This window comes from Dromiciops gliroides, chromosome 2 (genome assembly GCF_019393635.1).
Source record: "Dromiciops gliroides isolate mDroGli1 chromosome 2, mDroGli1.pri, whole genome shotgun sequence".
NCBI lineage: Eukaryota > Metazoa > Chordata > Mammalia > Microbiotheria > Microbiotheriidae > Dromiciops > Dromiciops gliroides.
The window spans coordinates 68771995-69313609 of NC_057862.1; the positions used below are offsets into that span (position 1 = coordinate 68771995).

At 39.6% G+C, this 541615-nt stretch overlaps 6 protein-coding genes across 12 annotated transcripts in view; 4 read left to right on the forward strand and 2 right to left on the reverse strand.

Moving 5' to 3' along the window:
• Positions 1-20658: 20658 nt before the first annotated feature.
• Positions 20659-106809, forward strand: GRAMD2A (GRAM domain containing 2A). Of its 6 annotated transcripts, none has more exons than XM_043984224.1 (14): positions 20659-20873; positions 28215-28348; positions 34722-34842; positions 84761-84874; positions 85694-85751; positions 86257-86329; positions 88805-88908; positions 90195-90293; positions 92568-92639; positions 93772-93834; positions 97396-97552; positions 98168-98267; positions 103241-103345; positions 103790-106809. In XM_043984224.1, the coding sequence occupies exons 3-14, from the start codon at positions 34763-34765 to the stop codon at positions 103791-103793; spliced, it is 1029 nt and encodes a 342-aa protein (XP_043840159.1). In that variant the 5' UTR covers positions 20659-20873; positions 28215-28348; positions 34722-34762; the 3' UTR covers positions 103794-106809. The 6 variants fall into 6 exon arrangements, with proteins under 6 accessions (XP_043840159.1, XP_043840160.1, XP_043840157.1 ...); XM_043984226.1 differs by lacking the exon at positions 28215-28348 and adding an exon at positions 72374-72506 and having other exon boundaries at positions 20860-20873; XM_043984222.1 differs by lacking the exon at positions 28215-28348 and having other exon boundaries at positions 20663-20873.
• A 13812-nt stretch (positions 106810-120621) lies between these two features.
• On the reverse strand, positions 120622-134082 carry SENP8 (SUMO peptidase family member, NEDD8 specific). Its single transcript, XM_043980414.1, has 2 exons — positions 134013-134082; positions 120622-122665 (listed from the first exon to the last, which is right to left on the reverse strand). The coding sequence occupies exon 2, from the start codon at positions 122627-122629 to the stop codon at positions 121991-121993; it is 639 nt and encodes a 212-aa protein (XP_043836349.1). The 5' UTR covers positions 122630-122665; positions 134013-134082; the 3' UTR covers positions 120622-121990.
• A 398-nt stretch (positions 134083-134480) lies between these two features.
• On the forward strand, positions 134481-436758 carry MYO9A (myosin IXA). Its single transcript, XM_043982938.1, has 42 exons — positions 134481-134813; positions 199360-200273; positions 229251-229345; positions 232709-232771; positions 236955-237054; positions 238780-238836; positions 244261-244358; positions 245400-245526; positions 259276-259365; positions 273587-273703; positions 286348-286482; positions 310933-311054; positions 322799-322940; positions 329176-329371; positions 335365-335484; positions 339281-339356; positions 343176-343319; positions 344352-344391; positions 348000-348122; positions 352163-352243; positions 354097-354207; positions 355735-355857; positions 358854-359003; positions 361437-361756; positions 363574-365076; positions 369029-369128; positions 379610-379722; positions 381971-382128; positions 389265-389488; positions 390166-390282; positions 398724-398912; positions 400222-400269; positions 403542-403653; positions 406681-406742; positions 409500-409692; positions 410709-410837; positions 412357-412462; positions 415648-415779; positions 416749-416872; positions 428581-428783; positions 429735-429877; positions 431680-436758. The coding sequence occupies exons 2-42, from the start codon at positions 199431-199433 to the stop codon at positions 432150-432152; spliced, it is 7602 nt and encodes a 2533-aa protein (XP_043838873.1). The 5' UTR covers positions 134481-134813; positions 199360-199430; the 3' UTR covers positions 432153-436758.
• A 1617-nt stretch (positions 436759-438375) lies between these two features.
• On the reverse strand, positions 438376-467616 carry NR2E3 (nuclear receptor subfamily 2 group E member 3). Its single transcript, XM_043989666.1, has 8 exons — positions 467559-467616; positions 461428-461554; positions 460886-460989; positions 460369-460635; positions 454969-455150; positions 448516-448756; positions 439840-439945; positions 438376-438508 (listed from the first exon to the last, which is right to left on the reverse strand). The coding sequence occupies exons 1-8, from the start codon at positions 467614-467616 to the stop codon at positions 438376-438378; spliced, it is 1218 nt and encodes a 405-aa protein (XP_043845601.1).
• Positions 467617-503369: 35753 nt separating this feature from the next.
• Positions 503370-505938, forward strand: LOC122738296. The gene is made up of 3 exons (XM_043980346.1): positions 503370-503688; positions 505305-505546; positions 505891-505938. Exons 1-3 carry the CDS (start codon positions 503370-503372, stop codon positions 505936-505938), a joined length of 609 nt encoding a protein of 202 aa, XP_043836281.1.
• A 5295-nt stretch (positions 505939-511233) lies between these two features.
• AP3B2 (adaptor related protein complex 3 subunit beta 2) overlaps positions 511234-541615 on the forward strand; it is a 60266-nt gene continuing 29884 nt past the window's right edge. Inside the window, exons 1-14 of one of the 2 annotated variants that reach the window (XM_043987737.1) lie at positions 511234-511544; positions 533428-533503; positions 533960-534034; positions 534476-534571; positions 536324-536484; positions 536742-536808; positions 537010-537192; positions 537547-537833; positions 538069-538123; positions 539075-539146; positions 540280-540342; positions 540719-540851; positions 541265-541374; positions 541591-541615. The exon at positions 541591-541615 is cut by the window's right edge and continues 152 nt beyond it. In XM_043987737.1, the coding sequence (XP_043843672.1) occupies positions 511432-511544; positions 533428-533503; positions 533960-534034; positions 534476-534571; positions 536324-536484; positions 536742-536808; positions 537010-537192; positions 537547-537833; positions 538069-538123; positions 539075-539146; positions 540280-540342; positions 540719-540851; positions 541265-541374; positions 541591-541615 (1516 nt within the window). In that variant the 5' untranslated portion in view covers positions 511234-511431. Of the gene's footprint in view, positions 511545-516402; positions 516696-533427; positions 533504-533959; positions 534035-534475; positions 534572-536323; positions 536485-536741; positions 536809-537009; positions 537193-537546; positions 537834-538068; positions 538124-539074; positions 539147-540279; positions 540343-540718; positions 540852-541264; positions 541375-541590 lie in introns of those variants that run through there. The other variant, XM_043987738.1, reaches the window with a different exon arrangement.

Genomic DNA, 541615 nt, shown 5'->3' on the forward strand with positions numbered 1-541615 from the left:
TTCCTGGTTACTCTTGCCACCAGTTCTGCTTTTTTTTTTTTGTGGTGGTGGTGTTGCTTTTTGCAGGGCAATGAGGGTTAAGTGACTTGCCCAAGGTCACACAGCTAGTAAGTGTCAAGTGTCTGAGCCCAGATTTAAACCCAGGTCCTCCTGAATCCAGGGCCGGCACTTTACCACTGCGCCATCTAGCTGCCCCCGTTTTTTTTTTTATTGTTTTGTTTTGTTTTTTTCAAAAGGTATTCTGAAGAACCAACCCAGGCAAATTAAAATCCCACTTAAGTTTTCTTTCAAGGTTCACACCAGGTTTTGTCATCAGTGTGTTTCCTATGGTCAAGATTGGTTAGCCCTTTTGTTAGCAAAAACATACCAGTTGAATCTAATTATTTTACACCTCCCGCAGCCCAGCTGAAGACAATCCCATCACATCATACCTGATTAAGGACCTCTGCTTGTAAATCTCTGAAGGGGAACCCACTTCTATTTTTTTGTGTAACAAGCATTGCTAAGTTGCCTCTTGGTAGTTTTCACCCATAGTTCCTGGTTCTAGGGATAGACAGAACAAGTTTAAACCCTCTTCCAGGTGGCAACTTTTCAAATTCATGAAGATAGCTTTCTACAACCTTTTCTAGGCAAAGATTGCTATCATATCTATCCTGTTATCTTTAGCCCTTATCACCGTGCTTTGCTGGTAGTAGGTGTTTAAGTGGTTATGTTAAACCGAATTAGTGGGTCATTTTGTGCCACCCATACCCTTGGCATTGAGGTTTGCTGCTTAGCAGAGTCTACTGAGAAAGTAAAATGCCCATTTGCCAAAACAGCTAAAGAATGATCCAAGGCCAGGTCTAAGCAAGTGAGACTTGATAGACCTGGCTGTACTTGGCTGTCTTGAAATGAGTAGGAGCTGGATAAGTGAAAGGATCACAGAAAAACATGAAAGGATGAAATGAGAATGAGTGTTATGAGGCAGCTAGGCGGCGCAGTGGATAAAGCACAGGTCCTGGATTCAGGAGGACCTGAGTTCAACTCCTGACTCAGACACTAGCTGTGCGACCCTGGGCAAGTCACTTAACCCTCATTGCCCCGCGCAAAAAAAAAAAAAAAAAAAAGTTGATTGGAGAAGAAAAAAGCCTTGAAGAGAAGTTTGTTGTAGTTGTCATATTCAGTTGTGTCTGATTCTTCATGATTCCATTTGGATTTTTCTTGGTAGATACTGGTTTGTCATTTCCTTCTCCAATTCATTTTTCGGATGAGGAAATGAGGCAAACAGGGTTATGTGACGTGCATAGTGTCACACAGCTAGGAAGTGTCTGAAGCCAGATTTGAACTGATATGTTTTCCTGACTCCAAGCCCTGCACTCTATCTACTTCAACACCTAACTGCTCAAGAAGTAGTAGGAACTAAAAAATAAATAGGTTGTGGCCAGATTATAGAAGGTCTTTAGTACCAAGCTAAGGAGTTTGGGATTCTGGTAAACACTGGGGAGTCATAGATATTGAAGGGGCAACCCTGCCATAATGAAAGGGAAAATTCATCTGGCAGCAGGTGAATATAGGATGGATGGAAGAAGGGAGAATACTGAAGGCTGGGGTCAATAGTGAAAAGATGGTTTGGCTGTAATCCAATGGTATTTACTACTGAAATCCCTTTCAGCATCAAGGTCATAATCTTGGTAGGTTGACAAAATCAAAAGAAACCTCAGAGACTACCTACTAGTGCAGACCATACTTGAACAAGAATCACTTCTCCAGCATCTTCAATAAGTGCTCATCAAATCATTGAAGAACTTTAGTGAGGGGTAGAGGAAGACCTCTCTCACCTAGGGCATCCCATTCTATTGTAAGATAGCAGAAATTGTCAAAGTTGTTCCTTGTATCAATCTCAAATTTGCTTTACAGTAGTCTGTTTAGTGTCCATAGTTCTTCCTGCTGGAGCAAATAATAAGAGAATGAATAATCCCTCTGCTACATGAGGCTTCTTTAGATACTTGGAGACTATTAGCTCTCCTCTAAATCCTTCTCTAGTTTTAACATCTCCAGGCCCCATTCCTTCAACTAATTTTGAGAAGTATTTCTTCTCAATCAGCAGAAGCCTGCCTCCTTTACTTCCTATCACCCCTACCCAGATTGGAAAAGAAAAAGAAAAAACCCCTGCTACAAGCATCCACATATAATCAAGCAAAAGAAATGTCTTGTTTCTTCTGTCTCCCTCTTTCCCTTCCTCTCTCCCTCTCTCCCTCTTGTCTTTACAATAGTATAGTCATTATACGAATTGCTATGGTTCTACTCATTTTACCTTGTATCAGTTCATACTAGTCTTCCCAGGTTGCTCTGAAATTGTCCCCTTCATCATTTCTTTCTTTTTTTTTTTTTTTCAGAGCAATGAGGGTTAAGTGATTTGCTCAGAGTCACACAGCTAGTAAGTGTCAAGTGTCAAGTGTCTGAGGCCGCATTTGAACTCAGATCCTCCTGAATTCAGGGCCAGTGGGTGCTTTATCCACTGTGCCACCTAGCTGCTCCCCCTTCATCATTTCTTACAGCACAATATTATTCCATCAAATTTATATATGGTAACTTATCCATTCTCTGATAGATGGGTAGCCCTTCAGTTTCAAATTCAGTTTCCAGTTCTTCATCACCTCAAAAACAAACAAACCCAACTAAAAATATACCTCCTTAAAGAGTTTGTTTTGTTTAAGACTAATTTATCTCTTAATCTATCCTCTTCTCTAATTCCTCTTTCACTTTTTACCCTTATTCCTATTTCCCTGTTGGATTTTTCTGCACCAAGTATGTATTTCTGTAGCCAGTTCTATGCCTGTATTCTTTCCTCCAATGACCAGTTTAGATAAGTGAAATTCAGGTGTCAGATACTTCCTCCACCTCTTCTTTCCTGTTTATATAGATTTCAACTTAAACACCCAAATTATATAACATAATTTTCCCTAACCTTTTCCCTTACCCCAACCCCCAGTGTATTCTTCTTCCCCTCCCTTTTAAGATCATCAAGACACTTGGAGGCCTTCTCTCTAATTAGATTCTCTCTATAAGCCCTGGCTCTAATCTTTTCATCAGGAATTCCTGAAGTTCTCTTATTAGAGTCTTTTTGTTTGTTTCCTGTCTTTCCTCCCATAGGATTGTACTCAGTTTTGCTGGGCAAGTTTTTCTTGGTTGTAAGTCTACTTTCGCCTTCTAGAATTCCAAGTTTTCTGCTACTTTTTAGTAGTGACTGATAAGTACTGCTGCTCAGTATTTGAATTCTTTCTCCTTTCAGTATTTTTTTTCTTTGACCTAGGTGGCTCAGTAGATAGGGTGCAGGGTCTGGAGTCAGGAAGACTCATTTTCCTGAGTTCAAATCTGGCCTCAAACATTAATAGTTGTGTGACCCTGGGCAAATCACGTTTTTTTTTTTGCCTCAGTTTCCTCATCTGTAAAACTAGCTGGAGAAAGAAATGGCAAACCATTCCAGTATCTTTGCCAAGAAAACCCCAAATGAGGTCACAGAGTCCTCTACTGAAAAACAACTGAACAACAAGAACAGAAGTTCTGTATATTTGTTCTATTTTTCCTGAGATTTTTCATCTTGGGAATTATTTCAGAAAGTGACTAATGAATTCTATTTCTACATTGCCCTCTTGTTCTAAGAATCTGGCAGTTTTCTTTTAGGATTTCTTAAAATATGTCTTAGGCTCTTATTTTGGTTATGGCATTTAGGTAAATTTTTTTCTCCTCAACCTATTTTCTAGGTCAGTTGTTTTTGCTATGAGATAGACTTTATTCTATTTTTAATTTTTTCTTTGTTTTGATATTTCTTCTTGTCTCACAGAGTCATTAACTTTTATTTGGTTCATTCTAATTTTTGTGGAGTTTGTTGTTTGGGTAAGGTTTTATACTTCTTATTCCAAGCCCTTAATTTCCTTCCAATTCTTCCATAATTTCAATTTCTTTTTCAATTTTTACTCCTAGCAGTCTTATTTAATTTTTGAAAACATTAAACTTTTTTTAAACTCTTGCTTTATCTCTTCCAAGAATTCTAGTTTAATTAATTTAATTAATTTAATTTAATTTAATTAATTTAATCTGCCCGTGCTGTGGTTTTCTTTAAATCTTTGCATGGAACAATTCCTTCTAAGTTCATGGCTTGTGTATTTCTATCACTATAAAAGCTTTTTATGGTGGCATTTTCTTTTTTGCTCATTGTTCCAGTCTACTTCCTTACTTTAGACTTTATGTTAGAGCTGTTCTCTGCAGGAATATCTGAGTTAATTCTAGCTATTCCTTTCTTGGGATACTGAGTATTGTGTTATTCCAGGATCTCAGGGATAGCTTAGCATGGTAACCTGTGTTTTCAGTGTTTCCAAAAGATGTCTGATCCATACAAAGTATGTCTTCCTGGTCTGAGCTATGTAAAATTCTGATTTGGATTTGGGTCTGAGCAACTGGTCTATGGGCTTGCCCCTTTAGAATTTCAATTGCCTGCTATAAAAGTCTCTGTTGGCCAGCCGGAAAGTTCTAATGGTTCTGAGTGACCAAATTGTAGGCCCTCATTTGATCTGGAATTCTTGTCATGGTTATGTCACTGAAGGCTTCAAACTGGGCTGCAGGCTGCAATTGAGACCCCAATATGCTGCTGGGGTCCATGTCCTACAGCTGCTACTTGCTTCTGAAATTTTCCTCTCTAGGTACACAGGCTAGAACCTATGACTGTCCCTCACTCTGTACCCTTTTGTACAAGCTCTCTCCTCGGTCTGCCCTAGATCTGTGACCTGAAAATGAGTAGTGAACAATAGAACAGGCAGTTGGCACTTGTTCTTGTACCATGCACATTTCAGCCCCTTTGTGCTGGATCCGGGACCTCCTCTTGTCCTAGTTCTCAGCCTCTTCCCTGAAGAAGCCCCAGAGGAATGCAAATGTTTCTCACTCTTGTGACATGTTTTCCAAAACATCTTGCACATTCGGTAATGATACACTTTACACCCATAATAAGAGAAGGGTTATTTTTTTTCACACTATCTCATTAATAAGTCACATGTATGTAGCACTTTACAGGCAAAGTGCTTTTCTTCTATGATGTGGGTAGTACAAATATTATTAATCCCATTTTTCAGACAAGGAAACTGAGGTACTAAGAGTTTAAGTGATTTGCCATGATCACAGAGCTAGTAGGTGTCTGAATTGGGATTCCAACCCAGATTTCCCTCCAATTCTCAGATCCACATGGGAGGGAGACCCATAGCAGGGAATATACTTAGATCATCCACATCTTAAGAAGAGGAATGGGCAAGTTATCTACCCAAGAACATACAACTAGTAAAGTTAGTACTAGAGTATTAATAGGGGCTGGTAGTACAAACAGACCATAAGGTAGCCAAATAGACAGAGAGCTGGATTTGGAGTTAGGAAGTGCTGAGTTTGAAATCTGCCTCAGACATTTACTAGCTATGTGACTCTGGGCAAGTGACTCAGCCCCTATCAGGCTCTGTTCCAGCACTAAACCAGCCCTCTGAGAAATGACATACCTCTAAATTTCATCTGGATTATTAGCATTTTCCCCATTGCTTTCTTTTTTTCCCCAAAGTTTATTTTTTTAATTTTTAAGTTGATTTACTGTATTATTTCCCCCCAATTACATGTAAAACTGATTTTAACATTTTTAAAAACATTTCCTTTTTTCAAATTTTGAGTTCCAACTTCTATCCCTTCCTCCCTCCCCTTTCCCTCCCCTCCCCTCCACTGAGAAGGCAAGCATGTCCAGGGCTTTCTTAAGCCCAGACAATGAGCACAATAATAAATCAAGCCCTGATTTGCAGCCTTTACCAATTTCTGTGACATAAATGCTCACACTGAAAATTTCACAATGGACTATGATGAGCCGGCTAGCTCCTGCACCCCCTGGCCAGTGTTTCTTCAACCATTAAATAGAACTAATAAAAGTGCCCACCTCCCATGGTTGTTGTGAGGATCATATGAGATAATATATGCAAACTACTTTATAAACTTTAAAGCTATAAAACATTAGCTATTATTGTTAGGGTCTGAGCAAAATAGGACAAAAGGTAGGTACAATCCCACCACCTTCATTCACTCCAGTTCCTTCTCTTCCTTGAGACTCAGCTCAAGCACCATCTTCTATGTGAAGCTTTATTCTGATGCCTTAAAGCGCTAGTAGGTTTCCTCCATCAAAAGCTGCACCAATACTTTTGGGACACACTGTATTTCTTTGGATTTTCCTTTTCCTATTTTTTCCTCTATAGATTTGTGTATATTCTTGTTTTCTCCTTCCTTGAATTATATTCAAGACATGGTTTCAATGATCTATTTCCATCCTCAACAACTAGCACAATAATTGGCACACAATAATTGCCAATAAACAAATACCTCTTGATTGTTTGAAACTAAGTAACGGGATTTTTCAGGAATTGGCCAGAATGTCTGAGAATATTTGGGTGGCGCCTTCTCTTTTCTGACCTCTAAAACCATATGGCAGGGGGGCAGCTAGATGGCGCAGTGGATAGAGCACCAGCCCTGGAGTCAGGAGTACCTGAGTTCAAATCCGGCCTCAGACACTTAACACTTACTAGCTGTGTGACCCTGGGCAAGTCACTTAACCCCAATTGCCCCACTAAAAACAAAAAAAACCCCCAAAAAACCATATGGCAGGAATAATCATCTGTGAGGATGTTTAGAAAGAAAAGCTCAAGCTAAGATGGGAGGAAGAGAGCAGGACATTGGCTAAGGATGGACCAGGGCAGTGAAGATTCCTACCTGGTTGGCTCTTAGCATACACAGAGTAGAACAGCAGGATATAAGGCCCCAAGATGAGACAGATACTAGAGAATCATGACTGACAGGCTGAGGAATTTGAGTTCTTTTGGTTTGCAATGGGAAGTCATAAGAGGCTTTTAAGTAGCCGACTAGGTCAGAACAGTTCTCTGGGAAGATTAACCTGACAACAGACGTACATTGAATGGGAAGAGGGAGAGATTGTAGGTGGGGAAGTGAGTTAGGCTATTGTAATGATCCAGGTCAAAGGTCAGGAGGGCCTGAATTATTGAGGGTCAGATTGAGAGGTATTATAGAAGCACAGTGCTTGGCTCACAGCCCAAATAAAGACTTGTTGAATTGAACTGGATAACTAGATCTTGATTATTGCTATGGGGGAATGAGGGAAAATGATGAATTTACAGCCTGTGACTGGTGAACGGTACCCTCATTGACAAAAACTGGAAAGTTAGGAAAGAGGAGCAGGTTTTTTGCAGGACACATAATAAGCCTGGTTTTGAACATGTTGAGTTTAAAGGGTTGGTTGAGATAATGTATAGCAGTTATGGATAAAGTTAGGAAGTTAGATCAGAGCAGTGACATTATTCCAGTGCTCAAGGCAAGCATCATAAAAAGCTTTTAAATGTCAAAACAGACAAATGTAGACAAATTCAGCTGGTGGGAAGTGAGAGATGAGAAACTTTGGACCTCAGGACATGTGAACACATTAAGGGAGAGACTCTGTGACACTGTCCTGGGGAGAAGACAAGACCCTGAGAGAAAAGTTCACCTGGGGTCCATATGGGAAAGGAATTGGAGAAAAGGAAAACCAGTTACCTGGTAGTTAACCATTTTAATTAATTATTCTTGGCACAGAAGATAGAGAGACCTCTGAACCAGGAACACCTGGGGTCAAATCTCACCTCTAGGGGGCAGCTAGGTGGCACAGTGAATAAAGCACCGGCCCTGGTTTCAAGAGGATCTGAGTTCAAATTTGGCCTCAGATACTTTACACTTACTAGCTATGTGACCCTGGGCAAGTCACTTAACCCTCATTGCCCAGAAAAAAAAAAAATCTCACCTCTGATACATACTGGCAGGGTGACCTAGTCATTTAACTCAATGCTCTGGACAGTTCTGTAAGACTATATGTTGCAAAGAAAGTACCTACCTTCCTTGAAAGGCATTTCCTCATGGAGGGAGTCACCCATACCAATGAAATCACAGGCCCAATCCCTATCCCTTGTCTTGCCATCCAGGGGCTAAGCCCAGTTGTTTCTAACCACTGAAGGAGTACAAGTGGTATCAATGCTCTCTAAATTTCAGTGCCCTTAAGCCAAAGCCCCAGTTGTCCCATCCTAGTTCAGGGCATCGAGGTGGCACAGTGGCTCAAGGGCCAGGGCTGGAGTCAGAAAGATCTGGGTTCAAATCTAACCTCATTTACATTTACTAGCTGTGTAACCCTGGGCAGGTCACTTAATCCCTATTTGCCTCGCTTCCTCATCCATAAAATGGGGACACACTGGAGAAAGAAGTGGCAAACCACTCCAGTATCTTTGCCAGGAAAACCCCATGGACCTTGTCCAATGTAGAGTTGGACACAACTCAACAACAACAAGTTATAGCTCTATGTAAGATAGAGATTTGAATCTTCTTGACTCCCTTCCAACTTCTAGTGTCCTCCTTCACTTGCCTTCTATTTAAATGCCTTGTTTTTATTTGTATTTATTCTCTCTATATTTATGCCACATAAGTATATATGTACGTTTGGTTTCCCAAATTAGAAGACAAGCTCCTTGAAGGTAGGTAGGTATTTCATTCTCTGTATTTGTATCCCCAGAACTTGGCACAGTGCTTGGTACATAGTCAGTGTTTAATAAATGTTTGTTGATGCCTTCTTTTCATGAAGCACTTTACACATATCATTCATCCATTCAATAAGCATTCATTTAGTGCCTGATATATACAAAGCACTATTTTACCCACTAGAAATACAAATACAGAACAGAAAATAGTCTTGCCCTCAAGGAACCTACATTCTACATACACAGCTGAATAAATACCATAGGAAATAGAGCTAGGTGCTAATTAGTCCAAGTAAATGAATTTTAGTGCAAATAATGAATCCCTTAGAGGAGTCTTATACTTCTCCTTTCTCTGCCCTATCCCCTACTCCTTGCCCTGCTTGAACTGGGCTAGACACTGACTGCTGGCTCCACAAATAAGAAAAGGAGGCTGGTGATGGGGAAAAGGAGAGAGTAAGACTTACATTAGCAGGGACATCCTTAGGGAAAGGATGTGGATCTGCTAACACTAGATTGGGCTAGAGAATATAAATTTCTGTGAAGGTTAATAGGGACAGACATAAAATGATTAGCATAGAACCAGTCTGCTTCTTGCCCCTCCCCCCCCATCCATTTTTCTACAATAAAACTTTTTTTTGGCAGGACAATGAGGGTCAAGTGATTTGCCCAGGGTCACACAGCTAGCAAGTGTCAAGTGTCTGAGGCTGGATTTGAACTCAGGTCCTCCTGAATCCAAGGCCAGTGCTTTATCCACTGCACCACCTAGCTGCCCCCTACAATAAAACTTTAATAGTGATACCCCAAACCCTTTGAGCCAGTCCCAGGGAGAAGTGGTGCAAGTATGGAAAACCTAGTGGAGAGCAGACAGAAACAGTCACCCAGAGGAAGGAATTGGTACCCAATACAGATTACTGGTCAAATCACCTAACTGAAGGACTCTGAGTTCCAGCATAACCTCCCCCCTCCACTGGCTGGACACCGACCCTTTGGAAAGTCACTACACACACATACACACACACACACACTCTCACATGCATGGATATACACATTACCCTATCTCTTGACTTCCATGTATTTTCACTGGCTATCCCAAATGCTTGTGATTCTCTCCCTCTTCATCTCTGCCTCCTGGTTTCCTGGGCTTCCTTTAAAGCTTGGCTAAATTTCCACCTTCTGCAAGGAGCTTTCCCCAGTCTTCCTTGATGCTAGTGCCTTCCCTCTGAGATCATCTCCAATTTATCCAGTATATATCTCTAGTTTGTAAATAGTTGTGTACATGTTGTCTCCCCCTATAGACTGTGAGCTACTTGAGAGCAGAAACTATTTTTGCCTTACTCTGTATCTCTAGCACAGTACTTGGCACATAGTAGGAATTTAATAAATGCTTGAGTACTTGTTGAACTATAGTGTGAATGGAAAGACCCTGGAAATGGACACTAGGTAGATCCCCATTGGAGTGGCTGGGAGCTCATAGGTTTTAGTGCCTACTGACAAAAGTTTGGGATTTGCCTGAATATACTTAGCCTACCTTCCCTTCCAACTACAGTAAAGTTGGAAGACTGTGGTAGTGGGTGCTAGTTCCAATTCAAAAAATGACTTAGGGGCATGAAAACTTTGATTTGGCTCTGCCCCCACCCTATGTCTTAGAAATTTCCTTAAATCTGATCACTGGTCTAAACTTATATTACACACATGATCCACTCTGTAGCTACATAGCTTATTTATTTATTTAGCCACATGGTTTATAAAAACACAATAAATTAAAATGCTAATCAACTATCAAGCACTCCCATCTCTTAGAACAATTAATTCTTCTCCTAAACCCCATCCTAGCCTGTAGATCAACAGTGAAGATTAAGTGAAAAGCTTGTGTATTTGGAACTTGAAGAAATCAGCTCTTTACCAGGAGCTAGGATTTGTCCTTTGGCTTCTAGGGCTTCCCAGTAGTGGCCAATCCAATCCAGTTTTTTTTTTTTTGCCTATCCTTTTTTTGCCTATCTTTTTAAAAATTCATTTTTGGGCCTATTTTTAAAAAATATAGTCTTTGCCTCTCTGATGGTCTATCTTACTACTACCACTACAACACCAATGTCTTGGACTCATTTCTATCCTAGGGTTTTCACTTCATCTCTAATTCTGCTCACTTCACACTACATCAGCCCATACACTTTAGAAGTCTTTTTCAGAACAGATGAAGAGGAAGTAGGGAACTTTGGGAACTATAATCCTATATGCACCTCCCTCCACTACCTATAATCAGGATTTCTAGAGCTGTAGCTCTGTACCAAAGTGAAACATATTTGTAGAAACATCTACTCTGCAAAAGCAGACTACTTAGGACATGTCATTGGCAGGAATCAAGAAATCTAGAGCTATCCCATACCACATTCTGGAAGATCCACAAGTATTTTCAACCACATTGATAAATGAATGAATAAAAAAACATTTATTAAGTACTGGGAAGATAAGCAGAAAATTGAGGAAGGGACTGAGCTGTAATGGAACTGAGTCTAAGCCACAGAAAAGAGACCAACCAAAGGGTCTTGAGATCTAGAATCATCATCACCCCCAATTCTCTCACATATAAACCCTGGCTGGACACTCTCTGGGAGACAATGCCATGAGTGTGTAACGATTGGAATAATGCCACCTGCTGGATACTTACTGTAGAAGAGTTCTGCCCATGAAGGGAAGGTCTTTGAGGGCAAGACCAGGAGTCTTTTCTTCAGGATTCAGGAAGTGACGCGGACTAGTGGGAGGAGGAAGGAAGAGACTGGCGCTCAGTCTCGCGCTCTTTCCTGGGGACGCTGGTGGAGAAGGGAGCTAGAAATGCGCTCTCCCTTTAATAGATAGAAATCTAGGCCTTTCTCTCTCTCTTTACCAAATTCTTATTCTCCTTAATAAATGCTTAAAAGTCTAACTCTTGCTAAAGCTTATAATTTATTGGCGACCACTCATTAGATATTTTAGACAGTTTAGCTAGAATTTTAGCCCTTAACAAGTGGAAAAGCCCTGTGAGTGGATGTCTGCTCCTTCCCATGGGAGAAGATGGTGATGGGACTGAGTTCTTGAGTTTTTACTTGCCTACTTACAAAGGATGCATTTACTGAGAAGGTTAATGTAGATTTATTCCTAATAGTGTGATTAAGAAATATATAAGGGGCAGCTAGGTGGCACAGTGGATAGAGCACCGGCCCTGGATTCAGGAGGACCTGAGTTCAAATCTGGCCTCAGATACTTTACACTTACTTAGCTGCGTGACCCTGGGCAAGTCACTTAACCCTCTTTGCCCTCCCCCCCCAATATATATATTTGCAAAATATACACATATATGCATATATTTACAGTTATGTTTGTGAACAATCTTTTTTATAATGCAAAAGAGTTGGTAGGGGGAGAATTTGGTGGGAAGGGGAAAGAGACTGAACCAAGAGGCTGATTAGGTAAATGTATACACAAATCCTTAAACCAGTTTCCCAAACTGGGGTCCAAGAACTTGAGGTATACACACATGCACAAACATACACATATACCTATATGTATATATACATATATATTTGATAACTTAATTTCAATATAATTGGTTTCTTTTGTAATCCTGCATATTTTATTTTATATGTTTATAAATATTAGTCAGAAAGGGGGTCGATAGGCTTTACCAGACTGCCAAAAGGGTCCATGACACAAAAAAGTTAAGAACTCCTGAGACCAAGGAGACTTGTTGCCACCCCCAAAAAAGGGGACTAAGGCAGGAGAAATAGCCCCCTGAGAGCCAGAGACTTTGGCAATTACCTGAGAGGGCCCTCTGGTGTTGGGTGGTGTGCATAGCAGGTAGAGTGGACTACAGCAGCATTCCCCATAGTTAGTAAATAAGATCAGGGACTGGTCATCAGCGCACTCTAGTGGTTAAATAAATAATTTGATGAGGGAGAAAGCACTAACCACAAAGTGGATCAGGAAAAGCTTGTTTGACTCTCACAACATTGTAGAGTATTGCAAATCCATGAAGATACTCCCTCATATATCCTAACTTCCAAATAAAAAAATAATGGTGGATAGGGGCAGCTAGGTGGCACAGTGGATAGAGCACTGGCCCTGGATTCAGGAGGACCTGAGTTCAAATCTGACCTCAGATACTTAACACTTGCTAGCTGTGTGACCCTGGGCAAGTCACTTAACCCCAATTGCCTCACCAAAAAAAAAATGGTGGAGAAAGTTTGGGGACCACGTTAGGGAATGAACAAGAGATAAATAACAAGATTGTTGAGGGCCCATTTTAAATTGGACAGGTTGACTTTGTAATTTGCCAAATCAACATGGTTTTCCATCTTCTCTTTATCCTGGAATCAGGAGTGGACAAGATAGAAGTGAGGAAATTCAGAGTTGGGGATTACCAAAGCAGAAGGTTCAAGCCAAATGGGTGGAGGGTGGTGGTAAGGACGGATAGGATGTAGTTGATCATCTGTTCCAAGTGCTGTCAGAAGCAGGTTAATGGTGTGGATGAAACAGGAAGTTTGGAGTTATTAAAAGTCTAAGGGCTTTTTAGTGGGCATGGGGAAGTGGGAGAGAAGTGGGAGAGAGTGATCACTGAGGGCAGGGCCAAGAGCTATAAATCTTGGCCATGGAACAAGTTAAACATCACGTGCTAGGAAGACTCTGGACTCTGCCACCTGTTCAGTTGATAGATGTTATTCATGTTTCTTTTCTGGATTGGTTCAGAAATTGCTTTTGAATTTGAGATGAGAGGATGCAAGGCTAGGTAAGGGATCAGTTCCTCTGGGGCTTTGGAAATCAAGACATCCTGGCCTAGGAAAGCCCTTGCAGGCCTCAGCCCCCAACATTTAGTTCAAAGGAAGTCCTTGATCTTTGATTCGGTTATCTTGTTTGTTTAGGCTGTGGTGAAAAATGAATGGTTGATTGAGAAATAATGGTTATTAAGATATCAACAATATGCTTATCTCTTCCTCACACCTTGGAGAACTAGGTGGAATCATAGTATGAAAATATCCTCTGCTTTGTCCAGCTTCTTGGGGGATCTTTAAATACAGATTAAAATCAATAACAGTTTGAAATCACATCAATGTAGAAGGGAACTTTCACTTGTGCGCAGCTTCTCCTCAGTCTGATTCAGTTCTGCATCCATGGTAAGCCAGGATTCCTCAAGCTGAGCCTTCTATTTCTACATCTTATATACCCTCTTCAGCTCCTACACTCAGGGATTTTGGTTTTCCTTTAACACAGAGCTGTGAAAACAACAAGTTAAAGTGGAAAGATTGCTAATTTTGGTATCTGAAGCTTTGGGCTTCAGCCATTTACTAAGTCACTTATTATTTCTCTAAGCCTCAGTTTCCTCATCTGAAAAATGGGAACAATAATGCTTCTACAAACCAAACAATATACATGTCAGCAATTTTAACTCTTATTACTACCATCATCATCCTTGTCCGTTGAAAACTGTATGGCACTCACAATGAAGATGGAAGTCCTCTGGGGGTCACTTACAGATCATTGAAAGTTGCTTCGAGGGCAGCTAAGTGACACACTGGATAAAGCACCGGCCCTGGATTCAGGAGGACCTGAGTTTAAATCCGGCCTCAGACACTTGATAGCTATGTGACCCTGGGCAAGTCACTTAACCCTCATTGCCCCACAATTGAAAGAAAGAAAGAAAGAAAGAAAGAAAGAAAGAAAGAAAGAAAGAAAGTTGGCTTAGCATGGCAGATAGCAGACTCAGGAAAATCTGAGTTCAAATCTCACCTCAGATCTTTACTATTAGAAGCTAGGTGGTGAAGTGGAGAGAGAACAGGGCCTGGAGCTAAATGACCTGAGTTCAAATCCAGCCTCAGACATTAATAAGCTCTGTGTCCCTGGACAAATTACTTAACTTCTATTTGCCTTGGTTTACTCAACTGTAAAATGGGGCTAATAATAGCACCTACCTGGAAGAGTTGTGATGGTCAAATGAGATGATGTTTGTAAAACCCCTATCAGTGCCCGGCACATAGTCGGTGATAGATAGATACATACACACATACATACATGCATGGATTTATATACATGTATATATCTATTTTCTCTTTTGATTCTTATAGTAGCATTGTGAGTTAGATGGAAGAAAGAGCACCTTCTAGTGTCAGATTTACAGAAGGGGAACTGAGATTTGCCTATGGCAACCCAGCAAAGCTCACAACAGGATCAGGACTAGAACTCAGATCTTTTGACTCCAAGTTCAGTGTTCCTTCTATTATACTATCCAATCTGACCAGAGAAATGAGGCATATTCATATGAACTAGTTAGGTAACAAATGACAGCTCAAATGCACACATGTATGAAGTGATTGAGGGAAGAATGACAGTATATGATTTAAGGGAGAGAGAGAATCCATAAGTATTATGTATGTTTAGAGAAAGGGGAGATACTGGGACACAGTCTGAGAAGGCTTCCTGGGAGGAGGGGATTGGATTTTGGGTCCTGAAGGATGGGTAAGGTTTGGCTAGATGAAGGGGAGGGGGCAGGGAGAAGACAAGCTTGTCCAGGTGATAGGCTCAACCAGTATAAATTCAGGAAGGAGGCAGAAAATACCTGGGGACATTGGGGAGATAGACCATGCAGCTCATCTAGAGAGGCTGAGAGGAGAGATTTGTTCCTGGAACCCTCTGAGTTGGGCACCTATGTGGCCAGAAAGACTTAGAGTGAGGGGCGGAGAATAGAGAGAAAAATATGTTCTGTATGTCTCTTGAAACTCTGAACTTGAAACAAGAATGGTCCTTGAGAACTCTGGAAAATTCAGTGTGAAGTATGGGCAGTCAATCTGAATGAACCAGGCACACAGGACATAGTCATGTTCTTTTTTAGGCTTTTGCTTTCTGACATGCCAGTAGACAATAAGCACATGCCCAGCCCAAGGGGAAAGAGCTGCTCTTTTTGGTGCTGGAGAGGGATTCTTGATATGTATTAAGCTATGGAGGACTAAGAAACCATGTTCACCTTCTCTTCTGAGTGAAGTTAAAAAACTTAGAGGGTAAGAAGGGCAAGAATAAGCCAGAGTCTTTCTAGCAAAGAAAGAAGGAACTCCTAGTTCACCAGGGCCTCCTGCCCATGGAAGGGAGGGATATAGGGAATGATTGAAATTAAACAGCCTCCTCAGTGATCCAGTGTGCAGTCATGGCAGAATTAGGTTTCTGCTATACCTGTTTAGACTTGACTGGAACAGTCAGGGTGCCTCTGGATTATACCTTCAGTGTTAACTTTAAAAAGCTTGGGAGAGTGAAATGGCGAGCGGGAAAAATGTTATGAAACAAAGTCAAGTATTTGGGGTTGGGTTATAGAACTGGTCAGCCTGGGAACTGACCTGTCTTTATTACTATAGTGATGGGGACTGGAGAAGGGAAGAGGGAAGAGAAGGTAACTCCAGGGAACAGTGGAGACAGAGCCCAAATTTCTTCAGAAGGGAGAAAGGGGTGGGGATGAAGGGGAGAGAGAATCTGGAAGGAAATATCCATTTGAAAAAACTAGAGTAAATGTGATCTGTTTGTAATAGGATCTGGCCGGGGGCAAGGCCACTGCTATTCTTGGTTGGAAAGAAAGAGAAGCATCCCCTTAGCTCAGGGCTGGTTCCGGTCAGAGGCGTTGGGTACTCCGGATGCTTTGCCCCAAGAGGCAGAGGCTTCCAGGAGAAGGTTAAAGATAAGAAACAAAAAACTGCATAATGAAGCAGGAACCAAAGGATTAACTGTTCTAACCCTCTTCAACAACATACATCACCCTCCAGAACTTACTCCTTCCCATATCAACACCTTGAAATCCCCCATCACTATTCTGCTAAGTAACATCATAGTTATAAAGCACTTGGCACAGTACTTGGCACGTATTAGGTGCTTAATAAATGCTTGTTCCCTTCCCCCCTCACTCCATTCCTTTATAATTTTGCCTCCTCTTCATTTTCCTCTTTTAACTGTCCCATCCCTCTTATACATCCCCCTAAAACCTCTTCATCATTTCTTCTGTCCTTCCATAATTGTCATATCACACCTAATAATTATACTTTCCCATTACCCCTTGTATCAGTTCTGCCCCCTAAAACTTTCTTTACAACTTCTCCATTATCCTTGATAATCCTTGCCTATATATACCCTTACAATCCCAATAACTGCTCCTTCACATACTGCTCATTTGCCATAAATGCCCTTTCTCCCCATAACTCTTTCCTCCCCATAACCCCCCAACAATTCCCTTATGACCCTCTGCATCCCCCTATGACCTTCCCTATTCCCATCAGCTGTAGCTGTTTCTGCCTTTAGTTCTGGGGCACTTCAAAGACAGCCTGAAGATATCTGAGCCCTTTGCCCAAATTTGGAGAGGGTAGTACTGGGCCTTTTCTCCTTCTTCTTCTTTCTTTCAAAAATTATTTTATTTTATTTTTTTGTGGGGCAATGAGAGTTAAGTGACTTGCCCACCGTTACACAGCTAGTAAATTTCAAGTGTCTGAGGCCAGATTTGAACTCAGGTCCTCCTGAATCCAGGGCTGGTGCTTTATCCACTTCACCACCTAGCTGCCCCAGCTGTATCTTCTTTTTTTTTTTCCTGCCATATCTTTTTTTTTTTTAAGTGAGATAGTTGGGGTTAAGTGACTTGCCCAGGGTCACACAGCTAGTAAGTGTTAAGTGTCTGAGGCTGGATTTGAACTCAGGTCCTCCTGACTCCAGGGCCAGTGCTTTATCCACTGTGCCACCTAGCTGCCCCCCTGCTATATCTTCTTAAATGAAAGTCTAGAATCCTGAGGAGGTCCCTCTTCTATTAGCAGGACTCTGCCCTTCCCTTTTCCCCAACCCTGGTCTCCCTACTCCAACTCATTTTTCTTGTCCCTCTTTGATTCCTGGTGGTTATTTGCAAAAGCAGACTGGAGGAACATTAAGGCTCATGGAGCACTAGACTGTGAGTGCAGACAGTCTGGTTCTCATGGTGGCTCTGCTGTTAAACTTCAGTCACTGGGAATGAGGGCTGGCCCTAAAAAGGCAAGTGAATTGCCAGGGATCATTCTTGACCTCCCGGGATGGGAAAATAGAATATAGGAATCCACTGATCTGGCAACTTGTGTGCATCATTCTGCAATTCCCCCAAGATTAATCAATCAATCAATCAACCAATCAACAAACATTTATCAAGTCATTACTATGTGACAGGCACTGAGCTAAGTGCTATGGATACAAAGAAAGGCAAAACGGTCCCTGCCTTCAAGGAGTTTGCAGTCTGACAGGGGAAACAGCAACTCAATAAATCAATATATTATAAAATACATGCAGAGTAGCTGGAAGGACCTTGGATCTTCTGTGAAGTTTCCCAGGGTGAAGAAGTTGAAGTGGTTAGAGTTGGAGAAACATTATGGGGAACAAAGAGGCTGGTGTAAGTGACAGAGGAGGGAGGGAGAGGAAAACACAGGGAGAGAATCCTAGTATCCCAGCATTTAAAGTTGGAAGGAACCTTTGAGGACATTTTAGTCCAATCTCTTCATTTTCTAGATGAGGTGAAACGATTTGCCCCAAATAACAAAAGTAACAGAACTGGGATTTCAATCCAGGTCCTCCTTCTGACTCCTAATCCAGTATTCTTTTCCCTGCATGTCAGTGCCCACTATAAAGGAACTTATGTCTCAGAAATTTCATAGGTGGTGTATATATAGCCCTACCTACACAGACACCCTGACATACTCCACCACAAGTCACAAGCCACACACACAGGTACACATTCATACTGTCTGAATTCGTGGAAGCATGCACATAGATAACTCCCTCTGATGTAAATAGATAGCCATATTCAACTCCATCCACAACCCACAGACAATTCCAATAATGACACTATCATTTTTACATGGTTATTTCAAGAAATGTCACACATTCATGAAGCTAAGATCAAAGACACAGACATTCCTAGGCATATGACTTCTGTTTTGTATTTGGAATAAGAGACTCACATGTTTGATGGGAACACCAAGAGATTTTTCTGGTCCAACTCCTTGCCTCCAGATGAGACTTAGCACATATTTATTATGAACCTATGTGGAGATCATTAAGCTAGGCATTGGGGGAGGGGGGATTCAGAGATAAATAAAACATAATTCTTGATACTGTAGAACCTAGAGGGATCCTGGACCACTGAACTTGGGAGTCAGGAAGACCTGTCTTTAAATCCTGCCTCAGATACTTGCTTACTAACTGTGACCATGGGCAAATCACTTAACTTAGTCTCATCTCTAAAACAAGGATCATAGCATCTGCCTCTCAGGGTTGTTGTAAGGATCAAATGAAATAATGTATGAGATAATGACTTGAAAATCCTAATGTGCTATGCAAATTGAGCAATTATTATTGTACTCTAATGGAGGGATAGGGTACACACAGGCAAATAACAAGAATACAAAATAGGACATGATTAAAATGCAAAAAAATGCAAGATATGATACAATCTGAGGAAGGAAACATGATCTTGTCTCCAGGATTATATATATATATATATATATTCCTTAGATTGGCATTCAAGAACTATTCTAATCTACTTTTCCTGTCTTATTTCACTTTAATCCCTTTCATGCATGTTATATTCATCCCAGTCTAATTGGACTAGCTGGTTTTTGAACTTGACTGCCTGCCCCCACCTCCCACCATTCACACAAGCCTTGCCCAGTCCTGGAATGCACTTACTTCTTATTTCCATCTACACCCTAGAAACCTTCTCTGAATCCCCTTTATTGCTAGGGCTTTCCTCAACTTACCTTGTAATGTACCTGTAAATCTATTTGCATATTCTCTCCTTCCAAAAGAATACAAGCACCCTGAAGGCAAGGAATGCTTTTGTTTTGGGGGTATCCACTGTGCAATCCACATTTTTATGGTTGAGTAGTTTCAGTCATGTCTGACTCTATGTGACCCCATTTGGAGTTTCCTTGTCAAAATTACTGGAGTAGTTTGCCATTTCCTTTTCTAGTTCATTTTACAGATGAGGAACTGAGGCAAATAGGGTTAAGTGACTTGCCTAGGGTCACACAGCTAATAAGTATCTCTGTGTCTGCATATACATAATACACGTTGAATTTTGAGTATACTTCTAGGATATGTCAGTGTGTCACGGTCACCCATGGGGAGAACACAGCTACTCTATAAGTAGCTATTTTAGGAAAGAAGGAAGGAAGGAGAATGTAATGGAAAGAGAGAAAAAAGAGAGGAAGGAAGGAATAGAAAGGAAAGAAAGATGGGAAGGAAAGGAAGGAAGGAATAGAAAAAAGAGAGAAAGAGGAAGAGAGAGGAAGGAAGAAAAAAGGAAGAAAGGAAATAGAATAGAATGGAAAGAGAAAGAGAGAGAGGAAGGAAGAAAAAGGAAAGAAAGAAAGAAGGGAGGGAGGGAAGGAGGATGGCAGGAAGGGAGAAAGGAAGGAAGGAAAGAGAAAGAAAGAAAGAAAAGGAAGGAAGGAAGGAAGGAAGGAAGGAAGGAAGGAAGGAAGGAAGAAAGAAAGAAAGAAAGAAAGAAAGAAAGAAAGAAAGAAAGAAAGAAAGAAAGAAAGAAAGAAAGAAAGAAAGAAAGAAAGAAAGAAAGAAAGAAAGAAAGGAGTTTCTGTATAGTGGTTCACATAACAATCATTTTTAACGATTTGAGCTATTCCAAAGTAGGATGGGCTACCCAGGGAGGTAGTGGTTTCATCCTCTTTGGAAGTTTCCAAGTAGGAGTTTGATGGCCCCTTGTGAGGTAATTGTAGAGGGGATGCTCTTCCAGGTATGGGTACAGCTGCTGAGTTCTCTTGCAACTCTGAAATTCTGCCACTCGGAGTCTGTGATCCCCACACATACACGCTCTTTGCCCAGATACCCACAGTGTAAAATGGCTCTGATCAGCTTCAGTAACTAAGGCCACCGAAGCAACTGGGAGTGGGTTCACCAGCGGGTGAACTAGGAGTGGGAGCAGCGTGCGTGGGTGCCCGCAGCGGGCCCTTTAAGGGGCGGTCCTCAGGTGGTTGGCGAGTTTCGACTCCTCGGCTTCCCCCACTTCTGGCTTTCCCGGTCTCCCGCCTCCTTTTCCTCCCTTTTCCTCCCTCCCTCCTCCTCCTCCTCCCCGTTCTTCTGCTTTCCCCTCCCCCTGGGGGCGGCTCTCACCTGGGCGGACCGGCAGAAGCAGCCAATGGGCTGATGGGGCGGGCCGCAGAGTTTGGGTAGCGGCTTCGGCGGCCGCAGTCTGGTTCCGCAGTACCGGGGGTCTCGTTGGGGGAGAGTGCTGGTGATGACGGCCCTCAGTCGGACAGAGGCCGTTGCCGACCCACCCAGGTAAAGCAGGCAGCGGCGACCCCGCCGGACTGACGGACGGAAGGACAAATGGACGGAGCAGCAGATGGTGGGAGTGCGAGAGCCTTTCCCTGCGTGGACCAAGAGATTAGCAGACAGACGGCTAGCCAGACCACCAGCTAGCTCTCTAGGGAGGCGCGTGAGTGGAGGGGGTGGGCGGTTCCAGCAGGCAAGCAGGCAGACAGACAGACGGACAGCCAGCCAGCCAGTCTGACAACCAGACAGCCCGACAGCCTGCGCCTGAGGCGCACAGACAGGGCTGTCTAGTCCTCGCTCGTTCTGGGGGCGCGGAACGCCTGGACGCTCCGCCTGCCCGCCTTGGAAACGGGAGGGGAGCGCAGGGGAGGAAGGGGAGGGGAGGTCAGAGGGCAGCCCGGGAGCCCCCTCTTCCCGCTGGCCCCGAAATTGCATCAGCCTCCAAGAAACTGGGTTTGCCAGAGCCGGAGCCGGAGCCGGAGCCCGAGCCGGCTGTTTCCAGTAACTTACTCAGTCCCCGCCTCACTCTGGGCCCGGGGAGCTCTCCGGCAGTCTTGCCCTCGCTCCTCTCCTTTCGCTCTCTCTTTGTCTTTTCTCTCTGCCTGAAGAACTTCAAATGCTTCGGCATCTCAGCCCGGAGCTGGGATCAGAGCCTAGTTCCCGAGGGGTTGGGAGAGGGGAGCCCGAAACCTCGGCCGGGTGTTCCCTCCCTGCCCGGAGTCCTAGGTTGAGGACTGCGGGCACCCGGCTCTCTCGTTAGCTCTCTCCACTCCGCAGCCTCTGTGTTGCCGACCTGTGCTCTCTGCCCTCCTGGCCTCCCAGAGCCAGGTCATTCTTGGCCGGGCACCTCCGAGGCCACTTTGCGTTCCGATTGCATATTTACCAAACTGTTTTCTCTGACCTACAATGCTTCTTGGGGTCTGTCCGCCGTTTGCTTTTCCACTGTATACAAACACTTTCCTTTGGACCAAGAGGTTACCACTGGCTGCCTGGAATGCCAGCGATGTTTGGCTGCTGAGGCCAGGGTGGCGGGACCTCTTGAGATAGGTTTGAGGGGCTGGCCTCTTCCTCCTAAACTTCTCAAGCCTAGCCCCGAACTATCTTCTCCTTGATTTCACTTCTGAGGTCAGTGGGTTTGGTGGCTTGGCACAGGGATAAGGACCATTTTATCTTGGAAGTGGCCTAAGGCCATGGAGGGGGCACTGCCCACTAAGAGGTACGGAAGGAAAGATGATGGTTTGTTTGTGGATGTAGAGAGGCAGGTTATATTGGACTGGTGGAGGAAAAAAAGCTGGAGTATTTGGGTCAAGAGACGAAGACTATGGAAGTTTCATGGTCACAATTGTCCCTTAATTGGTCTAATCCTAACTCTCTAAAAGAATGAAATTGGGAGGGCCTGACACCTCTGTAGATGGAAACACCCCTCCAGTATTAGGAAAGGGGTACCCTCATACGAAGGTAAGTGGACTAGAAGCTCAATATGAACTACTCACTCAATAAGAATTTAGTAAGCACCCACTATGTGCCAGGTACTGTGCTAAGTGCTAGGGGTACTCTAACTTCTAGGAGCTAAAAAACTAATGGGGAACATGGGACACAGCCAACCAAAGAGCCAATGTAATCTTAGGCTGTATAAAGAAAGGTGTGTGTCCAGCTTAAGGGAGGTTAGAATTGTCCTAATGTGTTCTGCTCTCTGGGTCAGGTAACATTTATAGTGCTGTTCATTTCTGGGCACAAGCTGGAAAGCAGCCAGAAGAGGATGACTGAGTATGATGAGGGAACTGGAGACCCTATTCAACAAAGACTGACTGAAGGAATTAGAAATGACTAGCTTGGACAAGAGAAAATTTAAAGGGAGTGTGTTAGCTCTGTTCAAGTACTGAAAAGGCTGTCCTGGGGAATGATTGCACTTGCTCTGCTTGGCTCTAGGGGAAAGAACTAGGCACCTTGCAGAGAAGTAGATTTAGGTAGAAAAGCTATATCAAAGAGAAGTGCTCCAGCAAGGTCTACCCTACAGGACGTATAGAAGAAATTCTTGTTCCGATAATATGGCCTGTGAGGCCCCTCGAACCAACTCTTTTTGTGATTCATTCATATCCACCATCCGTGCCCTACTAAGTTCTGGTCAGGAGGTTTCCTTTCTCTTGGCATCTCTTGATTTGCTAAGTGGCCTTAGGGCATTCTCTCTCCCTGAGCTTTAGTGTCATTGTAGACAGACTAAGTCAGTTGGGAGAGATCAGAGTTGCCCCAGCATGATTCTGGCAGCTAAACAAGGTGTTTCTCCCTGCCTGCGGGGGGAACAGCCACACCTATTTTAAGCAGCTGGAACTCAGTGCATTAACTCATTGTTGGGTTTTGGCTATTCAGTCTGGATGGTCAAAGAATCTTGGCATGTTGAGCCTTTCCTGTTGGATTGTTTGGAGTTGCTACTAAGGGGAGGAAAGTTTGCCAGCTTATTCTTACATCCCCATATCCAGGTGGTGCCATGGTTAGAGGATAGCTACTGATGATTATTCATGGGTACCCTGGTGTTTTTTTTTTTCCTGCCCTACTTTTCCTGTAACTTGGTGATGCCCCACCAATGCAACATGAAGCTTACATTTGGCAATCTCAAGAAAGCTTTGGTGGATACACTTCAGTTCTTCAGTATGAACAGGGAGCAGACTGCTTCACTCTCAAAAACGACAATCACAAGAAAACATAGCAGGGTGTATGGGACCTTGAATCCATAGTTCCTCCAGTTTATCTCTCCCTTTGCCTTTTCTCGATCCCACTCCACCCAGAATTTGACTCCATAGTTAGCCAAGCTCACTTCCCTGACCTAGAGACAATGGTTACCAGTCCAAGATCCTAGGTGCCAAGTTACACCAACAATATAGGCAGTACTTTGAGAGGTAGAAAGACTGAAATCTCCTTCTTTAAGTGACTATCACTACGTGAGCAACTTTTAACAGTTTCTGTGTTTGGCTTTTTTGTTTTGGATGACCAGTTCAATCCAAAAAGTGTTTATTAAATGAGAAATAACGCAAAAAGGGAAGTACTGTGTTGAAAGCTACTTGTGGGGCAGCTAGCTGGCATAGTGGATAGAGCACTTGCCCTGGATTCAGGAGGACCGGTGTTCAAATCCAGCCTCAGACACTTGACACTTACTAGCTGTGTGACCCTGGGCAAGTCACTTAACCCCAAGTGCCTCACCAAAAAAAAAAACCCAAAAAGCTACTTGTAAGGAGTATCCTCAGATTCCATTCTACATTTTTCAAAGTCTACTGTTTTGAGTACAAGGAATATCAATTTGCCCTTTCCTCCAGGAATTTATAATCTAATTTTGGGAGAGGGGTAGGGAAGAAATTTTCAAATTGTCGTGATTCAATGGAGAATTGTTAAATGCATATGAGAGGGGGCAGCTAGGTGGTGCGGTGGATAAAGCACCAGCCCTGGGTTCAGGAGGATCTGAGTTCAAATCTGACCTCAGACAATTGACACTTACTAGCTGTGTAACCCTGGGCAAGTCACTTAACCCCCATTGCCCCACAAAACAAAACAAAATGCATATGAGAGGAAGTATGGCTCAGTGGAGGGAGCAATGGGTTTGAAATGAGAGGATCTGGGTTCCTATTCCAATCTTGAGAAACAATGGAAAATCACTTCACATCTCTGGGCCTTAATTGCCTCTTCTATACAATGAAAGATTTAGACTAGAATGATCTCTAAGGTTTGTTTCAGCTCTAATTGATAATGATATTATGGGAAGTCCAGGAAAAATGCTAAGAAATTTTTGAGAAGAGAGATTTCAAAGGCCATGAGGCCTTAGATTTGCCTTGAAGCTGTAGTTCTCAAGGTCCTGGGGCTAAGGAAGGGGCAGAGCAAGGCCTTGAAAAACAGGGTGGTTTTTTTTTAAAGGGACAGTTTGTGGAAAGTAAGGAGGGTAATGGTAGATAGCCTTGGTTGAGATGTTAGACTCTGACCTCTGTACCAATTGGGTCTTCCAGTTTGCAAAAGATATGGGGATCACAGTGTCAGCGTGGATTGAGCTTGATGTTGATTCAAAAATTGAGATTAGTTAGAAAAGGAAGTAGTAGAATCATCCCATCTTGGGGTCATGTTACTTGTGACTTGGGTGTCATACACCAAGTACTTTATCAGGTAGCTGGCTATAGCTCTTTCTTGGGGAAGAAACAGGTTGGAATTTACCCATTACCTTAAGGCTCCCTCAGCATATTTTCCTATGGCTTTGCCTAGGAGAATCCCCTGGATATTAACATTCCACATTCCTCATTCTCAGAATGTACCTGTGGATGCTGAAAAGTATGAATGATGCTGGGAGGAAAGGGCCAAATTATTGGGTGGGTTTGCTTGGGATGAAGAACAAATTCAACTTACTCAGGGTCAAATGCTTCCTTCAGGGGAGTACAACTTCATGGAACTAGAACCAAGGCCATGGTGGAGAACGTTATTCTTTATCTTAGGCACATGTAGGCAAGAGCACAAACAAGTCCATTTTGAGATGGGAAGGGAGAACATCTTCCTTCTCCCTCTCCCCCAGGTACATATTTGAGGTAATTTGTTGCTTATATTCTTTTTCTAGAGCAGTGCTTGGCCTGGGTAGATAAGTGGGAAGGCTGACAGTTGGGCATTGGGTAGGGATCTGACTCTGAGTTCTTATGACTTTGCTATTACCAGTTGAGGTTCCCTGGGAAGAGAAAAGCAGTCAACCTCAAAAATAATTGTGGAGGGTCCTGAGGCCCTACTCCCTCTTTCCTGAGCTGAGCCTTCAAAGCAGGACAGAGCAACCTTCGATGCTTTTCTTCTAGGGAGGAGGGAGGTAGAGATAGGGATCCCCTAACTGGAGAGAATAACCATAGAGCTTCCAGGCACTAATGGCTATGAAGATTCAGATATTTCTACCAAGGGAAGTCTAATTTTTCTCTCTGTTGGCTTCTGTTTCCTGTGCTTTCTGCTCCTTGGACTGGGAGCTGAATATATAGAGGAATCATCTACAATGCTTCCTGGCTCCATTACAGTCCTTCCCCTTTCCTCAGACCTCTTTATCTGTGATCTTCTCCTGGTCCATAGCCACATAACTTACCACCCCTTTCTGCTCTCTCCATCCTTCTTTTCTTGAACACATTCCATTTCTCCTGACTTGCTTCATAGCCTTAGAAAGAATTAATTTTTTTTTACTGAAAGGAACAATTCAGTAGAAATCTCTCATATGGGCAATTCTCTCTGCTTAAGCCTATTCTCAAAGGATGGGCAATAATTGATTCATATGGTCGTTGCCTCACAACTTTGTGAGAGAGGTGTTGGAAATATTATGTATGATCCAGGTGAGAAAACTGAGACTCAGGGATATTGTGACTTGTCTATGCTGTTGAAGGGACTTTCAACCTGGTGAATCTTGTAAAATAAAAAGATTTATTAGGAGAGAGGAATATATGATTGGGGGACAGACCACTATGGAAAACTGTCCCACTGAGTAAGAGAAGACAGGATCTTTTTCTATGTTTACAAAACAAAGAAGGGAGGGAATTACAAAGCAACTGGGAGGAAAATGAAAACTACAAGCCAGGGATTTTGGGATAATGGGGCATCAGTAAGATATGTAGCACCCATCATATCTTGCATATCATCTTGCAGACCTTGGTATTGCTTATCAGTGTACCAGGGTTGTGCTTGGCAGCACCCATTCCTGAGGTAGAGGGCAGAGATGCTTTTCTCTTGGGAAAGTTTAAGGAGTGCCCCCAAGGGTTTGGGATCTTTAAGTTTCTTGGGGTCTCAACACAAATGCTAATAAGAATAAGCTAATATTTATATATTGCTCTAAGGTTTGCTTCTATAGCCATATCAAGGGGCTCACAATCTGGTTGCAGAAGCCCCTACTTGTTCTCAAGCACAGATTGCACCAATTTGGGCAGGATGTGTGTACCTGGCGCCATGACTGGCGGCTGCCTCTCTGGCCAAGGGTGTTCAGGGGAGATATACTTCCTGCCACATTCTTTAGATTGTGGGAAGTTCTGGCTTTATAAGCCACAGCTCTGTTGGAATGTAGGGCTCCCATTCTGCTCAAGGAAACCTGCTGCTTTCTTTATAGAATGGCTAGTCTCCTCAGGTGTGGGCCAAGAACAAATCATACTTGTACTGCTGAATGGGTGTGAGAAAAATGTTCTAGAAACTTAAAAACACTACATAAATGTAAGCGACCACCACCACCACCACTACCACTACTGCTGCTGCTGCTTTTTTGGCTTCATATGACTGCAAACATTCTGGGAATGAAGGTTGCACCAATGGCCATGTCTGCAGAGTTGGGAGGAAAACTGTTCCTAGTCAGAGTCGGGTAGTATTCAAATCAGAGGTGCCAAGCAAGTATTCCCAAGAAGTCTTCTGGAACACCACCAACCAGAGCTCAGGCAGGCGATCTATATATGTGGCTTGACAGATAACACCATTCTGTAACGATTGGAATGACGCCACCTGCTGGAGACTTACTGTAGAAGAGTTCCACCCATGAAGCGAAGGTCTCTGAGGGCAAGACCAGGAGTCTCTTCTTTGGCGTCAGGAAGTGACACGGGCGAGTGGGAGGAGGAAGGAAGAGACTGGCGCTCGGTCTCAGGCTCTTTCCTCTGGACTGTGGTGGAGAAGGGAGCTAGAAATGTGCTCTCCCTTTAATAGATAGGAATCTAGGCCTTTCTCTCTCTCTCTTTACCAAATTCTTATTCTCCTTAATAAATGCTTAAAAGTCTAACTCTTGCTAAAGCTTATAATTTATTGGCGACCACTCATTAGATATTTTAGACAGACTAGCTAGAATTTTAGCCCTTAACAATTCTTTATAGTGAAAGTGTGTTTGTTGTTTGTCCAAGATTAAATACAAAGGACTTCAGCTTGAAGGCTTAAAGTTCATCTTCTCTAGAGTGATTCAATGTCTTCATCTATGGGCTCTTTCCCAGGGTTTGGTTTTTTAAAATGTAACCATGTATAGCAATGCTGGGAGCATTTCAGAATGGACATTTCCTGTAGTATAACCAATGAAAGTCCACAGGGAGTATTTGAGAGTGGCCTTAGTCATTAAAGTGGAGCTACCAAGGGGATTGAATATAAACTGGAAGGTACTAGAAAGAAAACCAGTGAAAGTTGTGAAGTAGCACCAAACCTAATCCATTCCCACTGAAGAAGGGGATCGGATTCTGCTTATCTTTGTCATCCTGCCTGTTCCTCTGTTCCTCTATAATATGTGTGTGTGTGTGTGTGTGTATGTATATATTTCCAAGTGTTGTGTGGTGATGTTATCATACCAATACATGGGACACATCTGCTAGATACAAAACTTTGTTCTCTTTTTGCCAGTTAAAGTCCATGAGAATGAAGACACTGGGAATTAAAAAAAATGGATGTGATCTTTCCTGCCCCAATCTGGACAGTGGATGGATGACAAAGAAAGGAGCACTCTTCCTGTGCCCTCACCTCCTTGACCTGTTGAGGTGTGCATTCATTCATTCTTGGATCTCATAGATGCACTGTGCCCAAGATTGTGGCTGAAACCAGGATCTTTTCAGGGTGAAGACTTCTAGAGAAGAGAAGAATACCCTTATTCTTCTAGTGACCTCTTACACACACACACCCCACCACCAGATAAGGAATTAGGGATACTTTCCCATAGTATAGGATTCAAGTTCCACAAGTAGAGGGGGTGAAGCTCACATTCATATCCCTTTTAAAGGGACAGATCTTCCATGGAAGATTTATGGGACAATGTGGACAAGAATCAAGAAAGTGCTCACTTTGATGAGATCATTAATCCAAAGAGATAGTATATATAAAACACATTTTTTTTAAACAAAGTGTGAGATAGGCAGTATGTGTGCATACATATATACATATATTTATATTTATATAGCCTTTTTTTCAGATGAGAAAATGGAGAGTTGGGAGGTCTTAAATTTCTGTCCCTCAGTCACACAACTCATAATCTTGGCCTCAAACTGACATCTCCTAATCCTAGGCCCAGTGTTATTTCCATTAGACTATATTGTCCCCTTTGAAGTCAGAGTGTGTTGTAGACTAGAGCTCAGTTCACAAGCAAAGCAGCGGGTTATAATTTAATGATATAAATTAAACAGTGACCCTGAAGTGTCAATGCTGAGAAAGAAGAAATCAGCTGAAATCAGAATGGGTAAAGTTTACCTGGGAGCCTGACTCAGCTATTGTGGGACTTGCCAGGTTCAAGGAGTAGAGAGGTGGCACACTTTGGGTTGTCTGTTCTCACAGATGCATTCCCTCCACAAACTTCACATGTGTCTATAAACCCCTTAATTCTGTTTTCCTAATCCAGTTTCCTTCCCACACTATTGACTCTCCTGCCCAGGGCTGAATGATAACGACAGCTTTTATTTATATAGCTCTTCACAGCTACAAAGCTCTTTCCCAATGTATTGCCTCATTTGGAAGACCTCCAAGTGACATCTGACATTTGACTTTGTGGTCTGGGCAAACTTGCTCTTTTCCTTTGGAGTGCACCAAAAGATGAAATGCTGAATCTAGGGATCAACTGTCCTTAGAAACACTTGAGAGTAGTTTGGAAATATGCTTGGCCTGCTTGGGGATGAGGGACAGGGTCGGAAGAGGGGATAAACTTTTATAAACTGCCTACTGTGTACCAGGTACTGTGTTAGAAGGAGCTTTAGCATCTCTTTTTTTAAAAAAAATTTTTAGTGAGGCATTGGGGGTTAAGTGACTTGCCCAGGGTCACACAGCTAAGCTAGTACATGTCAAGTGTCTGAGGTCGGATTTGAACTCAGGTCCTCCTGAATCCAGGGCCGGTGCTCTATCCACTGTGTCACCTAGGTGCCCCTAGCATCTCATTTGAACCTCACAACAACCCTGTGAGCTAAGTGCTGTTATTTTCCCCATTTGATAGTTGAAGAAACTGAAACAAACAAAGGTTATATAATTTGCACAGTGTTATACATCTAGTAAGTGTCTGAGGTGGGATTTGAACTCCTGTCTGGAGAGGTTGTCCCGCCTGTCCCAATTGATTCAATTCAGCAAGCATTTATTAAATACCTACCATGTGCCAGGCACTGTGCTAGGTTCTGGGGAGACAAACAAACAACAGAAAAACACAGACAAACAAAACCAGTTTCTTCCTTCAAAGAGCCTTCACTCTTCTGGGGAGATAGAGCATACACACAGGTAAGAAAAGTAAAGAGGAGATATGTACAAGGTAATTTGGGAGAGAAATGAACAACTGTGGGAATCCAGAAAGGTCTCATGTAGGAAGCGGCTCTGAGCCAAACCTTGAAGGGATCTGGAGATACCGAGAAGTGGTATGTGAGGCAGTAGAGTTTCCAAGTATGGGGGAAAGTCTGTGCAAGGATGCAGAGGTAGTAAGAGATGGAATATTATGTCATGAGAACAGTAAGTAGACTGCCTTTTGTCTGTGAAGATGAGGTGAGTGGAGCCAGCCTGAAAAGACAGGTTAGAGCCAGATTATGAAGGTCTGTAATGATAGAGGAGTTTGTAGTTTGTTTTAGAGGAAGTAGGGAGCCACTGAGACGTCTTTACTTTTTTTTTTTTTTTTGGTGAGGCAATTGGGGTTAAGTGACTTGCCCAGGGTCACACAGCTAGTAAGTGTCAAGTGTCTGAGACTGAATTTGAACTCAGGTCCTCCTGAATCCAGGGCCAGTGCTCTATCCACTGTGCCACCTAGCTGCCCACCACTGAGACTTCTTGAGCAGAAGAAAGACATGGTTAGAACTGGGTTTCAAGAATGTCAATACCTAGTCATTCCTCACTGTCCATGTTTTGCCTCAGTAACACTGGATCAGATATATAGCCCATGACAAGAGCAGTGGTGGAGAAGCATTCTCAATCTTTCTCAGATAAGGAGAGCAAGAGGGAAGGAATGTTACCCTTCAGGGGCTCCCTGATGGATACCTGTGAAGGGAGAAAACCAGGAAAGCAAAGCAACTACTTGATCAGATCTGCCCCCTTCCTAACCTGCAAAGAGAGAAACCTCTTTGATTGAAATCCAGTACTGTGCTTAGTCATCAGGTGACTGGATATACCACTATCCCCAAGCATCTCTGAATTACGAGGAAAACCTCACCCCAGGTTGAACAGATGGTGGTAGCTGACCTGATCCACACATCATGACATCACCCCCTGTTGCCTTCTTGTTTTCCAAAGGTAGCAATGTTCCTTTCACAGGTGGGCTGGGCACATGGTCCCCATCTGCTCACAGCTTCTGTTCCTAGCCCATTATCCAGCTTAGCCAAACTTATAAATGCAGTCCTTCAAATGCTGAAAGTCACATTTGCTAATATTGGAAGAAAAGCTTTGGGGTTGGGAATTCAAAGATGAGACTTGTGGTATTAGTTTGTTTTTTAGGCTGTGATCTTGAGTAAAATGTTTCACCTCTGAGAGCCTCAGTTTCCTTGCCAAATGATGAGGATTTGGATTAGATGGCTAGCTTCCTTTCCTTTTTGGACAAGATTTCTGGATTGGTAGACTAGACAAATGCAGTGGACAACATTGACTTAGATTTCAGTAAGGCATCTGATGATGTTCCATGCTATTCCTGTAGACAAGAAGGGTTAGAGAATAGTTTGGAGAATTTAGAATTGGTTGAATGCCCACAGCTACACAGCAGTCAGTAACACTTCAATGCCAGTTTGGAAGGTCTTTGAAAGAGGGGAGTAGTTCAGGAATTTATCCTTGGTCCTGTGCTATTTTAACCTCTTTATCTAGAATATAACATGCTAATCATTTTGCATTTGACATGAAACTAGATAGCTCATGAGTTATATGACAAAATCAGGATCCAAAAATTTCTCGACAAGCTATAATAATAAATTACATTTAATAAGATTTTATTTCATGGTAACAAATACAAATGCTTACATTTGGGTTCAGGTATTGGGTTTCTCTTCACTCTTCAATCAGAGACTAGATGACCACTTTCCAGATACATTGTAGAGGGCATTCTTGTTTTCTGTGACCTGTTCTTATAATTTTTTTAATCCTCCTCTGCTTTGGAATAGTCAAGTTGCTGGCACATTGTAATATATGCTCCACTTCAGGGTTCATGTTGTCAAGTTTGGCCAGATAAATGATGTATGTGTGGTGGAGGAGGAAAGAAGTGACTACAGGATTAGGAGGAAAAATCCTGAATAAATATGGTAGTTTTCTTGACTTTCTCTCTCTCTGATACATTCTGTCTTGAGACAATCAGAAGAGAATTAAGACAAAGGTTACCTTTGTTTTGTCTCTGGTGGGTGGCTTTTCATATTCCCTTGTTTATTCAGTGAGAAAGAGAGAAAGTTAATACACTGAAAAGATGATTGAATTTGGAATCCAGCAGCCCTGGGTTTGACTATTTAATATCTCTAAGCCTCAGTTTCCATTTATTTTTTTTTGGGGGGGGGCAATGAGCGTTAAGTGACTTGCCCAGGGTCACACAACTAGTGTTAAGTGTCTGAGGCCGGATTTGAACTCAGGTCCTCCTGAATCCAGGGCCGGTGCTCTATCTACTGTGCCACCTAGCTGCCCCCCAGTTTCCATTTCTGTAAAATGAAGATAGAGCAAACAGTATTATCTATCTTATAAGGCTGATTGGAGTATCCAGTCTATGAATGCTTGTAAAATTCTTTGTGAAACTTTAAAAATTATGCTTTTTTTCAATTTATTTTTATTTATTTTTGACATTCTTTTTTTTTTGAGTTTCAAATTCTCTCCCTCTCTTGCCCCTCTCCCATCCACTGGGAAGGCAAGCAAAAGCATATCAATTATACATGTGAAATCATGAAAAACATGTCTTACTAGTCACATGGCAAAAAAAAGCAAGAAAAATAAAGTGAGAACATTATACTTCAATTTGTACTTAGAGTCCATCAGTTCTGTCTCTAGACTAAATTTCCATCATGAGTCCTTTGGGATTGTCTTGGATCATTGTATTGATCAGAGTAGCCAAGCCTTTCACAGTTAATCATCACATAATATTGCTGACATTGTGCACAACGTTTCCATGGTTCTGCTCACTTCACTTTGCATCAGTTCATATAAGTCTTTCCAGGCCTTTCTGAAATCATCTTGTTCCTCATTTTTTTTTTGTTTGTTTTTAGTTTTTTTTGCAGGGCAATGGGGATTAAGTGACTTGCCCAGAGTCACACAGCTATTAAGTGTCAAGTGTCTGAGGCCCGATTTGAACTCAGGTCCTCCTGAATCCAGGGCTGGTATTTTATCCACTGCGCCACCTAGCTTCGGCCCCCCCCCCCCCCGACTCATTTCTTATAGCACAATAGTAATCTATCACAATCACATGCCATAGTTTGTTCAGTCATTCATTCCCCAATCAATGGGCAACCAGTAAGGGAATTCTTGAAGTGGTGAAACCCTCCAGCCCCAACCCCTGCCTCCTCTAGTCTTTCAGTGTTGCCTTCTTCTTCCTACTTTCCTTACCTGAGTCTCACATAGCTCATATGCATTCCCTCTGAGCTCGGCTCCCTGAAATAGGTGCCATTTCTGGGGTTGTGTCCTTGCAAGGAAAAGATCTTCTGCCCCATGGAAGCTTCCCCTTCCAAACCAGACCCTGCCCAACTCCACCAACCAGTGCCTATGAGGAACTGGGACACTCAGCCTCCTCATCTTCGCCCTGGCTCTTCTCAGCTCTGATAGGTCCAAACCAATGCCCAGCCTCAGGACTTCCACCTCTGACTTCAAATCACACCCACCCCTGACCTCTAGAAGGACTGTGCCCATGGAGTGACCCTTCTGTAGCTCCACTCCTCCAGTATGGATTATCCAGGACTATTGGAATGCAAGCTTCGTAAGACCAATGACTTTCTTGCTCTCAAATCTTCAGGGTTTAGCACTTTGCTTGGCTCAAAAATCATGCTTTAAAAAAAGCTTTTTGGGCAGCTAGGTGGTGTAGTGGATAAAGCACCAGCCCTGGATTCAGGAGGACCTGAGTTCAAATCCGACCTCAGACACTTGACACTGTGTGACCCTGGACAAGTCACTTAACCCTCATTGCCCTACCCCCCACCCAAAAAAGCTTTTTTAGACAATTTTTTTTAGCTAACCTGGTGTCAGCTAAAATGGATGCTTTACCCTGTACCTTTCCTTTAGTGTTGATGTGCTTAATGGTGATCAATGTGAAATGGAGTTAGGGTGAAATCCCAGAGTTGGTGGTGTTTTAGCATCTATTTCTATAAGGTTACCTGTCTTCTATCTACTCTGTGTCTTGAATCCACCTATTTACATACATGTAATCTCTCCCATTAAAGTATAAGCTATTTGAAGGGAGGTGTTATATTTTACATTTCTTTGTATCCCCAGCATTTAGCACTGTGCCTAGCACATAGTAGGGACTTAATAGATGTTTATTGATTGATCTAGTCCAGTTTCATCCAGAAAAATGAGAAAATAAAGGTCCCAAAAGCTAAAAACAACTTGCCCAAGGTTGTGTAGCTTCTTAGTAGGATTAATAGGACTCATTCTACCTCCAGATGTGTTCTGACCCGAGTGCTATTTCTACTACCCTGATCAGCCTCCCATCAGCTGTCTTAGCTTTCACTGTTATCTCCTGACTACCAATTGAGACACTTAACAAAAGAAAGATGCAGCTTTCAGCTGAGTTCCCAGTCTCTGTTCTCTAACCGCTGAGCACATTCACAGTGAACTCTTCCCTCTTTTTGTATTGGAAGGACTTGTTCTATTTCAGTCACCAGAACGGGGAAGGAGAAACAGTGACAGTTAATTATGGTGTTTGTAGCCTTTAAGTGTATATAATTCTGGGTGTGACTTTCAAAAAACTTCTCCCTTTAGGCTGAACATTTCCCTTTCTCATTCCAGCTTCCAAGGCAAGAGGGGTGAAAACTAACAGAAAAAATGGAATGTTAGCCCAAGCATGTGAATGCAGAGAGAACTCCAGGAGAGAGCATGCACCTGCTTCAGTGAAAGGAACCAGTCACAGGTCTGAGCACCCTCCCCAGGCAGCCTTTCTTCACATCCTAACCCAGAGACCTCCCTGCCCTTGGGATGAAATTCTCTTCCTGTCTCCCCCTCCCCCAAGGGGTTTGGGCTTTATGGCTGTGCTCCTCTTTTCTGTAGCTAAACCAGAACTGTGTAGGTGGAGTGTAGGTGTGAGCTTTATAATGGGTCTGAAATGGACTAATGATGAGAGAGACAGACAGATTGGGGCCAATACGGTGGGTAGGTGGGGTGGGAGTGGGGAGGGGGAGGGAAGCACAGAATTCTGAGTAAGAACAAAAATCAGAGGACAGGAGTGGGTTAATCTGAGGAGGAGTTGGTGAGAACAGCTTGGAGAAGGTGACTGAGACTAGATATCCTTGGAGAAAAATATTTCTGGAGGAAGATTTCTGTCTGGAAAAGCTGAGGCGATCATATATGATATCAAACAGCTCAGGGTACCATGTACGAAAGGGAAAGTGATGATGTAAGACGGTCAAGGTACAAGGAAATTGTGAATTGTCTGAGATCACAGGTAATATGCAATAAAAGGCAGAGCCAGGACTCTGAACCAGGACATTTGTCTCAAAGTCTAGTGTTCTTTCTACTACATCCTCCTGGGGATGGAGATCATGAAGTGCTTCTGCCCCTCCATCCAAGGTGTCTATACCCAGGCTATTCTATAAGATGATGAGAGCAGGAAAAATGCTGGTTTGGTAGAGCGAGTTCCTCATCAGGTAAAATTATATGTCTAGGAAAACAAACGAGTGTAATAAACCACTTGTACTATTGACTTTATTGCTCCAGTCATTAGTTGCATTTGGAGTCAAGATAGAAAAAGCAAAAGGAATTGAATTCAGAAATTAATCTGAGGCCAAATGTGGAAAAACAACTATCATTTCACTCAGAACACTCCAAAACCATATTTTACTACTTGTTTACTATGTTAAGTAGCCTCTGGGCCAATAAGCTCAGTGATCAGAGCATGAAATTAACAAAGTTCAGGTAATAGACTTGACATCCATATAAGCCAGGGAACTATATTCAAAAAAATTCAATTCCCTGGCCACAGAGAACCTTCCTTGAAGAAGCTGAGGTCTAGTGATGAGAAGGCAAAAGGTCTTGGTTCCTGAGAGTTTGGGAGAAAGTCTTTAGGCTGGCAGAGGAGAGAGATGATATGACAATCAGTTATATCCCTTCTATCCTTGCTTTGGGGTTTAGTTTCTATGCCTGGGCCTACTCTTTTTTGTGCCCATTCTAGCCAACATCTTCCCTCCTACTGGAAGGATATTGCCCCAGTGTTGGAGGTGGGAAGTGGTTGGGGGCGGGGTATAGTTCTTGCCAATGTGTGGGTGTGTCTATCTCCATGTCCCTGTGTGGGGATGTGGGCATGAACATTCTTGCATTAGTTAGACCAGGGGGAAAAATCTGATAGCATTGCTGGAAAACTGTTATTGTACTCTTATTATCTCTATTCTGATTAGTCATGAGAGACCTCTATGTGTGTTTGTGGAGGTGTGCCTATCTGTGATCTCCATGTATCCATCCATCTGTATGGGAACCTTATAGAGCTTACTCCTCCACTCAAGACTCCGCTACTCTGTCTCCCCTTCTCCCAGCAGTCCCAAATCAATCACTGAGGAACAGCCTCCTTTTCCTTTCCTGTTACTCCCACTAGGCTTTTCCCAGGGGTAGAAGAGGGAGCAGACTCTAGGACCTTATGTAGACCAGGTGTTAAGAGGACTTTAGCCCTGACTGGACAAATCCATTTCAGTGAATGCCTCCGATTTGATCAGAGCCAGCTCACAAACTTCCCTGGCCAAATCCATTGGCATCAAAAGGTCAGAGATTTAGAGTTGGAAGGGGCCTTAGAATCAAACAAACCCAATTCTCTCATTTTACAGCTGAAGAAACTTAGGTTAAGTGGTTTGCCCATTTGGGCTTCTCTGCAGGGTTCCTTTTGGAGATATTTGAATATTGGTTTCACCTTTCACCTGTCCTGATGACCAGTTAGCAATCTGTGCTGATGAGGACACAGCAAGCATTAAACTCTCCTCATTATATTTCCAAGCCATAAACTGATTCCTAACCCCACCCCACAACTGCAGATTTCTTCTCCAAAGTCATGCCCAGGGCATCTAGGTGGCGCAGTGGATAAAGCACTGGCCCTGGATTCAGGAGGACCTGAGTTCAAATCCAGCCTTAGACACTTGACACTAGCTGTGTGACCCTGGGCAAGTCACTTAAAACTCGTTGCCCTGCAAAAAAAAAAAAAAAAACCCAAACCCAAAAAACTAAAAACCAAAGTCATGCCCTGTGGACCCTGGAGTTGCCGAAACTTTCCTCTCTTCTTATTTCTAGTTGTGCCCCCTCTCCAAAGCTCTCTCCCTGCAATACAATGCCCATTATCACTTCAGTTGTGCAACCATTTCCCTCCAATGAAATTGATTATCAGGACAAAATATATGCAGGTGAGGTAAATTACAGTATGCAGCCTCATTTAAAGTATCATAGGGACGTAAGAACAGACTCTTTAAAAATGGGCAAATTTGACTCCCTTACATTTACAAATGAGGAAGGTGGAGACTGTAGAAGATAGGCGACTTGTCAGCCTAGTGGCAGCACCAGAATCAGGACTGGGATTTCTCTGATCTCTTCCTACATATGTAATGTTGAATGGCTCTTCAGTATCTGATGGTTCAGTCACTTACTCTCTCAGGTTTCTCATCTCTAAAATCAAGGGTTGAACTAGACCTCCCAGGTTCCTTCTAGCTCTTCCTGACTTCCAGGACTTCCTCATACAATACCTACCACATTATTATTTCAGTTTCTTCTGGGATCTTCATTTCATCCCTCCCCCAATTTCTGGGTACTTTCCTGACTCAGTCTTTGAGGCCATTGCTCTCTCTTGCTAGTTCACCCTTATTTCCAGCTTTCTACCCAGCCTGAACCCTATTTTTCATTAAAAAAATTTTTTTTGTTTTTTTGCAGGACAATGAGGGTTAAGTGACTTGCCCAAGGTCACACAGCTTAGTGTCAAGTGTCTGAGGCCGCATTTGAACTCAGGTCCTCCTGAATCCAGGGCTGGTGCTTTATCCACAGCACCACCTAGCACCACCTATTTTTCAACTCCTAAGGTCCCTAGAGAAACAGGGGCCTCTTCTCTTTGGGTTCCAAGTCTACCTTGCTGGTCCATTCGTGTTACACACACACTCACATACCCTTAATTAACTCCAGTGGCTCCATGTTACTCCTAGAATTAAACCCAAAATCCTGCTTGGCATCCAAAGCCCTTCATAACCTATTCCCCTTGCCCTTTACCTTCCCGGACTTCTTACACTTCACTCCCCACCTCATAGTGTTTAATCCAGTGACTGGTCCTTACTGTTCCTCTCTCCAACAAAATGCTTCATCTCTTGGCTCTGGGCACTTTCTCTGGCTGTCCCCCATGCCTGGAAGGCTATCCCTCCTCAACTCAGCCTACTGACTTGCCTGGCTTCCTTCAAGTTCCAATTAAAACACCATATTCTACAGGAAAGCTTTCCTAACCTTTCTTGTTTTTGTTTTTGGGGTTTTTTGTTTGTTTTTGTTTGTTTTTTGCAGGGCAATGAGGGTTAAGTGACTTGCTCAGGGTCATGCAGTTAGTAATTGTCAAGTATCTGAGGCCGGATTTGAATTCAGGTACTCCTGAATCCAAAGCCAGTGCTTTATCCACTGTGCCACCTAGCTACCTCTCCCCCTAACCATTCTTTGTTTTTTTTGTTTTTTGGGGTTTTTTGCGGAGCAATGGGGGTTAAGTGACTTGCCCAGGGTCACACAGCTAGTAAGTGTCAAGTGTCTGAGGCCGGATTTGAACTCAGGTACTCCTGAATCCAGGGCTGGTGCTTTATCCACTGTGCCATCTAGCTGCCCCCCCAACCATTCTTGATCCTAAGTACTTTCCTGTTTTATTTATTTTTTATTTTTTCCTGTACATAGCTTGTTAGCATAGATTTACTTGCTTGTTTTCTTCCCCCATTAGATTGTGAGCTCCTTGAAAGACTATCTTTTGCTTCTTTTGTATCTGCAGAATGTAGCACTGTACTTAGCACACAGTAGGCACCTAATAAATGTTTGTTGATTTTTTTTTTTAATTTCAGGTTGAAACTATTCCCCTTAAAATTATCCTAGCCAATGGACTCTGGAACCTGCCTACAGAAATTTTTTGCCTTCTCAGAACTCACCCCATACTTCTCTCCCCCCACCCCACTTCTCACATACATACAATGCCCTGGTTCTTTCCCACCAGCTCAGTTTTCATCCAGCTCATTCATCTTATTATATCTATTTGTTATCTGGGCAGTGCCAAGATTAATTATTGTGGGAGCCCCAATCCCTTCTTCAACTTTACCTCTCTTCATCTCATCCCCAGAGTTCATTTCTAGATGGAAACAGCACAGTCTCTTACTATACCTCTCCCTTGATTCTAGATGAACTTTGTATCTTCTTCATGGAGGAGAGAGCCCTTAGGAGGAACCTTGAAGGAAGAGAAAGATTTCAACAGGAGATAAGAACTGGGAGAATGTGTTCCCAGAAGACAAAATTAGGAGCCCTTAGTTGAAGTTTCAGAGAGACTGGGTCTGACTAGTTATTATTTATTCAGTCATTTCAGTCATGACCCATTCTTTGTGATCCTATTTGGAGTTTTCTTGGCAAAGATACACTGGAGTGATTTGCCATTTCCTTCTCCAGCTCATTTTACAGATGAAGAAACTAAGGCAAATGGGGTTAAATGACTTGCCTACGGTCACATGGCTAGTCAGTATCTGAGGCTGGATTTGAACTCAGGAAGGTGAATCTTCTTGATTCCAGGCTTAGCACTCTGCCTGGACATACCACTAACAATTGGGGCTATCTAAAAGTAGAATGGGAAGGCTCAGGAGGGGTTGTGGGCGCCCTGTCACTGTAAGACTTTAAGTGAAGGCTGGATGATCACTTGCCAGGTATGTTGTAGGGAGCATTCTTGTTCAAGGATAGTCCCTGAGTTCCTTTCCAAATCTAAGGTTTTGTGATTCTGTGATCTTTGATTCTCTACCTTCCCTCACCTCTCTCACTAACACAGTTTTTAAGTCTTGCTGCTTTTTCCAGCACACTGTCATCTTCCATCTCCTCTCTCCTCTCACTCTTCCACTACCCCATTCCAGGCCCCTATCACCCCCACTCTGGATTATTAAAAATAACTCCCTAACTGTTTTTTTTTTGCCGGGCACTGGGGGTTAAGTGACTTGCCCAAGGTCACACAGCTAGTAAGTGTCAAGTGTCTGAAGCTGGATTTGAACTCAGGTCCTCCTGAATCCAGGGCTGGTGCTTGATCCACTGTGCCACCTAGCTGTCCCCCTAACTATTTTTTTCTGAGGTCCCTTCCAACTCTGAGAGTCCCCTTTCCTCTCCAATCCATCCTTTACACAGTTGCCAAAATAATCTTTCTAAGGTCTGTCTGTATCATTTGATGGGTCAACCTTCACTGGTTGCCTTTTGCCTCTATGGTAAAATACAGACCTTTTAGCCTAGCATTTAAGGCCCTACACAATTTGCCTCCAACCTACCTTTCCAATCTCATTTCACATTTTTCCCCTTCACATATTCTACCTCCTCCCTGTCAGACTACTAGCTGTAACTTCCCCTCTCTGGATTCCCTCTGTCCTTGATTACTGAAAGTTCTCTCTCTCCTCAAATTTTCTTCCAGCACTTTGTTTCCATTTCTGTTTTGTCTGTGTAACATTTTCTCTAGTATTATATTTATTTGGGCACATATTTTATCTTTTCTATTAGACTATGTCCCTGAGAGCAAGAGCTGTGCCATTTTTTTTAGTGAGGCAATTGGGGTTAAGTGACTTGCCCAGGGTCACACAGCTGGTAGGTGTTAAGTGTCTGAGACCGGATTTGAACTCAGATACTCCTGACTCCAGGGCCAGTGCTCTATCCACTGCACCATCTAGCTGCCCCAGCTGTGCCATTTTTAATATTTTTATATTCATAACAACAAGCTTAGTCATTGACATTTTATTGTTATTCTGTTGTTTTAGTGTCATATGACTCTTCATAACCCCATTTGGGGTTTTATTTGCTAAGACACTGGAGTGGTTTGCCATTTCCTTCTCCATTTCATTTCACTGATGAGGAAACTGAGGCAAATGGGGTTAAATGACTTGCTGAGGGTCACACCGTGTCTGGATTTGAACTCAGACCTTTCTGACTCCAGGCCCAACATTCTTCACTGTGTCACCTAGCTGACCTCATTGACATTTAGTGGGTGCTTAATTAATGTTTGATTGAATTGAATTAAATATATGTTCCTTAAACAGTAGATGCAATAAAAACAAATGCATTTGTATTAGTAAGCTTCTGAATTTTCCTATAGCAATGGACATTTTTTTCTGTTTTTGTTTTTGTTTTTTGGGGTTTTTTTTTTAACGTATGTGTATGTGTTGTGTGTCCTGCCTTCTATATGCCTGCCTTCTATATAGTGATTCTAGGCCTAGAGAAAGAGCATGTCTATTGATCTATGCATAGCTCATTTTAGGCTGTGATGGCTCCAGGAAATGACTGGCTTCAGGTGTGGGGACTGCTGGGCCAATAGTGGGGATACCAATATATATATTAGGAGTGTTTGCTTACCTTCCTTCACACAAATTCTCCCACCCAGCAATGAAAAGATTTCTGGGGACTCTTGCCCCAGAAAGAGGGCATAGGACAAGGCAGGGTAAAGGCAGAGGAAGAGAGATCTGTGGGTTTCTTTGTCCTAAGGCCACCAGCTTTTTTTTTTAATCTAGGCTTAATTTATGTAAAGCCATGAATTGTTTCTCTGAAAAGATGCTAAAGTAGGTGAAATGATGTTACCAGGGCAGTTACTTCCAAAAATAGGAATATGGCTACACTTTATTAATGACTTAATTTTGAAACTGCTGTACTCCTGGTCCCTCTCGGCAGGCCCTTCTGGTGGAAGGACTCTTCAGCAATATTATCAGGTGCACAAGTATTCTGCTGAACCTGAGGTCCCAGAGTGACCTATAAAGACTCCACCAGGGGCAGCTAGGTGACGCAGTAGATAGAGCACCAGCCCTGGATTCAGGAGGACCTGAGTTCAAATCCGACCTCAGACACTTGACACTTACTAGTTGTGTGACCCTGGGCAAGTCACTTAACCCCCCAAAGCCCCGCAAAAACAAAAACAAAAACAAGAAAAAAAGACCCCACCAGAACCATGCTAAGACTATACTTGAAGTGCTGTATCAACTCTGGCCCAGGAGATGCCCTGGGGGGAAGGAAATAGCTTTCACTGTTCCCCCCACCCCACCTCCACCTAGCTGTGCTCCATTGGATATCTTTCTGCAAGAGTTTGATATACCAGCAGAGAACACTGATACACAATGAAAAAAAGAAAACATCTGGGGGTCCAAGACTTCCATAATGGTGTAGTCTCCATGTAACCAGAATTTTTGCCTCCTCCTTCTCACTCCATGCACAATTGCTTTATGAACAATGAACATTAGTTTCGAATTGCTTCTTCTCCTCAAACATACCGGCAGAATAAAGATGCTGTGTGGGTTGAAATGTCTGTATACTCTCAAAGCACAATGGTCCCCCACCCCCTTCCCAGCTCCCTTCCTACCTTGGTGATTCAGCTGATATAATTTCTAATGGTTCTGAATAAATATTAGGCAGGGCAAAGTGTTACAGGGTAGACTTGTGGCTCAAAATGTACTACCTTGGGGCAGCTAGGTGGTGCAATGGATAGAGCACCGGCCCTGGAGTCAGGAGTACCTGAGTTCAAATCCGGCCTCAGACACTTGACACTTACTAGCTGTGTGAGCCTGGGCAAGTCACTTAACCCCAATTACCTCACCAAAAAAAAAAAAAAAAAAGGTTATTCAAAACAAAATGTACTGCCTTGATGTTGCCTTTGAGGGGAAATTAGAGGAAAACATCAGCTTTCTGGTTCTAAAAGTTTTGATTTGGCTCGTTCTAGTCAATACAGAAAATTCAGTGTTTATAATAATAGCATGCTTCTTAGATACTTAGTTGGGTCTCTGATTTCATGTTGCAGTGTATTATAAAATAAATGTGGTGGTATTGCTGCTTGATAAATAGTTCCACTATTTATATGCACCAGGATTTCTGTAGATTTCAGGATGCAAGGGAAACTAGGGCCTGACAAAGGGGAGGGAGCTACTCAAAGTTACTCAGTTTCTTGATGTTGAGTCCATGTTGAGTCACACTCCTCTCCATCCTTGTCACCCTTCTGCTGACTTTCATGCCACTCTCTCACCTTCTTCACTGACTTTAATAATAGAATTAGAGTTTTCCAAGTATCAAAATAAATATTGACATGGTTGGGAGAATTTTTTTTTTCTTTTTTCTTTTTTGTGGGGCAACGAGGGTTAAGTGATTTGCCCAGGGTCACACAGCTAGTAAGTGTCAAGTGTCTGAGGTTGGATTTGAACTCAGGTCCTCCTGAATCCAATGCCAGTGCTTTATCCACTGTACCACCTAGCTGCCCCCATGGTCAGTTTAGACTCTATCCTTACTTGGAACTATTCTACCTCCAACATCTCAAGCTCTGACCATTTCCAGTCCTTCTCCTTGTTCTTCTCCCTTACTCACACTGACACTGTTCCACTCCCTCAACCTAACCTCTGGTATTCTGACCCTCCCTATTCTAGTCTATCATCCCTTTCTATTTTTACTCACCTAGACTCCAGTGGTCAGTTTTTTCCCATTTTAATCTTGCTAGCAATTAAAAATCTCTTGCTCCTTTAACCACCTTAAAAATTCTCAATCTTGGCTACCCACTCCCCTCCATCTCTTTCCTCTGTTTCTGAACTGCCAAGGGTTGCTGGGGAAAATCACAAAGCTGACCTAATCCAGTATTAATTCACATTTTCTACCTTTGACCAATTTTTCCCTACTGTTTAGATATCATGGACTCACTGGACTCCAAGAAGGCACTGAGTCAAGGGGATGGATATTTACAGGTTATTTCAGAGGACACATGGCATGGTAGAAAGAGCTCTGGAGTAGCAAGTTCACATTTCACCTTTGAGTCTTATTAGTTGTGGGGACAAAAACTTTCTTAATCTCTCTGAGCTTCAGGTTCCTTATTTATAAAATGGAAATAATAATAATAATAATGATAATAATAATAATAATAATACCACCTTAAGCACCTAGTTCATAGGAAAGCTCAACTGATATGATGTATGTAAAGTACTTGGCAAATTTTAAAATGCTAATATTTCTAGTAATTAATAATAATAAATCTAACCTTTTAACACATGCAAGAATCCTCTATATAGCATCCGTAACAAATAATCATCTGGTCTCTGCTTGAACACTTCCAGTGGCAGGGAAGTTAGTACTTCACAAGACAGACCATTAAAATTGTATGAAGTTCCAAAGGTTAGTTATTCTTTCTATTAGGCTGAAATTTGCTTCTACCCACTGGTCCTAGTCATACTTCCTGGAATCCTACAGTGACTTTTCCACTCTCTTCAACATGCCAAATATTTGAAGATAATTAGTATATCATCTGCTAAGTTGTTTTTTCTATAGGATAAGCCACCTTAGTTCCTTCAGCTGTTCCTCCTATAACATGGTTTAAGGTCCTTTACGATCCTCATTGCCCTCCTCTTGACATGATCCAGTTTGTCAGTGGACTGAAGACAAACTCCAGATGTAGTCTGACAAGTGCATAGTACAGGAGGAGAATTATGATCTTTTTTCCTCTTGGAAATAAGAACAACAACAACAATAATAAATAGACAAACAGCTAAACAAACAAATAAACGAACAAATAGACAAGCAGAAAAACTAATTAATTGATAGACAAATAAATTAAAAAATCAAAGTTATTTTTGGAAGCGCAGATCTGACTAACTGACTCCCTTATTCAATACATTCCAGTGGCTTCCTAATGCTTCCAGGAACAAATAGAAAGCCCTTCATTTGGCTCTTTAGGCTTTTTACAACCTGGGTGCAGCCTATCCTTACCTCTTTCCCTCTCCTCTACACTGCAGTGTAGTCAAACTGGCCCTCATTTTTCACACATGGTACTCCATCTCCCATCTTTATGCCTTTGGACCAGCTGGCCTTCATACCTGGAATTCTAACCCCCCACCCCACCCCATGCCTCTGCCTCAGAGAATCCCTCACTTCCTTCAAACACTTCCTACACGAAGCCTATCTGAATTCAACCCTCCCCTTTCAACTGCTAGTAGTTTCCCTCTCAAACCACTTTGTATTTATTTTTCCTTTATTTTGTCTATAATTGTTCTGTGCACACATATATGTAGGTAATATCTCTCCCAATAGAGGAGAAGCTCCTTTAGAATCAGGTGATTTCATTTCTTGTCTGCATGTTTCCAGTGCTTAGCACAGTGCCTGGCACGTATTAGTCACTTACTATAATATTGCTGATCCATTAATAATACGCTATAGACTACTCACCCCCATTGTGTGTCTCTATCACTCTTTGGGTTACCTGATATCAATCAACAAGCATTCAGGAAACACTTCCTAAGTGCCAGGCACTATGCTAAAAGCCAGGAATGCAAATACAAGTAGAAAGACAGTTCCTGCCCCCAAGGAGTTTCCATTCTAATAGGAAAAGACAACAAAGGAAGCTGAAAAACCTGGAGTGTGGTGGGGCAGAGGAGTGAGAGTTGGCTCACCTGGGTGCCCTCCTTAAATAGAGGTTCTGGGAGGAGCCTAAGGAGAGGCAAAAGGGGTTAAGGGCACTTTCAATGTGTGAATTCTAGGGCTGGACTGAGGCTTGAGATTGAAGAGCTGGGTTGAGCATGGTCAAGGAAGACTGGAAGTCATCCAGGAGAAGAATGAGACATGTAATATTAATTCTTTAGAGTCAATATTACACTATTGAATCTTTAGAGATTGGTGTATTTCGTAACTTGTGAGCAGGTTGGATGAACACTGGTGTTTAAAAAAAAGATTGGCTTTTGTATTAGGGAATTGCTTGGGAATCCTGAAAGTGATATGCGGTTTTCCAAAGGCAGTCCAGGAGCAGGGATGGTGGCAAGGACTAGACCTGCTTTCATTGGTATAGGGACATCCCAGGGGAGCAAAGTCCCTCTTGGAATTCTGTTCAGCTCCCACCCTGCAACTTCTAATCCTAGAAAATTGCCTAGATCATAGAAGTTTAATGACTTGCCCAGGGTCCTGCTGCTAGTGTGCATCAGAGGTAGAACTTGAACCCATATCTTCCTGGCTTTAAGACCAGCTCTCTATCTGCCATGCTATGCTGCCTATCACTAGAAAAAGATATCATTCAGGAATCATGCAATCAGGAAAAGAAGTGGTCTGCTCATAGAGCAAGAGTTTGGGGCTGACAGCCAGAGTGCCTGGGTATTATGTGGGGCCAGTACCTATGCAATGTCTAATGGTAGCCATCTCTAGAGTGTGAGAGGGGGGAGAGGACAAAAGGTGGGGAGGAAGGGAAAAAAGAAAAAGAGAGTTACATAATTTTATTATATATATTTAAAAGTAATAGTAAGTTGTAAATAATAGATTTGCAGTTTCACGTACAATCATCTTTTTTTCTATTCCACTATGTTATGGAAATGCTCGTTTTATGTGTGTGTGTGTGTGCGCGCGCGCGCATGCGCGCGCACATGCACACTTTTTTTTTTTTTTTGGCAGGGCAATGAGGGTTAAGTGACTTGCCCAGGGTCACACAGCTAGTAAGTATCAAGTGTCTGAGGTCTGATTTATCCACTATGCCACCTAACTGTCCCCTCATTTTATTTCTTAAGTTCAGAATAAGATAAATAAAATCTAAATTAAAAAAAAAGATCTAGGGAAAAGCCTCCTCTAGTGGGTTGGCTGGACCCTCTGGAAAGGATCTATAAGGGGACATCGAAAAAGAATTACACAGGATAAGAAGGTGTTGAAAAGTTGTGATCTGTGTAAAGTTGGGTTGGGGTGAGGCACATTGGTGAACTAATGTATCTATTGAAGGATGTAAATATGTCCTCATATAGCAACAGTTTTTTGTTGCCTAAGCTTGGATTCAGTTTTGTTTTTGAAGGGGGATGGGGAATGGGGCAAGACCTTCAATTCTGGTGCAGGAAGTCTCTTCACTGATGCAGCCAAGTATGTGTCCCCAACTTAGTCTTAAAAAGGTACCTGGCAATATGACTAATGCAGAAATATGTTTAATGTGTTTGTACATATATAAACTATATCAGATTGCTCTCCGTCTTGGGGAAGAGGGAGGGAAGGGAGACAGGGGTGGGGTGGGGTGGGGTGGGGAGAGAAATTTGGAACTAAAAATCCTATGAAAACAAATGTCGAAAACTATCCTTACACATAACTGGAAAATAATAAAATACTTTTTTTTTGTTTGTTTTTTTGGGAGGGGGGCAATGGGGGTTAAGTGACTTGCCCAAGGTCACACAGCTAGTAAGTGTCAAGTGTCTGAGGCTGGATTTGAACTCAGGTACTCCTGAATTCAGGGCCGGTGCTTTATTCACTGCGCCACCTAGCTGCCCCAAAATACTTTTATTAAAAAATAAAATAAAATAAAGTAAAAAGGTGCCCAGGAGAAAAGCAAAATGGCCCATTCATGGCCACTGAGGCCAGCTCTCCAGTCACTAATACCAAATGGTCTCTCTCATTAGTTTTTGTTTGTTTGCCTGCTTGTTTGAAGAGAAGCCATATCATGCAGGTTGTTTCATGTTGCACTTTTCGCCCAGCACCTGGCCTATCAGTAGGCACATAATAAAATGTTATTGAATTATAGGCATCTTTTTCATAGGAACCTCTATTAAATTTGTTTTCTCCCATTTTATGTGCGTGAGGTTGATTTATTGAACCCAAGTGCTTGACTTTATCCCTATTCAAATTTTTCGACCCTTATTACATTTCACTGCAATCCTGTCAGCCCATGGGAAGACTCCCAGTGGCGCATGCTAGAGATGTTTGCTTGGCCCACCCGCCCCAGGTCCCCCTGTCCATTAACGGCAGACACACCAGGGATCAGGCCCCATCCTGGAGTGGTGGGGAGAATGGGTAGAGAAAAGAACAGGACACAGGCAAAGGAATTCTTTTCTTTCATTCCAGCTGACTCCCTATCCTGTTACTCCCAGCAGCTGTTCTAAACCTTTTGTTTAGGAGCCCCAAGCTCCTGGCCTTGCTCCCCTGTCCCATTTACTCCTAGCAAGTGACTGAGATAATTGTGGTCCTTTATGGAGGTGAAACCATTCTAGACCTAGGGAATAGCATGAACAGGAACTGAGGCATATTGTGGAGACAGTTTTGTCTGGAGCATAGAATGAATGGAGAGAAGTAGTGGGAGGTAAGGCTGGGATGGTAGATGGGGGCAGATTAGGAAGGGCCTTGAATGCTATGCTAAGGAACCAGGATCTTCTGTGGTGGTTAATGGAGAGCCATTCTGGAGATCAGGGGAATGACATGATCAGAGATATGGATTAGCTTTTATATAGCACTTAAAGATTTGTGAGGAACTTTAGGTGTCATTTCATTGGATCTTTACAACATCCCTGGGATGCAGGATGCTATTCCCATCTTACTGATAAGAAAATGGAGTTTGAGAGAGGTTAAGTGACTTGTCCAGGGTCACACTACTCCTAAGTATCTGATGCAGGACTTGAGCTCATCTTTCTGACTCCAAGTCCAGCACTCTATCGACTGTGTCACCTAGCTGCCATGAGGTAATTTAATCTGGTAGCAGTGTTTAGAATACATTTCATGAGGGAGAGACTCATAGCTGGAAGACTCACTCAGAAGTTCATGAAATAGTCCAGGAGAGAAGTAATAAGACTCTGAACCAGGGTGGTTATAACACCAGGGTCCTCTTTTATGAAGAAAGGAATCTCCCTTCATTAATTTTACTTACATAACATCTCACATTCCACTGCCACCACCCAGAATGTAGAGGGCTTTAAAAGCCAAACAGAACAACTTGTACTTTATCCTGGGAATAATAGAGAGCCACTGAAGCTTCTTGAGTAGGAGAGTAACCTCTGTTTTAGGAATATCAATTTGGCAACTGTGCAAAGGATGGAATGAAGAGGGGAGAGTTTGGAGACAGGAGAATAATTGTTATTACAATAGTTCAGGAAATAGTTGGTAAGGGTCTGAACTAGAGTGGTAGCCATGTGATTAAAGGGAAGGAAAGAGAATGGATATAAGGGATATCCTGATTAAATACAGGAGATGAGGGAGAATTATTCTGAAGTGGTAAACCAGGGTGGCTGGAGAGATGGAGGTACTTACTCTCAATAGGCATAGGGGGGGCAGCTAGGTGGCGCAATGGATAGAGCACCTGCCCTGGAGTCAGGAGTACCTGAGTTCAAATGCGGCCTCAGACACTTAACACTTACTAGCTGTGAGACCCTGGGCAAGTCACTTAACCCCAATTGCCTCACTAAAAAAAAGAAAAAAATAGGCATAGGGGAGTTAGCGGAAGGGGTAGGTTTTGAGGAAAGATCTAAGTCATCGAAACACTCCGAGCCTCAGTTTCCTCATCTATAAAATGAAGATAATGCTTACACAGGGCTATTGTAAGGAACATGCTTTGTAAATGAATTGATGATTAATATAAAATTATGAAATTGGGGGCAGGCATGCCTGGGTTTTGGGGGGCACTCACCAGGAAAGACCATAATGGCATTGGGAAGTGAGGCTGCACTCACACTTTAATAAGGCACAGAGGGTGCAGGGGTAAACAGCACAGAAGATATAGAGACAAGCAGGGGAAAGGGTTCAAAGACAGATGGCAAGGGGATGGGGACTGGGGTGATGGTGGAAGGCAAGCAGCAATGGGGAAGGGGAGAGGCATGGACAATCATTCCTATAACCTTGGCCTAGAGTTGGGAGCACTTGGCAACATGGAAGAGGACTTGGGGGGCAGGAGGGTGAGGTGTCTTTTTGTAGGGTTTTTTTGGGGAAGGAAACAGATTAACTCTTATGTGTGTCACCTTGGGGTCAGTTCATTAACATATCCAGTTGATCTTAAAGTTGTCAGTAAAACCTTCAAGTTAACATATCCACATGTTTCAAAGTTACTGGTAACATTTGGTGTTCAGCAGGTCTTACTACAAACGTGTGGAACTCATCTGAGATGTATATATATCATAGGGCCAAAAGGCTATGACAACAAAGCTGGACAGCTTTCTTCAATTCAGCGGGTATTACTTGCATGTGCTTTTTGGTTAACATAAGGATACAGTTGGCAGATTATGCTTCTTCCATCTTTGGGACAGTTTGTATGTAACTTCTAGGTTCCCTCTCTGCAATCTTACTTTCTGCTATTTGCTACTTCATATGGGCAACTTATAAATTGACTATACTGACTAGAAGGGGAGTGGGAGTGGTCAGGGAAGCTAGAACAAGATGCAGTTTGAACACAGCAAACTTTCAAACTATATAAACATGACTAATCCTTTCAGTTTGGGACATTTCTATTTTTGGAAGAATATTAACAAGTTGGAGCACATCTAGAAGCTAGAGAGGGGGCTAAGGCCTGAGGGGGCTCAGGATAACTAGCTTTAAGGATTTCAAAGACTGTCTCATGGAAGGATTGTTTCTCTTAACAAGGAGCAGTGGATGGAAGTTGAAGAGATAGATACAGGTTTCAGCTCGATAGAAGGAAAAAATGACCACAGCTAGAGCTGCTAAAAATGGAAGGAGGTGGGGCAGTATCTGCTCTTATCAGTTCTTATCTGATGAGTCCTCCTTCTACGGAAGGTGAGGCGAGTCTTTCATGTTTGGAATGAGGTGAGTGGGTGCTAAGCTGGTGCTTTGAAGTGAAGGGAAGAGCTTCCAGCACGGGAAGGGGAGGAGCTGATCTCTGCATTAAAGGCAGTGTGGTTTTTCCTCATTTAGATACTGGTGCATTAAGTAGGTGGGGTCTATTGCATGGAAATTGGTTTTACTATTGAAGATACAGGTATAACTGGGTAGGCAGGTGGAATTCAGAACTAGGCAATATCCTTTACCTGGAGCTGCCTACTGCTTCCCTGGAGATTCCAGACCCAACTCTGGGACTGCTTTAGTCCCAGGTCCCAGGTTGGCTTTCAGTGTTCTGGCCAGGATAGAGGCAGGGAGGTTTGGTTAGGGTAAAACAGAGCTCTTGAGGGTGGATTGTGCTCTATTCAGGCTCTGAACTTTGTGTGGGTAGATCTGTGAGCTCATCTGTTTGGCCTGAGATTCTGCAAGCTCTTCATCTGAGCTTTCTCTTCCTTCAGGCTCCAATCCTCTACTCCTACTTTTTTTCCTGCCTTTGTTATTGTTGTACAGTTGTGCCTGACTCTTCGTGAGCCCATTTGGGATTTTCTTGGCAGAGATACTGGAAATGGTTTGCCATTTCCTTCTCCAGCTCATTTTACAGATGAGGAAATTGAGGCAAACAGAATGAAGTGACTTGCTCAGGGTCACACAGCTAGTAAATATCTGAGGCCAGGTTTGAACTCAGAGTCTTTCTTCTTCTGGAAAGCTCCCGTGAAGATGTCTATCATGGATGGTCAGTACAGATGACCATTTAGATGGATTAGACTGGGTGATCTCTGAAGCCCTTCTAGCTCTGAGATGTTAGAGTTGGAAGGGGCCTCAGAACCTATCTAGTCAATCCCTCTGTCTTACAAATAAGGAAACTGAAGGCCAACATGATTAAGTTAGCTGCCCAAGGTCACACAGGTAATAAGTGACATAAAAAGGAATGTGATGGAGTGAGCTTGGCCTTGTCTGAAGGATGGATTTTGGCCCATCTCCCAGACATCAAAGAGGTTTACTCATGAGTTGGCTTCAGGAATCTCTTTTATGGGTCTGAATTACAATCAAGTGTTATAACGTTATAGAATCACCTGACTCTGGGGTAATTAATTCATTTAGTGAATATTTGAATATCTAATATATGGAGTACACTCTGCTAAGAAGTAAGATGGATAAATCAGTATCTGTGTACAAGGAGTTTGCAATCTCGTGGAGAGTAGTAAGACTAATGTGTGGTAAAAAAAAAAAATGACTACAGTACAAATTGGAAACCAGTGGGGGAGGAAGTTCTGGAAAAAAAGAGCTTAAAAAGACAGATGACTCCATTCTTCACCATTCCCAGGTAAGGGCCTGGGAGTTCTCTGGCATGATATTTCAGATCTTTGACCATTTGGGAAAAGGTGATCCATGTGGGTAGCAGGGGCTATTGTGTCACAGAAGTAGGTCTTACCATTGACAACCTTCCTCGTATCCCCTCACCTGGACTGAATGCTGAGGAGGGACAAATGTAGGGATGTGAGAGGGGTTGCCTCCCTTGTTTCACCACTGTATTTTGAAACAGAGTTGGTTCAGCTGCCTATGGGACTTAGCAGCTGCCCTCAAAGGTTATGTTTGTGATTGTGACATCTCACCTTTGTGTAGTGCTTTACAGTTTTCAGTTTGTCATCCACACATTCTCATTTGATGACCCGATGAGACTGACAGCTTGGTGTAGGTAACAATTACAGTTGTCTAAACATGGAATGGAATTCCTCAGAAGATAGAGGGTTCCACATCAACTGAGGTCTTCAGTAGAAGAGCAGGTGATTGTTTGTCAAGGACATCATGGGGCAATGTAGCAAAGTGGAGAGATGCTGGACTTGGTGGCAGGAAGTCCTGGCTTCAAATCTCATCTCTAGTATTTCTTTGCTAGACGACTCTGCACAGGTCACTTAATGAGCCCCCAGGATCGACTAAATTGTCAATCTGATGATCAGCATTCCCCACTCTGAGGAAACCGCAGCACCTTCAGGTGTGTTTGTATGGGAAATGAATAGAATGTGAACTCTTTCCATTTGACAGATGTGGAAACTAAAACTGAAAGAGCTCAGTGACTTGCTTTAAGACATGGAGCCATTGAAGTTAGCAGTAGAATGAGAATTAGAAAAAAAAACAACCCTAGATTTTCTGCCTCCTCCTCCTCCACTGCTTTTTCTTTCTTTTCTTTTTTTCTTTTTTTTTTTGTGGGGCAAGGAGGGTTAAGTGACTTGCCCAGGGTCACACAGCTAGTAAGTGTCAGGTGTCTGAGGCCAGATTTGAACTTGGGTCCTCCTGAATCCAGAACCAGTGCTCTATCCACTGCGCCACCTAGCTGCCCCTCCTCCACTGCTTTTTCAAGACCCTTTCACAGATAAGTCAGTTTCCCCAAACCTCTCCATGTACTTTCAGAGACTGGAGTATGCTCTCAGAAACAAAATGAACTTGGGAAGTTAGAGGATGGCTTAGGAAGCCCCACTCACAGCCAAGGCTTCGTTCCTTGGTCCTTTGAGACACATGACGTTTTGATGAGTGGCTGAGCCCGGGTGGCTTTGGCTGCTTCCCTCCTTTCTGTTTTCAGTGTCAGGAAGGCAGGCACACAGGCTCAGGATGACAGTGACTTGTTATTTCCCCAGTGAATGTGGGATTCATGTTTGCAGACTTCAATGACCAGCTTCTGGCCTGGAAACATAACCGGGGTTCTCAGAGGCCTCTGATCAGAAACCACGTCGGTACATGGTCCAAGCAAAAGACTATTTGTGATGCAGTTCACGTGGCACTGGCCACAGACCTCGTCCTCCTCTGCCTCACCAGACTGTGGTTGAATTCTGGCGAGCTGGCTAGTTCTCAGCGGTGGGGGAAGGTGGGGGAGCAGCGCACGTAGTTTATTCTGTTTGTGTCCATTGCCTTGTTATTCTGTTTGCCGTTGCCTTGTTAATTAAGCTTCCCGAAGAGCCTTAGTGCCAGTTTCCTCCCTGTGTCAGTCATTAGGAATGTCCCACTTCCTAAAGCTGGCTTACTCTCAGAAGCAAAGGCGTAGAGTATCAGTCTCTGCCCAGCTCCCTCTGGATCCCCACAGGCATTTCTCTGTGGCTAGTCATGCTGTTTCCTTATGTTAGAAAGAAAAGCATCTGTGTACTTAAGGCAGAAGAAAAAGAATATGAGGCTTTTGTTCATTTCCCATCATGGGCCAAGACCCACTGTTGCCCTGGAGTGGTGTTTCCCAGTAGTGTCCTAGTATGACCTGAGTGCTTGTGCCAATGAGAATGCCTTGGGGGTTGGTGTGACCAGAGGATGAGGTTTGGCATATCCTTTGTGCCAGTGTCTATGTGGCAGGGGCAGGGAAGTCATGGAAAATTGAGGGTTAGGGGCCAGCTAGGTGGTGAAGTAGATAAAGCACCGGCTCTGGATTCAGGAGGACCTGAGTTCAAATCCGGCCTCAGACACTTGACACTTACTAGCTATGTGACCTGGGCAAGTCACTTAACACTCATTGCCCCACAAAAAAAAAAAAGAAAGAAAGAAAGAAAATTGAGGGTTAGGAGGCCTGATGTCATGAAGGTGCACAGCTTCTCAGCTATGAATTCAGAGCAAATAACAAACTGCATTTTTATAGAACTTGAAGGTTTAAAGAAATGCACTTCTCATCAACCTGTGAAGTACTATGGGCATTGTCATCATATGCATTTTACCCACAAGCCAATTGAGGCTCAGAGAGGTTGTTATCTATCTGCCCGTGGTCATACATTTAGAACGTGGCTGAGGTAATGATCCAGAATCTGTGGGAACTAGTGATGTGGTAACAATCCAGTAGCTTAAGAACCATCGACTACATACAACTAGATCAGGAATTCTCAGACTTTTTAGTATTAGGATCCTTTATATTCTTCTTCTTTGGTGGGGCAATGAGGGTTAAGTGACTTGTCCAGGGTCACATAGTTAGTAAGTGTCAAGTGTTTAAGGCTAGATTTGAATTCAGGTCCTCCTGAATCCAGGATTGGTGCTTAATTCACTTTGCCACCTAGCTGCCCCAGGACCCTTTATATTCTTTTTTTTTTTTTTTTGCGTGGGGCAATAAGGGTTAAGTGACTTGCCCAGGGTCACACAGCGAGCAAGTGTCAAGTGTCTGAGGCCGGATTTGAACTCAGGTACTCCTGAATGCAGGGCTGGTGCTTTATCTACTGCGCCACCTAGCTGCCCCCAACCCTTTATATTCTTAAAGATTATTGAGGACCCTTCCCCAGAGAGTTTTTGTCTATGTAAGCTATAACTATTGATATTTATCATATTAGAAATGAAAATATATTCCTATTATTATGAAAATGGTTTTAACCTCGCAGATCCCCTAAAAGGGTCTCTGGGCCTGGATCGCACTTTGAGAATCACTCACTTAGACTATGCCAGGTCACAGGGATCCAGGCTTATGCCAGTTAGTCTTGGATCTAAAACCAGAGGGAATCTAAGAGGTCATCTTAGTCAGTTTCCTCATTTTGCAGATGAAGAGGTCAAGGTCCAGAGAAGTTGTGACTTGTCCAAAGTCCCACAAGTGACTTAGGTCCTGTGACTCCCAGTTAAGGGCTCTTTCTATTGCACGGTGTTGTCCTTTATCTCAGAGGATTCTTTATTCTAACCTTACCCTGTCCTACCCAACTCTCCTCTAGCTCCCAGGAGGATGTGACTGTAGCAAAGTAATTTCCTCACTCAAAATCAGAAATGAGTCAACAGAGCTGAAACAGGATAGAAATATATTCACAATCACTCTCTGGTTCTGATTTGGTGAGAAATCTCAGTAAACTGGTATAGAGATGGAATGGACCTTAGAAATCATATAGGTTTATTCCTCTCTCATTTTTTTTTAACAGATTAGGAAATAGAGGTTCAAAGGAGTCGAATGACTTGGTTGGGGTTACACAGCAAGCCAGTGCCACAGTCAGGATTAGAACCTGCATCACTTGGGCCACTGGTCCAGGACTCTGGAAATACTAGAAGTAGCTTTGATTTTAATTATATTAGTAATCAAGTTTGTCCATTTCTCCCTTTGGGATGAACAGACCTGACTATTGACTAAGGGGGCATATCAATACTAAGGGATAAATATGGCCATATGCCTCATTGCTTATGGCACCTCAATCCCCAGATCTGCATAGATACCTTCTCTCAGGTACATGTGGATGCGGATATATGGAGACCTTCCTCTGTGCTTCCCTCCTGTTTCTTGGGGCTAAGAAGGAGGGAAGGAGAAAACTGTTTGTGGAGAATATGTCAGGGGAATGAGAACATATGGCAACATGAGTCTCTTTGTATGCCTTAGTGGGTAGTTGGTCTCAACTATAAAGGAGTACTATATAATATGAGAGGGTTCACACCAGATTCCAAGTTTGAACCTCCCCTACCTTCCTGGGACATTTGGTTATAATCTTGCTATATTTTACCATGGTCAGACAACATCTGGAATACTTGTGCTCACAGCTCTGGATGCCATATTTTATTTTGGGGGGCTAGGGGGGCAATGAGGGTTAAATGACTTGCCCAGGGTCACACAGCTAGTAAGTGTCAAGTGTCTGAGGCCGGATTTGAACTCAGGTCCTCTTGAATCCAGGGCTGGTGCTTTATCCACCATGTCACCTAGCTGCCCCCATGGATGCCATATTTTAAAAGAAAATTGACATCTGTAAGAGGGTCATCAGGACAATGAAAGGACTGTTATACATGGATCTTTTGAAGGAGCTAGGGATGTTTATCCTGAAAAAAGAGAAGACAACAAGGAGACTCAGTGGTTATCTTCAAGTTCTTGGAGGGCCATCATATGAAAGAAGGATTAGACTTGTTTTTTGTTTTGTTTTTGTGGGGCAATTGGGGTTAAGTGACTTGCCTAGGGTCACACAGCTAGTAAGCGTCAAGTGTCTGAGGCTGGATTTGAACTCAGGTCCTCTTGACTCCAGGGCTGGTGCTTTAACCACTGTACCACCTAGCTGCCCCAAGACCCGTTATTTTTGACCTCTGGTATTGATAAGGGTCAGAATCTGAAGTGATGGGATTTACAGAGAGACAGACTGAGGCCGATAGAGTAAGGAAAAACTGTTCAACAGATCTCTCAAAAAGTTGAGTAGGCTTCTTCAGCAGGGAATGGATTCCTCCTCAATGGATGGCTTCAAGCAGAGGCTGGATGACTATTTGTTAACAATGTTGTAGAAGAGATTCTAGGTTAGGTATTCATTGGACCAAGTTTGGTTTCTGTGGTCCCCTCTGAGTCTGAGATTCTGTGATTTTAGGACCCTGTCTAACTGTGTCTTGAGGATGAGAACGGGGTATGAATTGGTCCCTTCGGGGCCAGGACAGAGGCAGCATTTGTCTCATACTGGGGTTTTTTTTCCCCAGAAAAAAAAAATCTCTGTGCCCAGAGGTCTAGTCCCAGGTGCTAAATCATAAATTACAGTATTAGCACATCGTCGTCATCAGGGCACAATCTAGATGCTTCAGGACATTTATGAAGTAGAGGGGGAGTTATCTTTATTCAACAGGAGGTATGTCTTTTGCTTTCTTGAATCAGAGGGATGGATCAGGGCACATTTGAGTGTTCTGTGTGACAAATGACATAGAAGTATTCGGGGGCTGCTTTGATTTGGGAACACAAAAGAATCATGAGGTTTCCTGAGGCCTATACAATCTAAGGTGTGTTTGTGACAGTGGGTACTCCCAAGTGGTCTGTGGGCTAAGCCACACGGATTGCTGAGTTCCTATGGAAACTGATCATTTTACATATTGAAATGTCTTTGTTGCATCTGTTTGATCTGAATTTAAGCTAGGGGAATAACCCTTTGGATGAGCTGGGGAAAAGACAAAGATGATGCAGGCAGGAAGAGGAAAGGAGGAAGAATCCTGAGTTTTTGGGTAAGCATAGCACCGCTAAAGGAGAAGTAGGTGTGAGACATAAATCCTGACTGGGCTTTTATCCAGTCCAGTGGAGTTAATCTTCCCTCTTCTAATAATAGATGTTAATAATAATCTATTAATAGTCCTTAAATGTTGGTGGTAGTTCTCATGGAATGGGAATGTAAACAGGAGGTGGCATGCACATGTATAAGGATGGGAACTTGGCTAATGTATAGGACTGAGAAGATAGAAACCTTTGGGACCTTATGGAGACATCTTGGGTCTGAGAAAGTAGCTTAAGGATATCCTCTGGGTTTATTTCATAAGCGAGCACCAGGGCTAGATTATTTGATGTGCACCTAAAATAAGTAAAATACTATATCCACTGACTTGTCCCCGAATTCCCCATTATGGCTTTCTTTATTTGGGTTGACAAGGTTTTTTCTATCTCTAGGAGTCCCTTGTGATCATGAAAATGCTTCTCAGAGAGATGAAGTTTATTACAAAAGATAAAACATAACTTTGATGACATGATGTGGAAAAAGCAAAGAGAAAAAATTAATATAAGTAGGATAAGAAGGGGAGTGGTCAAACAGGAAAATTTGTATTTTGTTTTAAAAAAAGATTTCTATTCAATTTCTCTGATAAAGGTTTGATATTCATGGTATATAAATAATGAATAAATGTATATAAAACTAATAGCCATTCCCCAATAAGTAAGTAGTCAAAGGATATGAACAAATGGTTATCAAAAGGAGAATTGCAAAGTATTAACAACCACTGGGAAGAATGCTCCAAATCACTAATAATAAGAGAAAGGCACATCAAAACAACCCTTAGGTTTTACCTCCCATGCTGAAAATTGGCAAAAAATGACAAAAATGGCTATACTCAATGTTGGAGAGATTGTGGAATTATAAGCATACTAATACATTGTTGGTGGAGATGTGAAATGGCACAACCAATTTTGAAAGCAGTTTTGAATTGTGCAAATAAAGTGATCAGATGTCTATACTCTTTAAACTAGAGACTCCATTACTGGTCTTATATACCCCCAAGGAAGCTATTGATAAGAAGAAAGTCTCCATCTATATCAAAATATTTATGGCAGCACATTTTGTTATAGTGTGGCACTCTATCAACTGTGCTACCTAGAGTTTTGTTATAGCAACAACAAAAAAATGGAAGCAGAGTAAATGCCCATTGATTGGAGAATGGTTAACTAAACAAATTGTGGTACATGAATGGAATATTACTGTGCTGTAAGAAATTACATATGTGATTAATAGAGAAGCATGGAAAGATTAACATGAAATGATGCAGAGTGAAGTAAGTAAAGCCAAGGAAACTATACACAATAACTACAACAAAGTAAATTGAAAGGACAAACCCAACCCCCAAAATCAAAAGCAAATGTAGGGGCAGCTAGATGGCACAGTGGATAGAGCACCGGCCCTGGAGTCAGGAGTACCTGAGTTCAAATCCGGCCTCAGACACTTAACACTAGTTGTGTGACCCTGGGCAAGTCACTTTACCCCAACTGCCTCACTAAAAAAAATTTTAGAAAAAAGCAAATGTAACAGAATTATAAAGTCCAAATAAGACTCGAATGAAGAGAAATTAGAGGAATTCCCCATCCCACTCCTTTGTGGAGGTAGGAGCTTCACAGGCATTACACATTGCACATTTTTGGACTTTTACAATGTATTCATCAATTGTGCTGATTTTTTTTCCCTTTTTTTAAAAAACACTGTTACATGGGATGGCTCTCTGGGACGGGCAGGGTAGGGGGGGAGGATACTGGGAATAACTATGAAAATGTTAGATGGCACAGTTGCTAAGAGTGCCAGGCCTGGAGTCAGGAAGTCCTGAGTTCAAATGTGGCATCAGATACTTACTAGCTGTGTGACCCTGGGTAAATTACTTAACTTCTGTTTGCCTCAGTTTCCTCATCTTAAAAATATCACCTGCCTCCCATGATTATTGTGAGAATCAAATGAGATGAGCATTGTAAAGTGTTTAGCACAGTGGCTGGCATATAGTTAGCACTATATAAACATTAGCTATTATTATTATTGTTGTTGTTGTTATGTAAGAAACAGAAGACATCAGTTAAACCTTTAAAAAAATGAAAAGAAAAATGCCGCTTGTAAATCACATCTTAAATGACCAGCTTTTCCAATAGTTAAAGCATGGTCTTTATAGGATGGTCACAGGACTGTTAGGAATGGGGGGAGGGGAGTAGAAGGGATGTCAGGAGAGTGGAGATCCCTAGGGTCTACTAATTTTTTTTGTTTTTTGTTTTTTGTTTTTAATTTTTGGTGGGCAATGGGGGTTAAGTGACTTGCCCAGGGTCACACAGCTAGTTAAGTGTCAAGTGTCTGAGGCTGGATTTGAACTCAGGTCCTCCTGAATCCAAGGCCAGTGCTTTATCCACTGCACCACCTAGCTGCCCCAACTAATTTTTTTAAAACTAGCAGATCAGCATCCTTACCCTCTCTCCATCTGTGTGAGTCTCTCTCTTCAGCTCAAAGGTGTCACTAGACAGGGTTCTGTCTCTATAGCTGCCTTTCCTACATAAGCTTTCCTAGGAGCCAGAGGACAAGAGGAACCTTTCTGTGGTTTCCCGCTAAGCGAGGGCTCCCCTTTCATGGTTCACTCCAAAGACACTGTGTCAGGATCTAGGGTTTGGAGGTAAGTTTTCATTTAATGTCCTAGGGATGTAGAGAATAGCTTTTTTTTCTCTGTCCCCTGCTCTGGAGGAGGCAGGATTATTAGGTGGTGGATTTGTGACCTAAACCGCTTCTAATCTGTAGCTAAATTTAGAAACAGGACTGACATCCCCCATGGTTTTCTTTTCTTCTCTGATAGGGAGGTTCCTAGATACAAGCCTCACAGTGGTGAGGTGGGGGGAAAGAGAGAGGGAGGGAGGGAGAGAGCAAGCGAGAGCTCTAATTCCAGGGAAGGAAGGCCTATTCAGACACAGACATGGTGATGTGGCTTGTGATCCATATGAAGTTTTCTTAGCCCCTGTACTGTGAATAATTAACACCCCTACCCATCTCACCTATTCCTATTTCAGTTACTCAGAGACAGGACAAGTTGATAGAACTAAATTGCTTTCAGGGGCTAAGTAAGCTTGTTCTACCCCCAAGGTCTAATGAATTTAGGTCACAGTAGCACTGAAGCCTCCCTGTCCTGCCTCAATCCTTGTCTCCCCCTACCCCCAATTCCCCCCCCCCCATAGCCAGGGCCACCTACAGGGTTCTCCTCTCTTTCAGCTCTAGATCAGACAACTGGGTGGCACAGCAGATGGAGCACTGGGCCAAGGGGTTGGAAGATCTGAGTTCAAATCCAGCTTCAGGAATTTGCTAGTGGTGTGACCCTGGGCACAGTGGGACCACTTAACCTTTATTTGCCTCAGTTTCCTAATCTATAAAATGAGGATAATTAATAGCACCTACCTTGAAGTGTTGTTCTAAAGAGCAAATCGGATAATAATTGTAAATAATTGTAAAAGCGCAGGTCCGTAGTAAATAAATATTAGCTATTACTATCAGGAGTTTTTAACTTGGGCTCTATCAGTTTTTTTAAAAAAATTCTCTCAGGATAATTGGGTTTTTTGTTAATCCTATATATTTTATTTTATGCATTTAAAAACATTCTGAGACACTGCCACAAGGGTCCAGGGCATAAAAAGGATTAAGAATCCCTGGTCTCAGTCTAAGATTCTATGATCCTTCCAGGGCAAAGATTGATTGACATTTTTACCATCATTGTAGTGGTCCTCACTCCCAGGACTGCCTGAGTTTGATACAATTTCCTATTGACACTTGCATTACAACTCACAGGGAATTCATTGCTCAGTCTCCCCTTAATTAAGTGGGTATTGTGTTTCAGATAAGATGTACCGTATTTTTGTCTTGTTTTCTTTTGAGCTTACTTCCTGAAATTCTGTCTTTTGGTTTCTTGGGCAGCTTGTAGGCAAGGACAGAGAGAGGAGTTGGAAGGAATGAGGCTGTGCCAGTGGGACAGAGCAGAGAGGTGTCTTAAGATTTGAAAAGAATCACTTGGGCCCTCCTTAGGGGGAACAGTCCTGGGAGAGTACCACAGTGTGTGGGGGAGAGGTAACTCCCCTTCTCCCCTCCCAATCCAATGACATCAGGTTATAATGAGAATTCAGGGAAATCTTGAAAGAGAATAGAAATCATAGAAGGGAAACCGAGGTGGTAGATGGTAGGGGAAGGACAGAAAGTAAAAAGGGGTGGGTCAACCCCAGTCACATTTTTTTCATGGTTAGTCATAGCGGGCAGCATAAATACTTGTTGGCTGATTGCCGCCTTGCTGCTAGTTCAGCAAGGTTGTCTCCTAGAATTAGAGCACGGGAAGGTACCCTAACCCTAACTCTAACCCTAATTTCTCACGGGAAGGTACCCTAGGGTATCTTCACTACTAATGGTGCTACTTCCACCATGACCTGGCATTCATATGATGCTTTGTGGTTTATAAAATGCTTTGCATTCTCATTTGGATACTTACAATAATGTAAGATAAATAGTATTGGGTTATCCCCATTTTACAGATGAGAAAACTGAAATTCAGAGTGGAGGGGAGTGATTGACCCAAGGCCACACAGTTTTGTAAAGGCTGACCCAGGGGCAGCTAGGTGGTGCAGTGGATAGAGTACCGGCCCTGGAGTCAGGAGGACCTGAGTTCAAATCCGACCTCAGATATTTGACGCTTACTAGCTGTGTGACCCTGTGCAAGTCACTTAACCCTCATTGCCCCACAAAAAAGAAAAAAGAAAAAAAAGGCTGACCCAAGTCTAATCCAGTCAGGTCTCCTGACTCCTAGTCAAGTGCTCTTTCCAGTATTTGTTAAACAAATGTTGCTATAGGCCAATGAAAGGCTTGTTGGGGGAAGGGGGAGGTGATAGGATGATTTGACCTCGTAAGGGTTTTTTCCCTTTCTCTTCCACCCTGAATTTAGACAAAAACCTGTATGGGTTCACATTCAGAGAAAAGATCACTGGTGACCATAAACCTGAAAGCCTTCCTTTCAATACCACCCTCATCTCACATCTACCTCAGCAACTTTCTTTTTTTTCAGTCCTTTCTGTCTTGTCTGACTCTTCGGGACCCCATTTAGGGTTTTCTTGGCAAAGATGGTTTGCTATTTCCTTCTCTTGCTCATTTGACACATGAGAAACAGTGGCAAACAGGGTTAAGTGATTTGCCCAGGGGTCTCAGCACTACTAAGTTTCTGAGGCCAGATTTGAACTCTATCCACTGTACCACTTAAGCTATCCCAACATTCCTTTAGTCAAACAATATTTTAAATCTACTGGAGTGCCTAGTTGGGGCTTGCCTGTGTCAGGGTGAGACAGGAGGAGCAGACATGGTCTTGTCCTTAGGGAACTCATCATTTGGTTGAGAAAACTGAACTTGGGGTAAACACAGACTGAACTCAGGTGACAAGACAGAGATGGTCAAGTTTAAGTCCTTTGAGAAAGAAGTCTCCCTCACTATCCCATAAAATGGCCAGACTTCTTCACCGTGGGAGAAAGGAGTTGTTGACTCAGGATGCCCACCTTAAGAGGGGCTGTAAAATGACCTTACAGTGCCCAGTTCTGGGGCCACCGATTGAGAGAAACTGATCAACTAGAACCTGGAGTCAATGAGTAGATTCCAGATGGTCGATAAGCTTAGGGGGAAAAAATGGCATCTTCCTTTTTCACCAGTCTCTAATTGAAATTTAGCTTTTCTTCCAGTGATTTAAACACAGTATTCTGAGAAAAGCTCTATGCATCGGCTTCACGAGAGTGCCAGAGGGGCACTCGATCTTGAGTTCTAATCCAGAACTAATTCAGAACAGAGTGAAACCACATCCTGTGAGAGTTAGTTGAAGGAATTAAAGATGATCTTAGCATAGAGAAGAAAAGACTTAGGGGGACATGATAACTGCCCCTGTGGCTCCACAGGGGAAAACTAGGAACAGTAGTTGGAATTGACAGGAGGGGGAATTCAGCTCAGTTAAGAGAAGTTGTTTGGTTTTTGTTTTGGTTTGCTTTTTCCTTCTTACCCCTGCCTCCCTCAGTCTGCCCTCCCTCTTATCAGCCCCCCTCCCTTTTCTTTCCCCTTTTCTCCCCTGCTTGTTTGCTTTTTAACAAAGAGGACCACTTCGTGAGAGGATGAGCTCCTCATTTCTGGAGGTGTTCAGAGAGACCTCTCTGATCATTTGTTGGGATTATTGTGAAGGGGATTCATGCTTGGGGTGGGGTAGGGTGAGGATTGGACTTAATGTTCTCTAAGGTCTCTTTCAACTCGATGATTCATTCCTGGGGTGGAGGAGGAGGAAGACTGTTCCAAAAGGCACAGTAAAGGAAGGAGTCCCTGGTCCTTGCAGGGGCCCCTGCTTATGAAGGGATGCTAACATCATTCCAATAATTCATTTTTAAAAACCTCCAGTTCTACTGGTTGGAGGGACAAAGATACTATCCAGCTTACGTGGTATCCAAGCAGATGGGTTTTCTGTCTTTTGAGGCAGCCAGGCTGGGCTATGTCCCCATTGATGGCCACCAGCCATCCCAGAAGCTTACCTCTCCTCCTGGCTCCTTTGGGGCTCCCTCACAGGGGACTGAGAACAGACTGAGCCTAGTGTGGTTTCTCCGGCTGCGGCTGCGCTTATTCAGTCTTTCCCTGCCAGCAGTTGACAATGACCTGTTTCAGAGCAGCAGGGGCCAGCCTCTCACTTTCTTGGCTCCAGGCTCTCTGGCAGCCTGGCTCTCTAGGTGGCTGCTTGGGGGAGGAATTTCTGCCTCAGGCCTGGGGCCTCTTGGGGCCCCCTGCCTCCAAGTAGGACACCCCCCCCCAGCCCTTTCTAAGTATGGTAAATTTCAGTAGTGCTGACCAGCAGGGAAGAGAAAGCTGGTGTCGTGGCATCAGCCTTTAATGTTGATGAAAATTTCAGTGACTTCTGGGCCTGGGATCTTTGCAGCACTGAAGACAGGACAAGAGGAAATGGACATGAGCAAGAGGGATGAAGGGTGACCTTCCACCCCAAGAATGGAGCTTTCTTAGGAAGGATGAAGGACTTAAGAGACAGAGGGAGAGTCGAACCAAGGTCGGCTGGATTGATCCACTTTATTTTGGAAAGCTATTTGTTAAGAATGTCAGCCTTTTATTGAGGTGAAATTTGCCTCCCTCACTTCCCCTCTCCCTACCTCCAAAGTAATTTCCATCTCTCCGAGTTAGTTTTCCCCAATGCTGCCACAATGAATAAGTCTGATCCCTTTTGAACAGAATTATCATGCCTTCCTAAGGTTTTTCTTCTCTATGTTGTTACTCTAGACTCCTCGATCTGTCCTTTCCTCTTTCTTTAGTTCCTCCTTTTTTTTTCTTATCTGTGTTTGTCTCTATCTTTCTCTCCCCTCCCATCTCTCAACATCTCTATTTGTCTTTTTCTATCATCTGCCTGCTGCTACCCAATCTCTGCCTCTCTGTTGTACAGTCAGCTCCTATTAAGAATCAAGCAAATTTCTATTTGTCTTTTGTTCAGTGGAGATGAGGGTCAGCTGATAGCCAGGTCACAGCCCTGTAGACCCTTGGATTCAGTAATTGTTTTCCTATTGTCATCATCTTATACTATCTATTAAGCTTCTTTTTTGGGGGGGGCGGGACAATTGAGGTTAAGTGACTTGCCCAGGGTCACACAGCTAGTAAGTGTTAAGTGTCTGAGGCTGGATTTGAACTCAGGTCCTCCTGACTCCAGGGCCGGTGCTCTATCCACTGTGCCACCTAGCTGCCCCTCTATTAAGCTTTTGAACATTACAAATGGTGGTATGCAAAAGTTAATCAATATCTGGGGAAGTGTTTAATCTAAATGCAGATTAGAAAAGAGAGAAAATTCTTCTATAATCTTCTTCTATATAATTCTTCTATAATCTATCTTCTATAATCATCATCTCACCTCCACTTTCCTCATTAAGCATATGTTTAGGCCCATATTGTCATTGCTTGCCCTTCTAACAATTCCATATTTTACTACTTCTTTTGCTGGGGAGGTGTAGAGGGAGTCTTATTCAATATGGTTTTGGCCAATGTGGGAAACAGCCTACTGTAGTGGATTGAGAGCAGGACTTGGAATCAGGAAGACCTGGATTCAAATTCCACCTTTTTCTTAAAGGAGCTGGTTGATCCTGAGCTCAATCTCTCAGTGCCTCAGTTAACTCTCTAAGACTCTAAATTAGAAATTAATGGCTAATTTGTATTAGTGGAGGGAGTTTCCACATTGTTATTTCCTACAACTGATGAAATTATAGCTCCACGCCTTCCTCCTTTCCTCCATTGCCTTGCTATTCCTATATACCATACTCAATGTACCAGCCTGTTATCAGGATCTGTTGACTCATCAGGCCATGATGATCCTTGGAAGCTTTTTTTTTTTTTTTTGGTACACTTAGTGCTGTTCCTTCTTTTATTTGTCTGAATGCCTAATATACAAACTATGAAACCACGTTAATCAGATTAACCAGAGGAATAATATAGACAGTATATTTGACAAAAATTTTTATAAAATCATTCAGGGCAGGATGGAGAGGTATGGGTTGGATGACAGTGGATTCAGAGTTAGTAAAGCAATCAACTGGGAATTAGTGAGTAGATGTTAAATTGTGTGAAAGTCTCTAGTGGAGTGCCTTAGAACTCTGTCTTTGGTCCCATTCTGTTCAATATTTTAAATAAGTGACTTGGATGAAGGCATATATCAATCATACTTGTTAGATCTGCAGATACTATGAAGCTAGGAGGGGTAGCTGGTGTGTTGGTTGTTTGTTTGGAATGGGATCAAATATGATTTTGATTAATTAGAAAGTGGTTCTTAAATGTTTTTTGTTCACAGTACAGTATTCTTTGCTTGAGGATCTGAGTCACAGTGAAGATTTAAACTGACAACAAAAAAAGAGTTTTCAGGGGCATCTAGGTGGCATAGTGGATAGAACACCCGCCCTGGAGTCAGGAATACCTGAGTTCAAATCTGGCCTCAGACACTTAACACTTACTAGCTGTGTGACCCTAGGCAAGTCACTTAACCCCAATTGCCTCACCAAAAAAAAAAAAAGAGTTTTCAGGAAGTCCAAAGCCCAGACCTATTACTCAAGCTTTGATATTCCCTCTACCTCTCTTTCTCCTATCTTACCCATCACCCTCTTCTTTCTTTACTTCAGAGGAGGTAGCTCTGTATCTCTCCTCATACACCTGCTCTTGTGACCTTCCTGACACCAAACCAGGAATAGCAACTGGGAACATTCATCTTCTTGAGTTCATATCTGGTCTTAGACACTTACTAGTTGTGTGACCCTGGGCAAGTCACCTAACCTGTTTGCCTTAGTTTCCTTATCTGTTAAATGGACTAGAAAAAGAAATGACGAACCACTCCATTATCTTCGCCAAGAAAACCCCAGATGGGATCATGAAGAGTCAGACGTGACTGAAGATGACTGAAAAACACCACCAATACCAAACTGGGTAGTAGTTGGGAAATGTGCAAATCTCAGGGCATGGGGAGAGGGAGTTCATGTCACCTAAGTGAAATGAAAATATAAAGTCTTACAATTCAGTTTTAAAAAATCAACTGTGGGTGTTGAAACAAGGCTAGATGATAGTCCCTGTGAAAAAGACCTGGAGTTTAGTAGTAGACAAGTAGCAAGATGACAAGACAGCCAGAAATTTTAAGTTGAATTTTGGCAATATTAATTAGAAAGTTAGCATCTGGGGAAAGGAAGGTCATAGTCCTTCTGTACTCTGCCCTAGTCAGGTCAGATCCAAGACACTGTGCACAGTGCTGATGACCACATTTTGCCTGGGATTGGGTCTGTGTCAGTGTCAGTGTGACCTCGGGGTTGGGCTCCACTCCTGCCCCAGCACAGCAGCCCCCTCCTGCTGACCTTCTAATCCATCTTTGCCTGGAAATTAATCTCAGCCCGTTCTTTTTTGGGTTCTGCTGTTCCAGCAATTGTCCCATGGCATTATTTGGAGGTTTTTTGGAGAGATCACATTGTGAGTTCTGGGAGCTTACTGCCTTTCCTCCGCCCTGAAAAGTGTCCATGACCACATTTTGGAAAGGATATTGACAAGTTAGAATGTGGCCGGAAGGGACTTGAGTCAGTGCCATAACAGGAGTGAGAAGGACAGGATAACTGTTTTTAAGTATTTGAAGAGCTGTCATGTGGAAGGATTACATTTGTTTTGCTTGGTCTCAGAGTATACACCTAGCAGAACTACAAGCAAATGGCAGAGAGGTAGAGGATCATTACATCTCTTTTAGTTAAGAGACGTAAACCATTTCCCCAAGCCAGGCTATTCACAGCCCATGGTAAATTCATCTCTACTCCTGTGATCCCTGTCCTCTGCTAGTATCTTTTCATACTTCCTTAGTTCAAGTCTCATCTGACATATGGCCCATTTGACTTCTTAGTTCTTATGGTGCCCTCTCCCCTTCCTTGCTTAAGTACATATTCCTAGGACTATTTAAACAGAAAAAAAGCAAAGCAAAAATGCAGTAAAGGAACTGATTTCAACCTTTTCTCATCATGCTCTCTGTTATATGTAAATCACAGGGAATGAGCTAGTGGGAAAAGGTGGTAACCCATACCCCATCCCAGCAACAAACTGAAGCCTGATCTCTCTTTGGTCTTCTTGTAAAATTAATCTCGTCATTGTATGTCAGTAACTACTTCTAAAGTATTTGAAGGCATTTGAAAAGAGTTACTTCTCAGGTCATCTCTTCTTTTTCCAGGTCCTTTCAGTTCAGTCCCATTAGAATCTAAGCTTCTTGGACACAGGGACTATTTTTGTCATTGTACCCTCAATGTCCATCACAGTGGAAGCAATTCATAATTACGAATTGAATTGAATACTGTTAATACTATTACTTTACTAAACAAAATGTTCATGGAAGGAGCAAAGGAAAACTAGCACTAAGCTTTTGTACTAATGATTTGATGCAAAGGTCTTTAGTTAATGACAGTTGCCTGTCTTCTTTATGTCTATCAGTGATCAGCAAATTAGTGGAATATTACTAATAAGAGCGGTTTACATTGATCTAGCACTTTACACTTTGCAAAATGCTTTCCTCTCAACAACTGTATGGGATTATCTCCATTTTATACAGATGAGGAAACAGGTTGAAAAGATTAAGTGACTTAAAGAGGACCAAAGAGTAAGTGGCAGAATGATACAATGGAGAGAACCTTGGCTCTGGAGTCAGAAGACCTGAGTTCAAATTTCACATCTGTGGCTTTGGACAACTCACCCTCCTGGACCTCAGCTTTCTCATGTGTGAAATGAAAATGGTTGGACTAGAATCTCTCCCAGCTCTAGAGCTAGAATCCTATCAATGTGGACTTGAACCCAATTCTTCTGAATCCAAAATTCATTATAACAGATTACTTTCAACCTTATTGTTTGTTCAGTAGTCCTGTATTTTTCCATTCCTTTAGCCCCCTTTCTTTCCCCTTATCAGAAGTGAGGTATTGCCAAAGAGGTAAAAAATCCTTGGACAAATCACTTTTCTGGCCAGTGTTTCCTCATCTCTAAAAGGAAAGGGTATGTTTAATTAGCTCTCTAATATTGCTTCCACAACATTGTCTGACACCATGACTACTACTTTGTCCATGAAGCCTTCTCTGACTACCCAACTCACAGAGATCTAGTCCTCCACCATTAGACAACTTCTGTTTATACCCTACCATAAATATTTAATCATTTTAACCCCTTATATCAATATAGCACTTTTAACTTTACCCAAAGTGTTTAATCTATTATTTTATCCTGACATTATGAAGAATGTCTCTCTGTGTGTTATCTCCTTGAGGTGTCAAAATGCATAAATGGTTTCTTCTCTTTTGTGACCCAACATCCTGATTATCCTCATGAGGAGTTTAGCATATCAAAGAGGAGTAAAAAAAATAAGGCCTTAATGGGTTGAAGTATCTCCAAGATCCTTCCTCAGTTCTGACATTCTATGATTACATGACATTATTTGAGTAAAGGAAAGTTTGTGGCTTGTCCAAATTACACTACTGAGCATGGCATGGTGTTTGCAATGCCCACAGTCCCAAGTTTCTTTCTTGTCTGCTTAGATACATTAATATTCCTATTTACTGTCACTGCAAATGTTCCTTTTCCTAGCTTTTCCAGCCTTGTGAAAAAACTTGGCCACGTTTCTAGGCCTGAGTACTAAGAGTAGTTGGCTCCCAAAAGTTTTAATCTTAGGTGATGAGTGGCAGGTCCCCCATCCTCCTGCCCCTCCCAAACCAATCTGCCACAGTGCCTGGCTTGGCAGCCACACAATAACCCTGCCTGTTTACACTGGGGCTTGGACAGACCACACTATCTCAAGGGCATACCAAAACAAAACAAAACAAAAAACCCTAACCACAGGAGCTATTAAGAATGTACTTTCTTTGAGGTGGAGAATACAGTAAGCACCCAGGATACTGAAAGGCAGTGATTCCTGGTCTGCTTTATTCCTTTTTAAAGCAAGAAATTCAATTCTTAAAAAATTTTGAGTTCTAAATGATCTCCTTCCTACCTCTTCTCCCACCCAATGAGAAGGAAATACAAATAAAACCCATTACAAATATGTATAGTCAAGCAAAACAAATTCCTGTGTTAGGCATGTTAAGTAAAGGAGAGGGGGAGAGAGAGAGAGAGAGAGAGAGAGAGAGAGAGGGGTAGGTGGGGGGGGAGAGAGGAGGGGGAAGAGGAAGGAAGGAAGGAAAGAGGGAGGGAAGGAAGGGAGGGGGGAGGGATGGAGGAAGGAAGGAAGGAAGGAAGGAAGGAAGGAAGGAAGGAAGGAAGGAAGGAAGGAAGGAAGGAAGGAAGAAAACATGCTTCAATCTTCACTCTTAAGTCCACCAGCTCTCTATCTGGAGGTGGATAACATGTTTCATCTTAAGTCCTTTGGAATTGTATTGATAAGAGATGATTAGTGTCTGTCAAAGTGGCTTGTTTTTATACTGTTATTATTGTTCTCCAGGTTCTGTTCACTTTACTTTGGATCAATTCATATAAGTCTTCCCAGGTTTTTCTGAAAGTGTCCCCCTTCATCATGGAATACAATAGTATTCCATAATATTTATATACTATAACTTGTTTGACCATCCCCAATTTGATGGGCACCCCTCAGTTTCCAATTGTTTGCCACTACAAAAAGAACTGCTCTAATTATTTTTGTACAGATGGGTCCTTTTCTTCTTTCTTTTATCCCTTTGGGGTACAGACCCAGTAGTGGAATTGCTGGGTCAAAGATATGCCCAGTTTAAAAGCTTTTGGGGCATTGTTCCAAATTGCTTTCCAAAATAGTTGGACCAGTTCACAGCTCCATCAACAGTGCATTGGTATACCTGTTTTCCCATAATCCCTCCACCATTTGTCTATGACCCTTTCTGGGGCCTGGCCTTCCAGTCAAACAATAATTCTTTCATTAGAGTCTGTCACAAAGAAGCTTCCCAGTCTCAATGTGAACATACTACATGGCTCCATTCTCTCGGTTATGCATTCCCTCTGGTGATACCCTGCAAGCTGGAACAGAATTACCATTACAACAGTGAGACCTGGAATCTTGCTCCCCACTTTCCTGGGGTAGGGTAGGAAATCCTATTAAGCCTTGGAATTCTCTGCGACTCAGTGGTTCCCATAGGTGTAGGCTTTCTTGTTCCATTCCTTTCTTTGCTCCATTTTGGGATACATGTGATCATTGACACAAGGAGCACAGGTAAGAACCGAGCTCTAGGAAGTTTCCATGAAAACCTCAAGAATGACTTGTATACCCCAGGCCAACATTCAGAGCTGGAATCCACAAGGGTGGAATCCTCCTGTTTGTTCCCGGGTCCAGAGTAGCTCAGTCTATGAGATGTATATATCATGTTTGACCAGACATTTCCTGGTTTCACTGGGTTTCAGTTGTCTTATTGCCCTGAGGATAGCCCTGATGCTCTGAGGGATCTCTCCTCTTTCTTTTCCAGAAGAGTGGGACCCTCCTTAAAGATATCACTTTGAAATTCTACGTCCCATCATAGCTCAAATCCCCTCCCTACCAAAAGAAGTACCTTAGTGATGGTTTTTATATGGTGAGGACTTATGACTCTGTGGCTTTACAGGTAGGAATTTACCTGCTAAGCTCTTATAATACTATCACTTGTACTTGATAAGTCAAGAGTACCAACAAGCACCCTCTCTGAAGCCTGTAATGAGAAATTTATGGGAACATGTCCTTGCTTTCCTTGAAACACTTAACTTTTATTTTCAACATGAAGTAGTGCAAATACAGTGAGTAAGCCTGTCCCTGAAGGCCACGTGGATGACCTACTAACTCAACCCCAGGGAGGTTGAGCCTGGACTGCAGATAATAGCAGCTTAGAGTGATAGAGAGCAGCAAATCCAAAGAAGGCAAAGATCTTCAAGTTAAGCCACATAAAGTGCTTTGACAATCTATTATGATTTATTTATATAGTGCTATTTATAATGGACTTTAAGATGAGGTCAGTGGTAAAATTGTCATTATCTTCATTTTACAGTGGAAGAAACTGGTTATCAAAGAAGTTATGATTGGCCCTTAGTTACAAAGTAAACACTGAAACTGGGATTCAAACTCCTTTTGCTGCCAAATCTAATGTAATTTTCTACCTAATAGAGATGTGAAAAGTACCATATTCCTTCAAAGAAAGGGCTATGTATGCCACACCTTTCAGAATGAAGCAAAGGGGGTTGAACTATTCATTCTCTGTGGTTCTAGATAATATTTGTTAAACTGAATTGAATAGCCCACACAAAGACCAATTTTTTTTCTGCCAACAGAAGAATACTGGAATGCCCTCAGTGACCTTCTATTTCCAAGTTTACAGTTTGGGAAGAATAATCCCAAGCTCTTAAGTGCCTCCTAGCACCTCCCAGTGTGAAGAAAGTTCATCATTAGAAAGTTGGCCACCAGGTAATTACGATTATTATTGTTTGCCATAATAACCCATGAAACAGACAAAACCACAAAATTACCTACATGTAGTCTCCTTTTGCTTCTACAGTGATAATGGCTTAGGGTAGAGGGTGCTTAAAATGACAGAATTTGTTAACTGCCTACATTCATTGATTATGTTGGTTTTCTCAGCATCAGATTTTTGTCCAAAGACCAAAGACTCCTGGTTGAAGTTGCAGCTAGGTAGAAGGGTAACTCTCCTTGGAAAGGTTTATAAAGGAGTTTGTTAGACTTTGTTTCATCATGTACACAGAAGCAAAAGGAATTATCAGTCCAAGAGATAACTGGACTAGATAAATCAAAGGATATAAACCAACAATTCTCAAAAAAATTGCAAACTATTTTTTTGGCGGGCAATGAGGGTTAAATGACTTGCCTAGGGTCATACAGGTAGTAAGTATCAAGTGTCAGAGACCAAATTTGAACTCAGGTCCTCCTGAATCCAGGGCAGGTGCTTTAGCCATTGGCAAACTATTTTTTAAAAAATTTTGAATAAACATTTTTATTTAAAGTAAAAAAAGGGGGGGCATCTAGGTGGCACAGTGGATAGAGCACTGGCCCTGGATTCAGGAGGACCTGAGTTCAAATCTGACCTCAGACACTTAACAATTACTAGCTGTGTGACCCTAGGCAAGTCACTTAACCCCAACTGCCTCACAAAAAAAAAAAAAAGAACTAGGTGGGAAGCATCAGTACAGAACTATAAACAATGGGTCCAAATTTTGGAGAGCAGATAAGCTGTTGTAAAGAAAATAACATACATTATAGTAACATGACAAAATGGAATGCGTTAGAAAGCAGTAGGTTCCCAATAACTAAAGGTCTTCCAAAAAAACTAAATTATAACTTGTTTGGGTTTTTTAATTTAATGTTGCACTTAAAAGCCATAGAGAATTTCCATACATAAATCAAAACATAAGAATTGCAAACTATTAACAATCATATGCTGGGGCAGCTAGATGGCGCAGTGGTTAAAGCACTGGCCCTGGATTCAGGAGTACCTGAGTTCAAATCTGGCCTCAGACACTTGACACTTACTAGCTGTGTGACTGTGGGCAAGTCACTTAACCCCCATTGCCTAAAAAAAAAAAAAATCATATGCTCCAAATCATTAATAATAAGAAAGATTCAAATGGAAAGAACTCTGGGTTTTATCTCATACCCAGCAGGTTGGCGAAGATGACAAAAGATGGAAATAGTCAATATTGGAGGGGCTGCGGAAAGACAAGTAAACAGATATGCTATTGTCAGAACTGTGAATTGAACCAACATTTCTGGGTTTTTTTGTTTTTTGTTTTTGTTTTTGTTTTTTTGCAGAGGAATGAGGGTTAAGTGACTTGCCCAGGGTCACACAGCTAGTAAGTGTCAAGTGTCTGAGGCCAGATTTAAACTCAGGTCCTCCTGAATCCAGGGCCGGCGCTTTATCCACTGCACCACTTAGCTGCCCCTGAACCAACATTTCTAGAAAGTAATTCGGACTTGTGCTAAAAGAGTTAGTAAAATGTTCAGGTCCTTTGACACAGACAAGGTAGCTTAAAATAGAAAGAAAGATCCCATATGCACCAAACTATTCATAGCCGCCTTTTGGGGGATAGCAAAGAAATGGAGAAACATAGCTGCCCATCAATTGGGCAACAGCTAAGCAAACTGTAGTACATGAACATAATACAATTTTTTTAACTGCACCATATAAAATAACAAATATGAAGGAGTCAAAGATGCATGAAATGGCTTATGAAGTGATACCAAGAGAAATAAGCAGAGGCAGTAAACCAACATACATAATAAGTGCAACAATGTACAAGGAAATTCAACAACAACAACAACAAACCTGAACACCAGCTAATAAAATTGTCCAAGTTTGGCCCTAAAAAAGAGTTCAGAAACTTCCCTCTCTATTTGTAGAAGTGGGAGACTATGGGTATGGAATATGGCAGATTCTTTCAGACATTATTGATATGTTGATTAGTTTTCCTGAATTGCTCCTCCTCTTCTTCTCCTTCTCCTCCTCCTTCTCCTTCTTCTTCTCTTTCTCTTTAAAAACCTTTTTATAAGGGATGGCCAGTTGTGTAGGGAAGGGGCAAGGGATATAATTGAAAATGAAGATGATGTTAAAAAACAAATGACATCAATAAAAATTAGATTTAAAAACAGTTAAGTGTAATATGAAAGGAACTAAGATGTACATAGGTGTTTCATTGGAAATGGAAGCTAATTCTGTAATACTATCTACTATTTGTTGAAACAGCAAAATTTAAAAAAATCAATGGGTCGTTGTAACTGAGTATTCATGGTAAACTTGGTGAGGATGACAGGCCATCATCACCATCACCATCATTATCATGATAATAGATAGAATTATAAACTAATGTCCATTGGTGAAGGTGAAGAAATAGAGTTATGAAGAGCTTGTTAAGATTCTCCCAACCAGGCCGCTAGGGTGGTGCAGTGGATAAAGCACTGGCCCTGGAGTCAGGAGGACCTGAGTTCAAATTCGACCTCAGACACTTGACACTTACTAGCTGTGTGACCCTGGGCAAGTCACTTAACCCTCATTGCCCTACAAAAAAGAAAAAAAAAAGATTCTCCCAACCGTGTCAATATTTATTTTGATACTTGGTTACTTCCCAGTATTCATCAAATGGCAAGAACTTAACAAATGCTTGTTGGTCTGTTTTGAATATAAAAGTTGATCATGCTTTAACCAAACAATGGGATCTGAAAAGATATTAGCAACTATCACTATGCCTGCTCTTAAATATCCATAAAATGAGAAATGAAAATAGTTAGGAATATATCAAGAAATATAAGAAATGGGGGCGGCTAGGTGGCACAGTGGATAAAGCACCAGCCCTGGATTCAGGAGTACCTGAGTTCAAATCCAGCTTCAGACCCTTGACACTTACTAGCTGTGTGACCCTGAGCAAGTCACTTAACCCTCATTGCCCTGCAAAAAAAAAAAAAAAGAAACATAAGAAACAATAAGAAATAGAAGCAGTCTTTTGCTGATAGTTTTCTACAATAGACTACATCTTTATAATCACCTTGTGTAAGAAATATAAAGAATGTAAAAGCCCACTGAGAGAGAGCATGGTGTAATAGGTAGAACCAACCTGGGAGGCAGGAAGACACAGATTCAAATCTTGCTTCTGACACATACTGACTGTATAATCCCAGGCAAGATGCCCAACCTTTCAGTGCCCCCAGGCAACACTAGAAGACTACAAGTTGCAGAAGAGTTGTATATTTGCCCTACCTCATTGAGTTTCCTTATTGCATTTTATCTATATCAACAAAATAATAGTTTTGGACCAAATAAAAAAAAATAGATCTCCTGCTATGTTTTATGACTTTAAGAAAGTGGTTGCCTTAGTAGAAGAAAATGTTATATTTGTAAGAATTCTCTACTGATGGTGACTTTATACTAATTATACAGAGCCATGAAACACCATGAAGCCTTTTTAACTGAAGTTTACATTTACAACAATGAGAAAGAGATCAATATAGCCATCCATGATGAAAACACAAAGTGGATCCAAAAAAGCATCTTGCCCAAGCTGCAACATGCTCCTGTCAAATTAGCTCATCAATGTGTGTATTTTGAACAGGCAGAACTGAACAATGAATCTGGGCTCCGAATTGAGTAGTAGGAAGCAGGCAATCTGGATTGCCTTTGGGAACTTAAACAGTATTTTAAATGTTCTAAACTGTTTGCTGCTGGAAAAGATAACCCCTTTAGTGGCAGCATTCTTTTGATAAGGTCATTCAACAGCATACCACAGAGTACTACAATCTCAAAAGAATTAAGACTGGAAATAACCATAAGGAAAGATGCATATGGGCACAAGCCAGCTTCAGCATATCATCAGGGACAACTAATACACAGGAAGGGGTATCAAAGACGTGACTGGGGACAAATATGACTGGGAAGAAAGTATGCCAGTTATGAAGTTGTAATGAAAGACAACAGATATATGGTTCAGAGTGTACACTGGTATCCCTAAGACTCTGAAAGAAAAGAAAAAAGGCTCTCGAGGTTTACGTACTTCATCTACTAGGATTTGTAGGTAAATATAGACAAGAATTGCACAAAAGGTGGTCTAGAGGGGTTGTGACCCACATTAGTGAAGGAATTTATATAGATGTATACACGTTACATATGTATATGTACATATACACATACATACACACATATATCTATATCTGTTTACCTATCTATCTATCTACAAAAGAAATCACGGACCAAGTACTGACCTTAGTCTCAGAAGGATTCATGTAAGGAGTTTTTAGGCCTTACCAATGGAGAGTCATAAATCAAAGGCTATATCATCTAAAGAAGAATGATTGAAGAGGAAGCATGAGGAAGAAACACAAACCAGAAGCTAAATTCTGAGGGAGGGCTAAGTCCGAAGGTTTCATTAATGCTGGGCTGATTAATCTTTGAAAGACTGTGGTGAATTGGTCATTGGATTGAAACTCAGGACTCCTATGTGTGTGACTCAGTCTTCAGCTGTGGACTAGATTAGATGATATGTAAGTTTCTTCCAGCTATGGTATTCTAGGATTTGATCTGCAGGTGGATTACCTTTTTAGTAGTTAAATTTCAGTCTAGTTTCCCCTAGATCTTGGCATGTTCCGCAGGCCCTGCAATCAGTCAGTATTGGAGTCTAGTACAATTACAAACATATATCTCTTTTACCATTCTCTCCTCCCCCTTCTCCATCTGTCCATCTCCTATCTCTTGTTCTAGTTTCTTCTGCCTGTATTGTCAGTTATTGGTGGGCTTCAGAGCAAGCAGCTAATGGAAACCAGTAGTGAGTTGGAGAAGCTGCCTTTTTTTTTGGCAAGATGACTGGCTACTTATTAGGATACTGTAGGAAGGATTAATTTATCAGGCAGGTTGTCAGACCAGGTGACCTTTTAGAGTCATATCTGAGATTCCACTCCTGGTATGGCTAGAGTGTACTATCTGGAGAAGGACAAATATGTTAATATTGTCCCAGCTTTCAAAAGAGGGAGAAGAATGGAGCAAGCAAATTATAGGCCAGTGACCTTCACTTTGATGCTTGGAAAAATTCTAGAGTATATTAGCAAAAGAATGGCTGGTGAATAGCTAGAAAAAGGGAGTGTGGATCATGAAGGGCCAGCATGGCTTCATCAAGAATAAGTCACACCAGACGAACCCAATTTCCTTTTTGACAGGTTTACTAGGCAGATAAAGGAAAATAGTTTTAAGTATAGCTATAAATAGCCATAGAGTTACTTAGACTTTATTATTTTTTAAATAATAATAAACATTTTTATTTAATTTTTGAGTTCCAAATTCTATCCATCCTTCTCTCCCTCCCCTCATCCTTCCCTGGGGTGTTAAGCAATCAGATATAGGTTAAACACATTCAATTATGTAAAATATTACCATATTAGTCATTTTGGATAGGAAAACTTGAATAAAAGAAAAAATGAAAGAAACTAAAAAATAGCATGCTTCAGTGTGTGTTCAATCAATATCAGTTCTTTCTTTGGACATGGGTAGTATGCTTTATCATTAATTCTTTGGGATTGTCTTGGATCATTGTATTCCTGAGAATACTTATTAGACTTTATTTTAAAATAATATTATATTTTTCCCAATTACATGTAGAAGCTGCTAGATCTTGTGTTATCCTGACTGTGGCTCCACAATACTAGAATTGTTTCTTCCTGGCTGCTTGCAATATTTTCTCCTTGACCTGGGAGCTCTGGAATTTGGCCATAATATTCCTGGAAGTTTTCATTTTGGGATCTCTTTCAGGAGGTGATCGGTGGATTCTTTCAATTTCTATTTTACCTTCTGCTTCTAGAATATCATGACAATTTTCCCAGACAATTTCTTGGAAGATGATGTCTAGGCTCTTTTTTTGATCATGGCTTTCACGTAGTCCAATAATTTTCAAATTATCTCTCCTGGATCTATTTTCTAGGTCAGTTGTTTTTCCAAGGAGATGTTTCACATTGTCTTCTATTTTTTCATTCTTTTGGTTTTGCTTTATTGTGTCTTGATTTCTCATAAAGGCATTAGCTTCCAGTTGCTCAATCCTAATTTTTAAGGAATTATTTTTTTCAGAGAGGTTTTGTACCTCCTTTTCCATTTGGTTAATTCAGTTTTGCAAGCTGTTGACTTTTTTTCATGATTTTCTTGCATCACTCTCATTTCTCTTTCAATTTTTTCCTCTACCTCTTTTACTTTATTTTCAAAGTCCTTTTTGAGACCTTCTATGGCCTGAGACCAATTCATATTTTTCTTGAAAGCTTTGGATGTAGGAACTTTAACTTTGTTATCTTCTTCTGGTGAGGCAGTTGGGGTTAAGTGAATTGCCCAGGGTCACACAGCTAGTAAGTGTCAAGTGTCTGAGGCCTGATTTGAACTCAGGTCCTCCTGAATCCAGGGCCAGTGCTCTATCCATTTCACCACCTAGCTGCCCCTGAGGATGTATTTTGATCTTCCTTGTCACCATAGAATCTTTCTAGGGTCAGCATTTTTTTCTGTTCACTCATTTTCCCAGCCTATTTCTTGACTTTTAACTCCTTCTCAAAGTGGGGCACTGCTTCCAGAGTGGAGGGCGTGCTGTCCCAAGCTTCAGGGGGTTTGAGCAACTGTTCCCTGAGATACTTCTAGGAATTTTTAAGTCCCTAATTCCTCCAAGGGGGTATGATTCAAGGAGAGGCACATTCACCACTCCCCTGATCTGTGCCCTGGTCTGCAAGCAACCACAGGTCTGCTTCTCTGCCCTCTCCCAAATTACATGTAAAAACAATTTTTAACATTTCTTAAAATTTTGAGTTCTAAATTTTCTCCCTTCTGCCCTTCTCTCCCTCTTCCTTGAGACCATAAGCAATTTAATATAGGGTATACATGTGCAATCATGCAAAACACATTTCCATATTAGTCATGTTGTGAGTTTGCTTAGTTTTAGCAAAGCATTGATAAAATAGAGAGCTGTGGGCTAGATGATAGAAGTTAGGTAAATTCAGAACCGGTTGAATGGTCACGAATGGGCCAATGTCATCATAGGAGGAAGTTTCTAATAGCATACCCCAGGGATCTGTGGTTGCCCTTTGCTGTTCCACATTACTTTAATGACTTGGATAAATACATAAACGTCATGCTTGTTAAATTTGCAGATGATGGTGCTAGTAGGGACAGCTAATATATTGGTTGACATAATCAGGGACCAAACAGATCTTGATGGGCAAGAACATTGGGCCAGTTCTAATAAAATGAAATATAAAAGGGATGCATATAAAAGTCTTATACTTGGGTTTAAAAATTCAACTTCCCAAGTACAGGAAAGAGTTCTAAAAAGGACCTTGGGATTTTAGTATACTAACAATGTGATAAGCATAGTGACAAGGAATGAACCTGTGATTCATATGCATGTAGGTACACATGTGTATACACATATACCTACGTGTACATACATGTGTACACATGTATGTGTTTATATATATATATGAATCACGGGTCCATTCCTTGTTATTATGCCTAACACACACACATATATGGAATTTGGGGAGAGTAATCTCCCTCTACCAGTGCAAGTTGGCACCTTCTCTGCAACTTATTGTCATGGAGGATTACAAGAACACTGAGAGATCAAGGTATTTGCCAAGAACCACTGGCCAGGATGTTTTAGAAGCAAGGTTTCATCCCAAATCTTCCTGGCTTTGAGTCTAGTTCCCTCTCCATTATACCAGACTGCCTTTCCTGTTATATGGCAACTTTAAAAAAGCTAAGTTGAATTAGTGGAGTCCTAGCATCTAGAGTTATAGAAGTAAAGTTCTAGCATACTCTGCTATGGTCACACTACACTTGGAACATTATACTTTCCTGGGTGTGCCATTTCAAGAAAAACACTGGTAAGTTAAAGAAAGGTCACCAGCTAGGATGGGGATGGAAAGTGCTTGAGATTTTGCTATGTGAGGACTGAAGGGACTAGTGATAATTTAGTTTAAAGAGACTTACAAGTAACATCATAGCTATATTCAATAGTATTCGAAAGACGATCTTGTGGAAGAGGGATTTGTTTTGTTCTGTTTAGGTTCAGCAGCAGAACTAGAAATAATGTCTGGAAGTCACAAAGAAGCAAATTTAGGGGGGCGGCTAGGTGGCGCAATGGATAAAGCACCGGCCCTGGATTCAGGAGTACCTGAGTTCAAATCTGGCCTCAGACACTTGACACTTACTAGCTGTGTGACCCTGGGAAAGTCACTTAACCCTCATTTGCCCTGCCAAAAAAAAAAAGAAGCAAATTTTGGTTTGATTCAAGGAAAAGTTTCCTAACTATAGAACTATCCAGAAGTGGGATGGACTGCCTGAGGAGCCCATTCAAGCAAGGACTGAGTGAACATTTGTTAGGTATGTGGTAGAAGACATTCTTCTTTGGGTAAATAGCATCATCACTGGTCCCCTTTCATCTCAAGTTCTTTGATTTCCTGACAAAGACTTAGAATATCAGGTTGTTGTTGTTTAGTCTTTTTCAGTCATGTTTGACTCTTCATGACCCCATTTGGGATTTTCTTGGCAAAAATACTGGAGTGGTTCGCCATTTCCTTCTCCATTTTACAGATGGGGAAACTGAGGCAAACTTGGTTAAGTGACTTGCCCAGGGTCACACAACTAGTAAGTATCTGAGGTCAGATTTGAATTCAGGAAGATGAGTCTTCCTGATTCTAAGCCCAGCATTCTATCCACTTCACCACATAGATGCTCTAGCTGATTACTGGGGCTTGACTCTAAATCCTTAGATTCGACACACTGAAATCAATCCCTAATAGGAAAAACTTAGGGACTGTGAGATCGTACATAGAGCTAGAAGCAACTTTAGAAACCATCAAGTCCAGTTTGCCGATGAGAGAAACCTGAGGCTTGGAAAAGTTGTGTCCAAGATTGCACAAGTGGGGAGAGCTTGGTTTTGAACCCAGGTCTTTTGATGCCAAACTAGATGCTCTTTCTGATGTACTACAGTATGTAGTAGTATAGTTCCACTATAGTAAAAGGAGTCAGTAGTTACAACTGTCCCCCAGCTCTCTCCCATATGGAATCTGCTTCTTCTCTACACCCCTGTTCTACTTGCTATGGCCAAAGAACCAGACACAGCTGCCACCATCACCAGAACTCGCTCCAGATATCATGTGCTCCTCCCTAGATATCTTGGCCTAGACCAGGTAGGGACAGATTCTTTTTGCTCTTTGGCACCATGGGTACAAAGTGGAATTTTTCAAAAAGGAAAAATTTTAAAGGAATCTCATGGGGAAACAAAAGGAGATTAGGAAAGGAGAAAGTTTCCCGAGCATAGATTTCTTAATCTAAGTAACCAGAGTCTGGACAGGTTTGGCCAGTACTTAATCACTTAACCGCAATTGCTATTCTTCACCTCAGCTCTATCAAGGTGTGCTCTGCTTTTTGGCAAGGCTCATCATTTTCACTTTTTGTTTTAGGCTAATACTTGGCCCTAGTTTTTCTAATGGCCTTCATGGTGGCCACCATCTTCCCTAGAACCTGTGGGCACCACACAATGCAGTAGCAGACTCTGTGTCTCTTTTCGTTTCAAAGTCCAATATTCCTGTGGAGCGGCCTGTTTGTTTTCCCCATACCTCTACCCTCCCCAGTCACACCTATAGTGTCAAACAGGTCACTGCCATACTCTGAGCCCAATGGCAACTCAGGTTACTAACTCTACCCATTTACCCTAAGTCTTCTTTAGATGGAAGGAAGGAAGCAAACAAGCATTTACTAAGCACCTACTATGTGCCAGGCACCTTGCTAAGTGCTTTAAAAATATATCATGTAATTCTCTCAACAATTCTGGGAAGCTAAGTGCTATTATTATTCCCATTTTACAATTAAGGAAACTGAGACAGAGGGGATTGCCCAGAGTTACCAGCTACTAAGTGTCTAAGGCCAGATTTGAACCCAAGTCATCTTGACTCCAGGACCAGTGCTCTATCCACTAAGTCACCTAATTGCCTCTGAGTCTTTGATAACTCACCCCTTAGGTGTGTCTCCTATGAGAATGATTCCCCCCCTCCCCCGAGAATCCTATTATTATTGGCTTACAACATTAAAATTACATTTATAAAAATAACAATTTCCTTTGGAAGTAAAAAGGATCATTCTTTTATACCCACCTATGCCACAAGGCCATTGTTAAGAAAGGACAAACTCTGGGGCAGCTAGCTGGCGCAGTGGATAGAGCACTGGCCCTGGAGTCAGGAAGACCTGAGTTCAAATCTGGTCTCAGACACTTAATGCGTACTAGCTGTGTGACCTTAGGCAAGTCACTTAACCCCAATTGCCTCACTAAAAAAAACAAAAAACCCAAGAAAGGACAAACTCTGAACTTCTCTTTTTTTTCTGAACCTGGTTAGTATCATGGATTCTTCTTCTTTGTAGGGGTGGGTCTGAAAGACTTCCTTCTCCCAGTAAAGGACCACTAAATTGTCTAAGGACAATCCACATTACCCTTTGGAGAGGGTTGTCAAACAGCCAGTATTTGGTATGCTTGGCTGGAATTTTATCCCATAAGCTGGTTGCTGATTTTTATAGATGTATCATATTTTGGCCAGGATTTTAAATTTTTGTTTTTATTTTATTAACTGTATCTATCAGCATGAGCCAACAGGGCAAGATCGTGTGTGTGTGTGTGTGTGTGTGTGTGTGTGTGTGTGTGTGTGTACACGTGCACATGCGCACGCGCATTGGATAGCTTGGCTCTTGAATATATAACAGTAGGTCAGGCGTTCTTTTATTCTTTCTTTTTTTTCTTTTTTTGACATGTGAGAAAATAACTTTATTTGACTATTTATGATTATAGTAACCTAGTCATCTAAAACCAGTTGTCACTGTGATTCATAACATACATAAAAAAACACAGACATGACACAAAGACTGGCCCTTCTATTTCTTTTTTTGTTGTTGTTTTGTTGTTGTTGTTTTTTTTAGTGAGGCAGTTGGGGTTAAGTGACTTGCCCAGGGTCACACAGCTAGTAAGTGTTAAGTGTCTGAGGCTGGATTTGAACTCAGGTACTCCTGACTCCAGGGCTGGTGCTCTATCCACTGCGCCACCTAGCTGCTCCCCTTCTATTTCTTGTTAGCTCTATCTTTCTTTTTTTTTTTTTTTCCCTATTGAAAAATGAGAAAATGAAAAAACCCTCATGGCATGTAGCACACAAACATATATGCCAGCAAAATAAATTCCCATGTTGGTCATATGAAAAATGTACTTCTCATTCTGCATTTTAAGTCCATCGCCTCTGGCATATTTCATCCTGGGTCCTCCAGATTTGTGATTTATCAATGGATTGATCTGAGTTCTAAAGTCTTTCAAAGTAGTTTTTCTCTATATTGTTATTGTCATTATAGACATTGTTCTCCTAATTCTGCTTATTTCACTCTGCATCGGTTCAGAGGTTTTCCCAGTTTTCTCTGAAACTATCCATTTTTTGCTATTTCTTAGAGCATAATAATATATTCCATTATATTCATATATTACAATTTGTTTAGCCATTCCTCAATAGGTGGGTACCCCCTTAGTTTCTAATTTGGGTCTACTACAAAAAGAACTGCTATTTTTATGTATGTAGGCCCTTTTCCTCTTTCTTTGATCTCTTTGTGTTATAGACTTAATAGTGGCATTTGTTGCTATTCACTTGTGTCCCACTCTTTGTGACCCCATTTGGGGTTTTCTTGGCAAAGATATTGGAATGATTTGCCATTATCTTCTCCAGTGGATGAAGGCAGACAGAAGTTAAGTGACTCACCCAAAATCATACAGCTAGTAAGTGTCTGAGTCCAAATTTGAACTCAGGCCTTCCTGCATCTGGGCCCAGCACTCTATGTACCATGGCATCTGCCCTAGTAGTGGCATATGGCCACATATATATATATATGGTCACAGAGTATGTATAGGTTAATGACTTTTCCACAGTACGTATGTCATGCTTTCAAGATTTCCAAGCTCTGAAGCACTTGCTGGAACATTAGCTACTCCCAGACTACTTCCCTAACCCTTCTTATAGAATAAGAACCTACACTCAGGGTAGGTCGATGATGAAGGCTGAGCCTTTGCTCTACTCTCTGTGAGAAGAGCAGATCGTCATCCTTCTTCTAATGGCCTGGGTTTGTGTGTCTGTGCCTTTTTGTGTTTCTGCATGGCTTTTGGGGGCTTCTACAGCTCCAAACAGATGCATGAAAAAACAGTTCCCTTGAAGATCCCAGTGGACCAACTGGAAAAGTTGGAGGAATCTCCAAAGGAGAGGAGTCCCTGCCTGGAGACCCTGGAGGAGAGGTGAGCACTTCCACCAAAACATAAATTCCCTGAGGACATACCTGGAAGAGCATTTCCCAATGGGACTTTGGGAGCGACTTCCTCTTTCCTCAAAGCCTATCCTTGAGATGTGGAGGGCTTGCATCAAGGCCACCTGGAATACCCTCCCCTTCCCTCCTTTACCTGAGAACCTTCTCAGCACATTCCTCTCTCCTACATACTTCTTGGGGGCTACAAAGCACTGGGTTTCAACACCCTGCAGCTACCTCCTGCTGGCTTCCTCTCCCAGCCTAGCCTCAGGCTGTCTCTAGCATATTACTTTCATTTTGACCTGAGCGGCATCTGGGGGCAGAGCATTTCTGATCTGGCCAGGTCATGTCCCTGCCTGAGCTCCTGGGGTCCTCCTTGTCCTGCCCATCTGAACTGTGAGTTTCTTGCCTTCTTCCCTTGATTCCACACATTCCTCATGACTGACATTCCCAGGCCATAAATTTTTCCCACAGGTTACTTATTGGACAGAGAAGTGTAGAAAGGTTTGAGGTTGGCAGGGACTTCAAGGAGGATAAAAGGGAGCTTGAGGCCTTGAGCCTTCCCAAGAATCATGCACTTAGCAGGGCTGGGAGGAACCTACTGATGATGGCCCAAGACCCCCTGAATATTGGAATTAGTCATGTTCCCCTGTACACCCAGAGAAAGCCCTCTATCTTCAAAGCAGCTGTTGTGGGGCTCCAGCACATAGCCAAGGAAGAATGGGGGAGAAGACCAGGGCCTGAGGAATCATGCACTTGGGAGGGCATTCAATGGGTTTGTTATCCCTCCAGTGGAATGTCTCTTTTACAGTGTGCATCTGCCTGAAGGCCTAAAGGATGAAGAGATAAAGAAAAGCAGCCTAGAAGTGGTGAGTATGGGACCCTCGTCCCCACCTTCCCAGGAGCAAAGTTCCAAGGGATAGGAGAAGCAAGAGCTGGGGCCTCCCCTTGACCCAGCCTTAGATGCTTGAGAGCTGCTAAGGGAGTGGAGGCTGGGCTCTGATGATTTCACAAACCTTAACTCCACTGACAATGGTTTGTCCATGCTGGCTGGCTCAGTCACCAGGAAACCAGGTGAGCATCAGACTCCTGTGCTACCTGGAGACTTAAGATACTGTTATCTCCTATGTCAACACAAAAGCATTAGGCCTTCCTCACTTGATGAAAGACTGCAAGTCCAAGTGAGAGCTTTAACTTGTAGAGACTTGCTCAGTATAAAAAAACAATCATTCAAACTTAACCTTTATCTTCCTGGTGAGTAAGTTACTTTGTTCCTTTCAGAGTCCGCTATCTGGATCTTGGGTCTGGGGCATTCTGGCTGGCCTCTACCTCCCAGGGTCTATAGTGTCTCAAAACTGCTATGTTTATTTGCAGACACCAAATAAATACAACCATCAATATCATAAGCTGTTCAAGGACATCCCCCCAGAGGAGACTGTTCTGAAAGGTGAGCTAATGATGCAGTCTCAGCCCAGGTTGTGTGGTTGACTAGGTCACAGAGAATCTCTTGGGTATTCTTGCTCATAGGTGATCAAGTTAGGGGGCTTTCTCCTGGTCATCTCTGAGAGGCAATGTATAGTGGAAAGATTTGGAGTGAGGATAAACTTTTAAGGCCCTGGTTCTGACACTTCCGACCAGGGGTCATGTCTCTTCTCTAGGCCTTACCTTTCTTATATGTAAGCAAAGGGTCTTGAACTACTTGAGGGTCATTCTAGCTGAGACCTGCTAGTATTTTATGGCACTTGTAGATGGGTATTGGTGGCCCTTGAACATTTGTTGGTCCCTATTTTTCTAAAAATATAAAAAGGTTTTGCTGAACTAGGACACAGAGTTGAGGTCTTGAAAGTTTCTCGTAAACTGTAAACGGCCTTATAAATGTGAGTTTTTGTTATTGTTCTTGTTATGGAAACTGCTGAGTTTCCTCCTCTCTACCAGGTTTTCAAAGGACTTTCCCTGCATGGCAGCACTGTGTGAGGGTAGGAAGCCAAGGATCAGGGCAGGCTGGAGAACGGTAGAAGGCAAGGGATGGTAACCCTAAGGAAGGGGCTTTGAGGGTGGAGGAAAGGAGGAGGATTGAACACTATGACTGAGGTGGGTATGGACAGCATAACTGTGCAGCTGGCAGAAAAGACGATGAGATTTTTCTGAAGTGAGACTGAAAGGCTTCTTGGGACAAAAGTTCCAGCATTCCGAATGACAGCAGGTTACTTAGGGGCAATGGAAAAGTTTTCGGGGCTTCTGGGGAATAAGAAGGACATTGTTAGGAAGAGAGAAGGGCAAGAGTTAGGGTCATGTAGAGAATCTTGTTAAATTTTTTAAAATTCTGAATTTAAACACCAAATGAAATGAGTATTTCTGTATACTAAGTTGAACAGAGAAAGAAGATTCATGAAAACATGAATCTTGCTTAAGTACAGGTTACTTTTTCCTTCAAGTCCATAATTATTTCAACATGTAGTTGTTCTGTTTGTGTTCCCTTCTGGCTTTCCTTTAATGCATTTTCAAATGCTTCCTCAACCCTATTTTCTTTCTTTTCTTCCCTTTTTTGGGACAATCTCTCACTGTCTCTCTTATTCTTCCCACCTTCCCACCTCCCACTGGAAAATAAAAATAAAAAAGAAAAACAAAACCTTTATAATGTATTGGTTGTATCCAAAAACATATGTGTGAAGACATTTTTAGAGATTGAAAGGATAGAAACAAAGGAGGAGAGGCTGAAGGGGAAGGTGAGCAGGGTCTCCTGGGACCTGTTTCTGACTTTGTGGCATCAGGTGGGCTTGATAGGATCACAGTTCAACCAACCAACCAATGAGCATTTGTTAAATGCTTACTATGTGCCAGGCACTGTGCTAAGGGAAGTGGATACAGAGAAAGGTAAAATGGTACCTGCCCTCGCAAAGCTTATATTCTAGTGGGAGGCAACATGTAAATCATTAGGAACATATTAGATATGTGTAGAAAAGATAGAAAGTAACCTTAGATGCAATGGTACAGAAGAGTTCCAGGGAACTCATGATAGAAGAGGATCTCCAAATCCAAGAAAAAAAAAAAGAAAGAAAGAACTGTGGAGCATAGATGCTGATTGAACCATATTATTTCTTTTGTTTTGGGTGCTGTTGTTTTTTTTTTTTTCTATTTTGAGGTTTTGCATCACTGCTCTGATTCTTTCTCTTGTAACAGGATTAATGCAGAAATAGGATTAATGTTATTATGTGTATATATATATCTATATGTATATGTATAGAGATATATAGATATAACCTATATCAGATTACCTGCTGTCTAGGGGAGGGGGGAGGGAGGGGAGGGAGGGAGAAAAATCTGAAATTGTAAAGCATGTATAAACAAAAGTTGAGAACTATCTTTACATGTAACGGAAAAAATAAAATATCTCATAAAAACTAAAAAAAAAAAAAAAAAAAGAAAGTAACCTTAGAGAGGAAGGCTATAACAGGTGGAGGATGGAGGGGATCTTAAAAAAAAAAAAGCCTCCTACAGAAGGTGGCCTTGGAGCTGAGTCTTGAAGGAAGCCAGGTAGAAGCAGGTAAGGGAGAGGGTCCCAGGCATGGGGGAGGGAGTATCCTAGAGGAGGGGAATCTGTGTCTTTTCCATTATTCTTTGCTTCCTGGAGAAAGTCCAAAAGAACTGAGGATGAGTTCAGTCAGACAGCTGACCTCTCTGGAACTAGGTGTGCGTGTGTGTACTTGTGTGTGTGTGTGTATATGTGTATGTGCGCACATATGCGTACATGAGCTGGATCTTCAGCCTTTGCCTAATGTATTTCATGTAGTGGCTGGGGCCCAGGGCCTCTCTCTTTTCATACTGTGACCTGTAGTGTGTTATCTATGACTTCGTGCTTTTTTGTTTTCTGGTGACTGTGGGTCTGTCTATGTGGATGTATGTTTATATCTCTATATTCCAGTGTGTTCCTGTGCACTCCAAAGGGATATCCTCATACAAGGACGTCTATACATCTCCCATAACTGGCTCTGCTTTCATGCCAGCCTCTTTGGGAAAGACATCAAGGTATGGTGATGCTGCCCCCTTTAGGGGACTCTGTCTGCAGTCTCTGGCATGTGTTGTAACTGACTGCTCTTTGAAACCAAATGAGATATTTTATGGGTTTTTTTTTTTCATCTCCTCCACAGCTGAAGGTATCAATAAGTGTTTGTGGGCCAAGTGAATGAATAGCTGTATAAAACACACTTTATACATCTTAGCTTCTGTCAGGGGCGAGATAAGTATACTGAGGAATTGAGTCCTTCCTTGTCTTCTGCTTCCCCTCAAATTTTGGTATAATGAGACCCCTAGTTAGGCCCTAGTTAGGACATGCCAGAGACCACATAGGGTCTAAATTGGTCTATCTGATTCCACCAACTGATAAACCTTGTTTAAAAAGCCCTGCAAGATCCAAAATAGCTTTTGAATCATTAAAATTGGGGCTAGTTCTTGTATTCTCTAATCTTCCATGTATAATAACTACCACAACATGACTAACCATGTTTTGGATAAAGCAGAACAATTAGTTCCTAGCCACTTGGCTAGCCAAGATCATCCTGTGTATGTATATTGCCTTTTTTTTTTTTAGTGAGGCAATTGGGGTTAAGTGACTTGCCCAGGGTCACACAGCTAGTAAGTGTTAAGTGTCTGAGGCTGGATTTGAACTCAGGTACTCCTGACTCCAGGGCCAGTGCTCTATCCACTGAGCTACCTAGCTGCCCCTATTGCTTTTTTCCAGCAAGGATGGAGACCAGGAGTGGGAATCAGGGAGTGGACCTTTGGAAATGCTGGAGTATATGTGTCTAGTGGTAAAGGGGGAAGGAGTGGGAGATAGTTATGTTGAAGTAGAAATAGTAGAACTTTTCAGAACTTCTCTGTAGGCTACGTTGTTCTCACAAATGGGCCTTGTGGGGCAGCTAGGTGCCGCAGTGGATAAAGCACTGCCCTTGGATTCAGAAGGACCTGACACTTGACCTGGCCTCAGACACTTGACACTTACTAGCTGTGTGACCCTAGGCAAGTCACATGAGTGGACAGCTGGAAGGAGGATATGGAATGAATGAAAACTGCTTCTTGAATCTATCAGCATTGGGAGGTGGAAGGGTAAAACTAGGGGAAGTGAGGGGTGGAGTTCAAGCATGGACACCAGCATAAAGGTAGAATCATACTCTATGGAGTGTTTGTTCCATTGCCCAGTTCACAGCTATAGGGGCTGAATATCTGTGGGGCAGTGTCAGTGATATAGGGGATGGTGCCTTCTAACAAGGTAGGAGAGGAGGGATCCTAAGAGAAACATGCTTTTCTCCCTTCAGGTAGTCATCCCTGTGCTGTCTGTCCAGATGATAAAAAAGCATAAGATGGCCAGACTCTTGCCAAATGGACTGGCTATTACAACCAACACGAGCAGGAAGGTCAGTGAGTCTCCACACTTCCCATCAGGCATCTCTTCTCTCTTCTCTGTGTCAGCAGGTATTACCCTTTCAAGATTGGGCACTGTTGGATGAGGGAAGCTAGGTGGTATGGTGGATAGAATGATGGGCTGGAGTCAGGAAGACTCATCTTTCTGAGTTCAAATCTTGCCTCAGATACTTACTAGCTATATGACTTTAGGCAAGTTACTTCACCCTATTTGCCTCAGTATCCTCAATATGTAAAATGAATTAGAAAAGGAAATGGCAAGCCACTCCAGTATCTTTGCTCAGAAAACCCTAAATGGGGTCATGAAGAGTTGGACATGACTGAAAACAACTAAAACTCAATTGCTGAATAGCTCCCCAAAGCCAACCAAAGTTCCCCATAGCCCTACATGCCATCCTTCCTCTCACAGTGAGCTGTAATATCAGATCTAAAACAGTTTCTGAAATTATACTTTATTCTTGACACAGAGGCCAATTACTCTGTGCCCTTGCTGCCCCAGGCTATGCCCAGGGATTCTGATCCATGGAGAAGGTACTTCTTTATTCAAAGAACAAAGAGTTGCTAAAATGGTCATTATCCTAACAATACTTGTGCTTTATTAGTTTCTCTTTTCTTTTTCTTTCTTTCTTTCTTTTTTTTTTTTGGTGAGGCAATTGGGGTTAAGTGACTTGCCCTGGGTCACACAGCCAGTAAGTTAAGTGTCTGAGGCCAGATTTGAACTCAGGTCCTCCTGACTCCAGGGCCGGTGCTCTATCCACTGCACCACCTAGCCGCCCCTGCTTTATTAGTTTCTATGATGAATAGGTTGCTTTTTAACTTGAAGCTCATCCCACCTCCCCCTTTTCTTTTCCCTACCCCAACCCATGTTGGAAATGGTGGTTAGGTTCCTAGGCTAGTCCGCAAAAATTATTTAACTCAACATGCCATTGACCTATAGGACTAATTATACTTACTGTATTATTAATACTAATATTCCAGATATTGTTTCTATGGGAAGACTGATTGATGCGATGGGAAGAGAACATGGCAGGCGAAAGAAAATGGTGCTGATTCCTTCCCTTTCCCACCTTCATTCCTTCCCATTTACTCTCTCTCCCTTCCCAAAGTTTCCCATGTTTATGCTTATAGATATTCTTATTACCCTTGAAGTTAAAAGGGAAGGAAGAAGCCTGAGCCACGGTTTTCCTGGGCTTAGATTTCTTTTTCCTCCCAGCTGCTGACCTTAGCTTCCACTTACTTAGCCAGGTCAATGGCACAGAAGCTCCAGCTAAGTGTGTGGCAGACCTGTGGGTCATGATGTTCGGACCTCTCCTGACCCACTGTCCTAGAGCAGACATTCTCTTCAAGTTTGAAGCAGCTTTTCCCTGGGTTCAGGAAGAGGTGATAATCTACCCAGGGGTATGAGGCTGTGAGGCAAAAATCTGGCAGGGCTTGTCATGAAAAAGGGAACATGGTGATGGAGAAATGAGAACACAAACTGACACCTGACTTTCAGCCCTAAGGCCAGATAAACCTAGATTCTGCAGTGCTTTGGGCAAAATCACTAAAGTTCTGAGACCCGATCTGACCCAAGTAATTAAAAAAAAACACCCACCCCCTGCCCCCCCCCCCCCCCACACACATACAGACATACACACATGTATCAAGTGCTTACTATGAGTCAGGCACTGTGCTAAATTTGGGCATACAAAGAAAATGCAATACAGCAGACCCTTTCCTTAAAGGAGCTTACGTTCTAATAGGACAGATGTATAAATCAGAACCTACATCATCTAAGAGAATTAGATCCTACTCAGAGCTCCCCCAAGGGTAACCAATATGAATATTTTTAGGCCACCTTCACCTCCCTTGTTAGCAGCTCTCTTCCATCCCTATGCATTCTCTAACCCCGCCCCTCTCTTCTGGATATTCCATTACTAAAGGGTCTTAATGACGTCAGCTGATTGTGTTTCAGGTTTGGACAACCAGGAAGGTATCTAGTGCCTTTCTCGTGGGAGATGCTGGAAATTCAGAATGTCTTCCAAACTCAAAGGGATAAATGTCACTAGTGGTTAGATGACAGCCATGGTGTTAGGCCTATGAAAGCTATCTTTTTAAGGTATATGTGTGTGGGAGGGTTCACAGCACTCCTCAATTGTATCCTATGGGAAACTGTCACCATTAGAGCTGGGCTGTCTTCTCCAGGCCATGTTTGAGGGATAACATGGCCAGAGTAGGTGTTGTCGGCCCTCCTTCCTCACTGCTGCTATTTCTTTTCTGTATCATAGTATATTTTCGTATCATTGATCTCAAGGGACAGCGTCTATGATGTACTGCGGAGAGTCTGCACCCACCTGCAGGTAACATTGGGCTTTATCTGGGAGGTGGCCCTGCCTATAGTGTCAATCCTGAGGACAGAGCCCTTTTATATGTTCTTTTCCTGAGCTAAGCCTTTTCTAAGGGAGTGAAATCCCCACTCTTTCTCTGCCCCAATCTGTAGGGTAATAATATTGGCAAGCAGGAGATGGGGGAAGGAAGGAGGGTAGAGTACCTCAGAATTGAGTTTTCAGGGGCTAGTACTTCCCATGAAGGCCGTTCCTCCCCTGCAACAGAATGAGCTATTTGGTCACCACATACCTGAGTGTTTCTGTGCTCATGGGTGTACCTTGTGTGTGTTGCCATCCCTGTGTCTGTGTGTATGCTTGTTTGCTTTGCTGTTTAGTCCTATCTAGGAGGCCTTAGGTTTCTTCTCAAACAACCAGAATGGTTTCTTTTCCCTACCTTCACCTTCAATTACAAGAGTCCTTAACCTTTTCAGTGTCATGGACCTTTTGGGCAGTGTTTGGTGAAGCCTGTGGACCCCTTTTCAAAATAGTGTTTGGGGTTTTTTTTGTTGTTGTTTTTTCCCCCTTGTTTTTGGTGAGGCAATTGGGGTTAAGTGACTTGCCCAGGGTCACACAGCTAGTAAGTGTCAAGTGTCTGAGGCCCGATTTGAACTCAGGTCCTCCTGAATCCAGGGCCAGTGCTCTATCCACTGCGCCACCTAGCTGCCCCTAGAACAGTGTTTTTAAATGTGTAAAATAAAACACATATACAAAAGAATATCAATCACATTTTCCTATCTAAATTCATGGACCCCTGGTAATCTGGGGGTAATCTGAAGTCCATTCACCCCAGGTGAAGAGCTCCTTATCAAGGTCATCTTCTAACCTCTATTTTAGATTTTTGGAAAAAGCCAGAAACAGGAGGAAAAACAAGGGTAAAGAGGGAAGAAAGGGAGGCCTGGAACAGTTTCCCTTAAAAGCATGGGAGCAGAATGAAAGTTCTCCTGAAGTAGCATAGTTAGCTTAGCTGTCTTTTTGCTTGTGAATCTCACTCCCCAACATTAGACTGGGATCCCCAGGAGCTAGACCCTCAGGATTTCTCTGGAAACGAACTCTCATGTAGCTTTAGCTCTGGAGAGACAGTAATGGTTACTTCCTTTGTCCACAGCCTTCCAGTAAGAAGAGTCTGAGTGTAAGAGAATATCCAGATGAACCTGACTCTGAGTCTCTGGTGAGATTTGCCTATGGGAGCAAAGGGCTGTTGACCCACAGTGATTCTGTAAGAAATGTGAGGAAACAACAAGGTTACCTGTTCAGGGGACCAATCACAATGGAGTTAGGGTTCAAGATTTCTTTGGTCAGTGCCCTCAAAGTGGAGACATCTGTTAGCAAAGTCATTAAGGTCCTGTTTACACTCCATTGTCACCTATTGGAGCTGGACTTACAGTGTACCTCACTGACTAGTGTAAGTTAGTGGGGGGAAAAGCTGCTTGAATCTCATAAGTATGTGTAAATTGTCCTTTCTGTTTTATTCCTTAAAGAAAAGTCTAGCCCCCCCAAAGCACCATCTCCTATAGCTAGCCTCTCCCTTAGCTCCCTCCTATCTCATTTCTCTCAGTAGAAAAGGTAGAGGTTGGTACAGTGGAAATTCCATTAACAAGAAGTAGTGCATCCAAAACCAGGGTGGTGAAATGAATTGAAACACTACCATAAGAGGTCTGGTTAGGAAGGAGAACGGAAGACTTCTAGAGGGCCAAGATAGTTTCCAAGTATTTGAAGGATTGATATATGAAGAAGGATAATACTTGTTTTGCCTGGACTCAGAAGGTAGGACTAGATCCAGTGGGTAGAAGTTATATGGAAGCATATTTTGGCCTAATTATCGGGAAGAACTTTTCTTTTAAAAAGTAACCAATTTTTTTTCTTGCCCTGAGATTCTATTTCATCACATGGAAAATGATTTTATATTATTTTACAACTGATTCAGAAACTTAGAGTTCTAGTCTTTGCTATGTGATTTATTGACTTTTTGGCAAGTCACTGTACCTTTCTGGCCCTGATCTATAAATTGAGAAGGCTGGACTAAGCTCCTGTGGTTCTTATTCCCTCCCCCTTCTCCCCCCAGGGTAGTAAGGTTTAAGTGACTTGCCCAGGATCACACAGCTAGTTGTGTCAAGTATCTGAGTCTGGATTTGAACTCAGGTCCTCCTGAATTCAGGGCCAGTGCTTTATCCACTGCGACACCAAGTTCTGAGTTGTTAATCAGCAAGTCTGTATACAGATTAGGGATAGGACCTTCGATACTGTCCTTGTGAGTTGAAGATAGAAAGGTCCCAGAATGTTATCCCTAAGAATCAGTCAATCAATGAATAAACATTTATGTTAAGCATCTATCATGTACTCACTACACTAAGTTCTAAGGATACAAAGATAAAAGTGAAATGATGCCTGCTCTCCAGGAACTTATAATCAAGCCTAGGGAACCAACATTTAGATCTATAAGTGCATACAGAATAGAGACAAGGTAATTTTGGGGAGAGGACACTAACATCTTCATGGAGAAGGCAGAATTTGAGCTAAACCTTGAAGAAAACTAGGGATTTTAAGAGAAGCAGATGAGGAGGGAGTACATTCCAAGCATTTGGGACAGCCAGTACAAAGGCAAGGAGACAGTGCTCTGTATTCAGAATACTGGATTCTCCTTCTAGTAAGAAGGCCAGTTTGGCTGGGCTGTAATGTATATGAAGGGGATTAGGATAGACAAGACTGGAAAGGTAGATTGGGGCCAGGTTGGGAAGGGTTTTAGATGCCAACTGGAGGTTTTATTTTGATTGTGGAAGTAATAGGGAGACACTGGAGTATATTGAGTAAGGCACCTGCACTATTAAGAAAATCACTTTGGCTGTAGAGTGGAAAGAGACTTGAAACAAACCAATTAGGTGACTATTGCAATAATCCAGGATAGAGGTAATGAGAGCCTGAACTAGGGTGGGGGCTAGGTGAGCAGAGAGGAGAAAGAGATGTCATGGATCTAGAAACATTGAGAATCAGTAAAGTGAGAGTTAGGAGTCAAGCATGACACTGAAGTTGCAAACCAGGGTGATTTCAAAAGATGGTGGTGCCCTCAGTGAAAAGGGGGAGGTTTGGGGGAAAGATAATGAGTTCTATTTTGAACATGTTGAATTTGAGATGTCCTTGAGTAGGAATTTTCAGGTCATTGGTGAGGAGGGACTGAAGTTCAGGGGAGAGACTGGGGCTGAATATACAGATCTAGAAGTCATCTGCATAGAGATGATACTTAAACCATGGGAGCTATTGAGGGAAGCATTTTTCCATTTTGTTTTGTTCTGCAGATAGGTCAGGCTTCCTTATGCTTGAGGGACCAGTGGAATCCCATGTTTGCTCTGTATTTCTGGTGAGATCCTATGTCCAAGTCTGGTAGGGCTAGCAGGGTTTAAGCCAAGTTCAGTGACCAACTTATGTCTAGGTCAGGTTCCTAGGTGTGTTCATCAGAAAGGCTCAGATACTTTTCTCCTTTTTCTTTCTGTTTTGCTTTACCAGACCTGTGATTTCTTCTGAATGAGGAACTCTCTCCTCTGACACTGATTGGCACCTGCTCTGCAATTTAGAATATCGGAGGGTTGCCTGGGGCCCTGAGGGGGCTAAGTGACTGTTCTGGGTCACTGTTCAGTGTGTGTCAAAGGTGGGACTTGTATCCATGGCTGGATGACTCTAAGACCAGGTCTCTACCCACCCTACTCTCCCTACCCAGCCCCAACTTTTTTTTTTTTAGCCCATTAGCCTACCCACTTAAGAAAGGCAGTGGCTTCTTCAGTGGAAGGTTGCTAATCTTTCAAAATTCATGTGCCAGTATATATATATTGCCTTTAGATGTGTAAAGAGGGACCTGGCTAGCCTTGTATCATAGATCAACGTGAGAGCAGAAGGTATTGGTGGCACAGGGGGTGGGGGAGAGTTGGGGTGTTGGACTTGAGAGCTAACTTGAGCAATGGCTTAGAGATGATACTGAGAAATAGGAAAAGTTTCTAGGTAACAAGCATGTAGCCAAGAGCATTGTTCTTAATTCTCATCCTCTCATGGAGTATTTGAGGAGGTGGTCTCTTTGGATATGCTGATTCTCTGCTGAGAGTCATTTAAATTTGCTCAGGAGTCTAACAAGGATTAGGGCAAACTTCACCTGGCTGATCTGAGGCAGAGCATGACTTGTTTTTTTAAAATCCAACTGAAGGAAAAATGTACTGGGCCTGGTTAATTTTTAAGATAACATCATAATTTTACATCAGCAGCTTTCAGTAAAATTGTTTCCCATTGATGCAGGGCAAATTAGATAGGTCTGGAGAAGGGGATGGCTAATGAGTGGGTTGTTTGTAATGTCTTGGCACTGCTCTGACTGAAGGGACGATGGAACTGATGCTTTGGGGCATTTGGGGGGCATTGATTGGGTCTCTTTCCAGCTTACACTGAACCCTGGCACCAGATATATTCCAGTGGAACTTTCCTTTTCTTATCTGTTTTTAGACCACAGCAGGAAGGGCATTCATTTCCTTTCACTTTAAAGATTCAAAGAGAGCTGGTTTGAGTCAATAAGAGAGACAGTGAGCCTGGAAGATGGTGGGAGGGCATCTCCTTGTTGCCATGGTGATGGCTTCCCACAGCTCTGAACATACCCAGGGTAATGGTTTTTGGAGAGAACTTGGAGGAGTCCTCTGGGGATGGGGTGGTGGTAACTATTTTGATGGCAGTGTGAGATTGGGATCTCTCTCCTCCACAGGAGGGCCTTGTTCCAGAAATGAAATGGAGAAAGATGTCCCCAACTTCATTGTCTCTGTCCCTCCCTGATGATGTCTTCCCCTGCATTCATCGGGGATCTATTAGCAGCCTGGGCACCAAGGAGAGCTCCTTCCCCTCTGAGAAACCCCTGGCATCTGGTGAGCTGGGGAAGGACTGGGGTAGGCTTACAGGGGCCTTTGACCCATTCCCCTCCCCACCCAGCTCATTTGTGTAAACTTCTGAATTCTGATGAGCCCAGAAAATGGAGGAGGAGGAGGAGGAGGAGGAGGAGGAGGAGGAGGAAAGGGGAGACAGGAGCATTTTAAGTAAAAAAAAAAACATTTAGACTTTGTGTCAGGGAGGGAAGGCAGTCTTTTATGCACGGTAGGCTAAACCTGTGTGACAGGCCTCTCTGGGTAATCTGTATTAGTACTTAGAGAACCTGCAATTGTCCCCACACCCACCTCTAGTTTTATAGGGTTAACCATGGGGGGGGGGGTGGGGCTTTCTAAGAGCTCTCTGGGTCCTGATGAAAGCCTTCCAATAAAACCCATATTTAAAAGTCCTTATTCTAGTTAAGAACCCAGAATAACAGACTTGGTTCCCAGGGAAAGGATTGGAGTTGGGATTCCTTGGGCTGTATCCTAGTGACAGGACTTTATGCCAGGGAGGCTTGTCTTTTCTACAACAGCTTCTGAGAAGATCGTGTACTTTAATGGGAGTGGGAGCTGGGCACACCAAGGATTATGGGTTCTGCTGCACTTCCATTTTAGATAATGCTATCCACACAGAGGAGGAGCTGGAGGGGGAACCAGAGGGCAGCCCAGAGCTGAGGCCCTGGGATTATCAGCTGCTCAAGGTCTTCTTTGTACTGTAAGTGGTATGTGTATGTTTGGTGTGAGGTGTGGGTTTAGAGGCTCACGTTGGGAGATGGGGCCTTTGGATATGGTGGGATGGTATCAAGGATTGGGGGAAGAATTTTCTCCAGGAGGTCTTGAGTTCAGCTGCTTCCTTATAGAGTCCGAATGTTGAAACTGCAAAGGTATACAATACATCTAATCTAATCCCCTCATTTTACAGAGGAGTAGAATCCTACAGAGGTGAAGCACTGTAACCAAGATCACATGGCTAATTTGCTTTCTTACTTCTTTTAATTCTTCTTCCTGGTATTATGAGGAACCAGGGCTCTTAGGATTTCTCCTGCGCTCATCCACACATTGTAGATGTTTGTAAAGGTCATCTCCCGACTCTTAGTGTACATGCTTGTTAATTTTAAAGGTAAGTCTTGGATATTGTAACAGTAATATTCACTGTAGATAATATTTCCTACATCTCTTGTGAGCCTTGATAAGGATGACTCCCAGTGCCCAAATAGGGAGGGAGCACAGACATAGAACAGAGTCAGGGGATGGCTAGAGGAATCACATGGGAGTTCTCACTGGTACTTGCTCACTCCTCCCCACACCACAGATTTTGGACTTAATATTCCTGGCTTTCATCTGCATCCACTCCAGAGGTATCTCATTATCTTTTTTTTTTTTTAAATCAGACCTACAGATAAAGGGAGCTCCTGGAGAGGAATTCCCTTTAACCAAATGTAATCCTCACATTTGCATCTCAGCAACTCTTGTCCATATCTACAAGTTCTTCATAATGGGTCTAATTTAACAAGCTGTGGGTTCCTCTATGTTTTTAACATTTTATAGGTACCAATTCAGTAGTTAGGCTGTCCATATTTTATCCCTTATTCTCACTACATGGTGGGCTCTTATGCCACTTCTTGCCTCAGCCTACATTTGACCACCATACTTTGCTCCATTGTTTTTTGAATTATTCACAATTTAGACTCTTCAGAGATTGTGATATTCCATGATTTGTTGCTGTATAGCATCTTTGGAAGAATACTGGTGTTAAAAAAGATTTTTTGAGCGTCAGGGAAAATCTTGAGGTCAGTGAAAATATCATGCAATTTTCTAAATGCAATCAGCCTACCTTCTCCCTTTAATTCTGGACCCAATGCATTTTCCAGCAGCACGGCTGGTTTATCAGCTCAGTGAGCTACCCTTCCAACTACATATCAGAGTCTAGACAAAAGGCATTCTTCATCCATTTGTTTTTCCTGTGTGTACTGTTGGAACTCTTTTGTATTGTTCTGGATCTCACATATAAAGTTCTGTAACATTCTGGGGCTTGATGCAATCAGGACAATGTTGTAAATAACCAGGAACACCTGGTGGACCTCAGCTTCTGTGGAGAATCCCTCTTCCATTTAGAGTCTGTGCTGGACATCCTACATGACAGTGGCAAACACCCTTGATGAACATGTCTCTTTTTTTGAGATATATGGCTATTTTAGAGGAAGTTAGGTAGTACAGTGGTTAGAACAGTAGGTCTGGAGTCAAGACCTGAGTTCAAATCTAACTTCAGATACTTCCTAGCAGTGTGCATCTGGGCAAGTCACTTTAACCTCTGTCTGCCTCAGTTTCCTCAACTATAAAATGGGGATAATGACAGCACTTACCTCCCAGGATTACTGTGTGAGGATCAAAGGAGTTAATATTTGTAAAGCATTTAGCATAGAGCCTGACACACTGGAGGTACTTAATAAATGCTTGTTTCCTTCTTTCCATCCTCTTATGATCTGTAGTTTGGGGCAATGAGATAGCATAATGGATAAAGCACAGGTTGGAATTCAGGAAGACGCAAGTTCAAATCTAGTTTCTGATACTTCCTAGCTGGGGGACCCTAGGCAAGTCACTTAATCTGTTTGCCTCAGTTTCCTCATCTGTAAAATTGAGGTAATAACAGCACTTACTTCCTAGGGTTTCTGTGAGATTAAATGAGATATTTGTAAAACAGTGTCTGGCACATAGTAGGTGCTATGTAAATGTCGACTATAATTTTTATCACTATCATCTTGACTTATATTAACAGCCCAAAGATTGTAGAATTAAACTCTCTGTTTTACCTATCAAAGACTCTTCCATGACCGCAACATATATGTGGGAAATGCTTTGTTAGAGGAGACTTTAAGACTGAATTTTGCTCTGGAGGATCAAATAGTTTTCAAGATAATCAACAAATGAGAACAATGTAATCATATATGTTTTGTACCTTGTGGTCATTTACGTGACTATCAAGATGTGGTCTTCTATAGTGCTTTTGTCTTCTCATTTCTTGCATTTCCTATCCATTAAACTCTTCAAAAAAGATATGAGCTGTAATCGATTTTCTTTTGGGAGAGCCCAACTATTCCATTCTCAGTTTCTCACCCAGGGTATCCCAGACACATGCATAGATCAAAAGCAGACATATGGATTCTTAATTACTGATAGACTTTTGACCTTTTAACTGTAGTAACACCCCCCATGATTTTATTTCAATTTATTATCTTCCCCTTTTTCAGATATCTTGAGACTGTTTCTCAACATCCTCAGAATTACATTGCCTTCTGTACCTTCTCTCAGATTAGAATGTAAGATTCTTCACTCTAGGGACTATCGTGCTTACTTGTATTCATTTCTCCAGCATTTAGCACAGTGTTAAGTAAATGCTTTATCTAATCTACTTCTCTATAAATCTGGTCTAATCCAGCGGCTCTTTTCTTTAAGGCCATTTCCACTTCTTCATATTATACACTGACTGAGATGTTTTGCTATCATGGATGAAGAAGATAATTATGGAAATGCTATAACCATTTCCAATCTGGAATGTCTGCCTGAGGGTTCCACTGATCTCAACAGTGACTGCCTTACCTGGCTCATTATTTCAGGGAGGCCTCCAAAATGCTTCAGTTCACTCCTTATTCCCTGGCCATATTCTCAACAACAGCTTTACCACTGGATTTATACCTTTTCCTACGTACTCCAGTTCTTAAACCATGAAAGGGATATGTCAATCTACTTTCCTGTGGCACCATTCTCCATCCCTGTGACTTTCCTGACCAAAGTGACTCTCCTTAACCACAACTCTTTTATGTGTATCATCTTCCCCTTTTATAAATGTAAACTTCTCAAGAGCAGGAACTGCCTTTGTTTTTGTATTCATACCTCCAAGAGCTTTTAAATTCACTTATTCCTACAAGTGTGGGCAGAGCTATTCCATTTTTCAATAGTACTTTGTCCTTCCAATTTCATCTTTAAATGCCCTTAGGATAATTTGGCTTAACTGGATCTCACATGGATTTGTTTTTTTCCTTCACTGATTTCCCGATCTCATGAGGTAATACTGCTAATAATCTTCCACTTTTCCTCCCCTTTAAGATTCTGCAAAACTGGTATTGTCCCCTCATTGCTATCTCTTTCCGTCTGGCAAGAAGATAAAATGCTTGTTGGCTAAGGTATTTTCTGGGCTTTTTTTTTTTTTTTGGCCTTGTTATGGCAACTGTCTTACATACATAGGAACCGATGTTAATGTCTTTTCCTTTATCCATCTTCCATTTTTGGTTTTAGTAGTTTGCTTGAATAGATCAGACAGGAACTCTTTGTGTGTGTGTGTGTGTGTGTGTATAGGAACTGTTTATATATAGATATACATATATGTAAAAACACATATATACATACATACACACACACATTACATCAATAAACGTAAAGCTCTGGCCCAAGGAAATCACAGCATTACCCACACTGAAGAGCAAGGAAGGGTATCAGAGGCCATCTTGTCTATCCAAAGTCCAATAGAGCTTTCTACCAGCTCACTCTGTCTTAACCATAGACATTTGTCAGGAGCAGCTTCTGAAGACAGCAAAAAACTACTTGCAGGGAGTTAGCAAGATATAGTGGGAAGAACTTCCTAGCATCAACATTGGGTTGTAGCCCTGGGTCTACTACTGGATGGCCTTGTGACCTTGGTCAAACCACTTAAACTCTTGGACCTCCATTCCCTCATCTGTAAAAGGAGGATAATGATACACAAGAATCATAGAAGAGTATGTGTAAAATATTTTTGAAGTGCTACATAGCACATGAAGGTGTTACTATTATTGTCAGCAATATTCCAGGAGAGTCCTGAGAATGGAATTCCAGAGATGCTGTTTCCCCATCTTAGGACAGGAGCAGAGGAATGGAAGGGAGTGGTCTGAGTTGCTCTGCAGGTTCAGAATAGAAGCATTTTGGTTTGAGTTTTGAATAGCACTGGCACTTGGTCCCTGTAGGGGTAGGTTTATGGAACATAAATGTCTCTAAAAAATCTTTCTCTGAAGACTAAGAATTCTGTTCCAATGTTAGGCTAGAGTAGGATGGCCAAAGGGGCCTGGCAGGCTCAGGGTAGGTGAAGGTGTTGAGAAATAAAGATAAATATACAGTGAGAGTATGAGGGTATGTATGGGCTACTTGGCTCTTTTTATTTAATATGCTAACTTCCTCTGGCTTTGCTATTTTTACTCCAACATTTACCATTTAAGCCATCCTGAGCATTACCATAAAGAGTATAACTCAATGGCCTTCAGGGATGTGGGACCTGAGGGTCAGAAAGCCACTCAAGACCCACGAGGCCTTGAGACCAGCGGAGGCAATCCTAATGGATGTGGTCATGATAGACGACAACCTTTTGGAGACACTTGGCTGAGACCCTTTCCCAAGGCAGCAGCAAAAACTGAACAAAATCTGGATGGTTCCTTGGTGTGTGGAAAGTGGCTGTAGTTTATGTTGTGTTAGGAGTCTTGTTCCCCTCTCACTACCAGAAGGAAATGAGACTCCATTTGACACGTGGGTCTGAGTTCCTCCTGATGCAGAAAGGCTTTGGTCTTCTCTTCATGAGGCCTTTAATAATCTGGACAAATCAAGTGGGATTCTTCTCTTAGGAGGTATTGATTCAGACACTGCCTGCTTTCTTGTTACCCTTAGGATATGCCTCCTGGTTGTGTCATCATCTTACATGGCATTTCGAATCTTCCGGCTGGAGCAGCAGTTATGTTCTCTGAACTGGGACTCTGTGTCCCATAGACACAGGTGAGGTTATTCTCCCCACGGGACTCATGAAAAAGCACACCAGAGTGGGCAGCTAGGTGGCACAGTGGATAAAGCAATGGTCCTGAATTCAGGAGGAGAACCTGAGTTCAAATTTGGCCTCAGACACTTGACACTTGGTAGCTGTGTGACCCTGGGCAAGCCATTTAACCCTGACCACGCCCCCCCCCCCCAAAAAAGCAAAAAGCACACAAGAGGAAGTCCTTATTGTCCTCCTCTAGGGCTCTAAGGTGGGCTATGATCCTTGACAGGGTCAAGCAGGCTAAAGCATTCTGTGTGTGGGAGGGAGAGAGAAAGAGAGAGAGGGAGGACTGGAAACCTATTTCTGCTGTTTTCCTCTTCCTCCATCTTCCACCCCCCAATTCACTCACAGCCTACTTGCTGGTTATTATCTTCCATAACTCTTGGGTTCTTTCCCTGTTTCAGGTGACAGCAGTGGGAATTTTGTGAGTACCCTTTCCAAGAAGGGAGCCCTTGGTGTTGAGATTCCAACATAGTTCCCCCTCAGTTTGTGTTGCTGAAATGCCAAGAAGAGAGTCTTAATGAAAAGATTTCTAATTTTCCTGCCACCTTGATAGCCTGATCTGAAGGACCTGTTTATGAAGGAATCCTCTCCTGGTCTTATTGGACTCAACTCAGCAGATGGAGAAACCAGTTGTGGGATCCTGTGCCTCAGTTTCAGCTGTCAGGAGCAAGTCGGGGAAACCATCTAAGCTGCTTCTCAGAAATGGTTGCTTTGGGTAGGCAGAGTGTTTTTTGGAAAAGCTCATTGTACTTGGGCATCAGGAATAGAGTCTCATTGAGGTCACTCCCACTGTTATGTCCCTCACTCCAGTGTCTGAGGAATCCAAGGACTGAATACCAATGCTACTCATCCCTTTTGCTGCCCTGAACAAGCCTTCACCTGGAGGCCTCAGCTGTGCCCAAAAGAATTACTTCCTCTGAGCCCCCTGGAAGTCTTACCCAAACGAAGTTGAACACACGAAGCCAAAGGGCATTTTGCTGCTGGGGTAACTAGACGTGAGCTCAGGACAAAGCTTACTTGGAAAAAGGTTGGAGGTAGACTATGCATCTTAAGTGGAGGGGGAGAAGTGATAGCAACAGAAGGTGGCCATCCTTGTACTTGTAATCAATCTAGCCATGCCTGGCAGCCTGGGACAAAGCTGGAAGGGCAGCAAGTGGGGGAGATGAAAGGGCTACAGCACTTTCTGAGGGCCATTTGGGGAGGAGTAGGCTGTGGGAGGAAAAGGAAACATCCCAAAGGATTTCTTTGCTGAGTCTGTGCCTATGTTGATAACATTTTCTACTCTTCACACAGAGGCCCAAGAAGCAGACAGGCCAGCGGTAACTGGTAAATCAGTCAGGGACAGTGTTTTTGCTTGAGCTATTTGTGTCATTGTCAGAGCTAAACCTAGGTGCAATAAGCAAAGTGAATAATTGTGCCTTTAATCTATACCATTCTTGAATATATACCTTCAGCTCTCTTTCACAAATGGTACCCTGGATTAATGCTTCATTTTCTGGAAACTTGAACAGGCACTGATTATTGGGCAGTGTATATACTTTACCTAAGAGTTCTCTCTGGGAAAAGTAGACATCCCATGGAGTGAGAGGAGTCTGTTTCACTTCCCCTTTCCCCCAACCCTAAACCCTATTTAAATCATTTGTCATGTCTCAGGCTCAGGTACTTCTTGGCTTTGTACTCTTGTTTTAAAGAATAGATGTGGTCAATATTTGAATAAAACAACTCCCAGATTTTTCTTCTTGGATCTTCCAGCTTTCTCCCTAAGTCCTTCCTATCAAGATTTTTTTTAAGGAAACAACTTGATAACCTGATCTTCTCCTCCTTGGAAAAAGGGATACAATTTCTGATCTTCCAACAAAAAATAAACCCACACCCTCTTCCTGAGCACATGAGAGCTGGGAGAAGCATAAGGAAATGAAGTTGGCTGAAAAGGTGGTAACAAGCATCATGAACCCAGTGCAATAGACCTGCTCTCACAATTTCCCCCATTTAGCACCCCACCCCATTCCCTATACCTGTAGTTTCCATTTGCTCCCTTCCCTAATCTTTGACTTAGTTTCACCCCCCCCTCTTCCTGCCATTTAAGTTCAGGCAAGAAGGAAACTGAGGAGAAAACATGTCGAGTGCATCACAGATGACAGTTCAGAAGTTCCCACACTGTAAAAGGTTGTTTGCCATCCTTTCCTTCTTCAAGATTCTTGAGATAGGCTCCTTGGCCACTTGGGATGTCCCTTTCTTGACCCTGGAGAAAGAAAGCAGGAGTATCAAGCTTGGAAGTGGGCACATTACTGAAAGGGAGCCACAGCTTCCTGCGACACCCAACAGGCACTTCAGACAAAAGGCCCGGGGAGAGATGCTCATGAAACTTCTCTGATTGAACTCTGCAACCTAAATCAATGCTGCTGTAAACACTGGAACACACTGCCCCATCTAAGGAGCTCCTGGATTTGGCACACTACCTCCAACTCTTTCCTCTTGTCCTAGTCCTTGGAAGAGTCAGACAGCACTGAGAAGCTTAAGTCATCTCAATCAATGAATCCTACAGTGGAAAGGGACCTCAGATCCTCAGATGTTGCCTAGTTCAATCAGTACCTGAAGCATGAATTCCCCACTACAAAGCCTTCAGCAAGTGGCCCTCCAGACCTCTCGGGATAAGGAACACCTGACCTGATGAGGCAGCCCATTTAATTTCTGGGAAGCTCTAAGTGTTAAAAAGTTTTTCCTTATATTGGGCCAAAATGTGCTTCTCTGCAGTCTCCACTTTTTGGTATTACCTCCGCCTTCTGGGCCAAGAAGAATGAGTGTTATCTCTCTGACATGAAGATACTTCAAAGAGTTGAAAATAATGTCCATATCTTAGTCTTTTCTTCAAACCAAGCATCCCCAGGATGCCATCCTGGCTGACCTCCTCTACATGTGCTTCAGCTTGTTCATGTCCTTCCTCAATCATGGCACCCTAGACTGAACAGATTTTAGATTCTGTTTTCTGATCAGGGCAGATTATAGTAAACTTCTCATCTCCTATATTCTGGACACTATGTCTAAAATCACATTATTGTTTTTGGTTGCCATCTCACACATTGACTCATATTGCAGCCCACTAGAATATGAACTACTTTGTAATAATGTCTCTTTCCTCTTTTCCTCTCACCCTGACCTGGGCAGCTGATTTTTTAAACTCAAGTATAGCACTTCACCCTTCTAAATTTCATCTTGTTAGTCTGGGTACAGCAGGGTTGGTAGCTGAGCACTAGGGGCAATGTGGAGTATTCTATTGTGATGACTGTAAACTATAAAGTATTTATTATATACACACGAATGGATGTTCTTTTGATTTCCTGGGAAGATGGTCCAACCAGATTCTGTATTGTCTGGGGGAGGTGGGTGGGTAATGCTGGGTGTATTTCAATACAGTGTGATGTTAACCTATAAACATATGAAAATATTTAAATTTTTTTAAAAATCTGATTTTGCTTGTTTTCTGTGGTTTGGAAAGTTCACTGCTACTGACTCTCCTAATAAGTTGCCCTGTGCCCAGAAAGTAGTGGACCCCAAATCATCTTCCTCTATATGTTGCTGCAAACCCACTGGAAATCAAATCCAAACTTAAATTGTATGGGGTGGGAATCACCACAGGAAAATGCTACAGCCAGAGTTGCTAAGGATGTTCATCATATAATACACCTCCATTTCCCAATCTGTGATACAGAGCATATAGCATGTTGTAAGAATGCATAATGCACTGAACTTGGGTTAGGTTTGAATCTCACCTAAGGCACAATAACTATCTTAGTTTTCATCATGTATAAAATGACAAATTTGGAAACAATGACCTTTAAAGACCCTTTCAGCTCTAAATCTATGATTTTATGATATGGAGCCCACATTCCATCTCTGTATTTGGGTGAGTTTAGAGCTGATTTAGGTAGAAATTTAAAGTCCCAAACTCATCAATCCTTTCCAACATCCTGACCCTGGATTCAGAGATTAAATTCCAAACTAGGCAACACTACCATTCCTAAAATGTCACTACCCCTCTGAAATATGCAGGCCTGTGTACTTCAGTTCAGACTTGAGTCGTGGTGCTGTATCCAAGTGTTTTCCTCTCTGCTAATCTCTAGAGGTGGCCAAGATTCCTTGATGATATGACCAACTGCTATGCACATTACAATTCTTTCCAAGAGCTGGAAGCACATAATTAACAGGACTGGTTAATCTCCATGCCTCACCTGGGGGGATGGGAGGAACAAATCCATAAGATTCAATTCAACATTAAGTATTTACTATATTCAAGGCATTGGGTTAAATGGTAGGGATATGAAGCAAAATCTTAAGATATTTTTCTAAAGCTGACCGGAAGTAGTTTTTCACAGAGAGAAAATAATTCTGAGGAAAAATTAGATCTAGAAATTAAAATTAGTTAACTATCAATAACAACTACCCATTTTACTGAGGTGGAAACAGATTGGAGAGGAAACTGATTTACCATTTCGGGGCAGAGGGAGGGGGACTGGTGGCTGGTCCATTTACTACAGCTCTACAAGATGGCCCACAATGAAAAGAGAGAGAAATGTTGGTAAAGAGAACATTAAATAATGTAAGCTATAGGAAAACAAGGCTCTCTGTCATGAAATTCTTGTCTCCTGTTGTCCAGAGAAGAGGAATGTTTCTCCCTGGATTTTTAGAATAAAACTTTTGGTAAGAACAGAAACCCTACATTTCTTCCTAAAGGAGAAAACTAGCCTTGGCATAAAAAGCTAAGCACCTAAATTTAAACATTTTTAATTGTTAATGAACAGGCTTTTATTTCCTCTCCTGCTCTGAGTAAGATCTCAAACCCTTATGACAAATCTGTAGAGTCAAGCCAATACATTCTCCCATTTGACCATGTCCAAAAAAGCTTGTCTGATTTGGCATTTTGAATTCATCCCCTTTCAGTGTGCCCAGCAGAATTCAGCCTCAATCTTCTGGACTCGGGGGGTGGTTACTGCCTTGATCAGAGTATTTAAGTCTTTCAAAGTTGCCTTTAAAATGTTATTGCATAAATTGTGCTCCTGGTTCTGCTCATTTCATTCATCAGTTCATACATGGCTTCCCAGGTTTCTCTGAAACTTTCCCTTTTGTCATTTTTTGTAGCACACTAGTATCTCATTACATTCATATACTACAATCTCTTTAGCCATTCTTCATTTGATGGGTGGGCACCCCCTTACTTTCCAGTTCTTTGTTACTACAAAAAGAACTGCTATGACAATTTTTGTGCATGGGGGTCTTTCCTGTTTCTTTGATCTCTTTCAAGTACAGGCCTAATAGAGGTATTGTTGGGTCAAAGGGCCTTTATAGGGAAATAAGGGTGGTAACAATCATTTAATAAGCACTTACTATGTGCCAGATATTGTGCTAAGCACTTTTGAAATATTATCTCATCTGATCCTTGCAACAACCCTGAGATGTAGGCGCTATTATATCCTCGGTTTTCCAGAGGAGTAAATGGAAGCAAACAGGGTTAAGTAACTTACTCAAGGTCCCACAGCTACTGAGGCTGGATTTGAACTCAAGTCTTCCTGACTCCAGGCCTGCTGTTCCATTGTGCCACCTACCTGCCCCCAAACTACAGATCATGTTCAGGAAGGAAAGACAAATTTATTAATTATCTCTTATGTGCCAGTCACTGTGCTGAGTACTTTAAAAACATTGTCTCATTTGATTCTCACAATAATCCAGAGAGGAAGGTACTATTATTACCCCCATTTTACAGCTGAGGAAACTGAGGCAGACAGAAGTAAAGTCATTTGCCCAAAGTCATACAGCTAGGGCATGTCTGGGGTAAGGAATTCTAGGTCCAGAACTCTTTCCATTACCACACCTTGCTGCCATTATGTCCATTTTATGAGGAAGAAAGTGATATGTTTAGCATGACGGATTAGGAAGACTACTCTGGCATGTAGTGAACACATTAAATAAATATCTGTTGAAAGTGTAGTGGTCCTGAATGGCTGTCGCCTTCCTCCTCCCTTTGTATTTTCCTGTTTGTCTTGGTGGTTAGGATGAAGGGAATTGAAAGAGAACTTGGATCACAGGCCACATCACAGAACTGAGTTGCAAACAGACCAGGGAAACTGAGTAGAGGCCTTGAGAAGGAAACTGCCTTCTTTTTTTAATCCTTCCACCTTCCCAGGTGAGTTTTAGGACACAGTCCTATCACACCTCTAAGACGTTCTGTATTGGCAGAGGGCATCTTCACTTGATCCCAGGTTGTCACTTTTCTAGAAGAGAGCAGTTCCTGGTGCCATACACAACAACCCAAGTCATCATCAGGGATTGGGATGACTGACTTGTCAAATGGTGGGTGCTTCAGTGTCTTACTCTGAATGCTTTCCATGAGAATATAACATGCTAGTCCACCAGGTGGCAGCAAAGATCACAAAAGGGTTTCTATGACCCGAAGACAGCTGGTAGGAGGTGCAAGTTGTATTGTTACAAGGAGATTCTTCCATAGATACTTTTTTTCCCTTTCCTACCTATCTCCCTCTCAATGCTGGGATACTACTGTGTGTTTATCCTGGTCTGGCCTTTTGGAACCTTTACCATGACTCTGGCATTTAAAATCTGACAAGTGTCTCTACCTATTTTTCTCAAATTGTAACATTATTTCCCTTGTTGCACTCTTTTGTCCAGGGAACCTGGCCTTTTCACTTTTCTAGGAACACAACATGCCATCTCATTGGCCTGGAATGGACTTCCTCCCCATCTCTGCCTCTTACAATTCCTAGTTTCCTTCAAAGCTCAGCTCAAGTTCCAACTCCTATGCTTTTCCTGATTCCCCAACTGCTAATGCCTCTCCTACAAAATCACTTTATTTTGTGTATTTTTATATGGGTACATGTTATCTTCCCCGATAGGATATAAGCTTCTTGAGGACAGAAACTAATGCATTTAGATCTTTGTATGACCAGTACTCAGCACATAATAAGCATTTAATAAGTACTTACTGATTGACCCTACTATGTGCAAAACACTATGCTAGGAGTGGAGGAAAATACAAATATAAAAAAGGTGTGGTCTGTCATTCATTCATTAAACATTTATTATTTTGAGCAGTGATATGCTACAATCTTAGCAATATAAAGTACTTTAAGTCCTTGTAAGAAATACAAAGTGCTATGAGAGTTCAAAGAATGGAAGAGATCACTTCCTTCTGGGGGGTAAATTAATACATGCCTCCAGTTACTATCCTATGGAAAAGGAAATCAATCAGCAATGAATCATTTGATCCTTCCTGGTTCCCAGTTCCTCTTCTCCTTACCAGAAGTTTCCTTTCTCTTTTACTTCCTCCTCCCCATAGGTAAATTAACATAATAGCAACAAAAGCAATTTGTTTTGAACTTCTGTTTTGAGGGCTCCCAAAGCTCAGTTTAGAAAATGTGTGTGGGCAATGAAGGGTGTTTGCGTTTCTGAATTCCCCTCCCCAAGAATAAGCTTCATCTTCCACGAATGGGCTGCTCCCTTCATCTGCTTGCTTAGCCTTGCCCAGATCAATCAGTCTGTCAGATAAAAAGTGTGAAGAGAGCAAAAAACGAAACAAAACAAAATTTGTGTCAAGGTAAAGGATGAACGCATATGGAAGCACTTGAAAGAAACATCTCTTTGTAAGTTTCCCTTCCCCAACCAGCCCAACGTCACTGCCCAGGATTTCCAGCCATGTTGCTACAGTGACAAGCAGCACTCCACCTAGCTGGTTGGGCTACACTGCCTCAGAAAAGGAGAAGTTCCCTGGTTCTGGCCCAACCCCACCTTGCTGCAGTAGTGAAGTAGATTCCTTTTGAAGTTTCCCCCAAGGCTCGACCTGTTCTTAATCTACCCCCACTATCCTCACCCCTTCATGCTTGATATACTGGGAGAAAGCCAAAGGTTGCTCTAAAAGCAAAGACTTTCACATAGGGGGTTGTCCTGGGCTTTGAAGGGCAGTCTTAGAGATGAAGGCAGAATTGTCAGATCCGGAGGAAATCAGGGACTGGGGAGGGGACCAAAGCCTAGGTTTCTCCCTAGGCTTTGACTTGTGATTTAACTTGACTCCTCAAGAGCACAAACTTACTCCCTTTAGCCCAGGGAAGCAAGCAGTAAAATACCTTCCTTTGCCTTGGTTATCATTGGGGTGTGGGTACAGCTGTGTCTACTTTAACAACACTCCCTTTCTATTTATTGTCAGATCTTTATCTGAAAGGAGGGGTAAGGATAAGAAAAGGAAGTCAAGAAAGTTAAAGCTTTATGTGGCAGTGCCCTAGAAAGATCTGCCCCATTGTCCCTGAGGCTGTAACACAAATTCACAGGAAAGAGAATGCAATTTCCACATAGGATTTTCATGCCACTCTTTTACTACAGAGTCTCATCAAGGTCATTGTGTTGAAAACTCCATTCTGGCAGGGGTCCTGGGCCGTCCAGGAAAAGTGATTTCTTCCTGTTGTTGCTGTTGCATGGCCCTCATTGATACCTGGGGAGTAGTGCCCCAGCTGCTTTGTTCCTGGCTTCCCTCTCCTCCCAGAGGCTGCCAGGCCATGACCCCTTCACCTGTACTGGGGCCAGGTATCGACAGGCCCCCACGTATGTGACCTCTCCCCAATAAATCCCACCCTGCTGAGAAAGCAGCAAAGCCTCAGTGAAGGAGGAACAAGAACCACAGTTCTGATGAATCTTTCCTTTTCAAGTAAATTTCTAAGGACTACATGAGGTTATCATGCTGCTGCTTGGTACATTCACACAGCCCAAAGCACAGCCAAGGGGAAAAGAGAAGTTCTCAGAGGAAAAAAAGGGAAATGGTACATTAACTAGAAAAACACACACTATACTAAGTAAGAAGGAAAGCAGAGGCACACAGGCACTGAAAGCTGGCCACCCATGAATGGAATGACCTGTCAACATTAAAGGCCAGAATTCTTGTAAACAACAGGAACGCTTTATCAGACCATTATCCTAATCCTATCGAGCTGTTATCACTGGGTCAATAGACCTTTATCAGGCATTCCATCCATCCCAAGCTTCCAATTTCACCAATAGGAAGTAAGGCACAGAGGTTAACTCACTTGCTCAAGATCACATAGCAAGTAACAGGCAGCTACCAGCAGAGCTAACTTAAGCTCATCAATGCTTAAACTTGACCTGCAGTTTATAGAATGCTCTTCACAAATTTTCCTTTAAATTGGCTGGTGTTGGAGGCTGGCTTAGGCACTATGTGATAACCTGACACCTACTGGGAGGGGATCAAGCCTTGCTTGAAGAATTCATTGGTGTAGAATTTCTGGTGGAAGCTTTTCTTTGTTGCAAGTTCCAGAAATTCTATTACCTTACAAACCACAGTCTCTCCAGGCCATACAGTAGTTCAATATAATTTCATAGTTATTTATCGAGCAGCTTTTATTGTGCTCAGCAGAGCAAGAGAAATATGACGCCTTTCACAAGGAACCTTCCTGTTGGGAAGAAAACACACACAGATGAAAGTGACAGTATGAGACGGTATGAATATAGGTACAAAGAATGACATAGGAATTTTGGGAAGGGAGCAATCATGGAATGGGTTGATTCAGAGGGTGGAACTTGAGTTGGAAGTTGAAAAATGGGGTACGTTTTAGAAAGGGTGGGGGGATGACTTGAATATGGGAATTAGGAAAGTGTGTGTGTGTGTGTGTGTGTGTGTGTGTGTGTGTGTGTGCACTAACTGGAGAAGGCCCAGCTGAAACACTGACTTGGCTGGAACAGGGAGTTGATGTTGGTAAGTTAGGTGAGTTCAGATCACAGTCTGAGGGCTGCCTAAAGAGTTTGGATTTTTTCTTTAAGGCAAAACTTTTTGCAGAGGCAATGACTACAGATAAAACCTCAGCAGAGTTCTTGCAGATATGGCACAATCTTGCAATGATTTTTTAAAAAATGTCCATGAAATAACACTAGGCTAATTTCTTTAAAGAGGTAGCTAGGTGGTGCAGTGGATAGAGCACTGGGCATGGAGTCAGGAAGACCTAAGTTCAAATCTGACCTCAGATACTTACTAGTTGTGTGACCCTGGGCAAGTTACTTAACCCTCACTGCCCCATTCCCCCCACCCCCCCAAAAAAAGAACTAGCCTTTCATTTCTTCCAAACCATGTCTTTTCAGTCCAAGCATTAACTATATTCCTTTACTTTTTTTTTGCGGGTCAATGGGGGTTAAGTGACTTGCCCAGGGTCACACAGCTGGCAAGTGTCAAGTGTCTGAGGCTAGATTTGAACTCAGGTACTCCTGAATCCAGGGCCAGTGCTTTAATCCACTGCGCCATCTAGCCGCCCCCCCAAAACCATGTCTTTTCAATTAAAAGTCAATGAACAGACTTAGTAAACAAGCATTTACTAAGCACCTACTAAGTGCTGCCACTTTGCTAAGTACTAGGAATAGAAACAAAGGCAAAAATAATACTTGCCCTCAAGGAACTTTCATTCCAATAGAGGAGACAACATATAAATAACTGGGTACACAGAAAATACATAAAGAGTAAATGGAGGGAGCCATGGTGCAGTGGTTAAAGCACTGGCCCTGGATTCAGGAGTACCTGAGTTCAAATCCGGCCTCAGACGCTTGACACTTACTAGCTGTGTGACCCTGGGCAAGTCACTTAACCCCAACTGCCTCACCCCCCCCAAATATATATATATATATACATATATATATATATATATATATACATATATATATATATAAAGAGTAAATGGAAGGTAACCTCAGAGAGGAAGGCACTAGCAGCTAGAGAAGTCTTCTGCAGAAGATGGGGTTTTAGCTGTTTTGAATGAAACCAAAAATTCCAAGAGGTAGAGACAGGTATGGAGAATATTCCAGCACGAAGGACCAATAGTGCTAGGCAATGCAACAGGAAATGGAGTGTTGGGTTTGAGAAGAGTAAGTTTCTCAGGGTTGCTGGATTGTAGTTTGAATGGTAGGAAGGGGTCAGACTTAAGAACAGCTTTAAATAACAGAGGACTTTATATAGGAAGTCACTGGAGTTTACTGAGTAGGGAAAAGTGGGAGGAGAATGGGTATGAATAAATCAAATGTTATTTCACTGTTAAGTCACAGTGAAATTGAAGGGATGAGAGACCTTTCTGGCATCATCCCTAGTAGAAGCAGCCTGGCAGCAGTTTAAAAGGCTGAAGAAAGTCCAGTGGAAATCCTTCATTCCAGATTCCCTTTCCAACTTTCTTAAGGAATAGTATTTTCCAAAGAATGAATCAGGGCATGGTATGACAAAAGATTTGTCTCATTTGAGAATGAGGCAGTATATTTAATGTTAGACTGCCCCAGAAAATCCACAAATAAAGTAAAAAATGATCAACTACTAGGAAAACAGATCAGCAGAACAGAATGTAGAACAAATAAATTAAAAGCACTGAAGGGAAGGGAAGGATGAAAAAGTGGGGCTCAAAGGAAAGAATGGGGATTTAGAAAACAGTTGTAAGAAAGGACAGTAGCAGGAATGCAGCTGAGCCAGCCAAATGAGAAGTGATAGAACTCTCAAAGCTTGGGGTTGGGGGGACCCTTTTTAGTTTCCTACTACCTCAAGGTAGTAATCTCCAACAGCCCTTCAATAGAGAGGGACAGTGTGGGAAAAAGAGAGCTGATCTTGGAATCTGGGGGAACTAGCTTTAGTTCTACTTTTCATACCTGCTGGCCGTGTGCTCCCAATAACTCTCCGACTCTAAGTTGCACCGAAGGTGCTGATTTCTATTGATACAGTGAATTCCTCACCTAGAGATTCTCCAACCGGGGAAAATCAGAGGTCTAGTTAAAAAAAAAAAGTATCAACGTAGAATAGGGACTTAAGGGTGAGAGGCAGTGCTGCCTGTGGAACTAGATTAGGACTCGGTTCACTGTCCTTTGAACCCTCTGCCTGGCACATCATCATCATTGACTAAATAGGTGAGGGAGATGCACCTCTAACAGCAATTAGCAGAGACCCACAAAATGGTCGAATTGCTGTCTGACTTCGTCTGCCATTCTACATTTTGTCTCTTGGCAGGATCTCTTGGCTTTATTTGAATTGCAAGGATCGGTCAGTCAGTGAATAAGTATTTATTAAGTATTATGTGGCAGCCTCTGTGCTAAGCACTGGGGATACAACAAAAGGCAAACGGCAGGTCCTGCTCTCGTGGAGCTCCCTGGTCTAATGGGGAGACAGTATGAAAACAATCCTGTAAAACAAGAGATATATACAGGATAAAGTGGAGTGAATTAACCGAGGGAAAGCATGAGCATGAAGGGAGATCAACAAAGGTTTCGTGTAGATGGTATTTTAGCTGGCACCTGAAAGAAGTCAGGGAAGTCTGGAGGTGGAGGTGAAGAGGGAGAGAATTCCAGGCACGGGGGCAGCCAGTGGAAATGCCCAGAGTTAGGAGATGGAGGGTCTTGTATGAGGATCAGCAAGGAGGCCAGTGCTGGGGGATCCCAGAGTACTCGGGGGTAAGGTATGAGAAGACTGGAAAGGTAGGAGGGTGGGAAGGGGCCAGTAGAGCTTATTGAATAATGTGGGACGGCATGGTCGGCCCTTTGCTTTAGGAGAATCAATTTAATAGCGGAGTGAGAAAATGAACTGGAGTGGGGGGGGAGGGGGATTTGAGGCAGGGAGGCCAAAAGCAGACTACTGCAGTAGTGCAAGGTGATGAGGTTCTGCCCTAGGGGCATGATAGGAGAGGAGATATATTTGAGAAATGTGATAGTAGAAACAATAGGACTTTGGAACTGATTGGACAGCTAGGTTTCTAGCCTGGGTGACTGAGAAGATGGTGGTGCCCTTGTCTGTATATAAGTTTGGAAGGTGGAGGGTTTTTGTTTTGTTTTTTAGTGAGGCAATTGGGGTTAAGTGACTTGCCCAGGGTCACACAGCTAGTAAGTATTAAGTGTCTGAGGCCGCATTTGAACCCAGGTCCTCCTGACTCCAGGGCCGGTGCTCTATCCACTGCGCCACCTAGCTGCCCCATGGGGGAGGGTTTTAAAGGAAAGATAATAAGTTCTATTTTGGACACACTGAAAAATGCTGTTTGAGGCACTACAGAGCTATTATAGATTTGGTTGCAGGGAAGCAACGTGATGGAAGCAGTATTTTAGTAGATTAGTCTGAAATTGAGGAAGAGAGGGATTAAGACAAGACCAGCTAAAATTAATTGAAATAACACTAGAGATCTTTGGTGTAAACTCCAAGGCACAAGTAATGTGCTCTGGATACACTGGCAAGGTGGTGACCAGATTTTAAAGCTGTCTCTTCTTTCCACCCCCAGAAACTCATTATCTTACTCACTGACCACAAAGGCTTCCTCTGCCTGCCTGTAGAATTTAAGCCCGTCAACCAGAACTGGTATTGATCTGTGGTTTTGCTGGGTTTGCATCCCCTTTTCTTTCCAAAAGCATCTTCAGCCTTTTGGCAGCCCACATGCTGCTGGTAAAGTGGGTGGGGAGGGAATGCAGCAATGTAGCCTGGCCTGCCAATTAGGGGATTTGATTACCAAGATGTCTCTTCTGGGCAGGGCTGCTCCACTCTACACAGGGCCTAGTCTGAAGGAAGCCGCCTCCACACCAAGCCTTTAGCAAGACATTTTGAGCCCAGAATCTCATGACCAGATTCAGTTTCTTTTACTGTGGTTTAACAATAGCTCTTTCTCTTGCAAGTATGAAAAGCTTCCTTAGTAATATGGCATCCGGTTTTTTCCCCTTTTCACGAGGGATGTTGTGCCTTGGGCAGTTTGTGAAGGTTTTAGAAATGAATGAGCTACAAATCAGGGAAGGATGATTCCGTTTTTTCTTTGGTAAATTGTTTCCATTTTCACTTTTCTGAAAGGGGCAAGAGATTTGAGCAGATGCTGCCTGTGATTTGGACCATGTTCAATCCCTCCCCTATGGGGGTGAAGGGTTTCTCTGTTTACCAGCCACTTGATTTCATTTGTGGCTGACCAGCATATAGTTACATGGGGATAAAAAACCTTTGGCTTGCCCCAACTAACACATGGTGACTTAACTGAGCTGCAGTATTGTTATTTTTCTCCAGGATAACGTTGGTCTCATTCTTCCTTACTGTTTACACGGATGGCGTCTATAACCACCCTTGGTACTTTAACATGTTTGCTTTTCTCTGTGTAAATAAATTCCATTTAAATGCCTCCAGCACTTGACCCTTCCCTAACTCTTTTCTGAATTAGACATTTACACAAATAATCTAGATTCCATTCTTTTCTCAGATTTACATCACTATTCATTTCCCATATTTTTTATAATTATTTTGTATCTACTTGTTTAAGCTATTTGCCTGACAGAACGTAAGCTCCCTGGGGGCAAGAATGGTTTTGTTTTGGTCTTTGTTGCCCTAGCATGCGTCACATTGCCTGACACATGGTAGGTGCTTGAGAAATACTTGATTTGGGGGGGTAGTTACATCGTCTCCTCAATTTCCTTTAAAGTCATTAGACTGTATTATTTAAGTTTTTCACAAGTAAAAAGAAACTATAATATTATTTAATGTGGGAAATATGTAGCTGTTGCGAAAATGGCCTCAGTGGATGGCCATAGAACTATACATTAATTAGCCTAAACCTGTGATAATTTTATTGATTTAACCATTTAAAAATATACAGATGTTGAGACTAAATTACTTCCAAAGGATTTGAGAATAATACAGGTCTTTTTTGGACTTCTTGATATACTTTTTTACTGACATTTTCCTGTAATATTTAAAAATAAATGACATATTAAAAATATTAAAATATGGTTTGCTTCTTCCATCTCTTGCAGCCTTTCTGTGCTTCTAATGGTTCATCCTAACTTTCAGACAACATAAAGCACTGGTTTTTAGGGAAGTGGTATCCCTAAAAATATGGGCATGCTGGACCTGATTTCAAATCTGGCCTAAGAAAGATACTAGCTGTGTGACCCTGGGCAAGCCACCTAGCCCTCTTTACTGGCAGTTTCCCTATCTGTAAAATGAGCTGGAGGAGGAAATGACATACCATTCCATCACTGCCAAGAAAACCTTTACAAAGAGCTGGACATAACTGAAAATAACTAAACAACAACTCTCTAAAGATAAATTTGCTGAAAACTAAATACTGAAAGATATCTGCATAAAATGTATCATATTTTCTATGAGAAGCAGTAAAGCTTGGGGAACTAGGAATTGGGAGTCATACGAATCTTTTCCCTGATCATTTTTTTTTTTTGGTTTGTTTTGTTTTTTGCAGGGCAATGAGGGTTAAGTGACTTGCCCAAGGTCACACAGTTAGTAAGTGTCAAGTGTCTGAAGCCAGATTTGAACTCAGGTCCTTCTGAATCCAGAGCTGGTGCTTTATCTACTGAATCTTTAATAGTAATTATGTCAGTGACATACTATATATAAATCTGAACAATTTCACTATCTACTTCATGGGAGTGCCCATAAAAGTAAATAAACCACTGTGGATACAGTATGAGCTAACATCATAAAGAATCTCAGCAATTGAATAAATCTTAGCTTTTTGAAAATAATTAAGAAATTAGGGCTAGTGACCATGTGCATATTTAAACGGCTGAGTGTTTTCATTTTGGAATGGTGAAAAGTCTACCTGCGCTTATTTATATTTCAATTTCCAAACAATACACCTGAGTGTATTGTATTCTTGCTATAGAAAATTCATGATAAAAGGAAATGTTAGCTGAATATTAACCGATCCTTCTCTTAGGGGTCTAAAGTGAATGGACTCTGCTGATAGAAGAAGAGTATATTGCCATGAAAAACAGCAATAATGCAAAGTGACAATTACAGCCACTGTTATACCTAGTATTCATGATTGTGTTTGACCTGTTTTAGCACATAGAATTTCCAAGGACATGAACCACAAGGTTGCAAAAGGACCTGAGGAGCTCATTTAGTTCATCCTTCTGCTTTCAATTTTGTTTTTAGGAAAGGCCATTTCATTGCTTCATCAGGAAACAAGAGTTCCAATGACTCCTAAAGTTCTATTTTATGTCTAATCAAGAAATTTGGTTCTTCTCATGTCACCTCCCCTGTGATTTTGGAAATTGGTAGCTGTTTTTCTGAAGAACTGAAGCAGTCAAGGGAAGAATCACATTAAGTCATATGACAAAATTATGCAACTACTGCCATATATTTTTTTGGCAGGGCAATGAGGGTTAAGTGACTTGCCCAGGGTCACACGGCTAGAGTCAAGTTTCTGATGCCTGATTTGAACTCAGGTCCTCCTGAATCCAGACCCCCATATTCTTTTAAAAATAGGTCTGAATCTTTAAGAGGCACTAAAAAAACCAAGTACTATAGCCTGATATCTATCACCAGACAAGTCACTGAGACTAGGTTAGATTAAAAAAATTATTAGAAATAATCTTACTCCCTACATCTTGGCTCCCCCACGTCACTTAAATGTGTTAAAACTAGAAAATGGCAGTTACCCACTTGCATGAATTATGGGGTATCATAGTATCTGCCTTAGGATAGATAATAAGGTCACTGGCACCCAAGTAACATTTACATAAATGGCATTGATAGAATTTAACAGAGGGAGAAAACTTGTGACCCTAGTGTGATGCCTTGGATATCATCCTCCCCCTTTTTTTTTATCTTAAGGACATCTTGTTCTTCAGTTTAATTCAACAAGTAAATTCATTGCTGGGAAGAAACCAAAAAATAAAAACTCTTCTCAGTTGTATTAATCTTCCAACTGGATACACTGCTCAACTGCTCTCAATGATATTTCACACAAAGTAAAAATGTCCTCATCCTACGGCATCCCCCAAACCTCTAAAATAGATTGCTCTGGCTCAGTAGGGCTTTGCCTCCTCCACAGCGCTGAGGATGGAACTTCTCAAGTCAATAGTCATAGCATTTTCTAATCTGTGTCTAGAAACCACAACTGTAACATAGCCCTGGACTCTGTGACTTTTTGATACCAACACTCCCTGTTGGCCTCATGAACTCTTTTCTTGTGTTCTCGGTCCTTCTGGCCTCTATCCCCTCCTTGCGGTTCACCCCATGGCCTCTTCTTCACCTCCATTCTCCTCGCTGCTGAGTAAGAACAGTGGCCTGAACTGTTTCAAGGTGTAGTTCAGCATGAACTCCCTCTTTGGCTAAAAGAAACTTTGTTCCTCTCTTAACAGTCAGTTTGTGGTCAAGTTATTTTGAATGATGGGGGCTGGAGAACAGGGTCAGGTTTGGATGTGATTAGAACAGGTTCCAAGGCTGAAACTCAACTCTGTTTTATAATTCATACCTTATTCTAGTCAAGAACAAGAGTCATGCGTATGTAACCTAGAGGTTTATGACGTATGCACTTTATAAAATACATCAAGCTCTTTGAAAGTACATTGGGAACCACCACCACACACCAATGACTGGGGTGGGGAGGTACCTCTCTTTATTCTTGGTTTAAGATAATGTTTACATTTTGGAGCTAAGGGAATGGTTTATGGTGATGATTTTTCTTTCTTTCTTTTTTAACATTCTAAAAAATAGCATAAACTTTTGATCCAAATACAACAGAATCGGGATAAACAAAACCAAACCCTTTCTCCCAGAATGGTGAGAGAGAGGAGATGAAGAAGATACCATCACCATCACAATAAGGGTCAAAGTATTTCTCTGCACTGAGACAAGCCAAGACGGTGCCGAGCAGAACTTTGCACATAGTAAGTGCTTAATATTCACCATATTTAAAAGAATTACTAGCAGTGAGCTTTAGAATTGTAAAGTTTCAATGAGGGGACTGTGTGAATGTTAACAAAAGATATGACTAGGAAAAAATTCTGACATTACAGAGTAGCAGCTAACTTCTGCAATGCTAATATATTAAATCAAGAGGCTAACCACAGTAATTTATTTAACATAAAATTATTCAATATCCCTATTTTTTTCTAGCACTCTAGAAATCAGACACAGTGGGTCGGGTCAGTGAGTAGATTTCATTTTTCTCAAAGATTTGCAAAGTTAAAGTAGAGAGCCAGGGGAAGCTTTCTTGTGGTGAACAACAAATACAGCTAAAAGAAATTTAAAAAACAAAATAAAATAACGGATCCCTAGCTACTTAAAGCTTGACAGGGGTTCGGTCATTATCAGCTTTCATTTCCTTGGTCATTTTGTATGCAGGGGCTGGGCTGTAAAGGACTGTGATTTTCCATTTCTGCTATTTTAGTGAGTACCCCCTCATTACCATGGTGCCTAATTTTTCTAAACCATGAAAAAAAGTTCATTTGTTTCTATTTGGCACAGATGAATTATATATAGAAATAATGTACTTCAAAGGCAGATAGATGGTTAAATGTATTTGATCATTAGTAAAATAAAAGTTTTGTGCAAAGACTACTAACCAAACTTTGCAGTTAAGCTACTTTCACAGCCTATAGTACCCTAAAGTTATGGTTAAAGTGTGGCCTTTCATTGTGACAATAATGCCTGAGAAGTCACATTCTTTTAGGAAGAAGTGAGAGGGCACAGCCTTGACACCAAGCATCTCCCTCTACTTTGGGTGTAGAATCAGAGACTAAAAGAATATAAAGGACAAACAGAGAAGGTCAAAATTCAAGAAAAGATGAAGATAATTGCACTGAATGAATCACTTTCTTGCAAGTTTGGAGATGAGCTCTTTCCACTCTGCCCTCTTCCTCGTGATATACATAGGCGTGAGATGCTGCAGCCGTGGCTCCGGCTGTCCCTTAAAGAAGCCCTGACACAAGGCCTCTGTGTTACAAATTACGTACATTCCACAATCATAGCTGTTTTGTTGAGCAGGGGCTTTCTCTTCCACAAATGCTACTTTGTCCCCTCTTTTCCCCAAAAAGGCCTCCAGTTTCCCTGCTACCTGTCTTGCATGGACAGAGTTGCTCCTGCTATGTGAATCATAATGAGAAAATCTATTTTTGTCTTGGAGATAAACCAACAAACTCCAATGAGTTCCCCCAGCTGCTTGATTGGAGTTATTATTGATGGGTAAGAATATAACTCTTTTGTGGGGCAAGTCAAGAGGCTGAAGGAACATGGTGATCTCCTCTGGGCTGGTGGTACATTTGATGAACTGAGTGACTTCTGGGCTGATGAAACACACTTGGTCTGAGAAGTCATGGAACTGGTCACTAGCAAAGTACTCAAAAGCAAATCCAATAATATGGTCATTAAGCCAGCTGGGAGGATCCAACAGTGAGACATCTGATTCCCGCAGTAAACTGTCCATGTAACTCAAAACAACAGGGTCCATTCTGCACAGAGACCAACTGGAAACAAACGCCAAGAGCTGAAGCAAAGGGTAGAAGACAATATTTACTGATGTATATCCTGTATAAATACTGTTGAGAAAACCAAATCATATTTGTAGGGAGCCTGGAAGAGTAAAGGACTGGGTCAAATGAGCTGTGTTCTAGTTCTTGTTCTACCACTCGATCCAGGTGTTCTGAGCCCCGGCTTTTTTATCAGTTAAGAAAAAAAAAGTCAAATTAGTAATAACATGTGCTGTCCTCCCTAAGTGTTAGTTAAGTACTCTCCCTATTTTATGGATGGAAAAATTGAGATTCATAAAAGTGATTGGCTCAAGGTCACACAGCTACTAAGTAGGAAGACTAGGACTAGAACCCAGGTCTTCTGACTCTGAGTGCAGGACTCTTTCTACCATTGTCATAGTCATAGCTGACATTGTTATATTGTTAATAGTTCACATCCTAAAGCATTCGAATTCTGGAAGGGCCCTTTCTCTTCCTTGGGAAAAGGAGTTTATTAATTTGGAAATTCCCTATATCAATGAAATCACAGGTCTGGTTCCTATCCTTAAAAGTTTTTAAAGTGTGTGTGTGTGTGTGTGTGTGTGTGTGGTGATATTCAAACTCAGCTCCCAACTCCAGGTGTGTTGTTACTTTTACTACAAGACAAATCCTAGCTCTGCCATTTACTACTTGGATTGTGTTGGGTAAGTCACCTAACAACTCTGGACTTCAGTTTCCTACTTTGTTTTTACATCCCTCTCATTTTTGAGAAGGATGGATGAGATGATTTCTTAAGTTTCTCTCTAGCTCTTAGGTCTATCTGTGCCATGTTCCCTGCCTAAAAAACCTTTGCTTAAATAGGAATTAAGTTTTAGGTTGCTAAGAAGGTGACAGGCTTTCTAACTCTTCCTCACAGGGTTGTTGTGAACAAAGTGCTTTATAAACCTTAAAATGCTATTGTATACCAATGAGCTATTAGTATTAATGTCAGATAAGATGCTTCAGCAAATAAGGAAATGATTTTTAATAATGCAATTAGAAAACCCTACTAAGTATATAAGTCATTTGGGTTTTTTTGGTAAGGAAATTGGGGTTAAGTGACTTGCCCAGGGTCACACAGCCAGTAAGTGTTAAGTGTCTGAGGCCAGATTTGAACTCAGGTCCTCCTGACTCCAGGGCCAGTGCTTTATCCACTGCGCCACCTAGCTGCCCCCCTATAAGTTTTATTTTGTCTCAAAAGGGGGGAAAAAGTGAAAGTAAGTACAGCCCCTTTCCTGTTTTTGGAGTGGGGAGGGAGACTGATCATTTTAGAGAGGTAACAGACTTGATTATCTCCTGATCTAGCTCCTTGGAAATGCTAGCACTGAGTTAGGCAGGATGCAAATCTTTTCCAGTATTTTATCCTTGGCATTAGGCACCAGAGGGGTGCTTACTTCAAAGGAAACTGTTTGTTCTCTCCCCTCATAAGAACACCATTATGGGAAACATCAATATGTTGTTAATGTACACAAACTAGGCAGTTCTGAATAGTACTAGATTTATAGTATCTGCTGTTCTCTACAGATAAATGAATCCAATAATAAATTCATCTTTTTATAGACTTCCTTTGCAGTTAATGCTTAATAAAAGAATGACTCTTGTTACTTATGATATTCTTAAAGTAAAATCCCATATATCAGTGAAGCTATTACAAAGCACAAACTAGTCAAAGAAGATTAAATGGTTCTGATTTTGAAAAGGCTAATTAACAATTTGATGCAAGGAGTCTTTTCATTACTTGTTAAGAATTTATAAGGAGCTAGACATTAACTAGTTGCATGGCATTAATGCAACTAGTTAAATTTGCAATAATGTAATTTATTTAAATTGATTACATAAATTTATTGTTTGCTTTAGTAAGTATCTAAAGAAGTCAAGACTTGACTCTTATTCCTCTTAAATTGTATATGTATGTGAATATATATACACATATTTACATATATACACTCAGACATACACATATATGTACAGATCTACACATGAAAGATTAAAAGGAATGAGTCAAAAGCCTGGACTTCCTTAGTGAGGCTTTTAACTAGTTGCATAGCAAGTCATTTAATTTTTCTATGCCTGAGTTTCCTCAATCTATAAATAGCAGAATTGCACTGGATGATCTTGAAGACTCTTCTGGTCATAAATACTGTTGAGTCCAAGTCTAAACTTTCATGTAATTCTTGCATTGTAGGCACTTAATAAAGAATTGCTGAAAAATGAACGAATTATTGTTTAAGAAGTGGTGGTTAGATGTTACTTGAAGAAATGCTTCCTATTGAAAAGTCTATTAATGATTTTCAGATCTAGGTAGCATGTTGTTTGCTGTTCAGTTGTTTTTCAGTCATGTCTGATGCTTGGTGACCCCATTTCGGGGTTTTTTTGGCAAAGATACCGGAATGGTTTGCCATTTCCTTCTTCAGCTCATTTTACACATGGGGAAACTGAGGTAAACATGGTTAAGTGATTTGCCCAGGGTCACACAGCTAGTGTCAGGTGTCTGAGGCTGAATTTGAACTCAGGTCCTCCTGAATCCAGGGCCAGTGATTTATCCACTGTGCCACCTAGTTGCCCCAATATGGATGTTTAAAAATCAAGTAACACTTAAACTTAGGGCATCTTATTTCTCTGGCATTTTATGCAGGTTACAAGACACTAAATAGTGGTTAAATGTCAGAATCACTCATTCCATAGAACTGCTTCTCATAATATGGTTTAAAATCATATTATGAGGATGTTACAAGTAAACTAGAGCAAAGGAGTGGAAGCTATTGAGATCAGGAATTAACAACAGTATTTACAGTAAGAGATACTTCACGGCATACATGTTTTTACCTCCGGAAAAGGGGATATGGTTGTTAGGAGATGAGAACACCAGAATTGTTTGCTTTAGTCAATAAAACCTCCCTAAGGAAATCCAAAATTTTGACTCTCATTCCTCTTGAAATTTATTTTATTAAATTTATATACATAACTCAAAATAATCTTTCATGTGTAGATCCATGTATACATACACACACATTTTGAAAGGAATAAGAATCAAAAGTGTAGACTTCCTTAGACATTGTACGGCTTTATTAAAGCAAATAGCAAATTTATATAATCAATATAAATAAAATATATGATAAATCACTTAATAAGTGTCTCCTACATTCATCTATCTACAATACAGCCTCTCCTACATATAGATAATGTTAGCAATTTTTATATATTCTCTATACATGGTTTTTATACTCATTACATACATTTATATATTCATAAGTCATAAATTTTTAATATTTACATAAACATGTATAAAACAGCCTCATTATGATGTCATTTTAAGACATCATACAAAAAGCAGTAGCTCCACTGCAAATAATAAATGCCTAAGAGGGCCTATGTTTCAAACACAGTCTTGGCTGTTGTACTGTGTGAGGCTTAAACATAATTGCTCAGAAATATCCTAACTGCAACTGCTGCTCGCTGTGACATGATACTCTAATTGCCAGTAACATGATTCCCTATATTTAATCAAGGCATAAGTGCCAGTTGTGCATTAGTGGTCAAGTCATTTATTGAAACTAATGACAATTCTGTCTAAGTGATGATCAGGTCTCAAGTATAATCAAGAATTTTAACATGATTTCACTTTCTGAATCAACCTCAGAATTTGTGTTCAGCAGTATTTTGAAATCAACCAACCCAAACTCCCAACCAACATACAGTCTCTGGCCTTGAACAGTTTCAGGGACGGTATCTTGTCTGTTTCGATATGCAGCCCACTTCCCTAGTTAGAGCCCATCTGTAGTGTAATATTCAGTTCTGTGTGCCATATTTTATGAACACTGCTAAGTGGGAGAGTGAGCAATGGAGAGAACAAGTGAGATGGAATGGGCCATGAATACAAACCCTGTTAGAACTGGCTGAAGGAATTGGAGTTGTTTAGCCTGGAGAAGAGAAGACTTAGGGACAGAGGGAAGTGGGTATGACAACTATTTTAGAGACTATGAGGAGTTATGATGTGGAAGAACAATCAGTCTTGATGTCAGGAAAAACTTCTAAACAATTAGAAGAGCCATGCAAAAGTAAAGCAGGCTACCTCTGGAGGTGGCAGTTTCCTCCTCGCTAGAGCTCTCAAGCCCAGACTTAAGAGCTAATGCCCAATTTTAAGCTAAGTGCTAGGGAGACAACCACAAAAGTGGTCAGTCTTTACCCGAAAAGAACACACATTCTAATGGGGATGCTTAGGAGGGGATCTGTTCAGATAGAAGTTTGGACTAGTTGTTTTCTGAGGTTTCTTCGAACTTTGGGATTCTGTACATTTTGGGTTTCCCTCATAACTCATCTATAGAATATCTTAAGATAGATGCTTTACATTGATTACCATTTGATGTTCTTAGCAATTTCACGAGATGAATAATGTATCAACTCCTGGGAGCTAAAAATCATATGTATCACCTTCAATTTAAAGATGTGGAAACTGAAGCTCAGAGTTTGTGATTTGCTTGAGGTACCGCAGCTGTAGCCCAGGTCTTCTGAGGTCTAGTGCTCTTCCCATTACACAGTTCATATTCCCTGTAACAGCCCCTACCTAACAATGGCTCTAGTTCTGTTCTCTGCAGCAATACAGTAAACTTAATCCCTTTTCCATATGTCAGCCTTTCAAATAACAAGAGATAAAAAAATATTTAAAATAGATAACATATGCAGAGCTGCTGAGAATTTCCACATCAACATGGCCTAATGTGGATAACTGGTAGAATATTGTCAGTTTCAATGCCTTTGCATCTGTAGTGCCTGACCCATAATTGGTGTTGAATAAATGTTTGTTGAATTGAATTTATTAGCTGAATTGAATAAATGCTTATTGAATTTATTTGCTGAATGAAATACAAATTTCATCTTTTTCTAAGCACCATTCCATTCAGATTCTTTATTACATTACTGTGTTTCTCCATGTGGAAAGCCAAACTCTACATCAACCTAATAATTGTCAAGTCTCCTTAACTGGTACTAACTTTCATGTTAGCTAGCCCTTCTTAAGCACCCCCCCCCCCCATTAGCAGTTAATCCCTCTATCTATAGATTTTAATTTTACTGATATCTGCTGTTTTAAAAAATTACATCCTATTACCAACAATTCATATATTTGATCACAATTCAAATACAACATAGGGCTGATACCACAAGTGATTTTTCAAGGAACCAATTAAATTTCTTTTCACCCAATAGACTTCTCATAAGAATTCAGCAGTTCTGGTAAAACAAAACATCATTCTTCAATGCAAAAAACCTAAAACAAGCTTAATACGCAAGCAAGTAAAGAATGGCTACATAGGATCAAAACAATAATACAAAGAACTATACAAAAGAAACACTGGTTTCTGTGAACCCAAGCTGAGGAACTCAAGTAAAAAAACAAGAAAATCATCATTTTACAGGTCAATATTGTTTTGTAAATTAAGGCAGATTTTTGCTTTGCAATGTTGGCTAAAATGAAAATAATGAAAAGTGGAATACATAGAAACTCAAATTCAAAAGTATGTTTTCAATAAGTTATGAATGAAGCTGCCTACATGGTTTGGTGACTTAGAAAGTTAGTGTGAAACACTGTGGTAATAATATTGCATTGTTCTGTATTTCTATAGAATGGGATCAAATTGGGTAAGGATTTAAAGGTAAAAAAGATAGCATCCTTTCCCTTTTTAATTATTAATGCTCAACTGCTGATTATAGTGATAGGCACTATAGAAATGCACTGATAAATTAATATTGATTAAAAATCAATTCTAGCATGCCCCCAAAATACTAATTTAAATTTTGTTAACCAGTTTATAGCTTAACATTTACATGGCAAGACAAATAGAAATGTTTTCCAAAAGGAAGTTCAAATGCTGGTGTTTTTTAAAAAATTAAATACAGGGTGGGCAAAAAGTCATGTTTTAATGACTTTTTGAAACTTATTTTTCACCATTTATGAGACCTGATTTTTCATACATAATGTAAATTAATTTCCTATGTATTGTATATGATGCTATGGTATTGTAAATTAAAAACAAAAATAAAGGAGTTAGGGGCAGCTAGGTGGCGCAGAGGGGGCAGCTAGGTGGTGCAGTGGATAGAGCACCAGCTCTGGAGTCAGGAGGACCTGAGTTCAAATCTGGCCTCAGACACTTAACACTTACTAGCTGTGTGACCCTGGGCAAGTCACTTAACCCCAATTGCCTCACTAAAAAGAAAAAAAAAGAAAAGAAAAAAGAAAAATAAAGGAGTTATTAAATATTGAAACTCCATGATTTTTGGCCCACCCCCGTATTTTCTTTTTTGTGTGTGTGGGGCAATGGGGGTTAAGTGACTTGCCCAAGGTCACACAGCTGGTAAGTGTCAAGTGTTTGAAGCCATATTTGAACTCAGGTCCTCCTGAATCCAGGGCCAGGGCTTTATCCACTGCACCACCTAGCTGCCCCCCATTACTTTTTTTATTTTTGGTGAGGCAATTGGGGTTAAGTGACTTGCCCAGGGTCACACAGGTAGTAAGTGTCAAGGGTCTGAGGCCGGATTTGAACTCAGGTCCTCCCGGGCCGGCGCTCCATCCCTGTGCCACCTAGCTTCCCCCCCCCCCCATTACTTTTTAAAAGTACTTGATGCCATGCCTAACAATTTTATTACTACCTGGTGATGGAAGATGGACACCTGCTTGTCTCTATTACTTTAATGTACTATTTAGAACCAGAGAGGTGAAGGTGACTTCCTGAGATTCTACCTAGTCCCAAGGTTTTAAGATTTCATTCATTTTCCTAGGCATATTTATCAAAAGCAAAGGGATAAAGCAGTAAGTACTTAAAAATAACAGTTCCCTGTCTACCAGTCTTCCTTTGACTTCCAGGACTCAAAAATAGAAATAAATTTGGAGAAAATATCAAGAAATTTTCTTTTAGATGGTTGTGATGATCCTTTTCCAACAACGAATTCTCCTTTGCTTGGAGAACCTTCCTATGCTGTACTCCACATTAAAAGCTTATTAGTCTGGGGTGGCTAGGTGCCGCAGTGGATAAAGACCAGCCCTGGATTCAGGAGGACCTGAGTTCAAGTCTGACCTCAGACACTTGACACTTACCAGCTGTGTGACCCTGGGCAAATCACTTAACCCCATTGCCCCACCAAAAAAAAAAAGCTTATTAGTCTAAACAAATAAGACGAAGGCTAATTTGAACTAGTGAAAAGTCTGAATAGTAGTCCCATGTTAAGGACATTCAAGGTGCAGTAGAAACAGATGTTATTTGGAGTAAGAAGACTTGGGCCTGAATCCCTGCATTGCTGTTTACAACATATTTCTTGTGAACTATGGAAAATCACACTTTCTCTGGGCCTCAGTTTCTTCATCTTTAAGATGGGGGTACTGAGCTAAATGATCTCTGATGGTCCTCTCAGCTCCAAATTCAAAGTGACTAATAAAACCAAGGTTCAAAGAAGTTAAGAAATTGGTCCATCATCACACAGCTAGGAAGTATCCCAGTTAAGAGCTGAAACTAAGTCTCCTGACTAAGTCTATCATTTCACTATCTATATTTTCTAAAAACATGGAAATGTTTTTCTAGCACCAATCTTATCAAGTCAGAAGCTAACAAAGTATAGTCTGGCAGGATGCTCAGATTTAATGAATAACTCATTTATATCCAGCATTGTTTGGTATGCAAATTATACTTGTCAAAACCTAGAAAACTGTTCTTTTATAAAGGTTAAACATTTTCCTCTTAATACTAAACTTCTGTTCTGTCTTCAAGTTATCTAATTATTGGGTTCCACACTAATTAGGCTTTGCTTTTTATCAACTAAAAGTAGTGGTTGACTTGGCCTACAATAAATACAACTTTTCCCTTCATAAATGTCTTTAGCCTCTTTAAAAGTGAAATCTGTCCTCCCAATAAAATTTAAGTTAAATGAAACAAATGTAACAAATGTTTTCCTGAAATAGTTGACCAAGGTTGTTAATATGAACTGGTTAACTAAGTAATGGTATTTTTATTTCCTCATTGTCTTCAACTCAGGCTAAGGGGAAAGTCATCAAATTTAGGTTTTGGAAAAATAAAAATCTATTATCAATAATAATCTCATGAAACTATTTACTCATCTGCCATTAGGCAATACTAAGTATAGGGTTAAAACTGACCCATGGATACTCAAATATTAACAAAGGAAAGATGTTTTTACAAGCATCCAAAGGATGATACAGAACTTTAATAAAGTAGACATAGGAAGGAAAATTAGACAAACAGCACAAGTTGGATAAAGTTACTTTCAGAAAGGTTTTCTCTAATATGTAAAATTATTTAAAAAGCTTTCCAATTACCAAGTGTTATCTTTTCTTTACAGATACAAAATATGAGAAAAGGTGGATTATTTCACTCAAACACCCTCAGCTGATGAATAAATCCAGACTTTTGATAGTTTGAAACGCCAGTACAACCACTTTGGTCTTTAAGGAATTTTTTGGGCCACAATGTGGCATACAAAATAGGCAATCACTCTGGGCACCCAGAACATAAAGACAGTGAACTCTCCTTAGAAACTGAGCTACCAAAAGCAGATTTGTGGCACCGTGATATTCAAAGCACAATGTGGTGATTACTATATCATAAAAAGGTAGAGTGAATTTTTTAAAGAAGAACAAAACTAGATTTGTCAAAACAATTTATGCATTACAATTTAAAAAATGTTAAACCTTGGATTGAAATATGAACTATGTTTAATTAAGTAGTTTTTTGGCAGTGCAATGAGGGTTAAGTGACTTGTCCAGGGTCACACAGCAAGTGTAAAGTGTCTGAGGCCAGATGCCATCTAGTTGCCCCCTAATTAAGTAGTTTTGAGTTAGGCATCTTTATAACATCCATTTCACCTTAGGAATCCTTTTATTAGTAAGTTTAAACAGCTACAGCTCATTTTAGGACAACAGATTTATAGCTAGAAGAAACTTCAGGGAATATTTTGCTCTCTAGTTCTCAATTTACCACATTAGTATCAATACTTCAGTTCTGAACAGTTGGCTCTGACATGTAGATATGGCAAGTTCTTGGGGGGCTCTACACTTGTAAATTCACTGGTGTGGAAACTCCTTCTGTGTTTATAAATATTATTTAAACATTATTTTGTATAAAACAATCTCTTCTCATATAAATTTATATACATTATTGGGGAATTGAAAAAGCAACAACGGTTCTTTTCTCCTTCCCCGGGGGAATTCTATACTGAGTAAGCTTTAGAAGTCAGTATTCCGGGGCAACTAGTTGGCGTAGTGGATAAAGCACTGGCCTTGGATTCAGGAGTACCCGGAGTACCCAAGTTCAAATCCAGCCTCAGACACTTGACCCTGGGCAAGTCACTTAACCCTCATTGCCCTGCAAAAATTAAAAAAAAAAACAAAAAGCAGTATTACAGCCCTAAGAATCCATTGTCATGTTCAATCTGTGAAGCAATAGGGTTTTAAAATCTTTTATACAGAAATTCCCATTGTTATTAAGTTTATGTTTCTTTTTTTGGTTGGGGCAGTGAGGGTTAAGTGACTTGCCCAGAGTCACACAGCTAATGTCAAGTATGTGAGGGTGAATTTGAACTCAGGATCCTCCTGAATCCAGGGCCGGAGCTTTATCCACTGCGCCACCTAGCAGCTCCTGTTATTAAGTTTTAAAACACATACAGGGTCTTGGATTTCAAATTGGTTAAAAGTTGGAAGGTACCTTGGGAATTCATCTGATCTAGCTGAACTTTATTCAAGTAACATCATCAGGAATACACATTTACTGAATTACTTTAGTGTGTAATATACTAAATTCTTTATACACTTACGGCCACCATTTATATGGCATTTACCACATACTGTCTTGTATGATAGTTACTTGTTACATATTTCTCATTTCTAGATAAATTGCTAGAGGACAAGTAACATGGAGAAGACTTTTGTACCAGTCCAAAGCAGTAATATTTATGTAGATATAAATATCTGGTGGATACTGTGGGTACTGCCATCCTCGTTTCCTTAAGAGGTGGAGTTACAGCCCACATCTATTCTAAGTCCGATGCTCTTTGCACTATACTACACAGCCTAGCATGGCTCAGTTTAGCCGAAAGACATAAGGAAAGCATTATCTATAGCTGAATATAAAAAATAAGGGATTTGGAGTCCAATGACCTGGGTTTTAGCCCGACTTCTGCCACTTATTTGCTGTGACCCTGGTCAAATTACTCAAGGGTGGGGGTAGGGGAGGGATTCCTACTTTCCTTGTCTATTTTACGGGGTGGCTGTGAGGATCAACTGAGGACGCCTGTGAAAGCATACAGTAACTGTCCAATATTATACGAAGGTAGGGTAATAATATCTGCTGATTAAAATAATTATATGTTTGTTGTTTAAAAAATATCTAAAATAGGGGGGCTTGTGGCTTACCACATATTATGACATATAAATTGATTTTTTTTTAAACTTCAAAGCCTTTTCCCAATTTGGGGGTGGATTACAGGAAGCTGTTTAACAACCGTGGAGATGATAGGTTGAACTAGTCTAATGAGGTACCTGAACCAAGATTCCACCCCCACCCCCAGCCCCGTGATTCACTAAAGGGTTAAGCCCTTCCAGTCTCGCTATTGGGGGGGGGGGAGGGGGCGGCAGCAGCAACAGCTGGAGGAGGAGGAACAGCTGCTCTTCTCATGTCTTCAGTGCAGGTCAAAGCCTGGAATTTCCTAGCAAGGTCTGGGCGGGCTGACAGACACAGAGTTGCGTTCTGCCCGGGGATACTTGGCGAGACACGTGGAGTAGGCTAACAGTTGTCCCAAGGGGAGTCAGCGAGAGTCCTGTAGCTATAACCCTGGGTATTGGCGATGGGTCTTCGGGGGCTTTACAGTAACAGTCATAAGCAAGGCGTCGCTTTCTAAGGGAGCTGCACAATTATTGCGGGGAGAAGCGTCCCAAGAAGCCACTGCTTTAACAGGTAGAGCGCTGGGGCGGGGTCCCCGCCAGGCAGCGGAACTACGCCCCCAGCATGGGGTCCTTAGTCCACACACGTGGGGCGACACGGGGCGGGGGGAATTCTCCTCCAGGATTTGGGGCCCCTTCCCCGCACTGACGTTGACTCAGGCCTTCGGTGTCGCCGACTCTCCTCCCCAATCGGGTGACAGAACCGCGGGGAGGGTGCCTCCGGACCCCGGAGCCCACGGGAGCCGCGGCCTGGCTTTCTTCTCTGTATCTCGGAAGAAACCGGCTGCCAGAGGCGGGGGTCAGGGACAGCCTCACCCCATCCCACCCCACCCCATCCCATCCGAGCGCCGGACCCTCATCGACCCCACAGGACGGGCTTACGCCGGCTGCTCCCGCCCTCTTACCTGACTCGGGCTTCACCCCCCGGGACGCGCCTCCGTTTTGGCTCGCGCCAAGCCCTCCCCCACCCCTCCCCCCCAACCAGCAGTTAAGGTAGCACCGGCTGCTCGTAAAGCGAGGGCAGCCGTCGCAAACCCAAGTCTGCCTCTCTACCCGACTTGCCTTTGCGACATCGTGCTTGGAGGAGAAAGTCTGGCGTCATTAGGAGTCGTAGTAACGGAGTTAAAAAAAAGGGGGGGGGGCGGGGGAAGGCGGAGTGGAGGCGGGGAGTGTTTCACGCAAGCGCGCTATTCTGGGAGGGGGGAGGGGGCGGGGCGTGTTCGGGGAGTCTTGGGGACGGGCGAAAAGGGGCGTGGGAGGGGTGCGCGTGCCTGTCGCGGAGCCCCGGAGGGAGGGGCAGAGAAGGGGCGCGCTTGCGCGCGGTGACCGGCTAGCGAGGAGGCGGGGGCGCGGACTGAGCCGAGAGCGGGGGACCGCGGAGAGAAGGCAGCAGGGCGGTTGCCGGCGGTGGAGTGGGGAGCCGAAAAGCGGCGGCGGCGGCGGCAGCTGCAGAGGCGGGAGCTGGGGGTGAGGAGAGCCTCGCGGCTGGGATGAACCCGACGCGGGTGGAGTCGGGCTGACAGGGCGGCGGACGCAGGGGATGCGCGGCGGCCAGACCTTCCCCCCCCGCCTGCTTCATCACTCCCAGAGCCCGAGTCCCGCCGCCCCGGACCCGGCCCGGGGTCGCTCGGTGGAGGCCTCGGCCGGCCCGGGCTGGGGGCTCCGGCCGAAGAGGCGGCGGCGGTGGCCCCTGCGACGACTCGGAGGTAAGAGCCGCTGGCGGAGCCAGTGTGCCCACGTCTTCTCCCCTTGCCCGCGGTGGGGCTGCTCGGCCCGCGCCCCGCCCCGGCGGCGGGCCGCCCCCGCCCGGCCGCCCCATCCCGGCCGGCCGTTGAGACCGTTGGTCCGGCCTCGGAAGTCGCGGGGGCTCCGGGAGGGGGCGTGTCTGGGCCGCGCGGGGAGGCCGAGGCAGGGCTTGCGCCGGGCCGCCCCGAGCTGCGGGCGGGGAGGGGGCTGCGGCTCGCGGAGCCGAGCTTGGGCGCGCCGGCCTCGCCCCCTGGGTGCGGGGCGGGCTCCTCCAAGGTCACCCGGCGGCCCCCGCCCCATCCCCTTCTGCTCGTGGCGTGACAGCTCCCTGTCGGGGGGGACCGCCGCGGACCGGGCCAGCGGGCCGGGTCACCTCGGCCCCTTAAGAAGCCAGCCCCGATGTCACTGGGAGATTTGTCTCCGCACAGATTCACCTGCTGCGGGGAGGGTTTGCGGCAGAGCTACCTTGGCACGTGGGGCATCGTCCGTCTGTCTGTCCGTCCGTCAGTCCGTCCGTCTATTAAGCGGACTCCTTGTGCGATGGATGCAGCGGTTTTCCCCAGGGCTTCTTAGGTATCGATTTTGGTTGAAGATGAGCGTTGTCGCTGTGTCGAGGTCCCTAATATTTAAAGTTAAAATAGTCATTTCGGGGGGTGGGGGACACTGCTGCTCCTTAGTGCCGTCTGATTTTTTCAGAGGAACAAGTGCAAAATGCTGCACTGATGTCATTAGTAACAAATCTGGCCGCTGGTAAAGCCATTTCACACCAGAAAAATGCTCTTTTGCTGAAGCTTTATTAATTAAGAATGTCTGAACTTTCAAGAGGGTAATGCACTCAATTAAATCCGATGGTCCAGTTTGGAATTTACTTTTCAAGATAATTCTCTGGGAAGCAGGAACTCATTCATCTGAGAGAACTTTATCATAAGTACCTCTGTACAAGAGGGGGAAAAAAGACTTTCCTCTTGTTTTTAAGGTTCTTTGTGATATATAGTTAGGCAGAGTAGAATGGCATGCTTTTATTCCGAGTTTATTGACACTTATGTGTTTGCTTACTATTGGTTGTATCATGAAAACGTTTTCCTTCTGTTTGTTATATTTTAGAAACTCAAGAATAGGGTGTAATTTAGAGAGAATTAAAAATTAATCACTGAATTGCCATAATACTAGCCAGTGCGACAGCTGGACTGGATGATATCAAGGGTCTTTTTTAGCTTTAATTTTGTTCCTTGTTTCTACACAATTCGATGTAAAATTAATATTTTGGCAACTGCATTGAAATAAGTGTATTCTGCTTTCTTGCTGTCTTTACCTTTGTAACAGATTAGCTTTTAAAGTAAGTACTTTGAGCATTTCTAATTAACTGGAATTTGAAAAGATTATAGTTCAAGTTAATTTTCAGGGATAGTCTCAGGTGGAAAAAAAAATCTGTGCTGTTGCTCTAATCTTTATAGATTTTTCCTCTGGGAGAAGAGAAAAATTCCAGCACTGCTCGGCAAGAAGTGAAAACACAATCTTTAAAATGGTCGTGTATTGTTTAAATTACACATTCTTCATAGTGTCTTGCTACCCTTATTTTTGATATTCAGCTATAAATAATGCTTTCCTTTCTCTTTAGAGATACCTAATATTTGGTAATCTGAGGCTTGTAAATTATAGACTGTGGTCAAAAAAAGGTAATTTTGGCTCTTAGGCATTTATATATATTGTAGAATGTGATTTTTGAGTAATCTTTTTGTTGCTATTAGATTGAATTTTGATGTCATCAATGAAATGTATGATTAAGAAATATAAAATATATTGGTCATACAATGAGATCAAGGGACAACAATTGTACTGCCCACGTGCTTCAAAGATAATCCTTACTCTGTCAAGGTAAGGTAAGGAAGGCCTTCTAGTAAATTGGATCAATCCTTTTCGTAAAACTTATTTGAAAGGTATGAACAAGAAGATCGGTAGGTGTGGCTTGTTGGTGATCTGCAATATTGGAGGAAACATCCACATTAATGATACCTATATCTTTATAGAGAGAGAGATCTAGCACACGAACACACACACAGACACACACACACACACACACACACACCCTGGAAAGGTCAGTTTAGAAGTATTAGGACCAGGATGATTTCCCTTTTTCCATCTTACCTCTTTTCCTTTTGTCCGATGTCTTTTATATGATAAGGCTTTTCTTCAAACCAGAGGAAATCTTGATTTGTTCACTGAAAGTTTGGAATATATAGATTGTAGGGTCTTTGGAAGTTTTCTCCCTTGGCTATAGCTTCTTTCAAAAAGTTGGATCTCCTCTGTGTGTGTGTGTTTAATATAATAAATTGCATTTTAAATACTTTACAATTTTATAGCATGTTTATACATTTTGTCTGATGCATAATAACAAAATATGTTGGCTTTGGTATTATTTAGTTCTTGATGAAGGGGAATGATTGGGTCTTTTGTATTGTTTTTGTTTGTTGTTGTTTTTTTGGTGAGGCAATGGGGTTAAGTGACTTGCCTAGGGTCACACAGCTAGTAATTGTTAAGTGTCTGAGGCCGGATTTGAACTCAGGTCCTCCTGAATTCAGGTTTGGTGCTCTATCCAGTGTGCCACCTAGCTGCCCCTTTTGTATTTGTTTTTAAGTGAAGGATCTGGTAGAAATTAGTAATGCAGCATATACCCATACCATTTCTCTTCCTGGTCATTTGCTAATAGTTTATTTGAGAGGAACTCAATTTTGGAGAAAATTTGTGTACTCTTTAGCCCTTAAGATGAACAGTTAAAAATGATTGTAAAAACAACACCTTAATGCTGTCCTGTATTTGTAGAACACTTAATTTCTGAGGAGATAAATAGAGGAGGAGGGATGTTTGGTGGACAGAGCACTCTGAAGTATGAGCCTTGAGTTGGAATCTCTTCTCTCACTAGCTTTGTTAGATCATACGATTTAAAACTGACAGGGAATTCAAATTATTTATACTCTGAACTTCAGTTTGTTCATCTTCAGGAGTTAAAATCTGGCCTCAGACACCAGCTTCTGTGACCCTGGACAAGTCACTTAATTTTGTTTGCCTCAGTTTCCTCATCTGTAAAAAGAGCTGGAGAAGGAAATGGCAAACCATTCCAATATCTTTGCATGAAAACCCCAAATGGGATCGTGAAGAGTCAGATATGACTGAAATGACACCACAACAACATAATGGCCAGGTGGGGAAGGGAGTTGTGGAAGGCTCTGAGAAAAAGCATTTATATCGTTCATTAGGTTCTTCCTTTGACACATTCTGACTTGACAACCCTTGGGCAAGCCTCTTAAGCTATGGTCCCCCAAGGAAATCTAAGACCAAATCATACAATTGCTGATCTGCACTGGGAGAGGGAGTTTGCTCACTGCACCAGTGGAATCTCACACATTTGTAACAAAGGGAAAAAAAGACAGTACTTGATAATCTAGTTGTGAAGGAAGAGATGTATGAATATTAAAGCTTATATGACATGTGAACTATTATATATAATTTATATATACATGTATAATTTTCATACTAATCATTTAATATTATGTATAATTTTTTGTTTTTATGTTATTTACATGTAGTTTTATATATGTACAGAGAAAGAGAATTTTCCTTCTGTCTTTGACCTCATCTGATATTTATAATACTGGGTCAAAGACATATGAATTCATATACAGAATAGTACTATCCTCATTTCAAAGTACTACTCCTGTGATGAACCATTATTTTAATAAGGTAGGCAAATACTGTTATTTTAATTTGTAGCTAGGGAAAACCAAGATGAGGAAATGTTGAAGAACTTTTTTTTTCCAGTTTGAATGAAGAAGAAAATCCAGGTTTTCATATATTGGATTTTATTTAAATCACAGCATACCTTTTTTTTGTTTGTTTTTTTGTGAGGCAATTGGGGTTAAGTGACTTGCCCAGGGTCACACAGCTAGTAAGTGTCAAGTGTCTGAGGCTGGATTTGAACTCAGGTCCTTCTGAATCCAGGGCCAGTGCTCTATCCACTGCACCACCTAGCTGCCCCTTGCAGCATACCTTATGTAATAGGTATGTGATAGTTAAAGAATAAAAACTTACAACATAATGGGCCGAAAATGAAAACCTCTGTTTAAGTTAAGCTAATTAATATAGGTAAACATTTCCCAGGGAGAGGAGAATTTGACTATTTCATTTTTTAGGCTCCAATCCTTGATCTGAAGATAACATAGTTAAGACTATTAGAGTCCTTGCTTTTTTGATATTGACATTTTGAGTAAGATACTGTAGAACTTTGTAAATGTAGTAAAGGAATAGAATTTGAACTTAAATCACTTTCAGATCAATCTTAAGCATATTCAATAGAAAAATGTAGATGTTTTGAACCCAGGAAAAGGAATTTAAGTATATTCCTTTAATTTCTCTTATTAATAGCAAAAAACTTCAGTACTTTTCATTCTATTTCTGCTTAATCCATATATCCAAATGTAACTACTCTCTATATATGACTATCTTGCGCTATGAAATGTTTTTAATGCTTCTATCTTAGAGAAAATAATTTGTTTTATGTAATTGCACATTGTTGTATGGAATGACTTGTCAGTTTCTCTAAAAATGTAAATCTGTATTAATAACTTTTTCTTCTCTCACCCTCTTCTTAACCCCTTATAATCCTGCTTCCAACCCTATCATTCCACAGAAACTGCTCTCTCCAAAGTTACTACTAATAATCTCTTGGTTGCCAAATCTAATGGCCTTTTCTAAATTCTTATTCTCCTTTCTTTAGTTTTTTGACACTCAACACTATCAGTTTCCTCCTTGACACTCTCTTTCTAGGTTTTCAGGATGCCACTCTCTTCTCTTTCTTTTCCTGACTGCTCTATCTCCTTTGCTGAATCCTCTCTAGATCACATTCTCTACCTGTAAATGTCCCTCAGGGTTCTGTCCTGGGCCCTCTTATTCTGTATTCCTTACTTGGTGATTTCATCAGCTCCCATGGATTTAATTACCATATGTATGCTGATGATTCTCAGATCTTTTTAACTTGCCCCACTCTCTGCTGACTTCAAATTTTAAGTCTCCAACTACATTTCAGGCATCTCCAACTGGATGTACAGTAGATGTCTTAAATTCAACATTTCCAAAATGGAATTAATTCTCTTTCCCCCTAAATCCTCCCCACCTCCTAACTTCCAAATTACTGTAGAGAGCAACACCATCCTCCCAGTCCCACGGGCTCACAACCTAGGAGTTATCTTAGATTCCTCATTATCTCTTACCCCCATATGCAGGCTGTTGCCAAGGTCTGTTGATTTCACCTTTGCAACAATCTCTCCAGTGGACCCCCCCCCCTTCTTTCTTTTGACACAGCCACCACTCTAGAATGGATCTTAATAGACAAGCGAAAACAGGGATTTTTTGGAATTTGTTATATGCTTTATTTCAGTTGTATGAACGCTTTATTTTGTATTTAGTTTTTTCAGTTTTACAATTATGATAACATCAAATCATTTTTTTTCAAATGGCAAGAAAAATGTTACAGGAAAAATAAATTTGTTGTAGATAGCACATTTTGAATGAGATGTAGTATGGCATAGTGGAAGGAGAGCTGGTCTCCAAAGCCGGAAAGACCTAAGTTCAAGTCCCACCCACCTCTGACACTAGCTGTGGAATCCTGGGAAAGTCTTTTAACCTCTTAGGGCTCTAGGCAGTTCTCTCACACTCTTAAGTTGCCAAGAAGGTGCTGACCTATCTTGATAAGTGGGATTTTCTCATCTGAGACTTCCTTATACTAATGAAATCCCAGGTCCAGTGCTTATCCCTCAGGTTTTGAATGCTTGGAAAAGGTAGCTTTCTTAATCATCTAAAGCACTTTAAAGAAAATGTTTTGCCTCTAGGTCTTAAATGTGAATTATGATCCCAGCATATTTTGGCGGTGGGGTCATCCAACGGGCAGCTGCAGAGCAATGTTACATGTAGAGTGAAGAACCAGCTAGCTGACTTGAGTCACAGACAGCTGGTTTTCTGAAATGCTTCTCTTTTATTACAAATATAATGGTCTTTAGTTCTGTTTTTCTCTTAAGATGTCCTTTACGTGACTGTGAAGACGTTGATAGCCCTATGTCTTAAGAAATAAACATAAACTATCTTTACATGTAATGGAAAAAAATACTTTATTAATAAAGTGCAAAAAAACAAAACAAAACAAAAAAAAAGAAATAAAGATAGCACCTCCTATTGCTAACTGTTTAGGATGTGCTTGACTGCCCACTCTCTCCTTGTCTCTGCTTCCTGGCTTTCTTAGCTTTTTTAAAGTCTCTGATAAAATCCCACCTATAAAAATCCTATTCTGGTCCCTCCTTAATGTTAGTGCCTTGTGAAATTATCTTCAGTTTATCTTGTCTATTATCTTGTTTGTCCATACTTGTTTTCATGTTGTTCCCTACCCCACTCCCATGAGATTGGGAGATCCTCGAGGGCAGTGGTTGTTTTTGCCTTTCTTTGTATATGCAGTATTTAGTACAGTACTTGTCACACCATGGTAGGTGCTCAATAAATATATGTTCACTTGACTAAGCCACTTATTTGAACTGAGACAGCATAGAGTTGTGAATGGGAAGACCAAAACAGTAAGCTCTAGAGGCAGTTAAAATTAGAGTTTAATCTTTGTTGGAGTACACAATTAATGAAATCTTGGGCAAGTAAGTCATTTGACCTCCTAATTTTCTCATCTGTAACATAAGGGGAATAGTACTTTTAATGCCTATAGTAACTTCATAGGGTAGGAAAATGCCTTAGACCTTAAGTTCTAATGGAGTAGTTTTGGGAGATCACGAGGCAAAAGTTTACATTGAATAGCTTCTTGAATAAGTAAAAATTTGCTCCCAAATGGAAGTAAATAAGGTATGAAGTGTTTTAACCGTGTTCTTTTCTCATGGTAAAAAATTTCAAAATGTACTTTTCTGATGTGTGTTTCCAGCCAAAGATATCATTAAAAGTTCTGAATTCTTTCTGTTACTAAGACCATGGTGCATTTTGTTAATTTGATCTGATTGTTCTTTTTTGACATGTGATATCTCAAGTCTTATGTCCTTTTTTCTAATGACATACTTCTGTGAATCATTCACTGACAAATTGTATTGCTTGCTGTTTCAAATTATTTAAGATTTACTTTCATCCATCAATGACAGCTCTAGATTAAAGTAAAACATTGGAGAAATCTTCTAGGTGACTTGCCTACAATTGCTTACAAACGCTTGAGAGAGAACATGCTTTCATGAATAAAAATGAACACCCTGCTTGAATTTTGTTTTATGCTATTTAAATTTTTGCTTCTTAAAACTTCATTAAATATGCTAGTTTTAAATACTGTCAACTTAAATTCTTTGAATCATTTTCTTCCCTTTATCCCTGCTGTCAGCTTGATCTTTATCACAGACACCAGTTATTTTACTTTAAAAGTTCACATATCACATTTGTGGGTGCAGTTTTTAGTCATACATAGCTTATTGTATTTACTATGTTTGTTGTGGTTTTGCTTTATTGGACACAACTTTTTCCTAAAAGCCTGATGTCTCCTTTTAATCATTGAAGAATACATTCTCATCACCAGTAAGAAATGTAAACTTAAAGACCCACAAATTGTCATTAAACAGTAATATTTACCATATTAAGTAAACATTATCCTGTTTAAGCTTTAGGGTTTTACATTTGCTGTGTCAGCATGGGTCGTGGGTGGTAGTAGGACAAAGGAGATCTGGATTGAGAGCTGGGCCAGGCCAAAAAGTGTGGTGCATGATGACAAGCAAAAAGTCACAAGCAGAGTTGCTTGTGTGTGAGTGTTGATATGGAAATAGTAGGGTGTTGTGTTTAAGTACTCTTATTTCTAAGTGTGCCATCCAGTTGGGGTAGGAAGGGACATAGGCGTGGAGGTCTTGGCTGTCTCCTGCTTTAGTTAAACAGCAAGGTGTGTGCTTCACGTTTCTGTGGCTACTTCTATAGAAACAAAGGTTAGGTTGTGTTGGAACTCCTCACAGTTATAGCAATATAACTCACATCAATTTGATTTATATCTTGCTTTGCGATTTATAGAAGGCTTTTTTCTCCTAATCTTGTACAATATCATTAATAATCTTGTACAAATATCATTCTCATTCTATACAATAATAAATTGAGGCTCAGAATTGAAGGGACTTGGCCCTTTTGTCCCATGGTTAGTAGATGTCAGTCAAACTCTTTTTCTTACTTTAGTGCCATGAGCTCTCTGTATTACAGTACTGAAAGGTATAGGACTAAGGGAATTTCCCTCGACTGGAATATCCTCCTGCAAATAATCGGTTTGTTGAAATCTTGCCCTGTGTAAATTCCATCTTTCTTTGCTGTCCCTCCTTCTCCCCCCATCTCTTTCCTCAGAACTTTCACAGTACCTTCCTTTCATGTTTATAGATGCTTTTCAGGGAGTCAGAGCTCCTTTTTTCTCTCTGGCTTGCCAGTGATTGGGGTAGGAATTGTTTCACATTTGTCTTTGTATTCTCCGGTTCTTATTAACATAGTCCCAGGTAAAAAGCAGGCTTTTGATAAGTACTAATTGATTGCTTATCTATTATGTTTCACTGATGTACTTAAAAATTTTTTTAACCAGTGCTGAATAGTTTTGATTATTATTGCTTTATAATATCATTTGGGTTTTTTGTTTTGTTGTTGTTTTTTTTTTTTTAGTGAGGCAATTGGGGTTAAGTGACTTGCCCAGGGTCACCCAGCTAGTAAGTGTTAAGTGTATGAGGTCGGATTTGAACTCAGGTACTCCTGAATCCAGGGCTGGTGCTCTTACCACTGCGCCACCTAGCTGCCCCTTATAATATCATTTGAATTCTGGAAGTGCTTAATTCTCATTCCTTCCTCTTTTTTCTCCCATGCTTCTCCTTGAGATTCCAGTTTCTTCAGATGAATTTTGTTATTATTTTGTCTGCTTATATAAAAATAACTTCTTCGTAGATTGGTGCAGCACAGCTTCTATAAATTAGATTATATGGTATCATCAGAGTCAGGGTGGTATGGTAGACATCACTGGGACTTGGAGTCAGATCTGGGTTTAGATCCCCAGTCTGATGATTATTAACTGTGTAACTCTTTTCCTCATTTGTAAAAACGAAGGGGTTAGATTTGATGACCTTGAAGCTCTAAATCTATGAACCTGTGGTCATTTTTATGTTTATATAGCCCAAACACGAGCAGTAATTATGCTTCCAATTGCTTGTCATTTCTTTAAAAAATGTTTTGTAATTGTATTTGTCTTGTGTGTCTTTGTAGATTGACTCCCAGATGTTTTATGCATTTATAGTAATTTTGAATGTGATTTCCCTTTCTGTTATTTTCTCCTTTATTTTCTTATTGCAATATAGGAATCCTAACCATTTTTGGTTTATTTTTCTGAAGCTATCAGTTTTTTCAGTTGATTTTTTTTGCTGGTTCTCCAGGAGTTTCTAAACATCATGCCATCTGCAAATAGACTACTTTTATGTCTTTTGCAGATTTTTATACCTTTATTTTTCTTTGTTTATAGTTATTATTAGGATTTCTAGACAAGTTGTCAGGTAATACTTGGGAAAGGAGACATTCTTGACTTACCTTCATATTTATCCAGAAATTTTTTAAAGTATTTTTTCATTGCACATCATGCTAGCTGTTGCTTTTAAATGCATACTTTTTATCATGCTTTTTATGCTGTACCTTTGCTTTGTATTTTCAGAATAAGTTAATGATATACTTTGTCAGATTCTTTTGCAACGTTTGATATAATCAGTATAGCTTATAGTGGTTTTTAAAAAATATAATCAATTATATAGTTGTTTTCTTCTTCACTCTGACCATTTCAAGCCCTGCTGTTGCTGCTGCTCTTCCAGCCTCTAAAACTGGGTGGTTAGAGACAACACCTGGGAAGAGCTAAGCTACCTGGTTCTGCCCTCCTTAACCATGCATTCTCATCTTCCTTTTCTCCTCTACTCCCTCTGCCATTTTTTGTCATGTTGGTTTGCACATACCTCCCCTCACCTACCTTTTCTTAGTTTTGCTCTAAAAACGGCAGTCAAAGGAATTCTACTATTGTCTCTGGAAAGGCCTGGTTACATTTGACTGCCTTATTGTTTTACTCACTGTCTTTGTATAACTTCCATTACCATGGCTCCCTTTCCTTGCAACTTCTCTAATGTGAGTATTATCTCCCCTATTAGAATGTAAGCTCCTGCCTTAATGAACTGATGCAGAGTGTGAAATAAAAACTAAGAGAACAGTTTATACAATGATAACATTATAGTGAAAAACAATTTTGAAAGAATTTAGAACACCGATCAGTGCAATGATAAGTCAAAAGAATCAAGATCAAACATACCATTCACCTGATAGAGATGAACCTTAAATGCAAATGAGACATGCATTTCCAGACTGGGTTAATGTGGGAAGTGAATTTGTTTTGCTGGACTATGAAGCTATATATTGAGATATTTATTATCCCACTTTAAAAAGAAGTTGCAGGGGCGGCTAGGTGGCGCAGTGGATAAAGCACTGGCTCTGGATTCAGGAGTACCTGAGTTCAAATCCAGCCTCAGACACTTGACACTTACTAGCTGTGTGACCCTGGGCAAGTCACTTAACCCCCAATTGCCCTGCAAAAAAAAAAAAAAGAAGTTGCTCATTTGGGAGGAGGAGTACTAAAATACAAAAAGGAATATAAGCTTTTTGAGGGAAAGAACAGCTCTCCCTCCCTCCCTTCCTTCCATCCTCCCTCCCCCCTTCCTCCCTCCCCCCTTCCTCCCTTGCACTATTACAATGTTCTCTTAATTGGTCTGCCTCTGTTGTTTTCCTTAGGCAATCTATCCTCCACATGGCTGCCAAATTAGTATTCCGAATTTATAGGTCTAAACATGTCACTCCCCTGCTCAAGAAGCTTCAGTGGCTGTTACCCATTCTTCTTCCATGCTAACTCTTTGTTCTAACCACATTGTTCTCCATATATGACATTGCATCTTTTGCCTTAATTCTTGTGTATTGTTGTCACCCATACTTGAAATGTACTCCCTCTTTATCTCAGCCTCTTACAGTCCCTAACTACTTTTAACGCTCAGTTCAAGTGCCATAGCCTTAAAGAAATCTTTCCTGATTTCATGCCAATTACCTCCATGCCACTCACCTCCATAATTTTCCATTTATTTGTATACATCTTGTATTTACTTATCTTTAAATGTGTTGTTTTTCTCCCTTCTTCCCCCTTGGATGTAAACTTCTTAGTGGCATGAAAGGACTACTTAAAATTTTGTTTTTCGTATCTTTTGTGCTTAGCTTAGGACCTAGCACATAGTAAACACTTAATCATTTCTTATTGATGGATGGAAAACCAGCTCCATATCTATTATGCTGTGTGCTTCTCAGCTATAATACTACAGCATATGCTATTTATGTCTACATATTTTATTAGAATTAGATTGTAAACTGTTATCTTGTTTATTTTTGTGCTTCCCTCATTTCTTAACATAGTGCCATTTCACACAGTAGTCTCCCAATAAATATGTTCCAAGTGAGTGAATAGTAAACTTTCCCTTTCCTTTCTCATTAGGTTGAGTGGGAAAATTTTGTTTAGAATTTTATTTACTTTTTTTTACTGTGTATCTTCTACTTAATAGATTTGGGGGGGGGGTTGAGGCAGTTGGGGTTAAGTGACTTGCCCAAGGTCACAAAGCTAGTAAGTGTCAAGTGTCTGAGACTGAATTTGAGCTCAGGTCCTCCTGAGTCCAGGACTGGTGCTCTATCCACTGCACCACCTAGCTGCCCTACTTAATAGGTTAATTAGCATATATTTAAGTGCTTCTTCTTGGAGGTACTAATATCAAGTAAATGCCCTCAACATCCTGTCATACTTATGCCCACCTCTGAGTTTTGCTTACCCTTCTTGCTTAGAATACAGTCTTTTTTTTTTTTTAACTTTTTTTTTCTACCTATTTGTCAAAGTCTATCCATACGAGTTCCACCCAACTTTCCGTGACTTTTGTCATACTGATGTCTTCTTTTCCCGATTTCTTACTGTATTTTTTTGGGGGGTGGGGCAGTTGGAGTTAAGTGACTTGTCCAGGGTCAGACAGCTAGTAAGTGTCAAATGTCTGAGTTTGCATTTGAACTCAGGTCCTCCTGAATCCAGGGTCAGTGCTTTATCCACTGTGCCACCTAGCTGCCCCTATACTTCATTTTTTCCCTTTTTTTTTTTAAAAAAATAAAGTATTTTATTTTTTCCCCCGTTATGTGTAAAGATAGTCCTCAACTCTTGTTTGTACAAGCTTTCCAATTTCAGATTTTTCTCCCTCCCTCTCCTCCCTCCCCCCTCCCTAGACAGCAGGTAATCTGATATAGCTTTTATATATATATATATATACACACACACACACACACATACATATATACATATATATATATACATATATATATACACACACACACACACAATAGCGTTAAACATATTTATGCATTAGTCATGTTATAAGAGTGTAACGATTGGAATAACACCACCTGCTGGATACTTACTGTAGAGGAGTTCTGCCCATGAAGGGAAGGTCTTTGAGGGCAAGACCAGGAGTCAGGAAGTGACGCGGGCTAGTGGGAGGAGGAAGGAAGAGACTGGCGCTCAGTCTCGCTCTTTTTTCCTTTGGACTCTGGTGGAGAGCGGAGCTAGAAATGTGCTCTCCCTTTAATAGATAGGAATCTAGGCCTTTCTCTCTCTTTACCAAATTCTTATTCTCCTTAATAAATGCTTAAAAGTCTAACTCTTGCTAAAGCTTATAATTTATTGGCGACCACTCATTAGATATTTTAGACAGACTAGCTAGAATTTTAGCCCTTAACAGATGGCTGACCACGAAGAGGAAAGCTAACCCTCAGTCTTCTTCTGATCTGCTGGTTGGGTAAGAAATTTCCCCTCCCTCTCCCTTTAACTGCTAAGTACTGGTGTACTGGCTGTGTTTTCCTTTAAATTTTTTTCAAATGGACCTTTTAAACTCCCTAATTATCCTATTTTTGATTTTAGTCTGTTTAACCAGACAAATGGGAGATAAGATCATGTTAATGCTTTGTTTTTGTGGATTTTCTATTTTTCTTTTTATTTTTGTTAAAAGAGCCAGCAATTTACTCACACAAGGAAATATCTCTCCCTCTCCCAACCATGCTTTTTCAGAGAAACCTGAAGAGATTCCCGCAGCTTTTCCCAGTTCTAACAGTAATTGTTGCTTTAATTTTGCATGCCTGGAGGCAATGACCCACCCTCTAGAAGCTTTTAATCCCCTAGCACCTGGAGGCAAAGTGGGGGAAGAGGAATCCAGGCCTGAGTTCAAAATAAAATCTGATTCAAATTGTGCTGGTCCCTCCCCTCCTCTACAGACCCCACCCTCTACTCCTCCCATGGCCAAGCCCATTGCTTCCCCAGCCTGGGAAGTCCAGAGATCTGATGCGCATGCTCAACTTTCTCTAACTACATTTGCAGATTCAGGCTCAGCCCTTCCCCAGCCTGGCTGTGCTTCTGAGACAACCTTAGAAAACCCTTTAAATTCCAGATATGCTCGTTTTGTTGATAATTTTGCTAACCTGCTTTTGTCTTTCATTAGTAATCTTATAAAGCATTTGTATGGTGAAAAGACTGACAGACAATATAGAGGGGTTAAAGAAGAAAAATTTAAGCTGTATAAGAATGACAATCATCAACATAGTTCAAGACTCTGCTTCTTTTGCCATGGAAGGGTATATATTGTACAGAAATGTAGAAGTAAGGGGCAAGGTATTGATATGAGTGTTGGGGATTTTAGATATCAGAATCAAAAGTGTTCTGAATTCACTCAGAGTAATAGTATCAGTTCAGAGGTTACATAGGATTTCTATGCTATTATATATACATTTTGAAATTAATGGTATGGGTTTATTTTCATAGAGATTTTCATGCTTTTGAGATTGTGACTTATACTTAGTTTCTAAAACAAGGAGAATATTTGTAAAGCTTTTTATAGTCATATGATCAAGTTTATATTTTATAATACTCTTATTAATATTAAGTTCATATTCATTTAGATTTCCCTAGTTTGAATTTCATTGTCTTTTATTGTTCCGTGTGTATTTTTTTCTATTTATTCATCTCTCTAATTTTGAAACATTGCAAGATGGTTTTGATTTCATAATACAATGTTAATTCTAGGAGTATTGTGCTCCCATATTCTGAGTTGTTTGTTTTTGTTATTTTTTCTCAACTGATTATTTGATCAAACTCTTTAAAGCATTTCCCTAGCAAATTGTTTGCCATGGCAAGTGTAAATTGATTCTAGAAGTATTATTTTTGATAAGCATATTCCAAAAAAAAAAAAAAGAGGGGAACATTTGTAAAAGTTGTCTTTGAGATTGTGTTGTGCTTTAACTTGTATTTAAATATGTTCAGATTTTTCACAAAAGTAATTGTATACTAAGTAAAAAAAAAGATATTATTTGAAATTGTTGCATAACTATATATTGTGTTCTGAGTCAAGATGTATTCACATTTTTTGCAATCATTTATTATCCTCAATTTTTAAATCCATATGAGACTTGGATTATGGGAACTTATCATTTAAGACACTAATTACCTTTATTCTGAGTTATCAGATGCCAGTTGGCCAAGATGCCATCCAATCACAAGAGGAATACATGCAAGAGCAGACACTGAACTGTCACATGAGGGGAGACATGCATGAAGTCAAGGTATGGCCGAGGGAACGGCTTTTGACAAATGTTGAGGTTGGATTCTCTTGGTTTAATATTTTATTTTATTTTTCCCCACAATATTGTACAGATGGCTGGAAGTATTGATCCCACCCATCTCACTTCTACACCTGGCTTCTATGCTCCCTCCTATATGCCTGATGCCATGGACATCTGAATCCCATGCATCTGATTAAGTCTGACTCAGTTTCCTCCAATATGTTTGGTGGCATGGACATGTATTCCATCCACCTATTTTAAGCCTGGCATACTGCATGGACAGTATATATTGCTCAAGTGTGGGAATGCTCAAATCCCATCATTTCTCTGTTCTTTTATGGTAACCCCCATAATTATCTCAGGTGTCATGATAAATAACAGTGTTGAATTTGGCCTTGACATCTGTTACTAATTATATTAGATTTTAAAATTTCTCATAATGGCATGAGGATAATTAGGCAGATGATGCAAAAAGTGATAAAAGAAAGATAAAAATTATTTTTATTACTTAATATTGCAGCAATTGTCTTCTCAATTACCCTCCATAAGGGGGGACTATAGTAATATTATAATTTTAAAGAATGTTTCAATTTTTGTTTTATTATATGTTTCATGTGTAACAACTAAGATTCTGAATTCCCTTAGACATGTTTTTGAGAACTTTCATTGTTTGATCTGATTATTGACAAAGCTATTTTAAAGTTGTGTTAAGCTCAATTTTGTAGGAAATTTTCCTGGCTGATTACCAGCATCCACACATCAACCCCTGAAAAGACTTCCATTCCACGACTACACCTAGAGGACATCTGAGAAAAGACTTTCAGAGACTTTAAATGAACAGTTTTGATTTGTTGTTTTGTTGTTTTTTTTCTCTTTCTGTTATAATATACACCATCTGTAACATGTATTCTCTGCAGAGGCCCTCCCTTTGCAAGACTAATGTCAAAGCGTCGGTTCATGAGGACAAAAAAAAAAAATCGCCCCTCTGGACAAAACTTTCTTCTCTTCCTTTTCTATATTGTTGTTCACATATTATTAGTTAGCAATAGTTATCATATTGTTTTTACTGTTCCGTCAAGGAAACATTTTGTTTCTTGAGGAACAACAGGGGGGACTGTAACGATTGGAATAACACCACCTGCTGGATACTTACTGTAGAGGAGTTCTGCCCATGAAGGGAAGGTCTTTGAGGGCAAGACCAGGAGTCAGGAAGTGACGCGGGCTAGTGGGAGGAGGAAGGAAGAGACTGGCGCTCAGTCTCGCTCTTTTTTCCTTTGGACTCTGGTGGAGAGCGGAGCTAGAAATGTGCTCTCCCTTTAATAGATAGGAATCTAGGCCTTTCTCTCTCTTTACCAAATTCTTATTCTCCTTAATAAATGCTTAAAAGTCTAACTCTTGCTAAAGCTTATAATTTATTGGCGACCACTCATTAGATATTTTAGACAGACTAGCTAGAATTTTAGCCCTTAACAAGAGAAAAATCAGAGCAATGACGAAAAGCCTCAAAATAGAAAAACATCAGCACCAAAAACAAAAGAAATAGTATGGTTCATTCAGCATCTATACTCCACAGTTCTTTTTTTCCCCCTGGATTTGGAGATCCTCTTCTATCATGAGTTCCCTGGAACTCTTCTGTACCATTGCATTGGTGAGAAGAATATAGTCCATCACAGTAGATCAACACTCAATGTCAATGATACTGTGTACAGTGTTCTTCTGGTTCTGCTCATCTCACTCATCATCAGCCCATGCAAGACCGTCCAGGTTTCTCTGAACTCCTCCTGCTCATCGTTTCTTTACAGCACAATAGTATTCCATTGTATTCATATACCACAACTTGTCCAGCCATTTCCCAATTGATGGGCACCCCCTCAACTTCCAATTCCTTGCCACCACATAAAGAGCAGCTATAAATATTTTTGTACATGTGGGTCCCTTTCCCCTTTTCATGATTTCTTTGGGCAAAAGACCCAAAAGTGGTATTGCTGGGTCAAAGGGTATGCACAGCTTTATCGCCCTTTGGGCATAATTCCAAATTGCTCTCCAGAATGGTTGGATCAGTTCACAGCTCCACCAACAATGCATTAGTGGGCAGCTAGATGGCGCAGTGGATAGAGCACCAGCCCTAGACTCAGGAGTACCTGAGTTCAAATCCGGCCTTAGACACTTAACACTTACTAGCTGTGTGACCCTGGGCAAGTCACTTAACCCCAACTGCCTCACTAAAAGCAAAACAAAACAAAACAAAAACAATGCATTAGTGTTCCAATTTTTCCACAGCTTCTTCAACATTTATTATTTTCCTTTTTTGTCATTTTAGCCAATCTGATAGGTGTCAGGTGGTACCTCAGAGTTGTTTTAATTTGCATCTCTCTAATCATTAGAGATTTAGAGCATTTTTTCATATGGGACCCTATACTTCATTTTTAAAGACATAAGACAGCTTCAGTGTACATGGCAAAAAGCTACCCATATCATCCCTTGTATTGGTTCCTGATAGCTTTAATGTGTTGTCCTGGAAGATATAGAATAAAGTCCAGTTTGGGGACCACTGACTATACACTTGCAATTTATTTCAGCCACTAGTCCAGTGATTATATGGTATAATAAATACTGTGGCCTATAGAATAATGGATCTATATGTAGGCAATACAACAGAACCAGATACATAATAGAAGCCATCCTATAATAGGGATTCCAGCCTTCCATTAGTATAGTGGTTATCAAAGGGAAATCTGGAAACTTACAGGGGTCCCTTAGACTGTTTAAGAGATTTTAAGAGGTCAAAAAATTTTTTCAAAATAATACCAAGATGTTATTTATCTATTAAAATACTCCTCCTTTTTCCAACTACATATCTGTGTGAGGCAAGATTTTCTTCCTATTTTGTTGTTCAGTCATTTCAGTTACGTCCAATTCTTCATGACCCTATTTGTGTTTTTTGTTTTGTTTTTTGGCAAAAATACTGGAGTTGCCATTTCCTTCTCCAGCTCATTTTACAGATGAAGAAACTGAGGCAAGAAGGATAAAGTGACTTGCCCAGGGTCACACAACTGGTAGGTGTCTGAGGTCATATTTGAATTCTATTCTTCCCTGAATCCACACCTAGTACATCTTACCACCTGACTGCTTCTTTCCTGTACGCCAAGCAAAACAACATATCATAACAGATTGACTGTAGAAGCAGATGAGAATTCAGCTGCCTTCTCTTAAAGTCAAACTTTAGATTTGCCAAAATAGGAAAAATGATTCTTCTCACTAAATTTTTGCTGTTTTGGGAAATATGGTTATTTTCATAAACATTTGTTATATATATATTATGTTAAACATAATGGGTCTGTTACTTAAAAACTGTTAATAAGTTAACATTGAAATATGTACTCAGTTATAATTTCTAATCAAGTAAATATCAATAGCTATAACCCACATAAAAGCTTGAGGACTGCTGTGGTAGTACAAGGCAGAAAATGTAAGTGTAAAAGTGTAAAAGTCAACACTAACTTTGAAATGAAAAAGGAACATGCGCGTCTTAAATGTGAGTACAGGAAAACATTCATGGTTAATATATTATGATCAGTACCTAGATGTGTTGTTAAGGCTGTGTGATGTCCCTGCCATGCCTCATGAATCATCTTATGAAAACATTATTAGTACCTTTTTTGGACAAAATCTTAATGGTTGTGAATCCGACTCAGAACAGCCCAATGATATTCGTTAGGTAAAGAGCCATCCCTGGTTTTTCATTAAGTTAGATTAGTGCCAGTTATAAGGGACTGAAACGGAATTCCGTTGGATGCCCAGTAGGTCAGCAGATGATGATGAACTTAGTAAAAGGTGAGAATCTCGGGCACAATTATAAACGTCCAAAGATTTTTAAGTTGCACAAAATATGATGATCATGACACAACCTACTTGAGATAATCCTGAGTGTTTATGTTGGAGTCTGTAACTACTTTCAACAAACTCAAGTCAGAGATCAAGTCTTTTAATTTCTTAGTCCTTTTGTTGCTAAGCCCTCCCTAAATATGCAGTCTGTACTTTTGGTTAAATTCATCCACAAACATGAATTATTTGTAAGGATCTATGCTAAGGGATAGAGATTCAGATAACAAAATAGTTCTTGCCTTCAAGGAGCTTATATTCACCCCCCCCCTTCAAAAAAAAATTCAGCTTGTATACTTTTTTCCTAAATCAACTGCAGTATATCTCTCTTAAAGGTCTTTGGTGACCTACTTTATACCAAATCCATCTATCCCTTTCTTTCTACATCAGATTCAGTATATCCCAAATGGAATTAATCTTTTCTCTTGGATTATTCCATTTCTTTGAGTGGTAGCAATATTCATCCAGTATTCTAGGCAAGGAACTGCAGTCATTTTTTGTTCTTCTGTTTTATTTTTTTATTAAATCTGTCAGTTTAAAATTTCAGTAGATATCTGATCTTAACAGTGTGGGTACTTTTCCCATTGTGGCCTTTTTTGAATGATCTGTTACCTGGTTTTATGTGCACAGTTCAGAGTAATGTCTTGTAGCTTGTTTTTGCCTAGTATATGATGTACAATTTTGATCCTTTAGCGATTGTAATATTCCATGATTTCCAGTCATACTGCATCATTGCTTTACCATTTCATCCCCTTCCCTCCCTGGGTTGCCTAGAACTCCATACTACTTGATTGCTCAACAAAGCTCTGATGAGACAGGAAGTACCAGTTCTATTCTTCCACTAAGATGGAAGATCACCTGACCTTAAAAATCTGCCATACTATTGCTTTCCATATTCCTCTAGGCCTTACTGTCTTCCCTAGTTTACACTCTTTTGAAACCTCCTGTCCTCTTCATTCTTAACTACTGATATATTCTCACCTACTGATGTCTAAGCAGCCCTGTACCTTGCCATCTAACCTGTTACCATCATTTTAGGACTCACAGGCCTTTCCATCCACCTCACAGGAGCCTTTTATGTATTGTCTCCCAGAGTAGGAGTGTTCCTGACAGCAGGAATTTTCTCAGTTTTTCTAGTTGGTAAACATTTATTGTGTAAGTACTATATGTTAGAAACTGTGCTTAAAGAACTATGGGTTCAAAGAAAGGCAAAAGAGAGCTCTTACTCTCAAGGAATTTACAGTCTAATGGAGACAACATGCAAACAACTTTGGAGAAATGAAGGTATATGTAGGTGTGAATATTATTATTACCAGAGGCCCCCTTCTCCGATATCCCCTTGTATCAGTTTTCTGCTCGCTTTACTCCAGATTTTCCAATAAAGTAAATGTTTAGGTGGTCAGTGACATAGGATTCCTTGTAATTACCTCAATCCTTAGGGATTAAATGATCCATGTTTAGGCCATTCTCCCTCTAATAAGCTATGTCATATAAAACACAGGGGCCTGATAAACTTGTGTCCATGACACAAGAAAGATTTAGAACCTCTAAATTAGATGATCTCTTAGGTTTCTTTAAGTTCTCCTGACTATGGCTATTTGTTGAGTTGCCTGAGAGCAGCCTCATCCCTTCCTTGCTTTTAGGAAATCAGTCTGATCTATTTGTTTCTGGTTCTGCTCTTATCGCAGTATATTTTCTGTGTTGAACCTTATTATTAAGGCATAATATTTATCTGCCTCCTCTCAGACAGGTTTTAAAAATTTGTTGTTTCTGGATTGCTGTGTAGATCTATCTCATTAGCACAATGTTAAAAATTTTTAATTTTCCCTCTCCTATATTTCTCCCATGTGATGTTAGCCATTCCTCATTGATATTTCCTGTTTTTAGTTGCTTTACCAGATTTAATTTAATAGTAAACCAGGTAGTGATGGTGGTTTAATTTATATTGTTATCTAACAAATATTAACTGGCCTATGACTTTTTTTTTTTTTTTGGTGAGGCAATTGGGGTTAAGTGACTTGCCCAGGGTCACACAGCTAGTAAGTGTTGTGTCTGAGGTCAGATTTGAACTCAGGTCCTCCTGACTCCAGGGCCGGTGCTTATCCACTGTGCCACCTAGCTGCCCCTGGCCTATGACTTTTAGCCCAGGTTTACAATAGTGGTAGTAGTATATCTTGATGAACATCTCTCTTATTCCCTGCTACGAAGTGGTTAATTCTGAAGTTATGTGCTAATCTGGAGAAACAATATGTGCCAGTTGCTGTGGCCAGTAGGGTGTGGTTCAGAAAGGACTTGCTTCTGATGTTATTCCTTGGGCTGAGCTAGAATGGGCTAATTATAGAGACAAACTCTTGGGAAGGAAAAGAACAGGGTCAATTAGAACATTCAGCACTATTTCCTTTAAATTAGTAGTTCAGTTTAGCAGATAAAAATAAAGAACTAGTGAATTTCAAAAGCAATAACTTAAAATAGTGCTAGGAACTGTCAAATTTTTTTCTAATAAATTTTCATTCTCTTTCCAATAGAATATGCCAAGATTACTTTTTTAAAAACCCCTCAGTCATATAAGTTGATAGTTACATAGAAGAATCTTAATTTCCTGTATCTCTTTTGCACTCTTTAGTTTAATGGATTTGCTTAATAAATACAAATATCATTGCCTAGGGATATATATTGGACCTCTGATTTCATTGGCATAGGGAATTCTGCTAGATGAGGAAGCTCCCTCTTACCAATGCAGGTCATCATCTTCTCTGTAATTTATAGTCCCCAAATTCCTTAGAGCAGAGATGGAAAGCATAGCTGTATCATAAAGTCAGTGTCCATTTCTGAGGGCAAAACCATCTCATAGTGTATTCTTATTATTGTCTTAAGAAGGGTAGTAATGGACAGAATAGAGGAGGTGTCAATTTGGTAAAATAAAACTTATTTCTTAACTATTCTACTGAAACTTCCAAATGAGAGAGAACATAAATAGAATAACTTTATAATCTTTATTAGGAAGGCATTTTGAAGAAGCTTCTTTAGAACACTGTGGACTACTTTTTTCTTCACTACTTAGCTGTAAATGTTCTAAAAACAAATATTGTTAGTGCTAGGTACCTAACACTTTAAATTTTTTGCTGAGCACTTATTGGATTGGAATTTAGTTTTAAAAATATCTTTGTTCTTTATTATAAAAAATACTTGGGTATAATTTTCTCCTTTTTATATCCTGGTTGCTGAACTGGCCTGTTACCCAATTTAGTTTTATTCACATACTCATATAAATTTGTGTACATTGTCAGTCTATAGGCATTTATACTTCTATTTCCTCATTTTCAGTGACCTCATCAGCTTCCATGGTTTTAATTATCTCTATGCAGATGTTTCCTATATCTGTATATCTAGACTTTTAGTCTTTTTTCAGAGCTTCAGTTTTGAATCAACAGCTGCCAGTTTGGCTTCTCAAACTGGATGATCCTGTAGATATCTGAAACTCACTATGTCCACCACAGAGCTCATTATCTTCACCCTAATCTCTCCCCCTCCCTCAACCCAACCTTAGGTACTGGGCTTCTTTTTTTTTGGCTAATGATACCACTACCCTTCTAGTCCCTCAGTTTCTCAAACTGAGTGATCCCTGAATCTTACTCTCTCTCATTCCACATATTCAATCATTTCCCAAACCTTGTTGATTCTCCTATCACAACATTTCTTGAATCTTTGATCCTCTTTCTACTCACATGGCCGTCACTCTGGTTCAGATTACTTTTCTCCTGGGATGTCGCAGTGGATCTTTTCAGTCTTTCACCTCTCCAGTGCCGGTTCTCCACAGAACTGCCAGAATAGTTTTCAGAGAGCACAGATCTGACCATATCATTCCCTAGCTCAGGATTCTCGAGTGGCACAAACTGGCATTAGCCTGCCTTTTCAGACTTCCCTGAAACTACTCTTCTCATTCTACATTCCAACCAAACTAGTACACTTTCTTTTCCCAGAATTTACTATCCTATCTCCCACTTCCATGCCTTTGCACAGATCATTTATTCAGTGCTTGCTAGCCACTGTGCTAAGTACCTGGGATTCAAATAAAGTAAAAATACAGTCCCTGCCCTGAAGGAGTCTCTCCCTACTTGTTTTTTAGAATTCTTAGCTTTACAGCTCCTATAGAAAATCTTTTCTGATCCTCTTAGTCATTTGTGCTCTCTTCCTTCTTATTTTATGTTGTTTTAATTTACATGTAAGCTGACTTTTCTCTTTGAACTAGGTACCTCCTTTACATTATTTGGTATATACAGGGTCTCCTAAAAGTCTTGGTGAAGTTTTAAGCAACTATTTGTAGTAGGTGCTTAATAAATACTTGTTGAATTGATTGCACTGATTCTTTACAGAAGCCATTTATTTATTTTGAAGACTTATATCCCAACTTATTGTTCCTGTTGAGATTCAAAACACAATAGGAAAAGACGATTGGATTCAGGAGGTTTGAATTTCTAGTCCTCATTTCACCACCAGGACAAATTACTTCATCCCTTAGTTTCCTTATATGAGAAAGGACAGAGTTGTACTTTTTTTTTCTCTTTGAAAAAATGGTTTGTTTTACTAAGATTCAGACGATTGTTGGAGGAAACCTTAGGAAAGGACAAGCAGTGAGCTCTCCCACTCCTGCTGTGCCTCCCCCCCCCTTTCCCAGACAGCATAACAGCCTGCCTTTCAACAAATGGCTACATGCCACTGGTGCTGTTGTGGCTCTTCTGTGGCCCAAGTAAATGACCATTCACATCAAATTCAGGGTCAAAACTAAGCAATTTGAAAGGATTCCCCTTAGGAGGAGTCAGCCTTGAAGAATCCACATTTGATCCAATCCAAGGGCCCCATTACTTGGGCAGCAAACACTGGTCAGTCTCTCACACTGGGGCCCCTTCATCTGGAGGACAGACTTTGTCTCAAGATGTACTCTGACTCTCTGAGAGCTTCAGACCTTCTTGCAAAGGGTAATGTTTTGGGCGCTGAACATCGAGGTTCCTCTTCCTTTCTTATGGCATATAGGCACATGGTGCTCCATAACCTGGATGCCCAGAGACCCTGGAGGCCCATTTCTAAGGGTGCTGCTGTTTTCTTAGTCAGCCCAGCTGGATGGGTTGGAGCAGATGACTGAAGAGGAAGAGAAAGGCCACTGAACTCTTCCTTAAGTGCTCAGATGGGGTGCTCAGTTGAAACCCTGTGACCAGAATTCTCCCTGATGATCCTTCCAGCTCAGATATTCTCTGACTTCCCTTGCCTCCTCTTCTATTTTCATTTCTTATTTTGTCTGTCTCTTTATTTGGAATAATTAAAGCTTTTCTCAAGTTACTGCAAAAGGTTTTTAATACTTGGCTTAAATAATACTTTATACTAGTAATACTTTAATAGAAGTGATGTAGAAGCCCTTTCCCCTAAAGCAAGTTATTGTTTTCAATTCAGGAGATATTATTGATATATTTTGTATCATAGTAATAAAATAAAGGTAAGGTATATTGAAAGTTGGCATTTGGAAATAAAGAAAGTTTCCACCCTCCCCATTTCTTTTTTGTTTTGTTTTTGTTTTTGCAAGGCAATGAGGGTTAAGTGACTTGCCCAAGGTCACACAGTGTCAAGTGACTGAAGCTGAATTTGAACTCAGGTCCTCCTGAATCCAAGGCCTGTGCTTTATCCACTGTGCCACCTAGCTGCCCCTCTCCCCATTTCTTAGAATGTTAGCCATCCTTGTCCCAAGCCTACTGAGATTTTGCTCAGACAGTTCTGATCACTATGAATATGATCTTTGTGGTGGCCCATAATATAATTAATCCTAGTGTGTGTATTGGCATTCTTTTATTTGGAGTTAGGCAGGGATGTTCCCCTAAGTACATATAATACAACAATTAGAGAATTTTTGCTTTCCTCTCCTCCACTACTACATCTTCCATTAGGCTTCGAGGCTAAGAGTCTTGGAAGCTTTTCCACTGGGAGTGGAGGGTGCAACACTGTTAAAGTTGTCTCTGAGTACGATTTTTATCAAGGTGAAGGGTCGGGGGAAGAGTAGGGTTGAAGAGAGTCTTAACATTCCTTTGCCTGCCTCTATGACCTGGGAAGAAACTTCCCATTCTACTAGTACAAAACTTGGCTGACATGAGCAGTGAGTGAGTAAGTGAGATCAGTCCATCTCTGTTCATATGGGAGTAGTGCAGAATTGTGGTTTTGACAGCTCTAAGAGCAATGACCAAGAAGTTTAGCTTCTGGCTTGTGTTGTATGTGAGTGGCATTTTCTCTTTTTTGTTCCAAGAACCAGGACTTTACTATCCAGATACCAATTCCCTACCATCCTGTTGCCAGGGGTTAGTACAGATTGTTTCTGCTAGGGGGTGGGGATTAAGAAGCCAACCTGAGGGGTAGCTAGGTGGTGAAGTAGATAGTGCAATTGCCCTGAAGTCATGATGACCTGAGTTCAAATCTAGCCTTTGACAAGTACTAGCTGTGTGACCCTGCACTAGTCACTTAACTCCAATTTCCTGAAAGAAAGAAAAAAGAAAAAATCTGACCCAAACAAATGGAAAGGAGGAAGTGTTCTTACTACTTGAGGGGTTAGAGCAGAGATTGAATAGGCTGTTGATGACTTTTTGTGGCTATTATTTCAATACTAACATCCCTAGATTCATATTATCTTTGGATTAAATGCTTTTATGAAGTAATGAAGGTGGTAGAAGTGATTTTGTGAAACTTGAAAAATTGAATGGGAGTGGGGAGAAGATAGGAGCAAGTGAGTGATAACATGATTGATGGAAACACAGACATGCCCCATAACAAATAAGAATGAGACTAGTACCACCCCTTGAAAGGAAGAGTGAAGGGGTGATTTTTTTCCATTTAAAAATGTGCTGAGTGAGTTTTTATTCTTTTTCTTCTATAAATGTGTCCTACCTATTTGGGAGGTGGGACTAAGGAATTGTGACACATTTGTGTCTAACTGTGCTGAGGTAGAAAGAGCACTACTAGACTTTGAATCACAAAATCAGGTTTTGAATTCAGGCCCTGCCAATTGTTAGCTGCATAACTAAGGGGTCAATTGTTAACCAGTCACTCCAAGATCTGCTCAGGGAAGAACCGATAGTATGGCTGATTGCACCCTTTGGTATTGCATAGTATCTCCTGCAGAGACAAAGCATTTAAATGGATCACTAGTCTAGAGCTGTTGATAGATTCTCTTTGATCAGTTTTAAGTAAGAACATTTCCTTTTTACTATAAAGGGTGCAGGATCACAGTATCATAGATTTAGAACTGAGAGGGATCTTTACAAGGAAAAACCTCTTTATTTATTTACATGTGAAAGTTATTGCTGTCTTTTGTTTTCACCCAACAGTCATGTCCATATTAACACCCCCTACTGAAAATTGAACTCTCTCTCTCTTTTTTTTTTTTTTTTTTTTTGGTGAGGCAGTTGGGGTTAAGTGACTTGCCTAGGGTCACAAACAATTAAAACTAAGTCTATTCTGTAGAGGCTTTCTGAGATACAGAATTTAGGACCTAAAGTTCTTCATTTCTCTACAAAAAGGATTGGTTCTCCTGAACTGAGATTGATTATACAGTGTGGATAAACAAGAAAATTTTATGTTTCCTGAATGCAGTTCCTGATTTTTTTTCCTTTACTTATATATGCTCTTCTCTCTCTGGAATGTTGTTGTTGTAGGACCTATTAAACTCTTAACTGCGATATTTTAATTTCATAGTGTTTGGTTGGTGGCTTGATGTCCCTACTTTCATGTATTAAGGATACTTAGAGCCTTAGAATTGAAGTTTTCTCCTTTTTATATTGGAAGCTTATGCCTTCTTCTCTGTAGAATCCTAGTTTAGAATTTCAAGGGGAAAAGATGTACATATTCCTATTAGTGAACCTTTTAGATCTTATTTGAGGAACTAGCCCAGTGCCATTCTTCTGGCTATGTCTAAGCAATTTAGAGACAGAATTCCTTAAGAAGACTCGTGCCTATATTAATTGGCTACTATCCTATATACTTAAATAGTTCTGATTGCTTCTCTCTTTTGCTTTTATCTCTAAAACCAGCTGAGTTATTCTCCTTGCCACCTTGTTCGCCACAATTTTAACAGTAACTAATTGTCTACCTGGGCCCAGATGGCTCCAGAAACACCTGAAATCATAGCCAAGATCCTTCATGTCCCCTTCTTTAGCAGGCTTAGTGTACGTTTTTGGGGGGAGGATAGTGGGGACATTCCACATTTATTTCATTTTCATCAACCAATTAAAATACTTAGAAATATCAACGTGTAGATCTGGAAGGACCAGGAGCGGTAAGAAGAAAACACCTTATTCTATACCAGTCATTACCTTAACTCCTGAAAAGCAAGGAGCATCCCTAATGCACATCACAGCTGGGACTTTTCCTGTATAAAAAGCAAAAGCTGGGGAAGCCATTTTGATTGCTGCCATGGTAGCTGCCCAGTCTAGACTGATTTGGATGATTGCAGCAGCCTTCTCATCTCTAGCACACATGAGGCGTTGGTTGGCAATATAGAAGAGGCCGTAGTAAATGTCATTGAGCACATAAATTTCATGCATGGATTCTTCCTTTTCCCCTTTCTAGTGTAGAATTCTACATCTAGGTATAGAATTACTTTGTAATCATTCATTTGGAGATACCTTTGCTGACCGATGTAGGGGTTGAACTGGATGGTGGAAAAACTAACTTTATGTCCTAATTTTCATACTCTTAGTATAGTCTTCATTTTATTTGCTGCAGTTAGTGGCTCTAATTCAAAATCTGTTGTCCCCCTTTTCTGTCTGTCTGATTTCAACTTACTAGCTATTATGAAGACACTCTTCCTTTCTTCAGTTGGATTGTATACTGAATTCTAACATATTTCTTTTATATAAAACACATTCTTAAGAGTGGCTTTTGGGCCTCTGGATCTCCAGAAATCCTATCCTAGAAGTTAAACCACTTAGCTTTGGAACTCCTTATCTAGGGTAATGAGTAATGCTCTCCTTATTGGTGAGTGCCCTTATATTTAGATGGCCTTAAACACCCCTACTCCCCAGTCATTCTTCACCATAGCCATCTCCTTTTCACGCCACTGTGTGTTCATCTTCCTTCTCCCCCAAACACAACTCATCCTTCACTCTCCTATATGTGTTGTCTCCTCTATTAGAATATAAAGCTCCTCCTTAAAGACTAAGACTTCTTGTATTTGTATCCCAGGGCTTAGCCCAGTACCTAGCACATAAATGGTAAGTGTTTCATTCATTGAGAAATGATAATTGCTTTGTGACAGGAAAGAGGACAGTGAGTCAGGAAATATTAAGGAATGGGGATTTGAGGAGGAAGTAATGAGACAAGAGAACATGTGTAAGTAAGAAAAAAAAGAAAATGAGGAACCTGAGAGAAGGGCAGCTTGTGGGAGTGGACCTGGGGGCTTTAGTTGTGAAATTAATGTAATATAGCAACCTCTTTACAGTTTGAGTGATGTGAAGAAATAGCTTTGATCTGGAATTTGGGTTACAGATTAGAACCAACCAGAGAAAATCCATTCTTATTCAGGACTAGGACTAGGTAATAAATAACTGGCCCTCCTAGAGGAAATCCCAGGTGATACTGTTAAGAAATTGGTATGGTTATATCGTGACTGCAAAGAAGGGTGGAGATTCAGGGACTATTGTTGGGGGAGAGGTAGGTAATAAAGGGGTAGTGTTGCATACTGGAAATAGCTCTAAACTTGGAGTACAAAGACCAGTGGTTGGAATCATAGCTCTGTTGCTTCTTAGTTAAGTGACTTTGGGCAAATCATGTCACTTCTTTGGGCCTTAGTTTCCTTATGTATAAAACAAGACTAGACAAAGTAATTTCTCAGCTCTCAGTTCTGTGATCTTCCAGCTCCATGAAAATATTAAGCTGAATCAAAACAGATTTACTTATTGTGTACCTATAATTATATGACATGTAAAGATCTAGTAAAGGAGTTGGTATAAACACTGGTTCTCAACTCAGAGGATCTGGGTTTAAATCCTCAATGATGTATGCTATCCATTGGACCTGTGGGCTGTTAATCAATCTTCTAGGGCCTCAGTTTCCTCATCTTAAAAATGAAGGGCTATACTAATTGTCCTCGGAGCTTCCTCGAAGCTCTAGATCTATAGGCCTGTTATCTCTCTCAAAAAGATCTGGGGCTTTTAGTGGACTGCAAGCCCCCAATGAGTCAGCAGTATGACGGGACAGCCAAAAAAAGCTGATGTGGTCTTAATAGACACATAACTTCCAGGAATAAGGAGATGTTAGTTCCCCTGTACTATGATCTGGTGAGTCTGGTTTGGAGTATTGTGTTCAGTTCTAGACACCACAGTTTAGAAAAGATTTTGATAACTTGGAGGAGGATAAACAAAATAAGGAAGGCCTTTGAACTCAAGTCATTTGAAAAAATTGAGTATATTGATTTTGGGGAAGAGAAGATTTGGGGAGTGGGAACATTCTGCCTTGTTCAAGTATTTGAAGTACTGGTAAATAAAAGGATTGGATTTGTTGTGCTTAGCCCCTGAATGGTGAAACTGGTGCTCTACTACTGTAGATAGATATTGAAAAGAGGAAAAGTTAGGCTGGATGTCAGGAAAGGCTTCCTGAGAATTAGAACTATTCAAGAATGGATTGGACTTCCCAGGACATAGTGATTTTGTTCACCTCTGCTGGTCCTTAAGTAGAGACTGAATGATCATTTCTTAGATATGTTGTAGTGGGAGTCCTTTTGTTGAGGGATGATCCCACAAGTTACTTCTAACTCTGAAAGCTGCAGTACCTTTCTGTTCTTTTGTTTGTTGAATTACTTTGTCAATTGACCCATTTTAATAGTTTCACTTTGGGTTTAACAGTTTTTAGGAACTTGCTCTCTAATTCTTCTTTTCTTCTTTTTTTTTTCTTTTGAGGGGGCAATGAGGGTTAAGTGACTTGCCCAGGGTCACACGGCTAGTTCGTGTCAAATGTCTGAGGCTGGATTTGAACTCAGGTCCTCCTGAATCCAGGGCTGGTGCTTTCTCCACTGTGCCACCTAGCTTCCCCCTCTCTAATTCTTAAATGCCTGTCCCCATGCCTCATGCCCCAAGCAATTCTGAAATTCTGTTCTGATGAATCTTCCAAAATTAGGATGTTTGATAGAGAAGAGCTTTAGTAATATGCATTCCTGAACCAAATTTTAAAGTCTGACATGACTAAATGGATTGTCTTTTCTTAGACTTATTTGGTTAGAAGTAGATGAGAGTTTGAAACAGATTTGGGATCATACTCGAGTTTAATAATAGTGTTTGATGCTAAAACAAATTTATTGGAGGGGGGGATATGAAGTATTTTGCTTTTCTTGTTTAGATTTGTAATGGTAAAACTCACCTGCCTATCAATTTGGTTCTCATGGAGAGGACAGCTAAAAAGAATTCTCTTCTGGCCTGTCCTAATTAGAAGAAAATAATTACTTGTCACCCTCTAGTCAAAAAACAAATATATTAGAATAAAGAGGTAACCTAGTGTAACAGAGTTGCCATCAGGATTAGAGAAACCCTGGGTTCAAGTCCTGAGTCTGACACATACTGGCTGTGTGACCATGGGCAAGATAATAAACCTTAATTTTCTAAGGCAGTTGTCAAAAACTATAAATTACAGAGAAGGTGCAGGCCAGCATTGGTAGAGTGAGTGCATATATGAACTATATATGTATATAACACGTGTCATAAATCACAGTACGTATCCCTATTCCTACTTAGAATATAGAATTCTTCTTGTGATGTTACTTAGGGTTTAAGTATAATCAGTTATTTTAAAAAACCCAGCAACGTGAAGAAAGATAACAGTTATCTATTATAATGGATTTTCTTTATTAAAACAATGTATTATTACTTTTCCCTATTATAGAAATAGGTGTATTCATTGCTCACTGGTAGGCTGGGCCAACATAATAAAAATGACAATGCTACTTAAATTAATTTACTAATTCAGTGCCATACCAATTAAATTACCAAAAAAAAATTGTTTTGTAGATCTAGAAAAAACAACAACAGAATTCATCTAGGAGAGCAAAAGGTCAAGAATATCAAGGGAATTAATAAGAAAAAATATGTAAAGGAAGGTAGTCTAGCTGTAGTAAATGACCATAGTAATCTAGTATTTGATAAATCCAAAGATCTATGCTTTGGGGGTAAGAACTCACCATTTGACAAAAATTGCTGGGGAGACGAGCATTTTGGCATCTCATACTATATTTCAAATGTGACTATATGATTTATATATAAAAGGTGATATAATAATCATATTAGGGGAATGTGAAAAATTTACCTGTCAGATCTATGGGTAAGGGAAGAGTTTATGACCAAACGAGACAGAGAGGATCGCAGGAAGTAAAATGGATAATTTTGATTATATGCTTTTGCACAAAGAAAACCAATGTAGACAAGATTAGAAGGAAAGCAGGAAACTGGGGCAAACATTTCATAGTAGCTCTCTCTGATAAAGGCCTCATTTCTCAAATATACAGAGAACTGAGCCAAATTTATAAAAATACTAGCCATTCCCCATTCGATAAGTGGTCAAAGGATACAAACAGGCAGTTTTCAGACAAAGCAATCAAAGCTATTTATAGTCATGAAAAAAAATGCTCAAAATTATTGTTGATTAGAGAAATATAAATTAAAACAACTCTGAGGTACCATCTTACACCTATCAGATTGACCAACATGACAGAAAAGTGCTAAGTTATGGAAGGGCTGTCAAAAAATGGGACACTAATGCACTATTGATGCAGTTGTGAACTGGTTCATACCTTCTGAAGAATAGTTCAGAACTGTGCCCAAAGGGCAATAAACTGTGCTTACCTAAATTTGACCTAGCAAATTTGACCTACTACTGGTAGGTCTGTAGTTTCCTCCCTCAAAAAAAAAAAATCAAAGAAAAGGGAAAAAGACTTGTTAGTACAAAAATACTTTTAACAGCTCTTTCTGTGGTAGCAAAGAATTGCAAATCAAGGAGATACCCATCAAGTAGGGTATGATCAAATAACTTGCAGTATATGATTGAGATGGAGTACTGTTGTGCTATGAGAAATCACAAGCATAATGATTTCAGAAAAACCAGGGAAGATTTACATGAACTCATATAGCGAAGTGAGCAGAATCAGAATATTCTACACAATACCAGCAGTATTGTAAGATGATGAAGTGTGAAAGATTTAGCTATTCTTATCAAAGAACCCATGCTGAAAAATGTTCTCCACCTTTAGAGAGATCTGATGAACTTAGTGCAGATTCAAGCATACTGTTCTTACTTTCTTTGTTTCTTAGTTTTTATTTTGTTTTTTTTTTCAACATGGCTAATGTGGAAATATGTTTTAGAAGAGAAGCAGAACTTATATAACTTTCACATATATAATTGATATCAAGTTGCTTGACTTCTCAAGGAGAGGGGAGTGAGTAGTGGGAAAGAGGGAGAGAATTTAAGAATCAAGATTAAAAAAATTATGGTTAAAAAAAAATAAAATGTGTATCTTAGATATCATACCCTTACTAGAGGAATTTGATACAAAGATTTTTTTCCTATTCTGCCACTTTACCTTTTATCCTAGATGCATTAATTTTGTCTGTGCAGAAGATTTTTTGTTTCTGTTTATCATTTGTAATTGACTCTATGTCTTGTTTGGTTAAGAATACATCTCCTGCCAAACAACAAATCATAGAAACAATCAATAACTATATCCAAGAGAATGACAATAATGAGACAACATACCAAAATCTATGGGATGCAGCCAAAGCAGTGCTTAGGGGAAAATTTATAGCTCTAAATGCTTACATGAATAAAAAAGAGAAAGAGGAGATTAATGAATTGGGCACGCAACTTAAAAAGCTAGAAAAAGAACAAATTAGAAATCCCCAATTAGACACTAAATTAGAGATCCTGAAAATTAAAGGAGAAATTAATAAAATTGAAAGCAAAAAAACTATAGAATTAATCAATAAAACTAAGAGCTGGTTTTATGAAAAAACCAACAAAATAGATAAAATATTGGTTAATTTGATTAAAAAAAAAGAAGAAAACCAAATTACCAGTATCAAAAATGAAAAAGGTGATGTTACCACCAACGAAGTGGAAATTAAATCAATAATTAGGAATTATTTTGCCCAGCTGTATGCCAATAAATTTGACAATCTAAATGAAATGGATGAATATTTACAAAAACACAAACTGTCCAGGTTAACTGAAGAGGAAATAAAATCCTTAAATAAACCCATATTAAAAAAAGAAATTGAACAAGCCATTAATGAACTCCCTAAGAAAAATCCCCAGGGCCAGATGGGTTTACGGGTGAATTTTACCAAACATTTAAAGAACAATTAATTCCAATATTATACAAATTATTTGGAAAAATAGGTGAAGAAGGAGTTCTACCAAATTCGTTTTATGACACAAATATGGTGGTGATACCAAAACCAGGCAAAGCAAAAACAGAGAAAGAAAATTATAGGCCAATTTCCCTAATGAATATTGATGCTAAAATCTTAAATAAGATATTAGCAAGGAGATTACAGCAAGTGATCACCGGGATGATACACTATGACCAGGTGGGATTTATACCAGGAATGCAGGGCTGGTTCAACATTAGGAAAACTATTAACATAATCAACCACATCAATAAGAAAACCATCCAAAATCATATGATTATCTCAATAGATACAGAGAAAGCTTTTGACAAAATACAATACCCATTCCTAATAAAAACACTAGAGAGTTTAGGAATAGGGGGAGCTTTCCTTAAAATAATAAACAGTAGCTACCTAAAGCCATCAGCAAGTATTATATGCAATGGAGATAAATTAGAGGCCTTCCCAATAAAATCAGGGGTGAAACAGGGATGTCCATTATCACCCCTATTATTTAATATTGTCCTAGAAATGTTAGCTTTAGCAATCAGAGAAGAGAAAGGAATTAAAGGAATTAGAATAGGCAAGGAGGAAACAAAACTATCACTCTTTGCAGATGATATGATGGTATACTTAAAGAATGCTAGAGAATCAACTCAAAAATTACTTGAAACAATTAACAACTTTAGCAAAGTAGCAGAATATAAAATAAATCCACAGAAATCATCAGCATTTCTATACATGACCAACAAAGTCCAGCAGCAAGAGATAGAAAGATAAATTCCATTTAAAGTAAGGGTAGATACTATAAAATACTTGGGAGTCTACTTGCCAAGACAAACCCAGGAACTCTATGAACACAACTACCAAACACTCTTCACACAAATCAAATCAGATCTAAGTAATTGGAAAGATATCAATTGCTCATGGATAGGCAGAGCTAATATAGTAAAAATGACAATACTGCCTAAATTAATTTACTTATTCAGTGCCATACCAATCAGACTACCTAAAAATTATTTTATAGAGCTGGAAAAAATAATAACAAAATTCATCTGTAAAAACAAAAAATCAAGAATATCCAGGGAAATAATGAAAAAAAATTCACAGGAAAGTGGGTTAGCGGTACCAAACCTGGAGCTCTACTATAAAGCGGCAGTCATCAAAACTATCTGGTACTGGCTAAAAAATAGAGTGGTAGATCAATGGAATAGGCTAGGCTCAGGAAATGCAGTAGTAAATGACACTAGTAATGTAGTGTTTGATAAACCCAAAGACTCCAGCTTCTGGGATAGGAACTCAGTATTTGACAAAAACTGCTGGGAAAACTGGAAGACAGTATGGCAGAAATTAGGCATACACCAACATCTTACACCTTATACTAAAATAAGGTCAAAATGGATACACGATTTAGACATAAGAGGTGATACCATAGGTAAGTTAGGAGAGGAAGGAATAGTCTACCTTTCAGATCTTTGGAAAGGAAAACAGTTTATGACCAAACAAGAGATATAGAGTATATTATAAAATGCAAAATGGATGATTTTGATTATATTAAATTAAAAAATTTTTGTACAAACAGAAGCAATGCATCCAAAATTAGAAGGGAGTCAGAGAGCTGGGAAACAATTTTTGTGGCCAGTACTTCTGATAAAGGCCTCATCTCTAAAATATATAGGGAACTAAATCAAATTTATAAGAATCCAAGTCATTCCCCAATTGAGAAATGGTCAAAGGATATGAACAGGCAGTTTTCTGATGAAGAAACCAAAGCTATCTATTCCTATATGAAAAAATGCTCTAAATCTCTAATGATTAGAGAGATGCAAATTAAAACAACTCTGAGGTACCACCTGACACCTATCAGATTGGCTAAAATGACAAAAAAGGAAAATAATAATGTTGGAGAAGCTGTGGGAAAATTGGAACACTAATTCATTGTTGGTGGAACTGTGAACTGATCCAACCATTCTGGAGAGCAATTTGGAATTATGCCCAAAGGGCAAGAAAGCTGCGCATACCCCTTGACCCAGCAATACCACTTTGAGGTCTTTTTCCCAAAGAAATCATGGAAAGGGGAAAGGGACCCACATGTACAAAAATATTTATAGCTGCTCTTTACGGGGTAGCAAGGAATTGAAAGTTGAGGGGGTGCCCATCAATTGGGGAATGGCTGGACAAGTTGTGGTATATGAATACAATGGAATACTATTGTGCTGTAAGAAATGATGAGCAGGAGTTCAGAGAAACCTGGAGGGTCTTACGTGAGCTGATGATGAGTGAGATGAGCAGAACCAGAAGAACATTGTACACAGTATCATCAACATTGAGTGTTGATCTACTGTGATGGACTGTATTGTTCTCACCAATGCAATGGTACAGAAGAGTACCAGGGAACTCATGATAGAAGAGGATCTCCAAATCCAAATCCAAAAAAAAAAGAACTGTGGAGTATAGATGCTGAATGAACCATACTATTTCTTTTGTTTTTGGTGTTGTTGTTTTTTTTCTATTTTGAGGTTTTTCATCATTGCTCTGATTTTTTCTCTTATAACAGGACTAATGCAGAAATAGGATTAATGTTATTATGTGTGTGTATATATATGTATATATCTATCTATATGCATATGTATATAGATATATAGATATAACCTATATCAGAGGGGAGGGAGGGAGGGAGAAAAATCTGAAACTGTAAAGCTTGTATAAACAAAAGTTGAGAACTATCTTTACATGTAACGGAAAAAAAATACCTTATATGTTTAAAAAAAAGAATACATCTCCTGGGACAGCTAGGTGGCACAGTGAATAGAGCACTGGCTGTAGAGCCAGAGGACCTGAATTGAAATCCAGCCTCAGACACTTAACCCCAATTGCTGTGGGAGTTGTATCAGTTCTGCTTCTCTTCTAATTTTTGTTTAGTTTGTATTTAAGATAGAATATCCTCTTAGAATATTTTATGAAATGTAATGTAAGGTATTGGTTGAAGCCTAATTTCTGCCAGATGACTTTTCAGCGTTCCAGGTAGTTTTATCAGATATGAATTTTTTTTTTCTGTAAGTAATTTGTATTTTCAACTTTTTTAAACCCTGGATTATTGCATTCTCTTGTTTCTGATTCTCCCTTGTCTTCATTGATTTGTCTTTCTATTTTTTTTTTTAACCAATCCCAGATAGTCTGAATGACAACTGCTTTATAATACAATTTGAGGTCTGGAAGGGCTCTTCTCTCTTCATCCGTGTTTCTTTTCATTATTTCCCTTGATATTTGAGATCTTTTGTTTTTCCAAATGAATTTATAATTTTACCAAGTTCTATAAGGTATCCCCTTGTTAATTTGATTTGGTATAATGTTGAAAATATAAATTAATTTAGGAAGTCTTGTCATTTTTATTGTATCAGTATGACTTAGATATGTACTCTGAACACTCCCCCGGCTATTTAAATTGTTCTTTATTTCTTTAAGGAACACGTTGTGACTGAATCTATGTAAGTCTTTTGTGTGATTTGGTAATTCAGTCTCCAGATATTTTATGCATTATGTAATTATTTTTAATAGGATTTCCCTTTCTATTATTGCCTCTTGTATTTTGTTATTATATAGAAATGCTGTTGATTTTTGTGAGGTGATTTTGTAGCCTGCAGCATTGCAGTATCTTTTTTGCTTCCTTAGGATTTTCCAAGTATACCATCACATCATTAGCAAATAGAGATTTTTAAAAAATCTCCTTTTTATCTTTATGCTTCACTTTCTTACTCTTGTCTTATTCCTGTTGTTAGCACTTCTAGAACCATATCAAATAATAGTGGGGAGAATAAGCATCTTTCTTCATTCTTGTATTTATTGGGAAAGGGTCTAGCATATCCCTATTGCATATTATGGTTTTTGTTTTAGGTAGATGCTTTTTATGATATTTTAAAAGGTCTCTATGCCTATGTTTTGTAAGGCTTTTAGCATAAAAGAATTCTGTATTTTCTCAAAATCTTTTTCTGCATCTATTGAGATGATGATGTGGTATGGAATGCTTTTGGTGTTCAGTATGATTGTTATTTTCCATCTTTGCATACCATAAATCCCACTTGGTCATATGAATGATTTCCTTGATAAATTGCCGCAGACTGATAGGATTTTGTTTAAACTTTTTAGTCATTATTCATTAATGATATTGGCATATATTTCTGTGTTTTTTCTTGGTTTAGGTATTAAGACACACACACATGTAAAATTTTCTTTCTCAATTTTTGAGAATAGTTCATGAAATATGGTTACTCATTGTTCTTTGAAAGTTTAATAGAATCTTCCTAAGAATCCATAGGAGCAGCAGGAGTTTTTTTCCTTTATAGTTCCGTTATTGTTAGGTCTACCCTCTTTTCTATGACTGAGTTATTTAAGATCTTTATCTAGTTTTCTGATAATTTAGATATTTTATATTTTTGAAGATGATACTCCTTTTTAAAAATTATGTACTCAATTTTATTATCCTGTAACTGTATGATAAGTTCTAATTATTCTTGTTTATTCTAGTTTTGTTGTGATATCACCATGCTTACTTGCTGTTTAATTGATTTAATTTTCTGCTCTTTGCATTCGGATTAGCGAAAGGTTTATCAATTTTATTAGTCTTTTCAGTGAATCAGCTTTTAGTTTTTTGTTGTTCTTGTTGTTGTTTTTTTGTTTTTTTGCAGGGCAATGGGGGTTAAGTGACTTGCCCAGGGTCACACAGCTAGTAAGTGTCAAGTGTCTGAGGCCACATTTGAACTCAGGTACTCCTGAATCCAGGGCCGGTGCTTTATCCACTGCGCCACCTAGCCGCCCCAGCTTTTAGTTTTATCTGTAGTTTTTTTGTTTCTAATTTCTCTAATTTTTTCCTCTTCTAATTTTTAATATGTCCTCATGTGTTTCTTTTAAGTTTGTTAACTTTTTAGTTTTCTAGAATTCATATTCAGTTCATTACTCTTCTCTTTCGCTATCTTGTTAAAGTATGTTTATAGGATTATCATTTTTTCCCCTGAGGACTAATTTAGCTACATCCCAGAAATTTTGGCTGGCATGTTATTTCATTATTTTCTTTCATATAATTATTGGTTTTTGGATTTATTCTTTAACCCATTCATTATTAATCTTTTTTTGTTTTGTTTTGTTTTACCCATTCATTATTTAAGATTTCATTGTTAAATCTCTATTTGGGGTTTGTCTTTTGTTTGTAGTCTCTGAAACAATAACAATATTTATTGTGCATTATGTTTTATAAAGGGTATATTAACTATATCTTTTGCATTAATTTGCAATATCTCCGTGTCTTAATACTTGGTGAGTCTAGAATTTTGTTGTTTTGAAAAATATGTATATTCTTTTGTAGTACCATTTAGAAGATGCCGCAAGTCTTTTTTTTTTTTCTTTCTTTCTTTTTTTTTTGGTGGGGCAGTGAGGGTTAAGTGACTTGCCCAGGGTCACACCAGTAGTGTCAAGTGTTTGAGGCTGGATTTGAACTCAGGTCCTCCTGAATCCAGGGCCAGTTGCCACAAGTCATTTAACTTGTTTCTCTAGTAATTTATTTAGTTCTATATTTTCCCTTTTATCTTTCTCTTAGACTTATTCTAAACTGAGAGAGGGATATTAAAGTCTCCTCTCACTATTGTCCTTCTTTTGGCCCAATTAATGTTTCTTTTATGAATTTGAATCCCAAGGCAGCTGGAGTATATATGTTTATTACTGATACTGCTTTATTGACTATGGTTCATTTGATCATAATGTAGTTTGCTTATCCTTTTTTGTTTTTTGATTATTACTGTTTTGCTTTGTTAGGTAGCCTGATTCTAATTCCTGCCTTTTGGATTCACTTGATGTACAGTGTGTGTGTATACATGTGCGTATATATATGTATACATATGTACGTATGTGTGTTATATATATTATACACACACATACATACATAGATATATATTATTCCCCTTGGTTTTATTTTTTGTTTGTCTTTGTTTTTTAAATATTTCTTATAAGAAGCAGGTAGTGGGGTTTTGTTATCTTAACCCAGTTGGACACTCTTTTTCATTTCATTGAATTGTTTGGTCCATTCACATTTATTTTTGTAAGAGTTATGTTCCAAAACTTCTAGCAAATTCATTCTGGGCTCTTCTCTCTCTAGGTAGTTTCTGTCACTGCCTTGTAGAGCATGCCTGGAAGATTCCCCTTTTCCACTGTGCCACGCTCCCAGAACAAAGCAATTCCTGCAGGTGGCAGAAAAGGTCCTATACCTAGAAATCTCTCCCTCTTCACCTCTCCTTGTCTTTCTTCACATTTTAGCAAAAATCCTACCTTCTGCAAGAAGCCATTCCTAGTCCTTCTTAATCTAAGTGTTTTCCTTCCATGTTTATCTCCAGTTTATCTTGTATATATCTTGTTTGTACCTAGCTGTTTGCACGTTGTTTCCTTCATCAGACTGTGAGCTGTTTGAGAGCAAGGACTAGGTTTTTGTTTTGTTTTGGCCTTTCTATTCTAGCATTTAGCACAATACCTGCCAGGAAAGGTTTTTTTTGTTCAGTCATGTCAAACTCTTTGTCACCCCATTTGGAGTTTTATTGGCAAAGACATTGGAGTGGTTTACCATTTCCTTTTCCAGCTCATTTTACAGATGAGGAAATTGGGGCAAACAGGGTTAAGTGACTTGCCCAGGATCACGCAGCTAGGAAGTATCTGAGGCCAGTGTTCTATCTACTGTACCACCTAGGTGCCCCTCCCAAAAGTTAGGTACTTGATTTGATGAGAGGTTTTAAGTCTTTTAAAGTTGTTTTTCTTTATGATGTAATCTTTGTATAAATTGTTTGGTTTCTGCTCAGTTCACTCTACATTAATTTATATTACTCAGCATTTTTTAAAAATTGGCTTCTTTTAAAAAAATTTCTTAAGCACAGTAATATTCCATTATTCATATGCCAGATTGTGTTCAGCCAGTCAGCTATTCTCTAATTGTCTTAAGACGGTTCTTTTTTTTTTTTTTTTTTTGTATTTTGGACTGCCTTGTTATTCTGAAGCTTTTATAGAACCCTGAAGAAATGGGAATGTATTTGTTGCCTACATTCATAATTGAAGGAGATGCTAATTTTTACTTAGAAATTCATAAAAATATAGATGTAATTTTTGTCCTCTTTATGTACCCCCTGAAATCTGTGGAGGGTTTTTTGACGACTCTGGTACATGGTTCAGGACCTCTGTTCTTACTGGCTTACTAGCTTTTCAGGTTACAGTGTCCCTGACCCATCTGTGCTCATGATGAGAAACTTCTTGATACTGAACCTTCCTTTTCTATATTTCATATAGGATTTTGGCTTATTATAGTTTCTTACTCCATCTCTTGATCATTATTCAATCTGTTGTGAACTAGGAGGATTTTCAGAAATAGTTAGTAGGAGATGGGTGCTTTGTCATTCAGTCATTCAGCCATTTTGACTGGAAGACAAACTCCCTCATTTTGAGGAAATCTAGGTTGTCCTTTACCTTTATTTCCGAGAATTTTTTTTTTGTGGTATTGAATGTTTCTATCTTGTTATAATTAAATTCTGATTTTTTCTCATAATATCTTAAATTTGAGTGATAAAAACTTGTCTTCACATAGTATTGTAATCTTTAGTAATCTTTTCTCCCCTAATTCTTATGATTTCAAAGATATTAAAACCATTGATCAAGGTAGCTATAGAATAAACCCATCTTTGATCATGTAAGTTTTCAGTTTTACCAAATGTTTTTGTTAAATGATTCTGTCCCACAGCCTTTTAATTGTTTTTTTATCATACACTATAGATTTTATTTCTCAGTTACCTAGTCTCTTTTAGTGATAACTTTTTCATTTTTCCCTCCCCATTTGAAAAGTTTTATGATTATTGCTTTAAATAATATTTTGTAGTCTGAGAAAAATTACCACTTTAATTATACTTAGTCTAATAGTTCTTTTTGCCAGTTTATTTCTTTATTTTTTGCAGGGCAATAAGGGTTAAGTGACTAACTCAGGTCCTCTTGAATACAGGGCCAGTGCTTTATCCACTGCACCACCTAGCCACCCCACTTTATATAATTTTTTTTTTAATTTTTTAATTATTTTTTATAAGTGAGGCAATTGGGGTTAAGTGACCTGCCCAGGGTCACACAGCTAGTAAGTGTTAAGTGTCTGAGGCCAGATTTGAACTCAGGTCCTCCTGACTCCAGGGCTGGTGCTCTATCCAATGAGCCACCTAGCTGCCCCTATATAATTTTTAAAGCCATTTTTCCAATTCTATAAACTAACTTATTGTATTTGTTATTTATTGCAATAGTCATTAATTTGGGAAATATTGATAGTCTTTATATACATACATACATTCATGTAGTATATTAGAAGCAATTAGGTATACAGTAGGTAGAGTGGTAGCCTTAGAATCAGGATTACCTGAGTTCAAATGTGCCCTCAAACACTTACTAGCTCTGTGATTCTGTCTGCAAGTCACTTAACTTGTGTCTGCCTCAATTTCCTCATCTGTAAAGTTAGAGTAATAGCTCCTATCTTTCAGGGTTGTTAGGAGGATCAAATGAGATATTTGTAAAGCTCTTTATAATAGATGGTATAAATAAATAAATGCTATATTAATGCTAACTCATTATTATTTGCGTAACCTAAACATGAGCAAAGAACATAATCTTCAGTTGTAGATGCTTAATGTCTTTTGATTGAAATGGTACTTTAAGTTTTTGGGGAAATTTTTTTTTGTAAAGAGAATTATTTTAAGTATAAGGAAGCATTATATTTGATGAACTTCTTAGTAAATGATTCAGTAAAGTGAATTATTTTTGGAAATATCCCTTGTTCAGCTGTAATGGGTAGAGAGCCAACTTCACAATCAGGAAGAACTGGTTTTGAGTCTTGTCTCACAAATAACTCTGAAAAACAAGAACTCTGATCAACACAATGACAAACTACAATTCCAGAGCACTCATGATGAAATATGCCACCTACCTCTGGACGTAGATGATGGCCAGGGTTGCAGTGCTCGCTCTCTCTCTCTCTTTTCCTTTCCCTTTCTCTTCTTTCCTCTTGACTGCATATTTGTTGCAAAAATTTTGTTGTTTTTTTCTTTTTCCATTGGAGAGGGTTGGGGTGAGATGTGGAAGGGGGAAAAAGGTACAGACTTACTATTTAAACTTAAAAAAACAAACAAACAAAAAGACTGGTCTTAGGTACATATTGACTATGATCCCAGATGAATTACTTAACCTCTCAGTACTCTAGGTAGTTCTCTAGGTACTAATCTGCTTCAAAGAGGTGGTTTTCTTTATGGAAGTTACTGATAAAATCATAGATCTGTATTTTTCTTTCCACTCTTCTCCACAGCAATAACAACAGTAACTTCCTCTAAAATTTTAATATTGGATATAGAGGCTGGATTTTCTTTTAAGGAAATCACCACAAAAAAGGTTTGGGGTAGAGCCAAGATGGCATAGAAAAGGCAGGGACTCACCTAAGCTCTCCTAAATTCCCCTCCAAATGACTTTAAAGAATGCCTCAAAATGAATTCTGGAGTATAAAAACCCATAAAAGGATAGAGTGAAACAATATTCCATCCCAAGACAACTTAGTAGGTAGGCAAGAAAGGTCTATTGCACTGGAGTTAGAGTGCAGTGCAGGCTATGCCAACTCAGGCTGGGCCCCAGTAAACCAGCTACAGACAATGGGGGGGGTGACTGAATTAGTGACAGAAGCAGCTGCATCTGGAGCTCTCAGCCCACAGACAGTAAGGGGTTGGTTGGACAACTGATCAGAAGGAGATTGCAGGGTTCCCTGCAAGACTTTGTTGCATTGCCCATACATGGATCCAGGTCAAAGTGCCAGGGTGAGGAGTATTTGTCCATTTTCCTTCCAGAAGGATTATACCCAGTTTTCCTGGATAGTTATTCTTGATTGAAATTCTAGCTCCTTTGTTTTCCAGAATATCATAGTCCAAGCTCTCTGATTCTTTAATATAGAAGCTGCCAAATCTTGTGTTATCCTGATTGTGGCTCCATGGTATTTGACTTGTTTCTTTCTGACTGATGGCAATATTTCCTCCTAGACCTGGGAGCTCTAGAATTTGGCTATAATATTCCTGGGAGTTTTTATTCTTTCAATTTCTATTTTACCTTCTGGTTCTAGAACATCAGGATAATTTTCATCGATAATTTTTTGAAAGATGATGTCTAGGCTCTTTTTTTGATCATGGATTTCAGTTAGTCCAATAAGTTAAAAATTATCTCTCTTGGATCTGTTTTTCATGTCAATTGTTTTTCCAAAGAGATACTTCTCATTTTCTTCTATTTTTTAATTCTTTTGATTTTGTTTTATTATTTCTTGGTGTCTCGTGGAGTCATTAGCTTCCACTTGCCCAAATATAGTTTTTACGGAATTATTTTCTTAATCAAGGTTTTGTACTTCCTTTCCCATTTGCCCAATTCTACATTTTAAGGAGATTTTTCCTTCAGTGAATTTTTGTACTTTTTTCTTCCATTTAACCAGTTCTGTTTTTTAAAGAATTCTCTTTATTGGATTTTTTGTGCCTCTTTTACCATTTGCCCTATTCTGTTTTTTAAGGTTTTATTTTCTTCAGTATTTTTGTGCCTTCTTTTACCAAGCTCTTGGCTCTTTTTTCATGATTTCTTGCAACACTATAATTTCTTTTCCCAATTTTTCCTTCTCTCCTTTTTACTTTTTAAAATCCTTTTTGACCTCTTTCAGGAATTCTTCTTGGGTCAGTTCTGGTACTGTGATCATGTCCCCTGTTCTTTTGCAGCTGCAATTGCTTGTGCTCCCCTCTGTCTTGGAATTAAGACCAGGATCCCTTCTTCCTTCTGAGTGACCACAGGCAGTCCTCTATGCCCTGGCACCTTGACGTGGGCCCTTGCTCTCCTTTGGCCACAAGTGCTATCATTCCTTTTCATTCTGAGATGTGACCTGAAATTGTGTATAGGTAATGCAACAGAGTCTTGAACCCCAACTCTCCAGCAAAGGGTCCTCTGTAATCTCCTTCTGACCAGTTGTTCTTCTTTCCACCCTCACCCAGCCATCTGTAGGCTGAGAGCTCCTGAAGTTTCTGCTGCTGTAGCCGTCCCAAAGGCTTGACTTACACTGTCTGCACTGCACTCCTTGGTTGGTGGAGATAATCCTTTCCTGCATGCAGTTGAGACCTGTTCTGGGGCCCCACAAGTTACTTTGTGACTTAGAGATTAGAATGTCAATTGTCCAAGGTGGGAGAAGGCAGAGATAGTCTAGAGGGAAAAACCATCAAGGGAAGAAGTCAGAAAATGAGCAGCAGGGGAATATAAGGAAAAATACACAAAAATTGCTGAAAATTTTAGAAAGAAGAAAATTAAATCAAAGACCTTGAGTTTAAGTATATAAATCAACAAGGAAGATAACATCAGGGAATATAGCCTGAATGTGTATATATATGTGTGTATGAATATAGCCAGCAAAACTAGTTTAGACATCTATAAATAAATATTGCAAGACAAAATAAAATAAATCAACACCTGATGAGGCAGAGAAACCTGTGAATTTCTAAGTGAACATGGAACTACAGCTATATCTTTCTGAATGTTTTAAAAGTGAAGTAAAAATAGCCATAGAATTTGTAGCCTTCACAGCAGAAATAATCGACAGAATAGAACTTCAATGCTTGGTGCCAAGTCTCATCAAAGAAACAAAAGAAAAAATAACTGGGAATAAAAATACTCAAAAATGAAGGGTAATATAAAAGAAAAGCAAAATAATATCATTTAAAGAAAAATTATTTTTGTAGTCCATAATTGTTGCTTGCATTATTATTATCTAACTGAAAGTAAGCAGATAGTAAATTTGCAATTTGAATGACTTACATTTATGCATTTTTATTGCTGGCTTACCATATTTGGTATTGTATACCAGATGAAAAATCAATTTTGAGAGGATGGCAGATGAAGAGGTTACAAGGAAGCCAGTGCTATTATTATTGTTGTTTTGTTCCCTTGAAAGTAGCAGTAGAAATGATGAAAAGAAGGAAAAAAGTCTACAAGTGTCAAATAACATAACATCCTATTAAAAAAATAATAAACTGAAGAAAATCCCTGATAGAAGATATCTTTGGGAAATTCATTATCCAACAGCCAACCTGATGGTGACCTTCTTTGAATTTAGCTGTTTTGTTCTTGATGACAGACACAGCCTACATCCAATATTTGTAACTACTTTCATTTTTGCCATCATAGCATTCAAAAACACATATTTACCTCCATGCTATGTTGAGATATCAGAGTAGGACTTAAAGTGGTATTAGCATATCTCTTTGCCAATAATGTTGTGATATTTACATTTATAAAATATACTTAAAAAGAATATGTAAATAAATATATATTTATAAATATAAATAAATACATAAAGTAAATATATAGTGCAACATCAAGTATAAACATTTACCCAAAAGAATATAATTTAAATAGGTCACTCTTACAGGAGAAATCATGAAGACCAGTAATGAACTGCCTCATTAAAAAACATTGGGCTCAGACATCTGAAGAGTACTGTTCATGTGTGTCTGACTTTTCATGACCCCATTTGGGGTTTTCTTGCTGTGTTTGTTATTTCCTTTTCCAGCTCATTTTACAGATGAGGAAACTGAGGTAATCAGGTTAATGACTTGACCAGGGTCATACAGTTGGTAAGTGTCTGAGTCACATTTGAGCTTGCAAAGACTGGCACTCTTTCTAGTGTGCCACCTAGCTGCCTGATGAGTGGCTTCAGGAATTTTAAAGTTTTGTTGCCTCTATGTTACTCTTCTACCATTTGCTTCTATTACTTCTGTTCTATCTAGAGAAGCAGAGTAGGTCTAATAATCTCTTTTCCTTTTCCTTGTAACAGCCTTTTAAATTACTTGTGGATAACTCTCATGTTCCTCAAAAGTTTCTCTCTCAACTAAGTATTCCTGTTTCTACCCTCATAAAATTCTGATGCCTTCCTCTCAAGGCTTTTTGCCATATTAGGTTCAGAGAGTATCTCTTTCTTTTTTCCTGGCAGCTCTACCTCTTAATGAAGCCCAAGATTGTATTATTATCCAACATTGTCCATATACCATTTAAAATTCGTCTTAAACTGGTGGTCTCCTAAAACCTCTAATCTTTTGTTGTGGGTTTTTTTGTTTTTGTTTTGATAAATTGGTATGAGACTCTTCAGTAGAAAATTGTTACCGACAGTTTTCTGGTTTCTTTTTCTCAGTTTTGTCAAGGATTCTCCTTATTTACTCAGTGGATTATTCTCTTATGGAGGGAGGGAGAGGCTAATATGTGATATTAAGTAAATTCTTGGTAATAAGTAAATTTAAGTAGTATGATAAAACAGGCCTCCTGAAAGAGGTTGGAGATTTTAATATCTGTTTGTATATATAAAGGTGATTTTCCTGCTTAATATTATTGCTGTTTCCAAAGCTTCTTCCAAAAAATCTCTGACTTCCTTCAAAGTATAGTTATAGTGCAGTGTTGTACACAAGACCTTTCCTGTTCTCCCCTTTCCTGCGCCTGACTATAAGGTCTTAGCTACCTCTTGAAATTACTTCGCATTATTTTGGTATATCTTTATATTTCTTTATTTTTATTTTTGTATTCTGAACTTAAACACCAAAAATATTCTTTTATGCATGCAGAAGAATACAAAAGGAAGATTATATATGAAACTATGAATCTCCATTACGTACTGCTGCTTACAATTATGTAGTAAGTTTTACATGTTACTTAAAAACTCTCCTACTTGTTTATTCTTCTTTGGAACATCCTTCAGTTCTCATTTGTACATTAAAATTTTTTTTACAATGGCCCCCTTTTTTTTTTTTTTTTTTGCTTCAGTAAGAACAAAAAGTTCCTATAATAAATAAGGATAGTAAAGCAAAACATCTACACAGTACCTCTGTCCAAAAATGTGCATCTCTTTCTTCACCTTGAGTTTGTTACTTCTCTGTCAGGAAGTAGATAACGTGTTTCTTCATAGATCATCTGGAGACAAGGCCATCACATCGATGAGAATTCTCAAGCCTTTCAAAGTTGTTCTTTACAATGTCATCTTTATATAAATTGTTCTGGTTTTATTAACTTAACTTTGCATTAATTCATAATACTACCTAAGATGCTCTAAAATTGATTTTTTGGTCATTTATTATGGCACAGTAGTATTCCATTATGTTTATGCTATTTGTTAAGTCACTTCCCAATTATGAGAAATAGCAAGTTCTACCTCCTTTTTCCATTAGTGTATTCCTTTTACCCTCCTTTCTCTTCCCTCTCTTCCAACCCTAAAAACAGCCAAATCATTTCTAGTTTCTCTGTTTTTTGGTTTTTTGTTAAATATAAAATTCTCTTGAAAACATTAAAAAATTCTGAAGGTATGCTTGTTTCTTTTTCTTTTAAGCTGTTATCACTGCATCATCATACAACTCCTGATTATATAGCTCCTACCAGTTGCTCAGATAAATTTATTTTTCTAGGTTCCTTTGGATTCTTGTGTTTGTATTTCAAAGTTCCCACTTAGTTTTGTATTTTCATTGGAAATGTTTAAAAATCTTGTCTTCCATTAAAAGTCCACTCTCCCTGCAACTCCCCCCCCTCAAAAAAAGGGAGAATATTCATCTTAGCAGGGCAAATTATTCTTGATTGTAAACTTTAGGCTTTTGGAAAAGTGTATTCCTTGCTCTCTTGTCATTTATAGTAGTAGTAATTGCCAAATTCTGTGTGATCTCTATTTCTTTGCTACTTGGACTCCTTTGTGGATGCTCACAGTATGCTTTGTTTGATATGGACACTTGGGATTTTGACTGTTAGTTGCTGGGACTTTTACTTTTGAGGTTTCTTTTAGGAGATTGGTGGATTTATTTTCACTTCACCATATCCTTTGGTTCTAATAGATTGAGGTACTTTTCATTTATTATTTCTTGAAACATGGTTTCCAAACTTTTTTTTTTTTGCATGTGTCATGATTTTCAGGAACTCCAATGATTAGTTTCCTATTCCCTGATCCATTTTACAGGTCATCTCATATAGTATATATGAAATATATTGTCATAAAGTGGATATATGATATCTTGTATTTTCTCTTTTTTAAAAGTCTTGATTTTTTTCTAATGTTGCTTACTTTCTCATGGAGTTGTTGATAGTTTGAACTATTCTAATTTTAAAGAAGCCTCTTATTCTATTATATTTTACCTCTTTCTGTTTTAAGTTATTTCTTCTTTTTCCAAATAGTTCTTCCGAACGTATTTAAAAAAAATCTCTTTCTTTGTTTCTTCTCAGTATGCATGCAATCCTTTAGAAATATGTTTGTTTTTTTTCTTTGAGTCTCTACTTGTTGTTAATGGAGTTATTCCTTTGCGGGAGTGGTAATCTCTAGATTTGCAATAATTTTTTTTTTAATTTTTTTTTTTTTGGCTGGGCAATGGGGGTTAAGTGACTTGCCCAGGGTCACACAGCTAGTAAGTCAAGTGTCTGAGGCTGGATTTGAACTCAGGTACTCCTGAATCCAAGGCCGGTTCTTTATCCACTGCACCACCTAGCCGCCCCTTGCAATAATTTTTAATCCAGGTTCATCCCTCCAATTTGGGGTATGTGCTAGGCCCATGATCCACCCCACTCCTGTGTGAAATATTTTGCCCTGCTTCATCTTACCTTGAGTCCTTTGGGTTCTTGTGCTGATTTCCACTTCATGGAGTTAGGTTCCCCTGGATCTTGGGGTTTCTGAGCACTGGATCCTCGGAGTCCTATATGGTGTTTCAGGACAGAGTGAGCTTGGAGGGCCTGAGCACCTGGGCTGTCACACATTGTACTGCTTCCTATTACTTTTGATGGCTTCCAAAGGCCCCTTTATTGGATTTCTACCCACAATTGGGATTTCTGAACACTGAGATTTTCTTGCTACCCTATCACTTTTGGAGTAGCCCTCTACTTTATGGCATCAGGACACAGAACCTAATATAGGCTATACCATCTCTGGAAAGTGCTGTTAGGCTTCTTATTTTTTTGCCTATCATGGCCCTGACTTTGTTGGCAGCTTACTCCTATTACCTATTAACCATATTATTCCTATTACCCATAGACTTCTGGATATCTTTTTGTGGAGTTTTGGTGTGGAGAAAATAATTTACTGTAGGTTATCATAAAGGTACTTGGTCATTATTTAGTCTAGTGTGAATTTCAGGGTTTTTGTTGGAGTAGGAGTATGACACCGGGATGGTCTGTTGCCACAAAGGGAGCTGCTTTAAATATTTTACAACATATTGGTTCTTTTCCTTCTTCCCTGATCAACTTGAAAAACAGACCTAATAGTTGTATTGTTGGATGAAAGGATATATAGTTTTATAACTCTGGGCATAATTCTAAATGGTTGGATCAGTTCACAGTTCCACCAACAGTGTATTAGTGTCCCCCTTTCCTCACATTCCTTCTAATATTTGTCATTTTCCCCTTCTATTATTCTACCCAATCTGGTAAGCGTGAGCTGATATCTCAGAGTTGTTTTAATTTGCATTTCTCTAATCAGTAATGATTTAGAGTATATTTTTCATATGACTATAGACAGCTTTGATTCCTTCATCTAAAAACTGACTTTTCTCATTTATCCTTTGACCATGTAGCAGTTGGGAAATGACTTATAAAAATGACAAAGTTCTCTATATATTTGAGATATGAGACCTTTAAGAAATTTCTATAAAATTGTTTACCCAATTTTCCGTTTTCCTTTTTTTTTTTTTTTTTGGGCGGGGCAGTGGGGGTTAAGTGACTTGCCCAAGGTCACACAGCTAGTAAGTGTCAAGTGTCTGAGACGGGATTTGAACTCAGGAACTCCTGAATCCAGGGCTGGTGCTTTATCCACTGCGCCACCTAGCCGCTCCCTCTGCTTTCCTTTTAATCTTGACTACATTGGTTTTATTTGTACAAATCAAAATGATCAGTTTTACATCTCACAATGTTCTCATTCTCTCTCTCTCTCTCTTTTTTTTTTTTAGTGAGGCAATTGGGGTTAAGTGACTTGCCTAGGGTCACACAGCTAGTAAGTGTTAAGTATCTGAGGCCGGATTTGAACTCAGGTACTCCTGACTCCAGGGCCGGTGCTCTATCCACTGTGCCACCTAGCTGCCCCCTCATTCTCTTTTTATTCATAAATTCTCCTATCCCTAAGTTTGATAGATGTGTTGCATGTTTTTCAGGTCATATGACCATTTTGACCATGTCTTGGTAAATGGTGTATGATATTGGTCTATACCCAAAATCTGCCAGACTGCTTTAGGATTTTTTACCAGATCATGAATTCTTATCCCAAGTGCTTAAATCTATTTATTTGTTGAACAAAGTTACTGTAATCATTTACTACTACTATATATTGTGGGAAGCTAAGTGGTACAGTAGATTGACTACTGGCCCTGGGGTCAGGAGGGCCTTAGTTCAAATTCAGCCCTAGACACTTTACACTTAATAGCTGTGTGCACTATTGCCTCAAACACTAGGGGTTATCTCCAGTCATCCTGATTTCTATATTGCCACTGTACTCAGATGGCTCTCTGGAGGAGAGAGTGAGGCTGGTGACTTTTTGCACAGCCCTTCCTCACTTAAATTCAATTCACTGGAAGTCATGACATCACCTCCCATGTCATGGTCCTTTTCACAAACAAAAGACAACACCTTTCTGTTTCTTAGCCAGCACCAGGTAGTTTTGATAATTACTGCCTTAAGATAGCTTAAGATCTGGTATTGGTTAACCTTCCTTTATATTTTTTCACTAATTCCTTTGATATTCTTGACCTTTTGTTATTCCAAATGAATTTTGTTATTTTTTCTAGCTCAATAAAATAATTTTTTGATGATTTAATTGGGATGGTATTGAATAAGTAGATTAGTTTAGGTAGATTGTTAATTTCTTTTGGCTCAGCCCACCCATGACCAGTGACTATTTCTCTATTTAAATTTGACTTTATTTGTATAAAAAGTATATATTTATATAATTTTATCTTATATCAATTTATATAATTACATTCATGTGGTTCCTGGGTTTGTCTAGGCAGGCACATTCCCAGGTATTTTATGCTATCTTCAGAGTTATTTTAAATGGGGTATCTCTCCTTGCAGGTTTTTATTGATAATATATAGAAATCCTGATGATTTATGTGGGTTTATTTTATAATCCTTCTACTTTGCTAAAATTATTGTTTAAACAAGCTTTTTATTGAATCTCTATGATTTTCCAAGTATATTATCATATAGTCTACAAAGAGATAGTTTTACTACCTCAAAAGGGTGTATACAGTGGCAAAATATAAGTTAATGCTTGATAAAATGATAGCACTTTCTGATGTTGAATTACTTGACAATGCTAAGGACTTTGGTAGCAAGAACTTTCTTTTCTGGATCTTCAGTAGCCATGGTTGTAGCACTTGCAGAAGCTGAGACTGGATGTGTTTGAAGGAGAAAAAGATGGGGCTTGGTGACATATCTACTAGAGGGGATGATAAATAGTTATTTGAAGATTTGAAATCTTGGTAAATAGGAAAATGGTGCTGTGCAAAGAAATGGAAATTAGGGAGGGACAATTACTTTAAGTGAACAAGTCTGTGATGATAGGTCATGTAAAATCTTACCATTCATGTTATTACCTGAAATTCGTGAAAACTACATATTTTAAATACTAATGCTTTACAGGTCAGTATAATTGGTAAGAAAATTAATTGTGTAATAGTTTATTTTTTATTCTGTTTTAATGTTTAGTTGGTTTAACAGAACATTAATTTGTACATATTTAGTGATCATCTATTATAGTCAATGTACTATGTGATGATATATACTTTATCTTGCTTTGGCATTTCTGGAAATAATTCTCTTTTCATTTCACATTGAACATATAAAACAAGGGCAATTAGAAAATGGGCAGAAGAAGAAAGACAATGCATGTTTATTCATAACATCATGGAACACTCTTTTCCTTTTTCTTTCCCTCCCTTTTCCCTGGTTTTATTTTAGGAGAACCAGACCTAAGCTGTGTGCTTAGCATAGTGTTTGGCATATTATAAATCATTCATCCATTTATATTTTAAAAGAGACTATATCTGTGCTGATGAACGGAAACTGCTTGAATTCCCAATCAGTTGTTAGATAGCTTGTATCATTGGATTGCTTTGAATCTACTTATATTTGGGTTTTTGAAGTAAGGTAGAAGATAATGTAGAAGTAATTGAAAATGGGAACTTTTAAGGGAGCTTGAAAGAAAATATTTTGTCATACAGTTGATATAAGAATTTACCAATTTTGCTATTGTTTATAAGATTTTCAGCATTTGATAGCAAAAAAATGTCAACAAATTGGATGCCAAGAACACATCCCCCCCCCCCCCCCCCCCCCCCGGAAATGAGGGTTAAGTGACTTGCCCAGGGCCACACAGCTAATAAGTGTCAGGTGTCTGAGGTCAGACTTGAACTCAGGTACTCCTGAATCTAGGGCGGGTGCTTTAACCACTGTGCCACCTAGCTACCCCCTCAAGAACACATTTTCATTGCTAAGAGCTATGGAAAATGGGCAGACAAAAAAAATGACAAGTAAGAGAATGTATCTGTGACTGATCAACCATAAAATAATGTTAATGTGTGAAAATTATTGAATAATGTTGCTTAATCTTTAGGTAATCGTTAGGTCATCTTTATGTATCCTGACTTCAAGATCAATATTTTGCTAGATTAGAGAGCATGTTTTCTTTTAATGTTATTACTTTTTTGCTTCTCTTCTTCTAGATTGCCTTTCACCTTTGTGTATTTGTATTACCAATTATTTGTCCTCACTTTTATTTCTTTAGTGAGACTTGACATCACTGAGTCAAGTTATTCTAGTCTTCAATTATTTCTGCTATGCAGGCCATAAGTTTTACTCTCTCAATTCTCATTTCTCTTTTAAACTGTTCAATAATTGCATGTTGTGGTTTCATGCTCTTTTCAAAATCTATAGGTTCTTTTGTTTTATCAGGTGCTGAATCATTTTCTTTTGTTATGCAGAATTTATTCATAGTTGCCAGAATTCCTTTACTTTGTTTTTGATCCGTTTTAGTTATGTCCCGCTTTATAACCCTGTTTGGGGTTTTCTTGGCAAAGATACTGGAATGGTTTGTCATTTCCATCTTCAGCTCATTTTACAAAGAAGGAAACTGAGGCAGACTGGGTTTGTCCATGGTCACACAGCTAGTAAGTGTCTGAAGCTGGATTTTAACTCAGGTCTTACTGGCTTGAAGCCAGGCACTCTATCCACTGCACCACCTAGCTGTCCTTATTCATTTGCTCTATCTCACTTATTAATTAATTCTGCTCTTCCTATGAGGTGGTGGTATTGGGGGTCTGAAAGATATGGGTAGCATTCAATTACAAGCATGTGTGTTGAATGGCTGATATGGTGTTGCTGCCAGTAACATGGTGGGTAGTTGAGAGACTGTGCCTAGTAAGCTCTAGTTAGGCATTAGTTTATGGAGTTTTTTACCTTTTGGGGGTTCCTGGTGTGCCAGCACACCATGGAGACAGTTGAGGGTGTTCTATCTTTGATGAACACTTTGTGTTTTGGAAAGGTTTGGAAAGGGGGGCATCAAGGAAAATATTTAGTCCTCCATTTTGTTGATCACATGACCCAGAAGTCTTAAGGCAAAACAGGCAAAAATTTAGCTGGCAGGAAAAAAACGAAATAATTAGGAGGAAAGTGGTCTTGAAAGGACTTTGCATGTAAATATGATTATATTAGAGACTGATCAGGTTACAATGAGACAACAAGAGGAAGCCAAAGGGATTGTATGAACTGATTGGGAATGCAAGGAATATTAAGACTATTGCCTTCTATAAACTCTACTGTTCTAAACAGGGTGAATAGACAAGGAAAATTATAAAAAGGAGGGTATATACTTACACTCAGTGTTATGAAATGTATATACTGTGAAAGGCTCTTGGAAATGAGACCAACTAAAGGAACATTCAATTTATGTCTACCATCTTAAGCTCACTCTTAGGGCATATGCTTTGAGTAGAATGGGGAGATTGTACTATTTAAGCTATTGCTTTTTTTCTTTTTATCCAACCTGTAAGTTAAGTGCTTATATGGTGCAATTCCATTGTATAATAACACAAATAAAAGTGAGATGAGGGGAAACTGATTCTAAAAGGCTAAGATCTTTAAAGGAAGGCTGTGGGATAAGGAAGAGAAAGAGAAAATAGAAGAAAAATTTTGATAAGGAGGCAGGGGAGGGGAAGATAGGAATTCATATCAAAGGGACATAAACATGAATTATCAACATTTTAAAAAAATCTTTCTTAAGTGTAACTGCTTATTATTGTTCAATTCTTCTCAGTAGTAGTCTTCAATTTTTAGGGACATTGTAGCTCTAATTCTACAATACTGTGTTCCTCTTTAAGTAAACACAATAAATGTTGGCTGAATTTTACAGAAGCTCAGAGAGATCTGGTATGCTCATAATTATTATAAGTTATACCTTGTAATTGTAAGCCTTTGATATTTAAGAAACATTTTTAAAAAAATTATCACATAAACATCTCTCTTCCTTGAAAAGGTCAAGGAGATTGTTGAGAGTAAATTTCAAAGAGGATGGATGATAGGACCTTTTAATGGGTCAACAGTGTTGGAGTAGGATTTGGGAGAAATAGATAGAGATAATTGGAAGAGACCCAAGGGTTCTGACCGGATAGTATAGGTATACAGCTTGTACCTAAGGAAGATGAGACTGATGACTGAAATTATTGGGGTGCTAGTGGAAATGAAGATCTAAAGTTTAGAATGGGAAATAATTTACATAGAAATGATAATTGGAGCCATAGAAGAGGTTGAAATTGTCAGGAGAGATTGATTATATTAAAGGAATGCTGAAAGTGAAGCAGAAACCAGTTTTAAAAAAATGTCAGGAGTACAAGATAACCATCAGAGCAGAGCAAAAGGAAGGGGATTCAGGATGATTCAGGATGATTCGTGGTGTTCAAATGTTAGCTGAAGAAGGATAGTGATTGAAAAAAGGGGCTGCTAGATTTGTGGTTTGGAGTCTATTTGTGATATTCTGAGTGAGCACATACAGGGTTAGTACATATGATTCTCAAATCTCCTTATCCAGTTGTAACCTCTCATGCTTATTATCTCCAGTCTCACATCTTCAACTGCCTTTTCATACATCTCAAACTAGATGTTCAGTAGACATCTTAAACTCAGAATGTATAAAGCTGAACTTTTCTAAAACCTTCCCCTTTTCTAAACTTAACTATTACTGTCAACGGCACCACCATCCTCCCAGTCTCCCAGGCTTGCAACCTAGGTGTCATCTTTGATTCTGTTTAATACCACTCCCCCACCCCACCCCCACCCCCTAGTATCCAAACTGTTGCCAAGGCCTATCAATTTCATCTTTGCAACATCTCTTGAATATATGCCCTCTTTCTCTCCTCTTATATTGCTAACACCCTTGTGCAGACCCTTATTTGTGCCTGGACTATTGGCAGTAAGGCTACCTACTGCCTTAGCCAAGTCTCTCCCTATACCAGCCCATCGTTCTTCTAGTTGCCAAAGTGATTTTCCTAAAGCTGGGTCAGACTATGTCACCCTCATATTCAATAAACTCTAGAGGTTCCCCTATCACCTCCAAGATCAAATACAAAAGCCTTGGTTTCCTGTTAAAAGCCCTTTCTGGTCCTTTAACCTTTCCAGTCTTCTTGCACTCACACATCTCTCCCTCTCCCTCTACCTACTGATTCTTACCTACTTGCTGTTCAGTGAATAAGCCACTCCTCTTAGCTCTGGCCACCCTGTTTGTAAAGCTTTCCCTCCTTATCTCAATCTCCTTTTCCCAGATTAAATCTCAGCTACTACCTGAAGCCTTTCTCAAACCCTTTTAATTCTGATGCCTCCCTCTTCCTTAATTATTTCCTATTTACCCTATACACTGCTTGTTTGGTAATATTTGTTTGCTTTTTCTCTCCTTTGTTATATTGTAAGTTCCTGAAGGGCCTTTGTGTCCTAAGCGCTTAATACAGTGCCTGTCATATAATAGGTGCTTAATAACTGATTATTGACTGATTAAATCATAAAATCTTCAGGACCAGGTAGGTGGTAAGGAAGTAGACTGTCAGATTGTTGTTTTTTTTTCAGGTGTTTGCAGACAAGCCATGGGCTCAGTTTTTCCTGTGCAAAATGAAAGAGATGGACTAAATGAGACCTTTAAGATTTCTTTCATATCTTAAAGATTTCTAATTATGTAATTTGGGGAGCAACTCTGTATATCTAAAATAAAGGCCCTTTGAGATGAGGTAATTTGTCAGGCATGGCTCTCTCCTCACCACAATCAACTTGTCAGTTAGTAGTAGTGTTGGAACTAAACCTCCATGCTCTGACTTGAAGTTCTAGAGCACTCTGCCTACAGTTATTAAAACAGATGCATTGTTGAAGCAGTTGTTAATTTAGGAAACTGCACTGGGTTTCTTGAACCTCCCCTTAGTTAATTGTTTCATTCAGTTTATATAAATTTACTTCTTGTTGGAACTTTCCAAGGGAGTCAGCTGTTGAATGGCATGTTAGATGAGTAGCCTTTTAAAAGGGAATAAAATTAAGTTTGTTGACTCTAGGTGGAAGCAAATATAATTTTTCTGGTCTGGGGTCTTACTGCTTGCTTGTTTAATATATAGTTCTACTAGTTATTAATGCAAATACATTTGGGTGTAATTTGTACTATAGCTCAGGAAAGCCTTCTTATAAAATTACCTTATTATAAAGTTAAAACTTGTAGCTCAGGCACTTTGGAATTATACCAAAGGGCTATAAAATTATGCATACCCTTTGATCCAGCAATACCCACTGCTAGGTTTATATCCCAAAGACATCCCAAAAAAGGACAGAGGAGTTACAGTGAGCAGAGGAATTACAGCGATACTGAGGTAAATAACAGAGCCTAGACACAAATTCTATTTATTACATTAGCCTTCTGTTTTATTTTTCTGTTTTGAGTCTATCTACTGCATAACATACTTCATTCAGCGGTCAAATTGATCTTCTTAAACCTCTTTGTACAAAAATATTTATAGCATTTCTTTTTGTGGTGGGTCAGAATAGGAAACCAAAGGAATGCCAATCAATTGGGGAATGGCTGAACAAGAAATGACAAGTAGGATGATTTCAGAAAAGCTTTGACAAGACTTATATGAACTGATGTAGCAAAGTGAGCAGAACCAGAACGTTGTGCACAGTGACAGCAATATTGCTTCATGAAGAACTGTGAATGACTTAACTATTCTTAGCAGTACAATGATCCAAGACAATCCCAAAGGACTAATGATGAAGCATACTATCCATCTCCAAAGAAAGAACTGATATTGATTGAACTTGGACTGAGGCATGCTATTTTTCCCTTTCTTTCATTTTTTTCTTTTATTCAAGTTTTCTTATACAAAATGACTAATGTGGTAATGTTTTACATACTTGCACATTTATAACCTAAATCTGATTGCTTACTGCCTTAGGGAGGAAATAGGGGAGGGAGGGAAGAAGGGATAGAATTTGGAACTCAGAACTTTAAATAAAAATGTTTATTACTATTTTAAAAATTAAACTCTAAAATTTTAGCTTAGGAAAGCTGCCTTATAAAATTTCCATGCAGTTTTTGATGATAGCTTTACATAATGCTTCAGGATGCTTTCCACATACCCATTCTTTATTAAAATAAAAATTTTAAAATAAGACTTTCTGGTTGGTAGTTTTTAACCACATAGGAAACATTAATGTGTATAATTTCCCTTCTTTGTTCTGGAAGAGACACTATAAGATAAAATAGAAACAATATTAGACACTTCCTGAATTTTCAGAACTAAAGAAAAATTTGATAAAATAGATCATTTTGATATGATATTTATTTTTTTCATTTGGAGAAATAATTTGATATGTAACTAAGTTTTAGGATGATTTGATGGAATAATTGGTAATTATTAGCTTGTTACTTTTTAATTTTATCAGTTTAGTTCTAGAATAGAAAACCACAGGGCATCTTATTTTTAAAAAAAAAGGTGAATGAATAAAAAATTGTTTACTTACCTTTTAATTATATGAATTAATTTGACATGATTAAAATGATTAGTTTTTAGAAATGTATTTGGAATGTTTAAAATTTTTTTTGCTTTTCTTTCAAAGTCACTATTATTTTTTTCCCCACAGGATTTTCTTTTTAAATTAAATTTTAATTAGAAACTTAATATTTAAAAAACCCCCACAAAAACCACCTTGACTCCCCTTTCCCTTTCCCCGAAGCCCTTCTTGGTAACAAATGAGTATAGCCAAATAAAGCAAAGCCGTATATTGCTAGGGCCTGTAAATGTTATGTCTTATTCCCTCTAGTTCCTATCATTTCTTCCAGGAGGTGGTATTGTTCCCTCAGGAATGCACGTTTATAAAACTCTCTTCTTCTGGTTCTACTTTTTTCTTAAGAGTTTTCTGATTTCAAAATGACTATTAACAGAATGGTGAAGGATTCTAGTAAAACTTTATCAAACTACTACATTTTGGATTAAACTCCTCTTTTTTTTTTTTTTTTTTGCAGGGCAGTGAGGGTTAAGTGACTTGCCCAGGGTCACACAGCTAGTTAAGTGTCAAGTGTCTGAGGTTGGATTTGAACTCAGGTCCTCCTGAGTCCTCCTGAATCCAGGGCCAGTGCTTTATCCACTGTGCCACCTAGCTGCCCCTAAACTACATTTTGAAGGAAGTATATATTTTCAAAATAGATATTGAAAAATAAAGTGACTCAGTTACAAAGTTATTGAGTAAATACTTACATTTTAGATGCTGTGCCTTAGCTGCTAAGAATACAGAGACCAAAAAACAAATAAACAAAAACAAAACCCCAAACTCTAGAACGTTTTCTACCCAGAACTTATATTCTTTTGGAGGGAATAACATCTATACATAATTAAATATAAAATTAAATACCAGGCAAAGCCAAAATAATATTGGAGATTATAGGGCAATAGTAAGTGGGGGATCAGGAAAGGTCTAATTTAGGAATTGATGGTTGAGCTGAGTTCTGAAGGAAGGCAGGGTTTTAAGAGGATGGAGGTAAGGAGAGTGTTTTGTGGGCATGGAGGAAAACTCTTAAAAAGATACAGAGATGGGAGATGGGATATTGCTTACCAGAAAGAACAAGGAGAGAAGTTTGGACAGAATGTGAAGGGGAGTAGTGTGTAATAAACCTGGGGAAAAGTATATTTGAGTCAGAATGTGAAGGACTTTAAATGACAGTGAGGAGTTTCTATTTCATTCTAGAAGGAATAGGGAGCCACTGAAACTTTATGAGCAGAGGAGTTACAGTGATACTGAGATAAATAACAGAGCCTAGACACAAATTCTATTTATTGCTTTAGCCTTCTGGTTTATCTTTCTTTTATGAGTCTATCCACTGTAGAACATAACTTCATTCAGCTGTCAAATTGATCTTACTAAACTGTGTGACTGACCATGTCACTCCCATTCAGTAAATTCCTTTGGTTCCCTATTGCCTCCAGGATCAAATATGTAATTTTCTGTTTGATTTTTAAAGTCTTCTATAACCTGGCCCCCTTCTACCTATTTAAGTTTCTTATACCTTACTCCCTTCCATGTACTCTGTAGGACAGTGACAGTGTCCTCCTTTCTGTTTCTAAAACAGGGTCCTCTGTCTCTACTCTTGAATGTTTTCACTAGATGACCCCCATGCCTGGATTGCTCTCTCCTCATCTCTTCATATCTTTTTGGTTTCCTTCAGATCTTAACTGAAGGCCTACCTTCTATAAGAAGCCCTTCCTCATTCTCCATTATGGAAGTGCTTTTCCTCTGAGAATATTCCAGTTTACTCATGTAGTTTTCATTTGAGAACGAGGGCTATTTTCCCCCCTTTCTTTGCATCCCTACCATTTACTTAGCACAATGGCTGGTATATATAAGCAAATACTTAATAAACACTTGTTGACTTGTTCAGAAGACAGAATAGAAGAAAAATCATTCTTCTGGCCTCATATCCTGTGTTGGGACTTTGTGTTCAGTTTGGAGTCTCCTAACTTCTGGTATTGTATGATCCTACTCTGTCTTATCTGGTGTCCTGCTGCAAGGTTCAGATTGACAGCATTGTGCTCCTGGGGTCACCCTTTGAGATCCCGTTCCACCTCTCTTCCATATTTCCTGCCCCGGCCACTTGTCTGTGAGTGGAAATTTGTGATCTTATGCTTGAAAGATGACTCATTGTGGTTTCTCTTTAGATTTTCCCCTCACTGCTTGTTTTGGGATTTGTCTGAGATATTTGTTAAGAGTAGTTGTCTGGAAAGCTGAACTGCCTTTTTTTCTTGTACTCTGGCATCTTGACTGGTCTATTTTTTAGTTGTATTCATCTAAGTTCTGAATCTATAGGTTGGCTAGCAGATATTTTGTACATTCTGTTATTTTGTGTGTGATGTTTTTTATTTCTATCTTACTGTTGACTTTTGTTGGATACATGCAACAGCATTCTTTTTTAAAAAATAATTTTAAATTAATGTTTTCTGTTTCTTATATCATCCTAGAATTCTGTGTATCCCTCCATTTCCTTAAGAGTCGAGTCATAGGAAAACAGTGGGTTTTTTGTTGTTGTTGTTATGAATAAGAGGGGGAAAATTAGCATAACTGATGAATCCATTGAGAAGATGTGAAAAATGTACAATTTGTGGACCTCCCACCTCCACCAAAGTATAGGTATGGTGGGATCTTCTCATATCTCATCAATTGAATCCTTCTTGATCTTCATAATTTTAATAATTTTCTTTTGATTTTTTGATGTTACCCTTTTTCTATTTAGATTGTTGTAGTTACTATGTATATTGCTTTCTTGCCTCTGCTTCACCCTGCATTAAAACATATAGTATTCATCACATACATCATTTCTTTTTTGTTGTTGTTGTTGGGTTTTTTTGGGTTTTTTTGTGGGGCAATGGGGGTTAAATGACTTGCCCAGGGTCACACAGCTAGTAAGAGTCGAGTTTGGGGCTGGATTTGAACTCAGGTCCTCCTGAATCCAGGGCCGGTGCTCTATCCACTGCGCCACCTAGCTGCCCCCTCATCATTTCTTTTTAGTACATTGGTATTCTCTTACATTCATGTACCACATTTTGTTTAGCCATTTCTCAATCCATGGGCATATACTTTGTTTTCAGTTCTAGCTATATTTTGGAGTATATGGGAATTTTTTTTCATATCGATGGCTTCCTTGGGGAAGCCCAGTTATAGTCTCTGGTTCAAACAGCATAGACATTTTAGTTACTTTATTTGCATACTATTTAGCATTTCTTTTGAGAACTTTCATACCATTTGGCCATTTACTGGGGAATGGCTATGAGTTTCATGCATATATTTTTTTAATTATATATCTTGTATACCAAACTTTTATGAGACAAATTTGATACAAAGATGTTTTTCTCTGACCACTTTCTTTTTTTAAATCCTAGATGCATTAAAGTTGTCTGTGCAAAAGCTTTTCAGTTTCAAGTAATCAGTTATCTATCTTATCTTTTGTAATTGCTTCTGTTTCTTTTTTGATTAAAATATCTCTTACCCATAGCTATCAGAAGTCAATGATTTGTTTTTCTTCTAATTTTTTTATAGTATGATCTTTAACATCAAGGTAAAAATCCATTTAGAATCTATTCTAAGCCTAATTTCTGCCAGATTGTTTCCCAGTTTTCCCACTAGTTTTTATTTTAATCTAATAGGGAGTTTTTCTCTGGGTAATTAACGCTTTTCACTTTATTAAAAACTGGGTTATTGAATTTCCTTGTTTCTGATACTCCCTTGTCTAGTCTGTTCTGTTGATCTTTCTGTTTTTTAACCAATAACTGATGGTTTTGATGACTACTGCTTTATAATGTAATTTGAGATCTTGAAGTGCTATTCCTCCTTAGTATTTACTTCTTTTCATCATTTCCCTTCATATTCTGGATCTTTTGTTTTTCCAAATAAATTGTTACTTTATCAAGCCCTGTAAAGTATCCTCTTTGTAATTTGAAATTAATTTTGATAGTATTATCTTTATTATATTGGCACACCCTAAGTGTGAGCCCTGAATTTTCCTCCAGCTACTTAGACTGTTCTTTAATTCTTTAAGGAGCTCTTTTTAATTGAATCTATACAAAAGCTTTTGTTTGCTTTGGGAATTTGACCATCAGTTATCTTATGCATTTTGTAGCTATTTGAATTGGGATTTCTCTTTCTCTTATTCCCATGTATTTTGTTATTATTATATAGAAATGCTGTTGATTTTTGAGACTAATTATCTCAGTGTCTTTATTGATTTCCTGGAGTTTTCAAAATAAACCATCATATATTATCAACAAACAGGATAGTTTTATCTCCTCTTTATTCCTTTAATTCCTTTCCCTTGTCTTACGGCTATTGCTAACATTTCTCCAACATTATCAAACAATAGTGGGGAAAATGCTTCACTTCTGTATTTATTGCAAAAGACTCTAATGCATCCCTGTTGCATATGATGCTTGCTATTGGTTTTAGGTAGATGCTTTTTGTGATATTAAAAAAAAAAAGGTCTTTCTGCCTATACTTTGTAGGGCTTTTAGCATAAAAGTGTTATACTTTGTCAAAGGCCTTTTCTGCTTCTATTGGGCAAATCATGTGTTTGGGATGTTTGGGGTTTTAATATGATTGATTATGTTGATTATTTTTCCAATATTGAACCACCCTTGCACCCCTAGAATACATCCCATTTGATTGGATTTTGAGTCAATATTCATTAGTGATATTGGCCTGTAGTTTTTCTTTATATGTTTTATCTTTTCCTAGTGTAGGTATTAGCCCAATATTTTTCTCAAAAAAGAATTCTGGTAGGCTTCTTTCTCAGTTTTTTGAGAATAATTTTTGAAGAGTGCCTACTAACTGTTCTTTAAAAGTTTGATAGCACTCTCCTGTGAGTTTTTCAGGTCTGAGGGTCTCTCCCTACCCTCCCCCCTTCCCCTTTGGTATAGTTTCTTTACAGCTAGATTCTCCCCCCTTCATAGAGTTCCTTTGCAGCTACATTTACTTCATTTTCTGTGCTTGAGTTAAAGATCTCTATGTGGTCATCTGATAGTTTGGATATTTTATATTTTTGAAGGTATTCTATTTATTTTGTTTTCAGTTTTATTAGTATATAAATGCATACTATGTAATGATTATTTTTCTCTCTTCTGTTTTGCTGTGATTTCACCATACTCATTTGCTATTTTATTGATTTGGGGTTTTTTACAATAAAATTTTGTAATAGTAACATATCACAGTTTGTTTAGATTCCACAGTTTGTTTAGTTTTGGTTTCTCCAAGTGATGGACATCTGTTTTCCTTAGAGTTATTTTTTATTACAAAAATGGCAGTGATAAATAATTTTGTACATATTTTCCTCCATCTTTGATCACGTTGGCTGTATATACCTTTTAGTAGTATTGCTGGGCATACTTTATTTACTCTTTTCCAACTAGGTAACACAATGGATAGAACTTTGGAGTTAGGAAGACTTGCCTTCAAATCTGACTTCAGACACTTAGTTAACTGTGACTTTGTGCAAGTCGCTTAACTTCTGTTTGCCTCAGTTTCCGCAACTGTAAATTGAGTATAACAATAACTACTTTGTAGGATTGTTGTGAGGATCAAATGAGATACTAGTGAAGCATTTAGCACAGTGCCCTGGCACTAGCTAGTATGTAAATGCTTATTACTTTCCTGTTATTTCCTTTTAAATATAACTCCAAATTGTTTTCCAGAATGTTTGGAGCAATTCATAGCTCCACCAAAAAATCAGATCTGCTCTGATTTGTATGAAGTGAAAACCTAGAGGAGGAGTTGTTGCTATAATTTTAATTTCTCATGAAGTAACTTTGTAAAAGATTACATAGTAAGCAATTGGCAGAATTGTTGTCTGCTGTATTGAATCCAGGATCCAGAGACTGTTTTTATTGTGAATAAAGGAGCTATTTCTCTGATGCTAGATGCCTTAGGTACAGTTAGTAAATCTCAAGGTAAAATTTGCTATGATAAATCACCAAGAATTTTGGAGTTAGAGGTTTTTTCTGGCTTTTCTGTCTTTAAAATTTTATCTAAATTTGTACTTGGGGGTCAGTATTGAGAAAATACATTCATTTTAATAGTGATTTAAAGATACCGCCAAGTGCAATAAGGTTAGACCCCCATGGTCATATTTTGTTTCTTTCCCTCTGTGATTTATGTTTCCACTTTGAATTACCTTTTAAACTCTGCTTGGATTAGATAATACCAGGTTTAAGATTTTATGATAAAGAGTCAATTAAGGAAAAGTAATGGTTTATTTGATTGATCCTCCTTCTCTATTAAAATTATTAATAAAATTTTAGAGCATTTGAAATTATTTTGATATATCTAATATATTTTTGCATTTTTTGTTTTTTGTTTTTTACAGTTTTGAAGCTATGAATCTTTTTGGGACAGTTCTAAATATGCATTATCAGTGCTGATGGGATAAGATCCAATATGAATGTGAATGATGTTGGAGGAAGACGACGCTTTGAGGACAGTGAGCACACATTACATATTTATCCTGGGACAATTTCAGAAGGCACTATCTACTGTCCAGTCCCAGCCAGAAAAAACTCAACTGCTGCCGAGGTGATAGATGCCCTTATTAACAGACTCCAGCTTGACAAAACAAAATGCTATGTTCTAGCCGAAGTGAAAGAATTTGGTGGGGAAGAATGGATACTCAATCCAACAGACTGTCCTGTTCAGCGAATGATGATGTGGCCACGGATGGCCTTAGAAAACAAATTGAGTGGAGAGGATTACCGATTCCTTCTGAGAGAGAAAAATCTTGATGGCTCCATCCATTATGGCAGTCTTCAGTCATGGCTCCGTGTTACAGAAGAGCGTCGGAGGATGATGGAACGAGGTTTCCTTCCTCAGCCACAGCAGAAGGACTATGATGACTTATGCAGCCTACCTGACTTAAATGAGAAAACACTTTTGGAAAATCTCCGAAACCGCTTTAAACAAGAAAAAATTTATACCTATGTTGGTAGCATTCTAATCGTTATTAATCCATTTAAATTTCTTCCTATTTACAATCCTAAATATGTCAAAATGTATGATAATCATCAACTGGGAAAGCTTGAACCCCACATATATGCTGTGGCAGATGTAGCCTACCATGCTATGCTTCAGCGCAGAAAGAACCAGTGCATTGTTATTTCAGGAGAAAGTGGTTCTGGGAAGACACAGAGCACAAACTTTCTCATTCACCATCTTACAGCTCTTAGTCAAAAGGGATTCGCCAGCGGAGTAGAACAGATAATTCTTGGAGCTGGACCAGTACTGGAGGTAAGACGAGTTGTAGAACTGTGGCACTGGTTTTGAATTTGTCACTTAACAAGTGGTAAGGCATTTTGCCATAGTTAGCAAATAATTGACAAAAGGTATCAAATAAAACATCATTTGCACTTTTACCTGTGAGTACCAGCATATCTTTAACCTGTCTACTGATTATTAGAACAGTTGTTGGGAGAGAGGTAATTCAGGCAGCACTGGAGCAATGGTAATGAAGCCTGTTACAAGAGATAGTGTTTTGGGGGTTGGATTTTTTCAAAGGGGATATCTAGGCACTGGAATATGCATGAGAAAGAAAACAAGTCATGTTTTGGCAAAAGGGGAGAAAGGTCAATTATATAGGTCAAAGGGACATATGCATTGTGTGAAGAGGATAGATGTATTTGTAAAATTGGTTATCCTGAATATTTGGTTTGTGCCTCTGTAATCCTGGTGTCTTTCCTAAGTACTGAAGCTATTTTTAAAAAGCAAGCCCAACACCACTTTACAACTAGATAGTATTACCTACTATTTTCTTATTTTAAAAATATGCTTTCAAAATAGTGTTATCAGACATTCAAAAGAAAAAAAGCAAACTTTTTTTGGTCTGGAGTAGAAGTAAAAGAAAGTAATATTATTATTTGGTTTTAAAACATATATTTGAAGTAAACTACTCAATCACAGATTGTTAAAGATGGAAAAAGTCCTGAGATTTAAGCTTGGTCTGATCGTTCTCAGAGTTTTTGTATTAGCAAGATCTCTATTTTAAACAAAACTTGTAAAACTGCGAGAACTTTGCAATAAAATATTTTAAAAGGATTTCTTAAAATGCCTTCGTACTAAGGGAAGGAAATAATATAAGGATGATGTGTAAAAATCTTCTATTTTTGAATCACTTTTATTCTGGATTTAAAGGTATTGTAAATAATTTATTGAGAATAAGATTGCCATAATATGCAGTATGATACTATATCTTTAAGGATGTTTCATATGATTTTCATTTTCTCCTTTACTTATATAAACAGATAAACTTGGAGCTTGTTATAGTTTATGATGTTTGCACTTTAAAATTCTAGATTTTGTTCTTAAGTTTGCCATGTTTTGTTTGTAAATTACCTTTGTAATTGTTTGAGAATCAGTAAGTGCTTATTAAGTGCCTACAAGCAAACTAATCTATACATGGAAGCTAGATACAGGATAAATGGAAAATAATTAAGAGGAGGATGGCACTAGAATTAAGTGGTTAGGGGACAGCTAGGTGGTGTAGTGGATAGAGCACTGGCCCTGGATTCAGGAGGACCTGAGTTCAAATCCAGCCTCAGACACTTAATAGTTACTAGCTGTGTGACCCTAGGCAAGTCACCCAACCCCAACTGCCTCACCCAAAAAAAAAAAAAAAAGAGTGGTTGGGAAAAGCTTCCTATAGAAGGTGGAGTTTTAGTTGGCTCCCTCCCCTCCAAACTGCCTTTTTAGATATTTCTCCCAGACTGATAAGAAAGGAGCCTAACAGCCTCTGTTCCACAAATGAATCAGGTTTTATTAATGAGAATAAAGTAAACAGCAAAGGTGAAATGAATAAAATCAAAGACAAGGGAATAGGGGAAAAGAAATACAGATAATCCCCCTAGCTCTAACCTAAGTCTGTTCAAAAGAGCAGAGTTTGTATTTTAACTCACCACCTGGGGCTTGTAGCTTCAATGGAAAGAACAGCTTACAGCCAGGCATGAAGGATATGTCTCTCACTGCTGCCGGTGCTCATGCCACCAGGAGGAGAGATAACTCCGGAAGAGCAGCGAGTTCCCTCAGCAAGTGTTTAATCTTCCTCCCCCAAAAGGGAGGTCCTTCAAAAACTGTCTTTGGAAAGTGGTTTCTCCTTCTGACCTCAGCAGCATATGTCACTTCAGGGCAGGCCCCTCCGAATAAGTCAGCCAAATTCCAATAATCTTAGCACAAGAGTCACCTACACAGAGATAATGGTTGAATCCATTGATGTTGATGAGGTCACAGGAAAGAGAGTATAGAAAGGAAAAGGCTGCCCAGAGTCTTAGGCAATACCTTTAGTTAGGATGATCTAGCAAAGGAGAATGAGAAGAAACAAAAAGGTAGGAAGAGAACTAAGAGAACTGTAGAATTATTTGTAGCTGAATTGTAACATATTTTCTGTTGATGTTAGTTGACATTTTGCAAATCTTTTCCCCCAGGAAGCTGGTTCCTTTCCCAAAAACCTTTAACCAATATTGTCATTGCACTGCTTTCTTTTACATGTTATAATTTAGAATCTTAGTGTTCATTTGAGTTTAGGATTAAAAGGATTCTATCTACTTCTGCTGTGTCTTCTCTAATGCTGTCTAGCCCTGGGTGGAATGAGGTTATTATTTGGGACTAAAGTAGAACTTAAAACTTGGCTGCTTTAGTTCCATTAAATTGCATAAAGTCTCAGAATTGGAAGGAATCTTACAGGCTTACTCGTCCAAACCCTGCCTGAGTAGTACCTGAGTCTAAACCCTACCTGAGTTCCATTTGAACACCTTTAGTGATGGGGGGAAGTTACTACCATGTGAGACAGACCATTTCACTTTTTGGACAATTGTAATTATTAGGAAGCTTTTCCTTACATAAAGCTTTAGCTTTCCTACTTTCCTGTAACTTACACTCATTGGTCCCAGTTCTGCTCTTTGAGGCTAAATAAAACAAGTTCAGTTCCCCCTCATGTGTTACAGCTCTTCAAAAATTTTAAAAGAGTGATCATCCCCTTTGTCTTACCTTCTCTTGATCCTTAATTGATATGGTTTTGAGTTCCCTCAACATCTTACTGATAATAGTTAGCACTCACATAGCACTTTAAGATTTGCAAAGCACTTTACCTATAATTCCTTTGATCTTCATAACAACCCTGTGGTAGGTACTATTATTATCCACATTTTACAATTAAGGAAACTGAGACCAAGAGCAATTAAGTCACTTGCCTAGCATCACACATCTAATAAAGTTGTCAGGCAAAATTTGAACTCAGCTCTTCCTGTTTCCAAATTTTATGCTCACTTCACTGGACCACTTAGCTTCATCTTGTGTTCTTTCTCTGAATGCCTTTCTCTTCCCATGTTGTTCATTTCCATTCATTTAACTCATTGATCTTGAGTTAATACTGTTTGTGAGGTGTACTAGGTTATGTGATCGCAAAGATATATAAAGACTTGGTCTTTTCTCTCAAAGATCTTGCCGTCCTGTAGGAGGAATAAGGCATATAAATGAATAAATATAATACAAGGAAATATCTAGTAAATGACAACAATGGTACAGTCTGCTGCAGGGCAAAGTTACTAGGAACCTCATTGCTTTGCCACTTGTTTTGTGGTAGTGTCAAAACATCTTCAGCTTCCAAGGCAGAAATGTGAAAATAAGGGCACATTTTCTACCTGTTCATTGTTAGTTGGCCTCTTCATCTCTAATCTGCATTTATGGTATTTCTGTCTGGGTCTTGCTCCTGGTTTCTCAAGACTGGTTGACTCTTTAGTTTCTTTTACAGTTTTGTTACTCTCCGCAGCTCCCCTTAATGTTTCTGCCCTGTTTCCTTTTCCCACTCTTCCCTCTGGAACCTTGATTGTCTACATTATTTTTTCATACCAGAATTTGCTTTGCCCACAATGAGATTCTTTGGCATTTGGCTTCTTTAGTTAGCTAGGCCCTGCGTTATTTCATTTGTCTAACAGATTAGTAACTTGTGACAAAGGGGTAGCACAAGAACCCTTTAGCCCTCCCTGAATTTGTGCACATGTATGTGTGTGTGTGTATCCTTAAAGGAATCTTTCATGGGAGACAACTTGTTAGAGTAAGGTCTTCAAGGTGGTATTTTGCTCTACTAAATCAAATGCTTTTTTTTCTTTTTTCTTTTCTTTTCTTTTTCTTTTTCTTTTTTTTTGCGGGGCAATGAGGGTTAAGTGACTTGCCCAGGGTCACACAGCTAGTAAGTGTCAAGTGTCTGAGGCTAGATTTGAATTCAGGTACTCCTGAATCCAAGGTTGTTGCTTTGTCCACTGCGCCACAAATCAAATGCTTTTTAAAGTAATAAGTTTAATAGATTGATGTATTCTCTACATCTTGGTTTTATAATACCTTTATCAAGGATGCTCTTGATATATTTACAGATTATCCCACTAAAATGTTAGGTAAATGGGAAAGTAAGTCTATAAATCCATTGTTATTAACATTCTTTTGGTTACTTTTTGGTAATAATAAAGTAAAATATAAAAATATGATTTTTTTCCTACCTTATCTTCATTCTTTCAGATTGAACCCTCAAAATACTAAAAATTGTTTCTCCTCTTAATCAACTTCCTCTGTTTATATATGTGGTCTAATACAGCCTTTCCTTAATTGTTATTTCAGCTACTTTTCTAAGCACACCCTGTTCTTAAGAGTCCCCTATATGGTGATTCTCCTGTCCTTGATTGTGTGAAGTTGTAAAAATCTGCAGATTTTTTCATGTATATTGTCTTCTTAGTTTTATTCTTAACTACACTTGGAATGGTTAGATCTCTAACCAACTTCCCTTCAATTGGTTTTCTTCTCCACTACTTTTCTTAGTTATATTAGGGGATGTTGCTCATAATATTTTGCCATACTTCTGTAAGAATTAACAATTGAGAATTTTAATCTGGTGGTGTACTTGGTAATTTATCTCTTTGCTTGGCAAATAAACCAAATAATTACTGACTAAGGTGATGGAGGGGCGCTTTTAAAATTCTCATTGTTATGGTAATTGACTGATAGTGATTGAGCATTTTAATGCAAATATTATAATTGCTATCCATTTGCTTTCTTCTTTCAATTTCCCATTTTTTGGTATTGATAATTTGTATCAATATGTCGGGGTAGAGTTTATAAATTGCATGCCATACCCTTTTCTCATTTTATTTCTTGTAGTTTAGCATTAGCTTGGATCTTTGCTATACTGGTAGTTTGACTATATGATTCATTTAGTTACTTTACTTTTAATTGATTCCTTTAAACATACCCATCTCTCTCCCACTTTTTTTTTTTTTTTGGCGGAGCAATGAGGGTTAAGTGATTTGCCTGGGGTCACTCGGTTAGTAAGTGTCAAGTGTCTGAGGTCAAATTTGAACTCAGGTCCTCCTGAATCCAGGGCTGGTGTTTTATCCACTGTGCCATGCAGCTGCCCCTCCCACTCTTAAAAAACTCTTTACTCTTGCTTCTCCCAGGTAGCTATTATACTCTTATTTCTCCTCCTCTTTGTGGCCAAATACCTTAGAGAAAGCCATCTACATCAGGTGCCTCCGCTATTCTCTTGTTTTCTTCTAAACCCTCTGACAGTCATTTAACTAAAGCTTCTCTCTTGAAAGTTGCTAGTGTCCTCTTAATTGTCAAATCCATGGCCTTTCCTTAATCTTCATTCTTCCTCCATACTCTGTATCATTTGATACTATTGATCATCTCCTCCTGGATATACTCTCATTTTTCTACGTGTTCATGACATTGCTCTCTCCTGATTTTCCTCCTCTGACCAACTTTCTTTTCAGTTTCCTTTGCTAGTCTTAATTTTTCTTATGCCTCCTAATTATGAGTGACTACCAAGACTTTGTCGTGGCCCCTCTTCTCTTCTCCCTTTATACTCTCTCACTTGATATCATCAGCTTCAATGGGTACAGTTATTATCTCTCTACAGATGATTCTCAGTTCTATATATCCAGTCCTAGGTTATCCTTTAATCTAAAGTGCCATATCACCTTGCCTTTTGGACATCTCAAACTAGATGTCCTATAAGTAATTTTTGGTTTTTTGCGGGGCAATGGGGGGGGGGGTTAAGTGACTTGCCCAGGGTCACACAGCTAGTAAGTGTCAAGTGTCTGAAGCTGGATTTGAACTCAGGTCCTCCTGAATCCAGGGCCGGCGCTTTATCCACTGCACCACCTAGCCGCCCCTGTCCTATAAGTATTTTAAACTTAGCATATCCAAAACAAGATTCATTATTTTTCTTTCTAAACCTTCCCTTCTTAATTTCCCTATTACTTTTGAGTGCACCAACTCCCCAACCACACCTCATTCAGTGAGACTTACAATTTTGATGTCATTTTCAGCTTCTCACTCTCACCCCACATATCTAATTCATTGCCAGTTTTTTCCTTTACCTTCTCAGAATCGCTCTTGTACATCACACAGCTAGAACCCTATTTCAAGCCCTTTTCACCTCTGGTCCAGGCTGTTAAAATAATTGGTTTCTCTTCCTCAAATTTCTCTCCAATCCATTGTCTACTCAGCTACCAAAGTAATCTTAATAAAATGTAGCTTTGACCATGTGACAATTTCTGACACCCCCCCCCCCTTCCCCACTTAATAAGCCTCAGAAGCTGTTGTTTCCAGGATCCCATTTGGCATTTAAGCTCTTCATAACCCTTCCTTTACCTACTGTTTCAGTCTTTTTATGCTTTACTCCTCTCAACCTAATCTGTAGTCTAGCTACATGCTAATTCTTGAACAAGATACCATGTCGCCCATTTCCATGCCATTGTACTGCCTGGCTGCCCTCCATGTCAGAGTACTCCTGCTTCTCACCCGTATCTCATACCTTCTCTGGCTTCCTTCAGCACTCAGCTCAAATTCCACCTTCTACATTAGGCTTTTCCAGATCCTCCGCAGCTGCTAGTGCCTTTCCTTCTTGAGATTACCTTACATTCATAGTTATTTGATTGTCTTACATTTTAATATGGAGAGAGAGAAAATAAAGTGGTAGAATGCTGGTTCAAGTGGATACTACCTTTTTGCTTTTTGGCTGCTCAATCGTACTTTAACATTTTTTATATCATAAAAGTATTTTATTATTTTCCAGTTACATGTTAGTTTTCAACATTTGTTTTTATAAGATTTTGAGTTCCAAATTTTTCTCCCTTCCTCCCTTCCCTCCCAAGACAGAAAGCAATCTGATATAGGTTATATAAGTACAATCACATTAAACATTTCTCCATTAGTCATGTTGTGAGGGGCAGCTAGATGGCGCAGTGGATAGAGCACCGGCCCTGGATTCAGGAGGACCTGAGTTCAAATCAGGCCTCAGACACTTAACACTTACTGGCTATGTGACCCTGGGCAAGTCACTTAACCCCAATTGCCTCACCAAAAAAAAAAAAGTCATGTTGTGAAAGAAGAATCAGAACAAAAGGGAAAAACCTCAAAAAAGAAAAAAAATACAAAAAAAGTAGAAATAGTATTATTCAATCTACATTCAGATTCCACAATTCTTTTTTTTCTGGATGTGGAGAGCATTTTCCATCATGAGTCCTTTGGAATTCTCTTGCTGAGAAGAGCTAAGTCTATCACAGTTGATCAGCACACAGTGCTGGATACTATCTTTTAGAAACTTACAGGAATGGTACATGGAAACATGGTTGGGGAGAGAGCGCAAAAGAAGGGTGCTTCTGGTATCTAGACAGTGGACAAGGAATAAATGAAGCATGGTTGGAACCAGTTTCATTATAGTGGAACACATGTGTAAGTTGGCTATCAAGACAGCGCAGAATAAGGAAAGCATATTTTCATTTAATTTGGTGGGCTTTGTTAAATTCTTCATCCTCAACAATAGTAGTTGTGTGTAAGTTGCACTTATTTTCATAGTGATCTTTTTGAAAATACCAGGAATAGTACAGTATGAGATGACCAAGTGTCTCATCAAATATTTCTTGTTGCCTTCTTACATACAGTAAAACCAACCTCACCAACTCCTTTATGAGCTATCCTTCCATGTAGCTACAGCTTCTATTTTTTGGTTTCCTTTATAGTGAGAATGTAAAGGTTAGTATTCTTCAATTCTTTTCAGTATTGTATTTACCCATTTTCTGGACAAGGATCATAACACTTAGAGTACTGACTACTAAGTAGACATTTACTGATGGTCTAAAAACCATCTGATTCTTACTACCCTCTGTAAATTCTTTAAAGACTCTTTGTGGTATGGGAATGTAGAAATGACCATGGGTTCTCAAAGGCTATGCAACAAGAGTGCAATTTTTCCAGGTTCCACCATGCTGGAAACATTTTGAATGTGGTCCCAATAAGACTAGCCTAAGTACAGAGAGGCTCATCATCACAAAGCTGACCACTTGATGGTGTTGAATTTTTTGGCTATGGCAAGCCATAAAATAAAGTACCAAATGTCCCTCAGTTTTGTGCAGTCTTCTCCTATTCTTCTGCTTCTGCTGTGAGGGTCATGGAGTGGTAGGAAAGGAACAGAGGCCTAGTAATCACCATATTAACAGATGCTGTGGCTAAACAATTTATTGTTCTCTTTCCAGCACAATGTATGTCTGACCTTAGTTAAGTTGATCCTTGTACCACAAAAGGCGAACATCAAGCATTCATTAAGCTTCTACTGTGTGCCAAGTACTATGCTAAACAGTGGGAATACAGAGATAAAAAAAGTAAAAGTCTGTTCTGTAATAAGAGGAGGTAACAAGAGCTTATGTAAGTATACATGGAACATATACAAAAGAAATACAAGTTGTTGCGGTGGGGGGGCATGTTAGCAGTTGGCATTTAGGAAAGATTTCATGGGAAAAATTGTGCTTCCCTGATCTTTGAAGGAAAGTAAGTTTCTAGGAGGAAGAGATGAGGTCAAAGGGGCATTCATTTCAGCAGGGAGCAGCAGTCTGTGAAGAGGCACAAAATGGAATGTCTTCAATCCCTTAAAAGCAGCAAGGTGGTGGTGGTGGTGCAGCAGATAGAGAGAGCTGAGCCTGGAGTCAGGAAGATGTAAGTGCAAATCCACTCTCAGACACTTAATAGTTGGATGTGTGACCTTGGACAAGTTCCTTAACTTCTTTTTGTCCTAGTTCTGTAAAATGAAAATAATAGCACCTACCTGTCTGGGTTGTTGTAAGGATTAAATGAGAATAATTCTAAAACCTTTAGCACATTGTCTGGCACACAGTAAGCACTATATGAAAGTTATATGTGTATGTGTGTGTGTATATATATATATATAATACATATAGACATATGTATTTATGTATTCAAATAATCAGCATTTATTAAAAGCATCTATCATGTGCTAATCACCTAAGGCAAATATAAAACCATCTTTGTCCTCAAAGAGCCCATAGTCTAATGGGGGAAGACAGCATTTACATATATAAGCATATACTGAATATGTAAGAATAGGTAGTATTTGGATTGAGCCTGATATATATATATATATATATATATATATATATATATATATTTGGGGGGGGGTGTGAAGCAGTGGAGGTTAAGTGACTTGCCCAGGGTCACACAGCTAGTAAGTGTTAAGTGTCTGAGGTCCAATTGGAACTTAGGTCCTCCTGAATCCAGGGCCAGTGCTCTATCCACTGCACCACCTAGCTGCCCTAGTGAGCTTGTAATTTTACTAGTATTGGTAACTCCCAGGTGACAAAGCCTTAACCAGTGCAGTTGGCCTCTTTTCTTAAACTTGGGAGCCTTTAAAAAGAATTTCCCCAATTACATGTAAAATTTTTTAACATTCATTGTTTGTTTAAGTTTTTAATTCCAAATTCTATCCCTTCCTTCCTCCCTTCCTGAGATGTTAAACAATCTAAGTTATACCATATGCAATCATGTAAAAGATTTTCATATTAGTTATTTTGTGTAAGAAGAAAACTTGAACAAAAAGAAAGTGAAAAATAATATGCTTCAGTCTGTTGTTCAGACAACATCAATTCTTTCTCTGGAGGTGGATAGCATTTTTCATCATGAGGCCTTTGGGATTGTCTTGAATCATTGTATTCCTAAAAATAGCTAAGTCATTCACAGGTATTCATTGTACAATTTTGCTGTTGCTGTCTACAGTGTACTCCTGGTTCTGCTCACTTCACTTTGTATTAGTTCATGTAAGTTTGTCCAGGTTTTTCTGAAATCATCCTGCATGTCATTTCTTAGCACAATAACAGTAATATTCCATTACAATAATATACCACAACTCGTTCAGCCATTCCCCAATTGATGGGCATCACTTCAATTTCAAATTCTTAGCCACCACAAAAAGATGCGCTATAAATATTTGTGTTCAATTAGGTTCTTTTCCCTTTTTAAAAAATCTTTTTGGGGCAGCTAGGTGGCACAGTGGATAAAGCACTGGCCCTGGATTCAGGAGGACCTGAGTTCAAATGCGGCCTCAGACATTTGCCACTTACTAGCTGTATGACCTTTGGCAAGTCACTTAATCTTCACTGCTTACCCCCCCCCCCCCAATCTTTTTGGGATATAGAACTAGTATTACTATTGCTGGATCAAAGGGTATGCACAATTTTATAGACTTTTGGAGTACAGAATGATTGGGTCAGTTTACAGCTCCATCAGCAATCTATTAGCATACCTGTTTTCCCACATCCCCGTTAACATTTATCATTTTCTATTTTTGTCATATTAGCCAGTCTGATATATGTGAGGTGGTACCTCAGCAACTTTGAGAGTCTTTGAGAACTACCTAAAGCCCTGAGAGGTAGAGTTACACTGCTAGTAGATTCCAGAGGTGAGATTTGAACCAACGTTTTCCTGACTTTGAGGCATGTTTTTAATCCACAATACAAATTATATTCAAGATTATTTTGAAAGGGAGGGCACTAATACCTGGGGGGATCAGGAAAAGCATCACATAGAAGGTGGTATGTGAGCTGAGTCTTGAAAGAAGCCAGGAATTCTATGAGGCAGAGATGAGGAGGGAGTACATTCCAAGCTTTGTGTTTTTCCAGTGCAAAGGTCAGGAGACAAGAGCTTGAATGTTGTATGTGAGCAACAGTAAGAAGGCTGTACTGGCTGGACCATGGAGTACTTGATGAAAAAAAAATGTGTAGTGAAGCTATAAACGTAGGCAAGAATGCCAGACAGCATACTTTGATACTAGAAGTGATCAGGAGCCACTCAAATTTATTGAATAATGTTATTTTCATACTTGCACTAAAGGAAAATCACTTTGGCTCTGCTGTATGGGAGATGGATTTGAGTGAGGAGTGACTTGAGGTAGGGAGTCCAAATAGGAGACTTTTGTGGTGGTCCAGACAATAAGTGACAAGGTTTCCTGAACTAGGATGGTAGCTGTGTGAGGGAGAAAAGGGGGCATTTTCAAGGGAGGTTGTGGAGATCAAAACAACTGATTATACTTGTGAGGTAAATACGAAGTTTGAAGATGACATCAGAGTTGTAGACAAAAATGTCTGTAAGGATGGAGTTGTCCTCAGTAGAAGTAGGAAAGTTGGGAAGATTGGGGGTTTGTGGCGGGGGTGGGGGGGGTAGGTGCAGATAGCAGTGAATTCTATTTTGGATATGTTGTGTTTGAATTTTAATGGAACATTCAGTTTGAAATGTTTAATAGGTTTGTGAAGTGTGAACCACAGATACACAGTCTGTTACAGGACAGTACTCAAAGCCGATTATGATGATGAACCTGAAAGTCCTAAAAAAAGATTCTTTTCATGTAAAAAGAAACAGAAAAAGAGTTGATGGAACTGTGAAGGCTCTATTTCGTATAACTTTTTAAAAGTACATAATAAATTGAACAGAGTAATCCCAAAATTATCCTCCTTTTCTTAACCCTCTGAACTTTCTCAGAGGTTTCCAGCTTTCTAAGATCTCCCAGAGCAGGGGTTCTTTTTTCTTTTCTTTTTTTTTTTTTGTAAATATTTTATTTTTTCCAGTTGCATGTAAAGATAGTTTTTAACATTATTTTTAATAAGATTTTGAGTTCTAATTTTTCCTCACCTCTCTACCTACCCTCTCCCCAGGATGGCAAGCAGTCTGATATAGGTTATACTTGTGTAATCATATTAAACATAGTTCCACATTAGTCAAAACAAATCTCACACAAAAATCAAAGACAGTGAAAATAGTATACTTAAATCTGCATTTAAATTCCATCAGTTTTTTCTCTGGATGTGAATAGCATTCTCCATCATGAGTTTTTTGAAACTGTCTTGCGTCATTGTATTGCTGAGAAGAACTAAGTCTATCATCGTTGATCATCACACAAGGTTACTGTTAATATGTACAGTGTTCTCCTGGTTCTGCTCACTTCACTTAGCATCAGTTCATGAAAGTCTTTCCAGGCTTTTCTGAAACTGTCCTGCTTATCATTTTCTATAGCACAATAAGTATTCTGTTACATTCATATACCACATCTTGTTCAGCCATTCCCCAATTCACAGGCATCTCCTCAATTTCTAATTCTTTGTCACCACAAAAAGAGTTGCTATAAATATTTTTGTACATGTAAGTTCTTTTCCCTTTTTTATGATCTCTTTGGGATACAGACCTGGTAGTGGTTTTGTTGGGCATAGTTCCAAATTGTTCTTCAGGATGGTTGGGTCAGTTCACAACTTCACCAGCAATGCACTAGTGTGCCATTTTCCCACATCTCCACCATTTATCATTTTCCTTTTTTGTCTTATTAGCTAATCTCATTGCTGTGAGGTGGTACCTCAGAGTTGTTTTAATTTGCATTTCTCTAATCAGTAGTGATTTAGAGCATTTTTTTCATATGATTATAGATTTAAGTTTTTCATCTGAAAACTGCCTGTTCAAATCCTTTGACCATTTATTAATTGGGAATTACTTGTTTGCTTATAAATTTGACTCAGTTATCTATATATTTGAGAAAGGAGACTTTTATCAGAAAAACTTGCTGTAAAAATTGTTTACCAGTTTTCTGCTTTCCTTTGGTTACATTGGTTTTTGTTTTTGCAAACCCTTTTTAATTTAATGTAATTAAAATTATCCATTTTGCATTTCATAATACTCTCTATTTCTTGTTTTGTCATAAATTCTTCCCTTCTCCATAGGATCTGACAGGTAAACTGTTCCTCATTCTCCAAATTTGCTTATGGTATCATCCTTTATGTCTAAATGATGTACCCATTTTGACCCTATCTTGGTGTACATAGTGTGAGGTGTTGGTCTATACACCTGGTTTCTTCTGTATTCTAGTTTTCCCTGCAGTTTTTGTTAATTGGTGAGTTCCTATCCTAGAAACTGGATTCTTTGGTTTTATCAAATAGTTTATTACTAGTCATTTACTACTCTGTCTTGGGAACCTAAATCTATTTCACTGGTCTACCACTCTATTTCTTAGCCAGTACCAAATTGTTTTGATGATTGCTGTTTTTTATAATATAGTTTTAGATCTGATACAGCCAGGCCACCTTCCTTCACATTTCTTTTCATTAATTCCTTTAATGCTCTTGACCTTTGTTCTTCCAGATGTATTTTGTTATTATTTTTTCTAGCTCTATAAAATAATTTTTGGTAGTTTGATTGGTATGACACTGAATAAGTCAATTTACATAGAATTGTCATTTTTATTATATTGATTAATTAATTGATTAATTAATTGATATTTAATTATTAATTAATTATTAATTAATCAATTAATTAATTGATATTTTCCCAATTGTTTAAATTTGATTTTAGTTGTGTGAAAAGTATTTCTTAATTGTGTTCATATAGTTCCTGGGTTTCTCTTGATCTGAAAAGAATACATTTAATATATTTCTGTTTTTCTGCATTTCATTGTGAGTATAGCCCAAAATCATTGGAAGTACTTTGTAATTTTCCAAATATGATATAATCTCTTTCATGTTAATTAATTTTAGATTTAGGATATTTTCTAGTATATAATGAATGTATGTCATTCATTATACTGTACTTATCCAACATTTCTCAATGTAAATGATATATGTATTAGTTTTTCCTTGATAAATTATTATGCTGATCTTTGGAGCAGTCCTGTCAGATTGAGGAGATCTGTAATATTCTGAGATGTGATGTGAAGAGTACAGTATCTTCCAGATTAGGAGGCTATGAAGAACTTCACTTATTTATAAGAAATTATCCTCCTCCTCTTCCTTTACAAAGGAAGTTTTCCATGCTATTACCTATAATCTTTGGAAAGCATATGTCTACCAAGCTACTTCATGCTATAATATCCATCTTTGAGTGTCAGTATTTTCCTGATAATACTATGTAGCTATGAATAATGGAACACTCTTATCTCAAAAGAATCAAAATTGTGGTGACTTAAAGGCAATAATTTAAGTAGGCTCCAATGTCACATAAATGGTGACTTGCAGGTATAGACAGAGTGACTGTGAGATGCACAATATGTGAGCCAGGCATCCATCAGTAGTTAAAGATAATAGATGTTGTGTCTGGTAGCTATGAAATTTAAAAAGAACCAGAAGATATCATGTCTTCCTCTATGGAGGATTTATTGAAGGACAGTTGACAAGACCTAAAATGGATGAAAAAAGACTGCTGGTTGCAGTCTGCACTTTTGGAATGAATATTCCCCTAATGAGATTGCAGTCCCATTAAAGCAAATAATAAATAAGCTGAAAACTAGGTCCAGCATACTTGGTGTGTTTATGTTGGATACCAGTAGCTAATCTCAAACATATCCTGTTAATAAGTTGCTTTTTAACTTTAAAGTATGTGTTCATAGTGTTTGAGGTTTGTGATTTAAATGAGGTGGTCTTTTTTTGATACATAATACTGTTTGGTAGTATGTCAGTTTGGGAGCTTAGCAAAGAAGTTATACTGGAATAAATAAGGCATGAAACTTTGGAGTATTGTTAATTGAAAGCATTGTTAATATTTAATCATAATGAAAGTACTATTAAAAAACCAGCAGGCAGAAAAAAAAATAACCCCCAAACTTTTTTTGGCATGTGCACATAGTTATTAAGATTGTAATAATTATTGTAATGTTATATGAAAATTGGTATTCTGATGTGATGTAGCTCATAACAATATATAATAAACTGGTAATAGAGCAAGTTGGAAGGATGAAAGTATGATACTTTTGTTTTTAATTCATTAGTTTTGTTAAATTATCTCATCATCTAGTTCACACAGTTTAAAATGATCTTATCCCATTCATACAGTTTAGTTTATCCACATATGTTTTTCATGTGTTGCCATATTTTTGGGGAATCTGTACAAGTATGTGTATATTAATAGGAGATAACTGTCAAGTTAACTAAGAAGAAATTTGTGAGTACCTTTAGCTAAAATGACATTTACAGTACTAGGTCTTCCATTCACCAGTTAAAGACTTCAGTGATGGAGAGCTTTCTTATTCATGAAGATGTCTAAAGTCCATTTTGGACCATAATTTTTGAAAAATAATTTTCCTCTGTTGTTCATCTATCTCTCCAGTTTACATTTTCTACAAATAGGTCTTATTTCTGTAGATACGAATACAATTCTACTACGAAACCTTCAAATATTTCACAGTAGTTATGTTTAGCTGTCTGTTTCTTCCCTCCCCACACCTTTTCCCCCTCCTCCCCCACCTCCATTTTCTATAATCTAAACTTTCCTGTATACTTCAGCCATTCCTTATTTAATAGGATTCACAGTCTTTTCCCTGTCCTGATTCCATTCTTCTGGATGTCACTATTTGTGACTCCCAGAACTAAATGCGAATTTTCAGATAAAGTGATAGAAGCTTCAGAGCATTTTTTAATCTGGACAACATGCTCCTTTTAATGCAACCTAATGCAGAAATTTTTGACTTGGGACTCATGAACTTGTTTTTGATAACTATTTCAGCATAATTGGTTTTCTTTGTAATATATATATATATGTATAATAAATAATATAAACATTAACTCCTGTACTGTAATATAAATGGCCTGATGTTGGATTTCTATCTAAGGTTCTCCTGGGGACCTCTGAGAGTAGCTTCTTTTTGCATTAAGGCTTTGGAAGTAATATGCTAATTTTAAAACATTATTCTAAAGTATAAAAAGGTTTCATCAGACTGCCAGAGGTGCATGATACCAAAAAAAAAAACATTAACTCCTGTCAGACTGTCTTCCTCTTTTCTGCTTAACTAATTTTATAACCTACTAAGTTTCTGTGATATCTATATAAGGATAAGTTTATTCTTGTTAAATTTATCTTGTGTTTGGCACATTGAACCATCTTATCAAAACAATAAACTCTGGAGAGTGGCAAAATGAGCTGCACAATCATCTTGAGATGCAAGGAGATAAACTTATCCTTATATAGATATCACAGAAACTTAGTAGGATGTGTGACTCATGGTTGGAATATGACAACGGATGTATGAATGTACCTTACATTCCTTCCTAAATGTAAGTCCCTTGAGGGCAGGGACAATTTGACTTTTGTCTTAGTATCTCCAGAATTCAGGACAATTAATTTACCAGTTCAAAAGAAACATATTTCATAAAAGTAGAAGTGGAGTAACCTGATATGTTAAGATTGTGTCCTCATAACCATCGGGGGCAGCTAGGTGGCTCAGTGGATAAAGCACTGGCCCTGGGTTCAGGAGGAGCTGAGTTCAAATGTGACCTCAGACACTTGACACTTACTAGCTGTGTGACCCTGGGTAAATCACTTAACCCTTATTGCCCCATGCCCCCAAAAAACCCTTTGACTGATGGAGAGATATGTTAATAAGAAAGCATTTGGCTGAGGACCAATATAGGAAGTAACAGAACATTTATTATATTGGTAGTATACTATAGTTCACTTAAACCTAATGAGGAAGGGGATTATGGCAGTAGCTCATAAACCTGAAAAAGTGATGGGGAATTTGAACTATCCTGCCATTATTGTGAAGTTGTCTCTGGGCTAAAAGCAGAACAGCTGTTATATTCTCAACCTTCTTAGTAATAGTTTCATACCACAAAAGGTATACCAAACAAAAGTTTCATACCACAAAAAACTAATGAAGAAAACTTGTGGATCTGAATCTGATTGGTAATAAGGAACTGAAAACTGGTGAAGCTGCTAAAGAGAGTTCCTTTCTCTGAAGTCTGGGTATTTGGGGAGGAGAGAAGTGAATGGAAGAGGCAACAAAGAAGAGAATTTTAGATTCAGAAGAATATTAATAGGTAGCCTTTCTATAGCCCTTTAAGCTTTGCAAAAAGCTTTACAAATGTTATTTCATTTCATTCTCACACCAGTTTTACGAATGAGGAAATTGAGGCAGAGGATAAGTGATTTACCCAACATAACATAGCCAATAAAGTGTCTAAAGCTGGGTTTGGAACTCAAGTCTTTCAGACTTTAGCTTCCATACTTTAGCTACTGAGCCTGCAAAGCACTTTACATATGTTAGAAGAGAACTTCAATAACTACTAGTGCAGTCCATGTATAAAAGGAATTTCTACTGTAATATAAATGGCCTGATGTTGGATTTCTATCTAAGGTTCTCCTGGGGACCTCTGAGAGTAGCTTCTTTTTGCATTAAGGCTTTGGAAGTAATCTGCTAATTATGGATCAAAGCCTTGCTAGTATGAAAATATAAGGCTGGAAAACTACTTCCCTTCAACTCCTCCACAGGAATTCTGCAATAAATAAGTCACACCAGCTTAGCCATACCAGTTAACCACATGCAGTAACTGTAGTAACAAGAGAACTGAGGATAGAGGAAATGGGGAATTGTATAGTGATGTATAAAAAGGACTTTCTGTTTGTAATGTCTCTGCCATTGCCACATAAGATGTATGTGCAAACAAGTACAGGTTGGTTTCCCTTTAAGAGATCAAATGTCTGGTAGAGCATCTTTATACTTTCCAGGTTTTAAGTAAGAAAAAATACCTCTTAAAAACAGGAGATTTTTAGAGGGAAAATATTCATAAAAATGAAACCTGAGACAGGTGAGGAATTCATAACTGTGTCAGGAGGTTGAAGGCAGGTGGAACCCCATAACATTTGGAACTATATATTATACACAAGGATCTTCATTGAAAATGTTATTATAATATCTATAAACAGACAAACATAAAAAAATTCTTCCATAGCAGTCAAGGAATTAGAATCAAATGAAATGAATTATCGGGCAACAGACAAGGAATTTGTTTGATCTGTGTTCTGTTTCTTGTACTTTTCAAGTTTTATTATCTTTGGTTTTTCTTCTACTATATGTAGTCAGTGCATATACAATTTTAATTCTGCTAATTGCCCTTTTCGGGGGGGGGGGGTTGGGCAATGAGTTAAGTGACTTGCCCAAGGTCACACAGCTAGTGTCAAGTGTCTGAGGCTGGATTTGAACTCAGGTACTCCTGAATCCAGGGCCAGTGCTCTATCCACTGTGCCACCTAGCTGCCCCGCTAATTGCCTTTTTAATCAATTAACATAGTTTTTTCATATTTTCTTTTATTCATATTTATCTATTTGTGGATCTATAATATTCTGATACTTTGAAATTCTATCCTTTTTTTGCTATTAAAATATAAATGGGGGGCAGCTAGATGGTGCAGTGGATAGAGCACCGGCCCTGGAGTCAGGAGTACCTGAGTTCAGATCTGGCCTCAGACACTTAACACTTACTAGCTGTGTGACCCTGGGCAAGTCACTTAACCCCAATTGCCTCACTAAAAAAAAAATTAAATAAAAAAATTTAAAAAAATGGATATTTTTGTACAACTATGAATGTTTATTCAGATTGATCCACAGTTTAAGAAGGATATTGAGCTAGAGTGTGAACAGAGGTGAGTGGTGTTGGGTCTTTAGCCCATCTCATTTGAGAACAGATTGAAGGACTGGGGATGTTTACCCTGGAAAAAAGAAGTGGAGGCTGGGGGGTCATGATGAACAGGTTCTAAGTATTTGAAGCATTGTCACAAAAGAGGGATTAGATTTGTTCTCCTTTGTCCTAGAAGGTAGGACCAGGGGCAGTGGATAGAAATTACAAAGAGGTAGATTTAAGTTTTATATCAGGAAACATTTAGAAATAATTAGAGGTATTAAAAATGAAGTGGTCTAGCTTGGGAGGTGTTAAGTTCGTCTTCTTTGGGGGTCTCCAATTAAAGTCTAGGTGACCGAATTTGGGAATGTTACAGGGTTTGGGATTTTTTCTGAGTATGAAGTAGACAAAATAGTCACTGAGGTCCCTTCCAGTTCTGAAGTTCTGTGATTGTGTGATCCTTTTAATAATGTTTTTAGGATAAATTACTAACAAGAGAACCACCAGTTCAAAAACTACTATTTTATATACTTAATAAATTTTGCTTTTTTTGCTCATCATGTTTGTACCAAAGAAATTCAGCAAAAATGGTGGAGTAGAATGAAGCAGGGCAGCCCAAATTTTAATCAGTTCTCTATATAGCTTGGAAATGGAACTTTGTTCATAGAAATTTGCTGTAAAACACACACACACACACACACACACACACACACATACACACACATACACACACACACACCCTTTTACCTACTTCTAATTTTAGCTGTATTGGTTTTGTTAGGGTAAAACTTCTTGATTTTATGTAATCAAAGTATCCCATTTTATCTTTTTCTCTCTTTTTGGGTCACAAACTCTTCTCCCATTCATAGATCTGACAGATAATTTCCTTGTTACTTTTTTTTTTTTTGTAAATTTTTGGTGAGGCCATTGGGGTTAAATGACTTGCCTAGGGTCACACAGCTAGTAAGTGTTAAAGTGTCTGAGGCCGGATTTTAACTCAGGTCCTCCTGACTCCAGGGCTGGCGCTTTAACCACTGCGCCACCTTGCTGCCCCACAATATAATCTTAATAACTGTTTGAATTTAAATTTAGTGAAAACCACAAATATGATACTTTCATCTAGAATGTATTTGAGATACGTGAACTGAAAATTGACTCTTTTTTTTTTTTAATTTTAATTTTTTTTTTTTTAGTGAGGCAATTGGGGTTAAGTGACTTGCCCAGGGTCACACAGCTAGTAAGTGTCAAGTGTCTGAGGCTGGATTTGAACTCAGGTACTCCTGAATCCAGGGCCGGTGCTTTATCTACTGCGCCACCTAGCCGCCCCCTTTTTTTTTTTTAATTTTAATTTTTTTTGAAAATTGACTTTCTTTTAACCATTCTTTAATGGCCTGAAAGAGTTTTAATTTAAGGTTGCTTTAAGAGTAGATTCTAGGATAGGCCTTCAGGTAATAACTTGGATACATTTATAAATAGCCTTCAGCTCTCTGTACTTTTTGTGTATGACTAATGATTTGAATTTTTCAAAAATAGATATGTTTATTAACTAAATCTTATTTCAAGATAGACATGGATTCACAGGGGTTTTTTTGGACACCAGTTCCAGTCTCGAACTTACTTCATCGTTCTTTTAACGATATATCTAGATTGACTCACTATTTCCTTTTTTTTTTTTTTCCTTTAAAATGAAAGTGATGTTTTGTGATATTGAATTGGCATTTAGTCAATTACAGATGGAATTTTTCTCCCACACTTTCAGAGAATTCAACCCTAACAACAATGTTTAACTTCTCTTTATTGCTCATTACCTAATGCCAAAGGTTGGAATGTTGCTCAGGAATTTCACTTAAAATATTTCAAGTTAGTCAAGAAGAATCTGCGGGGAGTTCTTAACATTTATGTTTTCAAATTTTGTGCTTCATACTTCTGTGAAGTGGAGTGCTAAATAACACAAATGTACTTATATTCATAGCATTATAACATTTACATTGCCCTTTTTGCATGTTAGTTTCTATTAGTTAAGACAGTTTAAAGTATAGACTATTGGGGATTGCATTTTAATGTATTGTGACTTTTTTTTTTTGTGGGGCAATGGGGGTTAAGTGACTTGCCCAGGGTCATACAGCTAGTAAGTGTCAAGTGTTTGAGGCCGAATTTGAACGCAGGTACTCCTGACTCCAGGGCCAGTGCTTTATCCACTGCACCACCTAGCCACCCCCTGTATTGTGACTTTTAAAAAAACAAAATCTGCATTTTAAAATGTTTAATTCTGTTTTCTGCATTCAAAGCAATATAAAGAATTTGTTCGATTTATTCAGTCTATTCAGATTCTGATGACTCCTTCCCATCTGCCTACTGACAATCTCAGGTTTCCCCTATCATATAAAGATCTTTGCTCTCCTGTCCACATTTCTTAGGAGTACTCTCCCTTTACCTCTTCACAGTTTTATATTATACTTGTTAAAATAACATGCCCTCATCACTCTGGATTTTCAAAATAGCCTCCTGATAAGTTCTTCTCTCTCAGGTCACCTCTGTTTCTAATCCACCCATCACAAATCTGTCAAATTGAAATTCCTAAAGCACAGGTCTGTCATTGAACTTCTCAACAGACTAATAGTTCCCTGTTGCCTGCAGGATCTAATAGACTCTTCTGTTTGTAGCTTAAGGCTCTTTAAAACCCATTTACAACGTACTTTTCCAAGTTTATTATATATGACTCTCCTCCATGCTTTCTTCAATTTAGACTAACTGTTGCTTCTGACATATAACATGCCATCCTCATTCTCTGGGCCTATGCACAATCTGTTTCCCCCACTATTTAAAATGCACGTTCCATCTTGCCTTCTGCTTCTGACAATACTGAATTTCCTTTAAAGTTCTGTTTGAATGCCATCTCTTTCATTAGAAATTTCCTGATCTCCCTCAGTTTCTAATATCTACTTACAAAATTATTCTGTATTTATTTTGTATATACTTGAAATATATACATATTGTCTCTACTGACAGAATGAAATTTTCTTAGAGACAAGTTCTGTTTCATTTTTCTTTTTACTTTTTACTCAGCACCCTGAGTAGATATTTAATAAGTGCTTCTTGATTGATTGAACAGAGATTACAATTCTTGGGTTTTAAAATTTTTCTTAGATTTTTTATTTAGGGTGAGGCAATCGGGGTTAAGTGACTTTCCCAGGGTCACACAGCTAGTGAGTGTCAAGCGTCTGAGGTTGGATTTGAACTCAGATCCTCCTAAGTCCTGAGCCTGTACTCTATCTACTGCACAACCTAGCTGCCCCTTTAATTGATTTTTTTTTAGATTGATTTATTTAAAGTGAAGAGATGTGAAATAATACAGAAGAGAACTTAAAGGAAGTTCAGAAGTAAAAATAGGCAAGCAGGGCAATCGTGTTAACAGTGTGTTAAATTTAATATGCACTTAAACTGTAACAAACGTTCACAGTTGCATATAGATTACAGTTCAGCAACAAAAATCCAGCTAATATGTGTTGGTTATGCCTACTATGTTACCTAGTTTAGGTAAATAAGGTGCAAGTTCAAAAAAATCCTATAATCCACATTTCCAGATAAGAACACCAATTTGACTGGCTAAAGTACATTAAAATTGGAAATCTAGGCTGGGGTGAGATTGTGAAGGGCTTTAAAGTCCAGACAGGCATTTATCTTACTTCTAGAGGTAATAGGGAATAAATAGAGTTATTGAGTGAGAGAATGGTTTTCAAATCTGTGCTTTAAAAATATTTTGTCAGTTGAGTCAAGGATGGATTGTAGTGGGGAGAGACTAGAGATTGGGAGACCAGTTAGGAAGTACTCCAAATACTTATATACTCCAGAATATTTATAGCATCACTTTTTGAGATAGCTAAAAACTAGAAAAAAGGTAGATACTCATCAATTGGGAAATGGTTCCACAAATTGTGGTACGTGAATATAATAGAATATTACTGTGCTGTAACAAATTATGTATGTCATAAATACATAGAAGCGTGGAAAGCTTTATATGACGTGATGCAGAGTGAAGTAAATAGAACCAAGAAAACAATATACACAGTAACCACAACAATGTATTTGGAAGGAACAGCTATACACCAAAAAAAAAAAAATCAAAAGTAAATGTAACCAAATTGTAAAAGATCAAGTGGACTGAAATGAAGAGATATGAGAAGACACTCCCCACAAATAAAAGTAGGATTAAAAAAAAGGTCCATATGATAGGTCTATAGGTGTTACACATGGTGGCATGTTTTCAGACTTTTTCAGGTTTATTATTCATTTGTGCTAATTCCCCTCCCCATTTCCTCTTTATGTACCTAGGGGTACATGGAATACTATGTTGCTGAAAGAAACTGAAAATATCAATAAAAACTTTTAAAAATAAAAAATCAAAACGATGCAAGTGAGTCACTTTTAAACATGATTAATATCAGAGACTACCATTATTTGCCATAGGAAATTTTTTTGGAATTTTCCCCCAAAATACAGGAGTAAAACAAGGATGTCATCATTATTCTTTGACATAATTCTAGAAACACTAGTGATACAACAAGATGAGAAATGAAAAGCATTTAATTATTAGGCAAAGAGGATGATCCCTTTTATAGACAAAATGATGGTTCACATATAAAACCATAGTTAATCTCCAAAGAAACTAATTGAAACAGTTTTGGTAAAGTAGCTAGATACAGAATAAAACATCAACATTTCTAAATGTGGTAACAAAATATTGGAAGAATTAATAAAAAAAGAACAATCCCATCCAGAATACCAATGCCCAATAGATCCAGGAATCTGTTTTACAGTGCTCACTTCTATAAATACAACTTTTAATCAGTCAGAAATAAAAAAGAAAATAATTGATAACAATATTAAGTGCTTATGGTTGGTATGTACAATATCACAAAATGACAATTGCCTAAATTAATTTAGATATTTCATGCTATACCATTTCACCTAACGAGGTAATTTATAGGTCTAGAGAAAATGAAATTTATTTGGAGTAATAAAAACTGTAGAAACTCAAGGGAAATCATTATGGGGACATGGAAAGGAAGTGTGAATAACACTTATATTCTAAATCAGGTAAAATCAAAACTATTTAGTTCAGGTTAAAAAAATAGAAAAGTAGATGAATAGACTAGATAAACAAGAATCACAAACTTTTGAACTCAGCACACTGTGATAAACCTGAGAACGTTAACTAATTGGGGAAAAAACTCCCTAGGACAAGAACTACTGGAAATATGGGAAAGCAAATTGGAAAATGTTAGATTTAAATCACCATTTTGCATATATGACACAAAAAAGTATTAAAATGGATAGTTACTTGCATATTAAAAGTCACACAAAAAACATTAGAGAATGAGTTTAGGTACTGTTTTACAGTGCTAGTGGGAAACATTCTTAGATAAGGGATAGAGGTGATCACAAATGATAGATCATCTTGATTATATTCAAATGAAAATCTTGTATTTAATATGATCAGTGAAAATCTTTTATATGTGAAAAAATTAGTGCTGTCAGGATACGAATAGTAGCTGCTTATTAGGAAAACATCTTGGCATCAGATCTGTCTCATACCCAACAGATATGGGCAGCTAATACAGATATAGAAGACTGTTAAGGGCTAAAATTCTAGCTAAACTGTCTAAAATATCTAATGAGTGGTCGCCAATAAATTATAAGCTTTAGCAAGACTTAAACTTTTAAGCATTTATTAAGGAGAATAAGAATTTGGTAAAGAGAGAGAAAAAGGCCTAGATTCCTATCTATTAAAGGGAGAGCACATTTCTAGCTCCGCTCTCCACCAGAGTCCTCAGGAAAAAGCCCCAGAGTCAGCGCCAGTCTCTTCCTTCCTCCTCCCACTAGTCCGCGTCACTTCCTCCCGCCAAAGAAAAGACTCCTGGTCTTGCCCTCAAAGATGTTCGCTTCATGGGCAGAACTCTTCTACAGTAAGTATCCAGCAGGTGGCGTCATTCCAATCGTTACAGTCCCCCCTGTTGTTCCTCAAGAAACAAAATGTTTCCTTGACGGAACAGTAAAAACAATATAACTATTGCTAACTAATAATATGTGAACAACAATATAGAAAAGGAAGAGAGGAAAGTTTTGTCCAGAGGGGCGATTTTTTTTTTTTGTCCTCATGAACCGACGCTTTGACATTGGTCTTGCAAAGGGAGGGCCTCTGCAGAGAATACATGTTACAGATGGTGTATATTATAACAGAAAGAGAAAAAAAACAACAAAAACAACAAATCAAAACTGTTCATTTAAAGTCTCTGAAAGTCTTTTCTTAGATGTCCTCTAGGTGTAGTCGTGGAATGGAAGTCTTTTCAGGGGTTGATGTGTGGATGCTGGTAATCAGCCAGGAAAATTTCCTACAAAATTGAGCTTAACACAACTTTAAAATAGCTTTGTCAATAATCAAATCAAACAATGAAAGTTCTCAAAAACATGTCTAAGGGAATTCAGAATCTTAGTTGTTACACATGAAACATATAATAAAACAAAAATTGAACCATTCTTTAAAATTATAATATTACTACAGTCCCCCCCTTATGGAGGGTAATTGAGAAGACAATTGCTGCGATATTAATTATTAAAAATAATTTTTTATCTTTGTTTCATCACTTTTTGCATCATCTGCCTAATTATCCTCATGCCATTATGAGAAATTAAAAAATCTAATATAATTGGTAACAGGTGTCAAGGCCAAATTCAACACTGTATTTATCATGACACCTGAGATAATTATGGGGGTTACCATAAAAGAACAGAGAAATGATGGGATATGAGCATTCCCACACTTGAGCAATATATACTGCCCATGCAGTATGCCAGGTCTAAAATAGGTGGATGGAATATATGTCCATGCCACCGAACATATTGGAGGAAACTGAGTCAGACTTAATCAGATGCATGGGATTGAGATGTCCATGGCATCAGGCATATAGGAGGGAGCATAGAAGCCAGGTGTAGGAGTGAGATGGGTGGGATGAATACTTCCAGCCATCTGTACAATATTGTGGGGAAAAATAAAATAAAATATTAAACCAAGAGAATCCAACCTCAACATTTGTCAAAAGCCGTTCCCTCGGCCATACCTTGACTTCATGCATGTCTCCCCTCATGTGACAGTTCAGTGTCTGCTCTTGCATGTATTCCTCTTGTGATTGGATGGCATCTTGGCCAACTGGCATCTGATAACTCAGAATAAAGGCAATTAATGTCTTAAATGATAAGTTCCCAAAATCCAAGTCTCATATGGATTTAAAAATTGAGGATAATAAATGATTGCAAAAAATGCGAATACATCTTGACTCAGAACACAATATATAATTATGCAACAATTTCAAATAATACCCCTTTTTTTTAACTTAGTATACAATTACTTTTTTGAAAAATCTGAACATATTTAAATACAAGTTAAAGCACAACACAATCTCAAAGACAACTTTTACAAATGCTCCCCTCTTTTTTTTTGGAATATGCTTATCAAAAATAATACTTCAGGAATCAATTTACACTTGCCATGGCAACCAATTTGCCAGAGAACTGCTTTAAAGAATTTGATCAAATAATCAGTTGAGAAAAAATAACAAAAACAAACAACTCAGAATATGGGAGCACGATACTCCTAAAATTAACATTGTATTATGAAATCAAAACCATCTTGCAATTTTTAAAAATTAGATAAATGAATAGAAGAAAATACACATGGAACAATAAAATACAGTGAAATTCAAACTAAGGAAATCTAAATGAGCATGAACTTAATATTAATAAGAGTATTATAAAATATAAACTTGATCACATGACTAAAAAGCTTTTACAAATATTCTCCTTGTTTTAAAAACTAAGTATAAGACACAATCTCAAAAGCATGAAAATCTCTATGAAAATAAACCCATACCATTAATTTCAAAATGTATATATAATAGCATAGAAATCCTATGTAACCTCTGAACTGATACTATTACTCTGAGTGAATTCAGAACACTTTTGATTCCGGTATCTAAAATCCCCAATACTCATATCAATACCTTGCTGCTTACTTCTACATTTCTGTAAAATATATACCCTTTCATGGCAAAAGAAGCGGAGTCTTGAACTATGTTGATGATTGTCATTCTTATTTGGCTTAAGTTTTTCTTCTTTAACCCCTCTATATTGTCTGTCAGTCTTTTCACCATACAAATGCTTTATAAGATTACTAATTAAAGACAAAAGCAGGTTAGCAAAATTATGAACAAAACGAGCATATCTGGAATTTAAAGGGTTTTCTAAGGTTGTCTCAGAAGCACAGCCAGGCTGGGGAAGGGCTGAGCCTGAAGCTGCAAATGTAGTTAGAGAAAGTTGAGCATGCGCATCAGTTCTCTGGACTTCCCAGGCAGGGGAAGCAATGGGCTTGGCCATAGGAGGAGTAGAGGGTGGGGTCTGGAGAGGAGGGGAGGGACCAGAGCAATTTGAATCAGACTTGATTTTGAACTCAGGCCTGGATTCCTCTTCCCCCACTTTGCCTCCAGGTGCTAGGGGATTAAAAGCTTCTAGAGGGTGGGTCTTTGCCTCCAGGCATGCAAAATTAAAGCAACAATTAGTGTTAGAACTGGGAAAAGCTGCGGGAATCTCTTCAGGTTTCTCTGAAAAAGCATGGTTGGGAGAGGGAGAGATATTTCCTTGTGTGAGTAAGTTGCTGGCTCTTTTAACAAAAATAAAAAGAAAAATAGAAAATCCACAAAAACAAAGCATTAACATGATCTTATCTCCCATTTGTCTGGTTAAACAGACTAAAATCAAAAACAGGATAATTAGGGAGTTTAAAAGGTCCATTCGAAAAAATTTAAAGGAAAACACAGCCAGTACACCAGTACTTAGCAGTTAAAGGGAGAGGGAGGGGAAATTTCTTACCCAACCAGAAGATCAGAAGAAGACTGAGGTTTAGCTTTCCTCTTCGTGGTCAGCCATCTGTTAAGGGCTAAAATTCTAGCTAAACTGTCTAAAATATCTAATGAGTGGTCGCCAATAAATTATAAGCTTTAGCAAGACTTAAACTTTTAAGCATTTATTAAGGAGAATAAGAATTTGGTAAAGAGAGAGAAAAAGACCTAGATTCCTATCTATTAAAGGGAGAGCACATTTCTAGCTCCGCTCTCCACCAGAGTCCTCAGGAAAAAGCCCCAGAGTCAGCGCCAGTCTCTTCCTTCCTCCTCCCACTAGTCCGCGTCACTTCCTCCCGCCAAAGAAAAGACTCCTGGTCTTGCCCTCAAAGATGTTCGCTTCATGGGCAGAACTCTTCTACAGTAAGTATCCAGCAGGTGGCGTCATTCCAATCGTTACAAGACCAAAGAACCATTTCGTAGTCTAAAGAGTCGAACAATAATTATCCAAAAAATAAAAAAAGAATTGAAGACTTGAAACAACCATAGGGAAAACTGCTTCAAGTCACAAATAATAAGGGAAATATAAATGAAAAGAAGTCTTGATGGTTTACCTCAGAGTTTTATACCCAGGAAATTAGTAAAGATGTCAAAAGACGGAAGTAGTATTTGGGAGACTGGACATAGAAATACACTAGGTAGAGATTTGAAGTGATCTAACCATTCTGGAAAACAGTATATTATCCTCCCCATCCCACTCCCCTAAAACTTTTTTTAACTAAGCTGTCCATATCTTTAACCCATTGTTCCACTGCTAGTCATATACCCCAAAGAGGCCTAAGATAGAAAAGTACCATATAAACCAAATTATACATAGTAGCACTTTTTGTGTTAGCAAAAAAAAAAAAAAAGAGAGAAATTACATGACTATTGGCCTAATAAATTGTGTTATGTTAGTGTAATGAATATTACTATATAGTAAGGGTGAAAGATATGAAGAATTCAGGGGGGAAAAAACCAACCCTGGGAAGACTTGCATGAATTGATGCACAGTGAAGTTAGCAGAACTGAAAAAACAAAACCAAAAACAACCAGTAGATGATACAAGGACTATAACAATATGATTGGAAAGAAAAAAATTACCTGCATAATTATAATTAGCAACCTTGGCCCTCAAGAACACTCTTTTATTGCAGATCTAGTGCTCCTGAAACAATATGTTGTAGTGGAAAGAATATTGGAGGTGGAGTTACAAGGGACGTCCATTTGAATCTAAATAAGGTTATTAGTAGCTTTGTGAATATGTACAATTCCCTGAATACCTCAGTCTTATTTTCTTCATTTGTAAACCAAGAATAGTATGTGCACTACCTGCCTCACAGGGTTATTATGAGGACTCTTATTTTTTAAAGCTTAAGGTTATATCTCTGTGTGTATGTGTGTGATTGTGTAGGTAGGTATGCATATGTATATCTACACACAAATATATATGAATGGAAATTGCTGCTAACTACCATTTTTTTGTTAGTAGATCATACTGCATGAACTATAAATAAATACTTCAGGCCTATTCAGAATATAGCTCTTGAAATATACCATAAGAATTCCCCTTTATTTTGACAGGCTTTTGGAAATGCAAAGACAGCACATAATAACAACTCAAGTCGCTTTGGCAAATTTATTCAAGTAAATTACCATGAGACTGGAACTGTTCGAGGGTAAGTAGCATTTATCTGTATTATGAGTTTTAGAGCTTATTTGCCTTTTATTTTTATATATTTCTCTTTTCAAAAAGTAGCAAATAAAATCTGTATTTGCTGTTTAATGGTATAGTCACTTCATTGTATTTACATTTAAAGAATATTGGCTGCTTGTCCCTCGTCATTACTAGTATATAAATTTGCTGCTAGTTAAAGGTATGTGTTTTTTCTGACTGTCTGTCTTGTTACTTCCCTTATTCAGTCAATATCTGTGGTTCCCTATTTTGCCTTCAGTATCAAACCTTTTACCTTTACATTTCTCATCTAAAGCCCATTCTGTCCGCTGACATTGCTCCTGCTCTGGGGCAGGCTCTCCTCAGCTTGCCTCAAGTCCACCCTCCATTTAGGAACCAAACTAATTTTCCTAAAGTTCAGGTCTGACCACATCACCTCTCTACTCAGCAAACTCCAGTGGTTCCCTGTTGCCTCCAGGACCAAATATAAATCCCACTATTTGATTCAAAGCCCTTTTATGACCTAACTTCCCTTTCCTACCTTTCCAGATTTCTTCTACCCTACTCTTCATATACTCTCCAACCTGGCCTCCTGGTTGGTTATTCCACAAAAAAGACATTCTGTCTTTCAGTTCTTGGCATTTTTTCTGTCTGTTCTCTATCATAGAACATCTGCCCATTTAATGGGCTAGGATACAAATACTTCCTTCAAATGATACCTGCCACTTCATCATGACATTTTTCACCTCTTCATAATATTATACTTCAAATTATTTTCCTCCAGTTGATTTTATTCTCTCAATTTTATTAATTGTGACATCTTGCCCACAAGAATATAAACTATCAAGCAAAATTGAAAGCTTCAGAACTGTTCATTGATATAATAACCAACCATGATTTCAGCAGACCGGTGGTAAAGCGCACCTCTTGCCTTTCTGCAGAGAATTGTGGACTCTTGACGTGAAATGAAGTATACTTTTTTAGACAGGGCCATTGTACTGATTCATTTCTATTAACTGTACTTATTAGCTATAAGTGTAAATTCTTTGGGGAATGGAAGATTTATCACTAAGTCGTGACAGTGGTATTAAAGAATTATATTAAGGGGCAGCTAGGTGGCAGAGTGGATAAAGCACCAGCCCTGGATTCAGGAGGACCTGAGTTCAAATGTGACCTCAGACACTTGACACTTACTAGCTGTGTGACCCTGGGCAAGTCACTTAGTCCTCATTGCCCCACCCCCCCACAATGACATTAATAAAAGTTTTACTTTTGAAAAAGTAATTGATCAGGGGCAGCTAGATAGTGCAGTGGATAGAGCACTGGCTGTGGATTCAGAAGGACCTGAGTTCAAATCTGGCCTCAGACACTTAACACTTGCTGTGTGACCCTGGGCAAGTCACTTAACCCCAATTGCCTCACCAAAAAAAAAAGAAAGAAAGAAAAAAAAAGGTAATCGATCCTACCTTGAAAAGTAGTATATTCACAATATGGAAATGTTTTACACAATAGCACATGTATAACCTATATCTGATAGCTTACTGCCTCAAGAAGGGGGAAGGGGGGAAAAGAGGGAGGAATAGAATATGGAACTCAAAATTTTTTTTAAAAGTATTTATTAAACAGTTCCAAAAAAGTATATTCATGTCACCTCTTCCATACCTTTGCTCTTTTCCCTGATATTTCAATATTTCTTGTTTACTAGTTCTATTTCCAGAGTTTTTCTCTACTCCTGTTATTTCATAAACTTTTTTCCTTCGAGTTTCACCTTATCTAAATTTATCAAATCCAAATTAAGTTGGATACTATCTGTTGATTCCCTGTGATATTCTTCCATCCTCAATTTATTACCTGACTTATATTCTTTATCTTGTCTCATCCTGTTTTCATATTATGCAGATTGCTCCCTCAAATATTCCTAATTTCTCAGTTCCCCGGTCTACTAAATATGTGCAATCTATTCCTCTTCTCCATCCTACCTGCACAAGAAGATCATATCCTTGATTTTAACATGATCCACAAGTAATGCACTTGCATGTTCATAAACTCCAAAATTCCTTGTTCTGATTTTTATCATTCTACCATTTTATCAGTTTTTATCATTTTCGCTGTTTGCCATTCTCGCCTTGTCCTTCTCTGGTCAATTTCAGTTCATCATCTCTGGACTGTCTACCATGGCCTCTCTTTCCTTCTCTTGACCCCTTGGAGAATCATTTCAGTGCTATATACTGTCCCCTACTTTCAAATCCCTTGTCCTCTTGTCCCATTGCCAATCATGTCTTCTCAAACGCCAGCCTGCAGTACTCCCACCACCCTACTTCCTTTCCTATTTGTATGGCTCTGAGCAGAGCTGGAAGAAGTCATGTAATTTATACTTTTTTAGTCCAATATGAATATATGTCATCTATTTTAAATGGTCTCTCATTGCATTCATTTGATTCCTCTCTGATCAATTCACTTCTCCATAGCAACAGTTCATTTATGAAAATGAGGTCATTCATCTAGAATTTTCTACTCTATTCTTCATCTCACATCACTCAAATTTCATGTTTTCCCTCAGAGTGTGTCTCTTCCTTTAAGATCCAGCTGAAGCACAGCCCTTCTGCATGAAACCTTTCCTGAGCCTTTAAACTGCTAGTACCCTCCCTTTTAGACTACCTTGTATTTATTCAGTCCATACTTAAGCTTTATTTATTTATTTATTTGGTCAGGCTATTGGGATTAAGTGACTTGCCCAGGGTCACACAGCTAGTAAGTGTTAAGTGTCTGAGGCTGGATTTGAACTCAAGTCCTCCTGAATCCAGGGCTGGTGCTTTATCCACTGCACCACCTAGCTGCCCCTTAAGCCTTATTTTTTATGTACTTCTGTCCCCCTAGAATGTGAGGATAGATAGTTACTTCATAGATACTTGTTGATTGATTGAAAAAGACTAGGTATGTTATGTAACCTTTCACATCCCATTGATGATAAGGGAAAAAATGAACTGAATATTTATCAAATAAGGAAGTTAGAGATGCTGATAAAGAGGTTACTTGTATTTCAGTTGAATTAGTTTTACTGGATTAGGTAAGATACTATTAGAACTTAATATCATTATGGATTACACTTAAGATTTTGTAAATATGTGAAGGCTCTGAACTTCATAGCAACCAGAACTCATTAGTAATTAATAGAATAAAATGTATTAATAATACTTAATAAAAATAGCAAAAATACTTTAAAAATAATAAAAGTACTCTGTATATAGATACATGGAGATCGATATGTCCTTTTATATACTTATGTGTTTTCCATTAAACAAATGTTATTTTCTGTATGTTAAATGTTTTCTGATAAATAATTTTATCATCATTTTTTCTCTTATAGAGCTTATGTTGAAAAATACCTGTTGGAGAAATCTAGACTAGTCTATCAAGAACACAATGAACGGTAAGTACTTTTATATATATGTTCATAGAATCTCTGAATCAGACTCTTAATTTTCTAGGTTTTAGTTATGCTTATTTATTTATTTGCTACCAATAATAAAGTGACACATTTGTTGCATATACTTTTTTTATTATAAAAGTATTTTATTATTTTCCAGTTACATTAAGAGAGTTTTCAACATTAGTTTTTTATAAGATTTCTAGTTTCAAATTTATTTCCCTCCCTCCTCTCCTCCCCAAGACAGCAAGTAATCTGATATAGGTTATATATGTACAATAACATTAAACATATTTCTGCATTAGTCATATTGTAAGAGAAGAATCAGAGCAAAAAGGAAAAACCTCAAAAAAGAAAAACAACAGCACCAAAAACAAAAGAAATAGTATGGTTCAATCTGCATCCGTATTCCACAGTTCTTTTTTTCCCCCTGGATTTGGAGAGTCTTTTCCATCATGAGTCCTTTGGAACTAACTTGTACCATTGTATTGCTGAGAAGGATCAAGTCTATCACAGTTGATCAACACACAATGTTGTTGATACTGTGTACAATGTTCTCCTGATTCTGCTCATTTCACTCATCATCAGTTCATGTTGCATATACTTCTTTATATTAAACCATAACATCACCTATCAATGACCATGTCCCAGATGTAAATGGAAGATGATTTTCAAAGATGTATGACAATTATTCCCATAGTTGACAGATGAGTGGGGAAATCAACCCAGAGACCCAAGAAGCACATGGGCCAGTGATAGAGATAAAAAAATACATACTTACCCAGACAGAAGCAGAAAGGTAGAAGTAGAGAGATTAACACAGAAGAGTGGAAATGCAGCCTCCTAAGAAAAATAAATTTTACAAAGGATGAATTTGTTCCCATTGAGAATATTCGCCCTAAACTTAATTGTATTTCTTAGTCTTTGGGCCTTTTAGAGAGGAAATATATGAGCTAATACATTAGTACTGATAAAAGCTGTTAAAAGGAAGATCATAAGGAATGCAGATAAAATCAAGAAAACTATTAGGTATTTAATCAGTAAAACTTAGAATATAAAAGGGACTATTTTGAAAAGAGATGTTTATTTACATACCTATTAAATAGCCAGTTGCTAAAATAGCAAGGAGATATCCCAATATGCATTTGCAGGAAAAAATTAATAGGACCATTTGAATTCATCCTTGAATTTACCAATATTCATCATTTATGCTATTATGAACTGTTTCCAAATAGAGAAAGATAGTGTTCCATTACTCTTTATCTGGAGCAAATACACTTCTGATTGACAAACACAACAGAGATAAGACAGACAAAGGAAAGTAAAAATCAGCATCATTAATGAATACAAAGATAAATAAAGGATTTGTGATTTTGTCATGTTGGGTGGTTCTTAGTGTGGGAAGTCCCTCTGTCAATATAGGTTACATCCTATCTCTGACTAGAGAAAAACCTTTGCCTGAGGTAGATAGAAATTATGACTTAACATATATGTGTGTGTGTTTATTATTTAACATATTATTGTAATTTATTTACAAATATTTTAGTATTTTGCTGTATGTAGATAGTGCTATAACTGGAGACAGATAGCCTGGATTGAAATTTTACCTCTACACACACACACACGCCACATACATACACACATGCGTATTTATTTATAGGCAAAATGTTAACTTGTAGCATCCTATACACACTATGCCATGATATCTCTATATCATTCATGAGAAATGATGCAAAAATACTGTTAAATAGTAATTAAATTCTTCATTGTGATAAAATAGGATTTATCTCAGAAATGTGAAGGTGGTTCATTATTGGAAAAGAATCAGTATAATTATATCAATAATAAACTTCATAGAAATCATAAGATTATGAGTAAGTTCAGAAGATTTTGATAAACTATAATAACTGTATTACAAGCATGACAAAGTATAGGCTTGGAATAGTTTTTCCTAGAAAATATTTATTTGAAACTGTGACCTAGCATTATACATTAAGGAGTCATAATAAGACCTTTGCCCCTAAGAATATTAATATATGAGTATTCTCCATTTGCACCATCATTATTTAACACCATTTTGGAAATTTTTAAAATATCTTTTGGCAAGATAAAGAAATTAGAGGAATAAGCTGAAAGAAGATAATTTGTTTGCTGGTGCCATGAGGGTCCCTTTTAAAACTGAAGACAACTAAAAACAAACAAAAAATTGCTTTAGCAGCAGAGCAGGTTATGATACAAATTCATAAAAATGTCAGCAGTTCTGTATAGCAGTAAAAAATTTCAGATTAAATTTATAGGAAAAGTAAAAATTATGATAAAATGTATCAAAAATTTGGATGTTCCTGTTACTTTTACCAAGATATTTTCAAGATGGGCATAAAGAGTATTATAAAGTAATTTTAACAGAAGTATAAAGGATGAATTAAATAATTGTAGAGACCCCAATGTACATGACTTTGTTGAGCTAATATAGTAAAGATAGCATAGTATAAATTATTCTATAGATCTAACGTAACAGTCCGACCAATAACAAGGGATGTGTCACAAAATTCGCTATAGTGGTAATAAAATTTATATTGGTGAATAAGAGGACAAGAATTACAAGGATGAGTTATAGTGGTTTGTCAAGTGCTGTTACAGTTGTCAGATTTTAATGTATTTAATATATTTTAATATTAATGGGTAATCAACCATGTAGTGCTGGGCAAAAGGGAAAAAAATAGCTTAATGCAACAGTTTACTACCTGTGTACATTGAACAGATCACTTAACTTCCCTCATCCATAGCCTGCTTCTCCATAAAATGAGGAGGCTGTATTAGTGACCTCATGTCCCTTCAAGTCTTTGAACTATAATTTTATTATCCTTTCAATTATTTTTAATTAAAAAATTTATGAATTCATTGCTAACATAATTGGAGATACAAGCATGGTATTCTACTATTGGCAGAACTTGAAATGGGAAAAGCAACTTTCCCATTTATTAAAAAAAGTACACTACACAACTATTTAGTTTCTTTGAATTCAGTGATTTTTCCCAGGTGTTTTTCTGAAATTCTTGTTCATATGGAAAAAGAGGCTTCTATCTATATATAATTTAAAAAAATGATATCCCAAAAGTGGGAAAATCCATGTGCCCCCAAATTGAGGTATGACAGAAAAAATGGTCATATATTAATATAATGTCATTTTACTGTGCTATAAGAAATGACAAAAAATGAAGAAGGTAGAAAAATACATATAAGGTAGAGTATAGGAAGGATTATTAGAACTACAATGTACTCATTTCTTCTCTCTGTGGAAGTTATAACTATCCATTTTTGTGCCTGTGTCATTTATGCTTCTTAGAGGAGTCTGTGTGCTCATTGCCAGGATACCAGTGCAGTTCCCTGAAAGCAAATAGCCCATATTTACCTTTTCATCTTGTGTACCTCTTGTTCCTACTTTTCTTTGTCCCTTCTTGGTCCTCTCTCTCTCTCTCTCTCTCTCTCTCTCTCTCTCTCTCTCTCTCTCTCTCTCTCCCCTTCCCTCCCTTCCTCTGTCCCTCACTCCTTTCCCCCCTTTCTGTCTCCTTTCCCCCTCCCCTTTCTCTCGGAGTTATTAGCTGGTAATAGTCTTTTGGCATTGTCTTGGATCATTGCATTGCTGAATTCACTGTATATATAATTCCCCTTGTTTTTTTTACTTCATTCTGCATCAGTTCATGTCTTTCCATGTTCCTCTGAATTCTACATACCTGTCATAATTTTGGTGCAATAATGTTATATCATTTCCCACAATTTGTTCATTCACTCAGATAACAGCCATCAACTTGGTTTCCACTTATTTTGGTTGTTATTATAAAGAAAGTTTCTTTCTTTGACTTCTTTGGGGTGCATGCACATCAGAAGGATTGCTGGTTCAGAGGTATACACACATTAACTTTTCCCAAATATTTCAAGTGGTATTACCAAATAGTTGAATCATAATCCAGTGTCAGGAAAATGAAGCAAGCCATAAATGAACAACAAAATCCCTGATCCACATAGTTTTACCAGTAAATTTTATCTGACATTTAAAGAGCTTGTAATTTCTTTGCTACTAAATTCCTCTCATTCATAGAAAAAGAAATTGCTTTTGCATCATTTAATGTTAAAGAATGTTTTGAACTAGTGACAAATTTTAATTATTTATTCATTTTTATGACAGGAACTACCATGTGTTCTATTACTTACTGGCAGGAGCAAGTGAAGAAGAGAGGGCAGCATTCCACCTTAAGCAGCCTGAGGAGTATCATTATCTCAACCAGGTGGGGATTGGAGAAAACTACAGCATTTTGAAATGTTGGGTATTGTTATAAATGCACTCAGTTTTTACTAGTGTTTGTCCTTTGACGTAGGCAATAGTTAACTGAATAGAACAGTTAAGATCCTTAATTTATAAAATTTATAGTCTACCTCTTCTATTTCTACATATTTTTAATCTCTTAGGTTTAATGTCTGAAATAAGGCAATTCATATTATTTGCTTTTGCAAGTTTTTCACATAGAAAAGGATGTTTATGTCTTATGTTTTTGTTATTTCTGTAACTTTTTCTTTTTTTTTTGCGGGGCAGTGGGGGTTAAGTGACTTGCCCAGGGTCACACAGCTAGTAAGTGTCAAGTGTCTGAGGCCGGATTTGAACTCAGGTACTCCTGAATCCAGGGCTGGTGCTTTATCCACTGCGCCACCTAGCCGCCCCCTACTGTAACTTTTTAATGACCCAACAAACTATTTCTACAGTCTAGACTCTTGGTGGAAAAATCCCCATGCTCTTCTGTAGTTTCAATGTTGTTATTAATAATGATGTTGCTAATAATCTTTTGCCGGGTTTTCATTTAAAATATGATTTACATATTTACACGTCTTTAGTATCTAATTCCTTGCATGATTTCATGATGGCTTAACTAATTTTTTCTTAATTTATATGATGATCTATATAAATGAATATATATACCTATACATGTATGTAGGTAGATATATAGACATATTACTCACAGAATGATTAACTTAACAAAATAACAAGTTTACTGCTAAGTCAAAATGAAATCCATTAATTATAAAACACTTTAGAGACTTTAGATATTTCTCTGAAATTATTTTTAACAGAGTAGATTTTAAACGATTATTTTCCAGAAGGATAATTGCAAAATTCTCACGTATTGCTTTTCCTTATTATAGGTTAGGTAGAACACTTAAATAACCTTAATAACTTAATAAAATTTGTCACATTTAACTCTTTACTAACTCCATCCATGTTGGAGATAAAGTAAACATTTGTTTGTTTAAAAATCCTAATAAAAAGTTTTATTAATATGAGTAATATTTGGAATCTGTAAGGAAAAGGTTGATTGATATAAATTAAAAGAGTACTTACCTCTAAAGTATATAGCTTATTTTGGTAGCGACTTAGATATTTTAGGATGTAATTATAGTCATGCAAGGAGCAGGTCAACTATTCTTCAAAATATTGTATGCTGTATTATGACATCAATTAAATCTATTTTAGCATGGTCTACTATAATTTTTTGAAGATTAAATAAAATTGAAGTATTTTTTGGAAGGTCATAATTCTATTTCTGGGGCAGTCATCCCCTGGATTCCTTAAATAAACCATTTGGATTATGGTTTAGCAATTGAGTCCTTTAATTATTGCTAATTCTTTTTAGAGATAAACGCCTCTAAAAATGAGTTAATCTGAGACATCCCTGAGCCTGTGGTAATTTTTTTAAAAAGCAACTATCTTCCTATTGCCTATTATTTGGACAGACTGCAACTTAAGTATATTTATATAAAATCAGAGTATAAGAAGAAATGTTGATAATCCTAGTGGATGATTTCCCAGAATATTTTTTAAATTTCTCATTTCAGTCTTTCTGTGTGAAATCTAATTTTATGTTGCTAGTAGCTGTGCTACATGCTTACTTAATTTTAAAAATGGTCAGGAAAGTTTGATGTACTTTATCTCTACCTAACTGGATTTGCCTTACTTTCAGATGACAAAGAAACCCCTCAGACAGAGCTGGGATGATTATTACTATGACTCTGAGCCGGTCAGTACAAGTACACAGGTCGTCTGTGTTGCTGGTGAAGGGTATTACCTTGCTCATTTGATTATCATCCATCTCACAACTTTGGGAAATCAACATATAAAATCAGAACTAGAACAATTAATCATAGTATAGATTACTTGATATATATGGTTGATTGAAATTATACCAGTAAGAATCTATCTGTATTTTCTTGGTTAATTAATTCATAAAGCTAAAGTTTAGTCCAGATTCAAGAGGAATTGATTCAAAAAACATTGCATTTGAAACCAAGGTCATGAATTTTTAAGAGTTAAAAAGGATCCCAAATTCCCTATATTTTATGAAAGTGGGATTTTTAAGATTTAATTTAATGAATGTTTGTATAAATTTGATTTTAATTTTTGAGTATTTCAATCCAGTGGAAAATAGATTTAGTTTAATCATAACAAAATTGAAATCATTTATTTATATTATTACTACTAGCTTTTTTTTCTACCTTAAAATAAAGGTTGCTTTAAGTGAAATATGCCAGGTAGTACTGCTTCAGTTTAGCAACCTTGTGCTTAATTTTTAATCTGGTTTCTCATCAGAATTTTTTTTTTTTTGGTAAACAGATTTATGAATTATTTTTAATAGAACACATCTTCATAGTTGGGTAGGGATTAGATTTCGTGTGTTAAAATGTGAGGTTTCTTTAGTCTTATGTTTTTAAAAAAAATAAACTCAAAAGACTTTTTGATCCTGTGTGTTTTTCAGTTTTGAGAGAAAATAATTTTATATCTCTTTCAAAAAAAGTTTAGTGAAATTTCAGAACACTGCCCTGAAGAAATTAGAATAAACTGATAGTAGTCATAATTTTTTAGCCTCTGAGCATAAATAATGCAGTTCTTTAAATTTAGCTTATTTGCTATATCGACTGAGGTCAGATAGCTACAACATAAAATTGATCAAGAAAGGATAACTAATACTATTGTTTTTCCTGACCTGTGTGGAAAAAATTTAGATGTCAGAAGCTTAAAATACAGTCTTTTCAGTTAATATGCTTCCAGGTATTCATCTGTGTTCTCTGTCCCTTCATTTTTCTTTATTCTAGAATCCATTGTTTTAATTCTGATTGTTTGTGCTAACTTTTCTATTTATTAAAAATATAGTTAATTTCAGAGACTTAAAAAGTGATTCCAGTCTTGCCACATTTTATGGAGAAAAGGAAATTTTAAATTTTATTACTGTTTCTGAAATATTTAACATTGATTTCCCAAAGGATTAAAAGATTCAGTGTGTTAAGTCATATAGTAATAGGTCTCATTTAAAGCTATTTGCCAACTTTTCTAATACATTCTGGTAAACCTTAACAGAAATTTAATTATGTTAGCGTAAGCAAGCAGTGCTGAAACTTATTGAGAGAGTAAAAACATAATCTTTTAGTGAGGAGATCATAACTACTCATTGCTTAACTGTTGTGTTTTATTTGGACTTGATCTGTGATTTCATTGGTATTGGCAACCTCCATGTGAGAGAAAGCCAGGTGAGCAAACTCCCTCTACTAATATAGGTCTTCACATTTTTTTGTAGTTTATACTTTAAGCAGGTTGTCCATGGAAATGAGAGGTTAAATAACTTACCCTGGGGCTCATGACCAGTGTGTGTAAAATACTGGACTTAAATTCAGCATCTTTTCTCAGGGCAGGGTGAGACACCCTGGGCTGCTTATGTACCACGCTAACTGCCCCTTAGGTTGCTTGGTTAACTTATTTTTTTCCATTAATTCAAACCAACTGGGACAGTTTGAATTAATGAAAAATCCATATTACAAAAAAAAGTTTAAATGTATTTTATAAAGATCAAATAAAAAACTGTATTAAAAAGTACTGCTAAGTTGAGGTTCTTCAGGTGGTTTTAATGGGCATATCAATCATCTGTCTGTAAAGGAGTATTTCTACACTATTTCAAAGTTATTTTCTTAAGTTAGTGGTTCTTTTTTTTTTTTTAGGCAATGGGGGTTAAGTGACTTGCCCATGGTCACACAGCTAGTAAGTGTCAAGTGTCTGAGGCCGGATTTGAACTCAGGTACTCCTGAATCCAGGGCCGGTGCTTTAACCACTACACCATTTAGCTGCCCCCAAGTTAGTGGTTCTTAAAGTGTGGTCTGAGGATCCCAGGGGGTTCTCTAGACTTTTTCAGGAGGTTCTTGAGGTCAAAACTTATTTTCATAATAATACTAAGTTGTTATTTCCTGTTGAAATAGTCTTCTCTTTTCCAATTTACATATCTATATAAGGCTGGGTTTTCTTAATATATTTAAACCAAAACCATATCACAACACATTGAATTCAGAAGCAGATGTTATATAACTCTCATAGGATACAAAAGAGACAAAAACAGGTTGCTTCTCCTTAATAAGCTGACATTCTGAGTGGAGAGAAATGGCACAACTATGTATGTATACATGTACACACACATATAGTAAGTGAGAGATAATCTCATTGGGAAGGTATTAGAAGGGAAAGAGTATGCAAGAAAGGCCTCCAGCCAAAGTGGGGATTTGTTCTGAGTCTTGAAATGAACCAGAAGAGCCAAGAGGTAGGTAGAGGTAACAAGAGCATTCCTGGCATGAGAGACAGCCAGTAAATTGGTAGGAATCTAAGAAAGGCAGTTGAATTAAATAAAATTAACATATTTCCTCCATTTACAAAGTTGTCATTTAAAAAAGCTTTTTTTTTTTTTAATCTCAGTAAATAGGACTTAAAAAGACTAGTGTATCCCAGGATTTATTGTACAAGTGATTAACATAAAGACTACTTGAAAATGATTGTCATTTATATGAAAATCTATGTTAATAAACATTGTACTTCTGTACATTTTTTTTTTTCTGGGACAATGGGGGTTAAGTGACTTGCCCAGGGTCACACAGCTAGTAAGTGTCAAGTGTCTGAGGTCGGATTTGAACTCAGATACTACTGAATCCAGGGCCGGTGCTTTATCCACTGCGCCACCTAGCTGCCCCCACTTCTGTACATTTTTAACTTATATGTTTATGAATTTGAAAACATTGCTTTACTGTCAATTATCAGTCTTCTTGGAAATGATCAATTCACTTGTTTATAAAAAATAAAATGTGTTTATTTTTTGGTGTTTTTTAAAGATTTAGAGTTAGAAGAACTCTTAGAGGATGTCTGGTTAAATCTCATTTTATGGATAAGACAACTGATAACCATTTAACTTAAGTTTAAAATGTCAGGTGATTCTGGACCCTGCAGATACTTTACGTATAAGTCTTTTCCTAGAAAAATAGAATCTTAGAGTTGCAAGGACCTTTAGAGGTTATCTAAGCTAATTCTCTATGAATATAGTCCTCATCACTATATTTCTGTTGAGACCATTGTGTAATAGTATCATTTATCTTTTGAGAATATAGCGTCGTAGTGTAGCTATAACTCTTTATCTTTTCTACTACAGCAAATAAAGGAGATGAGAATAATGGTCAAAAAAGACATTTACTACTAATTGTGATGTGGAATTTGTTCACTGAGATCATTATGTTTCCAAGACATTAAATTGCAAGTGACTAATGGCTATGATAATGGAAATACTAATGTTTTAAAAAGTGTTTTAAAATTTGTATCACCGGTATATGATGTACTTTTGGTATACTATTTACTTCGTATTGCAGTAGATTTTTTTTAAATTACATATAAAATCAGGATTAAAAGGATAATTCATTGGAAACTTATTAACTCTCAACTAATATCAAATATGCAAAATAATAATTAAACATAGAATAATAAACAATATAACTTTAGTTAAAAGGAATTACATTTCTTTATGTACTTTAACAAAATAATACCTATTTCCTTTTTTGTCACCTTTCTGCTGTTTTAAATAATTGGTGTACATATTAGTTTTGGTTGCTCCCATTTTGAAAGTAGTCCTGTTCATGTATGTTCTTTTTCTACTTCGTTCTACATTTCTTTATATTATTATTTCCATATTTGTTTGTAGTCTTCACCGTTAGGTCATCAGTATTCATTTACTTTTATTTTTCCACTATTCATTCTTTTTTTTTTTTTTTTTTGGTGAGGCAATTGGGGTTAAGTGACTTGGCCAGCATCACACAGCTAGTAAGTGTTAAGTATCTGAGGCCAAATTTGAACTCAGGTCCTCTTGAATCCAGGGCTGGTGCTCTATCCACTGCACCACCTAGCTGCCCCTATTCATTCATTTTGATTAAAAAAATCAAATCAACGAACCAAAGGATCTTTTTCTTTTTATCATTGTTTATTTCATTGGAAGTGTAAAATTTTCATTTGCTTGTTTCAGGAAAACAGTTTCTTATAAAATTAGTGATCTTCATCTAGGGGTTTCTGAAAAACTGTGTCCTGAGTTTCCCATCAAAACATCCAAGTAAAATTTTTTTTTTTAATTTCTGTTGTTACTTGAACTGATTTTCAGTTTAAAAAAATGATCATTGAGGGGGGCATCTAAGTGGAGCAGTGGATAAACACTGGCTCTGGATTTCAGGAGGACCTGAGTTCAAATTCGGCCTTACTAGCTGTGTGACCCTGGTCAAGTCACTTAACCCTCATTGCCCTGGGGCCCCCCCCCAAATGATCATTGAGGGAAGCATGAAAATTTCAAAAGAATTCTTAAGAAATAAATAATTTCCTATAATATATTTACAACCTCACATACATAGATAGGGGTTCTTTTTCCTCAGAGATTTAAAACATTTTATACATGCCACTCATTCTTGGATTCAGATCTCCAAGTATGTAGTTGAACAATTAGTGTATATTGTTATGGCAAAATAAATTCCTAAAGTGATTCTTAATTTTCCAAAGCAGGATAATGTCTAATAATGAAGCTACTCTAAGGTAAAATCATTGGATTATTTTGTTACAAAGTAGCAACTTTGATCAACTTAGAATAAATTTCCCTTTTATTGCTTTGGAAAGTTAAATGGAAATACTGTACTAACAAATAATCTTTTTTGTGGTACTCTAGACTGTTTCATAGTTGCCATATTTAAATATATATATATCTCATTTGAAAATGACTATAGTTCACACATGTAACTTTTCATTGTTAGTCATTCTTCATTTTGTTGCTCAGTTACATAAAGAACCCAGAAAGAAATATTGGATTAACTAAACAGTATACTATGCCATTGATATTGGGACATAAGTAGAAATATGCCTTTAGGTTGAAGGAAATTAATAACAGTTGTTCAAAATCAACTTAAAAATTAGAAATAGTTTAAAAGAGCTATTGATATTATGAACATCATTTATCTCTGGTTTTTGATAAGCACAATAATGAGAAGAGTGAATTTATTGTTTTGATATACATCTATAAATTTCCGACTGTGGTTTGGTCATAGAAGCAACAGATATACTTAGTCTTGAATCAAGTAGATAACCTTGAGTTTTTTCTATCTTGAACTAGCAGGATTGTTCCATTGTTGATGGAGAGGATTTGAAGCATGATTTTGAACGATTGCAGCTGGCAATGGAAATGGTGGGATTTCTTCCCAAGACCCGTAGACAGTGAGTTCATTCGATAAATTCTTAAATAAACTACTATCTTCTTTCTCTTTAAAAGCAGTGTTATGAAATATCTTTGGAAAATGTGTCATTTGGACTACAGGTAACATAACATAGTGCAAATTAGGTTCAGTTTGAAATTGCAAAGAAGCCAAATATTAGCGTGTTGTTAGGTTTGGGGGAAATTAGGAAAAGATTCTTTGAAAAGATGAATTTTGAATATGATTTTTAAAGAATGTAAGAAAAATGAAATGGAAGCCTGTGAAGAAAGTACTTTGCAGACTTTGCAGTTACCTATTGCAGAAGTTGAATGAAAGAATTATTGAAGGGGTAGACTTGATAGGACAACAGTCTAATATAAGAAGTTAATGATATGAATGATTCCTAGATAGCATCAAGGTTTCAAACATGGCAAACTGAATGAATGTGTTTCTGTGACAGAAATAGGAATAGGTTTGGGGGCACTTGAGTTGTTAGCACAGTATTTGAACTGAGATGCCTTGACAATTGAATATATGGTCCTAGGGCTCAGGAAGAGAATCCAGTCTAGAGATATGGACTTGTAAGTCACAGTGGAAGCTCTGGGGTTGAATGAGAATACATTCATATCAACAAAATCATGTGACCATAAGAAAATATAGTCTTCCCGTGGCCTTCACTGCTGCTTGACAGTCACTTGGTTATAGGGCTTTGGTTTCCTCCTCAGTAGAATTAATTAGGGCTGGAGGAAGTATAAAACCACTATGGTCACCTCAGCATAACATGGTTTCATGAATCCTTCTATGCTACTTTTAATTGATTGGTTGATCACTGTTATGTTCTCAAAGTTCTTTTTTCTCCTACACTTACAACAGGTACCTATCTTACTAAAAAGACTGAGGTCAATCAGTTGGAGCTTCTTACCACTGCTCCCTGAAGACTGTTTTCTTCCATGAGATTGGTACCCATTCTTTCCTCCTTCCTCCCTCTCTTAGAGGTCATCTAGAATTCCTTCTGTATACTCCATGATCACAACTTACGTGAATATTATTTTTGTTTTTACAGGATATTCTCTCTTCTCTCAGCGATATTACATTTGGGTAATATATGTTATAAAAAGAAGACGTATCGAGATGACTCCATAGATATCTGTAACCCTGAAGTGCTGCCTATTGTCTCAGAATTACTAGAAGTGAGTGTCTTAAGTGTTTTTACAGTGGCTAAATGTTAGCTGGATCGCTGCCGTTTTTCTTTTTAATAACATTAATTTCTATAAGTATTTAATGTTTCCAATTGCTTTAAAAGGACACAGGCATATTTTGCTCCAACCTACAGTACACATTAAAGGGAAATGTTAGAATAAAAACTCAGTCACTGGAGTCTCATACACTTTTTCTACCTAGAAGCCTTTAATACTCAGGGAAATAGAAAAATTTTTGGAAGGCTAAGTATGGCAATATTATATATTCACAAAGGGTGCCCACCTGTTTGTTCTCTCTTTTCTCTGGCTTTCCTCTATCCTACACAAGCCTTCTTTTTTTCACTTTACAGTGTAAAAGTAGAGTCGATAGGTTCTATGAATTGCTGCTTTTCCCCCCAGAAGCTCATTTGTGGCAGATACTGTGCTGGGCCAGGGTAGTTTGGGTGTGCAGTAGATAGAGCATGAGGTGTGGAGTCAGAAAGACCCTCGTGCAAATCCAGCCACAGACACTTACTAGCTGTATGACCCTGAGCAAGTCACTTAAACTTTATTTGCCTCAGTTCCTACTATCCCCCAGTAGCGACATGCTGGAGAAGGAAATGGCAAACCATTCCAGTATCTTTGACAAGAAAACCCCAAATGGGGTCATGAAGAGTCAGACATGACTGAACAGCAACAGGACTTGGGCAGAGGAAATGAAAATGGGTTTAAATTATGAAGCTGTTGAACATATGTGAAGACTGTAGGGGCTTCAGTGCAGTGCTTTTCCTGGAATTCCTAAGCATGTAGACGCAGGAGACATATTTGGGACAGTTCCCCCTTAATATAAAAGCTCTGTTTCTTTGGGATAGCAGAAATGAGGATTGGGATTGCCTCTATTAAGATGATATAATTTTAGTTAATATAACAAACAGTTGAAACTTTGGGGGAAATTACTGTACTAACAAATAATCTTTTTTGTGGTACTCTAGAGTACTCTAGACTCATCAACATAATGTCTTTTTTTTTTTTTTTGGCAAAGTGTAATGGGGGTTAAGTGACTTGCCCAGGGTCACACAGCTAGTAAGTGTCAAGTGTCCTCCTGAATCCAGGGCCGGTGCTTTATCCACTGTGCCAACATAGCTGCCCAGCGTCTTACATTTTAAAATTGGTTCCTTAGAATTAACTTCCCTTCCCTTTAGTTTTGCTTTGCTGAACTAGTCAATAACTTTTAGCAAGATACACCTGTGTTTGTTTTTTGTTTGGTTGGTTTTTGCTGAGGCAATTGGGGTTAAGTGACTTGCCCAGGGTCACACAGCTAGTTAGTGTCAAATGTCTGAGGCTGGATTTGAACTCAGGTCCTCCTGAATTCAGGGCCGGTGCTTTATCCACTGCACCACCTAGCTGTCCGCCTACACCTGTATTTCTAATTGTATCATAAACTATGCTTGAGTTACTGCTGAAGACCAGATATACACTTAGGAAAGTGTCCTTGGCCTACTGTGTCTTTTGACTGTTACTAATCACTTTATAAACAAATGTATAGTGGTGTGTTTTAGTTTTTTTACTCAATTTAGTATCATAGAATGTTGAAAGATGAAATTGGGAGATATATTCAGTTAAATCAGGAATTTAGTGATTGATCATATTGGGATATCTATTGCTATTAAACCTTTCTCCCGGCCAGGAATTGAAATTTGAACTGAAACAAGCATTTATTAGCTTCCTACTCTGTGCAAAATACTGTGGCATGTGCTTTGAATTGCCTTCCACCTCCCTAAAATAGTCCCTTCAAGGTACTGATGATACAGTAAAGATATCAAACAAGTACACAGATATGTATGATTTGATGTAATAAGAGCAAAGTAAAAGAAGCTAGAGATCGTTTTTGTTTAGGGGGATCAGAGGAGGTTTGGGGAGGAGATGATAGCAGAGCATAGCCTTACAAGAAGATTTAGTAGGCAGTAATCTAGAGGAATTGTGTTCTAGGTTTTGGAAATGCTCTCTTCTAGACAGAAGTGGGAGAAGACTTGACAACATTGTGAACAGCTAGGATGATTTGTCTAGAATGGAGAGGAGGCTCAAAGAGAGGTTGGAGTTAGATTTGTTGAAAGTTTTGAAGCAGATAAGGTATGGCATGGACTATTAAATACAATAGAAATATTACTAAATTTAGAGTAAGAATGTGAATCTTTAAAAATTATGTTTTATTTTCAGATCCACATTCTATCCTTCCCATTTCTCTTCTTCTACCCACCTTCCCTCTAATGCTGATTGAGAAAGTAAGAGAAACAAAACCCATGTTACAAAGTCAAAACAAACTCTTACATTGGATATGTCCAAAAGAAGAGCCTCAGTCTGTACTCTTTGAGTCCATCACTTCTCAGTTGGGGGTAGTTAGAGTGTTTCATCCAGAGTCCTCTGGAATTATGATTGGTCATTTTGTTGAACAGAGTTCCTAAGTCTTTCAGGGTTGTTTATATTATTGCTATTATTATATAAAATGCTCTCCTGCTTCTGTTCACTCTGCATCATTTCATACAATTCTTTCCATGTGTCTTCAAAACCATCCCTTATATCATTTCTCGTAGCATAATAGTATTCATCACATTCCCATATCATAATTTGTTCAATCATTTCCCAATTGTTGGGCATCCCCTCAGTTTCCAATACTTTGCCACCACCACAAAATGCCCAAATTATGGCAAATTTAGTATACTAAACTTTCTACCTCTGCCTCCTTTCTTAAGGAGTTCAGCCCCTGGTTTTACACTGATCTCCTCCTCGGAATTTGCCATTAAACTAAGGGACTTTAATATTCATATAATACATACTTCATATTCATGTGACAATCATGTCTATTCTTCCTCCAACTTCCCAGCCTAATCTTCTAATTCCTTAGCCTCCTTAAATCCCCGTGCCCTTCTCCTTCACTCCACTGGTGACCACATATCAGGTATCACCATTACCCAAAGTGTATGCCCACAACTGTACTTAGAAAATAGGACCTTGTTTTATCCTAGCATAGTATCCTATAATTGTCTTCTTCCTTATTCCTTCAAAACTTATTCTTTGCCTTCATTGAGATCACCAGTTTCTTTACTCTGACCCCTCCGTACTTTCTCAGGCCATTACACTTGCTCTGATGTCTTTCTAATCTCAATCCAATAATTTTTCATTTTTAACTCTTCATTATCCTTTGCTTTTGAATCCCTTGCCCTGTACCAAAGCTCATCTGTCAGCAAGGTTCACCTATAGATTACTGCCACCATTTGCCTCCTTTTTTCCTGCATATAAAGTGCAGGAGAAAGTCTCCACAACCTTGCTGACTAGGTATATTAAAAATTCATGGGGTGGGCAGCTAAGGTGGCGCATTTAGGACACCTGAGTTCAAATCCAACCTTGGACACTTAACACTTACTAGCTCTGTGACCCTGAGTAAGTCACTTAACCCTCATTGCCCTGCACCAAAAATAAAAAATAAAAATTCATATTATCTAGTCTTAACTGGACCATCACTGCAGCAAGGCAGTCCTTTTATTCTTCCCCTAATTTTGTCCCTATTTCACTCCCCACAGAAGCTGTTTCAGTCTTCTTCCCTCTTCCAGTCCACTGTACTTCTTTTTTGTCCTCTCTCCCAGCTAAGGACATTGTATTTAGTTTTTACTCAGAAAATTAAGGCCATTAGATCTGAGCTTCCTCTTTTCCCATTCTTTTCACCTCAAAACTCCTTTATATGGCTTACCCATTACTCCTCCTTCTCCCTGGTCCCTGACAAAGAGGTGGCCCTTTCGCTTGTTAAGGCCAATACCCCTTTATCTGTTTGAACCTACACCTTCCTATCATATGTAGCAGATTGCACATGCAGTTATCCCTTCTTTCTTTCTGATTTTTCAACCTTTTCCTATCTAAAAACAAAACAAAACAAAACTTTAATTGGATTCTTCTGTCCCTTTTCTCAAACCACACTCCTCAAAAAAGCTGTCTATATTAGCTGCTTCCATTTTTTCTCCTCTTCTCTCTCTCTCTCTCTTTTATTTTTTTTTGTGAGGCAATTGGGGTTAAGTGACTTGCCCAGGGTCACACAGCTAGTAAGTGTTAAGTGTCTGAGGCCGGATTTGAACTCAGGTACTCCTGACTCTAGGGCTGGTGTTTTATCCACTGCACCACCTAGCTGCCCCATTTTTTCTCCTCTTAATAACTCTTCAACCTTTTGCAAATTCATCACTTAATGAAACTGCTTTCTCCAAAGCTTAACCAGTAATTTTTTATGAATCTCACTCCTCATTGTCCTCAGCCTGTTTCTGCTGCATCTGACACTGTTGACTACTCTATATCTGTATGTGGGTTTTTGTGGCACTGCTCTCTCCTGGTTCTCCTACTTGTCTGGTCATTTCTCCTCAGTTCCCTTTGTTAGCTTGTCATCCATATTATGCCTCCTAATTGGAGGTGTTCCCCACAGTTCTGTCCTAGGCTATCTTCTTTGGTACTTCTGTACTCTTAGTAACCTTACCAGCTCTTATCATCATAAGTATCATCAAGTTATACTCTCTTCTGAATATAATGGAAAGTTTCACAGAGAGTTTTCCTATGTTATAACCCTTGAAAGGTTAGCTTTATTTAAGAGCATGATTCTCATGGGGTCAGTTTCTCTTTAACCTTTGTGGCTGTTCTCTGACTTGACATCAACTGGCTATCTGTCTCCTTGGGGCATGTCATTTGTCATGGGGAGACCTGGGCAGTGTATGCATAACTCAGTGCAATAAGACACTTTGGTAGAGATAGAACTCAGTATTCAACCTATTAATGGTGGCTCTAGAATGCCATTCTAAAACATCATAGAAAATTCCACCTTAGAAGTTTAATTCACACATATGCTCTTTGAAGTTTCATTTTCCTGATCTGTAAAAAACGGGTTTGGAGTAAATTATCTCTTAGGTCCCTTCTCTCTTTGACATCATGTGATTTTATCCAGTCTTTGTAAAGCACCATACTTTGTATTAGGGAATTTATGCAATTTAGAGAAAACAGTTTGTATCCTTATGGAACTTAATAGAGCTTTGTCTCTGACACAGATGGTGGTAATAATTTGTCAAGTGATGTGATAGTTGCCATGCAGAATGCAGGTTCAGAGTATATCCCTAACTTGTCCTTAGTGTAATTTATTATAGATCTATTGTCTGTCACATTTTCTAAGCTCTTTAAGTGATTTATATTTCAGTTGATAAATGTTTATGTATTTATCTATATTAAAATATATTCATAAATTTCTATTTCATTAAGAGAGGTGGATTACATGCCTGAATATAAAAAGTTATACTTTACTGTTTGAGTTTTTAACACTTTTTATTATGAATTTTACATAATTACTCTTAACTTTCTATTGAATTGAGGGAGAGGCAAGAGTACTTCTGTGAAGTACATAATCCAAAGCTTGCTTTTATTTTGCTTTGGAGAGCTATTTGTGTACCTTCACTTAAATGTGGGTGTGCCTCCTCTCATGGGAATTTACTTCCATTAAAATCAGGAAACCCTAATATGAAGGCTTTTATAGGAGGGGCTGCGAACTGTCCTGTTTGCAGGCTCCAAACTCCCTAGTGCATGCTTTAGGTTTAAGTGGGCAGTGGCGTCTGACAATTAAGCCAAAGGTAGCAAAACCTTTGGAGGATAAGAGAGAAAGTTGGGGAATTTAAAGAATATGTATATTTTGGTTTTAACATTTTATTCCATGCCTACCTTCCCTTTTTTCATTAAAATGCAAAGGATTTTTTTTCTCACAGACACTATTTCCTGTTTCTAGACTGTGACTATGGAGTTGATAGATGTTTTCCTTGTTTTCACACCTGCTAGTGTTGGTTCTGTCTCACCTTCATTCTTCCTCATGGTATTTAGATATATTTTTTCTTTCATCACTTTTTCTATGGGTCACATTATGTGCTTTGAATCATAAGAAGTAGAAACTCAATAAATCTTCAGTTTTTTAAGGAAAAAGAGAGCTATTGATATTTAAGGCTTTAAATCTCCTGTTCTCACTATGTCCCTTACTAATACTGTGAGCAGCCCCTAGGAATGGAGGAATCACCAAACTGTCTGAGGAGGGGTGAGCTGACTCAGGTCCTAAAAACAGCTAGTTAAAGTTGCTGTGTTGAACAGTGTTGGGGTCAGGTCCACGAGTAACTTCTGAATTTCTGTCCTGTAAAAGAGAGGAATGACCAGAAACCCCTACCTTCCTACCTCCCACCAAAAATCACATCAAGTTAATCCTAAGAAGTGTACCACAATTTTAAAAAATAGACATTTGAAGCAACTTCTATGTTCACTTAGCAAATGCTAGTATGGAAACAATCTGCCCTCAACTAGCTTGTAGTTTAATAGGGTTAAATGATACTAATAAAACTGTAGAAACTAATAATGCATGTTATGTTCATTATAGTTTTAAAAAATTAGATAAATCCTAAAAGGAAGAGTTGTTTAAAAAAATTACCAGTGATTTTTCTTAGCTAATAGATTTTTTCCTCCAAAATAAATTAATTTTATAAATTGTATGTGTAAAATAAAAATATTTATAAAATTGTATATAAACAAGGGCAAAACATAAAGAAAAGTGAGATAGAAAGTTTTTATGAACGTAACTGTAAACATCTCTTATTTGCATGTGGTAAAATAAATACAGAAAGGATGTGCACATTAACTTTAAGATTATGATTGTTTTTAACTTTTTTTTCTGGATTATTGTAAAAATTTATAGCCGTTTGATTCAACTTTCTTTACATAACTTCATGTAAAACTTAATATAATTTATTTAATTCCTGGTGTTAGTAGCTTCTTATGAAGTAGTGTTATTTCATTACATTGATGTATATGTCGTTACATTTATGCTCAGTCTTTTGTGAATCCTTGAAAAGAATTTTCTAATTTTTTACTATCATAAATGCTGCTGGATTAACATGTATTTTTCAAGATTTTAAATCGATCATAAATTTGTTTATACTAGAGTTCACACAGTAGTATTACCTGAGTATGGTATTTGTTTCTTATATAGAGATCTGATTCGGGAAGCTAAGTTATTAGATGTGGCAAGTTAGAATTTAGGTATTAGGCTCAGGGAATAGAATGCCAGATTTTTAGTAGCTTTTGTTTAAAAATGCCCCTGAAATACAATGAATTAGCCTGTTGGATATTGATATCATTGTTGTCTAATGTGCCGAACTGAAGTAAGACTTTGGAATAATGGAAAGGAGAGGCTTCCAATAAGACCTTTTATCATTTCTCATCCCTTTTGAACAGGTTGCAGCATTTGACCTTGTTAAATATTCTTTTTTTCTAAATAAGGATTTGTGACATTGTTCAAAAGAACAAAAGAGCTTTCCTCCCCCCTGCCTGACCATTCCTCCTTGATCTTCTTTGCTTTATTATTGTCCATAAAGGTTCTGCCTTGTCATTCCTCTTCTCTCTTGCTGACCTCTTCTAGTTATGTGTTTATTTTTTAATTATTTCCTTTTTATTATTATTAACTTGACAAATATCAACAAATACAAATATTTCCTAAAACAAAGTAGAACAGAAGAAGAGAACTGTATATGAAACCATGAATGTTCACTTTTTACAGTTTGGTTTTTACTCTTGATATCTGTTTCAAATGTAATATAGTTGTTCCAACACTATCCTGCAAGTTTGTATCCCCTTCTGAACTTGTCAGATGGATTTATTTATTCTCTTTTGCTGATGACTCCCATATTATATTTCTACCCCAGGCTTTCTTGAACTGAAATTCCACATTGCCAACTGCCTACTAGATATTTGTATTTGCCGTATACATCTCAAATTCAGTGTGTTCAAAAGGAAAACTGTTACCTTTCCCCCTAAAACCAACCCCTTCTGAACATCCATATTTCTGTCAAAAATGCTATTGTCCTTCCATTGACCCTGGTTTGTAAACTCAATGCCTCCCTTGACTTTTTTTTTTTTTTAAGTGAGGCAGTTGGGGTCAGGTGATTTGCCCAGGGTCACACAGCTAGTAAGTGTTAAGTGTCTGAGGCCGGATTTGAACTAAGGTACTCCTGACTCCAGGGCTGGTGCTCTATCCACTGCGCCACCTAGCTGCCCCCTCCCTTGACTTTTTACTCTTCTTCACCCTAAATAGCCATTCAGCTGCCAAATCTTTTAGTTTCTTTCTTTTTTTTTGCAGGGCAGTGAGGGTTAAGTGACTTTCCCAGGGTCACACAGCTAGTAAGTTTCAAGTGTCTGAAGCCGGATTTGAATTCACGTCCTCCTGAATCCAGGACTGGTGCTTTATCCACTGTGTCACCTAGCTGCCCCCCCAAATCTTTTAGTTTCTACCTTCACAATCTTTCTCTCTCCATCACCATCTGTTTCTCTCTCTGTCCCTCCCTCCCCCTCCCTGTCTCTTCCCTTCTCCTTGTCTCCTTCTCCCCCCTTTTTTCCCCTCTCCCCCCCCCTCCACCTCCCTTTCCCTCTCTCCCTCCCTATTTTCCCTCCTCTTCTCTTTTTTCCCTCCTCTTCTCTTTCTCTTCTCACCCTGCCCTGTTCCCATGCACACAGCCATCACTATATACCTTTTCCTTAGACTAATTGCTTTCCTAATTGGTTACCTTCTCTTAAGCTTCCTCTTTCCTAATTCACCCTTCACATAGCTGCCAAACTGATTTTTTTGAAACTGACTGTGTCACTTCTTTGCTTATTAAACTCCAGTGGCTCCCTCTTACCTCTGGGATCAACTGTAGACTCCCCAGTTTGACAAAACCCTTTGCACTTTTACATCCTTATTCCAAGTTACACCCTTATAGATTAGCTTTGGACTTGAGTCATATACATAAGTCCCTCATGATTGGAATGCTTTCTCTTTTCCCCACCTTCTTTCTCAGAATTCCAATTTCCTTTAAGATGTAGCTAACTGAAGGCGAATTTAAAATGTTTATGAAGTGCCTTAAAATAAAAGGATAGCTCAGTATTTCTCAGGAACAATGAGTGGGGCTAGAAGAGCAGTGTGAAAAACCCGTTTTAACAATTGGCCTCTGGGGAGTGGGGAGGTTAGAATATGTATGACATACTTTTTAGGCTTAATATTCATTATTAACATTTTCTCCATTACTTTCTTAAGTATAGACAATCAACAGAAAAATAAAGGAAGCCATGATTTATAGTGTTTGTGGATTCCTGAGGTATTATAATACACTGAAAATTTGTAAATGGGTTTGAGCTGTCTTCAGCATACCCTTGGGCTAGAGTAAGAGTTTTTTTTTTCTTTCTGTTAAGTGAGAATGATATAGAGATTCATTTCTAAGGCCCTCTTAAAATTTCAAAGGAGCAACATTTTTCCCTGTGAGGAAAAACCTTTTAAAAGGGGTAGTGCCATTTTAGGGAATTTTTAAAGGGAAGCATTTTATCCTGTTTAGGGGTTTGTTTTTGAATTTTGATATAAATATATGACAGAGTTCCTTGCAGTAGAATCCCTGCCAGAATCCATGGAAAATGAGTGGAATTAGCTGCAGTTTTCTGAAATGGGAGTTTTTCTTAATCTTATTTCTTATAAAGGAAAGCTCCACGTCTGTGTATGTGGACATATTCCCCATGAATACAACCAAAACAAATAATTATCTGATAATTCGTGAACATTCTTTCATAAACAATAGCCCAGACTTTTGTTTTGGTGGTTACAATTTAATTAAATTCAGAAAGTCATTAACAATTAGAAATAATATTGCTTCTTTTGAGAACTTTCAGAGATCACTCAAGTAACTTAGCTGACTGTAATTTTTCTTACTGTTTCATGTATTTGTCTTCTCTCCAATCAATGTATGTCCTTTCTCTCAGGGCTTATATCACATCGTTTTTGTTATATGTTTTAGAATGGTGAGCACATAGGCTTCAAATATTTGTCAGTAAATGATTTCTTCAGTAGTTATACTTAGGTTATGGTCCTAAATATTTAGTGAATCTGCAATAATGTGTCTGTTAGGACCTATTTAAATATTGTTCTTTACATAAATTTCTTGTATAATTGGATTTTGTAATAATTATTCCATGGTGATGATTTAGTTTTAATGTATCTTAATACTGCATTTGTGTATTTTTTCTTTAAAGTTTTTTTTTTTGTTGTTTTCATAGTACCCTCATTTCCTAATATATTGTTCCTCCATCTCCCATATTTTGTCTTTCTTAACAAGACTGTTTATAATTTCTTCTTTTTCTAGTTTAGAGCATAGAAGGGAGAAATCAAAAGAGGGGAGAGGTATAAGGTTTAAGTGGGCAAAAAAAAAATCCTGATTTCTTATTGAGGAAGTAGTAAAGAGTCTTCTAGCAGTTGGTGTAGGGGAGCCCTTTTGTGCTCACTGTATCACAACAGTCTTCTCTCCCTTTCCATTCCCCTTCCCCCCACTCAAAAAAAAACACCACCTAATTCTTTTGCTTTTTAAATTAAATACAGGGTAACTGACACTTTACTCATTAACTAAGACAAGTATTCTGGTTCGTGTGTATGGGTTATAAAAATCGTATGAAGTAGGGTAGGAGAAGAGTAGAGACTAAGAAGATACTGGAAAATAGAGTCATATTCACAGGGAGAGAGTGAAGTAATACATGAACTCATTAGCACCCTAGGTCACATGTCCTCTCTTGACATCTCACTCTTCTACATTGCTAATAAACAACCAAAGCTAATCCACATTGTTGTTGGTCTGTTTTCGTTCCAGTCCCCTTCACATAACCAAATTCACAGAAGCTCAGAGGTAGACGTGCAAAGTTCAGCCCTTCTCTTACATACCATGCCCAGCTTCAGAAGTCTTCGTCCTTCTGCCACGTCAGACTCCAGTAGTAGCAATCCCTTCTGTCTGTTCTTTCATGATTCCAGTTATTATGAATTTGTTCTTTACAGTAACACGAAACCTGCTTTTGTCCATACTTCACACTGCTTATAGTTTTGGCTTCTGCATGTAGCAGAAGAAGGTTAATTCCTCTTCTGTGTGACAGCCTTTCAGATATTTGAGAACAGCTGTCATGTCCCTAACTAAGGTTTCTCTTTTTATGGTTCTTTGCCTCTTTGCCTCTTAAACATTCTCTTCTCTTGTTAATCCAAGTACCATCCCTTGAGATCATCTTTCATTCTACCTCACCCACTTATTCTAATTCCAGTTTGTTTTTTTCTTTTTATTAGTATTTTTTCCAATTACATATAAAGATAGTTTTCAGCATTAATTTTTCTAAGGTTTTGTTTTACACATTTTTCTCTCTCCCTCCCTTCTCTCCTCCCTCCCAAAGCCAGCAAGCAATCTGATATAGGCTATATAGTACAGTCATGTTAAACATATTTCCACATTAGTCATCTTGTGAGAGAAGAATCAGAACAAAAGGGAAAGATCAAGAGAAAGAGGAAACAAAACAAAAACCTCAAAAGTGAAAATAGTATGCTTCCATCTGCATTCGGACTCACAGTTTTTTTTTCTGGGTGTGGAGAACATTTTCCATCGTGAGTCTTTTGGAATTACCTTGGGTCATTGGGTTGCTGAGAAGAGCTAAATCTATCACAGTTGATTATTGCACAGTGTTGTAACTGTACTGTGTTACTCCTGGTTCTGATCACTTCACTCAGCATCAGTTCATGTAAATCTTTCTATGTTTTACTGAAATATGCTTGCTTATCATTTCTTATAGCACAGTAGTATTTCATTACATTCATATACCACAACTTGTTCAGCTATTCTCCAGTTGATGGGCAACCCCTCAATTTCCAAGAATGAACTTAAAAAAAAAAAACCACAAACAGGATCATTAGGATCAAGGGAAAGGAAATAAAATGGGGAAAGGGAAATTATACAACCTGAAAAATACCACCACCCAGGAATTAGCTGAGAATACACAGCAGAGCTCCTGTCACCTTCCAGCCAGAATGCCGGAAAGAAAAAACTTCCTTCCTCCCCACACACTCCACACAGCCCCCAGCCTGGCTCTGACAGTCACATGACTGCCCTCACTAGGCATTATAATTTTGCCAGGCCCATGTAGGCATCGGCAAGTGGCGATGACGTGATGTGCCAGCACCATGGCAATGGCTACAACCAGTGGGTGGAGCACCATGCAGTTTGCGGAGCCCCAGGCCAGTGCACACTGAGGCTTAAAAACCTCAAATAACAATTCTTTACATCTCTCTCTCTATATATATATAGATATAGATATAGATAGATAGTAATTTTATTGACAGTTTTAATGAGTTTAGGACTCTGAGTTATCATTGTCACATAGTGATGTCCTGAAGAAAGTTAGCCATATGCTCATGGCCTCTGAAACCTACACATAAATATATAGTAGTAGGCCTCCACCAGTCACAGACAACCATGGATCAGCGCCTTGAAGAGCCACAGGCCACAGTGTGGCTGTGCAGTCTGATACGGGAGCCACAGCTCCTGAGTGACTTATAACCGGTAACTGCCGCATCCCGTGTTGTATCTACCCTATGAGGAGTAGCTGGAGTGTCCTCTCTAGGGCACTGGCCTGGGCGGATCAATATGGAAAACAAGCTGTTGCCCATGCAGCAGGTTTTCCCTCTCCACGACATTGGTGGATCCAAAGGAGAGGCAGAGCCAATACAGTTTGTGTAACAGTCCATTTATGTAAAGTGAGAACTTTCTGTAATGAAAAGACAAAGGGACCAGGAGTCAGGAGAGCTAATTTTTTTTTTTTCAGGGCAGTGGGGGTTAAGTGACTTGCCCAGGGTCACACAGCTAGTAAGTGTCAATTGTCTGAGGCCAGATTTGAACTCAGGTACTCCTGAATCCAGGGCCACTGCTTTATCCACTGCACCACCTAGCTGCCCCCGCCAATACAGTTTGGCACCAGTGCTGCTGCAGTTGAGTTGAGTTAAGGGACTCCAACTCCTGATTTCTCCTCGGTGTTAACTCCCAAAGCCTTTCCCATATATGGGTATAGCCGCAAGGCAGCGGAGGTTTAAAATCAGGGCTTCCTTCCCCTGGGTGTGTTGCCTGCCAAGGCTAATGAGCCCCACCTGCCCACATAAATATATAATGTGAGGGGCAGCTAGATGGTGCAGTGGATAGAGCACCGGCCCTGGACTCAGGAGTACCTGAGTTCAAATCCGACCTCAGACACTTAACACTTACTAGATGTGTGACCCTGGGCAAGTTATTTAACCCCAATTGCCTCACCAAAAAATAGATAGATAGATAGTAGAAATAACATAAGGAAGTAAGACTTATATGATCATATTTAGGTATATTGACACTTGGCTTTGTGTATATTGCCCACATACTTCAATAGATGCTTAATAAATGTGTGTGTGTGTGTGTGTGTGTGTGTGTGCATGCATGACACATGCACACATATTTGTCTGTGATAATTGATTTATAGGGGAAGTTACCTGTATATAGTCATCTCAATGGTAGAGAGTATGTCTGACAAGGAATTTCCCTCTTACAATGCAGGGCCCTATCTCCTCTGAAGTCTTAAGAGAGTTAGCTGACAGAAAACTTAAGAAACTTGACCAGTACATGTTGGATGAAGGACTTGAACTTGTCTTCCTGACCCGAAGACCAAAACTCTTATCTTTTATGCCATACTACCTTTCATATTACTTATACTTTATATACTATATATGTACATGTACATACACACAGATCTGTTGTTTTTGAAAATATTTTTCTATTCTTAAGAAGAAATGGATTTTTTTAATTTAATAATTACGCAACTGCCAAACTTTTAAAATAATACTATGGGTTTTGTTTTTATTAGGTGAAAGAAGAGATGTTGTTTGAAGCATTGGTTACCAGGAAGACTGTAACTGTGGGCGAGAAGCTTATTTTACCATATAAACTGGCAGAGGTATGTATTGGTTCTCTTTTTGACCAACATTTGAACATTAACATTTCTTTTCTATAGTCTATAATATCAGTGTGGTTAATAGGGTTAATGGAGTTAATGATTACAAGGATAATAACATTTAAAATTTTATTTCTGTAGTGTATTGCTATGGTTTATAATATCAGTACAGTTGGTTATATCTTCAATGATGCATATCATAACAATGTCCATTATGTCTATTGTATGTGTATTTTGATCAATCCTTCATAGTTGGTTCACCCAAAGTACCAGGAATCTTCCTTGTGTGTACCAATTAAATACATAGGCTGGCTGTTACTTAGTTTATAGCATGGGCTGTCTCTCAGTTATCTTAAGTTCTTCTTCCATAACCAGGTGATCTTTTTTTATGACCACATTTTTCTTGGCATCCTGTCAATCATTTCTCCTTCCCACTTCTTGTTTTGTAATCTGTAGTGGCCTACTCATGTCTATCATTAGCCTCTTTGTTGCACTTAGAGTTACTTGTAACTTTAATTCTTTGGAAATTATTATATTTCATGGTTTGGAGAATATTTTTTAAAAGATGGGCCTTGTTTTCAACAACTCTAAACTTCTCCTTGAAACAATTTTGCACTTTCCCAAAAGACAATCTATCTATTCTTTTGCTTCTGTTCTACCCCGGGCCCAACTCATTGTCCTTTGCCCTGTTATTCTCAGACATATGTCCCTATAAACCAGCTCTTTGGCCTGTGTATTGAACTGCATATCACTGTTTGGACAGTAGTTTTTTCATTGAAGTGGTTTTTCTTGTTTGGTTAAGCTAAACACTGAAGAGATTATAGTTCTGATATTGGAAGTTTCAAGTTTTGACACAATCCAGGCAGTAATATTTACAAAGACAACCTTACCATCTTTTGGGCTTAGCCCTAGACATCTTCTAGAATAGTGTCTATCATACATCTCCCTCTTTTCATTGGATATGAGTAATAGATTAACTGAATAAAATCATTCCTGTCAAGAAAGGAGATGTTTTTAATATCTCCATAGGTGACTTTTTTTATTGGAAGGGACCTTTTAAGTTGTCATTTTCTTTAATCAGATGCTTTTATATCAAACAGCAGGCACATTGACACCTTATATTCTCTACACTTTTCAGCTGCATAAATGAAATACGGTCTTTCCTGTAGTATCTGTGAAAGCATTATTTGTTTCTCATTCCTTTATCAAGGATGCTTTTGATAAATGTGTTGATTGTTCTTATAAAAATATAAGAATGGGAAAGTAATTCAGTAAATCAAATTACTGATATTCTGACAAGTTTTTTGGGGGAGGGAGTAATGTCATTTTTAACATCTTCCCTTCTTTCAGATACCATGAGAAGTAATCCCTAGTGATACTAGGAATTGTCACCTCTAGCACTGACTCCTCTCTGTGGGTACTTGATCTATCTAATCCAGATTTTCATTTCATCTTTGTTTTCTACATTGCTATTTCCACTTTCTCATACGGCAAAACGTGGAATTTTAATGGTATTAGAATTCAAATTGGTGACTCCACTGATAATGATTACTCTTATTATTTGACTGTTACTCCATTGGTAATACTGTGTAGCCTATTTCTACCTATAATTTTCCATTATTTATAACCATGTAGTATCATCATAGGAATATTGATATTATAATAATAGATTTTTGTGTCAAGAAGCATCTTATATTTCTTCATATCAGTCCAACCCATTCTCTTAAATCTTTTTAGTTCTGGGCTTCACTTTTTATTAAGTTGTTGTTGTTCAGTCATTTTTTAGTTGTGTTCTGATTCTTTGTGACCCTGTGGACCATAGTATGCCAATACTATCCTTGAGGTTTTCTTGGCAAAGATACTGTAGTTATTTGCCGTTTCCTTCTCCAGTGGATTAAGGCAAACAGAGATTAAGTGACTTGGCCAGGGTAACACAGATAGTGAGTGTCTGAAGCTGGATTTGAACTCAGGTTTTCCTGACTGTAGACCTAGAGGTCTGACTGTTGAGCCACCTATCTATCTCCAATGCGAAAAACCTTCTTATATTAACTGCTGAATTTCAAGTATTAATTTGCTAATTCTTTATCACACTGTCTTTCAGAGAGCTAGGGCTATTGCCATTGCCATTGCCACTTGTATTATTGCCTCAGAGATCTATCGGGGGGCAGCTAGGTGGCGCAGTGGATAGAGCACTGGCCTTGGAGTTGGGAGTACCTGAGGTCAAATCCAGCCTCAAACACTTAACACTTACTAGCTGTGTGACCCTGGGCAAGTCACTTAACCCCAATTGCCTCACTTAAAAAAAAATTTAAAAAAAAAAAGAGAGATCTATCAGGGAACTTTAGCATACTTTTTATTAGCTGAGGGGGCAGTTAGGTGGCGCAGTGGATAAAGCACTGGCCCTGGATTCAGGAGGACCTGAGTTCAAATGCGGCATCAGACACTTGACACTTAGTAGCTGTGTGACCCTGGGCAAGTTACTTAACCCTCATTATACCCCACCCCCCCAAAAAAAATGTGTCACATACTTTATTTTTGGGTGTTTTTTGTTTGTTTGTTTTTTGGTGAGGCAATTGGGGTTAAGTGACTTGCCCAGGGTCACATAGCTAGTAAGTGTTAAGTATCTGAGGCCATATTTGAGCTCAGGTCCTCCTGAATTCAGGGCTGGTGCTCTATCCACTGTGCCACCTAGCTGCCCAATTTTTGTTGTTGTTGTTGTTATCACATACTTTATATTGGCTGTTCTAAAATTCAGTTCATGTAAAAATTTGACTTTATTTTAAAAATACATTTTGTACTGTACATTTGGGTCTTCATTATGATATACTTTGATCATGAGAGGGATCTGTGATCCCCATTTCTTCTACCAGCTCTCCAACCCATTCCTGTACTATAATTCTTTAGAACAGGGTCAGCAGCTATTTATTGTATAGTTGTCTGAATACTCTATAGAATAACATTTTAATTTTGATAATTGATATATTTAATCTATTTGGTTCTGGGTCAATCTCTTTTACATGGCCTTGGATCTCCCTGAGGAGCCCCTTTATTCTTTTGGGGCACAATGTAATCAATATGATGTTATCTGGATATTGGAATGTCTCCTTTTCTGTTTCTACTTTTTGTAAAGCATCCTTCAAAATGTGAGGGTTCAACTTTGGAGTGCATATGTTTTCCTGTTTTTCATCTCCCAAGGATTCCTTGAATCTGACAAATTGTATCATGCAGTAGAAGTGTCAAACTCACTTTCTGTAGGCCACATATAGACCAAACCAGATTAAAATATAATTGGGAAATGTTTAACAAAAGAAATAAAAATAAAATAGAACATAGATAATGTTAATTTTTGGTTTTAAAAGTCAGTATTTAACTTGCAGGGATCTCTTTCTATTTGAGTTTGACACCATTGTTCTGTAATATTAAAATATATACATGGGAAGGATCTTATAGGTAGAATATCTTTAAGGCTTCATTTTACTCTACTTAGAGACAATGTTTTATAGTGGATAGAGTGCTGAACTTGCAGATAAAAGTGGGCTTGAATTCTTTATCAGACACTTAAATATCTATCAAGATGGGAAAGTCATTTAGTTGGGTTTTTTGCCATGTGGTTCAAATGATATGATAGTTTAAGATGGTTTGCACACTTTAAGGTGGCTTATAAACATCATCTCTTATTGCTAATATTGCATAGTGTTACTGATTCAAAGGATTTTTTGAATCAGCAAAACAGTAGGCACAGAGGATTTATATTCTCCATATCTCTTAATAATTTTTTTTAAATTATTTTTTTAGTGAGGCAATTGGGGTTAAGTGCCTTGCCCAGGGTCACACAGCTAGTAAGTGTCAAGTGTCTGAGGTTGGATTTGAACTCAGGTCTTCCTGACTCCAGGGCCGGTGCTCTATCCACTGTGCCATCTAGCTGCCCCATGTCTTAATAATTAGTGGCTAGGGGTACCGGCCCTGGATTCAGGAGGACCTGAGTTCAAATCCAACCTCAGACACTTGACACTTACTAGCTGTGTGACCCTGGGCAAGGCACTTAACCCCAATTGCCTCAGCCAAAAAAAAAAAAATTAATGGCTGATGATTTGATCTGCTATGGAAAATAATTTGTGGAAGTCTGTTTGATTGCTTTTCATGTTTTTGTCAATCAATAATCCTTTAATAAGTGCTTCTAATGAACTGATCACTGTGCTGGACATTGGCAGTACAAAATTGAAACTGTGTCTGCCCTCAAGAATCTTATTTTCCTCAGAGAGAAATGTGTACCTATTAAAGTAAATAGAAGTAAATTTTTAAGGGAAGGGTACTCAAAGGTCATGCCACTTGAACTGGGCTCTTGAATGAAAGAAGCTAATGATTGAGAGAAACTAAGGTTAGGATAGAGTTCATTCCAGGCATGAAGTTCAGTCTATGGAAAGGCATTTTGAGAGGAGACAGAATGCTGTGTGAGAGAAACAACAAGGTCAATTTAGGTGGATAATGGCATGAGTGAAGGGGGAGTCTTGTAAGAAGCTTGGAAAGGTCATTTAGACCCAGATAATAAAGGACATTAAGTGCCAAATAAAGAAGTTTGTAAATCTTTGATTCCAGAAGCATCATGAAGTCTCTTGAACTTACTGAATAGGGGCATGATTTGGCTATATACATACTTTGGGAATGTCAGTTTATCAGCAGTGTGAAGGATGGATGGGAGGGGGAAGAGATGTGACACAGGAATAAATGCAACTGAAATTGTAGACATAGGATTGATTTGCCAACTGAATATATGAGATAAGGGAGAGTGAGGAGTTGAGGATGTGTGCACTTAGTTATCTTAAAATCTTTATTTTCCTTCAAGGTTTATTTCAGGTACCTCCTCCTTTGTACAGCTCACCACTTGTTGGTACTTTTTCCCCCTGCATATTGTTTCATATTCTGGATTTTATGTATTCATGTATTTCCCATCTAGATTATTAGCTCCTTGAAGAACCATTACTTATGGAAGAATTCCCCGTTCAACAAGAACTGCTGAGAAAACTGTTCATCACTCTGGCAGTAATTAGGCAGGCATATCACAGCCCACTCAAAAAAGGTCCTTACTATTTAACATAAATTGGAGGAGAACAAGATTAGTTACCTTTTCTAGCTATCATTATGGGAAAATTGTGGAATAAGCAAAAGAGACAATTAGAAGGATAAAATAGGTCATGTTGATTATGAAAAGCTTTTGTGTGACTGAAATCAATGCAGCCAAAATAAAAAGGGATGCTATAGATTACAGAAGAAACTTTGCTATACATATCTCAGGTCTGATAATTCACATAGCTAACATAAATTTGCAAAACCAAGAATCATATCCCAATGGATAAGGGATCAAAAGATATGACCAAACCATCTCTCAAAGAAAGAGCTGCAAACTCTTACCAACCATAGAAGAGAATGCAGCACAACTCTGTTTTTACCTCACACCCATAAATTGGCAAAGAAGAATCACTGTCGGAGAGGCTGCAAAGACAAGTACACTAATAGGATATTGGTGAAAGTTTGAATTGGTTTAGCTATTATGGAAAACAATTTGGAATTTTTAGAAAACTTTTTTAAAATGCTCTTTTTGAAAAAGTGACTAAAACCCCTGATATGGGTCTAAGGTAACTCAGAAGTTTTCTCCTTGACAAGCTATAGGACACCTAAGAAGTAGGGGGAGATAAGCGATGCCCAGGACAAAGATAGCTCCAGAAGTCAGGATCACCACTCCTCATTCAAGCTTTTCCCACCCCACCCCAAAAAGGAACTTTCCATTGTCAGATGGTCACCCCATCTATCTTCTGTAAAAGCTTTGGCCTCCCTTCCATTGGGGAGGAGATTGTTTCTAAGCCATCATTTCCCCTTGAGGCTAAGTCTTCAACTTGCTTCTAGGTCACTTTCTCTAGTACCCAAATAAAAGACCATTTTATTCTAATTGGACTGTGTGTAAGAGTGGACCCCCACCACCTCTTTCCTGGTGATATTCCCATATCCTTTGACCTGTACATCTCCTGCTAGGAATATACCCAAAGGCGATAAAAGACAGAAAAGTCTTACATATAACAAATTATTCTAAGCTGTCCAGAAAGAAACAAAATAGATGTCCATCAATTGGCAGATGGCTAAACAAATTGGGGCACATGAATGTAGCATTGTACTTGTATCCCTACACTTAATACACATTTTTATAGCATCATAAGTGCTCAGTAGATGCTATTTCATTGAAATCTCCATCTTGTACTTGTGAAATTGATTTAATGAATCCAACTATAAAATTTGATGTTTCCTGTTGAATTGTATCTTATTAGATTAAGTCCAGTACTCTAACCTGTTAAGATCTTCTTTAGATCCTTATAGTTTCATTAACTATAATAGCTATTGCTCCATGTCATATTATCTGTGAGTTGATAAACATTCTAGCAAAATAAACATTTATTCAAATCCTTGGTAAAAATGTTAATCAGTACTAGGCCAAAGATCCTTAATAGGCAATCCCAGCCAAGTTAACACTGAGCTACTAATGACCAGAGCTGAGTCCAATTAATTTTATCATCCTTGCATGTTTCTTTATCTTGTCCACTATAATAGTTTGAGATCCTTTGTCAAAATATTCTCCTGAAATTCAGGTAAACTCGATCTACACCACTTTCCCTGATTTACAAATTCCTGTTGAGAGGAAATAAATTTAGTTTGCCATGAACTATGCTGGCTCTTTGCAATCACTGCTTCCTTTTTAAATGTTGACTAACTATCTCTGTAATGGTCTGTTCTAACATTTTCCTAGTCAGTAGTCAGTAGTTTTCAGATTATTTTTTTTAACTGTTTTTTGGCTGTAGGCCATTCTTGAGCAATAAACAGAGCCGTTATGAGGTAAACTGCTGAGTAATAATTTCATCTTTGGTTTTTCAAGCTCTTTTCAAAGTAATCACCTCACAAATTCAACCATCTTTAGGGAATTTTTAAGTGTCTACTTAATATTTGTGTGTGGGGGAGGGGTCATCTTGCTTTTACAAATGTCCGTTTAACACTGTGTTCTAAGCAAATGAACAGGAGACTACTTCCTTAACACTTCCTGAGTACTTCTGTGAAAACATTACTTTCCCAGAGCATGAGAAAGAACTAGAGTTAAGAATGTTCTGCTTTTCACACTAAGATTCTGCTTGGTACAAAATGGACTTGTTTCTTTTTTTGGTGGGATTACTAAGCTAGTAGTTTCTTTTATTTTTTTTTAAGAGTATTTTATCCCCCCCCCCCCCAATTACATGTAAAAATGATTTTTATCATTCAATGTTTTGCTTTTTTTTTTTTTTAGTTTTGAGTTTTAAATTCTATCCTCCCTTCCCCCCTTCCCTGAGATGGTAAGCAGTCTGATATTACACTACATGTGCAATCATGTAAAATATTTCCATATTAGTAATTTTTTTTTGCAAGAAGGCTAAAAAAAAAGAAAGTGAAAAATAATATGCTTCAGTTTGTATTCAGACAATATTCTTTCTCTGGAGGCAGACAGTGTTTTTCATCTGGAGTCCTTTGGGATTGTCTTGGATCATTGTATTACTGAGAATAACCAAGTCTTTCACAGTTCTTCATTGTACACTATGGCTGTTATTGTGTATGATGTTCTCCTTGTTTTGTTCACCTCACTTGGTATCAGTTCATATATGTTTTTCCAGGCTTTTCTGAAATCATCCTGCTTGTCTTTTTTTTTGGGGGGGGGGGGGTTTGCTTTTTTGTGGGACAATGGGGGTTAAGTGACTTGCCCAGGGTCACACAGCCAGTAAGTGTTAAGTGTCTGAGGCTGGATTTGAACTCAGGTACTCCTGAATCCAGGGCCGGTGCTTTATCCACTGCGACACCTAGCTGCCTCTTGTCATTTCTTATAGGACAATAATATTCCATTACAATCATATACCACAGCTTGTTCAGATATTCCTCAATTGGTGGACATTCCCTTGATTTCCAGTTATTGGTTACCCACAAAAAGAGCTGCTATAAATATTTTTGTAAACATATGTCTTTTTCCCTTTAAAAAAAAAATCTCTTTGGGATATAGACATAGTTGTGGATATAGTTCTAAGTTGCTCTCCAGAATGGTTGAATCAGTTTATAGCTCTACCAACAGTAGTATGTATATCAATGTCTCAGTTTTCCTGTTTTCCTTTTTTGTCATAATAGCCAATCTGATGGGCATAAGATTTGTTTTAATTTGCATTTCCTTAATCAATAGTGATTTAGACCATTTTTTTTCCCCATATGCCAAGAGTTTGCATTGCTGTGTCAAAGGGAGTGCATGGTTTTAGAGCTCTTTGGACATAGTTCCAAATTCTTTTCTAAAATGGTTAAACTAGTTCACAACTCTACCAGCAGTGTATTAGTGTCCCAATTTTTCCACATCCCTTCCAGCGTTTATCATTTTCCATGTGAAAATATTTTGAATGACTAGCCTAATTTGGGGGCTAAAGCTGACTGGAAGACTAATCTGGGGACTTTTGACTAACTGGCTATCTGACTGCTATTAATTTAATATTGGCTGTTTATAAAGTTCCACCACACTGCTCCACTCCCCAAATTGATAAGCAAAAGATTAAGAAGCCTCTTAACTAAATAAAGCAGAGTTTGTTTATGAGATACTATTTAAAATTAAGAATACAGGGAAATAAAATGCACAACCTGACTGCATTCCAGTGCTTCTTTCCACCTGCTGAGCCTAGAACCTTTTTAATACAATAAGGGCCTTAGCCACCTCTTGCCTCAGGGTATGTTCCACTTTCCCTGCTCAGCCCCTTTCACTTTATAAATCCCCCTGCTTCTAACTTTCCTCTCCTTACTGTTCTCTTAATCTTTGCTTTCTCGAACCTGTACCCTACAGAAGAGACCGTGAGGGCCTAAGACTTTCTAATCTCAGCCTAAAGGTAGGGTCCCCAAATCAAAATAAATTTCCACATACTTTTCTATCATGTTAGCTTATTTGAAAGGTGGGAAGTGATAACTCAGAATTGTTTTAATTTGCATTTCTCTAGTAAGTAGTAACTTATTGATAGCTCTGATTTCTTCTTCTGAAAACTGCCTGTTCATATCAACTAAGGAATGTCTTGTATTTTTATAAATTTGGCACAGATCTCTCTCTCTCTCCCTGTATATATATATATATATATATATATATATATATATATATATATATATATATATATATATATATATATATATATATATATATGAGACCTTTGTCAGAGAAACCTGCTATAAAATTTTTTCCCATTTTCTGTTCCTTCTCATTTCGGCTGCATTAGGTTTGTTTGTGCAAAAGCTTTTAAATTTTATGTAATCAAAATTATCCATGTTATTTCACATTGTCCTCACTATCTCATTTTATCATTAAACTCTTTCCTTAGCCACAGATCTGACAGGTACATTTTTCCATGTTCCCTCATTTATTTATGAGATCACCCTTTATGTCTAAATCATTTATACATTTTGATCTTATGTGTGATCTTATGTATGATGTGAGATGTTGGTCCATGCCTAGTTCCTGCCAAAGAGCTTTCCAGTTTTCTCAGCATTTTTTATCAGGTGGTTAGTTCTTACCCCAAATACTTTGGGTTTATCAAACACTAGATTGCTGCGGTCATATACTATTATGTTTTGTGGACTGTACTTTTTTTTTTTTTTTTTTTGCGGGTCAATGGGGGTTAAGTGATTTGCCCAGGGTCACAGCCAGTAAGTGTCTAAGGCCGGATTTGAACTCAGGGAGTCCTGAATCCAAGGCCGGTGCTTTATCCACTGTGCCACCTAGCCCCCCCTAGTGTACTGTACTAATAATGTATTCTACTTCTCCACCACTCTGTTTCTTAGTAGCTGATTATTTTGATGATTAACATTTTGTAATGTAAACTAGGCTGCCTTTCTTCATCATTTTTCATTGATTTCCTTGGTTTTCTGACCTTTTCTTCCTGGTGAATTTTCTTATTTATTCTTTCTAGTTCTATAAAATATTTCTTTGGTAGTTTGATTGGTAAGGCACTGAATAAGTAAACTTAGGTAAAATTGTCATATTGGATTGGCCTATATGTGAGTGTGGGAGCCAAATTTAATATATGAAGAGTTAATTGGGTGGCTCACCTAAATATTGGGGTCCCAGAGATAATGAGGGACCTCTAGGTTTAAAGCTCTCTCCCCTCAGAAATTGCTTTTTTAGACATTTCTCCTAGGCCAATAAGAAAGGAGCCTTACAGCCTCAGTTCCACAGATGAATCAGATTTTATTAGGGAGAATAAAGTAAACAGCAAACATGAAATTAATAAAATCAAAGACAAGGAAATAGGGAAAAAGAAATAGGATAATCCTCCTAGCTCTAACCTAAGTCTATTCAAAAGAGCAGAGTACCTTATCACCTGGAGCTTGTAGCTTCAATGGAAAGCGCAACTTACAACCAGGCTTGAATGATTTGGCTGCTGCTGCTCTTGCTTCTGCTCGAGCCACCACCAGGGAGGAAGAGAGAAGAAGAAAGAAGAGAGTGAGCTCGGGAAGAGACTCAGACTCCCCTCAGCAAGTGTCTAATTTTCCTCCCCCAAAAGGGGAGGTCCTTCAAAAACTGCCTATGGGGAGAGGTTTCTCCTTCTGACCTCAGTAGCATACATAACTTCAGGGTAGGCCAGGTGTGGCCCCTCCCAAATGAGTCAGCGAAATTCTAATAATTTACCACATGAGCAATTAACAATTCTACATTTGTCTTTATTTGTGTGAAATATTGATCTTTCTTTATTTGTTTGAAGTGTTTTCTAATTGTGTTCATAAAGTTCCTGGGTTAGTTTTGGCAGGGACTCCCCTCTCCACTTCTCTCTTATTTTCTTCAATATTCAGCTCAGGCCCTCACTCCTATATGAATCCTTTCTTGGTTTCTACCATATCTTAGAACCTTTCCTCCAAATGAACTTAAATTTATTTTTTTTTTGAGTATTTATTTTATTCCAAACTTAAATGAAACAAACATTTCCATAATACAGTAGAATAGTATTAGAGAATAATCTCTCCCCACCTCCCTGAGGTGGCAAACAATCTGATATGGGCCATACATGTATGATCATGTAAAACATCACTATACTTAATCATAAAAAAAATGATGAGAATGTTAAAAAATAGGGGCAGCTAGGTGGCGCAGTGGACAGAGCACCAGCCCTGGAGTCAGGAGGACCCGAGGTCAAATCCGACCTCAGACACTTGATACTTTGCCTGACCAAAAACAAAAACAAAAAGAATGTGAAAAATAGCTTGCTTCAGTCTATTCCATCAATATCAGTTCTTTCTTTGGATGTGGAAAGTATATTTCATCAATAGTACTTTAAGATTGTCTTGGATCATTGTATTGTTGAGAACGGTTAAGTCATTCACAGTTCTTCATCAAACAGTATTGCTGTCTCTGTGTATAGTGTTCTCGTGGTTCTGCTTCACTTCCCAATACATCATATCATACATGTCTTTCCAAACTTTTCTAAAGTCATTCTGCTTGTCATTTTTTATTGCACAGTAATATTCCATCAGCATCATATACCACAGTTTGTTTAGTTTGATTGATGGGTATTCCTTTGATTTCCAGTTCTTAGCCACCACAAAAAGAGCTGCTATAAATATTTTTATACAAATAGGTCTTTTTTTTTCTTTTTGGGAATGAATGTCTTTCGGGTATAAACCTAGTAATGGTATTGCTGGATCAAAGGGTATGCAAAATTCTATAGCCCTTTGGGCATGGTTCAAAATTGCTCTCCAGGATGGTTGGATCTTTTTACAACTCCACCAACAGTGGATTAGCGCCCCAGCTTTCCCACATCCCCCCCAAAACCCAATATTTTCCATTTTTGTTATATTTGCCACTCTGATAGGTATGAGGTGATACCTCAGAGTTATTTTAATTTGCATTTCTATGATCAATAATGTTCTAGAGCATTTTTTCATATGATTATTGATAGCTTTGATTTCTTTGTCTGAAAACTGCCTGTTCAAATGCTTTAACCATTTATCAATTGGGAAATGGTTTGTATTTTTATAAATTTGATGCACTTCTTTATATATTTGAGATACGAGGCCTTTATCAGAGATACTTGTTTCAAACATTCTTTGCCAGTTTTCTACTTCCCTTGTAATCTTGGTTATGTTAGTTTTGCTTTTGAAAAATCTCAATTTTATATAATCAAAATGTTCTATTTTACATTTAATTTTATTCTTTATATCATCTTTAGTCCTAAATTCTTCCCCTGTCCATAAATATGACAGATAGACAATTCCATACTGTAAGGGCCAAATTCATTATGAAAGTTAATTGGGCGGCTTGCCGTAATATTAGGGTAAGGAAGGAGATTTACAGCCTTAAAAACAAAACAAAACAAAAACAAAAACCAGGGTTTATTAACAAGAACAAATGTAAAACACAAGTGAGATTAGTAGAACTAGGGACAAGGGAAAAAGGGAATAGGGGAAGGAAAATAATACAACCTGAAATCACACCAACTGGACTCAGCTGTTCCCAAAGAGCAAAACAACTGCACCCTGTCTCTCTCCCTCTCACACACTAGAATGGAGAATCTCCTCCCTTCTTCCCAGAAAACCCCAGGCCATCTGCACACAGCATCAAGTTAATTGGCTGGCAGCCCTGTTTGACAGACATGTGACTGCCCTTACTGGGCTTCTAGTCATTATAATTTGGCCAGGCCCATGTAGGTGTTGGTGCATGGTGATGACGTGAGCTGTAATGCCATGGCCACGGCTACAGCCAGTGGGTGGAGCACCATGCCCACAAGGAGGTGCCTCTGGGGCTTCTAATTTTAGCCAAAGATGGGGTCATAGAAACCTCAAGTCACAATTTTTTTTTTTTTTTTTGCGGGCCAATGGGGGTTAAGTGACTTGCCCAGGGTCACACAGCTAGTAAGTGTCAAGTGTCTGAGGCCGGATTTGAACTCAGGTACTCCTGAGTCCAGGGCCGGTGCTTTATCCACTGCGCCACCTAGCCGCCCCCTCATCACAATTCTTTACAATACTTCCTTAATTTTCTTTTGGCATCATCCTTTATGTATAAATCATGTACCCATCTTAACTTTATTTTAGTATATTGTGTGAAATGTTGGTCTCTGCCTAGTTGCTGCCACACTATTTTCCAGTTTTCCCAGCAGTTTTTGTTAAATAATAAGTTTTTGTTTCAAAAGCTTGGATCTTTGGGTTTATCATACACTACTAGCTTACAATAGTCATTAACTATGGTGTAGTTTCTATCTATTCTATTCCACTGATCCACCTCTCTATTTCTTAGCCAGTACCAGATTGTTTTGATAACTACCACTTTATAGTACAGTTTAAATTCTGGTACTGCTAGACCTTTTTTTTTTTTTTTTTTTTGGTGGACCAGTGAGGGTTAAGTGTCTTGCCCAGAGTCACACAGCTAGTAAGTGTCAAGTGTCTGAGGCCGGCTTTGAACTCAGGTCCTCCTGAATCTGGGCTGGTGCTTTATCCACTTTTCCCCGCAGCTGACACCTTCTTTTGTATTTTTTTTTCATTGATTCCCATGATATCCTTGAACTTTTGTTTTTCCAGATGACTCTGTTATTATTTTTTCTAGCTTTACAAAATATTTTCTTGATATTTTAATTGGTATAGCACTAAATAAATAAATCAGCTTAGGTAGGATTGTCATTTTTATTATATTGGCTCTGCGTACCCATTAGCAATTTGTATTTTTCCAGTAGTTCAGATCTGACTTTATTTTGGTGAAAAATGTTTTGTAGTTTTGGTCATATATTTGCTGTTTGTCTTGGGAGGTAGATACACTTATTTTTTTATATTTATGAGTAAATGTTATCTTTCATTTTTTTTTTGTTTGTTTTTGTGGGGCAATGGGGGTTAAGTGACTTGCCCAGGGTCACACAGCTAGTAAGTGTCAAATGTCTGAGGCCGTATTTGAACTCAGGTCCTCCTGAATCCAGGGCCGGTGCTTTATCCACTGCACCACCTAGCTCCCCAAATGTTATCTTTCTTGATAGAATGTAAGCCCCTTGATGCCAGGTACCTTCAGTGCCTAGCCCCGTCCCGTGTCCATCTGGCCCACAGTGAGGTGTTTTTAAATGCATGTTGATTGAGTCCCTTAAAAATAATATAAACATTGCCTTTTAAAATGTATAAAGCACTTCCCTCAGTTCGAATTTCCATTCTGAATTTTTGCTTTCTTTAATAGGCTGTGACTGTGAGGAACTCCATGGCAAAATCTTTATATAGTGCCCTTTTTGACTGGATAGTTTTTCGAATTAATCATGCACTTTTGAACACCAAGGATTTGGAAGAGAGTACCAAGGTAAACATTGAATTTACTTGTACATTTTTGTGTGTGAAATTTCTTTTTTTAGTAACATTTAGCATTCATAATTTAAAGAAATAATTTTCTATAGGAAGAAAACAGTTCAGCTGCAATTCAGTTTATCCAATTATATTTGTATTCACAGGGACTGCATTTATACTAATTTTTTCAAACTGTGACATAAAATTCCTAATTTTTTATTGTTAAAGTGTGAGCGAATGAAAATTGACAAGAGATATCTGTGATATTCTATTATTTGTCTAGTCAGATAATTTGTTTCATGTGTGTGTGTGTGTATGTAGTTAATTTAGAAACATTCTTTATTCTTCTAAATTCATATAGTTAGTCCAAAAACAATTTATTCTTATTTCTTTTACTGTATTCCATGGACAGAAATTTTGAAAGGACACTCTTATAGGAATCTTGTGTAAATTATTTATCTGTTAATAGCTGTTGTATAAAGTTTTCGTCTTTTCAGTGCCCTTTTATTCCTATTATGTTTCCTAGTCCCTCATCTTGACCTCCTTGCCCCAGCCCACACCACCTTTCCTATTTATGGTACCTCACACATACATATTTATTTGTAGCTCAAGTTTATTTGACATTTTAGCTTTGATCATTACAGCAAAGTTTTGGTCATGTAGCCAGTACTTTGCCTGGCACATAAATGCTTTTAGACTTGATTTTACAGGTTAAGCTACTGTCATTCAGTGAGCATTTTTCAAAACAAATTTTTATTGATGCGTTTGCATTGCCTAAATTTCCCCATTCTCCCTTCCCCTCCTCAGAGATTTTCCTTTTAATAGTTTTGTTTTTAAGAAATAGGAAGAAAAAGATCCCTCACCTTAGCAAAGGAGATGAGTGAAGTGTCTTCTCATAGTTCTTCTTTGGGGCCATTCTTATTTTTTGTAATATTAATTTCAGTTGTATGATATTTGTTCTTTCTTTTGTATTGTTGTAATCATTGTGTATAGTTTTCTTTGCTTACTTTACTTTCCTTCAGTTTAAATAACTCCATGATTCTCTGGAAGTATGAATATTCATTACACTGATCATTTCTTTCCTCACAGTAATATGCCATTACATTCGGGTACCACAGTGCATTTAGCCATACCTCAATTAATAGGCATGTGCTTTGTTTCACTTTTTTTAACTGCTGCAGAAATGCTGCTATAAATTTTTTGGTGTGTATGGAAACTTCCTTTTTGTCAGTGATCCGTTGTATATATTCCTAGCAGGTGGAATTTTTGGTCAAAAGGTATGGACATTTTTAACCACTTTATTTGTAGAATTCTAAATCACTATCCAGACGGGTTATATTTATTCATAGCTCCATTAACAATGCATTAATGTGTCTATATTTCCATATTGCTTCCAACACAAAATATTTCTTTTGTTGTCTTTGCCAGTTAGCTGGATATGAGACAAAACATTGGTTTGTATTTTTCCTATGATGATTTTGAATGTTTTTTCCTATGATTACTAATAGGTTTCGATCCTTCTTTTGTAAACAGTTTGTTCTTATGTTTTGATCCCATATCCATTTTTGTCTTAGGTATTTTTGTTGTCTGATATCTTAGATAACAATATTGTCCCTAAGAAACTGAATACAGAGGTATCTTTATATTTAACTAATTCCTTCTTATCTTAGGTATATTAATTTTGTTCTTGCAAAAGCTTTTCAATTTTATGAAACCAACATTACCTAATTATCTTTTGTAATTCCCTTCTATCTGTTGCTTGGTTAAAAATCAGTCTCCAACCCCTAGATATGAAAAGTATCTGATTTGTCTCTTCCTCATTTAAAAAATATTTATTAAACATATAAGTGTTTTTATGTACCAGCTAATGTGCTAATCACCAACAAAGATGAAATAGTCTTTGACTTTTTGGGGGGTGGGGTGAGGCAATTGGGGTTAAGTGACTTGCCCAGGGTCACACAGCTAGTAAGTGTTAAGTGTCTGAGGTTGGATTTGAACTCTGGTCCTCCTGAATCCAGGGCCAGTGCTCTATCCACTGAGCCACCTAGTTGCCCCAGTCTTTGACTTTCAAGAGCTTAAATCCTACTGGGGAAAGCAACATATATGTATAGTCATATGTATAGTATATACCAAATAATATAAGGTGTTTATGGAGTGTGGATGACCACTAGCAACCTGGGAGATCAAAAAGGGCCCCAAGTAGATTACACTTGAGCTGAACTGAATAAAACCAGGGATTTTAAGAGTGAAGTGAATTATAGGTTCATTTGTCTCATGTATGCATTTTCAGTTAGAGAATTGTTAGAATTCCACTTTGCTGTGTGTTTTGCCATTATAATGCTTAAACTTTGTGTGGGTTTGTTTTATATCTAGTAACTTTGCTAAAGACCTATTATAGTGGGGGAGCAGATGGGAGGGTGGGTGATGGGCATCACTTGAGCCTTACTCTCAAAAGTAGTAGTAGGCTTACTCTCAGTAGTAGTAGGCTTCCACCAGTCACAGACAACCATGGATCAGCGCCTTGAAGAACCACAGGCCACAGTGTGGCTGTGCAGTCTGATACGGGAGCTGCAGCTCCTGCTAAAGAGGGAATAATATACACAATCAGTTGAATATATAAATCTTACCTGACAGGGAAGTAGGAGGAGATGTGTGTACATGTGTGGTGGGGGAACTGACAGATGGGAGGGCAGATAAGGGGAGGTGGTAGACATAAACAAAACGCTGGTGAGGAGGAAAAGGGAAAAAGGAGGAAAAATAGGATGGAGAGAAATATAGTTAGTAGTCATATGAATGGAATGAACTCCTATAAAATGGAAGTAGATAGGAGAGTGGATCAAAAAAACAGAATCCTACAATGTGTTATTTACAAGAAACATTTGAAACAGGGAGACAGACACAGATTAAAGGTAAGGGACTGGAGCAGAATTTATTATTCTTTAGCTGAAGTTAAAAAAAAAAAAAGCAGGGGTAGCAATCCAGATCTCAAACAAAGCAAAGGCTCCACCCCACCCCCCACCAATATATCTAATTAAAAGAGATAAGGAGGGAAACTACATCTTGCTAAAAGATACCATAGACAATGAAGTAATATCAATACTAAACATATATGTACCAAATGGCATAGCATCCAAATTCTTACTTTTTAACTTTTGGGGGGGGGGGTTGAGGCAGTTGGGGTTAAATGACTTGCCCAGGGTCACACAGCTAGTAAGTGTCAAGTGTCTGAAGCCAGATTTGAACTCAGGTCCTCCTGACTCCAGGGCCTGCACTCTATCCACTGTACCACCTAGCTGCCCCAGCATCCAAATTCTTTTTTTTTTTTTTTTTTGGTGGGGCAATGGGGGTTAAGTGACTTGCCCAAGGTCACACAGCTAGTAAGTGTCAAGTGTCTGAGGCCGGATTTGAACTCAGGTACTCCTGAATCCAGGGCCGGTGCTTTATCCACTGCGCCACCTAGCCGCCCCCAGCATCCAAATTCTTAAAGGAAAAGTTAAGTGAGTTCGAAGAAATAGACAGCAAAACTGTCCCTCAACTGTCCCTTCACAGAATTCTGTAAATCCAGCCAAAAAAACAAACATGAAAGAAACTATGGAGGTGAATAGAGTATTAGAAAAAGGTAAAATATGACAGACCTTTGGAGAAAATTGAATGGGAATGGAAAAGAATATACCTTTTTCTCAGTAGCACATGGAACTTGCACAAAATTTTTTTTTAAAAACCTCAAAATCAAATGTAGAAAAGCAGAATTATTAAATGTATCAATTTTGGATCATAATGCAATAAAAATTACATTTAACAAAGGGAAGTGAAAAGATAGATTAAAAATTAATTGGAAACTAAATCTAGTCCTAAAAAATGAATACGTCAGATAACAAATCATAAAAACAATAATTTCATCAAAGAAAATCACATTAGTGAGACAACATACCAGAATTTATGGGATGCAGCCAAAGCAGTAGTTAAGGGAAATTCTATTTCTCTAAATTCTTACATCAGCATAATAGAGCAGATCAGTTAATTGGTGTTGTAAAAAAAAATAATTATTATATCTAATATAATCTGGAAAAATTTATAATTGGACTTATAAAAAATTAGAATTATATGAAAAATTATAGGTTTAGAAAAATTATAATTGGGCCATAAGTCCCTTCATGGTCGCCATTCAAATGTTGAAATATTTTAGCTAACTAGGGCTAATTTGGGGGGACTAATCTGACTGGGTTACTTAATCTGGGACTGTTGACTGACTGGCTGTCTGACTGCTATTAACTTAATGTGGGCCGTTTATAAAGTTCCACCACACTGCTCCACTCCCAAAATTGATAAGCTAAAGATTAAGGAACTTCCTAACTAAATAATCAAGGCAGAGTTTATTTATGAAATACTATTTAAAATTAAGAATACAGGGAAATAAAATGTACAACCTGACTGCCCAGGGTGCCTAGAACTTTTTTAATACAATAAGGGCAGTTGCCACCTCTTGCCTTAGGGTATGTTCCACTTTCACTACTCAGCTCCTTTATTCTAACTCTGAGCCCCCTTTCACTTTGTGGATCCCCCTAGCTTCTAACCTTCCTCTCCGTGTTGCCACCGCTGAACCCCTGTGTTTCTCTCTCACTGACCTCTCCTTCCGTTCTCCTAGTGCCCCAGTGTCCTTCTCTGTTCCGTTCGTTTTGTCAGCCCCCCTTCTCTGTATCGGCCTTCGTCCCTTCTTGCTATTAGCTTTTTCTCCTTCCCCTGTCTCTTAGTGCTCCAGCCTTTCTGCTCTCTTAATCTCATCAGCCCCCTCTTAATCTTGTCTGCTGGCCCCCCTTAATCTTGTCCTTCGGCCTCCCCTTGCTGTCTGACTCCAAGGTCTATACATATCTTACTTCTCTTCACTCAAATCTCGGGGCTTTTTGCACCCCCATACACACCACGCTAATCCACCAGCCAGGGCTGTGGCTGATGGGAGGGGATGCTCAGGTGTCTCGTGCGTACCATACCCAGGGCTCCAGGGGCCTGTGCCCCCTGCTGCGCGCCTGGGACCTTGGCATAGGCTACGCCAGAGCCCAGCCTAGATGAGCCCAGGATCTCTCAGATAGATCCTCTCAGGGTGAAGGGAGCTAGGGCTCCCTCCCCCAGCTGTCTGACCTGGCATCTTGTACAGCCCATGGGGCTTTTTGGCTCAGCTGAAGTAGAGGGGGAGGGGTACCAGCACCTCCCACATAGAAGAGACCCTGAGGACCTAAGGCTTTCTAATCTCAGCCCAAAGTAGGGTCCCCAAATCAAAATAAATTTCCACAGTGTGCAGCTTAAAACAAAAAACAAAAACAAAACAGAAAACAATTACAGATCCCCAGTTGAATACCAAATGGAAAATTCTGAAAACCAAAGGTGGGATTAATAAAACTGAAAGAAAACTATTGAACTAATAAATAACTAGAACTAGGGGCTGTTCTTATGAAAATACCAATAAAATAGATAAGCCATTGGTTAATTTGATTTTAAAAAAAGGAAGAAGAAAACCAAATATCCAGTATCAAAAATGAAAAGGGTGAAATCACCACCAATGAAGAAGAAATTAAAGCAGTCACTAGGTAACATTTTGTTCAATTATATGACAATCTGAGCGAAATTGATGAATATTTACAAAAATATAAATTACCTGGATTAACAGATGAGGAAATAGAATGCCTAAATAACCCCATCTTAGAAGAAGAAATTGAACAAGCCATTAATGAACTTCCTAAGAAAAAATATCTCAGGCCAGATGGTCTTCATGAGTGAATTCTACCAAGCATTTAAAGATCAATTCCAATACTATATAAACTATCTGGAAATATAGGTAAAGGAGTCATACCAAATTCCTTTTATGACACAAATATGGTGCTGATACCTAAACCAGGACAAGCCAAAACCAAGAAGGAAAACTATAGACCGATATCCCTAATGAATATTGATGCAAACCTTAAAATACTAGCAAGGATATTTCAGTAGTATATCACAGGGATCATACACTGTGACCAGGTGGGTTTTTACCAGGAATCCAGGGTCAGTTCAATTTTTTTTTTTTTTTTTTTTTGCAGGCAATGGGGGTTAAGTGACTTGCCCAGGGTCACACAGCTAGTAAGTGTCAAGTGTCTGAGGCCGGATTTGAACTCAGGTACTCCTGAATCCAGGGCCGGTGCTTTAACCACTGCGCCATCTAGCTGCCCCCTGCGCCATCTAGCTGCCCCCAGTTCAATATTAGAAAAACTATCAGCCTAATTGACCATATCAATAATAACACCAACAGAAATTATGATTATCTCAATGAATGTTGGAAAAGCTTTGGACAAAATAGAACATTCATTCCTATTAAAAACACTAAAGAGCATTGGAATAAAGGGAGAATTCCGTAAAATGATAAATAGTAACTATCTAAAACCATCAACAAGCATTATCTGTAATGGGGAGGAACTAGAAGCCTTCCCAGTAAGATTAGGGGTGAAGTAATATTATATTATATAACAACTGGAATGACACCACCTGCTGGAGACTTACTGTAGAAGAGTTCCGCCCGTGTCTTTGAGGGCAAGACCAGGAGTCTCTTCTTTGGCATCAGGAAGTGATATTGGGTAATGGGAGGAAGAAGGAAGAGACTAGCGCTCTTTCTCTGGCTTTCCTTTGGACTCTGGTGGAGAGCAGAGCTAGAAATGTGCTCTTCCTTTAATAGATAGGAATCTAGGCCTTTCTCTCTTTACCAAATTCTTATTCTCCTTAATAAACACTTAAAAGTCTAATTCTTGCTAAAGCTTATAATTTATTGGCAACCACTCATTAGATATTTTAGAAACTTTAGCTAGAATTTTAGCCCTTAAATTAGAAATATTAACTGTGGCAAGGCTTTTCAAACTTTTTCCACTCAGACTCCCACATTCAGTTACATTGCATTATGGGGTTGCAACCCACAGTTTAAGCTAGGAGCTATAGCATTAAGAGAAGAAAATGCAGTTGAAGGAATAAGAATAGGCAATAAGGAAATAAAACTTTACCCTCTCTTTGCAGGTGATATGATGCTGTACTTAGAGAATCCTAGAGAATCTACTAAAAAACTACTAGAAATAATTAACAATTTTATCAAAGTGGTAATTTATGAGATCAATCCACATAAATCATCATTGTTTATTTTGTTTGTTTTTTATGACCAACAGAGCCCAGGAGCAAAACGTAGAAAGACTAATTCCATTTAAAATAACTGTAAATAATATAAAGAAGTTGAGAGTATACCTGCCAAGACAAACCCAGGAACTATATGAACACAATTAGAAAATGCTTTTCACACAAATAAAGTCAGATCTAAACAACTGGAAAAATATTCATTGCTCATGAGTAGGCCAAGCCAATATAATAAAAATGGCAGTTTTGCCTAAACTAATTTACTTATTCAGTGCCATACCAGTTAAACTACCAAAAAGAAATTATAGAGCTAGAAAAAAATCCACAATTTATCTGGAAGAATATAAGACCAAGAATATCAAGGTAATTGATGGGAAAAAAGCAAAGGAAGGTAGCCTAGCAGTACCTGATCTCAAACTGTATTATAAAGAAGTAATCATCAAAACTATCTGGTATTGGCTAAAAAATAGAGTGGTGGATCAGTGGGGATAGATTAGGTACAAAAGACACAGTAGTAAATTACCACAGTAACCTGTTGTTTGATGAACCCAAAGACCCCAGCCTCTGGGATAAGAACTCACTATTTGACAAAAACTACTAGGAAAACTGGAAAAAAGTAAAAAACTCAGTATAGACCAACATCTCACACCATATTCCAAGATAAGATCAAATGGTATACGTGATTTAGACATAAAGGGTGCTACCAAAAGGAAATTAGAAGAGCAAGAAATAGTTCACTTGCAGGATCTTTGGAGAAAAGAAGAATTGATGACCAAACAAGAAATAGAGAGCATTACAAAGTGTAAAATGGATAATTTTGATAATATTAAATTAAAATGCTTTTCCATAAACAAAATCAGTGCAACCAAGATTAGAAGGAAAGCAGAAAGCTGGAAAACAATTTTTACAGCAAGTTTCTCTGATGAACACCTGAATCAAATGCATAAAAATAACAAGCCATTCCCCAACTAACAGTCAAAGGATATGAACAGGCATTTTTCAGATGAAGAAATCAAAGTTATCCATAGTGATAGGAAATTCTCTAAATCTGAAGTATTAACCTCACACCTATCAGGTTAGCTGATATGACAGAAAAGGAAAATGATAAATGTTGAAGATGATGTGGGAAAATTGGGACAGTGATGTGTGTAATTTAAGATTCTAAATGTGGATTCTAATCTGTTCCCCCAGTTTTGGGGGAAACTGACTAAAATCACTGATAAAACGAGTTTAGGTTTTTAAGGGTTCATTGAAAAATAGAAAGAAAAAGATTGAGAACAGAATTCCAACAGCCTGGCATTCCTATATTTCCTCAAATTTCCTGTGAAGTCCTCTGCCACCACCACCACCATCAAGTCAGGAACCCAAAAGAGCGAGAGCTCTCCGCGCAGGTCCTCTTTCCTCCTTCCTGTCTCCTCCCAGAAAATAGGAGGCTCCTCAAGTTGATTGGCTGGTAGCCTTGATAGACAGCACCCATGAGCAAACGTCACTTCCTGACACCAAGGAAAAGCCACATGGCCTTGCCCTCTGAGGCATTTTCCTCATGGCGGAGCTTTCCCGCAGCAAGTCTCCAGTAGGTGGCATCATTCCAATCATTACAGTTGCATTGTTAGTGGAGTTGTGAACTGATTCAACTGTTTTGGAGAACAATTTGTAACTATGCCCGAAGGGCAATAAAACTGCATATCCTTTGATCCAGCAAATACCACTTTTAGGTTTATATCATAAAGAGATCATAAAAAAGGGAAAAGATATTTATAGCAACTTGGTGGCAACAAATTAGAAATTATGGGAATGCACATCAGTTGGGGAATGACCGAACAAGTAGTATATGAATTGTTACGGCTAAAATTCTAGCTAGTCTATCTAAAATATCTAATGAGTGGTCACCAATAAATTATTAGCTTTAGCAAGAGTTAGACTTTTAAGCATTTATTAAGGAGAATAAGAATTTGGTAAAGAGAGAGAGAAAGGCCTACATTCATCTATCTGTTAAAGAGAGAGAGCGAGACAGAGCACCAGGCTCCCCCTTCTTCCTCCCACCAGCCAACGTCACTTCCTGACGCCAAAGAAAAGACACATGGTCTTGCCCTCAGAGACGTTCACCTCATTTCTACAGTAAGTCTCCAGCAGGTGGCATCATTCCAATCGTTACAGAATGTAATGGAATACTTACTGTGCTGTAAGAAATGATGAGCAGGATGATTTCAGAAAAACCTAGAAGGACTTACAGGAACTGATACTAAGTAAAATGAGGAGAACCAGGAAAAAGTTGTACACAATAATTAGCAACATTGGGTGATTATCAACTGTGAATGATTTAACTCTTCTTAGCAGCACAACGGTCCAAGATAATTAGAAAGTACTCATGATGGAAAATGCTTTCCACTTCCAAATAAAGAATTAATGGACTCTAAATGCAATTCAAAACATACTTTTTTTACTTAATTTTTTTTCCTTTTGCTCTCTTTCTTCTTTTACAACTGTGATACTAATATGTTTTACATGATTGTACATATATAACCTATATCAAATTGCTTAACATTTTAGGAAGAGGGGAAGGAGGGTGGGAGAAAGATGTGGAACTCAAAATTTTGTACAAATGAATGCTAAAAGTTGTTTTCATATACAATTGGGGGGAAAGAAAATACTATTTTTTTTTAAAAGAAAACATCACTGTCCCTGCCAGTCCCCTGGTATCCTTTGACTCTTCCTTCTTCTGCATATCAAGGCAGTTTCCAGGTCCTAATTCCACTCCCACAAGATCTTGCACATTTCTCAGCCACTAACCTAGTTTATAACCTCATGACCATTTGTCTAAACTAGTACAGTAATTTCCTAATTGGTCTCCCTGCTTTTTAAATTTTAATTAGTTAAGTAAATTTGGTTTTGATTAATTCTTTCACTGAACTCTCAAATCAGTATTCATTTGACAGGTCTTACCGATGCAACTTCCATGTTGGAAGTCCTGAGTATAAAATACAAATCCCTTTAGCATGTTATTTAAGCTGCTCTCTTTTCTCCATCTAACTACTGGCTCTTTGCCTACTCCCTGCAGACATTTCCATATCTCCCTCACTTCCATCCCCACTATTATCCTATACATTCTGCTTTTTGTGGCTAAACTCTTTGAAAAAGCCATCTATGCAGGTACCTTTTCTTTCTCTCTTCTCAATCTCTTTTAACCTTTAACATTTGACTTCTGATCTCATTTCACAGAAACTGCTTTCCCAAAGTTATTAGTGATCTTTTCATTTCTAAACCCAATGAATGGCCTTTTCTCAATTCTCACTCTTGATCTCTTTGCAGCTTCTGACAATTTATTCCTCCCTTCCCCTTGATACTCTCTTCTTTCTAGGTTTTCAAGACACCCCCCTCTCCTGATTCTCCTGTCTATCAGACTATTCCACTGTCTCCTTTGCTTGGGGTTCATCTGCATTTCACCCTCTAACTATAGACATACCACAAGACTCCATCCTGGCCCCTCTTTTCTTTTCATTCTGTACTGCTTCACTTAGTGATCTCACCATCTTCCATGGGTTCAGTTGCCATCTCTGTCACTGATAATTCTTGCCCTAACCTCTCTGCTTTGTGACTCCAACTGCCCTTCAGACATTTTGAAATGTATGTCCAGTAGACAATTTAAACTCAATATATCCACCACAGAACTCTCCCGTACTCCTACCTTCCCTATTTCTGTAGAGGACAGCTTCGTCCTTCCAGTCCCTCAGGCTTCTAACCTTGGTTATTTGCTATCTCTCAACGCTTTCTACAATCTGTTGCTGAGGCCTGTGAATTTTACCTTTGTAATAGCTCTCTAGTATGTCCCCTTCTCTCCTCTATTACTGCCACTACTCTGATACTAGCCTCTTGCTAAAATTATTGTAACAGTTTCCTCCTAATTGTGTCACTGTCTCATCTTTTCTGCCACGTAATCCATCTTACAGACTGTTATTATAATTTTCCTTAATCACAGATCTAAACAACTCATTCCCCTACTCAGTCAACTCCAATGTCTTCCTATTTTATTTTGAATAAAATATAAACTCTTCTCTTTTACTTATAAAACCTGGACCCCTAACTTTATAGCTTTATTAGACGTTACCCCTTTCCTACTCTGTGTTCTAGCCAAATTGACCTTCTTACTCTTCCTCACACCTGTTATGTTATCTCCCATCTTTTTGCCCTTGCAATGTCTGTCCCCCATACTTGGAATGAATTCCTTTCTTACCCCTGCTTCAAAGTTCTTCTCTTCCTTTTACAGTGTAGCTCATGAATCATTTTTTTTAAAATATATCTAAAGCTTTTTCTGATCTTCATACCTGCTTAGTGCCCTCTCTCCCAAATTATGATGTATTTAACTACTTTGTGTATGGGGGAGGTATATATGTATATGTTAACTTTACATTGTACATCTTTTTACATATATTTGTTGTCTTTACCCATTAGAATATAAAATCATTGCAAGTAGGGTTGGTTTCATTCTTTGGCATTATTTCCTCAGGATATAGCAAAGTACTTTGTACATAGTAAGCACTTCATAAATAGTTGTCAATTGGTCTTAGAGCCTTTGTTTACTCATCTTTAAATGAGAGTATCAAGCTCAGGGTTGTTTCGAGGCTTAGTTGAGTTAATACATACAAATCACTTAGCAAATTTGAATATTTTATGTAATTGACAGTTATTATTATCACAGCAAGGACAGGAGAATGTATGCAGAATGAAAGGTGTACGCGTGGAACTGTGTCAGTGATACCAGTAGGACTACAGTGGTAATGATTGTAAGATACTATGCCTTGGAAGGAGGACGTTTTCTGTAGATGGTGGCGTCAGAAGCCAAGTTTCTTAGGTTTGAAATTTAAGTGGTAGTAGTGGGTTCTTTTTAGAAGTTTAGCAATAAAAAAAGAGAGAGAATAAATGTGAGACATAGCAAGGGCTATACAAGATCAAGAAAGGTTAATTAAAATAGGAGAGACCTGATCATGATTGGAGGAAATGCAGAGGAGTCAGGCAAGAGGTTAGGTTGAAGATGAACAAGATGATTGTGGAACAGGGCCTTGAAGAATGAGGGGAATGGGAATAAAAAGAAAACTAAGAGATGATTCTTTTTGAGACAGGATGACCATCTTACCCTCTGAGACTGGAACAAGTAAGAGTGAGGATCAGTGAGGACATAAAGAATTTTGAGATGTGAAAGATGAGAGATGAAGTTTAAGATGATCATATAGATGCTTTATTAGTCATTGCATTTCTTTTTTGTTTATTAATTTTTACATATCTGAAATAGCACAATTTAGTAACTTGATAGACCTGCAAGCTTATTGCTATAGAAACTCCCTTCAGTGATTCAAATTACAATCCATCCATGCCTTCTCATCCAGTGTGAGTCATGTTAAGGTCCTCACATAATCACTGGGACAAAAAAGGGCTTCCTATCCCCTTTCTGGAACTCTTTATTGTATTTTTCTCAAATAGTAAATAAACGTAATTTCTATCCTAATTTTTATTTTTTTCCAGACGTTGTCCATTGGAGTACTCGATATATTTGGATTTGAAGATTATGAAAGCAACAGCTTTGAACAATTCTGTATTAACTTTGCTAATGAACGTTTACAGCACTACTTTAATCAACATATCTTTAAACTGGAGCAGGTAAGTGCCAAAATGGATGGTATTCTATATAAGATGCACTCTTGTCTTAAATTCTAGATTCCCTAAGTTTCAGTTTCTTTCTTTTGTGCTAACACAGTTTCAAATTAAAGCAACTTATAAAAATAACATTTTTTAAAATCTGTTTCTCGTAGATAATTTTATATGCAAAATCATGCTTGGTGCCCAAAATGGAACTAACAGTGTTTTGAACAATCACTATTTGTTTCCTTGCATAAATTAATTTTTCTCTTATTTTTATTAATATCTTTGATTTTTACGTGACATGCATTTCTAAATTTGTTCTTCCTTTCCCCCTACTAAATGAGTTTTGCCTTATAATACAGTTTTAAAAAGAAGAAAAAAATAAAAGCAGGTCAGCCAAACCAAACTGGAATGTGTCTGAGAGTACAGACAAGATTGCATACTCATTCACTCTCACCTCTGTAGTTAAAGAAGGGAAGTGAATTTTCTGAACTTCTCTTCAGGATCTTCTTTTCTGTTCTTTGCTTATATTGTAATTGTGTATGTTACTTCCTGGCTTTACTCCATTTTGCATCATTTCACATGCATCTTTCCACGAATCTCTGAATTCTTCATATGTATTGTCTCTTATGTCAAAGTTATATGTATTACATTCACATGCCACAGTTTTAATTGTTCCCCAATTCCAGTTCTCCACTATAACAATAAGTACAGCTACAGATATTTGGGTACAGGACCTTTCTTTTTGTCTTAGCTTCATTGGTCTAAATTTGAATGACATTTTTATTCAGTACCATGTTATTACTATCGTCTGAATCATTGTGTTACAGGTCAGAAATGTATTGATGTTCACTGTCTACTGAGATCTCCAGAATAGATCAGGATCTCTGGACTCTATCTTCTAACTTGTCCACCACCCTAACTATATTCTCTAACTTGTCCTCTGCCCCCACATCCAACCAAGTAGAAGCCCTCCTTTGTAACAAATATGTATAGTTCAGAAAACAAAACACATTGGGCCATGTCTTTAATTGCTTATCTTGTTTCTCTAGCTCATTACATCTCTTCTAAGAGCTGGAAAGTGTATTTCAGTATCAGTCCTAATAAATCATTATTGAGTTCTGAGGTGTTTCTGTTATCCTGCATGTTAATATTTTTGTCATCATCTAAATTGCTTCTTTGGTTTAGCTCATTTTATTCTGTTTCATTTAGTAAAAGTTTTCTCATTTTTCACTGAATCTGTCATATTTATTGTTTCATATGGTATAATTTTCTTTTATATCAAAATACCACCAAATAAACCAAATAAGGGATACCTGTTTTGTTTTTACTTCTTTGCTAATACAAAAAGTGCAACTATGAATGTTTATATATGTATTGTACTGAGTAATACAATATGAAATGTATTATATATTACATTGTATATAATATTGATTATGTGTCTCCTTTCTGTCCTTCCTTGAATCTCCTTGGGATATATGCCTAATAGTATACTGTGTCATCAGATTTATACATTTTCTTAACTTTTTGACTATAGTTCTAATTGATTTCCAGAATGGTTTAACCAATTCACAACTCAACCAACAACGAATTAGTGTGACTGTTCTCCCATAACCCTTCCTACAATTGCTGTTTTCCTTTTTTCATTGTCTTTGTTAATCTTTTAAATAGAAAGTAGAACCTCATAGTTACTTCAATTTACATTTCTCTACTTATTTGTATGAGAGAAAAGACCATATTTGGATTCTTCTCAGGGCAGAGAGTGAGTCTGGTTTCAGGCCCTACAGCTTTGTTGCCCAAACCTCCCAGTAGGGGACCTCCTGACACTTGAGAAGCTGAGGCTCCTGGGCCTTAGGCCCAAGCAGGGCCTGAAGTGGGGCCTGGGTTTTGTGGGAGTCGGGCTGGGCTGAGAATTTACCTTGAGGTGCCTGAGGTGATTACCACGTGACTTGGAGCTCAAGGTTACATTTATGCAAGCACTGTTTAACAGGGAATGGGGACATTCTTACTCCAGCATAGGGTTGTGGCCTAAGGCCATAATCTGATTGGTCGATAAAGGGAACAATCTGATTGGTCAAACCCCATATCAGGTTTTCTTTCTTGAAGAGTTATGTTGGTTAACCCAGCATTGTTCTGAAGAGGAGCCTACACTCTTGCCCAGAATAGGTTATGGCCTGGTATCATAGTTTGTAAAATCTGGTTGTTCGACTGATACCACCTGACTATTTTCTAGCACTGTGATTGGTCCACTCGATACAATCTAATTGGTTGTTATTGTTATGCCATATGTTGATAGGGGGGAAGTATGTAAATGAGGAATAGTAAAATGCCTTAATGTGATTGGTCAGAGGGGACCCCTTGAGGGGTATAAATAGAGGTGAGGGACCTCACTTCAGTACATTCTCGGCCACATTCAGAAGAGTGCCCATGTTTGGGAAGATGGCCCCTGACTGCTGCTTCCTTGGATTCTTTGAGCAGTGACCTGCTAGCAAAACTCAAGCTTCAACACTAGGGCTACCAGAGCTGTTTAACACTATTTGAGCTGTTAGCTGTGTTTCTGACACTTATTTTGAGCATTCTTTCATCTTTCACCTTTTGATGTTGGAGTTTTCTTGTGACTACTCTTTGACCAATCCTCTTTTTATAAAAACTTTTTTTAATTAACAAAAATATGTTTTCTTTACTTCCTACCTCCTTCTACCCCTATTAGAGAAGAAAATAGAAAAATAATAATTCTTATGTCAGGTGTACTCAGATAAAACATTTTTTCATATTGACCTCATCCCAAAATATATATCTCTCATTTTCCTTTTTGAGCCCATCACCTCTTTGTCCTAAAGTAGACATCCATGCCACCATAATAGCTCTTTACATCAGGTTTTTGTGTTGGGAGCTTTGCTTGTTCATTCTTATAGCCTACTTCCTGACTTCATGCTTGATGTTAGAGCTGACTTCTGCCATATTTTTTGACAGATGTTCTATGCTGGTCCTGTTTCTGCTTTCTTGGAGTATTGAGTGTAATGTTTTTTCTAGGATTTTGGGGACAAGCGTGGGATTTGCAAACTTTCATTGTTCCCAAATTGATCTGATACAGAGCAAAGTCTGACTGCTGCCCCCTTGGTTTGAGCTCTGCAAGTTTCTTGTCTAGGTTTGGTCAAAACAACAAAGAATGCTACTGGACTTGGCCCATATCATTCAGCTAGAAAATTCTGTGGGTTCAGAGTGACAAAACTATAGGCTTCTCTTTGGTTCAGGATTCCTGCTGTGGTTATTCTTCCATAGGCTTGGTAAAGATGCTGTGCCTGAGATTCCACTCTACTCCTGGAATTTGAGCCAAACCACCACTGCTAATGGTTTCTGAACTTCCTCATTTCTCAGGAAACTAGGCAGGACCTCCTTGTCTGGGAATCTCATCCCTGTGGGCAGGTCCCTTTCTCATTCTGCCCTAAATCTCTGACCCACAACTAAATAATGGGCAATAGTGCTCTCAGTTAGCACCAACCCCTGTCACAGTGACTTAGGATGTGTCTAGGGATGCTCTGGTATGAGTCTGGGGCCTACTCTTGCCCTAGTGCACAACCTCCCCCCAGGTGTTGGAATCCTCAGCATGTTGTTCTCCTTTCTCAACCAGTCCCTAGTCTGTCTACCTATGCTGACCTGGACAGAACAGAGGACTTCCTCAGAAGATTTTCTGTATGCTCCCATTAGGATTCAATCTGGTTTCCTAGATCTAGTGGAGGAATTTTGTGGATAGAAGCTCAGCTGTATTGTTTCCTCTTAGTCTATCATCTTGACTCCTTTTGTATTATCATTTGTATTATCATTTCAAAATGACTACTCTGTTTTGGCCTTCTTTATCAGAAATATTTTGAGATTTTCTTTTTCCTTTAAGTTCTTTCTTTTCTCCTATAGTATTATCCTCCATTTTATTTGTGAGCCTTTTTCTTATGGCAGCAGTTGCCATGCCAAATCTTGCATGATACTGTGTCATTTGAAATTATATGGGGGTGCCTATTTCTGTCCCAAGTTTTAGGGAACTTAGCTGGGGTTTTTAATATATTGCTACTTATAAATTAGAGGCTTTAGAATCAGTTTTGGGCATTAAGCTTTTATTAAAGCATATTAAATATTAGTAAAGAGAGAGCACATGGTTCAAAAAGTTCAGAAGGGAAAGAAAAAGGGCCACATGGCTGCTCCTTCTGAGTCCCAGGGCAAGAGAGCATGTGTGAGTGTCACTTCCACACTGCTCCAAGCTAATTGGCCATCATCATTCAAATCTATTGATTTACTGGACTTGAGGGTGAAATTCTCCTGACTCTGGACTAGTCTTAAATGTCAGGCTAGGCTCTCTGGGTCCCCCAGAACCCCATTATTTTCTCACAAAACTTAGCATACTTCTTTGATAATTGAACAATTTCATTTTGGCTACTTGTAGTATTTTTTCTTTGACCATCAAAGTCAGGATTTTGGTCATGAATTTACTGAAATTTTTCATTTAGGGGTTTCTTTAAGGGAGTGACAGGTGGATTCTTTGTATTTTCACTTTGCCCTTTGGTTCTACTAGATCTGGATATTTTTAAATTTATGACGTCTTGAAATATGCTATACTGTCTTTTTTTTGGCGGGGGGAGAGCAATGAGGGTTAAGTGACTTGCCCAGGGTCACAGAGCTAGTAAGTGTCAAGTGTCTGAGGCTGGATTTGAACTCAGGTCCTCCTGAATCCAAGGCCAGTGCTTTATCCAACAAGCCACCTAACTGCCCCCCATACTGTCTTTTTTTAAGGAATAAGGAAGTTTCATGATTTTCAGGTTGTTCAGTGACTCTTAGATTGACTCTCCTTGACCTATTTTTTCCAGGTCAGTTGTTGTTTTTTTAAATAGTGGATATCTTATATTTTCTTTTTTGTTTTTATCTTTTAGTTTTAAATATTTCTTGTCTTAGGAAGTCATTGCTTTCTTTTTGGTTCATTCTGATTTTCCAGGAGTTCAATTCTTGGGTTAGATTTTATTACTGTTTATTCTAAACTATTAATTCACCTTGTTCTCCTTTCTAGCTTTCATTTATTTTAATATTACATTTTCTATCTCTTGTTCATTTCTTCCAGGTACTCTTGTAGTCCTTGTGGCTAGATCATTTCTTTTCACCGAGGCTCTGCTGGAACTTGTTATAAAGTTATTCTTTTCTTCTGAATTTTCCTATTGCGCTTCTCTCAGTCCAAGGTATTTCTTCATTGTGTTGAGTGTTTTCTTCTTTATAGTCATATCTCCAGCCTTAGTTTCTGCATTAGGACTTTATTTGGGGGTTAGAAGTTGTTCTCTTCTGTACTCTTGGATGCTATTGTCAGGCCCTGGTTGGACCTGGATGTGATGACTGAACTAGGTCCTACCATCTGCAGGAATTCCTGGGTTTTGGCTGAGACTCCTATTGATTTGACTTAGGTTCAAGCTTTTTGCTCCTTCTCATGTCTCTTCCTCATTCAGTAAGATGTCTAGAGTTGTCTCTTTCCTTTGCTAAGATTGTGACAGGCTCCAATCAAATATTGTTGATTGTAATAGTAGGAAGCTCCCTGTAAGACACCAGATGCTTTACTTCCCAGATGCTACCCTGACTTTTTCTTTTGCTGTGCCTCCTTTGTGGCTTGAGTACTGGGTTCCCAAGTAATAGTCTAGCTTTACCTCTTCCTCTCATTCAGTCTGGGCTGCCTGGGCTCTTTATTGGATGTGGGCTGCCTGGGCATCGGTCTGCCCCTGTTTTGTAGAGAAGCCCAGTTCTTAACCATCTTCCTTGATTTAACTGTTCTTTTATTCCTTCGATTAATGTTGCTCAAATTGTGTTTCTCATTTGAGCCAACTTGCATTTTCATTGTGTTAGAGATCATTTAGACAACCAGTCTGTACATCCACCTTTAGGATTTCTTTCCTCTAATTTCTTTGCTTTTCAAGACTTTTCGGTAACATTTTATTGTTATTGTTGTTTGTTATTTCATTGCTTTCATCTTCATTCAATGGAGTCTATATTAAAAAATCCCCAGTACAAGTCATTCCATTATTCTTTTATGTTTAATATTCTTCAGATTGCTATGTAGGTTGAAAAATGACTAGATTTAGTAATTGAATAAAAGCATTTGAATTTAAGTTCATCTTCTGTAGTTTCATTGAAAATATCTTCATGCTAGTTCTTGTAGCATACAGGGTAACAGGAATGATAGGTACTTCATCTTGTTTCTACATGATATTGACTTCTTGCTCTAGGCCTCTGTATTTTGGAAGGTTTTTATTCAGTCTAGTTTAGAGCTTAGAATTATTTGATACTGCAACATCTGCTAAAAAGTCATTGTTAAATTTTTATGGATTACATATAGACATATATAATCTTCACGAGCAAAACAAAACAACACCCCACTAACACACTCCCTTACAAATGTAGTAGAATAGTGTTATAATAGAAAAAATTATAAAAGATATCATTTCAGAGAAACCTGAAAGGACTTAGATGAACTGGCGCAGAGTAAGATGAGGAAAAGTAGGAGAATAAATTATGCAATAACAACTACATTGTAAAAATAAAAAATTTTGAAAGACTAACTTTGATCAGCCATGATTCCAGAGGATTGATAATAAAATGCTACCTATCTCCTGACAGAGAGGAAATGGACTAATAGACACATTTTCAGCCATGTCCAGTATGGGAATTTATTTTGCTTAACTATATATATATATATATATATATATATATATATATATATATTTGTTATAAAAGTTTTGTTGATTGTTTTTTCTAGTGAGGAATGGAAGAAAAACCCAAATGCTTGCTAATAATTAAATGTTTTTAAAAGTTTTTAAAAAGTTTTTATGGTTCTCTGTTATGTGGGTGATTGTGGGCAACAATATTGTCTATGATATATATATATATACATGTTTGTTTGTCAGGGATATTTTGAGATCGTTATAGTAGAGGCATTTATCATTTGTTAGTTTATTAAAAACAGCAAAGCTTTAAAAAGGGGGGGGCAGCTAGATGGCGCAGTGGTTAAAGCACTGGCCCTGGATTCAGGAGTACCTGGGTTCAAATCCAGCCTCAGACACTTGACACTTACTAGCTGTGTGACCCTGGGCAAGTCACTTAATCCCCATTGCCTGCAAAAAAAAAAACGAAAACAGCAAGCTTTCTTTGCATCCCAGGGCTTACCACATAGTAGGTGCTTAATAAATGTTTATTAATTGATTGATAAGTCACGTAAATTCACTCTCTTCTACAAACTTACTTGTAAAGAGGGAGACAACAGTAAAGAGAAAAAATACAAGGAAACAGGATAGAGAAATACATAACAAATTATTATAACTGTGAATGGGATAAACTCAATAAAGCAAGAGTATAGATGAATAGATTAGAAAACAAAAAGCAACAATATGTTGTTTACAGGTATAATTGAAACACAAAATTTCACAGAAGGTTAAAATGAGGGTCTAAGGCAAAACCCAATACACTTCAACTGAATTTAAAAGAGCAGAGGTAGTAGTCATAATTTCAGATAAGACTATATAAATATAGGAAAAATAAAAAGAGGTAAGAAAATTAAATTGTGCTCAACAACACTATAGATAATGAAAAATATCAATATTTAATATATGTACACCCAATAAAATGGCATCTAAATACTTAAAGGCAAATCAAATTGAATTGGAGTGAGAAACAGGTAGTAAAAATATAATAGTGGGAGACCTTAATGTACCCTTTTTTAAATGACACAAATCTAACAGTGATAAATATGAAAGAACTTAAAAACCTGAAGAGAACTTGAGAAAAATGAGACGTGATAGATTCCTGGTAATTAGTAAATGAAACTAGTAAGGAATTTGTACAAAAAATCACCATTTATATATATGCATGTATATATGTGTGTGTATATATATGTATGTATATATGCGTGTATATATATATATATATACACACACATATACACATATATACTTATATATCTCACCACAGTATATAGAAAAGCAGAAATGCTATATCTTTTACTAATGATAATACAGTAAACATTTTATTCAAAAAAGCTTCCTTAAAGAAAATTTTAAGGCAGTTGCACACTAAATAACATAATTGCAATGAACTGGTGAGTCACAGAGAAAATTATAGGAACAACACAAAATATCATCAAAGATAATGATGAAATAATATATAAAGATATAAGATGCAACTAATACAGTTCTCAGAAAAATATACATTTAAATGCCTTCATCAACAAAAGAGACAGAAAAAACATAAAGGAATGAATTGAGAATACAATTAAAAAAAAAAAACTTGGACAAAAGAAAAGATCCCCAATTTTTAAAAAGTAGACATTGACAGAATTAAAATGTCAAAAGACAGGTAGATTCTTTGTATTTTCACTTTGTTTTTGTGATAATTTTGTTTCCCAATGATAAATTATCACTTTTTGCTATGATGTGATATATACTTCAAGAATTATAGCCAACTAAAATTAATTGAAATAACAAATTTAACAGTTACAGGGTTTAATATAAATACATATAAATTTTTAGAATACTTATCTATAAGACCTAACAAAACCTAATAAGAAAAACTAGACTGAACAAGTCCGGCTTGTTACAGATAATATTGGGGGGGAAAGAGTGGAAAGCAAGCAGGAGCTATCACTGCAAGGTCTCAAACTGTAGTGTGAAATACTCATCATTAATCTGGTTAAAAAAAGAAAGAGAGAGATCAATCATTGGAAAGAGAAGCAAATCAGTATAGGAACATAGTGTTCGATAAACCCAAAGACCCCAGCTTCAGAGGGAAGGACTTATTATTTGATAAAAACTGCTAAGAAAGTTGGACAACAGTTTAGCAAAAATTAAGCTTAGACCAATACCTCACATCATATACCTAGAAGAAATTCAGATGGATGCATGATCTAGGTATAAAAGGTCACAACATAAATTAGAGGAAGAAGGAAGAAATTGCTATTTGGATATATGGATAGGGGAAGAGTTCATGACTATACAAGTGATAGAGAAGATCAATGAGATAAGATGGACATGAAATTTTGAAGGTTTTGGACAAATCTTTTTAAAGAATTTTTTTGGGGTGGGGCAGTGAGGGTAAAGTGACTTGCCCAGGGTCACACAGCTAGTAAGTGTCAAGTGTCTGAGGCTGGATTTGAACTCAGGTTCTCCTGAATCCAGGCCTCATGCTTTATCCACTGCGCCACCTAGCTGCCCCAGACAAATCTAATTTAGAAAAGAAACAGTTAAGTGAGGGAAACATCTTCAAAACCTTTCCCTGATAAAAGTCTCATTTCTAAGATATTTAAAGAACTAATTCAAAATTATAAGTCTGCTAGCCATTTCCCAATAACTAAATGGCAGAGGATAGAACAAGCAGTTTTCAAAGGAAGAAATCCAGGCTACCAACAGTCATTTGAAAATAATGTTCTAAATCACTGATAAATAGAGAAATGCAAATTAAAGGAACTTAGAGGTTTCAACCCCATCCCCGTCCCCCCAACTTTTCCTCTGTCGATTATTTCCAATTTGTCTTGTAACTAGCTTGTTTGTACGTGGTTGTTTGCATGGTGATTTGTTTATTATCTGCCACATTGGCTTGTAAGCTCCTTCAGAGAAGAGTCTTTGCCTTTCTTTGTATCCCTTGTGCTAATGAGCAACAGTGCCTGATAAACCCCACACTTTCTTCCTAATTCTGCCCAGATCTTCCACTTTGCTCTCTGGGATGCCTGTTCCATAGGCAACAAACTTCCCTTGATCCTAAATTTCTTCTTTTCCTACTCCTTCCTTATCTTTCCACAAAAACTATTTCCTCCAAAGTTACTAATTCTCTCACAGTTGTCAAATCCAATGACCTTTATTCAGTCCTTATTCTCCTTGACCTCTCTTCAGCCTTTGAAATTATTGATCACTTTCTGTTTCATGATACTTTCTTCTCTCTAGGTTTTTGAGACATCTGACCTCTCCTTCTCTGTCTCCTTTGCTGGATCTTTTTCCAAATCAAGCCCTCTAAATGTAGATGTCCTTCTGTTCTCCCTCTGTAATACTACAGTTGGTGATCTCTTCAACTCTCATGAATTTAATTACTACACTGATGATTCTCAAATCTTCCCCAACTTCTGTGCTAACCTCCAGTCTTTCATTTACAACTCCATTTCAGACATCTTGAATTGAATGTCCAGGAGACATCATAAACTTGGTGTGTCTAATAGTGAATTCAATATCTATTCCTACCTTCCCTATTACTATAGAGGGCAGCACCATCCTCCCAGTTCCTCAGGTTCACAACCTAGCAGTCATTCAGGACTCCTCTCTCTCACACTCCCCTATCCATATTGCTAAGGCCTATCAGTTTCACCTCTGCAACATCTTTTGAATATGCCTCTCCTTTAATACAGATACCTTTTTAGTTCAGGTGGTTATTACCTCATCCCTTTGGGTGGGTCAGCCTCCCTCAAGTCTCTTCTCAATGTAGCCCTTCCTTTATTCAGCCACTGAAGTGATTTTCCTGAAGTGTGGGACTTATCCTGTCTCCTCTGTACTTAATAAACTCCACTGACTCCCTGTTGCCTCCAGGAGCAAAAACAAAATCCTGATATTCAAAGCCCTTCATCACCTCCCTTTTCAGTCTTCTTACACCTTACTCCCTAACATGTATTCCTAAATCCAGCGACATTGGCCTCTTGGCTCTTGATGAACAATATACTTCCACCTCTTGATTCCAGGCATTTTCTCTGGCTGTCACCCATGCCTGAAACATTCTTCCTACTCTACTCCAACTACTTACTTTTCTGGGTTCTTTTAGGTTCTAACTGAAATCCTTCCTTTTACAGGAAACCTTCCGGTGCCTTTTCCTCAGTTTTTCCTTATCTATCCTGTCTATAGTTTGCTTTATATATATTTGCTTTCATGTTATCTCCTCCATAAGAGGGAATGTTCCTTGAAGGTGGGGATAGTCTTTCACCTGTTTTTGTACCCCCTGTGCCCACCACAGTGCCTGGCCCATAGTAGGAGCTTAGTAAAAGTTCATTGATTGATTGATTGATTAAAGAACCCATGCCTTATTGTTGCATGATTGTCAAATAATGCTAAATAGTACTAACCATTACTTAGTCATTAAAAAAAAAATCAAGTCCTTTTTTTGTGAAGATTCCCATTTAACTTATATAGTAACACTTTTCCACAGCAGTATACAACCTTGAAGAACTGAACCCAGGTAAATTTAAAGAAATCAAACAGGCCCATTGCATTTACCCTGAAAAAAAGAAGTGATAAAGGTACTGTGGAGATAGATTTCCATTTTAGATTCCTTCAGTCTTTTTTGTGCCTTTGCGGAATTTTAATAGTCTAAGCCATTTACAAATAAGTGTGTTAACCTAGCAAAAAAGAAAAAAAGAAAAGGTGATACCTTAGTGGCACTCCATCCCAGCAGTCCTAGTAACTGGAACCCTTTTTTGTAGTATTGTGTATCTGGGAGAAGCATCTTAACTTACTTAAGCTACTCCCTTAAAAAAAAAAATCAAGTGCCTTTATTAGGGAAATAGCTGACTTGGACACTATTGCACAGTTGAATAATATGCAAGAGGAAGAGAAATGATTACCATTTATGACTGCATTTACAAAAATGTGGTCTGGCTCTATTTAGGATTTACAACTTGCCAAAGTCACTGTGGTCCTGAGCCAAGGCAACAAAGCACTTCTCAGTGATGTGTTTTTCATGTTCATCCAGAACAATAGTCTGTGCCTCAAACAACATGTAGGTTTAGTAATATGAAAAGCATTTTGATTTTTTTTTTACTGTCTCAGCTGTAAAATCTACACGCTACAGGTGAAAAGGAAAAAAGACAACAAAGTAAAGAATCTGCCAGCTTTCATGATTTTTAATTAAGAATTCCAGAACACTGATCTGAGCAAACAAGTTCATTATGATACTTCATTAAGAGTTGGCATTTTCAGTTCCCTTCTTAATGATTGTTCCTTAGTTTATCTGATAGGAATTTATCTAATGGGAGAAATTTTAACTAGGTGCTAAAGGGTCAACAAGACTGAAATCAGTGTTAAATAAATAAAATAAATTGGCAGCTATTTTATTAAAATTTCTCAAGACTGAAACTTTACATGTTTCTCTAACCATATTTTTGCTGAAAGAACAGTCCAACCATTTATAGATAATTGGTATATTTTAAAGTTCCTGGTACATCAATTCAAGGTAGCAAACATTATACAGCTACATGCAAGGCACTGGGATACAAAGAAAAAAGTAAAATGATTTCTATCATAAAAGGATATTGAGTATGTCCATGGCTGTAAACAAGTAAGTACAGAGTAGCCCAAAGAGAAACACAATATTAGCAATAGGGAAAGATCAAGAAGGGAAGTATTTTCAGTGGCAGAGGCAAGACAGAAGGACATTCTATTCATGAGGGGACCACTTGTACAAAGGTATGTATAACAGCTATCTTGCCTATCAGTTTAGAATGAAAAGTACATGAAGGGGAATAATGTGAGATAATACTAAAAAAAAATGGGAGGAACCAGCTTCAAGAGGCCTTTAAATATCAAGCAAATGATTTTTCCCCAGTAAGTAGTATCTTAATTTTTTTAAATGACAGGTTTTGTTTTGTTTTTCATCTATCCTTTTCCCTGACATTTACCCATTTAATAAATGTAAAAACAAAAAATCCTCCCTCATTACATACCTATATTGTACAGCAAAATAAATTCTTACATGAGCTGTATCTAAAAATAAATACATCTTTCTGCATTTTAAGTTCATGACCTCTCTGTCAAGAAATGAATAGCATTTCATCTTCATTTTTCCCTCAGACTTTGTTTATCATTGTGTTAAACAGAATTTGTCTTTCAAAGTTGTTTTTCTCTATAATGTTATTATCATTGTATAAAAATTGTTCTCCTTACTTTGTTTTCCTACATAATTTCATAGAGGTCTTCCCAGTTTCCTTGAGAATTGTCAGTTGGGAAATGCTAGTTAGTCAGTAAGCTAAAATGTATAAAGTGGCTACCTACTGTGTTCCAGGCACTGTACAAGTTCTGGGGATATGGAAAAAAAGCAAAAGATAATTCCTGTCCTCCATAGTCTTATCATCTAATGGAGGAGATGACAAACAAATTTGTACAGACAAGCTGTGTGCAGAATTAATAGGAAATGATTAATAGAAGGAAAGGCTTCCTCTGAAAGATGAGATTCAAACTGGGACTTGCAGGAAGCCAGGAGATGGAGTGATCTTGTTTCTGAATCAGGAAAGAAGCTCGTATCACTGGGATCAAAAAATATCGGTGGGATGTGAGATTTATGAAGACTGTAGGGAGTGTTAGGGAGGGTAATTTATGAAGAGTTTTGAATTCTAAACAGATGACTTTGTATTTGATCCTAGAAGTGCTAGGGATCCATGAGAGTTCATTGATTTTTAAGGGAAAATCACTTTTAACTCTAAGATATCAATTTTATTTAGTTCCTTATGTATCTTAGAAAGGAGACCTTAATCAGAGAAACTTACACAGTATTTACTATATGTTTGTTTGTTCAGAAACTTTTAAATTTCATATAATAAAAATTGACCATTTTTTCTTTATCAGAACTCTTCCCATCCCTAGATCCAAAAGGTTATTTCTTCTTTTCTCCCCTGATTTGTTTACCATATAACCTTTTATATCTAGGTCATTTATCCATTTGGAGCTTTTCTTGGTGTGTGATGTGAGATGTTGATCTAATAAGCCTCACTTCTCCCAGACTGTTGTTTCTTTCTTTCTTTCTTTCTTTCTTTCTTTCTTTCTTTTTTTTTTTTTTGCGGGGCAATGGGGATTAAGTGACTTGCCCAGGGTCACAAAACTAGTAATTGTCAAGTGTCTGAGTCTGGATTTGAACTCATGTCCTCCAGACTCCAGGGCCGGTGCTTTATCCACTACACCAGCTAGCTGCCCCCTCCCAGACTGTTGTGTCTACTTTTCTAACAATTTTGTCAACTAGCAAGTCCTTCCCGCATACCACTGGACTTTTTATCAAACACTGTACAGCTGAATTTGTTTTCTGGTGTATATTGTGTCTCTAATCTGATCAAGCTCTCTTGATCTTGTTTTAAGCAGTACCAAATCATGTTAATGATGAGTGCTTTGTAGTACAGTTTAAGATATGGTACTGTTAGACACCCTTCCTTCTCACTTTTTTTTTACCTGTTTTTCTATATGAATTTTATTATTTTTCTAACTATAAAATGTTCTTTTGGGAGTTTTTTGTGTATAGTATCGAACAAGTAAATTCATTTAGGTAATATTGCCATTTTTATTATGTTGGCCTAACCTGCCTACCCATCAGTGTTCCTCCAGTTATTTATGTCTGTCTTTATTTCTACAAAATGTTTAATCCCCAGGTAAATCTTGGTAGATATACTGTCATATAGTTGATACATTTTGTAGTTAGATTTAATGTAACTTGTCTTTCTAGTTATCGTTGAGTTTTGTAGGTTTTATATATAGTAATTCTGAGGATTTGTGGGTATTTTTCTTTTGTTTTTATTTTTGTTTTTTGGTGAGGCAGTTGGGGTTAAGTGACTTGCCCAAGGTCACACAGCTAGTAATTGTTAAGTGTCTGAGGCTGGATTTGAACTCAGGTCCTCCTGAATCCAGGGCTGGTGCTCTATCCACTGCACCACCTAGCTGCCCCTGGTATTTTTCTTATACCTTGCAATTTTGATGAATTTTTTATCTAAATTAATTTTAGTGACTGATTCTCAAGAATATCATCTTATATGCAAAAATGATAATTTTCTTACCTTTTTGCCTGTGCTTTTCCCCTCAGTTTCTATATCTTATTGATATTTCTAAGTGGTAATGAATATCTTTGTTTTAAAACTCTAATCTTACTAGAAAGACTTATAACTTTTGTCCATTACATATAGCATTTGCTTATTTTACATCGGTATTTTTGCTATATGTTGCTATGGAGAAATAAGAATTCTGAGACTCATCCAGACAATGATTTCTTTAGCAAGTCCTGTGATTTCAAAACAAATCTGGCACAAGGCTCTCAGCACAAAGATCTCAAACCTTGGTTTCTATAGTTAATATACAGTTAAAGGGAGTGAAAAAAATGATGTAGTGATTGAATCACCTGGTTTCTAATTGGTGGAGGAGATTGAGAGACATTGATGTCAGGAGGGAGAGGGAAGTAGTCTTATGACTTTTCAGTAATCGTTGAGGTGACTTACAAGAAATTTCAACTTAACTTCAGAAAATGGTGGATAAAGGGGAAAATAATACCTGTTGATACATATTAAGGAAAGGTTCATTTATTCCTAAGATACCTTAAAGTTTTAATAGAAATGTATATTAGATTCTCTCAAAAGTCTGTTTAGTATCTATTGATATATAATTTTAATTATATTCTAGTGATTTATTTTCTTTAATGTCAAGTTGTATTTTAATTAAAATACAAGCACATTTGGTTAACACAGGTGGTAGTTTTAACTTTACTAGATAATTAGGGTTAAATATCCTATATTGAAAGATCTCTATCTACTTCAGTACTACCTTATGCACAGTCTGTAGCTGAATTAGCTCATTAGGATAGTGCAGATGAGGCCATGGTCACAGAACTGATATCCATATGCTCAGTTTAGCTTTGAAAGCAGCTTAGAAACAAGATCTGGACTCGAATCCTGGCTCTCACACGTACTAGTTATGTGACCACAGGAGAATTACTTCATCTCTCTGAGCATAGTTTTTCTTCATTTGTGAAATGGAAGAAATAATTGTATCTTCACAGAGTTACTGTAAGCAAAGTGTTCTATAAATTAAAATACAGCGTAAATCTTAATTATTATTTTGATTCTTTAGCTGGATTGTACTTCAGATTTGGAACAGTTGACTTACAGATGTAAGATACTGGGGCAGCCAGATGGTGCAGTGGATAGAGCACTGGCCCTGGAGTCAGGAGTACCTGAGTTCAAATCTGGCCTCAGACACTTAACACTTACTGGCTGTGTGATCCTGGGAAAGTCACTTAACACCAGTTGCCTTACCAAAACAAAACCAAACCCAAATGTAAGATACTGGTCCAAAGGGGATTTAGTGGAGTAATTACATGTATCTTGGATCAGAATTAATTTGTCTTTCCCTTAACCCCTCTCCCCCCTTCCACACACACACACAGAATTAGTAAGGTAGAATAGTATGAGAGGTTCTGCAATATTATGGAAAGAACACTGGACTTGAGCTTTAGTTCTTCCACTTACTAGATGTGTAATTTCAAGCATGGAGATTAGCTTAAACTATGAAGCTTACATTCCTCATCTGAAAAAAGAAGTTTTATAATACTTGTAGTACTTGCTTCATAGGTTTGCTGTGAGGCTTAAATGGCATAATGTATATAAAGTGTTAACTCTAAAGTATCATAAATATAAGCTGTTAATAATAATGAGTAGCTCCTGATTATAGATCATGCCATTTTTACATATGTAGAATAATATTTCGGTTTCTGAAAAATAAGATTTAAACATAATATTTAAATATATTAAATGGAAGTGAGCAGGCAGTACATTCCAGGGATGCAAAGGCACAGAGTGGAAATACAATACAGTGTTTGAGGGAGAAAAAGAAGGCCAGTTGGACTAACTATGATACAAGAAGGGGAATTGATTAGGATTAAGGTTTGTAAGAATCAAATGTAGTAGTTTATATTTGATTGTAGAAGCCATAGGGAGCCATTGTTTGTTGAGTTGAAGATGACGGTAGTTTGAGATGAGCTTATGACAAATTACTTTGACATGTGTGTAGAGGATAGATTACAGTGAATACTTAAGGCAGGAAGACAAATTAGGAAGCTGGTCTAATGGTCTGGGAGGAAGATGACAAAATCTTTAGTGAAGATTGTATCTTTGTGAGTAGAATTAGATGCCAGAGATATTGGTAGAAATGGTAACATTTGGCAGCTGATTGGGTATGTGGGGTTAGTCTGTATATAAACATTTGTTAAATGTTTTGTGTGTTCCTGACACTGAGAGAATATTCATTGCTGGGTGTCACATTTTAGAAATGACAGAGAAAAGTATAATGGAAAGAGCTGTGGATATAGAAATAGCAAAGATCTGGGCATCAGTCCTACTTCAGACAGGAGCTCTGTGTCATGGCCATGTCCCTTAGCCTCTCTGATCTTTGGCTGCTTCTTGAAATCTTAAAAGCACTAAATAAATTAGCTGTTGTTATTAATATTATTATCTCTGACCTGCATAAAATAGGATAGCTGGTATTGATTGAGATCATTGTTACCTCAAAAGATCATAATAAGAATCAAATGAGTACATAAATGGACTTTGTAGACTTTAAAGTACTATATAAATGTAGATTGGTTTTAGAGGTCCTGACCTAATAAAAAGTGCTAAATCAGGACAGACTTGAATTTGAATTTCACTTCCAATTCTTTGTGACTGACTTAACCTCTCTGAGTCATATTTTCCTCATCTGTCAAATGAGGATAACATTTGTAGCTGCATGTTTCATGTGGCTATTATAAAGATCAAATGAGATGTTTATGTCAAGTACTTAGCAAACTTTAAAGTATTATGCAGGGACAGATACAGACAGCTCTCACTTTATGTAAACTTGAATTATACAAATTCAACTTTATGTAAAGAACTCTGCAAGAAATGTGTATCCAAAAAAATACATATCTTAATTTTACCGTAAATTACTGTGCTCTCTCTGCACTTGGTGGCCTTCCACCCCTACACCCTCCCACCACAGGTGGGGGGGAACCTCCAAGTGAAAGCAGAAAAACACAGAGAGACTGCCACCACCTCTGTAATGGGAACTGAACTTGAGAACTCTGGCACCAAGAGAGCAATCCTTTGCTCTGTTCTGTCCACCTGCACACTTTCCTGGTCTCCACATGTCTGTCTTCCATCCATCCATGCTTGGGTACTGCATGTCTGGCCCTGGCCCTGGCCCTGGCCCTGGCCCTTGTATTACCTGTCTTCTCCTGTGTGTTCTTCCTTTCAGTTCTTGCCAGGCTCCCATGTGACTGGACCCAGCCCCCTTGTGTTCCTCCTGCTGCTCTCACTTCCCTTTCCTTGAACCATGTTGGCTCCCTCTATCCATTGGCACATGACACCCTTCCCAGGTCCACAGACTAATTTACATTGTGTAAAAATCGCTTTATGTAGAAGTCTGCAGAATGGTCTACTTACATAAAGTGAAAACTTTCTGTACTTGGTCAACATAAGGAGAAACTTACAATTATCCAAGTTAGAAAGTGGGTTCCCTCTCACTACGATTGTTCAAGGTTGATGGACCAGTTATTGTGGGTGTTATAGGAAGAATTTTAATTTTATTCTAGTGATTTATTTTCTTTAATGTCAAATTGTATTTTAATAAAAATACAAGCACATTTGATTAACACAGGTGGTAGTTGTAACTTTACTTGATAATTAGGGTTAAATCTCCTATATTGAAAGATCTCTATCTACTTCAGTACTACCTTATGCACAGTCTGTAGCTTAGCTGACATTTGAAGTCTTTTACAGCTGTGAAAATATAAGGGATAAGATTGGGAACTTGAAAAATAAGGAAATGTTTTTGAACAGGTACTGTAGAAAGTATGAAAGGTGGTCAGATGGATGAATGAAAAGCTCATCAAACAGTTGGATAGCATAAATATATAGTGGAGCCTGATCAGCAGCTTTGGAAACAGGAATAGAGAAAGTGGAAAAATGGGTGGTGGGAATAACTCAAACTTGGAATAATTCAAAATTGGAAATTAGTTTTAACTAAATATAAGTAAAGTAATTTGTATTTATAGGAACTTCGTCACTAAGTTCCTTCCTTCCCTCACTGAAATAACCAAATATGTGGTTTATGCCATGTAGGGAGGCAAGTAAAGCCCAGTGAAGGTACTTCATCAAGACACATGGGAGAAATAGGACTCGAGGTTATGATGGAAATTAAAATTAATTTTTAATAGGTCAGAGATAAAAATAAAGAGAAAGGGGCAGCTAGGTGGTGCAGTGGATAAAACACCGGCCCTGGATTCAGAAGGACCTGAGTTCAAATCCGGCCTCAGACACTTGACACTTTACTAGCTGTGTGACGCTGGGCAAGTCACTTAACCCTCATTGCCCTGCAAAAATAAAATAAAATAAAGAGAAAGGTATGATCAGTAAGCTGAATTTGCAAATTGGAGATCTCAATAGTAGAATAGTTGTGTGATGAGATCTGAAATTATATAGTCAGTCATTAAACATTTTAAAGTAGTAGGCACTCTGTGCTAAGTGTTGGGAATACAAAAAGAGGCAAAATACAGTCCCTGTCCTCAAAGAGCTCACAATTAATTGGGGGGAGACAACAAGCAAACAAACATGTACAAACAAGGTATATACATGCATGCATATGATAAATAGTAAATAAACTAAAAGAGGGAAGGCATTAAAATTGAGGGATTGGGAAAGGTTTACTGTAGAAGATTCAATTTTAGTTAGGACATAAAGGAACCCAGTAAAGTAGAGATGAGAAGGGAAAGCATTCCAGGCTTGGGGCATCCTCAGAGAAAATTCCCCGATCTGAGAGATGTCTTTTTTTTTTGTGGAACAGCCAGGAGGCTGGTAGCACTGGATCAGAGTACACAGTGAGGAATAAGGTATAAGAAAACTGGAGACATGGGTAGAAGAGATTAGTTTATGAAGGGCTTTGAATGCCAAACAGAGGATTTTGTATTTGATCCTGAAAGCACTAGGGAGCCGTTAGAGTTTATTGAGTAAAGGAATGAGGGGATCAGACCTGGGCTTTAGGAAAATCACTTTGATAGCTGAGTGAAGGACAGATTGGAGTGAGGAGAAACTTGAGGCAGGATCACCCACCAGTAAGCTATTGCAATAATCCAGGTGTGACATAATGAGAGCCTGGACCAGGGCGGTCAGAGGAGAGAAGGGGGTGTGTTGGAGAGATGTTGCAAAGTTAAAATTGACAGACCTTAACAACAGCTTTGATATGGGAGTGGAGAGATGGGGAGGAGTCCAGAATGATTCCTAGGTTGTCAGCCTGAGGGACTGGGTAAATGGTGCTACCCTCTATAGTAATATAGAAGGTAGGAGCAGGAAAGGTTTAGGGGTAAAGATAATGTGTTTGGTTTTGGTTTTGTTGAGTTTAAGATGTGTACTGGACTTCCAATTTGAGATGTCTGAAAGGCAGTTGGAGACTGGGGCAGGATAGGTAGATCTGAAAATCACGAGGCTAGAGATGGTAATTAAATCCATGGGAGTTGATTTGATCACCATGTAAAATAGTATAGAGGGAGAAGAGGAGAAGGTAGCCCAGGACAAAATCCTGAGGGACACCTACAGTTAGAGGGCTTGATTTGGAAGATGATCCAGCAAAGGAGACTAAGAAGGAGCAATCAGTAGCAGAACCAGGAGAGCAAGGTATCTCAAAAACCTAGAGAGAGAAAAGTATCAAGGAGGAGAGGTTGATTAACAATGGCAGAGACTGCAGAGATTGAGAAAAGGCCATTGGATTTGGAAATTAAGAAATCATTGGTGATTTTGGAGAGAACAGTTTTGATTGAAATGATGAGGGTCGGAAGCCAGATATAAAGGGATTAAGAAGAGAGGGAGAAGAGAGGAGGGGAAACCTATTGTAGGTGGCCTTTTCAAGGAATTTAGCCACAATAGACAGTGGAGATATAGGATGATAATCAGTGGGAATGGATGGATTGAGTGGGGAATTTTTTTTTTTTTAAAGAGGAGACATAGGCATATTTGTAGGTAGTAGGAAAGGACCTAGTAGACAGGAAGAGATTGAAAATTAATGATGGAGGGGCAGCTAGGTGGCCCAGTGGATAGAGCACTGGCCCTGGATTCAGGAGGACCTGAGTTCAAATTCAGCCTCAGACACTTGACACTTACTAGCTGTGTGACCCTGGGCAAGTCACTTAACCCCAATTGCCCCAGGAAGAAGAGAGAGAGAGAAGAAAATAAATGATGGAGTGGGAATGACAGAGGGGGCAATCTGTTGGAAAAGAGGGGATGAAAACAAATTTTTTTTAAGGAAAAGGGGATGGAATATGTCACAAGGGAAATGGAGTGATGGAGTTTTGAGTCAAATCTAGGCTTAATGTAAGAGAGAAAAATCTAATAATTATAGCTATCTAAACTATGGAGTGTGCTGTCTCTAGGCATAGTCAGTCTTCTTTTGCTGTAGGACTTTGGGGTCATGTGACCAAAAAGCTGGAAGGCCAGACTTTTTTTTTCTGATCCTTACCACCTTTCAGAGGTCACAAAAATAGGAATGTCAAAGAAACCTTAGCTGTAGCATAGTCCTGGGACACCAAGCACCCAAAAGAAGGTTTAAAACAACACTTCATGAACTAATGCCTACCTTGGGATCACTCATTACCCCTTCTCTCTCCCACCATGGTATCAGTGGTGAAGCTGCTGTAGTCAACTTGATCTACATGTTTTCAGTAAAACAGACCTCATTCCCTGGTCTCCCTTCTTCTTCTAATTGTTGAGATTCAAGCTACAAACTACAGAAATTTGTTGAGGCCTTAATGGCCAATGCTGCAGCAACATTCATGTTCTAAAAGATCTCTAAAGAAAAGAGAAGGAGCAGAGGGAAAGGCCCAAGACATAGGTCTGGGCTTGAAAGAGAGCTCAGACCTATCAGCACCACCTCTCCCTACTCCACAGCCTCTTCCCAGTTCCTCCTAGGTCCGAACGACAGAAATTATCTTAGCCTGCAATAGCACCAGCATGGCAGCATTCTGAACTGCCAGGCCAGGGAACGGAATTACTATGGGTATGGGATAGGACATCATGCAGAGTATGAGCGTGGAAGGTAGTGTTGTATAAGGCTGCATATCATTCCATTAAAGTCAGTATCCAGCTGCAGCCAATTTTTTTTGGGGGGGGGGGGGAGGGCGGCGGCGGCGGGCGGGCCCAAGTCACTTGAGACAGACATAGCTAGTGAACTGTAAATTGCCTGTGTGAAAGGAGGCTAAGATGATCCAAACTCCAGCCCCCAAGGGAAATGATAACGACAGAGGAAAGGATTAGAGGATTATCAGTGGGGAAAATAAGGGGCAGAAACTGAAATTACCAAAAATTCTCTAAAGGAAGAAAACTGAGACTGTTACAAAATGAGAAGGTGCATGTAAGGGGACAGGCAAGTATATAGGAATATGTGATGTGTCTTGATTAAATAGAGGGCTAGCAAGGATGGGAAGGTGTTCCCTGTAGTTTCTCAGAAAGATAAGAACTTGCAGATGAATAGATGAGAAGGATAGGAGAAGGAAAAAAGATGGAGATGGTGTGCTGTTGGAAGGAAGTTCCACTGATGGATGTTCTTATAGGTGAAGAAAGTTGTTCTCTGAAGGGAAATGGGAACCATACGCTGGCTGTTGTCTCTGGGGATTTGGTGCTAGATAAGACATGATTTTTTGTCTTGTTTAGAGATGGGAAATTCCTTGGCCCAACTAATGCCTAAGAGAGTAGGAGGTCATGGACCAAAGGAGTATATTTACCCTTCCTCCTATCCCTGTGAATGTGGAGAGAGGGAGGGAAGAGTTGAAAAATGTAGAATAGTTTGCTCACAAACTCAGCCAACACTTAGTAGTGCCTGGCATATAGTCACTAATTATTAAATGGTCATTTGGGGGCAGGTGGGTGGTGCAGTGGATAGAGCACCTAACCTGGAGCCAGGAAGACTTATCTCCCTGAATTCAGATGTGGCCTCAGACATGTGCTATGATCCTGGGCAAGTCAGTTAACCCTGTTTGTCTCAGTTTCCTCATCTGTAAAATGAGCTAGAGAAAGAAGTGACATGCCACTCTAGTATCTTTGCCAAGAAAACCCTAAATGGGGTCATGAAGAGTCAGACACAAATGAAACAACCGAATAACAAATTGATTGACAATAAAATTAGCTGATAAAGGACATAGTGGAAGCAAGACAGGGAGAAAGAGACTTAGAGATAGTAATTGTAAACAAATACTAAGGAGGTACAAGGGATAACAAGTTTGAAGAAAGTAGGAATTTCATGTGATCACCTGGAGATTCCTGTTGTCAGTAGGGTACAGGCAGTTCAGAATAGAGAGTTTTGTTATTGAAGGAGGACATGGGAGACATTATCCAAGGTAGCAGAAAGAAGTACAGTATGTACATAGCAAGAGAAAATAAATCCTTGTTAATTGCCCGGGGGTGGGGGGGGCATATTAAGACCAGAATTTATAAGCTTCAGACTTCCAATTTAAACATTAGTTTCACATTGGGGTGGCTAGGTGGCACAGTGGATAGAGCACTGGCCCTGAAGTTGGGAGGATCTAAATTCAAATGTGACCTCAGACACTCACTAGCTATGTGATCCTGGGCAAGTCACTTAACTCCAATTACTTTAAATATCCAAGGCTATCTCCAGTTGGCCTGATAATATATCCCGCCACTATACCCAGATGGTTCCAGAGGAGAAAATGAGACCAGTGACTGCACAGCCCTTCCTTTCTTAAATCCAGTCCATTGCAAGTCAAGACATCTGTCATGTTCCTCTTTGAGAATGAAAGACAAACAACAACAATAGTTTCACATTATGTTCCTCTGAAAATTTTTCTATCTAGTGACTTTATCCATAACTTCAAGTTGCATACAGGAAGATGTAAACTTACTTTCAGATGCTCAGCACTCAAAAAAGGCACGTCCTAGCTTATTGAGATTTTGAATAGTTGTTGGGACTCGGCCAGTAAGGGAATTCTCTTAAATCTTAGTACTAGTCCTATGTTATGCCTTTCTACTTTTTGAATCCTTTTTGTTTGTTCTTTTCTTGAAACCTAAGCTGTTTTATTTGCTGTAACACTGATTTATTTGAATTATTTACCTTTCTTGCATCCTTCATCTCTAGTGATGATGGTTACTTTATTGCTAAATTGACAGTTTTTATGTTTGGATTTTTTCATTTATTTATTTATTTATTTTTTAGTGAGGCAATTGGGGTTAAGTGACTTGCCTAGGGTCACACAGCTAGTAAGTGTTAAGTGTCTGAGGCCAGATTTGAACTGACTCCAGGGCCAGTGCTCTATCCACTGCGCCACCTAGCTGCCCCAACAGTTTTTATGAATACAAAACAGTATGTTGGTCTTTCACCTTTCACTTTGCATTGTGAATTTTCATATGTAGAAAAGCAAAAGACAAAAAAGCTAGCCCAACTATAGCTTAGTCAGGATTCTTCCTGAAAACTCTTCCAACTAAGATTTTGTCAGCTCTGTTCTGTTAGGTTTGTCCTGACAGAGATTTCTAAATACTGCTCAATCAAACAGGTTTTCATTGGTAGAGCTCCTGCCAGTTCATATCTAGATTTGTACATAGACTTGCTAAAGATTTCCTAACATACTTAATTCTTCCAGTATAATATCTTCAGCTCATGCAAGACATTTAAATTTTTTCTTATCATTTTGCTTTTCTAGGAGGAATATAGAACTGAAGGTATCAGCTGGCACAATATAGACTATATTGATAATAGTGGCTGCATAAATCTCATTAGCAAGAAACCAACAGGACTCCTCCACCTGCTCGATGAAGAAAGCAAGTGAGTGTGATACAGGTTAAAATGCTTTGTTGATCACCTGGTTCTTTTTTACTAACTCCCAAACCTCATACACTGTAAGTAAGTAGGCTGCTACTTACATGCACTTTCTCTTCCTTTCCTTTCCTTTCCTTTCCTTTCCTTTCCTTTCCTTTCCTTTCCTTTCCTTTCCTTTCCTTTCCTTTCCTTTCCTTTCCTTTCCTTTCCTTTCCTTTCCTTTCCTTTCCTTTCCTTTCCTTTCCTTTCCTTTCCTTTCCTTTCCTTTCCTTTCCTTTCCTTTCCTTTCCTTTCTTTTCCTTTCCTTTCCTTTCCTTTCCTTTCCTTTCCTTTCCTTTCCTTTCCTGTCCTGTCCTGTCCTGTCCTGTCCTGTCCTGTCCTGTCCTGTCCTGTCCTGTCCTGTCCTGTCCAGCAATGAGGGTTAAATGACTTGCCCAGGGTCACACAGCTAGTAAGTGTCAAGTGTCTGGGGCCGGATTTGAACTCTGGTTCTCCTGAATCCAGAGCCGGTGTTGTATCCACTACACCACCTAGCTGCCTCCTTACATGCATTTTCAATTCTGAAATTAGGAGATGAGATAAAAAAGACTCTTTGAGACTAGATCATTGAGTTCTGTGTTATTAAAGATAAAAAACAAAGTTATCTTCCTTCTCCCCCTAGCTTATAAAGTCTTCAATTTTTCGTAAGACATTATACATATTTAGGATACATGTTTGCCAACCTGAGCATCTCTACAGCATCTAAGGAGTAGTTTGAATGATTTTGGTATGTCTATATTCATTAATTATAGTCTAATAAGAACTCTGGTTCTAAAAGTCAGAAGGCTTGAGCTCAGTTTTACTTATTGCATGACCTTGGACAGATTATGTATTATGTATGCTTCATCTTCCTTATTTGTAAAATGAGGATATAATTTTAAATAGTGTTAAGGTCCCTTTCCAACTCTGAAATCCTATAATCCTCTGGAACCAGATTTAGGAATAGGTTTTTTTTAAAGTTATTAATATTTTAACTTGCCCACAGTTGTCACGTTGCTCACCCTATGAGAAAATTTTGTGAATTCAAGATCACCTATATATTTATATATCTTAGAGACCTTCCTGACACTTTTGTAAGTATATCTTCCCCAACTGCATGTAATGTGTCAAAAAGAAGGTTATTGGAAGAAGAACCAGGTGTGCCACTTTTCAATAATTTTTAGGTTTACACTAGAGGTCATTTGTAATTAATATTGTTTATGAAACAAGTATTTTGATCTGTAGGGGAAATCTCTTTATTATATGCATTGAGGCAGAGTTTATATTTCATCTTCATTCTGTTACTAGTTTTTTAGATTACTGCAAATAGTAATTCTTAAAATTTTAGGGAATACTTTGAAGCTCTTTTTTGTCAAAACATTCTCACAGTTCTAGGTAAATTCAGTTGTGCTCTGTTTCTGGTAATTATATATCTATAGCTATATAAGGGTACCTATGTCTCAACAGGAATTTGAAACATAGGCAGCTAAGTGGCATAGGGGATAAAGCATCGGCTCTGGATTCAGGAGGACTTCAGTTCAAATCTGGCCTCTGACACTTGACACTGACTAGCTATGTGACCCTGGGCAAGTCACTTAACCCTCACTGCCCCATAAAAAAAAAGAATTTGAAATATAATTTCATATTTTTATTAGGGGTGTGGGTAGGTGGGTATCTGTCTGAGATTCATTCACAGAAAGGACAGACCAAATGTCATTCCTTCAACTGAGTGGTAAAATTTCAAATTATGTATTAGGGAGATATAAAATATCACCACCAGATGTCATAACAACTGATTTTCTGGTTATAATTTCATATTATTATGTTAACAAGCCACTATATTATATTCATATGTATTCAGGAGTATGTGCTATCAGAAATTATGGACAGTCCAGGATTACCCTTGCAGCCATAGTTACACTAGCATCCAGAAAAATTCAGAAGTTACTGTAGTATAATAATAATAATATACTCAGAAGAAGATATCTAGCCCCTTTGATAGATTTCTGCAGAAGGTTCATAGGAGGATCTGGATAAGAACTACCCAGTTTGTGAAGACAAAAATGGATAATCATCTAGAATAATGAAGGGAGAAGCACAAATGAGGCCATGACATTTATGAATAATTTATATCAATTAAATTAGTATTTTTTAAAAATGTAAAGCCAATAAAAGGGTTCACACGAGGTACTTAATGTTTGTAACTTCTGCTTTAAATTATATTGTTTCATTTGCCTTATTAGAATATCTTTAGGATTTGTTTTAGGACTGTCGTGACATTTTTTCAGTTGAAGGATGGGATACCAATTTAGCAAATTAAGGTTTATTTTGTAAGATACTTCTTCCTTTAGGGAACTTACAGTTTTGTTAGAGAAAGACAACACAGTATACAGTAATTCATTGATTTGTATATTGGTGAAATATTTACTAAATCATGACATCTCAGGATTTCCATTTGCATTTGTAGTATGTAGCATAACTTAGCCTTCCCTTACACTATTGTTGCATATGTATCACTCTTTTTCTAGATATATTGTAACTTTTGGAGAGTACAAGTTTTATGAATCTTTCAGGTCCTTGCCAGTGCTTAGCACAGGGTACAGCATAAAACAGAAACTCAGTAGGTCCTTTTAAATTTCTAGATATAGCCTTTAAGTAACAAGATAGAACAGTAGTTGAATAAGTGCTATTCCTACTAAAATAGAGTTATAGTGGTGATGTGAAAGGCTAAGGGACCCCCAAAAAACAAAGATAAAGACAATGGAAAAAAACAGAAGATCTTCCGTTGTGTCCAAAATTGAACAAAAAGATATCTAGAAACCAGTATAGGCAGAGAGAAGAGTTGCACAAAGGAAGCCAAAGAGAATTATTGTAAATATGCTAGAAGCCAGTAAAGCCAGTTAAAGAAGACCTGCCAGTGCAGCCTTCCTCAAATGGTCCTATAGCCAACTAGCACACTCCAGCCACTAGAAGCACGGTTAATCATAGAACTTGTGAGAAAATTGTTAATGATAGGGTGTTTGGGTCCGTCTCTCTCTCTCTCTCTCTCTCTCTCTCTCTCTCTCTCTCTCTCTCTCTCTCTCACACACACACACACACACACACACACACACACACACACACACACACACACACACACACACACACGTTTTGCTTGGCCAGCCCAGAGTCAGGAGAATTTCAGAGGAAATGTAGAAAGACCTTCCTAACTAGCTAAAGAAGGTTAACTAACTTAAGACAACCTTAACTTAAGTCATGTCAAATTAGCTTGGATCAAGGTAGAGTGACCCACCTGTACCTGAGACAGGTTAAAAACCCTGCAGAGGGGTCTCTCGCTCTCTTGGCACTCTCTTCCCTCTCCCATGATGCACTCGCTCGCTCTCACTCTCTCTCCCTCTCTTGCTCTCTCTCTCTCTCACCCCTCTATCCTAGTTATGTTTCTGAGCCATGTGCTCTATCTCTTTACAATATACTTTAATAAATGCTTAATGCCCCCAAACTGGTGCAGTAGCCTCTAATTCCTGTGTAAAAATCATGTTATAAATCCCAGCTAAATTCCCTAACAGTTGGGACAGTTATAGGGGAACTCATAATTTTTATTTGCCACAAACTGGAGCCAGGTCCAGTTGGTCAGTGCGTAAGGAAATGGTGCTTAGTGGTTCACTCCTTGAACCACAGGGAGCCACAAGAGATTAGGACAACTCAGTACTTGAGCAGCAGTGCCAGGGAAGCCTAAAAAAATGGTCTGCAACAGCTGTCTAAAGGTACCTATGACCATTCCCCAGGATCCACATGATTAAAACTTCTCATAATAATAAGATGTTTCTATTTCTGATATAGTAAATGTTTATAGGAACAACTCAGTAAGCAAATTCTTTTCAAGATCCTTGGTAGTTTTTAAGGGTGTAGTGGTCTTTAGATCAAAAAGTTTGACCTACCCAGTTCATCCTAGAGTACTGGAGGGACTGAGCTGAATCCCAAATCCTAATCCAAGAATAAATATGAATAAACAGAAGACAACAAACTGAATGAAGTAATCCAATGTGGTAAAAGTATCCAAGAGGGAAACTAAGAGAAAGAGAATAAGACCATAACAAATAACATTAAGTTCATCTTCAGCTATTTGAATTACAAGCTTTTTTTTTTTGTCTCATTTTTCTTCCAATTTTTTACTAATTCTGACCTTTGCCCTAATAAGCATGTGGTTTTACTGTACTTAGCCAGGTGATTCCTGCATCAAAACAAGTCTTTTCCTGTCTGTTAATATACAACAAGTTTACCTTATGTTATTTGCTGCTCACCATGTCCAGACTTGCTCATTCTTTATTGTCTCTCTCGTCCTTTCCATTACAAATCTCTCTATCTTCCTATTTCCCACTTTTGCAGTGAAATAGCTGAATATCAAATTGGAGGTCAGGTGCCCTTTTTAGTTCTTAATAGAAATAAATAAAGCAGAATTATTTTTAATGATGATCTGTTTCTAAATATCATGAACAGTGTGATATTAGATGACTAAGTATCCCATGAAATGGTTTATCTTGATATTTTGGGGTATATAATAAAACCAATTCCTCTACATCCTTTATTTGCTTTTCCAAGGAGTATCTGAGTCATATTTCTATTGAAGTGCACCTTTGTTCTTCTGGTTTCTTTTATAATAAGAATATCAACATTGATGGGATTCATTCCTCCAATACTTAGTCTCAGTACTTGATCCTTGAACATTTAGATTAATAACCAAGTTAAAGTTTATAGAAGGTATAAAAACAGTGGTTCTTACATAGGGCTAAAGATGTTTTGGTATTTTACTTCGTTTTATTTATTGCCATTACCAATGACTTCATCACTAAGTAACTGCCCTGTTAGTGATGAGTCTTTCTGTACTTTGACTGGTCCTCAAAAAATAAACTGTTACTATTGCCAAGACAGCCTATGAAGCCTTTTCACCATGATAAATCCTATCAAGAGTTCATAAAAAACCAGGGTCAACTGCATATGAGTAGGATTTAGTGGAGTACTTAAGTGAAGAACTTGGGACCTCTTTTGCATCTTAAAGGAAGAGCAATCGGTATTTTTCCAATACTTTGTCTCTTTATTTTCATAAACAGTGCTTCTAGTTGTATTTGTATAATGTGTGTATCGTGGTAAGTAGGTGCCCAAGTATTTTAGATATTCTGTAGGGGTGTTTTTTGTTTTTTAGTGAGGCAATTGGGGTTAAGTGACTTGCCCAGGGTCACACAGATAGGAAGTGTTAAGTGTCTGAGGCGGGATTTGAACTCAGGTACGCCTGACTCCAGAGCCAGTGCTCTATCCACTGTGCCACCTGGCTTCCCCCTTCTTTAGTTATTTTAAAGGGAATTTGTCTTTATGCCTCTTCCTGTCAGGTTTTTATTGGTGCTAATGATTTGTGTGGATTAATTTTATATCCTGTAAGTTTGCTTATTAATTCAGTTAACTTTAATTGACTTGTTAAGATTCAGTCAATAAATGTTTATTAAGCTCCTACTATGTGCTAGGCATTGTGCTAAATACTGTGGATACACATAAGAGAAAGAAAGACAGTCCCTGCCCTCAAGACCTTGTAATGTAACTAGGGAAAACATTATACAAAAGGAAGCTGAAAAGGGTAGATTCCATTTGGGGCTACCCAGCTGAAAGCATGAAACCAAGCAAGCCTCTGCTGGAAAATGAAGCCTTAGCCAGAAAGTTCTGAGTCCTCCATAAAGGAAGGCTTCAAGGGTTATTATTCTACCCTCCCTTTAGAGGGAAGAGACAGCAGAGGGTGCTGAGAAACTGCTGCATGTCAAAGCTGAGTCAATGGCTTGATGGTAAGATTCAAAGGTTGAACTAATCCTAGAGAGGCCTGAGCCAAGCAGAGCTGTGAAAGGTGAAGTATACCACCCTATCATCAACAAAAGTGATAGTTTTGTTTATTATTTACCATATTTCCTCAGTTTCTTTTTCTTGTTTTATTGCTATAGCCAGTGTTTCTGATGCTTTGTCAAAATATTTGACAAGTGCTGGGGAAATGATATAGCAGTGTAGGTAAAATTACTTTAGACCAACACCTCACACCTTATCCCAAAATAAGCTGCAAATGGACAAGTAATCCAGATATAAAAGATCACATCAAAAACAAATTTTTAAAGCATGGGAAAAATTACATGCTAGATCTATGGATAGAATAAGGTTCATGTCCAAGCAAGGGATAGAGAGGATCACAAAAGATCAAATGGGAAATTTCGTTTACATAAAATTAAAAAGTTTTTGCACAAGCAAACCCCATAAAGCTAAGACTAAAAGGGAGACAATTAACTAGGGAAACAAATCTTTGCAACCAGTTCCTCTCATAAAGGTCTCATTTCCAAGCTATATAAGGAACTGATTTTTATGTGTGTGTGTGTGTGTGTGTGTGTGTGTGTATGTATGTATGTATGTATGTATGATAGTTGTTCCCTATTTCATTAATGACCCAAGGATATCAACATGGTGTTCTCAAGAGGAGGTACCCAGGCCATTTAGAGCTATATGAAAAAAAATGTTCCGAATAATGACAAATTAGAGAAATTCAAATAAGTGTTGAAGGCTTGGGGAGGGGGAGGTAGGGAGGAAGGCACATTAATGCACTATTGGTGGACCCATGAATGGATACAGCCATTATTGAAAAAATTTGGAATTACACACCAAAAATTCTAAACAGTACATGTTCTTTGACTCAGTTATACCACTGGTATACCCACTCCCAAAAGAGATAAAAGAGTGACTCATAGAAAGACTTATATGAACTCATGCAAAGTGAAGTTGGAGATCCAGAAGAGTAATTTACACTATAGCCACAATATTATAAAAGCAATTTTGAAGAGTTTTATAAACTGAGAAAGAATGAAGTGAGTAGTCCAACCAGAAGAACCATTCATACAATAGCATCATAAAAACAAACCAAAAAAAGCTTTTAAAAATATAAGAATTATGATCAGTCATCATCCATGATTCCAAAAGACCAATGATAAAAAATGCCATCCGCCTCTTCTGAGAAGTAATGAACTTAGGGTACAGAAGGAGACAGATATTTTTATATATGGCTAATGAGGGAATTTGTTTTCTTTACTATGAATCGTTTTTATAAAGAATTTGTTTTTTTCTTTTCTCTTTTTTTCAATTTGGTGGGGAGCTAGGAGGGAGAGAAAATATATTTCTCTTAATTTAAAAAGGGGGAGAGGGTGCTGCAGATATGTAATGTTGTATGCACATTCGGAGGATGTCATTATGTTGTTAGTTTTGCTTAATTTTTTATTTTATTTTAAAAGACCTGTCATAGAAAGAGTATAATCTCTAAATGTTTGTAATGTGAAAACAAAACATACCAATAAAATTTGAAAAAGCATGAGGCAGGGGCAAGGTAGGAGTATGTTTCAATTATGGAAAACTGACCAATGCAAAATCACTGAGACAAGAAATGGAGTGTTGCGAATGAAAAACAGAGAGGCCAGTTTGACTTGTTTTCAGAGTGTGGGAGGGTGAATTATGTTAAATGAGACCAGAAAGGTAAGTTGGAGCTGGGTTGCATAGAGCTTTTGAAGCTAAATAGATGAATTAAGATTTTGTTCTGGAGATAATAGGAAGCCCCTTGAGTTAGTTAATTAGCAAAGTCACATGATCAAATTTAGTTTTAAGGAAAATTACTTTGGTGCCTTTTGGTTATTTTGAACTAATGTGATGAGACACTTGAGGTATAATGATTAATCAGGAGACTTGCAATAATCTTGACAAGAGATGATGAGGGGCTGAACTAAGGAGAGAGAGAGAGAGAGGGAGAGGGAGAGAGAGAGAGAGTGTGTGTGTGTGTGTGTGTGTGTGTGTGTGTGTTTATGTGTACACGTTTGTATGTGTGTACATGCACCCAGGCGCACATGTGTGTGGAAAAGATTCAGAAATCTCTGACAGGTGTTATGAAAGCAGAAATGGCAAGATAGGTCAACTGATTGAATGTGTTGGTTTTGAGAGAGAGCAAGTAGTCAAGGATAATGCTAAGAACCTGGAATAACAGAAGGATGGTGATGTCTTAAGTATAAATAGGAAAATTTGGAAGGGGAAAGGTTTAAAAGAAATGATAAAGAATTCAGTTTTAGACGTGTTCAGTTTAAGATGTTTCCAAATATCCAGTTGGACTTATCTAATAGGCACTTGGTCATGAAGGACTGGAGTTCACCGAAGAGACTGTAACTAGATAGAAATCTGGGAATTATCTGCAAAGGGCTAATAGTTTAATCTACAGGAATTTATTGAGGTTATAGAAAGAGAAAGTAGTAGTCTGAAGAAACCTATATGCCATTTTCCAAAATGTTTTTAAATTCCCAAGGAGACTAATAATAATGAAATGCAGTTTTCAAAATATTTTTTAAAAATTCATAGATGCTTTGAAATCTGTCCACAAACCGTTTGAGGTATGGGGACATGGACCCCAGATTGAGAATCACTAGTATAGAAGAAGTAGAGAAGAGAGTGTCCCTCTTAAAGAACACTCACGATGAAGAGGATCGATGCAGATACTGAGCCAGCAAAGGAAGCTGGGAAGGAACGGTCAGACAGATAGCAGGCAAACTAGAGGAAAAGTAGTGTAACATTGTCCAATAGAGCAGACAGTACATGGAGGGTTAGTTTGGATCAAAAAAAACCAAACCATCGGATTTAACAAGTATGGAATCATTGATAATTTTGAAAAGAACAGTTATACTTGAAAAATAGAGTGCTGAGAAAAGGAGGCGAGATGGAGAATCATGGCTTGAAGGGAAGGTAGGGTCTATGGAGATTTTTAAAGGGAAAAGACCAACTGACCATAGAAGTTGGAGATTTGAGAGGGGTTGGAGATGATTGAGGAAGCACTCTGATGATGGAAGAGAAAAGATGGGAAGGGATATATGCAAAGGAGCTGGCCTGACAGTACATACCTGATTCAGAAATGACTCCCACATCAGTAATGAATCATTTCTTATCTTAAAATATAATCAGTTTCACCAAAACCATGGAACTCAAATTCCCCATGCCCATGGAGTATTTTCCCATGGTCTGCTGTATAAATGAGTTTAAAAATATAGTTAGACATGAGATATTGTGTTATTTTGGGTACACCGCTTTTAGGAGTTGAGATAACACTAACATCACATATTTGACCTTGAGACTGGGAATTTCTCTGTCAGAATAGACATCAACACAGACTATTACCATTTTGTAAATATGTGAAACCGGTCTTAATCATTCATTGCAATCAAGGGAACCAAAAGATTCTTAGAATCCGCCTAAATCATCAAAAAGGTGCTCTCTCCTAAGTAGAAAGCAACTCCTAAGAGTAGCACCAGTTTAAAATTTAATCTTGGTTTTAGAATCTAAGAGAAAAGAATGGTGGAAAATTATGAACTATATATCACCTTATAAAAACAGTGGAAAGCCATGTAGCAGAAAACAATGTTTCTGAAATCTTAGCCAGAGTCCTATTACTTACTAATCCAGATTATCCCAGTGTCATTTGAAGATGGAATTGTATGAGTGGTAGGAAAATGGGGGAGAAGGAGAAACTGAATATCTATGTAGTAAATTCTTTTCATCAGTGACATTTAGACGCTAAAATTGCAATCGCTAGGGTGCTTTGGGAGGAAGGAGAAATGTCACGAATGATAATAAAACGTGGAAGAAGCAGACTGAGTAAATGAAGTCTGAACCGAGGAGATTCATACTGTTGGTGATTAGAGGTCTCATTGAGTGCATCAAGAGACATATTTTCAAGATATCAGAAAGAGAGGATACCAAATCTTAGGGAAAAAATAAATCCAATGTTATTACCCAAGAAAATATTAAAACTACCAAGCCACATGATTACTTTTTCATTTTTGAAATATTTTTATGAACATAATCTATACACACCAAAGAAATCATTAGAATAAGAAGGGAAGAGAGAGGCTTTCCCAAATGATAATTGTATAGGAGTTCACGTTAATAGTCACATAACTGGGGGCAGCTAGATGGCGCAGTGGTTAAAGCAGCAGCCCTGGATTCAGGAGTACCTGAGTTCAAATCCAGCCTCAGACACTTGACACTTATTAGCTGTGTGACCCTGGGCAAGTCACTTAACCCCCATTGCCTGCAAAACCCCCCCCCCCCACACACACACACAAAAAGTCACATAACTGACTTATTAAAATGCCAAGAATATAAGATTCCACAGCACCTCTTAGTTTAATATAATAATAATTAAAAAAAATTCTGTAGAACAGAACACTGGTGTGTTTTTTGTTTTTTAGTGAGGCATTTGGGGTTAAGTGACTTGCCCAGGGTCACACAGCTAGTAAGTGTTAAGTGTCTGAGGCCGGATTTGAACTCAGGTACTCCTGACTTCAGGGCCAGTGCTTTATCCACTGCGCCACCTAGCCGCCCCTAGAACACTGTTTTGGTTTTTGGTTTTTGTTTTAGTGAGGCAATTGGGGTTAAGTGACTTGCCCAGGGTCACACAGCTAGTAAGTGTTAAGTGTCTGAGGCCGGATTTGAACTCAGGTACTCCTGACTTCAGGGCCAGTGCTTTATCCACTGCGCCACCTAGCCGCCCCTAGAACACTGTTTTGGTTTTTGGTTTTTGTTTTAGTGAGGCAATTGGGGTTAAGTGACTTGCCCAGGGTCACACAGCTAGTAAGTGTTAAGTGTCTGAAGCCGGATTTGAACTCAGGTCCTCCTGACTCCAGGGCCGGTGCTCTATCCACTGCGCCACCTAGCTGCCCCTAGAACACTCTTTTTAAGGCTTTATTTCAACAAGGTATTTCCCATATATAAAAATCAAAACAAAGTAGCAAAGATAAATTTATTCGGCTATCTTATTTGTATTAACCAGATCATAAAACAGATACATATATTCACCAGAGGCATTTGCACCCTTCATGGAAGATATGCAGCTCTGAGTTTAAAGGAGAGATTATCTATAGGTGATGTAGGCATCCTGATGCTCCCTTTTGTGGGCTGCATACTGTTTTCATCTAGCTTCACAGTATTTCAGAGCCTCAACAAGATGCTTAGTTTTTCTCAAGTGTTTGCCAGTTATCTAAGTGAGCCTAGAATTGAATAGCAGAAGGGAAGTAGTAGACTGCCTTTAGGAAGTTGCTCATTGCTTTTAATGACTTCAAACTACCTCCTAAAACAAAAAACCATCTTTTTAAGTCCTTTCATCTCTTCTTAGTAACAGTGTGATTCTGGGTAAATCACAATCTTCATTAACCATGTTTTCTTCCCATGTTTTTAAGGTCAGGGTAATACCATTTGTATATATACTTGAAAGGATCGTTGTGGGAGTCAAATAGGATCAAATAAGATGATGTCTATGATAATGATTTGTAAGATATCAAGTATTACAGCTACATGCTGCATTAGATAGAGCACCGGGCCTGGAGTCAGGAAGACCCATCTTCCTGAGTTCAAATCTAGCTTCAGGCACTTATTTGCTGTATGATCCTGGACAAGATACTTAACCCTGTTTGCTTCAGTTTCCTCATCTGGGAAATGAGCTGGAGATGGAAATAGCAAACCACTCCAGGATCTCTACCAAGAAAACTTCAAACGGCTCATAAATAGCTGGTAATGACTGAAAAACAACTAAGCAAAAAACACAACTTGCATGTGTAAGTAAGGTATCATCATAAAACTTTTAAATCCTGATTTAATAGCTGCTTTCAATCTTCTCTTTTTGTCTTCAGTTTTCCACAAGCTACAAACCAGACACTCTTGGACAAGTTTAAGCGCCAGCATGAAGGAAACTCTTATATTGAATTTCCAGCAGTGATGGAGCCTGCCTTTATCATAAAGCATTATGCTGGAAAAGTGAAATACGGCGTTAAGGTCAGTAATCAATTCATTGTTTGTACTTCTAGCTGACTCCTTAGTCATTATTTAGAAACACTTTTCAAAAGAATATGGCTGGGGAGCAGCTAGGTGGCGCAGTGGATAAAGCACTGGCCCTGGATTCAGGAGGACCTGAGTTCAAATCCGGCTTCAGACACTTGACACTTACTAGCTGTGTGACTCTGGGCAAGTCACTTAACCCCCAATTGCCCCGCCAAAAAAAAAAAAAAGTATGGCTGGAATCAATATGATGACATTTGATCACTAAACTTCTGTATTAATTCTCTTTGATTTTAGGTGCTTTTCACCTGTGTAGACAAAGCTGATATTGTCAGTCAGATCTCTTTTCTCCAGAAAAGTGCAAGAGGGGAGTTTGACACAAATGCTCCTTAAATACCAAGATGTCTTTCCTTTCCCACATTTTTTCCTGTATTTCTGCCTTTAGGAAATTGCTCATTGCTTTTAATGACTTCAAACTATCTCCTAAAACAAAAGCCCAATTTTTTTTAAGTCCTGAAGTGCAAGAGGGGAGTTTGACACAAATGCCCCTTAAATACCTTAAATACTGTCCCACTACCAGGTTTCCCTGAAATCCTGCATGTTCTCTGAGATCAGTCTCACACCCAGCATGTTAGGTCAAAAAAACCCCCCCACCAACAACAACCAAAAGAGAGAGGTTTGGTGAGTTAGTCTGACCAGTTTTTGGGTTTTTTTTTCTTGAAGTTAGTGACCCTGCTACCTCAGTCTACTTAAAGTTTGTAACTACTTTTAGAGAATTTTCAAAGGAGCAAGGTCATGGGTGCACTGATGTACTCATACTTATACACATTGTCTTCTCCTGGGTCTTCATGAGATGAATTCCCACCTTAAAAACATTTGGAAAAGAGCTAGCTGATTTCCACACCTTTTCAACAAAATGAAATGTCAACAAGTTTAAGATTGGTAAAGATCTGTAATAATTGGAGTGACACCACCTGCTGGAGAGTTACTGTAGGAAAGCTCCACCATGAGGAGAAGGCGTCTGAGGGCAAGCCGTGTGGTCAGTTCCTTGGCGTCAGGAAGTGACGTTTGCTTGTGGGTAATGTCTGTCAAAGCTACCAGCCAATTAGCTTGGAGATGTGTGTGCATGTGAATGGGATGTTTCCGGTTCCACAGGAGACTTGTGGGACAAAGAAGGGGTGAGACTCACTCTCTCACTCTCTTTCACGAGGACCTCGGGGGAGCGGAGCAGGAGATGCGGGCTCCCCGAGATAGATAGCAGAATCTAGGCCTTTTTCTCTCTCTCTCTCTTCACCAAAGTCTTATTCTCCTTAATAAATGCTTAAAAGTCTAAACTCTTGCTAAAGCTTATACTTTATTGGCGACCACTCATTAGATATTTTAGACATTATAGCTAGAATTTTAGCCCCTTACAGATCTCAAGGCTTATTCCTGCCTTTAAAATGAGCCAGGCCTCTGTATGTTGATTTTTCATAATTAAAAAATTTTTTTCCAAGTTTTCCATTGTGGAGAAGTGTGGATAGACTCCACATATACACCAGCCTTCAGTTGAAAGTAGAAAATGTTATATTAAGGGAAAGTGGCTGTGATATAGAAATAGAAGATAATACTACTGGGAATAAAACACATTGATGCACTCTGTGGGTTCAGGGGATATGTGTTTTTATGGTGAGTGGTTAATAAGCAGATTTGAATATGAAATCTATTTTGCCAGCCTTAATAAGGACAGTATGATATACATCATTTCAGCTTTTGGGGGGGATTGAGCATTCTACAGTCCGAGTATAATGATGACAATACACTAATCATCCAGTGTTGTTCATGTTAAAGGTATAAAAATTAGGCTTTATTTGTACTGATTGTATATTCAGCTACTACTCTAGCAGACACCTACTCTAGAGCCTGGCATGTTAGTAGGCTAAAGGGCTAACCTGCCCACCAGAGGAAATACTAACTACCTGATTTGGAAATGATGCTTAATGACTCAGCCATGAACCCACCTTAACAGTTTTTGTCACCTGGAGGAGAACTTAGTCTTTGAACAGCGCCACTGCCTTCATTATGATCAATGATAACAGAATTCTGTAATACTTTAGGGTTTGCAAAGTGTGCTCATCAGAAGGACACTGTGAAGTAAGTAGTGTATGTGTTACCCTCCCTTGCCAGACCTGGACCAAATTCAAACCCAGGGCCAGCTTGTGATCACTGGCCTGCCCCTTCTCTTTGCAGCCTCTCTTAGAGACCATGAGCTGCACAATGCCTCACAATCTCCATCTGCCGTAAAGTAGTATACCTATAGCTTTTTTGTTCTCTCTCTTTCCATGTACTAATCACTCACAAGGCATTTAGGAGAAAAATATCTTAAGGCTTCTCCTCCTGTTCTCATTCCATATCCCCTAACACTATCACACCTATGTCTGCCAACCTTTTCTGCTGTGCCCATTTCCATAGTGAACAAATTTCTTACATCAGCCCTCATTGATGCCTGGCTCTCCTTTGATGAAAACTAAGTCTTTGGCTATCTCCTCTAAGCAGTCAATAAACATTCATTAAGTGTTCACTGTGTGCAGGTACTGTGCTAGGTGATGGCAATGCAAAGAAAAGCACAGGTTATGCTTTCAAGAAACTCATGGGCTAATGGGGAAGAAACGTGGAAAAAACTATGTACAAACAAGCTACATACAGGATAAATTAAAAATAATCAATAGGATCAAGGGAAATTGGCTTTCTGTAGAAGGTGGGGTTTTAGCTGGGATTTGAAGGATGCTAAGAGACAGAAATGAAGAGAGCCAGTGAAAATGCCTTGAGTTGGGAAATGGAAATTCAACAAGGCTAGTGTCCTTGGTTCTCAGAATAGGCCGGGGTGGGGGGGAGAATAGTATAAGGGGAAAGAAGACTGGAAAGGTAGGAGGGAGAGCAGGTAACAAAGGACTTTAAATGCCAAACAAAGAATGTTATATATTTGTTCTTAGAAGTGAGGGGAAGCCACTGGAATTTATGCAGTAGTTGGGTAACAATCTTACCTGGTGCTTTACATAGATCACTTTGGATAGTTGAGTGACAAGAGACTTTTGGCAGGCAGACTTAACCAGGAAGGATATTGCAATAGTCCAGGTGTGATATGATCAGAGTCTTGCACCAGGGTGGCAGCAATGTCAAAGGAGTGAAAGGGGCATTAAGGGAGAGATGTTATGAGGTAAAATAGACAGAACTTGGCAGTATATTGGATATGGGGGGTGAGAAAGATTGAGGAGTCCCAGTGACAGCTAGGTTGCAAGCCTGGGTAACTGGAAAGATGGTGGTGCCCTCAGTACTTGACATACTTCAAGAAGAATCATATTCCTTGTTCCCTAGTGTCTCTTCTAGACTCTCCCTTTACCCCTTTTCTCCTTTGAGTTCCACACAATCAAAATTTTCCACCCAATCAAGATTCTGATATCTGTAATACAATTATCCCTTTTCTCATAGAGTTCAGCACCTGCTTTACATTTTCCTATCCTTTCAACTTTCAACTTTCAACTCCCACAGTTTTACTAGAGGATTTTAATATTCATGTTTAATATTTAATATTCATTCCCACAAACTCCCCAACTTCCCAGTTATTCAACCTCCTTCAATCCCTTCACCTACTCCTTTATTCCTCCTAAGTAATAGGTCAGAGTAATCACGTACAAGATCTCACCATTCCTAACTAGTGTGTTCTTCTCTCCTAAACCTATTCTTTTCCCTGATCAAGACCTGGGTATTTTCTCAGGCCATTACCCTTACACTGGTTTGATTTTCCTCCTTCTTAGATATTTCCACTTTTTACTTTCCTCTGTTCTTGAGTCCTTTTCCACCTTGTCTTATCATTCATTTCCCTTTTTTTTTTTTTTTCCCCAGGGCAATGGGGGCTAAGTGACTTGCCCAGGGTCACACAGCTAGTAAGTGTTAAGTGTCTGAGGCTGGATTTGAACTCAGGTCCTCCTGACTCCAGGGCTGGTGCTCTATCCATTGCGCCACCTAGCTGCCCCTGTGAGTTCTTAATAAATAAATGCTTGTTGCCTTAACTTGCAAAGAGAGAACTACTGGGCATGATGGCTTCCTGAATGGTAAGGTGGGCTGCCCAGCTCCCCCACATTTACTCTAGGAAAAAAGTCTGAGATTCATGACAGATGGAATTAAGAAATTCAGTAAGAAACTACAATAAATTACATATTGAACCCCAGAATTGCAGTCCAAGGGTAGTAGGAAATGGGATTACTAGCAAAGCCAGTACTAGTTCAGGAAAACATGCCCGTTTCTTCTGTGTATTATCAGAGAAGTTTAAGAGACAAGGGTAGTTTTGCAGGGCTCTCTATCAGTAGGCAGAAAAAGGGGAGGACTCCCTGAAGAAGTTCCACCATAATTATAAACCCACAGTTAAGTCCTTGTAAGCTTCAGTGAACAGAATGAACCAATGTGGATGCAGCAGTAACATGGGAACACAATTAATAGCAGAAAAGACCAGCTTCCTAAGTACCCAGCACCCTGTCTTAAGATATCATAGAGGGCCCTGACTATCTGGCATGCGGAACCCCTGAGATCCACAGGGACACAGCCCCCCTCGAGGAGGAGGAGGTCATGTAATGAACCAAGGTCACCCCAGAAGGGACCAAGCAAGGGCAACCTTTACCAAAAGGAGCAGAGCCTAAACTTAACACAAAACCCAAATTCAGAAGCTGGAGAAATGAGGAGACTGAAAGAAGACAATTACCTTTATCAGAATTGATGACCTGCAAATGGGAGAGTAAGTCCATGACAACTACAAGCAGAGACTCAAGGGAAATAATGGTCTACAAGACCTACAAGAATACCTAAAGGAAATAAAGCATGGAATAAAAAAAACCATGAAATAAAAACTCTGGAGGAAAGCATAGGAAATTGGAATAAATAACTTAAAGGACAGAGTGGTATACTTTACTCTAGTAACAGACTCCATGAAAACTGGGTTAGGCCAAATGGAAATCAATGACTTTATGATACAGCAAGAAACAGTAGAAGCAAATTAGAAGATTGAAAAAATAAAATATAAGATATCTGATATCAAAAATATATTTAGAAAGTAGGTCAACTATTAGAGTGGCAAAATATAACAAAAAAGGAAAATATTGGATGTTGGAGGGGATGTGGGAAAACTGGAATACTAATCCACTATTAGTGGAATTGTGAAAAGATTCGACCATTCTGGGGAGCAGTTTGGAACTATGCCCAAAGGGCTATAGAATTGTGCATGGAGAAGGAAAGGCAAGCCACTCCAGTATCTTTGCCAAGAAAACCCTAAATGGTCTCACAAAGAGTTGAACATGACTGTAAACAACTGAACAATAGACTTTACCATCCACTTAAGTTTTGAGCCATTTTTCTACTCTTTGTAAACCAGACTCATTTTTCAAGTTGTCTACTTTCTTCCACATCCATCAGGTTGGCAAAGTTGATAAAAAAGAAAAGTGAAAAATACTGGAGGAGATTTGGGAAAACAGGTTCTTTTTTTTTTTTTTTTGTGAGGCAGTTGGGCTTAAGTGACTTGCCCAGGGTCACACAGCTAGTGTCAAGTGTCTGAGGCTGGATTTTAACTCAGGTCCTCCTGAATCCAGGGCCAGTGCTCTGTCCACTGTGCCACCTAGCTGCCCTGAAAACAGGTTCTTTAATGTACTATTGGTAGAGCTGTGAACCATTCTGGAATGTAAGTTGCAGTTGTCCCCCAAAAGCTATTAAATTGTATATATACAGTAGCCCATAGATACTGGTCTGTATCTCATAGAGATCAAAGAAAGAGGTAAAGGACCCATACATACAAAAATATTTATAGCAACTCTTTGTTGATAACAAAGAATTGGAAACTGATGGCATATCTGAAGACTCAGGAACTGACCAACATGATGGCCAACCACAATTCCAAAGGACTTATGATAAAACATGTTCTCCACTTCCAGAGAGAGAAATAATGGACTCAGATTGAAGCATATTTTGAACTCTGTAATTGCTAGAGGGGTCCCTCCCCCCTACTTATATTTACTAGCCTTGAATTTTTGTGTGCTTCTGTTGGCTTCCTGATAGAATATAGGGATTGTTTTAATTTGTCCTTATTTTCCCAGGACCCAACAAAATGCCTGGCTCACATGAGTTGTTTTATCAGTATCTATTACTTGATTGATAGATTGGTTATCATAAAGGTTTCGAAATATTACCTTAGCTCTTTTTCTTCCATTAGGATTTCCGGGAGAAAAATACAGACCACATGCGTCCAGATATTGTTGCTCTTCTACGAAGTAGCAAGAATGCCTTTATTTGTGGAATGATAGGAATTGACCCAGTGGCTGTTTTTCGCTGGGCAGTTCTTCGAGCTTTTTTCAGAGCCCTGGTTGCATTCAGGGAGGCTGGGAAGAGATATGTTCAAAAGAAAATTGGTAAGTAATAGATATTAGAATCCTACTTTGCTTCATTTTTAATCTAGACTCATTTTTATAGACCCATGTTGAGATGTTCTAATCCGTTACATATTAATTGACCATTATGATAACCCCAGGAGCCATGAGCAACTAGTGAAACTGGTTTTGGTAAAACAAAAATAAAATGGTTTTTTGATCATTTGTGATAAAAGTTAAGGAATTTAATGTCATTAATTAATTATTTAACCTAACCTTTAGGCAAGAATCAACATGAGATTTAATTGCAAAAGTGAAATAGAATGAAATAAAATTTTAATTATTTTACTGTGATCTCTGAATAGAAATTGAAATAGTTGTGTTTTGTATACTTTTTCCAAACTACCCTATCAAGACATCAGTCATTATGCTCTTATTGTCTCTGATACATTCACTGTTGCAGTTAGCCAGAAATATTTTGCTGTTCTCATACTGTCCTGAAATCGTAATAAGATGAAAATAGTAGTATACCTGCCATTGTGGCTGGTAGGTCTCTACTAAACTTGGTTAATATGCTTGTATGTATAAAGCAGTTCCTAAAAGATAAACAGAATCACTTTGAGTTAAGGCCTGTGCCTAATCTGGCTTGATATTTGTAATACCACCTGACAGCCAGACTATCTCAGTTACTATCTCATTACTCCAGTGTGATAGAGTAGTAGGAAGCACTAATTGACTTTGGATTCAGGCAGCCTGGGTTCACATCCTTTTACTGAAGGACCTTGGACAAGTCTTCTACACTCCCTCAAACCTCATTTTCCTTATCTTTAAAAGGAGTGACTTGCATTCCCCAAATGAGAAATGGTCAAAGGATATGAACAGGCAGTTTTCTGATGAAGAAACCAAATCTATCTATTCCCATATGAAAAAATGCTCTAAATCTCTAATGATTAGAGAGATGCAAATTAAAACAACTCTGAGGTACCACCTGATACCTATCAGATTGGCTAAAATGACAAAAAATGAAAATAATAAATGTTGGAGAAGCTGTGGGAAAATTGGAACACTAATTCATTGTTGGTGGAGCTGTGAACTGATCCAGCCATTCTGGAGAGCAATTTGGAATTATGCCCAAAGGGCGATAAAGCTGTGCATACCCTTTGACCCAGCAATACCACTTTTGGGTCTTTTTCCCAAAGAAATCATGGAAAGGGGAAAGAGACCCACATGTATCAAAATATTTATAGCTGCTCTTTATGTGGTGGCAAGGAATTGGAAGTTGAGGGCGTGCCCATCAATTGGGGAATGGCTAGACAAGTTGTGGTATATGAATACAATGGAATACTATTGTGCTGTAAGAAACGATGAGCAGGAGGAGTTCAGAGAAACCTGGAGGGTCTTGCATGGGCTGATGATGAGTGAGATGAGCAGAACCAGAAGAACATTGTACACAGTATCATCAACATTGAGTGTTGATCTACTGTGATGGACTACATTCTTCTCACCAATGCAATGGTACAGAAGAGTTCCAGGGAACTCATGACAGAAGAGGATCTCCAAATCCAAGAAGAAAAAAAGAACAGTGGAGTATAGATGCTGAACGAACCATACTATTTCTTTTGTTTTAGGTGCTGTTGTTTTTTTCTATTTTGAGGTTTTTCATCATTGCTCTGATTTTTTCTCTTATAACATGACTAATGCAGAAATAGGATTAATGTTATTGTGTGTGTGTGTGTGTGTGTGTGTGTGTGTGTGTATAAAACCTATATCAGATTACCTGCTGTCTAGGGGAGGAGGGAGGGAGAAAAATCTGAAATTGTAAAGCTTGTATAAACAAAAGTTGAGAACTATCTTTACATGTAACGGGAAAAAAATAAAATACTTTATTAATTGAAAAAAAAAGGAGTGACTTGAACTAAGTGTTTCTGAGGTCTGCTCTCTATGATCTAATGTCTATTACAGTTTTCCTTTAATGCCGCAATCTTTTATTCAGCTTACCAAATGATTTGTCAAACATTTAAATGCCTACTACATGTAAAATGAAATTTTTTTCTCTGAAAGAAAAACTTGAAAAACCTAGCTCTTAGATATTTCTAACATACTATATTTAGGTATTTATATTTACAATTAGAATAAGAAATTAAAAGATCCAATTTTTTCTTTCTCTTCATGAAATTTCTTTTAGGCAAGGAATATCACTCCCCCCGTCAAAAAAAACCCTCCCAATAATTTATGAATTTTTCATATCATTTTATTACATTGTGGGAAATCTACTATTCAAAGTTAAATTTGGGTTGAAGTACCCTCTTAAACATACAAGGTAGCTCTGTGAGAGTTAGGAGTATAAATTGTCATTCACATATTGGTAAAAAGTAGTTCAAATGACATTTTAAATATGTCTTAAACTGAGAAAAAAATATTTTATTTGAGGAATAGGATTGATGCACTTTTTAGCAAGAGGTTTGAATAGGCCTGGGTGGAGATCTGCATCAGATTCAAGGCTCTTAAGAAGAGTTCTCAGAGGTGGGAGTGGAGCAAAGGGAAGTGAAAGCTTTCCAAAGACTAACTTTATCCATTTCACTATGTTATCTGAGGCTGGCCTTGTATCCAGGCAAGGGAAAAGTAATTCCCTTACTCTTTTCTGAATTTCACAACTTCCTATTTCTAGTGGCTTAGGAGTCATTTGACTTAGATTCCAATTCTGGCTTTACAGAATGAGACACTCAACTGCCTTTGGTTCTCTCTTTCTTCACCTACACAATGAAAGAGTCAAATGAGATGATTTCTAAGGGCCCTTCCAAATCTAAAAAATTCAGTGATTCTGACTACAGTTTAGACCATTAGTATATCAATTCAGCTGAATTTAAGAATTTTGTTTAAAAAGAACCTAACCACTATTTTTAAAACGTTGTTTCTGTGGGAAAGCCTGTTGTCAATTCGAAAATAACTGGCTTATAAGCAAACTTTTGGGTCACAACCCATAGATTAATTTGGAACTACCTATGTATAAAAAGTTTCACTTCGGGGCAGCTAGGTGGCGCAGTGGATAGAGCACCGGCCCTGGAGTCAGGAGTACCTGAGTTCAAATCCGGCCTCAGACACTTAACACTTACTAGCTGTGTGACCCTGGGCAAGTCACTTAACCCCAATTGCCTCACTAAAAAAAAAAAGTTTCACTTCACTAGTATTTTTTAAAGAAATTCATTAACATAATAAAGCTTCCAACATAGTATAAGCTGTGTATGACATCAAAAAAAGATGAGTGGACTCTGGCATTCACTGATAGGATTATGATTGATCAAAAACTAATCACGGGAAGAAAAAACACCCATCATCTAGCATGGAGAATCTGTTGGCCAATTTAGGGACTGAACCATTTGGCTGAATATAAGAAGTACTTGTTGAATCAACGAAGTAGCTTGCTTGAGTCAGAATAGAATGATAGAATGTTGTTTTGTGACTGTGGAGAAAAGATAAAGATGAATGGAGAGAGAACAGCCACAGTTATCCAGAGATATATTATGGCATGGTAGCTAGAGAGCAAGCCTTTTTGTACATGTCCTGCCTCAGATACATGGATGCTATGTGGCCCCTAGGAAAGTCACTTAAACCATCAGAGCTGTTGGCCATGTGTTAAAACTGAGCTTCGAAGTAGGTGTGATTGGGGGTGGGGTGGGGGTAGTAGAAACTTCCTCAACCAGAAATTCCCTACACCAATGAAACCACATGTCCTGTCCTATTGTTAAGTTATCCGCAAGTAGAATTGTAATCTTTATCCAAGGGCGTTGGTACTATTCTTCACCCAGTGCTCCTCACTACCACACTAAACTGTAAATTTTATTTACAAAATAGAAACAAATAATATTGAAGGGTTTTTAATGTCATCATCGTTCTCGTAAATAAAATTAAAATGATCAACATTAAGGGAACCCTAGAAAAGCAGAATAAAGGCAGATTTGCTACTTTATCTTATATACAAGTGACACTATTACAGTTTATAAGAGTGTATAGAAAATAATAATGATACCAGGTAATAGAATAAATTAATCGCTTTATTTGCAATTTTAAAAGTAAATATTAGCCATGAAATTTTGGTTCAGCATTTAAATACATTAATTTTCATGTATTAATGTGTATTTATAAATCACATGTTTATGTACATATGTATATTTATGTATTTTAATATTCTTGATACATTTTTTAAATATATACATAAATGCAACCTGATATGCATTATATAAACTATCAAGCTAAACAAATTTTTATGACGAGAGACCCTTTGTTAGGACACCCGAAAGAGCATAACTGATAGGTTTTGGTGATACTCTGCTTGGTTTCAGTGTATTGGTAGGATTAGAACCCATTAAGTGTTTTCTTCTCATCTATTTCCCTGGAAATGTGTTTCATAACTCTCTAGCCCTCAAATCGATGCCATGTTTTTCTTGGGGTATTAAGATACTTTGTGTTGTATTCAACCTCAGTCCAGGAATTTCTTAAAAGTATCTTTGGAGATCTACTATGTCATATGCCCTGGTAAATGAAACCTCTTCATGTAATTTTCAGGATTTTCTACTAGTTTCTCACATGGGATAAGAAGAGATGGTATTTAATGGGTTAAAGCTGTTTCTTTGTCTAAAAGCTTTAAAAAAAAAAATTCCTTCAAAGCTGCCTTAAATTGTGCCTTGTACTTAGCCATTTCTAAGTGTGTTCTTCTGCCATCAGTGTGATCATGTTATTCAGCTTCCTAGTTCTTCCCTTCTTAGAATACAATGTTCTTCCTTAACTAGAATGCTGATGCTGCATATCTGGGGATTTAAAAATAATCAGAGACCTATTCTGACATAGTCGGAAAACTAGCTTCTTTAAATAAATAAAAGGCCATTACTAAGTTTTTAACTTAGTCATTTTAACTTAATTTCTTGATCACGAGTCCAATGACGAACCCCTTGATAGTGTTCTTAAAACTGGCTTTTTATTTACATCGATTGTTAAGGTTTTAGAATTTGGTTGTTAAAAAAGACAGTTCTACTTAGTGTAATCTTTGATTATGTCCAATTCCAAGAGATGTTCTCTTGGAAACACCCCATAATACCCTCCTTACCTTTGCCCACATCTCAAAATTGAATTCTTGTTAATATTTGTGAATAGTGTGCCTGGCATATAGTGGGCACACAATAATGTTTGTTGAATTGTATTAACTAGAATCCCCTTATTTAATTATCTTCTTCCTTATTGGCTTGAATAACATGCTTCTTGCATGGTTCAAATTGGGGTTTGGTGTATCATACTGTAATCCAGTTCCTAGTGGGCATTACTAGCACCTCTTATGCAGCTAACAGTTCTGTTTCACTTTATTTTCTATCCAACTTTTGACAGAAGTGGTGTAAATTAACAATTTTAGTAGCTTAGGCCAATCTATATACATATATATTTATTTCTTATGTAAACATATATATATATATGTATATCAACTGTAGCAATTATACATGCTTCTCTTTTTCCATTCTGTGTTTCTTTACCGTCCTAGAAGCAATTACTCTTTTCCTCCTGTGTGATTTATCATAAATGTGTATTAACTGTGGGATCTATGGCCAAGCCATTTAACTTTTGGTAAATTAAGTTATATTTCTCTTTGGGATCTAGTAAGCATTTCTGCAGTGCTGCCAACCATGTGCTTATTCACATCAAATGGTTAATAAAAGCAGGGACATTTTTCATTCTGCTTTTCCAATTTGGTTTTTTGTAACTCAGAATGATATGTAGTGATAGAAATTAACTTTGGAGTTATATTGTTGTTTAATTATATCATCATTTAATGGGAAGGAAATTCCTGTCACAATAAGGTAACCAAAAAGGACCTTTGATTCCTCTGAACATATTTGTGTAATTTCTGCAGAGATAGAAATACTATTATTTCTCCAAGTGATCTAGCTGTATGTTCCTCAAATGGTTGGCAGCATTGGCCTTAACTCTTTCTTGGTGTGGGCTTGTATAATGTTTCTTTCTTTCCATTTTTTTTTCTTTTGCTTCCTAAGGGAATGATGATGCAGTGCCATGTGCGGTTTTGAAAAGTGTGGATAGTTTTAGCTTTCTCCATCACCCAGTCCATCAGAGGAGCTTAGAGATTCTTCAGAGATGCAAGGAGGAGAAGTACAGTAAGGCTCCCAATTCCAGTTTCTTCTCTGACATGCAAACATCAAGAAATGGAAACCAGCAGCATTCTGCACAAGCATAGGAGAGAGGGTTCTACCAATAATAGGCTGCCCCACTCTCCCAGTATCTTTTATCAGCAATTTCAAAACACTAACATGAAGTGACTTCAGCTCTTCCTTTAGAAATTGCCAGCATGGGGACAGCTAGGTGGCGCAGTGGATAGAGCACCGGCCCTGGAGTCAGGAGTACCTGAGTTCAAATCCGGCCTCATACACTTAACACTCACTAGCTGTGTGACTCTGGGCAAGTCACTTAACCCCAATTGCCTCACTAAAAAAAAGAAAAAGAAAAGAAATTGCCAGCATGGATGTGGAACAGATTTTTCATATCCCTGTTCTTTATGTTTGAGTTTCTCCTATTTGCCTATAATCTATATCTTATTCATTATACTTCATGTTAATCCCTGAATGGCTGTTTCTAGGTTAGTCTCCTAAATTTCTTCATATTCTTTTATGGGAGCTATTTTATGACTAAATTGCCAAAGTAGCCTATTTCAAAGTAGCAGCATTGCTACTTTGCATTTTTATGACAAATACAATCACAATTTGATTGGCCTAAAAGTAACATGATGAGATCTAACTAGAAGCTTACTGAAATTAATTGCGGTTCGGTCACATTAATGTTTTGTTTCAAGGAAAAATGTCAGAATTACTTCAGCTCTTTTAGTTAAACATCAGATGCTCTTTTATTTGCAAAGTGTTTGTGGAGAAATGCCCCTGGTGTCCATTTCCATTGCTTTCTTTTGTAACTTGATAAAACTCATTTTGAATGAAAATCAGATTATTTTGCCTAGTCTATTATCTATCATTGCTGAATTCCTACTACCCTGAAAATAAAAGGTCTGTACCAATCATTGGCTGATTTGATTAACCAACTGTGTTCCCAACCTCTATACTTTCTACATGGTGGAGAAATTACACTATTATCTGCCCAATTTTCTGAATAGTTTTTAAGTAATTAGAGCATTAATTTCCTAATCATGAAATTCAGTGTTTTAAATAGTATATATACATTTTTCTTAAACCTCACGTGAAAGAATTTTACAATTTCAGTATCTTGTTAATGAAGACATAATCTAAGCAGAGTTGAGTAGGACAGGAAATTTCAAAAACTTTTAAAAAATTTCTTGTCTCTATTTTACTCTATAAAAATCAATCACTTCAAGGTAAGCAACTTGACAAAGTGTCCTTATTATAGTATATGAAGTCAGATACAGGATGTTAAGTTCTCTTATACATATGTCCATTATAGTTTTATATGACACATTTGTAAATGATTGTCACAGGTATTATTGTTTAATTCTTTAATCATCAAGGTAAGTATTTTATTTTCATTTAAATAATCTGGCAAATAATTTTATTAGCAACATTTTTATTACTAAGTTGTGTCAGCAGTTTTTAGGCATTTCACAATGAAAATTGGTATCTATTCTTCACACTTAGTTTTCCCATTTATGTTCATAAGTCAAATTTTAACATCCTATGTAACTTCATTTTAAATATAAAGTCTCCAACTCTGTTATTTTTTTTTTAACTTAGGTAAGAGCTCACTGGAATTAGATATCAGCTGATTGTCAGCTTTATGGTATATGAACTCAGGGTCCCAACTACCCTGATCAGCTAGATCTCATTATGTAAACAGTGGGGCCTTCCTGAACCCCACCCACGCCTGTCCACACCTTTACCTGAGGAAAACATACAGCACCTGAGTTTCTTGAGAAAAGAAACTGTCTCAGTATTTTTTTTTAAATAATTTGTGTTTTTATTGCCAATATGAACTTTTTTTTTTTTTTTTTGCTGGGCAATGAGGGTTAAGTGACTTCCCCAGGTTCACATAGCTAGTGTCAAGTGTCTGAGGCCAGATTTGAACTCAGGTCCTCCTGAATCCAGGGCTGGTGCTTTATCCACTGTCCCACCTAGCTGCCCCCATGAACTATTCTTTGCTAAGGGCTTCTTACTTGAAGATACCTCTTTGATTTGTCCTTACTCTACATTCTTTCTGCTACAATCTAAGACCATTCATTCCTAGGCTACTGCCTGCTAGGCCTTCACCTCACACTAGGACTATTATAATAACTTGCCAGTGGGTTTGTCTGCCTCAGGTCTTTCCCCTTTCTCAAGTCTCCCAAATCTATCTTCCATTCAGCTACAAAAGTGATTTTCCTAAATCTCAGAACCAGTCATGTCACACAGACACCCCCCCCCCCCTCCTCAAACTCCATTGGCTTCTTAATGCCTCCAAGATCAAATACAAAATGCCTTGTTTGGCATTTAAGGCCCTTCATAACCTAGCCCCTTTCTACTTTTCCAGTCTTCTTAAATGTTATTCCCCACCACTTACTCTTGTTTGGGGGGTGGGGGGGCGGAGCAATTGGGCTGTGAGGGTTAAGTGACTTGCCCAAGGTCACACAGCTAGGAAGTATCAAGTGTCTGAGGCCGGATTTGAACTCAGATCCTCCTGACTCCGGGGTCAGTGCTCTATCCAATGGACCACCTAGCTGCCCCCACCACTTACTCTTAAATCCATTGACGCTGGCCTCCTGGTGCTTGTACAAACAAGATGCTCCATCTCTCTGCTCCAGGCATTTTCTCTGACTGTCCCTCATGCCTGGAATGCTCTCCCTCCTTATTTCTGCCTGTTGCCTTCCCTAACTTCCTTTAAATACAAATTAAATTCCCATCTTCTATAGGAAACTTTTCCCAACTCTTTTTAATTCTAGTGCCTTCACTCCGTAACTTATTTGCTATTTATCCTATATATAGATTGTTTGTACATCCTCATTTGTTGTCTTGCGCATTAGATTGTAAACTCCTTGTATCTCCACCACTTAGCACAATGCCTATCATATGGTAGGCACTTATGTTTATTGACTGACTTTATTGTATTACACTCTTTGAAAATTAGTAATTCAAGCAGCTATCAATATGACTAATCAAAATAGTGTTCCTCAATCATTCCAAATGGATTGATGATATTATATTGTCCTTCAATTATTAACATCCTTTTGAACACTGACAGGAAAGAAAAGAGCTGCATATGCCTGTTTAGGAATGAAGGAAAAGATGAAAAGTAAAATAATGAAAAGATTTCTTTTTATTTTATATCCACTTTATACAGGGTTTTTTGTATGCTATAAGAATTGGCACCTAGCTTTTTTTATAAAATCGTTAATTTTTTGTAAAACCATTACTTTTGTAAAATCATGACATTGTCTCATGATTTGAAAGGGATCACTGGCTTATTAAAATCATGATAATCCCTTAAACTAAGACATGAAAAAGAAATACAAGTAAAGGTAACATGGTATGGCAGAAAGAACTGTGAACTAAGTTAAAATAATTGCCTCCTAGTTTCATCTCAGAATTCCCTTCCACATATAAAAGTAAATGTCAGTCATCTTCAGTTTATTGATAAGATGTTGCCAAGGAAATTTCCTGACTAGATTTTTGAAAATGAAAAAGAGACTTTTGTGCCTTGAGGCTGTCTGTCCCATATTCTGTTTGACCCAGTGCCATTAAGACACAGAATAGATGCAGTCATTTGCTGTTAAATGTGCCTAATTGGCCTAGTTAGTAGCCAAAAATGGCCATTAGTCTTCAGGTCACTGTTTTTGCATTTCGGACTTGCATGACAGAAAATTTTCATTTATTTGACTTGTAGTTAACAGAATTGTTTTATGCATTTGAGGTTTTTTTTCACATCAGTAACATTTTGAAAATTTCTGTTTTGACCTGCTAGGTATAACTAGGAAAAGCCCCAGAACACCTCTTTCTGATCTCCAAGGCGTGAACACTCTTAATGAGAAAAGCCAACGGTAAGGATTTTTTGTTCCTTTTAGGAAACACAAAAATGATCCTGGATGAGGAGGGTGACTAGGTGGCACAGTGGATAGAGTGCTGGGCCTGAAGTCAGGAAGACTCATCTTTCTGAGTTCAAATCTGGCCTCAGACACTTGCCTACCTGTGTGACTCTGGGCAGGTCACTTAACTTTGTTTACCTCAGTTCCTCATCTATAAAGTGAACTGGAGAAGGAAATGGCAAACCACTTCAATATCTTTGCCCAGAAAACCCCAAATGGTGTCACAAAGAGTCAGGCATGACTGAAATGATTGAACAACAACAAATGGAGGGGGGTTGATATTTAAATAGTTATAATTCTTGGGGGGGGGTGAGGAGGGAAATCTACTAAGTTGTTTTTGTGGTGTTTTTTTCAAGAATTTTTCCTTTTGTCATTTCTGATAGCTTTCAAAAATAAAATGGGAATGGGGCAACTAGGTGGTACAGTGGATAGAGCACTGGCCCTGGATTCAGGAGTACCTGAGTTCAAATCCGGCCTCAGACACTTAACATGTACTAGCTGTGTGACCCTGAGCAAGTCACTTAACCCCAATTGCCTCACTTAAAAAAAAAAAATTTAAAAAAAAAATTCACATACTATACTTAAAGCCCTGAGCACATAGCTGGAAATATATAAATAATTATTCCCTTCCCTTCCCTGCCATTTGTAATTTTATTTTTAATCTTTGTAAAATTTGAAGGCCAAGGATAATCTGTTGGTATTTTTTAAATGGAAAATTTGGTCCACAATACTGTGGCTTGGCTCAAAACAAGCCACTCTGAACACCTTTCTTTGCATCTGAAAAATAAAAGAAATCTGAAAAACCAAAGCTTAACCTCAGATTTATTTAAATAACTCACTGAGGCAAGTGCTGAGAAGCCAACATAATAACTCAAAATTTTGGAAGTAAGCGCATTCAGCTTTCAGATGAACAGTTTTTGAATATATGTGCCACTTGAAAAGCAAAAAAAAAAACCCTGTCTTTTTATTTTAGATGACCCCCCCAATAAGTTTATATATTAGCATTAAACATTAAAACATCCAACAACTAAAACTTTAAGCCTCATAGTGATCATCTCTATCATTAAAATTTAGTTACAGGTTTCCTAATAGAGAAAGTTTTCTTTCATTGCTATATTGAGTCATTATAATAAATAAATGTCTATCTAAGCATTAACAGTTGAAAAAGAGAAAAGGAAAACCCTAGCTCCTGGTACTCAACACACTTGTATTTTCTCTTAGAATTACATTACTTTCTTGCTTATACTTTACTCTTTCCTTTTATTTTTACTAAAAGTTCTACTCTCTCTAATGCTTAGGAGTAAAATCATTTAGTGATTACATTTAAAGCTAGATGGGGATGTTCAAATAATCTAGTTTATCCCCTTTATTTTACATGTAAGGAAATTGAAACCAGCAGAGGTGAAGTGATTTGTACAAAATCACACAATTATCGGAATAGGTGGAACTAGATACACCCAGATAACTAGAACTTGATTGTACTCCAGTACGCCACAGTGTGAATATGAATGCCTAAAATGATCACTGGTAGAAAACTCAACTTATCTTTTTTGGTAAATAGTATTTTCCCAATTACATGTAAAGAGAGTTTTTCACATTCATTTTTTATAAGATTTTGAGTTCCAAATTTTTCTCCTTCTCCTTCCCCTTCTCCAAGACAGGAAGCAATCTCATATAGGTTATACACATGTGCTATCATATTAAACATATTTCCGAATTAGTCATGTTGTGAAAGAGAATCAGAACAAAAGGGAAAATCCACAAGAAAGAAAAAGCAGAAAGTGAAAATAGTATGCTTCAATCTGCATAGTTCTTTTTCTGAATGTGGAGAGCATTTTCCATCCTGAGTGTTTTGGAATTTTCTTGGATGATTGTATTTCTGAGAAGAGCTAAGTCTATCATAGTTGATCATCTCACAGTGTTGCTCTTACTGTGTAGAGTATTCTCCTGGTTCTTCTTACTTCACTCAGCATCAGCTTATGTAAGTCTTTCCAGGTTTTTCTGAAAGCATCCTGCTCATCATTTCTTATAGCACTATAGTATTCCATTACATTCATATACCACAACTTGTTCAGCCATTTCACAGTTAATGGTCATTCCCTCAATGTCTAATTCTTTGCCACCACAAAAAAAGAGCTACTATAAATGTTCTTGTACATGTAGGTCCTTTCTCCTTTTTTTGATCTCTTTGGGACATAGATCTAGTAGTGGTATTGCTGGCTGAAAGGATACACACAAATTTATAGCTTTTTGGGCATAGTTCCAAATTGCTCTTCAGAATGGTGGGATCAGTTCAAAACACCACCAATTAGTGTTGGTGTCCCAGTTTTCCCCATATCTTCTCCAACATTTATCATTTTCCTTTTCTGTCATAGTAGGCAATCTGATAGGTGTGAGGTGGTACCTCAGATAGTGATTTAGAGCATTTTTTTTCTTATGACTATTGATAACTTTAATTTCTTCATCTGAAAAATGCCTGTTCTATCCTTTGACCATTTATCAGTTGGAGAATGACTTATATTCGTATAAATTTGACTCAGTTCTCTATATATTTGAGAAATGAGGCCTTTATTAGAAGCTTGGCTATAAGAATTGTTAGGAAGGAAAGCTTTTTGCTTTCCTTCTAATCCTAGTTACATTGCAGGGTTTTGTGCAAAAACTTCAATTTAATGTAATCAAAATGACCCATTTTGCATTTCATAGTATTCTCTATCTCTTTTTTATTCATAAATCCTTTCTCCATAGATGTAACAGGTAAACTATTCCTTGCTCTCCTAATTTGCTTATGGTATCACCCTTTATGTAAAAATCATGTACCTATTTTGACCGTATCTTGTTATATGGTGTGAGATGTTGGTCTGTGCCTAGATTCTGCCATACTGTTTTTCAGGAAAACTCAACTTTTACTCACAAACTTTCTTCTCCATCAAATTTTCCTAATTTTTTTCAAGGCACCACCATTTTTCTACTCTCCCAAGTTCATTATCTCATTGTCATCCTTAACTTCCTACTCTCTCTCATTTCATATATCTAATGAGTTGCCAAATATTGCTATTTCTGGGGGCAGCTAGGTGGTGCAGTGGATAAAGCACCAACCCTGGATTCAGGAGTACCTGAGTTCAAATTCAGCCTCAGACACTTGACACTTACTAACTGTGTGACCCTAGGCAAGTCACTTAACCCCCACTGCCCCGCAAAAAAAAAAAAAAAAAAAAAAAAAGATTGCCATTTCTGCCTTTTTAATGTCTCTTATATCCACCTGCTCTCCATTTTCATAGCCACCACCTTAGGTCAAGCTTTCATTACCCTTCCTAGACTGTTGCAGTAGCCTCCTAATTGGTCTCCCAGCCTTAAGCCTCTAACTTGATAGGAGATACAGAGAGTGGATAAGGGACATGAAAAAAAATATCTTATTTAAAAGAATAACTGTTCAGTCACAGCTGGTTGACTATAAACTCTGAAGACAAAGATGTATTTTCCTTCATTTTTGTTTCACCCACAGCACCCCAAGCTCAATGCCTTGTACAGTGTAGGTGCTTAGTATCTCTGATAATCTTTGTTGAAGTTTTGTCCTACTGGTATAATGTCTATTTGAATATTTTTACTATTTTGTTCAGAGTTTTACTTTCCTAATCAAGGATAGAAGATGTAAAGTGGGATATATCCTGAATGTAATGAGATTCGTAAACATTAAAATGTTATTTATAAAACTAGCTGTTGTCATTTTCTTTTGGGTTTTTTAAAAGTACAAAGTAATCTCTCTTATATTTTCAGTGATACCTTTGGCATTGACTGGAATGGCAGGACTGGCATCAGGCAGAACAGACTGTCAAGTTCTAGCTCCATACTGGATAAAGACGGAATATTTATTAATTCAACTAACAGCAAGCTTCTGGAAAGGGCCCATGGCATTCTCATGTTAGTACCCAAGTGGTGGATATTTCTTTTCTCTGTTGAACCATGGAAAGAATGAAAATCAATTCAGTGATATTACATTACCATAAAAATAATTTGAAGTCAAAGAACTCAAAAATAATTTCTCCCGTGTGTGAACTCAAGAAGCTAGTAAATTACAGTTGAACCAGTTCATTCTTTTGTTATCTTGCAGGGATAGGTAGAAGGCTAAAGCCAGACAAGCTAAGTGTTTTAGATATTCCTGGAGAATGGGTCTTTGCCAGGTGCCCAGCTAAGAAATAAAGGGCTACTTTCTGCATGTCTTAAGGTATATGAACCAGAATCTGACCCTAGCTCCCTCTCAGAGAAGTCCATATATGCAGAGGTCTATCTTCAGAGCTTTATCATAAAACCAAACTTTAGTTTGCTCCAGTAGCATGACTAAGGAGTAATCAAACATTAGCTTGGTCTCTGAGGACTCTCTGATCTCTGAAATTCTGTGTTAAGCCACATGAACAACTGTCATGCTTTCCTAGGTTTCAGTTGCCTCAGCAGGATATAAGTTTTGTTTTTAGTCCAGCACTATCCTGATTTGCACACATTCCAAACTCTAACCCTAAATGTTCTTTGGCCACTGGCTTTAGATATGACAGCCTTCAGGGCTGAGGAGCATGCATTCTCATTTATTTCTTATAGTTTAAAAAATAACCTAATAATTTAAATCAAGCATAGCATTAAGAATGTGAATAGGTGAAAAAGAACTAGTAAAAGTATGAGAAAATTTTTAATTTAGAAACATTGGAACATTCCAAGTTCTCATGAATAAACATTAGATCATGAAAACTCATAGGACAAAATGGGACCTTCCCCCTAAGAAGGCAGGAATATTTCCCAGGCCTATATGTGGGATTTAAAAAAAAAAAATTTAAGCCAAGATAGTAAAAACCTGGTTCTGCAAATGCCAGGGAGAAAATTTATCTCCATCTTATGTCTATGTAGAACTCTTCAAATCTACTCCCACCAATAATTTTTCTTGTTTCTAATTTCTGTCTTCAGGAGAAACAAAAACTTTAAATCTAAACCTGCTCTTCCAAAGGTAAGTAATACATAAACTACTGTTTCTTTTCACATAGGTCTTGTAATAATTTTGTTGTTGTTATTAAAAATCAGGAGGAAAAATTCTTTGCATATACAGAAACGAAGATATCTGTTGTTAGTACTTAGATTACGTTCTTGATCCCTTTGGCAGCCAGCACTGAGTGGTCAGCAGAAGATGTTCCTTACTGACCACAAACCCTCCAGTTCAATTTCTATTCTTTCTATATCCTAGGTGCTGCTCTTCATACAGTATTTGGTTTACCAGATTTATATAGAGACTTTACTTTTAACTTCCTTCTTATTTTCCATTTAAACCTCCCTTAAACAGATTCCCCAAATCTCCAGGAAAATATTTTCTTCCTAGGACTTATTATAGTTTTTCACTGTCCTGGAGCTCATAACTCCTAAGGCAGGCTGCCAGCTTCTCTGCAATTTACAGTCTTAGAGAGTTGCCTAGAGCATCAAGAAGCTAAGTGCTTTGCTCTAGTTTATATAGGCCAGCTACAGGCTGGTCATGTATGTTTTCACTTTCCTTTGATTCAGTAAATATCACACAGTGTCAGCCATGGAAAGACTTGTTGAGCCCAGCTCATTTCTAGCCAGAAATACCCATTGTAGCGTATTCAAGTGGCCATATAGCTTTTACTTGAAGACCTCAATTGAGGGGATCGCCTACTTCCTCTTGAGCCAACCCTTTCTAGTTTTGCCTTATTAGGAAGTATTTACTAGGTTGTAAAGAAAAACCACCTTCCTACAGTTTTCCATCGTTTCTCCTGGTTCCTCCCTCTAGGTTCAAGGAGAACAAGTTTTATCTCCCTTCCATTTGTTAGCCCTTCTAGTACTGAAAGGTAGCCTTCATATCTGTCCTGAGGCTTCTTTAATCAAACAGTTCTTGGATGGCATGTTTCCCTTCTTTAAATGGTTTTCCAAAATTGTAGACCTCAAAACTGAAAACAGTATTAGAGATATGGTTTGATCAGAGCAGAGTACATACAGCATGATTGTCACAGCCCATGTTCTGAACCTCATGCCCCTCTTAATTCATCCTTACTTTGTGTAAACTTTTGTCATTGCATTGTTACTAATGACTTTTTTGACAGTCATTTTCTCTTCTTCTTCTCACATATTTTCCTCTCCCCTCTCTCTCCGCAAAAAGTTGACTCCCAAAAGTGAACATGATGTTTTAGATGTGATCTGAGTAGGACAGAATAGAAAGAACTATAATTTCTCCACTTGTGTTCACTGTCTCTTTTCTTAATGTCCCAAATATCATATTAGCTTTGTTGGCTGCCTTATCACGCTGAACTTATTTATAAAGTTGATTTAAAAAATATAAGTGTAAATTGTTTTTCCTCATTAAATTTTATCATCGGGCAGCTAGGTAGCAAAGTATAAAGCACTGGCCCTAGATTGAGGAGGACCTGAGTTCAAATTTGGCATCAGACACTTGACACTTACTAGCTGTGTCACCCTGGGCAAGTCACTTAACCCTTATTTCCCCACCTCATCTTAGATTCATCCATCATTCTAATCTTTTTCATTCTCCCACATTTGATAAACATATCTCTATACCTTCATCCAGTCAAAATGTTAAGTAAAACTAAAATGTTAAACAGCAAAAATCCAAAGCCATATCCGTTGGAGATTTCATTAGATATTTCCCTTCAAGTCTCATTAAGCACTCATTCCATTAAAAAAAAATAATAATTCTTTTAATCTTTGAATTTGTGCCTAGGCCATGTTTTTTATCTCAGGTAATGTTTACAGATATTTTGGAGTCATTGTCTTCTTTGTGTCTTGGGAGTCCCTGCCACCATAATAGCATTTTATTGTGGCATTCTTTTTTCTTTTGATTATTCTTCCAGCCTTCTTCCTGACTTCAGACTTGATATTAGGGTTACTCTCTATTATGCTTCAGGAAGGAAGATCAAGGCTGATGCCCCTGCTGCTTTCTTGGGATATTGAATTTTGTATTATTCCAGAATCTCAGGGTCAAGCTGAGGACTTTTAAGTTTTCAGTGCTCCTAGAGTGGTTTGATGCAGGGAAATCTGATTGTTACCCTCCCCACCTGTCCCACAAGCACAGTGCCTAGTAGATAGGAAGTGAATAATAAATACTTATTTGTAATTGGTTGATGGAAGGGGGGGCAATGCTAAAGGAGTTAAAATATCATAGGTGAACATAGTGAATGACCTAAGAGAATCTTAACTTTGAAAATAACTTTTTGATTTATAAACAGCATAATTAATATCACTTTCCTTTTATTAAATACAAAAGTAAACAGTTGAGATACTCTATCATTTTTGTCTTTGTGATTTTTTTTTCTTTCATGCAGTGTTACTATTCATTCACCATTTATTTGTGTGCAGCACTCTGAAGTGAAAAGAACACTGGGTTCAGAGTCAGAGAATCTGAATTTTGGCCTTAGCTCTGCTGCTTATTATCTTTTTAATTTGGGCAAGTCACTCTCCGCTCTGAGCCTGTTTCCTCACCTATAAAATGGGTGGGTCTAAATCTATGATCCAGTGATTCCTCTGACTTAATAAAGGGGAAGTTTTACTCCATTGCTTTTTTTGTTTTTGTTTTTAAGTGAGGCAATTGGGGTTAAGTGACTTGCCCAGGGTCACACAGCTAGTAAGTGTTAAGTGTCTGAGGCCAGATTTCAACTCAGGTACTCCTGACTCCAGGGCCAGTGCTTTATCCACTGCGCCACCTAGCTGCCCCTACTCCATTGCTTTTTAATTCAGCATGCTTTAACTTAATCCATTGATATCATGTCAATGTGATAATTATAGCCAATTTCACTCTAAAAATAAATTTAATTGATGTATCTATGACTAGCAAAGTTCTATTTGATCTAGTTAGGCCTGTTGGTTATTCTCTATGATCACACAATTAGCCTCACTGGTTTAGACAAGTAATTTAAGTACACTTCTGTGGTTGTCTTGTTTACAGAATCTTAAAACATATCTTAATAAGTATTGTTTGGTTGACCAAAACTGACAACAGATAACTCTGAAAGAGAGATGAACCCCTCATCCCCTTACATTTCTGAGATTTTGTGAATTGTACTATCAGAGAATTCTGAATGAGCTAGCACAATTTGAAGAAATTTTATAAATGGCCACAGTTTTTACCTTAGGCACTGTTTCTTATATTTGCCAAGTTTTCAATGCTTTTTAGCAACAGTAGTTTAGTTTTAGATTCACGAGACCTTTAACTTCTTTAAATTGAAGATCATTTTTCCAGTGAAAATAATTGGTGTTTACTAGTATTGCATAAAGTATAGTTTCAAAGAACTATCTTGTATTCCTTCATTGTTTCGTTTTATGTTGGTCTTGTCTTCCCAAATAAATCCTAACTCCTAAATAATAGAGATCATATCTCTATATTTCATACCTCATTATTGCATAACAGTCTTGGGAATACAGGGAATTATGCAGAAATTCTTGTTTAATTGAATTAACTTATTGGAGAAAGGATAATTCATACTCAAATAGAGGAAAAGTAGCTATAAAAATTCAGAATATTTATACTAATAATTTGATAATGATCTTTCTTTCTTTTTTCTTTCTTTCCTTCCTTTCCTTTCCTTTCTTTCCCAGCACTTGCTAGAGGTAAAGTCTTTAAAGCACCTGACCAACCTGACCCTGCAGGATCGCATCACTAAGTCCCTCCTTCATCTGCACAAGAAAAAGAAGCCCCCTAGCATAAGCGCCCAGTTTCAGGTAATGTCCATGTTGTTTATTGCAAATTAGAAGCTCAGTTTGACCTTGATCTGGAAAATTAGGGAAGTGTCCATGTTTTTAGAATGGGACTAGAACTCAAACTTAGTATTATAAAGGACTTTCTTTCCATGCTTTTTTTCCTATATTTTTTTTCTTTTCAAGGTCCCTTAAAGGTAAGTTGACTCCTTGGCCTTTTTATACTGAGAAGAGGTACCAAGTATTTAAAACATCTTTTTGAGATCTTGTCACAACGGTTTTTGTTCATTAAAAGCATAATTATTCTTGGGTCTTGTCTAGTAGGTATCTCATTTAGGGATTCAGAATGATTAAAATGAAGTTCTATGCCTATGCCTAGAAGTAGGAAGACCTTGTGAGAAAAGCTTTTCTTACATGAGCTAAAGGTAGGAGAATACTCTGGTTTTCACTTCGTGTACTCATAAGTCAAAGGTGGTAGGTTTGATGATAGGATGCAATGATTCACTTGCAAAGCAGTTGAATAGCTAAAAAAAAAAAAGCGGGGGGGCGGGGTGCCCAGCAGGGAGACACAAAAAGGAAACAGTGGCATTGAGCTTCTCTAGATGTCATATATTCCATCATGTTCATATGCCATAACTTGTTCAGCGATTTCCCAGTTGATGAGTACTCCTTCAGTTTCTAGTTCTTTGCTCCTATGAAAAGAACTACTAGAAATATTTTTGTACACATGGATCCTTTTCCTATTTAATTTCTTTAGGGTACAGATAACTAATAGTGGTCAAAAGATATACACAGTTAAATAGTTTTGGGGGCATAGTAACAAATTGCTTTCCATAACAACTAGACAAGTTCAGAGCTCCACTAACAGTGTATTAATCTACCCGTTTTTCTGCAGCCCCTCCAGCATTTATTTTCCCTTTTATGCCAACTTTTCTAAGCTGAGGAGTCTGAGGTGCTTTAAGAATTGCTTTAATGTACATATCATTAATTATTAGGGATTTAGAGCATTTTTTCATATGACTACAGATAGCTTGGAATTCTTCATCTGAAAACTACCTTTTCATATCCTTTGACCAGTTATCAATTGGGGAATGATTCTTTTCTTTGTTTTTTTTGTTTTGTTTTTAGTGGGGCAATGAGGGTTAAGTGACTTGCCCAGGGTCACACAGCTAGTAAGTGTCAAGTGTCTGAGGCTGGATTTGAACTCAAGTCCTCCTGAATCCAGGGCCAATGCTTTATCCACTGAACTACCTTGCTGCCCCTCATCCTTGTAGTTGTAAATTTAAATCAATTCTCTGTATGTCTTTAAAATGGGACCTTCATGATGGAAAATTGCTGTGAAGATTTTTTTCCCCAATTTCCTGCTTCTCTTCTAATTTTAGCTACATTGTTCTCTGCAAAAACATTCTAATTTTGTGTAATCTAAATTGTCCATTTTACCTCCCATGAACCTCTCTTTCTTGTTTGCTTATGAACTGTCTATACTCCTATCCATAGATCTGAGAGGTAATGTCTTCTGTACTCCTCTAATTTATTTATTTCATCCTTTATGTCTAAGTTATAAACCCATTTGGAGCTTCTGTTGATATATGGTACCTAGTTTCTGCCAGACTGCTTTTCATTTTTCCCAGAAGTTTTTGTCCAATAGTGAATTCTTGCCTCAATATCTGGGATTCTTCAGTTTATCAAACATGAGGCTATGGTACTCATCTGCTTCTGTATATCTTGTACCAAACTGTTCCACTGATCAGCCTCTTTATTTCTTAACTAATGCCAGATTGTTTTGATGAGTACAGCTTTGTAGTATAGTTTGAGATTGAGTACTGCTAGTCCCCTTTCCTTCCTACTTTTTTCATTAATTCCCTTGAAGCTCTTAATAAAAGAGTAATTTAAGTGCACCATTTCCCATGCATTTAATATAATTAATATTTTGTAAATATTTATCAATATTTTTATTGTCAATTTTCTTGGCATGTAGTTAGGCAAAATATGTTCTAACAATTTCTTTTAAGTCTTCATTAATTGTGAGTTAGGGGCAGCTAGGTGGTACAGTGGATAGAGCACTGGTCCTAGAGTCAGGAAGACGCAAGTTCAAATCCGGCCTCAGATACTTGACACTTACTAGCTGTGTGACACTGGGCAAGTCACTTAACCCCAATTGCCTCACCAAAAAAAACCCCAACAACAACAAAAACAGGCCAATTGTGAATTCATCTTTTTCTTTTTTGATACTGGTCATTAAATTTTCTTTTTTTAATCAAGTTATCTAATGGCTTTTTTGTTTTCTTGGATTTTTTTCCTTAATAGTATTTTTTTCCAGTTATATGTAAGGATAGTTTTCAGCATTTGTTTTATAAGATTTTGAGTTCCAAATTTTTCTCCCTCCCTTCCTTCCCACCCCCTTCCCAAGACAACAAGCAATCTGATATAGCTTATATATGTACAACCACAGTAAACATATTTCCACATTAAGTCATATTGTAAAAAAGAATTAGAACAAAAGGGAAGGGGGCAGCTAGGTGGTGCAGTGGATAAAGCACTAGCCCTGGATTCAGGAGGACCTGAGTTCAAATCCAGACTCAGACACTTGACACTCACTAGCTATGTGACCTGGAGCAAGTCACTTAACCCCCGTTGCCCCGCCCCCCCCAAAAAAAAGGAACAAAAGGGAAAATCTTAAAGTAAGAGAAAAACAAAAGAAAAAGTAAAAATAGTATGGTTCAATCTGCATTCAGATTCCACACTTCTTTTTCTGATTGTAGACAGCATTTCCTATCACGAGTCCTTTGGAAATGTCTTGAATCATTATATTGCTGTGAAAAGCAAAGTCTAACACAGCTGGTCATCATACAGTGTTGCTATTACTATGTACAGTGGTCTTCCGGTTCTGCTCACTTCATCATCATTCTGTTCAAATCATTCCAGGTTTTTCTGAAATCTGCCTGCCCATCATCTCAATTTTCAATTCTTTGCCACCACAAAGAGAGCTGCTATAAATATTTTTGTACATATGGGTTTTTTGGATTTTTTCAAAGGTTTATTTTTTTCTAGGAGGTAATTGGTAGAGCCCTTCAATTTCTACTTTGCCTTCTTGTTCTGAGATATCAGTGGAGTTTTCCTTTATAATTTCTTGAAATATGGTGTGTAGGCCCTATTTTTATTCATAGTTTTCAGATACACAAGTGATTCTTAAATTATTTCTCTTTGATCTGTTTTCCAGGTCAGCTGTCCTTCCTACCAGATACTTTACATTGTTTCTATTTTTTCTGTCTTTTGACTTTTATTTATTCTTGATGTCTCATGGAGTCATTAGCTTCCATTAGCCAGTTCTAATTTTTAAGAAGTTATTTTCTCCAGCAAGGTTTTGTATTTCTTTTACCAAGCTATTAATTTTGGCTACTCTCTCAATGCCTGGTGTAGTTTGCATTTGATAAATACTTGTTGAAATGAAGTCTGAGATCATAAATAGCTAAAAGGATAGGTATCAGGAGAAGCTTTCTCTGGGAGATGGATGAGCCCCAGCCCCAAGTGAAGGTTCAAAGTACTCAGTTTCACAAAAATCCCATTGTCTCTCCCCTGCCCTCCCAGGTGAGTCGACAAAATCTCCTTCCCTGAAAAAAGCCATACTTCAAAGCTAATTTATAATATGTTTATCCCAGCACATGAGTACATAGAAAATAAGCATTATCCTAGACGTATATCATTATGAAAACATTGAGTATTTGAATATGATTATAACAAATTGTCATTCCCAAATTAAGCATCATAGTCAAGTAAACAATGAAACTATTTTTTCCATGCATTGACTAAAATAATTAGATTAAATTTTTCCTTAATTATACCAGTATGGAAAGATAGCTATTTAACATTTATCATTTTTTCAAATTCTAAGACAGATATTGACTAGTTTCCTTTCTAAATACCTTTGAGAAAAGAAGCCTTTCTGTGTTGCTCCCTAATTTTAATTATTTTTCAGTATTATGATTTGAATATGTGCTTTTTTACATATCATATATTATTTGCTACTCTGGACTAGAACATTCTAAGTCTTTTTTGCTCTGCAGGTATCTCTAAACAAATTGATGGAGACACTTGGTCAAGCAGAACCATATTTTGTCAAGTGCATTCGATCTAATGCTGAAAAGGTAAAAATATCTTGCAAGTACTGCCACACAGACCAGCACAATTCATACCAAGTTCCAAGATTTAATGTCATGAGAAGAAAAAAAGCTTCCATTTCAATAGGCTGTAAATGGTTTTAATGGACAGTGTACCTGGCTTACATGCAATTCATTTAGGCAACATAACATTTGACACTCTTCACTGGTTACATTTTTAAGCAAAAAATTTTTTTTTCTCCCACTAGGACAAAATTAGATGGTGTAATAAAGAAAATCTTCACCTAGGAGTTGTGAACCTCTTTTTAAAAGTATTTTTATAACTGTATTTCAATATAAATGGTTTCCTTTGTAGTTCTTTGTATTTTATTTTATGCATTTAAAGACATTCTGAGAAGGGGCTTATAGGCCTCCCCAGACTGCCCAAGGGGCCCGTGGCACAAAAAGGAACCCCTGATTTAGTAAAAGGAGTGCCCAACTTAGAGGGAGATAAGCTCTGGGTTCAAATCTTTTGTTTACTAGTTATATAACTGTGGGGCAATCACTTGTTTTCTCTGAGTTCAATTTCTTATTTCGTGTGGTATGTCTGCATGTACATGTATTTCTATACACACATAAAACCTGAAGGATCTTGTAACAGTCATAGTTGACTTTGCTAACAGTTTAAGATTTGTAAAGTGTTATTCTTTATGATTTTTATCCTCAAACAACCCAATAAAGTAGACAGTACAGATATTCTGGTGACATTTTCTAGATGAAGAAAACGGAAGTGACTTGCCCATGGTCTTACAGCTACATACATATTTAACTGTTTCTATTAATGGTGGCCCAGTCATTTTTTTGCTCATTGCTTTGTTGTTGCCAGTAGCTTACATGGTATGTTTGGAATTATCCTATCATTATTATAAATAGTTATAAGGAACAGTGAGTAGTCAGAGTCTTACAAGTCTCTCCATTTCAAACAACATAGTTGCCAAGATAATAAAAGAGCAACAAAATCCCCATGTGAAGAGTTGTTAGTTATTATTATCTTTGAACTTGTCCAGTATGGCTTCTAGACATCCACCTCACTGAAATGCAGTGTGTAATGTATGTATTTTCTGAAAATATAAGAATTTTTATAGTCATTAATTGCATAGAGGCAAGTGAGCTGATCTCCAAATCAGGAAGAGCTGGGTTCAAGTTCTGATTCTTGGCCAGTCACTTAAGTTCTCCCTTACCCAGGGAACTCCCCAAAATTATAAATTGGGGACCTTTTGTGCCAAGATGGCAGATTGAGGAAGGAAGTTAGTTTATTTGTTGTCTTTAATGCACTGTTGGTGGAGTTGTGAACTGATCTAACCATTCTAGAGAGTAATTTGGAACTATGCCCAAAGGGCTATAAAATAGTGCATACCCTTTGATCCATCGACACCACTGCTTAGGTTTATATCCCAAAGACATCCCCAAAAAGAGAAAAAGACCTATTTGTACAAAAATATTTATAGCAGCTCTTTTTGTGGTGGCTAAAAATTAGAAATCAAAGGAATGCCCATTAGTTGGGGAATGGCTGAACAAGCTGTGATATATGATGGTGAGGAAATATTATTAATAAAAATATTTGTTATCCAAAATAAAAAATAAATTAAAATATAAATTGCAGAGAAAATGCCAACTTATGTTAGTTCCTGACACCAGTGAAATCATAGATCCAGTTCCTATCACTAATTTTGTAGCAATATCATAGGCAGAATGTATTTATTATTAAACAGCTGTTTGAACTTGCTTTTGTACTTGCCACTATGCCAAAAAATTTTAAATGACCTTAAAGTCTGCATTAAAGAGTTTGCATTTCATATAAGCCTTTGCTTTCTTTTTTTTTTTCTACTTTGTGTTTTTAGCTTCCTTTAAGATTCAGTGACCCATTGGTACTTAGACAACTGCGTTACACAGGGATGTTGGAAACAGTCCGAATTCGGCAATCAGGATACAGCTGCAAATATTCTTTCCAGGTTAGGCCAGTAAAAGGCTCCTTTGTATTTTAAAAAGTATGCTAATATGTGTGCATATACACACAGATGCTCATATGCATGCCTGTATTCCCTTTCTCTTTCACATGTTTGTACATGTTGGTTGTTCATATACCTCCATACTTCTGATATACTTCTTTGCTTATTACATATGTGGGCTTTGCGTGTATTTGTTCCTCCCTTCTTTCTTTTCTTTCTTCATTTGTTATTTGAAAATGGAAAAGGATAGAAGATAATATATTGTAGGAGCCTTCTGTTTATGCTCATATAATTGTCTTCAACGTACTTTATCAGTAATTCTTTCCAATTTCCAGTTGTTATAAATTGCTCCTAAAATTTGGAAACACATCTCCTTTGTCAGGACAATATAATCTTCTACATTCTTGGTACTGTAAGGGTTAATAGAATGGTTAGATTTGCCTTCCCAAATGTAAAGTATTTCCTCCTTTGTATTCTTCTGAGTTTTCTGCATATGATTTTTCCTTGACTGACTGCCGCACAGCTGAAATCCAAAGCTTCTCATTTAGTACAGCTGGCTCCTGCTGGTGCCATTACTGGGTGGGATCCTATAGCTTTCTCTGATCAGCTATATAGGGGCTTCACTGTAACTAAGACCCTTTTAATCTCTGCACTCCAAGCCTCAAAGCCTCATTTTTGGTCACACACTAACGCCTGCCACATTGACTTAATGTTTCTGTGAAAATTGTTTGGTCGTGGTCAAATTACATTTTCATTGTATCGTAAAAGATTCTTTAAAAATTTTTTTTTAGGAAAGCAGCATGATGTAGTAGAATAGTCTAGGACTCAGAAGACCTCTGTTCTAATCTCATCTCTTTGTAACCTTTAAGATTCAGTTAGGGGGTGGCTAGGTGGCGCAGTGGATAAAGCACCGGCCCTTGATTCAGGAATACCTGAGTTCAAATCCGGCCTCAGACACTTGACACTTACTAGCTGTGTGACCCTGGGCAAGTCACTTAACCTCCATTGCCCCACCCAAAAAAAAAAAGATTCAGTTAACCTCTCTGCCTTGCTTTCCTTATCTTGAAAAGGAAGGAATGTATTAGATAATTTCCAAGGTCTCTTCTTGCTCTAAGTTTTTATGATTCTATAATTATCACATACTACAGTTACTACCTCCATCATCTTCCTAACCTTAAATTATTTTATCCCCAGGTCCATGCCTCTAGACTGGCTTTTTATACTGTTTAAATTTAAAAGATAAATTGTAATTATAAAAAATTTTCTTGATTCCGCCAGGCCTTTTATAAACAATTTTCTTTTCCTCTCCACCACAGCTCCGAGAAGTGTGCTGCTGAAATAGCTTATGTAGGATATTTTTTGTAATATTCATTATAGAGTGCTGAGCACAGTGCCTAGCACATAGTAAGCACTGTAGAAATGTTCATTGTTGTTACTACTACTACTACTACTACTACTACTACTACTACTACTACTACTACTACTACTACTACTACTATAGTTTTACCTTTTTTTTTTTTAATTTTAAAGGATTTTGTGGAACATTTCCATGTCCTTCTTCAGCGTGATACTATTCCTTCAAAATATAACATCCAAGATTTCTTCAGGAAAATAAAGCTTAGTCCTGATAATTATCAAGTCGGAAAAACCATGGTAAATGCAATATGTTTATATTTGATGTGTGCATAAAAATTGAGTTTATTTATATGTCTGTAAAGGTTTACCTAGGTAATATGTCATTTTGAGCTCTAAAAGTCAGAGGAGCTCTATTCAAATCCTGCTTCTGATACTTTTTACCTCTTTGACCTTGGGCAAATGACTTACTCTTCCTGGACCTGTATAAAATGAGGTAGTTGGATTAAATGTCCTCTGAATTTTCTTACAGCTCTTGATCTATGATCAAATACAATATGCCATAAGAAAATTGACAGGGCAAATGCTGTTTAATCGATAATTGTAATAATAAAAGCCTTTAGCTCCAAGTCTTATTTCCAACAGCCTGGTTCATAATACATGAGAAATTCTGCTATTATTACCTTAAACTTACATTGTCCAAAATAGATAGTCCCTCTATTTGCTCTCTATTCACTGTTCCCAAACTTCTCATTCCTGTCTGTGGTACCACCATTCTTTCATTATTCCTAATTAGAACCTTGAAATTATACTTGGTTTTCCTTTTCTTTCCCCTCCACATAAGATCTCTCTTACTACACTGTCATTTATTTCTTAGAAATGCTTCTCAGATTTTTTCCTTTTTTGTTCCTCTTGTCACTGATGTATCTAGACTACTATGTTAGCTTTTTCAATGGCTTTTCTCTCTCTAATATTTTTCTCTTTCAAATTCTATATATTAATACTAGGATGATATTCTTAAAACCATGTTCTTAGAACTCCCCTACTCAAGGACCTACAATGGCTCTCTATTGTATGTACACTCCATTAGAAATAAAAACCTTGGCCTGGTTTTCAAAGGCTTCCACAGTCTGGTATAATCCATTCCATCCAACCTAATTCTTCATTGCTTGCCAAGAGGTAATGTCTAATTCAGTCAGGCAGATAAACTGCAGGGTTGAAGGATGGGGGAGACATAGTCTGTATCTGAGGCGGCAGGAAGGATCTAATAGATAATCAGAGATTAAAGATAAGAACATGGGAGCGATAGTTGAAGCACTTGCTAGAAAAGAGAAGATAGAAAGAAGAAAGGAAACAAGCATTGATTAAATGCCTACAATGGGCTGGGCATTTTGCTAAATGCTTTACAAATATTATCTAATTTCATTCTCATAACAACCCTCTAGAGGATAGGTGCTATTATCAGCCCCGTTTTATACAGTTGAGGAAACTGAGGCAGACAGAGATAGGTGATTTTCTCAGTATCATACAGTTATTAAGTGCCTGGGACCAGATTTGAATTCAGGTCTTCCTGATTCCAAGTCCAGCACTGTATCTGCTACACTATCTAGTTGCCTAAGTAGGATCAAGAGTCCATGTTTAGGGGTTGGGTTTGTTGAGGAAGAGGACAGACTTTGGAAAGGAGGGGTGCTATGGGAGGCTTGAGAGGAGAGGATGTTAGAAACAGCCCCCAAAGAATGGGATATTAAATTGATTAGAGAGGAATATTGAATGATTGTTCTGATGAAATGAAGTCCCATTCCCTTTCCTCTGAGAGCTTACAGTCTTAAATAGGGCACTTTGTCCATAAAGAGGTACATGCCACACACACACACACACACACACACACACACACACACACACAGAATAAGGTAGGTAACTTAAGAGGAGAAGGTACTTCTTGCTGAGAGTCCTGGGAATGGCCCCCATCAGGTAGGGTTTGAGGAAGTAGAGCTTGACAGGCAAAGAGGAAAGTCATTGCTATCCCAGGTACAAGAAATGGAATATCATGTGCAAGCAGCAGCATGCAAGTTAGTCTGGCTGGCCCCCAGAGGCAGGAAGGTATAAGAAGACTGGGAAGGCAGGAAGCACCCAGGTTATAAAAAGCTTTGATTGCCAGGTAGAAGAGTTTTTCTTTTATCCTACAGATGCAAGGAAGTCACTAAAATGTATTCAGTTGGGGGGTGGGGATGACATAGACATGTGCTTTAGGAAAATCACATTTTAGTAGCTGTGTCTCTAGAGGATGGATTGGCTAGGGGGCTGGCTTGAGGCAAGGAGACCAATTAGGAGACCACTTCAGTAACCTAGGGTGGGGGCATTATAAGGGCCTGTGTGAGTAGAAAAAGAAAGATGTTCAGGAAATATTTTTAAGGTAGAAATGAGAGGATTTAGCAACGGTTTGGATATGTGGAATATGAGGACTCAAGGATGACAGTGAATCCCAAAGTATACTTAGAAAGTATAAATTAGGCAAACACCATGAAAACCTAGAAGAGAATAAAGTGGTAGAGGAGAAATCAAAACCATGTGATATAAGGATGAGTTCAAGAGGCTAGTGATAGAGAAGGCTAGAGATATTATAGAGAGGATATACACTTTAGGTACAAGTTAGGATCAATGTCCTCTGAGATATAATGCACAAGACACAGTATGGCACTAACTAGCAATGAAAGATGACTGAGGGGGCAGCTAGGTGGCGCAGTGGATAGAGCACTGGCCCTGGAGTCAGGAGGACCTGAGTTCAAATGTGGCCTCAGACACTTGATGCTTACTAGCTATGTGACCCTGGGCAAGTCACTTAACCATCATTGTCCCACAAAAAACAAAATGACTAAGATGTGGTCCCTGTGATTTATGAGGTTTTAAAGTAGTAAGAGCCATGACCAGTAACTTAGGATTCTTAGGATCATAGAGCTAGAGTTGGAAGGGATCTCAGAAGCTATCTACTGGAGCCCCTTAATGTAACAGATGAGGAAACTGAGGCCCAAGAAGGGTAAGGGATTTACCCAAGGTCACACAGGTAGGAAAGAGCAGAAGCAGAATTCAAATCCAGATTCTCAGACTCCAGAACTAACGTTCTTGCTATTGCACCAGGCCATGAACACAACCAAGCCCTGAAGGACATGGCATTCTCACTAACTTAGTGTGGTGATGGTGAAGTTTCTTGCATTGATAAGCATTATAGATAAATGACTACAAACTGACTCACACCAACTTCCTGTGACTTTCCTCAATCCTTTTCTTCCTTCTCTTAGGTGTTCCTTAAAGAACAAGCGCGCCAGCACCTGCAAGACTTGCTGCATCAAGAAGTGCTCCAGCGCATTGTACTGTTGCAGCGATGGTTTCGGGCCGTGCTTTCCAGACAGCATTTCCTCCATCTGAGGCAGGCAGTCATCGTCCTGCAGGTGAACAGAAAGCTCTGACACTGAGACCATTTCTACTAGCAGTGTGCCTTATAGAATTATCATTAACAGCAAAGGGACATGAGACGTTAGTGTTTAATGACTCGTGTATTTTTATATAAATTTTTTCTAGTTGCCCCTAAAGGATATTAGAATTAGAAGTCATAGAATTCCTGCTCTATATGATGTTTTAGATGTTAGTGGTCTTGTTGGCGTGCAATATCTGGGTTCCCCCACTCATTATCTTGGACCGTTCCTCATAGAGCCTTTTTGTGCTTGAGCATCCTCAGCTTACTTATTCCCATAAAATTCACTATTTCTTGCCTGCTGCACCCTGGGATTATCATTCTGGAAACTCACAGAAATGTCAGTTAGTCAATAGATGAATACGCTAGTACTGATTTAGTACTAGTGCCAGGTATTCTTTTTAACTAAATGGGAACTGAAGCGTCATTATTAGAAATATCATCATCACTCATATGTATGGTAATCGAGGGATGTTTGAAAAATGATTTGAAATTCTGTTCTATGGGTCTATTGACAAATGATATGTCTTTTGTCTGAGGACCAGCCTAGCAAAGCTCAGAGACATTCATCATTAGGTAGATTTTAAGGTGACAAATTTTTGGCCTCTCAGTGATCATCCATTAAGCTGTAGAGGTATTGCAATATGTGTCGGTAAAAGGAGTAGCCCCAGTGATGAAAGTATAGGTCTTCAAAATACCAAATCATTTTTAATCCTATGGTATTCCCTATTAAGGAAATAATTTTAAATAGTAAGTTTTAAGAGTGAGGCATAATTTTCTGTCATACAATGGAAAGCACACAATTTAGAATCAGACTTGGGTTCTATCCCTCACTCTCCTGCTCAGTACCTATGTTGTCTTGGACAAGTTACCTCTCTGGGCTTTATTTTCTTATCTATAAAATGGGGTACATGGACAGATGATCCCTAGGATTCCTTTTAACTTTAAACAAAAGATCCTTTAAATAATAACAATAATAATAGCTAGCATTTATAGAGCCCTTTAAGATTTGCAAAGTACATTTATTTGACTCTCATGACAACCCTCTGAAATAAGTGCTATTATTATCCCCATTTTACAGATGGGAAAACTGAGACTCATAGAAGGTAAATGACTTGCCCAGGGTCACATATCTAATAAGTGTCTGTGGCAAGATTTGAACTCAGATCTTCTTGACTTTAGGTTCAGGTCTTTATCCACTATGCCACTTAATTTCCTTTGAATATGTCCCCTTACCTGATTACCCTCTTTCTCTTAAGAGGTATACACTGATGTTTACAGCACCATTCAATTTCTTTTGCAGGAGGTAAATGGAATAAGGAATGTGCTTTAACTCCTGTAGTACTTACTTAAAATATACTTATTTCTTCTCCATGAAATTCCTTTGAATTTCTGTTTAAAACACTGTGTCAGGTGCTACAAATGCCGCCCCGCCAAAAAGACAGAAAATGAAAACTTTATTCTTAAGAAGTTCACATTCTCCAGGGCGATACCACATGTCCACAAATAAGGAAATACAGAGGAGACCCTGGATAGAAAAAAGAAAATACAGCTATGTTTTAAAGAACTGTATTACAGGTACTTCTTCATTTAGTGTGACATGATTCTGAAATAGCCAGCAGTTATTTGGATGAAAGGGTCAATTCCCAGTTTGAGGCAAACAGAAAGGAACAACGTATTAATAATCTTTTCCGTGGTAACAAATAAAATGTGAAGAAATGAAGTGTACCAGGTGAGTAATGTCCATCAAAAGACCATGTAGGGGCAGCCAGATGGTGCAGTGGATAAAGCACCGGCCATAGATTCAGGAGGACCTGAGTTCAAATTTGGCCTCAGACACTTGACACTTACTAGCTGTGTGACCCTGGGCAAGTCACTTAACCCCCACTACCCCGCAAAAAGAAAAAAGAAAAGACCATGTAGTCTAGAATATCAGTGCTCAGGTCAGACCTGGTGGATGCACCATAGTAAAATGTGACAATAGGGTCCCATTTTTGTAAAGGGAAAGTAGATTTTGGTAAATACCTGGATTTAAAACTGTGCCGCTTCACATAATGTGATAGGCTACATCATTCTTACCTCTGAACATTCTATTTCTAAGTGTCTCCACAAAGGAGAAGCAGTGAATTAGATAGTTCATCCAAAGCCACTGTTAGTAATCTTGATTTTCAAAGCTTTATGGTCTTTGGAATTTTCTTGATCAAGAATTAAAATACTCTGAGTAAAATTTGGGGGGTGGGGGAGAGTTGCAACATATCTGAAAAACAAAACTACTTTATCTGCTTTTCCTAAAGGAACTTCTCAGTTCTTTGTTATTTCATTATAACACCGGGGACTTCTTTTCCATTTCCTTGTTCTAAAAATGTGATTTGAGATAATCCTACAGCGTATACTATTGGGTCTTTTGTAGCAATCCTGGAGAAATTACTTGAGTAGGAAGCATGGTGAAGGCAGAGATGTCCAGGCTGATGCTTTGGTTGTGAATAATGCGGCAACTGTTCTCCAGGCTGCTTGGCGGGCTTACTGGGGGAGGCGGCAGTACCTGCAGATGCGGGCCGCAGCCTCCATCATTCAAGAGACTTGGCGGGAGTACTGCAGACGAAGGAATGCTGCTGCCACCTGCATACAGGCAGGATGGAGAGGCTACTGGAAAAGCAAACTTTACAAGGAGCAAAGAAACAAAATTATCCTGTTACAAGCAGCATGCCGAGGATTCAGAGCCAGGCAAAGGTAATATTTGCAGCTGCTTAAAGTAAACCAGTAAAGAAAAAAAGGCAGGTGACCTGTTGTTTCTAGAAACTTGGGCACACATGCACCATTCACATGAGAGCATAAGATGGAATTAGACAAAAACAGGATTGTATAAAACCTCAGGATATCTCTTAATTACTCTCTCCATTCCACAGAAACAGTTTAAATTTCATTGGTGTCCCCAGACATAACCCTTTCCCCAGTAGATGACACATAAGCTGAAGAAAATGATGCCATACAACCCCGGCTCCTGATGAAGCAAACTGAGGGAGATCTAGGGCTCTGGGCACACTTTCTTCAGCTGCTTGTATCACTATCCTGAGTTCTCTTTAAGAAAGAAAGACATTCAACAGTTCTTTTCTTTCTGGATTTGGAGAGCATTGAACCATACTATTTCTGTTTTTGTTGTTTTTCTTTTTTGAGGTTTTTCCCTTTTGCTCTGATTCTTCTTTCACAGTATGACTAATGCAGAAATATGTTTAATATGATTGTACACATATAACCTATTTTGGACTGCTTGCTGTCTTGGGGAGGGGGAAGGGAAGAGAGGGAGGGAGAAAAATTTGGAACTAAAAATCTTACGAAAACAAATGTTGAAAACTATCTTTACATGTAACTGGAAAAAAACAAAATACTTTTATGAAAAAAAAAAAAGGAAGGAAGACACTACTAACAAGTCTATGGACTCTCCTCTAAAGCCCTAAAGTATGGAAGAGGTTTCTAGAAATGAGGGATTGAAGGGTTTTCTGGAGTCCTCCTAGTTTGTATTTTACTCTGTGGCTCAGGTTCAATTTCCCACTTGTGAGGATTGGATGAGCCTTACAACTGTGCAGGTGGCTCCAGGAAGTTCCTTATCAAAACAAGGAAAGAAGGAAATGGTGAGAAAGCCCCCGTAATAGTGAGGGTGTTTAGACTTTCCAACTGAGGGAAGAGCTGGTCTGAAGTAATACTGAAAGGGAAGATATGATTTGGGGGCCCAAGTTGCTAGACTTATTTTCTGTTGTAAATTTCTTAGCTTTCTTTGAAGTTCCTTTAACTTAATATGACCTTTATTTCTGTGTGTGTGTGTGTGTGTGTGTGTGAAAGATATATAATTATTTACTTTTAGTAAAAATTGGAGTTTTTGTCCGAATATGTCTATTTTGTTTTCTAACATGGTGATTTTGCATAAGTATATAAAAATATGTGTGTATGCATGTGTGTGTATTCCCATTTAAATTATAGTTTAATTGAAAAATGGTGCACCAGGAATCAGAAGACTTGGTTTTCAGTCAAGATTCTCTTACTTAATTGGGCTAGTTATTTCCATTCCCTTAGCCTCAGTTTGCTTTTTTGTAAAATGAAGACTTTGGTACAATGATGCCCCCCCCCAAAGACGAAAAAGTCAAAAAGAGTGTCATTGGATTTTTCTAAACACACAAGAGAGCATAAAAATATTTTAAAGCTATAGAGGCAAATAAAGTTTTGAAACCATGTTAAATTTGCTATATACTTTTTTTTAAATCATGAGTAATACATTCAGAGTTTCGTATGATTTTCTTTTGCTGTTCCTTATTTTAAGTGGAAATGATCATGTTTATGTTTGTCAAATTCAGTACTAAAAATGTTTGGTTTGAGTTGTGTATACGTGTTTTGGTTTTTTATAAGATTTTTGGACCAAATAATCACTAATATTCCTTTCGACTAACAAATTTTAGAGATACAACCTCTTTTTTAACCAATACTATTTATCCTGTATCCAGTTGTGGCCAAAATATGATTCTGAAAAATAATGTTATATTTCTGTCTTTATATAGATTTAGAACTTTGAAAGAACAGCGATTAAAAGAAACGAAATTGAAAAATGGATTAGCACTTAAAGAGAATACCCTAGAGATTCGGGGTTCAGACCCTTCCAAATGGGAGGATGGATCATTTGAAGAAAGAATGAAAGCTGTAGAAGAATACAAATATGTAATAGAAAATAATCGGATCAGCCATGCCAATTCAGTGGACATCTCTGGGGACTCACCAGGCAAACGACAGGAGAGAGCCATTAGCCAAAGTAGCATAGACTTGGAACAAGATGAAATTGTAAGACAAAGACGCAAATCATTAGAGGATCTGAGTCAAAAAAAAGTAGGACGAGCAAAGAGAGAGAGCCGGAGAATGCGTGAGTTGGAACAAGCAATATTTAGTTTAGAATTGCTTAAGGTCCGTGGTGGGATTTCTCCTTCAGAAGAGCGTAGATGGTCCACAGAACTAATTTCTGAAGGCCTACAGTCATCACAAGGAACCCCTGAGAGTGAAAGTTCTCAGGGAAGCTTAGAACTCTTGAGTTTTGAGGAAAATCCAAAAAGCAAACCTGAGTCAGTATTTTCAAATGAGGGAGACTTACAGATTCCCTCACCTAAGATACAGAAAACTTTACCCCATGATTCAAATTTTGATTTACAGGAAAATGCCCCTGTCGTATCAGATGAGAATAGTAATATATTTATTAGAAAGAAGACACCCTCCACTTCAGAGATCTCAGAGAGTATTGTCATGAAAGACAGGACAGACTGTAGTTCTCAGACCATTACTTATAAACCACAATTCAGAGAGCCTTTCATCCTAAATAATCTTCCAACTTTCTATATTCCGCCACAAGATCCTACAAAAGTAAGTCCTGATCTTGGGGCAAGCACTTTAAAAAACATTGCATCAGGAAGTGAAGAAAAACCAGGGACCGCTTTTGCCTTGGACACAAATAGAGAAAGCAGAAAATACCACTTTGATGAGGAAGGTAGAACAGTGGCTACTGCTTCCATGAAAAATACTGACTTTTCTAATACTGTGCTTAAGAAGTTAGAAAGGCTAAACATGGAAAAGGAAGAAAGGCAAAAGCAGTTGCAACAACAAAATGAAAAAGAAATGATGGAACAGATTCGTCAACAGAAGGACATTCTGGAAAGGGAGCGAAAAGCCTTCAAAAATTTTGAGACACCATGGAAAACAGGAGAGCCTTTGCTAACAAAGCCTGTCCAGCCATCAAAGCAAACAGTTGAAAGACCACAGTCTCTCCTCATAAACCCTACAAACAAGGAAGAGCAGAATGTGTCAGTAGCTTCATCAGTAACAATTAAAGGCCTCACTGTTAGCCCAAAAGGAAGCATCCCTGATCAAACAGTTCAGAAAGACCGACCTGTCACTATGTTCTTAGAAAGTAAAGAAAGCCAGAGTCAGTCTGGTATTTCACAGGTCAGGAATGTAGCTTCCCAGGAGGGAAGGACCAAAGCTATTTTCTTCACACCAAAAGACCATTTGGGTGTCTCAAAGTAAGTGAAATATTTATTTTGATTTTACACCAGAATCTTCCTTGAATCTTGATTGCCCATTGCTTAAACCCAGGTCTCATACCACTCTCTTGCTCAGTGAAGTCCACTGGCTCCTTTAGGATCAGATGCCAGCTCCTCTGGCATTCAAGGCCCCTCACTGCCTGTTTTCAGCCTACCTGCCCAACTTTCTTCTACGTTACTTCTTTTCATGTTCCCTAGGAACCCTTCACACCAGCCATGTAAGCCTCCATTCTCTGTCTCTGGGTCTGGAACGTCCTCCTTCCTCACTTGTGCTTTTTAGAATCCTTAGTTCTTTTGTTGACTTCTACAGGAAGCCTTTTTGATCACCTTGCCTCCTCCAGAAGCTAGTGCCCTCCCCAATCACAAAATTATTTTGTACATACATTTATATGTATGTTGTATGTATCTCCTCTAGTACAACCTAAGCTCCTTGAGTCTATAAACAGTTTCATTTTTGCTTTTATATTCCCAGCACTTAGCTCAGTGCCTCACACATAAGTAGGCAGAGCAAATTCTGTTCAAAAATCAGCTAGGTGGCACAGTGGATAGAGCACTGACCCTGAATTCAGGAGGACCTGAGTTCAAATCCAGCCTCAGACACTTGACACTTACTAGCTGTGTGACCCTGGGCAAGTCACTTAACTCCAATTGCCTCACCAAAAACAAAACAAAGGAACGAAAAAACAAAAATCAACCAGGCACCTGAAGGGGACTATCCATCACTATCCATGAGAAACTTTTAGCCAAGCCCAGCCCAAGTTGTCATAAATGTTGTTCATAATATTTTCAACTCTGACAGCACCTAGGCCTCCATCAGCTTGAAATTTTTAAAATGCAATAGGATTTACCATGGCTTGTAGCATATATGTGGTCTTTATAAATTTCCTGTGCATTCTGCAGTTTTAATAACTTAGGTTGTAAGATATGAATTCTAAAATCTTGCAAGTGGTATTTAAAATCAAACTTATTATAATTTTGGACAATTATATTACCCAGATAGATGAAGTGGGCTCATTCAGGTTGTATTAAAATAAAAAAGTGTATAGTAAGTAGATGAGAAGGTAAGTGATACCCTATGTCTAATGGTATTGAAATAGAAGTTACAAGTGCTAAATCTACACAAGGTTCCTATATGTTAATATAAGGTTCTTGGGTCTCCCAAATTTTCTGACTGTTAAATACCAAAAAAGTTATGGTGGTATTACTTATGTAATAAGTAAGCCATAGGTCAGCAACAATTCCATACTTGTAGGAACTCAATTACAGTCTGTTAGGAAGTAGCAAGACTATTTTTAAAAACTTCATTGTAATAAAGTGGAAAGAGCACCAATTCTGGGTTCACATCCCTATTCTGCTTTCTATTATTACTAAGTGACTTAAGTGTCTAGGCACCTCATTTCTTCATCTACAAAATGAGTAGGGCTGGACTAGGTACTTTTTTTTTTTTTAAGTGAGGCAATTGGGGTTAAGTGACTTGCCCAGGGTCACACAGCTAGTAAGTGTGAAGTGTCTGAGGCCGGATTTGAACTCAGGTCCTCCTGACTCCAGGGCCGGTGCTCTAGCCACCGTGCCACCTAGCTACCCCTGGACTAGGTACTTTGGTGGCCCCTTCTACTCAAAATCTGTGGCCATATTATGGGCCACTAAGATAACACTAAATTATTTCTTACAGGCTGATTCTCAGTACTTCTTTTTCTCTCCCTACCCTTAAAACTCTCCCCAGGGGGCATCTAGGTGGCACAGTGGATAGAGCACTGGCCCTGGATTCAGGAGTACCTGAGTTCAAATCTGGCCTCAGACACTTAACACTTACTAGCTGTGTGACCCTGGGCAAGTCACTTAACCCCAATTGCCTCACTAAAAAAACCAAAACAAAACAAAACAAACCTCTCCCCAGGTTTTTTTCTTAAGGCATTAACAGCATTGTTACAAAATTGAATTGACAGGTGAGGATCTGATGTTTGAAACTGAAACACAGTAGAAATAAATGACCATGGGGTGGGGAGGAGGAGAGGGACAGGGCAGTGGGTTTGGGGGTTTTTTGTTTGTTTGGGGGATTTTTGCAGCCCTGTGTTTCAAGGATTATCTTTATTCACCAGGTTTATCGTTTCCTTCATAAAGATACTGTTAGTCCAAAGAAACAAATTTTTAGGAAGTAGCTGAGCACACAGTTTCTTGTCATTCCTTATTACTTTATTCTCTCTACATACCAGGAATATTCCTGTTTGACCACACCACAACTTCTTTGGTTCAGTACTATGCATTCCATTAACTTGGAATGGAATAAGTTTGAGTTTGGAATATTTGGAATATTTCAAAAGCACCTTAGTTAGTTCTTAAGTGGCCTTTTCCAAGCTAAAATCATACAAATCCATTCATTTTATTTTATATCCTCAGAGAGTTGCTTAATTTAGAATATGTTGTATAAAAGTATTTTACAGATGAGGAAACTCTGAATCCCAGAATATCGAATTGCCACATAGCTATCTAGTGACAGAGCTGTGTCTAGAGTTATCAAATTCAAAACTTTGAATTTAAAAAACCCCACCATTATATGATATATATTTTAGAAGCAACTGGCTTCTCTGACAAAAGACCCACCAAGCAGGCCAAACACCAAGTAAATGAACAACCTTCCCTGGTACTTGAGCCCAGGCAGGTCTCTTCAAGTGCATCTCTCAATACACCATATGGTTAGCTGAGTCTCTCAGCATTGTTGTGAAGTCATAAAGTATTTTGATGCAAACTGCATTTCATCTCCTTAGAAGACTACCAAGATGAAATTGACTGAATTATTAGACACAAAGGAGAGACTTAAAATAGTCATTGTGAGGGGATCAAATCTTTAAGGAAAGGGAAGAGATCTTTAGCACAGTTAACCATCTAGATAGTCTTAAGTTTTCCAGCTTATAGAACTATAATTGGACTGGGTGATTATTATGGTCTAAAAATTATTATGGTCTAAAACATGACAATTTTAAGTAGACAGTCACTCAATGGATTTTAGGCACGTACTATGTGCCCAAAACTTTCTGGAGTGGGAGGGGAATTTAAAACAAGGGTAAGGCATGATTGTTGACCTCAAGGAGCCCAAAGACTTGGTGGAGAAAACCTGTGTAATGGTTAGAGAATAATATTAAAGTAACAGTATATAATTAATCCTTAAATTATGTAGCAGTAGATATAAGAGCAGTAGGGCTTTAAGAAAAGGAAAGATTTGGTGTGGACAATTAGAAGACGATACTTTGTATATAGAATTGACCCAAATGTTAATCAAATTCTCTTGAAAACTTGTACATAAATTAAATAGGAATGGGAAATTGATGTCATGTAGCCATTCAAAGAAAATTTGATATTTTTTTTCTATTCAGTAGCCTTTTTAAACTGCTCTATATCAACACTAAATCTCCTTGTGCTTCATAATTTTCTTTTTTTGTTTGTTTTTTTGTGGGGCAATGAGGGTTAAGTGACTTGCCCAAGGTCACACAGCTAGTAAGTGTCTGAGGCTAGATTTGAACTCAAGTCCTCCTTAATCCAGGGCCTGTGCTCTATCCACTGTGCCACCTAGCTGCCCCCCATAAATTTCTTTACCTAAATAATAATTTCTTAATTTTTCTGTGTTATGTCTGTATTCTTTTTTATTCAGCTTATGAAGCCTCCCTCCTGTCATGGGCTTGACTGTGTATTTAGTTCATAATAAAGTATACTATGATTACTTTCTGAAGCTCTGTAGCTTAGAGGTTTCAAGATAATTCTTGATAGCAGTAGAAGTCAAGTAAAAAAAGAAAAAGAATTTGGGAATTATAGAAACTCAAGAAGTATTAGTCAGTGAAATTAATAAAATTCTAGTACTTATCTAGATAGTTTTATTGTATGTTAGACTTTATGGGACAGAATCTTCTTATAATTTGTGTAATTATGTTGTCTTAAGTTTCCATAAGGAATATTTAAGCCATGGAGATCATCAACCCCACATAAGAAGTGAACCACTTAGGAAGCCTCCGAAATTGACTGGGCCAGGCAGAGGAGAGGTAAGCAAAAAGTTATGTTTATTTCTTCTTTTTAACTGAAACAAATTTATGTTGATTTAGAAATTATTCCACTTCTTGGCTCTCTCTTATTCTTCCCATCTTGATTACAAACATTTGCAATAAAAGAAATATGAGGTTAAACTGATTTACTGGCAGGGGAAGCACATGGTTCTCTAGAAAAGTTGGGATCACATCTAAAAATGTCAGTAGAGCAAAACTGGATAGTGGTGAAGCATAGACCGTAAACCATATGACAGCAAGACTTAATTGCTCCATTGTGAAGTCTAAGCAGCATAGATTTCCTAATCATCTGTTTCTGTCCTTTTTCCTAAGCAACAAGTGTATTCCTTTTTGTTTATCCCAACCCCTTTACTGTTCCTAATGGATATGGTGGGGTGGAGGGATGTTTTGAGGAATACATTAGCCCAGGGGAGACCTACACTTTGATGCCTTACATCAATCAGCAGAATCTCCTTTTTAAAAAACAAAACAAAACATTGTTGTGTTATCTGTTTTATCATTTGGTCAAGCAGGTTGCCAGACCGGCCCATAAAAAGAAAGCTCGCATGGCGCGGACGCGCTCCGATTTCTTGACTAGAGGTACTTTTGCTGATGGGGAGGGGGATACAGAGGAAGATGATTACGATGACATTATTGAGCCCCTTCTGCCCCCTCACCAAGCCTCTCACCCTGAGCCAGGGCCTTCAGCGAGCCTGGGGCAGGCCTATCACAGTGACTCGGAAATGGTAATTTTACAACAAATACAAGGGAAACAGGGAGTAATCACTTGTGATGGGAATGTTCATTGCTAACCTTTAGCTGTACTGACACCCTCCACTGCTTTTTCTCCTTTCTTTAATGAGTTTGTAAATGGAAAGCCTCAGTGAACAGAGCAAATAAAGCAGTATTATTTGTTTTCAGTGATAGAGAAGCACTTTCACAATGGGTATTAACTCATGAAAAATGTTAAGATTATTTGTCGTGTTGCTTGAAACCACAAACTTTAACATACCAAAGTTTTCTGTTCACAGTTAAAAAGGGAGGAAGAGGCGGGCTATGTAAAGAATTATAGAGTAATCCATCGCTGAAATGTATGTTCTACACATTTAATCACCCTAGTGTGTCCAATTCAGTGTCCTTTAAACATAACACTTTGGTTTTTTTAAAAAACCAATGTCAATATTTTTAGCTAACAAGACAAAAAATTGCATTCCCTTCCCCCCCCCCCCGCCCCTGGCCAACATTGTGGATATGGTCGTGAGTATGGCATTCAAATAATATTTTAATAAGTTATTATTCTGTGAAGTATCACTCACATAAAGATATATATATGAGATATATATTAATAAAAGAATCTAACACTTAAATTTCAGTTAATCATTTTAGCAACTGCTCTCTTAAAACCCACTTTCAGTACTTATTTAACATGGGAGGAAAGTTTTAGAACACTTGTCATTTGCTCGATGGATAGTTTCACTTCTAAAACTTTTTAGCTGATGCTACATTTTCGATCCACATAACTTAGAAATTTGTATGCCTTCGTAGCCAAAGATATGGTTTTGAATTTCTTCTTTTGTCCAAAGTAGCTACTTTGTCATGTATGTACAGCTTGGCGGTACATTCAATTTGTAAAATATCCAAACTGAAGATCCAAGAAACAAATGGAAACAGACAGGAACCATTCAAGTTGACCATCTTGAACCAAAGACTTTTAAATGAAAAGAGGCAATTCTGGTATAAACTTTTACTAAGAAGGCATATATGTAGATCTGGAAGAGATTTCATTTTACAAATAAGGAAACTGAGGATCTAAGGTCGTCTAGTATTATCAAGGGAACATTGATTCTGGATTGAGAAGACATGGGTTCAAACAAAAAAAGAAAAAGAAGACGACATGGGTTCAGTCCCTGTCTCTAACATTTATGCTTTTTATGACCTTCAGCTAGTCACTCTATCATTACAGCCAACTTCTTATTAGAAGTAACCCATATCCACATAATGAATAATCTGTCTAATCATATAGCCTATAATTGAAGTTGAGAATAGACAAAGACTAATTATTGTGAAAAGGCCTTTGCTATCATTTTTTAAAATGAAATATAAATTAACTTAATTATTTTTGATTCTCTAATATTTAGACCATGAAAAAATATTTCAAATTTGATCTGTCTAGTAATATAGATAAGATCTGGTTGTATTGAAGAAAGTAGATTTGTTCCTTAAAGAAACAAAATAAACATGTTACTGCTTTTGCATTCCTGAGTGTTTACCCTTTTACAAAACATTAGTTTTCTTAGCACTCCAAATATTATCTACTAGAAATTCTTGCTGAGAAACTGAAAGGGAATGGGGATCACTGCTTAGAGGCTTCTGTCCTTAAAGAATTCTTCCTCATCACTTGGGAGCTCTTCTTGTGATTCTTCTATCCACCTAGTTTGACCATTATTGCATGCATGTAGATCTAGAGCTCATCAGTGCACATTCATCTCTTTGTACTCTCTTACTAGCTCTTTTGTTACTGTTGGGTACAGGTGGTAGGGGACGTCTCTGATGGTCATGTTTGTGAAAAAAAAAACTTACTTAGCATATGCCGATGACAATGGAACTTGTGGGAGGGATGGATATAGGCAATATGAAAGGGTGGGACTTTTGAATATAATGTGGAAATAGCCTGTTTTCCATTTGTGTCTTGATTTATAGGTGCAAGATTGAAGACTAGCCCTTTTAAAACATCTCTTGAATTTACTAAATCTAGAACCCTTCTGTTATTTAAAAAATCCACATTTACAGGGATCAACTTTATTAAGAGTATTTCCGTTTTAATGACCTGTCTGACTTTGTGACAAAACCCACAACAGGAAGTGATTAGCCATTGGGAAGCCTAAAATTTGTCTTTTGCCTTAAGTTTCAATGAAACTAGTTGACAGATACAATGAATATAAAGCAAATCTTCCTTTGTAGTGGTTGTCCTTAATATGAAGAATAAAGCAGTTTATCACAAATGTATTAATTGTTAATCTCCTTAAAAGTGTCTTTAATAACTATCAAGAATTGCTTAATTGTTTGTCAGTTGCTTCCCAATGAAAGCAGTCCATTAACTACTATGATATTGCTGACCTTTTAAAAAAAAGTTTCTTTTAAGGATCTATTCACTGTGTATATAATAAAATGCTACTGCCACCCATTCTTTATATGACACTAAGCCAGCCCTCACCTAACTCAGGAAGAATGACAACTTCATAGAATCATAGGTTTACTGCTGAAAGGGACATAAAAGTCCTAAAAAAAAAAAAAAAAAGGTTCACAGAGGCTACCAAGCAGTATTTTGTGAAAACTCATTTTAATTGTTTTATTGGCTTTTGCTTTCTGAGCAGTGAATAAGCTTGTTTTAAAAAATCACTTCTGTCCCTCTTTCTAGTATTGTTAAAACAGTCTTCTCTTTCTTGCCTGGTCTTCTGTTTTTCTGTCCTTGTACTGTCTCCCACCACCCAAAGATTTCAGTAATCAGCTTTACTCTTATGACTTCCACATCTAAAAAGCTTCAATTAAAAATCTTTTAGAAGTTTGAGATCTGAGTTTCCAGCTTTCTTCTTTATATTTCCATCTTGGTATAGTATTTGTGTTTAACACATTCCACACCTTATATTTTTTTCTTACAAGTCATGTAATTTGAGTATTTGTTTCTAAGATTGTTTCTAAGATTTTGAATTTATATCCAAGAGGGCTAATGTCATATAATATTTATTCCACAGTACTCAAGATAAACTTCAGGAACAACAGATTGTGGCTCAAAGCTATCTTTACTAGGTGTTTTGTTTATGTGACAGATATATAATTAAGATGCAGGTATAAACTAGGCCAAGTTTCAGAGTTTCTCCAGATGAGACTTGTAGATTTATAACATTTTAATCTAGAGCTAGAAGGGACCTCAGTCCATCAAGTCCAATCACCTTCATTTTACAATTGAAACTAAGGCCCAGGGCACTTAGAGGTTTTGACTACTGTTACATAGGTTGTAATTGTAAGAGACAGAATTTAAACTTCTGCCCTCTAACTCCAGAGCCAGTGCTCCTTGCAGTGTACCAAGCTGTTTATTAATAATATATGTAAAGGGCTTTACAAACTTTAGACCACTCTAGGTAAATGTCAGTTATTTGTAAGAAATAGCCAAGGTAGTCTGTGGCATGTGGTCTTAGTAGAACCTGGGTCACCTTCCAGCCCAATTTTATATGCCAGAATATTACTGAACTGTTAGGTCAGTTGAGGAGAATTGAAAATTGAATAAGAAACTTCAGTTTTCTAGATATCTTGTGGTTCTTGGCCATACCAGCATTGCCTAACAATACCATCTCACTTGTGGAGTTCTTGATGTCAGAGATGCTTGTTCATTTCAGTAACCTTCCAGCTAACATTCTAAACCAGAAAATGTGCCTCTTCTGTCAGATTGAGCTTGCAATACAATAAAGCCCCTATATCTTTTTTCCAATAAATTGCTACCTAGCTATGCTTGTGTCATCTTGTACATATGAAATATATGGTTAAAGAACTTAGGCTGAGAATCTTTATGGAAATGATAAGCCATTGTCTAGAATCTTAATTCTTCTCAGGATGAGCACTTACAGGAATCCATAAACAAATACTGTTTCCCCACCGTGAAATATTTGACAGCATTGAAAGCCTTTTGTTCTCAGGATAAAATCAAAGAATTTTAGAGCTTCTGGGGACCTTAAAGATCATTTGGTCCAACTACCTCATTTACACATTAAGAAACCAAAGAGGTTAAGTGATTGACCTAAAACCACAGTTGATAGAGTGCAAGAGATAAAGAGATAAAGACTTGTGTTTGCTGGATAAAATGGGTAGTTACTACTAGAATATTGTGTTCCCTATGTCCACTTTCATGGCTGAGGAACCCATGAATTCTTCATCCAAAGATTTCTTCCCTCCTTTTCTTTCAATGTGGGCAGCTTAAGTAGGCAGGGTTTTCCTTAGTATACACTTAGAATACACTTGTTCCCTGTTTCATATTTATTTCAGAAGTCTTTAAAGGGTCTTCCCTTACCTTAGCCATATGACTTCATAGCCCCATATTCAATAAACTAGGTAGAACTAAGTGCTTCCATCGGGTGTTTTTTTGCATTGGACATTTTACTACCTGATATAATAGACCATAAGTAATTTTCAGTGGATCATAATTCTTTAGGGATTATGTTCTTTTCTTTTAGCCAGCCATATAACCTTTATGGGCCAGCTAGGTGGAGAGAGCATGGGGCTAGGAATCAAGACTCATCTTCATGGATTCAAATCTGGCCTTAGATACTTCCTAGCTGTGTGACAAGTCACTTAACCCTGTTTGCCTCAGTTTCCTCATCTGTAAAATGAGCTGAAGAAGGAAATGGCAAACTACTCCAGTATCTTTGCCAAGAAAATCCCTTAAAATCTGTATTATTCTTATGGTGCTTATGATAGACAATCTCTTGTATCCTTTTTATATTCTTTATAAGTGCCTTGTACTGCAGTGTACTGCCCCTCAGTATTGTTTTTTTTTTTCTTAGAACATAGATTTTAATTAATATTTATTTGGCCTTTTCACTTCAGGGTTGAAGTAGAATATAAGTGTAAACCTGAAGACCAGAAATACTCCCTCTGTATTATGGGCCTCAGAAATAGGCAGCTAGGTGGTGCAGTGGATAAAGCACTGGCCCTGGATTCAGGAGGACCTGAGTTCAAATCTGGCCTCAGACACTTGACACTTACTAGCTGTGTGACCCTGGGCAAGTCACTTAACCCCCATTGCCCCGCACCAAAAAAACAAACAAACAAACAAAAGAAATAGATCTAGAACCTATCCACTCCCTTTCCTGTAAAAGAGGTTGACTCTGTTAAATTCTCCAAGGTCCCATGCAGACTGTAGGAAAACAGAGAGCCATCTTTTATCCCAGCTAATTTTGTCTGACCTCTTAAACCTTTCCTTCTCTGCTTTGTACAGTGAAGACAGTAATTGGTATTCTGTTTATAATTAGTTTATATATGCTGACATATGTATACATCTTAAGAAGAATATAAGCTTCTTGTGAGTAAGGATTGTTTCAGTTTTTTATATTTATATCCCTAGCCCTTGGCACGTATTAGGTGCTTAACAAGTGCTGCTTGATTGATGTGCCAGACTTCCTTAGCTCTTTTTCCAGAGATATCCTTTTGCAGATCATGTCAGTTTCAGATCTAAAAAACATTTGATAGAATTACTTATCTAGCTTATTTATATAAAGGTTGTTTCAGGAGAACATCTGGATAAGCTTTGTATTATTGTAACATAGCCCACAGACATTGCAGTGCGACTCCATTAAGATGTCTTGTCTAGACTGGTTACTAAAATTTTAAACTTGTTATAGAGTGAAAACTGTTGCCTTTCTTATTATCCTAAGCACTAGCTAGACTCCTTAATACTGTCTCAAGTTCACAGAAAGGACATGCAGATGGTTCCCACATTCACTTGAATCAGTCAGGAGCTAAACTATGAGACTGTAAGGTACCCCAAAAGGTCACATTCTTCTTCACTGCCAGATGGAACCATGCTTAATTTACACAAAGGAACTGGATCTCTAGACAGGCACCTTGGAGAACTTTTCTTGTAAATCCTTTCCTGTGTTTGATGATTTAAGAGCTTTCACAAATAAGTAATGCTACCAAATTCTAGATTTGAAACTTCCAGATTATCTGCAAAATGATATAGCTGGAAAAGAACTAAGCAAGTTTGGCACACCAATCAACCAGTCAGCATTTGTTAAGCACCTACTGTGTGCCAGGTGTTAGGCATACAAATATCAAAAATTGAAACAATCCCTCTTCTCAAGAAGCTTACATTCTGTTGGAGATGTGTCCATATATCAGTATATACAGACTAATTATATACAGAATAAATACCAGGTAGTTAGGGAGGATCAGAAAAGGCTTCATTTAAAAGGTAATGCCTGAGTTGTCTCATAGTTTAAAAAAAAGGATTCTTTGAGGGAATAGAAGGATGGATTTCATTCTGGGAATGGGGGATGACTAGTATGAAGACATGGAAACAAAAGGCAGATTTAGACTTTATGTAAGGAAAAACCTCCCGCCGATTAAAGCTGTCCAAAAACGGAATGGGCTGCCTTGGGAGGTAATAGGTTCCCCCTAATTGAAGGTATTCTAACAAAGGCTAGATGACCATTTTGTCAAGCATGTTTGGGAGGATATTTTTCAGGAATAAGTTGAAATAGGTGGCTACTGAAGTCCCTACTCTGATGCTCTAGTTCTGTAATGATAATGTGAGGCAAAATAGTAATGGAACGATGTTCTTGTTAAGTTCTTCAACTAATCAGACATTTCAAACTGGATGTCTAGTAGACATCATAAAATCAATATGTCCAAAACAATGCATTATTTTTCCCCCTAAACCCTCCCCTCTCCTACCTTCCCTATTACTATAGAGGGCATAGGCATCATTGTGGATTCTTCACTCTCTCTCACTGTTCTGCCCTACCCCAACTCCCTTATCTAACCTGTTACCAAGGCCTATTGATTTCACCTTTGCCACATCTCCAAATATGCTTCCTCCTCTCTTCTGACACTACTCCCACTCTCTTCCAGGCCCTAGTCTATACACCTTGATTACAATAATAGCCTGCTGGTGGTTCTGCCTGCCTCAAGTCTCCCCACTTTAACCCATCTTCCATTCAGCCACTTAAAGTGATTTTCCTAAATTCCAGGTCCAACCATATCACTCCCCTACCCCCCCCCAAAAAAAATCCCAAACTCCATTGGCTCAAATACAAAATGCTTTGTTGGCATTCATAGTCCTTCCTAATCTAGCCCCTTCCTACCTCTCCAGCCTTCTGCTTTACTCCCTGACATAGACCCTTCCATGCAGTGACACTGGCCTCCTGGCTTTTCCAAGAACAAGACACTCCATCTCTTAGCTCCGGGCACTTTCTCTTGCTGTCCTTTATTCCTGAAATGTTCTTCCTCTTCATTTCTGCCTACTGACTTCCCTGGTTTCCTTTAAGTCCCAACTAAAATCTTATCTCTTACAGCAAGCTTTTCCCAATTCCTCTTAATCTTTCCCTTATTAATTATTTCCTGTTTATTGTGTGTGTGGCTTGCTTTGTATATATGTGTCTGCATGTAGTCTCCCCCATTAGGGTATAAGTTCCTTGAAAGCAGAGACTGCCTCTTTTTTTAATAGTGCTCTGGCACATAGTAAGCAGTTAATTTGTGTTGTTATGCAGTAGGAATGAACTAGCATGCTTAGTGAGTAAGGAATGAGTGTTTATGGGGAAACCAGGTAAGGCTTTCATGAGCACCTACTGCCCCAAACTCCAGCTTTGTGTGAGGCACTTAGTGTGGCATAAGATTCAGAATGACACTAAGATGCTTTCCTCTCATTAGTTAGTGTTAGCAGACCCTGGCACTCAGCTCTCTGAACATCATTAGAATGATTGTTGAGCCCTGTGCCATATTGCAAAGTGAGAGATGCTGCAATGGGGAACACGAGACATTTTGATACATTTTATTTTTAAAGTACCATCTTCCTTCTTAGTTAAGAAATTATCAAGTAAATATTCCCATACTACAGATGAGAGATGTAACATAACAGTGTAAGAGGACTTCTAGTTCTGAGTTTTGTTTTTTAGATTCCTCTAAGAGGACCTTTTTGAATTTGGGAACATTTTCATTGTAATTAAAGGTCAAACACTTAACAACACCTCTTTTCAACGTAATCCATGATAGGAAACAATTTATAGGGGGGGAAATGTGAATGCTAAGGATAAGACATTATGTAACCAGTCAGAATTAAATGAGGGTACTGGAATTCCCATTGATTATGAGTCCCTTCAATTCCTATTGATATGTTTTTTGAACCTAAAGTGATCATCATAGCAGAATCAACTGATTTGTAAGGTTTTAATGAATCAACAATGGCATTTTTCCTCTGTAATGCCTAATGCTAAGTTTAATTTTACAAATGAGCATTGAGCTTTTAGGCCAGGTTATTATCAGTTGAAAGGTTCTTGAAAATTAAACAAAACCAATTTGCAAAGCTCTTTCCTACTGGGTGGGCAAGAATAGAGTTTTATACCTTTGGTCATCTTCAAATCTGTATTCAGGCAAGTAGGACTGTTCTGAATATTGGGCAGCTTGAAGGGGTTAAGGGAAGAGAAAGATGTATTAAAGAGAAAGTATTGTTTGGGTGATGGGAAAATTGTCACAATGGTGAGTAGATTTGTGTAATTCATTTTGTTCCACTCAAGAACAAGTAACTTGTATTGGTGAAAGATACCTTTATTTTTCCATATTTTAAGTAAGGTGATGCTTTCTTTCTGTTGATAAAGAAATGGGTGTTGGTTTTTTTATTAACAGGATGGAAGGCAAAAATAAAATCTGTTTGAAACTGTAGTGAAAATACATGGGTAGATAGGTAGGTAGCAATGAAGTGATTTGTATAACAAGTGACCATGGAAGATTGACCTGTATTTACACAACGTGCCTGCAAAGTGCCTTTATATTGTACTTTAAGATGGTTATAACCTTAAATGTCATCTAGTCCAACTTTCTCATTTTACAGGTAAGAAAATGCAGCCAAGAGACTTAGTTTTTTACTCACAGTTACTTAGCTAATTAGGAACAAAGTTGAGACCAGAACTCTAATCTCCTGAATCCCCTGCTCTGTTAGGCACTTCTCAGAGTCTCAGTTTCCTAATTTATCAAATAAAGGGGTGGACTAGATAATCACTACATATAGTCCCTTCCAGTTTTAAAATTCTATAATTCTATTCTAAATTGATTTTTACAATCAAAACTGGAGAAAGTATTACTCTCATATTAAAATCCTGGTGGCACAGTTTGAATGGATGGGAAAAGACGTTTCCAGGTGATATTCCAATCTTTATATTATAACACTGTACTTATGTTTCTAATACAATGAGATGATCTGTTTATATTACTTTTTTAAAGTAAGCCACTAGACAGAACAACTATTTTAACTGAATAGTCGAGGCTAAATTTAATTTGATATTTAATAAGACTCAGTAACACAGCATACTTCAAGTTCTTAAAATAACTTTTCACCAAGCCTCTACAAATAAAGGATGATACATTAAGAAGCAATTCTCAATTGTACTTTTTTTACCTGTTCAGTAGAACAGGCCTAATTTTGGAATTAGCATGAAAATAAAGATCCTCTCTCTGGACCAAAAAGATGCCCCAGGAGGCCTAATTCATTGTCCTTCAGAGGGCAAATTCCCTCCACAGGCTAGGTCCTTAATAAATGATTTGAGCCTCTGATCAAGTCTGATGTTTCTTTGCCTATTACTAATCATATTTGTTTATTTTCATTTCATTGCTGTAACTTCTGGAATTCCTACGTAGTTCCAAGACTTGTGTTTCATTTTAAGTGTTGTCAGATAGTCATTTAATTTTAAAGTCTTTCACACCTGTAATTATTACAGACTTTGCAGCGTTTTGCTTCAGCAGAAGGCCAAACAAAACTCCATAAAACTATGTCTCAAGGAGAGATTACAGAGTTAACATCTGTACAGAAGACTTCTATTGCTGATGGAAGGTATGTTGATTGCATATTTGGAGTTGATGCACTAAAAGCTTTACATTTAGAATTTTTTTTCCCAAATTATACATAAAAACAAATTTTAACATCGATTTTTAAAACTTTGTTTTCCAAATTCTCTTTCTCCCTCCCCACCCCACCTTAAGAACTTAAGCAGTTCGATATAAATTACACATGTGTAGTCATGCAAAACATTTCCACATTAGTCATGTTGTGAAAGAACATAGACAAAAAAAACTTTAGAAAAAGGAACTAAAAAAAATTATGCTTCAATCTGTATTCAGACACCATCAGTTTTTTCTCTGGAGATGGATTGCATTTTTTCATAAATCCTTCCGAGTTGTCTTGGATCATTGTATTGCTGAAAATAACTAAGTCATTCACAGCAGATCATCTTACAATATTGCTGTTATTTTGTATACCTTACATTTCACTTTGCGTCAGCTCATGTCTTTCCAGGTTTTTCTGATAGCATCCTGCTCATCCTTTCTTACAGCACAATAGTGATCCATCATAATCTTATCCCACAATTTGTTCAGCCATTTTCCAATTGATGGGCATCTCCTCAATTTCGAATTCAACTTTTTGGGGTTTTATTTTTATCTCTTTTTGGATACCAACCTAGTAGTAGTATTACTAAGCCAAAGAGTATGCATGGTTTTATAGCCCTTTGGAGGCACTAAAAGCTTTAACAAGAATAAGTGTAATCCACCGTCTGACATCTTTTGTATAATAACTTAAACCCTCAACACTAACATTTTTTCCCAGCTGATATTAAGGCTCATTTAAAGACAATAAAAATTGTCTTTGGTGGAAAGCTGAGGTAGACATGTGATATAGTGGAAGGCATATAGAACTAGAAACAAGGAAACTTAATTTCTAATCAACACCAACTATGTGACTTGGAGTAAGTCACCTAATAGATTAACTCAAATGTATGTAGTGCTTTCACATTAGAGCTGAAGTTGACCTAATTTAGCAATCTCGTTCAATTTCCTTACTTGATGAGGAAATGGAGCACAAAGACATTGTGATTTCCCCCTGTCTCAGTAGATTTGGGATTAAGACTCAGATTTTTTTATTCCTTTGTGTCTTCAACTATACCAGTCACTTCTCTGGATCTCAGTTTCTTCAACTATAAAATGAGGGAGGATGCATTAGATCTTTTGTTAAGTCTCTTCCAGCATTAAACTTATGAGATTGACTTTGAAACTGATTTTTACAAATGGACGTAGAGAGAAGACAATATATATCTAGATTACACTATTTAAATGTTTAATTTTATTTCCTGTGTACAAAAAAAAACCAGCCTCTGCTGTTTCACATCCTTTGCATATGAACACAGCTTTGCCTCTAAAGCCAGCACAGTTGCATGAAACATTAAACATTAAAAACTTAATCATACAGAAAAATTGTTGGTATCATTAAAAGAACAGGGGGCAGGGGAAATAGGGGAGGTCTTTAATCATTCAGAGACCCTTTCAAAATTATTTTCATTTGTTCCAAATGAAAATTTTTACCCCTAGATAGGAGTTATGTTAAGGTGGGCCCTCACTGAACACTTGAAGACCACATATTTAAGGAAATGAAAGCAAGTTCTGACACTTAACCTTACTAAGTTCTAATTTCAGTGGTTATTATAGAGCAATAAACCGATATAACCCAATTCTGGAGTAGATCATAACTATACTGTGCCCCAAACATCTCTGGGGACCTGCTTGTTGTTTTTGCAGTCTTCTTTTTTATTTTTAATAAGCATTTTTATTTAAAATTTAAAATTCCAAATTCTTTCCCTCTCTCCCTTTCCTCTCCACTCCCTGAGGTGATAAGCACTAAGATAAAGGTCATACATGTACAATTATGTAAAACATTACCATATTAGTCATTTTGTATAAAATGAATAAAATTAAAAATGATAGAGTGAAAAATAACATGCTTCAGTCTGTTCAATCAGTATCAGTTATTTTTTTGGAGGTGGATAATATGCTTCATCATTAGTCTTGGATCATTGTATTGTTGAGAATAGTTAAGTCATTAACAGTTCTTCATCCAAGAATATTGTTGTCACTGTTCTTTTCAGTCTTCTGAACAGCTGAAGTTCATACAGACCTCAAATTGAAAAGGAAAATTAAATATTTCTTCTTTTGGGTCTTTGACTAAAACAATAGAATTAGATTACAAAATTATTTTTTTGGACAAACTCACTATAGATTTCATCTTTTCTTTTTCTTTTTTTTTTTAACAGACCTCAAAGAGCAAAGATGAAATTCTGGGCAAAAGGGAAACATGGGGATAAGAAGGCTTCTAGAGAAAAGCTTGCCACCCAGTCAGAGTTGCTAGAGTTTTCTGCTGATCCAGAGCCAGGTAGCATTGATGTATTTTCTGCCCACCATCATCCTGAAGGTAAGATGAGAGAGGAGAGTGACCTCATTATGTGTTAACTCTTGAAAATGTTGCTATCACTGCAGCATACAGAAAGGGAGTGCAGTTCACCAAATCCTTTGATTGGGTAGGACAGGAATTGTTAAATAAAAAGACTAGAGATTACAATGTACCTATCAAAAACATCTCCAGTAAACATGACACATTTGGTGTAACTGACAATTTCAAGGACACTAGATATGATTCTGATCCTCATGAAAGGAAGGAGGTGAAAAGAAAGGAAAAGAGGCTTTTATTATTATCCCTACTTTACAGTTGAGGAAACTGATGCAATCATAGATTTAAGTGACTTGTCCTGTAAGTGTCTGAAGCAGCATTTGAAGATGTGAGTCTTCCTTCCTCTAGATCCAGCCCTTGATCCACTGTGTCAGCCACCATTACTGTCCTAACCCCCTCCGCTAACCCATTCGAGCCCCTGACCTGTACAGTAGTGGAAGTCTCTCCTTCTATTCCTACCTGGTTGTTTTTCTGCGGGCCAGTCTGCTCTCTCTTTTATCCTACTTGATACATTCTTGCTGCTGCTGTAGAGCACCTTCCTCTCCAAAGGCTTCTTCTCCCAGGCTTCCTTTTTCCTGATTGTGCCAGGTTCCCCAAAGCCTTGCTTGAGCCTTCTAACTTCCAACTTTCATTCTGTTTGGTCTTTCTTCTGTTCCCTCAAGTTCTCTTTCTGGAAGCATGTTTTATGTTTGATTGAAATATCAACAGCTCCCCTTTTTAGCATTTTAAGTGCTAATCCATAGCCCAGTTGCTTCACCTATCCCCTAAGAATGTAGACTGCTATCTGAGAAAGAAGCTCTCTTGTGTAAAAATTGTTTATGATAGAGAGGAACTTAAACTTAGTCAAAGCCCAAACCCTCAAAATGGCTACTTCTGAGCTTCTGTCAAGAATTTGAATAACCCTCCTTAGCTGGAACTCTTTCATAGTATAATCGACCACTGAGTTACCTCTTTTATTAAGGTTTTTTTGGTTTGGTTTTTGCGGGGCAGTGAGGGTTAAATGACTTGCCCAGAGTCACACAGCTAGTAAGTGTCAAGTGTCTGAGGATTTGAGCTCAGGTCCTCCTGAATCCAAGGCCAGTACTTTATCATTGTGCTACCTAGCTGCCCACAAGAATTTTTTTAACTGTTAACTTTTCACTTGTCACTTTCTAATATTCCATACTCATCAGGAAGCACAGTACGCAACTAAGCCCCATGTGATTCTGTAATCTTTCTCTAATCCAAATTCTATCTTTGTTGTTTTAGTTATTGTTATGCAAATATACCAGGAGCCCCCATCAATTGCATTCTTTTTTTTTTTAATTAATTAATTTATTAATTTATTTATTTTTTGCAGGGCAATTAGGGTTAAGTGACTTGCCCAGAGTCACACAGCTAGTAAGTTTTAAGTGTCTGAGGCCAGATTTGAACTCAGGTACTCCTGAATCCAGGGCCGGTGCTCTATCCACTGCGCCATCTAGCTGCCCCAATTGCATTCTTTACCAATAGAATAAATAAGATCTATCATTAAAACAGCAAAGCATTTACTTGGTATAGAATAACTAAGAAAATCACATGGAAAAATCAAAATACCCTATACACACACAGAGGATGAGTATCCCAAACAGTTCATACTCTGAATTGACTACACTGTGTTTGGAAAATCTCATAGCTGTGTGTGTGTGTCTCCTGATAAATTCTATACCTCTTTGCTATTTGGCTGTTCCTTATAGCTCCCTTGGCATGGTACCAAATCATTTCTTGCCACTGACATTCCACTTATTTCCAATAATTTTCTGCTTCAGAAACTGCTCCTCACTGCTTCCCCATGGAGCCACATTAGTGTTGCTGCTCTTTTGTGAGACTGGCTGAACATCAACACATATTCAGCTATTTTGTTAGTAAAATCTGTGTCTAGGTAACACTCAGAAAGGTCAGCCCAGACAGGTATCCCATCATGCCCCAGGCAGATAGTGTTGAAGCTGTGTAAATTGTGTTGAAGTTTCAGTAAACCTTCAAAGAGACTCCTAAACTATACTGGCAGGGAGAGATTGAAGTTTGGAAACTTTCCCTACATTCTTACTACTATGATGACATTCTGTTTACCTTGTAAAAGTCTTGGTATACTTCCCCAAGGGAGAGAGAAAAGAAAGCATGTTGGGGACAATTTTTCCTTTTCCTTTTTATTCTTAATTTGACCAAGTGAAAGATTTTTTTGTTTATCGGTTTGCTTATTTTGTTATATTGAATTTGACAAATACCAAAACATGTAATTATTTTCATTTTCTTGTACAAAGAAGAAAAGGAAAAGCATATTATACCTGAAATTATATATCTCCTTTAGGTACAACTTGGGTTTTGGTTTTCCTAAGATATATAATACATTTAGTGCATTAGTGCCAAAACTGTCCAAGCTTATCTCTATTTTCTCCCCAACCTCTTTTGGCTCTTTCCTATGCATTTAAAATTTTTTCATTGATGCTATTATATACTTTTCTCTCCTTTTTGTATCACTGTCACTCTCTTCCCCCTCAAAAAAAATTTTTTTTAATCCTGCCTAGTAACCAGTAAATATAGTTAAACAAAACAAATATCCATACTGTGGAAATTTATTTTTATTTGGGGACCCCACCTTTACGCTGAGATTAGAAAGCCTTAGGCCCTTAGGGTCTCTTCTGTGTGAGAGGTGCTGGTGCCCCTCCCCCTCTGCTTCAGCTGAGCCAAAAAGCCCCGTGGGCTGTACAAGACTCCGGGTCAGAAGGCTGGGGGTAGGGAGCACTAGCTCCCTCCACCCTGAGCGGAGCTATCTGAGAGATCCTGGGCTCCTCCAGGCCGGGCTCTGGCGTAGCCTGTGCTGAGGCACGTGATGCTTGAGCATCCCCCCAGCCGCAGCCCTGACTGGCAGATTAGCTTGTCTGTGGGGGCGCAGGAAGCTCCGAGATTTGAGTGGAGAGAAGGAAAGATATATATAGACCTGGGGGTTAGACTCAGGAAGATCGGACAAGAAAAACGGGGAGGCCGGACTGACAGAGCTTGAGAGGGAAATCTGACAAGATTAGCAGAAAGTGAAAGGGGGGGTGACAAGAGACGGGGTGGCAGACGAGAGACGGGACGGACAAGGACGCAGGAGAAGGCTAAAGGACTAGGAGCAAGGAGGAAAGGCCAGCAGACAAGATAGAGAGACTGGGCAGACAAGGTTAGAAGTTCCAGGTGCAGCAGGTGGGAAAGAGACGCAGTGGAAAGAGACGAACAGTAATGCAGTCAGGTTGTACATTTTATTTCCCTGTATTCTTAATTTTAAATAGTATCTCATAAATAAACTCTGCTTTGATTATTTAGTTAAGAGGCTTCTTAATATTTCGCTTATCAATTTTGGGAGTGGAGCAGTGTGGTGGAACTTTATAAATGGCCCATGCTAAGTTAATAGCATTCAGATAGCCAGTTAGTCAAAAGTCCCCAGATTAGTCACTCCAGTCAGATTTAGCCCCCAAATTAGGCTAGTCATCAAAAATATTCCACATTTGAATGGTGACTGCGGCAGGACTTACAGCCCAATTATAATTTTTCTAAACTTATCATTTTCATATAATTATAATTTTTCATAAGGCCAAAATTATAAAGTTTTCCAGGTTAGTTATAGTTAGTTAATAATTATTTTTTTTACAATACATTGGCCATTTATAAAAAATGGGCATTATTCTGTGCTTCTAGTTTATTGCCTTCTTTGATCAGTCTTCTGAAGTCATGGGACAGAAGAAGTTTTATGCCCTCACTAAACTAATTTCTGTCTATTATCTTTTAGAGAAAAACAAAATCCCCCAAGAGAAAATGAGTCACAGCTAAGATGTGTGCTAGAAAGGAGCACAAAGGCAAAGACAGATCACCTACCATCAAAAGATTCTTCAGAGGAAGAAACATTGCTAACAATTCAAGCCATTTATTACTGCAGGCAGCTAACCCCATGGGGAGTACCAACATAGCCAGATCAGGATTATATATTTCCCTAAAGCCTGATGAACCCATTCTCCTCACAGTTTCTGAGCCAGAAACCCTTCAACAGAATCTCCTTCTCAAATAGACTTCCCCATTAGAGACTTCTTAACCTGTAAGGAAAAGAGTTAGCATATGCCCCAATCAATTCTCTTCTGCCCTCCAGTTATTTTAAAGGAATTAATGGGAATTATTTAAATTGGACCTTCACCTGATATCCTCATAAAGAATTAAACACCTCATTTAATGAACTTCTTCTGTCTTTTCATGACCAAATCCACCATACTGAGCCTATATAATTAAAAGCCATCAATTATAAAGTTACCAACCCTGTCAACCACACAAAATTTCTCCACCTCCATCCAGTATCCTGCAGCCTGAAATTACTTCCCCTAACTATAATCTCCTGATCCACCAATTCTTGTCCTCATAAAACCTTATACCACACCATCTTCCTCCTCTGGTCTTGGTCTTTCCTTTTCTGTCCTCATTTTCATCCTTAACCTAGTCTTGATTTTTTGCCTCTTGAGAAGTAAACTAAATTGTATCCCTGGGAAATAAAAGAAGTGGTGAATATGATTGCTGAGCCATTCTCAGTGGTCTTTTAAATATTATAGAACCAGGCAAGGCACTGAAGAGTTGGAGCAGGGCACATGTTTTCTTGCTTCTTTAAAAAAAAAAAATGGGGCAGCTAGGTGGCACAGTGGATAGAGCACCGGCCCTGGAGTCAGGAGGACCTGAGTTCAAATCCGGCCTCAGACACTTAACACGTACTAGCTGTGTGACCCTGGGCAAGTCACTTAACCCCAATTGCCTCACCAAAAAAAAAAAAGAAAAGAAAAGACTATACAGTCTACAAACTAAATGCCAATGAATTTAACTGGTTCTTGGCACAAACTATAAAAGAATGGTTAGTAAACATCTAGAAAAGGAAGCTGTGATCAAAAGAACCAACATGGCTTCATCATGAACATGGAAAAACCAACCTCATTTCCTTTTTTTGACAGGTTTAATTGACTAGTAAATCAGAAGAATACCATAAATGTTGTTTACCTAGGAGTTATGAAAATATTAGTAAAATTACTCATTATTTCACAAAACATTTTATTTTTAATCTTAAACTTTTAAACAAGAGATAATTTTCTTACACATAGGAAAACACAGAAAGGATTATAATTGGTACCACAAATCTCCATTTCATGGCACTTTTTTAAAAGTACCAGTAAATTTCATGAATTACTTCCAAAACTGTCGTGCTTGTCTAAGCTTTCTTAAGAACTTCTCTTCTGTGTATTTTTTAAAATGTTTTCAATGGTTCTTATTTAGAGACATCAGTATTGCTAACATCCCATCAACAGTTTTTTCAATGGCTATCACACTGTCTTCAATGGCTATTCCAAACCTTAGCTCTCCTCAGACCCCCAAATCTACCCTTTACAAAGAATATCACCTGGGGGCAGCTAGGTGACACAGTGGATAAAGCACCAGCCCTGGATTCAGGAGGACCTGAGTTCAAATCCGGCCTCAGACATTGACACTTACTAGCTGTGTGACCCTGGGCAAGTCACTTAACCCTCATTGCCCTGCAAAAAAAAAAAAGAATATCACCTGCCAGACATCAGCAACTCTCTTCTCCCCAACACAACTCTATACTGTTACCTGTATTTTCTATTCCATTGCTCCATACTCTGAAGAAATGAACCCTCTCCTTGCCAAAACCAATCATTCCACGTGTGCCCTTGAGTTCATGTCTTAAGCTGAAAGTTCTTTCAGGAGTTTTACCCCTATGATTAAATTCTGCTAATCTTCAGTCTCTCTGTATCCTTTGACTCTTTTCTGATTGACTACAAACATATCTAAAATGTCCCCCATCATTTAAAAAAAAACCTTTTTTTTGCCTATATCATCTCCTTAAACTGTTGTCCTAAATCTCATCTTTTTACTGCCAAACTCCTAAAAAATGTTTATATTTTTTACCTCAGTTTCCTTATCTCCCACTTCTCAATCCCTCCTATTTTGTTTTCCAAATCCAACTCTTAACTAAAACTATCTCTCCAAGGTTACCAATGATTTCTTAACTCAGTGGCCTTGGTCTTCATCCTTCTTGGAATTGAGGTACAGTGGAAAGAACCATGGATATAGAGTCTACTTCCCTATTAAATTTCATTCTATTACTTCGCAGTTGAAGTTCTCAACTTCACCTTCTGTTGGGTACCCTAGAATGACCTTCTTCCAAGGAGATTTTGAGCACTTAATGACTACTCATTGGGTCCAGCTATTCAACCAATTCCAAATACTACTAACTAATGTGTAGCTCTTATCTCTCTTATCTGTCATAAGAATTATCTGAGAGACTTTATTAAATGTTTTTCTAAAACCTAGATAAGCTATAACTATAACATCCCTTTGATCTGCCAGTCTAATAATCCTATCAAAAAGAAGAGAGGTTAGTCTGGCATTATCTGTTCTTCCATATCAACTTTTTGTGATCTTATCTTCCTTTTCTAGAACTTCTTCATCCATTCATTTGGTGATATGGTCTAAAAATTGACTTCAAACATTAATTTATTTAAAATCATAGTGGCTTCTGCTTTCTCTTTCTTTTTTAAAAATTAAGACATTTTCCCTTTTAATATCCTATGGCACTTCTCCCTTTCTCCTCATTCTTTCAAAGATAATACAATCTAACATTTAGATTGTACTTACTATGTGCCAGGTACTGTGCTAAGTGTTTTGCAATTATTATCTCATTTAATCCTTACAACAAACCTACAAGGTAGGTGCTATTATTTATCTCCCTTTTACAGATGAGAAAACTGAAGCAAGCAGAGGTTATATGACTTAACCAAGGTCACATAGCTAGGAAGTGCCTGAGGTCAGATTTTAATTCAGGTCTTCCTGATTCTGGCCCCTGTATTCTACCTACTGGCTTAACAAACATCTGCCAGTTTTTCTAGTAACCTAGAAATAATTTGGTTTTTGTTAAGTGGGAACCTATCTATATTTCTGGCATACTGTGGTGATTATCAGTATATTTATAAAAATATATGAATCCAATAAAATTTTCAGGAAATGAGGACAGAGCTGCTAACATTACATTTCATTTGCTACCTTGTTTTGGGTTACAGAAATAGGGTCCCATAACCCAACTCCCCCTAGAAGCCCAGACCTATCTGGAAACTGTAAGAAGGAATTCAAAGAGAACAAAGACCCTTCTCCAAAGGCAAAGCGCAAACGCAGTGTGAAGATAACTAATCTTGCATTGGAGTCTGTCCAGTGGCAAAATGACTCTGTCCCAATCATAACAAGGGCCAGCGACTTGAAGAGCATGGATGAGTTTCTTCTAAAAAAGGTATGCTGGTCTCCTAAAAAAGGTTACTAACAACAACATGGAGTTTGTATCAGACTAGACGCTCCCTGGGACCCAGTTTATTTGATAGGGTAAGTTAGCTTTGTTAGGGATCTCACCTGGCTGGAATTTCCTCCAACCCAAACAGAGATGGATCAGAACACCTCTCTTACCTAGGAGACAATCTTCAAGAGTTGCCTAAGATTTCATGATCTTTTTGACAGAATTTAGCTAATCCTCAAATAATCCCTGGACATATATAAACTAAAGCATCTTAATCTTGGTAGGGATCCTACTAAGATTTGTACTTTGGTGGTAGAACCTGAAAACCCATATTTGCCTCTTCAACTCTGTGCAACAGTAAGGCATTGGAATTGGACTTTAGTGAAAAACATTGAACAAATTGTTAGAAACGTGAAGGAAATATAATATCAGGAAGCAGACCTCTTCCTGGTTGGCTAGAGCTTCTCAGTCCCCAGTATTTCATTGGTACATAACGTGAATAAACTTTATAGAAATGTGTCACTTTGATAAATTAGAGGCTTGGAGTTAATGATAGCTTTGAGATTGTAAACACTGTTACAGATAACTTTTACTATTTCTACCAGTGAAATGTGGGAGTTATTAATAACAATACAATCATTATATAAATGTGTGCTAATTCTTTCCTTTTTTCCTAGATGAATGACTTGGATAATGAGGACAGCAAAAAGGATACATTAGTGGATGTTATGTTTAAAAAAGCACTGAAGGAATTTCGGCAAAACATCTTCAGCTCTTATTCATCTGCACTGGCAGTAAGTGACTATTCAGTGAGCAGTTTAGTAATAATTCAACAAACTGAAGCGCTGGACGTTAGGTCCAGGCTAATCTAGAAGTCTCCAAAACCTTCTTTTCCTTTATTGGAGAAGATAAGAAAGCCATATTTATTAGCAGAATAATAGCTTTAACTTTTTAGTCTATCATATAAAACATTATTTTCAGGTTTGCTTTTTTCTTATTCTTTCTTAATGACTGCCTCTCCCTATCTCACTTATAGTGGAACTACAAGGGCTACACACAGGCCCAGTCCCACAAATGATTGGCATGGGAGCTTTAACCTGTTCCATTTCCACTCTTGGCTGGTTTGCCACTTCTAATAAACATTTTTATTTATAGTTTTTGGTTCCAATTTTTATCCCTCTTTCCCTTCTTCCCCTACCCCTCCCTGAGGTGGCAAACAATCAGGTATGGGTTATACATTTATGATTATGTAAAACATTATCATATTTGTCATTTTGTATAAGAAGATTAAAAGAAAAAATGAAAAATAGCATGCTTCAGTCTGTTTCATCAATATCAGTTCTTTCTTTAGAGGTGGATAGTATGTGTTTGCCACTTCTTAGGCAACCAGGTGCCCCCCCCTTCATTCCCAGACCATGTTGATGCCAGACTTAGTGCAGACACCTGATTAGCATAGCCCACTGCAACTGAGAATTCCTGAGCTTAAGAAATCTGCCAGCCTCAGACTTCCCACAGGCAGAAAGTTCACCAACATGCCCAGCATTTTTTTCCCCAAAAGACTAAAATTTTCTAGTAACAATTCTGCTTTACCCAAAATGTGAAAACACATGCATCTGAATACCAAATAAATGTATCATTTTCCTTTTAGCTCTGTGGCAAAATAGTAGTTTGGACTTTAGGATTCATACTTTAGGTTTTCTCTGAGGAAAAAGAAGGTTGTGGAAATAACTACTCCTGTACATATGACTTTAAGTTATGTAAATGTAAATATCATCCCCCTTACTTTAAGGATGAAGGAACTAAAACTCAGAAAAGTTAATTTGCCAGGATCACATGAATGAAAAGTGCAGCTAGGTGGCAAAGTGGCTTGAGTGTCAGGCCTGGAGTCTGGAAGACCTGAGTTCAAATCTGCCCTAGATACTTGCTAGCTGTGTGACCAAGGGCAAGTCACTTAACCCTGTTTGTCTCAGTTTCCTCAGCTGTAAAATGAGCTAGAAAAGAAAATGGCAAACCACTCCAGTATCTTTGCCAAGAAAAGAGATCTCTCTCAAAAGAGATCACAGAGTCACACATGACTAAAATGACTGAATAACGATGATGGCTAATAAGGAACAAAGGCAGGATTCAGACTGATCTCACTACAAGTCTACTGCTTCTTCTAGTGTACTGGTTGATGTCAGTATGGTCCTGTAGGTTTCCCATGTTCTCATACTCTTATATGTTGGCCATTTATTGTTTTTAATTATAGTTTATTTTTTTAATTGACATGAATCCTCCTTCCCCTACCCACCCACTCTACCCCACCCATTTCAATTGAGACAGTCTAAAAAGAAAATGGAACCCTTGTTATGTATATGTATATTGTATATATACTTTGTATATGCTGGAGTTAATATATGCTGATGGTCTTCAAAGAATAGAAAGAGAGGGAAAAAGGAATTCACTGCAGGGGAAGGGAAATAAAGTTTAAGGGAAATTATTTCACATAATTGGGGTCAGCAAATACATTTATAGATCTAGGTATATAGATTTGTATTATTAACATATATACTAACATGTTTTAACATTTAGCAATATAGATATCAATTTGTGTTTGCCTTCACCACATGGTTATCATTGTATTAGTTCAACTTCTATTCACTTAACTATACATTAACTCCTACAAATCTTCCCAAGTTTCTCCAAAACCATTCTCTTCATTATTTCTTACAATTCACAAGATTGTAAGCTTCTTGAGGGCAGGGACTATCTTTTGCCCTTTTTTTGCATCCTAAACATTTAGCACAATGCTTGGCACATAGTAGGTACTTAATAAATGCTTACTGGTTGTTTGATTACAGTACAATAGAATTCTATCACATTTCTATATTGTAGTTTGCCCCCAATTTATGGACACCCCCTACAGATTCCTATTCTTTGCCACCTCAAAAAGAGCTATATTTTTCTATATCCTTAGTTAAGAGTTTGTTTTGCCTAGAACTAATGCCTCCTTTAACTAACCTAACTTATCTTCTAATTTTCCTTTCTCCCTTTTTCTGATTAAGTGAGATGTATTTTGTTTCTGCGTATTTGTGCACGTTCTTCCTTTCTTTGATCAGTTGACTTGAGAGTAAGATTCAAATGTTAGCTATTTCCCCCACCCTCTCCTACTTGTATAAATAGATGTGTACTTGCTGACCCTGATTATGTGAAATATTTTCCTTAACCTTCCTTTCCCTTCCCCCACCCCCAGTGTATTCCTCTTGTCCCTTTCTTTCCATTCTTCTTATAATGATTAATATATAATTTTTTAAAAGAATGGAAAGAGGGGAAAAAAAGGAATACACTGGGGGCTATGCTCCCAGGCTTTCTGCCTAATTAGATTCCCTTTATGATCCCTGATGATGAAAGAATTCTGAGAAGGCACATGTATCATCTCCCCATATTTGAATATAAGTAGTTTATTCTTTTTAGCCCCTTTTCATTGTTCATTCAGGTATACCTTTTTATCTTTCTCTTAACTTCTATCTTTGATCTTCAGAGTTTCTCTGTAGGCCTAGTCTCTTCATCAGGAATATTTGGAAGTCCTCTATTTCATTAAAAATCCATTTTTGGGGGGCAGCTAGATGGTGCAGTGGATAAAGCACCGGCCCTGGATTCAGGAGTACCTGAGTTCAAATCCAGCCTCAGACACTTGACACTTACTAGCTGTGTGACCCTGGGCAAGTCACTTAACCCTCATTGCCCTGCAAAAAAAAACCCAAAAACTTTGAAAGAAAATGTTTTTAAGTATATTAAAAAATCCATTTCCCCCCCTGTAATGCTACAGCATTATACTTATTTTTTCTGGTCAAGTTCTTCTTGGGATAAGCTATATTCTTTGCCTTCTAGAATATGATATTCCAAGGTCTTCACTCTTTTATAGTGGTAGCTGCTAAATGTGTGTGATTCTTACAGTACTTACCTACCTAGGAACACCACCTCCAAGGGGTGTTTCAATCCTCCTTGAAGCTGTGACCCGCACTGAACAGTGAGTAACAAGGCTGCCACTTGGTCCTGTTAAAAGTGTAGTCTGCTGTTGCAGGCAGCTAGGTGGCATAGTGGATAAAGTACCAGCCTTAGAGTCAGGAGGACCTGAGTTCAAATATGACTTCAGACACTTGACACTTACTAGTTGTGTGACCCTGGGCCAGTCACTTAACCCTTATTGCCCTGGGGGGGGGGGAAAACAAAACAAAACCAAGTATAGTCTGCTGTAACAAAAAGTACTTCATATATACACACATATACATATATACATGTGTATATGCATACACATAGGTATTTCTAGCCCCTAACCTGATCCTGTTACCTAAAAGTCTCACATTCATCATAGCAGTTCCACTCTCTACCCTGCTGCAGAAAGAATAAAATGATCTTACCTCCAGCCCTGCCTCTCCCAGTGTGATCAGAAGCATTTCACTAGCATAAGGGTTATGGTTAATGTGGATATACCCACCTAAAAGAACTTATCCCCCACCTACTAGAAAACCCTAAACCTGTTATATTTCATTGTGCTACCTTTCCTTGATGTAATGGATTTAGCCACCTTAGCAAACAGATATGTACAGACACTGAATGTAGAGCTTTTGCCCTTTGACACAGAATAAATAAAGGAATAAAATAACATGCAAATTAACATCAATCTCCATAGGTTAAACACTCCCAGTTTCTTCTAGAATAGACAGGTTCTGCCCGTTTATAGCCACACTTTAAATCCAAGAGTTCCAGAAAAGACAGTTGTTTTATCCATCAGATTGCTTCCACATTCTAGAAATGAGCAAAGAGTTACATAGAACAAAACACAGCTCCTAAATACTGATCAGCCCATGGGAATCTGGTGTCAGGATCAAGGTTGGAGAAAACTCAGTAGCAAGGATGGCCTCAGTATTGATACTTTTCTCTTCATGGTTCTATCTGAGGGAGCCTTCTCTGATTACTTCCTGCCTCTGTTTATTGACTGGGCTATATAGGAGTCTATTCAGCTTGTTGCTCACCTTAGGCTGTGAGAGTGATGGAAAAGCGGGGGTAGAAAAAGGGAGGATTTGGGGAGGTAGTAGTCAAAAGCAAAACACTTTTGAGGAGGGACAGGGTGAAGGGGAGAATAGAGTAAACAGGAGAGAAATGCAGTTAGCAATCATAACTGGGAAAAAATTAAAGCAAGTTTCTCTGATAAAGTTCTCATTTCTCAACTATATAGAGAACTGAGTCAAATTTATAAAATTGAAAGCCATACCCCAACTGATAAATGATCAAAAGATATAAAGTCAGTTTTCAGATGAATTCATCAGAACTATCTGTAGCCATATTAAAAAAAAATACTCTAAATTACTATTGATTGAGAAATGCAAATAAAAGAATTCTGATTAGCTAATAGGACAGAGAGGGTAAATAACAGGTTGGAGGGGATGTGGGAAAATTGAGACATTAATGTTAATGCACTGTTGGTAGAGTTTCGAACTGATTGAACCATTTTGTAGAACAATTTGGAACTATGCCCAAAGGGCTATAAAACCATTCATACCCTTTGATCCAGTAATACCACTACCAGGACTATATCCCAAAATAGATTTTTTTAAAAAAGGAAAACAGACCTATATGTACAAAAATATTTATGACAACTCTTTTCTGGTGGCAAAGAATTGGAAATTGAGAGGATGTCCATCAATTGGGGAATGGCTGAACAAGTTGTGGTATATGGTTGTGATGTAATACTGTTGTGCTATGAGAAATGATGAGCAGGATGCTCTCAGAAAAACCTGGACTCACATGAACTGATGCAAAATGAAATTTGTAGAACCAAGAGAACATTGTACTCAGTAACAGCAATATTATAAGATAATAAACTGCGAATGATTTAGCTATTCTCAGCAATATAGTGTGATAAAATAATGGGATTTAGCAGATACTCAAAGACCCACCTGGAGATTAATCTAAACTGAGTGAATCAAGTGAGAGTGATTGACTGCTGATTAGTCTACTTCAAAGTTAACTAGATTGTAATCACACCTGGATAGCCCTTAAGAAGGTCTTGTTCTCAGAAGCTAGATTTGAACTTAACTTGAGAACACTTTCAAGTCCAGTGAACCAATGGATTTGGATGACACCAACCAATCAGCTTGAAGCAGTGTGTAAGGACCACCTCTGTTCCAGACCTATAAAAAGCTTCCACAATAAATTTGCTGGAGAGTTCGTGATTGAAGCAGGCTCATGGCAGAGGACTTGAGGAAGAACCTGACCAGGCTGGAACTCCAGGCTAGATAGGCCTTTCCTTAACTTTCTGAACTCCATGTGAATACCTGTATGCTTTAATAAATGTTTAATGCCCAAAGACTGGTGCTAAAGCTTCTAATTTAAGGTGATCACACAATATAGATTTTAAACATCACAGTTTGGTGACCACAAAGGGACTGCTGAACCCCTCAACATTCTGATCTTCACATTGGGTAAGAAATTTTATGTTTGTAAGTTTCTCCTATTTTCATTGATTTTATTTGCCTGTACCTTTAAATTTTCAATTGGGTTTCTTCTACCCACTAAGTACCTAAGTATCTCCTGAGTAGCTGCTTTTCTCTGGTTAATCAGATCATGTTAATGCTTCGTTTTTGTGGATTTTCTATTTTGGTTTATCTTTACCTGTTTTCGTCTTTAACTAATAACTTTATAAAGCATTGGTATTATGAAAGAGAAAATAAACAGGTTGAAGAAAAATAAGAGAAACTTTATCATCATCATATTTCAAGAATCTGCTTCTATTGCACCCTAATTTTGCCGAAATGCAGAAGTAGACAGCAAGATATTAATATGAGATATTGGAGATTTTAGATATCGACATCAAAAATGGTCTAAATTCACTGAGAGAAATAATGTCAGTTCAAATATTACATAAAGGTTTCCTTTTTATGCCATTGTATCTACATTTTTAAATTAATAGTAGAAGTTTGTTTTCATAGAGATTTTCATTCTTTTAAGATTGTGTTTTGTTTTTCCAATTGATTATTTGATCAAATTATATAAAGTATTTCCTTGGTAAATTGATTACCATGACTAGTATAAATTAATTCTAGAAATACTATTTTTTACAAGAAATAATATTTGGAATCACTGTACATTGTAACTTATATTCTGAGTCAAAGCAAATTCACATTTTTTGTGATCATTATTATCCTCAATTTTTAAATCCATATGAGACTTGGATTATGGGAATTTACCATTTAAGACTTTAATTGCCTTTACCCATGAGAGGAATACATACAAGAGCAGGAATTGAACTCTCACAGAAGGGGAGACACTTAAGAAATCCAGTTACTGCACTGACTTGCAAAAGACCGAAAGAATGGCTGTTGGCAAGAGCTGAGATTGGCTTCTTTTGGCTCCATTTCCCCACGATATTGTACCTAGGGACCTACAGGTTCCTGAAGGTGTCTCAGATGAGACAATGTAGATGGCTGAAAGTTTTCATCCCACCCATCTCATTTTACACCTGGCTTCTATTCCCCCAACAATATGCCTGATGCCATGGACGTCTCAATCCCATGCATCTGATTAAGCTTGACTCAGTTTCCTCCAATATGTTCGGTGGCGTGGACGTATATCCCATCTACCTATTTTAAGCCTGGCATACTGCATGGGGTGTATATATTGCTCAAGTGTGGGAATGCTCATATCCCATCAATTCTCTATTCTTTTATGGTAATCTCCATAATTATCTCAGATGTCATGATAAATACAGTGTTGGATTTGGCCATGGCATCTGTTACCCATTATATTAGATTTTAAAATTTCTCATAATGGCATGAGGATAATTAGGCAGATGATACAAACAGTGATGAAATGAAGATTTTAAAAAATTCTTGTCTTCTCAATTCATGTTTTTAAGAACTTTCATTGATTTGATTACTGGCAAAGCTATTTAAAGTTGTGTTAAGCTCAATTTTGTAGGAAACTTTTCCTAGCTGATTACCAGCATCTACACATTTGAAACACCTGAAAAGACTTCCATTCCAAGACTACACCCAGAGGACATCCCAAGAATCATCTGAGAAAAGACTTTCAAAGACTTAATTATTTTTTTGCTGTTTCATCAAGGAAACCTATTCCTAGAAGAAACAAAGGGGAGAATGTGATAAAATAATGGGATTTAGCAGATACTCAAAGACCCACATAGAGATTAATCTAAACTGATTGAATTAAGTGAGAGTGATTGACTGCTGATTAGCCTACTTCAGGTTAACTAGATTGTAATCATACCTGGCTAGCCCCTAAGAAGGTATTGTTCGGGGCAGCTAGGTGGCGCAGTGGATAAAGCACCATAAAGCACCGGCCCTGGATTCAGGAGGACCTGAGTTCAAATCCAGCCTCAGACACTTGGCACTTACTAGCTGTGTGACCCTGGGCAAGTCACTTAACCCCAATTGCCTCACCAAATAAAAAAAAAGAAGGTATTGTTCTCAGAAGCTAGAATTTGAACTTAACTCAACTCAAGACCACCTTCAAGTCTAATGAACCAGTGGATTTGGATGACGCTAACCAATTAGCTTGAAGCAGTGTGTAAGGACCACCTCTGCTCTGGACCTATAAAAAAGTTTCCTCACTCAGTTTGCTGGGATTTGGTGATTGAAGCAGGCTCATGGCGGAGGACTTGAGGAAGAACCCAACCAGGCTGGAACTCTAGGCTAGATAGGCCTTTTCTTAACTTCCTGAACTCCATGTGAATACCTGTATGCTTTAATAAGTGTTTAATGCCCAAAGACTGATGCTAAAGCTTCTAATTTAAGGTGATCACACAATATAGATTTTAAACATCACAATAGGGATCCAAGACAACTCTGAAGGACTTAATGAAAAATGCTCTCCATCTCCAGAGAAAGACCTGATGGTGTCTGAATACAGATCAAAGCATACCTTTTTTACTTTCTTTTTCTTGGGGTTGGGTTGTGGGGGGTTCTTTTGTTGTGATTGATTGGTTGGTTGGTTGGTTGGTCTCTTTTACAACATGACTAATCTGGAAATATGGTTTGCATGAATACACATGTATAAATGATATCAGATTGCTTGCCTTCTCAATGGGGAGGGGGGTGTTGGGAGGAAGGGAGAGAATTTGGAACCCAAAAGTTTTAAATGAATGTTAAAAATTATTTTTACATGTAATTGTAGGAAATCAAATAAATTGCATATCATTAAATCCTCTCTTTGACTCTTTGTGTTTCCATAATAGATGGATGAAGGGAAAAGCATTAGGTACAAAGACCTGTATGCCCTGTTTGAGCAGATTCTAGAGAAGACCATGAGGCTCGAGCAGCGAGATTGGAGTGAGTCCCCTGTCAAAGTTTGGGTTAACACTTTTAAAGTCTTCCTGGATGAATATGTGACTGAATTCAAGCTTTTGGATTGCATTGCAACCAAGGTAAGCATAACATATTTGAAAAGCAGAGAATTCAACCGTGAATTAATTCATCAACTATTTATCAGAATTATTCATAAGCATTGATATTTGGAAAAAGTCATGTGCCTTTCTCTAAATTCTTTACCTTGTATTCAAATACGTAATTAAAAAGCAGTATATCTAGGACATATTGTTTCAGCTTCCCAAAGTCATGTTTTTGGTGAATTTTTAAAAAGTTACCCAGTCAGTGTAAGAAGCTTTCATTTGAACAATGCATCTGTGCCTTTTGCAAAACTGTATTTGAAGATAATGCCTATTTCATTAACCATTGTCTCATATGTAAAGACCTATGAGAAAAATCTTCTTTCAGTTCAACACCAATAAAAAAACTTCTTTGTTGATGAATTTGTAGGCCTCAGGCAGAGGGGAAGAAGCATGCAGTACACATGGATGATGGGGCTTATATAGCCCAGCATTTTTCGTCTTGACTTTTGTCCAGAAACTCAGTACTGAATTCAGTACCTATGTGTATTAATTTGGTAGTACTTATTCTTCTGTTCCTTTTAATAGTTCTTTGTTCATTTTCCTTTTTAATCAAACTAATCTAACTTGATACGTTGTTTCAAATCCTTTTTGGAAGTAGTTGGACTATAAATTATAAGTAAATGACTTTGAAAGAATTTTTTTAGACTGGGATTAAAATCCGTACATAGCTTGAGAGCGTAACTATTCACTAATACAGAAAATTCTTCACTTTATAAACATGTTTAGAGATTTCATTTTTTGTTACAGATACTGGGGAGATTTAGGTTGGTTTGCCCAGTTGTGCTCTTATTGGAAAGGAATAACTTGTTTATAAAGGAGAGATGTTATATATTATAAATGAAAACTAAGTATTGTAGAATTGTCGATCTATTTTTTTTTGCAATATAATACAATGGAAAGAGGACTGACTCTGGAGTCAGAGGACCTGTGTGGCCACTTTACTTCCCTAGGCCTCGCTTTCATCATCTATAAAATGAGGGGATTGCACTTGATGGACTCTGAGGTCTCTTCTAGCATTAGACTCACAGTCCTATTTATTGTCCACTAAGACATGGTTTCTAGGAAGAATGAAAGTTTTGTGAAGAAAAGTCAGCCATATACTACCAAGTCTAATCCCTGGGTTTTATGAGCAGTTTTTTTTTTTAAACCAGATTCAGGAATAACAATGGTTTTTAAAGTTCTCCGATTACGGTCTTAATATATATACCACATGTAAATCCAAGTATTTGAAAAGAAAGGTTGTTATCTTTTTGTTATATCATTAGCTTCTTTCTTTCTTTTCTAGGTGCCAAAAACAGAAAGAAAGAAAAGAAGGAAAAAAGAAACTGATTTTGTAAGTTACCATCTATGTATTCTAGTGTGTTGTAGAACAATATTTTACAGATTTCATTTCTTAAGATTTGATTTGCCATTATACTTCAGCTGATATGGCTAGATAATGAATATTCTGTGAAATAATGCAGAATGAAATGAGAAGAGCCAGGAAAATAATTTATACAATTAACAACAACTCTGTGCAAACAACTTTGGAACCCTCATATAGAGGTGCTGGACTCATGGTGCATTTTTGGACATGACCAATGTCCAAAAACATGTGTATGCACAAAACAAAACTGGGGTAGGGAGGGAGGCAGGCACTAGCAACTAGGGGAGACTAAGAAAGGACTCATACTTGAGTTGAGACTTGAAGGAAGCCAGGAATTCCAGGAATTGGGAAGGGGGAATGCATTTTTTTTTTAAGTGAGGCAATTGGGGTTAAGTGACTTGCCCAGGGTCACACAGCTAGTAAGTGTTGTGTCTGAGGCCGGATTTCAGCTCAGGTCCTCTTGACTCCAGGGCCAATGCTCCATCCACTGTGCCACCTAGCTGCCCCGGGGGAATGCATTGTAGACCTAGGTGGTGGCAGTTGTGAAGAGCCAGATGAGAGCCTCACATTTGAAGAAAAGAATCATTTGGCCGGATTGTGGAAGGTATGGAGGAAAGAAGTATGTAATAATCCAAGAAGAGTAGGTAGAGTCAGGTTACAAATAGCATTAAATTCTAGAATTGTGTTTGATCCTGGAGCTATTAGGGGATCACTGGAGTTTATGGAGTAAGGAGAAGACATAGTTGTATGCTTTAGGAAAATAGCTTTGCCAGCTATGTGGAGGATGAATTGGAGTCGGGGTAGAGACGTGAAGCTGAAATGAAATTAGGAAGTTAGTTATTACAATCTATGGGAGAAGTGAACTTTGGTTGAGACCATGTGAATAGAGAGAAGAGAATGTATATGAGATATTACACAGATAGAATCAACAAGACTTGACAAGTGATTGAATATATTGAACAAAACAGTGAGGTTTGGGCCTTGGTATTTAGGAGAGGATAGTGGTTTTCTTGACAGATACAGGGATGTTCAGAAGAGGTATTTTGAGACACAGATATTAAGTTCAGTTTTTAACACATATAGCATAAAATACCTGTTGGACTTTTAGTTAGAATGTTAAATGGCATTAGCAATATAGGACTAAAGTTCGGGATGGAGGCCAGAAGTGGATTTATAGATCTGGAAATCTCAGTATATTGATGTTCCTTGAGTTCATAGTTCTTAGTAAGATCTCCCAGAGAAAGTGTTGAGGAGAAAGCCAAGAATTGTGGTATACCCACTATTGCAGGGTGCCATGTGACTGATGATCAGCAAAGGAAACTGAAAAGGAGTCACAGGTAGGAGGAAAAGCAAGAGAAAGACGTTTCACAAAAAAACAGTGAAGAGAATGCAAAGAAACCCCTAGCATAAGATGGGAACCTCCTATGACATATTAATGGGACGACATGAACAGGTAACATGCAGGATAGTTTGCCATGAATGCACTGAATCCCCACACATGGGTTAGGTCTCAGATCTGTTGAAGTATTAGAGCTGGTGGCACGTTAAAGTGGGATATCATGAAGCCAAGATTAGGTATGGAGGTAAGGAAATCGAGAGTTGGGGTCAGGGGCTGGGGGAATAGACTAGAAGGAAACAGAAAATCCCAATAAAGGAAAAAGTAGAGTTTGCATGACTGCATTTTGTGTTTGAAGAGTAGAATGTCAAAGTTATGAATTTTGGATATGATACAATTTTGAGAGACAGTGATATTTAAGGAGCAAGAATTGTTTGAGTGGAGGCTAGGGAATTACGTGATCAGGTTAAGAGGGCTTGTGAATGTGAGTATTAAAGTCCTTGAGAATTATCACAGGGACAGTGCAGAGAAGTAGACTCTGAGACAGGTATTTTTTAACAGTTGGTGAAAACAGCTGAAATTCTATAGATGACAGCAACAAAGATGAAAAGAATGTCATAGTGGTAAATAAAAAAGTCCTGAAAAGAGACGGTGAAATGATTATTAGGAAGTGTCAGTGGGGAGTAAAGAGTGTGCCCACTCCTAGCTCTGTGAGTTGGGGAATCAGATTTTCTGATCGCACAAAGTCCCCTAGGCATCTTCAGCTAAATGTGCTCAAAACTGAGCTCAGTGTTTCCGCACCTATTCTGAACACATGTCTCCAGAGGGGAGCCGAGTTTTAAATTGGAATCAAACAAGTGCTAGTTCAGGAGCATTGCTTGTGTAGGCCTGTTTCTTCATGTGTAAACTGAGAGGGTTGGACTAGGTAGTGAATTCTGCAATCCTAAGGAGATCATGAAGATCCCCTAGGAAAGAATGGAGATTGGGATCTGCATCTATGCCAGACGTGATCAAACGAATATGCTTATTCAAGCAAAACGGATTTCCACATCAGTCGTGTCCAAAAATGGCATCTCATTCTGCACCCCGAGTCCAGCACCCTCTGTGAGGAGGTGTGTAGAATTCATCTTTAGTCCTCTGGAAGTAGTCACTGTGGTAACTTTGGTTCTTAAGGCTTCGAAAGTTGTTTGTACAAAGTTGTTGTTAATTGTATAACTTGGTCTCCTGGCTCTTCTCACTTCCTTCTGCATTTTTTCACAGAAGTCTTCCCGGGTTTCTGTGAAAACCCCTTTGTTTCTTATGATACAGTGATGTTTCATTATATTCATGTACTAAAATGTATTCAGCCATTCCCCAATTGAGGGGCACCCTCTTAGTTTCCAATTCTTTGCCACTACAAAAAGAGCTGCTCCGAGTATTTTTGTAAATATGGGTCTTTTTTCTTTTTTCTCTTTGGGTTGTAGACCTAGAATGGTATTGCTGGGTCAAAAGGTATTCACAGTTTAGTAAGTTTTAGAGTATAGTTCCAAATTACTTTCCAGAATGATTGAACAAGTTCACAGCGCCACTGAAAGTACATTAATATGGTTATGTTCCACAGCCTGTCTAACATGTGGCCTTTTCCTTTTTTGTCAACTTTGCCAGTGATATGCATGTGAATTCATATCTCATCACTTTAGTTTTTCTAATTATTAGTAGCTGTAGCTGTATATATTGAATTAATACAAAATAAATGCAAGGGGCAGCTAGGTGGCACAGTGGATAGAGTGCTGGGTCTGGCAGCTAAAAGACTAGATGGTCTAGGTGGACCAAACCTGGGTGTGACAGGAAGCTGAAGCATGGTTGAAGGTGTCCATCTCGCAGTCAGTTGTGGATTTGACTGAAGTGTTGCACTTTGTCACAGGTGGAAGAACATAATGGGCACATCTTTAAAGCTACCCAGTATAGTATCCCTACCTACTGTGAATACTGCTCTTCTCTCATATGGATAATGGACAGAGCTTCAGTTTGCAAATGTAAGTGTCATTCATTCATTGCCTTGGAATTTTCTATAACCGCTTAAAGTTTTTCTCTGTCCCTGAACAGTCATTACTAATATATCCCCTGCTTTATGAAGATATCCCTGGGTTCCTTAAGACTGACAGGTTCAGATGTGCTGAAAAGCTTTCAAATACAATCCCAACAGTAAGCTGAGTCTGCTGACTAATGTTTAGCCTATTTCATTCAATTCAATAAATATTAAGAACTTACTGTATGAGAATCCCTCTGGGCAGCAGCTTGTTCCTGGGGCGGGCTAATGGCATGGTCCCTGACCCACTGGGCAGGAGGGACACTATGGCACTGCGCAGCCCGGGCCGGTAGGAGTTTCTCCTTGGGTGTCCCTGAGGCGGCCCCTGTGAGGACAACCCTTCCACCCCTAAAGTGGTGGATTGATGGAATGAGAAGAGGAGCATGTTTGGGGTATATGACAATATCGGGATTCTGGGGAACTTTGAACGGCACCCCAAGGATCTGATTAAGGGGCCCATATGGCTCAGGGGCTGGAAGGGGAATGAATTGCAGCGATGTATCCATAAGAAGAAAATGGTGGGGGGACAGCTAGGTGGCGCAGTGGATAGAGCACTGGCCCTGGATACAGGAGGACCTGAGTTCAAATCCAGCCTCAGACACTTGACACTTACTAGCTGTGTGACCCTGGGCAAGTCACTTAACCCCAACTGCCTCACCAAAAAAAAAAGAAGAAGAAGAAAATGGTGGGAGATTGCATGTTTCTGCAGGACAACGTGAACAAGCAGGTCAGATACCTCTACAAACAGTTCAATAGAAAGGGGAAGCACCGATAGAGGAGAAAACTAGAAATTATAGAAACGCTCATACCCCACTTAGATTCTTTCAGAACACTTTTGGGTAGGGAAACTTCTCGGTGTAGGGAAAGCCCTTTGTAAAGTGTTTATAATAAAATTGGTTGCCTAGGCCAAAAAAAAAAAGAAAAAGAACTTACTGTATACTAGGAATTGGGAATATAAAGACAAAATTGGACAACACAAGGTCTCTCAAGAAGCAACCCAGGGGCAGCTAGATGGTGCAGTGGATAGAGCACTGGCCCTGGAGTCAGGAGTACCTGAGTTCAAATCCGGCCTCAGACACTTAACACTTACTAGCTGTGTGACCCTGGGCAAGTCACTTAACCACAATTGCCTCACCAAAAAAAATTTTAAAAAAAAGAAGCAACCCAAAATAGACTCCTTTTCTCTGCATTTTGTGTGAGTCATTATTCAATAATAGTCAAGGAGCCTACAATCCCTGACATCTCAATTATTGCACCATTAAAAACCTGTCTCTGGGGGCAGCTAGGTGGCGCAGTGGATAGAGAACTGGCCCTGGATTCAGGAGTACCTGAGTTCAAATCCGGCCTCAAACACTTAACACTTACTAGCTGTGTGACCTTTGGCAAGTCACTTAACCCCAATTGCCCCACAAAAAAAAAACAAAAACAAAAAAAACCCAAAAACCTGTCTCTGCTCTAGGTTAGAATTAAAGGCCTCAAGGCCTATAGCCATAAGGCCTGTGCCAGGTGGATGTGCTACTGTGATGCTCCCTTGGGCTTCTGCTGGTTAGTCATCATACTGTTCTAATCCCATCAAGAGCCTAAGAATCCAAAATCCTAGGAGGGGATCATGGCCTAGCAATGAGCTTGTCTTGAAAAAGTTCCCACTCATCAAAGGTTTGCTCCCCTATACATAGCACATTGACAAGGGAGCTGATGTGCCTAGAGGGCCAGCCTTGGAATCAGGAATAACTGGTTTCAAGTTCTGCCTCTCACATATCCTGGCCATGTGACTCTGAGTAAGTCATTTAGCCTCTCAGGGTCCCCACACAATACTATATTAAGTTACAGACACAGTACTATACCACATCAGTGACATTTCTAAACTAAAGAAATTACAGTTCAGGACCAAAAAAAATAATCATCTACTTTATAATTCTTTTCCTGTGCAAACAGTCATATGGCCATGTGGTCTGATCCTTGACAAAATTAGATAGAGAGTATTTTAATTTATTGTCTTCTTCCTGGTATGCCACCATTTGTTCCTATTTCCCTCTACTTCCTTGCCCAGAGAGACCTTGTCTACTTGAATCTGAATTGACCTGCCTTATTTAAGGAAATAGCTTTTTGATTTATAAAACAATCTAATAAACCAATCCATGTTAGTTTGTTAATAAGTTCATGTATTACCCTTCCCAAAAAAAACCATAGTTGCTTTTCAACAGATGCCCCATGGGAAGAATTCCAACAATGGGGAATGTCATGTACCATGGAAAAGCAGTAGGGAAATGTTTTTAGGCAAATGGGCTCTAATTCTCAAATCACATCACCAAGGCTGACATGTATCCCACTTGCTATGTGGAAGGCCAGAGGAATCTCCAATTTAAGAATAAAATGGAACTTTACCAGAGACTGTGAATTTTATTTTGAGCTTGTTCAAAACTTACCTTTAGTTCTGCTATTTGTAAAACAGGCTAATAAATAAATTATAAGCACTTTCTAGATAAGAAATTCTTAACCTTTTTTTAAATCCATGAACCATTCTCAGAATACTGTTTTTAATTGCATAAAATAAAATACAATGGGATACAAAGGAAGCCAATTATTGAAATACAATTTATTAATCTTTTTTTCTTTTCTTTTTTTAGGTGGGGCAATGAGGGTTAGGTGACTTGGCCAGGGTTACTAGTAAGTGTCAAGTGTCTGAGGCTGGATTTAAATTCAGGTACCCCTGAATCCAGGGCCAGTGCTTTATCCACTGTGTACCTAGCTGCCCCCTAATATAGATATTTTTTTTCTTTAATTTAAAAGATCTGAGGTTAAGAACTCCTGTTCTAGAATTTGTGGTAGGTTACACCAGGTAAGTATACAAGATTGTTTTATGTTATATTTTAGACATCACTAATTTTAACAGAAAAAAAGTTCTAAAGAAAGCTTTCACCTTGTAGAGATAAGCAGGCTTTCCATAACACTGCTTCTTGCCATTATTTTTCAGTGTGCAAGTATGCCTGCCACAAGAAGTGCTGTTTGAAAACTACAGCCAAATGTTCTAAAAAGGTAGGAAACTACATCTTATGAGTTACTTATTGATAAAGAAAAGATCCATATGTCCTCTCTTCAAGATCTGTGTATTGGGAGCTGTAATCTGTTGTATGGATCACTCCAAGAAAATGCCGAAACATGCTATTTTTCACTTTCATTTTTTTTCTTTTATTCAAGATTTTTTATACAAAATGACTAATATGGTAATGTTTTACATAATTGCATACATATAACCCACATCTGATTGCTTACCACCTCAAGGAGGGGTAAAGGGAGGGAGGGAAGAAGGGATAAAATTTGGAACTCAAAACTATAAATTAAAATGTTTATTATTTTAAAATTTAAAAAATAAAAGCAGGGGGGAAAAAAAGAAAATGCTGAGGTGCCATTCAGGTATGGTTCTCTTCAAGGGAGAACTTCAACAGGTGTACTCCCTGTCTTCAGGTAGCTTCCAGTCTAATAGGAGCTCAGTATCAAAACTAAATATTCAGAAAATGGAATGGGGTTCAAATGAGGGAATGTGCCAGTGGTGGCAGAATTCACCATCATAGAAATGTATCTGTCTGCACTTCATTGCCTAGGAGCAGGAATCTCAAAACTGGAACCTGGTTCCCTCCAGCCCCTAATAGCATCACTTCCCCCTCCCCTTGAGGTTCATGATAGTCTTTTATCCTTTTGTTATTAGATTAATAAATTTTTGTGAAAAGAAACAGGTTTAACTAGTATTTTTTAAATTTCAATTTGATGTTTAGTTTTGAATTCTCCCTGGTACACTTCCTCCTTTCCCCCCTTTGAGAAAAATAACACCTATTACAAACATGTCTATTTAAGCAAAACAAATTCCCCACATTAGTCATGTTGTAAAAATATATTCCTCTGGGGGCAGCTAGGTGGCACAGTGGATAAAGCACCAGTCCTGGATTCAGTAGGACTTGAGTTCAAATCCAGCCTCAGACACTTGACACTTACTAGCTATGTAACCCATATATATATATATATATACATACATACATACATATATATATATATATATATATATATATATATATATATATATATATACACACACACATTCCTCAGTCTGTACTCTAAGTCTGTCATTTCTCTATCTGGAGTGAGTAGTGTGTTTCATCCTGACCCTTCTGGAATTGTAATTGATCATTGTGTTGATCAGAGTTTAGCTAGTATTATTACAAATAGATGAATACTATAAATTTAAAACAAATGTGATTTATCTTTAGATTGCCAATTATTATTCACATCTCATCATTATTTGTCAACCTAGAATACATATATCAGCAGTTAAAATAATACTGGATTCCTGCAAATCTTTGTTGAATTGTGTTCATTATATGTACAGATATGTTAAAAACCCATTTTTAGATTATAGACTGTGAACTAGGCAAACCATGCTTTCCCAAATAGAGTAAACCTTGATTTAGAAATATAAAATGTTTAATTTTTTTAAATCTTCACTTTCAAACATGTTATTATTTAGATATTTTAGCCAATTTTTCCCAAAAAAAACCTCAATTTTTAAAACAGTAAATCCAGGGCAGCTAGGTGGCACAGTGGATAAAGCACCAGCCCTGGATTCAGGAGGACCTGAGTTCAAATTCGGCCTCAGACATTTGACACTTAGTTGCTGTGTGACCCTGGGCAAGTCACTTAACCCTCATTATCCCACCCAAAAAAATAATAATAATAATAAAGGGGAAAACATAGTAAATCCTCTAGGCAGTCTTTGCACCTATGCAGCTTTTGTATCAAGTCATTCTGATGAGCCCATATCTGAGCCAAACCATAGCACTGCAAATATATACACAATACAATTAAAAACAATTCCTCTTCAGCCAGAAAGATTAAGCCAGTGTCATCCAGCGTTCCAGTGAAGAATAATGATTTAATTAAAATAATATTGGAATAGATATTATTATCTTTCTTAAAATAGTTTGTGAAGTAATTTACAGAGAGGACACCTATATGTATTGTGACGGGGACTGTGCCCATTAAAGGCATCCATATATAGCCTTCCCTGTGCCTTCCATTGAAACATTCATCCATCTAAGACATATTAAATTTTGCTCTGTGCGGTGCTGTATATGAGGCAATATGGGAGATATAAAAATGAATAAAATATTATCCCCATTCTTATGGGACCTGCAGCCCAAAAGAGATAGAACACAAAATGCATATAACAATAATACAAGGAAGAATGTGGAAATGTAGTTAAGTGACGTACAGAGTACTTAAAAAGCATTCAGAGAAACAAAAGATTACTGCCAGCTAAGGAAATAGGAAAAGCTTCATAAAGGAAATAACATTTAAATTGGGGTGGACAGACAGGCAGAGATGTGGGGGAAATCTTTCTAGTAGGAAAAAATAATGTGAGCAAAATCACAAAAGAGAAACAGCACAGAATATTGTGTGTTGTCCTCTATTCTTGTAGAGTTACTTCTCAGGGAATAAAATATATAAGTATAGATGGCTTGTTAAAATATATAAGCATATATATTATATATATGTATCGATATATAAGTATAGATGGCTTATTGAAATCCCCATTAGGGAAAGGAATTATGAGTATCAGCTGCCCCTTCAGTGGATTGCATATAATAGAAAATCCATTACCCCTTTGCCAACAATCATAAGCTTGGAGAAATCAGCTTCTTAACAGGAAATTATCAGGATCCCACCTATTGAGAAATTGGAATGGATTTTAAATGTTTTTTTCTTAAATTTAAGTGAATCTTAAATCTTTCTTCTATTTAGTACGATCCAGAACTTTCTTCTCGACAATTTGGGGTTGAACTTTCCCGATTAACCAATGAAGAACGAACTGTTCCACTCGTTGTAGAGAAGTTAATAAACTACATAGAAATGCATGGACTGTACACAGAGGGTATTTACCGAAAATCTGGTTCAACTAATAAAATCAAGGAACTTCGTCAAGGTCTAGACACCGGTAAGATAAAAGGGATACTTCTCAAAAAAAAAAAAAAAAGCCAAAGAGGAAAAGAAACAACCAGGGGGGGAAATCACGTTTAAATAGGCACTAGTAGGTTGTTTTTTTTTAATGCTGTTGTGGTTTAAACTGGGATCATCTTAAACCATTCCATAGAACTGTCCTTGAAAATTTAGAATATAATCATACAGATAGGAAGGCTTGTCAGTTTAGTGGCTAAAACAGAATGAGAAATAATCTGGTACAATGAAAAGAGTAGAGGACTTTTAAGTCAGAAGACCTGAATTTAAGTCCTGATTTTGGCATTATACTAGCTGTGTGACCTTAGGCTAGTCATTCAACTACTCTGAAACTCCATTTCCTCATTTAGAAAATGATGGTATTGGGGCAGCTAGGTGGCGCAGTGGATAGAGCACCGGCCCTGGATTCAGGAGTACCTGAGTTCAAATCCGGCCTTAGACACTTAACACTTATTAGCTGTGTGACCCTAGGCAAGTCACTTAACCCCAATTGCCTCACTAATAAAAAAAAAGAAAAAAGAAAAAAAAAAAAGAAAATGATGGTATTGATGTAATACCTATATCACAGACTTGTTTTGAGACTTAAAGTCATGTATACAAGATAAATATTTTTAAATTTTTATATAATATATAATTTGGGTTATAATATTATTATAAATATATAATTTTGAGTTATTATTATAAACTCTTGTCTACAGTCTCCAATTTCACATTTGCTATAGTCTTTTTTGTTGTTGTTTTTTTTTGTTTGTTTTTGTGGGGCAATGGGGGTTAAGTGACTTGCCCAAGGTCACACAGCTAGTAAGTGTCAAGTGTCTGAGGCTGGATTTGAACTCAGGTACTCCTGAATTCAGGGCCAGTGCTCTATCCTGCTATAGTCTTTTAATGTGACTATGGGAAAGTTATAATTCTCTTACACTTCTATTTGGTTTTTAGTAGTAAAATGAGAAATACCAAAAATTAATAACTTGGCTTGTTCCTTTTTTCTTACAATAGATATTGACACTGTAAATCTTGATGACTACAACATCCATGTCATTGCCAGTGTGTTCAAACAGTGGCTTCGAGAATTGCCTAATCCTCTGATGACTTTTGAACTCTATGAGGAATTTCTGAGAGCTATGGGTAAGCACACTGGACCAAAAGGTCAAAAAGACCAGTTTATGTGATGATACACCATTTTTTTTTAACCCTAATCTTGAGTATTTTAATCAAACATGGAATTAGACTTGACGGTGAAGTAAAAGAATAAATGAGCCTAGATGTTTGCCCTTGTCTGGGAACACAGTCTATCTAGTCCTACCTAAAGGATGCTTGTAATGTGGCTTCAGGTATATTTTCAGATGCTTCAGTAATTTTTTCATTCCCAAGATTTCATTTATAACAGTGGTTCATGTACTCTTTGTTAGTTAACAATCCCTTAGCTAGTCACAAAAGTCAAAATATTTAGTTTGAGAAATGTGTTAAAGAGTTAAATGGGTGAAAGGTATGGCTTATATTCATGTAGATTATGAATGAGTGGTTAAAAACTGAGGGTGTTATACTGTGATATAATAGATAAGATTAGATGGCTGTTTTAGTTTTGAGCCTAACATGGTCCAGGACTAATCTCTTTCACATCTGGGTTCTTGATGATCAGTTCTCCTAAGAGTGATTTGTGTCTAAAATAACTGGCTTAAACTATTTAGACTCAAACAAGATTGATTTATTAACCAGATGATAATTGACTTGTTTGTGAATAAAATTGTTACTATTGGTATGTATTTGTGTCCACTGACTAGGGCATCCTCTTTTCTCATAGCACCGTACTTGGGAAACTGGATAAGTAATGAGAAAGTTGCTTAGTGGATTTAGAATTGTTTTAAAGGAAGTTGGATATCTGAGGTGGAATATCTGCAACAGGTTATAGCAGCTTATTGAGCTACCCCTTCCCCCGAAAAGACATCCCTCTCACAGACAGTAGATACTTTTGTGTTAGCCAGGATTCCATCTCTCTTGAACATTGCTGAAGGCATACTTATTGCCAAATTCTCTCCAACTCTCATTTTTCTCTAGACTTTAATCATGATGACATCCTCCCTATTTCAGTAAACTTTTGGTATCATTTGTAATTCTCAAATTTGAAGCATATTTTCATTTGTAACATTTTTGCTTCATTTATTTTCTGGTAACATATGGAAAGACATTTTAGTTCCATCAGTGGACTTTCTCCAGATCATATTTATAAAAGTGACATATTTAAAGGAAAATTTCCTTCACTTTTCTGTGATGTGGCTATTGTTGTTTACTTCATATACAAAAAGTACCACATCCTGATCTGAGTGTCTTACATTTTTTCCTGACTTTGTCCTTAGCTGTTAATGTCCAGTGTCCTTTGTACCTCTGTCCTCTAACAACCTCATGTCAGTGTTTTGTACTTTGAATTGTGTACAAGAAGGAGTAGAGTTCTGACACTCCCTAAAATCACGTTATGGCCTTTTTAAAATACCCTCTCTTTAGTCTCCCCGAGGTGTAAAGGAGTTGTTCTTCAAAACTGGTCTGCAGTAATATGAGGAATGGGCCACCCCTACTTAGCCTTTATTTGTCCAAGAGAAAGAGTAACAGATGGCATACCCATTCCTGTCGGGTTCACTGTTTCTTTTAGGTCTGCAAGAGAGAAAAGAGACCATCCATGGTGTATATTCTGTGATTGATCAGCTTTCCCGAACACATCTCAACACTCTAGAACGCCTTATCTTCCATCTGGTCAGGTAATTGCTCTGAGAAAAAAGAAAGATTTTTGTCGTTTTCCTAGAGTGCTTCTTAAATGTCGAGAGCTCATATTTCCATATTTTAGAGAAGATTCCAATACCTATGCATTAAGATATCTTTAATGAGAGAAGAAGGTAGCTAGAATTGCTTGTCTGCCATAAGAAAAGTAACCTCTTTATAGTATGCTACTATAAGACATTGTTTTCTTGAGCAGTTCATAGTCTCTATCCTTGGAAGAGTAATTCATTCTGTCTGCCTCAAAGCAGCACATCATGACTGACTAAATGTCCAATGTTAATGACTTGACCCATATAACTTCTGGGGTCAAAAGGATTCATGTATATAACATTGCTCTAACTCACCTACTCATAGGCCAAGATTTTAAGCCAGGGGTATTTTAGTTTCAACATAGAAAGGCCTAGGGCCAATCTCAATTTATGAGATGACAGCAGTCACTTAGAGGAAGGTGAATTCTTGTTACAATTAACCTGGTTTCTTGAGACATGGCAGTATAAGGACATTGTCCTTGAATGCAGTATATTCTGATTTTACTTGATAGAACAAGCTGTTGATCCTAAGGACCTCAGCAGGAGAAATCTAATGAAACTTGCAATAACAGATAGCCAAAAGAGCACTAGAGTGCCATACCAATCAAACTACCGAAAAATTATTGTATTGAGCTAGAAAAAACAGTACCAAAATGCATCTGGAGGAAGACTAGCAAGGGAATTGAAGGAAGATGGCCTAGTATAAGGCGACAATCATCAAAATAGTTTGATACTGGCTAAGAAATAGAGTGGTGGGTCAGTGGTAAATGACTATAGGATTCTTCTAGCTTCTAGTATAAGACCTCACTATTTGACAAAAACTGTTGGGAAAACTTGGAAAAGAGTTTTTCAGAAACTAGGCGTAGACCAACATCTTACATCACATAAAAAGATAAAATCAAAATGGGCACATGATTTAGACATGAAGGGTGATAACCATAAGCAAATTAAGAGAGCAAGGAATAGTTTACCTGTTAGATGTATAGAGAAGGGAAGAATTTATACCAAACAGGAGATAAAGAGCATTATGAAATGCAAAATGGACAGTTTTCGTTATTAATTTAAAAGATTTTTGCACAAACAAAACCAATACAACCAAGATTAGAAGGAAAGCAGAAAGCTGGGAAAGAATTTTTAGAGCTATTGTTTCTGATAAAGGTCTCATTTCTCAAATATGTAGAGAACTGAGTCAAATTTATAAAAATACAAGTTATTCCCCAGTTGATAAATGGTCAAAGTATATGAACAAGCAGCTTTCAGATGAAGAAATTAAAACTATATATATATATAGTCATATGAAAAAATGCTCTAAGTCACTATTGATGAGAGAAATGCAAATTAAAACATCTTGGAGATTAGCCAATATGACAGAAAAGGAAAATGATTATGTTGGAGATGTGGGGGAAAATGAGACACTGATACATTGTTGGTGGAGTTGTAAACTGATCCACATTCTGGAGAGCAATTTGGAGCTATGTCCAAAGGGCAATCAAGTTATGCAATCACATTGATCCATCAATACCACGACTAGGTCTCTCTCCCAAAGAGATCATATAAAATAGAAAAGGACCTACATGTACAAAAATATCTATAGCAGCTCTTTTTATGGTGGCAAAGAATTAGAAACTGAGGGAATACCCATTAATTGAGGAATGGCAGGACAAGTTGTGGTATATGAAAGTAATGGAATAATGTTGTGTGAGCAGAATGATTTCAGAAAAACCTGGAAAGACTTACATGAGCTGATGTTGAGTAAAGTGAGCAAAACTAGAACATTGTACACAGTAATAGCAACATTGTACAAACTATGGAGTTGAATACAGATTGAAGCACACTATTTTCACTTTTTTTGTTGGTTTTTTTTTTAGTGCTTTTTTCCTTTTGTTCTGATTCTTTCACAGCATGCCTAATGTGGAAATATGTTTAACATGATTGTATATGTATAACCTATATCTTTACATGCAATTGGAAAAAATAAAATGCTACTTACAAAAAATAAATGTGCTTTTGAATTAAAAACAAAACAAAAGAGCCCTGGAGTGGGAGCTAATAGACTTTAATTCCAGTCTAGGATCTACTTTTAATGAGCTATATGCAACATGGATAAGTTACTTTGCCACTCTGGGCCTCAGTTTCCTTATTCTTTGGTGAAAGTATTGCACTGAATCATCAACATTATGTGTTGATCAATTGTGATAGACTTGACTCTTCTCAGCAATACAACGGTACAAGATAGTTCTAAAGGATTCATCATGGAAAATATTCTACAAATCCAGGGGGAAAAAAAAAGAACTGTGGAATATAGATGCAGATTGAACCATACTATTTCTTTTGTTTTGGGTGCTGTTGTTTTTCTTTTTTGAGGTTTTTCCTTTTTGCTCTGGTTCTGCTTTCACAGCAAGACTAATGTAGAAATTTGTTTAATGTGATTGTACATATATAACCTATATCAGATTACTTGCTGTCTTGGGGAGGGGGGGAAAGGGAGAGGAGGGAGGGAGACAAATTTGAAACTAGAAATCTTATAAAAACAAATGTTGAAAACTATCTCTACATGTAACTGGAAAATAATAAAATACTTTTATAATTTAAAAGAAAGAAAGTAAGTATTGGACTGAGGCAATTTCTAAGATCCCTTTCTAATTCTAAAGTTCTATAAATCTGTTCATTTCAAAGGGAAAGGCTAAAATGACTACTTTAAACTAATGCGGATGTCCTTCTAGACTGTTTTAACCAGTACCTTACCATTGACAATTATAACAGTAATAATAAGTTCCTTTTATATAACACTTTAAGATTTACAAAAGATTTTACATGTATTATCTAATTTGAGCCTCAGAACAATATGATGTGGCAAATACTACATATATTATTAATCCCTTTTTACAGATGAGGAAACTGACTCTCAGACTACTTAAGTGATTTGCCTGTGATTGCACAGCTATCAGAGGTAGGACTTGACCACAAGTCTTCCTCATTCCAAATCCAGCTAACCTTCTTTCACCAAGCAGTGGCCCCATTGCTCCTCTCCCTCTGTACACAGACCTTTTTTATGCAGTGAAATGGTAGGGCAGGTTCCCTTAATTAGCATTCCCTTTTCACTCTGGTTTCTTGGTTGATATCTTTTGGTCTTTTAGGATTGCACTGCAAGAAGACACCAACCGCATGTCTGCAAATGCCTTAGCAATTGTATTTGCTCCCTGTATTCTTCGTTGCCCAGACACAACTGACCCACTGCAGAGTGTGCAGGATATCAGCAAAACAACCACGTAAGAATTACTGTGTTGTCCACTTCCAAAAGGTCTGGGAACCGTTCTGATAGCCAGGTCCCTTATAGTCATTTAACCTTGAGGTCAGAAGATGGTGGGTATTTTAAGTATTTCAAGTATCTTTTGGGGGGGGGCAGGGCAATGGGGGTTAAGTGACTTGCCCAGGGTCACACAGCTAGTAAGTATCAAGTGTCTGAGGCTGGATTTGAACTCAGGTCCTCCTGAATCCAGGGCCAGTGGTTTATCTACTGCATCACCTAGCTGCCCCCAGTCAAGTTTTTTTAAAAAATAAAAAAACAAGGGCTGAAGTTGAAAGAAGTCAGTCTAATTTCTCAATGTTTTCTCTCTTTGAGCAGAGTTTTTTATATCAGTTTCCTAAAAATTAGGAAACCCATTATTGAAATTTCACTCTCACTTGGGACTACATATAGTTCCCAAATAACTTTCTGACAACGCATTCCTACCAAGTTTCATATATCCTCTGCTTCCCTGAAACTGAATCTGCTCCCAACCTCATGACTTCAGATCTGGTCCAGAGTCCAAGAAAAGGACAAGTTCAGAGAATGGGCTTAACATTTCAGATTGCCTATCTTCACTTTGACCTCTCAGGGGACTGTTAGAGAATTCTTATATTAACCTTCCTTAAACTTTTTTTTTTTTTTTTTTGGTGAGGCAATGAGGGTTAAGTGAATTGCCCAGGGTCACACAGCTAGTAAGTGTAAAGTGTCTGAAGGCAGATTTGAACTCAGGTCCTCCTGATTCCAGGGCTGGTGCTCTATCCACTGCACCACCTAGCTGCCCCATAACTCTTAACTTATAGGAGTTTATTCTTCAGCTGAAACTATTACTCTTAACAGTCCTTCCTAGCTCCCTCCTTTTACCTCACCAAAAACTGGCCCCGAGTCCTGCTTTGCTCCAGCATGTCTGATCTTGAGCTTTCAGTTATACTTTCATCTCTTCCTTTTCCAGCTGTGTGGAGCTGATTGTTGTGGAACAGATGAATAAATATAAGGCCCGTCTCAAAGACATCAACAGCTTGGAGTTCGCTGAGAACAAGGCCAAGACCAGGCTGTCCCTAATCCGAAGATCAATGGTGAGATATAGGAGACACTACAGTCTCAGGGATAGTGGCATACTTTGTGGGTTCTCTCTAAAGTGAAACAAAGAGGCGTTCTCTGAATCCTCTTTGGTGAGCTCTAAGATAGCTTCTACTATTAAAAAGAAAGAAAGAAAGGTTAGTTCTCTAAGTGCCTTAGGCTTGGAGACATCTTAACTTTTTCTCTTGAGTTAGCCTTGTGTAAATTGGGCAGGCTTGCATGTTAAAGTCTTAAGATAAAAAGGTGAAGGCTGTAAATCAATTCTGCTCTCTTCTCATTTTTGGAAAATTAACCTACCTAAATGTTTCCTGTACTTCCTTCCAAAATATGATCCCGGGAAATATCACTTTGAGCAGTTGGGTCCAAGATTCTTATGTATTATGTGAGGACTTAATAGTTGTTGCTCTTATTTTTTAAAGTAACTTCTAAGATAATAGAGGTTTCTTTTGCAGTTTCAATGTACATTGAGTACAGTATCATGTATCCTGGGATTATTTTTTTTCTTTTTGTGCTGCTTGTTAGATTACTGCCTCTAGGATTTCCAGTGAGGCACAGAAAATCTCATTCCTACCCATTAATAAATCCCACAGTCTAAGAATATAAAAAACTGTCTTTCCCCTAGATTGAAGCATTGAGCATGAGGTTTCCACACACCCTTCCATTTTTCAGCATGTCTAACCAGCTTCAAAATAAACCATTAATGATAATAATCAGACCAACTCCACCATTCATAGTCTGTTTCCAAAACATATTTGATGTCACTACAAGTAAATACAATTTGTTCCCCACCGCACCTCATTCTAACTACATTTTGTTTGGGGAAAGCAATAAGTATCACTCTCTCTTCCACAGCTTCACAGTCATTGCTTGGGTTAGTATTAGATTAGATTCATTTCCTCTCTCACTGGGTGTTCAATACATATTTATTGAATGCACAAACATCTGCATGTGCTTTCTTGTGACAGCAAATAGGCAAGGTCAGCTGATCACAGGACCATCCAAATTTGTGTTGCAGAAACTAAGCAAAAGTTGCATTGAAAAAGTGAAGCCATTTCTGAAGCCTGCTCTTTTTTCAAGAGCACTGCTTTAAGAGTCCTAGCTAGGACAAGGCACTTGTCAAGTGGAAACACCTTTCCAATGCAGTAGTCACTTTGCAGACCATCTGGCCCAGCTGTGCTTTGTGCTGGTCCTGCAAAGAGATGATGGATCCAGCACATCCAAAGACTAGACATTCTCTTAGAGGGGGAATGACGTGTACTCTAACCTTCTGCTTTCCTTTTCATGTCCTTTCTAATCCAGAAACCTGTCCTCATTGCAGTTAGATTTATGAGCATAGCCCGCAATCCAATCCCGGTATGTATGAAACATGTTGTAGTGTATCACGGCTGCATCACATCCTTGCATGTCACTCATCCAGGAGCTGTATTGCTTGGTCATCGTCATGATTGTACACAGATCATGTGCAGCCCTAGGCCTCAACCTCAGCCCCCATTCTCACCCCTTAGCAAGGCCTTCCAGACAGGCGGACAGGGCTCTGGCAGACTCCCCTGCTTCTTTACCCTCCAGTGGTCCATGGTTATGGACCACTCTCCAAAACAACTTAAAGCGGGCAGCCTGAATGTCCTTTTGGCATCAATGCCCATCTTTTTCCAGGCTTTCTCTTGTTTTTTTTACTCTCCCAAATATGGTGTTATTGAATAAAATACATCTATGTGTTTGGTCTGTTTGATGGAGGGAAGGTAGGTGGCACAATGGTTAGAGCACTGGTCTTGCAATCAAGAAGATTTATCTTCATGAGTTCAAATTCAGCTTCAGACACTTGCTAGCTGTGTGACTTTGGGCAAGTTGTTTCACCCTGTTGGCCTCAGTTTCTTCATCTTTAGAATGAGCTGGAGAAGGAAATGGCAAACCACTCCAGTATCTCTGCCAAGAAAACCCCATTTGGGGTCATGAAGAGTTAGACACAACTGAAGCACAAGCTGAAAAGTATCTAAAAACTAGGCTAACAATTAGAATGCCAAAGATTTCACTCAACAAGTTAGGCCAGAATGAACAAATGGATGGCCTGGTTCTAGGCTTGGACATTAGAGTTTATTCAAATTCTTCTGGTCCTTCATCCCTAGTTTTGCAGATGGACTTTAGTGCCCCCTGATCCATAACTGTTTCTACAAAGAAAGGAGATAGACAATAGAGGGGAAAGAGTAAAAATGCCATGTAGTAGACACAGCTTATTTCAACAAAGGAGCCTTCTGCCTATTTAGTGCCTTGTTTTAACAATGGCTTAAGACAAAAAGTCTCAAAATGGAAGTTGAAACCAGCAATTTACTCTCTAGATATTGACTACAGGAACCAATCAAAAGATAGAAATCTTAATGCATTCACAGCATAAAAAGAATTCTTGGTCCCTCTCGGTCTTCTGTCCATACCTTCAGATTGTAATAATAGACTATAATATCATTTTTTTTAAAAAATAGGAGTAAAAAGATATGTTCTGATGGGGGTGGGGGGTGTCACTGAAGTTAAGCTAGAATGTTAAGGCCTTTTCCTAAGCAGTTTTCACAGAATTGTAGCTCTAGTGCTAGAAAGGACCTTGGGAAATCATCCCACCTAACCCTTTTACAGATGAAAAACAGAAACCAAGAGAGGTGAAGTTACTTGCCCCAGATCGCACAGTTGTTAAGTACAGGAGCAGAACCATGACTCCTGCCTACAACTCGCTATAAGAGCTGTTCCCATTCTCCACCCCTTTGCCTCCCCTATACATTCACTGAGATGTCCTGGCTTTGTTTTATATGAAGAAAGTTGAGCAAGGTGCAGGGCTCCCTTTGAGGACCAAGTGTCATGTCCTGGTTTAGTGATAGAAGGAACAAGACCACAAACAGCTGATGAAAAGGTAAAGGGCAGCTAGGTGGCACAGCGGATAGAGCACTGGCCCTGGATTCAGGAGGACCTGAGTTCAAATCCGGCCTCAGACATCTAACACTTACTAGCTGTGTGACTCTGGGCAAGTCACTTAACCCCAATTGCCTCACCAAAAAAAAAAAGATAAAGGGAGATTATATTGGAAGGGCAAGGTAAGAAAAATGGAGATGCATTAGTTTCTAGGAAGTAGATTGAGACCTCCCCTCTACTTGCTCATTTTCCCTTGTCATTCTGGCTTTTCCTCTTGCCCTTACCTAGTTCTTGAACTCTTCTCAAAAAACTCTCCCTGGCCCCAGTCCTGTCTTGTTTTTGACACCTCAGTCAAGAGTTAGGTTGGTGCCAGCATTGGCCACTGCCTCAATCTGCGGTGTCTGAAGAGCCATGGGCTGCAGGAGGACATGGAATGACAGACTGAGCCATTTTCTCAACAAGGATACAGTAGTTATGGACTGACTCACTACTTCCCTTCCTGGAAATCACTTTGTATGGGGGGAAAGAAGTGAGTCAGCCATTAATTTAAACTATACAGTTTCAAATCATATTAACATAATGAAACATGATTTGTCAGGGATGGTCGATCAGGCAAAAGTGATTTTTTAAAATAATAAATGCAAAATTACATAGTAATCTCAGAAAATTTAGCTATTTTCTACTAGGCTTAATTAGCTTCCTTGATTTTTTTATACTATACTATGGCAGAGAAGAAGGGACTGTGTTAATTGAATAACCCTCAATTTTCAAAGAAAATTGACTATACAAATCAGATAAACTAGATTTAATACTACTGGTTTTTAAAATAAAGGATGGAGTGGCTAGGTGGCACAGTGGATAAAGCACCGGCCCTGGATTCAAGAGTACCTGAGTTCAAATCTGTCCTTAGACACTTGACACTTACTAGCTGTGTGACCCTGGGCAAGTCACTTAACCCCCATTGCCCCGCAAAAAATAAAATAAAGGATAATTCTATGTGCTAAATTTCCATTTGAAAAGATGTAATTTCATTTTGAAAATTAAACTGCTATAAATCACTATAATATACTTTCTTTTTTTTTTCTTTTTTTTTTTTTTTAGTGAGGCAATTGGGGTTAAGTGACTTGCCCAGGGTCACACAGCTAGTAAGTGTTAAGTGTCTGAGGCCAGATTTGAACTCAGGTACTCCTGACTCCATGGCAGGTGCTCTATCCACTGCACCACCTAGCTGCCCCATAATATACTTTCAAGTAAGGGGGTGGAAACTAAGGAGTTAAAAAAAAAATGTTTGTCACTGAAGTATGTTTCATCTATGGCTACAATTTCAGTAGCTGTTCTCAGGTCCAAACAAATTGGACTTACTCTGTCTTATTCCTTCTCCTGTCTTCATGCCTTAGTATATAAGGCTGTCCCCTATGGCTGGAATGTACCCCTTCCTCACAACCCACCCTTAGATTCCCTGATTTCTTTCAAAGCTTAGCTCAAACACTACCTTCTAAGGTAGTTCAGACCCTCATCTCCTCCACACTATACATCCAGCCTTCACACAGATAATTTCAGGAAGGATGCTGAAGGTGTCTAGAGATAGCAGTCTTGTGTTTCACCAGGCTGGAATGAAAGGGGAAGAAACCCTCCATCCAGTCTTAAGGTTGAAAGTAAAAGCTTGTACTCACTTGTGAAAGAATACCAGAAAGGTGACCAGTCTTCAGCCTTTTGGATGAGAAGGAACTGTCCCTGTGTCTCATGGAGAACTTTCTGTTCCTCTCAGGCTTATTATCATTTTCACCAGCCGCTAGAAAGGGAGCATATCCCTGTGGAATAAAAAGGGAAGGGAAGGGGGCAGGGAGACACAGGTTGGTTAGAACAAGTTGGTTAGCACTAGTTAATTTTCATTCACCCCTATGCAAAAAATCAGAATCTTTGTCTAGCAAAAATTGTGCCACTCCAATAAATGGAGAGCCTCCAACCCTAGAAAAGATGGAGAGCAAATTTCATTTAGCACCCCTTATGATACTAGTATGCCATCTTGTAAGTAGGATTATGATTATTCACTCCCCATGCAATTTGGAACAGAGTTGGAAGTCAGGGTTTGAGTTACGCACTAAATACCCACTTACCTTATAAACAGCAGGTCTCATTCTTGTGATTTATGTAGATGTATATGCTTCTTTTTTTCTATTGTAGCATTTTAAAGGTACTTCATTCCCAGACTAGTTCATTATCTTTTCCTTAAAACCTCTCTTTCCTCCTAACTTTTCTATTTCTAGTAATGATTCCACTATTCTTCTGTTTGCTAAGGATGGAAACCTTATTGTTATCTTTGACTTTTCCCTTTCTCTGTGCTACCCCCAATCTAATGAACCACCAATATCTGTCTAATGGTTTTCATATTCCTCTCCTCGTTTCTGTTTCCACTGTTACCACCCTAGTTCAGACCCTCATCTCCTCCACACTGTACATCCAGCCTTCACACAGATAATTTTCTTAATTCACAGATGAACTATGTTATTCTGTTGAAACACTCTCAATGGCTCCCTGTCATCTACAGAATTCCTTAGCTTGGCATTCAATAACTTTTGCAACCTGGCACCAACCCAACTTTTTAACCTTATCTGATGTCACGCCCTTTTAGATATTCTGCACTTCAGCTAAGCATGACTGCTTTCCATTCCCTAAATTTACCCTGTTTGCTTCTTCCTCTCTTCACCATATCACCAGAGCTGCGATTCAATCCCTCTTTGCCTCCTATAACCATCTTTTGAGATTATCTCTATTTCTTAGTGAAACCTGCTTTTATTCTCCCACCCTCAGCTGCGATGCCTTCCTCAAATCTCAAAACCTTATTTGTGGTATTTCATCTAGGCATTACTTTTTTCTAATTTTTGTTATAGTTTAGGGTATACCTGGCTTCCTACTCTTCCTTGAAGGCAGGGACCATGTCTTATTTATCTTTGTAACCAACCACACAGACACCCCTCCCTTACCTTGTAAATATTAGGCACTTAATAAAATGCTTGTTGACTTAAAATTATTGAATTTTAAATGGAATATTAATTAAGAACCTTTGTATTTAAGTGCCAAATTTATGACACTTTTTGGTATAGTGGAAAAAAATAGGGGCCCAGGATACTAGTGGCTGCACTGCCACTTAATCACGTCTGGACTATTACAAGCCACTTCTCCTCTCTGAAGCTCAGTTTTCTTACACAATGAAAACAATACCCCCATACACACATACACCTCTGCCTTTTCTTGCAAAGAATTAATATTGGAACTAAAGCACTGCAAGAGAAAAAGTTAAAATGTTCTAGTTTCCAGAACAGTGTAGTGTGGTACACATAACACAACAGTGAAGTTGGGGGTTTGGTATGGGCAGCAGGTTAATGGTGGCCACATTGTATAAGCCTCCACTCTCCAACTGCCACCTTCCAGGCTTTCTTTACCACGTGGTGCCAGGGCAGGAATCTTCTTCAGGAAGTTTGCCATGATCTCCCCTTCCTACTACCAGACTGGTTTGCCTGCCTCCTGTCCCCTCCCACCTCAGCACCATGAGTGCCTAATTGTCATTAAAACTAACACGCCCTAGAGCTCCCTCTGGTCTGGCCATGCCTCCGTTATCATCAGTTCACACAAGCAGGTAATCCTCCCTGAGGTTCAAATGGTGCTGCCTCAAAGTTGTTTGACCTTTTAAGAGAGCATTGGTGAAACAGGAGACAAGAGAGGAAGTAATGGTGGTCCCAGAGACAAGGGAGGCTACTCAACTCAGACCTCCCTTGAGAGCAGTTTTTTTTTTTTCCCTTTAAGGAGCTTGGTATCAAGAAGATAGACATGGGGGCAACTAGGTGGCGCAGTAGATAAAGCACTGGCCCTGGATTCAGGAGGACCCGAATTCAAATCCAGCCTCAGACACTTGACACTTACTAGCTGTCTGACCCTGGGCAAGTCACTTAACTCTCATTGCCCTGCAAAAACAAAAACAAAAAAGATGTTAGACATGCACACAGAGTATGTATGCCATGTGAATGAATACAGACAAGGGGGCTACACGAATAAAAACAGATTCTCAGATCATTACACATTTTTATGTTTTTGATAAAGGCATCCAGTATTATGAAGTTGCCTTGAATATGATTTTTGCTAAATCCCATCAATATTTTAAAATTTTTATTCCAAACCTAAACACCCCTGAAAAAAATGAACATTTCCACATATATATGGAACACAAAAAGGATTGTATTTGAAACCATGTTTTTAAAAATAGGTACATACTATATAGGTATATATGCACATGTGCATGTATATGTAATAAACTCCATCCATTCCTTTGAAAATTGTCTTGCTTGTCTTTGCTTCCTCCTGAATTTCTTTCTTTTCTCTTTTGTGCCTTTAAAAAAAGTGTTTCTGGCACTTTAATCCCTTTGTCACCCCCTCTATTTTACCCCAGACTTTTAAAGGAGGAAAAAAACAACCTTATAACAAATGAACATAACCAAGCAAAGCAAATCTCTATAATGGCCACATCTAAAAGTCTCTCCATTCTGTTCTGCACTTTGAGCCCATCACTCCTCTTTCTTTTCTTAGTCATAATTCTTGAGAAAGTTACCTGTACTCACTGCCTCTAGTTCCTCTACACCCATTCCTCTTTCCTTAGAAGTCTGGTTTCCTGCCTCATCACTCAACTGAAACTGTTCTCGCCACCATTTCCAGTGATCTCTTAATTACCATATCTAATGGTCCTTATCCCAGCCCTTCTCAATCTTTTTGCTGCCTTTCATTTTACTGGCCACTCTCTTCCTCTGAATAGGCTTTCTTCTCAGGGTTTTTGTGACATGCTGTTTCCTGGTTCACCACCTGCCTGTCTAGAAGATCCTTCTTAGTCTACCCATAGGTATTTCCCAACACTCTATCCTAGGTTCTTTTTTCCCTCTCTTCTCTCTCTTGGTAACACCATTACCTCTCATGGGTTTAATTATATCTATGTATATGAACCCCCAGATTTATACATCCTGTCATGGTCTCTTTCCCGAGCTTCAGTCCCACATTGCCAAATGCCTATTGCACATTTGAAACTGGATATTCTAGAGATAATTTTAATCTAAACATGTCCCTAACTAAACTGTTTCTTTCCCCCAAATCCTCTCTTCTTCCAAGCTTCCCTATTTGTGTTGAAGGCACTACTATCCTTCTAGAGTCTCAGGTTCACCATCTCACTAATATGCTGGACTTCTCACTCTCCTTTACTCCATGCAGCCATTATTCATTTGCCAAATCCTGCCATTTCTACCTTCACCACTGTTAGAAATAAAATTCGAAACTCCCCTTTTGGTGAATCTATGAAGGCTTTATTGCATTCTTGCAAGAATGGGCACACACTGCAAAGGAATTGCACACACTCACTATGGCAAGCTCCCTTTTTTATTTCTAATCCTAACTCAAAATTCCCTCCCCTCCATTCCCCATTGACTGGGTACCAGGAAGTGCACAATCTTTCTGGAATATCTCTACATATTTCTCCTTAACATGTTCCCCCTTCCATTACATACATCACATGTGCCATCTCCCCTCCCAGGGGAGTGTCAGTTAATATGTATAAGCTAATTAAGTAAGCAAAGTACAGATTGAGCCTAATCTTTGGCATACTAAAATACTGGGCTTGAAACTCCCTTCTACAATCTTTCTTTCTTACCCATACTCCCTCCTACTTCCTGTTTTTCGGAGATAACAGCATTTTCTAGTGCAACATTGCTTTATTTCTCTGTCACATCTCTTGCATCTAACCCCTTCTCTCTTTTCACAGAGCTGCTTCCCAGTTCAAGCCCTTATTGCTTTCAAAGCAATTTTCCTTAAGCATAGATCTGACCATGTGCTATTATTCACCCAATTCCACTGGTTTCCTGTTGCTTCTAGAATAAAATATTTAGTTTTTAAAGCCTGACCCCAAAGCAACCTTTCCAGCCTTGTTGGATGTTACTCCCCTTTCCCACATTATGATGCAGCCACCTGGGCCTTTTCTCCATTGCTCACACAAGAGTCCATCTTGCAACTCTGACCTTTGTATTGGCTGTCCTGTACTCCTGAAATGCACTCTGTCCTTCCTCAGCTTGACTTTACAGAGACCAACAATACTTTGCAGATATATTCAGGCAGCATGGATGTATGCAGCCTTTCCTTATCCCCCAACTGCTTGTTCCTTCCCTTCTAGGCTACCTTGGATTTAATGACTAGGGAGAGAAAGAGAGAGAGAGAGAGAGGCACACACACACACATACACACATGCATTTATATGTATATATTTGTTTTTACATTTATGCTATACATATTTTATATATACTAAATTGTTTGCCTCTTTAGAATATAAGTTCATTGGGAGCATAGATTGTTTCATTCTTTGTACCTGTATCCCCAGTACTTAGCAAAGAGACTAGCACATAATAGGTGCTTAATAAGTACTTATTGATTGATTAAATACTTTTACAAAAAGCTTTCTTTGATTGGAAATTGTAGATTTTGGCTATGATATTCCTGGAACAATTCCTTTAAAGGTTTCTTTCTCAAGGTAATCAGTGAATTTTTTACTTTGCTCTCTGGTTCAAAAAATTCAAAAGAAATTCCCTCTTCCTTTTTAAATATAAACATTTTATAGGTTCCAGTTTGTAAACTAAGTTGAATTTTTTGAAAATTTATCCCCAGCTTCTCAAATTGGCACCATGCAGAGATTGAGTACATGGCTAGAAGCCAGTCTCAGATAAATGACACCAAGAATATTTCAACAACCTCTTTATAAACCATCTCAGCACCTGCCCTTTTCCTCTAAAGTGAAACTCTTAAAGAATGGAGGAGATATATGGGAATCATTTAAGAAGGGGGAAATGAGGGAAGTTACTCATTTTCTTCTTAAAAGGATTTGAATAAAATCTTCCTGAAGTTAAGGCATTTAACTGTTAATGTTAAGGTCTGGGATAGAGCCAGATAGTAAGGAATAATTGATCTCCATTGGTTCTGCAGTATTCTGCTTATTCTACTGCCACATTATGCTCCCTTTCATTGGCTTTATGAGAGATAAATATGTCAGTGTCTGCCACTTAATCTGAAAATCTTTGAGGTCATCCATTCTTGTGAGTTAACCTTTACTGTGTTTACCTATGGCCCTAATGCTTCTGTACTTATCTTAAAGCAAAAGGTTTTTCCTCCTTCCCCCTCTCCATCTTTTGAATCCCTACCCATCCTTTAAAGACTAATTTATAATTCACCTCTTCCTTGAAGTTTTCTGTGATCCCCCTATCAATAACACTCAGCTTTGCACTGATTACAACGGAATAAATATCCCCCCGGGAACCCATACATTCTAGTGAAATATTTATTTTAGGGAAACAAATTTGTTTGGATCCCTGAATTTATTAAGAGAACACAAGAAGCTCTGGTAAATTGGAACTGTTCTCCAGTCTTTGCCAGAGCCCTCTTCCTGTGAAAAATGGTGCTACCAAACCTGTTCAATGTTGTCCTTGAACTTCCTGAGCTTCCAAAAGCTACTTTAACCTTTTTCCATTAGCCCTGTTAGATGGCTTTTTGCAAATACAAGGCCTTAATGTGTTATAGGCCAAACATTTGGAGTCTTAGTGACAGTCTGGTCTCTTAGATGTTTTAGAGGCCTTCACATCATGTAACTGTGTACCTTTTGCTGCTTTTGTGCTCTTTGGTTTTAGGGATCCAGAAGGACTCGGAAGTCAGCCCAGTCAGATTGCCTTCCTTAATTCTCTTGTTTTTTGCAATATGGATTCAGCTTGGTTCTCTTTGTTAAATCTCCCAAAGTGTTGCAGCCACCTATTTTGTGATGAAAGTGATCTTTGCTTCCCATTATTTCTTTCATCTCTTTGTCTAGACTAATTCTTTCCCCTTAACACATTCTACCTTGTGTAATTCTTATGCTTTATCCTGTCCACCAGAGGACAGAGCCGCCTTTTTTTCTTTTTCTTTTTTGTAGCCCCTTATCTAGCAGCAAATGAGTGCATTCTACTGTTTCTGGTTCTTGTCTAAAAAAATTTTTAACTTCTTGGTCACAAGTTCACCCCCAGGAAACCAGAAGTAAAAATAAAGTCATCATGTAATTTCTTCTTTTGTTTCTATTCATCTACAAAATTACTCCCTATGCTCTTATTTCGCACTGCCAATTCAAGCAAGGGTGAGAAGGCAGTGACATCTACATCTAAGATGAATCTGTTTTCCTCCATTTCCCTAGCAAAAACAACCCCAAACCTATTGCATTTCACCATTGTAAGTATATATGTTCGTAAAAACATTTGGAGTGAATACCATTCCATTATCAGCCAAGCCAAATTCAAAGTGAGAACAAGGAGCTGACAGATGTCTTAGTTATGCTCTCTTCCCTATGATTCCCCTCCTGTATGTAAGGGAGTACTTTTCTTGATGTAGGCAGGATTTTACAGTGATGACAAACACCTTTATAAAGGCCCATGGTGTATTGTGCCATATCACTATGACTGGTTATGCTTTTCCAGAACACTGACAAATTTCATGTGGGGCATATGGGTATTTACATAATTAAGGTAAAGAATGCTTAAAATCTTCTTATGTGTAGTATCCCTCCACCCCCTCAGATTTTTTGCAATAAAGTGTCAATATGTTTGTGTCGAGTGGATGTTGTCTTAGTATCGTAAGGCCCCTGCCAATGATGATTTGTGTGCATTTATTATCTCAACTCATCCAGTGGACTGAAAGCATGCTCCTTGTCCTAATGTTCTCTGACCAGAGACTATGCAGACGTGAAGCTTTTTGTATGGGTGTTTCTCTGCAGGGTAAAGGGCGTATTCGAAAGGGAAACTACCCAAGTCCATCATCTCCTGTTGCAGTCCGACTGCCCTCCATGTCTGAAGTTCCAGAAGAAACTGTGACTAATGAGGAGGCAGTAGAGATAGATGTCACAGAGCAGCAGCAGGCAGCTATGCAACACGAAGAGCGGGTCCTGACTGAGCAGATTGAGAACCTACAGAAAGAAAAGTGAGTTTCCAGAGTGGAAGGGGGAAGAACATTGGTTTGATTTCCTTTTATGAAGACAATGCTCCCTACACAGCATACTGTGTAGTGGAATCAGCCATGGAATGGGATGCAGGAGATCTGACTTCTGTTTCTGGGGCTTCTAACATCAAGGAGGCCACATGCTTTCTCTGGGACATGTGTTTTGAGTTACTCCATTAATGTTCATTGGTGAGATCCCTGGCCTGCATTAAATGTGATTAGTTGGTTGTCAGGGTTCCATCTGAAGTACACTTAACCTGACTACATGGGAATCAGACCCATGGGACATTTTTTAGAGCTAAAAAGGACCTTGTAGATTATACCAAATAAAGAAACAGGCCCAGAGAAGCTGACTTGCCCAGTCATAGCTAGTCAGTGGCACAAGTAGGACTAGGACCCAGATCTCCTGACACCTACTACTCTTTTCCCTAAAGCTCTGCTGGCCTCCACCCTTGCTCAGCAGGCTTTCAATTAAATATAAACAAAACATTCAGCAAGTCTGAGGAGAGAACAGCAAGGTTGTGAACCTATCATCAGGGTTTAGACTTAGAAGGAGTAAGTGGAAGCACCATTATCAAAAAGAATAGAGATTCAGACTCCACTAAAATTTGGACCTTCTCATTAACAAATGTCCTGAGCAGGGAGAAAGATAGCCTGCTAAGTGTTAACCAGCTCCTGGCTAGAGAAGAATGGGGAGAAAGGGGGGGAGTGGGGAAAGAAGACTATTTCCTACATCCTTCCCCCTTATTTAAAAGACTTGACCTTTATTATTTGTTGTTTTGCTTCAGGGTGAGGTAATATCTTTTTCACTGTCGGAGCTATAGTGAATGGGATAGTACCAGTCCCTTGTTTTCCCATCTCCAGGGCCTTTTTTTTTCCCCTAGTGCTTTCTTCAGCTTGGGTGCTAATGGTCTTCCTGATTGGGTTTTGCAGGGAAGAACTAACATTTGAGATGCTTGCCTTGGAGCCCCGGGCCTCAGATGACGAAACACTTGAGTCTGAAGCCTCTATTGGGACTGCTGATAGCTCTGAGAATTTGAACTTTGACTCTGAAGGAGCCTTCTCTGATAAATCAGGTAAATGAGGTAGTTGGATCGTGTATGTTTTCTTATGTTTTTGTTTTGTTTGGGGCAGGGGGTTGTTTTTTGTTTTTTGCGGGGCATTGAGGGTTAAGTGACTTGCTCAGTCACACAGCTAGTGTCAAGTGTCTGATGCCAAATTTGAACTCAGGTCCTCCTGAATCCAGGGCCGGTGCTTTATCCACTGCGCCACCTAGCTGCCCCTTCCTATGTCTTTGATCACCGAAGAGACAGAAATTCCCAACATGTGAGATAATGCCCAGACGTCTCCCTTCAACTATAGTACTTAAACTGCCAGCTCTCTCATCCTTCCCAATTTGAAATGACCTCTGAGTCTTAGGACCTGCAGTGCTCATGGGCAGTGAATTAGGAATAAGTGAATAAATTTTTAAAGCATTTATTAAGCACTTACTGTGTGCCAAGATGATGCTAAGCACTGCAGATACAAATAGTGAAATCAAGGCAATTCCTGTTCTTAAGGAGCTCACATTCTAACTGGAGGAAACAACACAAAAAAGAAAATTCTGCTGTGGAGAAAGGGAAAGACCCAGAAGCCCTTAAGGATGCAACAGTGGAGAGGATGGCAAGACCTCAGGGCTCTTAGGTTGTATCGCTAGTTCATTTGACAGATTGTGAAAGTCAGGAGAGCATAGATGTGAGGGCCCAAGGACTGCAGTGACAAAGCAGAGGGTGACTCGTCTTCCCCAAAGGGATGGAATTGATGTCTCCCATGTCATACGTTCAGTGTAAACAGACAGACAGCCCTGATGGGTGCTGGGTGACCCAGGACTGGTGGAGGAGGTAAAATGATGGTGTCTACTTGCCACTTCCCACACAGCCCAGCTGGGTTCTGAGCTGCCATGGGGAGAAAGAGTGCCCCTGTTAGGCAGCTGGTTTTCAGCCCCTTTGTGCACAAAGATTTCTGCTGTTCTCAGGTGCTAAAGATTTCAAATCATGATTTCTTCTGTTAAACTTTCTGTGGGATAAGTCCTAAAGGGGAAAAGGTTTCTCTTTGCCATGGTTGAAAGCTAAAAGCACAACAAATACTGTAACCTGGTCTCTGGCCCACCTTATAAAGCAGGGTCTCTTCATCTTTGTTGTATGTCAGTCATAGCTCCCTCTGGCAGTATCTGATGAAACCTATGGACTCCTCCTCTGAATGATGTTTTTAAATACATAAAATAAAATACATTGGATTACAAAGAAAACCAATTCTATTGAAATACAGCTAGCAAAATCTTTTTTAAACAAGTTCTTGGGGGGCAGCTAGGTGATGCAGTAGATAGAGCACCAGCCCTGGATTCAGGAGGACCTGAGTTCAAATCCAGCCTCAGACACTTGACACTTACTAGCTGTGTGACCCTGGGCAAGTCACTTAACCCCAATTGCCTCACAAAAAAAAAAAAAAAAAGTTATTGGGCCTCAGGTTAATAACTCCTGATCTAGAATATCTGAGAGGGAAGTTAAATGCCCCTGGGGTGGTGTAAGGGGTTGACATCTTAGGTAGGTCACTGAACTTTCAAAGGAGGAAAGGGAGATTCTTTCTCAGCAACATGGCCACACACAGTCCTCCCTAGGTTATAAACTTGAGGAGTCATGAAATGAATGGCATTCCCTTGTTGATTCTGCCTGTGTCTCAGGTAAATCTGCCCAGACTAACCTTTGGTATATATATATATATATATATATGTATGTATATATATATATATATACACACACATTGAAGTCTATTCAAGACAGTGATAATTAGCATGAAAGAGAGCATTGCTTGACTCTTTGTCTTTTTCTTTTTGCCTTAGAGAGGAGTTTAGCACTTAGTTCCCTGAAATCTTCCAAGACTGAATCATCAACTAAGCTGCGAAGACAGCTGAAAAAACAACAGGAATCTCTGGATTCAGTGGATTCTGCTATCTCTTCACTCTCTTCATACAACACAGCCTTTTCTCATGGGACCAGGAAGCGGTTTCAGATTCATTCCAAATCCCCCTTCTACCGAGCTGCTTCAGTTGGCGAGACCCCTGAGGCCCGGCTAGTGGTAGAAGGTTCCCTGTGCCAGGCCAGAACCCTGGAGGACAGGCCTCAGTTCATTAGCCGAGGCACATTCAGCTCTGCAAAGGGCAAACAGAAACTCAAGAATGTGAAAAACTCACCCCAGAAAACCAAAGACCTCCCTGAGGGGACATTAGGGGCAAATCACAAGAGAAATGTGGACCCTGACTGTGGCACTACCCAGCAACAGATTGTTTATGGGAACAACGAGTACATGGTCTAATCTGGCAGAGGGGTGGCAGCATCTCATCTTTGGGGTTTTCCCCTGTCACAAAGCTCACCCATAACTGTCCATCACAGGCATCCTCATCAGCAACTATCCTGCCTCATGCCTGAGCAACAGCAGCTGCTGCTGGCGTGGATACCCAGCCTCCCAATGGGAGCATGGAAAGGAGGAGCCAGACAGGCTTAGCAAAAGCCTGTTGGGAAGAGTTTTAGATGTGGCCTTAGCTGTTCTTAATTTGGGGAGAACTCGGGGCCTACCACGATTTATTCTTTGAACTGAGGTCCAGATAATGCAGAAAGCTTGGCCAGTTACCTCTGCGGTGCTTTGCCCTTGCCTCTTCTCCACCCCCTGATAATCCAGCACTGTCCGAGCTGGCATGGGAGTCAGAGATTGCAAAGGAAGGCAGTGCGGTGTTGTGGGCCTGTTGGGCAAACAGGTTGTGGCCACTCTTCAAGGCAAAAGCTGTATCTTTGGATATTTGGGATGTATTTAGAAGCTGCAGCTGATTTAAACTTTCCCAAGGACCTATAACAAACAAATGGAGTCAGTCCTTCACTCCGAATTATTTATAATGCACTCCACATTATCATCAAGTGAAAATGAAAAAGCTCTCATCTCCATTAAACAATCAGAGCATGTCTCACACACTATAGGGTTATGCGATAAAAGAAGAATTTTATTTTATTTTATTTTATTTTGTTAAGATGTCAGAATAACCAATCCCAGTTTGACTCCTGGTTGGTTTGCGCCAAATACACAAGTGTGCCGAGTTTTCAATAGCCATACAACTCCCATGTTCCCTGGGTGCGCAAAACCAGGTTCCTCTAAAATTGTTTTTAATATTAGATCTGTGATTCTCAGACCTTAAAGCTGCATCATAATCCCTCTGTGTTGCTCCCTATCTAGTGATCATCAAACAAGATAACACACACACTCTGCTGGAAAATCATCAGGAAAGTTTCACCCCCACCACAAACAGCGTGACTGTTTTAATTCATCTTCCAAAATGTTCATATGCAATAGTGCATGAATAAATGTTACACAGAGCTGCCAAAAGGAAAATACTATTTTTAAAATGTGACCCAACTAACTTTTCTTTTTTTCCTCAGACCATCAGTATTAAATGAGAAAAAAAAACAAAAACAAGGACTACTTGAAGCTATTTTTATTAATATTCTGGTTGCTGATGTTTACTGTAAATATATATATATATACATACAGAGAGAGGTGTGTGTGTGTGTGTGTGTGTGTGTGTGTGTGTGTGTGTGTGTGTGTCTTTTTAACCTCTTTCCCATGGAACCTTTTCTCACAGAAGAGCAGAGGAGAAAGCATGGGTCATCAGAATTGAAGACAAGATTCTCTCGTACCTGTGTTTGAGGAAAGTAATGCCATGATTTTTCCCCACAGGGTGTCTCCATACACCTCGTTCTGAGCTCTTATGCTATGCTTCTTAGCATTTGTGAGATTCTAAAATTTGTCTTTGCTATTGATGTGTGAGAAATGAAGGTGTGCTCACCTAACTGAACTGTGACGACCTTTCTTGAGACATGTGAAAATGTTATTTTTGAAGTTCCTAATGCAGTTTGTCCAAATACCATATGCACTGTTCTGAGAAAGAGAATTTGCCATCCATAACCTGACTTCGAGGTTGGTTCATTCCTCATATTGCCTTGTGGCGTGCCATTAGTCAGCACCATTATGATACTTAAATGGACTGAATAGTAAGGCCTATTGTGAGACAAAGTCTTGTGTCACACAGCATTCTGCGTAACTACCACTTAAGACTAACACACCATTCGTTGATTACGCATAAGCTGTGCAACAAAGATGACACATTTTTGGACCAACAAGCACAGGCATCATTCCATGCAATAGCTACAAGTAACAGACTTTCTGGCTAGGTATTCTCCGGTGCTCTCCAGAGTATAATAACCATATGACAGAATATTAGACTTGACCATCTTAGAAAAACAGTTTTTAAAGTCTGAATTTTTCAGAATCTCCTAGAGCTGGGCTTGGGGGTAGGTGGGGGAAAATGGGGCACAGCAAACTCTGTTCTCCTGCAGTGGCTGGGGTGGGCTCTCTAAGCACTGTTCTAGAAGTCCTTATGTTTTAAAGCTCCCTACAGAGTACCTTTTCTCATCAGATTCTATGGGAGCCTTTACATGTGAGTAAAATAACGGACCCACTTTCCTCCTGGGCCAGCCTCACAGGACTGACCCTTCCTTCCCCACTCGTAAGCCCTGTACTGAGTTGGATGCTGGAGAGAGAGTTACTAGCTATATTACTCCTTCTAAACCTTGACCTGGGACTGACATTGCAACATGTCTGAATCTGAAGCTATGTTTCTTTAGAAGATGAATATTTTACACAAAAATATCACATTGGTAGGTCACTTTATAAAAGGAGGTTAATGGCAAATAAGAGAACTTAGAATTTTTTCTCAGGGACCTCAATCTTCATTTTGGATCAAATCAAATAAAACCTATTTGTTGTACAGTTGACAGATTCGTGGCTTTCTAGTCATTTTATAACCAACTAGAATTATGAGTAGAGGATTATGTTTGAGAGAGTGGAAAGTACAGCTTTATTGTAGAGGAACATAGATTCGATTCCCTAGGAAGAACTCTGTATTGGCCATCAAAGAAGTGTGCTGTTAGTGATGCCATAACTGCTTAGAAAGACTTCTCTTTTTGATTTTTCAGTAATAAGTAGGGCCTGCTTTTAAATCTGTGTACACTCTAGTTTCTACTTTTTAATTGAGAAATCATTAATTAGGCAAAATTAAATTGAAATTTTATTTTTAAATCATTTTATCATCCGAAAATATCTACATCAGTCATACATGGTCCTTTTTTTTTCTTTAATGATTCATTCTTACAACACTGCTTATAAATCCTGAAAGGATCTCTTTGATGTAGTGGCATGGCAGATTATCTTTTGGGTGAAAATATATACCCCATGATCTTGACATAACCACCCCTTTTCCCCAACGAGGAGCCTAGGTTTTAAACTTTGTTCTAGCATTGTGGTTGCTATATGAGACCAATCAACATCAGCTCCTCCACCAACATGCACTGGCTTAGGAAGCTTGGGAAAAAATTAGTGGAGCCATATGATAAATTTCCAGAATTGATTGACAGACTGAAATAAACCAACCATTTGGTATACCTCTTCCTCCCATTTTAATCACTGTCCTAATGGGCTTCTAAAGAAGTAAAAGAGGCCAGTTGGCATTTCTATAACAATTGTTTTGTTTTAACTCTTGCTACCTGACAGAGCTACCCAGCTCCCTCTTATACCGAAAAGAAACAATTCTGAGAACTTTGCTGACAGCATGGAGGGCTGCTCTTCTGTGTCCTCTCCCCGCCCCCACTCCCAGCTTAGAAGTAAAGCTTGTTCTCACTGGTAATGGAGGTAGGATGTGAATACTGTGAAAGCAGATGAAAAAGAGTCCATTCCAATTCTGCCATCCTGTTTGGCACAGACCGTGCGTGTGTGTGTGTGTGTGTGTGTGTGTGTGTGTGTGTGTGTGTGTGTGTGTGTGAGAGAGAGAGAGAGAGTGAAGTTTTGGGGGTTTTTTCGCCCCTTTTCCCAGCAGCCTGGGAAAATAGAAGTAAAATATACAGTATTCTCAGAATGTTTTCATAGCCAGTGCAATTTTAGGTTCAGCTTAAGACTCAAGTGGGATATTGCTTTTCACTGGCTATTCAGCAAGGTCTTTCTTTACACACCTCCCCTCGTTTTAAAATGTTTTCCATCTGCTATTTCCATTTTTCAGAATTCCTGCTTCCTTTGCGTTTCCTCTCTACCCAACCCCCCAGCCAAAGAGAGCACCCTGGTCAAGCAGTTCTTTAGGTGATGTAAATTCGGGTTGGGGTAATCCTCTGGTTTCTTCTGCTTCTAACGTTCACATGACTTCTTTTGACTGGAACGATCCCCCTCCCGTCACTAATCCCCACTTTGAATTGGTCTTTAAAGAGAACAGGGAAATGGTCTTAATAAGAACAGATTTGCCTGGGTCAATTGAGTCTATTTGTTGTGACTTTTGAACAAAGATTCCAGAAGTCTGTTAAGTTCCCTATCTGTTTAACTGTCATGCCTGTTTTCCTGCCCTCTCTTAGGTCAGAAATAGGCTTTCATATAAGATACACTCTTTGTACCAAGTGATTGTAGTTACCATGGGAAAGGGCATGGACTGTGGATTATTATATTATTTTTAATGGATTTTTTTAAGTAATTTATAATAAGTATGCTAAGTGTAAATTAAAACAACAAAGTATATATTGTAAAGGGATATATTATCCTGTGACATACTCTATAAATTTTACCTGTTTAAAAATAAAGAAAATATATATATATATACATATATATATGCAGAATGATTTACCTTGTCCACAGAGCTGGATTATGTTCATGATGCAGTCAACAGGCACTTTCTAATTCCATGTTAGTAGATTTTTCCTTTTTTTCCCCCCTTTGGGGAACAAGGCCTCATGTGTAAAGTGCAATTTCTGTCATTTCTTAAATATACCCTGTATGGCTGTACAAAACCAGCTTAATGAACAAATAACTCCTGGCTTATTAAAGAACAAAGCTTAACAAAGCAATATCCTGAGCACTTTGTTTTCTCTCACCTCTGAAGCATGAACTGCCATAACTTCCTGGTTTTATTGATTTATTTATAAGTCAAGAACCCTGCCCACACTCCATCCTGAAGGTGTGGTGGACTCACAAGTCTGAGGGTGGGTGAGGGGTAAATTATAATGCTTATATTCCCTGTCCCGAGACCAGCTATGTAAGGATTTCATTCTGTCATAAAGAGGATGGAGGACAGTATTTTCTGTTTATTTTTTACACTTGCTGGGGAGGTAAGGAAAAGGGGTGTAACCAGCCTCCATGTGATCTCTTCATCCAAAAAGAACATTTGCAGCTGCTCCAGGATGTGCTCATAAGAAGCCTGTGGTTAAAAACATTCTTTTCAAAGTCTCAGTAGGAACTGGACTGATAGAAGAGAATACAAAACAGAACTTGTCCCAAAGTTTCCTTTTTATTATTTACGTATGTGGGCACTAAGTCTACAACATACTGGCTTTCAAGGGTGGAAGTTTGGGTTTGGAAGCCCATCTCTAAAAGGGGACCAGAGTAAATGACAGCATACATGGGAAGAAAAAAGAGAGTTGTACTTTTAGACTAATCTTTTATAATCCCACTGAGAGATGGTATTCTAAAAGACTTCCTCCTTGTTAGTACAAATGAAGCTTTTCAGTTCAGAAACTATCATTGCTACAGATCATGGCCAGCAGGCTGAGGCTACGACTTGGTAACTTGACAGTCTCTGCTAGGATTAAAGCTTTATTTTTCAAAACAGAGCTCCCTTGTATTGGGAGTGTCCAGTTCTGCAAATTTAGGCTGTGTTCCTTGCTAAAAGTATATTTTCTAAGAATTCTGATGGCAGCTACCGCAATAGGAATGAGACATACTTTGAAAAACTGAATTTAGCATAGGGCATTGATTCCACTAAGAAGCTTAAATAAATCAAAGTTGAAATATCAAGTGTAAAGTTGTTTAAGAGTCTAAGAAAGAGTTTAGTCAGTCAAGTACTCTTTAATTATACTTTATTCAAACATCCATCCACCAAGTATTTCACTATGCTGCTCCTCAGGCAGCCCTCTTTATTCTTTCCAGTACATAATGGGTCACTAACAGATCTTTCTTTAGGACAACCTATGGAACACACCATAAACAAAATCCTCTAGGTCTGGAAAGGGGTATTTCACTAAACACTGTTATCTTAATGGATTTCTCACAGTATTTTGATTGACCTCAAGTACTTCTTCCTCTTAAGAGGCAAAAAAAAAAAAAAAACCACAACCCATTAATATTTATCACTGTAAGGTTCATTTTAGTAAAACAAGGTTGTTCCTGTGTGTGTAAAAGGCTTGTCTTCTTGGAGGCCTCACAGATGGCTTTTAACCAAGATTTACAAATGCCGATAAAGGAAATTGGAAAGGGGGAGAGAGGGAGTAAGGAGTGGATCTGAGATTAGGAAGTAGAGGTGTTAAATGATTGGAACGGTTTTCCATGAGTGCTGAATTCAGTTGAGTCAGACTTTGCCTTGTTGGAATGGAAGTCAGGAATCCAAACTCCAAGGTTTTATGTAGACTGACCTCCCAATTGGTCCACAATGGTACAAGAGGAGGGAAAGAGACAACAAGGGTCAGTTTTTGAACATATCACAAAGGAGTTTCTCCATGGGTGTGTTACCTATGGTTCTGCGAAAAAAGAGGAGCTCAATGCGGTCAGAAGAAATAAATCTCAGAGAGGGTAAAAGCAAAAGCAGTTTCCCAAACCTGGAATGGAGGAGAAAAATAACATCATTGGTTACCAAAGGCATCACCCTTAAGGAGGTAGCACTTCCCTCCAGTGGAGGGTTTGGTTTGACTAGGGAAAAGATAGCAATAGAAATATACTGTTTATATTACCCTCAAATCATAAGCAAAACCTCAGACAGGTACAGGAAGACTTACAAAACTACAGCAGCAATATACTCAAGTTAGAGCTTTGTGTATGCACTTTGTAAGGGAGTAAAATTCTAGCTATACTGTCTAAAATATCTAATGAGTGGTCACCAATAAATTATAAGCTTTAGCAAGAGTTTAGACTTTTAAGCATTTATTAAGGAGAATAAGAATTTGGTGAAGAGAGAAAGGCCTAGATTCATCTATCTATCTCAGGGAGCTACAGTTCTCCTGCTCCGTTCTCCACAAGAGTCCTGGCGAAAGAGCAAGAGAGTCAGCCTCGCCTCTTCTTCCTCCCACAAGCAAATGTCACCTGATGTCAAAGAAAAGCTCCATGGCTTGCCCTCAGACGCCTTCTCCTCATGGTGGAGCTTTCCTACAGTAAGTCTCCAGCAGGTGGCGCCATTCCAATCGTTACAACTCAGTAATAGAAATCTCTCTTTACAAGACAGCGTTGCTATATTAATAGAATATTCCTGAGGAAAAAAATAATAACAGCCTGGGGGCAGCTAGGTGGCGCAGTGGATAAAGCACCAGCCCTGGATTCAGGAGTACCTGAGTTCAAATCTGACCTCAGACACTTGACACTTACTAGCTGTGTGACCCTGGGCAAGTCACTTAACCCCCATTGCCCCGCCAAAAAAAATAATAATAATAATAACAGCCTGCTCTGCCCTCCCAAGAAGAGTCACAGCACAAATGCTTGATGGGTGAAGGTGAATTGTTGTATGCTAAGAGTAATTAGAAATACTTAGATGTGTGCTGAGAAGACTTGAGGGAGCAACTTAGAACTAACACTCCTCTCCCTAACAAACAATATTCTTCTCCCAGGACACAGTTGTAAGTAGACTTGTAGAGAAGCACTGTACTGACACATAACACCTAGCAAATCAGCAAGTGGGCAAGAAAAGACCTGATTCAAGGTCTGAGGGCCAATGTCCTGATTGCCCTTTGGGGATCAAGCGCTGAGCATTTATTAAGCACCCGCTGCAAACAAAACATTGTGCTAGACCTTGGGAATACAAAACCAAAAATAACATGGCCTTTGCTCTCAAGGACGTTGTATTCCATCAAAATGACAGAAAAATGGTGGTGTGGTGCCTCCAGAGCCAAAGGTGGGTATCATCTATATAAAAGGAGAGGATCCAGGCCAGCTTTCATACCTCACCGGTTGGCTAGGATAATGCATCTTGTTGTGCTGACCCAGCATCACTTGAGACTGGTCCTGCAAATTCTCCACCTGTTCAGGATCCTTCAGGCCCCGAGTTTCTATGAAGAAGAAGAAGAAGAAGAAGAAGAAGAAGAAGAAGAAGAAGAAGAAGAAGAAGAAGAAGAAGAAGAAGAAGAAGAAGAAGAAGAAGAAGAAGAAGAACCAAATGAGGAGGGGGAGGGGGGGAGAGAGGAATGTGAGGGAGGAGGGTGAAAGGAAAGGAAGAGCGAAAGGAGGGGGAGGGACAGCAGGAGGAAGCCGCATTTTAGCAATATTCACCCCAAGTACAACGAAGCTCTGTCCATAACAAGTCGACAGAGCAACACTATGCTATAAAAACTTGGGTCAGGAGCAGTCATTGGACTTTTCCAATGTCCCCCAACACCTTTTAGTATAATTATTACAATTAGTTAGCACCGTGGTTAGAATGCTGGACTTGGAGTTAGGAAGACCTAAGTTCAAATCCTGCCGCAAACACTTAACTAGCTGTATGACCATGAACATGTCAACCTCTCAGCCTCAGTTTCCCAATCAGTAAAATGGGGATAATAGCATCTGTTCTTTAAGGTGGTTGTATCAAATGAGATAATAGTCGTATAGAGTTTTGCAAACCTTAAAGCACTCTCTAAATGCTGACTGTTAGAGTTATACAGTTTGAAAAAGTGTCAAAGGCAGGGATAGAGAAGAATATTTTTCTTCCCAGAATTTGGAAGGAAACTGAAATACTATATAATATTCTTTCGAATGTCCTTTACAATTTAAAGTGAGTATATTAGCTGAAGAACAAAAATATGTATTATATGTAAGTTGGCCTCACAAAATCTTCATTTGATACATTAAATGTACAATAAACAAAAATACAAAATAAAAAAGAATAGGTCATCCAGATTACAAGTGTAATCCTAATGGTTCATATTTATATAGGGTTTTAGGGGCAGCTAGGTGGCACAGTGGATAGAGCACCGGCCCTGGAGTCAGGAGTACCTGAATTCAAATCCGGCCTCAGACACTTAACACTTACTAGCTGTGTGACCCTGGGCAAGTCACTTAACCCCAGTTGCCTCGCTAAAAAAATTAAAAATATTTATATAATGTTTTATTAGCAGTGGATAGAGCAATGGGCTTGGAACCAGGAAGACTCATTTTCCTGAGTATAAATCTGGACTCAGATATTTCCTGGCTGTATGACCCTGGACAAGAGGGTCTTCACCCTCTTGCCCCAATTTCCTCATCTGTCAAATGAGCTGGAGAAGGAAATGGCAAAGCACTCCAGTATCTGTGCCAAGAAAACCTCAAATGGGGTCACGAAGAGTTGGACATGACTGAAACAACTCAACAACAAAAAATAGATAAAAGCTGTTCATCATCTGTCTCAGTAACGCATTTTCAAAACACTAACGTTTCCAAACCATGGATCACCCGTTTCATTTGATCCTTGAAACAACCCTATGAGGTCTGCACTATTACTATGCCCATTTCACATATTAGGAAATGGAAACTGACCCCATGTCACATAGCTTAAAAATGCCCTTGGTAGGGGGCAGCTAGGTGGCACAGTGGATAGAGCACCGGCCCTGGATTCAGGAGTACCTGAGTTCAAATCCGGCCTCAGACACTTAACACTTACTAGCTGTGTGACCCTGAGCAAGTCACTTAGCCCCAATTGCCTCACTAAAAAAAAAAAAAAAATGCCCTTGGTGGAATGTGGGCTCTGGTCTTTCTGACTCCAATTCCACCACCTGATCCACCTGTGCCATCAAGATGCCTAGGTATTTAGTATAAGCATTAACCCCGGTTTACACAGGCCTTGAGGCTCCAAAGTTCAACAACACCCCCAAAGTCCTATAGCTCTCGAGTATGAATCTAATTTATTTTGAACTTGCAAAAATGAAAATGTTTGTCAAGTTAGAAGAAGCAGTTTCTTCAGCTGTCACACGATAGTGTCTCCTCCAACTCTAACCTATACAATCTTCTGGGGCTAACTGAGCAAAATTTGGAACAGAAGAAACCTAGCTTTTTGTTTTTTAAATTCTGACTTCCCAAGAAAGCGTATTCCACAGTGTTGAATAGGCAGAATCTTATTTTTAGTAGAGGAGCTGAGGAAAGAAAAAAGAGAAGAGGAAGGGGAAAATCCTCCTTCAGTATAACTTTGGCCATAGAGAGCTTGAAAGGAAGCATCTGTCTCATCTTCTGAATCGTTTGCTGTTAGTAGCTCCTGCTCTTCCGAAGCCTTCATCTTGCTCATGTCTTCTGAAAATGGAGTTTCCCTCAAGTGGAAACAGGCTTCTCTGTCTTGGCTCACATGTGTTTTCTTTTGTTCTTTTTTTTGTTTGTTTTTTGTGGGGCAATGTGGGTTAAGTGACTTGCCCAGGGTCACACAGCTAGTAAGTGTAAAGTGTCTGAAGCCAGATTTGAACTCAGGTCCTCCTGAATCCAGGGCCAGCGCTTTATCCACTGCTCCACCTAGCTGCCCCTCACATGTGTTTTCTCACCTTCCCTAAGTGTGTTGCCAAACACTGATTTCTTGCACATGCTGCACAAAACAGAGGGGCTCCTTAATACCACTGCTGGGTCTATATCTCAAAGACATCCAAAAAGAGGGGGGGATGACCTATTTGTACAAAAATGTTTATAGCAGCTCTTTTTGTAGTGGCTAATAATTGGAAATTATGGGGATGTTCATTATTTGGGGAATGACTGAAAAAGCCGTGGTATAGGATTGTGATGGAATATTATTGTGCTATAAGAAACGACAATCAGACTGATTTGAGAAAAATCTAGAAAGACTTACATGAACTGATGTCAAGTGATATGAGCAGAACCATGAGAATGTTATACACAGTAACAGTGATTTTGTATGATGAAGAACTGCGAATGACTTAGCTATTCTCAACAACACAATGATCCAAAACAATCCCAAAGGACTTATGATGAAGCATACTACCCACCTCCAGAGAAAGAACTAACATTGTCTGAAGCACACTATTTTTCTTTCTTTTTCTTTCTATCTTTCATTCTTTTTTATTCAAACCTTCTTGTACAAAATTACTGACACAGAAATGTTTTACATGATTGCACATGTGTGACCTATATTGGATTGCTTTCCATCTTAGGAAGAGGGAAGGGATAAAATTTGGAACTTAAAACTTTAAAAAAAAATTTTAATTTTAACATGTAATTAGGGAAAAATAAAATTTTTTTAGAAAGGAGGGCCTCTGAGAACCAAGAGAACATTGTATACAGTATCAATAACATTGTGTGTTGCTCAACTGTGATAGACTTGACTCTTCTCAGCAATACAATGGTCCAAGATAGTTCCAAAGGATTCATGGTGGAAAATGCTCTCCAAATCCAGAAAAAAAGAACTGTGGAATCTAGATGCAGATTAAACCATACTATTTCTACTTTTTTTTTCTTTTTTGAGGTTTTTCCCTTTGGCTCTGATTCTTCTTTCACAGCATGACTAATGCAGAAATATGTTTAATGTGATTGTATATATATAAAACCTATTTCAGATTGCTTTCTGTCTTGGGGAGAGGAGAGAGAAAGGAGGGAGGGGAAAAAATTTGAAACTAGAAATCTTATAAAAACAAACGTTGAAAATTGCAAAAAAATCAAAATAAAAAAGTCGGGGCTCTGGATCAGGCAGGAATAGCAAGCAAGGTTATTCAAATAAATGCCTGGCCATTTAGGCAGTATATAAATGTAAGTGCTTGGACCTAGCACCTGATGGTTTTATGTAAAAGTTTTCCTGTTTTATTGTTCAGTAATCAAGGAGCAGAGAGAGAGAAGAGAGATGCTGGAAACTGAGATCCATGATCTCATATAAATTTTTAGCGTTTTCATAAACTTCTTCAATATAACTTTTGCTGTATAAAGCTATGTATTTGATTTTATGCATTTTAAAGCATCATTCTGCAAAAGGCTCCATCTACTTCCCCAACATGCCAAAGCTTTGAATATGGACCTGGAAATGGATGGCGCCACAACAGTCACAACAGCTAGCATTTTCATACATTTTCAGATTTGGAAAGTCCTTTGCATTGTTATCTCATTTGAGTGTGGTCTAAGAAGCAGTGGAGCTAAGTTCCAAGAGTTTCAATCGAGTTGTCTTTAGGGTAATGAATTTCCTGGCTACCACAATTCTTTTTTTTCTTTTCTTTTTTTTTTGGGGGGGTGGGGTGGAGCAATGAGGGTTAAGTGACTTGCCCACAGTCACACACCTAGTAAGTGTCAAGTGTCTGCGGTCGAATTTGAATTCAGGTCCTCCTGAATCCAGGGCTAGTGCTTTATCCACTGCTCCACCTAGCTGCCCCCTGCTACCACAATTCTTGAAGGTTTTCTATCAAGTCTCACTGAGGTATTGATCTGTGTCCATGGAGAGCAGGCTCCTACCCAGGAAATCATGAATGCATGAATAAGTCATTCCTCACTTCTCACCAACAGCGACTATACACTTCAAGGACTTCCCTGTTCTTTTTCACTTTTACCATTTCTGGAAAAGGCCCTTTCCCCTGTGGTAACAAACCTCAGACTTTGGCAGTTAGCTAGGCAAGGAGTTTTCCCTGAATATGTGTGGTATTTTCAGTCCTAGACTTCCCACAAATCATCTTCCAGTCTTCCTATGAATTATTGACTTTTTTAAATGTTTTAATTAATTTAACTTTAAAGGATAAAAATAATAAAACTTATCCTTACATAATCATTTGCATTTTAAAAAAATATTTGCAGCGTCTAGTATAACTTATCAGTTACTTCCTCCCTCAGTATCCCCTCTCATTTGCTTTGTCCGTTCACCCATGTACTGTGCATATTTTTTTCCTTAGTCACATGTCTTCAGATTTTCGGGATCTGCTTTCTTCATTATACATGATTTCATCTAAATCTTTCCTTATTTCCTTCTGCTTCTCCCAAGCAATGACCTCAGTTGTATCAGAATGTTTCATTCCATTGATGGTCTGTTTGCTCAACCACATCCTAGCGGTAGATCATTTCAGTTACTTCTGGTTTTTTGCAATTACAAATCTCACTGCTATAAGCATCCTTGAAAAAGAGAGCTATTTTAGTATGTGTTTGAGGTAAAGCCAATCCTATTCCTTTCCATTTGGTTCTAATACACACCTTCTGTTTTAGGGGATCTCCACCGAACTGGTTAACAATGACTTGGGGTGGGGGATGGGGGCAGGAGGTGGGGGTGTTCTCTCCTGCTCATATGTCAAATTGTGGTCTCTGTCAAAACAGCTCACTCTCAAATACTGTCAGCATCATTATCACTTCCTGTTTATTGATTAAGGTCATAAAAAATGTTTAAATTTAAAAAAAAAAAGATTAAGGTCAGTCTGTTTCCCTTCTTTGTGGAATCTAGGAAGCCAAAGTATATAGGATCATAAGATTTAGAGCCAGAAGGAGGCTTGAAATATTACTTAATCCAGTTGCCTTAGTTTACAAATTAGAAAATCAAGACACAGAGAAGGTTCAGTGGCTCGAAATCACAAAGTGGAAGTCAGGCTTTGAATCCAAGTCTTTAGCCTTCTGTTTTTTGACTATGGGAAATAGTATAGAAAAAGCACCAGATTGTTTTCTTTGTTTTGAGGGAGAATTCGGAGATGGGCAGGCCAGGTTATTGGGAAACGATTATCATTTATTTTACACAAGCGTAGGGGGCAGCTAGGTGGTGCAGTGGATAAAGCACTGGCCCTGGATTCAGGAGGACCTGAGTTCAAATTCAGCCTCAGACACTTTTACTGGCTGTGTGACCCTGGGCAAGTCACTTAACCCCCCATAGCTCCGCAAATAATAATAATAATAATAACTAATTTATTTTACACAAGCATCAATAAAACGTTTCAAAGAAAAAATGGAAATTGAGGGGATGCCCATCAATTGGAGAACAGCTAAACAAGTTGTGGCATATGATTTTGATGGAACATGATTATGCTATTAAAAATGACGAGATGGGGGCAGCTAGATGGCACAGTGGATAGAGCACTGGCCTTGGATTCAGGAGGACCTGAGTTCAAATGTGGCCTCAGACACTTGACACTTACTAGCTGTGTGACCCTGGGCAAGTCACTTAACCCCAATTGCCTCACAAAAAAAAAATATGATGAGATGGTTGATTTTAGAAAAATGTGGAAAGATGTATGAAACCATGAAGAGTGAAATGAGCAAAAACAAGACAACCTTGTACACAGTAACAGCAATGTTGTTCTAAGAAAACCTTTGAATGATTAAATCATTCTGAGTATTATATAAATACTCAAATCAACTACAAAGGACCTATAAAGGAAGATGCTATCCATACCTAGAGAAACAACTGATAAATAGAAGTATGTATAGTATGATTTTACATAAATACATACACATACATACATATTTGTATCTAATGATAATCTTCTCTGGGGTGGGGCGGGGAGAGAAAGAAAAAAATTAAAAGTACACATCAGAGAATAAAAGGAAACAAAAGGAAGCACAGAAAAGCAAGGTAGCTTTGAAAGTCATGTGTAATATTTTTTTACATGGTTTTTCAAAAAAAAGTAAACTGTGAAATGGAAATTCGTGGTTTCATATTAAATCCTCTTATTATGTTGTGCTGTGTACATGGAAATGAGGGGTGGTCTTTTTGTATTTAAGTTCAAAGTGAATTTTTAAACATTTTTAATCCAGGAAAAAAAATTATGAATACGTGACACCTTGTTTGAAATGAGGCTTAGGGTTGTATTTTCCTCTTCCAAGTAAAATGCATTTTTCTGTAATCAATAAACTTGGAAAACAAAAATAAGCAAAAAAGACATTGAACTTTCAATCAGAGTAACCCCCCCCCCCAATCTTGTTCAAGCTACTTAGCCCTTGGGCCTGTTTCCCTACCTATAAATCTAGGAAATGGACTGGAACCTCTCTAAGGTTCCATCCAGTCCTGAATCCTTGCTTTTGTGATCCTGATGACTTGAAGTCATTGATGTGATCTCCTCACTTATCTGCAATCTTCTAACTCCAAATCTGGGGCACTTTCTACTCCCCAATGCTGCCTCTAAAGCTCCCTTTTCACCTCTCTTGATATGAATACTTCTGATGGTATTGGGGAAGGAGATGACAGTAACCAAAGCCTCTCATTAGCATTACCTGGACTAATTTGCATTTTCCTCTTGAGGAGAGAGGCTACAAGGTAGGCAAAATGAACGATAATCTCAGGGCCCCCAGGTCTAAGGGACTCCCAGTGCTCTGCTTGGAGAGTGTTCACATACAGGGTAAAAAAAGGTGATCTTTGGGGCAGCTAGGTGGCACAGTGGATAGAGCACCGGCCTTGGAGTCAGGAGTACCTGAGTTCAAATCCAGCCTCAGACACTTAACACTTACTAGCTGTGTGACCTTGGGCAAGTCACTTAACCCCAATTGCCTCACTAAAAAAAAAAAGTCATCTTTGGCTTCTGGATTCCAGGTTCCCCTCTCACCCAGCCCCTACCCTGCTGATGGGATTTTTCAGCCTAAGGATGGTTAGCACTGTATTCTACCTGCTTAAACTGACCCTATGGAACTCAGTCCTCAAGTAAAGGGTTTGGAAGAGAAAGAAGACCAGGAAGCTTGAAGGAAGGCTGGGAAAGGTGTCCATAAAGGAGGAATGGAACCCCTCCAAAGCACTGAGAAGATATCCTAGGAAGTAGCTGCTCTAGGTTCCTGTGGCACCCCACCTTTCCAGGTATCCACCCCCTTCTTCTCTTCCCCCGAGTCTACTTGGCCAAACACCTACCTGAAGTCCATTTTTGTGAGTGTCGTGGACCCCTTTGGCAGCAGAGTAAAAGCCTACAGACCCCTTCTCAGAATATTTTTAAATTCGTGTAATAAAATGCATAGCATTAGAAAGAAAACCAATTATACTGAAATACAGTTATTTAAGAAAATTAAAAGATTCCTGGACTCCAGAGAACCCTTACTGTGAACCAGGCTCAGGGGGGTCTCACAGACCACAAGGTACTTCCAATCCAGGGGCCATGGTGTTGCCTTTTGGTCTCAGGGCTTGGGGATTTCAGCAGGTAGCTAAATTGCTCCAAGGGAAGGAATCTTCATTTCAAGAAGCCACCCCCTACACACACAACCCCCATGCCCAAGTGAAGCCAGTCAATGTATCAGAGAGGGCCCCTTGTACTCATGTTGCCCTAACAGACCCTTTGGGTAGAGAAAATGGAGGAGGTGCTTAGGATGGACGAAAAGCCGGTAAGAGGACAGGGGAGGGATACAGCTTCCTGACTATGGGGAGGGTGCTTGAAGCCTGTAGGTCTATGGGGGTGTGGGGGAAGTGTTAGAGCAGGATGAATCAGGTGTGGGGAAGGGAGGCAGGAGATGATCTTTCATAGTGCCCAAGCCCATGATGTGGAACAAAGATGACAAAAACAAACCAGTCTCTGGGACGGTGCCCAGCTCCATTAAGAAAGGTATTGGGGGGCAGCTAGGTGGCTCAGTGGATAGAGCACCGGCCCTGGAGTCAGGAGGACCTGAGTTCAAATCAGGCCTCAGACACTTGACACTTACTAGCTGTGTAACCCTGCGCAAGTCATTTAACCCCCATTGTCCTGCAAAAAAAAAAAAAAAAAAAAAAAGGGCATTGGGAGACACTCTGGCCTTTACTGCCTACCTGGTTTGAAGAGGACAAGAGCCTTCATGCATGCAAACTCAGTGGGGTCCACTGTGAGGGATTTAAATCGAGCAATGGTTTCCTGCAGGATCTGAGTCTCCACTGCAGCAGTCATGAGTTTTCCCTGAATGCCAGGGGTTGGGTCTGGCACAGACAGCAGCGGACAGCTCTCCAGGGGCAAAGACCACTGGATGGCACACAGAAGGAACAGCTCACTCCAGGCCTCTTCCAGCAAAATCACCTAGGGAATGGGAACCATTTCTGAGAGATTCCAAAAAAAAAGACAGAAGCAGCTGCTGAGGTGATAAGCCCACTGCTCTAGTCTCTGTGCCACTGCCTGGGGAACAGTGGGCAGAAGTCCTCCCTCTGCCTGGCCCCCAGAGCACACCTGTCATGCAGGCCGGGTCTTTGTGCTGTTTCTGAAAGGGGGGTGGGGGAGGAGGGAGACTAGGAAAGAAAGAGGTGACAGAATTATGATTAAGGAATAATTTGGGTAGAAAAACCAGAAATCAGGTGGCTCCCAAGTGGGCTGAAAATAAATGGGTAGAGAACTTTTACAAAGGGAGACATGATGCACGGTTTCATCAAGAACAGGTCCTGCCACACTGAACTCATTTTCATTTTGACTTTTCAATGAGGTATTTCACATTTTCTTCTATTATTTCATTCTTTTGATTCTGTTTGACTAATTCCTGGTGTCTCATGGAGTCATTAGCTTCCATCTGTCCAATTTGATTTTTTAAGGCATTGTTTTCTTCAGTAAGCATTTGTACCTCCTTTTCCATTTGGCCAAATGGATTTTTTGAGGAATTGCTTTCTTCAGTCAATCTTTGTGCTTCCCTTTCCAAGCTGTTGATTCTTTTTCATAATTTTCTTGTCTTGCTTTCATTTCTCTCAATTGATTTTTTTTTTTTTTGGTTTTTGGGGGGTGAGGCAATTGAGGTTAAGTGACTTGCCCAGGGTCACACAGCTAGTACGTGTCAAGTGACTGAGGTCGGATTTGAACTCAGGTCTTCCTGACTCCAGGGCCTGTGCTCTATTCACTGCGCCACCTACCTGCCCCTCAATTGATTTTTAAAATCCTTTTTGAGCTCTTCCAAGAAGGCTTTTTGGTCTTGAAACCAATTCATCTTCCCTCTTGAGGCTTCACATGTAGGCAATTTGAGAGTGTTGTCCTCATCTGAGTTTGTGTTTAGCTCTTTCCTGTTCACACAGAAGCTCTCAATGGTAAGAGTCCTTTTCTGTTTCTTACTCATATTGTAGCTTATTTTTTTTAAATTGAGGTCTGCTCCTGGGGCACAAGGATAACTGACAAGGGTTACTGTTTCAAGCTTCTTGTGCTAGGGGATAGGGGCTGTGTCACTGGCTTTCTACTCTGAGGCCTCTATGGCATGTGAATTCCTCACTACCCTGGGCTTGCTCCCTACACTTGCTCCAGGCCTGGAATGTCCTGGCCTAGTCACGCCTGTCCCATGGGTGGCCCTCCAGCTGGCAGCCTGCCCTCTCAGCTGGTGCTGGCGGATCTCACAACTGGCCTGCTGCACCACCAGCTTGCTGAGCCAGGATCAAGGGGCCTCAGTTGCTCCGCTGTGGCCAAGAGCTTCCTGCTGACTTGCCTAGACCCCCTCGGTGCTGTGCTGCACTGAGCTGCACTGAACTGCGCTGTGCTCCCTTTTTGCCAGAGTGAGACCGACCTTTCCTGAAGTCTTTTTGTAGGTTCTGTAGTTTCAGAATCCATTTAAAGGCTTGATTTAATGTTCTTTTTGAGGGAACCGTAGGAGAACTCAGGCAACTTGCTGGCTTTTCTCCACCATCTTGTCTCTGCCTCCCCATTTTCATTTTGACAGGGTTACTAAAATGATAGATGGGGAGATGATAAAAGTATCAACCTTAGCAAAGCATCTCATGCCATTCTTGTGGATGATATGAAGGACAGAGAATAGTGTATAGTCAGGTATTTTCTGAACTGGATGAACAATTCAGAGAAATCACTGATGATATAATATGAGCTTTAAAGGAGTTCTCCAGTGGAGAGTGCCAAGGGTCTGACCCTGTGCTGTTTCCATTTTTATCAATGATTAAGAAAAAGGCATAGGTAGATGCCATGTTTGTCAAACTTATGGTGACACTCAGCTTAGGGACAGTTGATATACTGGTTGACATAGTCAGGATTCAAATGGAGCCTGACAGGGCAAAATGCTGTAACAAAACAGGCAAGATTAAATTTGAGGGGGCAGCTAGGTGGCACAGTGAATAAAGCACTGGCCCTGGATTCAGGAGGTCCTGAGTTCCAATCTGGCCTCAGACACCTGACACTTACTGGCTGTGTGACCCTGGGCAAGTCACTTAACCCCAATTGCCTCACCAAAAAAAAAAAAAAAAAGCTATTAGGTGAGAGCTAGGACAGGTCAGGGCACTTTTTGTTGTCTGTGTTTGCCTGGGGCATTGCCATGGAGTATTAGTGTTTTTATTTCCTAAAGGCTCTTCTTAGTGTTTTGTTCTTTTTTAGTTGCCTTAGTGATATATTTATCTGCTATTAGATTGCAAGTTCCTTGAAGGCAGAGACTGGCTTTTACCTCTTTTTGTATCCCCAGCACAGATTCTAGACTGGATCAGCCAGCCACAGAAGCAGAAGGGGGAAATAATAAAGACAATAAAAAGAATAATAACTAGCACTTACATGTCACTTTAAGGTTAGTAAAACTCTTCATCTATATTATCTCATTTGATAGATAAGGAAACTAAGACTGAGAAAGTTTAAGTGACTTGCTCAAGCTTAGATAATAAGGGTGTGAAACAAGATTTGAACTCAAGTCTTCCTGACTCCATGACACTATTCAGGGTGGAAAATCTTCAACTTCAGATGCCAAGCAGGCTCAGAGCCTGGAAAAACAGAAGCATTCGGTTCTTGAATCAGTGTTCAGTGATCAGAGAAGATTTTAAAATGTTGATACCCCCAGGGTCGGGGAGTGGTGAGTGTGAACAGTCCACCCCCTTCCTCATTCACTTTCAAGGAGGAGCCAGAATGTCTGGGACACTGACCAAAACCAGCTGTACCTAAAGCCCTGGGCCAAATGTGGTATAACACATGCCTACCACACCCAGGCAACCCAAGGAGATCAAGACAAAAGGCAGGGGCAGCTAGGTGGCACAGCTGATAAAGCACTGGCCCTGGATTCAGGAGGACCTGAGTTCAAATCTAGCCTCAGACACTTGATACTTACTAGCTGTGTGACCCTGGGCAAGTCACTTAACCCTCATTGCCCTGCAAAAAAAAAAGAAAAAAAAAAAGAAAAGACAAAAGGCAGGGGTAGTTGCCAGTAGTCATAACTCAGTTTCACTGCTGGTGTAGACCTCTTTGCTAATTCTACTACCTGTTTCCTCCTTTGCAATCAGGAAACAAAATCTCACAATTCCCCCTCTATCTTCCTATAGAATGAAACCTGCCCTTGAAAGGGAAAGGCTTTTGAGTTTCCCTAAAGGGTTTCCCACTGTTGACAAAGAGAGAAAAGAACTGTTTGTTGAATTGAATTGCACTAAAGAATTAAAACTAAAGCATTTTCAGCAATTCAATTCAGCAAATATTAAGCACCTACTATGTGCCAGGCACTGTGGTAGGCATTGGGGATGTAGTAGGTTGGTTTTTTAAAACATTTTCCCTGCCAGCAAGGTGCTTACATTCTACTGCTTGAATTGATGACAGTAAAGGGGGGGGGGGTGGGGGGGGAAGCATATGCCCCTAAATATAAGGAAGAATTTTCTAACAAGAGCTGACTGAAAATGGTTACCTCATGAGGTAATGAGCTCCCCACCACTGAAAGTATGCAAGTCAGGACTGTCAGGGATTGTGAAGAGATTGTACTGCTGGGTCTCTTTCAATCAGAGGTTGTAAGGCCCTTTGCCTGTTGGGCATTCCTCACATTCATCAGCCTAACCTGACTTCTGGTTCTAGCCACCTCCTCTTAATTACACTGGTAGAGGGAGGTTCTTCACTAAGAGCTTCTTGTACCAATATAATCACAGGTTTAATAAAATACCCTCCCTGATCCTCTACCTTGAGCCTAGAGGCTGGAAGAGCCGGAGCCAGAACCAAAGAGGGCTCCAGAGCTACTCCTGCTGATCATACTCCTCCCCCCAACCCCAGGCTCCTGCCAGGGGCAGGAGGGAAGGCATAAGTGTGCATGGTAACTCACCAGGAAGTGGACATTTTAACTAGGCCAGGCCACGGGGCAAGACTGCCGAGTAAGCATATGAAATTTAGGGATAGGGTCTGGAGCTGCAATTTCATTGGGATAGGAGCTCCAGGGGGAGTTCATTCCCTCAGTCTCTGCAATTTAGAGTCTCAGAGAATTGCTCAGAGAACTGAAAGGGGAGTGACTTGCCCAGGGCCACACAAAACCAGGATGTGTCAAAGGCAGGATCCCAACCTAGGTCTTACTGGCTTTCACATTAAATGTAATTAAATGTAATCCAGCTAGGTGGATGGACAGACAGCTGGACAGATACATAGATACATGCTTGCTGTGAAAAGTGCTGGGGATACAAAAACAAGAAATCCAAGATGGTTCCTGCTCTCAGGGAGCCTGCATTCAAATAGGGGAAGACAAAACACGAAGGGCAACTGGATGCTGGAGATGTGACTGGACAACAATTCCCATGAAAAAAGATTTGGGAGTATGAGTGGACTGCAACCTCTATTTGAGTTAATAGTATGAGAGGGCAGTCCCCCCAAAAAAATAAAAAATAAAAATAAGGTTAATGCTATCCTAGCCTGTATGAAGAGAGGCAAAGCATCCAGGACAAGGAAGGTCATCAATCTGTCCTATTCTGCTCTGGGCAGAGCACAGCTGGGGGGCCTGTTTCAGTTCTGGGCACCACAGTTTAGGAAAGACATAGGAAAAATAGATGAGTGGGGGAAAGAGGAAGGGGAGGGTGGATCCTGTTTCATTCTTGTCTTTGTAGTCCCACTTCCTCACAAAGAAGCTTATGGAATTAGACTGACCAAAATGGTGAGGGGGCTGAAGAAAATGAGTGAATGAATGAATGAATGAATGATGAGCATTTAAGTACTTCCTATGTGCCAAGCACTGTCCTTGATCTCAAAGAGCTTACGTTCTAATTGGAAGAGACAACACACATTAGGCCTCATCACCACATATCAGTTGAAAAGGGATACTTAGTCTTGGAAAAGAGGAGACTTAGAGGGGTTATAATATGGGGTTGGGGCATATCAAGGAATTTGGGACTATTAAAGTTTAAACTGACCAGCTAAACTAAAGGACAGACACAGCTTAAGAAGTAAGGAAGATAGGGGCAGCTAGGTGGTGCAGTGGATAGAGCACCGGCCTTGGAGTCAGGAGTACCTGAGTTCAAATCCCGCCTCAGACACTTAACACTTACTAGCTGTGTGACCCTGGGCAAGTCACTTAACCCCAATTGCCTCGAAAGAAAGAAAGAAAGAAAGAAAGAAAGAAAGAAAGAAAGAAAGAAAGAAAGAAAGAAAGAAAGAAAGAAAGAAAGAAAGAAAGAAAGAAAGAAAGAAAGAAAGAAAGAAAGAAAGAAAGAAAGAAAGAAAGAAAGAAAGAAAGAAAGAAAGAAAGAAGGAAGATAAGTCCATTAGGTTTGGCTACTGCCTGGTCAGTGCCAGGGGACAGAGATAACTCCAGAAGTCCAGGCCACCATCTCTCATTCAAGCCTTCCCCCACCCCCAACGGGAACTTTCCATTGTCAGGTGATCACCCCATCTACCCTTTATGAAAGGTATGGTCTTTCTCCAGTTCGAGGAAATAGGTATCTCAGAGAATCATGTCTCTGTCCCATCGCCCCTCTAGAGAAGTTTTTGACTTCTCTCTTGGTTACTTTCTCTAGTGACCAAATAAAAGATTATTTTATTCCAATTGGATTTGTATGCAAGAGGGTTTTTTGTGAGGCAATTGGGGTTAAGTGACTTGCCCAGGGCCACACAGCTAGTAAGTGTTAAGTGTCTGAGGCCGGATTTGAACTCAGGTCCTCCTGAATCCAGGGCTGGTACTCTATCCACTGTGCCACCTAGCTGCTCCAAGGGTGTAATTCTTTAAAGAGGAATATCTAAGGACCCCCACCACCAATTTCCCCCATGACAGTAACAGTACAAACCTTCTTTAAAATAAAATATTGGGGGGGGGGCGGCAGCTAGGTAGCACAATGGATAAAGCACTGGCCCTGGATTCAGGAGTACCTGAGTTCAAATCCGGCCTCAGACACTTGACACTTACCAGCTGTGTAACCCTGGGCAAGTCACTTAACCCCCATTGCCCTGCAAAAAAAATAGAATAAAATATTGGGGAGTTGGGTTGGGTAGCAGTAGGGTGGTTTATGAAGGTGTAGAACTTCTTGTGGAGTAGGTGGGACTTAAGGAAAATAGGTAGAGATTCTGATAATATGGATACAGCTTTAGAAGTTCACTGAATTTACCTGGTCTCTGAAGGGCAGGTTAGAGAATACAGGGAGGTTCTTTGCCCACTTCACAGCCATGAAGAGCAGGCGTGCAGATGTCTCATAGACACTCTCGGGGCTAGTGGAAGGGTATGAGCCCTGCTGTTCATCAGTCAAGGGGCGCTCTGGCTCATTGCTGGTGACGTCCACATTCTCATCAGCTGCATAGAGAAAAGGCAGATAGATGGTGCCTGGCCTCTGGCCTTAATGCTATAACCCTCCCTTCTTGCTGGGCTGCCCTAATGAGATGTTCCACTGGTGGCTGTTGTGGTTTGTCCTTCATTCTCAAAGAGGACCATGACATCAGCATGATGCCATGACCTACAGTGAATTGGATTTAAGTGAGGGAAGGTTGGGCTTCACTCTCTCCTCCGGAGTCATTGGGGTCCAGTGGCTAGACATAGATCAGGGTGATTGGAGATGGCCCCAGATGCAGCGGGAGACTTTGGCCTTTTTAAGCTAAGATCTTTCCCAGGTCTACCTGAGGCAACACCCATTCATTGATTAAGACAAGGTAAGAAAAGAGGCAAAGAATGGCCTCCTTTACCTAGTCAAAAAAAAAAAATCAATCTCTAAAACTTCCCCTCCTCCTGCCTTCCAAATTTCAGTTAAAAGTACCATTCAGTCCTCCCAGGTACCCAGGTTAAAAATGCCTTCTCTTGGGGCAGCTAGGTGGCGCAGTAGATAAAGCACGAGCCCTGGATTTAGGAGGACCTGAGTTCAAATCCAGCCTCAGACACTCAACACTTACTAGCTGTGTGACCCTGGGCAAGTCACTTAACCCTCATTGCCCCACCCCCCAAAAATGCCCTCTCTTTCTCTTGTCCCCAGAGCCCAAGTTAGGGAGAGATAAGGTAGACAGACATGTGAAGAAAATAAGGAAAACATAACTAAATATAAATGAGTCTTTTGGTGGCAGAGGATTCCTTTGGTGGTGGTGGTGGGGGCAATGAGGATTAAGTGACTTGCCCAAGGTCACACAGCTATAGTAATCGTCAAGTGTCTGAGAATGGATTGGAACTCAGGTCCTTCTGAATCCAGGGCCAGTGCTTTATCCACTGCACCACCTAGCTGCCCCCAAATGAGTCTTTTTAAAACCTAGACAACACTACTCTTTGTAACCCGCAGGTAGGTACTTATGCTCATAATTTGCTTCAGCCTAGTGGCAGCTGGGCAATACAGTAAATCAAACAAGTGGATAGACTCATCTTCCTGAGTTCAAATCCAAGATCAGACCCTTAGTAGCTGTCTAGTCATTTAACCTTGTTTGCCTTAGTTTCCTCATCTGTATAATGAGCTGGAGAAGGAAATGGCAAATCACTCCAGTATCTCTGCCAAGAAAACCCCCAAAGGGGTCACGAAGAGTCAGACACAACTGAACAACAACTTGCATCTACTGTGTATTTTTTCATTGCCTTTTGAGTAACCTTCCATTTAGATTTGTCTGAAATGGTGGTGGTCCAAGATTGATAGCCTTAAGCTAGCTAAGTGCTGGGCTTGAATCAGAAAGACCTGAGTTCAAATGCTGCCTCAGACACTTTCTAGCTTTCTCATCCTCAGTTTCCTCATCTGTAAAATCAAGATAATAATACTATTCACCTCAGAATGAGAATCAAATGGGTTAATATATGTAAAGTACTTTGCACACCTTAAAGTGTTATATAAATGAGAGCTGTTATTATAACATGGCCAGAAGGATATCATCATTTTAAAAATGTACTTTGGCAGCAGGAATCAGCTTGTGATCATTGAAAGCACTATGAAATTTACAAATTACAATCCAGCATTTCCTTCTCCTAAATTCTGGGTCTAGATCATTGTTATTGTGAGTTATTAATTCTTTTGTTTGTTTGTTTGTTTTGCAGGGCAATGAGGGTTAAGTGACTTGCCCAGGGTCACACAGCTAGTAAGTATCAAGTGTCTGAAGCAGATTTGAACTCAGATCCTCCTGAATCCAGGGCTGGTGCTTTATCCACTGCACCACCTAGCTGCCCCCATGAGTTATTAATTCAAATGAGATAATATTTGTAAAGTACCTAGTACAGTACCTGGCACATAGTAGGTGCTTAATAAATTCTTGTTTCTTTCCTCCCTCCCTCCCTTCCTTCTTTTACTTCCTTTCTTCCTCCCTCCCTCCCTTCTTTTCTTCCTTTCCTCCCTCCCTCCCTTCCTTCCCTTCCTTCCCTTCCTTCCCTTCCTTCCCTTCCTTCCCTTCCTTCCCTTCCTTGCTTCCTCTATCTGGCCCACCAGTCCAAGGTATTTAGCCTAATGGACTAATTAACATTCAACAGCTGCCATAATGGATTTTTCACACACATGGCTTTTCCTGTGTTGATTGCCACCTGGATTTCTCTAAAGTGTCCATGGATCTCACTGTAAGGGCCCTGGAGTGTTTTAGGGTCTGTTTTCATCAGCACAACATCACCTCCCAGCAAGAACATATGAGAACCTCATGTCCTTAGAGAATCACTCTACACTACACAGTGTTTATTCAGGAAGCCCACTATGACAGAGGCAAGAGGTGAGCACATAGTTCTTGGTTTTATGCCTTGTCAGTGGTTTTGACAGAGGCTTGCTGAAAAAAAAAAATCACTTCTGTTAACCAACTAAAGAACCTTGAATAATTTTAATCTAGGAGCAGCTAGGTGGTGCAGTGGATAGAGCACTGGCCCTGGATTCAGGAGGACCCGAGTTCAAATCCAGCCTCAGACACTTGACACTTACTAGCTGGGTGACCCTGGGCAAGTCACTTAACCCCAATTGCCTCACCAAAAAAAAAAATTAATCTAACTGAGATAATATTCATAAGGTGCTTAGCACAGAGCCTGATACACAGTAGGTGCATAATAAATGCTTGTTTCCTTCCCTAAGCCTGGGTAACTTGCTCTTAGAGGTGTGCAGGCTTTTAAGTCTGAGTTTTGCTCTATTTCACTAAATATAATGGGTCCTAGAATCATAGACCTACAGCCGGAAGGGACATTAGAGGTGTCATGACTTCAGTAGTCTCCTCCTACCCCATGCTAAAGAAAGAAACCAATGGAGAAACTCAAACCCCCAGAGTCAACTTGGTCTAGGGCACCCAATTAATTCTACCTGGGGACACAGGGACCTGCTTCCATCTGCCCTGAATGCGCCTCTCTCTCTCTCTCTCTCTCTCTCTCTCTCTCTCTCACACACACACACACACTCACACTCACACACTCACTGGTTGGCTTTACTTTGACTTTGCTGCCTCTCTCTTGATGTGCTCCCCATGCTTCCTTGTACTGTACCTTGGGATCCCAACCTCATCCCAAACTTCATTAAGATAAGGCAGCATCTGGTCCACCCCATTCCCCAATTTGGAAGACAAGGAAACAGGGGGCCAGCAAGGTTAAATTAGAACACAAGAGTCTATAAGGCACCTACTATGTTCCAATCACTGTATATGGCACTAGGAATACCAGAGCAAAAATTAAATTGTCCCTGCCCTCAAGGGGGCTCCTCCTGGGGCGGGGTGGGCGGTTTGGGGGTGGGGGCAAGAACAGAGAAGTAAACATGAATATATACAAACTACTGGTGGGGACTTACTCTAGAATGTAAGCTCCTTGAAGGCAGGGACTATCTTTGATTTTGCAATTGTATCCCCAAGTTTAGCACAATCCTTGGCACAGAGTAAGTGCTTGATAAAATGCTTTTTCATTCAGACACTGTGTATGACCCTGGAAACCTCTCAGCCTCATTGTCCTTATCTGTAAATGGAAATAATAATAGAGCCTACCTCACCGGATTCTTGTGAGGACCAAAATAGAAAATATATCTATTAAGCACTTCGCAAACCTTAAACTGCTGTATAAATGTTAGTTATTACTTCTAATACCAGCAAGTAAGCAGTTGGGATTTAAACTTGGGTCCCCTTTCCGCTGCCTCCCGGGCAAAGGCAAATGGAGAGATGCATGATGAAGAGATAAAAATAGGCTGGCACATATTGTCAGTGGTGATTGGTGCACAAGAGGTGTCCATAAAAGACATTAGCACAAGTACTAAGCAGAAGAGGACGGAATCAGAGAGAGCCCATGAAATACTAAAAAACTCCAGGGAAGATCTGCAAGTCATTGAGTAGATTCTCTATCAAGGAAGGATTCTTGGAAAGATAAGAATAAGAATGTCTTGGGATGAGAAGGCTTAGAGGGTTGTAATCTACATTGGTTAAGGGATTAACCCACATAGATAAGATCACAGATCCATCAAAGCCTTTGTGGAGTCTCCTGCTCAATGGGGAAGGCTCAGAGCCCCTGGATGGACACCAGGAGAGGAAGTCATTTTTTCTGACCTTCACAAATGCCATCTCTGCTCACCTCCACCTCTTTTTTTCTGTCACACACCCAAGTGTTTCGTGGCCATGTTTTAGTGATTTCACTTCCATAGTTTCTCTCTCATCCGCCCCTTCCTTTCTACTCCCACCCCTATGACCACCATGGTGTGATCATAAGACCATAGATGGAACTGGAAGACACCTCAGAGGCCATCTCATTTTACAGCAGAGAAAATTGAGGGAGGCCCAGTAGATGAAGTAACTTGGACAACACATCACTCTCTGGTCTAAACTGTTCTTTACTCAGATACCTGAGAAATCTTCCTAATCTACAATTTTGATTTTGTCAGTTTCAGTGGTTCCACAGACTGCCCTCTGATCACCTTCCCAGTCCTTGTTCACAAGACTCCCCCTTATGTATCCTATGATCTTGCCAAACTGGATGACTTACCATCTCCTAACTCCTCCCACCCTTCCTTGCTCTGAGCCATCCATCCCCTATATTTTAGTCATTCTTTCTCATTTCTGCCTGGCAGAATCTCTCAAGATTCAGCTCAGCTGTTACCTCTTTCACAAAACATTCCCTGGTCCCCTGGCTGACAGTGATCTCTATCTCCTTGGAAATCTCATTATATTTTGTTCCTGCCTATTTTATGCACTTATGATGCCATGAGGATGACACACAAGGCAGGGGTGGGCTACAATCTGCACTACTGGAGGAAAGAGGTTTGACATGGATACTATTCAGTAGTTCTGTATTTATCTTACATCCCCTACCAGATTCTAAGCCCATTAAGGCCAGGGACTATATCTTGTTCATCTCCACAGTTCCAAGACCAAGTATACAGCTGGTGCTTAATAAATGCTTATTACTTTGAATTGGACATCTCTGCAGGTAAAAGAGAAAAATGCAACAGTTTAATGCAGCAGGTAGAAATGAGTGAGCACCCTAGTCCCTGGTCTGGGGCGTCAGAGAAGGTCTAAGGTAAGAACATGCCTGCTTTGTGTTCCCGTGGCCTGCCTACGTCCATATGAAGAACTTGGGCCAGTTGTCTAAGGGGCCTCAGAAGGCTGGGCACACTCACCATCCTCTGGCTCTAGCTTTGCACACGTCTCGGCTGTCATGAGACTGGCCATGAAGCGATGATTTCCTGGAGGCGTCAGAGCCCGAGTACCAGGGACCACGGTTACGGAGGCAGATGTAGGAACCCGGAGGCCAAGCACCATAGGGCTGACAGGCTGGGGGCCGGCGTGGGTAGTGGTGAGATGCTCTGGCCTGAGGTTGGAGTCGAGCTCGATGCTGTCCAGACGCACCTGAGCCGTGCTGCGGGGCTGGCGCTCATTCTGGACCGCTGGGGAAACCAGAACCTGGGTTGAGGCCCCTCCTCCAGGGAGCCTTCTGAGTAATCACATCACCAGGGGCCAGCTGGTTTAGCTGCATGGCAGCGTCCTGCACCCAATAAACTCATAGACCCCAGGAAGGAAGAGAGCTCAGAACTTCCTACCAGAGTAACTCCAGCCTTTCCAATTCAAGGTTTCCTGTTCCATGATTAATAGAGTCACCTCTGGTCCTCATAGACCCCACACCCCTCCCCGACTCACCATCCTTGTTCATCCCTGACTGCAGACACTTCCTCAGTCGGCAGGCCTGGCACTGGTTTCTGTGGGCCTTGTCCACGGGGCATGTCCCTGAACCAGCCTGGCACCTATAGGGTGGAATGTAAGCTCCTTGAAGGGGGAGGTTTCATTCTTGTTTTTGTATGTCCAGCACCTATACAGTTCCTGGCACATAGTAGGTGCTTTAAAATGCTAGTTAATTATTTAGAGAAAGCAGAGACCCATCTGTGCCCTGTCTTTGTCCCCTCTCCCCACAGAAGGATCTGGGCTGGTGATGGGTGGGTCTATGTATGAACTCTTCATTCAGGGAGGGTTCCTGGTTGCCCAGCCAGGGCGGGGGGCAGGGCAGGGCAGGGGGAGAAGGCAGGTCACAAAAAATTCAAGCAGATTTTGAGTTGTGCTGCCTTCCCTGGCACAACCTACGTTTTTCCCAGGGATCTTCTGGAGACAACGCCCTACCTCTGCTAACTCACAGGGAGTGGGTGTTCCCATCACCACACAGTGATGGCATGCAGGGCCCTCCTCACCTGTAAATGAGCTTCCTCCTCACGCTCCTCTTGAAGAAGCCACTGCAGCCATTACAGGCATAGATGCCATAGTGCTTCCCACTGCTGCTGTCCCCACACACCCTGCAGAGGAGCCCGGGACTCAGACCTGGAGGAGAGGGAAGAAGGGGGGTTGGGGTGGAGGAACACTGCTGGACCAAGCAACACTGCCAACCAGAGACACTGCTCAAGAATTCTAAGCCCTGGAGCAAACTCCCTTGGGGTAGAAATGGCATGAGCAGGTGTAGAGCCCATCAGACTCCACCCCTACCTCTGAAAGGGCAGGGGCAGTCCCTGACAGAGGTGTGTTACAGAAATGCTGGGAGTGGGGGAGGGCTCACATTGCATCCAGGTGTGCTGTTTGGCTACCTCATGATAGAGGTAAATGGAATAAAGCTTAGGGATATAGGACGGCTAGGTGGCACCATAGTGCATAGAGCACCAGACCTGGAGTCAGGAAGGCTCTTCTTCCTGAGTTCAAATCTGGTCTCAGACACTAGGTGCGTGACCCTGGGCAAGTCACTTCACCCTGCTTGCCTCAGTTTCCTCATCTGTAAAATAAGCGGGAGAAGGCAAACCACTCCAGTATCTCGGCCAAGAAAACCCCAAAAGGGGTCACATAGAGTTGGACATGACTGAATAACAACAAAGGGAATACTAGGAGAAGAAAAGTATCCAGAGGCAGCCAGGAACCATAGTGGATCAATCACTGGACTCATAGTCAGGAAGATGTCTGTTCAAATCCAACCTCGGACACTTACTAGCTGTGGGATCCTGGGGCAAACCACCAAAGAGCTCTGTGCCTCAGTTTCCTCATCTGTAAAATTAGGAGATTGGACTCAATGGCACCTAAGGAAGGTCCCTGCCAGCTCTAACTCTACACTCCCATGACCCATACAGTTTGTACTCAAGCCAATCTGAGCTAAGCCCCAGCAGAGTACTCAGGGTCCAGGAAAAAAAAAAAAAAACATTCCTGGCTGTCTTGTTCAAGCAAGTTAATAAGCATAAATGAAAAAGCCTTTCACATCACTTCCAGAAATCAACTTCATAGGCACAAGATCGGGGAAGGAAAGGCTGGGTAGCAGTTCTGAAGAAGACCTGAGGGTCTTAGTGGACTTGTAAGCTCAATAGGAGTCAATAGCAAGATATAGCAGTCAAAAAAAGCCAATGGGATCTTGGGCTGCATTAAGAGAGGCCCAAGCTTTCCAAGAGTCGGGCTAATTAGCTCTGCTTAAGAATGTTGTGTTCCGTTCTGGGTACTACATCTTAGTAAGGATATTGATAAGCTGGAAACTATCTAGAACAGGGCCATCAGAATGGGGAAAGACCTCAAGTCTATAACATACAATAACAGCTAATCTTTAGATAGCGCTTTAAGGTTTAGAAATGTGCTTTACAGGGGGCAGCTAGGTGGCGCAGTGGATAAAGCATGGCCCTGGATTCAGGAGTATCTGAGTTCAAATCTGACCTCAGACACTTGGCACTTACTAGCTGTGTGACCCTGGGCAAGTCACTTAACCCTCATTGCCCTGCAAAATAAAAAAATTTTTAAAAGAAAGAAAGGTCCTTCACAACAACCTCGGAAAGTCGGTGCTACTTTTCATCCCCTATTTGGCCAGGGTCATTTAGCCAGTAAGGCAGAGTTTAAATCCAGGTCTTCCTAACCTCAAGTCTAATACTCGAATGTGTTACCAGCTGCCTCATATAGGAATCATTTTGTAAGAATTGATTTGGGACCCCACCTTTGGCTAAAATTAGGAAAGCCTCAGGGGCGTCCCGTGCAGCTCCCTGCCCCCCACCCCACCCCACCCCAAAACCCGGCACGTCCCAGGTCCCTCCACCCGTTCCGGGCATGCCCTGCACAAAGGCTCCGTGCCTCAGTTGGCCTTGGGCACAGCCCTGCACAGCCAGTGAATTAGCTTGGGGGGGGGGGGCGGCCGGCCCAAGGTTCCTGTAAGAGAGAAGGGTTTTTTTAAAAGAGGACGGAGTAGTGAAAGGAGGAGGTAGTGAAGAAGGGGGTCTTCGGTAGGAGAAGAAGCCCAGAGGAGCTGGAGTGAAGGAGACATAGAGCAGAGGGGAGCAGGGGAAACAACCGGAGAAGGAGCAAGAGCTGGGGGGGGGGGGCAGGTGGCGTGGCAGTGGCAGCCACACCCACACACCCACAGAGCTAGAGAAGCACAGGGAGATAGGAAGCAGCAGAGTCCATGTACGGAAGTTCACAGGTCGGATTTCTTGCTTTTCTAAGTTTAATCCATATCAATAAACCCTGTTTTTGTTGTTAAATTGAAAGGAGGCTTTTTAATCTTGTTTCTTTCTTTTTTTTTTTTTTAGTGAGGCAATTGGGGTTAAGTGACTTGCCCAGGGTCACACAGCTAGTAAGTCTTAAGTGTCTGAGGCCGGATTTGAACTCAGGTACTCCTGACTCCAGGGCCAGTACTCTATCCACTGCACCACCTAGCTGCCCCTTAATCTTGTTTCTTATCAATTTGGGAGAAGCAGTTGGGAAGGGGGCAGCCCTTTCAGACTGGCAAGACAGGTAATAGCCTACAAATAGGCAGCTAGCAGCAGTCAGATAGGCAGCCAGCTATAGAAAGTTTCAGATGCCGAGCCAGCTAATTTGAGCTATAGAAATTTTTCAGATGGTGACCATGAAGGGATTTATGAGCCAGCTATAATAAATTCTCAATTTGAAGAAATAGGAACCCTTTGGTCCGAAGAAGGCAGGACTCAGGAGGAGCAGATACAAGAGAGATTCAACTGTTGGAGCCCATATGGCAGAACCAAGAACAATACAGGTTGTAAAAAAGCCAAACACAGGCTGGTTTTAGGAGGAGGTCTTTCTCATAGTTAGAGTTGAATGAGCCAGCCGGAGAGGCGGTGGGCTCTTTGTAACTTGGAGCTCTTCCAGGACACACTGTATGACCATTTCTCAGGTACGTCACAGTCACAGACTTTCTAAGTCTGGGTTGGACTATATCACCCATGTTTCCATCCAATTCTGGATTCTAATTCTGAGATATCCAGAGCAGACAAGATGTAAGAGTGTAAATAGTTTTTCTATATTTAAAGTCTGTACCACTCAGAAAAAGGTGAGAGGATGAAGAAAAGCAGTAAGGGTAATGAGGAATGAGGTCCCACTGGCCCCCAGCCCTGAGCCCAAGCTGAGGAGTGAGAATATGTAGAGCCATAGCTAACTTTCTCCACATCTGGGGCAAGCAACACCTTGTAAGGCAAATTCAGTTGTGGGGGAGATTATGGGCCCCTGATCCCTGTGGAGAAAGGTCAGGGCAGCAACAAGAAGAGGGAGTACCAAGGGTAATGCCACTGGTTGATCAGCCAACTAGTAGCTTTTAATTCTTTTTTTTTTTTTTTTGCAGGGCAATGGGGGTTAAATTACTTGCCCAGGGTCACACAGCTAGTAAGTGTCAAGTATCCAAGGCTGGATTTGAACTCAGGTACTCCTGAATCCAGGGCTCATGCTTTATCCACTGCGCCACCTAGTTGCCCCCATTTTTAATTCATTTTAAAACTAATTTTAACTAATTATTCTTTTTAACTTGGTAGTTTGCTCCAGTGTTTCTACGCTACTGACCAAGTGTAAGTACGGTCAACCCTTATAAACCTTCTCTCTCTCTTTCTCTCTCTCTCTCTCTCTCTCTCTCTCTCTCTCACACACACACACACACACACACACACACACACACACACACAAACATGTATTTCACGTCAATATTCTCCAGGGCAGTGTGGTACAGTGGGAAGGCCCTGGCTCTGGACAGAGAAGACCTGGGTCCCAATTCTACCTCTGATGCTTACTACCCACGTGACTTTGGACAAGTCACTTAACCTGGGGAAGGAGACAGTTGAACTTCAGTTTCCTCATGTAGAACGTGAAGGATTGGGCTACATATCCTCTGTGGTCCCTTCTAGCTCTAGGTCTCTGATTCTCTGATTCTCGGGATGCTAAATGGCTCTGAACCACAGGGCCCCACAGTCTTATCAAGGACTTACACATAATAAATGGCATAAGAAAGACCCAGGTTTTGCCTTTGCCCCAGTCATGTTTGGGTCTGCATTGTATTTCCTTGTGTACACATTGCACCTCCCTACACAAAGCCTGTAAAAATAGTGACTTTTTAAGTTTTTTAAATTTTAAATTTTAATTTAATTTAATCTTTTTAACTCTCTGTTCCTACTACAAAAACTGGTTCAGAGTGAAAGGTTAACAAATGCTTGTGAATTGATTAAGAGAGAGAGAGAGAGAGAGAGAGAGAGAGAGAGAGAGAGAGAGAGTGTGTGTGTGAGAGTGAGTTCAGGACACATTTCCCAAGAATCAGAACTATCTAAAAGAGAAATCGCCAGCTTCAGGACATAGTGGGTTCTCCCCCACTTGTGGTCTTCAGGCAAAGTTTGGATGACCATATGTCAAAGATGACAGAGAGGCAGCACGCAGTTGGTAAAAGTTCTTAATTTGGAGTCAGAAAGATAAGTTTGAATCCTGTCTCATACACTGGTGTTGTGACCCTGGGTAAGTCACTTAACCTGTCTGCCTTAGGCAATAAGCATTTTTTCTTGGAGGCAATTGGGGTTAGAGAGGACACTGGTTCAGATATGAATGGGACCAGACGGCCTTTGGTTCTGAAATTCTGTCAGGATGACATCAGTAACAATCTTGCACACTGCTTTCAGTTTACAAAGTCTGTTCACATATACATTATCTTTCCCTTGAGCCTAACAATATCTTCCTAGGCTGGAAAGGCCTCCTAGTAGCCATTTTAAAGATAAAGAAACCAGGACTCAGAAGGCACCCTCCCCACCATCCCCACTGGGGGACAATGGCTCCCACCTGGCATAGTTGCTCCTTCTGCTCTGCATCTTATCCCCCGATTCTCCCAATTTCTCCCTATCTCCCCATACTCTCTACTCCATCCCCAACATGCACATACTGCCCCCCACACACACACACATACACTCTCCTTAAACCTAGAAAGAAGACAACTTTTCTCTCCTGGCTTCTCCAGGCACCTTTCCTGGAACCAACCAACCAACCACACACACACACACACACACACACACACACACACACACACACACACACACAGTCAAAAAAAATCAATTCATTCAAAAATGAGGGGCAGCTAGATGGCGCAGTGGATAGAGCACCGGCCCTAGAGTCAGGAGGACCTGAGTTCAAATCCGGCCTCAGACACTTAACACTTACTAGCTGTGTGACCCTGGGCAAGTCACTTAACCCCAATTGCCTCACTAAAACAAACAAACAAAAAAAAAGAATTTATATCTTTCTTGGTCACTATTTTAAAAGGCCACTGGTTTGTCTTGGGGGATGATAGTGACTGGGGTGAGGGGAAAGGTGGAGGAGAAGAAAAACTAACCCTGGTTGTGTTACTCAAACACAGCCCAGGTCCTGCTGGAGCTCAAATTGCTGTCTGGCTCCCTGCCTTGGTGCCCAGTTAGAGGTAGGTATTCTGGGCATGTGTGCTCAGAAAAAAAATTGAGGCTCTTCTGCTCTAGACTTCTGGAAGATTTTCCTCCATTTGGTCCCCCAAAAACTTTAACAATAAGATTGTGATCACTTGAAAGTAGATTTTGCTTAGGACTTCTGGGTTGGGAGGAGGGTTTCTCAATGTAAACCCTCCCCACATTTGGCTGCCTGAGGAGTGCTGGGATTTTTCCAGAGACACAACCCTGGAGAGCAAAAGTGTCCATCGTGTATGTGACCCGCAACACTCCTAAGTGCAACACAAACAAGATTAAGATACAGTTGGGAAATATTTAACAAAATAAATACAAAATGCAATAAGATATAGATAATGTTACTATGTGGTTTTCTAAGCCAATATGCAACCTGCAGGTATTCTTACAAATGGCTTAGTGGCCATTTCTATTTGAGTTTGACACTTTTTCTATAGGGTGGTGTTCTAACAGCCTAGTCTAAAGGCATTCTTGGAAAGCATTCTTGTCTGTCCTACAATGTTCCTTCCTTCTGAATCTATCTGCCTTCCATTCTACTCCCCTCTTATCCAAGATGGCATTAGGAACTTTGGGGCAAAGGGGGAAGGGGTCCCCAGAAAAGAGATGAGCAAAGCCCTTACCTGTCTGGCTGTCCTCCCGATCAGTGGGTGTGGAGGGATCAGAGGGGGAAGCAGACATCCTTGCACTCTGCAGGAAAGGAGGGTGGATCTCAGTGGGGAAGCCTTGAGAAAGTTTCCTGGTGCCACAGCCTAGGACTGGTCCAAAGAAGCACCAAGGGGTGCTGGGTATTTGGGAGCCAATCTTCTGTGCTCTGAGAAGCTTGGCTGTTTCTTGGGAACCTTCAGATTTCCCCAGCCTTTGGCCTCCTAGCACTCAGAGTGAACCCCAGCATCATCGCTCCTGATTGAGAGCCCAGCCAAGAAACATGGGAAACGGAAGTCTACCAGGTCCAGCTTCTGATGCAGTTATAGCAAACAGCACCTAACTCAAAAGACGGAGGTACCTAGGCCTGCCCTGTGGCTCATCAGGGATTCAGAAGACCTAAAAGCCCTCTGAGAGCCCGCTGGGCTTCAGCTGCAAAGCTCAGGATGGCCAGCTGGAGATAGGACCTCCTCTCACCTTTTCTTTCCCCCTCTTCTCTGGGTTCTCCTGGCCCGCTGTCTCTACCACTCTATTTCTCTCTTTCTCACCTTCTCAGTCACCCTTTCTTTTTCTCTCTTTCACTCCCGGATCACCTCTTCCTTGTCTCTGACCCGCCCCTCCTCCCTCTCCCCCACCTCTGCCTTTCTCCCTTATCTCTTCCTCCCCCTCTGCCGTTCTCTCTTTAGTCCTGTCTCTCTGTCTCTGTCCTATGCTGAGAGTGGTCTCTTATGCCTCCTGGCTATGTGCATGCATGTGTCTTGCCCTCCTCAGGGTTCCCAAGGCACACAGGCAGGAAGATTACCTCCTAACCCCTTGTAAGCAGATGCCTGATTGTGATCCTCTTAATCTTTACTGTCTCTCCAAAGGTGGATCAATCAGCCACCCGATGAAGAATTAAAAAGGTGCTGAGGCTCCTCAATGAGGCTCAGGTGTTGCCAGCCCATTGTAACCCTAGAGCCAGGGCATTGCTGAAGCCTGACAAAGTCACCTGGCCCCCTATCCGCCCACCCCAGCCTGCCTTCTCCCCTCAATGCCCCTTTCTCTCATCCTTAGAGAATGATTACATCTTATTTGTTCAACCTTCACTTGGGATTTTGAAGGGAATTTTGGCTCCATTTCCCATTGGGAATTTGATCTCTTTGAGTGCCTCAAAGAGAACTGATCCCTCCTCCTTTCTCTGCTTGAGCAGTGACTTCCCATTCACCCCCAATCCCTCCATTCATAGGGCTTTTGGAGGCGTCTGGGAGGGATCACACGCTAGACAGGCCAGCTAATAATCAGCAGATCTTTAATGCCAGGTGACTTTCTCACCTTGGAGATTCCTTGTAGTCTCTAACCTTGGGAGGGAGGAGGAGGAGGAGGGGGAAGTAGGTTCCTGCACGCTTGGGGAGGGAAAAGAGGAAATAATTACAGGGTTTAAAAAGTGGGCCCTCCTATGAGCCTCACAGCCCAGAAAAGGATTTTTTAAAAATTACCACCAACACAGGACTCCAGGGTAGAGGTTCATAAACTTGACTTTAAAAAAAAATTGTTGGGGAGAGCTAGGTGGCACAGTGGATAAAGCACTGGCCTTGGATTCAGGAGGACCTGAGTTCAAATTCGACCTCAGACACTTGACACTTACTAGCTGTGTGACCCTGGGCAAGTCACTTAACCTTCATTGCCTTGCAAAACAAAACTAAATAAATAAATAAAAATTTAAAATAATTTTTTAAATGTTAATAGCTATATTTCAATATGATTGGCTTCCTTTCTTTTTTTTAAATAATAAACATTTTTTATTTACAGTTTGAGGTTCCATTTTTTATCCCTCTTTCCCTCTCTCCCCTCCCCCCTCCCTGAGGAAGTAAGCAGATACGGGTTATACGTGTCTGATTATGTAAAACTTTGCCATATTTGTCATTTTGTACAAGAAAACTTGATTAAAAGAAAAAAAAATGAAAGAAAGTGAAAAATAGCATGCTTCAGTCTGTTCCATCAATATCAGTTCTTTCTTTGAAGATGGATAGTATGTTTCATCAATAGTTCTTTGGGATTGTCTTAGATCATTGTATTGTTGAGAATAGATAGTCATTAACAGTTCTTCATCAAACAATATTTCTGTCTCTGTGCACAATGTTCTCTTGGTTCTGCTCACTTCACTATACATCATTTCATACATGTCTTTCCAGGCCTTTCTGAAGTCATCCTGCTTGTCATTTCTTATAGCACAATAATATTCCATCACCATCATATACCACCGTTTGTTTAGCCATTCCCCAATGGATGGGCATTCCTTTGATTCCCAATTCTTAGCCACCACAAAAAGAGCTGCTTGAAATATTTTTGTACAAATAGGTCTTTTTCTCCTTTTGGGGATATCTTTAGGATATAAACCTAGCAGTGGTATTGATGGATCAAAGGGTATGATTGGCTTCCTTTCTAATCCTACGAGTTTTGATTTTATGCATTTTAAAAACATTCTGAGAAGGGATCCACAGGTTTAAGCAGATGGCCAATTATATCTTTAACCCTAGCTCTAGGGTTTGCCAAAAAGGGCGCCATTCTGGAGCGAGAGGTATGGCGTGGGGCAAAGGAGATGTTGTCTGCATAATCTCTGTAATTAGAGAGCAGGGTAGGCCAGAAAGAAAGCTAATTTCAACTTTGGGATCCCAGCACATCAAATGAACCTGGCAGTATATGCCACATTCCACAGTCATAGACCCTTACCTTTCCATTTCTTCTTTGCTCATTCAGTTTAATTTTATCTTTTTTCCAATTACAGAGTTGATGTTATTATGTTTATTATTTATTATTATTGTTTATTGTTTTCCTGATTCTTCTTATTTAGCCTGGCATCAGTTCATATGCAATGCCTTCTTGCACTTCTCTTAATCCTTTGTATTTACCTCATTTTACAGAGCAGTGACATTTCTGCATAGTCTTTCGTCATTACTTGTTTAACCATTACCCAGTTGATGGGCATCTTCTTGGTTTCTGCTTCTTTGCTATTACAAAAACTGCTGCTATGCTATGAATAATTTGGAACCCATCTTCATGGAGATGTTATGAACTGCACTGTTGGAGAACCCATGTTGATAAACTACTGCAGGTTAGTTTTGCTGAAACTGCTTCTTTTTCCTCTTCCTTTTTTACTTTTTGTGATGAGGAATGACTCTCAGTAGAGGAGAGGGGAAGACTATTTTAGGAAATAAAGGTGATAGAAATACAAAAGCTAGGCGGTCCAGAAAGGTTATGCATTTCATATTTTCGGACTTTTTCAATGTACTTGAATCAATGTGCAGAGCAATTACATGAATTTTTCCTCATTAATTTAATTTTCCCTTTTTGTGTCTTTATAAAATATTATAAATACTCTGGGGAAAAAAGGAGAGGGAGGGATACTGGGGGAAATTATGGTGATTTTTTAAAAAGTATCAATAAAACATCATTTTAAAAAAGATATCAATAACATTTTTATAAGATGATTTCTGACCCCCCCAAAATTACATAGTGGCCAGTGGCCTGATGACAAGCCTCCCCAAATTTAGCTAAACTGCTTCTTCGAGGACATATACACAGTTACTCATTGGGCCTTCCGGCTTGGTAGGGCCTACCAGAGTTTTATGTCCCTTGGTACAGGCTTTGAGAGCCTAGGCTCACCGGCACACCATGATGAGAAATCAGAGGAAAAAGCTTACTTCAATGGAGACTACAATTTGCACATGTTTCAAAGTGCACAACGGGGCCTGTGTTACACAAATGTACACACATGTGTATACATGTATAAACAAACACACAGTCTGCTTTTCAAAACACACAGTGATCTGTGTTCTTGTCATATTTCTGCCACAGCCGGTGCACTGATGTCCATTCACATTGGTCTGCCCATTGCTACACATAAGCCAAACAGTCTATAATCTCTACAGACCTTGCATGTCACATGCCTGCCATGGCTGTATATGCTGTTCCACTATGCTCTGGCTTACACACGTGCCCCAAACATCCACATGTCACACAGTCTGTGCACTGTGTTATGCAGGTGCCACCTCCTGGACATCATCTCCCATGATGCTTCAGTCCACACACAATAATACACTCCTTTGTCAGAGCAAGGGATAAACCAGGCAACCACTGGCATATTTCACTGGAATTCTCAACTTGTTGAAATAACTTGAGAAAGGTCCCCAACAGGTTTTTATTTCTTTTTAAATTTTTATTTTTTTAAATTAATAAGCATTTATTTCTCTCTCTCCCAGCACTACCACCCCTCTACTAAGGAAGGAAGGAAGGAAGGGAGGGAGGGAGGGAGGGAGGGACTGAGGGAGGGAGGGATTGAGGGAAACAAGTATTTATTAAACATCTACTATGTGCTATGCACTGTGTTAAGCCTTTATATTCTGAAGTTCTATTCTTATCTCTACATAAATCCAGTGGTTAAAAGGGCTATTGGCCTAAAACTCATGCTAATGTTGTTTTTTCCAGGCAGGATGGATTGAGAGCAAAACCTCAAAGGCAGAGAGAGACTGCATAATACACTGGAAAGAGCATTGCCTCTAAAGTCAGAGTATATGGGTTCAAATCCCACCTCTGATCCTTACTGTGTGACCTTAGGCAACTTATTTAACATTTCTGAGCCTGTTTCCTCACCTATGAAACAAAGGAAGGGGTTGGATTTGATGACCTCTTGGGTCCCTTCTAGCCCTGTGTGTTCTATGACCAGGAAGGGATAGATAGACAAACAGACAAAAAGATAGATACAGAGACAGATTTCTCCCAGACTCCTTGCACAGCAAGGTCCAGCTTGATGAAGGGAATGCCATAGTACATGAGTACCCAGGGGCTTGAGCAAAAGCACCATGCTCAGTAGCTCCCATGAGCCAGGCCCTAGAGCTAAGGTGAGCTGGCCTCCTAGGGCTCTGATCTAGGGTCAGTGAGGGGGGAATCTCAGAGGGAAATACAGAAGCTGACCCCACTATGGATCAGCTCAAGTTAGGCTTAGAGATTGCTGGGGTGGCTGATGCCTTAGAGTGCTGACACCATTACTTTCCCAGCTGCCACCCTCTCCCCCCACTCCCAGCCCCGGGCAGTGCCCCTTACATAACCTGCCACTAAACCCTTGCTCTGACAGAGAAGCACTATTTGGGATTTAGAACATCAGCTTGAGGGCTTGGCACAGTAATCAGGGCTGTGCAGGGGGCAGCTGGCTCTGTCTGCCCTAGGGGAGGACGGTTGACACTGATGCTTTAGTCCCTGAGAAGGTCTCTAAGAATATCACCTCATGATTCCACTAGCATCAATTTCAGGAACTGCCGACTGAACCGCTCCCCACCCCTTCTACCCCAAACTTAGACACACCCAGGCCCAACTCCCATTCTTGGAGGGTACTTGGGTGTCTGAATCCAGGGCTCCATTCTTTCTCCTCCAAGATCCAACTGAAGAAACCCATCCACAAGAAATAGAGGTGGCCCTGGTGCCCTACTTATGTTCATCCACGTTTACTTTCTACCAACAATAGGAAACTGGCCCCCTGGGCATTGCCCTGGCCAAGTCAAACTCAGGCCTCAGGTATAACCATTTGCCCCTGTTCCTGGGTCCCAGCTGTTGTGGAGTGCGCAAATACCTTTGTAGGCGGTAACTCAAAGGCTGCAGGGGGCCGAGGCAGGGATTGCAAGCATAGGCTTTCTTCACAAACTGAAAGCTAGATGGGACCATCAAGGCATAAGATCATATTGAGAGCTGGGAGAATCCTCTGGGGTCAGCTAGTCACATCAAGGAAACGGAGGCCCAGAGAGATTCAACAACTCATCCGAGGTTCTGCACGTAAGATTGTTCATGGAGCCAGGAGTTGCACCCAGATCCTCTGAATTCTCCGCTTTCCACTGGGCCTTGTTGCCTTTTTCTCCATAGAAGCAAGGACAAGAGTTCATCCAAATGGAGAAGCCAGTGGGCAGGGAAATGAGCTATGTAACCTCACCACCACCACCACTTCAGGAAAGATGTGGGGTATATGTTGAAGGAGTTAAGTGTTACAGTTCTTGGGCTTCTGGCAATGACTCCTGAATACTTCCCTATTTCCACTCACCTGCTCAGTGTTTCTTTTTTTGTTTGTTTGTTTGGTTTTGCAGGTCAATGGGGATTAAGTGACTTGCCCAGGGTCACACAGATAGTGTCAAGTGTCTGAGGTCAGATTTGAACTCAGGTCCTCCTGAGTCCAGGGCCAGTGCTTTATCCACTGCACCACCTAGCTGCCCCCCTGCTCAGTGTTTCTTGAATATTCTACCTACCCCCAAGATCAAAGTGTCCAAAAGGGCACTTGGCTCCTTTCCTTTACCCCATCCCCATTATTGACCTCCCTATTTCTTATTCATGGTACCATAATCCTCCCAGTCTCCTAGACTCAAGGAAGTAGAGCCATCTCCCCTACCACCTCCCAAATATATGTGTATACATCCAAGTCCATGTAGCCAGATGGTACAGAGCATATAGCGGATAGACCTCTCAGCCCAGATTTGGGAAGACCTCAGTTTAAATCCTGCCTCTGACACTTGATACACATGTGACCGTGACCAGGTAACCCCTCCTTACTTTGGTTTCCTTATCAGAAAAATTAGAGTGTTAACTCAATGGGTTTTAAGATCCCTTTCAGCTCTAAATCTATGGTCCCACGATTCTGCTTCTAAAATATCTTTTGTGTCTTTCCTTTCTTCTCTACCCTCACTCTCCCACCCTCATTCAGGTCCTCCGGACTTCTTGTTGTCGTTCCGTCATTTCTGCCATGTCCAACACTTTGTGACCCCATTTGGGATTTTCTTGGCAAAGATACTGGAGGGCTTTGCCATTTCCTTCTCCAGCTCATGTTATAGATGAGGAAACTGAGATGAATGGGGTGAAGCGACTCGTCAAGTTACATAGCTAAGAACTGTCTGAGGCCAAGTTTGAACTCAGATCTTCCTAACTCCAGGCCCGGCACTATATCCATTGTGCCACCTAGCTGCCCTCAGGACCTCTTCCTGGAATGATTTTTTTTTTGGGGGGGGGGGCTGGGCAATGAGGGTTAAGTGACTTGCCCAGGGTCACACAGCTAGTAAGTGTCAAGTGTCTGAGGCCGGATTTGAACTCAGGTCCTCCTGAATCCAGGGCCAGTGCTTTATCCACTGCGCCACCTAGCTGCCCCCTCAAATTATTTTAATAGTCTTTAACTCTAGGGTTGTCAGCCTGGGGCATGTGTGCTTCATAGGGACACAAGGAGCTTCTCAAATGGGTTCAGGAAATATTTGGTAATCACAACATTGTCCAGTTGAATTCATTAATCTCTTCATTTTTTTTTTTAATTGGACCCAGGGGCTAGGGTTTTTGTTTGTTTGTTTGGTTTGGTTTTGGGTTTTTTTTGCAGGGCAATGGGGATTAACTGACTTGCCCAGGGTCACACAGCTAGTAAGTGTCAAGTGTCTGAGGCCGGATTTGAACTCAGATCCTCCTGAATCTAGGGCCGTTGCTCTATCCACTGTGTCACCTAGCTACCCCTCTTCATTTCTTAATGTATATACGCGTTATAAACTCCAATTGATCAGCTTTCATATTGAATGTGGGGTGGGGTTACAGGATGGATTACTGAAAACCAAGGGGCACAGGGCCTGAAAAGGGTTGAGAAGTCATGCTCTAAATGCAGGCCTGCAGCCTAAATAACTGCATCAAAGACCAAATCACAGAGTAAGCATGTTAAATAAATAAGCGTGTTAAAGAGAATGATAACAGTGAGACATCAAAGCAGAACTTAGTTGACCTCAGAGGAAAATTAGTATCTTGGAAGACATATTAACAAAGCAAAATGAAAAAAGAGAATTGATTAAATAAACATGCAATTTAAAATATTATTTAAATCATCTCCTGAGCGGCCTGCCTGTCTCTCCAGCCCACCTTTTTTTTTTCTTTTTTTAGTGAGGCAATTGGGGTTAAGTGACTTGCTCAGGCCACCTTTTTTTTTTAATGTTTTTTTTTAAGTAATAAACATTTTTATTTATAGTTTGGGGTTCCAATTTTTACCCCTCCTTTCCTCCCTCCCCTCCCCCCTCCCTGAAGTGGTAAGCAATTAGATATAGGTTATACATATACGAGTATGTAGAACGTGACCATATTAGTCATTGTATAAGAAAACTTGAATAAAAGAAAAAAATGAAAGAAAGTGAAAAATAGCATGCTTCAGTCTGTGTTCCATCAATATTGGTTCTTTCTTTGGAGGTGGATAGTATGTTTCATCCATAGTCTTTTGGGATTGTCTTGGATCAATGTACTGTCAAGAATAGTTAAGTCTTTCACAGTTCTTCAAACAATATTTCCAGCCTACCTTTCACACAGCTAACAAAATCATCTCCCTGATATCCACATTGGACCATTTTCCTCAACTACTCAAGAGCCTATGACTGGATGAATGGATAGAGGGCAGAGACTAGAACTCAAGCCTTGGACCACCCCATCTAGCCCCCACTGACCCCTCCCACCCTAGCCCCATATCAAACCATACATAATTTTTCTTCAAAGCCACAGAGTCAAGGGCCTATTCCTGCACCCCTCCCTATTACAGGCCTACCTCTCTTAGAATCACTAAGAAGTCAATCCCTCTCTCACCAGCCTCTCTTTTCAAAGCTACGTCCAGGGGCCCCCTCTCAGCTCCCACACCCACCTCAGGCCCATGCCCAGCTTTAGAAGCAGGCTTCCTCAATTCACCCCTGCTGGCTCCCCTCCCCAAAGCTGCCTAGCCTCAAGTCCGACCTAGATCTCTGACTGCCGCCATCTGTGGCGACAGCCCCTTCCTGACCTCAGCAGATTTATGGCTGTCAGATTGCTCTTCCCCTATCCCTCTGATGGGTCTTAGCCTTCTTGACATCATTTAGAACATCCTGAGCCTCCGAGCCACCAACCCCATCCCCCCCAATACATTATTCTCTTAAGTCCTCCCACTCAGAGCACGGGAAGGTGTCCTGGTCTGTGTCAAGGCATGCTTAGCTTCTCTCTCCTGGTGTCAATTCAACAATACTAACAATTGAGCAAGGCTACTAGTGTTTTAGCAAATAGCAGAGTGGACAAAGAGGCAGCAAAGTGGTTCAGGGGAAAATGTCTTGGACCTCAAGGCAGGAAGATATCTGTTCAAATCTTGCCTCAAATACCTACTGGTTACATGACCCTCAAGAAGTTATTTAACTTCTTGAAGCCCCAATTTCCTTATCCATAAAATGAGGATAAGAATGTCATCTACCTAAAAGGGTTGTTGCGAGAGTCAGAGGGGTATGATGAACTTGGTTTATTGTATCACGGATTATTTAGACTTAAGAAAATATTAATAATACCATGTAAACTAAAAGTGTATATGCAATAAGGTTTTTTTTTGGGGGGGGGTTGGTGAGGCAATTGGGGTTAAGTGACTTGCCCAGGGTCACACAGCTAGTAAGTGTCAAGTGTCTGAGGCTGGATTTGAATTCAGGTCCTCCTGAATCCAGGGCCAGTGCTCTATCCACTGCACCACCTAGCTGCCCCCTATGTAATAAGTTTTAAAGAAATTTAATGTGTGTGCATATTTTTTTTCAAAGAACAGTTAAACTCCCCCCCCCCCCCCCCCCCCCCCCCCCCCCGAGAACTAGTTGTTAAATTACACCGCTGGAGTCAAATGAGATAATATGTGTAAAGCCCTTTACAGGGGGCAGAGAGGTGTCGCAGTGGATAGAGCACCAGCCCTGGATTCAGGAGGACCTGAGTTCAAATCCAGCATCAGACACTTGATACTAGCTGTGTGACCCTGGGCAAGTCACTTAGCTCTCATTGCCCTGCAAAAATAAAAACAGGGATAAAGCACTGGCCCTGGATTCATGAGGACCTGAGTTCAAATCCGACCTCAGACACTTGACATTTACTAGCTGTGTGACCCTGGGCAAGTCACTTAACCCCAGTTGCCTCACCCCAAAACAAACAAACAAACAAACAAAAACCAAAAAAAGCCCTTTATAAACCTTAAAGCCCTAGAGAAATGCTAGATAATAATAATAACAATAGATAACATTTATATAGTGCTTGCTATATGCCTGGTGCTGTGTTAAACACTTTACAATTATTACCTCATTGGGTCCTCATTGGACACCTTGGGAGGTAGATGCTATTATTGTTTCATTTTACAACTGAGGGATCTGAGACAGACAGAGGTTAAGTGACTTGCCCAGGGTCACACAGCTCACCATTCAGTCACACCAGAGGAGTGAGCATTTGGGACATATTAGTCAGTAAGCACTTAATAAGCATCTGCCATGTGCCAGACGGGCACTAGGTTAAGGGCTGAGGATACAAAGAAAGGTAAAAATAACCCCCAACCTCAAGGGGCAAATATTGACATGAAAATAACTAAACTGTATACAAGAAACATTCAGTATAAATAGAAAATAATCTCAAAGAGAAGGCACGGGGCGGGGCGAGGGGGGGTAATGAATAATGATGTAATGGGAAAAAAAATACTGGACTTGGAATCAAGAGATTGTATTTGGGTTAGAATCCCCAAACTGCCACCGAACAGCTCCTCGATCATATACAAGTCACTTCACTTGAAGCAACTAAGGGGCACAGTGGGGTAAACTGTTAGGACTTGGAGTCATTAAGACCTGAGTTTCAATCCTGCCTCAGAAACTTATGTGCAGTGTGATGCTTGGCAAAGCACTTAAACTCACTTAGCCTCAATTTCCTCATGTGTAAAATGGGGGTGATAATAGCACCTGCTGGGGGACAGTTAGGTGGTACAGTGGATAAAGCACTGGTCCTGGATTCAGGAGGACCTGAGTTCAAATCCTGCCTCAGACACTTGACACTTACTAGCTGTGTGACCCTGGCCAAATCACTTAACCCTCATTGCCCCACCCCACCCCCCAAAAAAAGCATGAAAAGGGGCAGCTAGGTAGCACAGCAGGTAGAGCACCAGCCCTGGATTTAGAAGGACCTGAGTTCAAGACACTTAACACTTACTAGCTGTGTGACCCTGGGCAAGTCACTTAACCCCAATTGCCTCACCAAAAAAAAAAAAGAAAAAACAAAGAAAAAAGATAATAGCACCTGCCTCACAGAGTTGTTGTGAAGATCAATTGAGATACCAGGTGTGCTTTACAAACCTAAGTGGTATATCAATGTTAACGATCACTTAGCCCCTCTGAGCCTCAATTCCCCCACCTTTAAGATAAGATAAGAATCATAGTGCCACATGGGCTTGACCCAAAGAAACTCTATAGGGATGTGATTTTATTCTTCCAGTAACCCAGGCTAAATCACTTCGTTTCTGGACCTCAGTTTTCTGATTTGTGAGATAAAGGGATGAGATGAGCTCTAAAGCTGCTTCTATCTCTGACACTGTGTACCTCTATAACTCAAATTCTAAAAATCTGTTTCTAATAATTGTATGGCTATATTTTGTTTTTTACATTGTCCCCATTTCTCCCTTCTATGTGATTATTCCAAACTTTCTCATTTCTCCTTAAGCCTCCCACACCACTCACTCCTCTCTGCTCAGAATTTTGCTTCATACTTCCCTGGGGGAAAAAAAAAGATGCCATTCATTGAGAACTCCACTTCATCCTCCTTTTTTTCCTTTTCCTTTTCCTTTTCCTTCTCCTCCTCCTCTTCCTTTTCTTCTTCTTCTTATTGCTCCTCCTCCTCCTTCTCCTTCTTCATCTCCTGTTCCTCAGATATCCTCCTCCACTATCTCCTCTTCCACTCCTTTCTTTTTTTTTTCTTTTTTAAATTTTTTTTTGAAAATTTTTGTGGGGCAATGGGGGTTAAGTGACTTGCCCAGGGTCACACAGCTAGTAAGTGTCAAGTGTCTGAGGCTGGATATGAACTCAGGTCCTCCTGAATCCATGGCTGGTGCTCTATCCACTGCGCCACCTAGCTGCCCCCCTTCCACTCCTTTCTTGGAGGATGACGTGGCTCTTTTCCTTTCCAAGGCCCCAAACTCTATAATTCCCCCTTAATCTCATCCCCTCTTGTCTTCTCCCTCTGATTGTCCCCACTATCACAGCCCCCTTCCCCTTCATCTTCAGTCCCTTCCTATCTACTGGCTCCTTCCCTGCTGCCTACAAACATTCCCATGAATCCCATCCTTAAAAAAACAACCTTCATTTGATCTCAACATCTCTACTGACTACCTCTCTATACATCTATATCCAGCATCCTATATCTCTCCTCCCTCTCTCAGCTAGACTCCTAAATGAGAGAAAGCCACCCTATAGATGCTTCTACTGCCTCTCTTCTCACTCCTCAACTCTCTGAAATCCGACTTCAGACTTCATCAATCAACGGAAACCATTCTCTCCAAAATGAACAATGTCCCTTAACTACCAAATCTAATGGGCTTTTCTCAATTCTCATTCTTCTTGACCTTTCCACCACTCCCCCTCAGAAGCCATAGAGCCCCACCTCTTCATTTTAAAGATGAGGGAAATGGGTGTCATCAAGGTTAAATGCCACACAGCTCCCAAGTGTCTAAAGAATTTAAAACTAGGTCTGCTTGAATCCAAGCCCAGTAGTAGTCCATCCACTGTGGCACACTGAAGTGTTTCCCACAGCCTGTTGTTGCAAATGCATGAAGCTATGAGGCAGAAGGTCAGGAAATAGCTAATGCTTCTATCTGGTTGGAATAGAGAGCCCAGGAAGGGAAAGAGAATGATAAAAAGCTGAGGAGGTAGGTAGGAGCCAGACTGGGAGAAGGCCTTACATGACAGGCCAAGGAGTTGGTGTTTTATCCCAGGCCAAAGCTGAAGGAATCACAGGTGATGGAAGATCTGGGCTGATCTGTGACTGACATCTGCTGGGGCAGACGCCAAAGGATTACCCTGGATAAAGCCTTGAATCTGCTCCTGAAGGCTGTCAGAGACCATTTAATTACTCAATTGCTAATTACCCAGCAGGTCTAGACACGACTGCCAGGAAGCCTCCCATGTTTGGCATCTATGCAGGGGCAGATGGTTAAGGACAGTAGAGTCAGCCCTTTGGAAGATACTTAGAGGACCCCACTAGTAATGAGCCCCTCCCCCTTGTGGTTTAAGGCCCTCCTTATCCTTCCACACCTCATTAAGGCTGCCTATTTATAACCCTTCCAGTCCCAGGGCCCCCCCACCCTGTTATAGGGCCATAGACCCCTGATTACAGGCTTCCCTTAGTCATGGGCTCCCCTGTTGCAGATTCCCTAGCCATGTCCCCCATCAACATCTTTGGTCATCCCACCAAATCACAGGCCTTGTTAGTCCTAGTTCCACCCAGATTATAACCTTACTCCTGATTAGTGCCCACCTGTCCACTCACACATACTTCATGGTTAGAGGTCCCCAGTCACAGGTCCTCCATTTATAGCTTCGCCTGGCCATAGCCCCATCAAGGTTCCCATGGCAGTGACGCCTATCAATAGGTTCCCCAGTCACAGATACCCTCAACCATAATGCCCATAAGCTCCTTCAGTTCCTTTCTAGTCATAGACCGTCTTGGTAATATATTCCCCCAAATCACTGGTCTGTTCTGGTTATAATAACTCCCAGAAGATCCCCTTCCCTTTTCATCACAACAGTCCCTATTAGCCACCACTTAATTTATAAACCCCCTTGGACATATTCTTGATGAGTCATTGGTCCCCCTTGATTACAGCTTCATACTCACACACACACACACACACACACACACACACACACACACACAATTTTTTGTTTGTTTTTGCAGGGCAATGGGGGTTAAGTGACTTGCCCAGGGTCATACAGCTAGTAAGTGTCAAGTGTCTGAGGCCAGATTTGAACTCAGGTACTCCTGAATCCAGGGCCAGTGCTTTATCCACTGCGCCACCTAGCTGCCCCAAGATTTTTTTTTTGGGGGGGGGTGAGGCAATTGGGATTAAGTGACTTGCCTAGGGTCACACAGCTAGTAAGTCTTAAGTGTCTGAGGCTGGATTTGAACTCAGGTCCTCCTGACTCCAAGGCCAGTGCTCTATCTACTGCACCACCTAGCTGCCCCCCCCACACACACACACGATATTAACAGTCATAACTATCATCCCTATTGCCTCCCACCTAGTTCTAAATACCATCTGGTCATAAACCCCCAACATTCACCATCATCTTCCCTTGATCATGTATCGTCCAAGTCAAGGGTCCCCCTGATTGTAGCCCCACCTCATGACAAACACCTATCACCATAGCTCCCAATAACCACATAGTCAAAGACCCCTTTAATAATGAACCCCCTCAGACATTAAACGTCCTGGCCAAACTATTTATTCCCTGCCCTCTTGGCATAGACCCCCATAGCCTGGACCTATATTTTCTCCAAAAATTCAGCTCCCTTTTCAAGAAGACAAAATGCAGTTAGTGTTTGCCCATGATAGCACCATATTGACCTTCTTGCTGGTATTATTATTTCTATTTTACAAATGAGGAGCTGAAGCTCAGAGAGGTTAATTGAATTGCCCATAGTCACACTGCTGCTAAGTATCAAAGGTGGGATTTGAAGCTAGATCTCTATTGATTCCAGGTACAATATGCTTTCCACTATACCATGACACAATCTCTGTTCTAGAGGAGCTTATAGTCTAGGAGGGGTAATAGACCTGTGCAAAAACAAATACAATGTGGGGCAGCTAGGTGGCGCAGTGGATAGAGCACCAGCCCTGGAGTCAGGAGGACCTGAGTTCAAATCTGGCCTCAGACACTTGACACTTACTAGCTGTGTGACCCTGGGCAAGTCACTTAACCCTCACTGTCCCCCCCCCCAAAAAAAGATACATGAATACATTTCAGAGGAATTCAGAGTGGAGAGAGATCACTTCTCTGGGGCTTCATTGGTGGTAGCAAAGCATCTAGTAATTGATCAGAGAGAGGGGAGATGGTAGAAGGAAGATTCAAAAAATAGCATGAAAGTGACTGAGAATGGCAGGTCCAGCAGCTGAAACAGAAAAGTAAGGGGGAGAGGTACACAGATCAAGGTCCCACATTATAGGGTGACTATTCCTCTGTGGAAAAAGAAGAGGCATCTTATATTATCTTCCCTTTAGGCTATCTCTCCCTGACCCAGTGCTAGTCACAGGAAGCCACATCAGATCAATTATCTGGCTGCACTGTGGTTGAGCAGAAATAGCATTCACATTCAGGAGACCCCTCCTTAGACATGGATGAAGGCTAAGAGAGGAAAAAAGAAAAAAACCTGGTGAAGCAGATAAAACTGGCGACCTGAACCTGCAAAGATGTGACCATCATTGCCCTCAGGACATATTGGCTTTTTCAGTCCTGCTGAGGAGCTGAGAGAGTGTTCCTTAGACATGAACTCACTAGGAGGTGCATGGAGATCAGAGATAGTTGGCTACTGGGCCATTGAAGAAATAGCCAAGCCACACCAAATCTGAAGCTATACTATAAAGTGGCAATCATCAAAACCATTTGGTATTGGCTAAGAAATAGAGTGGTAGATCAATGGAATAGGTTAGGCATAGGAGACACAGTAGTAAATGACTATAGTAATTTACTGTTTGATAATCCCCGAAACTCCAGCTTCTGGGATAGGAACTCAGTATTTGACAAAAACTGCTAAGAAAACTGGAAGATAGTACGGTAGAAACTAGGCATAGACCAACATCTTACACCATATAGTAAAATAAGGTCAAAATGGGTACATGATTTAGACATGAAGGGTGATACCATAGGTAAATTAGGAGAGGAAAAAATAGCCAACAGGATCCCAGGGACCTGGGAAAGATGTGTGTGGTAGGGTCCCATTGAATTATGACCCCCTTGATTCATTTTATGGTGTCTCGTTTTGTGGTTTCTATAATCCTTCAGATGATATATACAAGGAGAGATTCACTTTTAGAATTTTTTTGACTGCAAGTGCCATTCTTTTTCTGAGAATGCAGATGAATCAATTTTATTATTATTAGAGGGGCAGCTAGGTAGCACAGTGGATAAAACACTGGCCCTAGATTCAGGAGGACCTAAATTCAAATCCAGCCACAGATACTTGACACTTACTAGCTATGTGACCTAGGCAAGTCACTCATTGCCCTACAAAAACAAAAACAAAACAATTTTATGATTAGAGAAATTGCCTTGATATATATACATACTTCTGTAAAGCAACATCTACAATTAAGCCTTTTCCTTTGTGTTGGGATACTCATGTACTGAAAGATTTTTCTCCCCTCCCCTATGGAATCTAAATTGACATTTATGTGGAGAATCCCAAGAGAAAAAAATATGAGTTTTCACCAAAGGGTCTTTGATTTCTCCTATGAGAGAACAACTCTGGCATTGGCCAAGCAGTTTATGAAATAATATTTCTTTTTTCTTTTTTTTTTTTTTTTGGTGGGGCAATGAGGGTTAAGTGACTTGCCCAGGGTCACACAGCTAGTAAATGTCAAGTGTCTAAAGCCAGATTTGAACTCAGGTTCTCCTGAATCCAGGGCTGGTGGTTTAACCACTGTGCCACCTAGCTGCCCCCAATTACCTTTTTAAGGAAAATAAAAATAGCCTGATTTACAGGGAGACAAAGATTAGGATATTGTTCCCTCCCCCTCCTTTCGCAGTAAGGTCCTTAGAATATTCTAGAGCAGGGTGAAATAGGTTTACATAATCTTTTAGTGTTGCCAAATTTTTCCTGACCCCCACATTCAGGATTTTTGGGGGGGGGCATGAGGGTTAAGCGACTTGCCCCAGGGTCACACAGCTAGTAAGTGTCAAGTGTCTGAGACTGGATTTGAATTCAGGTTCTCCTGAATCCAGGGCCAGTGCTTTATCCACTTCGCCACCTAACTGTCCCCACTATATTCAGTTTTGTAACCCCATATGAGGTGGTAACCCATGAAGCCCTGTTCTACAGAACCTTCCATAGCTTAAATGATTTATGACTGTTGGTCAGCCCTGACCTTTAATATTCAAGAAGCCTGATAGAAAAGGTGGGGGGAAAAAAAACAACAAAAAACTAAAGCATAAATATAGCAAAAGCAAAACAAATACTATAACTGCTTCCTGAAGGAATAACTGAATCTACAAGAGTCCCAGGAAAGAAAAGGCCCTGAGTCTAAATATATTTTAATGCATCTCATTTGAACATAGTCTTGTACAGGGTTTCCATCCCCCCCCCTTCTCCCCACCCTGCTCCCTACTGAGGATGCTATTGCATAATCACTTATCTGGAGCAGCCTTTGAGGTCCAATGGAGGAATGAGAAAATGATCTGGAATCCACCCCTTTCCCTAGCTATTTTCTCCCCTCCATTCGACATGTAGATCACTCAGTCCAGTCGGCTATTCACTAGCTCTCTTCCCATAGTCTGACTTTCCTAAATTCCCTGGCAAGATGGAGTATCTAAAGGAGATATAGGAGTAATTAGCTTCCAACTCTACCCAGCTGTCCCACAAAGCTTCAGTGCAATAAGAGAATCCCTGGAGGCTCCTCCACAGGAGGCATGGCTCCTCTGTTCCCTTCCATAGCCCCCCATTCCCTCTCCCACCTGGCATTCTCTCATGCAGCTCTCCTGGGAAAGGAATGCAGGTTTCATTTTCTCTCCTTTCTTGGCTTAGAAATGAGTATACAGGGGCAGCTAGGTGGCACAGTGGATAGAGCACTGGCCCTGGAGTCAGGAGGACCTGAGTTCAAATCTGACCTCAGGCACTTGACACTTACTAGCTGTGTGACCCTGGGCAAGTCACTTAACTCCAATTACCTCACCAAAAAAAAAAAGAAAAGAAAAAAGAAAGAAATGAGTATACAGCTTACATTAGCTTCTGCCTCCATACCCTGCCACCCTCCTCTTAGCATGCTGACATCCCACCCACATTTGGCAGCCAGGTGACAAACTTGAGAAGTCAGGAGGTCCTGATTCCAGTGCCAAGGATGCATTCTGTTGGGGTTTCAAGGCCAAAGGCCAGACTTAAAGCTCAATGAGGAAGCTATTACTTACTGACTTCTGGTCCTAGGGGATGAACCTAGGAACAAACTACAGCAAGCAGAGTGGTCTAGTAGGGAGAGAAGCACTAGATTTACAGTTAGAGGACCTAATTTCAAATCGGGACTCTGCTTCTGACTGCCTCTATGACCTAGGGGGAAATCATAAGTACTTTCATGGTCTCATTTATAGAATGAATTGTTTGGCCTAGATCAGAAGTTCATAAACTGTTTTATGTCATGGACCCCTTTGGTAACCTGGTAAAACCCCTTCTCAGAATAATCTTTTTAAATAATTGAAAAGTGCACTAAATTTTAGTTCAAGATTAGTGAGAATAAATATGTCATTTTTTTACATCCAAGTTTATGGGCCCCTCGAGATCTATGGGATTTAATAGAAACCTTGGCTAAGACCTCCTGACCTAAGTCATCTCAAAGGTCCCTTTCCCAGCTAAATCCCATGAGCCTCTATTCTCCCTCTGGTGGCCCCACTAAGCAATAGCTCCTTGCTGATGTCCAACAGCCAACAATATTGATCAGCAGTTAACGTTGCTGCCCATCAGCACCCTCCCTGTTTTCACCCACATGGAGTAGGTCATGCTTATCAGAGGATTCTGGCCCCAAGCAATGAGTCTATATAATTAGAAAAAAAAAAAAAGAAACAAACCCAGCTTTAAAAGGAAGCCAGGTTCACATCAATAACCAACCAGTCATTCAATAACTATTGACTGAGCCCTGTATACACAGCTCCCCTCTGGAGGAAGCAGGAAGAGGAGGCACCCTGCCCCTCAGGGAACTCATAGTCTCAAAAGGGAGATAAGATTCACACTCATGAAAAGATAATTCCCAGAACAAGGAAGAATATGACTAAGTGCACAAACAGCAAGTGCTGTGAGACATCATAAAAGGGAAGGAGTCATGGGCTGGGGTGGTGGTCAAGGAAGCCCTCATAGAAGAGATGAGATGACCTGGGCCCTGGAGGAAAGATACTGTGCCTCAATCTGAAAGCAGAGAGAGGACTTTATGATCAGCTAAGAATATGATGGTTTGTCTTCCTTAAAGAGCACATAATCATGACAGCTGCCTCCACCCCCACTGGATTTCTAATCAACAACAGCAGCATTAGTCTGCATTAAAAAATACTGCAGTTCCAGGTTCACATTGATTGGGTTCAACCTTGAAGATTTCTCCATAGTAATTTTTTTTGCTTTTATTCAAATATGTCAAATTATATCAAATTGCTTTTGTTCACTTCAATGTAAATATTCTTTGCTACTTTACTCAGTTTATTTAATAGAGAGGGGGAAAATACCCTACTGTACTTCCCATCTTACATTCTGGAAATCACCTGTTTCCAATAGAAAACACCCAGCCTAACATCACATTCGAACTGCCCAAAACATCTCACCAGCCTAGGATGGCAGAAAGGACCATAGTAGTAGTAGTAGTAGTAGGCCTCCACCAGTCAAGGATGAGCATGGATCAATGCCTTGAAGAGCCACAGACTACAGTGTGGCTGTGTGTTGTATCTACCCCATGAGGAGTAGCTGGAGTGTCCTCTCCAGGGCGCTGGCCTGGGCGGATCAATATGGAAAACAAGCTGTTGCCCATGCAGCAGGTTTTCCCTCTCCATGACACTGGTGGATCCAAAGGAGAGGCAGAGCCAATACAGTTTGGCACCAGTGCCACCATAGGAGTTGCCAGAGGGATGTGATGTCCAACATCCAACTGCCTAAGGGACTCCGACTCCTGATTTTTCCTTGGGGTTAACTCCCGAAGCCTTTCCCATATATGGGTATAGCCGCAAGGCAGCAGAGGTTTAAAATCAGGGTTTCCTTCCCCTAGGTGTGTTGTCTGCCAAGGCTAATGAGCCCCACCTGCCTGAAGGAACTGGTTTTAAGGCGCCAGTGACTCGCCTTCGCCCCTTCTCCTGTTAGTGGAAACAGTTCTGCCACCAGAAGGCCAGGAGTTGGGCTTCGGTTGTCAGAGGTTATTGGAGATGCACACCATTGGAGCATTTTAAAGAGTGGGAGCTTATCCCCACTCCCACCCCAGCACGACAAACCTTTGGAACCAGAAAGGACCATGGTGATTGGCTAACCAGATACACACACACACACACACACACACACACACCCTCTGGTTATCAGATCTATATGATTAAGTTTTTTACACACTTAGATGTCTGGAGTGTTCATTCCACATTCATTACAAATTCAAAATGAAGTCATTTATGTCATTTATGACACATAACCTTGAAGAACATCTACTGTCATCCTATATATCTTGGGAAGCTTTCTTGCCTGGTCATTGTAAACAAAAGGAGTTATGCTCTCCCCTTTTAAAAGTTCTATTGATATAATTTATTATCAAACATTTACAAATTTCCCCCATTCCATGAAATATCTTATGTAACAAAGTAAAACAATATAGTGACTGCATCTGAAAACACAAGCAACATTCCATTATCTGTGGTTTGCCTGCACTTTTCTGACCTTAAATTTTTTTTTAATTAACAGTATTCTCTTTTTTTAATCCCTCCCACCCCACTGGGGGAGAAAAGAAAAGAAAAGTTAGTTTTGTGTAACAAATATGAATAGCAAAAGGAATGTAAATTTCTTCATTGGCTATACAGTATAGAAAAATGTGTATGCCTCATTCTATACCCTAAATCTATCAACTTTCCATCAGGAGGTGGACAATATGTTTCATTTGATCTCCAACCACAAGTCTCCCTGGAAAATCAGAACCTGGCACCCATCTCTCAAAGTCCCAGCCCCCTGAGGCATTAACATGGCATAGCTTTGTTAAAGTCAAAGAACAAAGGACTACTACCCCAGTCTGATTAGTAAGAGAACAGTCAAAAAGCACCTTTGAATGAAAATTGTTCCTTCTCCCTCCCTTGCAGGGGTTCTGTCACATGTGAAAACTTTATAATAGATGCATAGATATTGCATAACTCCAGTCCAGTACCGGCTGGCCTCCTTCTCTCTAATTCTGATCTTCCTTTGATCCAGTTTCTATTTCCTTATGATTGCTCCTAGCTACTGCTGCTACCTCATTGGCCCTGGAACTCACCAAGTAGTTACTACCCCTGCTCTAGTTCCCATCACCACCATCCAGAATGCCCTGTCTATCTTCTTTCCCGAAATCTTATAGTTCTTTTAGAATGACAGCAATCAGTAATGAATGTTGATTCAAAAGTGGTGAATAAAATCCTAGTCTTAAAAAAATAATGTCTTTTTTAAATCCCATAGCATATATTCCAAAAAGTATTCATCATGATAAAGTTGAATTTATAACAAGAATGCAAAGTTGGTTTAACATTAGGAAGAAAATTAACATAGTTATTTAAAATGACATTCCAAACTACATAATTATATATTACTAGGTACAGAAAAAGGTTTTGATAAGGGGGCAGCTAAGGGTATAGTGGATAGAGCACCAGCCCTGGAGTCTGGGGGACCTGAGTTCAAGTCTGCCCTCAGATATTTCACACTAACTGTGTGACCCTAGGTGAGTCACTTAACCCTGATTGCCTGGGGGGAAATGTTTAATAATAAATCACATCAGGGGCAGCTAGGCGGTGCAGTGGATAGAGCACCGGCCCTGGAGTCAGGAGGACCTGAGTTCAAATCCAGACTTAGACACTTAACACTTACTAGCTGTGTGACCCTGGGCAAGTCACTTAACCCCAAGTGCCTCACCAAAAAAAACAAACAAAAAGAATAAATCACATCAATAAAACTTTTAAAAGGGGGGGTGGTAATCCCTTTTGTTTACCATGACCAGGCAAGAATGCTTCCTAAGATATATAGGATGACAGTAGATCTTCTCCAAGGTTATGTGTCATAAATGACATAAATGACTTCATTTTGGAGTTGTAATGAACAAGGAATGAACACTCCAGACCTTGATAAAATATAACACTCATTTATGCCAAAAACCCTATAAAGAGTAGGTCTAAAAGGATTATTATTAATATAGCAAAAGGTATCTATCTAAAGCTAAAGGCTAGCATTATCTTTTGGGTCGGGGGGGCAATGAAAGTTAAGTGACTTGCCCAGAGTCACAGAGCTAGTAAATGTCAAGTGTCTGAGGTCAGATTTGAACTCAGGTCCTCCTGAATCCAGGGCCGGTGCTTAATCCACTGTGCCACCTAGCTGCCCCCAGCATTATCTTTTTTTCTCTTCTTTTTTTTTTTTTTGGTGGGGCAATGAAGGTTAAGTGACTTGCCTAAGGTCACACAGCCAGCAAGTGTCAAGTGTCCGAGGGCAGATTTGAACTCAGGTACTCCTGAATCCAGGGCTGGTGCTTTATCCACCTAGCTGCCCCAGCATTATCTTTTTGTTTTAGTTTTAGTTTTAGTTTTGTTTTGTTTTTTTGGTGAGGCAATTGGGGTTAAGTGACTTGCCCAGGGTCACACAGCTAGTAAGTGTTAAGTGTCTGAGGTGGGATTTGAACTCAGGTCCTCCTGAATCCAGGGCTGGTGCTCTATCCACTGCACCACCTAGCTGCCCCTCTGCAGCATTATCTTTTAAAAAAAATATTTCTTGACTATTCCAGCCTCTGACATTGTCACCACTCTGGTCTAGGGTCTCATCATCTCACACCTGGGCTATTCCAATGACTGTTGTTGGGTTTGCCTGCCTCATGGTCCACCCCAATCCATTCAGCCACTAAATTGGTTTTCCTAAAAAGCAGGTCTAATCATGTCACCTCCCTACTCAGTAAACTCCATGGCTCTCTATCGTCACTAGGATTGGGCACAAAATGCTACATTTAGCATTCAAAACCCTTCAGAACCTAGTACCCTCTTCCGTTCTTTCCAGACATCTTCCTGCCTTGTGCTCTGCAATAAAGTGACACTGGTGTCCTGGCTACTCCATGAACAATGCCCTCGATCTTGCGTCTTGAGGCATTTTCTCTGTCTGTCCTCCATGCCCGGTGTGCTCTCCTTCCTCTGCTCCCACTACGATCTTCTTGGCTTCCTTTAAATCCCAACTAAAAGCTCCTCTTGTGCTATAGGCTGTCCTCAACCCCTTTAGATCTGGTGCATTCCCTCTGCTGATTATTTCCTATTCATCATAGATATAGATCGCTTTATATTTCTTTGTTTGGTGCTATCTCCTCCATTAGTTTGTAAGCTTCTTCTTCTTCTTTTTTTTTTTTTTTTGGTGAGGCAATTGGGGATAAGTGACTTGCCCAGGGTCACACAGCTAGTAAGTGTCAAGTGTCTGAGGCTGGATTTGAACTCAGGTCCTCCTGACTCCAGGGCTGGTGCTCTATCCACTGTGCCACCTAGCCGCCCCTGTTTATAAGCTTCTTGAGGTCAGAGACTATCTTTTGACTCTTTTTTTATTCCCAGATATCAGCACAGTGTATGACACAGAGCAGGCACCAAATGAACAAAAATAAAAATAAAATAATAAATAAGTACTTAGTCAATTGATAATTTGACAGTTTATTTAGGGAATCCTAGAAGCCCAGTAGAAGCCCAGTAGAGACTAATGAAGACAATTAATAGCTTCAGTAAAGTAATGTGATTACAAAAGAAATCCACAAAAATCAACAGCATCTCTATATAACAATAAGAAAATTCAGGAGGAAAAATAGCGACATGACGTGCAAATATGTATATAAAACATGTAAAATATCTGAGAGTCAAAGCAGATTCAAGAACTATATAGAAACAAGTATAAATCATTCTTTTAAAAAGAAAACAACTGAGGGCAGCCAGGTGGCACAGTGGATAAAGCACCAGCCCTGGAGTCAGGAGTACCTGGGTTCAAATCCGGCCTCAGACACAATACTTACTAGCTGTGTGACCCTGGGCAAGTCACTTAACCCCCATTGCCCTGCAAAAAAACCCCCAAAAAACAAAAAAAAACCCCAAGTAAACAATTTAAATAACTAGAAGGATATTCAATGCTGATGTCTGGGCTTCTCCAATATAATGAAAATGAAGATTCTACTGAAACTAATTTATACCTTTAGTGCCATACCAATGAAATTACCAATGGGATATTTACAGAGCTAGACACACACACACACAAAATCATTGGGGGAACAAAAATTCAAAAACCCTTTAGGAGAATAATGAAATTAGAAATGAAGGGGGAATAATATTTTCAGTTATCAAGTTATGCCATAAAGTAACAATCATCAAAAATATTTGGTATTGACTAAAAAAGATCAGTAGAATATAATAATAATAACACCTACATAAAATTTACAAAGCCCTTTACTGACATTATCTCATTTTATTCCCACAATTCTGGGAGGTAGGTGCTGTTATAATCCCTGTTTTATGATGAGGAAGCTAAGGCAGACAGGTGAAGTGACTTTGCTAGGGTCACACAGCTAATAAGTGTGTAAGACTGGATTTGTGTTGTACTGGCTGCACTGTTGAAGGGTCAATTGGATTGGGTCATTCAACAAATGAAAGAAAAGGGATTTACTTAATTTAGGGTATTGTTCCTTCCACAGTCATGAGGGAAGCAGAGAGATTTCCATAGATAGAGAGAGGAGGGAACATGTTCCGGGTTTAGGAATGGCATGGGTGGTTTGAGAGAACAGGACAAGATTAAGGAATGGGAAATGGTCCAATGTGGCTGAAACTAGAATTGGAAAGGGTCATAGCGGGGGCAGCTAGGTGGCGCAGTGGATAGAGCACTGGCCCTGGGGTCGGGAGGACCTGAGTTCAAATCTGAACTCAGACACTTAACACTTACTAGCTGTGTGACCTTGGGCAAGTCACTTAACCCTCATTGCCCAACCAAAAAACCCCCCAAACAAACAAACAAAAAAAAAAAAAAGGAAAGGGTCATAGCTCTGTGAGTTCAGCCTGAAAAGCTAGATTGGAGGTAGATTCTAAAGATCTTTAGACTTTGTTCTAAGGGGAAAATGGAGTTACTAGAGATTTGGTGGGGTTGTGGGGATGTTGTTATGTTTACATCTGTAGTAGGTTCTTGCCATGGAAGCTGACCATTTTGTTCCTATACAAGGAAGCAGTCCCTAAGTCTTGATTAGTCCAAAGGACTAAGACTTGAGTTGTTAACACAGCTTTGCAGTTTTTTGTTTTTATTTTTTGGAAAGCAATCTGAGTTAAGTGACTTGTCCAGGGTCACACAGCTAGTAAGGTCAGATTTGAACTCAGATCCTCCTGATTCCAGTCCCAGTGCTCTATCCACTGCCCCAGCTTCTCAGTTTTAAGGATGTAATAGAAACCAACCCACATGGAATTGGTGCTCCTCTGACATGGTGAATACTGCTTTGCTATGTGAGTCATCCCCATACTCTATTGATTGTTTCTGTATGGAGATAAAGGAGACAAGTCTACCTGACCAATACAGTATCTTTTCTGAGTATCCTTTCCCAGACATGGCTAAGGAAACCTCCTTTTGTTAACTGTTAGATGATCTATGAGCTTCATTTTATTTCATTCCATTCCAGTCTTGAGCCTAAACTCCCAATCCGGCCTGAGTCAGGCCTTGCCTGTAACATAGGTGTGTTAGAAAAATTAGTTTGATAGTAGTATGTGGGATCAACTAAAGAAGAGGGGTGGGAGTGGAGGGAAGAACATTATTTAAAAAGCTATTATCAGGGCAGCTAGGTGACACAGTGGATAGAGCACTGGCCCTGGATTCAGGAGTACCTGAGTTCAAATCCAGCCTCAGACACTTGACTTTTTTTTTAAATTTTTTTTTTGGTGAGGCAATTGGGGTTAAGTGACTTGCCTAGGGTCACACAGCTAGTAAGTGTCAAGTGTCTGAGGTCAGATTTGAACTCAGGACCTCCTGAATCCAGGGCTGGTGCTCTATCCACTGCGCCACCTAGCTGTCCCAGACACTTGACATTTACTAGCTGTGTGACCCTGGGCAAGTCACTTAACCCCCCAAAAAACAAACAAAAAAAGGCTATTATCATAGTCCAGATGAGAGGTAATAGCGGCCTGATCTAAGATGACAGCAGTAGTGGATGAGATATTGGGAGAGAGATTGTTTCATCAGATACCCTTAGCATTTTCTATGTCAATCTGGTGAAGCCTATGAGCCCAGAGTGATGTTTTTAAAAGCATATAATATGATGCATGGGATTATAAAGGAAACTATATCAAAAGAGTTATAAAAATGGTTTTTTAAATAAATTCATCAAACCCAGGTTAAGAACCCTTGGTTTAAAGAAAATAGGTAGGACTAGGCTGCTGATTAGATGGGTGAGGGCAGAGAGAAGAGTGAATCAAGAAGTCATATCTACCATCCCAGGATACAGCCCCCAAACCCCTTGGACATTCAGGCTTCCCTAGAGGAAGACCAGAGGCTCTACCTGAAGCCCTCCATATTCCTACAGGTGCTGCTGGGGAGGTAGGTGCTCTAGGTAGGCCAGCCTTCAGTCAGGTCAAAGCTTCTCACACTTGGCTTAGCTTTCCCATATTGGCTTTTGTCCCTGATGGGCAATGATTTGATTGAACATGGCCCTGGGCTTTCCTGGTTTGTCCTCTTATCCGTGTCCACAGTGAATTTGCCTTCACACCTGGCCACTCTACTAAGGATATCAGCCCCAGCCCCAGCTCCAGCTCTGTGTTAACCGGACAGGGGTTCTGCGAGACTTGGACAGGTTTGCAGACAATGCCAGGGGTGGGAAAGGGGGACTCCAGGGTTAGGGGGTTGGAGGAGAGGGAGATAGCTGGCATGTAATGCTGTGGGGGGGGGGTTCTATAAGGATTGCTCCCAGGCTCAGCCCTGCTCCCACCATACCCTTGCTATGCCCCTATTCACTGGGATCTTGGCTGAAACAGGCTGGTCTGTGTAATTGTGACTCTATGGGGATACTCTCAAAGTGAGTCTATGATGGGACTGAGCATGGAAGGTGATAGTGAATTCAGGAATCAGTCATTGATAGAAATTAAAGAATGGAATGTACTCCTCTTTGCAGGAGGTTTGGGGCAGGGAGGAGCAGGCAAACTTGTTTTGTGGCAGATGATATGGACAAAGGGGCAGCAGGTGATAGAACCCAGAAACATCTGGTGTTGGCATTCATGGTCCCTGAGGCGTCCCTCTGTGGCCATGCCACCTTGTCTTCCCCGTTAAGCACGGGGAGAGTCAATTAGATCCCTAGCTGAAATGACTGAGGTCATCCACTGAAGATCTAGTGAACTAGCTGTTTCTCTATAGTACACAGAGAAAGGAAGAAAAGAGGGTAAAGAGACATTTTAAGAAGAGCCTTCCCAGTCCCTTGACCGAAGAACTGAGCGCATGCAGAGAAAGAAGACAACTCCTGCAGAAAGGACAGAACTGGCCAGATGGTATTGGAGTTAGAAAGACCTGGGTTTGAATGTTGTCTTACTACGTTTACTAGCTATAAGTGCGGTAAAATGACCCTGGGCCAGTCATTTAGCCTCTCTAAGCCTCAGTTTCCTCACCTATAAAATGAGGGTAATAATGGCACCTACCTCACAAGGTTTCGGTGAAGATCAAAGGAAATCAGCAATGCAAATTGATTCTCGCTATTGTTATTCCACCAATATTTTCTACCTCTCTAAACAAACCCCACCGCTTCTTCTAGAGTCCAGGAGTCGGGATCCTTGCTGCTACTGGGGGAATACTGCTCATCACTCCCCCACCCCTCTATTTTTTCTTCTGAGTTTTAGCTGAGACAGAATTAAGAGAAAGAAACCATAAGGTGTCAGCCAACAATTTCGGTGACCAACTCAAAATTGTTGGATCAGAAATATGTGCTCTGAAAACTTTAATTGTTTTCCCTGGTTCCCCTGAGTTTGTTGGGTTTTTGTTTTGTTTTGTTTTTTCATTTTGGAGGGGGAAAGGTGAAACAAGGCTGAAATAAAATCGGAAATCAGAGGTAAATCAGGGCACCCCTAGTGGCCAAGTGTGGTGGTAGTTGCAATGGGCTCAACTCTGAAACCCGGAGGAATGAAGCATTTATTATGCCAGACACTGAGCTAAGTGACTTGCCCAGAGTCACACAGCTAGTAAGTGTCAAGAGTCTGAGGCTGTTTTTGAACTCAGGTCGTCCTGAATCCACGCCCAGTGCTTTACAAATATTACCCAAGGGATCAGGATCAAAGCGCTAGAACTAGGAGGGACCTCAGAAGCCATCTAGCCTTTGTTTTACAGAGGAGGGAACTGAGGCTCAGGAAAGGGAGTGATTTGCCCAAGGTCACACAGGTAGGAGGTTCCTAGTGAGAAGGGGTTAGAATTAGAGAAAGTTAGAGCTCTAAGAAACCTCAGATATCTACTTCAGGGTTTCTTAACTTATTTTGTAACCCTAACCCTTTGGTAATCTGATGAAGCCTACAAGCCCTTTCTCACAATTAAAGAATAAGTAACAAATTAATTTAAATAAACAAAATGAAATCCATAGGGAGGGTTGCAAAGGAAACCAGTTATACAATTGTCAAAAATATTTTAATAAGTTCACAGACTTCTGAATCAAATTGTCTAGTTCAGCTATGGGGGGTAGGAAGAGAGACAGAGACACAGAGAGAAGTCGAGAAGGAGGGGAGAGGGGGGGAGACAGAGAGAGACAGAGAGAGAGAGATGTTTAATCTAGATCTAGGAGAGACAGTTGGATGTGACACAAATGCTGACATGCCTCTCTCCTCTCCTTATTCCACGTCATGGACGCAGTCTGAGGGTCACTCAGAGACACAATCTGGTCAACATAGTCACAACCTAAGGGCCTCCAGGGGATGCTGGGTCCCAGAGGCTATGAGAGAGGGAAGGCATGACTTCTCATAAACCTTTCTCCCCCTCCCATCCCCTTTGTGACCTTCTGATCCCTGTGAGGGAGCACCAGTGCCCTGTGTGGACCCATTGTTTGGCCCCTCTGTACCAGCCAGGCCGGTTTAGATGAAATGTCTCCCTCTGACCCCTCCTTCCCTCTTGGGACACCTTGTACCCATCCCAGTTCCTCACCCAGCTCCCCCTCCCCACAGGGAGTGAGGCACAGCAGGCACCTGGGGACAATAACAGCATCAGTGATGACAGAGCAGCTTTCCTAGTCTGGGATGTCTTGGTGTCAGCATAGGTCATGCCCCTCCATGGCTGGCAGTAATCTATGGTTTCACAAGTGGCCATGATTCTGGTGAGTGACCTTGCTCAACTCAACCAGAATGCCCTGGGACAATGATCTGGCATCAGGCCTGTAGGACCTGTCAGAGCTTCTGGCATGGCCTTCAGGAAGGCAGAGTAGGGGTGGCCACCCCAGGATGAGGCATCAGAAATGACCTGGAGGGGCATTACTCTTAATATATGGCTCATTAAAGTGTTCAGGGCATATATTTGTGGTCATTCATTTGATTATCACCACAGCCCTTCAAGGGAGGTGGCATAACTATTATTAATTGTATTTTAGAGAAGGGAAATGACTCAACCAAGGTCACATACCTATTTAAGTGGTTGAGCTGAATCCATAAGCCATGTCTTCTGACTGCCAGTATTCTTGCACGCACACAAATAATAAGACAAGGCTTTAAGACTGGCTGGGTATTTTACCAACATTACTTAATTTGTTCCTTTCAACAACCCCGGGAAGTAGGTGCTGTTATTATCCCCATTTTATAGTTGAGAAAACTGAGGCTCGGAGAGGTTAAGTAATTTGCCCAGAGTCAAACAGCTCAGAGGTATCTGAGGCCAGATTTAGACCTAGGTCTTTCTGACTTGAAGTCCAGAACTCTCTTCAAAATACTATATACTGGGGCGGCTAGGTGGTGCAGTGGATAAAGCACCAGCCCTGAAGTCAGGAGTACCTGAGTTAAAATCCGGCCTTAGACACTTGACACTTACTAGCTGTGTGACCCTGGGCAACTCACTTAACCCCCATTGCCCCGCAAAACAAACAAACAATACTATATGCTACCTCCTAATTCATATATGATAGATACAACCACCAGAGAAGATACTTATACATGTGTGTGTATATAAAATGCTGGGATTTCTAGGACTCTTTACTATTTACAAAGCCTTTTATGTATATATTATATAATTTTCTTCCAATAACTACACCCCATGAGATAAGCATGGGGGCATTTTTATCTTCACTTTAGCGATGGGGAAATGACTTGCCCAAGCTAATATTACTCACCAAACTAATAAAGAATTCCAATTCATCTTCTGACTCCAAACCCAGCCATGCCCTCCCTAATACAAAAGTAAATTCACTTGTATCACATACATACTCTTATACACTTGTGCACACACATTCCTAACCAGGGGTGTACCCCTTAGGTAAATGTTTAACCACTAACTCTTGGCAGGGGATGGGGAGAGGGGGTCAGTACGAACAGCATACTTTAAAGTATGAACAGTCAAAAAACAATAAATCAAACCTCGGCTTATGGCATTAGTGCAAGACGCAAATTCTCACATTGAAAATTTAAGAATCAGCTCTCTTGGGTAGCTTGGAATTGGCTCCAGCACAGTCTTGCTTGCAGTGAAAAGTAGGAAGTTAAGTAGTAAATCGGTCAATAAGCATTTATGAAGCACCTACCATATGCCAGGCATTGTGCTAAGCACTAGAGATACAAAAAGAGAGTCCTTGCCCTCAAAGGAGCTTACAACCTAATGGAGGAGACACAAACAAACCTGTACAAACAAGCCATATGCAAAATAAATAGGAAATTATTAACAGAGTGATTGAGAGAAATTGGGAAAGACTTCTTGGGGCTTTAGTCGGGACTTGAAGGAAACCAGGGAAGTCAGGAGGCAGAGATAAAGAGGGAGAACATTCTAGGGATGAGGGTCAGCCAGAGAAAATGCCTGGAGCCCAGAGATGAAATGTCTTGTTCATGGGACAGCCAGGAGACTGCTGTCACTGGATCAAAAATACATGGAGGGGCAGCTAGGTGGCTCAGTGAATAAAGCACAGGTCCTGGATTCAGGAGGACCTGAGTTCAAATCCAGCTTCAGACACTTGACACTTACTAGCTATGTGACCCTCGGCAAGTCATTTAACCCTCAGCAAGTCATTTAACCCTCATTTCCCCGCGCCAAAAAAAAGAAAGGAAAAAATAAAAGAGTCAATGAAAAGTACATGGAAAGGGGCAGCTAGGTGGCACAGTGGATAGAGCCCCAGCCCTGGAGTCAGGAGGACCTGAGTTCAAATCTGGCCTCAGACACTTGACACTTACTAGCTGTGTGACCCTGGGCAAGTCACTTAACTGCAATTGCCTCACCAAAAAAAATTACAAAATTCAAAAGTACATGGAAGAGATTCATAAGAAAGCCAGAAAAGTGGGAGGGGGAGTGCTGAGGTTGTGAAAGGCTTTGAATACCAACTAGAGAATTTTATATTTATATATCTTGGAGGCAATAGGGAGCCACCGGAGTTTATTGAGGAGAAGGGTTAAAACTCCTCCACTGGGTTAGAAGCAGGATTATGCAAGAGCCAATTTTAACCTACCCAAGAGAACTGATTCTTAGATTTTCAATGAGAGAATCTGCAACTTGGAATTTGGCAAATGCCACAAACCAAAGCTTGATTTTTTGTTTTGTTGACTGTTCACACCTTAATGTGTGCTGTTTGTATACCCTTCCCCTACCCCAAAGCTGGTTTTTGTTTTGTTTTGTTTTAGGGCAATGGGGGTTAAGTGACTTGCCCATGATCACACAGCTAGTAAGTGTCAAGTGTCTGAGATCAGATTTGAACTCAGGTACTCCTGAATCCAGGCCGGTGCTCTATCCACTGCACCACCTAGCTGCCTCCCAAAAGCTGGTTTTTAAACATTTACCTAAATGCTACACCCTAGTTTGGAATCTGTGTGCACAGGTAAGTAAGTGTGTGTACGTAACACAAGTAAATTTGCCTTAGTGTTAGGGAGGGCATGAGGTGACAAGGTGTAACGTGATCAGATCTGTGCTTTAGGAAAATCACTTTGGTGGTGAATGGATGACGGTTTGGAGTGGGAGAGTCACCAGAAAGCTATTGCAATAATCAAGGCATGAGGTGATGAGAACCTGTGCTAGAGTGATCCAGGTGTCAGAAGAGAAAAGGGGGTATATTCAAGAGATGTTGCAAAGGTCAGATCAACAGGCTTTGGGAACAGATTGGATGGGGGGGGTGGTAAGATAGTGTGAGGAGTCAAGGATGAAATATAGGTTGCAAGCCTGGGGAACTGGGAAGATGATGGTCCCCTTGACAGTAATAGGGAAGCTCAGAAATGGAGAGCGATTGGGGGGAAGAGTATGAGTTCCTTTGTGGAAATGTTGAGTTGAATATGTCTTCTGGACATCTGGTTCAAGATGTCAGAAAGGTAGTTGGAGATGTGAGACTGGAGGTCCACAGAGAGGTTAAGCTAGAATAGATAGATTGAGGAATCATTAGCATAGACATGATAAGTAAATCTTTGAGGACTGATGAGAACATGAAGTGAATGCAGTGTAGAGGGATAAGAGAAGAAGACCCGGATCAGAGAGCCCTGAGGGCTGCCTATGGTTAAAGGCCATGAACAGGATGAGGATCCAGCAAAGGAGACTGAGAAGAAGGCTTCTGATACTTAGGAGAGAGTGGTGTCCCAACATCCCACAGAGAAGAGAGCAATAAAGAGGAAAGGGTGATGGACAGTGTCAAAGGCTGAAGAGAAGTTGGAGGCAGCTAGGTGGCACGGTGGATAAAGCACGAGCCCTGGATTCAGGAGGACCTGAGTTCAAATCTGACCTCAGACACTTGACACTTACTAGCTGTGTGACCTTGGGAAAGTCACTTAACCCTCATTGCCCCGCAAAAACGAACAAAAAAGTCTGAAGAGAAGTCAAGGAGAATGAGGATTGAGAAGAGACCAAGTCATTAGTGACTTAGGAGGGAGCAGTTTTGGTGGAAAGATCAGAAGCCAGATTATAAAAAAGGTTAAAAAGAACATGAGAGGAGAGAAAATGGAGGCACTATTGTTGATGGGCTCCTCAGAGAGTTTAGCCACAAAGAGCAGAGATGAAAGGATCAAGTGGGGCTTTTTGAAGTTGGGGGAGACATGGGAATGTTTGTATGCAGTGGGATGTGTAGAGTATTGGACATGGAGCTGAGAAGACTTGAGCCCAAATCCTGCCTCAGATACTGGCTGTGTGACCCAGTGCCAGTCACTTAACCCATATTGCCTCGAAAACAAAACAAAACAAAACAAAACAAAACAAAACAAAACAAAACAAAAAAACCCTTAAAGTGCTATGTTATCATTATGACTTTGATTATGGCTATCATCACCACCACCATCAGCATTATTATCACCCTCCCTGGGTCTGAACCTCTTTTCCCTTAATGCTGGGTCAGGTTTAGGGTCAAACAATATGTCTCTAAAAAATACACTGCCTTTGTGCTCCACCCACCCAGGCTATTGTCCATAAAGACCTGATTCGTCCTGTGGAGCTGGTAGGAGGAAATCAGTTTAAACAACCAGAAGAGATAAGCAAAGCGCTGCTGAAGACAAGGTGCTGGACTTCTCTCCAATACGAAATCAAGTATAGAAAAAAGTCATTTTGCAAGAAGACATGGGGCAGCTAGGTGGTGCAGTGGATAGAGCACCGACCCTGTAGTCAGGAGTACCTGAGTTCAAACCCGGCCCCAGACACTTAACACTTACTAGCTGTGTGACCCTGGGCAAGTCACTTAACCCCAATTGCCTCACTAAAAAAAAAATAGCATTTACAAGAAGACAACAGATATTCTTGGCAACCACTAACTTTGGCTTTTTCTTTTCTCTCCAGATGAGTTTTCCATCCCAGGTAAGTAACAAGCATCCCAAAGATTTCCTTAGCCTTTCACCTCCTCCCTGTTGCCTGAGGAAGAATCTGAGCTTCTCTTGGATGATCTAGTCTCATGCCCTCCCCCTGCCACAGTGCTGGGTCATTGCCTAATGCTGGCCTCCCTTAACAACCTCCAGCAGCTGTCTAGTCCCATGGGCCTCCTGGTGGTGGTCATGGGGAGTAATCCCGAGTTGCTGACCCAGATAACTCAGTCCAGTCAAATTTAATTATTCCAGTGAGGTAGGGCAGCTGCTATCCACCCCTCCACACACACACATACCCCCTACACGCGATATGCACACAGGAGACAGAGTTCCACCTTTTAGTACTGGGTGGGAGCAGAATTAAGGGAGAGAATGGAATGAAGGTGGGGAAGAACAAAGAAGCCTGTGTCTCAGAGAAATGTAGTCATTATGCTTAGTTTCCAGCTATTGCATGGGCAAGGCCATCTAAGGGGAGAGTGTGGGCAGTTCAAGGGGGTGAACGTCTGAAGTCACATTGTAGTAACCAGATTTAGTGTTCCCTGAGGGGGGAACATGACTGTTTGCCCAGATAGAGAATTACAGTCTTGGGCAGAGGAATCGATGAACTATCTCACATGTAGTCACACACACACACACACACACACACACACACACACACACACACACCCTTCTGCCCTTTGTGTACTAGGCAGTGGGGGGTGTGGGGGGGGGGGAAGGCACGGAGTAGAGTAGGAGGTATATTCACCAGCTCAGGGACCTGAGTCTAGATAGGGAAAGAAAACTACCACACAAATAGGAGAGAGAGAGAAGGACAGAGAGACAGACAAAAACAGAGAGACACAGACAGAGACAGAGATAAACACAGAGACAGAGAGACAGACAGAGACAGAGTGACACAGACAGAGAGCCTATTGGAAAGTTATATATAACCAAGAAGAGAGTAGAAGATTGGTTTGGTGTGTAATAAAGGAAGGCTTCATGGAGGAGCTGAGACTGGAATGGAGCCTTTAAGAAATGTTTTCCCCATTAGTGCATTCCCACATCTAGTTCACCTTGGATGGTGAAGAGAAATTAGAGTTGAGGATATACACAGCTTCTTCCTTCCTCCTGTCCACTCCTGTCCCCAGGGGGCTCACAGAACTATCCTCATTCAGTCATTTATATATTTTTCTCCTTTGTCCCAGACACCACTGTCTCCCACCCCAGGAAGCCTTTCTTCCCCTACTTCCCCACCCCCATCAACCATCCATACTGGTCTTACCTGCCACAGATATTTCTCTCCATTTAGATATTCTCTTCGACCAAGGTATTTACGGTTGGACTGACCACCTCACTCTACCTCCAAAGAATGGCAAGACCAGGGGGAGGGAGGAAGGAAGAGAGAGGAGCTTGGAGATGGGGAGATGGAAGAACCTGGGATGATGGCAAAAGGAAAAGAGGGGGCATCTAGGTGGCGCAGTGGATAGAGCACCAGCCCTGGAGTCAGGAGTACATGAGTTCAAATCTTGCCTCAGACACTTAACACTTACTAGCTGTGTGACCCTGGGCAAGTCACTTAACCCCAATTGCCTCACTAAAAAAAAAAAGGAAAAGAGACCTGGAGATGGGGATGTGGGGGCTGGAGACTAGAGATGAGGAAGCCCATAAGACATGAAGATGTGAAGAAGGGAAAGGAGATGGAGTCTTGAGGAAGGAAGCCTTGACTAGGGCTAGATGGGTGGTGGAACAGGAACTAGAAACAGGAGTTGGGGCTGGGAGTGGCTTATAAGAATGAATGATGGGGGGGGGTTGGGGGGGCAGCTAGGTGGCGCAGTGGATAAAGAACCGGCCCTGGAGTCAGGAGGACCTGAGTTCAAATCTGGCCTCAGACACTTATCACTTACTGGCTGTGTGACCCTGGGGAAGTCACTTAACCCCAATTGCCTCACAAAAACAAAAACAAAAACAAAACAAAACAAAAAGAATGAATGAGGGGGTCCTACAAAGTTCCAGAGGGATTTCCTCCCTGATGCCCAGGAAATATAAGGTTTCCACAAAGGAGGAACTGAGGGCTTTACATTTGAATATACCTTTCTGAAAGCTGACCTAAATCATTCTTTGAGGTCTATTCTGCCTCCACTCTGGACCATGCCTCCTGGCTTTGGCCCCAACCCTCAGGCTAGAGGGTTGATTCCCACAGTGGAAGTCCCATCCACAGGGACAGGCCTAGGTTCAAGAGGAAGGCAAGGCCTTGTTTCTACCCAGGTCCTATCTGGTGTTGTAAGCACTGCCCAGTTCTTCCTGTATGAGGCTTTCCTGGGTCAGCACTTTGAGGCTGTGGACTTGGGAGGGAATGAGCCAGAACCTGGAGACCTCTTCTTGTTCCGGTTAACATCACCTGTAGGGCAATGGCTGGGGGCCCATGTAGGTGTCTATTGTGGACATGGGGAAATCATCCATTTTGAAGGTGAGTGCCTGGGGTGCGGGAGTGGGGGGTGGGAAGTGATTCAGTCGGTCTGAATGATACTCAAGATTCCACCTCAGTCTGCTGGTTTAGAGCTCAGAGAAAGAGATGGTTGTGATTCTTGTACACAACTCTGATCATTTCATGTACATATATGCACACAGATGCATACATAAGACATTGTGTGGTCCCCAGAAACCCAATTTCCTGATTGGGGGAAAGAATTCAAATCCAATTTAGATAGTTATATCAAACACTAGGTAGTTAGTACTAGCAAGCTATGTGTTGTAGTGGATAGACTGCAGAGCTTGGAGTCAGGAAGACTCATCTTTGTGAGTTCAAATCTGGCCTCAGACACTTACTAGCTGTGTGACCCTAGGCAAGTCACTTAACCCTGTTTGCTTCAGTTTTCTGAGCTGTAAAATGGCAAACCACTCCAGTATTTTTGCCAAGAAAACCCCAAATGGGGCCACAAAGAGTTGGACATGACTGAGAAATAAGTGAAGGATTGAGTATATGTGCCCCTCTTATAAGGAGAAATCACTTCCCCCATCAATTCAATTCAACAAGCATGTATTAAGGGCTTACTTTTTGCCACACACTGGGCTTGGTGCTGTCTTTGTAGGAATCCCGGTCTCTCACTGGAAGACAAAACTCATACATGAGAAACCAAACAGGGAGATAAATGACTAAGTGCCTAACTAACATAGTCTCTAGGTACTATAGGACTGAAGAAGGATGTATGAGAGGGAGGCAGGTGGGATAGTCAGGGAAGAGGGGGTGAAGAGGGAGTCAAAAGGAACTTAGGAGTGACAAGAAGGAAATGGGACTCAGATGTTGAGTGTTAGCAGAGAGAAATTTGGAGATTATGGAAATGGGAGATAGGTTTGAAAGAGGAACAGCTGTTGGGAGAAAACAAAGGATGGAGATGGTGCCTGGGGATGGGTTTTAGGGGAGGATGGAGATGGGAATAAAGATGGTAAGGGGCAATGGAAGAGACAGGATGGAGTTTGGGGAAATGAGAATTGGGTGAGGATGGGAGAAAGGAATTCAATTCAATGAGCATTTATTAAACAAAATTAAAAAGTCCCTATAGTCACAAAGGTTACATGGATAAGATTTGGGGGGATAATGGGAGTGGGGGTGACTGGGACAGGGATGAGGAGGTAAGCAGAGGAATGGAATTTGTTTTTGTTTTGTTTTTGTAAATGACAAAGTTTGAGGAAAGATGAAGGAAGAGATGATAAGAAGGGATGGCAGAGTTTGGGGGAGCAACAGGGTTGGTAGAAGCTGAGTATGAATAAAGATTAGAGGTGATAGAAGGTTAGGGATGGAGTTTGAGGGATGATAGATTGTGGAGGACAGAAGATGGGAATGAGACCGGATGGGGATGATGAGGGGGGATAGGGGATGTAGCTTGGGGAAATGACAGGGTGGTGAGGGTGAGGGATGGGGATGAAGAGTAGGGATGGGGTTTGGGAGCTTGGTGGCAAGTCCCCATGGAGGCTGACAGAATTGGAGATGACAAGTGGCAGTACTGGAAGGTGATATTGGTTATGGGTAACTTGCCCCAGCCATGAAAACGACCTTCTCCCTGCCTCTCCCCTCCTCGCCCCCAGGCCGGCCTCCCCCTGGGCCCCAGGCTTTCCTGGGTCCCTGGGAGGGCATGGTGTCCAAGCAGGGCCGGCGGCAGCTGCTGCGCTCGCGCTCGCTTTGGCGAGTTCTGCGGCGGAAGGGCGGCGTGGACCGCAAGGCGCTGAAGCGGAGGGTGCAGGAGGCCATGGATGCAGACTCGCTTCCCTATCACCCGACCCACAGCAACTGCGTCCACTTCGCCTTGACCCTCCTCGGCCAGGAGACAGCCCTGCCAGGCCTGAGTGCCGGGAGTGAAAGTACCAAGGTGGGATCCGTCCTCGACCCTCCCGGAGCTTGACTACAGGGGTGCCCTACTCCCCACCCCCCATTCCCCGAGTGTCCGTGGCTGGTCGAGGAGGGGGAGATGGATGGGGTGGGGGCAGGGGGGATGAGAGCCTGATTACAGAGACTGCTGCAGGCCGAGAAGTGGGTGGGAACCCTGGCTTTGACATTACCATCTATATGACTGGGCCCCTATTTAAGGCCTGTTTCCAATATTGCCTCTTCCCGCTGCTGTCGCATAGGCGGAAGGGCCAGACCCTGACCCTGACCCAGTCTCTTCCTTCCCAGCTGTCTGTGGACGTGGATGTGACAAGTCACCTAGATTCCGGATCTTAGATTTCCCAGGGGGCCCTCCAGTCACCTCCCTCGGCGTTTCCTGCTGTTGAAGGTTGCCAGGATGTCATTAAACTGTTCTCTGCAGTCTTGGTGTGGGTTCTCCATTCTCAGAAGCTCAAAGGAGCAAGGGGATCAAAGAAAAGGGTTGGGGTGGGATCAATGTTCTCCTGACCCATTCCTTCATGCTATTTTTGAGGTAGCCTGGTAGGTAGTAGTGACAGACAGCTAATCTTGCAGCCAGAAGAAACCTGGATGCCGCTAATCCTACCTCTGACACTTTCTACCTGAAGGAGTGGCAGTGGACAGGCCACTTAACTTTTCCATGCCTCAGTTGCCTCTTCGGTAAATTGGAGATAACACTAGTCCTTATTCCCTGGGAGATGAGGCACAAATGAGAAAATGTAAGAAAAATGCTATATACACATCAGCTGTTAGCATCACTCCTGCCTGCACCTCAAACTCTACAAGGGCTCTCCTTCCCTAGGCTAAGGTTGGCTGCTCACCTGACCTGTACCCACTTTGTCAGATTGGGACCAGTGGGTTACTGCCCCTTTCTGTCAGCAGCTTCTATATTTTCTGTGGCTTCGGTCTTCAAATCACTGTAGTCAGCTTCCTCTCTTCATCTGGTGATCTCATCTCCCTTGGCTTCAAATATCTCAAATTAGGGTCTCCTTATAAATCATCTCTAACTTGAGATGTTTAACTCAAAAAAAAAAATCCACCTCTGTTATATATGACCTCAGCAGTAATTACGTAATCATCAAATGGCTATTTGACGGATAATTTGTCATCTATATCCTTCCAAATCTGAAAATGGTCATAGGCAAATGAGCTGATAGGCCATGATGCCCTACAGCCATTTAGGGCTGTTTTCAAACAGGTCCTCTCAGTGCATTTATATGCTAGGTGGTTTTCTCTCTGGTCCATAGAACTCTCTTCAATCATTTTTATCTAAGGGGTTCTGTTTCTTCTCAAGCTGTTTTTGTCAGAGTTCCTCATGCAAATATTCTTTTCCCCTTTTGGCAACCAAAATATCCACATAACAGAGGCAATACCTTACACTTACACAGATACCTTATACCTTATACACAAATGTGTAACTACCTTAGGCAATGATATCATGAGTTGCTGTGCCAACAACAACAACAAACACACACACACACACACACACGACCCCTCCTTCTGTAGCCAACTTTAGCTCAAATTCTCCGGTCTGCAATCAATCACTCTGGACTACAGAACTCCAGGTCACGAGGTCCCTTCGTCACTAGAGGGCACTGTAGCCCTTAGGGAAATAAATCTCTTTCCCAAGGGGGCACAGCCAGAATGGAGAGGGATTTGATGAACCCTTTGATTCAGAGGGATTGGGATTTGTTTGGGTGGGGTGCCAATGGTCAGGTCAGTGCCCTTTAGCACCAGCGTACCCCATAGCAGGTGATGGAGGCCTGTCTATCTGTGTGAGAGTTACCTGCTCAGGCCCTTTTAATGAGGAGGTGTGGTGAGGAGATTGCTGAGGCAAGAAAGTTCCATAAGACACATTTCCAACTCTTAACCTGTCCCCTCCCAATTCCATGACTTACAGGCTCTCCTCATTTTCCAGTCCAAATGCCTCATCCTAAAATAAAACGCACCTAATAATAATTATAATTATAATTATAATAGGCAGCTAGGTGGTGCATTGGATAGAGCACCAGCTCTGGAGTCAGGAGGATCTGAGTTCAAGATTTGGCCTCAGACACATGACATTTACTAGCTGTGTGACCCTGGGCAAGTCACTTAACCCCAACTGTCTCACAAAAAATAAATATAAAATAACAACAACAACAATAATAGCAGTGATATAACACCAACTATATGTCAGGTACTGTTTGAAGTACTTTACAAATCTCATTTTACATATCTCAGTTTGTTACTTACAACAACCCTGGGATGTAGGTGCTATTATTATCTCCATTTTTCAGGTGAAAAAGCTGAGGTACGATGGGTAAAGTGACTTGTCCAAGTTCACAGAGTAAGTAATTATCTCAGAGACTGAATCCGAATTCAGGTCTTCCTGGCCCGGGACTCTTAGCTAACCCTCTGTTTACTCACTGGTGCTCTTTTTTTTTCTTTTTTCTTTTTACTGGTGCCCTATTTAGGAAATTAACTTAAACACTAATCTAGTCATGGGTCCATGGACAATAATCTTAGTATGAAATAATAGATGAATATGAGTGTTTCCACAATAGTTGGACCCATAGACAAGTCCTGGGTAAGAGAGAGATTTTGTTTGTACTGTAGTTAAGTCCTTGGCCAAGAACATTTTTCTTGGTCTTTTTGGGAACACACAAAAACACACCTCGCACATAGTGTGTACTTAATGAATATTTATTGAATAGATAGATGCAGGCCCCTTGAAATTCTGTTAGTTCATCTGCTGATAGGACAGAAAAATGATCATGTCTAGGGAAAACAGAGTGGGGTGGAGGTATTATTGAATCAAGGTAACAGAATGTAGTGGAAAGAATGCTGACTGAAGAGACCAAAAAACCAAAAGCAATAGTGAGGCTGGGTTCTACTGCATACTTCTACGTGATCTGAATTCAGCAAGTTACTTCTCCTTACTGCCTCAGTTTCTTCACTTCTCAAACAAGGAGGCTGGACTAGATCAAGGGTATCAAATTCAAGGACAGCTTGGCGGTGTCATGTGTAGAACACTGGATCTGGAGTCAGGAAGACTTGAGTTCAAATCTGGCCTCAGACATTTACTAGCTGTGTGACCCTGGGCAAGCCACTTAACCCTGTTTGCCTCAGTTTCCTCATCTGTAAAGTGAGCTGAAGAAAGAAGTGGAAAACCACTCCAGGATCTCTGCCAAGAAAACCCCAAAAAGGAGTCATGAAGAGTTAGACACGACTGAACAACAAGTAAATTCAAATACAAACAGGTCACACAGAAGCATTGCTGGAGGTTGCATTTTAATCTGGAGTGTTGCCAGCAGCAAGTTGACACATGTAGGACTAGATGATCTTCCATGTCCCTTACAGCTTTAATCTTTGGATCTGAATCAGAAGAAAGCTTAGAGAACTGTCTGCATTTTCATCGACACTCTGTCTGCCCCCATGCATCTCGCTTAGCTTTCTCTACTCCAAACAAGGAAACTCAGACCCTGGAGAGGTCAGCAATCCATCCAAGATCGCACAGGGAATAAGTAGCAGAGGCAGAATTTGAACCTTGTTCCTCTTAACACTCACATTCTTTTCTCTGCATTCTCTCAGGAAGTCAACTTTGAAATTAATAAAGTTCATTTATTTTATTATTAAATTTACTTTTACTTCCATTGACAAGTACAAGGTATTTGAATGCAGAGAAATGAGCAAAAGAAAATAAGAAAAATGAAATGAAAACTGAAAGGGGGAGGGGAAGGAGTCCTCCTGCCCCACCCCAGCCCCAAAGTGTCAATGATAACAGACCCATCTAAGTGCCACTATTTACCCATCTTAACCCTAACTCAAAACAAGTACATATCACAGCCAAAAAGTGGTTAAAGCACCAGCCCTGGATTCAATAGGACCTGAGCTCAAATCTGGTCTCAGGAACTTGACACTAGCTGTGTGACCCTGGGCAAGTCACTTAACTCTTATAGTCCCCCCCCCCCAAAAAAAAGAAGTACATTTTGATATAAAAGTACATATCTCAGGGCAGCTAGATGGCACAGTGGATAGAGCACCGGCCCTGGATTCAGGAGTACCTGAGTTCGAATCTGGCCTCAGACACTTAACACTTACTAGCTGTGTGACCCTGGGCAAGTCACTTAACCCCAATTGCTTCACAAAAAAAAAAAAAAAGAACATATCTCCTCTGTTTCCTTGGATCTTTTTTAACCTTCTATACTGTTGGGTTACGTGTAATTCAAATTTATTGTTTTTTGTTTTGTTTTTTGTGGGGCAATGACAGTTAAGTGACTTGCCCAGGGTCACACAGCTAGTAAGTGTCAAGTGTCTGAGGCCAGATTTGAACTCAGGTCCTCCTGAATCCAGGGCCGGTGCTTTATCCACTGTGCCACCTAGCTGCCCCCTAAATTTATTGTTTTTAACAAGCTAGTTCTAATCAATGATACTATTATGCTTTCAGCTCTGCTCTCTTTGCTCTTCAATAAATAGGTGTTAAGCACAGCAGAGGAAGAGAGGGATCCTGTGTAGGAAAGGAGGCCCACAGAGTTCCCTTGTCTAGTTCGAAGGCATAGCACAAAGCTCACATAAATGCAGTTAGGTACATAGGAGCAGTGTTCAAGGTACTGACTTGGGGGAACTGAGTTAGCTACCTTTCCAACCCAGTAGGGAGAGACCAACAATGAGCTAGGACTGGGTCCAAAGGTAATTAAGCCTCCAACCTGGTAGGAAAGGGAATCCTAAATATAAACACCATCTTTCAATCATATAACCTTTGCCTTTCTCCCACCCCTACCCCACTCTAGCAAAAGAACTGAATTTTGAGTGTGAGTGCCGGCTTTTCATGGTGACTCTAAGATGGTAGATGTGTCCCTTGGTTTTCTGTAAAATGAAGGGATTGGACTAGGAGATTTCTAACATCCGTTAGAGCTCTGAATCCTTGCATTTTCCTGACTAGCACAGGGACCCTTGTTTAAAACGTTTGTTTTGTTTTGTTGGGGTTTTTTTATTGGGTTTTGCTTTTTTCTATAATCCCACACCGATTATACCCCTGAGTCATTTCTAATGAACAAGATGAGACTCTCAAAGATGAATGCAAATTGATGAAAACGGTTACTTAAGACTTTTTTTTTCATTTTGTTTATTTATATCCCTAGCGCCCAGCACACAGTAGGGCTAAGCGATAAGTAGGGTTAAGTGGACCTGTGATTTCATTGTTAAGGAACTCTCAGAATAGGGACCTTCCCCTGCTAATGCAGACCGGGACCTTCTCTTGCTAGTCTTAGAAAGCTGTCTAGAGTCCAACGCACAGAGGCCTCGCCTACTGTCATACAGCCATATGTGTCAGAGGCGAGACTTGAATCCCGTCCTTCTTACGTCACTATATCAAACTGCCCCTCACACTTAGAAACTGAATCAATTCATGTTGTTCCCTCACCTTCCTCCTTCCATTATTATAGGAAAGCTTATTCTTTCCAAAGTCTGGATCTCCCTTCCCCCCCCGCCTCACGGAGTCAGGGAGGAAGCCCCTAGTTGGGAATGTTGGGAACCTCCTTCTATCCCTTTAAGAGGAAGGGACGCCCTTTGAGGAGGGGGGTTTCCTTGTTCACGTGAGGATGATGTCACAGCTGCTCAGTTGAGGCGGGGAGGAGCCAGGTGCCTGCTGCAGTATCTACACCCCTCCCCCAATGCCCCCTTCCCTCCCACTTCCTTTCCCCGGCGCCTGGCCCTTTAAGAAGCTCAGCCCTGATTCTGGATTCCTAAATCCCTGCTCCTGCACCGCCCGGCACACCTTGCTTCCTTCACCTCCTCCGGCCCGGCTTCGCTCCCTCAACCCTGACCACCATGTCGGCCGCTCCAGCCTACAGCGAGGACAAGGGCGGCTCCTCCAGCCTAGGGGAGCCCGAATACGGTCACGACCCGGCCAGCGGCGGCATCTTCTCCTCCGACTACAAGCGGTGAGGCGGGGCCTGGGAGGATGGGGTAGGCTAGGATGCGGGCCCCCAGTTCTAGGAAGGAGCTCTCCCTAGCAACCGGACCTGGGATTTGTGGGGAGGGGGCGGGGCTACAAACCAGGCTCCCCTCTAGCAAATTAGGCCCGGGGGTGATGGCTTGCATTTGCACTTACTAGAGGGAAGGAGTCATTCTTGCCGTTAGATTTGCTACCGGATTCTGCACCGTGCGAGAAGCTACTGAACCCTTCTTCACACCTATCCCCCTCACCCTGCATCCTTGTCTCAGGTCCCTTAGAGGCCTCTTTTTCCTTGGCGGGGGGAACCCAGATCTCGGCTCCAAATTCAGGCCCATGGCCCAATTGGACCTGGGACTAGGAAAGGGGACAGGGAGGGCTGGAAGAGGAATAGGGTGAGACCAAGGTCCCAGACAAAGAAGAAATACCGCCCCTATAGAGTGGGGCACCAGGAATTAGGAATATAAAACTGGAGACAGGAAATCGAGGAGATGTAGAGGTAGCGGAAGGAGATCTGGAGGGTGAAAGGGGACCTAGGGAAAGGCTTTGTGGGAAGGAATATATAAGACGACCTGGGCAGAGGAAGCCTGGGGGTTAGCGAAACAGGCTGGTATCTTAGAGGAACTCTGCTTTATTAGGAAGGAACCTGGGATGGGCATTTGGGGGAAGAAGACAACTGTTGGGGAGGATGGTTGAAGCCTGGTTAGATGGCGGTAATCGAAGACCTTAGGGAAGAACTGGGGGCAGTGGGAAACCTGGAGGCCAGCTGGGGCAGGAGTGAAGGGAACGGGGCGGGGAGACTGGTGACAGAGTAGTCAGGTACCTGGGGTAACGTGACAGCAAAAGATCTGAGAGGCTATGTGAAGACTCTGCACCGGACGAAGACAGGAGTATACCTGGAGACTGAAATAATGGTGTGCGGGTGAGGGGAGGCGGGATCTTGATGTGGAGAGATTTGGAGAGAAACCGTGGGAGAGATTGGAGGTCTAGGAGCAGAACCTAATTTCATCCCAGGAGTAAAATACCTGAGCTCCAGGGCGGGCGAGGGCCCTAGCGACTAGCGGGAGCTAAGTCTGTTTGGGGGAATTCCTGCTTCGGGGCCTGTCCGCCCCGACATCCACCCTCCTCTCTCCACACCCCCACCCCGAAGTCTTCCTGGCGTCGTCAGCCCCGGACCATGGACAGCTCTTCCCCCGCCCCTTGCACTCAGGCTCCACCCCACAGCCGGCTCTGGCTTGTGACGTAGGGGGCGTGGAGAGAGCGGGGGTAGTTAAGGGGTGATATGGCTTTGAGGTGCCTTCGGTAGCGGCCTGGTTTTTGTCATCCCTGCTCTGCTGTTGCTTTACCTGTCCCTCTCTCATCCAGGCTTATTGTCGTGAGCTGGGACTCTGTCAAGTTTCACATGGAGGCGCTGCTGACTAGAAATACCACCCTTCTTTTCCCTCCCCCGAACTCGTCATCTCCCCACCTTATGGAGGGCAGGGCCTAAAATGAGGCTGGTTCTGAAGCATTGGGATTTCTAAGCTACTCCCCTCTATTCCGGAAACCCAAACTCAGACTCCTAACTGGATGCCTTCTCTGCCCTTTATAAACTACTCTTTACAAATGCACCCCTTTCCCAGCTATTCCTACCCCTAAATCCCTAGCCAAAATTCCCTCCAGGGTTCCCCTCCTTAACTCAAGTCCCCTCCCCAAGAGCTCCAATGGAGATTCCTTACACCGGGAAACATCCTTTTGCTTCTAAGATCGGAGTCTAAGCAGTGGAATGTTCATGTGGAATTGGGGGAGGGATCAGTGAAGGGAAGTTAACAAATGCCATTAAATGTCAAAAGTATCAGACTCTCATCTGTTATGGAAATCTCCATCCCCAAGCCCATTAATGCTCTTCTTCTTTATCATTTAGAAAGCTCATATATGTCATATTCCTTACACCTCTGGCCATCCCAGACCCCCATCTTGGCCATGTCTCTGGTTCAGTCAGTCAATAAGCATTTATTAAGGGCCCTACTATATGCCAGATACTGGGCTAAATCCTATCTAACAAAGATAAAGATAGTCCCTGCTCTCAAGAATCTCGAAGATTAGATTGGGGGGAGACAACATGCTAACAACTATGTACAAACAAGCTATGTGGAGAATATATTAGAAATAAGCTAGAGAAGAAAGGTACTAGAATTAAGGAGGGTCAGAAAATGGTTCCTGTAGAAGGTAGGATTTTAGTTGGGACTTAAATTGGAAGCCAAGGAAGGCAGGAGGCAGAGATGAAAGAGGGAAATCATTCAAGGCATGCTGCAAAAAAAAAAAAAAATTACATGGGAGGGAGGGGGAATAAGAAGAATGGAAAGTGGAAAGGTAGGTGAGGGGGGAGCTAGGTGTTGAAGGGCTTTGAATGCCAAACAGAGGATTTTTAATTTGATCCTAAAGGTGTTTACTGAGTAGTTAATAAGGACAGATGGGGCAGTTAGATGGTGCAATAGATAGTGCTGTTCCTGAAGTCAAAAAGACTCATCTTCCTGAATTCAAAACTGGCCTTAGACACTAGCTTTGTGACCCTGGGCAAGTCACTTAACCCCATTTGCCTCAGTTTCCTCATTTGTAAAAAGAGCTGGAGAAGGAAATGGCAAACCACTCCAGTAGCTTTGCCAAGCAAGGAAACCTCAAATGGAGATACAAAGTTTCAGGCACAACTAAACAACCACAACAATAAGGTCAGACCTTAAATTTAAGGGAAAAAAAATCACCTCAGCAGCTGAGTGCAGAATGGACTGGAGTGGAGAGAGACTTACGGCAGAGATATCAACCAGCAAGCTATTGTATATATATATAGTCCAAGTTTGAGGTGCTAAGAGCCTGCACCAGGGTGGTTACAACATCAAAGGAAATAAGAGAATGTATTCTATCTTTTACAAAGGTAGAATCAACAGGACTTGGCAAAAGATTGTTTGGGGGTGGGGGGAGATAAAGAGTAGGGATTTTGAGGCTGGGTAATTGGGATGATGGTGGTAGGTTCAACAGTTATGGGGAAGTTCTCCCGTGAAACTCCATCTTATCAGAACTCCTATGTACCTTCCAGTCCCAACTGGGAGATTAATTGTCCCACCTGTATGATTCCTGAAGTCATTTTAGTGTCCTGGGTTACCTACAAAAATGTGAGTTATTACTATCATCATTGTTATAATTTTTTTTATCCCAGTAGTGGTCTCTCTCCACTGCCATCTCCCACTTAGACTAAGGCAAGGTTTTTCAGCTCCTCAGGTTAGAAGCAGAGTATTCTCTTCTCATTCACCCTTAGAACAGAGCACAATCTCATAGCTTCTTTCCCTTCCAGCCCCTGAAATAGTAAAATAAAATAAAAACCTTTGGATTTTCCCGAGGGTTCTAATGTCCATGACAACAGGGGACAGACAGGTAGATGTCACTTAACACACATGAGGAAAGTTACAGACTGACATAATTTCTGAACTCTCAGAAGTCTCACATTAAGCCTGTCCCTTGGAACCTAAATAAAGTTTAGTTCTTCCTGAGGACCATTGGCCCCTCTGGAGCAACCATGGGGAGACTCCTGCCCCCATCCTCCACCTCTCTTTGCCTTGTAGTTAGTGCCCCTGCCTTCTCCTCTGCACTGAGCCCCTTTGGGCCCAGAGAAAAGGACTAGATGATAATGTTGGGGCCTTGGTCATTTGTAATTCAGAGAGAAATCTAAACTCTGTAACTGCGTCTCGAGTATCTTCCTAACTCACAAAGGGAGGCTGTGATGAGGGCTGTGGAAAGAACACTGGGCTTGGAAATCAAGAGAGCAGGATTCTGGTCCAGAGTTCTGCCACTAACTAGATGTGTGACTTCTAATCCTTCCTAGGTCCCAGTCTCTTCGTCTGTAAAATTAGATAAAAGGAGTTCTTAATGGGAAGTCCATACATTTCAGGGCAGCTGTGTATGTACTTGGATAGGGGAAAAATTTACATTCTGATTTTCACTAACCTCTAACTGAAATTTAGCATTTTCTTTAACTATAGATTTTGTTAAAAATACTATTCTGGGGGGCAGCTAGGTGGCACAGTCAATAATTAAAGCACCGACCCTGGAGTCAGGAGGACCTGAGTTCAAATCCAGCCTCAGACACTTAACACTTACTAGCTGTGTGACCTTGGGCAAGTCACTTAACCCCAATTGCCTCACCCCCCCCAAAAAATACTATCCTGACAAGGGGGCCGTGACACAAAAAAGAAGGTTAAGGACTCCTTATCTAAAGTCTCTTCAGATCTACAGTTCCATGACATTAAATCTTCATGTGTCATCTATTTTCCCATGCCACCATAGCCTTATTTCTCAGAATTCCCATCAATCTATCTACCCAATCTCGCTATATCCCATCTTGATTCCTTCATCCTTCATTCCCATCCCCCCACTTCTACTTCTGTCCCTCTTCTTATATGCCCTTTCTTCCATATCTATATCCTCTCCTACCTCCCATTCCTATTTCTTCCCCCCCCAATGTCCCCCTAATAAAAACCTAATGAGTTGGTGGGGTTTTTTGGAGGGTGCTTTAGTTACCAAATAACATCCACATTCATTCCCACCGACACCAGCACACATAAATCTTCCTTCAGAATCTCTAAGAAGAAAAGGGGAAATTGGAGCTGACCCCTGCTGCCCTCCTCTCCCTCCCTTTCTCACTGCTTTACCATCCAGACTCCAGCTGTCCCACAACAGCATCACATTTCTGAGTTTCCGTGGAGCTTGGGCGGGTGGAGTATCAGTGAGGACTCACTGAAGCAAGGACTGAGTCACAGATCAGCTGGGGAGAAGAGAGGAGGGGAGAGAAGGAGGCAGACTCTGTCTGCCTAGGGGGAACTCTGGTGTCTGGGACCAGATTTAGGGGTCTCCAGGGGATCTTGGTATCCGAGGCACGCAGCCTGATGACGCCAATGCAGCGCTTCCTGCAGCTCCCAGGGACTATGGTGAAGCCGCCAGGGAGCAGGGGGGCTGAAGAGGCAACCAGCCCTGTTCTAACCCCCGAGGGGGGCAGCCCAGCCTGGTACCAAGCCTTGCAACCAGATGAGCTACGGCAGCTCCAGACCCCTGAACAAGATGTATCCCCAGAAGGTGGCTCTGATGGGGCCAGCCACAGCCAGCCTCTACGGTATGGAGGGGGGCACCCCAGGGGACCTCTGTAAACCCCAGGGAATGGCAAGGGGGTACTTTTCCAGGTTATAAGTCCCTGGAGCTAAGCTGATCTCACTCTCAAGGGGAATCTGGCTAGGATGTGTGAAGGGAGAAGTGTTAGTTTGTGTGTGGAGGGGGGAGAGAGCTCCAAAGGGAAAAGGTGTCTGGGTTCTGGGTTGTGTTAGAGACATAGAATGCAAGGAGGAGGTTCCAAGTGTATATTTGTGCATGTGGAATGGGGGAAATTCCAGATTTAAGGGGGATATGGGTTTATGCACAGAATGTATCTGTGAAAAGAATTCTGAGATGGTAGTTGGGTTGCTCATGATGACCTTTGTGGTTCCCCCAGCTCTTGGACCTGGGATGAGGATTAGGGGTGGCAGGTTGGAGGACTAAGTTCTGAGGGTATCTTTCAGAGGAGGATCTCAAAGAACTCCCAGAGAATCTCCTCCAACTCATAGGATTGAATGGGAGAGCGGTTGCTTGGAGAGGCTGTCAGAGGAGAGCCTTTTCCTTGCCATGGAACATAAAGGAGGAGTCTTAGGGAGTTGGGCCTTTGTTTCCATGACCCTGCACTCACTGGTCACCTCTCTGGCAGACTCCATCCACGGCTGGGATGGAGTCAGAGAGCCAGGGGTCAATACAGGGTCAGCGGAGACTGTAAATGGATCTTTCTACAGGAGTTTAATATTTCATGGCCTTCGGGCTATCATTGATTCCATCTCTCCCTCCCTCCCAGGAAAGCCTAGAGTAGGCAGCAACAGGAGGGAGGGGGAAAGAACTGGAGGATGTGTTAGGGGCTGCCAGATGGCCCTCCATCCCTCTAATAGACTGTGGCTACTGGGGAGGGTGGGGCAAGGGGGATCTGTGCACCTGCTTCAACACAACCCAAACCCAACAAATATTTATTAATAGTCTACGATATACAAGGAACTGTGCTAGATTCTAGGGTGGAAAAAACAAACATGGAAACCCATCCCTGCCCCTAGTCAACGGGCATTTATTAGGTGCCTACTATGTGCCAGGCATTGAGTTGTGCCTTGAGGATACAAAGAAAGGCAAAAACCAGGCCCTGCTTTCAAGGAGTTTACAGTCTAATGGGGGAGATTAAATGCAAACAACTATGTACATGTAAGATACATACAGGTTAAAATGGAGATTTTCAATAAAGGGAAGGTACCAGCATTGATGAGGTTCAGGAAGGACTTCTGGTAGAAGATGGGATTTTGTTGTTGTCTGTCCTTTGTTCTTGAGGAGGACCATGATAGATGTCATGAACTTGCGATGAACTGGATTTAAGTGAGGGAGGGCTGTATGAGGTTACCAACCTCATTCTGTCCTCCAGAACCATCTGGGTCCAGTAGCAAGATATACATCAGGACAACTAGAGATGGCCGCAGATGTTTAAGGCAATTGGGTTAAGGACCACACAGCTAGTAAGTGTCTGAGGTGAGATTTAAACTCAATTCCATGTGACTCCAGGGACAATGCTTTATCCACTGCACCACCCAGCTGCCCCTGAAGATGGGATTTTAGGTGGTACTTGAAGGAAGCCAAGGAAGATAACAAAGATAAGGAGGGAGAGAATTTCAGGTGTGACATTTTACTGGAATGTGTTGTTGGTGTTGTTGGTGGTGGTCCCTCCAATCTCAAGGATGATGTCTTTTTTTTTTTTTTGATGGGGCAATGGGGGTTAAGTGACTTGCCCAAGGTCACACAGCTAGTAAGTGTCAAGTGTCTGAGGTCAGATTTAAACTCAGGTACTCCTGAATCCAGGGCTAGCGCTTTAACCACTGCGCCATCTAGCTGCCCCCAAGGATGATGTCTTGACTTGTGAGCCAACCACCTCTGGGAAGAAGCTACTAATAATTTGGGAGATTCAGAAAGTCTTCCACCAGGGGGCTGCAAATGAACTGAGCCTTGAAGGAAGCTTGGAATGTTAAGAGGGAAGGGAGTAGATTCCAGACATGCAAGGGAGCTAGGAATGTTGATGTGGGGAACAAGTAGGACAGTTTTATGCAAAGTTGGGCATGTGAAAATGGAGTAGCATAGAATAAGCCTGGATAGGTAATCTGGCACTAGATTGTGAAGGGTTTTAAGTACCAAGTTGAGCAATCTGACTTGTATCCTGTAAGCAATAGGGAGCCACTAAAATTCTTTGAGCAGAAGAGGAGCGTGGTCTGATCTTGCTCTAGGAGGATTATTTTGACATCTTTGTGGAGAATGCATTAGAGAAAGCAGAGACTGGTAATTAGGGATACAATTAGGTGGCTGTCTTTGGTCATACATCTAATAAAATGTCTGAGGTGTGATCATCAATCTGTAAGCATTTATTAATCTACTATGTACAAGGCATTGTGCAAAGTGTTTGGAATACAAGGATAAAAATTAAAGTCTGCTCTTAAGGAGCTTACATTTTTTCTCCCCTTTTCCCTCCTACTTCTGCCCTGCCTTCTATCAGTGCCCCACCCTTTCCCCCCTTATCTTTTCTCAAAAAAGAAACAAGGTAAATGACTTCTCCACAGTCTCAGAGGTAGATTAGAACCCAGGTATAGGGACTGAGGTTTAGGGACAGACTTTCAGTCTCTGAAGTGGTTTTAGGTTTGACGACATATTTGCTGTATTTAATTTGACTACATTAATTTGTTAGACGGAAGGATTCTATTGGGAGGAAGGGGGAGGAGTGTGCCATTCGGAAGTAACAGTGATGTGGTGGGTTTTTTTGGGGGGTGGTGCAATGGGGGTTAAGTGACTTGCCCAGGGTCACACAGCTAGTAAGTGTCAAGTGTCTGAGGCCGGTTTTGAACTCAGTTACTCCTGAATCCAGGGCCAGCGCTTTAACTACTGCACCATCTAGCTACCCCCGAGTGATGTGGTTTTAAAAGAACATCAATGAGGCATTCAAAAATAGAATTCTAGGGCCAAGGTAGGACCCCTTGTCCCAGGGAAATTGAACAAATTTAGCACAGGGGCTCACAAGATAAGACAGGGACCCAGTTATGCAACATTAGATGGGGATTAGTCACACATATACAATAGAAGAAAAACAAAACAAGAATGCTATATAATTATAGGGAAGCCAAGAATTCTAAGAGGGAGAGGTAAGGAGGGGGTATATTTCTGACATGCAAGGGTATTAGGAGATGGTATTGAGTTGGGGAACAGTAGGTAGGTCACAAACATACAAGAAAAAAAAGAAAAGAAAAGAATGTTCTATAATTATAGTGACTGATTTTGACCCAGAGAAGAGAGGGGGAAATCAGTCTCCCTCTTTTGTTTGAAGAGGTGGGGGACTATGGATGTGAAATGTTGTTTGTGCTGTCAGATGCATTCACTTTGTCAGCTGAGTTTGCTCAAAAGGTATTGTTGTTTTTTGTTTATTTAGTAGAGGAGAGGGGAGAGAGCATTTTCAGAGCCAATTACTATGTAAAAACAAAAGACATTTTTATGCTATTTTTTTTTTTAGTGAGGCAATTGGGGTTAAGTGACTTGCCCAGGGTCACGCAGCTAGTAAGTGTTAAGTGTCTGAGGCTGGATTTGAACTCAGGTACTCCTGACTCCAGGGCCGGTGCTCCATCCACTGTGCCACATAGCTGCCCCTTTATGCTATTTTAAAGACTAAGAACCTTGTCAATGTAAGTGGGCTACAAATTCAGAGCATGGACCAGCAGTAAAGTGACTGGACAGTCACCCAAACTAGTAACCTGGGATCCCTTATATTCCCCCCACCCCATCCAGAAGCAGAATAAATTCCAGAGTCCAGAGTAGGCATGAAAAGCATTATTGCACCTTCATGGATCCCCAGATCAGGACTTCTGCCTCATACAACTCAATATTTATTGTCTATTATGTACAAGGCACTAGAAATTCAAAGACAAAAATGAAATAGTTCCAGCTCTCAAAGAACTTACGGTGCTTCCGTGTACATAATTAAGCAAATATTAAACATATAACAAATAACACAAAGTAATTTTGAGATGGAGTGCCAACACTTGGGGGAGTAAGCAAAGGCTTTGTGTAGATGACCTCAGAGTTATGTCTGTGTCTCAAAGGATGCTAGGACTCTTAGAGGGAGAGATGAAGAGGTCATGTATTCTAGGCGTGGGGGACAGTGGGTACAAAGCTGAAAGAGGAAAGGTCATATTTGTGTACCTGATCCCAGCTCCAGCTCCCTCGAGGGAACTTCCCGTGGTCACTATTTGCACCAATATAGACTTTTGTAAAAGGTATAACGGGTGGATGAATGCAAGTCAGACATGGATCCTGAGAATAGAGTGATGCTTTTGGATTGCACATGTTCCATCTATCTTCCCACATCTTATGAATGGTTTACTATCATGTACTGATGTCAGTTGACTTATAGGATATCATAGTCTATTTCCTGGATCATAGATGACACATTATCCACGTACAGTTTTGGAAAGATTTAGCAATTAAGAGAACTAAAGATATTTAACATGGAAAAGAAAAGACTCAGGTGAGAGATAACTCAATGTCTTTAGGTATTTAAAGGGATTTTATGTGGAAGAGAGATTTGTTTTATTTTGTTTGGTTCTAAAGGGAAACAATGATAATTACTGGAGGAAAGTAACAGAGAGGTAGATTTCATCTCAACAGAAAGAAAATTTTCCTGATGATTACGGCTATTAAAAAATTAAATGGGGGGCAGCTAGGTGGTGCAGTGGATAGAGCACCAGCCCTGGAGTCAGGAGTACCTGAGTTCAAATCCGGCCTCAGACACTTAACACTTACTATCTGTGTGACCCTGGGCAAGTCACTTAACCCCAGTTGCCTCACTAAAAAAAAAAATTAAATGGGCTATCTTGTTAAGGGTTGAGCTCCCCATCAGTAGAGGTCTTCAAGTGGAAGTTGGGTAGGCCCTTGTCAAGAATGTTGTAGAGGGGAGGGGGTTAAACTCTAGGGATGGGCAAGTCAACAAGCACTGATTAAGACCCTACTAATGTGAGATGGGAATGGGCTGCTAGATTTAACTATGAAAAGGTCACTATAACTTTGGAAGGTGCAGTTTCTGTTAAATGGTTGGAAGCCAGACTGTAGAAAGCTGAAGAGTGTCAGAGGAAAGGAAGTGGAGGCACCAGTTGTAGATGGCTTTCTCAGGGACTTTATTTTTTTAAATCATAAAAGCATTTTATTATTTTCCAGTTACATGCAAAGATAGTTTTCAACATTTGTTTTCATAAGATTTTTAGTTCCAAATTTTTCGCTCTCTCCCTTCCCTCCCCCTCCCCAAGACAGAAAGCAGTATATGTATATTGCATATATATATATATGTACAATCACATTAAACATATTTCTGCATTAGTCATATAATGAAAGAAGAATCAGAACAAAAAGGAAAAACTTCAAAAAACAGAAAACAAAAGTAGAAACGGTATGGTTCAATCTGCATCCAGATTCCACAGTTCTTTTTTCTGGATGTGAAGAACATTTTCCATCATGAGCTCTTTGGAATTGCTTTGGATCATTGCACAGCAGAGAAGAGCCAAGTCTCTCATAGTTGATCATCACACAATGTTGCTGTTTCTGTGTACAATGTTCTCCTCTGGGGCACTTTAACCATGAAAGGGAGAAGAGCTATAGGATCATATTTAAGAAGGGTGAATGGATCAAGGGAGGATGGAGAATGTCTATGCACAGGAGGGAAGTGACTTAGTAGACAGAGAAATTGAAGATCAGGGAGAGAGTATAAGTGTTAGAGCTATCTGCTGGAGAAATGGGTAAGAACGGGCTGATTTGTGCAAGGGCTTGCCTTGGCAAGTTGCTTTCCCCTACATGGCCTCTGAGGTTCCTCCAACTCTGTAATCCTATGATTCTGTTGCTATGGCAACACCAGTTCCATGCCAAGCTAGGAACAGGTACCTTCATCGTCCAAACAATCAGAATTTCTGGGTCACATCCTCTCCCTACTTGACACAAAGTAGATCTCCTCAAAGTGAGAACAGGACTCTGCTGGAACCAATGTTGAATTTTCAGTATGAGTAATTATACCTTAGAAATTGGCAAATGCTACAAATCAGGGCTGGATTTCTTTTTGTTGTTGTTGGTTGTATCTGGACTTAAGAAAGTGATGGAGAAAATGTTTAATAATGTAGAATAAACTTTAAAGTGTGCTGTGCTTTTTCAGAGACACAATTATTATACATTTACCAGCATTCCACTTCACGTTCCCATGAATGCCAAAGACCTCCCATGGTTCTTGGCTTCTCAAGGGCATTATTAAAGACTCATTTCACAAACCTACAGAGTGATTTGTAGCACTTCTGACAAGTCTTTCACTGAAAAGGGGAACCTTCAAAACTCAACAGGCTTTATATTCCATGAATAATGTGAAAGCATACACCTTCTTGGTGTGCCAGGCACACAGTAGGTATTTAAGCAGTACTTCATGCTTAATTACTTGCTAAATGGCTTCTTGACCTTGTGTCAGCCATATTCTTTTCTTCCCTAGACCCCAAGGACTGGCCCACCTGCCTTTCTGTCTTGCCTCATGTTTTCAACTGGGATTTTTCTCCTCTTTGACCCAATGAAGAATGAAAATCAGTCCAAGAGCTTCTTCCTTACCTTCCCATCCCTGAAACAAGTACACAACCCTTTCAAGGGTTTTTAGGGTTTCTTATTAGTAGTGATAATGAAGAAAACAAGCACAAGCACAAATAATAAGTATGAGGAAAATGATGAAAAATCCTTAATTTTTTTATCAGTGACTTGCATAAAGGGAGGGATGTACGACATAGTAGATGACAAAGTCAGGCTTGGATCCAAAGGGATCTGGATAGGCTAGACTATTGGGCTGATGTTTCAGTTGAATAGAATGAAACTTAATAGGCATAAATGTAAGTTCTTACACTTGTATCCAGAAAATCAGCTTCATAATCATAATAATTAATATTTCCATTGCACTTTTAAGTTTATAAAGCACTCTACAAACATCTCCTTTGATTCTCACAATAATCCTTGGATATATAGGTTGTTATTATCCCAGTTTTATAGGTGAGGAAATTGAGGCAAACAGAAGTTAAGTGTCCAGGACACACAGTTACTAAGTGGCTGAGGCCAGATTTAAACTAAAGTCTTCCTGACTCTGGGTCCAGTGCTCAATCCACTATGCTACCAATCTGTCTCTAGAAACATGGGAGAACAGTGTGGTTAGATAGTAGTTCATTTGAATGAAAAAGATTGGGAGTAGGGGCCGCTAGGTGGCACAGTGGATAAAGCACCAGCCCTGGATTCAGGAGGACCTGAGTTCAAATACAGCCTCAGACACTTGACACTTACTAGCTGTGTGACCCTGAGCAAGTCACTTAACCCTCATTGCCCCACAAAACAAAAGATAGAGAGTTTTTAGTGACATATGAATTTAATAAGAGCCAATGGTTCAATATGATAGCCCAAATTAGCTGATTAAACCCTAGGCTGCAGTGTCTAGAATGAAAAGGATGCTAGTCTTTGGTGCCCTACCCTAATCAGACCATATCTAGGATATTATATTTAATATGTTCAGTCATTATCATATTCCGTCAAGAAGGACATTTTAGGAAGTACATTGATTAAACCGGAGGCCATTCAAAGGAGCATAACTGGGAAGGACCTTGAGATAACAACATTTTAACATCATTAAAAGGAAGTGGGGGGGGGCAGCTAGGTGGCACAGTGGATAGAGAACCAGCCCTGGATTCAGGAGGACCTGAGTTCAAATCCGGCCTCAGACACTTGACACTTACTAGCTGTGTGACCCTGGGCAAGTCACTTAACCCTCATTGCCCACCAAAAAAAAAGAAAAAAGAAATGTGAATGGAGCTTAGTCCTAATGCAATGCTAGAATTTCAGAGGTGGGCTGGTTTTTGGAGATCATCTAATCCAGGACCCTCATCTTAAAGATGAGGAAACTTTAGCTCAGAGAGTGAAAGTGATGTCAAATTAATGGAGCAATAGTTGTCAAGCCGAGATTCGAACTTAGGTCTCCTGACTTCCGTAAAACTGCCGAACAAAATATTTATTCTGTCTGGAAACAAGATTAATCCTGGCATCTGAGCCAGTCATGAAGATATATATGGAGGCTGAGGAGTCCTTGTCACAAAACTTAAGAGGACACAAGTATAAGGAACACCCCACGCCTCACACCCAAGCCAGGCTGGGATAATGTAGGTTTTCATTTCCTCTCCATCTTGCCCCCATCCCAGAACACACAGCCCCACACAAGACAATGTTGGTAGTTGTAACCAACCTCAATCACCAAGATGGTACATTTCTTCCCATGAGCAGTGTCTGAAGTTTGGGGTATTGTGGAACTGGGATGTAGAGAATAAGATCAAACACAGAATTGTCTGTACTACATTTCCATTGTGGGAGACAACTAGACTGAGCTGGAGCTGATGGAATTGCAGCTAGCTTCCATTAGCCTATTTAAGGGTGATAGAGAGGTAGAAGGCTGCTGTTACATGAGTAGTTTAGTGCAAGGCCAGTGGAATACTGGCCTTGGAATAAAAAGAAAGTATGATGGTATTATCATGTTTGTTAAGGTGGTGAAATGAGTGCTGGGGAAGAAATTGATGGAAGCTGGGAAATACAGTATGTCATGATCAGTGTTTCATCTTGGGCCTTCTTGTGTCATCATTGTGTAAAGCAGTGTTTGTATTAGTCCTGTGTCAGGCTTGGTTTTGCTACTGTGGCTACACATGATGTGTACCAATTGATGATAAAGCGTGATGATATTGATGATAAATCAGATCTAGTCTAACATTCCAAATCTGAATTGTATCAGCTGAGCTTATTCCCAGTTTCCAACCTTAGAGAAGTACTCCCCTCCCTGTATAGACAGCCAGATTTTTCTTCTGTTGGCTTGTGTATCTACTTGGACATCTAATTGGTAATTTCTGAATGAGGACTTCAGTTCATGTTCCAGTTTGGGTAGTAGGACTCATTGGGTAAAAGTGTATCTCTTAGCCATGTACTCTCCCACAAAAGAGATGGACGAGGACAGAATAGGGTAACCACACACTCACAATATCTCTGCTGCTAATCTATTTAACATCAGAGACATCTAGATAGCTCAGTGGATAGGGCACTGAAACTGGAGTCAAGAAGACCTGTGTTCAAATCCAGGTTAACTGTGATCCTGGACAAGTCACTTAACCTCTTTCTACCTCAATCTCCTCATTTGTAAAATGGGGATAATAATAGCACCTACTGCCAAGGGTTGTCTTGAGGACCGAGTGAGACTATAGCTTTAAAGGACTTAGCACAGTACCTGGCACATGGTAGGTACTATAGAAATGCTTATTCCATTCTATTCCATTAAGATTACTGGGGGTCCAGATGGAGTACCACAGAATTTATCTTTAATACAAACATTTGTGCCTCCACCTAGCAAAGTGTTTTCTCAGAGATATCATCTCTGCCACTTCCCTGCCCTCTCTCTATTGGCTACCATATTAGTCATAGACTTATGGAAATCCATAGGGTCCAAACTGATTTCTAAACTGTACTTGACTAGATAATAGAGACCTCCAAATCACAAACAGCACCAGTGGCCGGGGAAATTTCTCTAGGGCAGTGGAAAAAGTATGATTTTCTACAGCCTATCCTCCAGCAAGATGTTTGGCCACAAACTCAGTAGACAGACTGTTTGGGGAATCATTCATTATCACCCATGTAATAATCAACCTCATTGTGCTTCAGTTAGTCATTCTATGAGCATACTACAACGGTCCAGATATAGACTTCACTTATCCCAAATATGGCTATAACACTTGATGCATGCTAATTGGTCTTTTTTTAAAGCATATACATGCATGTGCAAGCACATGCACACACTTTAAAAGAGACCTAAATTTCAGAGCATGGTCCATAATTGGACGACACAGCATATTCCATATTCTACCCTTATTCGAATGGCTCGTGCAGCAGGACACTAAGCTACAGCCATACTTTGTGTTGTTCAGTCGTGTCCAACTCTTCATGACCCTGTGGACCATAACACACAAATAGCATCCATGGGATTCTCTTGGCAAAGATACTGCAGTGGTTTGCCATTTCCTGCTCCAGTCGATTAAGGCAAACGGGGTTAAGTGGCTCGCCCAGGATCACACAGTTAGTAAGTGTCTGAGGTCAGATTTGAACTCAGGTCTCCCTGACTCAAGGCCTAGCCCTCTACCCACTGAGCCAGCCAGCTACCTCCTTATCTTGTGTTAGTGTTCCTAATTAACATAAAATTCATCGAATCTACATAGAAATCATAGAATGTCAGAACAGGAAAGGACCTAAGCAGTGACCTTGTCCATCCCCTTGTTTTTACAGATAAAGAAACTGAGGTTAGACAGATGAAGTGACTTAGCTAGGGTCACATAGGTAGTGGTACAGCTAAGACTCGAATTCCCTTAACTCCCATTCTCTACTTTTTTTTCATGACAACTTGATGTTTCCTGCAAAGCCCAAGAAATTTTGCACTTTGACACTTGTTCAGCATGTATGTGTGTATGTGTGTAAATATTTATGCCCCCCCCAATTTTTATTATATCTGCATATGTATGTCTAAGAAATTCTGAGCATACACACCTACCGTGCGTATTTTCAGAATCAAATCAACTGGAAAACCTGTAGGGCTAAGGACTCTTAGTGAGGACCTGTCAGCCATTTACCTGTAGCTAGACTGGTCCAAGTTTTCATGACCATCCCACCTCCTGGAACTGCACCCTCAAGTCCTAGGTTGAAAACAGTGCTGGTGACAGATAAAATGGACCAGCTGAGGCTGGAAAGGATCTGAGACCCCCTTTTGTCCAACTCCATTTTACAGTTGAGGAAACTGAGGCTTGGTATGTATAACTTGTGGATTCCCAAGAGTGGTTCTTTGAGAGGATCCTAGAACTGAAGGAGCTTCGTTGCATACCCTCCTGGGGACACTTCTGCTTTCTAGGTTGAATCTGAGCATACTTCCTTGCCTTTTCTTCTGCAAATCCTAAAGCAAGCAGACAAATCCTTTTGTCATACCTTGAGGATGCTGGCGAAGGAGTCACATTTCAGAGGCATGCACATATCCCCCAGGCTTTTCTATTTATGAAGCAATGAGATGTAACTCCATCAGTGGTGTTAGATCCAGTGAAGAAACTAGCCCCTGGCTGTGTGGAAAGAGAATTAGCACCAGGACTCTGAGTGTTCAGGAGAAGCAGAGTTTGTTCATTAGAAGAATGTGTGGGTACAGAATGTGGAGTAGGAGGAGTAAATTGTGCAAGAGAATTCGCTTGTGTGGAGTTTGCAGCCCCATTGTATGAGCTGTGACTCAGTGCAAGGGAGTGTGGGGACCTGGGCTTTGCTCTGGAGGGTGGTGCCCCCTACACAGTGATACTAGTATTAGAAAGCCATGATGAGCAGCCCAGGCAGATTCAATAGTCTGCAGCACATCTGAATATCAATAAGCTCCCTATTTTTCCTTATGGTTTATTATCACCCTCTAATCTCCATTTTAAGAAAAGCACCTGGAAGAACTTAAGGGGACCTGGAGTAGAGGTCGTGGGTAGTTGACCCTTTACTTTTTGGTGTTAATCAGTCAACAATCATTTAAGTGGTTAGTATGCACCAGACATTGCATTAAGCCATGGGGATACAGAAAAAGGCAAGAACACAGGAGCCCCCAAAGAGCTCACTTTCTAATGGGGGAGTCAGAATGCAAAAATTGTACATGCAGTATATATACAGTGTAATGGAAAGTAATCTCAGAGGGAAGGCATGAACATTGGGGGAAAGGGGAGGAAGACTTACAGAAGGTGAGATTGGAACTGGATCTTAAAGGAGGCAGGGAAGCCAAAAGGGTGGATGTGAAGAAGGAGAACACTCCAAGTATTCGTGATAATTGCTGAAAAGAAACTGATCAGAAGATGGAGTGTCGTATGTGACAGCAGCAAGAAGGTCAGTCTGTCTGTACCATAACAGTTCATGGGGATGATGAAGTGTAATAAGATTAGAAAGGTAAGGGGAACCAGGCTGTGAAGGGCTTTAAATGCCAAGCAGGATTTTATATTTGGTCTTGGAGGTAATAAGGAGCTATTGAAGTTCATTGACTGGGGAGAAATGGGAAGGTGACGTGATCAAACCCGTACTTTAGGAAAATCACTTTGGTAGTGGAATGGAAGCTAGATTGGAGTGGGGAGAGATTTGAAGCAGGGAGACCAACCAATGGGCTATTGCAATGGAGAAAAGTGATGAGGGTGCAGACTGTGAGTGGAGAAAAGAAGGTGTGTATGAGGGATATGAAGGTAGAAAAATGCAAAACTTGGCCATGGATATGTGGGGAGAATGAGAATTAGGAGTGGAAGTTGACACCATGGTTGTAATCCTGAGTGACTAGGGGGATGGTGATACCCTTGAGAATAACAAGGAAGTTCGGAGGAGGGAAGAGTTTAGGGAGGGAGAAAGATAATGAGGTCTATTTTGGGTATGTTGAATTTGAGTATAGAGTAAAAAGAGAAGGTTTAGAATAGAACCTTGGGGAGACACCCATTGGTAAGTGGGTGTGACCTGGAGGAAGATCCAGCAAAGAGGGCTGAGGAGTAGTCAGATATATAGGAGAGAATCAGCAGAGAGTGGTGTCATGAAAACCTAGAGAGGAGAAAATATCCAGGAGGAGTGGGTGATTAGCAGTGTCAAATGCTCCAGAGAGGTCGGGAGGGATGAGGAGTGATAAAAGGCCATTCAGCTTGGCTATTAAACATCATCAGTAACTTTAGAGAGAGCACTTTTGGTGGAATGATGGCTGAAATCAGAAACCTCAGACCCTCAGGGGCCCCTCATGCCTCTTCTATAGGTCCCAGCCCTTCCTGGTTTGTTCCTTTATTCTCTACAGGAGTTTTTCCAAAGCTGCCTGTCCTATCTGTTCTGTTGCTGCTATTAAACACATTTAGAAAACCCCAAAGATACTTTGTCCTAATTTCAGGGACAGGAGAGGGGAACTACTACTCTCCTCATAGAGGTTCTAGGGAAAGGGAAATCTGGTTGGAAGAGCAGGTGAGAACAGATAAGAATCAAGTTTTTAGAACTGAGTGAGAGAAGAGGAAGTGGAGGCATTGAGTGTAGTCTTTCTCAAGGAGTTTAGCCAAGAAGGGGAGAATAGATATAAGGCAATAGACAGTGGAAACAGATGATCAAGTGAGAGTTTTTTGTTTTTTTGTTTTTTTACTTTTTTTTCTTTTTTGTTTTGTTTTGCGGGGCAATGGGGGTTAAGTGACTTGCCCAGGGTCACACAGCTAGTAAGTGCTAAGTGTCTGAGACCAAATTTGAACTCAGGTCCTCCTGAATTCAGGGCCGGTGCTTTATCCACTTTGCCACCTAGCTGCCCCTAAGTGAGAGTTTTTAATGAAGGGGGAGAGATAGGTATGTTTGTGGATAGCAGGAAAAGATGGAGTAGAGAGTGGGGATGATAGAATGGGCAATCTGCAGCAGAAGACAGAATGAAATGGGATCAAGGGTGCATGGAGAACCATTCTGGAGAACAATTTGGAGCTATGCCCAAAGGCCCTAAACCGTGCATACCCTTTGACCCAGAAATACCACTACCAGGTCTGTATCCCAAAAAGAGCAAAGAAAAAGGAAAAGGACCTGTATGTACAAAAATATTTATGACAACTCTTTTGTGGTGGCAAAGAATTGGAAATTGAGGAGATGCCCATCAATTGGTGAATGGCTGAACAACCTGTGATATATGATTGTGATGGAACACTATTGAGCTACAAAAAATGATAAGCAGGATGGTTTCAGAAAAACCTGGAAAGACTTATATGAGTTGATACAAAGTGAAGTGAACAGAACCAGGAAAACATTTTAACAGTATTTTAACAATATAGGATGATAATCAGCTGTGAATGATTTAGCTGTTCTGATCAATACAGTGATCCAAGACAATTGCAAAGAACTTATGGGGGAAAATACTATCCACCTCCAGAGAAAAAACTGATGGAATCTGAATATAGATTGAAGCATAATTTTTTCACTTTATTTTTCTTGGGTTTTTTTGCAACATGGCTAACATGGAAATATATTTTACATGATTTCACATGTATAATTGATATCATCACATCTCTTGCCTACATAGTGGGTGGGGAAGGGGTGAGATGGAGGGAGAGAATTTAGAACTCAGAAATTTCTAAAAATAAATCAAAAACAATTTTTTATTATAAAAGCATTTTATTATTTTCTGGTTACATGTAGAGATAGTTTTCAACATTTGTTTTTATAAGATTTCTAGTTCCAAATTTTTCTCCCTCCCTCCCTTCTCTCCTCCCTCCCCAAGACAGCAAGCAATCTGATATAGGTTATATATGTACAATCACATTAAACATATTTCTGCATTAGTCATGTTGTGAAAGAAGAATCAGAACAAAGGAAAACAAAAAAAAGTAGAAACAGTATGGTTCAATCTGCATCCAGATTCCACAGGTTTTTTTTTCTGGATGTGTAGAGCATTTTCCATCATGAATCCTTTGGAATTATCTTGGATCATTGTATTGCTGAGAAGAATCAAGTCTATCACAGTTGATCATCACACAATACTGTTGATACTGTATACAGTGTTCTCCTGGTTCTGCTCAATTCTCTCAGCATCAATTCATGTAAGTCTTTCCAGGTTTTTCTGAAATCCGCCTGCTTATAGTTTCTTACAGCACAATAGTATTCCATTACATTCATATACCACAACTTGTTTAGCCATTCCCTAATTGATGGGCATCCCCTCAATTTCCAATTCTTTGCCACCACAAAAAGAGCAGCTATAAATACTTTTGTACATGTGGGTCCTTTTCCCTTTTTTATGATCTTTTTGGGATAAAGACCTAATAGTGGTATTTCTGGGTCAAAGGGTATGCACAGTTTTATAGGCCTTTGATGTAGTTCCAAACTACTCTTCAGAATGGTTGAATCAGTTCACAGCTCCACCAACAAAGCATTAGTTTTCTAATTTTTCCACAGCTTCTCCAGCGTTTATAATTTTCCTTTTTTGTCATATTAGTCAATCTGATAGGTGTGAGGTGGTACCTCAGAGTTGTTTTAATTTGCATTTTTCTAATCAGTAGTGATTTAAAGCATTTTTTCATATGGAAATAGATAGCTTCAATTTCTTCATCTTAAAAATGCCTGTTCATATCCTTTGACCATTTCTCAATCAGGGAATGACTTTTATTCTTATCAATTTTATTTGATTCCCTATATATTTTAGAAATGAAGCCTTTATCAGAAATATTGGCTGTAAAAATTGTTTCCCAGCTTTCTGCTTCCCTTCTAATTTTGGATACATTGCTTCTGTTTGTACAAAACCTTTTTAATTTAATGTCATCAAAATCATCCATTTTGCATTTCATAGTATTCTCTATATCTTGTTTGGTCATAAATTCTGATCCTCTCCATAGATGTGAAAGGTAAACTATTCCTTCCTTTCCTAATTTACCTAGGGTATCACCCTATATATCTAAAGCATGTACCCATTTTGACCTTATTTTGGTATACAGTATAAGATGTTGGTCTATGCCTAGTTTCTGCCATACTATCTTCCAGTTTTTCCAGGAGTTTTTGTCAAATAGTGAGTTTTTATATTAATAACATTTTTAAAGGGTACATGTAGAGGGGTTTGCCTTGACAAGAGAAGGACCACTTCTCAAGTTGAGACCTGGGTGAAGGAAGAGCTAGTGGGGGAAGAGCTAGATAGGACATGAGGAGGAGAGGAAAAGAGGAAGTGCTCAGCAAATGGCTTTAGTGTTTCTATCAGCAAACACAGAATTATAGGGTTCAAAGAAGCAAATAGAGAGTGTGAGTGTCTGATGTCTCTCCATGGTGTGTACATTAGGCTGCACTAAACCAGCACAAGTGCTAGTTGATGTGGTCGGTGTAGAACAGGCTTAACATCACAGCATCATAGACTCAGAGTTGGTTGGGAACATTGAGGCCATAGAGTCTTACTCTCATTTTTAAGATGAAGAAACAATGAGGCACTGACAAGTTAAGTGACTCGGCCAAGGCCTCACAGCTAGTGACTGAGGTGGAATTTTAATCTAGGTCCCCCTTACTCCAAGTCCATTGCCCCCTCCATTCTACCAGGTTACCTCCCTCGGTTTCAAGTATAGGACTGGGTGTCTGTCCTCTAACGACCAGCTGATCTGAGTTTGGAGAGGCTCTTCCAAAAGATTGGCTACCAGGTGGTGATTTTTTTACACGGCAACTTTTGAATGGGCAGCTAGAGGATAGAATGCCAGACCTGGAGTCAGGAAGACTCATCTTCCTGAGTTCAAATCCAGCCTCAGGCATGTACTAGCTGTGTGACTCTGGGCATATCATTTAATCCCTGTTTGCCCCATTTGCTCATCTGTAAAATGAGCTGGAGAAGGAAATGGGAAACCACTCCAGTAGCTCTGCCAAGAAAACTCCAAATGGAGTCACGAAGAGTCAGACACAGCTGAAAAATGACTGAACTCTCAAAGACCATGCATGTCCTCATCGTCTCTCACTTGCATGGTACAATAGCTTCCTAATTAGTCTCCTTGCCTCAGATCTCTCCTCCAGTCCTACCTCCAAACAGCTACAGACTAGTAACATCTTCTTACTACCATCTTCTCCCTGTATATTCATGTCTGTCTTCCCTGTGCCCTCCCCTAACCTCATCCCCAATCTATTCTGCTTCCTTAACTAATCTCTCCCCTCCCCTCTCTCCCTAGGCATGATGACCTGAAGGAAATGTTGGACACCAACAAAGATTCTCTCAAGTTGGAGGCCATGAAGAGGATTGTGGCGGTGAGGGAGGGGGATGGGGAGGCCAATGAGGGCAAAGCCTGAGAGGATGCCTAGGTTGGTGGGAACAACCTTCCTTCAACCTCTTGGGGTCCTAGCTACTTGGTACTATATGAATCTCTTAAGATCTATAACCAGCTAAAAACTATATTTCTAGGAAATTCTTTCACAAGGGAACACATAGGATGAGTAAGGTACAAAGGTAGGGTGGAGACTGGAGCATAGGACAGTCTAATGGAGGAAGGAGGAAGTAGCAAGGGAAGTGTTCCAGAGGATTGACCCTTCTCAGGTCAGGTCAGACTTAGAGAAGGTAGTCTAGCCCCAGAGAGTACTGTGGGAGCAGTTGTACTCTCTGCCCCCAGAGGACTGGGCTGAGGACTTATGCTTCCCTATGGAAGAACAGATGTGTTAGGGCAAAGCCCCTTTTGTTCTTTGCTAATTATTGTTCTCCTCCCCTAGATGATTGCTCGTGGGAAGAATGCTTCTGACCTGTTCCCAGCCGTGGTCAAGAATGTAGCCTGTAAGAACATTGAGGTGAGGGGGCAGCTAGGTGGCGCTAAAATAAAGCACTGGACTGATTCAGGAGGACCTGAGTTCAATTCCAGCCTCAGACACTTGACACTAGCTGTGTGACCTTGGGCGAGTAACTTAACCCTCATTGCCCCGCAAAAAAAAAAAAAAAAATTTGGGAAGAACATTGAGGTGAGGGGTCACAAGGAGGGGCCCAAGTGGGATTGGGTGATCCAGGTAGGGACTATTAGGGAATGAGAGGAGGGGGAGAGATGGGTCTCCCCAGTCAATGAAGAAGTTCATGTCTATTGTGCCTTGGTAGGAGTTGGGGAAGTTGTTTTTGTGACCATCTTTCAGGAACGTTCCCCCTCCCAAATGAAAAACTCTGTGTCTATGCATCTGGGGTTGGAATTAGGGGAGGATGGGTCTCAGGAAGCATCTGCTCAGGAGAGTTTCTCCTCTCAGGTGAAGAAGCTGGTGTACGTGTACCTGGTACGCTATGCAGAGGAACAGCAAGACTTGGCCCTGCTGTCTATCTCTACTTTCCAACGTGGCCTGAAGGTCAGAAGTCACAATTTTATTTTCAAGGGTCTGGGGTGTATGTGTAGGAGGAGGGAAGAGGTATTAGAAATGGGATGGGGCTTTTCCCAGGAATGAACAAGGTAGGAATGGGGGAAGACTCTTTTACATATTTCACATGGTAGGGAGTGACTCATAAGGTACAATAACTCCTGCTCCTAAGAGTCAGAATTTCCTATGACATTAATAGAAAGAACACTGAATTTAGAGTCAAAGAGCCTGTGTTCAAATCCCACCTCTACCACTTGGTTCCTGTGTCACCTTGGGCAAGTCACTTCTCTGGACCACCCACTTCATCTGTAAAATGAGATGATACCCAAGGTTTCTTCTAGTTCTCATATTATAATTTCAAGAATCACTGGAGGATAAGAGTCTTTCCTCTTGGAAAATATTATGCCTACAATGTGCCTAGACAAAACTGTAGGGGAGACAAGGGAAACTGAGGCATGACCTTAAGCTGAGTACAGGAGTCTCACCTGGATGAGAGAACTCAGTACAACTTAGGGTCAGAGTGTGAGGCTCAGACTTAGAAACCCTGAAGGAACCAGAGAATCCCAGAGCTTTAGAACTGAAAGGGGGCAGCTAGGTGGCGCAGTGGATAAAGTATCGGCCCTGGATTCAGGAAGACCTGAGTTCAAATCCTACCTCAGACATTTGACACTTACTAGCTGTGTGACCCTGGGCAAGTCACTTAACCCTCATTGCCCTGCAAAAAAAAAAAAAAAAAAAAGGAACTGAAAGGGATTCTAGAAACCACTTAGTCTAATGCCTCTTCTTTCTAGAAAAGGAAACAGTGACCCACAAGGTTTCAGTGACTTTCCTAAGGTCAAGTAGCAGAGCACTTAAATAAAAACAGAGTAAAATTGAAAATTATGAGGAAACAAAGAAAACCATTTATTGCATCCTCCAGTCACATTTTACTAGAAGAGAAGAAATACTTTTCGTAGAATCCGCATTTTCTTTGTTGTGGGGTTCTAGCTAAAGCCATGAGTAGGGTTAGAATGAGCACTGGCCTGGTGGTCAGGAGATCTGGGTTCGAATGTTAGTTCTGCTATTAAGTGTTTGACATTATATCAATTACTTTTGTTCTCCAGGCCTTGGTTTCCTCATTTGTAAAATGTGGGATTTAGACTAGAGCCTCAGGTCCCCTTCAGCTTTTAGATTCAAAGGTGAATGACTTGAATTACACATGCTTTGTTTGGCCTTGGAGGACAGACCAAGGAGACAGAGGTGAATTTAGGCTTGACATTGGAGCAGTCAAAAAGGGTAATGGATGACCTCAGGAGGTCATGGTGGGTTCCTTCTTATTAGACAAAAACAGAGTCCATACGGCCAATCTGTAAAGGAGTATGCATTCTTGGCCACCTCAGACCAGAGCACAAGGATAAAATGGTGCTTGGTTTTTGAAATCTATCTCCAGGTAGTTTTATTAACTCCTTCTACAAACTCCTCCTATAAACTGCCGTGAACCCTTGTATCCATGTCAATTCGTGCTAATCCTAAATCACCAGATTCTTCATATGGGACAATGAGTCGGCTAGGCCATGGACCTCCATAGTTATAGCATGCTGGTGCCTTGTTCAGGTGTCAGAGGAAGATGTTTAGGGACCAGAGATGTTCAGGATGAGTAGATAGTGAAGACAGGGAGGAAGTGGGGAGAGAAGGCTAAGCACTGGGGGGGTACAGTGACCCCAGAAGTCATTCTCTCCTTCTGCCCTTGCCTTTTCCCTGCAGGACCCTAACCAGCTGATCCGGGCTAGTGCCCTCCGAGTCCTCTCCAGCATCCGAGTGCCCATCATAGTACCTATCATGATGCTAGCCATCAAGGAAGCTGCCTCAGACATGTCCCCTTATGTGCGGAAAACAGCGGCCCATGCTATTCCCAAACTGTACAGGTGACCTCCTTGGACCCTGGGCCTCATCTCCAGCCCCCACAGAGGTTTAACCATTAATGCTTGGAGGTGGTGATGGATAGAGGGGTCATGGGAGTGGGGGTGGGAGCTTTGATGGAGAACTGGGGTGTGGAGAAGCCTGGATAGTGGGGGCACCAAAGGGTCAGGGGTCTGGGCATCGGAATGGCATAGTGTGGGTGGGTCCCAGGTTCAAAGACTGGGAGGCCACCTCCCTTCTAGCAAGCCCTCCATCCCCCCAGTTTGGACTCTGACCAAAAGGATCAGCTGATTGAAGTCATTGAGAAGCTTCTGGCCGACAAGACTACGGTACGAAGGGCAGAGATGGGGATGTGGAAGGAAGGGGGTGTGGAAGTCTGAGAAAGCATTGAGGGATATTAGGGGATTCTATAGGGCTGATGACGCCCCCACCCTTGCCTACTCTAATCGTCCTTCCATCTTTGTTGCTCACATGTCTGTCCATGTCTCTGTCTCAATCTCTCCTCCCACTACTGGCTGGGTCCTCTTCAGCTGGTGGCTGGAAGTGTGGTGATGGCTTTTGAGGAGGTGTGTCCAGAACGTATTGACTTGATCCACAAGAACTATCGTAAATTATGCAACCTGTTGATTGACGTGGAAGAGTGGGGCCAGGTTGTTATCATCAACATGCTGACCCGCTATGCCCGCACGCAGTTCCTGAGTCCCAACAAGAATGTGAGTGGACGGGGAGCAAATGATGGGGGAGGGGGTTAAAGTAAATAGCACTTTTACCCCTAGGACTAATAGACAGAAGCCAGATCCAATTAAGAGTCCCCTGACTGATGGAGAAAACATTATTTTACCTCAGGGGAGGCATCTGGGGGTCATGTTGGATAAGACTGCCAAGGCAAAGTGTAGAGAGAAGGGAACAAAGAGGTCTGAGAATGGAACCTGCTGGACACAGAAATCAGTTGTGGGGAGAGCAGTGAAGAGGATGCTGAATTCATGGGAAGGGATAGTTTGGGAAGATTTCCTGGTGCCCAGGTAAAGGCACCGAGTCCTCTTAGCATCCCTCCTCCACTCACCCAGGAATCTCTGCTGGAGGAGAATCCTGAGAAGGCCTTCTATGGATCAGAAGAAGATGAGTCCAAAGGGTCGGGGCCAGGACCAGAGGAGGCAGCTGCTCCCTTGGCTGCTCGCAGGCCGTATATCATGGATCCTGACCACCGCCTGCTCTTGCGCAACACAAAACCGCTCCTCCAGAGCCGAAGCGCAGCTGTGGTCATGGCGGTGGCTCAGCTCTACTTCCACCTGGCCCCCAAAGCGGAAGTGGGAGTCATCGCCAAAGCCCTGGTGCGACTGCTGCGGAGCCACAGGTGGGGCATGTCCCTGACCCCGAGCACACATGTACACAGATGTATACACACACACACACACACACACACACACAGTAGCCCCTGATTCCCGCCCTGCCTTTGACCTTGACCCCAGTCACAGCCATTCACACAAAGCTCAGGGCCAGGGATTGGGATGTCCACTGAAAAAGCACAGTGAGTGCCTAGCCGAACAATGATACGTGACCCCTGAGTCTTGACCCTCTTTTGCTCACAGTGAGGTCCAGTACGTGGTGCTCCAGAATGTGGCCACTATGTCCATCAAGCGCCGGGTAAGCCAGCTTGGAAAAAGACATCAGGGCCACGGTGAACACTGTGGGACCACAAGGCCTGAGGATCATGTGGGTGGAAGGGCAGTGCCTCCACAGGGAACTGCATGAGCCAAAGCAGGAGTGAGCATAACACACTGAGGGGGACAGTAAGAACACTGGCCTGTACCAAGTGTGTAATTCCTAGTGCCAGGCATGCTGGGGCTGCAGAGCTCTGACCTTAGGAGTCCTGCACCGCAGTGGGCCAACCTGCTCAGGCGTCTCCACTAAGTCTGGCATAAATATGGGGGCTCCCTGTATTGAGGGAGCCCCCAGGCCTAAGGAGGGATGAACCCGCCCAGGTTGAAAACAAAACAGGCCAAAGCTCTGGTGCAGGATCAGGCCCATGAATAACCCTTGTACTTCCAGTCCAGGTGGGAGAGGAAGAAGGAGGAGAGAGGAGAAAAAGATGAGAAGGGAAAAGAAAGGAGAGAAGAGGAGAGGAGGAAAGAGAGAAAAGGAAGGAGAGGGAGGAGGGAGAAAGAAAGAAAAAGAGAAAAGAGAGAAAACTGGCCTAGTTGGGATTGAGGGGTAGAATAAGAAAGCCAGGAAGAAGAAGCCTGGAAAAAGAGACTGGGACTAGATATTGGAGAGCCTTGAATGTAAAGCTGAGAATATTGAATTTCAACCTATAGGAAACGAGGAGTCAAAATTTCTGAACAAAGGGGTGATGCGATGAGAGGTCAGCATTAGAGGGATGGATCTGGTACTAGTGTCTAGGGTGCATTTGAGGGAGAAGAGCTGGGAAGGATGAAGGCTGAAATTGTCCAGCTGTAGGATCATGAGAGCCTGCCCTAAGGTTGTTTTAGTGATGGGAGTAGAGAACAAAGGTCTGATGTGGGGGTAGAGGGAAGCTTGTCCATGGGTTGGAGGGGAGATGGTGAGTCTCTGTTAATCTTTCTTTGTCTGTGTCAGGGCATGTTTGAGCCATACTTGAAGAGCTTCTACATCAGGTCCACAGACCCAACGCAGATCAAGATTCTGAAAGTGAGTGATGCTGGCATATGGGGCTTAGTTTTCCCGTGATGTGGTGCACACGGGCTCTGGTGACTTAGTATGTAACCAGACCTCCCTGAGAGGCCTACAGAAATCTTGCTGTCCCATGTATTTGCAGCTTCAGGTTTTTATGCACAATTAGGATTGGAGCCCTGATCCCCAGAGCATGAGGCTAAGACCAGAGAGCCACTAATATCTGAGGAGGCTGTGGGAAATGAAGTCACTTCGTTCCATTTAGAAGTTGATTTGGAGCTGACCAGCCTGTCCCTATCTATAAACATTCCCATTCTCATAGTCATCTGTCCAGTCCCTGTCTTTTTTTTATACTTTTGCCCATATACTTCTCTATCTCTACCTCCATCCAGCCAGTGATCCTACTCCAGTCATGGGCATTTGGCCTAACTGATGGACCAAAGCTGGCTAGCCTTGCTTACTGTTACACTTCAACACCAAGTGTGATCACCGTTCTGGAAACACACCAAAGCCTCTCCTACACATAAATACTCTCATGGGCACATAGCTACTCTCCAACAAATGCATACCTCCAAACCTGCTAGCCCTAAAGAAACCACATGCACCAATGCAAACACATCCATGGCATGTATGTAAATTTGCACACATAATACCAGGTGCAAACACTTTCAGTCCTACATACAAATACATAATCTTCATTAAGAGTGGAAAGAGAGGGCAGCTAGGTGGCGCAGTAGATAAAGCACCAGCCCTGGATTCAGGAGTACCTGAGTTCAAATCTGATCTCAGATGCTTGACACTGACTAGCTGTGTGACCCTGGGCAAGTCACTAAACTCTCATTGCCCTGCCAAAAAAAAAAAAAAAAGGGTGGAAAGAGAAATGGCCTCAGAGGTGGGAGACATGAGTTCTGATTTCAATTTTGCCACCAATTCTATGTGTTAACTCAGACAAGTCATTTAATCTGTGTTGTCCTCTATTTTCCTATTTGTAAAACAGAGTTAATCATCTTTTCCCTATATTTCACAATTTTTTTTGTGATGATCCAAGTGAGATATTGGCTAGAAGAGCCAGAAATACTACATAAACATAAGGCAAAAAATAAGATTGCAAGTCTTTAAACATTCCTTGCTTTCTCTGCTTCTCCCTGCAGCTGGAGGTGCTGACCAACCTTGCCAATGAGACTAACATTCCTACAGTCCTAAGGGAATTTCAGGTACAGGGGTATCTTATGGTCAGAGTGCATTTTGTCCCCAGGGGATGGAGATCAACCCAGATAATCACTCAGTGGGATAAAGAAATCAGCAAGACCTTTCAGGCCCCCAGACTCAGTGGAAAACACATCAAATCTGCTTTAAGGAAGAGAGCACTGGTTCTTCTCCTCCCCCTTAACACCATCCTGCTTATTTCCCAATATATCTGGGTGTCCAGACCTTACTACCTCTCAAGTCAAGGGGAGTCACTATCGTATCTGAGTGATCCCGTTCTGGCTGTCCAACTTGGGGACTATGGCCCAGTCCAAGGCCTGGAGATCACTGCCCAGCCTTAAGGGTTACTTCCTGGCCTCAAGTTCCCCATGTCTGTATTCCTAGACCTACATCCGAAGCATGGACAAAGACTTTGTGGCAGCCACAATCCAGGCCATTGGTAGGTGTGCCACCAACATTGGCCGTGTCCGAGACACCTGTCTCAACGGCCTTGTGCAGCTTCTGTCCAACCGTGATGGTTAGTATCCATTCATCTGTTTAGCCTCAGTGGGGAGTGTTTGTCCATATGTTCAACTGGGATGGGAAGTATGCATCCATTTGCCCAGCCACAGAACTCTGCTATAATGAAAAAAGACTGAATTTGGAGCAGAGGACTTGGGTTCCCAACCCAGGCTCTTTGTGATCTTGGGCAAATTTCTCAATTTATGAGTCTGCGTTTCTTCATTTGTAAAATGAGATTTAATTATTTTATCTCTAATGTCTCTTCTAGTGTGTGATCTGTGGTCTGTTCTCTCAGCTCTCTCATGTGCATCTGTCTATCACATTAGTCCTTGTCCATCTGTCTGTCCACTTTCCCAGGATTCCCTGTGTCCATCGCCCGTGGCCTCTGTGTGTCCACTGAATCCTCATGCATTGTCTCTCTATCCCCAGAGCTTGTGGTTGCTGAGTCAGTTGTTGTCATTAAGAAGTTGCTGCAGATGCAGCCATCACAACATGGGGAGATCATTAAGCACCTGGCCAAACTGACAGATAACATCCAGGTGGGCACGTGAGCCTTGGGGAGCAAGGACAGAACCTGGGGAGGAAGTCAGCTTCAGACATCAGATACATGGAGAGGATGCTGAAGGGACCCAGATGGTGGGGAGAGGTGGACAGAACTCTAGGATGGGGCAAAGACAAGTAATCTCTCCCCATGTTTATGTCCTGGGCCTTTCTGTGCCTCCACCTCTCTTATGCCCACATCTCTGTGCCCCCAGGTGCCCATGGCCCGGGCCAGCATCC

Bases quoted from the DNA above. Each gene is read 5' to 3' on its own strand.
- GRAMD2A (XM_043984224.1), top strand. From the start codon at position 34,763: ATGTTAGCCCAAGCATGTGAATGCAGAGAGAACTCCAGGAGAGAGCAT. The intron at 34,843-84,760 runs GTCTGAGCACCC...GGGCTTCTACAG, and splicing joins GTGAAAGGAACCAGTCACAG to CTCCAAACAGATGCATGAAA. The intron at 90,294-92,567 runs GTCAGTGAGTCT...TCTGTATCATAG, and splicing joins CAACCAACACGAGCAGGAAG to TATATTTTCGTATCATTGAT.
- SENP8 (XM_043980414.1), bottom strand. From the start codon at position 122,629: ATGGACCCTGTTGTTTTGAGTTACATGGACAGTTTACTGCGGGAATCA.
- MYO9A (XM_043982938.1), top strand. From the start codon at position 199,431: ATGAATGTGAATGATGTTGGAGGAAGACGACGCTTTGAGGACAGTGAG. The intron at 311,055-322,798 runs GTGAGTGTGATA...TTTTGTCTTCAG, and splicing joins CTGCTCGATGAAGAAAGCAA to TTTTCCACAAGCTACAAACC. The intron at 355,858-358,853 runs GTAAATGCAATA...TCCTTCTCTTAG, and splicing joins ATCAAGTCGGAAAAACCATG to GTGTTCCTTAAAGAACAAGC.
- NR2E3 (XM_043989666.1), bottom strand. From the start codon at position 467,616: ATGTCTGCTTCCCCCTCTGATCCCTCCACACCCACTGATCGGGAGGAC. The intron at 460,636-460,885 runs GTGAGTCGGGGA...TGGTTTCCCCAG, and splicing joins GTCAGGGATGAACAAGGATG to CGGTCCAGAATGAGCGCCAG. The intron at 448,757-454,968 runs GTAAATTCAGTG...CCCATTCCCTAG, and splicing joins ACCTGCCCTTCAGAGACCAG to GTGATTTTGCTGGAAGAGGC.
- LOC122738296 (XM_043980346.1), top strand. From the start codon at position 503,370: ATGCCTCCTGGCTTTGGCCCCAACCCTCAGGCTAGAGGGTTGATTCCC. The intron at 503,689-505,304 runs GTGAGTGCCTGG...CCTCGCCCCCAG, and splicing joins GGAAATCATCCATTTTGAAG to GCCGGCCTCCCCCTGGGCCC. The intron at 505,547-505,890 runs GCCCTGCCAGGC...CTTCCTTCCCAG, and splicing joins CCCTCCTCGGCCAGGAGACA to CTGTCTGTGGACGTGGATGT.